At 40.2% G+C, this 576,716-nt stretch overlaps 3 protein-coding genes, 2 non-coding genes and 2 pseudogenes across 5 annotated transcripts; 3 read left to right on the top strand and 4 right to left on the bottom strand.

Moving 5' to 3' along the window:
- Positions 1-33,036: 33,036 nt before the first annotated feature.
- Positions 33,037-33,109, top strand: TRNAG-CCC (transfer RNA glycine (anticodon CCC)). The gene has a single exon. It is a non-coding gene; the product is annotated as a tRNA-Gly (tRNA).
- An 86,228-nt stretch (positions 33,110-119,337) lies between these two features.
- LOC138929741 (small ribosomal subunit protein bS18m) lies at positions 119,338-119,824 on the top strand. Its single transcript, XM_070289264.1, has one exon. The coding sequence runs from the start codon at positions 119,346-119,348 to the stop codon at positions 119,775-119,777; it is 432 nt and encodes a 143-aa protein (XP_070145365.1). The 5' UTR covers positions 119,338-119,345; the 3' UTR covers positions 119,778-119,824.
- Positions 119,825-149,431: 29,607 nt separating this feature from the next.
- LOC138417838 (heterogeneous nuclear ribonucleoproteins A2/B1 pseudogene) lies at positions 149,432-150,488 on the bottom strand (annotated as a pseudogene).
- A 214-nt stretch (positions 150,489-150,702) lies between these two features.
- LOC138417326 (protein argonaute-1 pseudogene) lies at positions 150,703-151,717 on the bottom strand (annotated as a pseudogene).
- Positions 151,718-169,624: 17,907 nt separating this feature from the next.
- Positions 169,625-470,021, bottom strand: GPR158 (G protein-coupled receptor 158). Its single transcript, XM_069547473.1, has 11 exons — positions 469,120-470,021; positions 437,715-437,820; positions 321,287-321,389; positions 299,162-299,385; positions 258,413-258,481; positions 209,618-209,727; positions 193,600-193,838; positions 181,715-181,853; positions 177,602-177,707; positions 171,928-172,074; positions 169,625-171,187 (listed from the first exon to the last, which is right to left on the bottom strand). Exons 1-11 carry the CDS (start codon positions 470,019-470,021, stop codon positions 169,709-169,711), a joined length of 3,624 nt encoding a protein of 1,207 aa, XP_069403574.1. The 3' UTR covers positions 169,625-169,708.
- TRNAG-ACC (transfer RNA glycine (anticodon ACC)) lies at positions 284,875-284,948 on the top strand. Its single transcript has one exon. It is a non-coding gene; the product is annotated as a tRNA-Gly (tRNA).
- Positions 342,753-345,078, bottom strand: LOC138929735 (proline-rich nuclear receptor coactivator 2). Its single transcript, XM_070289249.1, has one exon. The coding sequence runs from the start codon at positions 344,690-344,692 to the stop codon at positions 344,273-344,275; it is 420 nt and encodes a 139-aa protein (XP_070145350.1). The 5' UTR covers positions 344,693-345,078; the 3' UTR covers positions 342,753-344,272.
- Positions 470,022-576,716: the final 106,695 nt, after the last annotated feature.

Genomic DNA, 576,716 nt, shown 5'->3' with positions numbered 1-576,716 from the left:
AGGGCCCATGGATCCCTGCACGATGAGTGACATTGTTTTGAAAAAAACAAAACAAAACTATTTCCCAATTGAAATTTCTAGTCTATCAATAGAAATGTAAATTGTTGCAAATGAGAATTGTCTCATATTGGGACTTTGCACCAGGAGTGAAATTATTTCTATATTTGTGAGTTGCAGAAATAATAGACATTTAAACCCTGGCTTCTTGGAAACCTGTGGAAGAGAAACTTGGCAAAATAAAGGCCGAATGATTACATGTCATTAGAAGGAACGAAAATGTGTTCTGTAAAGATACATTTAATTTTGTTTCAGAAATAAATTCTCCTAAGTAAGAGGATATTTTTTTGAGATACTCGGAAGTGTGTTTCAATGGGACACATTTTTCCTTCCTAGTGATGGCGTGTGCTTTATAATGATGTTATATGATAAGGTTCTGGTGAAGGAATTGGTTTTCTGTGCCCCATTTGAACTTATTTGATCAGGCATTTGTAAGGAACCAGGATTATAAAGTGAGGCAATAAACACAATCATATCACATTATATTTTCTTAATGTTTTTTCATTCTATTGTCCCTACTACTTAATGGAGAAATTACTCTCTGTTGGTGTATATTTCTTTTTGTTTTGTGTTCCAGAAGAACAATTCTAAGGTCACACACGGGGAGAAACTTACTCCCATGAACTAAATGAAGCTGCTTTTCAAATCTGCTGTTTTTGTTGTACTATTAAATCAGAGCATTTAACCTTTCAGTTTCCATCAACTTTCTCTATTGGATGGTAGAGGCAACCAGATTCCAGGCATCCCTTTCCTTGGCATCAGTCTGATTCCAGACAAGAAGAGACATCAGGTCACATTCTCAAAGGGGGAGACTACATTAGATCATTTACAAAATTGGAGCCAACAAGACAAGAATTTACACTTAATTTACCACACTGGAGCGCTGCTTGTGGCCTTCAGTATTGTGTTTCTCAAACCACCTAAAGAACCATTAAAAGAACAAAATTCAAATCCATCAAAAGATAATACTTTACTAGAATAGAGGTAATCATGAAGTATTAGAAAAATAATTTAAAAAATAAAAAACATATACAACAACATCGAAACTCAAAACAACTTTTTGTTATTCCATTCAATAGAGATTAAATTGCACTATAGCTTTTAAATGCTTACATTCAGTTTCTGATCTTGCCTCATGAGGGTGCTGCGCCCAAAATGACATTGTGTCAGCAAGCACCCAACTATAGGTAAGGTTAGAGCAAGGTTGCTGCTGCTGCTGCTAAGTCGCTTCAGTCATGTCCAACTCTGTGGGACCCCATAGATGGCAGCCCACCAGGCTCCCCCGTCCCTGGGATTCTCCAGACAAGAACACTGGAGTGGGTTGCCATTTCCTTCTCCAATGCATGCAAGTGAAAAATGAAAGTGAAGTCACTCAGTTGTGTCCAACTCTTCACGACCCCATGGACTGCAGCCTACCAGGCTCCTCCATCCATGGGATTTTCCAGGCAAGAGTACTGGAGTGGGGTGCCATTGCCTTCTCCGTAGAGCAAAGTTAGACCAGCACAAATCAATGAGAAGAGATGTAGGGGACTTCCCTGGTGGTCCAGTGGTTAAGAATCTGCCTTCCAATGCAGGAGATGTGGGTTTGATCTCTGGTCAGGGAACTAAGATCCCACAAGCCATAGAGCAACTAAGCCTGAGGGCTACAACTACTGAGCCCACACATTGCAACTAGAGAGACTGTGCACTGAATCAAAAGATCCTGCATGATTCAATAAAGACCCCACATGACACATCTAAGACCTGACACAGCCAAATAAATAAATAAAGGAAATGTAGCAAGCCTTGAGTGCTCTGCCCTACTCAACTGAAAGAAATACTATGAATAGAACAGCCTTTGTGGGATCTGCCCTAGGTACCTGATAAGGAAGAAAGTTGTTTATTGTGGGACGGTTCAAGAACCCAACATTTGATCATTTAGCTATTGCTGTGTGTATTTATATTCATATTTTACTTTATCTACTTATTTATACTTTCCTTTAGCACAGTGGGATGGATCTGAAATCAAACCATGAAGTTGGTCTGTTGGAGAGATGCCCAGGATTCTGGATAGGAGCCAGAAGTGCTAAGTGACATCACTCATGAAATATCACTCAAGTTCTCAGGCCATGAGCACCTCTGATAGAAAGTGTTTCAAAGGAAAAAATATATCCATGCAATATGCCTTAGTTGTACGCTACATATAGCAGTGATTCTCTGACTGAAGAGAAATTTTTTGATCACACGTTATGTTATATCAGAGACTGACTACATTCACAAGAAAGCTGAGATGAGCGCCAGTTGCTAAGCTGAGATTTGGCCAATAAAACGATAAGCCAGAATGGGGGTGAAATAGGGTGAAGAATATTTGTTAGAAAGAGAAAAGAACGTGCATTTAGGGATAAACAAAAATGCAACTGGGAAGATGAAGATTTACATACGGCCAGGAGATGGATGGCCAATAACTCTTCCTTGAATAAGCCAGTGTTACTCAAGGTTTTCTGCATGATAAAATGTGAGGAATGCATATATTATTTTCTTATAAGAAAAGCCAAAGGCAAACTCAGGTGGATCATTCATCACTGATAGAGAAAAAAGACAAGGCTTGTTTGAAGGCTCCAAGTAATGAATCTGAGGATTTTTATCACAAAAGCCTCAATAGATTGTAAATATGAGGTTGAATAAGAACTTGTGAGTCACTGGGGTCTGCTTGCGAAAATCTGAACACTGTGCCTCAGTGCTGCTTCTGGGGCACATGGATTCAAGACTCAGGAAAAGAACATCAAGAGAAACAGAGTTTGTTCTTATGCCAAGTTCAGAACGACCTCAATTAATTCAGAAGGTCAGAGTTCTGAGGTTTCAACAAACCATTAAGATGGATGCTTAGACTTTTCCAGTGACTTTTTCCTACAGTGGGACTGTAGCCTTAAAATCCACATGCTGCTAAGTCGCTTCAGTCGTGTCCAACTCTTAGCGACCCCATGGACTGCAGCCTACCAGGCTCCTCTGTCCATGGGATTTTCCAGGCAAGAGTACTGGAGTGGGGTGCCATTGCCTTCTCCAAAAACCATATAACCTAAAGTAAAAAAAAAAAAATACTGAAACAGTTTGATGTGGGGAAATAGTACTGGCCTTGGTTCTAGGAGACCCAGTTGTAGACTCACGTCCTGTCCACCTGACCTCAAGAGAGTCATCAAATCTCTTTTTAATCTCAATCTTGATGTCTAAACTATGGGATAGGAACCCAAGTAATCCTGCAGGGTGACTCATCATACCATTGTAAGGATGAAATCAGAACATATATGAGGGGTGAAAAAGGACAAAATGATTGAGGCTTGTAAAATCTGAGAAATGCCATGATATCCTTAACTATAGCTTAACTTGGCCTTGATTCATTAGAGATGAAGGAGCAAGTAAATTTAAAGCATTTATTTCTGTCTTACATGATTCCAGAGCATTTCGCAGGTAACTGTGAGTGCTCTATTTATTCAGACCCTGTTAATTACTTAGAGGATAGAATTTTCCTTCTCATAGGGTAAAACTGAAGAACTGGAAATGAAAATATGGCAGATTTTCATTTTGATGGTTGTTTTTACTGTTGAAGCTCTTTTAGTACCTTATCCTCTTCATCATCAAATATTTCTTAATGGAAGTGGATTAGAATCAAGCAACCAATCTGGACTTGAATTCTTTCTCACATAATGTGTGTGGTGTTCTCAGATTGGTCCCCTGTAGTTCAGGCACTAAGCCAGTCCCAGACTCTCTCCTGCTTTGTGTGTACCTGGAGCTTTTGATGGGGGAGAGAGAGGGTTGGCATCGGACCACGGGGTGTGGAACTCTAGTTATCCTTGCAGAACTCTTCCAACTCAGGGACACTCCAGTCCTGCCTCTGGCTCCAGTCTGCTGGCTAGTAGCCAATCTCATTTCTCCAAGGCCTGACTTATATGTAAATACACAGGAGCAGCTGCTAACCTCAAAGTGCCCTAATTATTGGAGCCCTATTCCCATTGATACGCTTTCCTTTGTCCCTATCACTTCATTAATGGCATACAAATTAGCACCATTTATTACATGTCAAATCCTATTATGATGTCCAGTGCATTTTAGCACTGAGGATCTCCCATGATACCATTGTCCACTTTCTAGAAAGAGGAAATATAGCCTCTAGGGAGGGTTTCTCATTTCCCTAAGAAACATTTGGTCTGACTTTAAATGAATTGATATTGCTTTTCAATATTTAAAAGGAGGTGGAGGGGTACAATTTAAGTATCTGAATTCCAAGCAGTTTCTGGTGAAAAGGCTAAATTCTAAACTTCGATGTTAATCTCTACATTTTTATTATAGGTGATCAGCTTCATTGATGCTTAAAGGTATCAGTTGAACTCAATCTCTGGACTCAGAAGATACATTGCCAAGGAGGGCTGAACCCCATTGACATTCCTTTCTTGAAGCTCCTCAACTTGATGTGCTGGAGGAGAGGTGTGAGGGTCCTTAACATAAAAAGGAAATGGAAACTAAATACATTGCACACATAGGTTTTTTAATTCAAAGACTCTGATGTTCAGAAAGATTGAAGGCAGGAGGAGAAGGGGACAACAGAGGACATAGGGTGAGATGGTTATATAGCATCACTGACTCAATGGACATGAGTTTGGGTAAACTCGGGGAGTTGGTGATGGACAGGGAGGCCTGGCATGCTGTGGTTCATGGGGTTGCAGAGAGTTGGACACTGAACTGAATGTGTCCTATGATCTTAAAAAACATGGACAGCTAGTCAACAACTTAAAATTTTGAAAAAGCAGAGGTGAGACTTCCCCTGGTGGACAGTGATTAAGAATCCACCTTCCAGTGCAGGTGACACAGGTTCAATCCCTGGTCAGGGAACTAAGATCCTATATGCCTCGGGGCAACTGAGCCCCCGCATCACAACTAGAGTGCCTGTGCTACAACTAGAGAAAAGCCCAAGGGCTACAATGAAGAGCTTGTGCAGGGAAAATAAATATTATATTTTTTAAAGTGGAGGTAATACCTAGAGGAAAACAATAGAATGGGAAAGACAGATCTCTTCAAGAAAATTAGAGATACCAAAGGAATAGTTCATGCAAAGATGGGTTCAATAAAGGACAGAAATGGTATGGACCTGACAGAAGCAGAAGATATTAAGAAGAGGTGGCAAGAATACACAGAAGAACAAAAAAGATCTTCATGATCTAGATACTCATGATGGTGTGATCCCTCACCTAGAGCCAGACATCCTGGAATGTGAAGTCAAGTGGGCCTTAGGAAGCATCACTATGAACAAAGCTAGTGGAGGTGATGGAATTCCAGTTGAGCTATTTCAAATCCTGAAAGATGATGCTGTGAAAGTGCTGCATCAATATGCCAGCAAATTTGGAAAACTTGGCAGTGGCCACAGGACTGGAAAAGGTCAGTTTTCATTCCAGTCCCAAAGAAAGGCAATGCTAAAGAATGCTCAAACTACCGCACAATTGCACTCATCTCACATGCTAGTAAAGTAATGCTCAAAATTCTCCAAGCCAGGCTTCAGCAATATGTGAACCGAGAACGTCCAGATGTTCAAGCTGGTTTTAGAAAAGGCAGAGGAACCAGAGATCAAATTGCCAACATCTGCTGGATCATGGAAAAAGCAAGAGAGTTCCAGAAAAACATCTATTTCTGCTTTATTGACTATGCCAAAGCCTTTAACTGTGTGGATCTCAATAAACTGTGGAAAATTCTGAAAGAAATGGGAATACCAGACCACCTGACCTGCCTCTTGAGAAACCTGTATGCAGGTCAGGAAGCAACAGTTAGAACTGGACATGGAACAACAGACTGGTTCCAAATTGGGATAGGAGTATGTCAAGGCTGTATATTGTCACCCTCCTTATTTAACTTATATGCAGAGTACATCATGAGAAATGCTAGGCTGGATGAAGCACAAGCTGGAATCAAGATTGCCAGGAGAAATATCAATAACCTCAGATACATAGATAACACCACCCTTATGGCAGAAAGTGAAGAAGAACTAAAGAGCCTCTTGATGAAAGTGAAAGAGGAGAGTGAAAAAGTTGGCTTAAAGCTCAACATTCAAAAAATGAAGATCATGGCATCCAGTCCCATCACTTCATGGCAAATAGATGGGGAAACAGTGGAAACAGTGGGAGACTTTATTTTGGGGGGCTCCAAAATCACTGCAGATGGTGATTGCAGCCATGAAATTAAAAGACACTTAGTCCTTGGAAGGAAAGTTACAACCAACCTAGATAGCATATTCAAAAGCAGAGACATTACTTTGCCAACAAAGGTCCGTCTAGTCAAGGCTATGGTTTTTCCAGTGGTCATGTATGGATGTGAGTGTTGGACTGTGAAGAAAGCTGAGCACCAAAGTATTGATGCTTTTGAACTGTGGTGTTGGAGAAGACTCTTGAGAGTCCCTTGGACTGCAAGGAGATCCAACCAGACCATCCTAAAGGAGGTCAGTCCTGGGTGTTCATTGGAAGGACTGATGTTGAAGCTGAAACTCCAATACTTTGGCCACCTGATGTGAAGAGCTGACTCATTTGAAAAGCCCCTCATGTTGGGAGGGATTGGGGGCAAGAGGAGAAGAGAACAACAGAGGATGAGATAGTTGGGCATCACCAGCTCAATGGACATGGGTTTGGGTAGGCTCTGGGAGTTGGTGATGGACAGGGAGGCCTGGCGTGCTGCAGTCCCTGAGGTCACAAAGAGTCGGACACGACTGAGCAACTGAACTGAACTGAGCTGAATTCCTAGAGACCATTGTTTTTGCTTTAAGGTCAGCATTTCCATCATTTCATTGCTTTTACTGTTAGGTATGAGACTCAATACGAGCAAATGCTTAGCTTGAAAGTATAAGTTAATAGAAATTTCAAAAATGTGACATTTGAAAGAGATTCACATAGAGCACATGAACATTGCAGTATAGTAATTCAATGAAAAGCACCAAAGAGATGCAGGATATTATAATTACAGATAAATTGAGTTGACCACTAATAGGAAAGAGAATATAGAAAACAAAACAGAAAAAAATTCAGTACAATAGGTTGGTAATGTTGAGAGTCAGTATGCTACTCTGCTGCTTCTTAACTGTGGGACTCTGTGTTGTAGACAATACTTAAGCTCTTTGGGCCTCAGTAAAATGGTGGTAACAATGTACACACTTTGCAGGGTTGCTAAGGATCCAATGGGGGTAATATATTAAGTGTTTTCAACAGTGTCTGCCCAGTGGAAGTTTAATATTACTATTGCTACTACTATGACTACCTCTCTTACTACTGTTATAAAATTTGTATAATTTCATAATTATACAAACTATAATTTGTATAATTTCCCCTCCAAATTATAGATATATTCCTAGGTCTTCACTCTGAGAATTGTTACTGCAAATCTCTGAAGATAAAATATCTGGTTATAGATACATGGATTTGATTATGGACTGTTCACAAAAGTTGTGAAATTTGGAGAAAGTTGGTGGCACTTCTGAAATTCTTCATTCCTTCTGTGCAGTAGTTTTGAAGAGGCATTTAAAATTAAGGGGTAATGGGGGTTAACATATTGATACAGTGTATAGAGTACATAACTAATGAGAACCTACTGTGTAGCCCAGGGAACTCAGTACTCTGTGGTGACCTAAATGGGAAGGAAATCCAAACAAGAGGGGACCTATGTATACCTACCACTGATTCATTTCATTCTATGGTAGAAACTAACACAACATTTGTGAAACAAGTATACTCCAACAAAAATTAATTAAAAATTTGAACCTTTGAATAACAAAAAATTTTTTAAAATAAAATTAAAGGGTAACAAAATTCAACCCCTCGTAGGAGTGAGAGTAGGGGAAATACACAATGAACATAAATGGTGGGTAAAACCCAAATGGTTGTTCATGGACTGCCTGTAAGTTAATTAAGCAGGGTTAAAATATACAGTCTTGACATACTCTTTTTCCAATTTGGAACCAGTCTGTTGTTTCATGTCCAGTTCTAACTATTGCTTCTTGACCTGTATACAGATTTCTCAGGAGGCAGGTCAGGTGGTCTGGTATTCCCAACTCTTTCAGAATTTTCCACAGTTTGTTGTGATCCACACAGTCAAAGGCTTTGGCATAGTCAACAAAACAGAAATAGATGTTTTTCTGGAACTCTCTTGCTTTCTCAATGATCCAGCCCAAGTTGGCAATTTGATCTCTGCCTTTTCTAAATCCAGTTCAAACATCTGGAAGTTCACAGTTCACGCACTGTTGAAGTCTGGCTTGGGGAATTTTGAGCATTACTTTGTTAGCGTATGAGATGAGTGCAATTGTGCAGTAGTTTGAACATTCTTTGGCATTGCCTTTCTTTGGGATTGGAATGAAAACTGACCTTTTCCAGTCTTGTGGCCACTGCTGAGTTTTCCAAATTTGCTGACACATTGAGTGCAGCACTTTCACAGCATCATCTTTCCTTATTTGAAATAGTTCAACTGGAATTCCATCACCTCCACTAGCTTTGTTCATAGTGATGCTTCCTAAGGCCCACTTGACTTCACATTCCAGGATGTCTGACTCTAGGTGAGTGATCACACCATCATGATTATCTGGGTCATGAAGATCTTTTTTGTACAGTTCTGTTGTATTCTTGCCACCTCTTCTTAATATCTTCTGCTTCTGTCAGGCCCATACCATTTCTGTCCTTATTGAGCCCATCTTTGCATGAAATGTTCCCATGGTATCTTTAATTTTCTTGAAGAGATCTCTAGTCTTTCCCATTCTAATGTTTTCCTCTTTTTCTTTGCGTTGATCACCTAGGAAGGCTTTTTGATCTCTCCTTGCTATTCTTTGGAACTCTGAATTCAAATGTAATATCTTTCCTTTTCTGCTTTGCCTTTTGCTTCTCTTCTTTTGTCAGCTATTTGTAAGGACTCCTCAGACAACTGTTTTGCCTTTTTGCATTTCTTTTTCTTGGGGATGGTTTTGATCCCTGCGTCATGTACAATGTCATGAACCTCCATCCATACTTCTTTCAGGCACTCTGAAGAACTAATCTAATCTCAGATCTAATCCTTTGAATCTATTTGTCACTTCCACCATACAATTTTAAGGGATTTAATTTAGATCATACCTGAATGGTCTTGTGGTTTTCCCCACTTTCTTCAATTCAAGTCTGAATTTTGCAATAAGGACTTCATGATCTGAGCCACAGTCAGCTCCCGGTCTTGTTTTTGCTGACTGTATAGAGCTTCTCCATCTTTGGTTGCAAAGAATATAATCAATCTGATTTTGGTATTGACCATCTGGTGATATCCATGTGTAGAGTCTTTACCTGTGTTGAGTCTTCTTTTTTTAGAGTTTCCAGAAAGAATTAAGAGATGGAGCCAAAGCATAAACAACACCCAGTTGTAGATGTGACTGGTGATGGAAGTAAAGTCCAATGCTGTAAAGAACAATATTGCATAGGAACCTGGAATGTTACGTCCATGAATCAAGGTAAATTGAAAGTGGTCAGACTGGAAATGGCAAGAGTGAATATCAACATTTTAGGAATCACTGAACTAAAATGGATTGGAATGGGTGAGCTTAACTCAGATTATCATTATACCTACTACTGCGGGCAAGAATCCCTTAGAAGAAATGGAGTAGCCATCCTAGTAACAAAAGACTCAGAAATGCAGTACTTGGATGCAATCTCAAAAACAACAGAATGATCTCTGTTCATTTCCAAGGCAAACCATTCAATATAACAGTAGTCCAAGTCTATGCCCCAACCAGTAATGCTGAAGAAGCTGAAGTTGAACGGTTCTATGAAGACGTACAAGAACTTCTAGAACAATACCTGAAAAAGATGTCCTTTTCTTTAAAAGGGACTGGAATGCAAAAGTAGAAAGTCAAGAGATATCTGGACTAACATGTAAATTTGACCTTGGAGTACAAAATGAAGCAGGGCAAAAGGCTAACAGTTTTGCCAAGAGCTACCAGGGAAGCCCACGTACGTACAAAAATATTCTCAAAATTAATTGCTAACTTAGCACTCTCGGTGATGGTAGAAACATACTAGACCATTTTAAAAATGCCTGTTACACCTCCCAGTGTGGAAGCACCTGGTCAAACTCACCCCTGTACCTGTGGGGGGCAGGTAATGGTCAACAGAACAACTTGGCTGTAGCCTCAAGCTTGAGAAGCTTCACAATTTGGCCATCCTTCTGATGCCTAGTTGTGACAAGAGAGCAAAAGAAACCTCGTCATTAATTTTCATTTATTTTTAAAAAATACTTGCTTTCATGTATTTCTTTATTTGACTGTGCCAGGCCTTAGCTGTGGTACACGGGATCTTCCGTCTTTGTTGCAACATGCAGGATCTTTAGGTGTGGCCTGTGGGACCTAGTTCCCTGACCAGGGTACCCTGCATTAGGAATGTGGGATCTTAGTCACAGAACCACCAAGGAAGTCCTTTGACTCTTGACTGAAATTGAAATCTGTGAATCCCTGGCACTAGCTCAATCTAAGAATGAGAGGTGAACATGAGGTTTTGTACCACCTGCTCTCCCTCTGTGCTCTTCAAAATTCAGGACAGTTATAAAAGGATGAAATATGTGAGTCTAGAAACAAAAATCATGAATGTGAATAGTGATTTAGGAGCCCAGACCTTTGCTCCCAACTTACACCATTATCTCTTATTTTATCAGTGATTACATATAAGTGAACAGAAGTTCTGAATTAGAATACCTGAATGGAAACTATTGTCCCAATAATTTAGTGCATTTGCACAAATCTCAACTTGAAAGATTTGATCATCAAATATCATGTCCTCATCTCCTTGATTCTAGACTGAGATCTGTGGAGATAGATAAATTGTCAGATATGATCCTTGGTCTTTAGTAACTGGTAGTTTGTAACTGACACAACCATCTATAACAAATCAAAATACAGTTTTTCATGCAAAGACAATAGTCTGCCTTTATGATCATGTGATTCCAGGCATTGTGTATAACAAATCAGTAAGATGATCATTTGAACTGCTTCCTTCTTCACTCATTTAAAATCTCACCTTCAACCATTCCCATTATTTGCTATCTATTCAGGTAAAGTAACTATTTTCCAAGACAAAGCTCAGAAAAAGATGAAGCTAAGTAGAGACTTTCAACCTTAAATGTGTTGGTCAAATACTTAGTGTGACGTATACCCACATAATCAGAGGCTGCGTAAAATAATGTTCAAAACTCAGTCCAAATGGCTCTCTTCTTGGAGCTATAATAACTAGTGCCTCCCCTACCCCAGCACTTTCTGCTCTGAGTGGAGAGGGCTGACATTCTGCGTGAAGCAGTTTCTTTCTTTTTCTCCTCTGTTGTATAATCAAATCATTAAACCATCACCTTTCTTCCCATCTTTGCTATAATCAGCCATTGTTTAGAAGTGCTCCTCCCAGATATTTTATTTGGGGACTGCTACTGCTGCTAAGTCTCTTCAGTCGTGTCCGACTCTGTGTGACCCCATAGATGGTAGCCCACCAGGCTCCCCCGATCCTGGGATTCTCCAGGCAAGAGCAATGGAGAGGGTTGCCATTTCCTTCTCCAATGCATGAAAGTGAAAAGTGAAACTGAAGTCGCTCAGTCATGTCCGACTCCTAGCGACCCCATGGACTGCAGCCTACAGGGCTCCTCCATCCATGGGATTTTCCAGGCAAGAGTACTGGAGTGGGGTGCCATTTCCTTCTCCGTTACTTGGGGAGGGAGGAATTAAACTATTTAAAGGTCAAAGTACAAACCTCATACTTTCTGCCAAACTTGGTCCTACTTAGTCCTTGTCTCACTGATGCTCCTGGTCACTCGTTACATCATCTGTTTTTTACACTTCCTTCTTCTACCCTCAGTGAGTTTCCAGATTCTTCAGACTCAGTCTGTGGGATGTTTCTTGTCCATTATCATATTTTCATTCCTGCTGGTTTAACCAAACATTCTATGCATGGTGTTGGTGGTTTAGTTGTTAAATCATGTCCTACTCTTGCAACCCCATGTACTGTAGCCTGCCAGGCTCCCCTGTTTGTGGGATTCTCCAGGCAAGAATACTGGAGTGGGCTGCCATTTCCTTCTCCATGAATAGATAATTGCATAAATATCTCTGTATAGATAATTTTTATCTATGCAGACATTCATTGCATCCTTTTCTGGATTGTGAAATCTTTGGAAGCATGGAGTTCTCAAGGCAAGAATGAAGTGGTTTGCCATTCCCTTCTCCAGCAGACCACATTTTGTCAGAACTCTCTACCATGGACCACCTTACCTGCCTCCTGAGAAATCTGTGTGCTGATCAAGAAGCAACAGTTAGAACTGGACATGGAACAACACACTGGTTCCAAATTGGGAAAGGAGTATATCAGGGCTGTATATTGTCAACCTGCTTATTTAACCTATATACAGAGTACATCATGTGAAATGCCAGACTGGATGAAGCACAAGCTGGAATCAAGATTGCTGAGAGAAATATCAATAACCTCAGATATGCAGATGACACCACACTTATGGCAGAAAGCGAAGAGGGACTAAAGGGCCTCTTGATGAAAGTGAAAGAGAAGAGTGAAAAAGATGGCTGAAAACTCAATATTCAAAAAACTAAGATCATGGCATCCAGTCCCATCACTTCATGGCAAATAGATGGGGAAACAATGGGAGACTTTATTTTCTTGGGCTCCAAAATCACTGCAGATGGTGACTGAAGCCATGAAATTAAAAAATGTTTGCTCCTTGGAAGAAAAACTATGACCAACCTAGACAGCATATTAAAAAGCAGAGACATTACTTTGCCAACAAAGTTCCATCTAGTCAAAGCTATGGTTTTTCCAGTAGTCATGTATGGATGTGAGAGTTGGATTATAAAGAACGCTGAATGCCAAAAAGTGGATGCCTTTGAACTGGGGTATTGGAGAAGACTCTTGAGTCCCTTGGACTGCAGGGAGAGCAAACCAGTCCAACTAAAAGAAATCAGTCCTGAATATTCATTGGAAGGGCCAATGCTAAAGCTGAAACTCTAACACTTTGACCAACTGGGGTGAAGAATTGACTCATTGGAAAAGACCCTGATGCTGGGAAAGATTAAAGATGGGAGGAGAAGGGGATGACAGAGGATGAGTCGATTTGATGTCATTACCGACTCTATGGACATGAGTGTGAGCAAGCTTCAGGAGTTGGTCATGGACAGGGGATCCTGGCGTGCTGCAGTCCATGGGATCACAAAGAGTCAGACAAGACTGAGTGACTGAACTGAACTGGAAGCATAGCATAGATAATGTTTTGTGTCTTTTGATATCTCCTAGTATGTAAAGTGGTGTCCACTCAAAGAGGATCTGCAAAATGTTCATTAGAGGGTTTTGATTTTGCATCATCAAACAGCTACACAAGAATGGCTTGACTCTCCTTCAAATGCAAATGTCCTCTATGTCTTTTAAACTATCCATTTACAAATTCCTGAATTTTGTTTTTCAATTTGCTAGAAGATAGATATGTACAGATTAAAAAAAAGTTTATGATTCAGTTCAATTCAGTTCAGTCCCTCAATCATATCCAACTCTTGATTGGTAACTAATATTGTAATATACATCCTTAAATACTAAGACACATTTTAGAAAACCAGGAGCTGTCATTTTGAACCCAGTGAAACCGAGTGGCCCATTTTGGTCTTGGTTAGTAATGTCCCCAAATTTATTCCTCAGCTGTTCATATGCCACAAGCTAGCACCAGTCAAGCATAACAGTGCCAGATGTATGTACTTTTCAATCCGAAATGAGGGCACAAATGACTCACATAAGCCCTTTGGCTGGCTGACGTGGCGTATCTGTGGGGAAGCCAGCGTCCCAGATTCATGCGTGAGCAAGCTCCTTTTGTGCATTTCTGGGGAAGTCACGGCTGACCAGCTACCAGGAAGGACCACTCTTTCAGGGTATTCCCTATATTTCGTATCCTCTACAAACATGTCAAAAGCATCAGATTAAATGTTTTACACACTTACGCTGCTCCCATAAATCAAATCATAGTCTGCACTAGTATGGGCATTTTGGATGGTTGTCAGCCAGAAATGCTTTGCCAGAAACAAGGAAACAGATTGCACACAATAGAAATTGCTAACATTAAAATTTACAGAAATAAGGAAAAACAAATTGACCTTCAATCTCTCTTCTGCTATCTGTCTTGACAATAGTTTCTGGAGGCTAATGTGATTCTTTTTCATATACGTGTAAAATTTTCATTTAAGACAGACATCACACACACACACACACACACACACAGATGTTCCACAAGCCTTCAGGCTTAGCTTTTAATGAGATAATCAGAATCTATTGAAAGATGTCCAAAGTTAAATAACCGTATAATGATTTCTGCTGCATGGTGAATGATATTCTACAGGGGACAGGAGAAGGAGTGTTGAACAATGTTCACAAACATGGTAACACTGAAATGTTTTCTAAGGCTTTGGCTGATCTTAAGTACTCAATGTGAAGTGAATCAGGAGAATAAAATCCCTCTCTTATTTCATTACATTTCTTTTCTAGTAAGAATTGTTAAGTTTACAAAACCTCCTAGGAAATACTTTCAAATAAAATTAAAATTGTTTTACTCATATCATTCTTGAAATTCGATTGAGAATTCTATTTAGACATGTTTTCAGTTCATGTTTTACTTAAATCTGCTCTTGAACTTCTTTTTAAATCATCCCAGTACCTTTATATTTTTGTGTGTTTTTGGGGGGGGGCTGTACCATGCGGTATGCAGGATCCTAGTTCCCCAACCAGGGATCTAACCCACATCCCTTGCATTGGAAGTGTGGAGTCAATCGCTAACCAATGGGCCACCAGGAAGTCCCTCTAGTACCTTTATCTTTAAAGCTGGTGATTCTTGCTTTTGTGGGTGGATGTGGCTGTGATCTGATAACCAGCAGTTCATTAACCCCTTTTTGGAATGTTTATTCTTTATTCTTCCTACTTTGTACACTATCACTTCTCTTTAAAAAAAAAAAATCTTTAAAAATATGGGCAATCTAAAAAATCTTTGTTGAATTTGTTACAATATTGTTTCTATTTATTTTTCGGTATTTTGGCTGCAAGGTATATGAAATCTTAGTCCCCAGTCAGGGATCAAACCCACACCCCTGGCACTGGAAAGCAAAGTCTTAACCACTGGACCATCAGGAAAGTCACAGTTGTCACTTTTCTTGAACTTACATGCACATAGAAATTCCTAGGACATCTGCGAAAGTTAATTGCACTTGTTAGGAGAATTACATCCAAGAAATGAGATTTAATACCATTAGGATCTACCACACTGTGTGAGATGGTCCTGATCAAATTGAAGGTAACGGTTCTAAGAACACTATTTAAGCAGTGAGATGTGATATTTCTGGTTCTTCAAGGCTGGAGAATATCAGTCTGCTTATGAGACTGAGAATATCAGCTTAATGCCAGGAGGGTACAAAACTTGCTAACTTGCTTGGTGTGATTTAATATTCTGTTGTTAAACCAGTTACTTTTGTGATGAAAACTTGGTAAGCTATAGTGACATGGATCTTGCTGAATTTCTTAGAGTAGCCGGAACTGGCATAGTACCTGCTGAAGGACTTAAATCCATTGACGTCTTGGACTACATGTCCCTTAATTTAAAAATTGAAAATATGATATATTTTATAAACATAAAGATACGTGGATCTTTTAAGTCAAAAAGATTAAAAATAAATGAGCAACCCTATGACCTCCACCTGGCTAAACAAATAGACCATAACTCAGACCCTGGAAATCCTCCATCTCTTTTCCTCTTCCTCCTCCAGAATCTTTATGAATTTTGTCTTCATGACTCTCTTTCAATTCACTCTAGTTTTACCATTATGTATAAATGCTGAAGCATATTTTATTTGAACATTTTAAGTTTAAAATACTGAATATATTCTTCTGCCACATCTTGGCTCAAAATATTTGTGTTTCTGAGGTTCACACATGTTGATGTATATAACTACATCATTTGTGTCCCTGCTGTAGTTATTACTTCCGTTTTCCTATCAATGGGCATTTTCATTGTTTCCACTTTTATGCTCGTTATTGCACATAATAATCTCATAGACAGCACATGCATAAGAGTTTCTCTTTGGTATATACTAGATAATGCCAGGTGGCTTTGCAAAATACATTTACTGATCTACTCTCCCCCTAGGAGTATATTAACATTCTTTGTTCTACCTCTTCTCTGATATTTTTATTGTCTAATTTTTTTCCCCTTAATGGATTTTTCACTGTGGTATTGCTTTGCATTGTTCTGAGTTGATAATTTGGGAATATTTTTAACATGTTGATTGGCCCACCTCATTTTATATTTGGGAATTGTCTTTTATCCATTTTTTTCTATTTGTCATTGTTTTTGTTGAGCCATAGGAGGTTTTCAAATATTCTGAATATGAATGAGTCCCTTATGTGATATATATGTTTAAACTTCTCCCAGTTTGTGGTTTATCTTTTCACATTCTTGAAGTTTCATTTGATGAGCAGAAGCTTTTAATTTTAATATACTCTTATTTATCATTTTTCTTTTATGGTATGTGCTTTTCTCTTTCATTTAAGAACAGTCTATGGGATCGCAGAGTCAGACGTGGTTCAGTGATTAACACTATCTTACCTACACTATCTCCCTATCCAAATTTTATACATGATCCCTCAGATTCCGACAGTGATTTCTACAAAGCTCTTCCTTACACAAGCATCCTTTAAGAGGTCAACTTTCCATTGCTTTTCTGCCTAATCATATGGACAAGCCACTGACCACTGCCTGCAAGTTGGTAAAATCTCAAACAAAGGGAAAATATCATGAATTCAGTCCTCTGAGCTGGCTTATGTTTACCTCCATTGATCAGAGTGGCAGCCTTCCAAACAGGATGCTGTCTGATCACCTTGGAACAGACATCCATAAACCAAGCAGCTCTTTGTTTGATCAATCAAGGACCATTTATGGGTCACTGTTCAAGTGGTAATAAAATCCAGCATCGTCAGTCCTAGAGTCCTAGGGGGAAAGATTCTACCCGCTTATACTGTCAAATAAGAATACAACTGTGTGCTTCTGCACAAATCATTTCTGTTCTATTGTAGCACTGTTCTTGGCACTACCCTCACCCCTAGGGCATTGCCTGACATCACTCAAGACATGAGTATTTCATGTTTTAAGATTATCTTATGTCTTCCAGTCAGATGATTGGTGCCAACTATTGTCTGATAACAACCTAGTAATCACCAGCCTCCTCCACACACAAGCCTCCACCCCTTCTCTTTGATTTTTCACTACCCACTTCGAATTACTGTCTGACATAATAAATCTTTCACTCACTTGTCCTGTGTTTGTTAATCTCTTCCCAATCTGTGCCAAAATGTAATCTCCACAGGGAAGGGATTTGTGTGTGTGTGTTATTACTGCTTTATTTCCGTTGTCTAGAATGGAATGTCTGGCACCTAGCAGACCTTCAGAAATATCTGTTAAATGAATGAATTTACAAGGGGACAGATTAGCATAATACTTAGCCCAGAAAGAAGTCTTAGAATATAAATAATAATGTGTGATTCAGGAGTTTTCATAAATCAATGAAGAAAGAATCAAATATGCAGTTGAAACAATTAATAAGCCATTTAGTCAATAAATTAGATTAGATACTCTCTTTTCATCTTATAGTAAAAAAAAGTCCAGATCCATTCAGGAAAAAAATATAAATGAAATAATAAGACTCAAACTCCATTAAAAATTAATGTGTGAAAGTACTTTCTAAGCATTAAAGTGATTAGAGGAGTCAGAAAGGGCAAATTTTTTAAGACCACTGATCTAAAATAGATGATCATTTACATCAATATTCTTCAAAATTAAAAGGTTAATGTCAAATAAGAGTAAAATAGTTGCAATAGTTATGACAAACTAAAGATATCCTTATCAGTCAGTCAGTCAATTCAGTCGCTCAGTCATGTCCCACTCTTTGCGACTCCATGGACTGCAGCATGCCAGGCCTCGCTGTCCATCACCATCTCCTGGAGTTTACTCAACTCATGTCCACTGAGTCGGTGATGCCATCCAACCGTCTCCTCCTTTGTCGTCCCCTTCTTCTCACACCTTCAATCTTTCCCAGCATCAGGGGCTTTTCAAATGAGTCAGTTCTTCCCATCAGGATGCCAAACTATTGGAGTTTCAGCTTCAGCATCAGTCCTGCCAGTGAATATTCAGGACTGATTTCCTTTAGGATTGACTGGTTGGATCTCCTTGCAGTCCAAGGGACTATCAAGAGTCTTCTCCAACACCACACTTCAAAAGCATCCATTTTTTGGCATTCAGCTTTCTTTATACTCCAACTTTCACATCCATGCATGACTATTGAAAAAACCAGTACTCTAACTTTGCCTAGACGGATGTCTTTGCTTTTTAATATGCTATCTAGGTTGGTCATAACTTTTCTTCCAAGGAGCAAGTGTCTTTTAATTTCATGGCTTCAGTCACCATCTGCAGTGATTTTGGAGCCCTAATGTCTCCCACTGTTTCCATTGTTTCTCCATCTCTGCCATGGAGTGATGGGACCGGATGCCATGATCTTAGTTTTCTGAACATTGAGCTTTAAGCCAACTTTTTCACTCTCCTCTTTCACTTTCATCAAGAGGCTCTTTAGTTCCTCTTCACTTTCTGCCATAAGGGTGATGTCATCTGCATATCTGAGGTTATTGATATTTCTCCCAGCAATCTTGATTCCAGCTTGTGCTTCATCCAGTCCAGCATTTCACCTGACATACTCTGCATATAAATTAAATAACGAGGGTGACAATATACAGCCTTGGCATACTCCTTTCCCAATTTGGAACCAGTGCATTGTTCCATGTCCAGTTCAAACTGTTGCTTCCTGACCTGGATACAGATTTCTCAAGAGGCAGGTTAGGCAATCTGGTATTCTCATCTCTTTAAGAATTTTCCAGTTTTTTGTGATCCACACAGTCAAAGGCTTTGGCATAGTCAATAAAGCAGAAGTAGATGTTTTTCTGAAACTCTCTTGCTTTTTCAATGATCCTGTGGATTTTGGCAATTTGATCTCTGGTTCCTCTGCCTTTTCTAAATCCAACTTGAACACCTGGAAGTTTACGGTTCACATACTGTTGAAGCCTGGCTTGGAGAATTATCCTTATAGCTCATTGTATTACTATATACACAATCATATATATAGTTCAATGTATTTTTGTGTTTACTTGGCTATACACATGCGTGTGAGCACATAAAATTTTAAAACAATATACTGTATGTTAATAGCAGTAATTACTGAATAGCGGCTATATGTAACTTTCAATGTTCATTTGAAAACTTTTCTGTATTTTCTAAATATTCCGTAAAAACTAGGTATTCTTTTTATAAGCAGACATACAAGTAAGTATCAATGAGAACTGCCTCACAGATGTTGCAAAAATATTCTGAGCAGAAGTATGAACAACATTTGAGAAAAAGCTACTTGAGTGTGTAGCATTTTCAAGAGGTATGCACTGGGAGAGAATGTATGTCATTTGCCTACTGGCACAGAAAGAACTCTTCAATTTGTAGCTCGCAAGTGAACTTGAACTTATGGTGGTACAAGCTGTGTGTTCTCATCAAAAGTGCTAACAAGGGTGCAAACCACAACATGAGTAGACTGCATGTTCTACAAAAGACCTCTGCACCCTCAGGGGAAACCTCAATGGGAAGAGGTGTGTGACTTTAGTGCTCAGAGGAAGCCAGCCACTGTGAATAGAAACTCACCTCACTTCTGCAAAACCTGATGGATTCTCAGCCTACCTGATGAGCCAAGAGGGGGGACATCCCATTTTGCCATATAAATCAGGGATACACACCATAATGCCAAACTCCAAAACAGCAGTGATGTTGGCTTAGGAATGTGACGGTAACAACTAAAGCCATGGGCAACTTCTAATCTGAACAGATAAACATAATTCCCTAAGTAATAAAATGTTCCATTATCTGTATTTTGCTTTTAATTTCAAATAAAAGAAGTTAAGGGAGTTCACAGTAAGTCCACACTGTCTTTCGAAACTATTAAGTCCACTTTTTCTCGTACATCTGACGACACATGTTAAGGCTCCGAGTTTCTTTTCATATAGTCAAGGAACACAGCCCCTTTGTAGCAAGCTGGATCTATCTGAAAATGGGCCTGTTTTCAAACGTGAGCTAATACCATATAGCTTGAATAAAACATACCCTTTCAAAGTAGAACAGTGGGGAGTGATAGGACTTGCTTATATGGAATCAAAGAACTCCGGCCTTGACTGCCTTCCTTCAAACAGGAAACCGACTAAATTCTATATTTACAGTGAGAAGACTTTGCCATCTCACTCAAGGATGCTTGTCTTCTGCATGCAAAAGCAAAGTTCCTCAAAACAGGAGCCTTGCCTTGCTCTTTGTAAATTCCTCCACACATCCTCTCTGACGAGGCAACCCAGAAGTCTTGAATTACTTCCGAGGAGACCCTGTCCCTGTGGCTTGCACGTGCTGTTCCCACTGTCTGTATGAAGATAGCCAACCAGCAACTGAATGAGTGTGACATACTTCAGTTCAGATCAGTTCAGTCGCTCAGTTGTGCCTGACTCTTTGTGCCCCCATGAATTGCAGCACGCCAGGCCTCCCTGTCCATCACCAACTCCCGGAGTTCACCCAAACTCACATCCATCGAGTAGGTGATGCCATCCAGGCATCTCATCCTCGGTCGTCCCCTTCTCCTCCTGCCCCCAATCCCTCTTAGCATCAGAGTCTTTTCCAATGAGTCAACTCTTCGCATGAGGTGGCCAAAGTACTTAGATTATACCAAATCAACCCTTGGGACTAGAATGTAAAGTAGAAGTCAGTTCTTGAATATTTAGCATTCTGAATGATCTCTTGAGCCTGTTTAATGGTTTTACTTGTGATGGTTTTATTTCTCTGCTACTTTTCACAGGATTCTTTCCCACATTTTGTGTGTGTGTGTGGTCAACTATATGAAGTAGTGGGTTTTCTTTTAGTAATATCCAATAAACATAAAAATAAAAATTAAAAACAAAATATCCAATAAACAAACTGTAAAAAGTGGAGGAGTGATTAACTTTAGGGGGAGTAATAATAAGCCCAAACCATGGCTTCTCAATGTCCAGACACTCTGTCAAGGTAGTAAGAAAAATCCCAAGATTCTTTGTGGGTGGGGGTAGTTTTTTCCTCACATCCTTCTGGATGAACATCCTAATTGAAAAATAAATAAAGTTCTAGGAAGATCATTTGGGGAAATAGCTTTTCTGGTACTTCCTAAAAGGCTAGCCTAAATTGGAAAATTATTTCAATTTTCCCCCAACTTTCCTTTTCTGCTTTTCATTTAGAATAAGAACATGCCTTTCTTTTATAGTCAAAGAAAATAGCTGTCAGCAGAGACATTGTACAAGAAACGCCAAGCTTTTTCTTCTTCCTTGTGTTCTCTGAAGAGAAAATAATTACACTGTGGCTTGCCATTGATTAACTAAGATCATCCAACTATAGAGAATGCAGTACAGAAACCATAGCAACCTCTATGAAAATGATTCCCATAATGACACACTCTCAGAGTGTCCCGGCTCCCAGGTGGTAATTGCCCATCCTTTTTGCCTGTGTTGCTGGGTCAACCACAGTGGAGTTGGTTGGGACTCGCTTTCAAGGGCTGTTCTGATGATGAAGAGGGAACTTATACTGGTTACTGAGATATAGCAACAGAAAAATTAGCTTTTGATGTACTGAATTTGATGTATTGATCAAGATGCAAATATCTAGACTCCCTTTACTGCACTAGGAAACTACATGCATCTTGTCTTAGTCTGATTAGGCTGCGGTAACAAAATATCTTAGAATGGGTGACCTAAACAACAGACATTCATTCCTCACAGATCTGGAGGCTAGAAACTCAAAGATCAAGGCACTGAAAGATTTGGTGTCTGGTGAGGACCTCCTTCTTGCTGTGTCCTCTCATGGAAGAAGGAGCAAGGGAGCTCTTGGGGGTCTCTTTTATAAAAGCACTAATCCTATCCATGAGGGCTTCACCCTCATGAACTAGTCACCTCCAAAAGTCATCACCTCCAGATACCATCGCGTCAGGGATTAGGTTTCAACATTTGAATTTGGGAGTAAACAAACATTCAATGTACTGCATATCTGCAACCATTAATTGATTTTTGGAGAAGGAAATGGCAACCCACTCCAGTACTCTTGCCTAGAGAATCCTGTGGACAGAGGAGCCTGGTGGGCTGCTGTCCCATGTGGTCGCACAGAGTCGGATGCGACTGAAGTGACTTAGCGTGCACGCATGCATTGAAGAAGGAAATGGCAACCCACTCTAGTATTCTTGCCTGGAGAATCCCAGGGACAGAGGCACCTCGTTGGCTGCCGCCTATGGGGTTGCACAGAGTTGGACACGGCTGACGCGACTTAGCAGCAGCAGCAGCAGCATACTGGGTCTTTGTTGCTATGCAGGCTTTCTCTAGTTGCAGTGAGCAGGGCTACCCTCTAGCTGTGGTGCATGGGCTTCTCATTGCGGTCGCTTTTCTTGGCTCTAGGGCACAAGGGTGTCCGTAGTTGTGGCCTGTGGGCTCAGTAGTTGCAGCTCCCTGGGCTCGAGAGCACAGGCTCAATAGTTGTGGCACACAGGGTTAGCTGCTCCACAGCATGTGAGATCTTCCCAGACCAGGGATCAAAGCCATGTTTCCTGCATGGCAGGTGGATTCTTTACCACTGAACCACCAGGGAAGCCCCATTAACTGATTTTTTAATTTCACTTAATCAACTAGAATTTGCTCTCCTTTCTGAAGAGTTATTTCCATTTTGTGGATCACAGATAGTGCACTCTTCAGGGACTGCTCTTCAAGCATAGTTAAGTGTAAGAGTATCGAAATTTGCCAATGTTGTTTCAACCACTTATTTTATAAAGACATCTATTTCACTGCCAACCATAAACTCGAAAGATGAAAGACTGAAACTCTAGAAATAGTATCACCTGGAGACCAGGAGGAAAGGCTAGAAATAATAACTCTTCTTTTCTTAAATCTGAGGATTTTTTTCCCTACCATATGGAATAATCATTCTTACTAGATTTTCAAAAGAAATGAATCCCCATACTTATGCATACAAAGCCAAAAGAATACAGAGTCTTTCAACATCTTAGCTCTAATATTTAAGAATTTGTTGATGTATGGTGCAGTTGTTGGGAATATAGATCATTTTAAATGCAAGCTCTTGTATTTAGAAGAATCAAAAGACATCTTATTCAAACTTTTATTATGCTACTTAATCTTGCATTTTTAACATTTTTCTAAAGGAGACACTTATTTATTCACTCATTTTTTAAAATCAAGCAAGCAGATAATATTGTATGTCTGCTGCTGCTGCTAAGTCGCTTCAGTCGTGTCCGACTCTGTGCGACCCCATAGACAGCAGCCCACCAGGCTCCGCCATCCCTGGGATTCTCCAGGCAAGAACACTGGAGTGGGTTGCCATTTTCTTCTCCAATACATGAAAGTGAAAAGTGAAAGTGAAGTTGCTCAGTTGTGTCCGACTCTTAGCGACCCCGTGAACTGCAGCCTACCAGGCTCCTCCATCCATGGGATTTTCCAGGCAAGAGTACTGGAGTGGGGTGCCATTACCTTCTCCCTAGCATGTGCTAAATAGTTTGGCGAGCAGGGGGACAGCCAAGGTAAAAATTACCTTTCTTAAAGAAACCTATAGTCTACAAATCCTCAAATTGCTACTGATTAAGAAATCAATGGATGGGACCTCCTCGTGGTCCAGTGGTTAAGACTTTGCCTTCTAATGCAGGGGACGCAGGTTTGATCCCTGGTTGGGGAGCTGAGATGCCACATGCCTCACAGTGAAAAAAACCAAAGCATAAAATATAAGCAATATTGTAACAAATTCAACAAAGACTTTTTAAGAAAGAAATCAATGAATATCTAAAGAGTATATTTGCAGAAGGAAGTTGGCTACCAGTTGAAATGGTCCCAGACACATCATTTGTTTTTTCTGAAGCTCTTCTTTTCTATACGCTGCTTAAGGCTTGTGTGTTAATCTTTTATTAAACCTACTCTCAAAACAAGGGATGACAATAATCTCCCATTTGATAAAGAAAAACATGCCTCTGTCTAAGGTTTCCATAGGCTGTGGTTAAACTGGAAAGAACTAGCTTGGGCCACAATTAAATGAGAAGACAGAGTCAAGAAGTAACAGAGAGATTGTAGGACCACATCATACCATTTAAAAGTCATAAATTTTGAGTCATTTCTATACAATTTTTTTATTCATCTGTAACTGTTTCCATATGTCTAAGTCTTCTCCCTCAATAAGGCTTTACTTTCTGGGTAGACAAACTGTCTTACACTCCTATTTTCAATTCACAGTAGATAAGGAAAGGTTAATAGATATTTATTGACTTGACTCCCATAATTTAAATTGTGATTTAAATGAATGGAACAAAAAGAAATATAATGAGTGCAACCTATGTGTTCAGAAATTCACAACACATTCTTTTGAGGTTTCATATCAGCTTCAAACTTGAAGCTGGGTTTTGGTTAGGTTGAATCCACTTTGGAGTTATGTAAGACTATTTCTTGAAGCTAAATATGATGAACACATAAGTTTGCTTTTCACATTCTCCTTTTAAAGAACTAATTTAGCTTATCTCTCAGAAACAGGTTTGATTAATTTAAAATATGCCCTTGGATATTGACTTTTCAGAATGAAAGTCTGCTGTAGCTCATAAGCTGTGTACTGATCAGGGAAAATCAGAAACAAACCATAGAGTCAGCAGAATTCCTGCCACTTTCCAAGGGCTTGACCTCCAACATCCTATAGTTAATGCCCAATTCTTTATCATCATTAATTACTGTTTTTAAAATGATCAGTTAATACGCAGGATGGTCAAATGAAAGATTTTTATGCAAAACAAATATATTATGAGGCAAGAATTCATGTAAGGAGTCTCATAGATAATCATTTCCTTTGAGGTAAGCAGTATTTGTGGGGGACGGAGGGATAAACTGTTTATTTAACACTCACTGGCTGGCAGATTATTATAGTTGAAGACATCTTAAAGATGACTTTGCTTATATAAGTAAAAATTGTATTTATCTGTACTATTAGAGGCAAAGAGGCATAGAAAATGAAAAAATTACTGTCCACTTATATTGAAATGCAGCTTGATAGATAGGATTCTGAAAGATGATGAGTCAGAAATTTTTTAAAAGGCCTTTTGCCTGCATCAACTTTCATGATGATGAAAAAACATATTTTTCTGGGGACTTCCCTGGTGGCCCAGTGGTTAGGATTTCACCTTCCAATGCAGGGGATTCAGGTTAAATCCCTGCTTGGGGAACCAGGATTTCATGAGCCTCACAGCCAAAAAATAAAGTAAAAACAAAACCCGGCAGAAGCAATATTGTAACAAATCCAATAGAGTTTAAAAATGGTCCCTGTCATTAAAAAAAATTTCTCTTCTGTATCTACCCTGTCTATAATGTTCAAAGAACAGATTTGTTAGTTGGTTTTTCTTGGACCTTGTGGGCATTACAGAGTCTGAATAGCAATTCCAAATTATTTAGTTCATGTACCTACCATTTATGTTTACTGGACTAGACATTTCATCAACTGGTCATTCGTTGTTCTCCAGAGAGCAAGCGTGGGAGTCAGAACCTGGGTGGACGAGAGGCCACTCAATCTGGTTTTTAATCCTGGTTCTACCAGCTACTTGCTTCAGTCATTGTACAAGTTACTTAATCTCTACAAAGTCAAGAATAAGCACTTAGAAAATGGTAGTCATTGCACGATTTTATTAACATGACGGAATGTTGAAGTTTTAGTGTGGTCTGGAGTCACTGAGAGACGGAGTGGTGGTGAGGGGAAGAAGAGAGGGTTTGAGCCCTGGTTTTGCTCTAGGTAAGAGGAATTGTGGTTTAGTGTAAGAGTCTTTCAGTAGCAGTCCCTGTTTCCATTACACCAGAGACACTCGGAGATTATTTTTGACGTAGATTTCCTGTGCCTTCACTCTGTCTGCAAAACTGTTCCTCTGCTCCCCAGCTTACAAATGAGCAAAACAGTAGTCTAGCTCCAATCCTATGTCAGTTTTCAGCAGTAGTTTTCATGACTATTTAATCACTTGGGATAAAACAAAACAAAATGCTTGCCTACATAACTCCAGGGTCAAAACAAATCTCAACGTAATTGTGGGATATTAAGAAAGTGGCAAGCATATTGCAAATCAAGCCCATACCGTGAAGCTGAAGCTGTACTCAGAGACAGGCTTAACGCTAAGTCATTTACATTATCAAATAAGAAATAACTTTTTACATGAGGCATTGAAATAAAAAAGCTAGAGATTTTATGTGGGGCCCTAAATGGGAAACCTTGAAAAAGAAGGGCTAGCTTTGTGGTGGGAAACTAAGATGGGGCCTGGCAGACGAGATAGGGGCGTGGTCTATGTTAACGTTTTTGATTGGGTCTCTTGATTTCCGTGCACGTGGACAGCACGTGATCACCATAGACTCCTGTTACAATGAAGGCACATGACGATTTGACCTTTAACGTGATTGGTGCAACTATGACATATTAAGATTTGACCTTTAACGTGATTGGTGCAACTATGGAAAGTCCCTCGCAAAACCCCCTTGCTTGCCTATATAAACCAAGAGTTTGTGGCAATAAAGCGGAACTGCTTAGAGGGAACCTCTGTCGCGTTTGATTGTCTCTCGCTCGCTGAGGGTGAGGGGCTGGGTTGGCCGACAGCAGGCTCACCTCTCCTCGGGACCCCTGAGCTTTGCTGAGGGAAGTTCCACTGCTTCTGTCTTTCTGCGGAGCGCCCCCGGCAATTTTATACCACAGGAATATAAGAAAACCTGAAAAAATGAGATGAAAGTGAGTTATCAAACAGAAAAATAAGCAAAAAATAAAGAATTTTTTGTTTTAGTTGGGATGGAGGTGACAGACATGTATGTACCATTAAGGAAAGGCAGGATACAAGTACAGTGAATGTGGGACCAAAGTAATGAAACATCAGATGGAATGGTAATCACAATTATAACAAAATATTATATAGAAAGCAATTCTGTATAATAAATTGAAAATATCAGGATTGAAAATTTAAAAGGTAAAAAGTGCCAGCATTATTCCAAGAAATAGTGAGCCTCGATAGACCAATGGTAAAGGAGGAAATTCAAAATACTGTCCAAAAAAAATGATCTGCTGTACAGTAAAAACTAACACAACACTGTAAAGCAACTATACTCCAACAAGAATTAATTTTTTTTAAAAAACTTTGATTATACAGAGTGAAGTAAGCCAGAAAGAAAAACACCAATACAGTATACTAACACATATATATGGAATTTAGGAAGATGGCAATGACGACCCTGTATGCAAGACAGGGAAAGAGACACAGATGTGTATAATGGACTTTTGGACTCGGAGGGAGAGGGAGAGGGTGGGATGATTTGGGAGAATGACAGTCTAACATGTATACTATCATGTAAGAATTGAATCACCAGTCTATGTCTGACGCAGGATGCAGCATGCTTGGGGCTGGTGCATGGGGATGACCCAGAGAGATGTTATGGGGAGGGAGGTGGGAGGGGGTTTCATGTTTGGGAACGCATGTAAGAATTAAAGATTTTAAAATTTAAAAAAAATAAAAAAACTTTGAAAGCTTTCCATCATTCCTAAAATGTCCTAGAGCATTTTACAGGTCAGAAAAGCATCTTTTTGTTGAATAAACATAAGGTCTCCCAGAGTCACTCCTCATGTTAATATCCTTAGAGGTGTTTCCATGAACATGATTCATGTTCTGAAGGGGAAGAATGGATGCACTGGCATGACCACGCATCACCCCCTTTCCAGGAACTGTGCTGGTAGAAGGTGAAATTGAACAGATCGTCTGACAGGAGGTCAGAGGACTCAGAATCAGAGAGATGAGTTCCCTGTGCTGTCGCTTGACTGTGGGCAGCCTATGATCAACCACGCCGCCCCCTGGTGACCATCTCCTGCTAAAGTCACTTCTTTGGAGATCAGGGGAGGGGTTCTGTCAGGGCGCAGACACGATCAGACCCAGTTTAGAAGGAGGTTGTAGCTGACTCAACCGCTGTTCGTGACTCCGGATGCTGCTAATCAGAGGCCTATTGTGAGGTGCCACCTCTCCAGCAACTCTGGTTTACATGCAAAATGATGTCCATTCCAGGAAGGTTCCTCCTGAGAAATGATCCACAGATCGTGCAGAAAATGTTCTCCAATGGGCCAAAGTGTTGCCCCTCAAACTGGTTCCTTGGACACATTTCTCACTGAATGATGGCAAGAGGCATAGAAGGGTACAACCAGTCATATCGTTTTAATCCCAGAGAACTTATTACTCATCTATTTTACAGATGAGGAAACTGAGGTCCACAAAGTTGCAATCATTTTCTTAAGGTTTCTCAGTTATCAGTGACTCAATGAAGTTTCGAAACCAGGTTTTTTGGTTTTCTCCCTTCCCCCTTCACAAGCCTCTTGGTCCACCAGTAGGTAGAATGGAATGTTCTAGACAAGGACCCTTGAATTTGGCTGTACAGTCCCAGGGACCGCCTTCATATAGACTAATATACAAAGAAGGCATGTGCTGCTTCCTGCCCATGGCCCTTGATTTGCACGAAGCCAGGGACTCTCTCGGTGAAGGTGGGCATGTACCTCTTCCCTGATTTTTGCTCTGATGTGAATTATTTTGTGAACACAGTTCCCTCTGCATACTCAAGAAAGACTGAGTTGAAAGATGTTCACGGACTGACAGAAAAATCACCCATTTTCTACAAAAGGACTGATGCTAAAGCTGAAACTCCAATACTTTGGCCACCTGATGCAAAGAACTGACTCATTGGAAAAGACTCTGATTCTGGGAAAGATTGAAGGCAAGAGGAGAAGGGGACGACAGAGGATGAGATGGTTGGATGGCATCACTGACTCCATGGACATGAGTTTGAGTAAGCTCCGGGAGTTGGTGATGGACAGGGAAGACTGGTGTGCTGCAGTCCCTCGGGTCACATAGAGTTGGACACGAATGAATGACTGAACTGACTGACTGACATTCTTTTTAAAATTATTATTGGAGTATATCTGATTTTCAATATTGTATGAGTTTCAGGTGTACAGCATAGTCATTAAGTCAGTTTTTTCTGACTGTATTCCAATAGAGGTTATTACAAGATACTGAAGATCATTCCCTGTACTATATAGTAAATAGAACATAACATGTTCTTACTAGTCCCATTACAGGAACTAATTCATGCCTCCTTAGGGTGAGTTATTTTGCAAAATTTTTTGTTCTTTGTGCAAAGAAATTTGGCTGGTTCATGCTTTTAGCCCATCAGTCAGGTATGTCTGCAAGTCAGCAGTGAATATAACTCAGGCTCAAGCTGAGAGTAGCCTCAGCATGACAATAAAGTAGATTTTCTAAAAGAATAGAACCTGCCAGAAGAGACTTCTTATGAGTCAGTGGAGAAAAAAAATTGAACAAAGGGTTCTGGAACTCTGGGTTCTTATCTGACTCCAGCACGCACAACCTGGGTGGGGGGAAAGTCATTTCACCTCTCCAGACCTCATTTTCCCAACTTGGGATCAATATGATCCGGTTCATCGTTCCTTTCCCACAGTAAATATGTGACTCCCATGTCATTTTTTTCTGTGGTGTCTCATTCTCCAGCAACATTCCCATCAACCAGAGGTGAGACCCCTCCCACCAGACACCTGACTTTCCTATCACTCTGAATCAACAGCCTTTGCAGTGGGCGTGTCAGCTGCTGGTCCTCAAGCTTGTGGACTGTCATTGCCCAGGGTCAATGTGAGCGGATCAGATAGGTAACTGGTGCAGCTTAGAAGGATGGTGGGAACTCGCCTGAAAGTCTGTTTGTGGCTCCAGTTGTAGGACATGGGGCTGACAGGCCCCTGCAGTGACTGGAGAGGGACAATAAAACCTCTTCACCTGTCACTTCCCCTCTTCCATCCTGTCATGATCCAGGAGAGACCGGGCCTTGCAAAGGGATTTAGGCAGCAGGAATGCCCTGCGGAGGGGTGGGGTGAGGCCCCGTGTGACACCTCTGACAGTTATAGTGTTAGTCGCTCAGTCATGTCTGACTTTTTGGACCCCATAAATTGTAGCCTGCCAGGCTCCTCTGTCCATGGAATTCTCCAGACAAGAATACTGCAGTGGGCTGGCATTCCCTTCTCGAGGGGATCTTCCCAACCCAGGATGGAACCCCAGTCTCCCACATTGCAGGCAGAGTCTTCACGGTCTGAGCCACCAGGGAAGCCCGTGACACCTTTAAGACCTGTATTTAACATTGAGTCCAGCTCCAACGCCATCAGGGCTCCACTCAGGCACAAGCTGAGCCTCCACTGAAGGGACTGGGGCTCCTGAGATGAGAAAGCTCCAAACCCCAGCCTCACCCACACGTTCCAATCCACCCCCCAGAACTGTAAAGCTTTTCAGATGTCACTGATGGAACAGGCAGTGAAGGGAAAGTGAAAGCATTAGTGGCTCAGTTGTGTCTGACTCCTGGCGACCCTGTGGAATGCAGCCCACCAGGCTCCTCCATCCATGGGATTCTCCAGGCGAGAATACTGGAGTGGGTTGCCATTTCCTTCTCCAGGGGATCTTCTCCACTCAGGGATCGAACCCCGGTCTCCTGCCTTGCTGGCAGATTCTTTACCATCTGAGCCAGCTCCTCACTGCAGGCTCACCCACACTTTCCAATCCCCTGAGAACTGGGAAGGCTTTCAGATGCCACTGACTGCACAGGCAGAGTTGGCCTCAATTACCTCTTCTCATAGAAAAAAGCTCCCCTACCATCTGCACATATTAATTACAAATTTCAGGTTCGCTTGGCAATCTCAATAGCCGGGTCCCTCCTCCCGTCACACGCCAGGCGGCAGCTGAAAGCACTTACTGCTCCATTCTATGCCACAGTCTGAGCGACGCAGGAGGTATGACTTCTGTTTCTATATGATTTCTGCCCGCTCGGCTGCCCTGAGCTCATTGGGAATCAGAACCTTCCAGAGGTTATTGTACAGATAATGCCAGCTCATCCTCATTTTCAGTTTCAGTGTTCATTGCTGTAATATCAAGAGTGTTTTCTTCATTTTTCTTTTCCCCATCATACCTAAAATGGCCACTTCCAACAAATTAGGATGAAAGATAAGATAGGTATGGGCAAATACATCTATGTGAAAGGAAAAAAAAATTCATGGACTAAAAAGTCAGTACTTTGTGGCTATACATAATTTTCTTCTCTCATCAGCCATCCACAAAGAAGTAAGAGAAGGCAACATGAAAGCTTTATAATTTCACTATAATGTGTCAGACCTGGAGAGCAAGAGAAATATGTGTACTTCAGAGTTATTTCCTCCTCTATTACTCATAATGCTAAAGATGAGTTTATATGACAGCATCTTCCTCCTAAAACCACACCCTGAAATTGGAAAAGCCCCGGTAAGATCCAATTAGAGTTTCTGATATCGTTATCTTCCCTGAAGATAAGCCTTCATGAGGATGATGGGAAAAGGATAAAATAAACACAACAAACTGTTCAGCTCAGAGTCTGCTTTGTGTTCCCGAGGGGACAGATTGTGCTGCTTTGAGCCAGGGGTTTCTGTGGAGTAGATTCTTGAGAGGGATGTGAGTCAGAGGCTGGAAGTGAGACAAGAGCTATGAATTCAAAAGGATGGGAAATGAGGGTTGGTGCTTACATTTAGCTGTCTCCATAACATTTTTCCCCAGTATTAAAATCAGGCTCAGTAATGAACCTTACTTTGCCAACAAAAATCCATCTAGTCAAGGCTATGGTTTTTCCAGTAATCATGTATGGATGTGAGAGTTGGACTGTGAAGAAGGCTGAGCGCTGAAGAATTGATGCTTTTGAACTGTGGTGTTGGAGAAGACTCTTGAGAGTCCCCTGGACTGCAAGGAGATCCAACCAGTCCATTCTAAAGGAGATCAGTCCCGGTGTTCTTTGGAAGGAATGGTGCTAAAGCGGAAACTCCAGTACTTTGGCCACCTCATACGAAGAGCTGACTCATTGGAAAAGACTCTGATGCTGGGAGGGATTGGAGGCAGGAGGAAAAGGGGACGACGGAGGATGAGACGGCTGGATGGCATCACCAACTCAATGGACGTGAGTCTGAGTGAACTCCGGGAGTTGGTGATGGACAGGGAGGCCTGGCATGCTGCGATTCATGGGGTCGCAGAGTCGGACACGGCTGAGCGTGTGAACTGAACTGAATGACCCTTTTGATGGGAGTTTTACCCATTGAATAATGGCAGATTAAGAGCTGTCAAGGATAAGCACAGGCGTTCTTCAGTCACTAGCTCTACTCTTCATACTAAGACTTAAAATTTTTTTGTTTGAGAAAAGTTTCTTTGTCCTTCAAAGAGTTGAAAGTGAAAGTCGCTCAGTCATGTCTGACTCTTTGTGACCCCACGAACTGTAGCCCGCCAGGTTCCTCTGTCCATGGAATTCTCTAGGCCAGAATACTGGAGTGGGTAGCCATTCCCTTCCCCTAGGGATCTTCACAACCCAGGGATCGAACCCAGGTCTCCTGCATTGAAGGGGAATTCTTTACCATCTAGGTCACCAGGGAAGCTCAAAGAGCTAGATTGAGATGTTGAACAGTCATAACTGAGCCACCAGGATATTGTGGAATAGCTTTAAAAATGTGGAATGAATGTTTTCCTTCTTCTGGGGTAGTTGGATTTAGTGTTATCTCCCCATTGACAGTGGAATACTGGAAACAGGGTTAGAATGACTATGGGCTTGGGTCTGTCCTCCATCCTCCCCTATGAGGCCTAAGTAGTCGAAGGTGCTTGGCTAGAAGTCTCGAGTCTACAGCCCTGAAAGTTTACAGGGCTGCCCGTGGGTCCTATCTGCAGAAACCAGCAGGCATCTCGTTCAGTCATTTAAACACCGATGTACTGGGACTTCTCTGATGATCCAGTGGTTAAGATTCTGCACTCCCAGTGCAGGGGGCCCAGGTTCGATTCCTGGTTAGGGAACTAGATCCTGTCACAACCAAGAGCATGCATGCTGAAACAAAGATCCCATGTGCTGCAACAAACAAGCAAAACTAGTGTTCTGAATAGCTGCTCTGTACCAGGTACCTTCCAGACAAGACCCATCGGTGGAATAAAGACACTTGTCTTCGTGGAGCATATGTTGTAGTGGGAGGAGACAAGTAATATACAACAAACAGTAACTAGTGTGTGGGACACTGAGAAATGCTTTGAGAAAATGAATGAGCGAAAGGGGTGGGAAATGCGTGGACACACGTGAGTGTGGGTTTCATGTTCTCAATAGGGTAGTTGGGGAGCTCTCATTAGAAAGGTATCCGTTGAATAAAAGACTGGACAGATGTGAGGACCTCAGCCTGGGGCAGAGCCTTCCAGGAGGAGAGAATCACTGATGCAAGGCTACAGTGTAGAGAATAAGGAGGTAAGTCTGCTGAAGCAGAGTCAGCCAGGCAGAGAGCAGGAGAGATGACATCAGACACAGACATAAAGCAAAGAGGGTGTAACTCTCCTAAGCCACTGTGGGAAGCTGGGCTTTTATTCTGAGTGAGTTGCAGATACTGTGGGTTGTGGACCCCATTATATATTAAATAGAGACTTTCATACATCAGCTGGGAGAGGAGCATTTTAGGTGATTACTGTGCAGTCCAACAGTTTGGTTTCAGCAGTGTTGCTATTTGTGCAGAATGCTGGTGTAATTATGCATTTATTTTATTACATTTTTATTTCAAAATTAAATTCTGGCCCTAAAACAATTGAGACAAAACAGGAAATCGTATCTATTGTTTTCAATTCTTATAGTGAATTAAAATGCCCTGGAGGGTTTTTACAGCTAATAAAGCCAGCACCCACCCCCAGAGATTCTGATTTAAGTGACCTGGGAAAGAGTCCAGGAATCAGCACTTAACACACATGCCACAAACCAAAACAAAGAAATAGACTCTCCAGGTGATTCTAATGTGCTACCGGGATTGAACAATTTTAACTTATCTGTTTTGAAGGCAAAGATCTTTAGCTCATTGGCTCTAAACCAGCAGGCTGTGTGTTTATTAGGATTTTTAAAAAACCAAGTCTCAAGTATATGTTTAAAATCCTCAAAGGTATCATCAGATATTCTGTTAAAAGGAATGAGGCAATTAGAATCTTCATAATACTTTCCTCCTATGTAAAGGAAAACTCTATTTATGACATGGAGGGCTGTGGGAATTCCCTGCATTTTATTCTACTTAACAGTTTCTCACTAGTTTTTAACAGTGAGGATTTGGGATCTCTGAAAATGTGCTTCTCTTTGATGATGACTACTAGGGACTTAATTGTGTCCCCCTCATGAAATTTCTCTCTAGAATCCCTGAACCCTAGTGTGATGGTTTATGGAGATATATGGAATGTTTTGGAAGTAATTAAGATTGAAGGAGGTTGCAAGGATTGGCCCAAATCCAATAGGACTAATGGCCCCATGGGAAGAGGAGCAGAGTATCTGAGTACCAGGAAGGGCCATGTGAGGACCCAGTGAGAACGTGGGCATCGACAAGCCCCACAGAGAGCTCTCAGCAGAAACCAAATTAGCTAGAACCTTGGGCTCCTAGTCTCCAAGAACTGTGCGAATACAAGTTTCTGTTGTTTACCCCTCTCGCTCTGTGGTATTTTGCTCTGGCTTCCCTAGAACACTAAGGCAGTGGTGGAGCCTGCAGAGGGTGTGGACAGGCCAGGCCTAAATACACAGTGGACCCCTCGTAGGCCCCTCTCAAGAGCAGGCCCACTGCCCAGACTTCAGCAGCAAGGCAGCCACTCTTCTTAGCAAGCATTTCGATTACTTAGCATGTTAAAATAAAAACAAAACACCCATGTGTAAGGACAAAGCAAAGTAGCTGATAAAGAGCGTGAAGGCTAATTATTAGAATCTCCATGCAGCTCTTCGCCTCCCTGTATCTTAGGACAAGCAAGTAGGAGGAGTCTGTCTAGTATCCTTAGACACTGCATCATAGTAAAAGCACCTTTGCTTACTTCAAGGTGGATATAGCATTTTAAAAATCATCATCAGGGCTTCCTGGGGGATCCAGGGGTCAGGACTTTGCCTTCCAACAGATGACATCTGTTTGCCTTCCAACACAGGAGATGACATTCAGTCCCTGGTTGGGGAGCTAAATCCCACATGCCTCAGGACCAAAAGCCCCAAAACATAAAACAGAAGCAATATTGTAACAAATTCAATAAAGACTTTAAAAACGGTCCACACCAAAAATATATATATTTTAAAAAACCATCATCATCATAGTTATATACTCATTATCTTATGTCATTCTCATGACAGTCCTAAAAACAAGTTATTTCACCTCCTTCTTATATGTGAGGAAACCACATTTTAGAAAATTTTTCATTGGAGCAGCTAGTACAGAGAAGTAACTGACTCTGAGCCCCATACGCAGCCTGTCTTTCCTGTCCTACATCACCCCACTACAAATAAAAGCTGGGTTCCACAGCCACTACAGTTCCTGTAAATTCCTAATAAATAGAAAATAGGCTGTGGTTGGTTTTTCTCAGTATTTTCTTAAGCTAAAATAGTCTCAGAATTCACATGTCAATTTCTCACTATAAAAATGGACAGAGTCCCTCCTGTTTTCCTCTTAGCACTAAATGACATGGGTGGCACCAGACACAGGCCTCTGACATCACAGATAAAATGAACTATTTTGTGACCAACACTAGGTAAATTTCATCTTGTCCCTTCTGTCTACTCATTTGCGTTGATATGATCACTGCCCTCAAAATACAGCAGCCAAACTCCCATAGCATTCGGGTGGGGGAAAGTCTATTCTGGAGACAGGAGATCACCCAGATGGAACAGAGAAATCTGTTCCCGACCTCCAAATATCAACAGCGCATAATTAGCAGCTGCTAAAATAATAGAAGTCAATTGAACAAAAATATGGTAGGCTTAGCATTGATTTATTAAATACCTTATGTTTCCAAACACTGCTTTCCACAGCGGCTGAAAACCCTTTGCAGGGGATGACAGCATGTCAACCTGGGCACCAAACAGAGAACAGACAGAGTTTTGGGGGGGATTTTTGTTATTTTTTTTTTAAACAAATTTTTAAAATGAGCTATTACTACATCCCACGGACAAGCACAGACATGATTGTTTTACATCTGCCTGATGAAAAAATACATTTGTTAAAAGCAGCCTTTAAGAGGGCTGCTGTTCTCAAAGATATCAGCCGCTGGTCTCCCTGGGAGACAGCAAAACCCCGCATTTATCTAAATTATCTCAGTAATATGACAGAGTGATTGCTCACTAATGGTCAGTAACAGTTTTCTTTGTCATTTTCCTAGTCATTACCTCCTCAGAATGAACTCCAGAATAAACTGCTTGCCATCGTGACTTGAATGCTAATTTCCCCCTTGTATCCGTGGATGGTTTTCTAAAAACATCTGTACTTGGCTATGACATTTTGACATTCCCATTTTGTGGAAAAAAAGAATATCTGCCTTAGAAAGCCTGATGAACACACAGATACTTTACATGCAAACAAGCAAAAAATACATACACTGTTTTTGTATTCCTGGGTTGTGAATTCTGTGTTTCATCTGCTAAAGCCTGTAGGGGCTGCCTATTCAGAGAGGGCTGCTGGAGGAATTTGCAGGAATTCACTCCTGTGGTTTTACCAAGCTATGCCTCAGATTTCCTTATTTCAAGCCATCCTCTGTTGAAGATATGGATGATACAGTAAAACCAAAGGCCCTTGAGAGCAGATTGCATGAATATTTTGCTGTAGCCACATGAGTACACGAATCCCTGGTCCTTTCGGAGGTAGGGGGCAGGCAGAGTGGTGACCAGCTGTTTGTCGTTACGTGTTTTTCTATTCAATAAAACCTAGATCAGACTTCAGAAAATTCAAAGGTCAAGCCACAGGGAGAATGGTCAGAAAGCAGAACTTTTTTTCTTCTAATAAATAGAACTGAAGACTTTTTTGGAATTTTTATTTTATATTGGGGTAATTAACAATGTTGTGATAGTTTAAGGTGAACAGTGAAGGGACTCACCCACACATGTACATGTTTCTGTGCCTATGTGCATGCTAAGTCACTTCAGTCATGTCTGACTCGAACCTACGGGCTCTAGCCCTCCAGGTTCCTCTGTCCATGGGATTTCCCAGGCAACAATACTGGAGTGGGTTGCCATGCCCTCCTCCAGAGGATCTTCCTGACCCAGAGATAGAATCTATGTCTCTTACATCTCCTGCATTGGCAAGCAAGTTCTCTACCACTAGTGCTACCTGGGAAGCCCCCGTACATGCATCCATTCTCCCCCAAACTCCTCCCCCATGCAGGCTGCCACACAGCATTGAGCAGAGTTCCCTGTGCTATACAGGAATTCCTTGTTGCTTATCCACTCTAAATATAGCAGTGTGTACATGTCCATCCCAAACTCCCTAACTATTCCTCCCCATCCTCCCCCGACCCGCAACCCCCCAACTTCCCATAAGTTTGGCAGCCATAAATTTGCTCTCTAAGTCCCTGAGTCTCTTTCAGTTTTATAAATAAGTTACAAATGATACATTTCTTTTTTGATTCCACATATAAGGGATGTCCTATGATATTTCTCCTTCTCTGTCTTACTTCACTCAGTATGACAATATCTGGGTCCATCCATGTTGCTACAAATGGCATCATTTCATTCTTTTTAAAGGCTAATATTCCATTGTATATATCTACCACAACTCCTGTCTTCCTGAGGGATTTTTTTAAGTGAAGATTTTTAAATGTCAAAGAACTGGGGAATGTAGGTCATTGTAGTTCCAGTGGCCCCTTCACTGGGCAATTCCGTGATAAGAGCCAAAACAATTAGCCAGGACTCAGAAAGGGAGCAGCCATAGCCTCTACAGGCAGGACAGGCTGTCTCTGCTTTCCCCCTTCCTGGGCAGAACTTCTAGCTCAATAAAGATGAAGTGAAGTAAGACTTTGTAGAAATAAATATCTGGAAATATTACAACCGGTGCATTTATGTGCAAAGGATGTGGTGAGCAATTCAACAGACTGCTTGGCAACCCAGCTTCACTGCCTCTTTCATTGTTTTGACCAATTGTTTACTCACTTAGAAAGCAACTGTATGACCAATATTTTCTGCAACAGTCTTGACTTGAAAAAAATCCCTAATACTTGGATATACTTGGACATATTATTGTTGTTGTTTAATCGTTAAGTCGTGCCTGACTGTTTTGCAACCCCATGGACTATAGCTCACCAGGCTGCTCTGTCCATGGGATTCTCCAGGCAAGAATACTGAAGAAAGTTGCCATTTCCTTCTCTAGGGGATCTTCCCGACCCAGAGATTGAACCCATGTCTCGTGCATTGGCAGGTGGATTCTCTAGCACTAAGCCCCCTGGAAAGCCCACTTGGACATGCGCTTGTCAGAAAAAGATCCCACTTTGGGCTGGGGAAACTGCGGTTACTAAACCCGCACTGTTTTTGGACCTGTGTTCAAACTCAGACTCGTGCCCTGTCGCCTCGCTGTTACCTCTTTCTGTGCCATCTGGTCATGTGGCCAGTCACTCACCCTCACTCCCTAGAGCCCACATATTCCCAACCACCAGTTATAACTGGCAGCCCGCATGCCCCATGGGCATCCCGAAGATAGTTTATCTAGAACAGTAAACTCAGTGTGTGATATAGCCTGTCTCACAAGTCAGCGAACCAGTAGTCATCCTAGAATCCATTTCTTCTTTCCCTTCCAATCAAACCTCAGGCAATTCAGCCTCACTCTCTGGGATACGTTCTCATCTCTCTGCATGGCTAATACCACTGTACATTACTCCTCTCCAGCCCTTGTGTAAACTATTCCAGAAACTCTTAACTGGTTTCTCTATTACTAAATTATCAAATTCCTGACTGCTTTCAACACTGCTTTCTCTTTTTTTTTTAGCTAAAAACCTAAAAATTACCTTGGCATTCTCCTAATTTAAAATACATAATACCCTCTCCCCAGTTTTCCAAATGACCTTTCATGGCATTTTATTTGAGCCCAGTTCAGTCTCTGCCATTCAGTCGCTAAGTGTGTTAGTGGTTCAGTCATGTCCGACTTTTTGTGACTCCGGGATTCTCCAGGCCAGAATACTGGAGTGGGTTGCCATTCCCTTCTCCAGAGGATCTTTCACTCTCTAAACCTCACTCTAAAAACCTTAGGCTCTCATCACACTTATATAGATTTCACTTTTCCCTTCTGTTAATCACTTTCATCAAAATTATCCTTCCCTGTTCCCTCCATTTTAGTGCATCTTTTAAAAACAACTTTTGGGACTTCCCTGGCAGTCTAGTGGTTAGGACCTCACTTAGCCATGGAGGGGGTGTAGTCTTGATTCCTGGTCGGGGAGTTAAGACCCCACATGACTCATGACCAAAAAACCAAAACATACAACAAATGCAAGATTTTAACAAATTCAATAAAGATATTTTAAAAATGGTCCTTGAAAAATTAAAAACAACCTTAAACCCTATCTTCTTTGTTTAAACTCCATTCCATCCTTTAAGTTAACCGTACTTAACACTTTCTCCATTTGATTTTTTCTCTCCTCCCTGCTTTCCTAGCTCAATTTCATGCCTGTTACAGCACTCAGCACATTAGATTGTAGCTGTTGGCTCATGTCTTTGCTTCCTTCTAGTCTGTCAGCCCCTCAAGGTCAGAGGCTATTGTAACTCACCTGTGTATCTCAATACCTGGCGGATCACAGAGCCACAATGCATGCTAAATTGAATGAATAGAGATGGTTATATTTGATATTTTGACTTGAGCTTATATTTTTCTCTTAAAACAAGGCCTTAATCCATTTTTTAAAAAAGATACTACTTTTCTCATATGTTAGTTTTTCAACTCCGATGGTATTTTCTAACTTAATGATAATAACCTATCTTTTGTTTAGTGGTCAGGTATTGGCTAGTTCAGTCCCTCAGCAAGAATCCCGAGTAAGAGTCTCTGAAGAGCAGAATCATGAATAAGGAAATGGACTAGACTCAGGGTTTGGGGGGCTGTGCAGAAAGCCAGTGGCCCCTGACCAGTGTGAGCTCAGACCTTACGCTGCCCTTTCAAAACTTTTTTCCCTAATCTGATATTTTCCCTTGAACCAGGAGTAACCTGGTTAGTAACGACTAACCTTGTTAGTCGAAAGTGATGTAAATTGGAGGCGATTTCCTAAGAGCTCTTCATATTATTCCTCTCCTGATTAGAAGGGCTCTTGGCCATGCCAATACCCATGAACTTTGCTCTGAGAAGAGGCACCTGGTGACCTCATTTCAGAGGAAAGGGCTGAGAACATCATACATTAAATTGCACTGAATCATACACTCGAGATCCCAATAGAAAGCCAACAAAAGCTGAACTCTTGAAGAGAATAAGCCCTGATTATAACAGAAACAGCCTTACCAACTCAGTGGGCCCAGACAGCATGGCTGTATTATCAGCAGTACCAGGACTGATGTCCACAGTGTTGACAGTGAGCCATCGATGAAAGGTTAAATTACGTTCTGTCCATCTATTAAAGAAACCAGATGAGTATGGAACAATTTTGGAGGAAGTACTCTCAACATGGTATCATTCTGAGAATTTTATGGGCAAAGGAGGGAACTGCCATTGCTTAGTAATTTACTTTGGGTCTGCTAGCTCTTTCTCTATTCATTCAAAACCAACTGAGATCTTTATCATATTAATATACTAGCTGCAAGCTGGAAACAATATTGAGATTCATTTTTAGGTGTAAATGGTTCTGAAGATTATTTATCCTTGTGAGATATCCATCTATGGACCACCATCTATGTGGAAAAATGAACTCTGAAAAAATGTAAAGCATTTAAGCTAATTCCACAAGTCAGCTTTGTTTTGCCTTATTATAAATTACGGACTCTGTTTACGTCTTTGCCTTCCTGTCAAACTGGAGGGAAAGCTATTTGAAGCTGGACTGTGTGTAACTCTTCGTGTCTTGGGCAGCATCTGAAGGACGTGGCTGACGCTATTAACATTCCCAGCATTCCTAGCAATAAGGGACCACTAACAGGGAACTCTACCCTGGTCATCACACCAGCTCCTAAATTTAAGAACAAGGTTTATCTCTTACCTAGGTCACCCAGTGCCATAAAATGCATCCTTGATGATTCATGAAATAGAGGAGGAGGAAGTAACTACGGTTAAAACATGGTCAAACACTTGCAGAGTCTAAGCTTGTGTTAAAATAGAATATAAGTGATAGCCACTTTTGGTACCACAATTAATTGTAATCTAAACCTCTGAGTATCTTGAAATAACATCAACTAGAGAAGTTTTCCTTCTCTCACTAGCACATATACAGAGAGGATTGACTGAGATGATGAGAGCATGAAATCAAGCCCTAGGGAAAGTTTATTTAGCAAAAAGAAAGTAAATCCAGATGCTACGATGTTTGAAGAACCATCATGCAAAAGAAAAAGAGAAAAATTGCTTCTCTTTTTTATTGAAGCTGGTGAAAGTAGAATCAATAAGTGAGCGACATTCAGACTAGCAGAGAAATGCATGTGTGAGTGCGTGTGTGTGTCTGTGTGTGTGAGAGAGAGAAACAGAGATGGGAAAAAAGAGAGACAAAGAAAGCAGCTGTGGAGACAGGAAGATAGAAAGAGATGAGAGAGAGAAAGAGAGTCCTATTTTCAGGTTTTCGGGGGGGGGTGGATTTATAAAAGCGATTCTTCCCATTAGTAAAATATCACACTAGTTGACATTTAATGTCCTTTCCAATTCCCAGTTCCATGATTCCTTGTCTGGATGCTAATTTGGCTCAGAAGGGAATGAATGATTGGCAGAAATAAAGACTCAGCTCCAAATGGAATCTTAACAGCTATTTTTTGTTGTCACAGCTATTCAACCCCCAACTTCTTAAAAAAAAACAACCCAGTGGCAGCACCCAGACAATAGGTCTCCTTGGATGTCCTTCCGTCAAACGGCAGCAGGCTTCTGGGCTACGCCACGGACACAAGTCTGCTGTTTGTTTTCGGCAGTCACTGCAGAGGATCCTGGCAGGCTGCTCTACACACTCACACAAACTCATTTAAACCCAGAGGACATGATCTGGTCCTCAAACTCACGGATTCACATCCCACTCTGTGCTGCCGCCTGTGCTTCTGGAGTCCGCTGCATTGCTGTCTGCATCTGTTATGAGGCAAGCAGCTTGGTTTAAAAATCTGTTTACTGTGCAGAGAAACATTCTCAAGGAGTTGAACTCCAGAGTGATTTCACCAGCTTGGAGAATGAGAGTGCAGCACATGTGATGGATTGCTCCTGGACCATAAATCATGGTTTGGAAATTAGTAATGCAATCAGTTTGGTATGGGCTAGGAGTATCCCTTATGAGACAGTCCTGAAATTCTAGGGGCATCGAACCTCCAGAGAAAATGACGACCCATTTCCATACAGAGGCACTGGGCCTATTGTGGGAATATAGCCATATATCTTGTGATATAACCATAATCTGTCCCCAGACTGCTTGTTCCTAGCCCATAGGCTTCTATGAAACAAGAACATTCTTTTCCTGGTAGTTTAAAGATTCGGAGGTCAGAAGCCATTAGCTGGTAAATAAACCTCATGAATCTAGACATTCAGAAATTATCTATCTATTCACTGTTCTTCAGAGCAGAAGAACAGGCAGTTTGTAGGAAGACTGCCACTCCGCTATCATGGAATGGTCTACAGTTGACATGGGATGTAGAAATCAACAACACATTAGCACCCCCAGATCTGTCAGAGCCAACAGGCCTGCCTGCCATTCTCCCATGAACCAAGTCTTTGTCTTTCTAGAATAGGCCTGAGACACCACTTTAATCATCCGTCATCCACTGGGCCTGGCTCCCCAGGTTCATTTTTCTCTAGGGGTGTATGTTCTAATGGATAAGGCAAGACTCCCTAACCGTAGCTCTTTGAGCAAGGTGACAGAGCACGTTTACTTGCTCAAATGCCCTTGATACCAATTGTCAGCTCACAATGGCCCTGGAGGCCCTGGCACAGACTCCTCATTAAAGTAATCCCCCAAAAACAAAATTGATAAGTATATTACTTTCCTTTTCAGCTTTATTAAAAATCTTTACTTTTTGGCTTTGAAATACAATGTTCTAATGAAAGCTTTTCGCTTCCAAAAACAAACACAAAACAGAAAAGGGTAGAATGAAATATGATAAGTATGTCTCAAGGAAATGAAGTCGGCCTTCGTGGAAACAGTACTTAAAATCTGGGAAGTTAGGAACCAAGCTCTGTCTGTCTGTTTCTCCCTTCCCCCTCCCTCCCTCTTCTGTATGTGTGGGTCTCTCTGGCCACACGGCTTCGCCCCTCCCCACAATTTCATCTCTGCATGTTAACTTGACCTGTTTCCTCTTAAATGACTCCCTTTTTCCTGGGGTAGTTGTAGCTTGTTACGTTGACCTTTCATTTCTAATGACCGCTTCTGGCCTCTGAGTTCAAATAGTTAGAGATAGTAAGACAGTTACTTGCTGTTCAAATGACTTGGCATTTTTTGAGCTCAGTCACCCATCCCTGGCTTAACTGGTTAAAACATAAGATAAACTATGGGCCCTTTTGCCTGGGCTGGGCTGGAGTGTGGGGGCAGAGAACGTGGCGTGGCTGATCCCTTCCAGCTCTGCTGACCACATACAACAATGACCACAAGTCTCAGAAGTCATGTGCCTCAGAAAAGAAAACTGTGTATTGAGTTCAGTCTTCCTCCTAACTTTTGTTCTCTCATATGTATTGATTTTCATTATATTTACAGAAGATCTGCTGTGAGGTGGACACTGTACTATGGGGGTAAAATTTTTATCTTCTTCATCCCTCAATCAGAGATAGGATTTTGATTCTGATATAAGAAGTCATCTTTTAATGCCAAATGAAAGAAACCAAAGAAAATAATTACGTTTTTGAAATGCATTTTTTCAACCTAAGTATGCTTCTTTGTCATTAGGCATGATCTAAATAGCTAGTAAAGTAATGCTCAAAATTCTCCAAGCCAGGCTTCAACAATATGTGAACCGTGAACTTCCAGATGTTCAAGCTGGTTTTAGAAAAGGCAGAGGAACCAGAGATCAAGTTGCCAACATCCACTGGATCATGGAAAAAGCAGAGAGTTCCTGAAAAATATCTATTTCTGCTTTATTGACTATACCAAAGCCTTTGACTGTGTGGATCACAATCAACTGTGGAAAATTCTGAAAGAGATGGGAATACCAGACCACCTGACCTGCCTCTTGAGAAATCTGTATGCAGGTCAGGAAGCAACAGTTAGAACTGGACATGGAACAACAGACTGGATCCAGATAGGAAAAGGAGTACGTCAAGGCTATATATTGTCACCCTGCTTATTTAACTTCTATGCAGAGTACATCATGAGAAACGCCGGACTGGAAGAAACACAAGCTGGAATCAAGATTGCCAGGAGAAATATCAATCACCTCAGATATGCAGATGACACCACCCTTATGGCAGAAAGTGAAGAGGAGCTAAAAAGCCTCTTGATGAAAGTGAAAGAGGAGAGTGAAAAAGTTGTCTTAAAGCTCAACATTCAGAAAACGAAGATCATGGCATCTGGTCCCATCACTTCAGGGGAAACAGATGGGGAAAAAGTGGAAACAGTGTCAGACTTTATTTTGGGGGGCTCCAGAATCACTGCAGATGGTGATTGCAGCCATGAAATTAAAAGACGGTTACTCCTTGGAAGGAAAGCTATGATCAACCTGGATAGCATATTCAAAAGCAGATACATTACTTTGCCGACTAAGGTCCGTCTAGTCAAGGCTATGGTTTTTCCTGTGGTCATGTATGGATGTGAGAGTTGGACTGTGAAGAAGGCTGAGCGCCGAAGAATTGATGCTTTTGAACTGTGGTGTTGGAGAAGACTCTTGAGAGTCCCTTGGACTGCAAGGAGATCCAACCAGTCCATTCTGAAGGAGATCAGCCCTTGGATTTCTTTGGAAGAAATGATGCTAAAGCTGAAACTCCAGTACTTTGGTCACCTCATGCGAAGTGTTGACTCATTGGAAAAGACTCTGATGCTGGGAGGGATTGGGGGCAGGAAGAGAAGGGGATGACAGAGGATGAGATGGCTGGATGGCATCACTGACTGGATGGACATGAGTCTGAGTGAAGTCTGGGAGATGGTGATGGACGGGGAGGCCTGGCGTGCTGCGATTCATGGGGTCGCAAAGAGTCGGACACGACTGAGTGACTGAACTGAACTGAAACTGTTTTAGAAGACACTTGGAATTTAAGGAAATCAGACCTTGACCCCAGGTAAACCCTTCATGAATTAAACATGTAGATGCAGGCAAGTCAATTAATTACACTTCGGTTTTCTCATCTTAAATGGAGACAAACAATATCTATTGTGCACACCTCACAGAGGGTCCATGTAAGAGGGTAAAAATGTAGATATTCCATATATGCAATGGTATGAGACTTTATTATTGCCCAGAAAGTTTCTGAGCAAAGCAGTTGTGGATTTGAGGGAAATTCCAACTGTGCCCCACCTCATTCCACTCCCATCACAGTGCTGTTAAAACACAGTTGGAGATTACTGTCTGTTTCACTTTTTTTAGTCACCTCATTTTAAAGCTCCTAATGTCCAACATAGTGAAATCATAAATATATGCACTAGTTGATTCTTTTAATCCCTGAAGAAGATAAAAGTGCAAGGATTACTTCAACATAAAATTAGCCCAATTTTCCAGTTATTTCCCAAAGCATGTAGATTAATATAAATTTCCAGTAATCTCAAGTGTCTGTCCGGCACTTCTGCATGGCTACACCGAGTCCTTCTCCAAATCACAGAAGCACACAGCTCATTCTCAGAGAAAACTCCATTATTTTCAAGGCCAGATCAAAGGAAATAAATTTCAACTGAGGCCAAGACATTTTAAGTGAGACCTCAGAGAGACTCTCTAGCTGTGCTTGTATCTGTCTACTGCTGAAGGTCCTTAGAAACCTCTTGCTGAGGTCGATGGATTAGTCTAACTCTAATTTAGCAAGACGTATCAGGATGTTCTATCTCCCTGCTCTCGTTCTGTCTGTCTGGAATGTTCTCTGCTCAGCCTCTCTGCCCCTCTGGCTCTCAGACTTCTGATGCCCCATCTGTCAGCATCAGCCCCCACCTTTTAAAGCAGGCCAGGCATCATTTCCTTCAGCAACCCAGTTAATCTTTTATTTCAGAATCTCGGGCAGACCTGGGGAATTCGTCTTTTCTGAAAGCCTGCCAGGTGCTGTTAGAGAGCGTCACCAGGGGTACACAGGAGCCACAAGGAAGAAACAAGGAGAGGCATCCTCAGAACTCAGGCGCTGTGGAGTACAAGCTCAGACTCCCCTCCTAGTAGATGGGTCAGGGTGGTATTTGCTTTGCTGGGTTGTTTGGGTCAACTTTGCAAGTAGCTGCTTCTCCTTGGCCAGAGTGAGTTGATGTCAGAGGAGCAGTGAGAAGGCCAGCCAAGTCCATCATCTCCAGCCTCCCAGGTATAGTGTGCTTAGTTGCTCAGTCGTGTCCGACTCTACAACCCTGTGGACTGTAGCCTGCCAAGCTCCTCTGTCCATGGGGATTCTCCAGGCAAGAGAACTGGAGTGGTTTACCATGCCCTCCTCCAGGGGATCTTCCTAACCCCGGGATGGAACCCAGGTCTCCCATGTTGCAGGTGAATTCTTTACTGTCTGAGCTACCAGGGAAGCCCAAGAATACTGGAGTGGGTAGAAAGTGGTCATTAATTAGGAGGAAAGATGTGGGCTGGAAAAAATGGTTTTGTGAAGCAATAGAAGTGAAGCAAGTAAATCTATTTCTCCCTTATTTCTGTTGTCTTGAGTCTATGAGGCCCCTGTTGTTTAGTCGCTCAGTCATGTTCAACTCTTTGTGACCCCATGGACAGTAGCCTACTGGGCTCCTCCGTCCGTGGGATTTCCCAGGTGAGAATACTGGAGCATATTGCTATTTCCTTCTCCAGGAGATCTTCCCGACCTAGTGATGGAGCCTGAGCATTGGCAGGCAGATTCCTTACCAATGAGCCATCAGGGAAGCCCCAGTGAAGCCTCTGCCTTAGTATAACTGAATTCTACCAAGGAGGGATTTTTCTTTTCTTAAAATGTAGGCTATAGGACTTCCCTGGTGGTCCAGTGTTTAAGAACCTGCCAGCCAATGCAGAAAACACATGGACTTGATCCCTGGCCGGGGAAGATTCCATGTGCCTCCAAGCAACTACTGCTATGTGCCACAGTGCGTGCGCCACAACTGCCGAAGCCTGTGCACCCTAGAGCCTGGGCTCTGCAACAAGAGAAGAAGCCTGCTCAGCCCAGCTGAAAAGTAGCCCCCACTTGCTGCAACTAGAGAAAGCCGTCGAGCAGCACTGAAGACCCAGCACAGCCAAAAATAAACGTTAGTGAAATACTTTTTTAAAAAATTTATGTAAAGTATGTTTCTAGGATACCATACAGAAGTTTCAGCTTTATTGGTGTTTCTCAGAGGAAGTGTGGGGACTGCTCGCATCCACGCCACCAGCTTACTGCATGAAATGAAGCTGCCAGAGCTCCAGCCCAGGTCAATGAACTAGAATCACCGGGATGGTATTGGAGAATCTGCATTTTCATTAGATTTTACTTATTCATGTGTTCTCAGTGTGTTTTTGAAAGACATCTCCCCTCTCAATAAATTGCCTTTTTTTTTAAATAAGCAACACAGGAGGCATAAGAAAATAGTCTTTTTTGGTGGGGAGGGGGGGGGGCCACACCTTATGCATGTGGGATCTTAGCTCGTGGAGCATGGATGGATCCTGAACCTCCCGCACTGGGAGCGTGGACCACCAGGGAAGTCCCAGCCTGTCTTCTTTAAAGAAGAATGCGTGTAAATGACATAGCTCCTGGCTCCTTGAGGACTGTGGTGGCCCAGACAGCTGACTCATGGCAAGAGATGCCAGAAAAGGGGCTCCTGCTCCCGTCATTTGCTGTTTTAATAGCCTACAATCTCCTGCTCCAGAGAGTGCCACTGTTTCACAGAGGAGTGAGAGTCCGCTTTTCATGGCTTAGTATCATCTTGGACCAAAGGATTTTGTTTGACTGATGGTGACTTGAGGGCATTCTCCAGGAAGGCTTCAGATATTAGTTCAGTCAAAAGACAGGTAGGGGTAATGTTGCTTTAAGAAGGCCAACTTGGGACTTCCCTGGTGGTCCTTGGCTAGGGCTCAGAGCTCCCATTGCAGGGGGCCTGGGTTCAATCCCTGGTGGGAGAACTAGATCCCACATGCTGCAACTATGATCCAGTGCAGCCAACTAAATACATAAATATTAAAAGAAAAAAAAATTAAAGAGGAAGGCCAACTTGATAGAGAAGTGGTAGATCACGGCCCAGGAAGTAATTCAAGACCACAGAGTTAGTCCCCTTAGTCAGGCAGAAGGGCTTCCCAGCTGGCAAAGAATCTGCCTGTCACTGCAGGAGACATTAAGAGATGCAGATCTGATTCCTGGGCTGGGAAGATCCCCTGAAGGAGGGTATGGGAGCCCACTCCAATATTTTTGCCTGGAGAATCCCATGGACAGAAGAGCCTGGTGGACCACAGTCCACGGGGTCACAAAGAATTAGAAACAACTGAAGTGACTTTACACACACAGCCAGGCAGAGATCACACTCTGAACTGCAGACTCCTCCTCTCACTAAGGAAAACCCCCTATGTCACAGGAGCTGGCCCTTAGCTTGAGAAACACCTAGAAGAAGCAGAAGCAGAGTAGAGTCAGAATCCACTGCCAGCCACTCCCTAGTAGAGCTCCAAGGAGGAAAGGAACCATGCTTGTCTTTCTTTAAAAAAAAAAAAAATGCAAAGAGGTATTTCTTATCCTACAAACCACACGTGAATTCATATGGTTCAGGTTTATAGGATTTTAGAGTTTAATCCACAGTTTGGGAAATAAAGCTCATTCACAGAGCTCCTTAACAGGGAGCAAAAGGACTGGGAAACAAGAACATTTCATGTTCGGCCACTGGTCACTGGAGGCCACCTCCCGAGGCTGGAATGACTGGCAACTTGGCAACCTCACCAGCTACAAAAATGACACAGAATCCTAAGCCAATTTATTTTTTTTTTATTAGAATATAATTGCTTTACAATGTTGTGTTATTTTCTGCTCTACAACAACGTGAATCAGCTATATAAATACAGATGTCCCCTCCCTCTTGAGCCTCCCTCCCACACCACCGGCCCACCACTCTAGGTAAGGATCACATTTTAAACGCTCCAAATTCAAGCTGTCAGTAGACACTTAGTGAATACTTGTGGATGTGATGTGTATAGCAATTGGCAGTGAGACAGAGCTCCTTTCCCAGCCAAGGCAGCTGCTGTCTATTTTTCATGGACTGTTTGTCTGGATTTGCTCCGTAATAGACAGCCTCACAATATCTGGCACCAAGACTTGATCTGAAACCAAATGGAAAAGAACTGAACAGGTGGGAAATATCCAGGTGTTTCTGGAGTTACACTGATATCACCCTTGTCATCATCAGAGAGAAGGAGACTTGAGATTAAGCAGTAAGCAGCTCACAAAAAGTCAGAGGCTGAAACAGAAAGCAGGAGGAACAGTTTGTTAAAATTAAGCCAATCCAAGTAGCTTAAATAGACTTTAAAAACCACGCACAGGAGCTCTGCAGAGCTTATGGGGATATACTAGTGTAACTTTTATGGATAGTTTAAACTGTTTCATTAGTATAAATCTTCCTTTAAGATGAAATGCATCAAAGGATAAACAGATGGCTGTCGAGTAAGCATTCTATAAACGGGCTTACTACTCTTTAATGTGAGCCATGCAAGTAGAATGCCTGCTTGATTCATTAATCCAATTGTTTTTATCCATTGTATCATAAATGACAGTGGTGCTGAAAACATCCCATTCACACCCAGCTGCTGGCCTTTCATGGCATTGATGTTGATTGTTAATCCATATTCTCTCACAGGCAAATGTAATCATCCCTTATTATGCAGATATTAAGTGTGCAGCCCCACAGAATCAGAAATGGCTTCCTTCAGACTAAATATTAGGAATGCATACATATAACCACGAATAGAACATTACAAAATAACAAATCTGTCATGAGACAAAGCATATTCTATATGAGCACTTGACTAAAATGAAACTGTGAAAACAGCATAAGTGCTGTTTGCGCTCCTCTTGCATCAGGCCAGTCACCCAATCTCCAGTTCAGGCCTCCCTTTCTTGCCTAAGAATTGTCAGTTAAAGCAGCAGGTTTCGGGAACATTAGAAGGAAGGAAGTACATCTAGGGAGTGAAGGGAGCAGGTGGCCTGAACAGAGAATGGGAATAAGCAAAATAGGAAAGGAAGAGATGTCTAATCATAATAATAATCAAGATGGATCATGGAACTTGGAATGATGACATATAGCAGAGCAAAAATACACAGGCTAATGAGCAAGGGGAGATTTTCTTATGACGCTAATCTTCCAGATATTCAAAATATGAATTACTCTTTAAACAAACGATTAACTCCAACAAGTACTGCCCCCAATTAAACCAACTGAAGGCAGCTCTTGATGAAAAGCGACCCGAATCATCGAACAGAAAATGCATACTCTTTCATCAAGATAATGCAAGATCGCATGTTTCTTAGATGACCAAGGAAAAACTGTCACAGCTTGACTGGGAAGTTCTGAGTCATCTATCATATTCACCAGACATCGCACCTTTGGATGTCCGTTTATTTGAGTCTTTACAAAATTCTCTTAATGGAAAAAATTTCAACCCCCTGGAAGACTGTAAAAGACACTTGGAAGAATGCTTTGTTCATTCAGAAAGATAAAAGGTTTGGGGAAGACAGAATTATGAAGTTGCTTGAAAAATGGCAGAAGATAGTGGAACAAAATGGTGAATACGTTGTTCAGCAAAGTTCTTGGTGCAAACAAGAAAATAAAATAAAAAATAAAAGAGGAAAGACTACATGAGACTCAGACTCACAGGATATTTTCATCTTATAAGGAGGAGTGACTAGTGGATAATGATGTCTTCCTTGCTTTGGAGTGTGAAAGGAAAGTGAAATTTGCTCAGTCATATCCGACTCTTTGTGACACCACGGACTGATTCTCCAGGCCAGAATACTGGAGTGGGTAGCCTTTCCCTTCTCCAGAGGATCTTCCCAATCCAGGGATCAAGCCCAGGTCTCCGGCATTGCAGGTGGATTCTTTACCAGCTGAGCCACAAAGGAGGCCCTGTAACTTAGTCTAAATAAGTAACAATAAAACAAGGCAATAAAAGTAGAGTGAAATAAAGTAGCTTGATAAGCATAGTACATAACTAAAAAGAAAGTGGAAGATGATTCAGGAGAAATGGCAATACTAATTTCATATAAGTGGGTATTATGTTTAAAGGCAACCCACTCCCATATTCTTGCCTGAAAAATTCCGTGCACAGAGAAGCTTGGCGAGCACTATAGTACATGGGGTCGCATAGAGTCAGACACACTGGCTGGCAACACGTTTAAGGGGATTAAAATAGTGTCTAGGAAGAGGATCCTCTCCAGGGGCAGCAGAGAAATGTCCTAAGAGCTCCTCCCCGTGGAGCCCACAGAAGGAAATTCTCTACATCAGACAGGAGCAGAGTGCAGGCAAGAACAGCCAATAGTTTGGCAACTTGTGTGGAACTGGTTGGGAAGTTTGCTTCTTGGATCCTTGAAACTTTATCAAAAGTTGATGTTATTTAGAGACGCAAATAAAGAAATAATGAATGAATGTTTATCACAGAATGATAATGCTACATTACATCTGAAAAATTGAAATCTGTGGCACCAGAGAACTCGAGTCCTCTCTTTTGTATGATCTACACGTTGCAGAACCAGGAGATGGACTTCAAAAAAATCAATTTGAATTATGCAAAAAATAAAATAAAAATCTTCTACTTGCTTATCCTAATTCATCAGGTCTTGATTTCATGACGCTGTTCAAGAAGGCACCACAGAGTGTTTTTGCTTACACCAGGTAAGTCAGCTAGAGAAAGAAAGAGAGATGAAAATAAACCCCAAGTACATCATCAGATCATCAAAGATCAGGTTGTCCTCCCTTCCCAGTTTCATTAAATCTAGGTATCTCTAAAGCTGATGATGCTGAATAGGTATAAACTATAGACTCTACGACTTCACAGACTGTCTTACCCATCACCATCTTTCACAGATGAAGAAATAAGTCCCTGGAAAGGTGAAGAGATTTGTACAAGATCACACAACAGTTTAATAGCAATCAACACAAGAACTCTGGTCTTCTGGCTCCAGGACACCCTCATTCCACTGCCACACATTGTTTTTCAGTGAGAAATGTCTCATTTCATTGGTTTCATTTATGTATCTACTCATGGAATGTCCCCACTGACCATAGCAAATGAGATTGGGTGCCAATTGCAATAAATAACATGTTCTCTAAACATGTCATCTTTCTGTGCAAGGCATTTTTATCCACTCTGACAGGTCATTTTCACTTTATGCATTATAAAACATCTCTTAGAATTAATTCTAAAGAAAGAAAAAAAATCTTTACACGTTACCGTTTTCCAGCAAGACCTATGTCCCCAAAATCCTGATCCATATATTTAAAGTAATATCTTATAGAAGGGTAATGACTTTTCCAGCTGAAAGTCTTTTCACAGTTATGAAATCCCCAAAATGGGATTTTTACAGCCTGGCATGAAAGGTCAGACACATCTAGGTTGTAAAAGCTAAGACACAGACAGGTAGTAAATCAACCATATCTCAAAAAAATCTAGGAATATTTTTAAGGCAGATATAAGCATAAACTATACATAAGAATAGCTTATGAGCTATTCTTATATATAAGAATTCTTATATATAAGAATGTTTATTGAGCTTACACCCTAATGTTTATTGAGTTTATACCAAAATAGATCACAGACCTAAATGTAAAATTCAAAATATACAATTCAAAAAAGATACCACAGGAGAAAATGTAGATGACCTTGGGTATGACTATGACCTTTTAGATACAATACCAAAGGTACAATCCATGAAAGAAATAACTGATACGCTAGATTTCATTAACATTCAAAACTTCTGTTCTTCTAAAGGTAATATCAAGAGGATGAGAAGACAAGCCACACACTGACTTGCAAAAGATACATCTGATAAAGTACTGTTATCCAAAATATACAAAGAACTCTCAAGACAACAAGAAAACAACCTAATTTAAAAATGGACTAAAAGTCTTAACGGATGTCTCATGAAAGAAGATACACAGATGGCAAACGAGCATCTGAAAAGATGCCTCAAATCATACGTCATTGAGGAAATGCAAATTAAAACAATGAGATACCAAAACACACACTTAGGATGGCCAAAATGCAAAACACTGACAATACCAAAAGCTGGTGAAGATGCGGAGCAACAGGAACTCATTCATTGATGCCGGGAATGCAAAATGGTGCAGTCACTTTGGAAGACAGTTTTGTGTTTTCTTACAAAACTAAACATTCTCTTATAGAATCCAGCCATCATGGGCTTTAGTACTTCCCCACAAGATTTGAAAACTTACATCCACACAAAATCCTGCAAACAAATGTTTATAGCAATCTTATTCACAACTGCCAAAATGTGGAAGCAATAAAGATGCTCTTCATTAGGTGAAAGGATAAACAAACTGTAATACATCCAGACAACAGAATATTGCTGTTATTCAGTTGCCCAGTCGCATCCAAATCTTTGTGATCCCAGGGACTGTAGCACATCAAGCTTCCCTGTCCCTCACCATCTCCCCGAGTTTGCCCAAGTTCTTGTCCATTGCATCAGTGATGCTGTTCAGCCATCTCATCCTCTGACACCATCTTTTCCTTCTGCCCTCGATTGTTCCCAGCATCAGGGACTTTTTCAATGAGTTGTCTGTTTGCATCAGATGGCCAAAATACTGGAGCTTCAGCTTCAGCATCAGTCCTTCTAGTGAATATTCAGGGTTGATCTCCCTTAAGATTGACTGGTTTCATCTCCTTGCTGTCCAAGAATGGAATATTATTCAGTGCTAAAAAGAAATAGCTACCAAGCCATGAAAAGACATGGAGGAAACTTAAGCTCATTTTACTAAGTGAAATAAGCCAATCTGAAAAGGTTCCATACCACATGATTCATATACTGTATGACATCCTGGAAAAGGCAAAACTATGGAAACAATAAAAGATCAGCTGTTTCAGGGGTGATATGTGGGTCATTCATATGACGAATGAATAGGCAGAGAACAGAGGATTTTTAGGGATGTAAAAATACTACGTATGATACCATAATGATGGATGCATGTCATTATACATTTGACCAAAGAAAAATACACCAAGAGTGAACCCAAGAGATTTCCGGAGCTGTCCAGTGGTTAAGGCTTTGCCTTCCAATGTAGGGAGCGAGGGTTCTATTCCTGGTCAGGGAACTAAAATCCCTCATGTCTTTGGTCCAGAAAAACAAAAAGAGAAAACAGAAGCAATATTGTAACAAAGTCAATAAAGGCTTTTTAAAAAAGAGTAAACCCTAACATAAACTGTTTTTTAGTTGGTAAAGAATCTGCCTGCAATGCAAGAGACCCTGGTTCAATTCCTGGGTCAGGAAGACCCCTGGAGAAGGGATAGGCTACCCACTCCAGTATTCTTTGGCTTCCCTTGTGGCTCAGCTGGTAAGGAATCCACCTGCAATGCGGAAGAGCTGGGTTTGATTCTGGGTTGGGAAGATCCCCTGGAGAAGGGAAAGGCTACCCACTCCAGTATTCTGGCCTGGAGAATTCCATGGACTATACAGTCCATAGCGTTGTAAAGAGTTGGACACAACTGAGCAACTTGCACTTTCACTTTAACATAAACTGTAACCTTTGAGTTATTATGATGTGTCAATGTAGGCTCCTCAACTGTAGCAAATATACCACTCTGGTGGGGGAGGTTGATAATGGCGATTATGCATGTGTGGGAGCAGGTGACACATGGAAAATTGCTGCATCTTCTCTTAATTTTGCTGTGAACCTAAAACTGCTCTTAAAAATTGTCTTTTAAAGAACAGGTTAAGCAAGATACTTTGCAGTCTTTGATGTCTTGATGATTAGATATGTGGGCTGTAGGTCAAGTGACAAAGTATATTCAATAAGTAAGTGCTCAATGAAGTGTGATTGTCACTCAGTGGCATCCCATTGTTTGCAACCCCATGGTTTATAGCCGACCAGATTTCTCTGTCCCTGGAATTCTCCAGGCAAGAATATTGAAGTAGGCTGCCATGTCCTTCTCCAGTGGATCTTCTAGACCCAGGGATTGAACTGGGGTCTCCTGCATTACAGGCAAATTCTTTACCCTCTGAGCCACCAGGGGAGCCTGAGTGCTCAGGCGATGGCGATTATTTTATCATTATTTTTATTTATGCAACTGTTTTTACTCCAGCTGCTAGATTTTAAGTTCCTTGAGGAAAGGCACTATATTTTATTTCCAACGTGTGCTGGAAGTTGACATGTGATAAATGATAAAAGTTTTGCTGCAATAACTCATTTTTAAAAAATACATTTATTTATTTGGCTGTGTCAGGCCTTAGCTGCACCCCGAGGGATTCTCTCTAGTTGTGCCCCATGGTTCCAGAGAACCCAGGCTCAGTAGTTGTCCCTAGGAATGGGATCTTAGTTCCCTGACCAGGGATCAAACTCAAGTCCCCTGCTTTTTAGGGTGGACTCTTCACCACTGGACCACCTGGGATGTCCCGGAACAATTCATTCTTAATCAGATTTGTTCTTATTGTTTAGTCACTCAGTCGGGTGTGACTCTTTTGCAACCCCACAGACTGTAGCCTGCCAAGCTTCTCTGTCCGTGGAGTTTTCCAGGCAAGAATGCTGACATGGGCTGCCATTTCCTACTCCAGGGAATCTTCCCAACCCAGGATCAAACCCTTGTCTCCTGCACTGGCAGGCGGATTCTTTACCCCTGAGCTACCAGGGAAGACCAAATTGCCCCTAAATGTCTATTTGCAGAAAATTTAAAAAAAAAAAAACTGGTTGTTTCAATTCAGATACAGAATATACACTGCTTTCTGTGCCAGAATCAAAGATACTTTGGTTTAAAACTAAAATGAAGCATGACATTGACAAGTAAGAACTGTGCTTAAATCTGCAATTAAGTAGAGGTAGCCCTTACTCCTACATCCTAATTACTGAAACTATTGATGTTTCCTCTTGATGACCCTGGTAATAATGACCTGTTCTTTCATTGGAGAGGTTTTCAGAGAAGAGGCTGTGTTAGGTAATGCAGCAAATAATTCTCTTAGGGATTCCTTTTCTCCTATGTCCCTTTATTTCCTTATTCCAGATATTTTGTCCAAAAGCCATTTCTAAATACTGCAGGAAATTGATTTATCGAGTCATACGATTTAAGAGCTGCATGGGATCTTAGCAATCATGCTTCATTTTGCAGGTCACTGAGATCAAAAAAGATGAAGGACTAAAGGTCACACAGTGAGAATGATTTTTGCATTGGAATCAAAACTAATTTTTCTGTTGTTAAGACAACTGGCACCAAAGGAAGCCACTGGGGCTAAGCCCCAAGTCACCACACTGAGACTTACTACTACCTTACTTAGTTTCAGCCTCTCCCAGGAATGGAATCTTAAACCTGGAAAGGACCCAGTAAGCACTAATGAGCTAATATGTGTGATGAACCCTTACTGTCCTAAAGGAAGTTGACCTTGACGCAAACAGGTTTCTGCTGGTATAACTTCCTGGAGCTCTTTGATCCTCCTCTCCTTCTGCTTATAAAAGTCTTTCATTTTGTACAGCACCTTAAATTGCCTTTTTAGCTGCTGGCGGGGATGCTGCTGGATTTGTGAATCAAATAAAGACAATAAGATCTTTAAAATGTATTCAGTTGAATGTTTTTTAACGTTATTTGCAAAAGAAAAAAAAAACTATTTCGGGAAACAAGAAAATGTGCGTTATAAAAATAGTCCCATGAAACCATTACAGAAAACAAAACAAAGCCAAAAATGTCTGCTGATTTGGAAATCGTAGAAGCAGCAGAACAAGAAGAAAAAAAATGAAAAACAAGGACAATGAATAAGTTTCAACGTATATTTCCAGAGCAGAGCATAAACACACAAAAGGAAATTTTTTGTGTGGATTCCGCCCCACGCCCCCCTTCGGAACGCCTGTCAAAGACCCAATGTAAATCAATGGGCATTTTGCTCCAAGTCGCCTTCCCCTCCCTCCCCCTCCCCCTCCCCCTCCCCCTCCCCCTCCCCCTCCCCCTCCCCCTCCCCCTCCCCCTCCCCCCTTCAGTTCTAATCCTGCGTCTTGTATTTGAAAACCAAATCAGACGCTGAACAAATCACTCGGATCTGCTGACGTGGATCAGGAGCCCCCGCAGAACACGGCTTCCTCTTTCCCTGGCTTAACCTTCTCTTTCTTAATCCTTTCCGATGACCTGAGTCCACCGATTTTTTTTTTTTTTCAATTTCTAAGCAATTAATTTTTTGGCCTGGGCGCGCGATCCACAGGTGTGGAGGCTGGCAGTTCGCTGATGGGTTCCGTCTGTCCGTGCTGATAACGGCCTCCTGGGGGCTCCTGGGTGGGGTCTCCACCCTGAGAGAAGCAGGCAGCTTCCCCATCTATCCGCAGGCGGGCGGCCAAAGCCTGGCAGCTCACCCAGTTATTCAACAGGAACAACCGGTTACAGACTGCACGTTTAGGGGGACAGTGGCGAGGCGTGCGGGTCAGGGAGGGGGCAGTGGTCCCACAAAGAGTGAGTGATGCTTCCTCCAAAGTCCGCGGTGTTTTTTTCTCTTTAGGGGGGAAAAAAAAGACTGGATAGAGAAACAGGAATTTTGTGACAGTTCTAGGGGCAGAACTTGAATTCCTGACTCTCCTTGGCTTCACACTTTAAGAGAGAAAGATGAGGGAGGTGGGTAGTTATAATAAGTACAATTATAATAATTGTGATATAACAACAATTATTCGTTGTGATGGGCTTCCCAGGTGACACAGTGGTAAAGAATCTGCCTGCCAAGCAGGAGACCTGGGTTTGATCGCTGGATCAGGAAGATGCCTTGGAGAAGAAAATGGCAACCACTCCAGTATTCTTGCCTGGAGAATTCCATGGACAGAAGAGCCTGACAGGCTACATTCCATGGGTCTCAAAAGGGTTGGAGGACTTAGCAACTAAATAACAAAATACACAAACACAGATTGGCAGGGCTGTCATCAGAGCCTCTGGAGAGATTTGCCTGGACTGGGGAGTTTTTCTTGCAACATAAATAGCCACATTACATGTTCTTTGAGGGGCACCCAAATGTGGGTGCCCCCGAAGGTGAGTTAGGCATGCGTTTAGGGTGGGCGGGCTGGAGGAAAAAATGAAAACCTTTAATTTACTTTAACTATGAAACAGACATTTCATAGGCTATGGAGGATTGGGAGCAAAGATTTTCAAATCAGAAAGATTTTAAACTTTTTCTTAAATTATTTATAATTAGCAAATATTTCAGATTTAGGCAAACCGTATTTGCCTTAAGGAGTATTTGAAGCTTTAAGAAGCAAAAGTTTTGTGTCTTTCTTGTCTTGGTTTGTTCCCCACGGTTTCCCTGATAGCTCAGTTGGTAAAGAATCCACCTGTGATGCAGGAGACCCTGGTTACATTCCTGGGTCAGGAAGATCTGCTGGAGAAGGGATAGGCTACCCACTCCAGTATTCTTGGGCTTCCCTGTGGCTTAGCTGGTAAAGAGTTGGACACAGCTGAGCGACTTTCACTTTCACTTTTGTTTCCTGGACAGTGTAGCCCCATGTAGTACATGTAGTACATTCTGTACTATCCCACCCTTGCCAAAAGAAGCAATGATGTAAAGCGAATCTACTTTGATATATGAAGTTGATGTTTTAAAGAGAAGCAGTGTTCAATGTGTTGAGTAGGATTTCCCCCCCTTTTCTTTACGTATTTTCTTCCTGCCCTACCTCCCTTCTAAAATGTTCTTCTAAGATTCAAGCACATCTGGGACCTTTTTGAACGCAAGATTCTGAATAGCAGTCTGTCCTCATGGTCACACACAGACTCTCTATTGGACCCACCGACATGCATCCTAATTCCTCCCTTGGTGCTTTGTCTACTTCAGAAAACAATCTATATGGAGATTTGAGAATCCCTAATGGGTAGGGAATTTGAATTAGCATATTTGCTAATAATCATATAAAATGACTCCTTAACCTCTTTCACAGCTGATGGTTAGAAGCTGAATATATTTCAATAAGCCTTTCTTTTCTACTCCTTGACTTAGAAAGAACTCGAATCGTTTCCTGGAAAGAATCTCAGGTGAAGCAAACGTAATGGACCATTTGTCTAAACAGCGCTATGCTTGTGGACTTTAAGTGTGAAAACAGATCCCAGACGCAATCATCCACCTCCAACAGATTCAAGACGCAATCAGCTACCTCCATACTAGGGAGCAGGATGGTGGCGAGACAGGTATTTTTGGGTGATATGACAGCTAAGTAACTAATTTATATTTACAATGGATTATTTTGGGGTAGGTGTACATTTTCATGGTCCTGATAATTGACAAGACTCAGGTGTCTATAAATACTACTTTTTAAAAAAATCTCTATGATTCACGTTGATTTTTGCTTCTTGTGTCCAGTTCTATTCTTGGCAAAAAAATATAATCTGGTCATTTCTTTCTGGGTTGTTTTTCTATCCAGTTTCTCTGTCAACACATCTCTACACCTTATTTTGTTTTCTATCCTACATTCCAATCCCAGGTTTGATGTCCACAATTCTCAAACACAGTCAAGTGAAAGTTCTGCCCTTTGCCTACCTTTTCCTGGAGGGTAGAGAGAGGGAGGCATCAGGGTTCAGGGGAAATGAATGCATCAGTGCACAGGGGCGGTCCATAGTCACGAGTCTTTCACAACAGATGGTATTTCTCTGGCTGAGACTCTGCCCCATCCTTACCTCTGAGCCCAGGGGAAACTCAGGGTTACAAGGGGCACAGCACCATCCCCTAACTCCCTCATCACCTTCTCTGTGAGATGCCACCTACTGGAGAAGCAACTGAACAGATGCTAGGGTTCTCACTAGCTTTCTCAATGTGCACAGCAAGTTTCCCTCCCATCTCTTGTCCCCACGAGAATTTGAAGGGGTTGACTGGAAGAGAAATTTTCTTCTACCATAAAATTTCCCTGTCTTGCTTCAGGCTTTATTGTCTCATTCCCAAAGTGTCGCCTTACAAAGCTCAAGAGCATGGAACAGCCTCTACAATATCATGGGTATTCTTTGGTTTAGCTGCCAGTTGGGGTGGCAGTGGGGTGTCCACCTAATCCAGACAAGCAGGAAGAAGAACACTTTCCCATGTTACATCAGAATACAAAGCTGTTTGTATGAAGTTGTTAATATATGCTGTTAAGAATTAAAAGTCTGAGGTCTCACATGAGAATAAAATATTGGGTTGGCCAAAATGTTCGGGAAAACCCAAACAAACTTTTTAGCCAATCCAAGGTATTAGTATTTGAGACAATTTGTGTGGTTTATAATCTAAATTCCAAAAAATCAAATTAAAAATACGAGGACAGTAAAGAAACCAGGCTGATCTGGGATATATATAGTTTAAAGGTAGATTTTTATAAATGTATAATGAAAAGTAAACATATGAGTCATTACATAACTCTGAAGGCAGTGCACTTACAATTTGCTCATATTTGGGAAAGCAGCCTGTTTAGGATCACTACCATACGTGATACTGGGAACACACAAAGACCCCGTGAAGCAGGGAGCCCAGCCTGGCACTCTGTAATGACCTAGAGGGGTGGAATTCCAGGAGGGAGGGAGGCTCAAGAGGAAGGGGGTGTATATATATATGTGTGTGTGTATAGTTATGACTGATTTGCATTGATGTATGGCAGAAACCACCACAACACTGTAAAGCACTTATCCTCCAATTTAAAAAAAAAAAAACAAAAAACTGTTAAATAGGAAAGGTCCTGAAAGGTCAGGACTGATGCAGTCCCCAGGTAGATGACACTGTAACACTATTAAAAAAAAAAAAAAAAAAAACAACCTTCCCCCAAGCATGTGGGAACCCAGGAGGAGTCAGGAAAAGAAACAAATGAAGGTTTTTGTTTTTGTTTTCTGGTTTAGGAGAGGATGCTACTATATGTGCTGGAAACATATCAGTTGGGAGTTTGCTGGTTCTTTCTGTGGCTTTGCACTCACTGGCTGTGACCTTGACATCTTTTAACATCCCTGGGCTTCACTTTTCTCATCTGTTAAGTGAGATCCATGCTCTCTGAAGGGCTTTCCAGGTGGCTCAGTGGTAAAGAATCCATGTGCCAAGCAGGAGAGGCCAGAAATGCAAGTTCGATCCCTGGGTCAGGAAGATTTCCCTGGAGTAAGAAATGGCAACCCGCTCCAGTATTCTTGCCTGGAAAATCCCTTGAACAGAAGAGCCTGGTGGGTACAGTCCATGAGGTCACAAAGAATCGTACATGATTGAACAGGCATGCATGCTCTCTGAGATTACACGCTGAAGAAAAATTTCAAATCGCTACAAAAAGAATCATAGATTCCAAGCGTAAATATATGCAGAATGATTACAATTGTTTACAGGTGTGTTTGTGTGTGCACGTGCATGTGTGTATGTTTATTTCTCCCCAAACTGTGAACTTTTTAAAAAATACAGATAATGTGTCTTTCATCTATATAGCCCCCATTGAGTCCCAGTACTGGACACGTATTGGGTGTTCAGTGAATATTAAATGAATAAATGAAGAAGAAATACCTCTATGATAAGTCAGGGAACAGGTATAACATAGATGAGGCTGTGGATCTATGGAGAAACTGGACAGTCCTCTTGTACTTTTCCATTTAGTTTTCATGGAGACTTTATTGGTATAAAAAAATGTCAACTGTTTCCTCAGATTCTGGGGAAAGGTGCTGAGCAAAGATATTTTTCTAAGAGCTTTATTTATGCCTTTTGCCAAATCTTTAAAAACAGTTCTGAAGTGTCTGAGTTTACTTTTTTTTTTTTTCAAACAATTAGCATGTTGGTTTTGACCTTGCAATACCTAGAGATGGACACTCTGAACATAAATTAGCAAAACTGTGCCGTGGGAGGATCAGTTCGAATCTGCAATGGGTGTAGAGCATTTTAGGAAGTTCCTTGGCCAGTTAAACGACCACTATTCACTTTTTCTCAGCCCTTACCTTTCTTCTCTTTCATGTGGCAGGGCCAAGATCTGGCTAATGGAGCATTTTATTTCAGTGTTTCACTGAACGGATTTAATTGATTCCAATTACATAAGTCATATTCAACCTGAGCCATAGATGCGCCTTTTCACGTCATCAACTCCTGCTGAATTTGTCTTCCTTTGTGATTAGGCTCATACATTTGCTCCATTCTGCTGGGTGAGCAAACAGTTAAGCATCTTGCAGTTTGCTTTGCCACCCAGGGTTAGAAAGAAAACAAGTCATTTATCCTCAAAAGCCCCCATGAGGCCTGAAAAAGGGTGTGCTACTTTTAAATAGATTTCTGTAGCAAAGTGCGCAGTCATTTTAAAGCTCGTGATGTATTTTGAGAGTTATTCATTTCCTATCTGTCAGCCCCTACCTTTCAGTTTAATCTTTCCTTCTGGTGCCCAACAGTTAAGGCCACGTTGACTGACTGCTGCCCCCAAGTGGCATTTCAGAACATGGGCCCAGAAAGGAAAAAGCAAACAAAGAACATAAAAATGAAACACATTATCAGAATTCATGGTGTATCTTGAATTAGTTGTCCTGTTCCTATTTAAAAAGAATATCTTATGCAATGAAATAAACTGCAAACATCTTTAGAGAAGCTTCTCTCTGTAAAGCCCTGGGCTCTGTGTAGTGGATACAAAGAAATAGAAGACAATTCAAGCTTTTAAAAGCTTTTAAACAAATTAAAGAGACAAGAATGGATAAAAAGATTAAATGAAAACGACTAATAGTTGTCACCAGATCTATTACACAAACTTAAAAATAATGCAGAATGATCTAACCAATGTAGTTGATTTTTTATAATATAATGTACAATGCCATTTTCCTAGGCAATGTGCTAAATATTTTGCATTCATTATCTCATTGAATCCACACAGTAACCCTATGATGATGGTAATAGTGTACCTTTTAATTTTTTTCCCTGAGTTAAACTGAGGCTTATTGCAAGGTCACCCAGCGATGACATGGCAGAGCTGAGACAATAATAGGTCTGCCTGGACCAAAAGCCTTTGCTCTTTCCTGAGATGCTGTGAGGGTCTCAGATGCTAGGGTATGGTGGCGTCACTCAAGCAGAGGTGGCCCCATGGGATTTCCCATGGGCGTGGAATTTCCTCAGCTCTTTAAGCTCCTATAACACTTGGAAAGCTTTGAAAAAATGAAGTGAATCAGGGAGGCACCAGCTTTTAAAATGAAGCAGCAACACTGGTTGTTCAAAGGAACAAGACGCTTTTAATCAAGCAGACCTATGAGCCTGGGATGAGTTTGCATCCCAGCTCAGCCACTTAATTTGTGACTTGGGCAAACTTCATCAGCCCAGCTTCCTCTCCTGTCCCATGAGGATACAGTAATCCCTATCCCTGGGATTTCCAGGTTGTCCAGTGGTTAAGACTATGTTTCCAATGCAGGGGGCATGGGTTTGATCCCTGGTTGGGGAGCTAAGTTAATGAGGCCAAGAAAATAAATTTTAAAAGAATAAAATAGTCCTTATGTTTCAAATATGTGTGAAAGGAGTTTGATTCATTGGCGGGCAGCTCCTAATTTTAGTTCCCTTCTTCTTGCTCAGAGAAAACAAGTCTTGGAACCAATGGCTCAAGGCCATAAGGGCCAAAGATGTGAGTTCAGAACATGTTCTCTTTCTAGGGCATTTTTTTTTTTTTTTTGGTACGAGCCTCGCAGCATGCAGGATCCTAGTTCTCCAACCAGGGATTGAACCCATGCCTCCTACAGTGAAAGTGTAGAGTCTTAACCACTGGATCACCAGGGAAGTCCCTCTAGGGGAATTTGTACAACACATTCAGGCTACTGGAGATGTCACATTTTTATAGATTATGCTTTTACAAGTTTATACTTTCAAACCACAGCCTAGAATGTATTGATTTCTTTCCATAAATGTCCCTGGTCTAATCCCTACCAACTCCTGGGGATGTAGCTGAGAAAAACACACACAATAACTATAAAAGATGGAATCATGAAGGTCTTTCTAAATCAGATTTACACCTTTTATTTATGAGTCTCTGTAAGCCATTCATTACCGTATATAAAATTAGATCATATCCAGGGAAATTCAAATTATTACATCACTCTGCAGAGCTCAAATATTTTGCTAAGATGTTATAGACATAACACAGTGTGGCGGGCCCCTGGGTGTTGTTCTGCAACGCAGTGAAGTCCTTCTCTTGGAAAGTATATTGTCAGTGCTCGACAACTTTAGCACTTTCAAAATTGCTTTTGCTAGCTGTGTGATCTCCCTGCTGACTTGAAATAGTTAATGTGCTTTTTTAAGTACCCAATTTGGGCTTGAGCTCTGACTCAGGCTGTGCCTGCATGCGGAGCTGAAAATGATCTTGGCTGTTTGGTCATCTGCTCTTGACTTCACGGGGCTCTTTCTGCCTGAGTGAAACTTCCCTTTTGCTGAAAACTGCAGTAAACCAATAGGCCCCACATCATTCAAGTGAGCTTTGCTTGAATTTAGAGTTCCTCTTTTAAAATAATTTTTTATTTTGAAAATAATCCAATCAACAGTTTTATACAACCTAGCAGAGAGAGTCAGTGTTTATGTCTGTTTACTAGGGGTGTTCAGTTCATAGGAATCCTGCTTTTTCATTGGTGAATAATTTGTTTAGCTTATATGAACTTTCTAGATGAGAAGGAGGAGGGTGGGTAGAGGAATTCTCTGACATTGTACTTTGATTCCAAAGGAAGGTGGCATTTTGGTCCCTATTGCATTTGAATTTCTTGTGTAATCTGGGAAACTCCCATAGGAGATTTCTAATCCACTCACTTTGTTCTTCCGGTTTTTAATCTCCCTTCAGGGCTCATTTCTCTTCTTCACCAGGATTCCATGGCCCATTATTATCTCTTGCATACGTTACCAAATCCTCCTGCTTCCTCTTCCCTTCAACCTACTTACCTGGCCAAACCACTATATGGATTCAACCCACTTCTCTGCTTATTTCACTCTTGTATCCAAGGAGCAGAATACAGGTGGAGAAAAACACAACCAAGCTGGCTGTGTGCCTGTGAATTTATGAACCCAAACTTCCAGGAGCTCTCAACATTGTTCACTGCCTCCTGGATTCCCTCAGCTACTCTCCCAGAGGGCTATTCACACCTCTTCTCTAGCAAATCTTTTCCTTCTCATTCTCAGCTAATTATTTCCTGATGACAGAAATGATCAGGAAAGAACTTTCGGACTTTGCTGGTGGTCCAGTGGTTAATAGTCCGCCTGCCAATGCAGGACACAGATTTGATCCTTGGTTCAGGAAGAGCCCACGTGCGGGGGAGCAACTAAGCCCACGTGCCACAGCTATTCTATTGAGCTTGTGCTCTAGAGGCTGTGCCCTGCAACTAGAGAAAGCCCTCGTGCATCAACAAAGATCAAATGCAGCCTAAAATAAATAAATATTTTTAAAAAGAAAAAACTCTTTCACTTCTTCCTGTCTTCAACTTTACTCACTGTGTACATCTCTGCCCATAATCCTCTCTTCCCTCTCATGAGATGGATAAACTGCCCATAGCTTTGTCTGAGGTCATCCCCTCCACTCTGCTTTGACTCCCATCTCCTTCCTCCTCCTCAAGGATGGATGATGCCCTACAAAGAAATGAAAGTTTCCTTTCTCCTCATCTCCTTGTCAAGCTGCTGTTTCATTTGTTTCTTTTATAGTGAAATTCCCTAGAAGATTTGTTTCTACTTGCTCTTAATGTTTTTCTTCCCTGCTTCTGCTGCTGCTAAGTCGCTTCACTCGTGTCCGACTCTGTGCAACCCTATAGACGGCAGCCCACCAGGCTCCCCGGTCCCTGGAATTCTCCAGGCAGGAACACTGGAGTGGGTTGCCATTTCCTTCTCTAATGCATGAAAGTGAAAAGTGAAAGTGAAGTCACTCAGTCGTGTCCAAGTCTTAATGACTCTATGGACTGCAGCCCACCAGGCTCCTCTATCCATGGGATTTTCCAGGCAAGAGTACTGGAGTGGGGTACCATTGCCTTCTCCAGTTTTTCTTCCCATGTTCCCTTAAATACACTCTGACCATTTTCAACCCCATCTCACAAAGAAATAATTCTCATCTGGGTCTCGAGGACTCCTGAGGCACAGAGCCAGTACTGAGTCCTTGGCCCTGACCTTCCTTGGCTTCTCAGGCTCATTTGGCACAATGCATAAACATGGAGACTCCCCAGATCTCATGAATGAATGACTTCGCAAGCATTGGGAACGTATCCTTTCGCTCGCTCCTCTACTGAGATGTTCTGCAGCATTCCATCTATGGTCATTATTCTGATCTATAGCCTCCTTCGATGGCTTTGAAGATGGTCTTTGTCTATCAACCATATATCACACTCTCATTTAGAGATCTTAAGCTTACCAGTTCAAGATTTGGGTTTGAGAGTATTCTAATGAGGGGCTTCCCTGGTGACCCAGTGGTTTAGACTCCACGCTGCCATTGCAAGAGGCAGGTATTTGATCCCCGGTCGGGAAACTAAGATCTCACATGCTGTGGAGTAGTGCCAAAAAAAAAAAAAAAAGAGTATTTTACTCACTGAGTATTACTTACTAACCTTATTAGTGTCAAAAATTCAGAAATAGCCAAGGTAAAACCAGTGAATCAGGAAAGTAGTAGCTAGTTGGAAGGTTATTGTGCAGACACCAAAACCCAGTTTGCAAACCAGGAACATTTAAACCCAAATATGAAATGTTATAAAGTAGCTTATATAGAGGAAAGGCAGTGACACAGTGATTAGTTATAGTATTACTTTCCTTTAAAGATAAGGACCTGATTAGTGCTTATCCCCTATAGATTTGACGAAATAGTTTAAGCTTTGCTTATAATTTCCAAAGGCAGAAGCAAGAAGCAACCAGGTCAAATTAGTCTTTCAAAAGAAACAGTATCATAGTTTGCTTATATGGTGAAGCTGGTTTTCTCTGCTCAGGGGATTCTCAAGGCTAATCTCCTTTTTTTTAACATTAGTAATCAAATTTCATGTAATTGCCCATTTTGCTGTAGGAAACACCTAAAGTTTTGCTCACTCTAGAGAACCTGACTTGGAGAAGGCAATGGCGCCCTACTCCAGTACTCTTGCCTGGAAAATCCCATGGACGGAGGAGCCTGGTAGGCTGCAGTCCATGGGGTCGCTGAGAGTTGGACATGACTCAGTGACTTCACTTTCACTTTTCACTTTCATGCATTGGAAAAGGAAATGGCAACCCACTCCAGTGTTCTTGCCTGGAGAATCCCAGGGACAGCGGAGCCTGGTGGGCTGCCGTCTATGGGGTCGCACAGAGTTGGACATGATGAAGCAACTTAGCAGCAGCAGCAGCAGCAACAGCAGAAAACCTGACTATTCTGTTATACGTATTTTTCTCTCTTTTTTTTGAATTTTAAGAAATGTTAATTTCCTATCACAATGTTTTTAATCAACTGTACTCCAATATAAAATTTTTAAAAGAAATGTTAGTTTTAAGAAACTGTTTTGTGTATTGCTATCTTCATTGCTATTAATTGTGATTTTCTTTATTAGTTAAAAATGATAATTTTAAAGAAGGAAATCGAAGTATCAAGATCCCTAGCATCTCTAGACTGATGACTATTCAGTAAATCAGTTCAGTTCAGTTCAGTTCAGTCGCTCAGTCGTGTCTGACTCTTTGCGACCGCATGAATCACAGCACGCCAGGCCTCCCTGTCCATCACCAACTCCTGGAGTTCACTCAGGCTCACGTCCATCCAGTCAGTGATGCCATCCAGCCATCACATCCTCTGTCGCCCCCTTCTCCTCCTGCCCCCAATTCCCCCCAGCATCAGAATCTTTTCCAATGAGTCAACTCTTCACATGAGGTGGCCAAAGTACTGGAGTTTCAGCTTCAGCATCATTTCTTCCAAAGAAATCCCAGGGCTGATCTCCTTCAGAATGGACTGGTTGGATCTCCTTGCAGTCCAAGGGACTCTCAAGAGTCTTCTCCAACACCACACTTCAAAAGCATCAATTCTTCGGCACTCAGCCTTCTTCACAGTCCAACTCTCACATCCATACATGACCACTGGAAAAACCATAGCCTTGACTAGACGGACCTTTGTTGGCAAAGTAATGTCTCTGCTTTTGAATATGCTATCTAGGTTGGTCATAACTTTTCTTCCAAGGAGTAAGAGTCTTTTAATTTCATGGCTGCAATCACCATCTGCAGTGATTTTGGAGCTCCAAAAAATAAAGTCTGACACTGTTTCCACTATCTCCCCATCTATTTCCCATGAAGTGATGGGACCAGATGCCATGATCTTCGTTTTCTGAATGTTGAGCTTTAAGCCAACTTTTTCACTCTCCTCTTTCACTTTCATCAAGAAGCTCTTTAGTTCCTCTTCACTTTCTGCCATAAGGGTGATGTCATCTGCATATCTGAGGTTATTAATATTTCTCCCGACAATCTTGATTCCAGCTTGTGCTTCTTCCAGCCCAGCGTTTCTCATGATGTAATCTGCATAGAAGTTAAATAAGCAGGGGGACAATATACAGCCTCGACATACTCCTTTTCCTATTTGGAACCAGTCTGTTGTTCCATGTCCAGTTCTAACTGCTGCTTCCTGTCCTGCATATAGGTTTCTCAAGAGGCAGGTCAGGTGGTCTGGTATTCCCATCTCTTTCAGAATTTTCCACAGTTTATTGTGATCCACGCAGTCAAAGGCTTTGGTATAGTCAATAAAGCAGAAATAGATGTTTTTCTGGAACTCTCTTGCTTTTTCCATGATCCAGCAGATGTTGGCAATTTGATCTCTGGTTCCTCTGCCTTTTCTAAAACCAGCTTGAACATCTGGAAGTTCATGGTTCACGTATTGCTGAAGCCTGGCTTGGAAAATTTTGAGCATTACTTTACTAACGTGTGAGACGAGTGCAGTTGTGTGGTAGTTTGAGCATTCTTTGGCATTCCCTTTCTTTGGGATTGGAATGACAACTGACCTTTTCCAGTCCTGTGGCCACTGCTGAGTTTTCCAAATTTGCTGGCATATTGAGTGCAGCACTTTCACAGCATCATCTTTCAGGATTTGAAACAGCTCAACTGGAATTCCATCACCTCCACTAGCTTTGTTCATAGTGATGCTTTCTAAGGCCCACTTGACTTCACATTCCAGGATGTCTGGCTCTAGGTGAGTGATCACACCATCGTGATTATCTTGATCGTGAAGTTTTTTTTTTTTTTCAGTTAATAGACATCAGTAAAATGGAAATTCAGTAAGAATAAATCATTTGTGAACAGGTCCCGAATACAGAAACATCCAATTCAGGCGGCAAGAAGCACCTTCCCCTTGGTTTGCCAGTATCTCCTTCAGCATTTCCCTCAGAAGCCTGAGAAGAGCATCTCACTGCCCAGGCCTCCTTTTTTTTTTTTCCCCTCTCCAGATTCAGCTTCAGGAAAGAGATGGGTTCTCGTGATTTGAGTCACTCCATCATTTCTAATCACGGAATGCCAGCTCAGAACATGGCCAGAATGCAGAAGAGCTGACCTGCTTTGATTCTGTGAGTCAGTAAGAGAAAAATCCAAGTAAAAACAGGGAAAACAATTATCTCTGAAGGAGTTCCCTGTGGAAAGCTATGCATAGGTAACGCAACCCTCACCTTACTCAAGAAATGTGTGCCTAGGGTCACATATAAATTGATTTCCTGGAGTTCAAAGACTTTTCCCCCAAAATGTCCTGTTATTTACGGTCCTAGGTGAAGGAAGAGCCATTTAATTCACCCATAACAATGTCAGTTGAGTTGATTGGTTGCACTGACCTCAGAGAACAAAGGCTGAAGTTGAAAAGAGAAAGAGAGAGAAAGGAGAAAGGAGGAGGGAGCGGTGAGGTGGAGAGGGAATTTCATATTTTCTTGAGTCCAAGACCAGTTCCCCACCTCCTTTTCTGACCCCTTCTCCGTGCTGTCCTGAGCACTTCCGTGTTGCTTTCTCTTTCTTCCAAAGGGATTGTTGCTGTTCAGTCACTCAGTCATGTCTGACTCTTTGCAACCTCATAGACTGTAGCCAGTCAGGCTCCTCTGTCCAAGGGATTTCCCATTCAAGAATATTGGAGTGGGTTGCCATTTCCTTCTCTAAGGGATCTTCCTAATCCAGGGATCAAACCCATGTCTCCTTCATTGTAGGCAGGATTCTTTACCACTGAGGCACCACGGAAGCCCCCCCAAAAGGGACTCGGGCTCCAAAATTATTTCCTGTACCCTCCTCTCCCATATTTATCCAAATGATCATTCCCTGGGCACTTTGGTCTCCATTAAGGCATCAGGAGCCTTGCAAATTGATTCAACTAATTAACTTACAGTAATAGCTCTTTCAACATCCCAGAAATAGCCCCAGTTTTTTCTAAATGCATTTCTAAATGTGTGGAACATCAGATTTTCTCCAAGCAAAATGAGAAAAGAAGCCTTGGAGGTCTATATTGCCTGTGCTATTTCTGTCCATTTTCGTTCCATCCTCTCCTTTCCTTCTGAAATATGTAAACATTTGGTGGTCATCACAGCTGGCAGCAGTACTAGGTGGTGAAGTGGGGATGGAGGTGGGAGGGCCCATAGCAGCATCTTCTCTGAGGGAATGAGTTCATAGTTAGGTTCTGCTTTGATCAACTGCTCCAACTCTGAATGTCTCCCTGTATTGACATAACTTTCTAACCTAAGATGCTAAGTGTTCAGGTTTCTCCTCAAATCCTTTCTACATCTTTATTAGATAACGACTATCAGAGTGAGTGAAGGGAACACAGGGATAAACGAGCTCCCTTAATGATTAATTGGAACAGTCCATATTTAATCGAAGCTCTCAACTCAGACTTTATAATTTAAGCTTCACTAATAGTCTCCTTGATTTGTCAGCCACTTCTCCAGGCTGTCTGTGAACTAAGAGCCTAGCTTATCTTTGGAATTAAGCAGGCAGCCTTAGCCTCCAGTCTTCAATTTGGTGTGAGTCACTCAGTGGCTAAATCAAACAATGTGTCAGGAAGCAAATTGGCTTCCCTGGACCTCAGTCACTGATAATAAACCAGACAGTTCTTCTCTAACACCTTTGGGCTAATTGCCCAGTTCCTTGACGTGCTGCTTTCCATAAATAGGTTTGGGGTCTCAAGCACGCAAGTCACTTTTGGTATTACTATAGAAGAAGGTGCTTGACATCCAATACACTTTTTTGAAATAAATACGGAACCAAAAGATAATAATTTAGATGACCTTCCTCACATTACATGTTTTTGGCGACCATGCTACCACCTGTTGGCTAGGAGAACACATCTTCCTTATCCGTGATCTTCAGCAGAGCGGGAATGTGAATTTTATGTTAAGAAGACAGTTTATCTTAAAGATCTGCCTTAAACTCTTTGTGAATAAGGTTCCTCAGCTTTAAGAAGTTGTGTTTGCTTAAATATTATGGAAAGGCAAGTCATCAAATTCTGATAGACTCCTTAGAGAAATGTAAATAGCATTTACTTAGTGAGACAGTTCAAATCAAATTTAGATGGAAAGAATGTACTTAGTTCTGAAATAGGATTTTAGTACAGAATCCTAATGCTCATAAAATATAAATCCTATATGATCTGAAGTAGCAGGAATGATTTGAAATTAAGTCACTTTTCATAATTCAATATCATGCTCATCCATATAAATAAGGATGTTTGAATTTTCATTACTTCATCAATTTGAATTTAACATCATCATCTCGATTCTATGTAGGGATTAACTGAAAAACAGAAAAACTCTAGGCTGAATGCTATCCTTTAAAATAACTAAAATGTCAATTTTTGGTGCCTGAGGAGTGGGGAGGAAGAAAATTAAACATTTGTTTTTAATATGGTGGCTTGCATAATGGATACACTTTGAATGATTACTTACCACGGTGTTAAAAATAATTAAATCAGCTATCACACCATTTTCAACTATACAAAAGTTATTAAAATTTAAATAGAAGAGTTTAAGTTGTTCCTAAGGAGAAACATCAGGAAGAAAGTAGCGCCTGGGATTTGACTTGGAAATTAAACACTGGGAAGTAACTCGTGAAATGAGTGGAGTTCACAGGACACACAAACTAAACAAACCAGTGGCTTCGTATAGACGTGTTTATTCAAAATATCTCACCTTTGAAATTTTTTCTCTTGCCTTTGATGTTCTCCTTCCTGGCAGAACAATGAAAATCCTACTGTGAGAATGTACATACTCACCGAATAGCAAAGTTTTCACTCTAGAAATGTATGGAGATCACTGTGGGGGAGAGTTGAAGGAACATTGCCTATGAGTTTCTTTTTACAGATTTGTTCCTCCTGAAAACAAGGTTCATGATAAATCACCAGTTGTCCAAGATTTTTCTAGAGTGAAATTTTGAGATGATTCTCTCTTATAATTCTCCTACCTGAAACTTTTATTAATTTTCACCTCATGATAACAATTGCGTCTCAATGGCTATGAAGAGTTAGCTCCATATTATAAATCTGCCTTTTATGAACTCCAAAAAGCCATGAAATCATCAGTTTCCCCACAATTTCACATTTCAATCAAATCAATTGTGTGGAAAATCAACCAGTCTGGCAACACTGCTAAAGGGTATGGTCCAAGTTCCATGTGCTTTTTCTTTTTTAATAAACTTTCTATTTTAGAATAGTTTTAGATTTATAGAAAAACTGTGAAGATGGTACAGCGTTCCCCTATACCTACCACACTCAGCTTTGCCTGTTATTAACATCTTATATCACTACAGTATATTTACCAGAGTTAAGGAACCAATACCGATGAGTTTGTGCTGTGTTGTTCAGTTGCTAAGTCGTGTCTAACTCCAGAATCAGGGTCTTTCCCAATGAGTCAGTTCTTCGCATCAAGTGGCCAAAGTATTGGAGCTTCATCTTCAGCATCAGTCCTTCCAATGAATATTCAGAGTTGATTTCCTTTAGGATTGACTGGTTTGATCTCCTTGTGGTCTAAGGGACTCTCGAGAGTCTTCTCCAGCACCACAGTTCAAAAGCATCCTCTCACATCCACATATGACTACTGGAAAAACCATAGCTTTGACTATGTGGACTTTTGTTGGCAAAGTGATGTCTCTGTTCTTTAATAAGCTGTCTAGTTTGCCACAGGTTTTTTTCCAAGGAGCAAGTGTCTTTTAATTTCATCACTGTAGTCACCACCCACAGTAATTTTGGAGCCCAAGGAAATAAAATCTGTCCCTGTTTCCACTTTATCCTCTTCTATTTGCCCTGAAGTGATGTGACTGGATGTCATTAGTGTCTACCTAATGTCCTTCTCTGTTCTAGGATTCCATCCAGGACAAAGCATTACATTTAGTCCTCCCTTAGACTCCTCTGGACTGTAATGGGTTTTTTAGACTTCCCTGGTAGCTCAGTTGGTAAAGAATTTGTCTGCAATGTGGGAGACCCTGGTTTGATTCCTGGGTGAGGAAAATCTGCTGGAGAAGGGTAGGCTACCCACTCCAGGATTCTGGCCTGGAGAATTCCATGGACTGTATAGTCCATGGGGGTCACAAAGAATCAGACACAACTGAGCGACTTTCACTTTCTTTCACTTTAATTTTTAATGACATTAGTAGTTTTGAGGACTGTCATGGCTCGGTGTTTGTAGACTGTCCTTCAGTCTGAGTTTGTCTGATGTTATTTTTGTGGTTAAATGAGTTATGGGTTTTCTGGAGGAAGATTTTGGAGATGAAGTGCCCTTCTGTCAACGTGACTTATGTTTGATGTTTACCTTGACAACACGCCTGAATTTGTCAGGTTTCTCCACTATAAAGATGCCCTTTCCCCCTCTTACCATTAATAGGGAAGTCACTGTGTGCAGTTCACATATAAGGGATAGAGAGTCATCTTCCACTTCCTTCAGAATTAAACTTTCTCACATTAAAAAAAAAATTCCATTTAAGAGAGCATCCAAAAAAATAAAATGCCTGGAATTATAAAGCTCTTAGAATAAAGATAAGAGAAACTCCTCATGACATTAACTGTGGCAGTGATTCTTTAGTGTAATAACATCAAAAGCATAGGCAACAACAGAAAAAATGATAAACTGGACATCATCAAAATTTAAAAATTTGTGAACCAAACGATACTATTGAGAGAGTGAAAGACACCCAATGGAATGTGAGAAGATATTTGCAAATCATATATTTGATGACAGATTAATATTCACTGTATATGAAGAAGTCCAACAACTCAACAACAACAAAAACCAAACAGCCCAATTCAAAGATGCACAAAGGACTTGAATAGACATTCTTCCAAAAATGATGTCCAGTAGGTACATAAAAAGATGCTCAACGTCACTCATCACTAGGAAAATGCAAATGCAAATTAAAACCACAATGACATACCACTTCACTATTACTGTAACATATATATATATACATATAGCAATATAGAATACTAGGAGAAATTGGAACCCTTGTGTATTGCTGGTGAAAGTGTAAAAGTGGTGCAGCCACTATGGAAAACAATCAGACAGTCTGGAAAAAAGTCAAATGTAGGGACTTCCTTTGGTGGTCCAGTGATTAAGAATCTGCCTTGCAATGCAGGAGATGCAGGTTCAATCCCTGTTCCGGGAACTAAGATTCCACATGCCACCAAACAATTAATCCTGTGCACCTCAGTGACGGAAACCCCCGTGCTCTGGAGCTCATGCAACACAACCGTGGAGTCTCTGAGCCACAGGAAAGATCCCACATGACACACCTAAAACCCAACGTGCCAAATAAGTAAATGAAATATTTTTTTAAGTTAAAAAAAAGTAAAATGTATAATTAACATATGACCCCACAATCACTCCTAGTTATATATACAACAGAATTGAAAGCAGGACTCAAATGGATATCATACACCAATATTCATAGCAGCATCCTTTAAAATAGCCCAAAGGTACAAATGCCTCAAATAACCATCAACTGATGAACAGATAAACAAAATGTGGTATATACACACAATGGAATATTATTTTAAGGGAAAGAAATTCTGGTACATGCCACAACTGAGATGAACCTTGAAAATATTGTGCTAAGTGAAACAAGCCAGACACAAAGGTCATATATTATATGAATCCACTTACATGAGGTACCTAGAATTGACAGATTCATAGAGACAGAAAGCAGAATAGAGGTTACCAGGGGCTGGGAGAGAGGAATTATTGTTTAATGGGTATAGACTTTCTATCAGGATAACGAAAATATTCTGGAAATGAATAGTGATGACGGTTGTAACAACATTGTGAATATACTTAACATCACTGAGCTGTACACTTGAGTTGAATTCAGTTGCTCAGTCATGTCTAACTCTTTGCAGCCCCATGGACTGCAGCACACTGGGCTTGTCTGTCCATCTCTTTCCCAGTGAGTCAGTTCTTCCTATCAGGTGGCCAAAGTATTGGAGCTTCAGCTTCAGCATTAGTCCTTCCAATGAATATTCAGGGCTGATTTACTTTAGGATTGACTTTTTGATCTCCTTGCAGTCCAAGGGACTCTCAAGAGTCTTCTCCAACACCACACTTCAAAATCATCAATTCTTCAATGCTCATCTTTCTTTATGGCCTAACTCTCACATGCATACATGACTACTGGAAAAACCATAGCTTCAACTAGGCAGAACTTTGTTGGCACAGTAATGTCTCTGCTTTTTAATATGCTGTCTAGGTCGGTCATAGCTTTTCTTCCAAGGAGTAATCATCTTTTAATTTCATGGCTGCAGTCACCATCTGCAGTGATTTTGGAGTCCAAGAAAATAAAGTCTGTCACTGTTTCCATTGTTTCCCCATCTATTTGCTGAGGAGTGATGGGACCAGATGCCATGATCTTAGTTTTTTGAGTGTTGAGTTTTAAGCCAACTTTTTCACTCTCCTCTTTCACTTTCATCAAGAGGCTCTTTAGTCCCTCTTCACTTTCTGCCATAAGTGTGGTGTCATCTTCGTATCTGAGGTTATTGATATTTCTCCCAGTAATCTTGATTCCAGTTTATGCTTCATCCAGCTCAGCATTTCACATGATGTAGTCTGCATATAAGTTAAATAAGCAGGGTGACAATACACAGCCTTGATGTACTCCTTTCCCAATTTGGAACTGTACACTTAAAATGGTAAATTGGTCACTACATGTGTTTTGTCACAATTACAAAAAAATTCATTGACAGTATTTGTGTAGGTTTATTTTTGGAATCTCTTTTCTGTTCCACTGATCTATGTGCTTGTTTTTTAAAAAATATCACACTGTCCTGGTGACAGTAGCTTTAAAGTATGTCTTGAAACCAGGAAGAATGAGTCCAGCCATTTTGTTCTTCTTCAATCTTGTACCCCAAGTTCTTCTCAGTCATTAATTTCCTTTTGCTTTGATAAGATGATAGGAACAGAGCATTCTGCAACCTGCAGGCTACCCAACCACCCTGCAAAAGAAACATGCACACTTTATGATTCTGTTTGCATGAAGTTCAGCAATAGGCAAAACCAATCTATGAGAGAAAAAGATGAGAACAGTGGTTGCCTCCAATGGTATAAGGCACAGATTGACTGGAGGCTGAATGGTAGAAGGGAAGTCTGTGACAAACTCTTTCCTTTCCCCAACTCTACATCCTAAATTGAGAGACAGAAGTCATATATCAATGGAAAATGGAAGCAGTAACAGAAATGTGGCAAGAAACCTAAAGGAATGTGGCTTCATAAAGTCAAGAAATTGCTTTGAAAGTGGCTGGCCCATGGACAATCCAGAGGGATGGGGTGGGCAGGGAGGTGGGAGGGGAGGTTCAGGATGGAGGGATGCATGTGCACCCTGGCTGATTCATGTTGATGTATGGCAAAATAAACCACCACAATATGGTAAAGTAATTATCCTCCAATTAAAATAAATAAATAAATTTTTTAAAAAAATAAAGTGGGTAGTTCATGGTGTCCAGATCTGTTTTGTTACTCTCCTCAGGTTTGACAATAAGGTCATTGTAAACCTTGTGTAAACAGTTTAAATGCCCTCAGGGTTCAGCAACAAAGCAGCACGTCTTATGCAAATATAAACCTGTGATTTCTGAAAATCTGACAAGAAAGCCTGAAGGAATGAAAGTAATTATCAGAAATAATACAGTGTGACTGCTGAGAATAGTAGTTTTGATTTCTGAACATGGTTCCTTCTGTTGAAAACAACCCAATCCTGTTTCCTGTTCTATTCAGATATTTCCACAACATACCAGAAATCTCTCGTAAGAATAGAGAATGTTTAAGAAGCCTTATGTGTAATCATAGTTCATGACAAAGTATGGTGTCACGTCCTTGAAACACATTAAGTTTACCTGTCTTCTTTTTCTGGAAATGGAATCATAAGGCCAGTTTCAGGACCAGAGTAGGTTTCATTTTCTGTAACTCCCCCTGCAGGAAAGAACAGCCCTTTCTCCCTACACGTGAAAGATGTTATTCTAGGACAAAAAAACAAGAACCTCTTCAAATTTTAAGACAACGACATGCCATCTGGAAGCAGGGTGGTGGCTGTACTTCAGTCACTAAGTCTAAGTCACATCTGACTGTTTGTGACCCCATGGATCATAGCATGTCAGGCTCCTCTGTCCTCCATTGTCTCCCTGAGTTTGCCTCTTTGACCACGTCCCATTTACCTTGATTCATGGGCCTAACATTCCAGGTTCCTATGCAATATTGTTCTTTACAGTATCGGACTTTACATTCACCACCAGACACAACCACAGCTGAGCACTGTTTTTGCTTTAGCCTCACCCCTTCATGGATCACAGCCTTGTCACGGTAAAGGGTTTTGCATAACTCAGTGAGGCTATGAGCCATCCGTGCAGGACCACCCAAGACGGACGGGTCATAGTGAAGAGTTCTGACAAAACGTGGTCCACTGGAGAGGAAATGGCAACCCACCCCAATATTCTTGCCTGGAGAACCCGTGGAGTAATATGAAAAAGCCAAAAGATATGACACCGGAAAAGGAGCCCCTCAGGTTAGAGGATGTCCAGTATGCTACTGGGAAAGAGCGGAGGGCAGCTACTGACAGCTCCAGAAGAAATGAAATGGCTGGAAGCAGGACAGGAGTGTCCTTACCATCGTCACTCTACGCTTTTCGCTGGTAAGCAGGCCTTTTTAACCATGGGCCCTGGGTCCAATGGTAAGACTCCACCTTCCAATTCAGGGGCTCCAGGTTGGATTCCTAGCCAGGGAGCTAAGATTCAGCATGCCTCATGGCCAAAAACCAAAACATAAAACAGAAGCAATAATGTATCTTCCCAACCCAGGATTGAACCCAGGTCTCCCTCATCACAGGCGGATTCTTCACAGTTTGAGCCACCAGGAAAGCCCAATAAAGACTTTGAAAGCGAAAGTCACTCAGTCGTGTCTGACTCTTTGCAACCCCATGGACGGTCCATGGAATTCTCCAGGCCAGAATACTGGAGTGGACAGCCTATCCCTTTTCCAGGGGATCTTCCCAACCCAGGGATCGAACCCAGGTCTCCCACATTGCAGGCAGATTCTTTACCAGCTGAGCCACAGGGAAGCCCAACAATACTGGGGTGGGTTGCCTATCCCTTCTCCAGCGGATCTTCCCAACCCAGGAATCGAACTGGGGTCTCCTGCATTGCAGGCGGATTCTTAACCAACTGAGCTATGAAGGAAGCCAATAAAGATTTTAGTCCACATTAAAAAAAAAAAACCCAGCATATTAAAAAGCAGAGATATTACTTTGCCAACAAAGGTCCATTTAGTCAAGGCTATGTTTTTTCCAGTGGTCATGTATGAATGTGAGAGTTGGACTATAAAGAAAGCTGAGTGCCAAAGAATTGACGCTTTTGAACTGTGGTGTTGGAGAAGACTCTTGAGAGTCCCTTGGACTACAAGGAGATCCAACCAGTCCATCCTAAAGGAGATCAGTCCTGGGTGTTCATTGGAGGGACTGATGTTAAAGCTGAAACTCCAATACTTTGGCCAACTGATGAGAAAAGCTGACTCATTGGAAAAGACCCTGATGCTGGGAAAGATTGAAGGTAGGAGGAGAAGGGGACGACAGAGGATGAGATGGTTAGATGGCATCACTGACTCAATGGACATGGGTTTGGGTGGACTCCGGGAGTTGGTGATGGACAGGGAGGCCTGGCGTGCTGCAGTTCATGGGGTTGCAAAGAGGGACAGAACTGAGTGACTGAACTGAAAAGAAAAAAAAATCTTACAAAAAGACTCTGCTCCTCAGTCTAAAGAGATCTTAAGACAAAGAGCTTTATCTGAAGATAAAGAGCTTTAAGTCATTCCATCTGCTATTTGCTAGTCTCAGCTTTCTTTTAACAGTTATACCAGGCTGTGTTGATAATCTTAGTCATTAGGATTAGTAATGCTAACATTTATTGACCATATACTATGTCTCAGGTGTAGTTCTAAGTGCTTTAATCAATTACTATTCACAAAAAATCAGATGAAATTGGTAAAAGGATTATCCTTCCTTTAAGGATAAAGAGACTGGGACTCCGAGATGTTAGGTAACCTGCTTATGAGCATGGAGCCAGGGGGTGATGCTGATAAAGATGGGACTGGAGCACTCAATCTAGATTTCCCTCTGCCTGAACCACACCCGCCCCCTGACCTCCTTGTGTGCAAGTGACTCAGGAGTTACTGTTTCAGCTGCTGGACAACATCAAGGACCGTGTGGTCCAGGTAAAAGGGGAGCCTTGCGGTTCTGCAGGCGCTGCCAGGCTCAGCCCAAGAGGACGGCTAGAGTGGCCGGAACCGAAGCCGCACTCAGTGCAGCTTCCCCCCAGGGTGCAGGCCTCGAGTTTCTCTCACTTGCCACACTGTGGAGCCAGAATCCCACAGCACCAAGGAAATGAAGAAACAAGGTACGAAGCGCTGGGTAAAGGAGAGGATCAAAAGGAAGAAAGAGATGGAGAGGGAGAGCCAGAAAGGGAGAGAGACAGACAGAAACAAAGAGGAAGCAAGGGAGGACCTTTCACTGAACTCATGGCTGGCAGTACCCTTTTCCTGTTTAACCCTGTAAAATATCTCTGCTGTAACAAATGTTCCCTTTGTTTAAAATAATAAATGTTTCGTCCAAGTATTTAGGCACTCAGGGTTACTAACTTTTGTTCTTCACAAACCCGAAAAGAGGAAATCTCAACACACATAGATTGGAAGGGAGAGAAGAGGTCAAATGCTCTTGTAATTACTTAGCATTAGGAAGAAAAAAAAAATGCAAAGCCAGTGTTTCTCCATAGACAGCCACCTAGTGGCCAGGAATGGATGCGCTTGTATATTAAAATCAATCACCTTGGAATGAAGAGTAAAAACTGGGCAGACAAAAAGTACTGAACAGAGAGGCCTTGGCAGTTTCCATCTCAGTTTCCTCTTGATCCGTTTTGGGGGACATCTGCAACTGTAGTTGTACAACTTCTCATTAAAAATGAAAATTATTTTTTTCCAAAGGGCTAAATTTAGAAATTATTGTTGCTGTTGTTCAGTTGCTAAGCCATGTCCAACTCTTTGTGACCCCATGGACTACAGTACACCAGGTTTCCCTGTCCTTCACTATCTTCCAGAGTTTGCTCAGATTCACGTCCATTGAGTCACTGATAGAGGTAAATTTAATGACATTATCTGCTGTCTCAGGATTCTCCAGGCAAGAACACTGGAGTTTCCTTCTCCAATGCATGAAAGTAAAAAGTGAAAGTGAAGTCGCTCAGTCGTATCCAACTCTTAGCGACCCCATGGACTGCAGCCCACCAGGCTTCTCTGTCCATGGGATTTTCCAGGCAAGAGTACTGGAGTGGGGTGCCATAGCCTTCTCCGTATAATGGTAAAGGCAGTAACAAATAATTTTTTAAAATAGATATAGTAGTAAAACCATCTTAATACACCCAACTTATACTTGCTTTATCTCAAATACAATTAGATAATGATAGATTTAACTGTTAATAAAATCCTCTCTAGTGCTAAAGAAGTAATCTAACTATTTTTCAGGAAAGCATGAAAATAGCAGCATGATTGAAGCTAAAAAACTTGCAAACAGACTAAATGCTCAAAGTGTCCAGTATATGACCAATGATTTTGTAACTTATGATGCCATTATTGCATACAAAACTGAGCAACTCTTAAGAATAACATGGTGCAACATTTATTCGTGTGGAAAATTTTTCATAATGTACTCAATTCATTAAAGCTAAGTTTTAGAACCATATCTCAATATATTTTATTATATATTTGTGTATATGTTAATCTGTGCATAGGCTAACATATTTGTGTGTCTCTGCATTTATTTCACAATTTTTTCCATCACATTTGTTCCAAGATCAATCCTTTTGACTGAACACTCTGTGGTAGTATAACTGGGTCCAGGTACTCCAATCCCATGACCAGACCTCAGACTCTCTTCGTGTCTTGCCTTGGTTTCCTCTCGGCTCTTTCACTCCCAGCTGTACCCGCCCCACATCATGGCTGTCGGTTACCAGAAGCTCCAGGCTGACAAGCCACCAGCAGAAAGAGACTGGATCCTTCCCCTTGATCAAACAAAAGTGTAGAAGTGAACTCCCTTGATTTTTCACCTTGCTTGGATCCTGTGCTCCTGGTAGAATATTTGGAATGGAGGGCCCTGGAGCCAGAGGGAGTGACCTGCAGTCCTAGCCCAACACATGGACGATGAGTGAGGCTGGGCTGACCCCAAATCAACACTGAGCTAAGAGACTGACAGATGCAGGATGAAGGGAGGCCAGGCAAAAACCACAGACATCTGTTACAGCCGCACTTCCAATGCTTTTCAAGATGACCTGGATTTCCTGTATGTAAATAAGTAATATCGAAATCTTCAATCTCTTTCTATTCTGGTAGACTTTTCAAAACACAATTTATGTTTCATTCATCCTTTGACTCCCAGCATAGAGCACAATCACTGACACTGTAACAGTTCACTGTATTAGAATCAACGTATCTTATTAAAAATAAAACATCTCCCCCGAAAATAAAAAAATAAAAATAAAAAATCCTTAATAAAATCGGCCACAAGATGTCCCTACTGCTCTAAAAGATCCATTCCATGCAGCCCTAGGCAGGCTTTTTCATTTCAATTGATTTACCTGGAGAATGTTAGCCAGGTGCTATTTAATGAGAGTTTTGTGGTGGCTCAGACGGTAAAGCATCTGTCTACAATGCGGGAGACCCGGGTTCGAGCCCTGGGTTGGGAAGATCCCCTGGAGAAGGAAATGGCAATCCATTCCAGTACTCTTGCCTGGAAAATCCCATGGACAGAGGAGCCTGGTAGGCTATGGTCTATGGGGTCACAAAGAGTCGGACACGACTGAGCGACTTCACTTTCACTTTGTTCTAAATCTCATTTTTAAATATTGTACCCCTAAGAAATCAGGCATTAAATGTTCGGAGTGGTAGACATCTTCCAACCGGGGTTAAAGGAATATTCCCAAATGGCAGTCATACATTTATCTCTAAAAGGTCTATGTTAAACTGTAGTTTTTCTTTAATTGTGATAGTCCTTTGTGGCCATTTTGAATTCTTAAATTATCAGAAAATGTCATTACTGTAATATGGAATTTACAGCAATACTACAGTCTGTAAAAGCTAATAAAAAGTAAAGAATTAAGATACGTCCTATTAATGTTTTCTTGTAAGATACAAAAGAAATACAAATGTTGCATTTGTTTTATTTATAAATATGAGCTCTGAGGAATACTGAGCCTACACAGGAAATAGGGAGACTCAGCTTAGTTTTACCAACCAAGTCTAAATAGTGGTTATTCCAGGCTATAAGCAACGATCTATTCTCTTCCTTACAAGCCACTTACAAACCCCTGGATCAAAACAGGTGGTCTAAAATAAATATTTTGTTGTTTCCAGAATTCCTGAAGTGGAGTGTTCTGAAAAATAACGTCTAAACCTAAAGCATACATGAATTGGAGGAGAAAAATATATTTTCTAAAAGGACTGGGAAAAATCTAGAGGCAAACAGACTTTATGCACCCCTGAAGTAGGATGCCTTTTATAATCAAGACTATCTTTTTAGTCAACTTATGAGTTTTTTCTTAATTGTGTTTGAGTAGATTATTGATTAAGAGTATCATTACAGAAATCTAGGCACATGTTGATTAAGCCTGAGTTTCTCTTTTGAAATGGAAAAAGTAGAAGGTTTCAATACTTTTTACACTGATGAGCAGGGTCATGGGTTGAATTATGTCTCCCCCAAAACGCATATGCCAAAGCCTTAACTCCCAGTATCCCAGAAGTTGACCTTATTTGGAAATAAGCTGGTGACAAATGTAATTAGTTAAGATGAAGTTATATTGGAGTTGTTGTCGTTGCTCAGTCTCTAAGTTGTGTCTGACTATCACATGGACTGCAACCCGCCAGGCTTCCCTGTCCTTCAGTATCTCCTGGAGTCTCCTCAAACTCATGTCCATTCAGTTGGTGATGTTATATATTGGAGTAAGGTGGGTTATTGGAGAAGGAAATGGCAACCCACTCCAGTACTCTTGCCTGGAAAATCCCAGGAACGGGGGAGCCTGGTGGGCTGCAGTCCATGGGATCGCTAGGAGTCGGACATGACTGATTGACTTCACTTTCACTTTTCACTTTCATGCATTGGAGAAGGAAATGGCAACCCACTGCAGTGTTCTTGCCTGGAGAATCCCAGGGACGGGGGAGCCTGGTGGGCTACCATCTATGGGGTCGCACAGCGTCGGACATAACTGAAGCGACTTAGCAGCAGCAGCAGCAGCAGGGTAGGTTACAATGGAGTAGGGTGGGTTATATTGGAGTAGGGTGGTCCCTACTCCAATATGACTGGTGTTCTTATAAAAGGGGGAAATTTGGACACGGACAGGCAATGTAGGGAGAATGCCAGGTGAAAACTGGAGGGATGCTGCCACAAGTCAAGGAGCTATCAGAAACTGGAGAGAGACCTGCAACAGAATCTGTCCTGGGAAAGAGTCAGTCCTGATGACACTCGATCTCAGACTTCCAGGCTCCAGAACTGTAAGACAACAAATTTCTCTTCTTTAAATGGCCCAGTTGGTATCACTTGGTTATGGCCCTCCTGGCAAGCTAATACAGGTAGCAATTGCCACAAGGAAGTGATCAATGTTAATAAAACTATACACAAAATACCAACTAATTATTCTGCTAATTGTTTTTCTATTTATTGGTATTAATCCTCATTCAATATTTAGCCATCATGAAGTCAAGATTTGAATTTAAATATTTCCTTGGGAAACATACAGTATATAATTTTCTCTAGAGTCATAAGTAGATTTGAGACCAACGTCGCTAAATAATACAATTTTAGAATCATCATATCTTTCCTTATTACACGTGAGGAAATTAAGGTAGAAAGGTTACTGACAAAGCTAAACTGTGGCAGTACTTTCTGTCCCCAAAGAGGTAAAGTGGGAGAACCTGCAGATCTCTTCTGTTTTAACTGACTGCTTCATAACAGAAGGTTAAAGGGAGATTTTTCCAGTTATGAAGGCACACAGGTGTATTCTGAATACTCTTGAAATGCGGGTGTACTGTTAGTGCTACGGCAAGCAGAGCATAGATCAAAGAGGACCTGAAAACCTTGAAACGGAGCTTTCATTAGTGAACCCTCCAGAGGCATCTGGGAGCTTACCTTGTCTCTCTATAGCTGGTGTTTTTCCCTCTAATTAAAGGCAAGTTAAACTCTCTTCTGCCCAAGTTACACCCCATCTCTTGAGCCTTTCCCTGCACATTCTCTCCTCCACCTCCATTGCCTCCTTCTCTTTGCTTGGCTAAGTCCTACATTTCTGTTATGGGCTGAATTTGTCCCTCCAAAATTTTCATGTTGAAGTCTTAACCCCTAGGACCTCAGAATATGATTGTCTGGAGACAGGCTGTTTAAAGAAGTTACTTAAATGAAGTCATTAGGGTGGGCCCCGACCTGATAAGGCTCTGTCCTTGTAACAGGAGGTGGTCAGAACACAGATATCACTCAGGAGAAGAGCAAGTGTGGACGCAGGGAGAAGAGGGTCACCCACGAGCCAAGGAGGGTGGCCTCAGAAAGCATCTTGATTTTAGACATCCAGCCTCCCTTCCCAAACCATGAAGAAATACATTTATGTTATTTAAGACCCTATCTGTGATCCTTTGCATGGCAGCCCTGGCAAACTAATACAACTTCCTTGAAGACTCAGACAGCTTTTCACTACCACGTCATTTCTACTCACTTAGGGCAAGGTGTATATTAAACTGTTTTTCTCCTTAGCCTTATAGAGTTTCTCCCCAGTTCCAAACATAGAACCTACTAAGTACCATGTTGTCAAAAGAAGTAAATCATGAAAGAAATATTCAATATGAGATTATATACAAGTAGACCTCTAAGGATTTCAGCAAAGCTGAGTCTGTTATTGCACTCTTTCCATAACATATTTTAAGCAGAAGTAACTTTTAAAAATTTTTATTTCTTTTTGGCTGCTCTGGGTACTCACCACTGTACCTGGGCCCTCCCTGGTGGCGGCAAGCAGGGTCATTCCCTGGGTGTGGGGCACAGCTTCTCACTGTGGTGGCCTCTCCCGGTACAGAGCATGGACCCCAGAGCCAGAGCTCAGTCACTGTGGCCCACATGCTCAGTTGTTGCCCCACGACATGTGGAATCTTCCTGGACCAGGGATTGAACCCGTGTCTACTGAATTAGCTGGCAGACTCCCAACCGCTGGGCCACCAGGGAATTCTTATGCAGAGGTAATTGATGTAAATTTAATTTTTTTAAAATCTTTTCCAGAGTCTGGACCTGTGCTTAGAGTCCCAAGTTCTGAATATTATTAGCTGAATTCCTTCCAACATGTATTAATTATCTTGTGTGTGTGTGTGTGTGTGTGTGTGCGCGCGCGCGCGCACGCACGCATGCACAGTCATGTCCGACTCTTTGTGATCTCATGGACTATAGACCTCCAGGCTCCTCTGTCCATAGGATTTTCCAGGCAAGAATACTGGAGGGGGTGGCCGTTTCCTCCTCCAGGGAATCTTCCTGACCCAGAGATAGAACTGCATTGGCAGGTGAATTTTTTATCACTGGGCCACCTAATTATAGCAACTCTTAATCATAAGGAGTTTGATAAACCAACCCATCATCTTTGATGATAGGTGATGGATTTTATAGAAACATGCTATTCATCCTCCCACATTATATATTTCTAGGGAGTAGGAGTTTTCTGGAAGCCAAGCCTTAATGCAGAAGAATTACTTTAATCTCAAGAACTTCGGTTGCTATGGCAGAATCAGGGGTGTACGGTTTTATCCCATAAGCCTCTTCAGTATCTCTAATCATGGAGTTGTCTGTAAGGGACCAATGTGTCATCCTGAATTCCGAAAATCTGGTAGTAGCCTTAGTTGTTGTGGGAAGCATAGTAACGACCCCTCAAAGATGCTAATCCTAGAACCTATGAAGTGGGCAAAAGGGACATGGCAGAGAAGATTAAGTTAAGGATCTTGAAATGGAGAGGTTATCCTGGATTATCTATGTTCACCCAAAATAGTCTCAAGGGTTCTTATACATGAAAGAGAGAGGCAGGAGGGTCATGTGACTGATAACATCGGAATGAGGAGGTCATGAGCCAAAGAGAGCAGGTGGTTCCTGGGAGCTGGAAAAGGCAAGGATAGATTCTTCCTCGTTCTTTCAGAAAAAGCACCATCCTGCCAACTCTTCGGTTTTATCCCCAAGAGACCCATTTCAGACTCTGACCTCCAGAATCGCAAGGTCATGAATTTGTGTTGTTTTAGGCTACTTAAGGTTGTGGTCATTTGTTCCAGCAGCAACAGGAAGCTCGCAGCCATCTGGTAACCTGGTCACGCAGCCTGGTGTCTGAAATTGCAGGGATCCTAAAAAAGCTGAGTTCAGACAGCCCTGGGGACCTCGGAAGTCCTTTGCACCAGCCCCAACCCCAGATACACTCTGCAGGCAGGACCTGAGGCCCTGGGAAGACCTCTCATTTCCTGACTGTGACTGCTTCGAAATAGCAACTTGAATGATCTTATCTAATCAGATGACATTTCTAGTCACCTAATTTAATCAGGTCAGATCCAACTGGCTTGTTATCTGCTTGATCTGATTTTTCAGCTAAATTGATTGATTAATTTAACAAATTAATTCATAAAGACACATTCATGTCTGTCAATGCCTAAATAAATTACTGCATTTAGATTTTGTTTCAGGTTTGTTGGGTTATTTTTCTTAAAGGATAAAGTGTCAGGCACCAGACTGGCAGAGGACTTTGTGGTTGTTTTCTCTGAGAGGATGAGGACTGGGGGAGAGCCATACATCACAGCAGCCTCTGCTGGAAACAGGCTCAGTGTTGGGGAGGGGTGAAAGGAAGACCAGGTCCCCAACTCATCATAAAGACCAGTTCATGGGGGAGGGACATTCTGAGACCCAGAGCAATAAGCCCGAAGAGCCTGGATTTCCTCTGTTGCCATAAAGTTTTAAAACACCAGTCTGGAGATTTCCCTCATGGTCCAGTGGCTAAGACTCCTCACTCTCAATGCAGAGGACCCAGGTTCAATCCCTAAGCAGGGAACTAGATCCCACATGCTGCAACTAAGACCTGGGGCAGCCAAAGAAATAAATATTCAAAAAATAAAAGCCTCAATCTGGGTAGAGATGCATTTGAGCCATGTGTGTACGGTGGACATACTGCAGATATCAAGTGAGCCCTCTATTTGGCCTACCTAGGGGACTGGAATGCAAAAGTAGGAAGTCAAGAAACACCTGGAGTAACAGGCAAATTTGGCCTTGGAACGCCGAAAGACGCAGGGCAAAGACTAACAGAGTTTTGTCAAGAAAATGCACTGGTCATAGCAAACACCCTCTTCCAACAACACAAGAGAAGACTCTACACATGGACATCACCAGATGGTCAACACCAAAATCAGATTGATTATATTCTTTGCAGCCAAAGATGGAGAAGCTCTATACAGTCAACAAAAACAAGACCAGGAGCTGACTGTGGCTCAGATCATGAACTCCTTATTACCAAATTCAGACTCAAATTGAAGAAAGTAGGGAAAACTGCTAGACCATTCAGGTATGACCTAAATCAAATCCCTTATGATTATACAGTGGAAGTGAGAAATAGATTTAAGGGCCTAGATCTGATAGATAGAGAGCCTGATGAACTATGGATTGAAGTTCGTGACATTGTACAGGAGACAGGGATCAAGACCATCCCCATGGAAAAGAAATGCAAAAAAGCAAAATGGCTGTCTGGGGAGGCCTTACAAATAGATGTGAAAAGAAGAGAGGTGAAAAGCAAAGGAGAAAAGGAAAGATATAAGCATCTGAATACAGAGTTCCAAAGAATAGCAAGAAGAGATAAGAAAGCCTTCTTCAGCGATCAATGCAAAGAAATAGAGGAAAACAACAGAATGGGAAAGACTAGAGATCTCTTCAAGAAAATTAGAGATACCAAGGGAACATTTCATGCAAAGATGAGCTCAATAAAGGACAGAAATGATACGGACCTAACAGAAGCAGAAGATATTAAGAAGAGGTGGCAAGAATACGCAGAAGAACTGTACAAAAAAGATCTTCATGACCTGGATAATCACGATGGTGTGATCACTCATCTAGAGCCAGACATCCTGGAATGTGAAGTCAAGTGGGCCTTAAAAAGCATCACTATGAACAAAGCTAGTGGAGGTGATGGCATTCCAGTTGAGCTATTTCAAATCCGGAAAGATGATGCTGTGAAAGTGGTGCACTCAATATGCCAGCAAATTTGGAAAACTCAGCAGTGGCCACAGGACTGGAAAAGGCCAGTTTTCATTCCAATCCCAAAGAAAGGGAATGCCAAAGGATACTCAAACTACTGTACAATTGCACTCATCTCACATGCTAGTTAAGTAATGCTCAAAATTCTCCAAGCCAAGCTTCAGCAATACGTGAACCGTGAACTTCCTGATGTTCAAGCTGGTTTTAGAAAAGGCAGAGGAACCAGAGATCCAATTGCCAACATCCGCTGGATCATGGAATAAGCAAGAGAGTTCCAGAAAAACATCTATTTCTGCTTTATTGACTATGCCAAAGCCTTTGACTGTGTGGATCACAATAAACTGTGGAAAATTCTGAAAGAGATGGGAATACCAGACCACCTGGCCTGTCTCTTGATAAATCTGTATGCAGGTCAGGAAGCAACAGTTAGAACTGGACATGAAACAACAGACTTGTTCCAAATAGGAAAAGGAGTACGTCAAGGCTATATATTGTCACCCTGCTTATTTAACTTCTATGCAGAGTACATCATGAGAAACGCGGGGCTGGAAGAAGCACAAACTGGAATCAAGATTGCCAGGAGAAACATCAATAACCTCAGATATGCAGATGACACCACCCTTATGGCAGAAAGTGAAGAGGAGCTAAAATGCCTCTTGATGAAAGTGAAAGTGGAGAATGAAAAAGTTGGCTTAAAGCTCAACATTCAGAAAACGAAGATCATGGCATCTGGTCCCATCACTTCATGGGAAATAGATGGGGAAACAGTAGAAACAGTGTCAGACTTTATTTTGGGGGGCTCCAAAATCACAGCAGATGGTGACTGCAGCCATGAAATGAAAAGACGCTTACTCCTTGGAAGAAAAGTTATGACCAACCTAGATAGCACATTCAAAAGCAGAGACATTACTTTGCCGACTAAGGTCCATCTAGTCAAGGCTATGGTTTTTCCTGTGGTCGTGTATGGATGTGAGAGTTGGACTGGGAAGAAGGCTGAGCACTGAAGAATTGATGCTTTTGAAGTGTGGTGTTGGAGAAGACTCTTGAGAGTCCCTTGGACTGCAAGGAGATCCAGCCGGTCCATCCTAAAGGAGATCAGTCCTGGGATTTCTTTGGAAGGAACGATGCTAAAGCTGAAACTCCAGTACTTTGGCCACCTCATGTGAAGAGTTGACTCATTGGAAAAGACTCTGATGCTGGGAGGGATTGAGGGCAGGAGGAGAAGGGGACGACAGAGGATGAGATGGCTGGATGGCATCACTGACTCGATGGACGTGAATCTGGGTGAACTCCGGGAGTTGGTGATGGACAGGGAGGCCTGGCGTGCTGTGATTCATGGGGTCACAAAGAGTTGGACACGACTGAGCGATTGAGCTGAGCTGAACTAAAGTGAATACAGGAGCAAAATGCATGTGTGTGTGTGTGTGTGTGTGTGTGTGTGTGCGTGTGAAGTGATGAAGAGCAGAGGAAGGCTGGCTTTAATATAAGAGGTATCTGACAGCAGCAGAACAGATAGTATCTTTCAATGCCTATACATCCTGCCAGGTGCCCAAACCCTGAGCTAGGAGGGGAAGCCTCCTGCCGAAGGGTATCCAGCCCCTCACCTCCAGTCTGTGATCTCTGAGCGTGTGTTTAGAGATAACACGTGCAAGTCTCATAACGCAGTGCCAGTCACACAGAAGGGACAGTCAGTTAATGACCGTGATGCAGGTGATGGTGATGGTTGTTAACGGCAACAGTGCTGGCGAGGTAAAGTGCTTACCCTCCCATTATTTTTTCCTTCTTTCTCTCTCCTTTATCCATTTTTTCATAACTTTCTTACTTTTCTTCAAGCAACCCAATGTCTTTCAAAGTATTTCAGGTTTAAAAATCTCCAGAGCACCCACAGACTTCTGGAGGAAAAAAAATCAAAACTGAAAAGTCTTTCAACTCCTACTCCTTTTCACTTCTAATCCACCCAACATATAAATTAGCCTCATTTCAAAAATTATGGACTATTCATGAAATCTCAACCTGATATTCACAGGTCTTGCCGGCCATCTAGCTCTTGCGCTTCTCCAGCCAGAGGCAGTGACGCTTAGATCTTCTAAATGAGGCTGTTGAACAGAATTCAGAGTTTCGGGGCTGCTGGTTCACAGTGCCTTTACATGCCATGTATTGGGTTAGCCAAAAGTTCGTTCTGGTTGTTCTGCACCAGAGTATAGAAAAACCTGAACAAACTTTTTGGCCAATCCAATAGTTACAGCTGTAGTTTCATAATAGACCCTCAATGCTCTAAAATCGCCAATTTTAAAAATTATATTTTGGAGGAAATCAGCTTGAAGACAAACTCGGGGAAAAAATAGTTATATAGAAACGTCAGTATTGATAATAGTTTATTAAGCATTTCTGTGAGCTGGGTACATTCTAAGTCCTTTATAGATATTAAGCCATTTTACAGATAATAAAACTGAAGCCTAGCGAGGTCAAGGAAACTTCCTAAGATTATCCAGCTGTAAGTGGTGACACCTGGGATAAAACTCTAAAGGCATATACAGTTGACCCTTGAACAACAAGGGTTTGAGCAGGTCCACTTATCCGTGGATTTTCTTCGCTAAAGATAAACTACAGTATTACACGATCCACAGCTGCCTGGGTTCAGGGATGCAGAACTGTAGATTCAGAGGATCGACTACAAAGTTATACACGGGTTTTTGACTGCTCAGAGGGTCAGCACCCCTAACCCCTGAATTGTTCAAGAGCCAACTGTATCATAATCACAGTTCCAACCATGGAAGCAAGAGAGCAAACGAATGGCTGTATTTGTTACCAATAGCTGTGTAACAAAATTCCCCCCTAACTTCACTGCTGGAAACAAGAGACATTCATTCTCTCACAGTTTCTGTGGGGCAGGGCTCTGGGAGGCTTATCTGCATCCTCTCCTCGATGCCTCTCATGAGGCTGCAGTGAAGCTGGGTCTGCTATACCTCCAGGCTCCACTGTGTCTAGCATATCCACTGTTATGGCCACTGGCAGACCGCAGTTCCTTGCCATGTGGCATCTCCGTACACTGCCCACGTGTCCTGATGATGGGCAGTTAGTGACCCCAGCCACAGAGCACCTAAGCAGAACCCACAGCTTCTTATCCTCATCTCAGAAGTGCAGCCCATCATTTACCACATTCCAATCACGAGAGGCAAATCAACAAGGCTGGCCACACAGATGGGAAGGGGCGACCGGAGTACCAGAAGGCACGGCTGACCAGGGACACCTGCCACAAAAGCCTCTGGAAATTGGGCAGATCAATATGAGCAGGGCAGGTAAACGTGAAGCTCAGTGGCCAGAGGTTTTCCCCATACTTTTTCATTACAGTTTCCAATACAGGGAATACAGCTTTGTTTTCCTCTTTCAGGAAGGAAGATTTAGTTCCTATTTTTCTTCAAGTGTGGAAAAGGAATTCTATGCTTCTGCCTTTTCTGAAATGTCTCCACTCTTTGGGAGACTTGTGCCTTGAATGATCGAGTTCAGCACTGTCTCTTTGTAAGATGAGGCAATAAATAAAGCAGGATGACATTTTTGCTTCCATCTGGTACCAGATGAATACCTTATGCATCCCTCTGGTACCAACTATCTCTTCCTTTCAGTAACACCTCATGTCCCCACCATTTAATTGTGAGGCATTAAAACTAGGTCAACCTGCTCTTTCATTAAATTTTCCTCAAATATAGCACTGTCAATTTCAGAACGGTTTTTCCGGGCCTGGTCAGTCAATGAGAAAGCCTGAGGAGCCTTGGGGGTTGCCATGGCAACCGCCAGAGACGAAGGGAGATGACACACAGGTTAAATTAGCTGTCTCCTGTCACCCGAAGAGGCCCGGGGTTGGGGCTGGAAGGCAGAGGGCTGTTTCTGCAGCCAGGAGCCAGACTGAGATGCTGGATGCATACAAAACAGCGGGGAAGGACCAGAAAGGCAGGCCACAGATGCAGGTTGGCCAGAGGGGATACTCACCCGGCAGAGCCCAGCCCTTCCCGGCGCTGAGAATCAGGGGCACTTTTCCTTACCACCCCAGCCTCCATCTCCCTTTCTCAGAAACCCCCAGTCTGCAAGTGCTGTGAATCTAACATCTCCGGCAAACAACTTCTCCCAAACAATGAATAAGAGGCGTGGGCTAGAAAGAGGGGCAGAGGCTCAGGAATCAAGGTGGGTGGGACTGGAGCCCCGCCCCCCCCAGGTCCTGCACTGAGTGTGCTTCCCTGTCCTACAAGACAGGCGCAACTCTGTGCTGTCTGCTTCCACACATGTCCTGTTTTCTTTCTCTCCTTTCTCTTTATTTTTAACTCAACCTAAATAATTTTCCCTTGCAAGATGTTCGTTGCCATCTGCTGACCAGACTCCGTCACTGCAAATAAAACTGCAAACCTGATACCCAGGCGAGAGGTGACTGCAGCTCCCTGTGTCCCTGTGTCCCAGTGCTTCGGAGTTAATGAAACGAAGGCTGACGTCCCTGTTTAGACAGGATCCTGGTGGTTTGAGGACCAAGAAACAATGGTATTCCAGGTTGGCTTGATAGGAGATTGAAGAAACAGGAAAGAAGAACATAGATGCCAAATCAGTGAGCTCATGACAAAATGACATCATCATTTAGCTCTTCAGATGTGTAAACAAAGGGCTGCTGCTGCTGCTAAGTTGCTTCAGTCGTATCCGACTCTGTGCGACCCCATAGACGGCAGCCAACCAGGCTCCTCTGTCCCTAGGATTCTCCAGGCAAGAACACTGGAGTGGGTTGCCATTTCCTTCTCCAAAACAAAGGGCAAGCATCCTGATACTTCTTTATCAAGTTAGTTGAGAATATCACCCTGCCATGCTTTCAGGAGGAAATGATAAATGCAGACATGATATAAAATACAGGGGAAGTGAGTAAACACATGAGTTGTTAGGATTGATCCTCTCAGGGCCTAGGCTGAGGGGGTCAGTGACTAAGGACAGAGGCAGGGACGAGACCAGGCTGCCCCCACCTGTACAGATGCAGGTCCGTGTGTGTCCAATATTTAAAACGATAAACCTAGCTATAATCTGCTACAGAAAATATATCCTATCCTCCTCCCTTGAGGAGGGCTTCCCTCATAGCTCAGTTGGTAAAGAATTCCCCTGCAATGCAGGAGACCCTGGTTCCATCCTTGGCTTGGGAAGATCCCCTGGAGAAAGGAAAGGCTGCCCACTCCAGTATTCTGGCCTGGAGAATTCCATGGACTGCATAGGCCAGGGGATCACAAAGAGTCGGACTTGACTGAGAGACTTTCACTTGCACGACTGAGCGACTTTCACTTTTCCCTTGTGGAATATGGCTTCCTAATGACATGGAGTGTCGACTTAGAATTCAGCCCTCAGGATTCTTCAGTCTGAAGCGCCAGAATGCCAGCCTGAAAAGACCCTCAGCCTCCATGCCCCTGGGTTTGGACTCAGAGGCCTTCTGCCCTCAGCCCTGGGTCCCTCCCGCGGGATACGGTAGCTGTGGGCTGTGGCAATCCCAGCATCACTTCCAGCGTCACGTGGCCTCAGGTACACACGCTGGAATCCCGTTGGTCCTCTAGAGGACTTTCTGGGGAGAGAAAGATGGAGATGCTGACTTGATTAGGGTAGATGATTCTAGGGTCCCAGGTCCCCATGTGCATGATCCAAAAGCGGAGCATGGGCCCTTGGGCTCTTGCCGGGTGGTGAGGAGCCTGGCTGGGGGCAGGAAGAGCAGTCCTAAAGTTCGGCGCTGGGGCTGGGGGTCTTCTTGTCCCCATTTCCGGGCACTGCTGATGTGACAGGAGGTAAGACGTAGGAAGGCCTGGCCAGGAGCAGAGACTGGGGAAGTCCACTGCCAGTCATTCCCCCACATCACCTGGGCAGATCCCTTTCCTGACTCTCCTCAAATTACACCCATTATTGAAAGTTACTTGTGTCAAAACCTCTTTGCAATCTCCTGGTATGATAGCATCAAACTTCTCTGCTGGTTGTACCCTTCTTTAAGGTGCTTGATCTCCTGGGCCCCTGTTCATCCTTTCTCTCCCTGCCTCGTGTACTTTTGGAGAAAGCCTGGAGACTTTCCCATCACCTGACCAACAAATCCTTTGTCTGATCACCTCTAACTAACCGCCCCCCTACCCCACCCCCGCCTTTTTTTTTTTTACTGCGTCCCAGTGGCATGTGGGATGTTAGTTCCTAGACCAGGGGTCAAAGCTGGACCCCCAGCACTGGGAGCACAGAGTCTTAACCACAGGACTGCCAGGGACGTCCCCATCCACCCGTCTCCTGAGAACCCCATTCAGCTGTCTCTAGGGAAGGATGCTGACTTCCTGTGGCTGGTTTGGGTTGGGGAGGGTCTTGGGGTGAGGTGGGTGCCGTGACATAAATCTTCGCAGCCACAGGGCCATGGATGAGGGGGCAGTTGCCCTGAGGGAGGAGCAAGTGTGTGAGGGTTCCAAGCCTTGATCTGTAAATTACATGCCTATTTCCCTCCACACTAAGCGGAAGACTCTCTTCTCCCAGGAACCTCCCTGTCCGATTTAGATGACCTCTTTCCTTTTGTGACTGCGACACATTTTTCTTGGTAACATTAATGACCTTGATCTATTATTTCCGATAGATATTTAGCCACCTGAGTAGAGGAACCACATCCCGTTTTGCTTTGTCCAATGCCCAGCACAGCACGAGTAGGTAATTCATAAATGCATGAAGTTGAGTGCACCAAAAATGCCCAGGAGACAGGGAAAGTCAGCGAAAGCTTCACGCATGAATTACAGCTTGAGCTGGGCTCATGCATGAACTACAGCTTGAGCTGGGCGTGCGTTTTCTCTAATTGCGTTGGACTTTTTCAAGATTAGAAGTGATTCTTCCCCATTAATTGTGATCAAGTGGATCTTGACCTCATGGCAAGGTGAACACACCCTTCCTGACCCTTTCTTGAAGCTCTTTGCTGCATCAGCACCATCTCCAACCACCCCTCCCCCCAACCTCAACCCCAACCCTGCACTTACACTCCAAAACCTCCCCAGGGCTTGGGACCTATCCAAATTCTATCCAGCAGTCTAGGGTCCTTGAAGCCAAGGGCAAAATAAAATATCAAGACAGGATCAAAGAATTCTTGGCGGCAGGATGGTAAACTGAGTCAGAAAGGAGATGGAGGTGGTCAGAGTATTTGCCATCGTGCTGGTGGAGGGTGGTTCAGTGCAGGGCATGATGGAGAGAGAGGAGGTTTGCACGATGTGACCCAGTGTTCAGGTCATGCAGAGAGCACCAGCCCTGCCTGCAGTCTGGGGGGCTGCTGGTGGGAGGGGCTGCTGGGGAGACCTGGGGCCTTCTGGGCAGCACAGACAGGCCTCGTTCTTCCCTGACCTCTTGTCATTTGTGTGACAGGATGCTATTTCAAAAGATTCTTTTCCGCTTCCTCCATGCTCTCCTTGTTAGTCCTCCTCGCTGCTCTGTGACAGAGGTGTTGGGGCAACGTTTTTTTTTTTTTTTTGAACTTTCTCTCCCTCTCTCTTTTTCTACTTTTAAGCATTGCTTAGATTCTTTAAAAGGAGCAAGTCCAGTTTTTTTCAAAACAATAAAGGAGTTTATGAGAAGAAGAAAAAAGAAAAGTGAGGCCAAAAAAAGAAGAGGAAAAGCAAATAGAGATTCTGGTACCCGTTTCTGTTCAGATTTCACAGCCCACTAAGCACTGATCGACCCAACAAAGACAGCCTCAGTTAGAAGAGCCTACTAGAGGCGGTGTCTCTGTCTACTCCTGGTGCTTGTCTGTAGCTGCCGAATGGTGAACTCAGAATCTGCCCCACTCAACAGGAAGCCTGGAGACTTTCCTGGTGGTCCAGTGGTTAAGACTTCACTTTCCAATGCAGGGGATGCAGGTTTGGTACCTGGTCAGGGAGATAAGCATGCCTTGTGATCCAAAAAAAAAAAAAACCCAGAATCAATACTGTAACAAATTTAATAAAGACTTCCAAAAAAGGGTCACATCCAAAACAAAAATTTCAACCAAAAAAAAAGGAGGGGAAGCCTGGCATGGAGTTGAAAGGGTTTCAATGTTATTTTTTGGCTTGAAAAAAAAATCCACCATGATCTTTTAAATTGCTTTCAGTGTTATGAATCCTCATTCAGTGACCTTTGCTGTGTGTTTTCCAGACTCTTGGTTTCCCTTATATTACATTTTCCTTCCTTGACTTATTTCTGAGAAGGAGACCAGAATGCTCTGTGGCTTTTCTGAGCAGCAGGAACTTGCCATCAGCTCCTTGGCATGAATCCGCACTTTCCTGCCAGCAGGCTTAGTGATCCTTTTTAACAAACACACCCGGCACATCACTCTTCTGCTCAAAGCTTCCCATGGCTTCCCAGCTTCCTCAGAAGAAACCTGAGGAAGTCCTCCCTGTTGTCTATGAGGTCCACCAGGCTCTGTCCGGACACCCCCTGAGTCTATGGGCAGTGCCTTCCTGTCTTTTTTATGCGGCTCCAGCCCCATTAGCCCCACCCTGAGGTCCGTCATCCGTTGAAGGACATAGCTGCTTCTGGCCCATGACACTTGTTCTTACCACTGCCTGGGTTGTGCTCTCTTCATAAAGCTCTGGGGCTTTACACCCTTGCCCCTTCAGATCTCTCCTCAGATGCCCACTTCCCGAAAGATCTTCCAACTGCCCTACATAAACCTTCCAAACGGTCATGCTCTATCACCTTTATTTTTCTTTGAAGACCTTATCTCCAACTGTCATAATATCTTTTTCCATTTATCATCAATTATCTATCTACCTATCCATCTTTCTGTTTTGTGTCATGCCACTAGAATCTAAGCTTCAGGAGATCAGAAATTTTCTTTTTTTTAACCACTGTATCTTCACTACACAGTATAAGTCCATGGGGTCACAGAGTGGGACACAACTGAGCGACTGAACTGAACTGAATAAATGCTCAATAAATCTTTAGTGAATGAATTAATACATGGATGACAGTGAGACTTAATGATATTCCAGTTATTAATAAAAGCATCCTCTCTATTCCTATATGTCTATCAGTTCAGTTCAGTCGCTTAGTTGTGTCCGACTCTTTGCAACCCCATGAATTGCAGCACACCAGGCCTTCCTGTCCATCACCAACTCCCGGAGTTCACCCAAACTCATGTCCATTGAGTCGGTGATGCCATCCAGCCATCTCATCCTCTGTTGTCCCCTTCTCCTCCTGCCCCCAATCCCTCCTAGCATCAGAGTCTTTTCCAATGAATCAACACTTAGCATGAGGTGGCCAAAGTACTGGAGTTTCAGCTTTAGCATCATTCCTTCCAAAGAAATCCCAGGGCTGATCTCCTTCAGAATGGACTGGTTGGATCTCCTTGCAGTCCAAGGGATGCTTAAGAGTCTTCTCCAACACCACAGTTCAAAAGCATCAATTCTTCAGCGCTCAGCTTTCTTCACAATCCAATTTTCACATCCATACATGACTACTGGAAAAACCATAGCCTTGACTAGATGGACCTTTGTTGGCGAAGTAATGTCTCTGCTTTTCAATATGCTATCTAGGTTGGTCATAGCTTTCCTTCCAAGGAGTAAGCGTCTTTTAATTTCATGGCTGCAATCACCATCTGCAGTGATTTTGGAGCCCCCCAAAATAAAGTCTGACACTGTTTCCACTGTTTCCAAATCTATCTGTCATGAAGTGATGGGACTGGATGCCATGATCTTCGTTTTCTGAATGTTGAGTTTTAAGCCAGCTTTTCACTCTCCTCTTTCACTTTCATCAAGAAGCTCTCTAGTTCTTCTGCACTTTCTGCCATAAGGGTGGTGTTATCTATGTATCTGAGGTTATTGATATTTCTCCCAGCAATCTTGATTCCAGCTTGTGCTTCTTCCAGCCCCGCGTTTCTCATGATGTACTCTGCACAGAAGTTAAATAAGCAGGGTGACAATATACAGCCTTGACGTTCTCCTTTTCCTATTTGGAACAAGTCTGTTGTTCCATGTCCAGTTCTAACTGTTCCTTCCTGACCTGCATACAGGTTTCTCAAGAGGCAGGTCAGGTGGTCTGGTATTCCCATCTCTTTCAGAATTTTCCACAGTTTATTGTGATCCACACAGTTAAAGGCTTTAGCATAGTCAATAAAGCAGAAATAGATGTTTTTCTGGAACTCTCTTGCTTTTTCCATGATCCAGCAGATGTTGGCAATTTGATCTCTGGTTCCTCTGCCTTTTCTAAAACCAGCTTGAACATCTGGAAGTTCACGGTTCATGTATTGCTGAAGCCTGGCTTGGAGAGTTTTGAGCATTACTTTACTAGTGTGTGTCTATAGAGAACAGGGTTTCTAAACTTGAGGACCAGACGATGGCTGTTTTGTTAGAGCTCACCCCGCCCCACCCAAGCTTTCAGACTGAGCCACTGAGTCTGAAAGCTTGGGTGGGGGCGGGGTGAGCTTTAACATCTGTGTTCATAGCAAAGTCCTCAAGTGATTCTCTCCCGCAGCTTGAAATCCTTGGGGCTGTCCCATGGTATGAAAGAACAAACACAAGGGAGAATGGGGACAATGCAGACAACCGAGTTCCTTCTCAATGGAAGGCAGTCAATTGCCTTTTTTTTGAAGGAGTTGTTGTCCAGTCGCTAAGCCGTGTCTACCTCTGCAACTGTCATAATATTTTTTTCCATCTATCTATCAATTATCTATCTACCTATTCATCCTTTCTTTCTTGTGTCTATCCACAAGCCTCTAAGCTCCAGCAGATCAGAGACTTTCTTTTCTGTAATGACTATCTTTACTACACAGTATAAACGTGTAGACCCCATGGAGTGCAGCACTCCAGGCTTCCCTGTCCTTCACTATCTCCCTGAATTTGCTCAAACTGCTGTCCATGGAGACTGTGATGCCACCCAGTCATCTCATCCTCTGTCGTCCCCTTCTCCTGCCCTCAGTCTTTCCCTATCCTCAATCTGCTCTTCGCATCAGGTGGCCAAAGTATGGGAGCTCCAGCTTCAGCAGCATTCCTTCCAAATATTGAAAGAATAATGTAAAAAAAAAAAAAGGTAGAAGCAAACAGTATCATGCAAACTAAACGCATCAGTGGTGACTGGATACAATGATTACAGTCGGCTCTTATTTAAAATAAAGTTAAGAGATTCTAATTCTCCTGGGTCTATACAGCCCACATTATAATTCAGTAATAAGGTTCCTTGTCATTTCCCAGATTCTCAAATTTAGATAATTTAAGGAATATCCATGACATCAGAGACCACTATAATTCTGAGCCACCAGTAGTAATATGACTAATGGCAACTTCTTTTCCTTCTGAGAAGAACGTAATACCTTTAGGCCTCCATTTCTGCTTTATTGACTATGCCAAAGCCTTTGACTGTGTGCATCACAATAAACTGTGGAAAATTCTGAAAGAGATGGCAATACCAGACCACCTGACCTGCTTCTTGAGAAACCTATATGCAGGACAGGAAGCAACAGTTAGAACTGGACATGGAACAACAGACTGGTTCCAAATAGGAAAAGGAGTACGTCAAAGCTGTATATTGTCACCCTGCTTATTTAACTTCTATGCAGATTACATCATGAGAAACGCGGGGCTGGAAGAAGCACAAGCTGGAATCAAGATTGCCAGGAGAAATATCAATAACCTCAGATATGCGGATGACACCACCCTTATGGTAGAAAGTGAAGGGGAACTGAAAAGCCTCTTGATGAAAGTGAAAGAGGAGAGTGAAAAAGTTGGCTTAAAGCTCAACATTCAGAAAATGAAGATCATGGCATCTGGTCCCATCACTTCATGGGAAATAGATGGGGAAACAGTGGAAACAGTGTCAGACTTTATTTTGGGGGGGCTCCAAAATCACTGCAGATGGTGATTGCAGCCATGAAATTAAAAGACGCTTACTCCTTGGAAGAAAAGTTATGACCAACCTAGATAGCATATTGAAAAGCAGAAACATTACTTTGCCAACAAAGGTCTGTCTAGTCAAGGCTATGGTTTTTCCTCTGGTCATGTATGGATGTGAGAGTTGGACTGTAAAGAAGGCTGAGCACCGAAGAATTGATGCTTTTGAACTGTGGTGTTGGAGAAGACTCTTGAGAGTCCCTTGGACTGCAAGGAGATCCAACTAGTCCATTCTGAAGGAGATCAGCCCTGGGATTTCTTTGGAAGGACTGATCCTAAAGCTGTACTTTGACCACCTCATGCGAAGTGTTGACTCATTGGAAAAGACTGATGCTGGGAGGGATTGGGGGCAGGATGAGATGGCTGGATGGCATCACTGATTCGATGGACGTGAGTCTGAGTGAACTCCGGGAGTTGGTGATAGATAGGGAGGCCTGGTGTACTGCGATTCATGGGGTCACAAAGAGTCAGACACGACTGAGCGACTGAACTGAATTGAACTGAACTTATTCAGCTTCATCTATGGTTTTATCTAACAGCACAGGACACTTTGGAGGTCATTACACAGACCAAACAAGACACAATCCAGATTCTGCAGATGAGCCTGGTGATGGCAGAACAATTCTTAGAGGAGTCTGGGATGCAGTACTAACTGCATTTTCGAGTCACCCATGATTCTGGGTAATAATAATTATTTGTGCTACTTACTCAATCCAAAATATTTATGACACTATATAAAGATATTAGGATAGCAATGAACATTATCATCATGATTGCTAATTCTATGAACATTTAGTATGTGTCTGGTTCTAGGACCTCATATAGGTGAACTCATTTAATCATCACGGCGACCCATGAGCTAGATACTGATACATTTTCCCCAGTAGATGAAGGAAATAAAGCACAGAATAGTAGGTGTTGAGGTAATACATAAAATTATGTCAAGGCACTTACATAATAGAAAATAACAAATTCTATAGAAGATCATTTCAGCCTGTTACAGGTCTAAGGGTGTCTTTTTTTTTTTTTTTTAGTGTCTGTGACAAAGGAATCAGGGAGGTATGAACATTTGCATTGAATAGTACATTTCTTAAAGGAATTATAGACTCAGAGATGGGGTGTGGAGAAGAATGGGAAGAGGGGCAGGACGCGAAGTCATTGCAGGCAGAAAAATCCTCAACGTTTAAGTCATGCCTAGGTTGGCATCTGGGCGCCTGTGTTGGAAGGGCCCATTCCCAGCCAGGTTGAGGATTTCGAGGGATGTCACATATTGCTGGACTTGAGGCCTTACCTTGAACTCTGACTCGGGCTCTTCAAGTCAGCTCAGCTGGCTCACTGCAAATTTCCAGGAGGCAGACCACAAAGTATGGGAGTGAGATCTTTGTCAAAGAGTATTTTTTTTTTCTTTCGGCTTGCAACAAATTATGAAAATCAAGACCTAGAATGAGCCCCACCGTGACTTACAAATCTTGACTATGGAGCACTTTCACTGGTCTGCTCCTGGATAGCACCAGGGGGCGCTCTCACACATTCGGTGATTTCCTCAGCCCCAAGGCCATCGCAGTGAGGCAGGCGAGTAGGGAGACTCACCCTGCTTTTGTGCGATGCTTGCTCACAGGCCCCTGCCTTTCTTGTGCTGAACCTAGCAGTGGGGTCTGTGTCTCAGCTCCCGGCTCCGAGCACAGAGCTTGGAGCTGCATGTCGTGGGCCAGGCCTCCCGTCTTCTCTGAAGCCTCACTGCTGCTCAGCAGGGCTGCAGCCTGAAAGGCTGTCCTCTTCTGGCATTATTTCCATCATCCATCCTCAAGGCTAAGAACTTCCTGTTGCTCATCGCGCTGTTTCCTGTCTTCACCTCATCTTCCATCTGAAGCAAAACACGGTAGGGTTTTTGTTTTTTTTTTTTTTAATGTGGATCATTTTTTAAGTCTGTATTGAATTTATTACAATATTGTTTCTATTTTAGTTTTTTTTTTTTTAAATCTGGGTCACAAGGTATGTGAGATCTTAGCTCCCTGACTAGGGATCGAACCCAGACCCCTTGCACTGAAAGGCCAAGCTTTAACCACTGGAACACCACATAAGGCCTGTGGTGGATCTTATGACAAGCAGCTCAAGTTGCTGCTCTGTCCTCTGTGTCCAGAAAGCTGGATACAAATTCACTGATGGCTGATGTCAATATCTTCCTCATTAGGCCCGCTTGGAAGAGTATTAGAAATATCTGGATTGAGAAAGATTTCTGTCCTTTTATCAGAAACATCAGCTTGTTCCCTTTAAATTTGTTAGGGAAAAAAAAAAAAAAATCTCCCTGCAACTAAATCAACCTGTAATTTCGATTCCCTGTAATCGAAATCAACCTCAAGTAAGGAGTTGAAGCAGAGATGGAATGGGGCTTGGTTTACCAGGTAGAAAAATCTGTGCATTAGGAAAAGGGTGGGGGAGGGGGGCTAGCCTCTAGTTGCGGTGCAATCTGCTCTTCTATGGTTACATATTTATTTGTACATACCAAGCTCTTTTCTAAAAAAGGAAGCTTGAATAATGAATTTAAGATCTTTAGAGTGTTAGCAGCAGAAGGCAATGGCACCCCACTCCAGTACTCTTGCCTGGAAAGTCCCATGGGCGGAGGAGCCTGGTAGGCTGCAGTCCATGGGGTCGCTAAGAGTCAGACACCACTGAGCGACTTCACTTTCACTTTTCACTTTCATGATTGGAGAAGGAAATGGCAACCCACTCCAGTGTTCTTGCCTGGAGAATCCCAGGGACGGGGGAGCCTGGTGGGCTGCCGTCTGTGGGGTCGCACAGAGTCGGACACGACTGAAGCGACTTAGCAGCAGCAGCAGCAGAGTGTTAACAATAATGATGATTGTGTTTGTGTGTTGAGTCACGTAACATGAGCACAAAATAACCACATTAATATATTTTCCTAAATAACCTTCACTTCGTGAGACTCTTATTTGAGTGGAGAGTAATACAATTAATTGAGTTTTTCTTTTTCTGGACAGAAGTTCCAAATTCATATTTAATTCCCTCGGCTTCCTCCAGTGCATCTGGTACAAACCTGAAGCCCGGGTGGGGCCGCACTGGATTATAAACTGTAAACAGTGGGTGGAGAGAGAAGCACAGAAGGAAGAAGCTACCCTGAGCTTCCCTAATGAGAGAAGACGTAACGTTTTTTGCTGCAGGTTTGAAACGTGGCCTCAGGGACCGCTGTTTGCTCACTCATCTCAGGAATCATCAGCGGCAGGCAGCTCCCTTTCTCATGCAGTTCTGAGATTCACCACTAAGGGGCGCTGCCGTCTCGAGTTCCACCACAGAGATACCAAACTGAAAGTTGAGGGGAAAAAATCAATGAGGGTGAGGTCATTTCCTCCGCGCGTCTTTCCACTTCGGGGAATGTTTTTCAATTAAAACGCCAGACACACACAATCATCATTCATGGCCTGCCTCTTTCAGAGCTCGGTTGGAGGCAAGGGCCGGCAGGACCAAGGCTCTTTATTTTAAGGAGCTGCCTGTGTCATGGAAAGAGAGGCCACAAATAGACCTGGGAAAAATAAGAGAATGGGGACTTAGCAGATGCTCAGAGCCGTTTTTCTTTATAAATATCTCTGTCCACTTCCCACTCTCTTCCATGTCACTGCAGGCCATTAACACTCTATTTTTGTTGCCAACAAAGTCTGGGCTGGGGGCCTACCCTGCTTCTCCTCCCAGCAGATAATCTCATGGGGGCAGCACTCCTGGGCCCAGGCTTTGACATCTTGTTATTTTTATGCCAGTAGATTGCAGTATCATAACAGCATATACCTTGTGCCAAAGAATGGCTTCCAAGCTGACAAAGTTTAGGAGGGATTATCTTGAAGGTAAATTCCGGGATCTCAAAATGCTCTTCCGGCACTTTATTTAAACCCATTGCAAAACAGGTGACAAAAATATATACATCTCGAAGGTGACCTAGAAAATAGTATCATATCTTCTCCAGTTGCATAATCACCCAAAGAAGGCCTGCCTGAGTCTAGATAACATAGATGGCCCGCTGGTTGTGATTACAATTGGGGTCCAAGAAAGGGCTCCACATCACCCTTATTGCTGTTGTTCAGTTGCTCGCTCAGTCGTGTCCGATTCTTTGTGACCCCATGGACTGCAGCATGCCAGGCTTCCCTGTCCTTCACTATCTCCCAGAGTGTGCTCAAACTCATGTCCACTGAGTCGATGATGCCATCCAATCATCTCATTCTCTGTCGTCCCCTTCTCTTCCTGCCTTCAATCTTTCCCAGCATCAGGATCTTTTCCAATGAGTCGACTCTTCACATCAGGTGGCCAAAGTATTGGAGCTTCAACATCAGTCCTTCCGGTGAATATTCAAGGTTAATTTCCTTTAGGATGGACAGTATACAGATTATGAAGATTTAAGGTTTGATCTCCTTGCTGTCCAAGAGACCCTCAAGAGTCTTCTCCAGCCCTGCAGTTCAAAAGCATCAATATTTCGGCGCTCAGCCTTCTTTATGGTCCACCTCTCACCCTAGATGTATCCAAAGGCATCCTCTGCTTTCCTACTCGAATTGCAATTCTGCTGTGAATCCCTTTGTGATAAATTGCGATCTGAGGGTAGAAGGTGGATACTGCCTGAAGCTGCAGCCTGACTGAAGTGTGATTTCTACATGGAGAACAATGGATTTGGATTCAGGGGAAGGAAACAGAGTCCAAGGGCAATGCTAAATAGAGGATACAGAAAGAGGTCACCCAGCCACCAGGCACATGGAAGCTGTGGGTATAAGGGGAGGATGCCTGGATCCCCAAGGGGCGCTGAAAACAGGACCCGAGGCAGTAGAACTCAGCCTGATGTTGGACCATGTGAAATGGCTCTTTTTTGGAGGAGTTGGGGGCAGAATCAGATGGCTCTGGAGCCAAGCGATCCTGAATACACACAGGCAATGCTGGTGGGCAGCCCTGATCCAATCAGGGCCTGCTGGTTCCTGAACTCTTAGAATATGGGGCCTGCATTGATCACACCACCCAGGACCCCTTGCATCACTGCGCTTTCCCTAAACTCATTGGGTTTTGGTGTCAATTGTCCTGAGCCTTTCTTCTCTAACACATCCAACAAATGGCATCTCCATGGTAGACACTCTGTCAGTCAGCTTGGCACAGTGCAGCTTGCTATACAATTAAACCAGAGGATGGCTTAGGCACATTTCATGTCCTACTAATTCTTATTCTGCCTTTCTTGTTTCCAATCATCAGATGACCCTGTGGCCTGGAAGGAGGCATTTGAGGGCCTGCTGGTCTATAAGATGGAGAACAAAAGAGACTCTATGGGAACACGATTTTCACAGGTGCATTTATTTATCAGCATCTCTACTGCAAATCAGTAAAAACTGCCATAAAAAGTCTAATATGCTTGGACTTCATTTGGGAGTCTCTGGAAGATGTCATCATGATTAAAAAAAAAAAAAAAAGAGGCAGCTCCTGTCCAGGATTCTGTACTCCCTGGACCAAACGCTGGCTTCATGGGCAGCGTCTGGGTGCCATGGCAACCTGAGCTGCAGCGGGTGGGAGGCTGCGGCTGAACTGGGTGCTGCAACTTCCAGAAAGGGAAGAAAAAGAGAAGGGTCCGCCTTCTAGTTCTCAGCTCTGGCTCCTCTTTGCCAGAAAGCTGGGTGAAGTATGCAGATGCACTACTTGATAGGTCCCGAGGAGGGGCACCTCTGGGGCTAGGAAAAAAAATCTCAGAAACCCAAAAAGTTCCTGTAAGTGATCTGACAGATTCGAAGGCACTTTCATCCTTCCAGGTTCACATTTTAGAGAATTTTCCTATAGAGGAAATTTGAAGAATTTCTTAGAAATTAGTGCAGAATAGACACCATATACCAAAATCCAATCACATTCTTGGTGAGTTTTTTCACGCTTATCTTCTTTCCATTCACAAGCAAATAACAGTCACAGTTGTCCTGCTCAGCTCATCTGTACACACTCCACGATCCAGTCCTGAGTTGTTCGGCTCCAGAAAGGCTTCCTTTAAACTATGATACGTGGTCATACCTCTCAGCGGATTCATCACTATTAAAATATTCTGAGCCTGTGCTGTCTGTTGTACTGGCCTCTCATTCAAGAGCCTCAAGGTACACAGATTTGTGAGACGTGAATGTCAAATGAGGGGGACGTTTTTTAGAAAGACCTTCTCGGGGTAACACCAACAGTGGTGCCGACTATATTTTAAAGAATGACCTCATCCTGGGAATGAGTGCATAGGCTCCTGCAAAGACTATCTTGAAGGGAAAAGCATGCATTGGTCAAACGGCGCTTTGTGCATTCATATGTCAATTTCATTTCTCAAAATTGACTCATTTCTGGACCTTGATGGGCATAGATCACTTTTGGAAAGTGAATGTATTCTGTTTGAAAGACTTCAGATAGTCAGCCGTCGACTTCTCTTTGCCGAGGTTTCCCAAGTAACTACATTCAGCCCAGCAGATTCCTAGCCCAGGGTTTTAGAGAGATGATATTGACAAGGGTGATAAATGCAAGTAAAACACTCTAGAGTTAAGAGGCTGACTCTGGGGCCAGGTAGCCCAGGATGAGAGCCGAGCCACATAACCATGCTGGCAGGCCCCACCTGAATTCAGAATTCCTTGGCTCCAGAGCTGATTTTTTACCCTTTCTAGTTTCCAAAAATGGCCATTTCATTTGATTCCATTCAGTTGTAAGCTCTGCTGCCTTAGGCTTGGGCCTGTAATCATAAACACAAACCAGATTTAATTTCCATGGGTTACTATAGTTATGGTAGTACTATAGAACAAAAGTTAGGTAACCGTTTATATGGAGAAGGAAATGGCAACCCACTCCAGTATTCTTGCCTGGAAAATCCCATGGACAGAGGAGTCTGGCAGGCTAGAGTTCACAGGGTCGCAAAGAGTCAGATATGACTGAGCGACAGCGCGACCATCTATGAATGCAGGCGCATAGCCATGCTTTTGAGTTTTAAGTAAGTGTCATAAAATACAGACACCAAAGTTTGGATCTAAAGTAGCCTACATGTTCCCACAGGGTCCAAGCATCTTGGGTACCTGATACTTTTCCAATAGCACAAAGCCTAAAAAGAGTTATTCGCTCTGACTATTCTGAAACGCAGTTGTAGACTGAGAGCTGATGATGAATTGAGAGAGAGCTTCTATTAGGCACAAAGCAGAAGGGTGACTCCTTGATGTAATTACAGAGAGTTACACACAGAATGGTAAATGCCTTTCAAAACCTTTGCAAAAATTCAATTCAACCTGCACTGAGCCACCAGTCATACCAGTGTTTACCCGTTGTTTTATTTTGGGGTACTCTTCTGTACCCCACACAGTTTCTTTTGTCAGGTCACTTCCTAAGGCTAAACGGAAGCTAACTTCTACCCACAGAAAATATAGCAGTTGACCAAAGAGTTTCGTTTGGGTTTTTCCGTAAGATGTTATGTGAAAACCTGAACGAACTTTTTTGGCCAACCTGATATATTCAGATCCCTCGTTAAGCAGCTTTATTTAAAAAGCGTTACAAGGACAGACCAGAGGGAGAAGCTAGTTGTCACTGGACTCAGACTGAGTAGTTGGATTTTTCATCTTATTTTATGCTCCAAGGAAACAACGGAATCTAACAAACATAGAATCTTTTAGAATGCATGCTACGCTTCTACACTTGTCTTCTAGTACGATGATCAGTTTTTCCGCAACTTAAAAAGACAGCTTTGTACGTTTGTGTTGAACTCCATACACATGAAATTACCCACAAACAAAAAGATTCTTTTATCTTCAAATTTATTCTCGTGATCTCCAAACTTTTAAAATACAATGGTAACATTCTCTAATAAATCAAGGCCTACTATATACTTGGGGGTGAAATAATCAGTAATGAGAAGAGAAGTAATTTATATTTCAAGTAGTCATTTTGATAAATGCACCTTCGGGAGCCTCTTTTTTGTGAAATGGATGGTATGGAGATTACTTTTATTGGAGATTTCGTTGGCAGAGGGATTTGGGTAAAAACTAAGGTGAATAAAGATTGCCATTTTCTTGCTGTTCACCTTTGCTAAAATGGTTAGCATTATCATTGATGTATAACTTCTCAGCAAAATTCTTTTAAAGTCAGTTATTCCTTTTATAGGGATACATCTATTTTATTTTATTTTTTTATTTTTTATTTTTGGATGTGCAGCCTGGCATGTGGGATATTAGCCCCCCAGCTAGGGATCAACCCAGCTCCCCCTGCAGTGGAAGCTTGAGCCTTGACCACTGGACTTCCAAGGAAGTCCCAGGATATATCAATTTTAAAATTAAGAAACGTCACCTATGAAGTTACTTCATCCAATGTGAACCTAAATTGCAATGCATCACAAAACACTGAAATCAAATCATCACTGAAGACACACCATTCCTTATGATAAGAGGCTCCTCCTGCCCTCTATGTGGCATCTAAACCATATAAGACCAATGAGGGCCTTGGTCTTAACTGGTATTTTAAATAGTATTCAAAAGAATTTATTTTTAAAGAAGGCAAGTGGAAGCAGAATACAAAGATTTCCTCCTAAACCCCAGTGAATCACCTTATGTACTTGCTCACTTATCCATCTGAAGACCATTGGTTTAAGATTGCTGTCTCTTCCCGTGTACCCCAGTGTCCATCGCAGCATTGTTTAGAATAGCCAGGACATGGAAGCAACCTAGATGTCCATCAGCAGACGAATGGATAAGAAAGCTGTGGTACATATACACAATGGATTATTACTCAGCCATTAAAAAGAATACATTTGAATCAGTTCTAATGAGGTGGATGAAACTGGAGCCTATTATACAGAGTGAAGTAAGCCAGAAAGAAAAACATCAATACAGTATACTAACGCATATATATATGGAATTTAGAAAGATGGTAACAATAACCCTGTATGCGTGACAGCAAAAGGGACACAGATGTATAGAACAGTCTTTTGGACTTTGTGGGAGAGAGTGAGGGTGGGATGATTTGGGAGAATGGCATTGAAACATGTAAATTATCATAAGTGAAATAAATCCTCAGTCCAGGTTCGATGCATGATACAGGGTGCTCAGGTCTGGTTCACTGGGATGACCCAGAAGGATAGGATGGGAAGGGAGGTGGGAGAGGGGTTCAGGATGGGGAACACATGTACACCCATGGCGGATCCATGTCAAGGTATGGCAAAACCGATACAATATTGTAAAGTAAAATAAATAATTAATTAATTAATTTTTTTAAAAAAAAGATTGCTGTCTCTTAAACTGTGAGTCACTGGGACCAGAATTGTGAGAAATAATTATTTAAAATGTAGGTTTCCAAAGTCTATTTTGGATGAAATTTTTCACTTTTTTAAAAGTTCAGTCTGATAATCTTTATTTGAATAATAAATATTGAATATGTATTGTTAGATAGTTCTCCAAAACTTTATATGTGTATTAAACAATTTAATCCTTAGACCAACACTATGGGGTATATATTCTTCTTATGCCCATTTTACAAGTGGAGAAGTTGAGGCACAGAGAGGTTAAATAACTTTCCCAAGGGTCCATGGTAATAACTGCAGAATCTGGATTCAAAACCAGAACTGGAATTAAAAATACTCTTAAGCACTCTGTTACTTCTCTAGATGATTCTAATACATATGTGGTTTAGAATCTCTGATTTACATGATTTTCTGAACACTTAAAATTGGATGTATATGAAGATCATACTTAGCTGTTTCTGTGTCAAGTTATTTGTAAGATCAACAGGAGTTAATTTTTATTGATAAACATTAACCTCATTAGATTAGTAAATAATATGCCCCAGGAAAATAGAAAATTAAATATGCCAAAATATACACAGTATTTGATAACTTCCTTAATTAATTTACAAATAATGACTAAAATTGCAAGGGTTTTTTATTTTTTCTCTCACTTAGTGTTTTAATAAGATGAAAAAGGTCATGCTGCTGTCTGAACCCACGTGCCACTGCTTAGCAAGAGTAACTGAGAACAAATGTTTCTAGAGCAGTGTCCCTGTCATGAGAATAAAAGAAGCAGCTCCATTTGGATGTTCTGTGCAGGTGGGGTCTATTTTTAGTCTCTCCAGCTATATCTGTGAAGTGGAGGATAGCAGATGATCCATCTCTTGACCAGTGCTCAAAGACAAGTTTAGTTCAGTTCAGTCACTCAGTCGTGTCCGATTCTTTGCAACCCCATGAACTGCAGCACCCCAGGCCTTCCTGTCCATCACCAACTCCCGGAGTTCATTCAGATTCACGTCCATCAAGTCAGTGATGCCATCCAGCCATCTCATCCTCTGTCGTCCCCTTCTCCTCCTGCCCCCAATCCCTCCCAGCATCAAAGTCTTTTCCAATGAGTCAACTCTTCGCATGAGGTGGCCAAAGTACTGGAGTTTCAGCTTTAGCATCATTCCTTCCAAAGAAATCCCAGGGCTGATCTCCTTCAGAATGGACTGGTTGCATCTCCTTGCAGTCCAAGGGACTCGCAAGAGTCTTCAACACCACAGTTCAAAAGCATCAATTCTTCGGTGCTCAGCCTTCTTCAGAGTCCAACTCTCACATCCATACATGACCACTGGAAAAACCATAGCCTTGACTAGACGGACCTTAGTCGACAAAGTAAAGTCTCTGCTTTTGAATATGCTGTCTAGGTTGGTCATAACTTTTCTTCAAAGACCCCATTAAAATAGCGGCTGAGCTGAAGGCACAGAGCTGTTACTCTTGGGGTCTCAGTGCAGCCAGGATCTCTGACCGGGTTTCACTCTAAGGTGTTGGGTGTACGAGTGATCTGTGCCACTCATGTAACTGCTAAGGTCAGTAGCCACGGTGAAGTGCTGCAACATCACCAAGGGAGCGTGTTAAAAATACAAACCCGGGACTTCTCTGGCAATCCAATGGTTAAGACTTCACCTTCCTATGCAGCTGGTGTGAGTTAGATCCCTGGTCAGGGAGCTAAGTTTCCACATGGCCCCTTGGCCGTAAAACCAAAACATGAACTACAGAAACAATATCTTGACCAATTCAATGAAGACTTAAAAAATGGCCCACAGCAAAAATAATAATAATACTTACAATGTATCTTAAAAAAAAAAATACAAACCCTTGGGACTCACTTTTAGAGGTGCTGTCCAGTGAGGTCTCCAGGACTCACATTTTATGAGAGATCCCAGGTGAGCTCAGTGAAGGTGGTTTGATTACCCCACTGAGAAAAAATGATGAAGACAAGAGTCGCCACTAGAATGGCTATAACTGGAACAGAAGATAACACTTTGAATAATGAAAACTATCAATCACATAGAGCAGCACAGAGACGGACCTCAAAATTTTGTTTTTTTGTCTTTGCACCTCAAAAGACCACAGAAAATGATGAATGCAGGCGGCAAGGAAAGAAATGACGCTAATTCTCAAAGGTCCTTCCTCGGCTGCCTCTTTCTTTGGCTGAGAACAAGGACAAAAGAGCCGTTGTATATCACCCCGGGTCTGCACGACGTCTGACGGCCAAAGAAGGTGGCCATGTGGGCGCCCTCTTTTGATCACCATGTGGGGCCACACAGAGGTCGCGCTGGGAATCAACAGGATCCACCAGGAGCCAAGGGTGGTCTATCCCGGCGCCATCTGGTTCCTTCCGGAGGACGTGACTGGATTGTTTGACTAATGGGCTGGCAGGAGACTAACACCTGCCACTCGTGGACTGTCCTGGTCCTCTTGATAAGCAGAGCTGTTTGGCGAGTGGGTCTTATCCACTACAGCAAAGCAGAGAAGGAAACTGCCGCTAGGCTGTTTGAGTCTCTCCCAACTTCAGAGGTCAAGGTGGCACATATTTGTAATATTGTGATTAGGGCTTCTCTGACAGCTCAGTTGGTAAAGAAATGTGGGCCTGGTCTTTATTCTGTTCCTGGTACAGAGCTTCTAAAATCCTTGGAACTTCCTAAGCACTGAGAACAATAAATGTGTCTTTTGTTATGTTAATAAAGTGACTTTTGGAAAGCCTTTCCAGGGACTAAGAAAGGAGCCTTAGGTTGCCAGGGGAACCAGCCAGGCAATTAGAGGTGGGTACTTCCAGTCCCAACCCTAGACCTCCAGGGAGGAAAGAGGGGCTGGAGATTGAGTTCAGTCAACGGCCAATGATTTAATCAACCGTGCCTATGTGTGAAGCCTCTATAAAAATTCTGAAGGACTGAGTTTGGAGCACTTCCAGGTTGGTGAACACTTGGAGATTCAGAGAGACTGGTGAGCCCAGAGGGCATGGAAGCTTTACATTCCGCCCCCACCACCACCACACACGTCACTTGCTCTGTGCATCCCTTCCATCTGGATGTCCCTGAGCCTTTTATGATAAATCAATAATCTAGTAAGCCAAATGCTTCTCTAAGTTTGTGAGCTGCTCTAGCAAATTAATCCAACCCAAACAAAGAGGTTTGTGGGAACCTCTAATCTATAGCCAAGTGGCCACCTGGGCTTCTGATTGATGTCTTAAGGGGAGGAGGGCAGCCTTGTAGGACTAAGCCCTTACCGTGGACTTTGATGCTGTCTCCAGGTAGATAGTGTCAGAGTTGGGTTGGATGCTAGGACCCCTAGCTATGTCAGAGTTGCTGGGTGGTGTGAAAAGAGAAACCGCATGCACACATTGAAACTGGCATCAGGTAGGTTTCTTTCTCATCCTTTGCTCCCTACCTGAAAACGTCAGGCTGTGAAGGAAAATCCAGGCTGTGCTAGTATATTAAAGTTACCTGTGGTGCAACACTGCTCATATTTGCTGTGTTTCCCTACCTGTTGACTTCTTTCATTCACACACAGATTTTACCACTCAGTGTTTAAATGGCTGCTCCATTATTTTAATCTTTGGCTCAGAGGCGACCATGAGTAGGAGCCCCCGTCCTTAGGTACTAGAAGTAAATCTGTTTCACAGACAAGAAGACACTGTGCATATTTCTTCACCATGGAAATTTGCAGCATTGTTCAACAGAAGGGCTTAAGGGTAAACATCAAGCTCTAGTGTTATGGCAGAAGAGCGGAGTTGTCCCCTTGTTGATGTGTGGTGTTCCACACCCACCGCGTGCACCCTCCTGAGACTCAACTTTGAGTTGAAGGTTCTTGATCAGGAGGCTCTCCGAATGGTGGCTTACTGAATGTACATGGGGCAAGAGCACCCCTTCTCCTTGGGGGGTTTATTTAGTGGGAACATCAAACACACACAGACACAGTTCGGGAGGTATGAAGGAAGAGCCATGTGAATTTTGAGATGTTGAAGATCTTACACACTGATTCCTGCATGGTGGCTCTCAAATAGAACACATTCACTTGGGTGTTCATGCCAACACATGCTCATCCACCATCATGGCTCTGGGGCTGGATCAGAAATATTGAAATTAAGGGACTTCCCTGGTGATCCCAGGGATTAAGAATTGCCTCCCAAAGCAGGAGACTTAGGTTCGATTCCTAAAGGGGAAACTAAGACCTCAAATGCCATAGGATAACTAAGCCTTCGTGCCACAACTAGAGAAGTCTACGTGCCTCAACAAAAGACCCAGCCCAGCCCTCTCCTTCCAAAAAAGAAATATTGAACAATTAAGTAAATGAGTTACTTTAGAGCCGGAGCCCACGTTAGCTCTGTCTTTATTTTATGCTTTGGATTCTGACTGAATGACAACTCTAGCTTGTTGCCTGTTTTCTGTTGTTTTCCTTAATGCGGCTGCTATGGAGTTTAAACCAACCTGGGTTTGCACCAGCTGGATTTACAATAATGAAATCCAAAACCTTGTAGCTTAGAAATAAGAATTTAAAGATAGTAAGTAGATTCATAATGGAGATAAAGAAGGCAAACTCAGAGATCAGATAATTAGATAATATCTGACGAGGATGAAACAAGGGAAGGAGGTAAAGCCCATTCTGGTGCATGGAAATGTGGGTGTGAAATAAATGATAGCACAGCCGGCTGTCTCTGCCGAGCATGAACTGAGCTTCAGTTTGCTCTTTGTAAAACAAGTGGGTTTCCTGATGGCTCAGATGGTCATCTGCCTGCAATGCAGGAGACTCGGGTTTGATCCCTGGGGTGGGAAGATCCCCTAGAGAAGGAAATGGCTATCCACTCCAGTATTCTTGCCTGCAGAATTCCATGGTCTAAAGGAGCCTGGCGAGCTACAGTCCATGAGGTCGCAAAGAGTTGGACATGACTGAGCAACTAAGCACACACACAAAATGAGTGAATTTGGAACAAAGTTAGCACTGTTGAAGACCTGCTACAAGTTTCTATAGTGAAATGTTTACTAAATTGCACCTTAAAATAAAACCAAAGGCTATAACTCAGAAATGAGTGGCAATGCCAAGAAAGTCAGTGGACAGCAAGGTTTTCCAAAGTGGACCACAGCATTGGAAAATGCTTGAAAACATCAACTCACAGGGGGAAACAGCAACCCGGGGCTTGGGGAAGATGTTTTAAAACATGAGCCTTGGAATTTCCCTGGTGGTCCAGTGCTTAAGAATCTGCCTTGCAATGCAAGGAACTTGGGTTTGATTCCTGGTCAGGGATCTAAGATCACACATGGCTTGGGGGTACTAAGCCTGCGGACCACGACTCCTGAGCCCATGTGCCAGAACTAGAGAGTCCGTGTGCCGGGACTAAGACGTGATGCAGTCATTAAAGAAATCAATAGATTTTTTTTTTAATAAAAAATAAATCTTGGACCTTTCAGGGGGAAAGGAATATAATAAAGGAGACAGATGATGGGCAAGTAAACAATGAGAAGCAGTAAATGATAGATGTAAGGGGTTCCACCCTAGGAGGCTGGGGAGATGATACATGGATGCATTCTGTTAGGGGAAATTCCCCAATCATGGACCTTCCATGAGTTTTTCCTTGCCTTCCAGTGTCCTGACTCATGAGTGTAAGAGAAGCAGATCTTTTCAAATACGTCATTTTAGACCTTGTATGTCTTCAAAAGCGCTAAAAGGCACATTGGAGCTGCCAGTGTATTGCCTTATTCAAAAAAAGCGCTTCCATTGTGGTGTTTTCCAGGCAACCATCTTCTGTTTTCATCTTTCCTTGACTCAGATTCATAAAGTCATTGAATTTTAGAGCTTTATGTAACCCGAAAGAGAATCTTGTCTGACTTATCGATTTGACGAAGAGTGAAAAATTGTTTTGAGTAAAGCAGATTTGGGTTAAAACCACTGCTCCATTGCTGAGGAACCTTAGACAATTTGCTTAAATTCTTTTAGCCTTGATGGCATAACTGAAATGAATTTATATCAAAATGAATGTACAGTGCTTGGGGCAGTAAACTCTCATAAGTAATTCATGATTATTATTTTTTTCAGTCCCAGGTAGACTAAGTAACTTGTTCAAGGCCATTCAGCAAGGTGAGGAAGAATTCAGATTAATAAGGAGTTTTCTAGGCAGGTGCTCTTACTACTATATGACATTAGTTTGTGTGTCCCTCCCAAACAATATTTACTTTTCAAGTTTGAAACTGAAACTCAAACTAAAAATCATAATTTATCTACTTAAAAAGTAATTGTAATATTTAGTGGGACCATATGTAACCTTGTTCTGTATTTTCCAAGTCTCCTGTAAATCTGTTATCATACTTTGATAATTTAAAAAAAATTTAATTTACTTCTCAAAAAAAAAAAAGAAACTTATCAAAAGTGCAATTTAGGGCTTCCCTGGTGGTCCAGTAGTTAAGAATTCTCCTTGCACAAGGGACATCAGTTCGATCCCTTGCCCAGGGAAGATCCCACATGCAGGGGAAACTGAGCCAGTGAGCTGAAAGTACTGAGCCCACTCACATGGAGCCTGTGCTGCTCAACAAGAGAAGCCACCACAGTGAGAAGCCTGCACACCACAGCTAGAGAGCGGTCCCTCCTCCTTGCAACTACAGAGAGCCCATGTGCAGCAATGAGACCCAACGCGGCCAAAAAAATAAATAAATAAGGGAAGAAATAAAGAAATATATATATATTTTAAGTGCGATTTACTGCAGTCCAACTCTATGCTCAAGTACTCTGTTAAGTATTTATGAATGATATCTCATTTTATTGTTACCATAATCTGAAATACAGTTATTGTTCTAGTCTAAAAAACTGAGGCTAAGAGAAATAATTCACCCAAAGTCAGGTCTGTCTGTCCCCCAAACCTATCTGTGAATGAATAGCATTGCACGCCTGTATTGTCCAAATGGAAACTGGGCTGGAGGGAGTCTCCTCGGTAGACAAAGAACATGCAATTTCACATAAAGGAGTGATGAAAACCACCAAGCAAGCGTCAGAATTACTAATCTTTATTTGACTAAAAACCTTGTTAAATGGACCCTCCTACTTTGAACATCTGCTCTGACTCATCTGATTCACAGTGATGCTGCTCTGATAGGTCTGAAATGAAGAATGAAATGAGATGACTGCAAAATGCCTACCAAACGACACTCTCCCCTTCTTCTATGTTAATATACTTCGGCCACAGCTCTCCAGCTAGACTGTGTGTTTTAACCTGTGATTCCATGTGATTAGGTGTGGCCATAAGACTCAGTTCTCATCAGTGATGTGTGAGTTTTGGATGTAAGCCATATGGATGTGCTCTCTTCTACCATCTGCTCTCCCCTACAACTCGCTGTTCTGGGACAAAAAGTGGCAGAAATCCAGCTCTGGCCATAGAGGGTAGGCCTCTGTGTGGGTGACTGACAGCATCGTAACTGGAGAGGTAGCTGGAAGGATCTGCTTTGCTTACCTTGAAACCGGCAGCTGAGAGAGAAACCTCCAAATCCTTCAAGGCACTGTGTCCCATGGTCTGTTTTCTGGCAGCTGTTCAGTTTTATCATAACTTAAATAGGGATGAAATAACTGGGGAAAGACTCCCCGGAGAAACGGACTTGAGAGGTACCTCAAAATATTTATAAAAGATTAATCAAATGCAAAGAGAAAAGGCAAAGACAGAGAAGAAAGACTGTCATTTATCATTGTATGTTAGTGATCAGACACTCCTTTGTCTGTTATAAAAGAAAGCAAATCTATTCTTAGTGAGAATTTCACATTTTGACAGAATAGAATTGCTTAATAGTGTAAAAAGCATACTCTAAATGCAAAGTTCCAATAGATTAAATATCTTTAATTTTCATTAAAGTATCTAGACCTAGCTTCTCTCTCCACAATTCAGGGAATTTTTAATGGAAAAGAGGATTTATTGTGGCTCTATTTGTGGTTACAGAAAATTGTAGGATAAAACCAACTCTAATTCTATGGCACAACTGGAAAAGGCACAAGCAGTTACAATTTGACTGTATCTGCTGTATCCTTAGTTAAGCAATCGTATGACTTATCTTTATATTTTTAAAAAAATTTTATTGGAGTATAGTTGCTTTCTAATGTTGTGTTAGTTTCTACTGTACAGCAAGGTGAGTCGGTTATACGTATACATATGTCTCTTTTCTTTTGGATTTCCTTCCCATTTTGGTCACCACTGAGCATTGTATCTTTTCAAAAGGGACGTTTCACTCGAGACGTGCTAGAAATAACCAGCACCAGGCTTGCTGTCATAAACTAGAAAACCACTCTGAGACCTTGGATGAAAATCAATACAGGAATAATAAGCTAGTGAAAAGAAAAACAAAGCAGTAAGCTCTACAAGTCACTCTGGTTTTCTGCCTGGAGGCATTTTTTGGGGCAGCATTCAGGCAGGAGAAACTTGAGAAGACCATAGGCTCACTGAATTGAGGAAGCAGAGATCAGAGTCTGTCAGGATTGAGTTGAGTGGCATTTCTAGCGCAAAGTTCCAAGAGGCAGAAAGGTACTTACACAGAAAAAGAGTCCCTGAGACACACATGAGATTGCCTTAGTATTATGGAGCACTAAATGGGTCATGCAAGAGGATAAAAGTCTCCAAGGCTGAGAAAAAGAAAGATTGAAGTCAGGAGGAGAAGGGGACAACAGAGGACGAGATGGCTGGATGGCATCACTGACTCGATGGACACGAGTTTGAGCAAGCTCCGGGAGATGGTGAAGGACAGGGAAGCCCGGCATGCTGCAGTCCATAGGGTTGCAAAGAGTCGGACACGACTGAGCGACTGAGCAACAACAACAATGGACTCTGTATGCGAAAAATGCCCACAGTTCAGCCAAGGCATACAATGGACGTGCTGCAATGAACGCAGAAGTGCATGTCTCTTTTCGAGTTATGAGTTTCTCCAGACACATGCCCAGGAGTGGGATACATGCCCCCACCTGGTCACCTTTTTCTTTTTTTAAAACGTTTTACTCCAACAAGGAGAGATGAGGGGGCAGCTCTCTCACTCATTGTGGCCCACCTTAAATGCACAAAGAGACTAATTCACCTGCAGAGTCTATGTTTTCTGTCCAACAGGAAATCCCATTCACGATAACTATAAAAATGACAGAATTAGGAGCAAGGAACTATGGCTGCCGTGGTAGCTCTTTTCGGTGGGCTAGGGAAGAGAAAGTTTACGCGTTTCCCAACGGCTTTTGTCTGCCTCACAAATCCCGGGACTCGTGCAGTGCTGTGGAGAAGTTGTTCACAATATAAACAGGTAACCAGCAGTGAGGACCTGCCTATTCCAATGGAAAATCCTTATAAGGAGCCTCTGAAAAAATGTATCTTGTGTGAAAAACGTGTAGATTATAAGAATGTACAGCTTTTATCCCAGTTTATTTCTCCATTTACTGGATGCATTTATGGAAGGCACATAACAGGTCTTTGTGGGAAGAAACAAAAAGAAATCACAAAAGCAATTAAGAGAGCTCAAATATTGGGGTTTATGCCAGTTACCTACAAGGATCCTGCCTATCTCAAAGACCCTAAAGTTTGTAACATCAAATATAGGGAGTAAATTATATAAAGTTATCATCAATAAACGTATTTTGCAATAAAAAAAAATAAAAATAAAAATGACAGAATTATCAATCCCAGTTTAAAAGGTTGATAACTACCCATTGTGTCACAATGAACGTGATGCTAAAAACTAAATTATTTTCTCTAGAGTGGGAACAGACAGATAAAAAAACAAGGGGTAATGAAAGAGTATGAAAAAGATGAGCAAAACTTTTAAGGGTGATAAAAGGCTCATTAACTTAACTGTAGTGATGGTTTCCTGGGAGTTTAGTATATCAAAATTCATCAGATAATACACTTTAAATAGGGACAATTTATTTACATCAATTATACCTCAATAAAGTCTTAAAGCAAAACAAACCAACAGTTTTACATATATATGTCTTAGGAATAACCAGCCAGGCTATCCTTACACGTAGACTACATGGAACATAGTTTACACATAGTTTACATGGAATCGTAGCCTCGTTATTAACCAGTTGCAATTTTTTTACATTAAAATTTCATTATACCTTAAAAAACTAAGCTGTGAGTACATACTGAATGAACATTAAATGGTTCTTGGATCAGCATAAAAGTTGATAATATCTTCTGATCATGCTCACTGCTGCAATCACGATTGTTTTAAGTCAACTACTCCCAGAATTTTGAATGGCACTGAGATGCTATCCACCCCAAGCCCCAGAGACCTTATTCCTACGTTATCACAGGTCATCCACATTCTACATGCTGCACTCAATACTCCTTTAATAGTCCGTGATCATGATTTGTTCTGATTATGGCACATTATGGACTTCTGTTCAGCAAATCCGTTGTTTGAAAATACTAGAAAATGGCTAAAATGTGGATATGTTCGTTTTTTTAAATACAGCCTTGTTGAAATATAATCTGTAGACAAAAACTGCTCGCATTTAGTGTGGGCAGTTTGATGAGTTTGGACACAGGTAAGAACCTGTAATACCATCATCACAATCAAGATAATGGACATATCTACACCTCTCAGTTTCCTTGTGTTCTTTTGTGTTTTTTTTGTTTGTTTGCTTCCTCATAGCTTTTTTTAGAACACTTAACATGAGATCTTAAAACATCTTCTGAGCAACTATAAAAAAATAAATGTTAGTGATAATAGCCACTTCTCCATGTTTGCCCTGGAAGCCAGGCAAGGGTGTGGGGGGTGACTGTGAGTCAAAGATACAGCTCAGTTTCTTGGGCTGTTAGAAATGCATTGTGGTTTCTATCCTCACCCTTCGCAGTAACTTACTTTCTTACTTTTTTTCCAAATTACTTTTTTTAAAATTCTGATGCATTCATTTCTTTCTTTCTTTACTCAGCTGTGTTATAACAAGCTTCCACCACTCCTTTTCCAACAAGGTTGGGTGTGAAAAAAGGAATAACACACTCCCTCTAGATGTGAGAAATGTGAAACTTTTTAAGTGTTATTTTCAAGGGCCTTGAGGCAACTCCCAGATAACAAGATAGAGATATATTGTGAGTCTAGGTGAGCCTCAGGGTGACTTTTACTTATAAATCATGTTTACTTCTCAGAAGGCTGGAGAGACACAAGCCCAGGAGTCAAAGAGGTTTAGGGCTAAATCTTCCCTCTCCAGACAATGGTTTTTTTGCAGCAGAATATTCTATTCACTTCCCAGGTGGTTCAGTGGTAAAGAATCTACCTGTTTACACAGCAGACACAGGTTAGATCTCTGGGTGGGGAAGATCCCCGGAAAGAAATGGCAACCCATTCCAGTATTCTTGCCTGGGAAACTCCATGGACAGAGGAGCCTGGCCAACTGCAGTCCATGGGGTCACGAAAGAGCTGGACATGACTCAGTGACTGAGCATGCACACATCCTATGAAGAGTCTTGGGGGACATAGACACACAGGGGAGCGTAGTGGAAGGGGAGGAATTCCATTTTAGAGGGAAAGGTTACAAGATTGCCTTCACTATCTACAGAGAGCAAAAGGTCATTATTATTAACTGATGAACTTGGCAGAGAAAAAAATTAGTCATGTGGAATTGTTTATTAGCCCACAAAGCACTGCTTATTAACATTGTTCAAGTGGACATGAAGGCATTATAGACACTTGATCTTGGCTTTTTTTGGTTTCTATATCTAGGTATTTGCATCAAATTGTAAATTAGAGGCATGGGCACAGTAGTAGGTACCCCTTGATGGCCAACACTTAGCCTTGGCTGACTTCACAATGTGTCACCCCAGCTTTCTGAATATTGCAGAACAGGAAATAGATACCCATATAGCTTCACTCCATAATTTAACAATTTCTCTACTGTTAGATACATAGATTTCTTCCCAGTTTTTACTATTATGAATGATCTGAAATACTTCTTTAAGCATGTGATCCCCCCCCCCAACCCCCGCATTTTGGAATATTCTATTAGGCTATAATTTCACTAGTTGAGGAGAAAAGTGTGTAAAAGGTGTACATTTTTTGTTGCTTTTGATTCTTATTGCTGCTGCTGCTGCTGCTGCTGCTGCTGCTGCTGCTGCTAAGTCGCTTCAGTCGTGTCCGGCTCTGTGCAACCCCATAGATGGCAGCCCACCAGGCTCCCCCGTCCCTGGGATTCTCCAGGCAAGAACACTGGAGTGGGTTAACTGCTTTCAAAAAGGACTAGGACAGTTTCTAATGCTGTCAGCAATTGATAAGATTCTTACTAACTTAGGGTAATATCATTTAAAATAGTCTCTTTTTATTTAACAGAAAAAAATGTACCAGTGCAATTTCAAAGGGACTCCTCATGGCCCATTTATATTGGTATCGATTTCCTGTTTTGCAATATCTAGAAAGCAAATACTGATCTCAAGTGGCTCGGAAATATTCTAGAGACACTTTCCCAGAAACACAGCTGTTGATTTCTGATTTCTGAATTCAGCCTGCTCGAAATGTAAGGATCCAACCATATACTTCCTCCTCAAACTGAGATTCGTGTTTGGATCACTTTGTGACTGGAGCAATTAAGAGACTCATCAGTGGAGATTGTGTGGAGGCAATGGAATCACGGTGCAATTAATGTTATCTTTTTAATTTTAGGTAATAGCACTTCTCTTATTCAGAAATAACATCTTCAGGGAAAGCATATTGAATTCAATCTGTTGTGTGAATATTTTCCGCTAGAGAAGGTACAGTATGTATGTATAAATGAACGTACAGGCTGCTGATGGTTTATTTTTGTTCTATAGCAGCATTGGAAATAGAACCGAGTTTTATATAGCATCTTCCAGAATCAGGGTAGCCCTAAGCTCTCTATGGAATAGTGATTTTGGTTATGTCTAAATAAAGCTCATCCTTAGAGTCAAAGGCAAAAAAAACCCAGCTGATAAATCACTTCGTCTTTCTATATAATATCATATAGATGGTTTGATTTGGGGCTGCCATAATTGCCTGGTATTTTGGCTTTATGGATGTGTCTTTTGCAACTCCTCTCAGGGCCCTGTAGAAGGAAGAAGACTGTCAAGGATGTCCTAGATGACTCCCTGAGTAAGAATGGGAAGGTTGCTCTTGGAAACCAGTCATGGAATGAGGCATGGGAGCAGCATGGCACTGGCAATTTCAAGATGCTCCCAGATCTACAAGGACAGATCTGTCTCAAAAGGAGCCATTCTGGCCTGTCCATGGGGGGCAGGGTGGGGGGAGTTACAGTGGGTAGTAACTGAAACAGTGATTATTGTCCATGATATTCCGGCCTGTCCACTGAAGCTCCTGGTGGGTAAATGTATATATGGGACTCTTTCCTCGTTATGTTCAGGAATAAATTTAGCAAGCACGTTTACCAAGAGTAGCATTTTATAGGCTGAACCACACATTTTGGTCTGTGATGTTGTAGGGATAGCCCTGTCTTGCATTTGTACACAAATATTCAGACTTTTAAAAAACCCACTGAGGCGTCCTTGGATTACTCGCACAATAACATCTCAGCTATGTGCTGCAGGTCTTGTCAGTTCTCCTCCTTAACTACATCTCAGTTTCTCACTTTCCCCCTTCTGCCCTTCTAGCTGAAATCGTGTCTTGCTCACAACTTGAGTTGCCACCAAGTTGGTGGTCTTCCTACCCTCCTGAGGCTGTTGGCAACCTATGCTCCACAGAAAAGCTTGAGGAAGCATTAGACATCATAACTCATGTCTCTATGTCGCTTAACCACCTTTGTTGTTTTCAAAGTGCTGATAAAGATCTGAAGCCCTGACTAGGGCATAGAGGCCCTGCGTGATCCAATTCCTTCCAGCCTCCACAGCTCACCTGCCCTCTGTCTCTTCCAGCCCCTGCAGACCCTCTAAGTTCCTCAAGCACAAGCCCAAACTGCCTTCCCCCGCAAACACTGACACCAGCTGTTACATTTGCCTGAAAACCTCTTCCTATGGCTGAATTTTTCTCATGTTTGGAGGTTTTAGCTCAAATATCCCCATCTCTAAGAATCCTTCCCCCCAAAGTGGGGACTCACAGAGAATGTGAGACTCAGATGAAGACCCCAAAGTGATGGAAGAAGCATGAAAATTGGAAGGAATCTCATTCTCCTGGTTCCTCTTACAGTACTCCTGCGGTAACAATATCAACCTGTGATTTAGGGGCATTTCTCTGCCACTCTCTAGGGAGACCCTAGATTATAGCTATCCTGTCTTCTAGTTTTGTTTTCTTAAATAAATTTTTATTGGAGGATAGTTGTTTTACGATATTATGTTAGTTTCTTCTGTACAGCAAAGTGAATCAGCTATATGATTACACGTATCCCCTCCTTTTTGGATTTCCTTCCCGTTTAAGTTACCACAGAGCATTGAGTACAGCTTCCTCTGCTATATAGTACATGCTTGTTAGTTATCTACTTTATATATAGTATCAATAATTGTCTTTCTAGTTTTGTTTTGTTCTCATTCTTTTGACTACTGTGTTTAGGAAAATGGGGAAGATATTGCTGATGTGAAGTAATTCCCTAGCAGTTGAGATTGATTTTGGCAGGGAGGACTTTGAGAACTAACAAAGATGCATGCTCATCAGCCCCCATGGACCTAGGCACCCTTGGGTTCTCTTTAAAAAGGGAGAGAGTTCCCTTTTATAGAGAGAGAGCTCCTCTTGCCACATAGCTGTTTGAAAGCACCCTGATGACTTCCATTTGAAAAATGATGAGAAAACATCTCATTATGAGTTCTCTGATTTAAAATGGAACTGTGTTTTAGGAATGGTTTCTACTCTGAAGTAATATTTCCTCTAAACTAGGGTGTCATAGAATACACCGATCTCTTCCTCTGGGATATTTTTCTCATCCAAACGTTGTCTTGCAAATATAATTTTTTACATCCATTTGTGACTCACTCTCACCTTTTTAACCTAGAGACTCCCTGGTGTTGGCTGGCCTCCTCTGAGTTATTCATCCAGGTCTGGAGCATATTGAACACATGTGGCCCGTGTCACCTTGAACAGGCAAAACAAATAGCAGATCAAAAAAAAAGAAACAAACATTATTTTTCCTAACCAATAATAAGTGGAATGCATTTGCATCTCAGATAGTTTAATGTACCTTTAGTTTAGAATAATTCAATCACAAAATAGAAGTCCAAAAGACTATTTGGCTGCATAGCCTCATAGATGCATTGAATTTACTGGGATGTGTCTCCACTAGACTTCATCCAACCTCTATTTACCACCTTCAGCAGTGGCTATTGATTATCTCCTGGGGCTGCACCATGTTTTCATGGATTTAATTGGTGGGAAGTTAAGTTGAGCCTAAATTTTTTGCTACTGATTTTGTCAACAAGGAATAAATGCTTTCATCCAGAACATCAGTTTAATAATACAGAGCCAAGAACAGAACAGTGGTCAGCTTCTAGAGAACTCTAGAACCATTCATCAACACTAACTCTGCCCTGAAATCTGGTCGCAATATTTAATGAGGAGACCATGGAAGTCTTGGGCAATCAAGGTATTCTATATATTCTACTAACATTTATGTGTTATCTTCCCTAATCTAGAAAACTTTGGTGACCTCAGGTTTCCCTCTGACATCCCAGTGGTGGGCAATGTTATTAAGTAAGTTAAGTCCATGGCAAAAAATTTTACAAAGATTTATATAGATTAAAACCCCTTCTCCCTTCACAAATTTTTCAAAATCCTCTCAAAGTTCATTTATAGCTCATCTCCAAATTAATACACACTATGATCATCCATGGGAAAGTCTGATACTTTGATTTCATTACAAACTAAGAGATGTTCATCTCTGCATGTATCACTTGGTAATGATATCTTCCTTCCTTTCCTGGGGCTCTTGGCATTTAAGAATGCACGGTATTTACTCAATAGCAGTAGGAAAATCGGGTGGATCCAAAATTCCCGACATTTTCCTCGACTCAGGACATGATATTTATGAGCCTTCTCCTCAATATTTAGTATTCACAAGCAAAACAAATTCTGCAAATATGGAAGTCCTATATTTTTTATTTGGAGAAGGTTAAAGGATCCAAGCCACACAAAATTGCTAAGAGAAAGACTATTTGGGGGAGAATGAATACATGTATATGTATGACCCAGTCCCTTTGCTGTCCAACTGAAACTCTCACGACATTGTAATCAGCTGACCTCCTGGCTCAGCTGGTAAAGAATCCATCTGCAATGCAGGAGACCCTGGTTCAATCCCTGGGTTGGGAAGATCCCCTGGAGAAGGGAGTGGCTACCCACTCCAGTATTCTGGCCTGGAGAATTCCACGGACTGTATAGTCCGTGGGTTTGCAAAGAGTCGGACACAACTGAGCAACTTTCACTTCACTTCACTTTCACTTCCAATATAAAAAGTTAAAAATGAAAATTAAAAATTAAAAAGAAGAGAATATAGATTCTCACTGGTTCCAGTCTTAGGTGGGGAAATGGAGAATTATGGAGTTTTGAAAACAGCATGGGCCAGGGAAACAAGGAGAGGAAAAATATAGACCGATATAGGTTAGGTACAACCATCCTTGTTCAGTCGCTCAGTTGTGTCTGACTCTTTGCAACCCCATGGACTGTAGCATGTCCGGCTTCCATGTTCTTCACTATCTCCCAGAGTTTTCTCAAACTTATGTCCACTGAGTCGATGAAGGCATCCAACCATCCCATTCTCTGTCACCTGCTTCTTCTCCTGCCCTCCGTATTTCCCAGCATCAGTGAAAAGTGAAAGTTGCACTCAGTTGTGTCAACTCTTTGAGACCCCATGGACTCATGGAATTCTCCAGGCCAGAATACTGGAGTGGGTAGCCTTTCCTTTCTCCAGGGGATCTTCCCAACCCAGGGATCAAACCCAGGTCTCCCACATTGCAGGCAGATTCTTTACCAGCTGAGTCACAAGGGAAGCCCAAGAATACTGGAGTGGGCAAGGTCTCCTCAATTCTGTTAGAGTATCTCCCCCACAAATATCAACCCTCCCCCCACACCTCCCCCCCCCCATTTTGCATACTTCAATAATGGGTACATTTGTATCAAAAAGGAAATGAGGTTAGCCTGGCATGACTGACTTGTTCTAACTGAACTCATGCTGGCTGCTAATGATTGCTTTCTTTTTTAAATGCTCCCCAGCCATCTGTTTAATAATCTATTCTAGAATGTTGCCTGAGAAGACTCTCAATGCTAATGAAGTGGAAAGATCCCCAGGCAAAGATCGGTAGATGCAGGTTCTAGCCCAGGCTCTGTTGTCAGCTGGCAGAACGTCGCTGGGACAGCATCTTTACTGTCTAGTTCGGTTTCACCTCTAAAAATGACAGGGTCAGGATAGATGATTTCAGTGACTGCTTCCAGCTATAAATCTAGCATTCTTCCATTATCTTCTTGGAACCTCTTCTTTCTCTTGTTGAAAATCAAGACTTTTAACCATTATAGTCTTTGAGTATTTCTGCTCTGTTACTAACTTATTACTTGACTGAGGAAAGTTGTTGTAATTCCTTGGGTCTCAGTTACTTCGGGGTGGAGGAAGTCAGGTGAATTGGGAGATAGGGATTGGTGTATATACCCTACCATGTATAAGACAGATAGCTAGTGGGAAGATGCTGTATAACACAGGGAGCTCAGCTTGGTGCTCCGTTTTGAACTAGAGGGGTGGGATGGGGGTGGGGTGGGGTGGGAGGGAGCTCCAGAGGAAGGGGATGTATGCATACGTATAGCTGATTCACACTGTTTAGTGTACATCAGAAACTAATACAACATTGTAAAGCGAGTACGCCCAATTAAAAAAAAAAAAAGAAAGAAAATTGAAAAAAAAATAAAGGGCATTAAATCAGATGACATCTCCATTTCTGAGTGCAAGTCATACCTAGATGATATTGAATATTGTTTTTGTGTTCACATCCTGTACATTCTCAGTAACCCTACCATGTGCTTGGCCCTGGAAAATGAAATGGATGAAGTGAAAACAGACTCGTCAATTCAGGTTGAGCAGAAAACTTAGACATTATTGTTCAAACAACTGATTGAATAATATTTAGAGTGGCTGGTTCTTTATCCCTTGCTTTGGATTTAAATAATCTTTAATGTCTAATTTAGCTGATTTTTGTAAAGCCCCTTTCCCCCTCTTTTGCCATCGAAGAGCCAGCTCAGCTGCTGGGGTCATTGGCACTGGATGATTAAGGGCAAAATGCTTATTTCGGTAAATGCCCTCAAAGTCTAAGCTTAAGGAGAATAGAATCTCAAAAACGACTTCTGTTTCTTGATTTCAGGTAATGAATGCTTTGAGTTATAGAGCTATTTTATTCCAGTCTTATGGTGTTGGCGTGACTCAGTGTAGATAATTCCCACAGGAAGGTCTTGTTTTTTATTCTTTGACTAAAAACTAAAAATAGAGCCTTTGACTTGTCCTGGACTCTCAGCTGTCATCTGCTGTCGAAACCTGGGCTCTTGGCTTGCTTGCTTGCCTCTTTGAAAGTATTACTGCCTTCTTTGGGTTAAAATAAGAAACAAACAAATATACATACATGTATGAGCCTGGAATGTTGTTTTGCTTCCTGTTGTCTTTATTCAGGGTGAATTATACAGACGAAGGTGGTTTTTCTTTCCAATTTATTTAAGTGCAATTCTTTTCAAAGGTGACTACAGGAGGTATGGCCAAGAAAAGAAGTATTCTGACTCATCACATCTTGTTAAGTATACCTTCTGAATAATAATAAATGCTGATGGAATTGACTGTTTACAGTCTCCTTTTGGGACAAAGCATGTTATCATGCTCACTTCGAGAATAGAACAGGTTGAGGTTTAATGAGTCCTTTGCCTCACATCACAGAAATAATGAGTCAAAAAGGTAGAATTGGACCCCAGGATTTAAATAATCAGCCACTTCAAGTCTTTCTTCTACTGGAACCCACTTCACCACCAAAGGAAATACATCAAAACATTATAGGCAGGGGCTTTCCTGGTGGTCCAGTGGTTAAGACTCCCAGTGCAGGGGGCCCGGGTTTGATTCCTGGTCAAGGAACTAGATTCCACATTGCCACAGATAAAGATCCCACATGCCACAACTAAGCCTTGGCACAGCCAAAAAACAGGAAAAGTCTATGTGGCTTCTTCATGAGTCCTGCCCACAGGCAGTCACACACATGGGTTGTCCTGTGTCTGAATATCTCTTGTCTTTATTGTTGGTGACACAAAGTTGAGGCCCCTTCTTTAGTTCTTTGTGGCTTTCTCATAGTTCTATATCCTGGCCGGGTGGTTTCTTCTATAAACACCCCTCTCAACTCTGGGCACAGAGCTGGGTTCACAGCAGGCCAATGAGTTTAGTTCAAGGGGAAGAAGCTTAAATGCCAGAAAAGAAGACTCTCCCAGACCTGGAGTTAACAGATGGCATGCCTCTAGGGTGTTAGTCCACTGCAAGGTTTGTTCTGGTCCTGCGGGTCAACTGCCGTGTGCATCTCCAGTTATTCATAGGCTCCATGTTTCAGCAGCAGGAAGAGAAAGAGGAGTCATTTATACCTAAATTAATTCCTTTGAGATTGTGGTTGATAAAATTCCCTTTAACATTTCACTGGGAAAGATTTTCAGTGTCTCTCAACAAATCTGTTACATGGTTGTATGCTTAAGACATCCAATCAAATGGCTGTAAGAACTGGTTTGACTCTGAGTTGGTGAATTCCGTCATATAATTCATAGTAGTGGTTAATTAAATTTTAAAATATTCAAATATGCTCCTGTAGCGAATGTCGACTCCAAATCTCCCTTTATTTCATTCCAGCTTATGCTCTGGGAAGTTACTAGTTATGACAGAAAGCCCTAACACAAAGTATGCTGTAGACATCTCATTAGGACTCAGGCCAGCCTGCCAAGAGGAATAGGGAGCTGGTGTATTTCATTTCTTTTCAACACTGACTGGGGGAGGAGAGGCTTAGAGAACATGCAGTTACATGTTTAGGAGCAGATCAATTCAAGAGCCATGATGTCCACAATCCCCTGCAAGTTAGTCTCCATACTCCCTCATCGGAGGTCATGAGTGTGACATCAAAAATGACCTTGATGGACTCAGGACATTTCTCCAAACCTGTGTCTTCATTTTACCTGTTGCATGCATGCCTGCATGCTAAGTGGTTTCAGGCACATCTCACTCGTTGCAACACTATGGACTGTAGCCCACCAGGCTCCTCTGTTCATGGGGATTCTCCAGGCAAGAATACTGGAGTGGGTTGCCATGCCCTCCTCCAGGGGATCTTCCCAGCCCAGGGATCAAACTCACATCTCATGTCTTCTGTATCAGCAGCCAGGTTCTTTACCACTAGTGCCACCTGGGAAGTCTGATTACCAGTGTCTCTACTGGAGAAGAGTGGAGAAATAACTCCAGAAAGAATGAAGACTGGAGCCAAAGAGAAAACAATGCCCAGTTGTGGATGTGACTGATGATGGAAGTAAAGTCTGATGCTGTAAAGAATAATATTGCATAGGAACCTGGAATGAAAAGGCCATGAATCAAGGTAAATTAGAAGTGGTCAAACAGGAGCTGGCAAGAGTGAACATCGACATTTTAGGAATCAGGGAACTAAAATGGATTGGAATGAGTGAATTTAATTCAGATGACCATTATATCTACTATTGTGGGCAAGAATCCCTTAGAAGAAATGGAGTAGCCCTCATAGTCAACAAAAGAGTCCGAAATGCAGTACTTGGATGCAGTCTCAAAAATGACAGAATGATCTCTGTTCATTTCCAAGCCAAACCATTCAATATCACAGTTATCCGTGTCTATGCCCCAACCAGTAATGCAGAAGAAGCTGAAGTTGAATGGTTCTATGAAGACCTATAAGACCTTCTAGAACTATCACCCAAAAAAGATGTCCTTTTCATTATAGGGGACTGGAATGCAAAAGTAGGATGACAAGAGATACCTGGAATAACATGCAAATTTGGCCCTGGAGTACAAAATGAAGCAGGGCAAAGGCTAACAGAGTTTTGCCAAGAGAACATACTAGTCATAGCAAACTCCCTCTTCCAACAACACAAGAGAAGACTCTACACATGGACATCACCAGATGGTCAATACCAAAATCAGATTGATTCTATTCTTTGCGGCCAAAGATGGAGAAGCTCTATACAGTCAGCTCTATACAGTCTATACTGTCAGCAAAAGCAAGACCGGGAGCTGACTGTGGCTCAGGTCATGAACTCCTTATTGCCAAATTCAGACTGAAATTGAAGAAAGTAGGGAAAACCACTAGACCATTCAGGTATGACCTAAATCAAATCCCTAATGATTATACAGTGGAAATGACAAATTCAAGGGATTAGATCTGATAGACAGTGCCTGAAGAACTATGGGTGGAGGTTCGTGACATTGTACAGAAGGCAGGGATCAAGACCACCCCCAAGATAAAGAAATGCAAAAAGGCAAAATGTTTGTCTGAGGAGGCCTTACAAAAGCTGAGAAAAGAAGAGAAGTGAAAGACAAAGGAGAAAGGAAAGGTATACCTATTTGAATGTAGAGTTTCAAAGAATACAAGGAGAGATAAGAAAGCCTTCCTCAGTGATCAGTGCAAAGAAATAGAGGAAAACAGCAGAATGGGAAAGACTAGAGATCTCTTCAAGAAAATTAGAGATACCAAGGGAACATTTCATGCAAAGATGGGCTCAATAAAGGACAGAAATGGTATGGACCTAACAGAAGCAGAAGATATTAACAGGAGGTGGCAAGAATACACAGAAAAACTATACAAAAAAGATCTTCATGACCCAGATAACCATAATGGTGTGATCACTCACCTAGAGCCTGACATCCTGGAATGTACAGTCAAGTGGGCCTTAGGAAGCATCTCTATGAACAAAGCTAGTGGAGGTGATGGAATTCCAGTTGAGCTATGCCAAATCCTAAAAGATGATGCTGTGAAAGTGGTGCACTCAATATGCCAGCAAATTTGGAAAACTCAGCAGTGGCCACAGGACTGGAAAAGGTCGATTTTCATTCCAATCCCAAAGAAGGGCAAGGCCAAAGTACGTTCAAACTACCGCACAATTACACTCATCTCACATACTAGCAAAGTAATGCTCAAAATTCTCCAAGCCAGGCTTCTGTGAACTTCCTGATGTTCAAGCTGGATTTAGAAAAGGCACAGGAACCAGAGATCATATTACCAAGATCCATAGGATTATCAAAAAAGCAAGAGAGTTCCAGAAAAACATCTACTTCTGCTTTATTGATTACACCAAAGCCTTTGACTGTATAGATCACAACAGACTGTGGAAAATTCTTCAAGAGATGGGAATACCAGACCACCTTACTTGCCTCTTGAGAAGCAGATCAAGAAGCAACAATTTAAACAGACATGGAACAACAAACTGGTTCCAAATTGGGAAAGGAATACGTCCAGGCTGTATATCGTCACCCTCCTTATTTAACTTATATGCAGAGTACATCATGCGAAATGCTGGAGTGGATGAAGCACAAGTTGGAATCAAGATTGCTGGGAGAAATATCAATAAGCTCAGATATTAAGATGACACCACCCTTATTGCAGAAAGTGAAGAGGAACTAAAGAGTCTCTTGATGAAAGTGAAAGTGGAGAGTCAAATTTTGACTTAAATCTCAAGGTTCAAAAAACTAAGAACTAAGATCATGGCATCTGGTCCCATCAATCCATGGCAAATAGATGGAGAAACAACGGAAACAGTGACAGACTTTATTTTCTTGGGCTCGAAAATCACTGCAGATGGTGACTGTAGCCATGAAATTAGAAGACACTTGCTCCTTGGAAGAAAAGCTATGACCAACCTAGACGGCATATTAAAAAGCAGAGACATTATTTTGCCAACAAAAGTCTGTCTAGTCAAAGCTACAGTTTTTCAAATAGTCATGTATGGATGTGAGAATTGGATTATGAGGAGAGCTGAGCACCGGAGAATTGATGCTTTCGAACTGCAAGGATATCCAACCTGTCAATCCTAAAGGAAATCAGTCCTGAACATTCATTGGTAGAACTGATGCTGAGGCTGAAACTCCAATAGTTTGGCCACCTGATGTGAAGAACTGACTCATTTGAAAAGACCCTGATGCTGGGAAAGATTGAAGGTGGGAAGATAAGGGGACGACAGAGGATGAGATGGCGAGATGGCATGACCGACTCGATGGACATGAGTTTGAACATACTCCAGGAGTTGGTGATAGACAGGGAAGCCTGGCATGCTGTAGTCCATGGGATCTTAAAGAGTCAAACAGGACTGAGTGACTGAACTGAACTGAACAGTTGTCAGTTCCCCCTTCTTTGCCCTGCTTTGTGCTCCTGGAGATGGACCCTGGAATACGTCTCCTTTGTTAGTTGGTACAATGTTAGTTTGATATTTGAGCGTTCAGGGTAGACATTGCAAGAGGAAGAGGCTTCCCTTGTTCTTTCTGGCCCTGTATTTTTCTTGCTCTCATGGCATGGCAGGTGGCTTTTCTGCAAGGTGTTATAGGAGAGCTGAAGGTGCACACTCTCCAGTGATTTCCATTGCTTCCCAGGGAATTCCATGGGCAGATTCCTGGCAGCCAGCCTTGCCCTGTGGCATCTTGGGAAATTCTCCATCCAGTGGGCTACATATGCACAGGCACATTCTCTGTAAGGGGCGGAGATAGGGGTCTCAGCCATGGCAGGGGGGAATTTCCACACTTGTTCCTTCTGTGGGACCTCTCCTCTCTCAGCCCTAAAGGCGTGGGCTGCACTCTGGATTGGCTATGTTTGCATTATGAAGAATTCTCCTTCTCACTCTTGGAAGTCAATTTCTTGTTACTGGCTAATAATTTTATGTTAAAATTTCCCAAATAACCAGTTTGGTTTCTGTTTTCTGACTGGACCCTATTACTGAATAGACTCCTTCCAGAATAGATCGTCCTAAAAAAAAAAAAAAAAAAAAAAGAACAGATTATCCTTTAGCTTCGAATCCATGTGGCTTCAACTGTTGATCCCCTCCATGGTCTCATCCTGTATAAGACCGGCTTTGAAACTTGCTTCTTGGTACTGACAGCAAGACTTCATGTTATATTGTTTCTACAACTTCTGCCAGGTGCCATGAACCAAGTTGAGTGGTTCTCCCCCACCCTCCTCATCCCTCACCTCTGCTTGTCCAGGAAGAATGATGAATCATGTTCCAAAAGCCCAAATAATGTGATCTGCCTGCAAGATGGTGTGACCTGCAGAAGCAGAAAGTATCAATTGATTCTTCACTGCTGTTTGAAGAGAAGAAATTGAAATTGGAACCACCCTGTTGCTGCTTTGGCAAATACCAGCTAAATGAGTCAAAGAACTCCTAGAAGTGTGCATGAGGTAATATAACAGTAATTGCCACCACTGCTATCAACAGTGATTGGCTGAAGGCTTACTGTGTGCCAGCAACATATTAAGTTACTAACACACATTAATTCTTAAAAAAATTTTTTTTTTGATGTGGACCATTTTTAAAGTCTTTATTGAATTTGTTACAATATTGCTTCTGTTTTATGGTTTAGTTTTTGGCCCTCAGGTATGTGGGGTCTTAGCTCTCTGATCCAGGATAGAACCCGCACCCCCCTGCATTGGAAGCAAGGAGTCTTAATCACTGGATCACCAGCGAAGTCCCTATTTTATTTAATCATTATAGTAAGTCAATAATGTAAGAGCTATTAGTTCCTCATTTGTATGCGTCAGGGCTCTCTAGAAAATCAGAACTATATGTATATATATATATATATATATATATATATACATAGAGAGAGACACACACACACACACAGAGAAAGAAAGAGAGAGGGGATGGGGAAAGAGAATAACTTATTTTAAGGAATTGGCTCACATCGTTGTGGAGGCTGGCAAGTCTTAAACGTAGTACAGACCGGCACACTGGAAACTCAGGCAAGATCTATGCTACAGTCTTGAGAATGGAAACCTTAGTTTTTGCGCTAAAGTCCTTTAACCCACTAGATAAGTCCAAGCCATATTAATGAGAATAATCTTCTTTACTGAAAGTCAACTGATTGTTCAAGTTAACTAACTTTGCTGTTAACTGATCTAACAGCAAAACCTAGATTAGTGTTTGACCAAGCAGTTGGTGACCACGGTCAGTGTGATCAACCTGTCACCAGGTTGACGCCTCTGGGGAACAGTGGAACACTGAGGATTTAAGGGTTGGTCTCAAATAGGGCACACAGCAGTGGCTTTAGCCACCTAAGCCTTGGTCGATAGAAGTCTACATTGTTGAGCCCAGGCCTGACCTCCATGCCTGAAACAATAGCCACTTTGTTCATAAGCCCACTGGCCAATAACAGGGGTGCATGGGATACCAAGAGACTGACTGGTGTCCGGAACAGATCATCTTGCCTGCTTGATTATTAAAATCCTTCTCTGCTGAGTTTACCCTTTGGTAAGCACTGGGATCCAAACTCATTTTCCTTTGTCCATTCAGGGCATTCTCTCTATAGACCTCTTCCCCAGACCCTTTTGTCACCAATATTGCAATCATGTTACTTCCAAGCCCTTGTTTTTGTTTAGTCACTAAGTGTCTGACTCTTTGCAACTCCTTGGACTATAGCCCACCAGGCTCCTCTGTTCATGGAATTTTTACTGCAGTGGGTTGCCATTTCCTTCTCCAGGGCATCCTTTCAACCCAAGGATCAAACCCGGGTCTCCTGCATTGTAGGCAGGTTCTTTACCACTGAGTCCCTGAGGAAGCCCTCCAAGTCCTGATCATCCAGCTAAACAACACCCATTTCTTAATGGATTGCTTAGGTCATACTATAGCTTGGTGGACCTTGGTTGAGTGTTCAGTCTCTAGTAAGGCCCAGTAGCAAGTCAAAAGCTGTTTCTCAAAGGACAGTAGCTTTCTGCAGAGGGTAGATTTTGCTCCAAAACCCCAAGAGTCTCAGCTGTGATTCACCAATGAGGCCCGTCTGCCCCAGATATAGAGTGCCCTGTAGCTCTATCAGCCACTGACAACGGAAGCACCACTGGATCTGCTGGACCTATTGGTCCAAGGGCAGCTGGCAAGCAGTACGGACCTGCCAGAGAGCCTTCTCTTGTTCTGGGCTTCACTCAATATTAGCAGCTTTTCTAGTCACTCAGTACATGGAACGTAAGGGAGTAATACTGGGTCAGCCAAAAATTTCATAAGCTCTTATGGGAAAACCCAAAAGAGCTTTTTGGCCAACTCAAATATGTTCCTTTCCAGTTCCTGAAACCCACTAAATTGCTGTGCTTGTTTTTCGCTTACAGTTGGGGCCAGATGTAACAGCTTGTCCTTCATCTTTTAGAAGGGATATCTCAACTTGCCCCACATTACTGGACCCCCAGACATTTCATGAGGTGGAAGATCCCTGAATTATAGTTCAGATTTATTTCTCCCCCTGTGACATGTCATCGTCTGTTGCCAATGGTCTAGAGTAGTTGCTGCTTCTTGCTCAGATGTTCCAATTAGCCTATCATCAAGGTGAAGGACCCATGTGATGTCTTGTGGAAAAGAGGTCTCGTGCAGTCAAGGTCCCTGCAGACTAAATCATGACATTGGGCTGGAGAATTGATGAATCCCTGAAGTAGGATTGTGGCAGTGTATTTCTAATCTTGCTAGCTAAAAGCAAACTGCTTCCAGTGGTCTTTACAAACAGGTAGGGTCTTCCTAGGTAGCACTAGTGGTAAAGAAACCTTCTGCCAATGCAGGAGACACAAGGGCTGCAGGTTTGATCCTTGTATCAGGAAGATCCTCTGGAAATGGCAACCCACTACAGTATACTTGCCTGGAAAATTCCATGGACAGAGAAACCTGATAGGCTACAGTCCAAGGGGTCGCAAAGAGTTGGACATGACTGAGCAACTGAGCACACACACACACACAAACGCACGGAGCAAAAAGCTTTTTCCGCATCAATAGCTCAGCTACACAGCAGGTACCAGGGGATGTGTTGATTTACTCAAGCAAGAAAACACATTTGGAACAGCAGATGTGAATGGAGTCACCACCTGGTTGCATTTATAATAATCCACTGTCGTTCTCTAAGAACTATCTGTTTTCTCTGCAAGTCAAACAAGTCAGTTGTATCGGGATGTGGTGGAAATCACCCCCCCCCCTTCCCCCGCATCCTTCAAGTCCTTCATGATGCCGCTAATCTCTGTCATACTTCCAGGAATTCACACTGATTTTTATTAATAGTTTAATATTACTTAGGCAGCTCTAGTGGCTTCCATTTGGCCATTTCTGCCATGCTCCATAGATCAGGGAAACCACGTGGAAATTCTGCTGGTTGCTGAGTATTTCTAATTATGCATTTGGAACTGAAGAGAAAACCACAGGATGGGTGTGGGATAAACTTGAGCTAAGACTCCATTGATCACCTGACCTCCATGAGCCTCAACTGTGTTGACCTGCATGTCAGGTCAAAACTAAAGTCCAGTTATCCCTGAAAAGTCTGATTTTTTCCTTTCCCTCAATGCAGAGTCACCCTTGTCAAACACAGTAGGCATCTCTGGAGAAGGCTGGGAGGAAGATTAATAGCATAAGTCTGGGGCAGTGTGATGAGGTCCTTCTCCAGGGGACTCAGTTTCCTCTTCATTCAAGGGGTCCTGGGTCTGTAAATTGGCCCTAGAGTGGGAACTGGCTCAAGGGCCATGACTTTTAGTTTTGGTGCTTCAAGTCAGACTTCTGTCATTTGACCTAGAACTCTGACACATATGCAAATCAAGCCAGAAATTAGGAGACTGTCCAGCTATTAATATTTCTCTTTTAGGGAAACTGTTCAATTGACCAATGACATAGGTCTCTGTGAGTCAGACTATTCCGATCGCTGCCTTAAAGCTGCTACCCATTACAGTAACCATTCCTGCCTTGTTCTTGGTAATTAAGTGCCATCAATGGCCTTTGCCACCTTGGGATCCAATTATCCCCATGACATTGAAGGATCACAGTTCAGTGGCAGTTGTTCTCACTATGATTCCTGACCCACAGAGAAGAGTGACCACAGAGTTCTTCAAGGATACTGAGGCATTTTAGCTTGATTTAGTGTAGGCCATCTTGATCTGTTTCAACCGACCAAAACCAAAACCAAACAAAAACACCAAAAACAAACAAACAGAGCTTTTCTAACTCTTCAAGTTACAACACTGAAGCCAGAATCTTTGTTGGTGGGCCCAATAAATACAGCCTGATCCAACTTTACATTCATCCCACCATCATCATGTACTACTTAATTCCCATAAATATCACCCACATTTCTGTCTCGATATACTGGAAAAATTATTTGGTCTTTAAGGGTGTGACGCATCTCCTTGAAAGTCCCTCTTTGTACCTCATCTTCTGGGGCTCCCTGGAACTAGTTATGGGTCTAGAACCAAAGAGGAGTGATGGGGACATGTCTTGAGGAGAATCAGCCGTGTTTTTCAAGGCAATTTCTTCAGCGGAGGCCATTACAACTTTAACCAGTAAAACAGGGTTAATCTCCCCAGATGGAGCTGTAAGGGCTCGTTGTACTGGTGAAGAAGACCCAATGTCCCCAGCTTCATCAGGATCCAGCCACACGCCCCTTTTGAATTTTCAGGACTCCATTCCTTCCCAATCAATGCCTTGATTTCAACACGCTATAAAGTTGGAAATTTAATTTGCATTGCAACTCGGCAGCTAACTGCAGAGATTCTGTGTCTGGTTTACTCTGTGTCTGCAGGATGTAAGGATCTCTTTTAAGACAGACATAGAAACTTTTGAGTGATTTATGTGGTGCTAGAGGTGGGAATTTGAATCCCTGAACTCATCCTTTTCTTTCCCCATATTGCCCAGAGCAGTTAGGAGCAAGAAGTCAACCTCTTTATACTCATTAGTTTGATAAAAAAAACATTCTAAGGTAACAAATAAATGGTCACCCAGTACTCTCCTGTACTACAAAACAAAAACAAGACGATTAAACCAAAATATCTGCCAGAGGAAGCTTAAAAGAAGAATTTTAAAAAATAAAAAAATGTGTACCTGCTAAATAGTAATAGATATGGAATAACTTATTTCTATTGAATTTATGTTTGGGATACAAATGAAGCAACTTGATTACTAGGACTGTGTTATGTTAAGTGTATCTGGAAATAAGCATATAAGTACTCTCATAATAAACTAAAAAAAAGTGGGGGGGAGGGGCAGAATAAATAAGATTAGGTGTTAGAATGGGATGTGCCTTTAGGAGGAATGGGAAGATGCTACTGAGAATTCCCAGAACAATGAGCTCTTTGAGCTGCAGAGAGAGGTTCTGTAAATGTAAATGTCAGGTTATTTTTATATCTTTGATACTTAAGATGCTCCAAAAAGGTTAAGCATTGGCAAAAGGGAACAGAATGTTTTCAGCTTTTAATGGACCGGACCCATTCATTGGAAGGAAGCTTACCAGGAGGCTCACAGACAAGGTGGATAAACAAGGTCATAAATTTCTACCAAAATATTAATACCTTAACCAAGTTTTTTAACACTTAAACATTCATCTTGAGAGGATCTGAGTCAATCCACAATTTTTCTGTTCACATATGGAAACTTTACAGTTATACGTATGCAAATCATGACTACGTCTATATAACATAAAATATACGGATAAGAAATTATCAAGTCAGTAAAACATCCAGTTTGTTCAAACGATCTCATGTCTTAGAAACATCTGAAAGCCTAGCAGCAGTATTTATTTTTATGTGAATATTTTATATAGACCTCACCAAGTTTTATTTTCCAGAAAGAGTTCAAATAACTAAAAGCAAGTTCTTATAGCCAAATTAAATATTTCTGACTTTTTATGCCATATGGAAGTGTTTTTATAGCTCTAACAAACTGGGCCATGTCCCAAACCTTAGGTTTCTCCCTCCTTATGGTGACAAATCAATTCCAAGAGTCCCCTGGACTGTAAGGTGATCAAACTAGTCAACCCCAAAGGAAATCAACACTGAATATTCATTGGAAGGACTGATGCTAGAGCCAAAGCTCCAATACTTTAGCCACCTGATGCAAAGAGGTGACTCACTGGGAAAGACCCTGATACTGGGAAAGATTGAGGGCAAGAGGAGAAGGGGCTGACAGAGGATGAGATGGTTGGATGGCATCACCAACTCAATGGACATGAGTTTGAGCAAGCTCCGGGAGATGGTGAAGGACAGGGAAGCCTGGTGTGCTGCAGTCCAAGGGGGCACAAAGAGTCAGACATGACTTAGTGACTGAGCAACAATGTAAGAGAGTTAATGGGGTTCAGTCATAATGTGAACCTCCTAAACACTGCCAGGATGTGAAAAACTGGTTAGTACTCAACTCTTTAGAAATTCTGAAGCAAGACTTCAGTCAACTCCTGAGTTTCTGTTTCTCTTCAAGTGTATTTTAGAAGATGACTAGGAATCAAACATTTCAATGCGGACAATATTTATTGAACTCAGAGCAAAGCACACTGTTAGAAACTGGGAACAGAGAGGGAAGCAAAAAAATTCCTTGCCCTCACAGGGTTCTTATTTTAGTAGACAATTCAGAGCAGTATGCAACTAAATAAACCATGAGTCAGTGCAGTCACAGACTTAAGCAAATTCCTAAGGCCAGGGTTAAGAGGAAGTCATTCAGTTTCCCGGCATCAGGAAATGCTTCATGGAGTGAGCATGGAAGAGTACTGTTCCTCCCTGGTAGCTCAGATGGTAAAGAATCTGCCTGCAATGCAGGAGACCCAGGTTCCTGGGTCAGGAAGAACCTCTAGAGAAGGGAGTGGCTATTCACTCCAGTATTCTTGCCTGGAGAACCCCATGAACAGAGGAGCGTGGTGGGCTACAGTCTACAGGGTGCCAAAGAATCAGATGGGACCAACACTTTTTTGAACAGGCTAAACAAACCAACATCCTAGGTTTCTTGGGATAGTCCCAGTTTACAGTGTTTTCCAAACTTAATCATTATTTTTTTAAACTAAACTTTTTATTTTATATTGGAATATAGCTGAATGGCAATCCACTCCAGTATTCTTGCCTGGAGAATCCCATGGACAGAGGAACCTGGTAGGCTGCAGTCGACAAGAATCAGACACTAAGTAATTAACACTACTACTACTACTATAGCTGATTAACAATGTTATGACAGTCTCAGGTGGCAGCAAAGGGACTCATACATATACATGTATCCATTCTCCACCAGGCTGTCACATAACATTGAGCAGAGTTCCCTGTGATATACAGTAGGTTCTTGCTGGTTATACATTTTAAAGATAGCAGTGTGTCCATGCCCATCCCAAACTCCCTAACTATCCCTTCCCCTCATACTCCCTCATGGGGGGAATGCCATGCAACCGTAACTTTGTTCTCTAAGTCTGTTTTGTATATAAGTTCATTTGTATCATGTCATTTCAGATTCCGCATATAAGGGATGTCATACACCAAGCATAATTATAATTAGTGCTGCACTTTCACTCTTAAAGGCTTCCTTTGGACAATAAATTCTATGATCGCACTAGTACTGCAGCACACATAAGATATTGATGTAAAAAAGGAGGGTGAGAATTTCAGACGGACTAAATAGCAAGAGTCTCCGGTGGAGGCAGGGGTCAGCAGTGGCCTGCTGCAGGGTAGGGTGCAATGAATGCCACAGTGCCTGCATAGGACCTTTTGAAGGAGGTCGCCATTATCTTCATTGCTGCTGCTAAGTTGCTGCTAAGTCGCTTCAGTTGTGTCTGACTCTGCACGACCCCATAGACGGCAGCCCACCAGGCTCTGCTGTCCCTGGGATTCTCCAGGCAAGAACACTGGAGTGGGTTGCCATTTCCTTCTCCAATGCAGGAAAGTGAAAAGTGAAAGTGAAGTCTCTCAGTCATGTCCCACCCTCAGCGACCCCATGGACTGCAGCCTACCAGGCTCCTCCGTCCATGGGATTTTCCAGGCAAGAGTACTAGAGTGGGGTGCCATTATCTTCATTACCTCCACCAAAGAATGGCCTTAGGTCGAACAACAGGAAGGGAACACAGCCTCACCCATCAACAGAAATTGGATTAAAGATTTACTGAGCATGGCCATGCCCATCAGAACAGGACTCAGTTTCCCCCTCAGTCAGTCATCAGGAAGCTTCCATAAGCCTCTCATCCTTATCCATCAGACGGCAGATAGAATGAAAACCACAATCACAAAAAACTAATCAAACTGATCACATGGACCACAGCCTTGTCTAATGCAATGAAACCATGAGCCCAATATGCTACTGGACAAGAATGGAGAAATAACTCCAGAAAGAATGAAGAAAAAGAACCAAAGCAAAACCAACACCCAGTTGTGGATGTGACTGGTGATGGAAGTAAGGTCTGATGATGTAAAGAACAATATTGCATAGGAGCCTGGAATGTTAGGTCCATGGGTCAATGTAAATTGGAAGTAGTTAAACAGGAGATGACAAGAGTGAATACTGACATTTCAGGAACTAAAATGGACTAGAATTTAACTCAGATGACCATGATATATACTACTGTGGACAAGAATCCCTTAGAAGAAATGGAGTAGCCCTCATAGTCAACAAAACAGACCAAAATGCAGTACTTGGATGCAATCTCAAAAACAACAGAATGATCTCTATTTGTTTCCAAGCCAAACCATTCAGTATCACAGTAATCCAAGTCTATATCTCAATCAGTAACACAGAAGAAGCTGAGGTTGAATGGTTCTATGAAGACCTATAAGACCTTCTAGAACTAACACCCCAAAAAAGATGCCCTTTTCATTATAGGGGACTGGAATGCAAAAGTAGAATGACAAGAGATACCTGGAATAACATGCAAATTTGGCCCTGGAGTACAAAATGAAGCAGGGCAAAGGCTAACAGAATTTTGCCAAGAGAACACACTGATCATAGTGAACTCCCACTTCCAACAACACAAGAGAAGACTCTACACATGGACATCACCAGATGGTCAATACCAAAATCAGACTGATTATATTCTTTGTAGCCAAAGATGGAGAAGCTCTATACAGTCAGCAAAAACAAGACCAGGAACTGACTGTGGCTCAGATCGTGAATTCCTTATTGCCAAATTCAGACTTAAACTGAAGAAAGTAGGGAAAACCACTGACAATTCAGGTATGACCTAAATCAAATCCCTAATGATCATACAGTTCAGTTCAGTTCAGTTGCTCAGTCATGTCCGACTCTTCACAACCCCATGAATCGCAGCACGCCAGGCCTCCTTGTCCAACACCAACTCCCGGAGTTTACTCAAACTCATGTACATCGAGTCAGTGATGCCATCCAGCCATCTCATCCTCTTTCGTCCCCTTCTCCTCCTGCCCCCCTTCCCTCCCAGCATCAGGGTCTTTTCCAATGAGTCAACTTTTCACATGAGGTGGCCAAATTACTGGAGTTTCAGCTTTAGCATCAGTCCTTCCAAAGAACCCAGGACTGATCTCGTTTAAGATGGACTGGTTGGATCTCCTTGCAGTCCAAAGGACGCTCAAGAGTCTTCTCAAACACCACAGTTCAAAAGCATCAATTCTTCAGCGCTCAGCTTTCTTCACAGTCCAACTCTCACATCCATACATGACCACTGGAAAAACCATAGCCTTGATTGGACAGACCTTTGTTGGCAAAGCAATGTCTCTGCTTTCGAATATTCTATCTAGTTTGGTCATAACTTTCCTTCCAGGGAGTACGTGTCTTTTAATTTCGTGGCTGCAATTACCATCTGTAGTGATCTTGGAGCCCAATAAAATGGTCAGCAACTGTTTCCACTGTTTTCCCATCTAATTCCCATGAAGTGATGGGACCAGATGCCATGATCTTCATTTTCTGAATGTTGAGCTTTAAGCCAACGTTTTCACTCTCCTCTCACTTTCAACCAGAGGCTTTTTAGTTCCTCTTCACTTTATGCCATAAGAGTGGTGTCATCTGAATATCTAAGGTAATTGATATTTCTCCCAGCAATCTTGATTCCAGCTTGTGCTTCTTTCAGCCCAGCGTTTCTCATGATGTACCCTGCATATAAGTTAAATAAGCAGGGTGACAATATACAGTCTTGATGTACTCCTTTTCTATTTAGAACCAGTCTGTTGTTTCATGTCCAGTTCTAACAGTTGCTTCCTGACCTGCATATAGGTTTCTCAACAGGCAGGTCAGGTGGTCTGGTATTGCCATCTCTTTCAGAATTTTCCACAGTTTATTGTGATCCACACAGTCAAAGGCTTTGGCAGAGTCAATAAAGCAGAAATAGATGTTTTTCTGGAACTCTCTTGCTTTTTCCATGATCCAGTGCATGTTGGCAATTGGATCTCTGTTTCCTCTGTCTTTTCTAAAACCAGCTTGAACATCTGGTAGTTTACAGGTCACGTATTGCTGAAGCCTGGCTTGGAGAATTTTGAGCATTACTTTACTGGCATGTGAGATGAGTACAATTGTGTGGTAGTTTGAGCATTCTTTGGCATTGTCTTTCTTTGGGATTGGAATGAAAACTGACCTTTTCCAGTCCTGTGGCCACTGCTGAGTCTTCCAAATTTGTTGGCATATTGAGTGCAGCACTTTCACAGCATCATCTTTTAGGATCTGACATAGCACAACTGGAATTCCATCACCTCCACTAGCTTTGTTTATAGTGATGTTTTCTAAGGCCCACTTGACTTCACGTTCCAGGATGTCTGGGTCTAGGGGAGTGATCACACCATCATGATTATCTGGGTCGTGAAGGTCTTTTTTTGTACAGTTCTTCTGTGTATTCTTGCCATCTCTTCTTAATATCTTCTGCTTCTGTTAGGTCCATACCATTTCTGTCCTTTATCGAGCCCATCTTTGCATGAACTATTTCCCTTGGTATCTCTAATTTTCTTGAAAAGATCTCTAGTCTTTCCCATTCTGTTCTTTTCCTCTATTTCTTTGCATTGATCGCTGAGGAAGGCTTTCTTATCTCTCCTTGCTATTCTTTGGAACTCTGCATTCAGATGCTTATATCTTTCCTTTTCTCCTTTGCTTTTCACTTCTCCTCTTTTCACAGCTATTTGCAAGGCCTCCCCAGAAAGCCATTTTGCTTTTTTGCATTTCTTTTTCTTGGGGATGTTCTTGATGCCTGTCTCCTGTACAATGTCATGAATTTCCATCCATAGTTCATCAGGCACTCTGTCTATCAGATCTAGTCCCTTAAATCTATTTCTCACTTTCACTGTATAATCAAAAGGGCTTTGATTTAAATGGTCTGGTGGTTTTCCCTACTTTCTTCAATTTAAGTCTGAATTTGGCAATAAGGAGTTCATGATCTCAGCCACAGTCAGCCCCCAGTCTTGTTTTTGCTGACTGTATAGAGCTTCTCCATCTTTGGCTGCAGAGAATATAATCAATCTGATTTTGGTGTTGACCATCTGGTGATGTCCATGTGTAGAGTCTTCTCTTGCGTTGTTGGAAGAGGGTGTTTGCTATGACCAGTGCATTTTCTTGGCAAAACTCTATTAGCCTTTGCCTGCTTCATTCTGTACTCCAAGGCTGAATTTGCCTTTTACTCCAGGTGGAAGTAACAAAGATTTTCAAGGGATTAGATCTGATAGAGCACCTGAAGAACTATGGATGGAGGTTCATGACATTGTACAGGTGGCAGTGACCAAGACCATCCCAAAGAAAAAGAAATGCAAAAAGGCAAAATGTTTGTCTAAGGAGGCCTTACAAATAGCTGCAAAAAGAAGAGTAGCGAAAGGCAAAGGAGAAAAGGAAAGCTATACCCATATGAATGCAGAGTTGCAAAGAATAGCAAGGAGAGATAATGCCTTCCTCAGCGATCAATGCAAAGAAGTAGAGGAAAACAACAGAATGGGAAAGACTAGAGATCTCTTCAAGAAAATTAGAGATACCAAGGGAGCATTTCATGCAAAGATGGGCACAATAAAGGACAGAAATGGTCTGGACCTAACAGAAGCAGAAGATATTAAGAAGAGATGGCAAGAATACACAGAACTATACAACAAAGATCTTCATGAGCCAGATAACCACGATGGTGTGATCACATACCTAGAGCCAGGCATCCTGGAATGCAAAGTCAAGTGGGCCTTAGAAAGCATAACTACAAACAAAGCTAGTGGAGGTGATCGAATTCCAGTGGAGCTATGTCAAATCCTAAAAGATGATGCTGTGAAAGTGCTGCACTCAATATGCCAGCAAATTTGGAAAACTCAGCAGTGGCCACAGGACTGGAAAAGGTCAGTTTTCATTCCAATCCCAAAGAAAGACAATGCCAAAGAATGCTCAAACTACCGCTCAATTGCACTCATCTCACATGCTAGTAAAATAATGCTCAAAATTCTCCAAGCCAGGCTTCAGCAATACATGAACCGTGAACTTCCTGATGTTCAAGCTGGTTTTAGAAAAAGCAGAGGAACCAGAGATCCAATTGCCAACATGCACTGGATCATGGAAAAAGCAAGAGAGTTCCAGAAAAACATCTATTTCTGCTTTATTGACTATGCCAAAGCCTTTGACTGTGTGGATCACAATAAACTGTGGAAAATTCTGAAAGAGATGGCAATACCAGACCACCTGACCTGCCTCTTAAGAAACCTATATGCAGGTCAGGAAGCAACAGTTAGAACTGGACATGAAACAACAGACTGGTTCCAAATAGAAAAGGAGTACATCAAGACTGTATATTGTCACCCTGCTTATTTAACTTATATGCAGAGTATATCATGTGAAATATGGACTGGATAAGCACAAGGTGGAATCGAGAATGCCGGGCAAAATATCAATAAGCACAGACATGCATATGACACCACCCTTATGGCAGAAAGGGAAGAAGAACTAAAGAGCCTCTTAATGAAAGTGAATAAGGAGTATGAAAAATTTGGCTTAAAACTAAATATCAGAAAACGAAGATCATGGAATCCAGTCCCATCACTTCATTGCAAATAGATAGGGAAACAATGTAAACAGTGACAAACTTCATTTTTGAGGTTTCCAAAAATCACTGCAGATGGTGACTGAAGCCATTAAATTAAAAAATGCTTGCTCCTTGGAAGAAAAGCTATGACCAACCTAGACAGCATAGTAAAAAGCAGAGACCTTGCCTTATGACCCAGCAATCCCACTGCTGGGCATACACACTGAGGAAACCAGAATTGAAAGAGACACTTGTATCCCAATGTTCATCCCAGCACTGTTTATAATAGCCAGGATATGGAAACAACCTACATGTCCATCAGCAGATGAATGGATGAGAAAGCGGTGGTACATATACACAATGGAGTATTACTCATCCATTAAAAAGAATACATTTGAATCAGTTCTAATGAGGTGGATGAAACTGGAGCCGATTATACAGAGTGAAGTAAGCCAGAAAAAAAACACACCAATACAGCATACTAACACATATATATGGAATTTAGAAAGATGGTAATGATAACCCTGTATGCGAGACAGCAAAAGAGACACAGATGTTTAGAATGGACTTTTGGACTCTATGGGAGAGGGAGAGGGTGGGATGATTTGGGAGAATGGCATTGAAACATGTATACTATCATGTAAGAAATGAATCACCAGTCTATGTTCGATACAGGATACAGGATGCTTGGGGCTGGTGCACGGGGATGATCCAAAGAGATGATATGGGGTGGGAGGTGGGATATGGGGTGGGAGGTGGGAGGGGGGTTCAGGATTGGGAACTCATGTACACCCGTGGCTGATTCATGTCAATGTATGGCAAAACCAATACAGTATTGTAAAGCAAAATAAAGTAAAAATAAAAATTTTTTTAATTAAAAAAAAAAAAAGCAGAGACACTGCTTTGCCAACAAAGGTCCATCTAGCCAAAGCTATGTTTTTTCCAGTAGTAATATATGGATGTGAGAGTTGGACCATAAAGAAAGCTGAGGGCTGAAGAATTGATGCTCTTGAACTGTGGTGTTGGAGAAGATCTTGAGAGTCCCTTGGACTGTAAGGAGATCCAACCAATCAATCCTAAAGGAAATTAGTCCTGAATATTCATTGGAAGGACTGATGTTAAAGCTGAAACTCCAATACTTTGGCCACTGATGTGAAGAACTGACTCATTGGCAAAGACCCTGATGCTGGGAAAGACTGAGGGAGGGAGGAGAAGGGGATAACAGAGGATGAGTTGGCATCACCGACTCAATGGACATGAGTTTGAGTAAGCTCCAGGAGTTGGTGATGGACAGGGAAGCCTGGTGTGCTGCAGTCCATGGGGTTGCAAAGAGTCAGACATGACTGGGCAACTGAACTGAACTGAACTGAAACAGTAAGACTAAAAATGCATGAAGGAATAAAATGCCATGGTATACTAGAGAGAAAACTGGGCTTACAATCCTGCAAAGAGGGTATTTTTCCCCTTTTCTATTGCTGTTTGAATGGAAATGGAAGCATGTTCTATAAAATCTGTCATGAACTTGCTATTTTCATATTTAACTTATTTTTCTTTCTAGGAATATGATGGTTGTGTAACACAGACTATTCCTATATTTATCCCTCCTTTTCCATTTTCATTCCATCACAGAGTTTTATTTCTGGCAAAGTATTATATTTACATTGTAGAGGAAGAAAGAGAAACTGAAAACCAATTCAGATTCTCCATTATCTGCCTTCTGACCAGTTAATACTGAATTAAAGCATAGAATGCATTCTAAGTGTTCCCTTGTACTTTCCAAGAAACAAATGTTTAAAGAGAAAATAAACAAAATTAGAAAGACATTATTTCTGTACTGGTAACTATTCAAGGGGGAAAGGATGGATTATGCTATAATAATAAAGAAAATCTTAACTAACTTGTATTGCTTTTTTTTCTTTTAGAATTATTTTATGAAATCATAAAATACAACTGCTTCTTAACTCTACAGACACAAAATTTTAAAGGAACAACATTCTGTCTATTGTGCTGATTCTCGCTAATAGTTTCAAAACTTTGAGAAAAAAACCATTTAAAAGGTTTCACATGTCACCTGAAACTTACACATTTAACATTATCAAAGAAGGAATACTGCTATACTCACTAGAAAGAAACAATTAAGAAGCTAGGAAACTGTCTCAAAGTCAGTTTTTTTTTCACAATTTTTCCTCCACAGGAAGGTAATGTTCTTAAATAATCCAGTCCATTCACAAAAATGACTCTTTGAACCTGCTCTGAGGTCTTCTGACACATCACTAAATATTTATTCATGGCTGAGATAAGAGTTTTCTTAATGTCTTTATTTCAATAACTGGAAACCGTTCTGTTATGTCTGGGCTCTCATCCTCTGCTATTCAGACAGTGAAGCCCAGGGCAAACAGGAAGAAGCTCAATACCCATTTCCCCCTCCATAGCCCCCACTTCCTCCATTGCCTCTTGGGCCATAATTTTCTCCACCGTATGGGGCTGCTATGTTCCCGCCAACACCAAAGATTCCATTCCTCATTGGGCCATAATTAGAAGGTTGCTGGTCGTAATTTCCAAAATTATTGCCATAACCACCTCCAGAGAATTCCCACTGGTTGCCATACCCAGGACCTCGACCACCATATTCTCCACCTCCTCCTCCATAACAAGGGTAACCTCCAAAATTCCCACCTCCATAACAAGGGTAACCTCCAAAATTCCCACCTCCAAGTCCTCCTCCATACCCATGACAGCCATCCCTAGATCCGGGACCATTTCCATATCCATCAGCTTCTCCTGTAAATTTAGTTCCTGGCCCTCGTCCTAAATTTCCACCCCCACTAGAAGAAACACTAAAACCAAAAGGACCTCCTTTTCTACTTCTAGAACCTTGAATTTCCTGCGTTTCCTGTCTCGACAAAGCCTTCCCGACTTCTGCACGATGACCATTGATGGTATGGTATTTCTGCAACACTATCTTATCCACGGGATCATAGTCATCAAAAGTCACAAATCCAAAGCCTCTTTTCTTGCCTGACTGCCTATCAGTAATGATCTCAATGGCATCGACTTTTCCATATTTCTCAAAGTACTCTCTAAGATGATGCTCCTCGGTATCTTCCTTAATTCCGCCAACGAACATCTTCTTCACAGTGACAAGCGACCCCTGTTTTTCAGATTTCTCTCTCGCAACAGCACGTTTGGGGTCAACCACTCTCCCATCAATGGAATGAGGTCTGACCGCCATGGCTGCATCCACCTCAGCCATGGAGGAGAAAGTAACAAAACCAAACCCTCTTGATTTTTGACTGGCAAGGCCCACTATGACCACAGTCTGTGAGTTCTCCCCACTGCTGGTAGTAGTTCTTCAGACTTTCTTCTGTGGTTTCAGAGCTCAAGCCACCAATGAAGACTTTACGGATTTGTTCGTTTTCTTTCTTTTCCCTCTTCACAGGAACAGATTTCACAGTTTTTTCCATCGCGGGTTCACTCGCTGCAGCCATATTTCCAGTAGCCGAGGTTATCGTGAGATCTCGCGGGATGAACAGAGACCCAGCAGGTCTCTACTGCGGGGTGAGGCCCTCTACTGCTCCAGGAGCGTCAGGTCTAGGAACCTCCACAGGCAGTCGGTGATGCGGCTCAGACCTCCAGAGCCGCTGCCTCTGGAGCCCTCGAATCAGTCTTGAGCATCTTTCAATGTTCCTCTAGGGGCAGGTAGGTATGCTTTTGTTCCTGGCCAACTTGCAGGCAAGGCAGGTGGGGATACTTGAGCTGTAGGTTACATTTCTGCTTGAAATACTGGGCCACTGTGCACTCCACAGTCTGTCCACTCTCCAGCTGCAGAGGAAACGTCTGATGGCTGGCAGGGCGGCTGGTAACAGTACACACGCGATATTTCCTCTTCATTTGTCCACAGTGGGTCACTTCCACCTTCAGGCCCTTGATCTTGGTGAAGCGCACACGCTGAGAGTCCGTGAGGGTTTTGGCTGCTCGTCTATGTTCCTGATGTCGAGCACCTCACACATGAACTCAATCACTGGCTGTGCCTTGTAGAAGGCAGTGGCTGAGACATCAATGTTGAGCATTATCTTCCACATGGCAGGGCGCACAGACTGGTGAAAGCTGAGCCACACCTCGCGCCCATCCCCCAGCGGGTGGTGGTAGCCCTCGGGGTGAGAAGAAGGAGCAGCCCACAGGGGTGTACCTCATGGATGCCAGGTGCCTCATGGCTACATCCAGAGCTTGCACAGACTCCAGGGGAACAGGGATCTGGCCACTGACCAAAGCTTCATGAGCCATCTCACAATGGCCAGCCACTTGATGGAGACCTTGAAGATTCGATCCTTCCCTTCCCCAGGGATTGTCACCTCAAAGTCAACCCGTTCATTGCCAATGGGCAGTGCTGTGACAGTGTAAATGTTCTTCTTTACATCATACACGGGCTTGCGGTCACCAAATATCTGAGGCTTGAAATGCTGGACCGTGTATTCCACCGCTTCCCGGTTGACTCTGCGAGGACACTTATCTGGCTTGATATCCACTTCGTAGTGATAGATGTCAATCTTAGGGATGTCCACTTCAAAGTTATTGGCCAGGAGCTTGATTGGTTTCCCCACAGTGCCAATGCCAGGCCGGCGAGGTGCCTGGAACACCTGCTGCAGGGGGGCAGGTAGGCGCCAGCAGCTGCTCCGGAGGGTCCCGCTTCCATCGCATATACCCGTGGGGAGATCAGGCTGCCCGGAGACTGTGGAGTCCAGCGTAAGGGGCCTAGGTACCCTGCACGTTTGCTGCCTGGGCTCCCGGCAGGGCTCGACTGCCCACCCCAAGCCCAGCCACTCGCGCCGCCTCCCCCTCAGCTTCCGTTGCCGCCGCTGCCGCAGAGCCTGCAGCAGCTTCCCCCGCCTTGCATTGCTTTAGAACAAGAGTTTGACGTGATTCCTCTTTGGTGACAAAGTTCGTCTGTGATAGGAATAGTCCTCTTGGATAAGTTTTTTAAACAAAAAGTTTCTAAATTTAGAACACAAAAAAGTCAAGACTATCATGGTGTATAAGAAAAATAACTAATAGCCATCAACTAAGCACTCCCAATAAACACTGCAAAGGCTCCTTCTTCCTTATCACATAAGTAGTCTTGACATCCATGACTTGTTAATCCCCGATGGCTTTTGTCTTAAGCTCTTTAGAATCATCCAAAGACCGGAAACCTGGACTTCCCTGGTTGCCCTGTGGTTAAGAACCCACCTACCAATGCAGAGGACACAGATTTGATCCCTGGTCTGGGAAGATTTCACTTGCTGTGGGGCAACTAAGCCCAAGCACAAACACTGAGTCTATGCTCTAGAGCCTGCGAGCCACAGCTATTGAAACCTGAGTACCCTAGAGCCCATGTTCTGCAACAAGAGAAAACACCTCAATGAGAAGCCCACACACTGCAACTAGAGAGTAGCCCACGATCGCTGCAACTAGGGAAAGCCCACATGCAGCAACGAAAACCCAGCACCGCCAACATATGTATATAGTATATAATATATACTGTACAATATATAACGTATGAAGACCTGAAACCACTGATCCTACATGTAACTACCGAGAGTATACAGAATATACACAATGGTATACAGAGATAGGAAAAGGCCACACAGGAGCCATTTAAAGGAAAGGTGATCCAGGCAGAGGGTGGATCCAGCTTCCTCCCCTGACTGCCTGCCACACCTGCTTCTTTCTGGAGCTGCTTCAGAGCCTGCAATGTCCAGGCAGGAATTTGTCTCCGTCTAGGCAAGCCCTTTGCTCCTTTCCCAGCCCAGTTCAGTAACAAGGTTTCCTGTAGCATGAACCTGGCATCTAGATTTTCTCATGAGCAGAGGATACTGAGGTTCACTGATCTTCAAAGAGGGCTTTGAAAACATTTGAAATTATCCAAAAAGTAAACAAACTTAGAAGGAACATTTATACTTGACATATCTAATTACTCTAATTTTTTGAGCTTCCTATAACATAACCATAAATCCATTGGAATGGCTTCCTTGGTAGCTCAGTTGGTAAAGAATCCACCTGCAATGCAGGAAATCCAGGTTTGATCCCAGATGGGGAAGATCCCCTGGAGAAGGAAATGGCAACCCACTCCAGTGTTCTTGCCTGGAAAATCCCATGGACAGAGAAGCCTGACAGGCTACAGTCCATGGGGTCGCAAAGAGTCAGAAACGACTTAATGACTAAACCACCACAACCAAACCCACTGGAAGATGCTATTTTGATGAAATAACCTTTTTTTCCCCTCTCTCCTCCTTAGGCCCTCAACTCTTCTAACAGTCTAACTGATCCATCTGCCTCTAATCTCATCCCACTTCAGGACATTTCTGGGCTTCTCCCTATCAATGGGGGTCACATCATTTCTTTCTTTTAAATTTTTTATTAAAATTTTTTAAAATATAAATTTATTTATTTTAATTGGAGGCTAATTACTTTACAATATTGTATTGGCTTTGCCATACATCAACATGAATCTGCCACGGGTGCACATGAGTTCCCCATCCTGAACCCCTCTCCCATCTCCCTCCCCCATCTCCCTCCCCATCCCATCCCTCTGGGTCACCCCAGTGCACCAGCCCCGAGCATCCTGTATCATGCATCGAACCTGGACTGGCAATTCGTTTCACATATTATATTATATAAGTTTCAATATCATTCTCCCAAATCATCCCACCCTTGCCCTCTCCCACAGAGTCCAAAAGACTGTTCTATACATCTGTGTCTCTTTTGCTGTCTCGCATACAGAGTTATCGTTACCATCTTTCTAAATTCCATATATATGCATTAGTATACTGTATTGGTGTTTTTCTTTCTGGCTTACTTCACTCTGTATAATTGGCTCCAGTTTCATCCACCTCATTAGAACTGATTCAAATGTATTCTTTTTAATGGCTGAGTAATAATCCATTGTGTATATGTACCACAGCTTTCTTATCCATTCATCTGCTGATGGACATCTAGGTTACTTCCATGTCCTGGCTATTATAAACAGTGTGGCGATGAACATTGGAGTACACGTGTCTCTTTCAATTCTGGTTTCCTCGGTGTGTATGCCCAGCAGTGGGATTGCTGGGTCATATGGCAGTTCTATTTCCAGTTTTTTAAGGAATCTCCACACTGTTCTCCATAATGGCTGTACTAGTTTGCATTCCCACCAACAGTGTAAGAGGGTTACATTTTCTCCACACCCTCTCCAGCATTTATTGCTTGTAGACTTTTGGATCACTGCCATTCTGACTGGTGTGAAATGGTACCTCATTGTGGTTTTGATTTGCATTTGTCTGATAATGAGTGATGCTGAGATCTTTTCGTGTGTTTGTTAGCCATCTGCATGTCTTCTTTGGAGAAATGTCTGTTTAGTTCTTTGGCCCATTTTTTGATTGGGTTGTTTATTTTTCTGGAATTGAGCTACAGGAGTTGCTTGTATATTTTTGAGGTTAGTTGTTTGTCAGTTGCTTCATTTGCTATTATTTTCTCCCATTCTGAAGGCTGTCTTTTCACCTTGCTTATTGTTTCCTTTGTTGTGGAGAAGCTTTTAATTTTAATTAGGTCTCATTTGTTTATTTTTGCTTTTATTTCCAATATTCTGGGAGGTGGGTCATAGAGGATCCTGCTGTGATTTATGTCGGAGAGTGTTTTGCCTATGTTCTTCTCTAGGAGTTTTATAGTTTCTAGTCTTACGTTTAGATCTTTAATCCATTTTGAGTTTATTTTTGTGTATGGTGTTAGAAAGTGTTCTAGTTTCATTCTTTTACAAGTGGTTGACCTGTTTTCCCAGCATCACTTGTTAAAGAGATTGTCTTTTCTACCTTGTATATTCTTGCCTCCATTCTCAAAGATAAGGTGTACATAGGTGCATGGATTTATCTCTGGGCTTTCTATTTTGTTCCATTGATCTATATTTCTGTCTTTGTGCCAGTACCATACTGTCTTGATGACTGTGGCTTTGTAGTAGAGCCTGAAGTCAGGCAGGTTAATCCCTCCAGTTCCATTCTTCTTTCTCAATATTGCTTTGGCTATTAGAGGTTTTTTGTATTTCCATACAAATTGTGAAATTATTTGTTCTAGCTCTGTGAGAAATACCGTTGGTAGCTTGATTCAGTTCAGTTCAGTCACTCAGTCATGTCCAACTCTTTGCAACCCCATGAATCGCAGCACGCCAGGCCTCCCTGTCCATCACCAACTCCCGGAGTTCACTCAGACTCACGTCCATCAAGTCGGTGATCCCATCCAGCCATCTCATCCTCTGTCGTCCCTTTATCCTCCTGCCCCTAATCCCTCCCAGCATCAGGGTCTTTTCCAATGAGTCAACTCTTGGCATAAGGTGGCTAAAGTACTGGAGTTTCAGCTTTAGCATCATTCCTTCCAAAGAAATCCCAGGGCTGATCTCCTTCAGAATGGACTGGTTGGATCTCCTTGCAGTCCAAGAGACTCTCAAGAATCTTCTCAAACACCACAGTTCAAAAGCATCAATTCTTCGGCGCTCAGCCTTCTTCACAGTCCAACTCTCACATCCATACATGACCACAGGAAAAACCATAGCCTTGACTAGACAGACCTTAGTCAGCAAAGTAATATCTCTGCTTTTGAATATACTATCTAGGTTGCTCATAACTTTCCTTCCAAGGAGTAAGCGTCTTTTCATTTCATGGCTGCAATCACCATCTGCAGTGATTTTGGAGCCCCCCAAAATAAAGTCTGACACTGTTTCCACTGTTTCCCCATCTATTTCCCATGAAGTGATGGGACCAGATGCCATGATCTTCGTTTTCTGAATGTTGAGCTTTAAGCCAACTTTTTCACTCTCCTCTTTCACTTTCATCAAGAGGCTTTTTAGCTTCTCTTCACTTTCTGCCATAAGGGTGGTTTCATCTGCATATCTGAGGTTATTGATATTTCTCCTGGCAATCTTAATTCCAGCTTGTGTTTCTTTCAGTCCAGCGTTTCTCATGATGTACTCTGCATATAAGTTAAATAAGCAGGGTGACAATATACAGCCTTGATGTACTCCTTTTCCTATTTGAAACTAGTCTATTGTTCCATGTCCAGTTCTAACTGTTGCTTCCTGACCTGCATACAGATTTCTCAAGAGGCAGGTCAGGTGGTCTGTTATTGCCATCTCTTTCAGAATTTTCCACAGTTTTTTGTGATCCACACAGTCAAAGCCTTTGGCATAGTCAATAAAGCAGAAATAGATGTTTTTCTGGAACTCTCTTGCTTTTTCCATGATCCAGCGGATGTTGGCAATTGGATCTCTGGTTCCTCTGCCTTTTCTAAAACCAGCTTGAACATCTGGAAGTTCACGGTTCACGTATTGCTGAAGCCTGGCTTGGAGAATTTTGAGCATTACTTTACTAGCATGTGAAATGAGTGCAATTGTGCAATAGTTTGAGCAGTGTTTGGCATTGCCTTTCTTTGGGATTGGAATGAAAACTGATCTTTTCCAGTCCTGCGGCCACTGCTGAGTTTTCCAAATTTGCTGGCCTATTGAGTGCAGCATTTCACAGCATCATCTTTCAGGATTTGAAATAGCTCCACTGGATGCCATCACCTCCACTAGCTTTGTTCATAGTGATGCTTTCTAAGGCCCACTTGACTTTACATTCCAGGATGTCTGGCTCTAGATGAGTGATCACGCCATCGTGATTATCTGGGTCGTGAAGATCTTTTTTGTACAGTTCTTCTATGTATTCTTGCCATCTCTTCTTAATATCTTCTGCTTCTGTTAAGTCCATACCATTTCTGTCCTCTATCGAGACCTTCTTTGCATGAAATGTTCCCTTGGTATCTCTACTTTTCTTGAAGAGCTCTCTAGTCTTTCCCATCCTGTTGTTTTCCTCTATTTCTTTTCACTGATCGCTGAAGAAGGCTTGGTTATCTCTTCTTGCTATTTTTTGGAACTCTGCATTCAGATGCTTATATCTTTCGTTTTCTCCTTTGTTTTTCTCCTCTCTTCTTTTCACAGCTGTTCGTAAGGATTGCATTGAATCTATGGATTGCTTTGTGTAGTATACTCATTTTCACTATATTGATTCTTCCGGTCCATTAAAAGGGTATATTTCTCTGTCTATTAGTGCTCTCTTTGATTTCTTTTAGCAGTGTTTTATAGTTTTCTATATATAGGTCCTTTGTTTCTTTAGGTATATATATTTCTAAGTATTTTGTTCTTTTCGTTGCATTGGTGAATGGAATTGTTTCCTTAATTTCTCTTTCTATTTTCTCATTATTAGTGTATAGGAATGCAAGTGATTTCTGTGTGTTGATTTTATATCCTGCAACTTTACTATATTCATTGATTAGCTCTAGTAATTTTCTGGTGGAGTCTTTAGGGTTTTCTATGTAGAGGATCATGTCATCTGCCAACAGTGAGAGTTTTACTTTTTCTTTTCCAATTTGGATTCCTTTTATTTCTTTTTCTGCTCTGATTGCTGTGGCCAAAACTATATTGAATAGTAGTGGTGAAAGTGGGCGCCCTTGTCTTGTTCCTGACTTTAGGGGAAATGCTTTCAATTTTTCACCATTGAGGATAATGTTTGCTGTGGCTTTGTCATATTTAGCTTTTATTATGTTGAGGCATGTTCCTTCTATTCCTGCTTTCTGGAGAGTTTTTATCATAAGTGGATGTTAAATTTTGTCAAAGGCTTTCTCTGCATCTATTGAGATAATCATATGGCTTTTATTTTTCAATTTGTTAATGTGGTGTATTACATTGATTGATTTGCACATGTTGAAAAATCCTTTCATCCCTGCGATAAAGCCCAGTTGGTCATGATGTATGATTTTTTAAATGTGTTGTTGGATTCTGATTGCTAGAATTTTGTTGAGGATTTTTGCATCTATGTTCATCAGTGATATTGGCCTGTAGTTTTCTTTTTTTGTGGCATCTTTGTCAGGTTTTGGTATTAGGGTGATGGTGGCCTTATAGAATGAGTTTGGAAGTTTACCTTCCTCTGCAATTTTCTGGAAGATTTTGAATAGGATAGGTGTTAGCTCTTCTCTAAATTTTTGGTAGAATTTGGCTGTGAAGCTGTCTGGACCTGGGCTTTTGTTTGCTAGAAGATTTCAGATTACAGTTTCAATTTCCATGCTTGTGATGGGTCTGTTAAGATTTTCTATTTCTTCCTGGTTTAGTTTTGGAAAGTTGTACTTTTCTAAGAATTTGTCCATTTCCTCCAAGTTGTCCATTTTATTGGCATGTAATTGCTGATAGTAGTCTCTTATGATCCTTTGTATTTCTGTGTTGTCTGTTGTGATCTCTCCATTTTCATTTCTAATTTTATTAATTTGATTTTTCTCCCTTTGTTTATTGATGAGTCTGGCTAATGGTTTGTCAATTTTATTTATTCTCTCAAAGAACAAGCTTTTGGGCTTGTTGATTTTTGCTGTGGTCTCTTTTGTTTCTTTTGCATTTATTTCTGCCCTAATTTTTAAGATTTCTTTCCTTCTACTACCCTGGGGTTCTTCATTTCTTCCTTTTCTAGTTGCTTTAGGTGTAGAGTTAGGTTGTTTATTTGACTTTTTTCTTGTTTCTTGAGGTATGCCTGTATTGCTATGAACCTTCCCCTTAGCACTTCTTTTATAGTGTCCCACAGGTTTTGGGTTGTTGTGTTTTCATTTTCATTCGTTTCTATGCATATTTTGATTCCTTTTTTTATTTCTTCTGTGATTTGTTGGTTATTCAGCAGTGTGTTGTTCAGCCTCCATATGTTGGAATTTTTAATAGTTTTTCTCCTGTAATTGAGATATAATCTTACTGCATTGTGGTCAGAAAAGATGCTTGGAATGATTTCAATTTTTTTTTTAAATTTATCAAGGCTAGATTTATGGCCCAGGATGTGATCTATCCTGGAGAAGGTTCTGTGTGCACTTGAGAAAAAGGTGAAATTCATTGTTTTGGGGTGAAATGTCCTATAGATATCAATTAGGTCTAACTAGTCTATTGTGTCATTTAAAGTTTGTGTTTCCTTGTTAATTTTCTGTTTAGCTGATCTATCCATAGGTGTGAGTGGGGTATTAAAGTCTCCCACTCTTATTCTGTTATTGTTAATTCCCCTTTCATACTTGTTAGCATTTGTCTTACATATTGCAGTGCTCCTATGTTGGGTGCATATATATTTATAATTCTTATATCTTCTTGGATTGATGCTTTGATCTTTATGTAGTGCCCTTCTTTGTCTCTTTTCACAGCCTTTGTTTTAAAGTCTATTTTATCTGATAGTATTGATAGTATTGCTATCTGATAGTATTGCTACTCCTGCTTTTTTTTGGTCTCTATTTGCATGGGATATCTTTTTCCAGCCCTTCACTTTCAGTCTGTATGTGTCCCTTGTTTTGAGGTGGGTCCCTTGTAGACAACATATATAGGGGTCTTTTTTTGTATCCATTCAGCCAGTCTTTGTCTTTTGGTTGGGGCATTCAACCCATTTATGTTTAAGGTAATTATTGATAAGTATGACCCCATTGCCATTTACTTTATTGTTTTGGGTTTGAGTTTATACACCCTTTTTGTGTTTCCTGTCTAGAGAAGATCCTTTAGCATTTGTTGGAGAGCTGGTTTGGTGGTGCTGAATTCTGTCAGCTTTTGCTTGTCTGCAAAACTGTTGATTTCTCCTTCATATTTGAATGAGATCCTTGCTGGGTACAGTAATCTGGGCTGTAGGTTATTTTCTTTCATCACTTTAAGTATGTCCTGCCATTCCCTCCTGGCCTGAAGAGTTTCTACTGAAAGATCAGCTGTTATCTTATGGGAATCCCCTTGTGTGTTCTTTGTTGTTTTTCCCTTGCTGCTTTTAATATTTGTTCTTTGTGTTTGATCTTTGTTAATTTGATTAATATGTGTCCTGGGGTGTTTCGCCTTGGGTTTATCCTGTGTGGGATTCTCTCGGTTTCTTGGACTTGGGTGATTATTTCCTTCCCCATTTTAAGGAAGTTTTCAACTATTATCTCAAGTATTTTCTCATGGTCTTTCTTTTTGTCTTCTTCTTCTGGGACTCCTATGATTTGAATGTTGGGGCATTTAACATTGTCCCAGAGGTCTCTGAGATTCTCCTCATTTCTTTTAACTTGTTTTTCTTTTTTCCTCTCTGATTCATTTATTTCTACCATTCTATCTTCTACCTCACTAATCCTATCTTGTGCCTCCGTTATTCTACTATTTGTTCCCTCCAGAGTGTTTTTGACCTCATTTATTGCATTATTCATTATACATTGACTCTTTTTTATTTCTTCTAGCTCCTTGTTAAACCTTTCTCGCATCTTCTCAATCCTTGTCTCCAGGCTATTTATCTGTGATTCCATTTTGATTTCAAGATTTTGGATCATTTTCACTATCATTATTCAGAATTATTTATCAGGTAGATTCCCTATCTCTTCCTCTTTTGTTTGGTTTGGTGGGCATTTATCCTGTTCCTTTACCTGCTGGGTATTCCTCTGTCTCTTCATCATTTATATTGCTGTGTTTGGGCCTTTCCGTATTCTGGCAGTTTGTGGAGTTCTCTTTATTGTGGAGTTTCCTTGCTGTGGGTGGGGTTGTATGGGTGGCTTGTCAAGGCTTCCTGGTTAGGGAAACTTGTGTAGGTGTTCTGGTGGGTGGGGCTGGATTTCTTCCTTCTGGAGTGCAATGAAGTGTCTGGTAATGAGTTATGAGATGTCAGTGGGTTTGGAGTAACTTTGGGCAGTGTGTATATTGAAGCTCAGGGCTGTATTCCTGTGTTGCTGAAGAATTTGAGTGGTATGTCTTGTTCTGGAACTTGTTGGCCCTTGGGTGGTGCTTGGTTTCAGTGTAGGTATGTAGGCATTTGATGAGCTCCTGTTGATTAAAGTTCCCTGGAGTCAGGAGTTCTATGGTTTTCTCAGGATTTGGACTTAAGCCTCCTGCTTCTGGTTTTTAGTCTTATTTTTACAGTAGCCTCAAGACTTCTCCATCTATACAGCACCGTTGATAAAAGATGAAAAGTTTCTCCACAGTGAGGGATACCCAGAGAGGTTCACAGAGTTACATGGAGAAGAGAAGAGGGAGGAGGGAGATAGAGGTGACCTGAATGAGATGAGGTGGAATCAAAAGAGGAGAGAGCAAGCTAGCCAGTAATCACTTCCTTATGTGTGCTCCAGAGTCTGGACCGCTCAGAGATGTTCATGGAGTTATACAGAGAAGAGAAGGGGGAGGAAGGAGACAGAGGTGACCAGGAGTATGCTGCTGCTACTGCTAAGTCAATTCAGTCATGTCTGACTCTGTGCGACCCCATAGATGGCAGCCCACCAGGCTCCCCCTTCCCTGGGATTCTCCAGGCAAGAACACTGGAGTGGGTTGCCATTTCCTTCTCCAATGCATGAAAGTGAAAAGTGAAAGTGAAGTCACTCAGTCGTGTCCGACCCTCAGCGACCTCATGGACTGCAGCCTTCTAAGCTCCTCCATCCATGGGATTTTCCAGGCAAAAGTACTACAGTGGACCAGGAGTATAAAGGGGGAGAATCAAAAGGAGAGAGACAGATCCAGCCAGTAATCAGTTCCCTAAGTGTTCTCCACAGTCTGGAACACACAAAGAGATTCACAGAGTTGGGTAGAGAAGAGAAGGGGGAGGGAGGAGATAGAGGCGACCTGGTGGTAAAAAAGGAGAGTCCAAAAGGGGCGAGAGCAGTCAAGCCAGTAATCTCGCTCCCAAGTAAAAATGGGTACTGAAGATTGGGTTCTTAAAGGTACAAAATTGGTAACAAATAACCAAAAAGCAAAGATTAAAAATCTAGAGTAGAGGTTGGATTTTCAAACATACAATATTAAAGGGGAAAAAAAGTCACAAAAATTATAAAATATATATATATGAAGTTTTCTTTAAGAAATAGGGTCTCTCCCTCTCTCTCTTTTTTTTTTACAAAGTAATAGTAGGTTACAAAAATGAAAATTAAAGGAGTAATAGAGGACTTAAAATTTTTTTAAAAATTAAAAAAAATGAATGATAGTAAAAATATATCTAGGACTTTCTCTGGTGTTCTTGTGGGCAGTGTGGGGTCAGTTCATTTTCGGATAGTTCCTTGATCCAGCGTATATTTCTCAAGATCTATAGGCCCCTTCCTATGTAGTCAGTACTAACTACAGGGTTTTAATCTATTGCACCTGTCACTTTCAAGGCAGTTCCGTCTGTTTTATCTTCTTCTGTTTGCTGGTCTCTTCAGTGTCTGATTTCCGCCCTGACACAAGGGGGCGGTGTTTTTTATGCTCACTTGTTCAGTCGTGCTGTGGGGAGGAAGGGACGCTGCAAAGAGATAACACTGGCGTGTGCTCGCAGTGTCTCGGCCACACTGGGCTTGCCCCTGCTCACGGCATGTGTGCTTTCTTGTCTACACTGCTTAGGCTCTAGGTTGCTCTGCCATGAACTGTCTGAGGCTGGCCATGGGGTGTATGCACCTCCCAGGTCTAAGCCGCTCAGGTTCAGGCACTCTGGTAGTCCTCAGAGACCCAGACTTGGTTGGGCCTGCGTTTTGTGCCCTTCCCAGGTCTGAGCAGCTCAGGTGACCAAGTGTTTGGCGAGCGTGGTCACTGCGATTTATCGCCTCCCCCATCCCTGCTGCTTGGTTTTCTGGGTGTACAACCAGCACACCTTCTGAGGTGGATGTTAACCATCCAGAACCCCAAGAAGTCTTAGTTAGCAATGAAGCCTGCTTTGGTAGATAATGCCTCTCTGGGGCCGCGATTGCTCCCTTCAGGCTCTGCCTGCCTGTCACCAGAGGGTGATGGCCTGCAGCCGGCTAGCTCTGTTCAGTCCTTTGTTCTGTGAGCGGGCCTGACGGTGTCTTAGGTTAGGGCTTTTTGCATGGTAGCTATCCCACAGTCTGGTTTGCCAGCCCAAGTTAGTTCCCTGATTGCCCTCGGGGCACTCAGGCCCGGTCCTTACTCTAGGCAATGCAGCCCGTGCCTCCCTGCCCAGGCCCCGCTTGCTAGTGGCAGGTGCAGGCGTCTGCACTGTTTCTCCACTGGGGAAGTTACTGTTGGGCACATAATCTGTGCGCTTTAATTATTTATTTATTTTTCCTCTTGGTTATGTTGCCCTCTGTGGTTCCAAGGTTCGCCACAGACTCGGCAGTGAGAGGGTTTCCTGGTGTTTGGAAACTTCTCTCTTTTTTAAGACTCCTTTCCCGGGACGGAGCTCCATCCCTACTTCTTCTGTCTTTTTGTTTTATATTTTTTCCTACCTCCTTTTGAAGACCATGGCCTGCTTTTCTGGGTGCCTGATGTCCTCTGCTGGCATTCAGAAGCTGTTTTGTGGAATTTACTCAGCGTTCAAATGTTCTTTTGATGAATTTGTGGGGGAGAAAGTGGTCTTCCCATCCTATTCCTCCGCCATCTTAGGACCGCCTCCTCTTTTAAATTTTTTAAAAACATTTTGTATTCAAATATAGCCAATTAACAATGTTGTGACAGTTTCAGGTGAACAGCGAAGGGACTCAAACATACATATACATGCATTCTCCCCTAAATTCCCCTCCCATCCAGGCTGCCACATAACATTGAGCAGAGTTCCCTGTGCTATACAGTAGGTCCTTGTCGATTATCCATTTTAAATATAGCAGTGTGTCCATGTCATTCCCAGACTCTCTAACTATCCCTTCTAATATGTGACTTGATTACACCCCATTTAAAGCTTTGTGAAAGTTCCCAGTACTAAAGGATACAATTGTAGTTAATCTGAAGCAAGGTGAGCAAGGTTGTGCACCATTATTTTTCTAGCCTTAATTCTTTCCTTTTATACCTGATGACTTTGCAAAATTTCAGCCTGGTGAATATTGCCTCCCTATTAAACCAGTCTTGGCTCCAAGACTTAGACACACTCTCCTGTGTATTACCATAGCAGGGACAGGGATATTCTTATGGATCTGAGTGTTATTAGAGCTCTTGTTCATTTGAAGATCATCATCATTACTTAGCAGATCGCCTGGTAGGTTTGTTGAGTCAATTTAAAAAGGTAGCTGAACAGGGAAATATATTCAGTATCCTGTAATAAACCATAGTGGAAAAGAATATGAAAAAGAATATTATAATATGTATATTATCTATCTATCTATTTCTGTACCACACAATTGCACTCACATGCTAGCAAAGTAATGCTCGAAATTCTCCAAGCCAGGTTTCAACAGTACATGAACTGTGAACTTCCAGATGTTCAAGCTGGATTTAGAAAAGGAAGAGGAACCAGAGATCAAATTGCCAACATATACTGGATCATCAAAAAAGCAAGAGAGTTCCAGAAAAACATCTACTTTTGCTTTATTGACAATGCCAAAGCCTTTGACTGTGTGGATCACAACAAAATGTGGAAAATTCTTAAAGAGATAGGAATGCCAGACCACCTGAACTGCCTCCTGAGAAATTTGTATTCAGGTCAAGAAGTAACAGTTAGAATAGGACACGGAACAACAGACTGGTTCCAAATCGGGAAAGGAGTATGTCAGGGCTATATATTATCATGCTGATTATTTAACATATATGCAGAGTACATCATGTGAAATGCTGGAGTGAATCAAGCACAAGCTAGAATCAAGATTGCTGGAAGAAATATCAATAAGCTCAGATACACAGATGACACCATCCTTATGACAGAAAGAGAAGAACTAAAGAGCTTTGTGATGAAAGTGAAAGGAGAGTGAAAAAGTTGGCTTAAACCTCAACATTCAGAAAACTAAGATCATGGCATCCAGTCCCATCACTTCATGGCAAATAGATACGGAAACAATGGAAACAGTGAGAGTATTTTGGGGGGATCCAAAATCACTTCAGATGGTGACTGCAGCCATGAAATTAAAAGATACTTGCTCCTTGGAAGCAAAATTATGACCAACCTAGACAACATGTTAAAAACCAGAAACATTGCTTTGCCAACAAAGGTCCGTCTAGTCAAAGCTATGGTTTTTTCCAGTAGTAATATGTGGATGTGAGAGTTGGGCCATAAAGAAAGCTGAGGGCTGAAGACTGATGCTTTTGAACTGTGGTTTTGGAGAAGACTCTTGAGAGTCCCTTGGAATATAAGGAGATCTAACCAGTCAATCCTAAAGGAGATCAGTCCTGAATATTCATTGGAAGGACTGATGCTGAAGCTGAAACTCCAATACTTTGGCCATCTGATGTGAAGAACTGACTCACTGGAAAAGACCCTGATGCTGGGAAAGATTGAGAGGGTCGGTAGGGGGACAACAGAGGATGAGATGGTTGGATGGCATCACTGACGTGATCGACCTGAGTTTGAGTAGGCTCTGGCAGTTGGTGATGGACAGGGAAGCCTGGCGTGCTGCAGTCCATGGGGTTGCAAAGAGTCAGACACGACTGAGCGACTGAAATGAACTGATCTATTTCTGGCTCTGCACACGTGCTCAGTCATATCCGACTCTTGCGACCCCGTGGACTGTAGCCCGCCAGGCTCCTCTCTCCATGGGATTCTCCAGGCAAGAATACTGGAGTGGGTTACCATTCCCTTCTCCAGGGGATCTTCCTGACCCAGGGATCGAACCCAGGACTCCTGTGTCTCCTGCAATACAGGCAGATTCTTCATCACTGAGCTACCAGGGAAGCCCATATATATCTATATGTAGATATATAGATATATCACTTTGCCGTATACCAGAAACTAACACAACATTATGAATCAACTATACCTCAATTTTTATGACCAACCTAGATAGCATATTCAAAAGCAGAGACATTACTTTGCCGACTAAGGTCCATCTAGTCAAGGCTATGGTTTTTCCAGTAGTCGTGTATGGATGTGAGAGTTGGACTGTGAAGAAGGCTGAGCGCCGAAGAATTGATGCTTTTGAACTGTAGTGCTGGAGAAGACTTGAGTGTCCCTTGGACTGCAAGGAGATCCAACCAGTCCATTCTGAAGGAGATCAGCCCTGGAATTTCTTTGGAAGGAATAACGCTAAAGCTGAAACTCTAGTACTTTGGCCACCTCATGCGAAGAGTTGACTCACTGGAAAAGACCCTGATGCTGGGAGGGATTGGGGGCAGAAGGAGAAGGAGATGACAGAGGATGAGATGGCTGGATGGCATCACTGACTCGATGGGCATGAACCTGAGTGAACTCTGGGAGTTGGTGATAGACAGGGAGGCCTGGCATGCTGCGATTCATGGGGTCACAAAGAGTCGGACACGACTGAGCAACTGAACTGAACTGAACTGATACCTCAATTTAAAAAAAGGCAGCTGAGGGACTTTTGGTGGTCCTGTGGTTAAAATTCTGTACTTCCACTGCAGTGGGTGCAGGTTTGATCCCTGGCTGGGGAGCCAAGATCCTACATGTGAGGAGTTAAGATCCCAACTGCCTGGTGGCCAAAAAACCAAAACATAAAAATGGAAGCAATATTAAATATAACAAATTCAATACAAACTTTAAAAATGGGCAACGTCAAAAAAATCTTTAAAAACATTTTAAAAGTTATCTGAATTAGTTTCCATCTGGCAAGAGTGTTCTTAAGTCAAAACCATTAGTCCTAACAGGTATTACTGGCTTCAGATGATTACCCGCAGGTCTGAGGTCACATTTGGCTAATCATACATTCCTATAGGTAGGTAAGGTGGGGATATGTGTGCATAAGTGTACCAAAGCCCAAGATATACAAAATTCCTCCTAAAGTCAGTGAGGTGAAATACATTCGACTTTTGATAGATGAACACACAAATCATCCCAAATCGCTTTCATATAAATATGTTTTATTGCAGAGAAGTTATAAGTATTTACATGCTGTAACACATCACAACATAAATTTACCAAATATTTTATGATGAGATGCTGTAGGTTTCAGATAATAGTTTCAGAAGAACCACAGATTAAGTGAAGAGACTGACAGTTTTATTGACTCTACAACTCTGGGTTGCTAAATGCTAGAAGTCAAAAGGCAGTGTTTTTTCAGTCCTACCTGTCATCACTTGCATGCAGAAACCTAGGAAGCAAATACAAGAGAACTGTCAAGTGTCAAATCCATATGGCCACCAAAGTTTACAATGGGCTGGGTTATAATTCAAGTCGTAAAGCATTGAACTCTTGCATAAAATATACAGTTCTATTAAGATTGGTATAAATCTACTTATTTATAAACCCTGGCTTAAAAACAAGGACAGGATGCAGCCTGAACATGCACTGAGAAGGACAACCTAGCAAATGTTTGTGAACTTCATAGAGTTTCTTCACTTGCTTACTGTTATCAATCTGGGAAAATAACCTTAAGGGTTGCAGGTTTAAGCTTCTCTTGGTCATAAGTGATAGCAATGAAAGGCTAGGGGAATGCCCCAGGTGCTCTCGTTGATTGATGCTGGTGGAGGAGAATCTATGGACTGTACTAAGGTAGAACCTGGCAAGTCTTCTTTAGGCCACATCTCTAGCAGGGTCATCCTGAAGTGCAATGAAAAGTCACTGATGCCTGACTGCTTATTTCTGAAAAAGTCAATAAAGTGCTAACAGACCTTGGACATAAATGAAAAAAGTAGGTGGGTCTGGATGCTCTGAACCAAATTCACAACTTGGTACCCTGAAGTCATATTTCAAGGTCACTCAGTAGATAGGCTTTGATTGAAAAGGGAGGGGAGAAGGAAATGCATGAAGAAACCACGAACAAATAGAATTTCTGTATCTCTTCAAACCTTCCCCACCATCCTGAGTAATGCACGAAGCAAGCAAATGGGTGAGGAAGATCTATGCACAGCATTGCAAAATGGGGAAATGCCTGTTAACCCTGAAGACAAAACACTGAGAAATTTCTCATGATGGATAAGAAGAATTTCTGGTTTTCTTCTTCCACTGAGTGTGGTACTCCTAAGAACAGCCCTGTATCCACTTTTGGATTCCCTTTTCTCATCTTCTATCCCCCTAGCATGTTTCTCCTTGCTGCTCAGAAAAATGAAAAAAAAAAAAAAAAACAGTTACTTAGGCTGTGAATGTCCTAGCCGAACAAGCCATAGTACTTTAGTGTCTAGTGTGAGAGAAAGGAAGTCAGGGTTCTATTTTCAAGTGATTCATCTTAAAAGAAAATGAGACTGAGCTTTGCGATGGAATCTCTTTGCATGATCACACCAGTAGGGCTAAATAAGCAGCTTCGGATTTCCATGCCAGGTGATCAGTGTGGAATGCAATGCATTTTATGAAGTACGCTTTAGGGGGTGGGGGCTGTTTCACCTTGCAAATAAACCTGACATATGAAATGTTGAGCCTGGTAGCTCACCTAGGCCATTTGCAGGACTTGGAAGTTTTCCAGGGCTTGGAGAATGAAGTACCCACACTGCCTCATAGGCTTTGAGTAGCTCTGGTTATAAACTTCTTTGGGATTCGAGCCAGCAAGTTCTACCCCTGCCTGAAGTAATGAATAAGAGTTTATGAGAATAAGTAGTTTAAGGTAATTTAAAATATTATATATTTAGTATGCATAATAAAAATATATCCATATTATGATCTTGATGCTATAATAATTTTCTCTCTTTAAAAATATAATCCCTTGAAAGTGCTAACGGGAGCTCCCTTTCTTTCTTTGTTTTCAAGGCAAATTCCCTGGCTCTGAAGTCCAGGAATTCTCTTGTCATTCCTAGAGGCTTCCCTTTCCAATGGTAATAACAATGCACAGTATATTTTTCTCACTCTTAGCGTCTTCCTTTCTTACAAAATGCTGCTAAATATGAAATACTGTTAAGAGGGACAATTAATTGGAATGAAGGCATTATCTATCTCTGACTTTGAACAAACAATAGATAAGTTGTCCTTAACTTATTGAGACATGTGACTAAGAAGGACCACTTGATCTCCAATATTAATAAAGCGTCTGCGTCCTCACAGGAAAAGTGCAAAACAACTCACTCAACTTGTATTTAAAAAAAGACCCTGATGAAGACAGTATAACAAACCATGATGTGAAATCATAGAGTCAAATCCAAATTCACAATATATAAATCACAGCCCAAACTAAAAGGTTTTTTATCATAACAATTATGGCTTCCAAGCCAAAGAAAGCTTACTGTACTTCAAGAATCAACTAAAGTTGATAGATAGCAGGTATTTCTGTAAGTTGCAATAACAATTGAGTAGCGGCTGATTGCATAAATGTGTTGTGTCACATAATATCAAAGTTATTTGCAAAAATTATACAATCTGGAATGCTTGAATATGAGACACAACAAGGTACTGAAACAGACATTGATAAGAAAATGAGAGCCATCATTAATATAAAAGGGATTTTTGGATGCATTAAGTTAGCAGTGCTATCAAGGTTAAATAAGTAAAGTAAGTTCTTTTTAGTCAGCTACTTAGAATTTGGGGCATAGACATCGATACCTTCTTCTCCTTTGAAAATCTTGTACCTCTTCTGTGTCTTCTGGTTTGCTTTGCTTGGGATCTTCCAAGTCCCAAGGATACGTATTGATCAGGGGCAGACATTGAGGTCTACTTCCCCCAAACATACTAAAGTATAAGAATTTTCCCAGTGTACCCTGGGGAAAGACCTTCCTGGCCAATCTAACTTCTCCACTGAAGCCAGTCTCCCTACACCCTCTTTCATCCCTGTCTTTCCCCATTTCCCCCGACTGACCAATACTCCATGGGTATTTCTGATCCTTGTATCTTCTGTCTTATATCAAATTCAGCATTTCTTCCTTCTCCTTTTCTTTCTGGGGATGCTACACTTTAAAAGTACCCCAGACCTCTTACTTTCGAGGCCCTGCTATCTTATTTGCACTTAAAGCAGAAGAGGCAGGGAAAGCTACACTTCTTTCAGCATTTGGTTTATCTGGGGTCTCAAACTCCCAGGGACACACCTCAGCTCGTGACATTAAAGGTGGCTGAAAGTTATTACTTGAATTATGGGAGTCAGGCACATTTCGCTCAGAGGAAGATGTCTTTTTCTCCTGCTCTCCTAGTTGGTTGAGGTTTTCATTCTCCACTTTTGATGCTACAGCTTTGGGAGGCAGTTCTTCACACTGCCCAGCACACACACCATTTGCACAATGCTGGCCACTGTTCTCACCTTGAGCTCTTCCCAGGGGAACCTGAGTCTTAGACATCAAATTCTTCTCCTCTTCAAAGAGGGACTGACCTTGGCTCTCCCAAGGACACACCTCAGCCTTGTCTACGCTCTTCAGATTGGACTGCTGACACAGGTCAGCTGCCTTAGGCTTGGGATGAGATTTCTCCTTTAAGGAAAAAGTTGGGTTTTTCTCCATTTCAGAAGCTGCAATCGACACGTGCTTTTGAACTTTCGAATCCAAAGGCCCAGGCCCGGGGGCCAGGTCATAGATCTCCCAGGGGCACACTTCCCCAATGTCAAAGTTGTCCTTCATCTGGGTGGCGCCTGGGCTCAGGTCTAAATTGGCAGTGGAGGGGTTGGCCTTTTGTTGCTTCATAATCCCCAATTTCTGGGGTTTTCGTGGCTCCTCAGAATGACTGTAGTTTGGCAGGGCAGAGTCTTGAGTCTCTGCATTATCTGAATTGGAGTATTTTCTGTTTGTCTCTTTCTCTCTGGGCAGAGCTTTCTGGGCCTTGGCCCGCTCCTCCATGCAGGCTGCCTGGGTTTTCCCAGCCAATCCAAGCGTTTTCTCCTTGGCACTGGCAATGACGCTGAGGGACTTCTGTAATACTGACGTGCGGGTGGGCCCCGGCTTCTTCTCCGAACTGAGGTTGTGGGCACTGGCCGACTTACACACCAGAGGCACAGACTCAGTGGACACGGCCTGGCTGTCCTCTTGCAGGGGTCGGGATCGGTTCGCTCCCACCGGAGATCCCAGCACAGAGTTGTCTGTAGCCTCCTCCTCCTCCCGGCTCTGGGCGGGCGGGCTGCCCGGGCCACCTGGTTGCTCCCGCACATGCTCATAGGTGCTGTGCGATTTCTTGAGCGAGAAGACCCGGTTCCGCAGGGACTCCTCCTTGGGCTTCCCAGCACCACCCGCAGCCTCCTGGGGGTTCTTCCTGCCTGCGCTGGACCCCTTAGCCGAGCCATGCTCCCCAGCATCCTTGTCCTCCTTGGAGCACTGCCGGCTGACCGTCTCTGGGATCTCGGTGATTCGCCTCATGATGGAACGGCCTAAGCCCTTCTTGGAGCACCGCTTTTTCTGAAGGTGGGGATTATTCGTGATCATCTTCTTCCTCTTATAGATTTCCAACTGGGCGTAGAGTTTCTTCAGCTCATCCTGCCAGAATAAGAGCAGATTCAAAGTGATGGGGGATGTAGTATTTCAGCCAGCTAATAACCCCTACTGTAATGTGAAGTCCATACACGGAGCTCTTCCGAATATCTCTGCTCCTCAACTTTCTCCTGACTCCTCTGTATCTTGTTTCACAGAGCGTCTGAACTTCAGGACCTGAACCCCTGCATTCTGCACTTGCTTCTGCACTTGTGAACTGCATGGACCAGGCTGAGCCTAGACCATGACAAAACACAGCCTGTTATCTACTGATAAAAACTTATTCCTGAATAATACTGGAAGCATCATGGAGCCATTGATAAACTTACACCTAATGTTAGATTAGGTTTTTACTGTACAACTGACTGTCAAATACTAAAGCATCTTCTTCCTCCAAATGCTGACATACTGTCACAGATTATTTTAAATAATCCACACTCTCTGCTCACAGGTCTATTTACCTTCCCATCAGCAAGATCTCATAAACCATTATCATGGGACATATAACCAGTTTATCATCATGGCGGCTTAAGTCAGTTAAGATGATCAAGGCTGGCCTGTGTGGTCTAACTTATACTGTGATTCTATGTTTCAGAATTGGATAAACTCTGCATGTGATGCCTTCAGTCCTTACATAATCACACAAGTTCTATAACACAAAGAAGAACACATGAACACCTGCCCACACATGTATGACATACGAATGGGCCTAATCTAAAACAGAAACGTAGACATGCTGGTGTTACCCGAATGTCTTCTGGATCCAAGCTGTGCTCACTCCAGGCTGAATTGATACTGCTGTTCAGGTAGGATCCAGATCGGCCCATGTCTAGCTCATCTTCGTATGCTTCCGTTGCAATGTCATCTCGTGGGTTATTGCTTGAATGTGAAAACTGCAACAGAGATTCAATACGAGCTGTAGACATTAATCCACTGGAGGACAAGACATAATAATTTTTCTAAAGGTTCTAATGTTACATCATTTCCTCAGCTAAGATGAATTCATTCACTGAACTCTTTACAAGAGATTTGCTACCATATTTTGTTCTGTTGTCCTTGTTACACGATAGAGTTTTCAGAATGAGGTATTAATAATATTTGGTTCACTCTTTGACTTCTATTTTCATTTTTGTATTTTTTTCAGGTTCCCAAGGTTAACTCACATTATTTCTCTTCAATGATATTTGCATTTTGAAAATGAAAATAAGTAGAAGAACCCAAAGAAAGGTTCTCTGAGGGTACTCTGAGTACACTGTACTCTCAAAATAGCGATTTGGACCCACTGGCAACTGAGCAGAAATATTTTTTTCCAGCAGTGGGGTCTATCTGGTGTCATCTCACTTCACACAGAGGAGGCTGTATTTCATCTATGGGCACAAATTGGAATGATCACAGGACTGTGACTTTCAGTCCATCACACAGAGTTTCAAACAAACTACTTTCAAAACTGAGGGGATAGGAGCTCCGAATTCCAGCCTTGACTGTGTTGTCAGTGAGATCTTAACTGGGCCATGGAAACTCTGGGGAGCATGGTGATCCTTTTAGCTTACAGGGCTTGGGCTGGATGGTATCTAAGTTTAAAAGTGCAAAGAATCACTGAAATAACAGATTTTTTTCCCCTCTAGCTCATCAGCATTCTCAAGTTCCTCCTTCATCACCTTTTGGTATATTCTAATTATCTTCATGGTGTCTTTGGACATTTTTCAGTTTCATGTAGTCTTGCTGTCTCTACTCTTCTTCAAGTGCAGAAGTAAGAAAGAGGGAATCAGGTAAATGATGGAAACAAAGAGAATCTAAAGCATCCAGCCACACTTTACCCAATGAATAAACCAAGTAACTGTCCTGTGATAACTGGACATGGGTTCTCTTTTCTCAACTGGCCATCAGGTGAAATATTGCTTAAAAAAATGAATAGACCGCCCTTTGACACAGAAACACAGAGACGCTTTAATGTCAGTGGTTGTTCACATATTCAGCTAGGCAGGTAAACATAAATTGGAGATAATAGGTAAAATGGCAATTCTTTAAGTAATAATGAATACTTTGCATTTGGGACTGGCTGAGAAACCACAGAAACTGATGAGCTTTTCCACTCACTCTTCTATGTATGTTTGTGGGAACCACATGTGCCATAAACTTGAGGCTACAAAGATGAAGAAAATAGATGCCCGTCCTCCAAAATCTCACATGCTATTAGTTAAACCAGCGGGAGATTACTTATAAGAGTGGAATTATCTTTCTTGAGCAAAGTCTTAGAGATTATCGTGAGCTTAAAAAACAGTAATTTGTCAGGTATTGTCCATTTCCTGCTTTCTGATTTTTCCTTAACGTGTATCTCTATCTAAAATACTATTTTGAACATTTATTTCGTATGTCTTTTCCATTTCCTTCTCTCCTCCTCGGGAATATAAGTACCATAAGAGCACAGACCTAGGTCTGTTCATTATTCTTATTCTAGGATATTGAACAAAGCTCCTCAATACTGTTTTAAATTACTTATTTATTGAGATATAATTCATATATCATAACATTTTCAATTTTAAACTATACAAACCAGTATTTTTTAGTGTATTCTAATGTTGTACAATCATCACCACCATCTAATTCCAGAATGTTTTCATCACCCTCAAAAGAAATCTTTTTAAACCAATTAAGCAGTCACTCCAAGCCCCTCTTTTCCCCAGCCCATGGCACTACTCATCCACTATCTGTCGCTTTAGAGCTGTCTAGTTCATTTCACATAAATGGAATCATATAATATGTGGCCTCTTTTATCTGGCTTCCTTCACTTAGCATAGTGTTTTAAAGGTTTGTACAAATTGTAGCATGTATCAGCACTTTATTTCTTTTTTTTTTAGCACTTTATTTCTTTTAACTGATAAATAATATTTCATTGTGTGAGTATTTGACATTTTGTTGCACATTATCAGTTGATGGACATTTGGGTTCTTTCCACTTTTGGGCTACTGTGGATAATGCTCCTATGAACATTCATGTAAAAATTAAAGAAAAAAATTTAAACCAGCTTTATTGAGATATAATTCATATGCAGAGAACTACACATATTAAATGTCTACAATCTGATGAGTCTGGACACATGCAAACACCCATGATGCCTCACTACAATCAAGGTAAGAGACAGCATAAACAAATTTCTATATGAACATGTTCTTTCAATTCTTTCTGGAGCTCAATAACAACTTATTGAATCAATCAATAAATAGTCTGAGTATACACTCATCTAATAAAAATATAATCATATTATACAAAGTATAAAAATGGTTAAGATAAGCTGCAGTAACAGACTAATCCACAAAAATTATGACTAATTGGTGTCATTCAAGTAAGGAAGAAATTAGGCATGCCTCTCTGTTTAAAATTGCTTGGCTTTTCCAACCAGGTTGAATTTCAGTGTTTTGGTTAATTGTGAGAGCTGAGGTAGAGAAAGAAATCACAATTCTGATTTTGGCTAATGTCAAAAACAAGACCGGGAGCTGAGTGTGGCTCAGATCATGAACTCCTTATTGCCAAATTCAGACTTAAATTGAAGAGAGTAGGGAAAACTACTAGACCATTCAGGTATGACCTAAATCAAATCCCTTATGATTATACAGTGGAAGTGAGAAATAGATTTAAGGGACTAGATCTGATAGACAGAGTGCTGGATGAACTATGGATGGAGGTTCGTGACATTGAACAAGAGACAGGGATCAAGACCATCCCCAAGAAAAAGAAATGCAAAAAAGCAAAATGGCTGTCTGAGGAAGCCCTACAAATAGCTGTGAAAAGAGAAGTGAAAAGCAAGGGAGAAAAGGAAAGATATAAGCATCTGAATGCAGAGTTCCAAAGAATAGCAAGGAGAGATAAGAAGCCTTCCTCAGTGATCAATGCAAAGAAATAGAGGAACAGAATGGGAAAGACTAGAGATCTCTTCAAGAAAATTATAGATACCAAGGGAAAAGTTCATGCAAAGATGGGCTCGATAAAGGACAGAAATGGTCTGGACCTAACAGAAGCAGAAGATATTAAGAGGTGGCAAGAATACACAGAAGAACTGTACAAAAAAGATCTTCATGACCCAGATAACCACGATGGTGTGATCACTCACCTAGAGTCAGAAATTATGGAATGTGAAGTCAAGTGGGCCTTAGGAAGCATCAGAATGAACAAAGCTAGTGGAGGTGATGGAATTCCAGTGGAGCTATTTCAAATCCTGGAAGATGATGCTGTAAAAGTGGTGCACTCAATATGCCAGCAAATTTGGAAAACTCAGCAGTGGCCACAAGACTGGAAAAGGTCAGTTTTCATTCCAATCCCAAAGAAAGACAATGCCAAAGACTGCTCAAACTACCGCACAATTGCACTCATCTCACATGCCAGTAAAGTAATGCTCAAAATTCTCCAAGCTAGGCTTCAGCAATACATGAACCATGAACTTCCAGATGTTCAAGCTGGTTTTAGAAAGGACAGAGGAACCAGAGATCAAATTGCCAACATCCACTGGATCATGGAAAAAGCAAGAGAGTTCCAGAAAAACATCTATTTCTGCTTTACTGACTATGCCAAAGCCTTTGACAGTGTGGATCACAATAAACTGTGGACAATTCTGAAAGAGATGGCAATACCAGACCACTTGACCTGCCTCTTGAGAAACCTATATGCAGGTCAGGAAGCAACAGTTAGAACTGGACATGGAACAACAGACTGTTTCCAAATAGGAAAAGGAGTACATCAAGGCTGTATATTGTCACCCTTCTTATTTAACTTATATGCAGAGTACATCATGAGAAACGCTGGGCTGAAAGAAGCACAAGCTGGAATCAAGATTGCTAGGAGAAACATCAATAACCTCAGATATGCAGATGACACCACCCTTATGGCAGAAAGTGAAGAGAAGCTAAAAAGCCTCTTGATGAAAGTGAAAGAGGAGAGTGAAAAAGTTGGCTTAAAGCTCAACATTCACAAAATGAAGATCATGGCATCTGGTCCCATCACTTCATGGGAAATAGATGGGGAAATAGTAGAAACAGTGTCAGACTTTATTTTGGGGGGCTCCAAAATCACCGCAGATGGTGATTGCAGCCATGAAATTAAAAGACGCTTACTCCTTGGAAGAAAAGTTATGACCAACCTAGATAGCATATTGAAAAGCAGAGACATTACTTTGCCAACAAAGGTCTGTCTAGTCAAGGCTATGGTTTTTCCTGTGGTCATGTATGGATGTGAGAGATGGACTGTGAAGAAAGCTGAGTGCTGAAGAATTGATGCTTTTGAACTGTGGTGTTGGAGAAGACTCTTAAGAGTCCCTTGGACCTCAAGGGGATCCAATCAGTCCATTCTGAAGGAGATCAGTCCTGGGTGTTCATTGGAAGGACTGATGCTAAAGCTGAAACTCCAATACTTTGGCCACCTCATGTGAAGAGTTGACTCATTGGAAAAGACTCTGATGCTGGGAGGGATTGGGGGTAGGAGGAGAAGGGGACGACAGAGGATGAGATGGCTGGATGGCATCACCAACTCGATGGTCATGAGTTTGCATAAACTCCGGGAGTTGGTGATGAACAGGGAGGCCTGGCGTGCTGCGATTCATGGAATCTCAGAGGCAGACACGACTGAGCGACTGAACTGAACTGAATTGATATTATCGGACACTCTAAAGCTATATAATATTCTAATATTTTGTTTTTCTACATGTAGAAAAGGAAAATGATGATAATATTTATGTTTTCCTCCAAGCTTTGATATCATTTTATTCCAAGCAGACTTATTGCTATCATGTCATAGATGAGGAAACTGAAATTCAGAGAGATGAAAAGTCTTGGCTGACGCTATGTTACAGAATCAGCTTGGGGTGGGCATGAGTTCAGAATCTTTGTATTCTGAGTCCTGGCCCACTTTCCTCCACTTCAGAATGCTGCCTAGAAAGTCTTTGTCAGAATCTCTCATTGTTAAGGAAGATCCTTTTTATACAATGCTATAATTATTTCTATTTACATAAAAATTCTCTGAATGATTAAAACACAACACTTTCTTGAATATGAATCCAAATAAGAGTATTCATAGAAAAAGATAATTCTGTTTAAAAATGATCTTGAGGTTATAGCTACAATGAAAGGCCACCTTGAACCCCTAATAAGTAAAACATAAATAGATAGCAGAATGTTTGGAAAAGGACTGAACTGGATGATGATGGTTTTGTACAGACTAAGGTAGTTAAATATTATGTGAGATGTTTAATGAATCTCCAAAGAAAATAGATGCCTATTAATAGTTTCCTGAGTTTTAAAAATACTGTAGCATGTTAAACAAATCTTCACACCACCTTTTGCCTATATTGCCAGATATTTTTCAAAGAAGAACCAATTTCATTCTCATTTAAAATAACTGTCTTGCAAGAGAAAAGGAATGTTGGAGAAATACCTTTGGAATCAAAAGCAACCCAATGGTGACTGTCACAGTCAAATGAGTATGTGCAAAATACAGCATCAACATCCAATCAGACTGAAGTCTTGAGGCAAGAACAAATCTGAAATGAGAATTCACCATATTAGCAACCCAACAAGATTTCTACTTAAAATACTATGATACTTGCTTTTCCTCAATGTATCAGTAAAAGCAAGGAAGTAAGAAATCATACTGCTGTTTCTACAACATACATTGCATTGGCCAAAAAGTTCCTCCAGGTTTTTCTGTAAGATCTTACGGAAAAACTAAAATGCAAATGAACTTTTTGGTCAACCCACTATTTTCATCACAGAAGAATAAGGGTCTAAGGAACCCTAACTAGATGCATAAGACATAAACTCTTTATTTCCTTAAATTATCAACAGTAAGAAAGATAGAATATACTTATATAAAATACTAAACATTTTCTTATTTTGTAGGTAAGTTGAATGTGCAAAGCATAAGCAGTGAACACATGTGAATTCTTCAAAAGAAGAGTAGGGTAAAAATTTATTGTTTCAGGGAAATTTGGATTATAAGACACAGTCAAATAACTCTTGATCATAACAGTCTTCATTTAAAAACATTAATCAGAACTAAGGAAAAAAAACTGGGTAAATATGTGTATTAGTGAATGATCCCAGAGACTGATATGCTAAACAATGTAATGGGAAAAATGAATGTACTAATGGGTTATAAAGTATATCTCTTTTAAACTATTTTTAAACACTGAAATATAGTGGATATATAAAGTACATCTTTTAAAATACAAATTTTAGTTTTTATAGAGTATCAAATTATTTTAAAATAATTTGAAATGTCATATTTAAAATCTTATAGAGGAATTTATAATGCTCTGTTCCAGGACAGCTCTGCAAGTAACATGTGTAGGAAAAATTCATTATTGATACCTGTCCTCGCAGTTTTGGAATATTGTGACAAATCAGTAGGTACATGTACAAACTAAAACTCATGTTTCAAGGATTCATCTTTATGCAAAAACCAGGTATTGCTTTTATTAAGGTCATTTTGCACTCATATTCTTTTAATGTTTTCCATCTATTGTTTATCCATGAAAGCTAACTATGAGATTTTGGAATTAGAGAATTAGCATTTTGTTTCAGTGATACACATCATCAAATTTGAAAAGCTAAATCCTAAGAGAATGCTTATTATATAATCGTGAAATAAACATGTGTGCATGTGTCCTAAGTCACTTCAGTCATGTCTGGCTCTTTGCAATGTTATGGACTGTAGCCTGCCAGGCTCCTCTGTCCTCTGTCTATGAGATTCTACAGGCAAGAATACAAGAGTGGGTTGTCACTTCCTATTCCAGGGGATCTTCCTGACCTAGGGACTGAACTCGGGTCTCTTGCTTTGCAGGCGTGTTCTTTACCCTGGGTTCGGAAGACCCCCTGGAGAAGAAAATGCCAATCCACTCTGTATTCTTGCCTGGGAAATCCTATGCAGAGAGGAGCCTGGCGGGCTACAGTCCATGCAGTCACGAAGAGTTGGACAGGACTGAAGGACTAACACACATACTTTCTTTACCACTAGCACAACCTGGGAAGCCCGAAATAAACATATATGAATCTAAAAATAGAGGAGACTAATTTTATTTCTGCATTATACCATATTCAAGACAAATTTACTAAATACATATTATTAATATTTAAGATAAAATTTCCATCAAGGCTATTTCTTCCTCATTTTTACCCCCATCTCCCTACTCTTCCAAAATCAAGGTCAAATGGAAGCTCAGGGGTTATCAAAATGCAGAGAGAGTCTTTTCCCTGTGTCTGGAGACATAAACAACATAGACTTAGACAGAAGCGCAAAACGACTATGGTCTTTCACAGACAACTGAAAGAGATTCTCTGGATTAACATCTTTCTGAATTCCTCTGTGAGAAGGGTAGCTTCATACCTGCTTTGAACATGACTGAATATTCACTGTGTTTAGGGATGGAATACTTTGGAATCCTATCTGTGCTAGGTCAGGTAAGATTTCTTTTTAAGAGCTAAAATAGGATTATCTTACTCAATAAAAAGTTACAGTCTTTGAGACAAGAGTATTGAAGCACTGAAGCAATATAAAATGTACCCCTGAAAATAATACAATGCCAATCTTCTGGGGCCATAGCCAGTCCTGGAGTAGACAGGTATATCAGAGGAGATGGATTTACAGTCTAAAAGCATCCTCTGTAAAGGGAATTCCTATCTCAAATGCCAACAGAAGTTGAAACTAGCGTGACAATATCTAGAGAAAAGAATGGATACGTATGTTTTGAATTAAACCAGTGACTCTTCCAAAAAATAATTTTGAAATGTACTAACATCAGTTGTCCTTAATCAGCTATTAATTATTGACAGACTTTAGGTTGTACTTTTGATCAGAAATATCTTAAGAACAACTGGATTTTGCAGTAGTATTAAAGCTACGTTTAAAAAAAATAGTATTTCAACTAAATAGGTCTAAAAGTCAGGTGCATACAAATATTTGAAAATTGAGGTTAAGAATAAAGGCAGACTTTTAAAAAGTTTTGCACTTTCCCAAAAATTAGATTTCTGCTCAGTACTAAAAATAAGTAAAGAATTAGAACTTACTGAGCAAAATGCTTTCTCATTATTCATCCTTCTAGACTTAACCCTTTTAGGTTATTTTAGGTTCTTTTTGTTCAGTCTGATAGTTTGGTAAGAAAGATAGCAAATCTGTACATAATCTGTAGTAATAGTTTTTAATTTATATATATGCATGTACAAATATGTACACATAATTTCATATGTTAAGCAGATAAGAAGAACATATATATCCTATTGATATAAAATATCTTTGCTGATGTTGGGTGCCTTATTTAATATTATTTCACTCCAGGGAAAAATTTGCCTACATAGATCCAGCTGATTTAAATTGTTATTGCTTCTTATCCTTGAATAGAGCTTGTGTCTAAATATAAGCTCATGGTTTATATGATTCTTCTGGTTGAGCTGGTGGGCTGTTTGGGACTCTGTAGGAAAGGTCTAAGCAAAATAGGAAAGTTATTTTTAACAAGTATTTAACATGTTTCCTATCACTTTTTAGCTCTGTTAAAACAGTGTTTTCTGAAGTGTGGCTGTGCATTCAGATATCAACTGAATGCAAGACATCATTTTATGATTACTGACTACAGTGAGAGATGATAAACATCCTGTAAAACTTCCACAGATCATCACTTTTTCATCCTTTCATCAATCTCTATCTTTCCACTGAGAGCCAAGACTAATACTCAAAATTTCTAATTACTTTAAGTGTGTCTTAACTTTTAATGTATATCAAGTAATTGAACGGCATCTCTTTGTTGTTTTTCAAACTAATGGATTCCTTTTATTTTCTTGCTGAGATTTATTTTCAATTATGAATCAGGTGAAAATTCTCAAAAGATAAGTCATGCATCTTTCATTTTCTTCGTTTTTCATAAGCCACTTTCTTTCTTCTTTGTACTCTTTGGTATGGAACCATACGGAATAACAAGAAATGGAGGGCCAGGCCATATATTCTTACCATAGAAAGTCATCCCTACAGTGTGAGGATGAAAAAAATCCAACTGCACACAAAAATCCAACCATCAACTAGGAATGGATTTTGCTTTTGAATTCAACCGATTTCACATATGTAAGTTATCTGAGTGTTAGGATTTTGAAAGTATAAACTAACATAAAAAACATGAGTGAAATCATAGATGATTTATCTGTATTTATTTTATAATATATGTATGTATTGTTTTATAGCTTCAGAACAAAAAGTATGACATACAATAAACAATACCCAATGACAACTCCAGAAGTGGTTCAACATAATAGAATAACAGTGAGTTCCCTTTCAAATAAATGAAGGCAATAAACAGCTCATGAGAAGGAACTAAGAACAGCAGAGTTAAAAAAAAATCTATATTCATTTGTCATTTCTGTGACAAAGAAATTAGTCAATGTACAAAACACTATCCTTCCTAAATCTTTCCATTATGTATCTTACCCAGTTTTGCTGTTTAAATTAAACTGCAACACATCAGAAAAATAAAACAGTTATTTTGTGACTCTACAGATCACTTGCCTAATTGTATGGAATATAGCAGAGATAATGAGCTCATTATGAACTGCAACGGCCATATAGCGCGGCTCATGAAATGCTGAAGGGACCGTCCGCACTGCATAGCAGAGATAAACACCCCACAGGAGGAATAAAAATTCAGCTGTGAGAAGAACAGAAAACACACAAGTTGCTGTTAGTTTTATAGGTGAAGGAAGAAGTAAAATTTAAGCAATTTAGCAGGCATTTTTTGTCTATGATAGAAACACACAGAAATAGATGCATACAAAAATGTCATTCACATATGAATACATAGGCCATGTTTATTTTCAATTTTTATTCGGTGTATAGAGGATTTTTCATAGGTATATTTTATTTTTTTAATTAAATGTTTTTTAAACAGTGTTTGGTATCTCAGATTTTTTTTTTTTTGAGAATCAATAGCTTTTTCCTAAAACGTGCAAAATAATTTTCCACATCCCGAACGTAAGTTTAAGCTGTTCACAGAGCCTCTGAATCACAATAAAGTCATCAAGGTAGCAAAAGGCTTATAATGTATTTATATGCAGCTTCGAGACATTTAAGTTCTTAATGCACTGAGTCTGGTTCAAAGACCTCCATTGCCTGAACTGTGAGAAAACTGGTTGCTAAACATGCAGTGGCATATTTTATAAGTGAACCATCACGGTTTTCACACCTGACAGACATCTAATCTTTGGTGGGTACATGCCAAAGTTTTAGTGATATTCACCATTACCTTTTTCGCTTGCTCAAGCCAGAAGAGACAATATATTGTGGCAGTTAAGGATAGGGATTCAGAGTCATGCTAGACCTGATGGGGAATTCTGGCTGGATCCCTAATTAACTTTGCATTATCTGATGCAAGTTAACCTTCTGGTCACAGTTTCCTTCTCTGGAAAATGAGGATAATAAACGTACATATTTCATGGGGCTATTTGCTAATGAAATGAAATAATGGACAGAAAGCACTTAACAGTTTCTGATAGGGATGACATCAGATAAATAAATAAAAACAAATGTTAAATAATTAGTTCTTTTTGTTAAACATCTCCTTTGACTTTTTGAAATTAAAAAAGCTGGGTCTTTGTTGCTGGGTCTTTGTTGCTATGCTCAGACTTTCTCTACTTGTGGTGAGCAGGGGCTACTCTTCATTGTGAGGCAGGGACTTCTCATTTGGTAGCTTCTCTAGTTGTGGAGCACAGGCTCCAGGGTGTGTGGGCTTCAGCAGTTGTGGTATGTGGGATCTAGAGCACAGGTTCAGTAGCTGTGGCACAGGAGCTTAGCTGCTCCACGGCATGTGGGATCTTCTCAGACCAGGGATTGAACCCATGTCTCTAGCACTGCCAGGCAAGGGCAAGACTCTCCACCAGTGACCCATTAGGGAAGTCCCTCTTTAGACAATTTTTTTTCAAACTGAACATTGTTACTTTAACCTATTCTGACCAGGTAACTGTTACCATGCATTTTCTCTTAGTGGTGTGACCTCATGGGACAATAATACCCGATTAACAAAAAGAAAGCTCTAATTAGCAAAAACATTTCACAAAATGCATTACCTAGAGGTAATCTACTTGCATACTGAAATACTGATTTCCAGTTCCACATGCCCAGGTGTTTTACCTGCTAAAGTTTCAGCATATTTCTACCAGTATTTAAACAATAAGCCCTAAGTAAACACATTTTTCAAAAGTTACTCAAAAACCCTGATATGGTCAAAAGCCAAAGAGAAAATGAACATCACTCAAAGATCTCCATGATATGAGAGTGGAGGTCTCAATTATTCTGTATGTTGGCCACTGGCCATGTCTGTGAATGTTCTTCCTAGCCAAGCTTACTGGATTGGGAAAAGGTCTTCATGGAAAGTTTCCTTTCCTAAGGCTTCCTTTCCTTTTCTAAGGCTTGTCCATGATATTACTATTACCTCTTCACTCAGGTTTGAAATCTCAGAGCCACCTTTCACTGATACATTTCTACCTTGACTTATTTTTCATATGTATCACTTCTCTCAATGCCCACAATTACAATCTTTGCCTAAGTTCCTATAAGTTTACTCCTTATTTATCAACTGCCCATCTAAACCTGGATTCACCCTATATTAATTCATTCTTTATTAACAGTGACAAGTTCATTTTTCTAAAACTCCACTTTGATCATAGCAGGATTTGTCCAGATCTCCATTTGGGTTCACTGATTCATATTAATATTTCCCTTAGAAGATTCATTCATACCCACTTAGGACACTGGAATTAATTTCTGTTCCCAAAGGAAGACTACAGGGGTCCCTGCCAGGGCAGACATGTTTCAAGACTTTGATAACTTTCTTGTCAGAAAGCTTTAAGACTTTCTTACCCCTAGGGCGTCCTGTCGGCTGCCCCCTTGCTTGGCCTTATTCTTCCATGCTCATGTAGTTCTTAGATCGTGATTTCCTGTCTCGTCTCTGACCTTCAGGTGAGCTCTTGTGAGGAACTGCTTGTATCTTCATTTAGAAATCTTCAGCAGTTCACTATTATTTTATAAGTGCTTGGCCCTCTATAACCTCATGTCATACAACCAACATGAACTCCTAGAGTTCCCCAATGTAAACTCTGAGCTGACCCAGGAAGACTCACTGTCCTCTGAACACTCCAAAGATTCTTGCTTCTGAGTCTTTGTTTATGCTATTCAGTTCAGTTCAGTTCAGTTGCTCAGTCGTGTCCGACTCTTTGGGACCCCATGAATCACAGCACACCAGGCCTCCCTGTCCATCACAACTCCCGGAGTTCACTCAGACTCACATCCATTGAGTCAGTGATGCATTCCAGCCATCTCATCCTCTGTCGTCTCCTTCTCCTCCTGCCCCCAACCCCTCCCAGCATCAGACTCTTTTCCAATGAGTCAACTCTTTTCATGAGGTGGCCAAAGTACTGGAGTTTCAGCTTTAGCATCATTCCTTCCAAAGAAATCCCAGGACTGATCTCCTTCAGAATGGACTGGTTGGATCTCCTTGCAGTCCAAGGGACTCTCAAGAGTCTTCTCCAACACCACAGTTCAAAAGCATCAATTCTTCAGTGCTCAGCCTTTTTCACAGTCCAACTCTCACATCCATCCATGACCACAGGAAAAACCATAGCCTCGACTAGACGGACCTTAGTCGGCAAAGTAATGTCTCTGCTTTTGAATATGCTATCTAGGTTGGTCATAACTTTTCTTCCAAGGAGTTTATGCTATTACTAGCATACAAAATCTCCTCTCATCCACACTTCCAAATATTAACCAATCTTTTGATGTTCGATTCAGGTCCCACCTCCATCCCTAGGTCCCCAGCCATGATTCTAACTTACATTGAATTTTCCTTCCTCTAATCTTTTACAGTTTTTAACTATCTATACCACGCAATGCAGAGAATAATATGCCACACAATATATAACTGGGAGAAAACTGTTCATGGAGTCTTGAGCCCTGACTGTGATGATATTTATCAGGACAAAAACTGAGTCTTTCAATAATTTTTTCTACCTTTGCCCACTAAGATGATAGCAGGGATACTGATCACACATGGATAAGATTTAATAAATATTTGTTGAATTGAATGAATATAAATGATATCAGTTTCATATATTTAAGAGATACAGGCTTTCTGTCACCTTGCCACTCCACTTAACACTGATGGATGTCTAGATCCATCTAACATTTATATACACAATTTGAAGATCATACTGGCATTATGATTAATAAAGGCAAATGATACTTACTGATGGGCCACTAAGTGTGTGGTACTTGAGACTCAAGAATGATGAATACAGAATATTATTAAATAACACTAGCACAAAAATGTGCTGTAGTTGAAGGATCCACATAAAGCTGAATTATGAAAACATTATCTCCTGGCCACTTATAGCAGTGTTTTTATATAATTTTATACTGCACACTTTTTTTTAAAAAAAAAAGGAAAGTAGTTATCAAGTTAATTAGTGTGCTTCAATGGAGAATTATATTTAAAAATATAAGACAAAATAAGCTCCAAACAGCTAAGCTGAACATTAAAATCATTTCATTAGCAATATCAAACAATACGCTCCAGCAGAAAAACAATTTATTATTCAAAGTACCAATTAAACTAAATGTGATTTATAAAAGTTGTGCTGAGGAAAAAAAGTCAGTTTCATATAATTAACTTCAGACTAACACTGCAATCAGTAAAGAAAATATGCAGATGTTACCAAATTTTGCAGTGCTGTTTCATGGGGGTTGAAATGTATGTTGCGCTTCTGCTTTAGAAAATAATTTCTGGTGGCAAACGACTGATGGGAGGCATGGGTATAGTTAAAAAGGGAATTATATTTATATTTAAAGATTCAAATAAGGCTTTCAGAAAACTGAGGTATTCCATTTTTAATCTATAAGGAATAACATTTCATTTAAAAGTTAACTACCATAGCCTTTAAAAAAATAATACACCATAATGAAAGTAATTTCAAGTTATCTTTCCGAACGCCTGGGTCAAACAAAGGAGTGAGAAATAATATTATTTTTTTGACACTGAAGATGTCCCAGGTTGGTGATCTTAGAATACCCACAAGGGCTGGAGAAAAGTAACCTCAAAGTACAAACGACTCTGAAGCTGTGATCCTCTGCTTTGCCATGATGCAAAGGCATTTTGTATTAATAATGTTTTATGCTTCTAGTGTGCTTCTTCACTCAGTTGTGTCTGACTCTTTGTGACCCCAGGATTGTAGCTCACCAGGTTCCTCTGTCCATGGGGATTCTCCAGGCAAAAATACTGAAGTGGGTTCATGCCTTCCTCTAGCAGATATCCCCAACCCAGGGATTGAACCCACATCTCCCACACTGCAGACAGATTCTTTACCCTCTGAGCCACCAGGGGAGCCCTTACGCATCTTAGCACATTTAAAAATTATTTTTACATGGCACAACTAAATAAATGAAACATTTAGCTTTCTTTTTCCAAGTGTTCCTTTTAATGTTGTCTTCTTTCTCTAAATCCTATCCACTTAGAAACTTTACAAAGTAAACTTACTCCATTTTATTCTAATAATATGGTGGACTGCATAGAAGTTATTATTAGATCAAACAACTAAATAATGCTTGAAAACAGCTCAAATTCCAGCATTCCAGGGTTTGGCTGCAGACAGAAACCTTGATATTCTGGAGGCTTACTTGTATTTTCTTTGACTTAAGTAAAGATAGGTGTGAGATTTACAGTGGTGAAAACAATGAAAAGGATACTTCTGGTAGAATTTTAAAGGGAGGATTGACTTTGTGAGACCACGTGATCTTGCGGGTACATTTTTGAGCGTGTGGATGTGGCCGTGAAGGGGGTGGTTGGTGAGCTGCAGGAATTCTGTTTGTTGTAAAATGAGTGTATTCATCTGAGAAGCATGGAAAAGATGGATGTTGCCGGAGTTCACAGGTAGGACTCTGCAGGCCGGGAATGCCTGCTCCCTTCTCAGCTCCTGGGAGCAGTAAGGAAGGGATGGGCAGAGCTGGGCCATAGGACATGCCCATGGACACGCCCACTGAGAAGCTGGCTCCACCCCTGCTGATTTACCATGAAGAGTTTGGATCCCAGGTCTCCTGGTTCTCCTGACCTATGTTCTCTAAATTATATCCTTCGATGGAGACTTCCTTTTGCTTTATTACTAGAGGCATAGACATTGGTATTGGTTTTGACTACTGTGGAGAATGGGTCTCAGTGAGCTGAAACAGGAAAACTCACAAACCTTCCTATTCCTCCATACTTAAACCTCAGAAGAAGGCTCTGCTTGCCACAGTTACTGCAGACATCAGAGTGGGATGGGGGTAGAACAGGCTGGAATTTGCAGTCCATATGGGTTAGCAGCTTGTTTTTAAACTATGATAGTCATCTCAGTCAGAGAAGGTGCCAGGAGCCAGCACGGGAGATCCCACTGATGACAAGGTCATGTGGAGAGACCTGATGGGGCAAGGTGAGTCAGGTCTCAAAGGGTCCTCTGCCTGAGCATCTAACCCGAAACCAAAATCTGTCTGTTTACCGTCTGCTATACTGTACTCTTCTGACATTACAGGGGGCTATCCCTGACCACCTTTCTCTGGAAAAAAAAGTTAACTTAGAGCTCCAACTGGTCTCCTGCATATGAAAGGAGTGTCTCAGCTCAAATCCCTCTGATGGCTCTCTAACTTGCCTGACAGTTAGAGACTTACAACTTGTGATTGTTTACAGCCCCCCAACAGTGAGAGGCACGAAGCTTAAAACATCTTAAAGATATAGAGCCTTTTTCTAAAGAGCTAAAAATTATGTTGGTGATGGCTTTCACTGTTGAGTCAATGACTGCTGCCAGACCTCCATAGTCTTTATCTTTTAGGCACCTGGAGGATATTAACCAATGTAATTGGATATAGAAAAAGGAATATAGTAGTTTTGATGTTAGCAACACTAGACTTTTGAGTTAGTGAACTTTCTCTTTGTTATAAATCACTGTACTCCTCTTTCCTTGTTATAAATTGTTGTGTCCTTGCTATATAAGAATGTAACCTTAATTAGTGCTTTCTGAGAGTGGCACCAGACTTTAGTAAGAACAATACTTTTAAGACAAATAAGTTTTCTGGTTGACAGACCCTTATCAGAAAAGGGCCGTAAAATGCTAATAGGCCTCCTGGCCAGAAGATGATGTAAATCACCTAAGACTTGTGTATACAGCTAGGTATGCAGAGAGAAAGCCTGGTCTCGATAAGAGTCAGGGCTGCTGACGCTGCATAACTTTGTATTATCCATTGATCTCTATGTACAACCAAAAGTATAAAAAGCTTTCCTGGACAATGAAGGATGGGCCAGTTCCTGGAAAGACTGGTTCTCCCGTGTCTTCTTTTCTTTCTTACTCTATTTTCTGGCTGATTCCCATCTGGGGCATAGAGGCTAGCCGTATCTACTTATTTGCCCGAGCTTCTAAGACCCACGTGAGAGGGAGCCCAAGGAGGGGCACCCTCCACTATTCAAGTGGGAGCCTGTGGCCCTATGTAGACGGTTCAAGTCCCTTGTCTCAGGGCTTTATTGGCTTTCTATGTAAACCAAGGAATACAGCCTCTTTCTCTCCTCTATTCTCTTAACTTCAAACTCTTTCCTTATCTCTCTCTAAATCTATATATCTCTCTCACCACAACATCCCCGCTTCGAATTACCCTGGATCCACCAGGGCTGGACCACAGCAAGAAGACAATGGCACCCCACTCCAGTACTCTTGCCTGGAAAATCCCCTGGATGGAGGAGCCTGGTAGGCTGCAGTCCATGGGGTCGCTAAGGGTTGGACATGACTGAGTGACTTCACTTTCACTTTTCACATTCATGCACTGGAGAAGGAAATGGCAACCCACTCCAGTGTTCTTGCCTGGAGAATCCCAGGGACAGGGGAGCCTGGTGGGCTGCCGCCTATGGGGTCACACAGAGTCGGACACGACTAAAGTGATTTAGCAGCAGGCATCTTAGTATGAGTAAAAGAGCTGCCGAAATCTTTTGACAACAGAGTTAATCTATAGGCTATCTACTGAAGCAACAAAACCTTTTTTCCCCATCTTAATTTTTCGCCCTTTAAAATCCAATGGTTCCGCGAAGGAGCTGAAACTCCTTAGAAGCTATGATCACTACTGCTCCTTGTCTTTTAGGTATTGCCCCAAGACCCCATCCCAAAATTTCTTCACTTCTAAAAAGAAAAACGGAATTGTAAGGATAAAATGAAGGAACAAAATTAATTTATCCTTTCTCTCAGCCCTTCAGCATCATAACTACTCCTCAAAGAAATAAAACATTGTTCAGAAGAGGTAGTATGTAGATAAACAAGGAAAATAATCTCTACTGTACTCATTCAAGAAGCTATGAAAAAGACCTCCAAAAAGTATGTCTGTATCATATATAGAATCTAAACACAACACAACAAAACAAAACCACATTGAACACATAGAAACAGTACAAAGGTGACTGATAGGGGCTGAAGTTGTCGGGATAAGGAGAGATTGGTCAAAGGCTACAGATGTTGTTAAAAGATGGATACATTTTGAGGATCTAATGTACAGCACAGTAACTATACTTGAAATTTGCTAAGAGAATGGATTTTAAGCATTCTTACACATATACACAAACCTCTCCCAGGAAACTATGTGAGTTGATGAGTATATTAATTAACTTGACTGGGGGAATCATTTCACAATGTATCATATATCAAGTCATTATGTTTAAATATATTACAAGTTCACAGATTATGATTCAATAAAGTACAGTATAAAATTTAAAAACTTAAAATTAATAAATAAAACAACATAAAAAAAAAACAACCCTCCCCCCCCAAAAAAAAAGTATGTGTGAAGTTTCCCATGACATAGCTCAAGCCTGTCAATGCAGTCAAGCTTTCATTTCTTTGACTGAAAATTAAAAATACATTTAGAAAATGGTAACAAATGATGCAGCAGGATTAAGGCATATGGTACATTAGAACAAAAAAAGATGCATGTAAATGAACCTAAATCATGAACATTAATCTAAGTCAGATGGAAAGGAAGTCTAATCTGTTTTCCCCAGTACTCATTAAAGGGTGCTCGTACCACATTTCACCTGTCACAATATAGCCTAATCTTCTAGGAGAATTAAGTATGTAAATCCTGAGAAACAAGTGCTATTCTAGAATTTCCCTATGTAACTCAGCAAGTGTTACTGTATTCTTCTCAGTCCCTTCTAAACACTGGCATACAACAAACTGAATTACTGAACACATTGTCTGCCTTTGTGTTTAAAATATACGAGGCAAGAGGAGAATCAGGTTTCTTCCCAGGAGTTTTCTATAACTGATTCCTCCTCTGAAACACTTGTGGTAGGAAAATCACCTACATGGGCAGTTCTGGAGTGAGCAAAAAGTAGGAAGGACCCATTCCTTAAATTTATGACTCATATTTCTAACTAGAGTTCTACATCAGTGGAAAAACTAGTATCACACTCAAATGATTCTTTAATTTGTATAAAAAAAAAACAGTTTCAGACAGGTAAAACTGATCTATGTTTATCAATATATTAAAATCACTTTTTTGTTTTTTTGAAATTGACTCCTGACATTAATATAAGTATACACAGCTTCTTGACACAGATTTCTCACAACAGCTTCAAGGTAAAGCCTATCTCTATCCTTTCCCTGCACACAATTATTTCTGTTTAGGAAATGGGGAATAAGTTAGCTTTCAGTACATGCTTCTTTCTGGCAGACTGAAGATACATTAATTTATTCTTGAATAACAGCTTGGATATAAAAAATCTAATGGCAAACATGCTACTTATAGAAATATATAAAGAGAACTGCAAAGAGGTACACATTAGCAAACATTAAGAGGGGTTAAATATAGAATATCTAATGCTACATGCCAAAAGAGAAATAAATGCAACCATTGTAGGGTAGTGTGGAAAAAAATTTTACAGCAACCACATGTCTCTTGAGTTTTCAAGATAGTCTTAATTTAAAATATTTGTTCCTGTTGTTAAATCACGTGTCTTGAGTTTTCTTCAGAGAACTGTGTCACTGCAAGAAAAGTGTAATTTTGAAATTAAGGTGTTTCAGTAGTTTATTAGTAGTTCAGTAAATTATTCAGTAGGACAAAAATAATCACTAAAAGATAAAAATATTATCACCAAACATTTAACTTCCTCTTACCTACTGATCTCTATACCTTATCATTAATCTTTTACTTTAAAGTATTTTGCACCCTAAAGAAAGTCACGTTTGTGATCTCTATGTGGAAATAAATATGAATACAGGACTGACAGTAACCTGCAGTTCATTTTACATAAACTTTCTTTATATATAAGAATTTTCTATAGTAAACAAGATCCACTAAGTACCTATGTCTCTAGTACTGAAGACTTTATGGTACATATAAAATATATAAGAGACTTATTCCTGTCATCAGGTAGTTTACTATTGGGTTATAAAGATAAGTGAGAATCAAAAGCAAAATTAGGTGGTAAAGTCTCTTGGTACAGTGGTAGTTCAATGAAGGAAGACAACCATTTGGACTAGAACCTAGGAATTTAATAAAAGAGAAGTTCTTTGAGGTATGAGTAATATTTAGAATGTTATAAAGGGATATAAAGAATATTTCCTTTGTTAGGAAGAGTGGTGCAGGTGGGTAGGAACTGTGTGAAACATGAAGGAAATGCCTAACTGGAAAAGAGGGTAATGTTAAAATACATTGTACATAATGCTGGATTAACAATGCTGCTTAAGTTTACTGTGAGTCTTGAAGATCTGTTAAAGGAATTTGGAGAATCAGAAAATGATGTGATGAATCAGTAAATTCATCTAGGTTGCTTTCAGAAGACACATACACCCACACCCACCCCACACACACAACCCAAATTCAGGGATTTTGGAGTTGGCATCATTAGAATGGAGAAAGACATACAGCAGTACTTCTCAAAGTGTGGTCTCACACCCAAAAGCAGAAGCATCACCTGGGAACCTGTTACAGAGCAAATTCCTGGGCTTCATTCTGCTTCCTCATTGCCAACCTAATGACGCCTCATTATGTACTTTGAATATTGTATTCTTTGTAAAACATAAAAGAAATGTAATGTGCTTTTCTTCATAGTAATATTGGGAAATGATTTTTCCTAGTTTGGTCAACTTGGATTGAAGAATGTAAACTAATGTTACAGGTTTCTAATTAAGTAGAAATTTTATATCTATACAATTTGTTTAATTTTCACATTCAGATGAAAGTCAGAATCAGAACTGCTTCCTACCTTGGTTCCATACTTTATCTTCTAATACTGATATTGATATCTACTGATATGGAACTACAGATATTTTCATTGCTATTGATCAAAATAATGATGACTGACTTTATATATTATTATAGTGCTATAACCATTCCCTTTATGTACCCACATAGCTTTACTACTACAGATATCAGGCTTATATGAGTCCTAAAATACTCCCTCCAGAAAAATATTATTCCATTCAAATTGTAAACAATGTACCCATTTTATGAGCTTCTAGCAAAATACTAAATGTGAACATTCCACAAACAACTGCCAATATGGGGGAGGCGGTTAATGGGAATTAAATTCATGTTTTAATTTTTGACATCTGCCAAAGAAAGTTAAGATTTGTCCCTAGTTGACTGAGGGGAATGACAACAAAATAATAAAATGTTTTTGTATCTTTGCAGGCTTAGTTTAAAACTAGCACAATATTAACAACAGAAAAATTCCTATGGAATTTTCTCTTTCTCATTTTTCAAAAAACTGAGGTACCAGAAAAATAATCTGTGTTTTTGGCCCAACTCATCGTGGGCTTCTTCTAAGTTCTCCAGTTTCTCAGTCACATAACTTACTCCCCACAAGTAGCAAGGTTCTGTGTTTGTGTAATACCAGAGCTGCAGAGAGTTCCCAATAAATTATCTTTAGAGGAAAGATAAATTAGAAATTTTGCCCAAAGCACTCTATAGAGAGCAAGTCTGATATATCATAGGACCCAAATGATATTAAAAATACCAGCACATTTCCTTTTTTCTCCCAAAATAAAGAAATAAGTCAAAAGAATCGATACTGTTAGCCAAATGGGGACACATTGATAGTATGGAAAGCAAAAAGTCTGTATAAAGAAGCTGGCTTTACTTACTGTGTTTCTCCTTCTTGCACAAAGAAGGACATTTTCTGAACAAAGCTGCACACCTCTGAAAAATAATGGGAACTCCCAGAAAAAGTTTGCGTTCCACATGTCATTATTGTCCATTTTGTAATATTGTTTCACCAAAACCAAACGGGTAAAATCCCTCTAGAGTTTGTGAAAGGGTTTGGCAAGGCTTCTAAGGAAGTCCGTTGTCATGCTAGTGGGCAAACACAAGACAACTGCACAAGCTGAGTGACCACGTACCGGCTGCTGTCATGTAATCCCAGCGCTCGACGAGGCACATACTGAAGATGAGGTGATCTGATGTTCGCCCTTGGCCAATGAGCGAAATCTGCCTCTCCAAATTCTGGCAAACAGATGATGTCCAGCCAACGAGAAACCAGAACACTACCAGGAGAATCACCGCCAGCATCCTCATGACACGTCCACCAGTCATGTATGGAATCCGCTGGGCTGTTCGTGAAAGAAACACCTTCAAAACCCTGGGAGAGCAAGACATCAAAATGTGAAGGCAAACCTAACACCCAGGAAGTAAAACTCTAAAATATCTGACCTTTCTTGGTGAAATCTAAATCTACCCAAACTTACTTAGGCAGAATTTTAACACTAAAAAACAAAAGTGTCACTTGTTATTTTTACTGAACTTCTTTCTATTTTATCTTCCAATAGCAGAACAAATATCCTGTGTTAGAGGTCAGTGAGTCAATAGATTTGTGTAGGATGGAATTCTTTTGAGGATGTCTTAATATTTCAAGGAAAATTCTCAGGACCTTAGAAAGATCCATAGGCAAACACTGCTCAAACTGGGTTTCTAAGGGATCAAAAGATAGTCCTGAAAGTTGGTAGTTGGGTTTTACATTATACTAAGTCAAAAACTTCCTTAAATGAGTTATTCTTTATAGTATAATGTTATAAAAGGTATTTTTTGAAAATAATTTTTTGTAGCCTCCCTTTGTCATCATTCTCACATAATGAAAAATAATTATGAGTACAAACACAAAAACAATAAGAGGACTATTTAAATACCCCTCAATAAGACTACTGCATTAAAGAAGAAGACTGGGATATGACCTACAAGAACTACATTCATTTTTTTGGTGTAAATATGACTCAAATGCATAGCCAGGGTTGAGAACTACTGGATTACATGGTATCTAAGAACCGTTTCATCTCTGAAAATTATGTGAAAACAAAATTCAACCTTACTACAGGGATCTTTCCAGCTATCCTTTCTTTAATATCATCTCCAGAATATTCTTAGCTGATTTTAACTCCCCACTCTCATTCTGATATTTTAGGTCACAAAGTTGTGACTTGACATAAACTACCATAATGGTTTATGGTACTATAAGGGTATCCATAATCAATTTCTAAATGAATTCATCTTTTCAACTTTTCTGTTTCCTCTCCCATCTCATTCTTTCAACATATTAAATGAAATGTTCCTATGAATTATTCATAAAAATCCTTATAAATCCAGAAATGAAACTTACAAACCTGAAATAATCTAGACGTTTTTTACTATCTTTTCTCTCAATGCAGGGCTTTGATAGCTCTTTCCCCTAATATCCAGTAAAGAAAGTTATTTTCTAGCATGTTCATATTTATCCTCCCCCACCCATATTTCTTGGCTTCCCTGGTGGCTCAGACAGTAAAGAGTCTGTCTGCAATGCAGAAGGCCTGGGTTTGATCCCTGGGTCATCAGGCAGATCCCTTGGAGAAGGAAATGGCAACCCACTCCAGTATTCTTGCCTAGGGAATTCATGGACAGAGGAGCCTGGTGGGCTATAGCACAGTGGGTCACAAAGAATCGGACATGACTGAGCAACTTTCACTTTAACCCATATCTTTAACTCCATTGTCCTTCAGCTAACACACAGTGTGAATTTATTTAATTCTGAATAAAATACTTATCCTCAATTTTAATGTGGAACAACATCAGAAAGGTTTTAGTATAAAATAAGAATACAAAAGATTACTTTAATTACTCATCATTTAACTACAGACAGTCCCCAATTTAAAACAGTTCGACTTAGTGATATTTTGATTCTACGATGGCACAAAGTGATAAGCATTCAGGAGAAACTGTACTTCGAACTTGAATTTCGATCTTTTACTGGGCTAACGGTATGTGGTACAATACTTTGTCCTGATGCCTCAGCTCTCAAGACAGCCACAGGATCACAAGGTTAAACAACTGAACCACTTACAACCATTCTGTTTTCATTCAATCATTTTGTTTTTCACTTTCAGTACAGTATTCAATAAATGATATGAGATATTCAACATTTTATTATGAAACAGACCTCGTGTTAGATGATGTGGCTGAAGTGGAGGCTACTGTTAAGTGTTCTGAGCATAGTTAAGGTTCAGTTCAGTTCAGTTCAGTCGCTCAGTCGTGTCCAACTCTTTGCGACCCCATCAATCGCAGCATGCCAGGCCTCCCTGTCTATCACCATCTCCTGGAGTTCACTCAGACTCACATCCATTGAGTCAGTGATGCCATCCAGCCATCTCATCCTCTGTCGTCCCCTTCTCCTCCTGCCCCCAATCCCTCCCAGCATCAGAGTCTTTTCCAATGAGTCAACTCTTCGCATGAGGCGGCCAAAGTACTGGAGTTTCAGCTTTAGCATCAGTCCTTCCAAAGAAATCCCAGGGCTGATCTCCTTCAGAATGGACTGGCTGGATCTCCTTGCAGTCCAAGGGACTCTCAAGAGTCTTCTCCAACACCACAGTTCAAAAGCATCAATTCTTCGGCACTCAGCCTTCTTCACAGTCCAACTCTCACATCCATACATGACCACAGGAAAAACCATAGCCTTGACTAGATGGACCTTAGTCGGCAAAGTAATGTCTCTGCTTTTGAATATACTGGGCTATACTATGATGTTAGCTATGTAAGATGCACTCACAACTTAACAATAATCTCAGTCTACAATGGATTTATCTGGATATAATTCTATTGTTAGTCAAGGAAGAGCTGTAGTTTACCAGATTAGTTATTCTCCATTCCCTGGGTGAAACACACTAACACTGGTAGCGAACCCATTGCCTCCCTCTGCGGCTGCTGCTGCTGCTGCTGCTGCTAAGTCGCTTCAGTCGTGTCCGACTCTGTGTGACCCCAGAGACGGCAGCCAACCAGACTCCCCCGTCCCTGGGATTCTCCAGGTAAGAACACTGGAGTGGGTTGCCATTTCCTTCTCCAACGTGTGAAAGTGAAGTTGCTCAGTCGTGTCCGACTCTAAGCGACCCCATGGACTGCAGCCTACCAGGCTCCTCTGTCCATGGGATCTTCCAGGCAAGAGTACTGGAGTGGGTTGCCATTGCCTTCTCCTGCCTCTCTCTGCTGCTGCTGCTGCTGCTAAGTCACTTCAGTTGTGTCTGACTCTGTGCAACCCCATAGACAGCAGCCCACCAGGCTTTCCCGTCCCTGGGATTCTCCAGGCAAGAACACTGGAGTGGGTTGCCATTGCCTTCTCCAATGCATGAAAGTGAAAAGTGAAAGTGAAGTTGCTCAGTCATGTGCGACTCTTAGTGCCCCATGGACTATAGCCCACCAGGCTCCTCCGTCCAGGGGATTTTCCAGGCAAGAGTACTGGAGTGGGGTGCCATTGCCTTCTCCCTGCCTCCCTCTAGCAGGCCTCAAACACTTCTGCTCCAGGTAGTTGAATTGCTGCCTGTTAGGAATCACTTGTACTTGTTCCCAAATTAAACCCACTGTTATCATCCCTTTTTGAAGTATAGTTGATTTGCAATACTAGTCTCAGGTGTGAAACTAACCATTTCACAGTGAGTCAGTATTTTATAGATTTTACTCCATTTAAAGATAGATAAAGAGGGGAGGTGGTAGCTGGTCTGGGCCTTGATGGATATCAATTGACTGAAATGGAAGAACGTAGAAAAGATACAAGAGGATATTCTAACTGAAGGGAAAAACATAACAAAGTCCAAACCAGAGAAATGTTTTGAGGGACAGTGGGTGGAAATGTTTGGCAAGAGGGGAAGTTTTCTTTAACCCAGAAGAACTCTTAGGGATTTTTCAAGTTATTTTGAGGGGTTTTCACTGGGTTGAGAACCACTGCTTCAGAGAAAAATAGTTATGATTTATATTTTCTTTCTATGGCCAAGATGTGGAAAGTCATTAACTTTTCTGTTATTTGAAGATTTTCACATATTTGCTCAAAGAGGGCAAATAGTGAATTTTTAAAATAACTATCTTTAAAATATACTACTTCTTAACCAGATGAGCTTGTTATTTGCAGAGGAAATCTATATGATCCCAGTAGAGTAATCTTTTCGTCAAGAAACCAGCTTACAAATTATCAGACATTTTCATATTTTCCATGGGTATTTATCATCAAGTCTGAGAATTCAAGACTGTCAGGTCCCCAAATCTCATTTCCAGAGAGGGAAAAACCAAAGCCAAGCCCTCATGAGCCTCCTGTTATCAATTTTACTGACTTTCAAACACTAGGAAATACAGTAACACAACTCTGTACTGCAGTCTAAGCATTTCAGAATATTGGTTTTTGTAAAATGGAATAAGATGCATTTTTCTAGGATTGCCTTAAAATGAAATGAGAAAATTCTGCTACATCTTTTTAAAAAAATGAGCTCTTGTTAGTCTATATGGGTTCACTGCCTAGAAACCAAGCTCTGAAAGTGAAATCCTTAGACATGCACTTATATGAAATACAGCTAAAGAAAAAGTGTAACCATTAAACTAATACAGATTACTTTTCCTACAATTTTTTCATAGATAAATCTTTAAGCTATCATCTGTTGAGAAGATTTCACTATTCTCAATGAACACAGTAATATATATGAGGACTACAAAAAAAATCTCCAGAGTTTAATACAAAATGGCATATTTAAAGTATATATTCAGTTCTCATTAATAGTAGATAAATTCATAAGTAAGAATTTATGTAGATAATAAATAAAGAAATCATGTTGAAATGATAAAAAACTATGGCAATCCAGGAATTGGCTGTCACTATATGTCTACTCCTACTTTTTCACTTTCCACACACTTCTTGTCTGAGCTCATAAAATTACTATAAGGGCTTATATTTAGGTTATATGATTATCTTCTTCAAATATCTAATTGCTAGTTTGGGTTTTTTTTAGGTTTTTTTTTTTTTTGGATGTGGACAATTTTTGAAGTCTTTATAAAATTTGTTACAATATTGCTTCTATGTTTTTTTTTGTTTTTAGCAAGCAAGGTATGTGGAATCTTAGCTCCCCCATCAGGGATTCAACCCTTCACTGGAAGGTGAAGTCTTAACCATTGGACCATGAAGGAAGACCCTCTAATTGATTGCTTCCATTATGTAATATTCTCTGGTTTTCATTATATTCCTCTGTCAGCAAGTTTTTACTTTCCAGCACAGAGTCCTCTGCTTCAGTCTTCCTTTTAAATAAGACTGCTCCTCAAGGATCTCCTAAATGTTGTCACCGTCTGTTTTTGCTCTACCTGTTATACCTGGGAAATTCCAACCACGACTCTGCTTCAGTTATGTACCTGTTGGTGAGTCCCAAATCTGTAACTTTGGCTTATTGAGATCACTCTCCTGAGCTCAAGATCTATAGACTCAGTGACCCACTGGACATCCAGAGGTCCCCAAATAAAATCACTTTCTCAATTCCTGTCTCCTCTAACCCACTGCTCATGTGTTACCTGTCTGAATGACCAGTACCAGTTAATTATTCAAAGCAGAAACCTAGGAAGGAACTTTGATACTTTTCCCTCATCTATGTTCCAAATACCAAATGCATAATTAAGAATATCTGGGTACTTCCCTAGAGGTCCAATGATTAAGAATCCGCCAGGCAATGCAGGAGACTTGGGTTCAATCTCTGGCCAGGCAACTAAACCCGCATGCCTCAAATACTGAACCAGGGCGCCACAACTAGAAAGAAGCCTAGTTGTGCACAATTAGTATCCATCGAGTCGGTGATGCCATCCAGCCATCTCATCCTCTATCGTCCCCTTCTCCTCCTGCCCCCAATCCCTCCCAGCATCAGAGTCCATGGCAGAAAGTGAAGAAAAACTAAAAAGCCTCTTGATGAAAGTGAAAGAGGAGAGTGAAAAAGTTGACTTAAAGCTCAACATTCAGAAAACAAAGATCATGGCATCTGGTCCCATCACTTCATGGCAAATAGATGGGGAAACACTGGAAACAATGTCAGACTTTCTTATTTTGGGCTCCAAAATCACTGCAGTTGGTGATTGCAGCCATGAAATTAAAAGACACTAACTCCTTGAAAAGGAAGTTATGACCAACCTAGATAGCATATTAAAAGAGACATTACTTTGCCAACAAAGGTCCGTCTAGTCAAGGCTATGCTTTTTCCAGTGGTAATGTATGGATGTGAGAATTGGACTGTGAAGAAAGCTGAGCACTGAAGAACTGATGCGTTTGAACTGTGGTGTTGGAGAAGACTCTTGAGAGTCCCTTGGACTGCAAGGAGATCCAACCAGTCCATTCTGAAGGAGATCAGCCCTGGGATTTCTTTGGAAGGAATGATGCTAAAGCTGAAACTCCAGTACTTTGGCCACCTCATGCGAAGAGTTGACTCATTGGAAAAGAGTCTGATGCTGGGAGGGATTGGGGGCAGGAGTAGAAGGGGATGACAGAGGATGAGATGGCTGGATGGCATCACCGACTCAATGGACATGAGTTTGAGTAAACTCTGGGTGTTGGTGATGGACAGGGAGGCCTGGTGTGCTGCGATTCATGGGGTCGCAAAGAGTTGGACACGACTGAGCGACTAAACTGAACTGAGTGCACAGCAATGAAGAGTCCATGTGCCACAACTAAGAACTGCCATAGCCATAAAAAAATATTTTTAAAAATAATTTAATTTTTACCTCTTAAACACTTAGAATATCTTTCTATTTTTCTCCATTTTCACTGCCACTGTACAGCTCCTGGTCATCAACCTATTTCCTCTAGTAGCTTCCTAATCAGTAACCTTACTGTTCTCTCCCACCATCAGGCCACACTGTACGTTAAAGCCACAGTGATGTTCCTAATTGCACTTCTGATCCTGCTTCTCTCCTGTTTACAGTCCTGTGCTTCTCCACCCAAATCCAGCTGCCTTAGGATGGTAAAAGGCCTTTAAAAATTGGTCCCTCCTTGCTTCAGCAGGCTCATCGCTCACCATTCTTGCCTTCCTACAGGTCTCTGAACAACACGGGGTGTCCTCTATCTGAACCTTTACCCTCCTTTTCCTGTACTGCCCCTTCCTCTCCCCTCATCAATACAAACACCTAATTTAGCCAATTCATACATATATCTTCAAGGTTCAATTGAGATGCCACCTGCTCTAGGCCAGTGGTTCCCAAACCAGTAGCATTAACACCATCCTAAAACTTGTTAAAAGTGCAAATTCTGGGGTCCCCTCCAGATCTACTATGTCAGAAACACTGGGGGTTATGGCCCAGAAACCTGTATTTTAACAAGCCCTTTAAATAAATTCTGATGAAGGCTATAGTTTGAGAGCTGTTGCTCTAAATAATTTTTCCCCAAAGGCTTAAGACTGGTGCACCTATCTTTCCAACAGGCTGACTGCTCTAACCTGTCAGATACAATTTTGAGTTTTTGTTACACTGACAACAAAATTTAAAACCTCTAGTATCAGAAAGTTTTCCATTTTCAGAATATTTGCCTTTGTGATTCAACCACATCTTTTTTGTTTACTACAAGAAAATGAATATGTACATAATCAAGCCATACAGGCTTCTACTAATTTAATTGGAATAATCCTGAAGTCTTAAAGTTCTCCATTAGATTTGAATTTCTATTAATTTTACTGCTTTCTTAGAAATTCCAGAAAATAAATGCTTCTGATGAAAGATAGAAGGTGATTATTTGCTTTTATAAATATAAAGCCACTCAATTCTTGGCAAAAGAGCCTTGATAGTAAACAACACAAAAAAGGCTGAAGTCACTACTTCTCAGTTTGCCTTAAGTGGTCATAAGCCCTCAAGTTTATCAAGCTTTTCATCAATTTTTCAAAATTTCATTTTCAGAAGTAACATAACGCTACTTTTTAATCACTGGATATATTTAAAAGGATCAGTATCACCTAGGCAAAAATAGATTTTAACATTTATGAGACATGAAGTTCAGGAAGACTGTGGTGACTATTCTACGTGACTGCTATTATAAGAAGGAAACCCACAACTCAGCTTCCCCAATATGGGTAATTTTATCAATTCCAATTACCTGCTTTAGCTCTCGTATCTCATAGTAACCTTCCTTTCTTTTGACCTGATTGTAAGTAGATAAGGGAGAAGAAAGTTATAAGACTATTACAAGTCAAATATTTGATAGAGCTAGAAGGAATCTGCAGATTATTTCTTCTGTTCTCAGGAAAAAGGCAAGAATGTCTGTTTTTACCACTTCTATTCATCACTGTACCAGAAGTTCTAGTATGAGTAATTTGTAAAAAAAATAAATAAATGAATAAAATGAATCCATATTGGGATGGGAGAAGTAAAGCTGTAACTATTCAGTTCAGTTCAGTTCAGTTCAGTCGCTCAGTCGTGTCCAACTCTTTGCGACCCCATGAATCGCAGGCCTCCCTGTCCATCACCAACTCCCAGACTTCACTCAGACTCACGTCCATCGAGTTAGTGATGCCATCCAGCCATCTCATCCTCTGTCGTCCCCTTCTCCTCCTGCCCCCAATCCCTCCCAGCATCAGGGTCTTTTCCAATGAGTCAACTCTTCACATGAGGTGGCCAAAGTATTGGAGTCATTCCCTCCAAAGAAATCCCAGGGCTGATCTCCTTCAGAATGGACTAGTTGGATCTCCTTGCAGTCCAAGAGACTCTCAAGAGTCTTCTCCAACACCACAGTTCAAATGCATCAATTCTTCGGCGCTAAGCTTTCTTCACAGTCCAACTCTCACATGCATACATTACCACTGGAAAAACCACAACCTTGACTAGACGGACCTTTGTTGGCAAAGTAATGTCTCTGCTTTTGAATATGCTATCTAGGCTGGTCATAACTTTCCTTGCAAGGAGTAAGTGTCTTTTAATTTCATGGCTGCAATCACCATCTGCAGTGATTTTGGAGCCCCAAAAAATAAAGTCTGACAGTTTCCCCATCTATTTGCCATGAAGTGATGGGACCAGATGCCATGATCTTCATTTTCTGAATGTTGAGCTTTAAGCCAACTTTTTCACTCTCCTCTTTCACTTTCATCAAGAGGCTCTGTAGTTCCTCTCCACTTTTTGCCATAAGGGTGGTGTCATCTGCATATCTGAGGTTATTGATATTTCTCCTGGCAATCTTGATTCCAGCTTGTGTTTCTTCCAGCCCCACGTTTCTCATGATGTGCTCTGCATAGAAGTTAAATAAGCAGGGGGACAATATACAGCCTTGACGTACTCCTTGTCCTTTTGGAAGCAGTCTGTTGTTCCATGTCCAGTTCTAACTGTTGCTTCCTGACCTGCATATAGGTTTCTCAAGAGGCAGGTCAAGTGGTCTGGTATTGCCATCTCTTTCAGAATTTTCCACAGTTTATTGTGATGCACACAGTCAAAGGCTTTGGCATAGTCAAGAAAGCAGAAATAGATGTTTTTCTGGAACTCTCTATCTACTCTGTATCTATTAGTAGATGACACAATCTCATATATAGAAAACTCTAAAGAACACACACACACATAATCTGAACTAAACACCAAATTCAGCAAAGTTGTAAGATGTAAATTCAACATTTAAAAATCAGTTTTATTTTTATATCTAAGCAATGAGCAACTTGAAAATGAAACTGACTAAAGAGTTTTATTTACTATAGAATCAAAAAGCACCTAAGAGTAAATTTAACCAAGAAAGTAAAATATGTAATCTATACAACATCATTGAAAGAAATTTTAAAAGATCTAAAGAGATGGAAAGTGTGTTCATGGGCTGGAAAATCTAATACTGCTAAGATGGCAATATTTCCTAAATTGATCTACAGGTTTAAGTCAGTTTAACAAAATAGTGTGATACAAGCATAATGACAGACGTATAGAACAACAGAATAAAGCTGGTCATCCAGAAATAAATCTCTACATCTTCAGTCAACTGGTTTTTTTACACAGTGCCAATATTATTCAATAAAGAAAAAAAAATCGTTAAAAACAAAAATATAAAAAAGGGAGCTCCCTGGCTGTCCAGAGGTTAGGACTTGGTGTTTTTACTGCCATGATCCTGGGTTCAATCTCTGGATTGAACTAGACCCCACAAGCTTCTCACTGCCACCAAAAAAAAAAAAAAAAGAAATCTTTTTAACAAATGGTCCTAAGGACAAGTATATATCCAAGTGCAAAAGAATTAATTTAGACCTCTATCTCACATAATATACAAAAATTAATTCCAAATGAATCAAAGACTCAAATGTAAGAACTAAAACTATAAAATGTTTAGAAGGAACCAGAGGTATAGATCCTTCTGATCTGAGGTTAGGCAATGGTTTCTTAAATATCATACCAAGGCGTATGTACAAAAGAAAAAACAGATAAACTGAGCTTCATAGAAATAAAAAAAAAAAATCTATGCACCAAAGCACACTATCAAGAAAGTAAAATAAGAAAACCCACAGATATGGAGAAAATATTTTCAAATAATTTATCTGATAAGGGCCTCAGATCTAGAATTTACAAAAACTCATACAACATCAAAACGCAAAAGCCCAACTAAAAAATGGACATATTTCTAAAGAGATAAATAAATGACCAATAAACACCTAAAAATAAACTGAACATCATCGGTCACCTAGGAAATGTATAAAAAATTTTCTTCCTTTTGCGCTTTAAAAAATTTAAAGTTTCCCTGTAAGAATACCTAAAATAAATAAATATAAATATCTTCCAGCCACTTTTCAAAATTTACTAGGGGAAAGGATGGAATGGGAGGTTGGGGTTTGCAGATATAAGCTATATATATGGAATGGATAAAACAACAAAGTCCTATTGTATAACACAGAGAACTATATTCAATATCCTGTGATAAACCATAATGGAAAAAGAATATAAAAAAGAATGCATAGATGTATAACTGAATCACTTTCCTGTACAGCAGAAATGAAAACAACACTCTAAATCAACTACACTTCAGTAAAAATGTTTAATAGGAAACAAAAGTAGCTATCTATCTATCTATCTATCTTATCTATCTATCCTTTCCCACAAAGGGTAAATATGTGGTGCTAATGAGCATAGTAGAGAAAACTGCTGTGAATTTCACTGATCCAGAATGGGTAGTCCTGAATAATACATGAAATGAAAATCTCCATGTCAGAGCCAGAAGAAGGTTTTCTTGCAGCTTGCTTAAATGTTCGTTTTAAATATACTACAAACAAAAAAAAGTTTTATTTTTTCTTGATTAGTCTTAGAAAAAGGAAAAGGCAATTTGTTTTCAGAAACCATACTGTAGGAAATAGGAAAATGTTCTTCTGGCATTAAGTTTCTTAATCTCTCTCCATTCCCTTTCATTTATTTATTTTTTTTTCCTTCCCTTTCATTTAAAATAGTTCCTCATTTTTCCTCTTGAAAATATACTCGGCTTTCCTGAGCCTAGAGATATTGCCTTTCTAGGTTTCTTAAAACCAACCAACCAGCAAACCTAGCTTAGCAAGTATTCTGTGAGAGGTTCTTTTAGATCTGTCCTACATCATTAATGTCCTAAGTCAAACAAATCTATGGTTACTGAAGGAAACTTCTTTTCATAAATGAACCTTCTCATTTTTGTCTACTTCAGCTGTGTGTTTCCTTATGATCCCTACTGAGCCAGATAAAATCTGCCCCTTTCTCCTTTCTTTTTCTGAAGAGAAACAGTTTCAGGTTCAAATAAAGTGCACTGCATGAACAGCCTGCCAGTGAAGTGGGGTGGTGGGACTGTCTGTCCTGGGCACAGGTAACGGTTTCTGTATAGACTTTTAGGCAATAATAATAAGTCAAAGCTGTTCTGCTTTTTATCACCACCTTATGCTGGTGATTCTAAACAATGTCAGTGATAAAACAACTCCTCCCTGAAGGAGTTGTTCACCTCCTTTCACCTCTCTCCTCTAACTTGCTCCACTTCTGTACTGCATTGTTAAGAAATATAAAAGACTTGTGACTTTCCTTTGCATTGGCATGGTAGCCTTTCTCTGTATAGCTCTCAAATATGGGGAGAGACCCCTAAAGCAAAGGTGGGAAATTTAATAAAAGTGATGAGATCCTTAAGTTCCAGGATAACAGTATCATTTCTAGTGACAGATGAGATCCTATTCCTTTTTAATATTTTCTTCAAGTTTTCGGAGCTACTGGAATTCTGTAAACACTACAATGGATCAGTGAGAGATCAGGATATAGAAAAAGAAATGTTCAACAATTTTACTAAGCCCTGAGGGAAATGGCTGAAATAAAACAAGAACTCGGGTCTTTCCTGTTTATCCTATTCTCAAGAGACTAGAATAATCATTTTATTTATCAGTACTGATAACTGCCTTGGAATTTTCAGCCTTAGAGAGGTGAGATTTACTTTTCAAAAATTTGAAATAAAAAATGAAGTTCTTATGAAAATGAGAATATGGCGTTCAAGGGATGTTATCCCTTAGCTCACACTACCTTGATCCCTCAAGCCACCTTGGGTCGGGTGTGCCCAAACCTGGATCCTCAGCTTTCCCTTCAGTCTGTGGCCTTCCCCATATCATTCCAGTGAATTCCCTTTTTGCTTAATTTAGCTATAGTCAGTGTCTGTGGTTTGCAACCAAAACCCCCTACATGACATATTTACATATATTTCTATCATGTTTAAGATGTACAACAACTCTAAAGGCGGGCTGAGAAGTGATTTTCAGATGTTAAAGTCATTTATTCTTGGCTGTATAAATAATTAATGGCAGAACTGAAATTCAAATTTGGATTTGTAAAGATTTATGTCTTTGCTCTCGATCATGTTACTATTAATATAAAATCTCTGAAGTCCTTTCTTGAGGACCATGTGTTGCTTGCCTATAAGAGATATCTACCAGAGATATCCCTGCAGCTCCATTTATTATAACCATCTGCCCATTCATTCACTTAACAAATGTGTGAATGCATATAACGTGGGCAAGATGCAGCACTAAGGATGGGGGACAGAAAGCTGGCTCAGTCAGTCACTTCCCTCGGGCTGCTCTCATTCCTCTGGGATGCTGATTCTTCAGTTTACAGCCTTAAACAATATTGGAATCAGTTCCATTTAAACAATATGGAAAAAACAATATAATATAAACCCATTTGGTTCAGACAGGATAAGAATAATTCAGCTCATTAAATTAGAAATAGTTTCCATTCGATTTAAGCCTTCAGTAGATAATCCTTCACTGCAATGCCTTCTAGAGACACAGAGAGAAAACAGTTTGAATTATAGTCTTTAAAATAAACAAAAGAAGGATGAAGTGATCTAGTTTACCAAATTCCAATCATTTGCATACCACTCTCAAGATTCCTGCCTGTATCTGTGTACCAGCTAATATTTTCTTTAAATTTCTTCTATTTAAAATATTTTAAAGAAAATTTTACATTGCCACTTTAAAGGAAGAACTGATAGATAATCCACACATAGAATGTAATGATGAAAATGAATACAGTGAAATAAAGAGAATAGATTTCATCTAGATCATATTACAATGGGAGGCTCTAAGCCTGAAGTTTGATCTGCTCTTTGTTGTAAAGGAAAATTAGCAACTGCTGGGCAGGTGTTAAAGACCTATTATTTCCAAACTAATTTTACTCCTGGAAATAATGAGAAGGATAGAAAGAGAACCTGAATGGAAGGAATTTTCTTGCTTTATGATTCTGTGTTATTTATTGGATTGGCAAAAAGTTTTGTAACATCTTATGGAAAAACCAGAATGAACTTTTTGGCCAACCCAATAATGTTGTGTTTTTGTCCCACGATCAGCCTCTTGCAGACCATGGTGTCACGTGTTTCAGACACTTGAGGACATGCAATAAGTCAGGGGGACAGGAATGTGTTAGGTGTGGAGGGAACTGTGGGAAGCTGTTTCCAATTCTGCAGCTGACATTTTCATTCATTCATTTATCAACTACTAAGCATTAAGCACCCACCATGTGTCAGTCATTGTGCTCAGAGCTGGGGATTCAATGTAAGACCCTCACTTCAAGAAGATAATTAGTTAAAAATCAAAAAAATAATTACATAAGCAAACTGTAGCATATAACAGAGGACCCTAAGACTCACAGGGAGAGAGGTCATTCTCAAGAGGCCATCTATTCTTTTGGGAATTCCAGAAGTCTTACTGTCCATGATAGGCTGTCAATGTCAATAGAATGTCAATTTCCTTTAGTGAGCACCAGTTGAAAAACAGTTATCATATAAGGAACAGAGATTGAAATGGACATGAGAGCAGAGTGTGCTGTGATATGGAAATAATAAAGTCAGCATCAGGAAGAACACTAGAGACTCACCTGGTGGTAGTTTAGTCTAGTCATGTCCAACTCTTGCGCCCCCATGGACTGTAGCCTGCCAGGCTCCTCAGTCCATGGGATTCTCCAGGCGAGATTACTGGAGTGGGTTGCCACTTCCTTCTGCAAGAGACTCATCTAATCCTTTCTTTTGTAGGAAATACAGGACTATAATTTCCTAGATGCTAAACTGAGATTTAAACTGGACCTCCGGAAGTTACTATACAACATACATAAGAAGGGAATCTTGAGAGAGTTAAGGATATCTACATTTGTTCCAAAAAGATAATCAGGAGTATTCCTAGTTATTAAAGTAAGTACAAAAAAAATAATAAGAGAAATAGAGTGGAATGAACTGGCAGAGTGGCACTGACATGAATCCACTACTAGTGAGAAGCTACAGTGCTGCAGGGAACTCAGCTCGGTGCTCTGTGATGACCTTAGAGGGGTGGGATGGTGGAGGGGAGGTGGGAGGGAGGCTCAAGAGTGAGGGGAGGATATATGTATACCTATAGCCGAATCACGCCGATGTACAGTAGAAACTAACACAACACTGTAAAGCAATTATACTCCAATTTTAAGTGGGATTATTGCATAATAGAGAGTATGCAGTGATCACATTTTAATAAATGTTGAAGGGGTGGCATTTAAAGACAAATATTTAAGGACATATTTATGTCATCTAAGACAAACTGTCACATGCATGGGCCATATCAAGATACATTTATTGAGAAATATTTACAGTCAGATTAGCATGAAGATATGAATGGCCTACTGTGATAAATAAAGCAGCTTTAAACCTGATCAACGTAAAGGGTTTCTTCTACTGAACTACAGTGTTATCCTGCAGGAGAAATTTCTATTTTACCTCCTATGTTCTTTGGCACCACTACCATTTGGGAAGTGGAGGCAAGGGAAAGCCCTGGAATCATTTCCAGCTATCCCTACTCTTTGCGGACTGCTAATTTATTTTATCACCTCTTTCTTCCTAATATTTATCATATACACTGAAGAGATTTTCGTGTAAGATTTTTTTGATATGGACCATTCTTAACATCTTTATTGAATTTGTTACAATTTTGCTTCTGTTTTATGTCTTGGTTTTTTGGCCATAATGCATGTGGGATCTTAGCTCCTCCACCAGGGATCAAACCTGTATCCCCTCTGCATTGGAAGGCCAAGTCTTAACCACTGGACTGCCAGGAAAGTCCCTACATTTTTAAAAGTAGTTGATTTTGAAACTAAAATATAAGAGAATTTACCATGTTCTCCAATTTATAAGGCTGATAAGCACTGGAGGATACTGGATAAGGAAGGAAACCAAGAACACCATTTTTTGGAAATTCACCCAAGGAATAAAAGCAGGATTGCCCTGGAGAGTGGAACTCAGGAATGGAGGACAGCAGCTTTTTGTCTGGCAAGCATATTGCTGAATTCTACTATATAGGATTCTTTGGTAGCTCTGGGCTTGATTATTTCAGCTGTATTGTCTTTCTTCCTGTTCTTAGTGAGTAAATACTATTTCACATTCATTGTAAACTTATCATTTGTTTAGAATTAACCTTTCCATAACCAGTGGCACATTCTACTAAAGTACATTGCTCAAATTCAATTGTATTAAAGGTTTTCCCAGAGAATCCTAAAGATATTGCCTTGAAAATGAAAAACATGTATGATTTTATTACCTAAATTCCTGAAATAAATTTCAGGAATTTAGGTAGTAAATTCCTGACTGAGCTTGCAATTATATGCTAAGCGAAACACTTTGATCCTCCCATGGGAATGAGAACTAATAAAATATACCTGTGAAGCTTGAGAGTGACAGTTCCATAAACAGTAGCAAAACCGAGAAGGCGGACCCATCTTAGGAGAATACAGCGAAATGTGCTTGGCTCAAAGTACAAAATAACAACCTGTGGGATGAGAAGAGAGAGAAAGAGACCTTCAGGATCAGCTGATGACCCACAGACTAAAATCAGTATTTCATAATCTGATGTTTAATACATGTGTGTTTTGACACGAGCACATATTCATGTGAGTAAAACACTAAAATATGATTCTGATCATTCACTGTCCAAATCAGAAGTCTCCTCATGGCTTTCAAATCAGATCTAAAGTATTTAATTCTGACTTTCAGGCGTTTCTAGCAATTGTCTCTAAATTTCTATTATGTTCAAGCTTCAGTTCAGTTCAGTTCAGTGGCTCAGTCGTGTCCGACTCTTTGTGACCCCATGAATCGCAGCACACCAGGCCTCCCTGTCCATCACCACCTCCCGGAGTTCACTCAAACTCACATCCATCGAGTCAGTGATGCCATCCAGCCATCTCATCCTCTGTCGTCCCCTTCTCCTCCTGCCCCCAATCCCTCCCAGCATCAGACTCTTTTCCAGTGAGTCAACTCTTTGCATGAGGTGGCCAAAGTGCTGGAGCTTCAGCTTTAGCATCAGTCCTTCCAAAGAACATCCAGGACTGATCTCCTTTAGGATGGACTGGTTGGATCTCCTTGCAGTCCCAGGGACTCTCAAGAGTCTTCTCCAACACCACAGTTCAAGAGCATCAATTCTTCAGTGCTCAGCTTTCTTCACAGTCCAACTCTCACATCCATACATGACCACAGGAAAAACCATAGCTTTGACTAGACGGACCTTTTTTGGCAAAGTAATGTCTCTGTTTTTTAATATACTATCTAGGTTGGTCATAACTTTCCTTCCAAGGAGTAAGCGTCTTTTAATTTCATGGCTACAATCACCATCTGCAGTGATTTTGGAGCCCCCAAAAATAAAGTCTGACACTGTTTCCACTGTTTCCCCATCATTTCCTATGAAGTACTGGGACAGATGCCATGATCTTTGTTTTCTGAATGTTGAGCTTTAAGCCAATTTTTTCACTCTCCTCTTTCACGTTCATCAAGAGGCTCTGTAGTTCCTCTTCACTTTCTGCCATAAGAGTGGTGTCATCTGCATATCTGAGGTTATTGATATTTCTCCCAGCAATCTTGATTCCAGCTTGTGTTTCTTCCAGTCCAGCGTTTCTCAGTATGTACTCTGCATATAAGTTAAATAAGCAGGATGACAATATACAGCCTTGACGTACTCCTTTTCCTATTTGGAACCAGTCTGTTGTCCAAGCTTAAATGTCTTTATTTCCCCAGATGGGACAGCCAAATGTGCTTTCACTGCCTTCCTTTCTTACCTGGAGCCTTGTCTTTTCCTGTATCCACACTTTTAGTAATATCTTCCGCCCTCATATGAAATACCCCTGAGAGGATTATCTGTACTGCACCCCAACCCCCCATCAATCTACCAAAAATAGGAAACCCACAAAAAAATCTCACTACTGGAAGAACTACCTAAGGCATATTTTCAAGAACTTTTCCCATTTGTCTTTCCAATACTAGCAGCTACCGCTAGACATAAAGATATTTTATTTGAAGTGTGTGAAGCAGGATAGAAGTGAGCTGCTTTTGGCACTAAGTAACCTAAGGACCAAAGAACACGTAACAACTGCTGAGTGCATGACCACAGGATGTAGCTGTTCGCAGAGGTGTAGGAGGGCGGGGTGAGAGAAAGAGAGACACATTTAGGGCCAGCAAGAGAGAAAGTGTGTCACTCCCGAACCACCAATTTCCTTTTACCTTTACTAGTGCCTCTTGGGAACTCACTATGCTTTGCCTAGAGGTTTGTTTCCCCCAATTTTGTTGAGAGGAATTCTGTGTTAAGGTCTAAGGTGGGGTGTACCCCTATGGGCATTTTAAGGAACGGTTCTTCAACACTGCAAGTTTCTTCCTTTAAAAAAAAATCTATTCATTTATTTGGCTGCACTGGGTCTCAGTCGTGGCATGAGAACTCTTTTAGTTGTGGTACGTGGGATCTAGTTCCCTGACCAAGGATCCAACCTTGACCTCCTGCACTGGGAGTGCGGACTCTAAGCCACCAGACCACCGGTGAAGTCCGTGGAAGTTTCTTCAGAGGCTTACAAAAGTCAATCAGCTGATTAAAGTGGTGGGATGTGCTAGGCATTGTGATAAACTTCAGAGCAGTCCCCCATTTCAAACAAATCTGCACAGATTATCCACCCATTTGATCAAACATGATTTTTTTTTTAGCTAGCTTTAAAGTCAGCTTGATTGCTTATACTTTTTGGATACCGAACACAACAAATTCAGGAAGAAAAAAGAAGCACAGAGAAAAGAATATACATTTAAAAATATGTACAAAATAGAAGAATCCTTTAAAATTATTTTCTTTTGCAAATATAGATACAACACCAGAGATAGAAAATTGACCTGTGCTGTCTTTGTTCAGCGGGTGTAAGGCCAGGTGCTTCTCTGGAAGAATAATGCTTAAAGATAGACCAGTCAGTGGCCAGCACAGTCCAGTGCTCTGTCCAAAGCTCTGACACTGAAAGGTGTGCCCCTCCTGTTTCACGCCTGGTATTTTAAGGATCTGAGCAAGTTTCCTAGTAGTGTCAGACACAGCAATTCTACTTCCCTAATTGATTCGTCAAGTGTTACTTGCTCCAGGTCAGTGAAACTGGCTGTGAATTAAACCACTTTCATGAGAAATAGATGGGGAAACAGTGGAAACAGTGTCAGATTTTATTTTGGGGGGCTCCAAAATCACTGCAGATGGTGACTGCAGCCATGAAGTTAAAAGACGCTTACTCCTTGGAAGAAAAGTTATGACCAACCTAGATAGCATATTCAAAAGCAGAGACATTACTTTGCCAAAAAAGGTCCATCTAGTCAAGGCTATGGTTTTTCCAGTGGTTATGTATGGATGTGAGAGTTGGACTGTGAAGAAGGCTGAGCGCCGAAGAATTGATGCTTTTGAACTGTGGTGTTGGAGAAGACTCTTGAGAGTCCCTGGGACTGCAAGGAGATCCAACCAGTCCATTCTGAAGGAGATCAGCCCTGGGATTTCTTTGGAAGGAATGATTCTAAAGCTGAAACGCCAGTACTCTGGCCACCTCATGCGAAGAGCTGACTCCTTGGAAAAGACTCTGATCCTAGGAGGGATTGGGGGCAGGAGGAGAAGGGGACGACAGAGGATGAGATGGCTGGATGGCATCACTGACTCAATGGATGTGAGCCTGAGTGAACTCCGGGAGTTGGTGATAGACAGGGAGGCCTGGCGTGCTGCAATTCATGGGGTCGCAAAGAGTCGGACACGACTGAGCGACTGAAGTGAACTGAGCTGATAGGTGAAGAAGGTGTTACATTGGGGTTTCTGTTAGTAGGTGTGTGTAAACAGTTTCATTTATTAAAGAAGATGACAGATGCTGGTGGTGAGACTGGTATCGATGAAGCTGCCATCTAATAAGGATCTGAAGGACTTCTGAGGTTTTAAGGACTTTCTCTAAACATCTATTGTGGTGTGCCTGTGTGTGCAGTCCTGTCCCACTCTTTGTGACCCCATGGACTGTAGCCTGCCAGGCTCTCTCTCTAGGATTTCCCAGGCAAGAATACTGGAATGAGTTGCCATTTTCTTCTCGAGAAAATCTTCCCAACCCAGGGACTGAACCTGAATCTCTTGTGTCTCCTGTGTTGTCAGGCAGATTCTTCACCACTGTGCCATCTGTTTGGCCAAAAAGTTCATTTGGGTTTTCCATAACATTTTATGGAAAAAACCTGAAGAAACTTTTTGGCCAACCCAAAACAATTTCCTTCAGTTTCATACAAGGAAAAGTCTTGCTAGTCAAATATTTTTCCAGGCTCACTCATCCCTCTCAAGTTTACTGTGCTCCCAACAATCATTATTGAACAAGCAAAAAATGACACATATCTTATCCTAATGGAGACCAGTCCACAAAAGTCACACTTGAAAATTTCTACTGCTAAAACCTAGTACTTAAACTATCCAGGTTTGCTATATTTTGAACTAGGAGAATGGAAATGTATCATTTAGGCATGACTATATATATCAAAACACTTTTATACATGATTTACTTTAAAAATAAGTAGATTCAAAGTCTTTGAATGCATTGTAAATTATTTTTTCTACATTTGGCAAGACATATGGTTCCATACATAGGAAATATTTAGGGTGGAGATGCATGTTCTGTAAATATTTAATTATCTAAAGTGGGATTTAAACTACAAAAAATAAAATCACTACATACATGAAGGGATCTATGGTTGTGATTATGTCTTTATATAACCATGGTCTAAAACTTATCACTTTGCACTTGGCTCCTACTATTCCAAAACAACAAAAAAAGGGATAATAGACTAAAAATATAAAATATATAACTTAAAATTTTTATAATATATACAAGTAACATTTGGGGGTTATTATAACAGCCACAGCTCCTCTAAAATTTCCAATATAATACTCCCAGAGAAATAACAAGAAATGAAAGGGTGACAGGTCTAAAAACTAAAGACAAATATGACAAGATTCCACAGTCTCAGTTACGATTCTACTCACTGCTTAGTAGAACTAACAAGCATCTTTCAAATAAAATACCACTTGCCTCATTCTCTAAACCACAGTAAGATCTGAAGACCCAAAGATGACAGAGAAAGTTTTTCATTCACACTCCTTGTCAGGGTCTAACACTGAGACCCATAGGCTTCTACTAAACAAAACAAACATATTTAAAAATTTTTGGTCATGCCCTAACTGTGCAGGAACTCTTTCTACATCAGTCAGTCCTGGAGCCTTCCCGTCCATCACCACCCCTCGTCCATCAGCTCCTCTCATCTCCATCCATTCACAGTTAGACCTCCCAGGATGCAGCATTCAGAAAAATGATGCTTAGCTCCCCAGGAAAAGCGTGGCAATGTGGAGAGAAGAGCACAGAGAGGATATGCCTAGAAAGCACAAGGGAGCCTCCCTAGTGTGTCTTCCCAACATGCCACAAGGAAAGGCACTTTGCAGAAATATCCCATCTTAAAAAATGTAATAAAAACAAAGGACTATTTTTGTTTTAAACTTTTATACCCTCAGTTTAACAGAAACATCTATTTCTGCTTTATTACCTACACCAAAGCCTTTGGCTGTGTGGATCCAACAAACTGTGGAAAATTCTTAAAGAGAATGGAATACCAGACCACTTTACCTGCCTCCTGAGAAATCTGTATGCAGGTCAAGAAGCAACAGTCAGAACTGGACATGGAACAACAGACTGGTACCAAATCAGGAAAGGAGTACGTCAAGGGTGTATATTGTCACCCTACTTATTTATCTTATATGCAGATTACATCATGCGAAGTACCAGGCTGGATGAAGAACAAGCTGGAATCAAGATTTTCGGCAGAAATATCAATAACCTCAGATATGCAGATGACACCACCCTTACGGCAAAAGCCTCTTGATGAAAGTGAAAGAGGAGAGTGAAAAAGTTGGTTTAAACCTCAACATTCAGAAAACTAAGATCATGGCATCTGTTCCCATCACTTCATGGTAAATAGATGGGCAAACAATGGAAACAGTGACAGATTTTACTTTTTGGGACTCCAGAATCACTGCAGATGGTGATTGCAACCATGAAATTAAGATGCTTGCTCCATGGAAGAAAAGTTAAGACCAACCTATACAGCATTTTAAAAAGCAGAGACATTATTTTGCCAATAAACATTCATCTATCCAATGCTATGGTTTTTCCAGTAGCCATGTATGGATGTGAGAGTTGGACTATAAGGAAAGCTGAGTGCCAAAGAATTGATGCTTTTGAATTATGGTATTGGAGAAGACTCTTGAGAGTCCCTTGGACTGCAAAGAGATCCAACCCAATCCATCCTAAAGGAAATCAGTCCTGAATATTTATTGGAAGGACTGATATTGAAGCTGAAGACCTGATGTTGAAGCCAGCACTTTGGCCACCTGATGTGAAGAACTGACTCATTTGAAAAGACCCTGATGCTGGGACAGATTGAAGGCAGGAGGAGAAGGGGACAACAGAGGATGAGATGGTTGGATGGCATCACCAACTCAATGGACATGAATTTGAGTAAACTCCGGGAGTTGGTGATGGACAGGGAGGCCTGGTGTGCTGCAAGTCCATGGGGTCGCAAAGAGTCGGACACAACTGAGGGACTGAACTGAACTGAACCGCCCTAAGTGGCAGTCTGGGCTGCACCACTAATTGGACATTTGACCTGGGACATATGACACAGAACTTAAGGACACAAATTCCTTAAGTTCTGTCGACGTGTTTCCCCCGAAGCTTAATAAAAACTCCTATAGCATTAATAGAAGCATTGAATAAACCACAGATAAATGAAGAAACATCAATTTTATCCGTATCCTTCCAGGGAGGGTGAGGAAAGTTTCTAAGACCTAATAAAATGCACTAAGAATTCTACTTTTAGAAAAATGTTCCACATATACATGCATACAAAATAAGCAAAGATGTATATCCAGGAATATTCACTAAAGCATCCTGTGCAATAGAAAAACAATGAAAACATTCTCCCACCCAAGGGGGAATGCCTTAAACCTATAATTCATGTTATAGCCATACAAAATACAAAACCATGAACTTCAAAATAATAAATGGATCTGACTCTGTTGCTGTAGAAACATCTTTAAGAGAAATTGTAAATGAAAAGAAAGTTGCATAAGAGTATTAAGATATGATTCTGTTTGTATATATAAGGAATGGCTGGCTGCTCACTCAATGGATGATTAAGACTATTTACCTCTGGGGTGGATGGCTTGGGGATTTAGAGGGTGGGGAAGGAGAGAAGGGATTTTTACTTTTTAACTTATATCTTTTGGGACTAGCTGTGTTTTTTTTTAATAATGAGAATGTATTACTTTGCAATAAAAACATTTATGTAATAATTATAAATATAAATACCTGACTCTTAATAGGGTCTGGAGAGTTGTTTCTTTTTTTACCTTTTTTGGGGGGAAGTGGACCATTTTTAAAGTCTTTATTGTATTTTATTACAATATTGCTTCTGTTGTTTATGTTCTGTTTTTGGCTGAGGGGCACGTGGGTTCTTAATTCCTTAACCAGGGACCAAACTCCCATTCCTTGCTTTGGAAGGCAAAGTCTTAACCACTGGATCACCACAGAAGTTCCTGGAGAGTTGTTTCTAAGTACTAGGGATCTGAGAGTGAAATGGAAAAGGTTCTGTATGTGATATCTATGAACTGACATTATATGGAGGTGGCAAGATACAGAAAAATGACCTCAGAGAAACTGGAGGATCTTCAGAACCCCGGACCTCAGTAAAGAAACAAAAGGTGCCACAGAACTCACAGAAAGAGAGTAGAAGTATAGCATTTTGAGAAGAAAGGATAAAAAATGATAAAGATTCACAATATATAATAAGGTGATTAAAAGCAAAAGCTTTTTTTTTTTTTTTTTAACTGCCCAGAAGAGAATACACAAGATGCTTGTTCACTGAGCCATTTCCTGGTCTCAGGCGGCCCCTGGTCCTTGGCCATCTGTTTACCTGAGCTTTGTGGGTCATCCTTTCCCCCAGAGACTCTTGCATCCACCATTCACGCAGAAAAACCATCTCCCTGTTCAGAGTCTGAAGACTCTCCCCAATTTGTTGAAGAAAGTGTGCAGAACCCAGAAAACAACAGGTTCTATAAACTACGCTAAACGTCTAAAAAAGGAATGATTCAAGCTACAGTCACAAGTCATTCCACCCTCCGTGGGGAAGCAGGCAGCGCCAGGACTCAGCCTCAACGCCCTGAGCAGAAGGAAGCCTGGATCCCTTGAGAAGCCCAGGAATACAGGGAAAGACTTCAGTATTTGGAGACATAAGGGACTTCTCTGCCATTTACTAACTGCGTGACCTTGAGCAGCTCGTTTTATCTCCTCCCTCATCTGGGAAGCTGAGTTAATAACCTCTCCCCTCCCTGCCCTCCAGGATGGGGAAGAATTGTATGTGAAAGCACTGATCATCTAGAGTGCTGTAGTTATTTCTCCTACACTTATTCCTTCAGGACTGATGCAAAATCCTTTTTTCTTTTGTTTAAAATAAGCATTAGGTGATTCTACCTGATCTTTATAAATGCTCTCTCGATGGCAAATTAACATAAACATCAAACTGCCGTGATGAGGGAACTGCTCTGGCAGCCTGGTTCAGTCTGAGTCATTCACTGCCTCGCTCCTTCAGGAAAGGACACATTCTTATTACTCAGTTCCAAATAAAGGGCTGAAAATAAAGATCTAAGTTTAACTGTGGGTTACCATAACAGTTCTTCAAGAACGTGTCAGTAAGCATTAACAAATGGATTTCTCAATATATTTTTAATCCTCCTCCTATTCACTTTCCTGTTCTGTAGTGCTCTGCTTAACATGTAATCACTGCTAATAATAAAAATCAGTCTGTACATGGAACTGTTACTGTTTATTGCATACTCTATTATCTAGTTCCTGGAACGGAGATACTCAGAAGGTTCAGTGACTTGCCCAAGACGATGTAGTTGAAACACGCTGAAAGTGGAATTATTCTAAATTGTCAACATTTTCATGTTTCTTTTTAATGAAAAGCTGTTTGGTATCCAAAGGTTGCATTTTCTTCTTGGTGAAAGTCAAGTTATTAATTGCTCTCCAACGGAAGTAGTTTGAAGTGAATGTTCTTCAGATAATTATTTTTCCACATGTAGACAGGAGCCTTCGCCTTTTGAAAATTCTTGCAATTTCCTGCTCCCCTCCACCCTCATCTCTACAAGAACTGAACTCAAAGGTCTTTCCCATGCACAGAACCTTCTTTTGTCACATCCTGCTATTCAGTATGCTCTGCACAGCCACACACTCTAACTTCACAATTCCTTGGCCTCCTCTACTCCTCTGTCTTTCTCAGGTGAGGGGAAATTTACATGGCCCACGAGGAAGCTGGGTATCACCTGGAAAAGCTGTCTTGGAGCATACACCAAAGTCTCAAGGCCATGGGAATAAAGCTGTTTCGAGGAATATTACTTGCTTGCTACCTTAAGGGACACCTTTATCTTGGTGAACAGAAGTTACATGATGTATTTTGCCACAGGTTTTCCAGCCAAAATACAAATCTGATAAAATCTTACCCTTGCCTAGAACCACTCTTGGCTTCCTGTTTTACATTTAAGTAAAGTTTACATTGCTCAAAATGGTTTACAAAGTCCCTTCTTATGTGTCCCCATCATCCTTTATTGGTTGTCTCTCGCAATACCACCTCTTCTCTGTGCTCAGAGTCCTTTTTTCCTTTATTATGGAACACATTACATGGCATTGCAATACCATTTATACGCTAGATCTCTGCTCCACTGGGCAGTGTGTTCAATTTATGCCAATGGAATGAATGAATGGAAGTGGTTTTCATATAGGAATCATCAGCTCCAAATTCAGAAGGTTTAACAAACTAAATGTGCTAAGATAAATTAAGAAGCATGATAACATGTCCAAGTCACAGAGAAAGGAGGAGCTCTTGGAATAACCTTTGGTAAGATAAGACAAGTACAACTAGGAAGTGTCACAAATAGTTCAATTTTTTCTTTAAACTTTTGGCTGCACCAAGTGGCATGTGGGCTCTTAGTTCCCTGACCAGGAATCAAACCTGTGCCCCCTGCAGTGGAAGTGCAGAGTCCTGACCACTAGACTGTCAGACGTCACAATAGTTCAACTCCAAAGGCACTTAATAAAAGGGTAATTTTAAAATATTTTTCTTCCTGGTTGTCACAGTGCCTATTAGAATCATCTTTTTTATCTATAAAAAATTCCTAATGAAATTTATCTGAAAGGATTAGAGTGATGACAACTAACTGAAAGCACTTAGGATAGAATAAGTTCTAGAAAGCAGAGGTATAGGATAAGGAAGTTTTGATGGGCAGTAGACCCCGGTTCGATTCCTGGGTTGGGAAGATCTGCTGGAGAAGGGATAGGCTACCCACTCCAGTATTCTAGGGCTTCCCTCGTGGCTCAGCTGACAAAGAATCTGCCTGCAATGCAGGAGACCTGGGTTCGATCCCAGGGTTGGGAAGATCTCCTGGAGAAAGGAAAGGCTACCCACTCCAGTGTACTGGCCTGGAGAATTCCATGGACTATATATCCATGGGGTCCCAAAGAGTTGGACATGACTGAGCAACTTTCACTTTCAGAAGGAAAGAGGGCTTCCCTGGTGGCTCAGTGTTAGGGAATCCACCTGTCAATGCAGGAGACACAGGTTTTATCCCTGGGTTGGGAAGATTCCCTGGAGAAGGAAATGGCAACCCACTCCAGTATTCTTGCCTGGGAAATACCATGGACAGAGGAAGCCTGGTGGGCTACAGTCCATGGAGTTGAATAAGGGTTGGACATGACTAAGCGACTAAACAGCAACAAGAAGAAGGAAAGAAACTCTTTAGGACATAGCTTACTGGTCAGGGCAGGGGAGCCCAGAGAGGCAGGCTCCAAGATGCTAGGAGACAGCCGGTACCCAAGTTGGACAGTGTTTGGTACTGATGCAAGAAGAGGTGCTGAGGGATTGACTTCCTTGCGGTCCAGTGGTTACAACCCCACACTTCCAGTGCAGGGGGTGTGGATTCAATCCCTGCTCAGGGATCTAAGATCCTACATACCATGTGGCAAGGCCAAAAAGTTTTTCAGAAGAAGAGACGCTGAAAGGACAGGAGCAGACCCCAGGTCTGTCTCCTGCTGCTTCCTGTAAAGATGTTTTCTCACTCCAAGAGTTTTGTCACACCAAAATCCCTTAATTTATGCAAGACCTCAAACAGACCTTTCGTCTGCATCTATTTTCTCACGTGTGTGCTCATTTGTCTGAGAAGCTGAGGAGCACTGTTCACTGGATGTATTTTTAACCTTTCCTGCCTGATGCTGACTCACTGGCTGCTCCGGCTGCAGCCTCTTGCCTATGGTGGTGGGGTGGGAGTGGGGCAAGGGCACACAGCTGCAAAGGCTTCAGAGGCTGTCAGGTGGGCCTCCTGCCCATCAGTGGTGTCTGCTGCTGCTGCTAAGTCGCTTCAGTCATGTCCGACTCTGTGCAACCCCACAGATGGCAACCCACCAGGCTCCCCCATCCCTGGGATTCTCCAGGCAAGAACACTGGAGTGGGTTGCCATTGCCTTCCCCAGAGCGGTGTCTAGACAGGTCATAAGTTTTGTGGATTCTCATCTTCAAGAACATTTCATGACCACAGGTCAGTTTGGGCTGTTGTTTAACTTCACAGAAATGGAATCACTGAGTGTGTATTCTGCTGTGAGACTGAATGACTATCACATGCTTGATGCAGAAGCCAGCTTTGAGTTGGCATGAGAGGGTTTTTAGCCTTTGACAAAATTTGTGAGAAGAAAAAAAAATTAAGGAAAGGCCCTTTCTCTTATGTACAGTATGCCTGTTGCTTATGACTTTTAAAATTTGTCTTAGGCACATGTCTTCCCTGTTTTGAGCTTACCTTTTGTCTTTTTTGGAGGACACAGTTCAATCTCTTACACCATGGACATACCATCGCCAACCCCCCCAGTCCCACGGTGGGGGCATGTGCACCAGAATTAACTGGTATTTTTTTCTTAACTTAATAAGCACCCCTCCGACTTTGTTTTCACTTTTTTGCTGTGCTAGGTGTGCAGGATCTTAATTCCCTGACCAGGGATAGAATCTGTGCCCACTCCATTGGAAGTGCAGTCTTGACTACTGGACCACCAGGGAAGTCTGGCGGTATTAGCAGGGGTGTGAGCACCTCCACTTTGATTTATAGGAACTCAAATCAAGGGAAAAGGTTAACTGTTTGCTCTTTGAAATAAAATATGGACTAAATTAGAACTATAAAATATATTTTATATAAAATAGAGAAATTGCCCAAGTACTGGGAAAGCCTTTTGAATTTTCAAGAAATTTTCACATTCTGTCATTTTAGAAGCTACACGGTTACAGTTCCACTTTGGCTCAGGAGAGGGAGACCCGCCCCCACCCCAAAAGCACAAAGGGGATGTGTACACAGACCTCTAGTTGTCATCCAACCTCCTGACTCTTCCTGCTATGACCTAAATATATGAAGGGTTGAGGAGAAAAAGACACTATTCTGTGGGAATGGAATGAAACTATAATTTGTTTGCGGTGTCATAATAAGGCAGTTAGGTCAGAAGGGCCAGTGGGTTTTTTTGTTTGTTAACTCAAACTGATGAGAAAGTAAGACTATATGCAAACTACTGTCACTGGCTTGCCAGTAATTAGAAAGAGGAACAACAACAACAAAAGCCAATGGGTGGAACAGGGCAGATACGGATGTAGGACGAAGGTCTCTAACACAATAGATCAGGTCTCTCTGTACGTCCACTGGCAGGCATGGAGGAGTTTTCTTTTTGATTCTTTTTTTTTTTTTTTTGTAATATATTTTTAATTGGAGTATAATTGCTTTACAGTGTTTTGTTAGTTTCTGCTGTACAGTGCGAATCAGCTACAGGTATACGTGTATCCCCTCCCTGTTGAGCCTCTCCCCTCAGCCCCATCCCACCCCTCTAGGTCATCACAGAGCAACACGCTCAGCTCCCTGTACTGCACTGCGGCTTCCCGCTAGCTGCTGCCTTGACACATGGTGGTGCCTACATGCCGATGTTACTCTCTCAACTCGTCCCACCCTCCCCTTCCCTCACTGTGTCCGCAAATCCACTCGGTATGTCTGCGTCTCTACTCCTGCCCTGCAAACAGGTTCATCCATACCATATTCCTGAAGAATGGTTTAACAGTGGCTCTTCATCGGTGCAGTCACCAGGCCAACTGATAAGATTCCTATATTCCCTTTAACCCCATCTCAACCTTCACAACACAGCTATTGAGGTGTTAATGTGTTTCATGACAATTTCTTGGCATCATCTTGGATTAGTAACCTTCCTTTATACTTTTCCTTTCTACTAGTGTGAGCTAGTATAATAACATATTATAAGTGAAGGCAATGCTTGAGTAGCCATGGCAACCTCCTCCAGTGCAGCCAGCCACGTTCCCCTCCCTGAAACCCAAGGCTTCTCAAAGATGTCTTTTGATGAGCAAAACTTTTTAACTCTAATGAATTCCAAAGTATCCACTTTTTCTTCCATTTTCAGTGATTTGTGTGGCTTTTCCTGGTCCTTCTCCCCATTTCCCCCAATATATTTATCCAGTTGTTTTGGCACCATTTGTTGAAAAGACTTAACTTTCCATGTTGAATTACCTTGACGTCTTTGTAAAACAATCAACTGACCTTCTATGAGAGGATCGATCTCTGGCTACTTCATTTTCTCTGATTGATCTATTTACCTATCCTTACACCAATTAACGCTGCATTGTGTCACTGTATTGTGTACAGAGCCTTAAAGTAACTCTTAAAATCTGACAGTATAACCCCTCCAGCTCTGCTCTTCCTACATATTGGTTTGGTTAGTCTAGATCCTTTGGTTATCTATATAAAATTTAGAATCAACTTGTTAATTTCGACAAGAAAAGCCTGTTGGAGTTTTGCTTATAATTGCAATGCTTCTACAGAACAAATGGAAGAAAGTCAACATTATTTAATTCCTGAACATTATATGTTCCTTCATTTATTAGGTTATCTTTATTTTTACTAATATTTTATGGCTTTTCAGTTAGATATCTTGCATCTTTCTAGATGGTTAGTGCTTTTAGATGCTACAGTAAGTATAATTAAACTTTTTTCATTTTTTAAATTGTTTCCTACTATCTATAAGAAACTTGATTTTTGTATGTTGACTTCGTGTCCTACAATTTTGTCAGATTCACTTATTCATTATAGTTTTGTACATTTCTTCAGATTGTCTATTGTAAATGTGTTGTTGATGAATTAAAATATATTGCTGTTTCCTTTTTAGTTTGTACCCTTTTCCTTTCTTTATCTTGCCTCACCACAACTAGCCAAGACTTGCAGTATGAGGTTGAATGGTATTAGCTTGAACAAATATCTATGTGCTGTTTCTGATCTTAAGCAAAAGCATGTATTTCACTATTAAGTATGGTGTTAGATAGATGCATTTTTATCATACTGAGAAAGGGCTCTTCTATTTTTCTTCTGAGACTTTTTATTATACATAGGTATTGAATTTTGTCAGATTTTTTTTCTACATCATTTGGGAAAATATATCAATTTTCTCCTTTATCCTAGTAGTGTGGTGAATTATAGTATTTTACATTTTTAAAACATATTAACCCAATCTTGAATTTGTGAGATAAACACCAGTTGGCCACAAAACATTATTACTTTTACCTATCTGATTTGTTAATATTTTGTTAGGGAATTTTTGGATATACATTCATGAAAGTTGTTTTTATACATACTTATAATATCTTAGTCAGGTTTTGGTATCAAAGTGTTCCTTCTTCTTTTATTATCTTGGGAAGTGTTCCCTCTTCTTTTATTATCTGAAACAGTTTCTCCATGGGAGAAAATGCCACTGTGCGGAAGCCAGCATTTCCTCTGGGTTAGCCCCTTGCTAACACTACTGCAGTTAAGTGACTAAAGCCTTGACTGTTACTTTCATTTTTGGCTTCTTACCTTAATCAGTTATTCTGACACCTGGTAGCTCAGCTCTCTCCAGCTCAGCTCAGCTCTTGACAGCATTATTTAATATTTTAATCATGAATAGTTTTAAAAAATACAGCAATTGACAATAATAAAATACCTTGGCATTTGCACACCACACAAATTAATAACCATGTATAGTTTTGCTATGAATTGCCCTGGGACTTTAAATAACTTAAGACTTTACCCATATCAAGTGGAAGCTTCTTAATTCCACTCCACAGTCCCACTGTCTCCTAGCTTCTCCAGAGGCAAGCACTAAAGTGAATTTGATGTATATACACCCAGGACATGTTTTTCTACTTGTGTTCCATTTATGTGCATCCATCAATAATATATAACTTTATTTTGTGAGTTTTCAAATTTGTATATAAGTGGTAAATTGTGTATTAGCCTTTTGAAATTTATAGGTCTGTCTCTGTAGAATTAAACTGATTCGATTTCCATCAAGACAAAGCTAAAGCCAGGTCTCTTTTCTAATTGTTCATTTCCCTCCAACTCCCATATCTCATTACTAAAGCCAAGGAGAATTAGATGAGAGTTGGCCTTATCTTCACAGGGTTTCAGAAATAAGGATGTATTTCTGTTGGGACATCTCTCTTTATGAAAAAATAAGCATATAACTTCCTTGAAAACAGAACCCTGCTAGGTTTTCAGAGCTTCTCTGGTGGCTCAGACAGTAAAGAATCTACCTGCAGTGCAGGAGACATGGGTTCGAGCCCTGTGTCAGGAAGATCCTCTGGAGAAGGAAATGGCAACTCACTCCAGTATTCTTTTCCCTGGAGAATCCCCACGGACAGAGGACCCTGGTGGGCTACAGTCCATGGGGTCACAAAGAGTTGGACACGACTGAATGACTTTCACTTAAAAGCAGGGTATCTGTTACATGTCATAGCCATGCCTAGCTCTGGCCTCCCAGTTGGGGAGTAACAATATTAACAGAATCTAGTTGAAAATGCTCACTTGAGTTTTTCAGACATTTCCCGAAAGCTGACGATGAATTACAGGAGTGAGAAGGGTTTCTGAGATCACTTATGCTGCCTTACTTTATGAAATTGCCTTAAAGTATGAAACTGCCTTAAAGTATGAAACACTAAGCGTGGGCGGCTGCGAGCCGGCACACTAAGCGCGGCCAAGAGGAGCTACCCCATGTCCAAGGTCAGGGGCAGAAGCTGGGAGGACCCCATGCCCGAAGGGCAGCAGCCAAGAGGAGTTACCCCATGTCCGAGGTCAGGGGCAGTGGCCGAGAGTGCCAGGCTGTGACGGCACAGGAACGGCTGAGAGGAGCTACCCCACGTCCGAGGTCAGGGGTGGCAGCCAGGAGGTGCTACCCAGCGTCTGAGGCCAGGGGCGGCAGCGGAGAGGAGCTACTCCGCGTGCGATGCCAGGGGCGGCGGCCGTGAGGAGCTACCCCATGTCTGAGGTCAAGGGCGGCCAGGAAGAGCCACCCTGCGCCTGAGGTCAGGGGCGGCAGCCAGGAGGAGCCACCCCACGTCCAAGAAGCGGTGGCTGCGCGGGCGCAGGAGGGCCTAGAGGAGCTATCCCACGTTGAAGGTCAGGAAGGGCAGCAGTGAGGAGATAGCCTTCGTCCAAGGTAAGGAGCAGTGGCTTGCTTTGCTGGAGCAGCCATGAAAAGATACCCCACGCCCAAGGTAAGAGAAACCCAAGTAAGATGGTAGGTGTTGCAAGAGGCCAACATGGGCAGACACACTGAAACCATACTCACAGAAAACTAGTCAGTCTAATCACACTAGGACCACAGCCTTGTCTAACTCAATGAAACCAAGCCATGCCGGCGGGGCAACCCAAGACAGGCGGGTCATGGTAGAGAGGTCTGACAGAATGTGGTCCACTGGAGAAAAGAATGCCAAACCACTTCAGTATTCTTGCCTTGAGAACCCCATGAACAGTATGAAAAGGCAAAATGATAGGATACTGAAAGAGGAACTCCCCAGGTCAGTAGGTGCCCAACACACTACTGGAGATCAGTGGAGAAATAACTCCAGAAAGAATGAAGGGATGGAGCCAAAGCAAAAACAATACCCAGTTCTGGATGTGACTGGTGATAGAAGTAAGGTCCAATGCTGTAAAGAGCAATATTGCATAGGAACCTGGAATGTCAGGTCCATGAATCAAGGCAAATTGGAAGTGGTTAAACAAGAGTTGGCAAGAGTGAATGGCTACATTCGAGGAATCAGCAAACTAAAATGGACTGGAATGGGTGAATTTAACTCAGATGACCATTATATCTACTACTGCGGGCAGGAATCCCTCAGAAGAAATGGAGTAGCCATCATGGTCAACAAAAGAGTCCGAAATGCAGTACTTGGATGCAATCTCAAAAACGAGAGAATGATCCCTGTTTGTTTCCAAGGAAAACCATTCAATATCACAGTAATCCAAGTCTATGCCCCAACCAGTAACGCTGAAGACACTGAAGTTGAACGGTTCTATGAAGACCTACAAGACCTTTTAGAACTAACACCCAAAAAAGATGTCCTTTTCATTGCAGGGGACTGGAGTGCAAAAGTAGGAAGTCAAGAAACACCTGGAGTAACAGGCAAATTTGGCCTTGGAATACAGAATGAAGCAGGGCAAAGACTAATAGAGTTTTGCCAAGGAAATGCACTGGTCATAGCAAACACCCTCTTCCAACAACACAAGAGAAGACTCTACACATGGACATCACCAGATGGTCAACACCAAAATCAGACTGATTATATTCTTTGTAGCCAAAGATGGAGAAGCTCTATACAGTCAACAAAAACAAGACCAGGAGCTGAGTGTGGCTCAGATCATGAACTCCTTATTGCCAAATTCAGACTTAAATTGAAGAAAGTAGGGAAAACCTCTAGACCACTCAGGTATGACCTAAATCAAATCCCTTATGATTATACAGTAGAAGTGAGAAATAGATTTAAGGGCCTAGATCTGATAGACTGAGTGCCTGCTGAACTATGGACAGAGGTTCGTGACATTGTACAGGAGAAAGGGATCAGGACCATCCCCATGGAAAAGAAATGCAAAAAAGCAAAATGGCTGTCTGGGGAGGCCTCACAAATAGCTGTGAAAAGAAGAGAAGCGAAAAGCAAAGGAGAAAAGGAAAGATATAAGCATCTGAATGCAGAGTTCCGAAGAATAGCAAGAAGAGATAAGAAAGCCTTCTTCAGTGATCAGCGCAAAGAAATAGAGGAAAACAACAGAATGGGAAAGACTAGAGATCTCTTCAAGAAAATTAGAGATACCAAGGGAACATTTCATGCAAAGATGGGCTCGATAAAGGACAGAAATGGTCTGGACCTAACAGAAGCAGAAGATATTAAGTAGAGATGGCAAGAATACACAGAAGAACTGTACAAAAAAGATCTTCACGACCCAGATAATTACGATGGCGTGATCACTCATCTAGAGCCAGACATCCTGGAATGTAAAGTCAAGTGGGCCTTAGAAAGCATCACTATGAACAAAGCTAGTGGAGGTGATGGAATTCCAGTTGAGCTATTTCAAATCCTGAAAGATGATGCTGTGAAAGTGCTGCACTCAATAGGCCAGCAAATTTGGAAAACTCAGCAGTGGCCACAGGACTGGAAAAGATCAGTTTTCATTCCAATCCCAAAAAAGGCAATACCAAAGACTGCTCAAACTACCACACAATTGCACTCATCTCACATGCTAGTAAAGTAATGCTCAAAATTCCCCAAGCCAGGCTTCAGCAATACGTGAACCGTGAACTTCCTGATGTTCAAGCTGGTTTTAGAAAAGGCAGAGGAACCAGAGATCAAATTGCCAATATCTGCTGGATCATGGAAAAAGCAAGAGAGTTCCAGAAAACATCTATTTCTGCTTTATTGACTATGCCAAAGCCTTTGACTGTGTGCATCACAATAAACTGTGGAAAATTCTGAAAGAGATGGCAATAACAGACCACCTGACCTGCCTCTTGAGAAACCTGTATGCAGGTCAGGAAGCAACAGTTAGCACTGGACATGGAACAACAGACTGGTTCCAAATAGGAAAAGGAGTAAGTCAAGGCTGTATATTGTCACCCTGCTTATTTAACTTATATGCAGAGTACATCATGAGAAAAGCAGGGCTGGAAGAAGCACAAGCTGGAATCAAGATTGCCGGGAGAAATATCAATAACCTCAGATATGCAGATGACACCACTCTTATGGCAGAAAGTGAAGAGGAACTACAGAGCCTCTTGATGAAAGTGAAAGAGGAGAGTGAAAAAGTTGGCTTAAAGCTCAACATTCAGAAAACGAAGATCATGGCATCTGGTCCCATCACTTCAGGGGAAATAGATGGGGAAACAGTGGAAACAGTATCAGACTTTATTTTTGGGGGCTCCAAAATCACTGCAGATGGTGACTGCAGCCATGAAATTAAAAGACGCTTACTCCTTGCAAGGAAAGTTATGACCAACCTGGATAGCATATTCAAAAGCAGAGACATTACTTTGCCAATGAAGGTCCATCTCAAGGCTATGGTTTTTCCTGTGGTCATATATGGATGTGAGAGTTGGACTGTGAAGAAGGCTGAGTGCCGAAGAATTGATACTTTTGAACTGTGGTGTTGGAGAAGACTCTTGAGAGTCCCTTGGACTGCAAGGAGATCCAGCCAGTCCATTCTGAAGATCAGTCCTGGGATTTCTTTGGAAGGACTATTGCTAAAACTGAAACTCCAATACTTTGGCCACCTCATGTGAAGAGTTGACTCATTGGAAAAGACTCTGATGCTGGGAGGGATTGGGGGCAGGAGGAGAAGGGGACGACAGAGGATGAGATGGCTGGATGGCATCACTCACTCGATGGACGTGAGTCTGCATGAACTCCGGGAGTTGGTGATGGACAGGGAGGCCTGGTGTGCTGCGATTCATGGGGTCGCAAACAGTCGGATATGACTGAGCGACTGAACTGAACTGACCTGATGAAACTCTCAAGTATCTTAAATAAGGCTCTGATCAGAGCCCAAACACTCGTAGTTTTGTACATTTTGTACATTGGCTGAGGCCTTACAGATCTTGCTGAATTGCATTTTAGCTGTCATCCTCTTAGCCTTAATTGATGACTGTTTAAGAAATACCTCTAAGAAATTCATTACTGCATTTGTCAGTGGAATATAAAAGAACAATAGCAGTCTTCATGAGAATCTTTGGGACTCACTATATGATCAGTTTGCCTTCTTGTCGCAGAGAAACTCCTAATTGTATAACTGTGTTTCCCACTTTGTGTTAGCTGTTAGCAAGTTCCAAGTCAAATTTTTGATCCATTCTAGTCAGTTCATGAAACTACAAAACCATATGGGATATATCTACAGAACTAATGAGTTACCCTTTTTTTCCCTACCAAATTTTCTTTTTCTCTTGATTCCTATAATAAATTGCTACGTTTTAATTTCTGAACAATTTTCATTATTTTGTTATTCTGTATATATCTCTATAAAATTTTATTGTTTTTCAATTTTATTTATTAATTATTGGCTGTGATGGGTCTTTGTTGCTGCATGCAGGCTTTTCTCTGGTTGGGGCAAGCAGGGGCTTCTCTCTAGTGTGGTGCAGAGGTTTCTCATTGCTGCGGCTTCTCTTGTTGCAGGGCATGGGGTCTAAGGCATGTAGGCTTCAGTAGTTGCTTTGTGGCACGTGGCATCTTCCCAGACCAGGGATTGAACCCATGTCCCCTGCACTGGCAGGTGAGTTCTTGACCACTGGACCATCAGGGAAGTCCTGCATGTTGTACTAAATTTTGCACGTTAGTCCTCCAACACTGGAAGACTGCCAACAGTAAGGAAGATCACTGCCTTCTGGGGGCAGGGAAACAAGCCAGCTTATGTTCAGTGTTTGGAGAACTACCAGGCTGCCAAGTGGTCCCACCCTAACCCTCAGTCACAAGACTAGTACTAGGGCAACTTTATAAATGTGGTTCTAAATGAGAGCGTCACTCAGAGCTTTGGCTGGATCCTACACTTACCCTGGTTCAACGTATACGGGACAATCTATTAATACGTAGCATGTCTGACCCATGGTAGGTGCTTGATACGTGGGAGCATTCTCCCCTGCCTAGAGTCCTGGGTAGGGCAGTTTATTGTGGAAACACTTTGGCTATATAAACTTGAATCTGTTCTTAAGTTAATTTTTAAAATCATGACTGTTCTGAGGTTATATAAGCCTACCTCTCTGTCTTAGGGGAAGCCGAAAATACTCTTAGACACAGGCATTCCCTCTCTGGGACTCTCCCTGGGTTATACTGTCTCACTGCAAGAAGAAGTAATCAGAGCTGGAAACCTTCCAGGGCAAAGGGTGTGTGATACAGCAGCTCCCGGTGGGGTGCAATGTCGGCAAATTAGTTATGGAGGCTGAAGCTTTCCAGAACTTAGGGACGGGTTCCTGGTACTTAGTGCAGGGAATATAATAGCTTGCAGCTGTTGAGAGAGCCCAGTACATAGAGGGCAGGGTCAGACGATAAGATGGAAGGAAACACAGCACCTGGTCTTACCATTCAGACCCTGGCTCTGCTCCGTATGTGCCAGGCAGGTTGGACAGCTCCTTTTACAGGGGATCCTGTTCTCTCAACACTAAAATGAAAGCTAAGATTTCCTCAGTCTCAGTCATAGAGTATTAGGACGATTGATGAGGTCGTGTCAGGCATCCTCTCCAACCTGACCTCCCACAGGTTTAAGCCTGCTTGAGTGTGGAATGTTCATCTCTCTATCAGAAAGGAGCTACACCCGAGTCCACAGCCACTTCTGGATGGTTTTCCTCCAGTCTCTATAGATTCATTCAACAAACGTCTTCCCCACCTACTGTCTGCCAGGAAGACTTAAGTGCTGAGTGCACTGCTGGGGATATACTGACAAAACAGGATTCGGCCCTCCTGTAAACTGTGTTTAATTTAGAGAGGGAGAGAGACCATATACACATAAGCACAGATAAAAAGACAAATGATTTTAAAAGATTGTGAAGGAAAACAAACTAGGGTCAGTGAGAGAAAATAATGAAAGGAGAGGGTTTTGGTAAGATGGTCAGGAAAGGTAGCTCGAAGAGAGACATCTGAGCAGAGATTCAGAGGATAAGCAGGAATGATGCTGTGCACCCCCTTGTGGAATCGTGTGGCTGCGCAGGCTCACTGCTAGGAACCCCAGTACTGCCTGGTTTTAACCTCCCCTCACACCTGTCAATCCTACAGGAAATCAACCCTGAATATTCACTGGAAGGACTGATGCTGAAGCTCCAATACTCCGGTGACCTGATACGAAGAACTAACTCCTTAGAAAAGGCCCTGATGCTGGGAAAGATTGAGGGCAGGAGGAAAAGGGGGTGACAGAGGATGAGGCAATCGGACAGCATCACTGACTCAATGTATATGAATCTGAGCAAATTCTGGGTGACGGTGGAGGACAGAGGAGCCTGGCGTGTTGCAGTCCATGGCGTCACCAAGAATCAGACATGACTTTGTGACAAAAATAACGTTCTTTCTCCTCGGTTATCCTCTCCCCAAAGCAACCCCGACTTACTCTGTCTTGAGCTGTGACGAGGGGAATTTTTGCTGCCCAGTTTGCCTAGGGCAAGTCTGAGTTCCCACTCTTCCCTCTGCCCCTTTCAGGCTTGCTGCTTGTTACCAGAAGTGATTTCCGCAAAGCATGCATCTATCTCTGTGCATGACAGACTGAAACCCCTGTGTGCTGGATAACGTCAAGTCTTAAAGCACGTTTTCCTTCAATGTGAATGTGAACTGATGCCAGACACAGCTGGAGATCTCCAAGCAAACTGTTTCCAGAGAAATAAAATGTCCAAATGATTCCAGAATTAATTTGATCTCACACAGCAACCTCGTTTTTTCTTCCATTCTCCTACCTTGCAGCAGTTTAATTTATATGCCAATAACCTGCCATGTGCAATAACTTTGCAGTTGTAAGGTCTGTTCATTTATCAGTCACTTCACACAGTTTATACTGCTTCAAAATTTAAAGGCATGCATCTGCTTCAATGTGAGCCTCACCAGTTCTGTGTGTTGACAAAGGGAACATCCAGAAAAAAAATCCACCAGCATTGATGCTTTAAAACCGAACAAATAAGTATCTGATCATTTAGTTAAGACTGATCATCTCATATAAATAATTGTGTAAAGGTTATTATGTGTGCATTCTACAGTGACTTTATAACAGTCCTGATTTTTAGTAAAAGTGATAGGAATCTAATCTATGCTTTCACTTCGTTTTTTTTTTTTTTTTGGCCAGAAGGCATGGGGTGATCCCCAGGTGTTTTGAAAAAGTCAAAGCAGATCATCAAATTAAGAGCAAATAGCATCTAAAACCCAAAGAAGGTCCCACACCAGTATTTCCTTCCATATTTATTTGCAGTACATAGGGAACACAATTTTATCAAATAAAGGTTTTCAAATATCCAGCTCTCAGTAAATCAGATGCAACTGAAGTAATGATTCCTGCAGACCATAAACTCAATCAAAAGGGCAAGAATCCAGCCACATGTTTCTCGCACATCTTCCTTTGAGAAAACAGTACTAATCCTCCTGAGATTAATATGGAGCTAAAAGAAAATTCAGATGTCTGATCTCAGAAAAAATGGATTCATTCTGCTTAAAATAAAATTTGGGTAATTGGAGGCTCAAATCAAATCAAGTGCAGGCAACCAGCCTACTGGCTTTGAAGGCTTCCCACTGAACTAGGAAACCGCTCAGTCTCCTTCTGCCAGCAAAGCCCTGCATAACTCAGCCCCTGCTGCCTCCTGAGCTCTGTCCCTACTTTCTGTGTTCAGGCCACTCTGGGCTTCTTTTTGATCCTCAAACATGTCAAAGCCTGTTCCTGCCTCCAGGTCCTCTCATTCCCTGGGGTGCTGTGGCTGTTCACTAAAAAGATCCCTTCTCTTCATCTGAGTCTCTCCTCACATGCCACCTCCCAGAGTGATCGTCTCATGTTCTCTATTTCATACTCTCCACAGCATCCATCACTCCCCCAAATCCTCATTTATTTATTAGTCAATCTTATTTCCTATCTCCTAAACTAGATATTAAGCTCCTTGAGAACAGGGTCCAGTCTCTTGTTAATTACCACATCCTCAAAAGCAGAGAGAGAACTAATTCACACCAAAGGAAATACACAAGAGGAAGAAACAAACAACATATGATCTTCAGAGAACAGGTGGCAACATCCCAGGCTCTTGAATGGCTGAGGTTTGACATTCAAACTTTTTTTTTTAAAGGTGGACAATTTTCAAAAAATCTTTATTGAATTTGTTTCAGTATTGCTTCTGTTTTATGTTTTGCTTTGGCCATGAGGCACGTGAGATCTTAGCTCCCTGACCAAGGATCAAACCCATACCCCTGTATAGGAAGGCGAAGTCTCAACCACTGGACCACCAGGGAAGTCCTGATAGATCACCCTCTAAAGGGTGGGGCAGAGCATTCATTAAGGAGACTGTGCAAGATGGACTGGAGCTTCTGGGTGCAGAAGGGCAGATCCCACTGTATTTCAGGGCAGGTAAACAGTCCTTTCACTGAATCATAAATGAACCTCTTCCAGACTCTTGAATTGCAAGTTCTCATTTGTAAAATAAAAGTCTTCCACAATTTTAATAACATCAAAAAACTTTCAGGAAAAGATGAAGGAAAAGAAATGAAACCTAGTCAGTTTTATCAGCTTGTTGCTGAGTCCATTTTCAGGCTACAATGAAAATAATTCCATAGAATTCAGATGCTTCTGCACTTCCCACTTACCCAAATTCCTGAGAGCTCAACTCTGTGTTCCTCCAAACCTGAAATATCTCAGTCACCCCTGAGGGCTTCCTTAGGCCCCAAGAGGAAGGTCATCCCCAGACCTTGAAGGCTTCCAGGGTCCCTAAAGCTCTGGAGCAAATGTTTGGCTGCTCTCCAGTCTGCATGCCAGGAGGTAATGCCTTTTGACACAAATCTGACAGTTCTGCAATCCGGTGCCTGATGACATTCCAACATCTTATAAGTACTGACTGTACTAAAGCAAGGCGACCCTATTTACCTCCCACGCAATCCCAAATTCAAAAATGGTTCGCTGCCCAGGTGACAGATCGTGGGAGGGTTATTAGTCGCATGTAATAAAATACTTCTACTAAACTGTAAACTAAAATCTCGACACAGAGAGTCCAGGTTTACAAATATTAGATCTCTGGGCTTCAAGCTGGTGCCAATATTGTGTAAACATCTGTAGTTTTACTGTCAGTACATGACACATAAATTCTCGTTTCACAGACTCTCGACCTCTGGTGCACAGTAGAATCATCTGGAGAGTGTTTAAAATGCTGCTGCTCAGGCCCAACCTTATGCCACAACTAAAGATCCTGCAGGCCGCAACTAAGACCCAGGGCAGTCAAATAAATGCATTTTTTTTTAATTACTCACATCTAGATTCCACCCGAAGAGAGACTTAATGGAATTGGCAATATTGGCCAATCCCAAACAGACTGACTAATATTTCTAATCTGTATACAAACTAATACTGAAATACTTCTCTGATAATATTACCTCCTGTTTCAGAAACATGGTTAGAACTTCCCTTTCATCAAATTGCAAGTTCTCTCTAAGATGTCCTACTGACTGTTAACAGTTTTTGCTATGTTTATTTTAATAAAAACTTTTGTTTGTATTCTTCATACCTTACTCTGTGATCAAATGCATCTGTAAATGCTGACTTATACCAATATGCATTTAAAGTCACTAGGAAGGGACTGACATTCAGCACGCAACACTTTCCAACTTTATTTTACCATGCAACACTTATTCAAAGGGCATTCCCTTTGAATATACAATAAACAAGTAACTACAAAATCATTCCATACACTTTTTTGTAAATAAAGAAGAAAGCAGTCAAAAGTCATCTATATCATCAACTCTGACTAAACAATCTCAAGCTGCCCAAACTGTCACAAAAATATGTTTTCACAGCCTTGAGATTCAAATTATTGGTTAGATTACAGACAATTACTTCACTAGCCTAAATGGTTACTGCTGCTTAAATAATTTCCCAATTCAGATGCTGAAAAGTCCATGGCAGAAAGGTTTCTTAAAGCCCGCTGCCTGCATTAGACAGTGCAGGAGCCTCCGTCAGTGGAGGAGCGGTTCTTCCGCTCCAGGTTTATCCATCCAACAAGTCTAGTCAGTTTCCTGAGAACTGCTCTATCTTCAAATGGTCTCCTGAGAGGTTAAAAAACAATAGCCCCCTACCCAAACTACCCTTCAGAGTGCCTTTAGTCAGTAAGCTCTTTTTTTAAAAAAACAAACAAACAAAAGAACAATTCTTTCAGAAAACACCTTAAGATGATCTTCTTGTAGGAGTGACATTTACAAACAGCAGCAAGGTGCTTATCTGAGCAAAGAGAAAAACTCTGAATAGAATGGCACTGGGTTACAGAAAAGGAAGAGGGATTGATTAGTGAGTAATGCTGAAGTCAGACCCCAGGGAACAAAGGCAGAGAACTGCCATTGTATTCAAGTAGGCCCCACACTAGGGGACCTCTCAAAGTCCAGCTCTTCAGTGAGGCCTCAACAGAGGCACCTCTGATTCAACAATGAACATACCCCAAACTTCTCTCTTTGTAAAAGGGTTGTAAGTCAGTAAGTCTTTTTTTTTTTTCCAAAAATATACTAAGAATATGGTTTTCTCTTCAGTTGCAATTCTGTATGTGATGGTTTTTGTAGTTACTGTAATTTTACTCTTGGTAAATGCTAATTTTTACTCAAATCTAAAAAAATCACTTTCAAATATTTTTTAAAAAACAGAAAGAGAAATTAAGGAAAACAATTCTTCTAAAGACAAATTTACTATATTGGGTAATGAATATTTAGTATCAAAACAGAAAAAGCTAATATTTTAATTGATTGGATAGGTTGAATCATTTATCATGTTATAAGGTCATTAAGAGAAGTACATTATGATGAATTTCATTTTCATCCTTTCATGTGAAATGTCTCAGTCTGTTGCCTTTATCTCTTCTTTGTACTAAAAGTTCAAAGACCCTCGGCCATATGCAGATAAAGTGAAAATGAAAGTCATGTCTGACTCTTGCAACCCCATGGACTATACATAAAAATATACATATACAGTCTATGAAATTTTCTAGACCAGAGTATTGGAGTGAGTAGCCTTTCCCTTCTCCAGGGGATCTTCCCATTCCAGGGATCCAATCCAGGTCTCCCACATTGCAGGCAGCTTCTTTACCAGCTGAACCATGAAGCAAGCTCAAGAATACTGGAGTGGGTAGCCTATTCCTTTTCAGTGGATCTTCCTGACCCAGGAATTGAACCAGGGGTCGCCTGCACTGCAGGCAGATTCTTTACCAACTGAGCTATCAGATAAAGCCCAGTCTAAAATTCTGTAGTGTTCTGGGTTAGGGCAGCGGTCCCCAGCTTTTTTGGTACCACGGACCAGTTTTGCAGAAGACAATTTCTCCATGAACCAGGGGGTGGAGGATGCTATTATTTTCTAGATTATTCAAGCACACTACACTTACTGTGCACTTTATTTCTATAATTATTATTATATCATCTCCACTTCAGATCATCAGACATTAATTAGATCCTGGAGATTCTGGATCTCTGGATTTGAGCACTGAGAAAGAACTTAAAGAGTCCAAATATGAATCCATTTTTCTTTTCAAGGTAGTATTTAATCTGAGACAAAAGGATGAAAAAAGAGTGGGCTAGAAAGAGTAACTCTTTTGTTACTTATAACACACTCTTGGGAGATAATAACAATGCGTTTTATTTTTTTAATTTTTATTTTTACTTTATTTTACTTTACAATACTGTATTGGTTTTGTCATACATTGACATGAATCCACCACGGGTGTACATGCGTTCCCAAACATGAACCCTCCTCCCACCTCCCTCCCCATAACATCTCTCTGGGTCATCCCCGTGCACCAGCCCCAAGCATCCTGTATCCTGCATTGGACATAGACTGGCGATTCGTTTCTTACGTGATAGTATACATGTTTCAATGCCATTCTCCCAAATCATCCCACCCTCTCCTTCTCCCTCTGAGTCCAAAAGTCTGCTCTACACATCTGTGTCTCTTTTGCTGTCTCGCATACAGGGTCATCACTGCCATCTTTCTAAATTCCATATATATGTGTTAGTATACTGTATTGGTGTTTTTCTTTCTGGCTTACTTCACTCTGTATAATCGGCTCCAGTTTCATCCATCTCATTAGAACTGATTCAAATGTATTCTTTTTAATGGCTGAGTAATACTCCATTGTGTATGTGTACCACAGCTTTCTTATCCATTCATCTGCTGATGGACATCTAGGTTGTTTCCATGTCCTGGCTATTATAAACAGTGCTGCGATGAACATTGGGGTACATGTGTCTCTTTCAATTCTGGTTTCCTCAGTGTGTATGCCCAGCAGTGAGATTGCTGGGTCATAAGGCAGTTCTATTTGCAATTTTTTAAGGAATCTCCACACTGTTCTCCATAGTGGCTGTACTAGTTTGCATTCCCACCAACAGTGTAGGAGGGTTCCCTTTTCTCCACACCCTCTCCAGCATTTATTGATTGCAGACTTTTGGATTGCAGCCATTCTGACTGGTGTGAAGTGGTACTTCATTGTGGTTTTGATTTGCATTTCTCTGATAATGAGTGACGTTGAACATCTTTTCATGTGTTTGTTAGCCATCTGTATGTCTTCTTTGGAGAAATGTCTATTTAGTTCTTTGGCCCATTTTTTGACTGGATGGTTTATTTTTCTGGAATTGAGCTTCATAAGTTGCTTGTATATTTTTGAGATTAGTTGTTTGTCAGTTGCTTCATTTGCTATTATTTTCTCCCATTCAGAAGGCTGTCTTTTCACCTTGCTTATATTTTCCTTTGTTGTGCAGAAGCTTTTAATTTTAATTAGATCCCATTTGTTTATTTTTGCTTTTATTTCCAGAATTCTGGGGGGTGGATCATAGAGGATCCTGCTGTGATTTATGTCGGAGAGTGTTTTGCCTATGTTCTCCTCTAGGAGTTTTATAGTTTCTGGTCTTACATTTAGATCTTTAATCCATTTTGAGTTTATTTTTGTGTGTGGTGTTAGAAAGTGATCTAGTTTCATTCTTTTACAAGTGGTTGACCTGTTTTCCCAGCACCACTTGTTAAAGAGATTGTCTTCACTCCACTGTATATTCTTGCCTCCTTTGTCAAAGATAAGGTGTCCATATGTGTGTGGGTTTATCTCTGGGCTTTCTATTTTGTTCCATTGATCTATATTTCTGTCTTTGTGCCAGTACCATACTATCTTGATGACTGTGGCTTTGTAGTAGAGCCTGAAATCAGGCAAGTTGATTCCTCCAGTTCCATTCTTCTTTCTCCAGATTGCTTTGGCTATTCGAGTTTTTTTGTATTTCCATACAAACCTTGAAATTATTTGCTCTAGTTCTGTGAAAAATATGGCTGGTAGCTTGATAGGGATTGCATTGAATTTGTAGATTGCTTTGGGTAGTATACTCATTTTCACTATATTGATTCTTCTGATCCATGAACATGGTATAAGCAATGTGTTTTAATAGTTATATGTTCTAAACCATCTGTGACAGAATAAACAGTGCCACTGAAGAAGCTAGAGGTGGTGGAGGAAAGTCTGTAAGCAAGGGACAGTATTTTATGGAAGAAATTCACCACCCTCTCTACTATTTGAAGTGTTTTGATTCAATGATGCTTTTCATAGCACTAAGTGTGATGATAAATATAGGAAACCACACACATGTCTAAAGTATAGGGATCTGTTAAATGCATTTTGGTCCCTTCACATAATGGAAATCTAGTTATCAAATAGAAATTTTTTCAGTCATAGAAAGAACAAAGATACATTCAGGAAGACATGATAATAATGAAACTATCAACATTCTATTCTTATTGTAGAATTAAGAGGCTTCCCTGATGGTGCAGAGGTTAAAGCACCTGCCTGCTATGTGGGAGACCTGGGTTTGATCCCTAGGTCGGGAAGATCCCCTGGAGAAGGAAATGGCAACCCACCCCAGTATTCTTGCCTGGAGAATCCCATGGACAGAGGAGCTTGGTGGGCTACAGTCCATGGGTCGCAAAGTGTCAGACACAACTGAGCGACTTCACTTCACTTCACTTCATGGGTAACTTTTATTATCTTTATACTTTGATTACTAACTTTTTGGGAAAAAAAAACTTTTAGAATAAAAGCACTTGAATTACATTTAAAATTTACAGAATAAACCTGAGTACCTTTAGGAATGTAGGGAGAATCTAGGTGGGTTACGTGTGCTGTGTGTTTAGTTGCTTCAGTTGTGTCTCATTGTGACCCCATGGACTGCCAGGCTCTTCTGTCCATAGAGTTTCCCAGACACGAATACTGGCGTGGGTTGCCATTTCCTCCTCCAAGGTATCTTCCCGACCCAGGGATCAAATCCAGGTCTCCCGCATTGCAGGTGGATTCTTTACCATCTGAGATCCCAGGGAAGGTGGACTATAGTGAATGATAAATGACGATTTATCTCAATTTTTGGAACATTTTTTCCTTTAAAAAATTTTTATGATTATTATTTTTAATTGGAGGATAATTGCTTTAAAATGTTGTGTTGGTTTCCACCATACAACATCACACATCGGTCATCACTATATATATGTGTATGTTCCCTCCCTCTTGTGCCTCCATCCCATCCCACCACCCATCCTGCTCTTTTAGGTCATTATCAAGTGCCAGGCTGGGCCATGAAATGTATATTTATTCAGAGAGAGATATTAGCCAATGTTCAACAAGGCTAAGCTGCAGAAAGAAATGAATTCAGAAACTCCAGTTACTTAAAAAAATCTATTCTCACTCTTACAAAGTCCAGTTTGTCTCAGGCAGTCCTCCTTTATCCTGCAGCCACCCCATGTAGAAAACATGTCCTCAAGGTATCACAGCAGAGAAAGAGAAAGACAAAGGAGACACACTGGCTCAATCAATTTTACAAATCACTGTGAATCTTTACAATTTCATTGTCCAGTCTACTCATGTGACTCTCACACTTACTGCAAAGGAGAATGGGAAAGTGTGAAGAAACACATGGATATCTGGTGAACAATAAAGTCTCTGTTACAAGAGTATATGAGGTCTTCCCTGTGGCTCAGTCAGTAAAGAGTCTGCCTGCAATGCAGGAGACCTGGGTTCAATCCCTAGGTCGGGAAGATCCCCTGAAGAAGGAAATGGCAACCCACTCCAGTATTCTTGCCATGGAGAATTCCACGGATAGAGGAGCCTGGTGGGCTAAAGTCCAGTGGTTCACAAAGAATCAGACATGACTGAGTGACTAAGGCACACACAAGGGTATATAGAGAAATAAAATACAACTGGTTGTCATGATCAGTTTACACACACACACACACACACACACACACACAAATACATCCATGTGTGAGTGCTAAGTCATTTCAGTTGTGCCAAACTCTTTGCAACCCCATAAACTGTAGCCCAGCAGGCTTCTCTGTCCATGGGATGCTCCAGGCAAGAATACTGGAGTGGGTTGCCATGCCCTCCTCCAGGGAATCTTCCCGACCCAGGCATCGAACCTGCATCTCTTGTCTCCCAAATTGGCAGGCAGGCTGTTTACCACTAACGCCACTTGGGAAGACCTTGAATCTCACAAAGCTCAATTCTCCTTGCTTTTCTTTGGTTTCCAAAGTTTCTAAAATGAAAATGTATCTATTTTCTTTTCCAAATTGGTGAACATTATAGTGTACGCCCTGACAGATTTTTCACTAGGCACATCCTTAAGCAAGTCTACTTATAAGCAAGTGTCTTTCTCTAAAGTATATATTTAGAAAGGGTATTTGGGACTTGCACATCATATACGGACTTCCCAGGTGGCCCTAGTGGTAAAGAACCTACCAATACAGGAGACATAAGAGACTCAGGTTTGATCCCTGATCCAGAAGATCCCCTGGTGCAGGGCAAGGCAACCCACTCCAGTATTCTTGCCTGGCTACAGTCCATGGGGTTGCAAAGAGTTGGACACGACTGAAGCAACTTAGCACGCACACATGCACATCATATATAATTTACATGTATATATGCAAAAATGTATATTTTAAAAATTTGTATAAATGCTGACAATTTGCATTCTAAAGTGGCTGTGTATATGTTATGCCCATGGTCCGGTTTCCTAAGACTGAGAGATTAAGACGCTCACAGCAATGCAAAAGCACAAAGGGGTTTTATTGCTAGCTCGAGCTAGGGCTCAGGTCTCATCCAGAGCAGTGGAGCCTTGACAAGAGCCCCGAGCTCTGAATCACATCTACTTTTATACAGACGGTTTTTTGCTTCTGTAACAGCATAGCTGATTGGCTAAACCATACACCCGTGCGGGACTTTTAAACCTTGCATCCCTATCCGGATTGGCTCGGGTCTGGCGCAGGCGGGGGGGGGGGGGGGGGGGGGCTACGGGGATTTTTTTCTGATTGGTCAAGCTACACTGCCTGTGGGAGTTCCCAGTGCCTCAGCTTTCCTAGAGACTAAACCTCAGGCCTAGCCTGCCCCTTAGAGCCTGTCCTGGCTCTAGTTTGGTCCTAACATATACAAATACAGCAAGTGAGAAGTTCCGTTTGGTTTCCACATATCCCCACAGCGGATGGATGTGACATGGTATCTCTACCCACATTTGCATTTCCTGAATTGCCCCTGAGGTTAGGCATCGCTTTACATGTATATTGCCCAACTGGGTTTCCTCATCTATAAATTTTCTTTGGATTTACTTTATCTTGTCTCTATGTATTTCTTCACACAGAAGTTCTGAATTTTGATGATAAAAAAGTCTGCTTTAATGGTTTTTCCTTTTTGTATATTAGTCAAGAAATCTTTTCAAGGTCACAAAGATAGTCTTCTATATTTTATCCTACCAGCCTAATTTTTAAATTTTTCATATTTTTATCTCCAATTTACCTGGAGTGTGTGTGTGTGTGTGTGTGTGTGTCTGTGGTGTGAGGTAAGGATCTGATCTCATTTTCTCCACATAGAAGTCTTTGTCTCAACAGCATGTACTGAAGACTCCTCTCTCCACTGTTTTTAAATGCTGCTTTGATTGCATACAGAATTCAGGTGGGGGGAGGTGAAGAAAGGGAAGGTGACTGAAGAAAGCAGTTCAAAGAAGTCTCCCCCTGGGAACTGAAGTCTAAGTTGGGGACAGGTGGAAGGATAGTGAAAACTTAAACAGGTGAAGAGAAGAGGGGGCAGGTAGGGGTGAGAAGTAGGGAGTTACCAGGGATGGATCATTATTTGAAGTAGCATTGCAGCCTGTAACTGTTATATTCTTTAAAAATGCAGGACCTCATCAGTGTTCCATAGTATCTATGAACTGTCTGCAAATAGCTTCTCAAAATACGTCCTCTTAATATTTTTGAAATTCCTACCATCACCCTACACAGTAGGGAACCTTATCACTGCCAATTACATAGTGACTGAAGAAAAATTAGAAGTGTGGAATGTGAACAGAAATACAGGTTAAGACTCAATGTATACTATGATAACCACAAGTTGCTAAAAGTCAGTCCTACCCCTAATCCAGATAAAATTTCCAGTTGAAAATGAGAAGCTTCCTTAAACAAACTTCTTGAGCAACTCTCCCAGTTTGAGATAACTCTAATCCCAAGACAGGCACAAATTTCAGTAGGTATTTATACCATTTTGAAAAAAAATCACTTGGAAGAAAAATTTTTCTTTGTTTCATTATAGCTAGGATACCAGGCCAACAAAAGTTCTTGTCTTCTTTTCTCCTCTGACTTCCAATAAATTTTAAGCACTTTGTTATACATAGAAATTAGCGATTTGTGGCAACATTATCTTTCCTTAAAAACAAAAAAAACCCTCATAGCAAAGGGAACAAAGCTTAGAGTAAAACTACAGTTTTTTCCCTCCCAGATTTAGCACACTATACTTACTGTGCCTACACTATAGCTTAAAATAACTTCCAAAGGTTTCTGAGCCATTGAAATGAGTGCACCCTAAAAGGAATTGAGCTATCAACAGAAAAGTCTTATTAGAAAATCCACCTTAGGCAAGTCCCCCTTCGTTGTTTAGTTCACTAAGTTGTATCCAACTCTTTTGTGATCCCACAGACAGTAGAGCCAGGCTCCTCTGTCCATGGGACTTCCCAGGCAAGAACACTGGAAAGGGTTGCCATTTCCTTCTCTAGGGGATCTTCCTAACTTAGGGATTGAGTCTCCTGCCTTGGCATGTGGATTCTTTACCCCTGAGCCACCAGGGAAGCCCAAATCCCTCTTTTAGTTATCTAATAGCCTCATGGATTAAATAAGGACTTTTTTTCCTGTCTGAATCACATCTCTTACATAATTACTTTCTTTCCAGGCAAGTGAAAGAAACAAGAAGGAAGAGCTATATAAAGATTACAATTAATAGTGACAGGCAGTTTTTCACCAGGTGAAGTCTGTGTTGTGAGTTACATAATCGGTACCTCAGCAACCTTAGTTCTCTCTCCAAAAGTTATGCAGAGTTAGGCAGAGTCAGAGATAAAAGTGCTTTCACTTATTTTTATAAAGATATTATATATATGCATCAAAATGCAGAAAATATGAATCAGCAACTAAAAGAAGATAAAAAACAGGCATGGCCGAGATGAGATTTCACAATGGGCAAATTTCCTTCTCCCAGTTCTTCAGGTGAGCACATGACTGCTTAGATGGAGGACCATTTCTCAGACTTCTTTGCAGCTACGGGTGACCACTGTCAGCTACAAATTGGCACTTGCCATCTACCTCTACAAGGATTCAGTCATGTGTTGCTGTACATGAATAGAACCTAAAAGAAGTTCAGGGTGGAGAGCAGAAATGAGGCACTCTGTGCTCAGGGAAAAACCGGCAGAACAGGTCTTCAGATAGACATTTTCAGGAGCCAATTTTATGAGCCCAATTCTTGTATCTCCTCATACCTAGAAAAGCACTAAAATCCTTCATAGTGACAACTGTTCCTTGTGACCAGCAGAAACCTTCTGCAAAAATATGTGCTTGATTGCAAGTACTCCCCTTCACGAAAATCACACATATACTGACCTCCCCCCTGTATTCTTTGCAACAGTTTCGCAGAGCTATCTGAGGTGCTGTCTCCTGGGCTACAGTCCTCATTTTGACCCAAATAAAATTTGACCCACAACTCTCATGTGCATTTTTTTAAAAGTCAACACCATGTCATTAAATTCTGATGAATCACATTAAATGGAAGAGAGGTATAGTATTCCCTCCTCTGTCCCCATTCTTCTTGCCTGCTTCCTTGGAAAAGATGTAATGGTTGGAAGAAATAGAGGGAATAAATCAACCAGGATCCCTGTAATTGTGAAATGCAACTTAGCTTTGAATGAGTCACTTCCATACTTCTCCTTATGGGAGAAAGAAATTAGAGCTTTCTAAAGGTTCTCCTCTTACGTATGTTCCTTGGGTACTTGCAGCTAGACCTGACTCTGGCACCTATCTAATCCTAATAGCACCATGTTTTTTTATACCTACCTTTTGAGTTTTCACATACTCACAATACGTACTACCTCTTTAAATTTTTATTTTTAGTTTAGTTTATTTTACATTGAGAACTCATGTGGCATATGGGAAGCTTCCTTATTTTAATTAATTTAAATACAGTTCTATTCTTTTGAATTGGAGTTTTAAGTAGGTGTCAGAAGAAGTCTGTTTTCCCTTTTTGTCAAAACTTACAGCAAAATCAAACACTGTACTGAAAGCCAAGCAGTAACTTATCTTGTATGAGTAAAATGGATCGGGTGAGACTGCAAAATGAGAAAACAGGCACTTTCCTAGTTAGGATCCACTGTGCAAGTCCAACAGATGGTGGGTGTTGAGGGAGTAAAACCCCAGTGTTTACAATCAAGGAGGTAAACGGTCTTTTAATTTTCAAATGATGTTGGAAAGAAATTATGGAAAAATACATTAATCCCTATGCAGAAAGCAAACATATGTGTCACTCAGTCATGTCAGACTCTTTGTGACCCCATGGACTGTTGCCCTACAGGCTCCTCTATCCATGGAATTTTCAAGGGAAGAATACTGGAGTGGGTTGCCACTCCCTTCTCCAAGGGATCTTCCCGACCCAGGAATTGAACCCGGGTTTCCCGCATTGCAGGCGGATTCTTTACCACCTAAGCTACCAGGGAAGCCCCAATCCCCATTTAAAATAGGGTATAAGAAAGGACTGCTGACATACCAGAAGGCACTAGCCTAACATGAAACATTAATGTACACATATTCACTTCATTTACTATGAAATGTCTCCCTTTTTGAAAGTAGGTATGAACAAAAAGTTCACATTTATCTGAAAACAAAATCAACTGGGAAACAGAAATATCTTTTTTTTTAATTTCGCTTTCTTAGAAATTCATATTTATTGTATTTTACCAAGAATTTGTTTACCACAGATTACAATAAACAAAGGAACAAGTACAAACAAATCTATTCCTTCACCAAACACAGTTTGAAAAACCCTCCTCTAGGCGGAATGATTACAAATGTGGCTCAAGGACCAGGAACCAGCAGCATCAGCTCCCTTCGTAACTTATCTGCAATGCAAATTCTCCGACCCAACCCCAGATTTAGGCAATCAGAAACTCAAAATGGGGGATTTAAGGCCTCTGAGGTGATTCTGATGCTTGTGAGGTTGGAGAACCACTGTTTTAGGATATGTTACACTGTTAACTGGGGCTTCCCAAGTGGCTGAATAGTAAAGAATCTGCCTGCCAACGTAGGAAACACAGGATATATGGGTTCGATCCTTAGGTTGGGAAGATTCCCTGTTGGAAGACAAGGCAACCCACTCCAGTATTCTTGCCTGGAAAAATCCCATGGACATAGAAGCTTGGCAGGTTATAGTCTATATGGTTGAACAGGACTGAGCACACACGGACTGTCAACTAACACATATAATATGTGTCAGGCACTATTCTAAGCATTCTGCATGGATAAAAGCATCCAAATATACTTTCATTATCCTCGTTTTACAGATCAGGCAATGGAGGTCCAGAGCGGTTACATTGATCACCTAAGGTCACACAAGGTATAACAACTAGGATTTCCAAGGTGAAAATAATGCCATTTAAACATTACCTAAAACTTGCATAATTTGCCCATGTTCCACATTCAACTTTTATTTTTAACATTCTATTAAAGCAAGACAGAAAAAGGTGGAATAAAGTGTCAAGAGGTTGACCAAGTGAAGGCGAAAAAATTTCAGCACTACTCAACGTTTTTAAGATCTGGCCAAAATCCTGGGTTATTAAGTGTTTAATCCATTTTTGCAGCTTAAAATCTTTAATTAAAACTCTGAGTTCATGTGACAGATAATTCAGTTTTAGTCCTGAAGATCTGTACTATCTGTCCACATAGATTAGAATAACTAGACAATGGTCAAATTCTCAATTTGCTTTATGATAGCAGAAATAGCCTAAGTAACTGAACAGCTGATATGACAACCCCGAAGAGTACATGGATCCAAACATAACTGAACTAAATAGGACTTGACAGGCAGTACCTTCATCTGGAGTCACTGTTCTATCAAAGACAGTCATTTTGTTATGGTATGTACAACTGGGCCTTCCCAGGTGGTGAGTGGTAAAGAACCCATCTGCCAGTGTAGGAGATATAAGAAACAGGGGTTCGATCCCTGGATTGGGAAGATTCACGCCAGTATTCTTCAGCTTCCCAGGTGGCTCAGATGGTAAAGAATCTGCCCGCAATGCAGGAGACCCAGGTTTAATCCCTGTGTCAGGAAGAACCCTGGGAGGAGGGCATGGCTACCCATTCCAGTATTCTTGCCTGGAGAATCCTGTGGACAGAGGAGCCTGGTGGGCTACAGTCCACAGGGTTGCAAAGAGACAGACATGACTGACATGACAGCATGCAGGCACACACAACTGTCTGGAGGGCAGACACGACGCCAGACAACTGTAACCATGGAATAGTTATCACAAAGTCTTGGAAGTCACTACCAATTTAGAATGTTGTAGTTTAGGGACTTCTCTAGCAGTCCAGCAGTTAAGACTCCACACTGGCACTGCAGCGGACACGGGTTCAATCCCTGGTCAGGGAACTAAGATCCCATATGCCACTCGGTGAGGCTAAAAGGTAAAATAAATATATAGAATATTGCAGTTTACTTATCACGGCTCCAGACTTCAATTGCCTTGAAATACTACCTGACTCTAGTGTGAAGTCCTGAATGATAGGAAAATGAGAGAAGTAGCTAAAAATTGCACATTGCCAGAAATGTCCCAAGTTCTTATTTTTGCCCTGACCCCTGATTTCCATCTGCTATTTATGGAAGAGAAGGCTTGGTACCTCCTTCCTTCCTATCACAATGAATGAAATGGATGTGTTTTGACCTAAGTTCAACCCCTCCACTTACTCGCTGAAGCCCATATGCTTTTGTCTACTTAAGGGCTTCCTTAATGACAATATTTGCTTCACTTCTGCAACATCATTTTCCATCTCTATGTGGCCATCCATAGCCATGAAAACATGTACTATTTCCCATCCTGATATATACATATACACATACATATATATAATTTCATATATAAATACAATAAATACCCATACATCCACCCACTCAGTTTAAGAAAAAGAAGATTACTATTACCTTAAAATTCCCTTTATTCCCCTCTTCCTCTGTGATCATGGCCTCTTTACTTTGCTATCCAAGGTCACCAGCATCCTTGTTTGTCATTCTCCTGCTTTCTTATAGTTTATCTCATATGCTCATGTCTCACAGACACACACACAAACACACGATTTCACTCCATATAAATGGAATAATACTTCTGTAATATTATAGGATTTTTATTATGTATGCCTTATGGCAATCATTATGGAACTTGCATTATTAATTACAAATATTTTAATAGGTGTTATACAGAAAAGAGTATAATAAAATCAAGCAAGTTGGGAAACACTCAGTTTTAAATGCATTCTTTTACTGTAGATCTCAAAGCCTTTAATAAGTAATCTTCACTGTGACTTCCCAGGTAGAAGTACTGGCTGTGTATACTTGACCTCTTCTTTTATAGAGCGTCTTTTATTTCAGAACATCTGATGAGATGCTATGCTTTACATCAGAGGTGAAATGTGCAATTGTTTTGAGAAAATCCGTACCAGGAGCAAAGCCTCTTATCCCGCCTCACAGAGAACAAGAGCACTCGTATGGGGGCTGTGGTGAAGTCACATCCAGACCCCAACAGCATGACTGACTATGTGAAGTGGACAAGACCACGGAGCAGAACAGTTAATTTTTTTTTCTCACATTTCGGTAAGCATTATGAAAAGTAGATGCTGGTTACAGAAATCAAAGTTGAAGAACGAAAAAAGTCAAAGTGGAATGGAAAGTAATGTTTGGATTAGGATGTCATCTGAACATGTCTTTATTTGAATTAATCATATTATCTCCAAAGCCTACAGAAGACATTCAAAATAAATCTCAATGTGGAAAACTTAAGGATAAACAAATCGTGGCGACCACAGACCTCTAATCATCAATGACATCTCCCATAAATAATGTACATTCAGTATTTATGAAGACACACCTATAATGATTAAATTCTCAGAACATATGGTCTATTTCCTCATATTATAGAAATTATAACATGAAGAGATAGTCATATACCATAATCACAGCTTTTAGATAACGTATAACTAAAATAAACCTGTAAGTTGACATACTTCTCTGATAGATTTTAGGAAAGTAATTTTTCTCCTAAAAGTTCATACTGACCTGTCTAAACAAGAGGTCCAAATTCTTCTATCAATCACACTTATACTAGGACCTGGATATTTTGATATTGAGTTTTTATTACTATAATTCCATGGTAGCATTATTTCTTTATATTCTTCCTCTTTTGCTGGTAAGTAATATATCTATTAACACTTCATTGAACTGTGACTCTTTAGTGACATTGTGTAGTCCCTGGCATTCAAGGTGTGATTTGCTTTGTCAAAATGTCATCTTCTTGTCATTTTTAAAAGAATACTTTGCTAGCACTTTATAGTGTTTTTAAGTCTTCTACACTTTTTTCCCAAAGAACTAACTTTGAAGAGGAACTATTTTTCAGGAACATGTTGCTAATTCTAACATTAACAACTTTTATTCTGTTTGTAGCTATTTTCTTAATTATCTCTCAAACCTGTCTAAGTATCTTCATTGTTTCTTATGTCAACTGCTCAAGAATAAGATCTCAGAGTAGTGGTAATCTGCTGATATATGTGTCTGACAAATCTGAGAATGTTTCTCACAGACTTAAATTCTCTAAAACCACATGTTCACATATATTACCTAAAACCTCAAGTGTAAATTTGTTAGCCTTTTTACTAACTGAAACTTACCAAACTTCAGAAATAGCTAATTACTTACGTGTCTTGAGCCTGCAAAGGAAAATTCAAGTGCATTTCTGTACGGAAAAACAGTCACAATTGAAAAAGAGAGGGATGATCCTTGGTGGTCTGGTGGTTAAAAGTCCGCCTTGCAACGTAGGGGATGTGGGTTCAATCCCTGGTTGGGGAACAAAGATCCCATATGCCGCAGAGCAACTAATTCCATGTACCATGTATTGCAACTTAAGATTCTGCATGATACAACAAAGATCCTGCATGCCACAACTAAGACTCAGCACAGCCAAATAAACAAATATTTAAAGAAAATTTAAAAAAAGAGTTTCTGCCATGTTTTTCCCATAGGGAGAAGACATTAATCTGCAAATTCCAGCAAGGGAATTAGAAATGAACAGATATGTCATCCTTTCCATACTTTTTTTCACTAGAAAGCTAAAACACGCTTTAGTTATGACATTGCTGCCGAGGTACAATTTCTTCCCTTTTGACTCAAACCCCATCTGACTGACAAATTCTCCATCTCCTCATTTGTTGCTATGAAGGCATTCTCAGGATCATTCATCACGTACCTAGTCTACAACTAAACTGTGACATTTCTGCCTCTACATCATTGTTGAGTCAGTTTTCATTTAGTGCCATTAGAGATTCTCTGCAACTGGGGTGGTTTACTCTCACTTTAATGTCATAATTTTTTATTTAATCTCTTCCTGTTTATTCCAAAATAATGAGTTCTTTAAGTCCCTTTCATGGAAGAACTGACATTTGAGCGAAGATTTAGAGATGATGAGGGAATTCACCAGAGAGATAATGGGGGTTAAAAGTGCTCCAGGAAGAAGAAACAACCAATGCCAAGGCTGTAGGGTGGGTGCATGACAGGCTCACTCAAGGAAGAACAAGGAGGCCAGGACTGTTGTGGCAGGGAGAGAGGCAGAGAGGAGTGCAGTATGAGGTCAAAGAGGTAAAGAGGAGCTGGATCATGTAAGACTTTGTGGGCATGAAGTGAAGATTCTTTGTTATTGGTCCACATTCCTTTCCACCTCCCCATAGTGAAATCAGAGATAAAGATAGTGGTCTAGAAACAGAGAGACACAAAGATAAAGACAGAAGTATACAGCTATACCGTCAAATATGTGTATATGCATATGTGTAGCAGATTTAGTTAGAATTATATTGAAATTCCATGAATTTTTCATGTGCTGTGTTGGAAATCGACATAACAGACATGGTCCTGATCTTGAGATTTATAATTAAAATTACGATTATAAATAAAAATGTAAAACATAACTTTTAAAAGGTATGAAAATCCATCACTAATAATACAAGGCAAGAGCTGCACTGCATATGTTAATCAATGAAGAATGTCTGAAAAATATTCATTCAAAATATATTTGTTGAGCCAGGCACTATTCCAGGTGCTGAAATACAGGAGTGGACTTAAATTCCAGTGGAGGGAGACAGAAAATTAAAAAATATATATATATATATGAAATAACATTAATAAAATTCATATATAAAGTGATAAATTCCATGCAAAAGAAATTACCAGGGTGAGAGTGATCAAAAGCACTATGAAGAGTAGCATTGTCTGCAATTTAAAGTAGGGTCAACAGGGTGAACTTCACCTTAAAGATATTTCAGCAAAGTTGTGAAGGAAGTGAGGAAGCTGTTACGTAGATAAAAGAAAGAAGCGTGTTCCAGGCAAAGGGAGTTTCAGTTTTTGGGGTACAGGAGCACTTTTGATTATTTAATTGCAAGACTAAAAAAAATGACTTATTGGCACTGAGGCAAAAATACCAAGTCACCCATGGGAAAAATCAGGTTATCTTAAGATCTGGAAATAGAAAACAGACACAAATTCTGAGCAATAGAAAGTGGGTCTTGATTTTTTTATACCCAGGGAAATTACTCTTCATGTATAAGGACAATGGGCAGAGATTCTCAAACATGTAAGAACCCAACAACTATAGAACTCACAACCTCTGCTTGAAAAACTGTTTATGAAAACCAAGCAACAATAAAAATAAATGAATATTGAAGAAGTTAAGTAATGCTCAAAATTCTCCAAGCCAGGCTTCGGCAATATATGAACCGTGAACTCCTTCATGTTCAAGCTGGTTTTAGAAAAGGCAGAGGAACCAGAGATCAAATTGCCAACATGAGCTGGATCATGGAAAAAGCAAGAGAGTTCCAGAAAAACATCTATTTCTGCTTTATTGACTATGCCAAAGCCTTTGACTGTGTGGATCACAATAAACTGTGGAAAATTCTGAAAGAGATGGCAATAACAGACAACCTGACCTGCCTCTTGAGAAATCTGTATGCAGGTCAGGAAGCAACAGTTAGAACTGGACATGGAACAACAGACTGCTTCCAAATAGGAAAAGGAGTACATCAAGGCTGTATATTGTCACCCTGCTTATTTAACTTCTATGCAGAGTACATCATGAGAAACACTGGACTGGAAGAAGCACAAGCTGGAATCAAGATTGCCAGGAGAAATATCAATAACCTCAGATATGCAGATGACACCACCCTTATGGCAGAAAGTGAAGAGGAGCTAAAGAGCCTCTTGATGAAAGTGAAAGTGGAGAGCAAAAAAGTTGGCTTAAAGCTCAACATTCAGAAAACAAAGATCATGGCATCTGGTCCCATCACTTCATGGGAAATGGATGGGGAAACAGTAGAAATAGTGTCAGACTTTATTTTTCTGGGCTCCAAAATCACTGCAGATGGTGACTGCAGCCATGAAATTAAAAGACGCTTACTCCCTGGAAGAAAAATTATGACCAACCTAGCTAGCATATTCAAAAGCAGAGACGTTACTTTGCCGACTAAGGTCCGTCTAGTCAAGGCTATGGTTTTTCCTGTGGTCATGTATGGATGTGAGAGTTGGACTGTGAAGAAGGCTGAGCACTGAAGAACTGATGCTTTTGAACTGTGGTGTTGGAGAGTCCCTTGAGACTCTTGAGAGTCCCTTGGACTGCAAGGAGAGCCAACCAGTCCATTCTGAAGGAGATCAACCCTGGGATTTCTTTGGAAGGAATGATGCTGAAGCTGAAACTCCAGTACTTTGGCCACCTCATGAGAAGAGCTGACTCATTGGAAAAGACTGTGATGCTGGGAGGGATTGGGGGCAGGAGGAGAAGGGGACGACCGAGGATGAGATGACTAGATGGCATCACGGACTCGATGGACGTTGAGTCTGGGTGAACTCCGGGAGATGATGATGAACAGGGAGGCCTGGTGTGCTGCGATTCATGGGGTCGCAAAGAGTCGGACACGACTGAGCGACTGAACTGAACTGAAGAAGTTGGGTCACAAAGATTACTGGAAGATGTTAAATACAGACCTAAGGTTGAACGACTGTGTGAACTGTAGCTTCAAAACTGCATATTATAAACATTAACAACTCAACAATTATTAACTAAGAAAATTCAGAGAGTGGGAGGAAGGGGCAAAAGAAATGTATTTGAGTTCAATTTTTTAGCTGTCAGCTGAATTCTAGTGATACTACCTAAAGGTGAAACATAGCTAAGAAAAAAATAATTAACCCAACTTTAAAACATTTTCTATTTTTTAACTTTAGATCTTTTAGAACTAATAATGTTTATTATGAAGATTCATTTATCTAAAAATTGGTAATAGTTTGTTCCACTTCAGTGTTTTGATTAAAATAATAATGATTACAATTAACTTCTGTTAAAAAAGTTATCTGTATCTCAATTTCCACCATCCATCCATTTTCTATTTCAATTTATATATGCGCATATACAGATGTCTCAAATGATCAAATGTATACAATGATTATCTCTGGATAATACCAACTTTTGTTGATCTTTTCCTTGTATTTTTCCATTTTACATAGTCTGTAAATAACAAATTATTATATTTCATAAAAGCAACAAAGTATTTTTGAGACATAGTCTAATTGGTATTTATTTGCTTAAAGATGAAAACTGCTCCAAACTAGGAGTCCAGTTCTTAACACTTTAAGGCTTGGTTTATTAAAACTCTTCCAGCTGAAGGAAGATTATTAATAAATTCCTGACACGTTGCTGACCCAAGGCTCTTTACCAAACACCCTGGAATAGACACAGTGGATAACCTCCATGCCTTTGCTTATAAACTGTTGTTCCCCCTACTCATCAGATCAGACTTCTGTCTGAAGGCTGCTAGGAAAGAGGAGCTCAGGAAGGAGAGGACAAATGGAACTGCACAGAACCCCAGGGTATTTACAACCATTTCTTGTGTTTTTTTTTTTTTCAATTTGTTTGGCTGCACTGAGTCTTACTTGTGGCATGTGGGATCTAGTTCCCTGACCAGAGATTGAATCTGGGCACCCTGCATTGGGAGCACGGAGTCTTAGCCACTGGACCGCAAGGAAGTCCCACAACCATTTCTACTATTCCTCTAACCTACCCTAGAGAAGAGAACAAAGTGACCTGGCATCCCACAAGTCAAACTCCCTTGAAGAGGTGGTCTAGTTCTCTGATGTCTTTGATTTCAATATTTAAGCCAATATTCCTGAAATCCTCTAGATGTTTGGGGGTTGTTGTTACTGAGTTGTGTTCGGTCACTCAGTCATGTCTGATTCTCTTGTAGCTCGCCAGACTCCTCTATCCATGGGATTCTCCAGGCAAGAATACTGGAGTGGACTGCCATTTCCTTCTCCAGGGGATCGTCCTGATCCAGGAATCAAAGCCATGTCTCCTGCATTGGCAAGCGGATTCTTTACCACTGCGCCCCTGCGGAAGCTCTGTAATTCTGGTACCCTCAGAGCTATGTCAGCATGAAACCGCATCCCCACATTATTGTTTTCTCCATAGTGCTGCTGTGCTCCTGGGTAGTAACTTTCCTTTCTATTTCCCTTCTCTCTTTTGCTTTGGTATCAAGCCAAATGGATCTAAATGATCCCAAGTTAAGATGTAGTCTTAGATCAGTCTAAGAACTATCTTAAGGATAGAATCTTAGGGTTGAGGAGAAATTTCCTTAAAAAATGTCCTAGATAACTGAGGTTTGAGAAACAGTGGCTGAGTTGTAAAACTGGGAACTTTCTGCCCTGCGTTTGTTACAACAGAAGTGACTCTGTCCCAGAATCGAATTACTACCATTTCCCCCTAAAAAGCACCAGAGCTCCTTGGAGAAGAAAGAGGCTGGAGCATGGAAAGAACTTTCTGTTGCACTAGAAAGTAGGGGGGTGTTTAAAGAATGGTGAAGTCACATATCAAAAGAAAGCAAGAAGGGCTTGAAGGGTGTCTCACTGGCAATTCTGCATTAATTTGAGCATCAAAATAAATAATAACAGTAACAGATTAAAACCCTAGCTGCTTCAACTGTATTCTCATGGTCTCATTCTCACCCTTTCTCCCCACTTTCATCTCTCTCTCCTTTATTTCCTGCCCTTTGAACTCTATGCAGGGAAGCAACATGCTCCCGGTTTTTCTCCTCTTCTGGAGATACATGTGCTCTAACAGGAGCAGAAGTCCAAGTTTTAGTTTTAGGCTTTGAGGTGGTCATAGAGAAAGCAGTCTGTTAACTGAGTTAGGTTCTCTGCCACTGAAACCAACCTAGCATGGTCTAATAGGATGACTGATTAGGTTTGAAAGATCACATTTCTGCTTTTGTAGGTAAAACAGTTGAATACCAGAAACTCCATGTGGTTCAACAACACAGTCCATCCAAGCTCATGGGAGTTTTACATCAAACTCCTTAGTGCCAAACCTCAAGCTGTTTTAAATTGGTTCCCTGTTTTATTCTCTGAGCCTTTTATTGCCTTGGAGGCCTGAAGAAGAAAGGTGACTGATCCACGGGCAGAACACGGGCCTCCCTGATGACACTGCATACCACCACCTGTATCTCACATCCATCTCCTGCCTCAGAAGCAACGTCACAGACTGAAGGCAGCACTGGGCCGGGGACCAGAGACGAGTCTTTTCCTGGCTTTCTCATCACCTAACGGAGGGAAGCTGGAGGAGCTACAACTTCTCTCAGCCTCTCTCCTTCACTGCAAAACAGAGGCTGAATCAAGACTAAGTTGTGTTTGATATCCCTTCCAGTTCTAATATTTTACAGCTCTTTTCTTAATAGGACTGGGGGCGGGGGGTGTGAGTGTAGCGCGAACAACCTGAGAGTAAGTACCATATTTATACATGTACTGGTGTCCTTTATAGAAAGGCACATCCACCAATCAAATAGATCACCAAGGTCAGATGGGAAAAAATGCACTTTATTAGCTGAAACTGGTGGCTGAGCCAAGCCAAAGACAAACCTCTAGACTCCATATTATTTAATATGCTTTACTAATCCATAATATGTCATTTTATGTGATTTAACAAGAAAAACATACTTTAGCTGATTTTAAAGTTTTTTTCTTTCTTTTATAAATTGCAAGTTTTATTTAGGTGATTATGAAGACTAATCATTTGTTCACAGATCTATGGGCTTCAAATCATGAGTCTCTTTTGAAAGTCTCTAAGAAAATGTTTTAAATGCTTCAGCTCTCTGCTACCCAATTATAACAATGCTAAATTTAGTCAGATTTTGGTTTGTCCTTATCTACAGAATGATGACAATCTCTAATTTGGACTTTCCAATATAAGCATTGTTATGAAATCGTCTGTAGTCTAAGATTGCTTAGAAAAGGCAAAAATAACCTTAATTCTTGCAAATCTGTACAACAATATGCAGCATAAAAAGAAGAAAAGGCTCATTGCATAACAACTCACTAGAACAGTGAACATCCTCAAAGCGTCCTTCCAAGGAGTTACCTAGCTTGAGAAACAATTCTAATTTACTCAAGAACACTTAAAAAAAAAACAAAACTGTAACCCCCAGTAAAAATTTTATGAGTAATTCTGGTACAGGCCACACAAGGAACAGAGAAAGTAAGCTATTTAACAGATACGTAGAGGTCATATTTACACCGTCAAATAATTAGATCCTTTGGCTATATTTACTCAATCACCTTTTTCACTTATTACAGAGGTCCTTTCTATAGGAAAACCTCAAGCTCCAAGTCATAAACTTCGTTTCTGAAAAACCTATGAAAGCCAATGAGCTTTGGGCTAATGACCAACTTACTCTTGACAAAAATTTCTATGCATGTACACCCACATACATAAACATTCCCTAGGTAGCCAGAGGTTTCATAATCAATTTCTGAGACATCATCCTCATTTTCTCACCTAAAACAAAATTACTTTCTTTTCCATATTCAATCAGTAGTATATTATGTCTTTCTCCTTCTGTATTTCATGCTATATCCAAGTCTTCATTAAATAATTTGGCCCTTTCTGCCATAAGAGCATGAACACTATTTACTAACTTATTTAAAACCAAGGTACACAGCATGAACTGGAGAGCTACTCATTAATATTTCAAGAAGTTGAAGAAAGAATTTATGTTATAAAAGATGAAACAGACAGTTAAAGATGAAGTCAACACAGTGAGGTATCCTAAGGTTCCTGCTGGACAGGATTGATTTGGTAAGTCTTCTCTCCCCTTTTTCCTCCTAGGCATAACAGAACTGTCAAGTAGAATCGGTGTTATCTTTTGTTCTCCTTAAGTTTCCATTTCTTTCTCCTCTTTTTCTCTGTAGTTGATGTCACAGGTAGAGGTCCATTAGATGGTTTTCAAAACTGGATTCCAGTCAATGAAAGTGTCTCTAATGACTGCTTTGAATATTTAGCAGCCTAATATTTACTATTCTTTCCAACATCCTTCTTTTCTAGAATACTTCTTCTGTTTAAAAGGCTTTAAAATTCTTCTATAGATTTTAGGCCCATATCCTTTATTATGGCCACTGGATTTGAATAAGTATGAATCTTATAAGTAAAAACTAAACCCAAATTTACTAACACCTAAAAATAATGTGAAGAAGCATTTTAATGCCTAGCTAAAAATTAGTAGGTACTAAATAAAGTAGTATGAATAAGGACTATCATTCTTGGTCTTCTACAGTCAAGCAGATTCTTTGGAGGCTATTTCAGTAGGACAACAGTCCCTACTTTAGGGTATATTTCTTAAACGCATGCACGTATAACCTCATTCATTCACTCACTGCATATTTACTGTGCTTCCGCTATGGAGACAGGCACTAGGTCCGTGCTGCAGACACAACAGTGAGCCACACGGAGACAGGCCATCACTCTCACAGAACTCAAGTTTGTGCAGGAGAAATGACACTAACCAAAGAACTGCTGAACAGAAGTTGGTTGAATTGAATCAGTAGCATCAATACTATTTTCTGGTTACAGATAAATAACTCGTGTGATAAGAAGGTCTAGATTATGATTATCTATATCACTATTACCCCACACATGTATTCTGTTTATTTTTCTACATAACCACTTGGAAATTTTCAGCATTAACTACTTGGTATGTCTCCTGGTTCTGATTCAAGTAGGGAAGAAGAAGAAGGAAACCAGTATATGTATATACCAAGCATGCATGCCTTTCATGTGAGTTCACTTAAGCATTTAACTGCTTCTCACAAATTTGGGAAGAAAAGTATAATTAGCACCATTTTACAGGAGGAACCAAGGTTAGTTCAGAAATGCTAACCAACTTGTCTAAGGTCACCCAATAGGTAAGAGCCAGGATTTGAATATCTGTAAAGCCATTTACATCTACATTTATAGAGTAAACAATATAATTACAGATATACAAATTTGTACACAGATATAAACATATAAACAATATAGTATATACAAGCAAATATACATATACAGCAAAATAAAATGGTTATTTTTAAAATGCAATTATAAAAATACGTTACTTACTGGAAAGTATAGAAGCAGAGACCCAAAAAGGATTGTTTCCAACAGGATAAGGCCCGATGCCCTGATGCTCTGAAAAAAATAACAAAAATAAAAATGTCAATATTAACTGACATTTCTAGGCATGGAACAACTTATGCTCTTGTGACAATGCCTCAAGCAGAACAGCATTCTTTGGTGGGGGTGGATAATTAGAAATTGGCTTATATTTCAGACAGGCAAACGTAACTGAAACACGCAGTAAGACTGACTGTAAAGGTGGGGGGTAGACTTAATGATATTGCCAGTGGCTTCATGGAATTTTGTTCTCTAAAATTTGAATCACTATTTAGAAGATCCTGCCAATCTAAGAAATGCCCAGACACAGAAAATCTTGCCTGTGTTTCTGAAACACTGGCAACAAATGCATTTCTGAATGCTATTACTAAACCATTTCAAAAATCCTCAGCAATGGTTCCAGTGGATAAAGCAAACATAAGTACAACTTTTGGTGTCTCAATGGTACATCTCCCACCATGTCACAACATAGTCCCCAAAACGCAGTAACAACTTCACTATTTAAATAACATAAATCACATTTAAAACCAGAGGTATCTCACCTTGTGAAATAGTTATATTATTCACTCAAAATTCAAAAGAATAAGTTGATTTTTCAAATATACTTCCTGATTATTTAAAGTTTGCTAAGCATGGTGGTGGTGGTGGTTTGGTGGTTTAGTTGCTAAGTTGTGTCCAACTCTTGTGACCCCATGTACTGTAGCCCACCAGGCCCCTCTGTCCATGGGATTTTCCGGGCAAGAATACTGAACTAGGTTGCCATTTCCTTCTCCATTGCTAAGCATAAATATACTCAATAATCTTGAGATATTTTGTTAGACTCAAAACACCATTATCTTCACAAAGCAAAATGCTTAGAATTGTGGCAAGAAATACAAGACCAAAAAAACCAATCCCATTTAGAATAATAAAGTTTGTTTTGATGAGCTCAAATACCAATGCAGATTAAAGATATCAGTTAAGAATACAAAAACAGGTCATTCTAGAGCACTGGTGTTTTCACTCTGCTGCTGTTGCTACTAAGTCGCTTCAGTCGTGTCTGACTCTGTGCGACCCCATAGACGGCAGCCCACCAGGCTCCCCCGTCCCTGGGATTCTCCAGGCAAGAACACTGGAGTGGGTTGCCATTTCCTTCTCCAATGCATGAAAGTGAAAAGTGAAAGTGAAGTCGCTCAGTCGTGTCTGACTCTTAGTGACCCTATGGACTGCAGCCTACCAGGCTCTTCTGTCCATGGGATTTTCCAGGCAAGAGTACTGGAGTGGGGTGCCATTGCCTTCTCCGGTGTTTTCACTTAGTGCAAAGTAAAATATATAGACAAATTACACTAGGTGTAAATATGATATTTTAACAGGGAAATACTTTTAAGTAGTTATATTAATTTTGCAACAACAAAAAGAAGGTGAAATGCTAAACTACAAATCCATTACATTAAAAAAAAAGTGTCAGGAGAGAGCAGCGTGGAAACATATACACTACCACAGGTAAAATGGACAGCCACTGGGAATTTGCTGTATGACTCAGGGAACTCAACCTGGGCTCTGGGACAACCTAGAGGAGTGGGATCAGGTAGGAGAGAGGTTTGAGAGGGAGGAGACATATATGTACCTGTGCCTGATTCATGCTGATGTATGGCAGAAGCCAGCACAATACTGTAAAGCAATTATTCTTTAATCAAAAATAAATAAGTTAAAAAAAAAGTGTTAGATAACTGGACAGGGCAGAGAAATAAAATTCTAATTCCTCTTCACAACACTGGGAAGACATTACTAGGCATAGAAGAATTCTTTATGTAATCCCTCAAAACAACTCAGGGTCTTCATTAATCTAAGAATTTGGGAACAGAGAAATCAGTTTAGTCAGGGAACAGACTTGATTATTTGAGTGGCTTCTCTCTCTTGGTCATTATTTTAGCTAGCAGATGCTCTTAGTGAAAAGAAAACTTCTATCAGCAAGACTTTAAATGGGTTTTGGCTGACAGAATTTCCAACACAACAAATTACATTCATACCTAATTATGAATACTCCATAGTTTAGTTTTAAAACTTGCTCCAAAATGACACTAATTTAGAGTGAGAGTCCAAAATACAATGCAAGACTGCTTATAAAAAAATCTACGCAGTATTGTTTGAAAATGAAGGATATAAAAAGAAGCTGTAAAGCTTAGTGGAAAAAACAGACACTGCAGGTAACACTGTCTAAGTCTGAATTATGAAACAACCACTTTAGTTAAGTGATCTTGAACTTCAATGGCCTCCCGTGTAAAATGGGTATCCTAATCTTTGTCATATTAAATCTGACATCTTTAATAAAATATGAAGTACACAAAAATGGCTAGCATCATGGCTGACATATAATAAGAAGGTATGCATTCCTCAAGGTAGAAAACACCAGCAGGATTGTGAATTTGAAAACCAGAGGTATATGTAAGTAGCCGTAAAAAATTGTTTTAAAGCTTGGAATCCAAAATGACCCCAGAGGAGCCAAAAGCCTGATGGTAGAAAACGTAAAAGTTCTTTTTTTTTTTAGGGCCAGTGGGTTGTTAGCTATATTGCAACTATCACTATCTCATAACAGTTGTAGTGGTGCACGTGTTTACATATTCTCAGAGCAAATAATCTGTCTCCTTTATATCTGGATGTATTAAACAATCTTAATACTTCATTACCTTCCTCTGGTTGGGTAGAGGAGCCCATGATTTCAAATTATAAACTGGAACTCAACAAATGATTCCATAATCTGATGTAAGGCCTGTACAAAATATGTGCTTTGGTTTTTTTTTCCCAAACACTCGGGCTAAGTTGGTTTTATGGCCTCACTGAAAAAGTGGGTACATAATAGGTGGAACTTAGGGACAAAGAAGAAATCTCATGCTCCCTGAAACCTTTCCACATTGACTTATTGGTAACTGGAAGTTCTTTTAACTGGAACAAAGTACTTTATTTTGTATTTGGTGCTAATGATTAATACACGTTGTAAGTGATACACTGACTTAAGTTCAAAGTCAAGGGCAGGAATCTTTTCCTTAGTGTCTCAGTGATAGGATAAGGAAGGAGAGAGGAGGGATTGAAAAACAAGAATGGATAAAAATGATAATGAACAAAATAACAGAGGCCAAGAAAAAATTTCATATCTTTCACAGTTTTGCCTGAGATAGAAATGGTGCTATAGGGGACTCCCCTGGTGGCGCAGCGGTTAAGACTTCACCTTCCAGTGCAGGGGGTGTGGGTTTAATCCCTGGTGGGGAACTTAGATCCCGCATGCCTTACTGCCAAAATATCAAAACATGAAACAGAAGCAATATTGTAACAAATTCAATACTTTTTGATAAAATGGTTCACGTTAAAATTTTTTAAAGAAAAAAGAAATGGTGGTATGGAACTCTTTTTAACCAGAGTTGCTAAGTGGAAAACTCTGAAAAATTTTCTTGAAAAATGATAAACAATATACAGTATGTTGAACAGTATAATACAGTACTGATTTATATAAATATTATTATAAATGTATGTATATTTATACAGTATAATATTTATATAAAACATATGCATACAAATGAAAACTGTATGTGTTCTATATGTATATACATATATATAATATATAAATATATCAAATTCAGGTCTGGAGGATACATGCCAAACTGACAAGAATGTACTTTCTTCCCCTGGAGAAGTATATTTGAGGATAGATCAATTTATCTGGAAATATTTTACTTTCTTTGGAGATATAGTCATGTATTGCTATATGTATTTTAATAATTAGATAAATATAATGAAAAAAAAAACATCTAAAATGTGTCAACTCAACTAGTAGAAAATTCCACCACTGGGTATTGCAATATGCAAAGAATTCTAAACAAAGCAGTTCCTAATTAATATCTACTTAATAAATTTTATTCAGTACTGACAACATGCATAAAATGACCAAACGATATGACACTTATAGGTGAATATAAACCTGGGGGAGCTACTGAGCCTAACTCTGGCTTAGACTTCAGACAGCTTAATAAATTTCACTCCAGAGTTTACAACAGATGAGGGCAGATTCTACCTCACTCCACTCCATTCCACTTTCCCCATTTCTTAAACTTTCAGAACTGACTTACGAAGGTTTACAGCAGTCAGATATCAGATCTGTAGACAAAAGAGAAAGGCTAATCTTACCACACTAATTTTATAAAATTATGTCAAAGTCAATTTCTCAATTCCATAATCTCCAGATGACAAAAGTACAGAGGCATAAGATGAGGCATAGCTTGTTACAGGATTTGCTGAGGATGTAAGCACCCAAAGGAAGCTGAGTTACTGGAAGTAATAAGATGATAAAAATGCTCAAGTCAGAACTTTTAAAAATAACTAAAATAGCTTGAAATTATTTTCTTGATCCTATAGGGGCTAACTCCTTCATTTATAATTGTTAAACATTTTTCAACCACTGGGGCAATTAATGTATATCTTGCTAAAACAGGGCAGCTATTTTTGATCATAGCTGATACCTTCAGCCTTGCAGCAATTAAAGTTTCTTTCCATTACAAAAGGAACCTCTGAGCATGAAGACATTTTTTATACAGCTGGGTTTCAGGATGTAAGATGAAAATATAAGAAAGCAAGAGAATTCAATTCTGCAAAGAACAAACTAGCACAGCTCTGGATCATAAACCAAGACTCTATAATTGTATATCATTTACAGAAAGAATTAGCCATTCTGACAGGAGAATAGTCTCACAAGCTGCACTTTTTCTTTTGATTCATCTGTTTCTGTAGAGAAAACCACAGACAGGGAGATTACAAATGAAACCCAACAACCACCTGATGAAATAAGTAGACCACAATAAATTGGAGACATGATGTGAAAGGCAAACCGGAAAAGAATCCTCACACTGAGAGGTATGCGAATGCTATTTTCAATAATTTTACTTACAGTTATATCAATGGATGAGAACAAACACATCCAGTTTGACAGACTACGTGCAATTAGTCTGTCTTAAGAAGATCTGTGATGAAACACTGAAAAACCAATCAGATTTAGAAAACTGTGTCAAGGAACAACTGCTCAAAATGTGGTTAGTTAAAAATCAATAGTAGTTTTTCAGAAGAATTCACAACAGTTAAAAAAAAAAAAGGTTTAGAAAAGTAGAAGAAAATGGTCAGGATAGTGATTTCCAAAACTGAAATATAAGTAACTCAGATGATTATAAATCTGTGGAATAACACACATGGGCTTATATCCAGATGGTCTGAAATCTCAGCATCTGCTGCTCACTCACTATGTGACCATGGGCAAGTTACTTGAGCCTCATCTTCTTCATTTATAAATGGATATAGTGATGCCCACCTTGAAGGACTGCTGTAAAGATTTGTAATCATGCTGCCCAACACAGAGCAGGTTCTCAGTCAATGGAAGTTCATCAGTCTTTCATGGACAGATGTAAGAGGTGGGGTCAACACATCTAAGCCCACTCTAGCCGATGAGTGACAGCACATGGCCCCATCATCCAAAACTACTGGTCCCACATCAGGATGATTTCCTCTGTGTATCCAATCTGATCCTCTTACCCAAAGGAACAGGACTGAATGTTACAGTATACTAACAAAAATATGCAGCACTATTAGAATATTTAAACATGAGCTACAACTAAGGAATTTGGTTGATATTATTTTTAAAGGAGGCTAGTCAATGTAAAATTTCTGACAGTTTTATGAAAACATTAAAACAAACTAAGACATGGCTTTAATTATTTTAATTTCTAAGATTCACAAGAAAGCCCATTTTTGTATGTTATGATAATATGCAGTGGTGCTGTTTAAGACTTTTTAGAAAAATAAGTTTACCCAAAATAAAATTCAGAGTAATGACTATATAGTTTCATACTGTTTAAAATAGCATAGCACACTAAATAAAGAAAAAGTCAATGATATTTTATAAATGTGAAAAAAGAAATAACCAGTAGTTCATTATCAGTTATAGTTCACCATTTATTGAGGGGCACAAACATCTCTGGTTGCTCTTGCAGGATTTGAAACAGTTACCCATTCTCTTTGCTTTGTTTCACATAATGCAGACAGTTAGAAGTGTCCCCCCTAGTGTCTCATCTTTAGGGAGTTCAGTGCCTGATTTTTCACTTAAAGTTGTTGACACTCAACTGCTATCGCAGAGATGCAGAATAAGTTAGATGCATAAGAAGGAAGATTCTGGATCATTTCTACTCAGTCAAGCTCATCCTTCTGTGCTTATGTCCAAAGCACTTCCTACCAGACTTCATCATCCCCCGAGTCAGCCCCTCCCCCAACAAGAGGCCACTGGAACACAGTCCCAAACTGCGGGCCATCATGTCCTGATTTGTCCTCATTTTTCCCATAGCTTCTTTGCAAAATAGCAGCTACTTCTCTGTAATCGATCTGCAACCTCCAATTTCCTTTCTTCAATACTAAAAAATAGAATAACTCATATATCACAAAATGGAGATGAATTCTCTAAGTATCAAAAAAGCACACAAAAGTGAGTGGTGTAGACTGAAATATTACAAAGACTTTCGCCTTGAAAAGGATTGCTTAAGTGGCAATAAATTAATAAAGCAAAATATGTCATTTGCTCAGCTTTCCATTATTGATTAAAAGCTATTGAGATTAATGGATGTATTTTCAAATAAAAAGTAGATCGTTGAAAGAAATTCCTCCTCATGAAAGTGGAATGGAATGATAATTAAAACATAAAATAATAAAGTGCTTTAAAATTTCACAGTAACGAGACAAAATACTTTACTTTTTTAAATATCAATCTTTGTTACACTGAGGTTAGCTCAAATATCATCTAGTGTGACATAAGTCATTTTTTTAAACTTAAGAGTATTTTATACTCAGAGAAATTCAAGAGACTTGACAAATTATTGCTCAGTTTCACTTGATTGCCAAGTATCAACAGAGCTAAGCAATCTTTCTTTATCATTTAAAACTTCTAATCTCAGATTTCTATTTTAATTTTGTATTTTGAACACTGTGATCTGTAAGGTGACTACTTTAAAATACTACTGCTCACACATAGACAATAGAGTCCATCAGATATTAGCTGGACAACATCAGCTCTTCCTGGGCTTCTTAAACAGGAAAAAAATGGTGAGAATGGGAACAGAATTGCTTAGAACTGTTAAGCTTATCTTTAACACATTGTCTATCTTCCAAAGCATGTTTGGAAATGCACAGAATAACTAGACAGAGTGTAAAACAAAGAAATATTTCATACTGTATCTAATATTTGGAAATAGTCTAAACATTCTAAAACTTGTTTATGTTCCTTACTTTATACTGACCCAAAAGTTTCCATCTGACAAGACATTTACAAATATACAAATAATGGTGAACATTTCAGTGAACAAACCAATAGATGACTTAATACATTTGCAAGAGATGCTCCCTATTTGTAAGAAAAGTAAGCAGTTCAGAAGTTTAAAATAGCAGTATAAGGGACTTCCTGGCAGTCCAGTGGTTAAGACTTCACCTTCCAATGCAAGGGGTATGGGTTTGATCCCTGGTCAGGGAGCTAAGATACTACATGCCTCTTGGTCAAAAATCTAAAACATAAAACAGAAGCAATATTGTAACAAATTTAATAAGAACCTTAAAAATGGTCCAAATTTTAAAAAAAAACTAAAAAAAAATAGCAGTATTATATCTGACAGGCAAAAACAGGCAGGTTATAAAAGTGTCATGGGAAAACAAGTGCTATTTAGATGCAAAGGTGATGTAGAAAGAAACTCAAAACTCAATTGCTAAAATAGTATAAATATTTGAAGAGTAGACGAAGTAAATTGGATCTTATTTTCACCAAACTTGGGAGCACTAAGAAGAACGATGAAATGAGTATTACGAAATTCAGTCCACATACAGTATATCACCCAAACTTGATTAGCAAAAGACAAAGTGAAAGGAAATGGGAGTCATATTAATTAACTAACATCGTGCTTACATTCTGATTGTCAATTCCAACCATTTGTTTCACTAAAATCTGCTGTTTCAGTTAGTCTTAATGTTTATTAGCAAATCATAACATGTATAATAACTACTTGATATTTTAGAGTTTTCTATTTTTGAATATGGTTCATGAAAGATTTTCAATAATAAGTTTATAAGTTTTAATTAGAAATAAATGCTAACCCTTCAATACAAAATTCAAAAAGGTCATGCTAACTGAGGTTTCCTTTCATTAGTCTTCTCTCTTCTCTCTGTTGGATCCCACTTAGTTATTCTTTGCTCTAAAATGTATTATACAAATGCATTAGGATTAGATTATCAACTCAAAAAGATACAGGAGAAATAATTAAGAACAAGCAGAAACTTGACAGTGGATAATTACTGAAAAATTAAAACAATGTTATAAAACCAAAAATTAGAAAAAGTTTTACAACATAATAGATTTTTTAAAAAGCAATTGTGTTTAACCTCATTGAAGGTTAAACTGTTACTAAAGCAGTTTTCTATAAGCAATTGATATTTGAAGCTTTTAAAAGTAATGACTGCAAATCTTCAGCTTGAACCTCTTTTTGGAGCTCGAGCCCCCTATTTTCAGTTGGCTGTAAAACAGTTCTACCTGAATGACTGATAGGCATCTCAAACTCAAGATTTCCAAAAGTAAATTCTTCCATTCTCCAATCTGTTTTTCTCTTCATGTTTCCCATCCTGGTTAATGGTAACTGATTAATCTATTTTATAGTCAAACCATATAAAATATACAAGGTAGAAATAGAAGTGGTTTTTATGAAATATTGGTTTTGTGAAGTCACTCAGTCATGTCTAACTTTTTGTGACCCCATGGACTGTAGCCTGCCAAGCTCCTCCATCCATGGGATTTTCCAGGCAAGAATATTGGAGTGGATTGCCATTTCCTTCTCCAGAGGATCTTCCTGACCCAGGGTTTGAACCCAGCTCTCCTGCATTGCAGACTCTTTATCATTTGAGCTACCAGGCTTTTACATTTGGTATTTTCCAGAATCCCCTCCAAATTCTGTTGACCAACCATCTCACTAAGTAATGAGCGAGAAGTGTGCTGTGTGTGCTAAATCACTCAGTCTGTCCAACTCTTTGTGACCCCATGGACTGCAGCCCACCAGGCTCCTCTGTCCATCAGGATTCTCCAGGTAAGAATACTAGAGTGAGTTTCCATGCCCTCCTACAGGGGATCTTCCCCACCCAGGGATCGAACCCAGGTCTCCCACATTGCAGCCAGCTTCTTTTTTGTCTTAGCCAACCAGGAAAGCCCAAGAATACTGGAGTGGGTAGCCTATTCCTTCTCCAGGGAATCTTCCCAACCTAGGAATGGAACCAAGGTCTCCTGCATTGCAGACAGATTCTTTACCAGTTGAGCTGTAGGTAACCAAATAAATGGTTAATCTGAAAAGCAACATGCAGGTTGATCCACTTTTAAGTGGACAGGAAATTTTTCACTTTTAATCCACAGTCTCCTCTATAATGTAGAGAAATTATTAAGCAGTCAAAATCTTAACAAGAGGAGGTAGAAGGAAGAAAAAGGAGAGAGAAGAGAAGCAGAAGAAACCATCTCTTTACGTTTAGTTCAATGTTCTACCAGTTCTAGGTCCGGGGTAAAATGGGTGGGGCTGATGGGATGGATGGAGATAGAACAGCACTCAGGAGTAGGTGAGGTCACCATGCTCTGGGCTTTCTCAGAGCTGCCTTCCTCTGTATTCACTCTTGCTTTCATCTCATTGCATCAGACAACAAACACCTTCATGTCACCTTTTCTGTCATCTCTCCAGGCCTGCCCTCTTCAAGGCAGGCATATATTTCAAAGAAATTCCCTTATTCCTCCTAATCCCCAACTGGTAATATCTTCCATGCCTTAAATTTTACCCATTCTTAAGGATATCTTAAATACCAATTAGAGTGCTAGAGTAATAATTTAATGGTTGCTCCTCCAAGTAGGACTTGGAAGACCAAGTATATGGTCAACACTTAATGCCTGAAGGCAAAGACCTTGAACTCTGAAAGAGTGAAGCTGTCAGCACACTGGGCCTCACTGGTGGCTCCAACCCTCACTGGCGGTGACTGTTTCCTCTGAGACTGTTGCGAAAAGGAAGCAGACCAAGGTACCTACATTCATTCAATCAGAAACTGGAATGCAGAGGTTCCTTTCAGGAATAAAAGGGACCCATCACCTTTATCTTCTGTTAAAGATTTTTTAAAGAAGTAGTTCAGGTTTCAAAAAAGTCTTTTCTTCCCAGTTGTGCACATAAATTCCATCAGGAGTCAGTCTAAATAACCATAACTTCCACATATCTGGTCCTCAGAAAATCCCCTAAGCCTTTGTTGAGCGCAGGCTAAACGAAGAGGTTTGCTTCCCTTTCTTCTTTCTGTCTTTGAAGCAGAAGTTGGATGATAAGGCAGGTGCCTCTGAAATCCAGCTTTCATCATGTGACAGGATTCACAACACACTGTGTGTGTGCAGCTTCAAGGTCCTGAACAGCAGCTCCCTTCCACCCCCATAAATACGCCCCAATTACTATAGTTTTCTCTTTGTTTCTTTTTGGACCACATTTTTCAAATCATGAAAGAGATATAAATGCATAAATTCTGGGAATGAAAATACCAACTGAGGAGAATGGGGAATAAATCATGAACCACTGTACTGGGTGGAAAAGGGGCCTGAAAGTATATCCAGCAGTGCTAAGTCACTCCTTCCGTGGCATCTTCTCCAAAGGCACATCTCACTTTCACAAAATGTTGATAATAAAAGTGGCAGTAACAACAGTGACAACAATAACAATGATGTCGGCTGAATTTTTGTGCCAGATGTTATTCTAGGCACTTTATATAATATTAATTAACCCTCACAAAAATACTGAACCCTCATGACAAATAGTAGGTACTATTTGTAGTAGGTACTATTGCTATCCCCACTTTATAAATGAGGTAGCTGAGGTTTAATGGGGCTGAAAAACTTGTCCAAGGAAACTGACATTACATAATGGTATCGCTCAACCTTGCCCCTATCACTTTCAAAATCCAACTTTCAAAGCTATCATTTAAAATAGCATTGGATAGCAGCTCCTGAAGCAACCTTTACTAACCTCCCACTTAAATGTAAAGATGCATGTGAAATAGAAAATCACAACCCTGCTGTGAATAGGAAATTAAAAGCAGAAATACAAACAGAAATAAGAATGAGAAAAACTACTTACTCTCACAAGTAATTGGGAAATAGAAATTTGAAATATCTCATTTTTAATCTGTTAGACTAAAAAAGTTAAAAAGAATGATAATATCAGTTACTGGTTAGAATTCTAGGAGATGGGCACTTTCATGCTCATAGAAACAGAAATAGATGAAGCCCTCGATAACGCAGTTTTGAAGTATCAACATTTTAAGTGTCTGTACTTGATTACACCAGCCACTCCACACAAAGGGGTCTGTCTTTAGGATTACTTGCATGTTTGCACAAAAATATATGCACAAGAAAGTTTACCAAAGCACTAGTGGTATAATATCTAGTAAATAAATTGAAACAAATGAAACAGCAATAACAGAGAATATACCAGTAGTTTTACTGGTTCAGCCATATGACATGATATAATGAAACTCTTTAAAATATGAGAAAAATACATATACACAGGCAGAAAAAAAAGCTTCAAAGATTTTTAGAAATAATTTTTAAATAAAAAATCTTTATTAGTGAGAGGCATAGTATGAGTGTGTGTGCACAGATCAAACCCTTGATTCTACAAATTTTCTGGGAAGAGAAGTAGAAGCGAGAGGAAATGGAGGGCCTTTTACTTACTGCTTTTATATTTTTCTTTATGTTAATTTTGTACAACACTGTATTCACTTATTATTCAAGTAAAGATCAACTGAAAATCCTTATGCCAAAAGAGGAAGGAAAGAAGAAAGAAGAAAAAGGATGAAAGGAGAGAGATGGGAAGATACTCAGAGTAGGTCAAAAGTGATAAAATACAACCAAAATAGAGCCTACTTCAGTTCAGTTCAGTTCAGTTCAGTCGTTCAGTCGCTCAGTCATGTCCGACTCTTTGCGACCCCATGAATCGCAGCACGCCAGGCCTCCCTGTCCATCACCAACTCCCGGAGTTCACTCAGACTCACACCCATCGAGTCAGTGATGCCATCCAGCCATCTCATCCTCTGTCGTCCCCTTCTCCTCCTGCCCCCAATCCTTCCCAGCATCAGAGTCTTTTCCAATGAGTCAACTCTTCTCATGAGGTGGCCAAAGTACTGGAGTTTCGAGTCTACTTATAAGGTACTTAACCACAAGCTTCAAGAGGAGAAGTATTCAAAAATCACCTCAAGGGTCTGACCTTTAGTACACATTTATATTTATGGGGGAAGAAAGTGAAGATAGAACGAAAAAAAATGGAAACAGTAAAGCCTACTGAAAAAGGCAATAAACAAAAATTTTTCATGTAAAAGAAAATTCACAATTCCAATATCTACCAGAGTGAAATTTAAGGTGAAAAAGCATGTTAAAAAAAAACAGGAGGAAAAGGACATTTAACATCAGTCACTGTTACCACATTCTAGCCAACTGCAACAGTCAAAACCTTGAACCAAGTGAGAGGCCTGGGCCTCAGAGCCCTGCTTCCCCTCAGCCCTGTCCAGCACCCTGGCCTGTAAGATTACGATGCTCCAGCCAACCTGGCCACTCTTCCACAGATACAGCTGCTCCTGCCTTACGGCTGCCAGAGCACACCTCTTCCCTCACCCTTGCTTGTTGCTATCAGGCTCCCTAACCCTCGCTTGGCTCACATCAACTCATTCCTCAGGTGTCAGTTTCACTGACTTTTCACACAATATAGGGCTTCCCTGGTGGCTCAGACGGTAAAGAATCTGCCTGTGATGCAGGAGATCCAGATTCCATCCCTGGGTTGGGAAGATCCCCTGGAGAAAGGAATGGCAACCCACTCCAGTACTCCTGCCTGGAAAATTCCACGGACACAGGAGCCTGGCAGGCTATAGTCCATGGGGTCGCAAAGAGTTAAACATGACTGAGCGACAAACACTTTCACTTTTCACTCACTGTAACACACAAGGCAGTAGACACAGGAGTTTCAGAGAACTAATCAGACTGTGTAAGTTTCAACATTTTATACTAACTGCACAGAGTACCTCCATGAATGGCACACTTACCACAACTAAAATTAATGAGGAAAGCAACTTCCAGAAGCATTACTTTCTAAAAGAAAGAACATCCACCATAAATACACTGCCCAAATCTTAGTGGTGAGGCAGGAATTAAGTAGCCACACAATAAGGACATCTGATAGTAGCAGTGGGATTTTATATTATTCTGGGATTTCTATTAAAGACAATGAGGTATAAAGACTGGAAGCAGGACAATGAGGCAACATTGTGATCTGCCAGGAAGTTGTCTCAAAGAAGTAATCGGCATCATACATAAGATTTAGTTATAAGAATGTTCCACACACAGCATTATTCATGTCAGGACAAAATTAGGGGTAATCCAAGTCCCAGAAAGTTGGCAAATGGTAAAATAAATCATGATATACCCTATGATATACTGAATTTTATTATGTCATAAAATTCAAAGTTTGGGGGCACACTTAATGATGTAAGAGTTTAAGATTATAATTTATGTATATGAAATTAAATGTTTAAAAAACTAAATTATGGACTTACAGGAAATTTTTACATTATTACTTAAAATTTTCAGTCTTTTCCAAACTATAAAATACACTGATTTTTACAGTACAGAACAGTTTAAAACTCTAGTCTCTGCCTGCCCAGGAATGTTTCTGATTTAAAAAAAAAAAGAAAACTAAAAGAAATTAAACTCTAATCTTACAAAAAGATTGAAAAGATTAAAGCTATAAAAAGATACCTTCTAAAGCTGCTAAAATTAAAGAGACTGACAATACCAAATGTGGAGTGGATTTGGAACAAGGGGAATTTCCATACATTGCTGATGAGAATTTAAAACCATACAACCACTTTGGAAAATGGTTTGGCCACATCTTATAAAAGTTAAAAATACATCTGCTGTGTGACCAAGCAATTCTACTCACAGGTAAAATAAAAACATTTGATTGCTATATATATATATGTATATATATATAAAAGAATATTCACAGCAACTTTATTATAATAATCAAAAAGCAGAACGACCCAAATATCCATCCAACAGGAAAATGAATATATAAATTATAACAATATTCTTACAGTGAATTACCACTAAAATAGAAGGGGGGAAGTGTTGATTCACACAAACAAGATCAGCCTCAAAGACTATACAGTATTTATTAAAGAAGTCAGATGCAAAAAAGAACACACTGCATGACTCCATTTATATGGAGTTCCAAAACAGGTAAAACTAAACTACAGTGATAGAAATCTGAGAGGAAGGAGTAAGGATTGACTGGGAGAGGGCAAGAGAGAACTCTCTGGGGCTAATGGAAACTTCTACATCTTGATAAAGGTGTAGACGACATGGGTGTATGCATTTGTCCAACTCACTGCCCTGTAGAATTAATGCATTTCACTCCATGTAAATTGTACCTGAATTTGAGCAAACTCCGGGAGATAGTAGAGGACACAGGAGCCTGGCATGCTACGGTCCGTGGAGTCACAAAGAACTGGATACAACTTAGATACTGAAAAACAACAACAGAACTGTACCTTCCTAAAAATAAATAAATAACAAAGGATTTGAAACCTGCACTAAGGTGTTAGAGATAAAAATCAATAGACCCTTTATTACACCTCAGATCTCATGAAATTGGTGCCACCAATTTGCAAGACCTATCACCCAAGGGGTAAACCTACAAAGAAAGCAATAGTACATAACTTTCTGGTATTTCTACCATTTGTACCTTTAATTTGTATATTGTATTAATTTACATTTAAGCCAAGGACATTTCCATACTTTCCATTCATTTACTTCTGCCTGATTACTTTGCAAAGATGGAAGAGAGCCCTACAAGAAAGGGAGCAAGAAACTGACAGGAAGAAGCTCAGAGTTCCATCACACACAATGTGCTAATTAAAATATGGAAGCTCGTAAAGAAGATGTGGTACATATATACAATGGAATATGACTCAATCATAAAAAAATGAATAATCCCATTTACAGCAACATGGATGGAGGTAGAGATTATCATACTAAGTGAGGCTAGGTAGAGAAAGACAAATACCGTATGATGTCATGTACATGTGGAATCTAAAAAAGTGATACAAACGAAGGTATTTACAAAACAGAAACAGACTTACAACATAGAAAACAGACATAGTTACACAGGGGAAAGACAGGGGAGGGATAAATTAGGTTGCAATTAACACAAACAGACTACTACATATAAAATAGATAATCAACAAGGACCTACTGTATAGCACAGGGAACTATACTCAATACTCTGTAATAACCTATATTGGAAAAGAATCTGAAAAAGAATAGACGTATGTATAACTAAATCACTTTGCTGTATACCTGAAACTAATACAACATTGTAAATCGACTATACTCCAATATAAAATAAAAATTTTAAAAATATGTAAGCTCTGTAGTCTTTATGATCTAAGTTTTGCTTACTGGCTCTGTGCCTTTGGGTAAACTTTACTAGTATTGTGCTGGGCTTAGTCGCTCAGTCATGTCTGACTCTTTGCGACCCCATGGACTGTATGTAGCCCGCCAGGCTCCTCTGTCTATGGGGATTCTCTAGGCAAGCATACTGGAGTGGGTTGCCATGCCCTCCTTCAGGGAATCTTCCCAACCCAGGGATAGAAACCAGGTCTCCTGCACTGCAGGTGGTTCTTTACTGTCTGAGCCAACAGGGAAGCCCATGAACACTGGAGGGGATGCTCTATCCCCTCTCCAGGGGAATTCACCGACCGAGGAATTGAACCGGGTCTCCTGCATTGCAGGTGGATTCTTTAACAGCTGAGCTATTAGTTTATCCTAAAATCTATTAAAATTTCAAGTTAAATCCAATTCTTCAAGAATACACTATTTATGGGAAAATGTATCATTACTGTATAAAACATATATGCCTGGTCATTTCTCAGTACACTCAAAAAATTATTTTGAAAATAGTGTCCAGAGATTTATTGCTAAATTATGATTCTGTTCTTAGGTATAAACAATTTTGTCATTCATTACGTTTGTGAATTCAGTTCTGATATGAGTGAGTTTTTGCTAATATATTCCAATCACATTTAAATTTGAAATAACATTTTGTATGGCCTTTCAATTGAAAGAAAGAAATCACTTTTTCTTCTAGCCTTGGAAAATGCCTTTTTCTAAAAGGGCATCATGAAACAAATAGAGCAACAAAAATTTCATTTGCTATTATTAAAACTGACAGAAGATTTTGTTGTATTATCATCCCTACTGTATCTACCAGTTTAAAATATCACTACATGACCCAGAGAGACGTTATGGGGAGGGAGGTGGGAGGGGGGTTCATGTTTGGGAACGCATGTACACCCATGGGGATTCATGTCAATGTATGGCAAAACCATACAGTATTGTAAAGTAAAATAAAGTAAAAATAAAAGACAAAATAAAAATAAAAATAAAATATCACTACAGATACAAAAAAGTTGCTTATTTGTCTTATAGGAAAAAAATGAATCTTTTTGCTGATAAACTTCAGATCAATTCATATGAGCATCTGTTCACATTACCTGGTTGTTTACAACTGGTTTTGGCAGACATATTTTAATAGAAGCCCAATATAGGAAGAAAATAGGCTAGAATATAGATGACAACACTGTACTACAACCATCAAATTTGCCAAGCGACTAGAACTTAATTATTCTAACCAGTTAGAAAAAGATAATTCATTAACGTAACAGAGGTGCTAATTATCACTACAATGGCAATCACTAAAATATACAAATGTATTAAATTAATACGCACACCTTAACTTTATATGTTATATGTCAAATATATTTCAATTAAAAAACAGACTAGAACTTAATCTGAGCTCATCAATTATGAAATAACTACATGCAGTACTATTGGGTTATGTCATTAAAATGGCCATATTCACACCTCCCATGAGAAACGGAGTATTTCCTGCCATATCAGTAAGTAAGGATGTCACAGTCATCAGCAACTGCAGCCCTCCAGCGTGGGGCCAGTCAGTCCTGAGCAAACTCAGGATGTGAAAACACAGGATACTGGCCCCAAACAGCTGAGGTACATATCAAAGGAATGACTTCAGTGAGCCCAGACTCCTGCATCTTCTCACTGATAGAAAAGCACTCAATCCCTTAACTTGAGATATCTGGCTTTCCTTAATTTACAATAATCTTTTGATGTTCAAACTACCTGCCCTTTGCTGTAAAACTCCTATTTAACCTAGATCCCTCCTTGCCTCCGCCTCCTCGGAGCAGTTCTCTCAGGGCTACTTAAGATGCTGCCTCTTGGGCTTGAAGTCCTAAAATTCTTGCTGAACAAAACATAACTCAACTTATAGGTTGTGAATTTTTTTAACCCCACACTCGTCATTAATATGAAAAGACCATGTGCCAGATAAAATATTAAAAGCTCTATAATAGATATATATGGAAATTCATAGACAAAGTATGCCATCAAGAAAATAAAATGTAGTCATTAAAACAGAATTGACCCATTACTGCCAAACCAGTTCAAAAACTATCTGACCTATAACCAAGCCTTTCTATTTCTCAGTCTCTGCTTTGGAAGGCAGGCACTCTCACCATATGCCTGTGGTCTGAAAGAGCATCTCATGAAGGCTTTTCTCAAAGACTTGCAAAATTTACAGATTTTGTGACTTCCTGGCTCACAGAAAGCTGTAAATAGAAATTATTTTAAGGCATCTCAAACATTAGTTCTCTTGATACCAGCAGAATAAATAAATCAGAGCAAATGGACATGAAAATAATTTGATTACATTGCCTTCCTGAATCTTAAAATATAAATCTTTCAGGTGATTCAAGTTTTGGATAAAGACTGAGAACCAGGGCTTCCTTATCGAAATTCTTCTTCAGTGATACACAATAAGCCTGCCCCTGTTCTTCTCACCCTTTCTCTGGGATTCCTATTCATTCTCACAGAATCAGTGACGACCCCATCATGGCAATGCAAATCTATCTCTACCTCTGACCTCTCTTCTGACAACTAGACCTGGCTATAACTAGAATTCATGAATGACTTAATCTCAAGCATGTCCAAAACCAAACTCATCTCTGTCCATTCAAACCCATTCCTTTGAAATCCCCATTGTTAATGGCTTCACGATGCATGCAGGAATCACACTGATGTGTGAATCTTGAGGAACATTCTAGACTCTTCTTTTTCACCACTGTCAACATCATGTCATTTCCACTTCCTCAGTATCTTTGGAAGTCATTCCCTTTCTCCCATCCATCGTGTCACTGTCTTAAGTCATGTTGGTCTTCATTTCTCCTGGCAATTAGTATAACAGATCCCTAACTGGTCTCCTGGAGAAGGAAATGGCAACCCACTCCAGTGTTCTTGCCTGGAGAATCCCAGGGACGGGGAAGCCTGGTGGGCTGCCGCCTATGGGGTCGCATAGCCTCTGGGGTCGCATAGAGTCGGACACGACTGAAGCGACTTAGCAGCAGCAGCAGCAGCAACTGGTCTCCAGCAACAGGCAATGGCAACCCACTCCAGGATTCTTGCCGGGGAAATCCTACGGACAGAGGCACCTGACAGGCTATAGTCCATGGGGTCAAAAGGAGTCAGACATGACTTGGCACAGGGTCACAAAGAGTCAGACACGACTTAGCAACTAAACAACAACAACAACTGGTCTCTAAACCTGCACTCTTACACACTGTACGTTGTCTTCCACATTCTGCCAAAGAGATTTCTATAAAATACAAATGCAACTGTATCATTTCCTTTTTTAAATCCTTGGGATAGTTTGCTATAAATAAATCCAAACTCCTTATCTCAGCACTTAAAAGCTCCTCATGTCCTAGCCTCTTCCAACCTTTCCAGCTTCATCTCAAACATTCTACAGACCACATGCTGTGTCCCACTGTGCTCTTTTTAATCCCAAGAACTTTGCAGGTTTTGTTCTTTTATTGAGAAAATGCCTACTCATCTTTCACAGCAGTTCAAATGTCACCTTTTCTGGAAAGACATTCCTGATGTTTCTTTCCATTTAGAATCAAGTGTTATTTGCTCTGTATACCCACTCCTATCTACTTTTCCACTTATTACTAGTGTGTTTATATCTAATTTTCCATCAGCTACTTGGATCTGCTAGAAAACCTCACAGAAGGCAGAAAGTACATTCCTCTGTATACATTCCACTAGTAAGAAAGACTTTGTATTCCATTTTGAGCTTAAATTTTAGCTATGTTGTAGGTATAGTTTTCTCCCAAGTATTAACAATACCAAGTTGCCACACAGCTATGTGAAGAATGTGTACAACTTTTAGGATGCTTATTTAGATTTAGAGAAGTTGAGTCTCTTCCTCAAGAGCCTGATGATCTGGAGGTTTCCAACAACAGAGCAGAAGCATATATGGCATATATACTAGAGAACTAATGTTCTCTAGTGAGCTCTACCTCAAGACTACGCTGATCTGAAATTCAGTAATACTATGGATGGAGTTCTCAAGTTTCCTTCTGGACAAAAACCAAAGAATGAACTTTGGAGATTAGAATCAAATAGTGACATTAATCCCATATGGTGTTTTGGGGGTTTTCCCCCATTCTTTAATTCAGCACACACACACACACACACACACACATACATGCACACATAAACTACAGACTTCCTGCTCTCATGGAGTATTCAATTTTTTAGGAAAGCCATACATCACAGACTGAAGTAGAAGTGATTTCTCTAAAGCTGTGGTTCTCAAAGGGAATAACTTTTCCCCCCAGGAAGTATTGATTATGTCTGGAGACCTTTTTAATTTTTACAACTTACATCCAGTGGGTAGAGGTCAGCAATGCTACTTACAATGCACAGGACAGCTTCCCACAATACAGGGTTATCTAGTCCAGAACATCAATAGTGCCAAGGCTGGGAAACACTGTGCTATAGAAAGACTACTCAGAACTGCAATAGGATATAGAAAAGAAATCTGACCAGGAATGACAGCTTGCGAGAGGCTTTCTTGAGTGATAGATGCTTGCAATATGAGAGATTAGAAGGAGAAAAAGGAGCTGTATAGGTAGGTGGTGATGGAGAAGATGATGGCGTTCCAAGCAGTGCAGCCCAGATGCTAAGTTCCTGGGCTGTGTGTCTCATCAACTGACAGAAGGGTATGGCTAAAGTGTCGAAAGAAGGGCAGAGAAGTTAAGTGTTGAAGTTGTAAAGACAGCTAATGTCAATCATCCCGGTACTTCTAAGTATGGTTTAGAATTTTCTTCTCTATCCTATAGGTAAAAGGTCATCAAAGGGCTTCTAAGGAAAGAGGGTTTAAGGTTTATAAGGTTACACAATGATTACACTGAATTTAGAAAAGCTCTCTCTGGCTGCAGCGTAGAGAAGATATTGGGAAAGTTGGAAAAGTGCAGGAGGGCAGTGCAACAATCTGGGGAAGAGATGATGGTACCCTGGACCAAGATGGAGGCAGCAGAGACAGACCAGTTAGTGCACTGGAGGCTCAACTTGACAGGGATCTGTGATGGGCTAGCTCTGGAGGATGAAGGAGAGCAAGGGGTCAGGGATGATGCTGTGGTTCTAACACACCCTCTGTCTTTGACGGATGGTGGTGACAGGAAAAGAGTGGGAGAGGGTTAGCTTTGGCCAGGGAAGATGCAGAGTTGGTTTTAAACATACTGATGCAGAGAGACACAGGCAGAAATATCAATCAGGCAGTTGGGATTCTGGGTCCGGAGTGCAGAGGAAATGTTTGAGCTTGTTTAGGAAGAGTTAATAGGAAAACAGCAGGTCGTGGGTTCAGCTGAACTCCAGCTGCCTGTATTATTTATATGTGATGCTCCTCGGCTGTCTGTTTCTGTCACATCTGCCTCGCGCAGTCATGTCTTTCAGCTTATTTCCCATATTTATCTCACTGGTGAGCCACCAGTGTTTGCATTCTGCATTGTTGCTTCATTTGCTGTTGTGCCTAACTGCTCATTTACTTTCAGGCGAGCATTTCTCTGTTTGCTTATTTGTGTCAAAAAAAACCCAAAAACCTAAACCTCCATTTTAGTTTGTATAGCTTTTATTGTCTCTCTTACTCCCTTCATGCTGCTAATACCCAGAGTAGATGAATCAAGGGCATTCCTCCACGTTTGATTTCTTTTAGAATCATCTTTCATAGACATTTAAAAATAAACTTTCTTTTTAGCTATTTCATGATCTGGGGTAAACAGCTCAAGAATTTCCTTTCTGTGAGTGAATCTACAATAGTTATGAACGGCTCATTCACTCTCCACCAGGCTCCACTATTTCTGAAAGTCACTGCATCAAGGAATACGTCTCTCCTTGGTTTTATTTCTCCCTGACCCATGAAAGCCAAAAAGATAGATTAACTAAGGTTTCTAAAAGTTTTACTGTCTTGTGTTTGTGGAAAATACTAGATTAATAAGGAAAAGTCTCATTTCTGCTTCACCAGATGAGACGAATTATTTTGAGCTTTTACCTCCACCCATAGGAGAGGATATGAAAGATAGTTTTCAAGGTTATGTCATGTTTCCCAACCCTAGAGGTATACTAGAAACAACTATGACAATTTAAAAAATGATATGTGTGTGGAGGCCCCATTCCAAGAAATGTATTCCTAAGACTGGAGAAGGGCTATGCTCATCCAAAGTTTAAAAGACTGTACAGGGGATTTTGAAACTGATAGTCTAACAGATTGAAGGGACACCCACTCCACCCCATCCATGCACACGAGACTTCATCGGAAATAGCATTCACCCACAAGCAGTAAGCATGTAGTAACAGTGTCTGAATAAACTAGCCAGGAGGTAGCAGTCAGGAAAAGGAGATTCATGGAACAAATCCCACTGCAAAAAGTGAAAGTAAGTGTTAGTTGCTCAGTCACATCTGAAACTTTGCAATCCCATGGACTGGGGCCCACCAGGCTCATCCGTCCACAGAATTCTCTAGGCAAGAATACTGAAGTGGGTTGCCATTTCCTTTTCCAGGGGATCTTCCTGACCCAGGGATCAAACCTGGGTCTCCCGCATTGCAAGAAGATTCTTTACTATTTGAAGCACCAGGGAAGTACACAGCAGAAAGGGCAAACTTCAAGTCATCAGAGCCTGAAGTAGGAAAACTGGTTATGATGGCATCACCAGAACACAGTTTCCTGAGCACTGGCTGAATCAGGTGCACAGACACCTTGACACAGAATCGTGTTGACAGGGCCAAGCAGCAGCACCATGGCTTTAGTAAACATCTGGGTGTGCTGAGTGGAGTGGGTAGAGCTGAGTAAGAAGAAAAAAATTCTAGAAATAAAGGCGTGCAGAAGCTCAAAGAAAGAAGCTGGGTAAATAGTAAATATACATGATAAGAGAGCCCATAATTATTATGTATTAAATTTCTACTGCCAGAGGCCAATAAAAGTTATGGCCTTTTTATTTGTTTTAAGCTTTTCAGCTATTATTATTCACCTTGCATCCCTATCCTTCCTAGTTTTCATAAGGAAAATGAAGCCAAATGTTTTAGAAATGAGACTAGGAGTCCTACCTCTAATCGATTTTAAATTTGTATCCTAGAGCTAAAAATTGACTGCATTACTAAAATGTCAAAAATGATCCTATCTGAATATTATCTTCTGAAACAGAAAATAACATATACCCTTAACAGCCTGGGTAGTATTATAAAAATTATTTTACTTAAATTTAGTAATATTTTATAGAGCAATAATAAACTGCAAGTCATTAGAATGGGTAAATGAGCTTCAGAGAACATTTTATTTTTCAAAAATCCTGCACATTTCTAGGGTCTGTGATAAGTAGGAAATTGTCACTTTGCCAATTAGCATTATAAAGACAATTTAAGTCTCACAGTTTGCAAACCAAGAGAAGAAAGAGAAAAATGGTCAACGAGAAGCCCACTTCTCCTCAACTTGAACTTTTTCTCATGTCAATTTGGCTTTCTTCCAAATGAAACAAATGTCTCCTGTCAGATGTATTTCCTAGGCAGGGTTGGGAGGGTACTAAAATGGATAATTAAATGGGAAAATGGAAACCCATGCTTTTCTTCTACAAACATCAACTAGTGAAGTGAAAGTCACTTCAGTCATGTCTGACTCTTTGTGACCCCATGGACTGTAGCCTGCCCAGGCTCCTCTGTCCATGGAATTCTCCAGGCAAGAATACTGGAATGGATTGCTATTTCCTTCTCCAGGGGATCTTCGTGACCCAGGGATCAAACCCTCGTCTAACAAGTCATTAACAAAGGTGTTGCTTGAGAGGCCCTGCTTTCTCTCTTCCTGGCTGTGGCAAAAGAACCCCACTCAAGGCAGTCCAGAGTGTCTTTTCTTAAAATAGCCTTACCTTGCTTCTCAGGGTTATACAGAGATGGGCCCAGCCTGAAGGTGGTGGCCAAGGCTCAGCTCAGCTCAGCTAGCATTCAGTTCATTTCTCATCTCTAATCTGTGCAGAGACAAGAGGGCAAGTCTGGAGGAGGCGCTCAGATCCAATGCTGAAGGGAAGCCTCAGAGAAATTCATCAATATTGCAATATTTCAGATAGGAAACACTACCAAGATCAGGTGCACCATCTGCCCCCATGGAAGCCAGGTTACATATTGACAGGTGTGTAAAGAAGAGCATGATCTTTATGGATGTGGAAAAGGAAGACAGGTGAGAACCTTGGTCTCATGAGGGCTCATCTCTAAAAATCTCTGATGAAAAGAAGAAATACATTCATCCTGGTTGCCTGCCCTGCCCCTGAGAGCCCTCTGATTCCATCTGGGTGAACAGAGAAAATCAAACGACAGAAGGTACTTGAGACAGAAATATGAGGAAGAGGGGCAAATGAGCTCTGAAGCCCCTCAAAGGATGGCTCAGGAACTCAAGCTTGAGGAACACAGATATGGGAGATAATATTGTTTCCAAATGTTCAGTAGATACACATGGAACTCCAGCTGAGCAAGATCTGCCTCCAAATGCACTAACAAAGCTAAATTGAAAATGAATTAGCAGTGGCCCAAGAGCTCATCCTGGAGGAAGGCATGGCAACCTACTCCAGTATTCTTGCCTAGAGAATCCCACAGGGGAGCCTGGAGGGCTACAGTCCACAGGGTTATTACACAGAGTCAGATCGACTTGGCACACATGCACAAGAGCTCATGGCCCAAATGAAATTCTGTTTCAGTAAAATAAAAACACATAAAATTGAACGTTAAGATCCAAGGCAGCCAAGCCACACTTTTCAGGCCCGCAGAACTTAGAACCAGGCAATGGACTTGAGCTCCTTGTAACTATGTGTGAAACACAGATTGAAGCCTAGCTGTTCTGCCTCCCTGCTCAACCACACTGTTTCAAAATGGGAAGTTCAGGATCTAAAAGGCCCTGGTATATTACAAAGAGAACAATGGTCAAGAAACTAGCAAATGCTCCAAATTAGAGTCATGTTTGTAGCTGTCAGAAGTGACAGGATGGTGAAATTAAAGGATGCCAAGGGGACCTTTTACCCAAAATGTATCCAGGCTCCTGACCTGTACCTGCAATTCCAGCTGTATATTCACTCATTTTTAGTGTTTAAGAGTTCCTTACGAAAAGACAAACACCCTGGAATGCAAGATGCAAGGCACTGAGAGATGGGAGAGGTGGGGATGGAAACTGGACCAGACAGGTGCTGCATTTTAAGTGACAGCCAACTTTTTCAGTAAAGGGCCAGAGAGCAACTATTTTAGGCTTTCCAGCCTGAACCATGTCCATCACAGCTACTCAACTCTGTCACCACAGTGCAAAATCAGCCAGAGGCAACATGTAGATAAGCAAGTGTGGCCTGTTGCAATAAAACTTAATTTAGGGACACTGAAATGTGACTTTCAAGTGATTTCCACATGTCAGGAAACATTCTTCTTCTGATTTGTTTTCCCCCAGTCAGCAGGTCACACTTTGCTGATCTCTGTTGTATTAGGAAATAAAACTCACAAAATAAATTTCCATGACTTCTAACTGGGATATATCAATTACAACTTGATACTGTGCTCCTGAGACAGAAATGGCTCAAGACACCATGTGACTACAATACTCCCACTAATGTCTTATAAAATGTGCTCTTTCATTGAATTTGTAAGATGCTGCTCATTTAATTACGGGTAAATAGTGGTTTGCATTATGACCTTGGGAGTATCTTTGGCATTATTTTCTCCATTTGTGACTGAAGATGCTGATTACTGCTATTTCTCTCCCTCCTGGGGATTTCTCTAAAATTAATTAATGGTCACACATATTAATGCTGTAAATGTACTAAGAGACTTGGAGAGTGAACATGTTGTAAATCTATCTAAAGAAAATCAAATGGACATAAAGCAAGATGCCACTCGCAAAGTATTTGCAGTTCCTTGAATGATAACCCTTCATGTAACATAACAACCTATGCTACTATTTTCCATCTTTTCAACTTTCTGTATTTTCCTCCTTCCAGCAGAACTTAAGGGAAATGTCTGTGCTGTCCTCTTTGAGCTGGGCTCTCAGCAGTCTTTTCATGTGTGTACTTGGATGTCCCCTGTCCTTCCCCAGCGGTGGCTATTGCCAAACTAGCATAGTTTTCTCAGCTCTCTGTCCTGCTCTATTTGGGAACACTCAGTAAATGACCTTACTGAAAAGCTCAGACAGAAAGTTCAAGCTAGAAGCTCTTCAACTCTGTTACCTCAACCCCAAATTATTGACATCTATGTCATCAGCATCACCACTCCTCTAGTCTGAGATACAATGAAGATCTTCTAGCCAAAGTCAGTATTTCCATCTGTGCTCAGGATGCTCCTCCCTTCCGTTCTCATGGGACCCTGTCCCATGTTTCTCTGTCTTTTCAACCTGCACCTCTCTCCTTTCTCCAGCAGTTTATAAATACGTTGCCATCATCTCAGACAAAACACCCTCAATCCTCAGTCTCCTCTTTGTCCATTTAGTCAGAGCCTCTTTCTACTTACCTTACAGCTAAACTTCTTGGAAGAAAGTGGTATATTTATATTCTCTACTTTGCTATGTCCAATCCATCTCTGAGTCCACCATAATCTGACTTCTCAGAAACTGCCTTGGGAAAAGTTTTCAGTAACTTCATAATAACCAAATCCATAGGGGTATATTCATCTCAGATTTATTGCAAATGCTCTTAGAACATGACCTAGTACTGTCTTTTTCTATATGACTAGACAATTATTCTTATATTATTAAATGCGAGCTCAAAATCCCAACAGGATTTTGCATTGAGTTTGACAAGCTTTCTCTCAATGTTAAATATGGAAGAGTAGAGACTAAAAATATCTAAAAGATTTTAAAAATTAAGACCACCAGGGGACTTCCCTGGTTGGTCCAGTGGCTAAGACTCCATGTTACCAACGTAGGGGACCCAGGTTCGATCCCTGGTCAGGGAACAAGATCCCACATGCCATAATGAAGACTGAAGATTCCATGTGCTATAATTAAGATCTGGTGCTGCCAAATTAATTAGTTAATTGTTAAAAAAAAAAAAAAAAAAACAGCAACTACCACTTAAGTCCCAGTAAAACTATATTAAAACAGCATGACATGGGTATAGCAGTAAACTGTTTTAGGCTTCAGGCTTCGTTTTTCTTCATGGCTCTGTATTGTCTCCTGCTGTTAACAACTCACTCTCTTTCAGTCCCTCTCTGTTTCTGTAAAATTTCTCTACTGGCATTGGCTCAAACCTCTCATTCCTCTGTTCCCTTTACCCTTCTCTTTTCTTCTATCTATCCCAAAGATGCTGGCTTTAATGTCTTCCTTACTTATTGTAAACATTCTCCTGGGAAAGCTCAGAATTTGTCATGCTTTTTAATTATCACTATCTAGTCAACACTACTTCTCTGCTCCCCTCCCAGAAAAGGCTGTTGGAAGTTTCAGTTATACATGTTTTCTCTACTTCCTCAATCATCAGAGAAAAGTATACCACCAAGGTTGCCAATGACTTCTGTGTTGCCAAATTCACTGCATGCTTTTTCCACTCATTATTCCATCGCACTGTAGTCTCCCCTCTGGCTGGTCACTCTCTCTTCCTTTTAACTACTGTCCTCTTTTGGATTCTATAATAGGACTCTTACCTGGCATCCTCTATTCTCTTTGGCCACTCCTTAATTTTTCAGAGAAGGTTCCTGCATTTTAATTTTCTTCAAAATGTTGAAGGGTTCAGGTATGAACCTTCTCTTCTTTTTCTTCTTTGTACATTTCCTAAGCAGGTAATCTCAGTGTCACAGCTTTAAAATCCTATGTCTCATTGCTTGTAACTCCTGAACTCTAGCCCAAACTCCTGCACACAGCTTCCAACTCATATACCTAATTGCCTGCCTGACATCTCTTCCACTTTGACTTCTCACAGGTGGCTTAACCATCAGGGCTGCCAGAAAAATAATGCATGGGCGCAAAAAAGAATGTTTTAGTATTACTATGCAATATTTGTCACAGACTTATACTACAACATTATTCATGTTGATGAACCTATTTCCAGGGCAGAAACAGAGATGCAGATATAGGGACCCGGCATGTGGACAAGGGTGAAAGGGAAGGTGGGACGAACTGGGAGGTTAAGATTGACATATATACACTACCATGGGTAAAACAGATAGCTCGTAGGGAGCTGCAGTGTAGTGCAGGGAGCTCAGCTTGGTGCTTTGTGATGACCTATGGGGTGGCATGGGGTTGAGGCGGGAGGGAGGCTCTAGGGGGAGGGAATATATGTATACTTAGAGCTGATTCACTTCACTGTAGAGCAGAAACTAACACCATGGTAAAGCAATTACATTCCATTAAAATAATAATGAAACAAAATAACAAAGCTATTATAAAACATTTGCAAAAAATAAATAAAATTTAAATTTAACTGGGCATCCTGTTCTTTATGTGCTAAACTGGCAACCATAGTTGAACTTTCGTCTGAGGTGGAACTTTTGATTTTTCCTTCCTCCACTCTTCAAACCACCAGTGTTTCACATTTTCTTAATTTTAGAGATAGCACCCCTCTTCATCCAGTTTCTCAAGATACAAACCTGAGGGGACTGAATTTAATTTGTTTTTTTTCTTCGCCTCTCACATCAAATTCATAGGCCCCATGGATTCTGTGTCCAAACGTCAATGAAACCAAAGGTCAAATGAAACCACTAGTCTCCATCCTGAAGCCACTGCTGTCTTTTACCTAGACTAACTCAGCAGATCTCTTATCACTTCCCCCACTTTTATATTGTTCCTTACTGATCTACTCTGCAGAGCAGCTAGAGAAATTAGTTTCATACCTAAATGAGGTAATTTATCCCTCTGCTTCAAATCCTTCAGTGGCTTCTGACTGCATTTCAAAAAAAATAAACAAAACTCTTCAGAACTCTACAGAACTCTACAGTCTACTCTGAATGGCTGGCACCCGACTCTCCCTAAAGTCTCCCTGAGTTCACCTCTCTCCACCCTGCTACAACTCGCTCGCTATGCTGGTCTCAGCTCCTAGAACACTCCAAGCTTCTTCACACGTTGCTACCTTAAAGACGTGATATTCTCTTCCTGGAATACCCACCTGTTCTCCGCTTTCTGGTTATCCTTCAGACCTCAGATCAAATGACCCTGCCTCAGGGAAGTCGTCTTAAACATACAGTCTTCCCAACCCCATTATCTTTCCTCATTTTACTATTACTTTCCTTCATAGCACTTACCAGAGTTTAGTAACATATTTACTCACTGATCTTTACCCCACAAGATTTTGAACTCTGATCATAGGAACACAGACCATCTTGCTTTGTCACTATCCATAAACAATGCCTGGGAACTTAGTGCATCCTCAAAAAATCCTAAATACGAGTGAGTAACTTACAAGTTTGCTTCCATAGTGCCAAAACCATATGTCTAACATCCTTTCCCAGCTCAGCAATTTATCTCAAGTGCCTGTAGGATAAAGTCCAAAATGTTCAGTCAGGCTTTTCAGGATTGATACTGCAATATTTCAATTTCCCCAAATGTGTCATGGGCTCTGTAATATCTTTGCACATATGTTTGTCTCTCTGCCAGCTTGTCCCTCTCACTTCCTATGCCTCTGACCAGTGAAATTCATTTTTCAAGATTCTTCTCATGTATCACTTCTTCTTTGAAGTCTTCTCAGACCAGTCTTCCTAGACCACACTTTGTATGTGTGTGTGAGAGAGAGAGTTGCTCAGTTGTGTCCAACTCTTTGTGACCCCATGGACTGTAGCCCGCCAGGCTCCTCTGTCCATGGAGTTCTCCAGGTAAGAATACTGGAGTGGGTTGCCATTCCCTTCTCCAGTAGGGTCTTCCCCACCCAGGGATTGAACCTGGGTCTCCTGCACTGCAGGCAGATTCTTTACCATCTAAGCCACCAGGGAAGCCGCAGACCACCCTTACCCACTCTTATTTTATACTGTCACTTTCTGTACATATCCATATTAATAGCTAACATTTATTGAGCATTTTCCATGGATCATTAATTGTAATAAGCTTATAAGCACTGCACACAATCTTTACCACAATCCTGATTTATTATTATGCAACTCATTATGCTGAGATTTATTATTATTATCCCCATTTTACAGAAAAGAAAACTGAGACAAAGAGAACTGGAAGCTGAACCTAAGGTTTAGGAGCTCTTTAGTGTGAGGCCAGGAGAGGTGCCTACATAAATGGACTCTAGAGCCTGTGATCGTAAGCACTATTTCCTGCCTTGCCAAGCACTCAACAAACTTCAGGACATGTATCATATACTTTCTATTTCTTTATATTCATTTCCTCATTAGATTGGGAGCCTCTCATGGGCAAGGAAGTATCAAAATCATCTTTTAAAATCTAGCTAAGTATTCATGAATAAATAGTTAATGAAGGCCTTAATTTATGATTGTGCAAAGCACTTTGCTTCCATGATATTGGAATGGGCTTTAGAAATGAAGATCCAGGGAATTTAGAAAAGATACACTGGTCTCTCAGAATATGTTTCAACTGGCAAGGAATTTAGTATATGAGTACACTAATTTTTTAAAGTTATTTTTAGCATACTTAATATGTAACTGGCTTTACCACTCAAATAAGCATAAATAAATGTAAGTGCCTCAAAAGAGGAATGGTGCTGTGGTATTCATTAAGCATTTTATGTCTCTTAAGGCATACACAAATATGTTATCTCTCTAGCTGTTCGTCATAACTCATAATTAGTTCTGCTGCCACCAGATGGAGTAGGAGGCTATTTAAATGATATTTCTTAAGAAGCACAGAAAAGAAGACTTCTCTTCAGCTGAACTATTTTTCTTCCCATACGTACCCTGACCACCACTCTGACATATACATTTATACATTTGCATGCACACACATACCCCTAAACCGTTACACACGAGTTGCTCCTTGGGTCAAGGCACTAAGGAACGCTGTTAAAATGCAAAACCATGTAGTGATACAAATGAGCAGAGATGAAGAAGACATAAATCCATTTAAATGGTACCACATTAGGACCTCCCTGGTGGTCCAGTGGTTAAGACTCTGGTACTTCCATTGTAGGGGGCCAAGGTTTGATCCCTGATTAGGAAACTAAGATCCCACATGCATACTGTGCAGTGTGGCCCAAAAGACAAAACCAAAATGGTTACCATGCAATAACTTAGTTTATTCAGTTAACTAGTAGGCACTAAGCAATAATGATGTATAGGACATGTAAAGCTGTGATGAGGCACAAAGAAATGAGGAAAAATGAAGAACACACACTAACCTAGAACTTGGATTACTACTCTTGGGACCAGAGTTGGTGAAATCTACTTTTTTAAATTTAAGAGAAAAAAAAACTGCATTGTAATCATATGACGGATATGCTTAGTTGCTTAGTCGTGTCCGACTCTGTGACAGTACAGCACAATAGTTGAGAGTTAAAATGAGTTACAAAGTCAAACAGATCTGAATTGTTGATCCTAGATTCCCCAAATAACAGTGAATGGGTTTCTTAAATTCTCTATGCTTTTGTTTATTCAAATATAAAACGAGGATAATACCAATGTACATGTTGGCTGTAAGAATTTTATAACTCTAAAGTCATAGCCTATCATGTCATATTACTTCATTTTGATCACAACACTTACTAGCCACATGATACAGTCTTCTTTTTCTTTTACTGTCTATCTCTACCAGCCCCACACTGGAATATATACTCCTTAAGGGCACCGATCTTATTTGTCTTGTTCATCACTGCATTCTCAGTCTGGTTCAAGCACTCAACAGATGCTCAGCAGGTGGACAATGAATGGAAAGAAGGAATGGAGGGGGGCAGGAGGAGAGGGAGGGAATGAGAAGAAAAGGTGAGAGGAAGAGGTGAAAATGGAGAGGGCTAAAACAAAACTTTAAAAATGGCGGAAATGTGCTGCTGAAAGCTGATTAAAATAATTACGTTAAAGTTTCTCCCATCATTTAGCATATTCTACATGATCACTTTTATGGGCTCCATATTTAAATGCATGGATGGCCTAACCCAATTTTGAACATTTAATTGTCCCCAGTTTGTCTGTACTATAAATAGTGCTATGATACACACACATACACCCTGACTATATTTTTAAGTCCCCATATACCTGTATGATCAGTGCATTCTCTGGGCAAAAACTCTATTAGCCTTTGCCCTGCTTCATTCCATACTCTAAGGCTAAATTTGTCTGTTACTCCAGCTGTTTCCTGACTTCCTACTTTTGAGTTCCAGTCCCCTATAATGAAAAGGACATCTTTTTTGGGTGTCAGTTCTAAAAGGTCTTGTAGGTCTTCATAGAACCATTCAATTTCAGCTTCTTCAGCATTACTGGCTGGGACATAGGCTTGGATTACCGTGATGTTGAATGGCTGGCCTTGGAAACGAAAAGAGATCATTCTGTCATTTTTCAGACTGCATCCAAGTACTGCATTTCAGACTCTTTTGTTGTCCATGATGGCTACTCCATTTCTTCTAAGGGATTCCTGCCCACAGTAGTATATATAATGGTCATCTGAGTTAAATTCACCCATTCCAGTCCATTTTAGTTCACTGATTCCTAGAATGTACATGTCCACTCTTGCCATCTCCTGTTTGACCATTTCCAATTTGCCTTGATTCATTGACATGACATTCCAGGTTCCTATGCAATATTGCTCTTTACAGAATCGGACCTTGCTTCTATCACGATGGTGTGATCACTCATCTAGAACCAGACATCCTGGAATGTGAAGTCAAGTGGGCCTTAGAAAGCCTCACTACGAACAAAGCTAGTGGAGGTGATGGAATTCCAGTGGAGCTATTTCAAATCCTGAAAGATGATGCTATGAAAGTGCTGCACTCAATATGCCAGCAAATTTGGAAAACTCAGCAGTGGCCATAGGACTGGAAATGGTCAGTTTTCATTTCAATCCCAAAGAAAGGCAATGCCAAAGAATGCTCAAACTACCGCACAATTGCACTCATCTCACATGCTAGTAAACTAATGCTCAAAATTCTCCAAGCCAGGCTTCAGCAATACGTGAACCAGGAACTTCCAGATGTTCTAGCTGGTTTTAGAAAAGGCAGAGGAACCAGAGATCAAATTGCCAACATCTGCTGGATCATGGAAAAAGCAAGAGAGTTCCAGAAAAACATCTATTTCTGCTTTATTGACTATGCCAAAGCCATTGACTGTGTAGACCACAACAAACTCTGGAAAATTCTGAGAGAGATGGGAATACCAGACCACCTGATCTGCCTCTTGAGAAACCTATTTGCAGGTCAGGAAGCAACAGTTAGAACTAGACATGGAACAACAGACTGGTTCCAAATAGGACAAGGAGTACATCAAGGCTGTATATTGAAACCTTGCTTATTTAACTTATATGCAGAGTACATCATGAGAAACACTGGGCTGGATGAAGCACAAACTGGAATCAAGATTGCCAAGAGAAATATCAATAATCTCAGATATGCAGATGGCACCACCCTTATGGCAGAAAGTGAAGAGAAGCTAAAAAGCCTCTTGATGAAAGTGAAAGAGGAGAGTGAAAAAGTTGACTTAAAGCTCAACATTCAGAAAACGAAGATCATGGCATCTGGTCCCATTACTTAATGGGAAATAGATGGGGAAACAGTGGAAATAGTGTCAGACTTTATTTTTTTGGGCTCCAAAATCACTGCAGATGGTGACTGCAGCCATGAAATTAAAAGACGCTTCCTCCTTGGAAGAAAAGTTATGACCAACCTAGATAGCATATTCAAAAGCAGAGACATTACTTTGCCAACAAAGGTCCGTCTAGTCAAGGCTGTGGTTTTTCCAGTGGCCATGTATGGATATGAGAGTTGGACTGGGAAGAAAGCTGAGCGCCGAAGAACTGATGCTTTTGAACTGTGGTGTTGGAGAAGACTCTTGAGAGTCCCTTGGACTGCAAGGAGATCCAACCAGTCCATTCTGAAGGAGATCAGCCCTGGGATTTCTTTGGAAGGAATGATGCTAAAGCTGAAACTCCAGTACTTTGGCCACCTCATGCGAAGAGTTGACTCATTGGACAAGACTCTGATGCTGGGAGGGATTGGGGGCAGGAGGAGAAGGGGACGACAGAGGATGAGATGGCTGGATGGCATCAACGACTCGATGGACATGAGTTTGAGTGAATTTCGGGAGTTGGTGATGGACAGGGAGACCTGGCGTGCTGTGATTCATGGGTTCGCAGAGTCAGACACGACCGAGCAACTTAACTGAACTGAACTGATGCACCTGTATGATTTCTTCAGTACAGAGTTCTCGAATTGAAACTGTGCATTTTATGTTTATTAAACAATACCCCAAATCTCATCCAAAAGTTTCTACCAATTTACACAACCATCAGCAATGTATTGGAACACCTAATTTCTAACATCTTTACCAAAATAGGGAATTATTGTCATAAAAGGATATGTCATTGTTTGAATTTGCATTTCCTTATTACTCATGGTTATAGACAATATATTTTTATGTTGTTTTATAAATTGCTGATGGATATTTTTTGCCAACTTTTCTACTGGATATTTTTCTATTTCATATTGATTCTTAAGGGAGTTTTATCTGTTCTTAGAGTGAGAACATTAATCCTTTACCATTATATCATACCAAAACATTTTTTTCCAATTTGTTTTTTCAATTTTAATTGTTTAATTACTTAGTCCTAAAGCTCACCCTTTACAATTCAAAATCCTAGTGACCAGAAAAAGTAGACATTCTTTACTGCTAATTAAAGTAGCTTTAAGGAAAGGTAATCTATAAGTGAGTTAAATAATTTCCATAGTAACAAGAGGAAGAAAAGATTTGAATCTCTAAACTCAAGCAGGGAGACTAAGCTCTACCTAGAGCTCATAAAACATTTTCTTGTTAACAAGGTACACTAGGGGATGCATGCTGTATGCTGAGATGAAGGCCATAATTTTTTAAGATCAAATTTCTTCTGGCACTTTTATTAATATACACCACACATACTTGTCAGAAGAAAAGTAAAAACGAATAAGAGTTGAAAGCATTATATTTTATTTGAAATACACTTGCCTTAAAATATTTAGGGAAAATAATCTGTCAAAATACATTTTAGATTGTGTCAAGTTCAAACTACTGGAGGACTGGCTAGTAAATTATGGAATGGGATAACTCCTAGTCAACTCATTATATTTTGGATAGATAGAATAGTTCATCATCTGTAGAAATCCTGAACTTTGATAGAATTCTTTAAGAAGTGAGGCAAAATCCTTAGACAAATCCTTAGACAAAACAGTTTTATAGCCATGCTTCCCACAAAGGCCACATCAGTAGGTTGTCTTCCTTTACTTGTCCCCTGAGCCTGAAACTCCTAGTCAAGGGGAGAAGATATGTGCTACTTACGTAACTAGTTTCCCTGATAATACCTATGGCTGCTAAAGCTATCCAATAAAGCAATCAGTTTGCAGAATAAATCCATTTGCTGCCTCTGAACCCTTTTTAACAGTTCTCCAATAAACTGTTGGAAGGTGGCAATCGTGTTTTAGCTCAAGTCCCACTGATCATTAGAATGATGACTAATCCTACTTAAACAGTATCTGTATTTTAAATAGGAAGGCTTTGAAGCTTCCTGGAAAGCTGGAAAATTTTCAAGACTAAAACATGTGAAGCACTAGCTCTTTGGGCACAGTGGCTCTGATGTTTGGAATAGGGAGGCTTAGGGCATGCTTCCTCGATCACACTCTGCCCTGCACCTAATTATAAGGCTGGGGCTGGGCCTTCAGGCTTCTTATGTCCTAAGGAAGATCATTTGAAAGTTAATTCAGAAACCATGATTAGGCATTCCAATGGTTAACACTTCAGCTTCCCACGCAGCGGGTGTGGGTTTGACCCCTGGCTGGGGAGTTAAGGTCCCACATACCTCAGTGGCCAAAAATCCAAAACATAAAACAGAAGCAATATTGTAACAAATTCAATAAAGGCTTTAAAAATGGTCCCCGTCAAAAAAGAAAGAAAGCAACCATGATCATACTTCTCTAACTTTCAAGCCTAGTGTTTCAAGTTTCTTCATATATATACTTAAATATACTCCAAGGAAAGAAAAAGATATGTAAATAATATCAGGCATCATATTATAAAATCAAACATTTCAGTACAAATGATTATTTCTTATATTTTCACCTCCTATAAGAACAAAACTGTGAAATTAAACGTTGTGATACTTTCGCCTTTTGGTAAGTCTCGGAATGGTTGAGAAATCCTTTCAATGAATGAGTCCTTATATACATGTAAGACATAAAAAAATTCATCTCACAGTAGCTAGTGTGATCAGGTTCCTATTTGTAGATTCAGTACCCACCCCACACCCCCACAAATGGCTTGCTACATGAATCAGGCTAGATTTTAGAGTATATACATTATTGCTGCTGTTTTCCAAACTCTTGAGTGTCCCCATTTTACATGAGATAAAAGCCATTTAGAGAGAATGATTGCTGATTAGGTACATAACATGTAACCTTAGGGTTACACAACTAGAAAATGAAAGCACTAGGATTTTAACTCAAACTTTTGGACTCAAAACCTTTGCAATATAAAAAGGGAGATAAACATAAGGAACAACTTTACAGAGATTAAAAACAGTTGCTGGATTTTAGAATATCATGAAGGTAAGGGCAGCAGCTTTGACAGTGCTGAAATCTGAAAGAGTGAAGCAGAAGACAAACTTAGAAGCTTCTTAAAACACAAGGAAATATTTAAAAGATATTACAGTGAGAATGTGAAAAAGAAAAAAAGCCTGGAGACCCAACCTATACTTAACAGGAAGACTTAACAGGAAGTCCTAAAAGAGAAGCCTAGAAGAACTAGAGCAGCAGAGATAATATAAGAATGAACATAGAATAGATTTCCCAATATCAGAAGAAAGCTCAGTATGAAATCTGAGAGTAAGGATCATATTTTTTGCAAACTCAGTGAAGAAGAACCATATTATGATGGTAAAAGTAAAGAAAGAAGTCAATAAGCATTCAGATGGGAGATTTTGTTCCTTAAAAGACAAAAAGTGGGCAATCCTAGAAACTGTCAAAAATGTTCAGTTCTAAAAGATACATGAAGCAGCAATAATGGAACTCTGAAAAATATATAATCCCCAAGTTCTTCCCCTAACCAAGGTGTTGTCATGTAAAAGCCACAGTTGGTGGGTGGGTCAGATATAACATAGGTACAAAGTTACCCTTTTCTGAAAACTTGAAGATACAGATATTTAATAATGATAAAAGATGAGTCAAAGTTAGAACTCAAAGGCAAAAATATCACATTTTGAAAGGTCTTATGATGAGCTACTAAACCAAATAAACATTTGGAAGAAGTCTAAATCATAAATCTAAATGCAGTGAGAGCCAAACTATATTAAAGAACTGCTTTCCCTTTGAAATTAATGATGGCTTTTATTGAAAATTGACTGAAATGAATTATAGATTAGATGTAGTAAAATGGGATGGGGGAAATGAGGAAAAATAAAAGTGCCAAATTTCTCATTTACATTCAGAAAAGTGGAGTGAAAAATAAAAGAACCAAATTTCTCATTTATATTCAATAAAGGAGAGTGAAAATAAATGTTGTGATATTGTGTGATATTTTAAGAGTTCGACAGAATTAAAATGTCTGGTAAGAGTCAAGCTCAACATTGTAGACCTCAGGAAAACAGAAACGGAGGGAAATATTACCTATCATAAACCGACGAAAATACATAACATCATCTTACGTTCAGTGTAACAGTTGGCCAATATTAGAACAAAGTTTCAGAAGAAAATTTTGCAAATTTTTATATATTTTTTTCTGAAAACTTTAGACAGCTGCACTGAAGAGACTAGTTCTTAACTTTGAACCATTCTATTCCTTTTGCATGTATTATGCTACACCTCCCTTCCATAGATGTCAGGGAAAATGAAATACATGAAAGAGCTAAGCATAAAAGGAAATTCACAGACTTGTTATTAATTCAGATTATAAAAGATAATATATGAGAGTATTCATATAATTGAAAGATAATACAAATCATAAAATCAGTTTGTAAAAAGTGATATATCATAAGGGAGACAAAAGTTTGAAAACTACAAAACACTGCTGAAAGAAATGAAAGAATACATCAATAAGTATAAAGACATCCTGTGCTCATGCATTGAAAGACTTATGACAGTTAAGATGACAATCTAGCCAAAGGAATTTACAGATTCAATGCACTCCCTATTAAAAGATTTCTGTGACGTTTTGACAGAAAAACATATCCTAAAATTCAGATAGAATCTCATGAGACTCAAAAATGACCTTGAAAAGAACAAATTTGGAGGCTTTATAGATCTTAATTTCAAAACTTACTACAAAGTTATAGTAATCAAAATAGTATAGTCCTTACATAAAGGCATAGATCAAACGGAACAGACTCGAGTCCAGAAATAAACTCACATGTGTATGGTCAAGTGATCTTTCATCAAAGCGCCAGGACCACGCAATGGGGAAAAGATATTCTCTTCAACAAACAGTGCTGAGAAAATTAGGCATTCAAATGCAAAAGAAGGAAGTTGGGCCCTTAACTTACAACAAATAACAAAAATTAACTAAATCTGGATTGAAATCTAAATGTAAGGCCTAAAGTGATAAAATTCCAATAAAACACAGCAGGTAAGCCTCATGACATGAGCTTTGGGAATGATTTCTCAGATATGACACCAAAAGTACAGGCAATCAAAGAAAACATAGGTAATTGGAGTCCATTAGAGCTTAAAACTTTCAGGCATCAAAGGAGAGTTAAAAGATAACCCATGGGATGGAAGAAAATGTTTGCAAGGCATCTATGTGATACGTGTAATATTCAGAATACGTGAAGAACTCCTACAACTCAGCAATGAACCACCAACCAATTCAAAAGTGAACAGAAGACTCAAATAGACATTTCTGCAAAGAAGATATACCAAAAAGCACATGAAAAAATGCTAGACTGCCAGTAACCTGTAGGAAAATGCAAATCGAAACTACAATGAGAATTCACTTCAGATTGATTAGGATGGTTATTATAAAACAAACAAACAAACAGGAAAAAAAAAAAAAAACCCAGAAAATAGTGAGTGCTGGTGAGGATGCAAAGGAATTGGAACCCTCATGAACTGTTGGTGAAAATATCAAGCTGTCTGGCCTCTGTGGAAAATAGTTGCAACCCCATGGACTGTAACACACTAGGCTCCTCTGTCCTCCACTATCTACTGGAGTTTGCGCAAATTCATGTCCATTGAGTCAATGATGCTATCTAACCATCTCATCCTCTGCTGCCCCCTTCTCCTTTTGCCCTCAGTCTTTCCCAGCATCAGGGTCTTTTCCAATATTACTCATCAGTGAAAAGAAATGAGCACTAGGTGGCTCAGTCAGTTAAGAATCTGCCTGCAATGCAGGCAATGCAAGGCAATGCAGGGTTTCATCCCTGGGTCAGGCAAGATCCCCTGGAAAAAGAAATGGCAACCCACTCCAGTATTCTTGACTGGAAAATTCCATGGACAGAGGAGCCTGGTGGGCTACAGTCGATGAGGTTGCAAGAGTCGGACATGACTTAGCAACTAAACCACCAAAAGAAATGAAGTTCTGATACACGCTACAACATAAACAAATATGGTAGGTGAAATAAGCCAAACACAAAAAGACAAATGGTATAAAAGTCCACTTATATGAGGTACTCTGAAAAGACACATTTATAGAGACCAGAAAGTAGAACAAAGGTTACCAGGGATTAGGAGAACAGGGAGTTTTTTAATGGTTACAGAGTTTGGTTTGGGATGATGCAAAGGTTCTGGAAGTGAATAGTGGTGATGACTGCACAGTGATGTAAATGCATTTAATGCCACTTAATTGTACAGTTAAAGATGGTAAATGTTATGTTATGTGTATTTTACAATTAAAAAAAATAATATAGTTCTCCTTTTCACACCAAAATAAGCATTAGAACATCATAATTAGCTTAGCAGAATTTCAGCCACATTCTACATTAAAACATCTAATTTTCCAAACCAAAAATGAGCACTTATAAAATCACTTGTCAATTAATTTCTAAATTAAAAAAAGAAATTATTACAGGACTGGAAGGGAAAATATAAACTGTAGTATGTTCCCTTTAAAAAATGACTATCACTATTTTTTCCAAACCACTGAGCTCAAACAAAACATGTTAAAATAGTACTAAGAATAAATCAAGCAAAAGATTATTTTCAGAAGTGGAAGAAGCTGTTGTACCTTCCAGTATACCTTCTTTCTTAGAAATTTTCACTCAAAAATAAATTGTACTAACACTTCACATTATTAAGCTGTAAGAAGCTATGCTCTCTCTTCAGAATAGCTAATAGGAAAAGATGTGACTTGTCATAATATTTGGTTAAAAAAAAAAGATAATTTCTAAATATTTAATATTCAGGATATTTCAAATACTATTTTAAAAATTGCCACTGCTTTAGAAGAACTTGCTGAGCTCAAAATCACTCGCAGTTTATTGACAGATTTATTCTTTAACCCAGGACAAATGCATATAATTATTTCCTTAAATGTTTGTCCACAGAAATTTAATTTACTCTGTGGTATTGTATCATCAGCCTTAACCAAAAACATAGCAGAATCTAGTTTGTGTTTAAAATGATGCAATATTAAGTAACCTTTGACCAGTGATTGCTGGTACCCACCAATAGAGTTGATATGTTAGGCATAAGCAAACCTCATCGAACTTAAGATACTCATAACGAGACTAAATAATCTGGTTTTAGAGCCTGCACACTTATCCGTGAAAAGCAATAAATATCACAAATCTTTCTACACATGAAAAAAATTAATGCTATGTTGGGAACTGGCTAAAGAAATTCTTCAAGAAGTCAAGGAGATGATATAAAAGAATCTTTTGAGGTTTTTGAGCTTCAGGCTAAACAGGGAGAAACATTCTGCAGGAGAAATTGTTATAATAAAGTTTCATATTTTCAATTCCTGTTTCTCCTGAGAAGCTAAGGAATATAACTTTCATACTCTAGTCGTATTATAGAAAGACTTCGGCTTAATAGAGAAGCCATTAGGATTTGGAACAATTCTATTTGCCTAAGAAGAGGTCGGTTCATAGTAAAAAGGAAGATCATAACCAGGGTACCTGGGTTTACCTTGGCTTTGCGAAAACGGTAGACCACCAGCATGCTCACGAAGTCCAGCAGCATACACAGGGCTTGAAAGGAGATGATAGCCAGTCGCAAGTACTTATCTTCCTGGACAAAGCAGGGCCTGTCGTCAGCACAGTAGGGGCAGCCCTCGCTGCATGGCAGGCAGACATGGACTTCTTCTGACACATCCCTGGCACTTTCTACAAAACGGTGATCTGGACCCCTTCCTGAAAATTCCAAATAAAACCAGTGTCACTGCACCTTGGAGGTAGGCGAGACAGAGTCAAAATACATCCTCACTTCTTCATTCATTTTCCCTCTAACTAAAAACCTTTCTTCAACCTTCTTACTCAGAGAGAGAGTTTCTTTGCCTTTAGGCTCAAACAGAATTCTTTTCATCCTTTTGATAAAAAAAAAAAAAAAAGTTATTCAGAACAATTGAGGAAAATTAGCAAAAATGGAATTAAACTCCTCAGAGGCAGGGAACAGTTTTCTGTCTTTTATTTCACTATTTTCCACTCCCTAATGGAAATTCCCTATGGTCACAAAGCATATTCTAGAAATATTTGCTAAAGAATTAACCAGAAAAAAAAAGGATGAGAAAGTTGTGTCATTCCTGTACCAAGTAAATAAATATACACAACACTTTTGGAACCTCTTGACCTAGATGGCACAGAATCTGAAATGAGGCTTTGATTGCTCTTTAATCCAGCAGGGATTTCATCCACCAAGTTCATTAGGTCTAAATTGGATAAAATGGTACTTAATCAACAGTTGTTCAGTGTGCAATTGCCTAATGATGGTGCATCCTCTGCCCAGAGGACAATCCATACTTACAGGCTATCATGTAATTTCCCCCTCTGCACACCCATAGGACATTTCCACACTATCAACTAACTGCTGTTACTGATCTACCTTTAATTTTGGATTCTTGTGTCTTGGTTATCAAACTTAACTTAGCCCTGAAGCCCAAAAGTAAGAATTCTCTTTAAATGTTGAGTTTGCATACTCCATCACTTCAGTCATGGCCAACTCTTTGTGACTCCATAGACTATAGTCCTCCAGGTTCCTCTGTCCATGGGATTCTCCAGGCAAGAATACTGAAGTGGACTGCCATGCCCTCCTCCAGGGGGTCTTCCCAACTCAGGGAATGAACCCATGTCTCTTGGGTCTCCTGTGCTGCAGGTAGATTCTTTACCCACTGAGCCACCATTTAGCACTGACAAATATGCAGTTAATAATATAGACTTAAAAATTCTCAAACCTGTTTCCAATCCTGACCTCAACATGAAAGACATGAATATGTATTCTGTTTAGTATACAACACAACCACACAGCTCAGTATCTAACACGACTTTGACTGACTGAGGAATTTGCAAAATTTGTTCTGGTTAACAGTATTTAAAAAACAAAGTTTAACAGAAAATCTTTATTACTTTCAACTCCTGTTCATTTCAAATCAGTCACTCAGTTGTGTCTCTTTGTGACCCCATGGACTGAAGCAGACTGGGCTTCCCTGTCCATTACCAACTCCTGGAGCTTGCTCAAACTCATGTCCATCAAGTCAGTGATGCCACCCAACCATCTCATCCTCTGTTGTCCTCTTCTCCTCCTGCCATCAATCATTCCCACAATCAAGGTCTTTTCAAATGAATCAGTTCTTCACTTAGGGTGGCCAAAGTATTAGAGCTTTAGCATCAGTCCTTCCAATGAATATTCAGGACTGATTTCCTTTAGGATGGACTGGTTTGATCTCCTTGTAGTCCAAGGGACCCTCAAGAGTCTTCTCTAATACCACAGTTCAAAAGGATCAATTTTTCTGGGCTTAGCTTTCTTTATGGTCTAACTCTCACATCCATACATGACCACTGGACTCCTGCTGAAGGTTCACATTCTTTATAAAATATATTTTTGTCTTCATTTCTTCCTCAATAAACACAATAGCAGACATAATTGAATATTTTTTTGTTGGTGCAGGAAATATTACTGCTTAAAACTCTTTATTCTGTTACACAGTGAAAAGTGTATGAATTTCAGTGTCCAGCAGATAAGGCTCCCGTTCCTAGACAGCTCTGAGACATTAGGCAACTCACCTGACCACCTTGGGTCTTAACTTATTTCTGTATGAAATATGAATTGCTATGGGATTAAATGCAATAATGTATGTAAATCACAATGCCTGGCTTTCTCTTCTTCTCCAAATTTGGGAGATGCAAAGAGAAATTAGGAATCCATTGGTGTTTTAAAGAAAGGCATTATCGCTCAAAAACAAGCAGGTTACAAGAAAGAACTGAGACATGGAGGGAGTCCGTGGGAATAAGTCCCATTGCAGACAAGTTAAATCTGATGCCCAACTCATTGTTCAGGAGAAATATACAACAAGAAGTGAGAAATAATGCAAGACTAGAGTCTGGGAGAAGAATTAATATCAGTGAAAGAACCCACAGAGAGCTCTGGGAGTAGACAAACTATTTATTAAGGATTTCAAAGAGGAAGAATCTGAACATCTAGAAGTTTTCACAATGTCATAGAAGAAAATGGACTTACTGGAACATGCTGGAATGTGATCAGAGAGGACATCTGAGGAAAGACTAGGAAGTTTAATGATTACTGCATCCTTCACTGACCTTTAAGACAGTAGTTTCCAGACAGTGGCAGAGATTGAAATTAGGTGTCCGAGCCGAAAGGATAAATATATGATAAAAATAGAATATAGTTTCAATAAATGTTCCATTGAATAAAAAAAAATAATTTGGTCTTGCAGTGCAAACAGACACAAGCAATCAACAAAACAAGTAAGTAATTTAGTCTGTTAAAACTGAGCGGTGCTGATAGAGCCAGTATTTTATAATAACTATAAACAGAACATAATCTCAAAGAACTGCACATCACTATTTTATACCCCTGTAATATGTAATATTGGACAGAACTATACTTCCATTTAAATAAATAAATACAGTTTGAATAATATTAAAACACATACACCCACACCAAGTGAGAACTACAGAAAGGAAAAATGAGTGGAACAAGGTCAGGGCAATCAGACGTGCCAGAGTGAGAATTATAATTTTAAATTAAGTGGTTAGGATAGACCTCATTCTATAGGTGATATCTGAGCAAAGACGCGAAAGAGGTAAGGGAGTTAGCTACTCTGACCTGTAGCCAGTACAAAGATCCTGAGGGGGGTACATACCTGGCACTCAGAAGGAAGTACAGAGTCTAGTGTCACTGGAGTGGATTGAGTGTAGGGCAGTGTGGTGGAAGGCAAAGCCAGAGAAGTAACAGGTCCAGATCATACATGGCTCCCTGGGCCACTGTAAAGGCCTGGATTCTTCCCCCAGTAAAACAGAGAGTCACAGCAGGGTTCTGAGTGGGTAAGTGGCATGATATGCCTTGTGTTGTTAAAGGATTACTTTGATTATGAAGAATACACTGCAGCAGGTAAGGGTAGAAGTGGGGAGATTTGTAAGAAGCTGTTGAGAATAATCCTGGAGAAGGCAATGGCACCCCACTCCAGTACTCTTGCCTGGAAAATCCCATGGATGAAGAAACCTTGTAGGCTGCAGTCCATGGGGTCGAGAAGAGTCGGACACGACTGAGCGACTTCACTTTCACTTTCCACTTTCATGCATTGGAGAAGGAAATGGCAACCCACTGCAGTGTTCTTGCCTGGAGAATCCCAGGGACGGGGGAGCCTGGTGGGCTGCCGTCTCTGGGGTCACACAGAGTCGGACACGACTGAAGCAACTTAGCAGCAACAGTTGAGAATAATCCAGGTGAGACTCGACAGCTGCTGGGGCCACAGTGCAATAGTAAAAGCTAGCTGGATTCAAATGCATTCTGAAGGTGGAATCAAAAAAATTTTCTGATGAGCTGGCTATGGAATGAAGGAGAAAGAAAAGAATCTGGAGTGATTCCCAGGGGTCTGGTATGAACCAGTGAATGGAGGAAGTTGCTACCAACCAACATGGAGAAGAATGGTTCTGGGCTAGTCTTTGGAGAAGACTGCAAGTTCAAACTTGACATTTCAGCATGAAAATATCTACTAGAGACCCAAGCGATAATAGTAAGTACATATCTTCCTATATTGGGTTTGGAATTTGGAAGAAAGGTCTTGAAGGAAGATAAAGATACAAAGGTCATGGGAATTTAGACAGTGTTTAGAGCCAAGAGAAGGAATGCAGACAGGGAAGTCTCCTAGGACATGCCAGAGTTATTGCCACACAAAATCCTTAATCACAGAAAACTTTCCTGGGTTGTGACTCATATTTTTAAAGGGCACTGTGTTATTTCTCTCCACAACTGCAAACATAAAAAGCTTCAACAGAAAAGCAAGCAAGCAACCAACCAATAAGTATTTTATCTGGATTTAAATATGACCTCCCATTGCCAAAAGAGCTAAAGCTGCGGTCCTGGTTTGGGTCTTCCTAAAGCTGAGCCTGAGACAATGATCTGGATACAGATAACTTATTTGGGAGGTGATTTACCATATGACCCTGCAATCCCACTCCTGGGCATATACCCTCAAGAAAACATGGTCCAAAAAGATACATGCACCCCGATGTTCATAGCAGCACTGTTTACAATAGCCAAGACATGGAAGCAACCTAAGTGTCCATTAACAAATAAAGATGTGGTACATATATACAATAGAATGTTACTCAGCCATTAAAAATAATGAAATAATGTCATTTGCAGCAACATAGATGGACCCAGATATTGTCATACTGAGTGAAGTCAGACAGAGAAACACAAATATTGTATGGTATCACTCATAAGCACAATCTAAACAATGATACAAATGAACTTATTTACAAGACAGAAAACAGAATCACAGACTTAGAAAACAAACTTATGGCTACTTACTTATGGAGGGGAGGGTGGAGGAAGGCATAGAGAATTTGGGACTGACATGTATATACCTGGAGAAGGCAATGGCACCCCACTCCAGTATTCTTGCCTGGAAAATCCCATGGATGAGGAGCCTGGTAGGCTGCAGTCCATGGGGTTGCGAAGAGTCGGACATGACTGAGCGACTTCACTTTCACTTTTCACTTTCACGCACTGGAGAAGGAAACGGCAACCCACTCCAGTGTTCTTGCCTAGAGAATCCCAGGGATGGGGGAGCCCGGTGGGCTGCCGTCTATGGGGGTTGCACAGAGTCGGACACGACTGAAGCGACTTAGCAGCAGCAGCAGCAGCAGCATGTACACACTGCCATATTTAAAATGGATAACCAACAAGGACCAACTGTAGAGCACAGGGAACTCTGCTCAGTATACTGTAATAACCTAAAAGGGAAAATAATTTGAAAAAGAACAGATACATGGATATGTATAACTGAATCACTTTGCTGTACGCATGAAACCAGACACTGTAAATCACCTATACTCCAACAAAAAAAAAAAAGTTTTTTAAAACTGATTTTTTTAAAAGTCATTATTAAGTTGGATGTCACTGTAGGTACTGTGGGCTCCATCTTTGCAGGAGTGCTCTAAAAAGTGCATATAACGCTCCTCAGATTTGTCTCTGCAAAGGATGGAGGCGGGAGCATTCAGGCAGCAACCACCAATCCCAGTCCCACTGGTTGACAGCTGTTCCCAGAGGACGTCAGCATGCACACACTCTTAGACAAGTGCTGGGCAGACTTAGAGGGCTTCAGCGGAAGCCCTGAGGCAGAAAAGAAACTCTGGACACACTTGGCAGAGAGATCCTGGCAGCATGCCCCCTAATTATCATAGTAGCTAATATCTGAGGTACATCAAGGGTATGCGATGCAGGGTTGTAAGGGTGTGTACACGTGTCTGCATGCATGCACACACAAAATGACTTCTAAGTTTCAAACTCAAACAGAATACAATTTGAATGGTGTCCCCTGTATTTGAAGACCATGCTGACCAGAAGCTGGACTGAGAGAGAAAAGCAAGCCTAGGACTGGTAGGCCTCACAGACAACTCTAATTACGTTGTTAAACACGTTCCTAGATGTTTACAAAGTGAATTACTTTGCAGAAGCAGTTTATTCTTGCCTGTGGTTTTTTCCTTTATAATACTGCATCTCAATCCATTTATTAAAGATAATACAATGAATTCCTCCCAGTTTAAACTATCGCATTTAAAGAGTGGAACCCTCTCCAGTTCGCATTTGATTATGCAGACTGAAGCCGAATCGCACTATGGCAAGATACTCTAATAATCTGGGTTGATCAAACTACCCAAATTGGAGGCTCAACGAGCTTAAATCATTACCAAAGGAAAAAAACCTTAATTTCATGTTAAGGAAAAATAAAAGGCAGAACAGTTTTTCTTTTCACATTTTCCTAAATTCAACCACTGATATTTTTAGTGTATTGTCAAAAGACACATAAGGCATTCTGCAACACTCTAAACTTTTGGGTTTAAATCAGTTATTTGTTTCCTTTTGGTAGGACATACCCAAGGGTTAAGGGAAAAAAAAGAAAAAATATTTCTCCAGCAATTAAAAATGGAATATATTCTCTGTGAAATTTATTTTTGTGTGTATTAGATGCCAGGATTCCCTGGTACTTCAGCTGGTGAAGAATCCGCCTGCAATACAGGAGACCCTGGTTCAATTCCTGAGTCGGGAAGATCCCCTGGAGAAGGGATAGGCTACCCACTCCAATATTCTGGCCTGGAGAATTCCATGGACAGAGGAGCCTGGCAGGCTATAGCCCATGGGATCACAAAGAGTTGAACACAACTGAGCAACTTTCACTTTCATTAGATGCCATGACCAACTCAATGGACATAAGTTTGAGCAAGCTCCAGGAGATGGTGAAGGACAGGGAAGCCTGGCATGCTGCAGTCCATGCGGTCGCAAAGAGTTGGAGATGACTGAGAAACTGAACCAACACAACAAAAATGCACATAATTAAATTACCTTATATATATGTATATAAAGTAGGCTTTCTTCTTTCATTCTTTCTTTTACTAGAAAATCTTATTTCTAAATCAGACTTACATACCATCTGCATATGAGAGAAAGATAGACATTTCTTTTACTGACCCAATTTTGTTGCACATCTTTTTCCTAATTATGGTCCCCTTTACATTCATCTATCTTGTTGTTCATAAATCAAGGTTCTTTCACAGTGATCACAATGTCCTCCACTCCTAGTTTACCAGAGAGACTGCTACTTGTTTAGATTCACCGTGTTGAAACAGAGAACATGAGGGAGAATTCAGGAAAACAAGAATCTCAGATGGTCCTATCGCAAAGTCCATTTCTGGTGTCCAAATGTCAATTACCCTGCCCCATTATTGTCTTTACCAACCTATTACCTCGAGACCCATAGGAACACAGAGAATGGTTCATCCAGACCCACTCTGTCTCTGTTCACGTCTCTCCCTCATGCTCCAAGCCCTTATGACTCTCTTTAATGGCCTGTGTTCCTCTGCTGTGTTTCCTGCTAGAGTTTTGGAGATCCATATGCTCCCAAATAAACTGAAAACTCTGTAAAATAAGACTATGGTTTTATATTCTTATTTTCAAACCTAGATTAAAATGACAAAACACCCAGTGTATACTGGGCTATAGAATATCATCATGAGTACAGAAACATCACAGAGAAGCCCATACAATCCATTAAGTAGGATTCTTTCCTCAAGTAGGACTAAAATAATCAAAGTTAAAGTTAAGTTGCTCAGTTGTGTCTGATTCTTTGTGATCCCATGGACTGTAGCCTGCCCAGCTCCTCTGTCCATGGGATTCTGCAGGCCAGACTACTGGAGTGGGTTGCCATTTCCTTCTCCGGGAGATCTCCCCTACCCACAGATCAAATCAGACACTCCTGCATTGCAGGCAGATTCTTTACCAACTGAACCACTAGGGAAGCCAAGTAGGACTAAAATAATAGCTAGCAGGTATTATGCCGACTAAAATAATAGCAGTTAGATACAGGGTTGGAAATTGACATAACTCCAAATAATTCTATATTTTCTGATATAAGGTAATACTACATTGGTTAAATGAGTGTTTCAGTATTCATGGAGAAAAAGAAATTTCTTAGAAGATAAATTATGATATCATTTTATTATTTGTACTCAAAATAATCACAAGATCAACTCACAAATGCCAAACAGTGAAGTGCTGTCATGAGAAACTTCTTTTTAATAACTGCCTTCACTTTACATATGGACTATGAAATCATGAGATGCCATAAGGGGCACAAAGTGTTAAAATGGAGAGAAAGCAAAATTAAAAGTAAGATACTTGATTTCTGAAGCTCAAAAAGAAACTAAAATTAAGAATACAGCTTTTTACCTTTAAGTGTTTCTTGTAGGATGCAAAGCATGATTAAGTAACCTGGTTCCAAAAATATTTCATTAATTTATGTTGAAGTTCTCTATCTAGGACAAGAGAATATATGCGGCTAGTAGAAATCATACTACTATAGATAATAATGGGCTTATTGTTCATCTACTGAATGGCACCTGAAGTTTATGATGGTTTAAAATGGTAAGTTCCTAGAGAACAGGAACATGAATTATATACCTCTTTATATACTCAGCACCAAACAGTAATTTACACATACTGGATAGTTAGGAAATAAATGGCAATGATCAAAATGATCTCTCAAAAGAATAAATTAACTGATCTGTAATACAAATGTTTAGTTGAAAATACATTCAACTCAATAAATCTTCATATTCTCAACTCATTCATGCATAAAAATTTATTCAAAATTATATTTTTCAAGATGCTAGACATAAACTCGGAGAAGTCAATGGCACCCCACTCCAGTACTCTTGCCTGGAAAGTCCCATGGACGGAGGAGCCTGGTGGGCTGCAGTCCACGGGGTCGTGAAGAGTCGGACATGAATAAGCAACTTCACTTTCATTTTTCATTTTCATGCATTGGAGAAGGCAATGGCAACCCACTCCAGTGTTTTCGCCTGGAGAATCCCAGGGACGGGGAGCCTGGTAGGCTGCCCTCTATGGGGTCGCACAGAGTCAGACACGACTGAAGCGACTTAGCAGCAGCAGCAGCAGACAAAAACTAGAAAGATATGTTAAGAATATAAGCTATTACTTATTGACTTTTAGAAATCCACTTGGATGATAACTTGATTCTGAGCAACTTGAAATATTCTCCATGCATAGAATCTCAGTGATAACGACATCAGTCCCTCAGTCCTGTCCAACATTTGCGACCCCATGGACTGTAGTACATTAGGCTTCCCTGTCCATTACCAACTCCTGGAATTTACTCAAACTCATGTTCATTGAGTCGGTGATGCCATACAACCATCTAATCCTCTGTAGTCCCCTTCTCCTCCCGCCTTCAATCTTTCCCAGCATTAGGGTCTTTTCCAAGGAGTCAGTTCTTCACATCAGGTGGCCAAAGGCCTGGAGTTTCAATTCAGCATCAGTCCTTCCAATGCATATTCAGGACTGATTTCCTTTAGGATGGACTAGTTTGATCCCCTTGCTGTTCAAGGAACTCTCAAGAGTCTTCTCCAACACCACAGTTCAAAAGCATCAATTCTTCAGCACTCAGCTTTCTTTATAGTCCAACTCTCACATTCATACATGACTACTGGAAAACCCATAGCTTTGACTAGATGGACTTTTGTTGGCAAAGTAATGTCTCTGCTTTTTAACATGTTGTCTAGGTTGATCATAAGTTTTCTTCCAAGAAGCAAGCGTCTTTTAATTTCATGGCTGCAATCACCATCTGCAGTGATTTTGGAGCCCAGAGAAATAAAGTCTGTCACTGTTTCCACTGTTTCCCCATCTATTTCCCATGAAGTGATGGGACTGGATGCCATGATCTTCATTTTCTGAATGTTGAGTTTTAAGCCAACTTTTTCCACTCTCCTCTTTCACTTTCATTAAGAAGCTCTTTAGTTCTTCTTCGTTTTCTGTCATAAAGGTGGTGTCATCTGCATATCTGAGGTTACTGATATTTCCCTCAGCAATCTTGATTTCAGCTTATGCTTCATCCAGCCCAGCGTTTCTCATGATGGACTCTGCATATAAGCTAAATAAGCATGGTGACTATATACAACCTTTACATGTTCCTTTCCTGATTTGGAACCAGTCTGTTGTTCCATGTCCAGTTCTAACTATTGCTTTTCGACCTGCATACAGATTTCTCAGGAGGCAGGTCAGGTGGTCTGGTATTTCTATCTCTTTAAGAATTTTCCACAGTTTGATGTGATCCACACAGTCAAAAGCTTTGGCATAGTCATTAAGCAGAAATAGATGTTTTTCTGGAACTCTCTTGCTTTTTCCATGATCCAACGGATGTTGGCAATTTGATCTCTGGTTCCTCTGTCTTGTCTAAAACCAGCTTGAACATCTGGAATTTCACAGTTCACGTACTGTTGAAGCCTGGCTTGGAGAATTTTGAGCATTACTTTACTAGCGTGCGCTGCTGCTGCTGCTGCTGCTAAGTCGCTTCAGTCATGTCCGATTCTGTGCAACCCCATAGACAGCAGCCTACCAGGCTCCCCTGTCCCTGGGATTCTCCAGGCAGGAACACTGGAGTGGGTTGCCATTTCCTTCTCCAATGCATGAAAGTGAAAAGTGAAAGTGAAGTCACTCAGTCGTGTATGACTCTTCGCGACCCCATGGATTGCAGCCTACCAGGCTCCTCCACCATGGGATTTTCCAGGCGAGAGTACTGGAGTGGGGTGCCATTTCCTTCTCCATACTAGTGTGTGAGATGAGTGCAATTGTGCAGTAGCTCGAGCATTCTTTGGCATTGCCTTTCTTTGGGATTGGAATAAAAACTGACCTTTTCCAGTCCTGTGGCCACTGCTGAGTTTTCCAAATTTGCTGGCATATTGAGTGAGGCACTTTCATGCATCATGTTTGAGGACTTGAAATAGCTCAACTGGAATTCCATCACCTCCACTAGCTTTGTTTGTAGTGATGCTTCCTAAGGACCACTTGACTTCACATTCCAAGATGTCTGCTCTAGGTGAACAGATGATCACAACATCGTGGTTATCTGCATCGTGAAGATCTTTTTTGTATAGTTCTTCTGTGTATTCTTGTCACCCCTTCTTAATATCTTCTGCTTCTGTTAGGTCCATACCATTTCCATCCTTTATTGAGCCCATCTTTGCATGAAATGTTCCTTTGGTATCTCTAATTTTCTTGAAGAGATCTTTAGTCTTTCCCATTCTATTGTTTTCCTTTGTTTCTTTGCACTGGTCACTGAGGAAGCCTTTCCTACCTCTCCTTGCTAAACTCTGGAACTCTTCATTCAAATGGGTATATCTTTCCTTTTTCCTTTGCCTTTTGCTTGTCTTCTTTTCACAGCTATTTTGTAAGGCCTCCTTGGACAACCATTTTGCCTTTTAGCATTTCTTTTTCTTGTGGATGTCTTTGGGAAAGCAGAATCCCAATCTGCTTTGCTAAAGCTTAAAAACAAAGATGATACTCAGAACTTTCAGATGAATCAAATACTAACTGAAGACAAACAGCAATTATGAAGCACTTTTAGCTTTGGCAATAGCAGCTTTTCAATTCATTAGATGGGTGATCGCACCCCACTCCAGTACTCTTGCCTGGAAAATCCCATGGTGGAAGAGCCTGGAAGGCTGCAGTCCATGGGGTCGCTAGGAGTTGGACACGAATGAGCAACTTCACTTTCACTTTTCACTTACATGCACTGGAGAAGGAAATGGTAACCCACTCCAGTGTTCTTGCCTGGAGAATCCCAGGGATGGGGGAGCCTGGTGGGCTGCCGTGTATGGAGTTGCACAGAGTCAGACATGACTGAAGCGACTTAGCAGCAGCAGCAGCAACAGCAGCAGCAGATGGGTGATCATATAGGCTGCCTTGAGCAAAAGTACAGAGGATACTAGGAGAAAGTTACAGTAGCACCAAGGAACACTGGTGAGTCTAAAATATTCACCTGTAAACATGGGCCCATTTAGAGAAATTGTGCCAATTGGTAAACACTGTGTTAACCTATCTGCTTACTTAATTCTTTTACACTGACAGCGGAACAACATAAAACTGTGGACATTTTTGTTTATATCAGTAAAATTTTACATTTACATAAACTAGTAAAAATATAACTTCAGATGGGTAAGTAAACCATAGTACATTTACTCAACGGAATTCTATGTAACAAACTGTGTTCAAGAAAACTGTATATACTATTTCAAATGCATATAATATACCAAGTTTTTAAAAGATCATATATAGAGAGACATTTGTATAAAAACTATAAACTTGAAGAATTAACAATAGATTTTCAAACAATGTTTTAAATTCTACTTTTCCATACATTCCAAAGTTTCTTTTTACTGTGTATACAATACTGGTAATAAACATAAATATTTAAAACGAGGACCCTCTGGATAGCAATGAGCAACGAAGAGGATTTTTGCTCCAAATCCCAAAGAACTAATTAGCCCGCCAATGCTACAATTACTGAAAACTTTTAGACTTCTGAAATTCTGAAGGTGTTCTATTTTCGTAGCTTTTAATTTTGATATATTTCAAAATGTACCCCAGGGCTTTCCTTGTAGTTAAGACAGTAAAGCATCTGCCTGCAATGCAGGAGATCCGACTTTGATCCCTGGGTTGGGAAGATCCCCTTGAGAAGGCAACTGCTACCCACTCCAGTATTTTTGCCTGGAGAATTCCATGGATAGAGGAGCCAGGCAGGCTACAGTCCATGGGGTCACAAAGAGTCAGACACGACTGAGCGACTAACACACACAAAATGTACCCCAGAAAGTTTTCTTCCTATAGAAGAAAAGCACTTAGTTTCTGATTTAGAAAAGAATGAGGCATGAGTTCAAGGGGGGAGGGTAGATTGAAGCAACAGTTAAAAATTTCAGGTTTTCACAGTATAAACACTAAATAGAAATGTCACTAAGGTTCTGCTGATTAGGACTCTTAAGGGCCAGTAGTATAAAACTGTGTTTCTCAAGAACAAAAACACAACTTTCGGACATTTGAATATCTGGATAGAAATCATGCCTACCCACAAAGTCCTGTTAAACCTTAAAGCTCTTACCTTTGACCTTAGTTTACCAATACTGGGGAGCTCCCCAGGTTGGGAAGATCCCCTCAGGGAAGGGAATGGCTACCCACTCCAGTATTCTTGCCTGGAGAAGTCCATGGATAGAGGAGCTTGGCGGCCTTCAGTCCATGGGGTCGCAAAGAGCTAGACATGACTGAGCAACTAACACTTTGAATTGTTTCTCTAATACTGGACAGTGAGTGTATGCTATTCAAGATGGCCCTCATTTGTTGCTTGTGGGTACTGCAATATGTTTTGGAAAGATGTGGGTCTATCCTAAAAACTTAGATACCTCACTTTTTTACTCATTGCTTTTGTCCAGTTCTAAACAATATCTGGCACAGGGTCAGTGTTCAGTAATTTTTTGACAGATGGATTTTCAGACACTTAAACAAATCAACAAATGAGTTGATCAGACCTCACTTCTCAGAGGTGTTGTGGTCCTCAGAGCTAGGAACTGGTCATAGCAGAAGATTATAGCTGGGACCTTTACAAGACTAGCTGCATGTGCTGTATGTCACAGACCCCTTCTTCTTTCCATTCCACAGGCACGAGTTAAAAAGATGAGTCACAGATAATGAACAGAACCCAGCTGGTAGTAACAAAGAATCAAGCCAGACAGTAAGGGTTCAGCATTAGCTCTCCTACAAATAATGCTCATCTGAAATCATTATTAGGGTAAACATCTTCCTTTCCATACACATATTTGATTTTTCATTAGAACCGGAGGGAACATATTCATCAATCAATGTTTAGAGATAACATGCTGCCATGAGCTTACATGGGAAGATATATTTGTTGTTCGTTATTTCATATGTTTAGGATGATGAAGTAATCTGCCTCTAGTCTCCAGCCTGATAAAATCACATCCAAAAATTAAGTGGAAATAGGTACATGCACATGAGTAGCAAATTCAGAAGTTGTCTGTGTATATTTGGTTCAATATTTATAACATTCACAAGGAGAGAACAGTTGCCCAACCGTGGTGATGCTTACACTGCTATCCATAAAGACTGCTACTGTTGGGACATGAATACATATTTGCATATCCTAAAATCAGGATTAGGTACTATATCTTCATGTACTTATATCAAGAATGGCTAGCTGTAACAATAAGCTCAAAATGAAGCCCAGTGCAAAAATTTAACTTATTATTTCCTCACTATGAATATAGTCAATCTTTCCCTATAAGGTTACATATATATCTTATATCCACTTTTCTAGTGTCTTCTGGATTTTTATTTCTTGTAAGTGACTTTAGCGATCTTTTTCTTTGGATAAAAACACCACCTTAGATAGATCTTGGAATAATTCTGATCTGAATTATAAAATTATTAAACATGAGTGGATTATTTTGCCTCTAGACAATTTATTCATTCAATCTCCAGAACACCTAATACATAATAAAAAGATTAAATTCTCCATATTCATTTTAATATAATAATCACTATAATCAGAGGATATGTTAGCTCAATTATTCCTCATAACTGCCAAGAATAGACTTCACTATTCCTGATATATGTACGAATAAGAGGAGAACCTCAGAATATATGAGAAACTTCCCAAGTCTCTTGTGAGTAAATAGAGATAAAAGTCAAATCCATCTGCCTGACTCAAAGGGCATCCTCATACAAAGATCCCACTAGATTATGAATTGCCTAAATCGGCAATTATTTGGAATTGTGAACAGGTTCCTCTAGAAAGAACACCATGGGGTACTACGAATACTGGAATGAATGCTCAATGGGAAACACACAAAGTGTGCATGCATGCTCAGTCATTCAGTCATGTCTGACTCTGTGTGATCACAAGGACTGGTGCCCGTCAGGCTCCTCTGTCCATGAATTTTCCAGGCAAGAATACTGGAGTGGGTTGCCGCTTCCTACTGCAGGGAATCTTCCCAATCCGGGGATTGAACCTGTGTCTCCTGCACTGGCAGGCGGATTCTTTACCACTGAGGCCCTTGAGAAACCTGTTTACTAAGTGTACTAGCTTTCTATAACTGCTATAACAAATCAGCAAAAACTTGGTATCTTAAAACAACAAATTTACATTGCCTCTCATATGAAATATACAGTTGACCCTTGAACAACACAGGTTTGAACTGTGCAGATTCACTTACATGTGGATTTTTCCACACGGAAACTCTGGAAAATGCCCTATAGTACTGCATGATCAATAGTTGGCTAAATCCATGTGTGAGAAGGAGGGCTGACTGTAAAATTATACATGGATTTTTCAGCTTCACAGGGGCCAGTGCCCCTAACTCTTTGTGGTTAAAGAGTCACCTATAGTTATATTAATTCTTTTATTTCTGTAGCTTGGAAGTCTGATATGGATCTCACAGGGCTATATAATCGATGGGTGAGCAGGGCTACATTTTCTTCTGGAGGGTCCAGGAGACATTCCATTTCCTTGGCTCTTCCAGCTTCCTGAAGCCACCTCCATTCCTTGGCTTGCAGACCCCTTTCTTCCATCGTCAACAATGGCAATGTATCATTCCTCTGCTACTTTCTGTGTTCTCACATCTCTTTCTGACCATACCTGGGAATGGTTCTCTGCTTTTCAGGACTCATGTGATTAGACTGGATCTACCTGGATAATCTCTCCATCTCAATATCTGCAATTTAATCACATCTAAAAAGTCCCTTTTTTGCCATGTGAAGCAGCATTTTCACATATTGTGAAAGCTTAAACATGCACATCTTTGGAGGTTTGGGGATTGCTATTCTACTCACAACAATGAGCTAATGTATGAATGACTGACCAGAGGTGTTTTTTTTTCTAACTTGAGGGTAGCTGATTGTTAACATAAGTGAATTTCCATTAGCAGTCTAAAAAATGTGTATAACGGACTTTTGGACTCAGAGGGAGAGGGAGAGGGTGGGATGATTTGGGAGAATGGGAATTCTAACATGTATACTATCATGTAAGAACTGAATCGCCAGTCCATGTCTGACGTAGGGTGCAGCTTGCTTGGGGCTGGTGCATGGGGATGACCCAGAGAGATGTTGTGGGGAGGGAGGTGGGAGGGGGGGGTCATGTTTGGGAACGCATGTAAGAATTAAAGATTTTAAAATTAAAAAAATAAATAAATAAAAAATAAAATTAAAAAAAATAAAAAATAAAAATGTAAAATCATATAAACAAAAATAGTAAAATATATTAAGACATGTAATAAAAATTTTAGCTAGTAGGGGAGAAGGAAGTTTTCTGGAGGACTGAGTATTGTATCTCTTAGCAGGGCCCATTTTAAGGATAAAAACTGAAAAATATCTGGGACATGAAAATATGTTACTCTGCTGGGAAGTAAAGCAGATACCAACTGGAAGGGATGAAAATGGGCAAAATGTCTGAGGAAAGGGGTAAGCAGAATAAACCCAAGCTTTCAAATAATAATCATAAACAGAATAATATTTTGAGCATTTAATATGTGTCAACTGCTATCATCAGAATTTTACATTCATTACATCATTTAATTCCTTATTTAATCTATAAAGCAGATAGCACTATCACAAGTTTATATATGGCATAAGTGAAGTTTAGGCTACTTAAATAATTAAGCACAGTACAAATAAGTAATAGAACTAGGATTCACACCTAAATTAGACTTATCCCAAAGACCATGCTCTTAATTACTGTATTAAACTATGAAATTCAGCTCTGAAATGAGGGAAATCCAACATGGTATGCTCTAATAATTGAGAAGAATCAAAGACCAACAAGGTAAATGTGATAGTTAATAGTCTAAGAAGATTGGTGGCACTGGAACTCTCCCACTAACAAATAACCTTATCTGCCAGACATTTAGTGACTAGATTTTAACCCCTATAAAGAGGATTGATTCATGAAAGAAGATATTAAAAACTGAAAATTCGGCAAATGACTAACAAAAGCATAAGCCAAGGCAGTTAGAGAATTTTGCTACTCCAACTGGAGTAAAGTGATTAGAAACAGATCACAAGGCTTAAGTAAGACCAACAGCAAAAGTAACGATGCTGATTGTGAGAATACGATGTTCAGGCTCTCTTCAACTGTTTCAAGTTTGGGACTGGACTAGAGACTGCTGCTGGACTTAGTCTGCAAAGAGCCAAATACCTCCAGCTTCCCCAGTCATGAAACAGAAGACAGAGAGTGTGAGACCCAAGAGCAGCAAAAAGGTTCACACCCCACAGACAGCTTAGCCTTGCTTAGCTGAGAGCTCAGCATCTCTATATTGTACCTGCTTTCAAAGAGTTTCCCATGTTTTTTCTTCCAAGACTATGTATTTTTAAAATCTCTGATTTTGGGGAGTCAACAGCCATCAGCCACCAGCATCTGCAAAAAAGGGGCTGTCACTTTCAGATGTGGGTCATTTGTAAGTTGGGTTTATCTGGAAATGCATGTGAGCTGAAGTCAATCCGAAAGGCAAGAGAAGTTAAAACTGAGAGGCTGGTAATGTGTCCACAGGAAAGAGAAATGAGATTGTACTGAAGACAGTTCATACTGTGACAGATGGATTTCAGGAAGATGAGCTTGTCATAAGCTTGTATCTCATCAACCTGGAAGTGAACAGCCTGGATTTGAAGAGACAGTTACACATCAGTATTTGTCGATTCTAAAATCCTGCTACTATCCAGATGTCAGACCATATTAGCTCTCCTATGACCACCAATCTAAACAGAGATGCTAGGAACACAGTCTCTGGGCTGTCAGCACAGTTTTAAATCAAGTCATCTGAACATATCTTTGTTGGTCTTTACAAGCCCTTTGTTTACTGTGGCCCTACGTCTAAATGAAGATTTTTAAATCACTTCATATTTTAACAGGATTTTTAACAGCCGCACTGACATTTTCTCACAGATCAAAAACCACATCTTAGTTCCGCTCTCTAAATGGGATACAAGACTATAGGTGGGAATTTCAGATCTTTTCCCTAGATTCACAGCTATAAATTAAATAAATTTTATCTTTCAGGGGCATCTCTGTTTCCTACATCCCATTTCCCCCTATCAAGCAACTGATTTCCTCCTGTTACCTTTAATTTCTAAATCTCCTTCCTATTGCCCTTCTCAGTGGAGCACTGGTTGTTACAGATTTTTGCTGTGCCATCTTCCTTCTGACCCATGTAGAATTCATTTTCCAAGAATTCTAGATTTTAAAATTGGTTATCCAAATAACGAACTCAATGGACATGAGTTTGAGTGAACTCTGGGAGTTGGTGATGGACAGGGAGGCCTGGTGTGCAGTGATTCATGGGGTCGCAAAGAGTCGGACACAACTGAGCGACTGAACTGAACTTGAACTGAACTATCCAAATATAAAGAGACAAAGTACTAAATACCAAGGATACTTAAGGATTCTCTATTTACATGTATCACTGATGTGTGTTTTTATATGTCTGTATATTTGTTTGTTTGCTTATTCACTTATTTAACTACATCTATGAACACCTAAAATTCCATGGACAGAGGAGCTGGTGGGCTACAATCCATGGGGTTGCAAAGAGTCAGACAAGACTGAACAACTGAGCATGCACGCTTATTATATGCCAAGTACTTATTAAGAACCCTTATTATATGTCATGTACTGTGCTAGCTGTTTTACATACATTATCTCATTTTGAGGGTCTTCAATATCTTCTTTACCTTTGGCCCAAGGGATTCATCTGGTCATTCCTTACTTCATTGTAACCTCCTTAAGACTATACGAAAACTAACCATATGAACTGCTTGGATGTTATAATTAAAAACTTAACATATTAAAATGAAGAGATGTAGTAGAATTATAATAAAAAATCAAAAATATTTTTTAAAAGTTTGGATAGTCCTTGGTAGATCCCTTAGTGAGTTATAACTTGCATTCCTTGGGCCAAGGAATGAATAATGTTAGATTTTCATGCAACTTGATGGCAAGGTCATCAGGAAAGATATTTTTGGTCAAAGAGCACTTTACTGACCTCAAATTATAACTTGTAGATATCTTTTTGTTCTGTCATTGAGGCAGACCAGTTCTAGTTAAATATGTGCTGAGGTCAAAGCTGAATCACAGCTATACCCAAATATAGCTCATCTTTCTGAAAACTGTGGCCTCTTTTCCTGGCTGTTGTGTGTACAACATTGGAGTTATTTAGGCTTATGAAGAGAGGCAGCCTCCTCTTAGAGTAGGTCAGTAAAAAACACTGGCTTTTAAAATAAGGAAGAAAGTAGGAGTGTGCAAATTAAATAAAGATAAGTTGTTAAAGGTTAACTAGTTTCTCCTGGTGGTGTTATAAGCAAATGGCACAGTCATTTCTCTAGTTCTACAATATTTAGATGTTTTATTTCAGTCACATAGTGGGAGCTGAGAACAAATGTGGGTAAACCAGATACAAAATACCTTCACAGAACATAAGCTAAAACCTATTCCTTTAATCCTTCAGTGTTGAATCATATGTTCTGTCTGGATCATAAATGTGAAGAATGCCAAAATATCTGGGCTATTGCCATGGTCTTGTACACACAAACACACACACGTGCACACACACACAAGGAAAAGCACATACATGCTGAAAATATATTATCATCACTGTTATTGTATTAGTTTTCTATTGTTGTGTAATGACTTACTGGAAATCTACAGCTGAGAACACCTATTCAATCACTTACCAGTTTCCGTTGATCAGAAGTCTGACCCAGTGAAGCTGGGCTCTCTGCTTGGGGTCTCACTAGACTGAAATCAAGGTTTGGGCCAGGCTATATTCTCATGTGTAGCTCCAGGTCCTCTTTTCAAAAGTATCCAGGCTGTTGGAAGAATTTACAGATCCTTGCATTTATAGAACTGATGTCCTTGTATTCTTGCTGGCTGCCTGAGCTCTTAGCAGTCACCCTAGAGTGCTAGCCACATGGTCCTCTCACAAGCCAGTTTACTTCTCCAAAGCTGGCACTAGACTCTCTCTCTAGTCTGCTCCTATGGGAAGGAGTCTTATTTAATGCAATGTAGACACCTGAGCCAGAGAAGGCAATGGCACCCCACTCCAGTACTCTTGCCTGGAAAATTCCATGGGTGGAGGAACCTGATAGGCTGCAGTCCATGGGGTCACTAAGAGTCAGATACAACTGAGCAACTTCACTTTCACTTTTCACTTTCATGCATTGGATAAGGAAATGGCAACCCACTCCAGTGTTCTTGCCTGGAGAATCTCAGGGACAGTGGAGCCTGGTGGGCTGCTGTCTATGGGGTCACACAGAGTTGGACACAACTGAAGCGACTTAGCAGCAACAGCAGCAGACACTTGAGCAACTGTACAATGACTTTTACTACATAACACTGCCTAGCAAGGGGGTAAGTCCATTTTATATTCACAGGTGCCACCCACACTTAAGGGGAGGGGATTGTACAACACGTGTGGGAACAGAATTTTGGAAGCCATCTTAGAATTATGCCTACAGCAACCATTACTCAGAACACAGGCTGAACCATGTGAATCATATGAATTAGGAGAGAGCAAAATGTTACTCACTTCCAGAACCTAGAAGTTTAGTGGAAGCTGTCTCAAGATGAAGAACAATACTTTCCAAGAGAAAAAACAAGAAAAAAAAATCTATAAACATCTGCCAAGTTTCAGAGAGGAAGACACTCAGGTTTGAATCTCATGTATCCTTTAAACTATGCCCAGTAGAGATACAAATTCCTATTCAGACCAATAATGAGGTTGACAAAGATTTATGGATGACTATCTAAACTATTTCTGTACCTTGGTTCTAGTAACTCCAAACCCTAACTTCCCATAAAACCACCTCATTTTTCCATACACTCTTTGTTAATTATTATATCCAATAGCTGGCTACATGCCGATGTAAAAAAAAAATCAATATTCAAATAGCAACTTTGACATCTTCTAGAGTAAGATGAAAACAACCAGGTTAGCAAATTTTGATTCTAAAGTACCTGCATACCTCAAAGATATTATGAGTTTGGTTCTAGACCACTGCAACACAGTAAAATCACAACAAAGTGGGTTGTATCAATCTTTTTGTTTCCCAGTACATATAAAAGTCATGTTTAGACCATTTTGCAGTCTATTAAGTGTACAATAGCATTATGCCTACAAATACACCCTTTAATTAAAAAGAAATGCTTTATTGCTTAAAAAGTGCTAACCATCATCTGACAACATAGGGTTGCCGCAAATCTTAATTGGTAAGAAAAAAAAAAAAAAGCACAGTATCCTAGATGTGTGATACAGCAAAGCACAATGAAATGAGGTCTGCCTGTATAAGCCCTGTATCATCACCTCCCCCTGAATGCAGGTGGACCTGTAAATATGATGGGATAGTCTTTCCTTTGATTAAGTTTACATCACATGGCAGAGAGACAGGATAACACTCCCAGGACTTATAGAATGATTACACTGTATGAGACTCCATATGAACAGGACTAGGAACTGGGGAGGTTTTCTTCGTAGCTTTGAAAAGTAAGGGCCACGTGACTTAACCTTGAGGAGGCTTCTAGAAGCCGAGAGTAAACCCAGACTGGCATTTAGCAATGAAATAGGGACCTCACACACACAGGTGCTAGGAACCAAATTCTGCCAGTGAACTGAATGAACCTGGAAGAAGTCTCTGAGCCTCAGATCAGATCACATTACAGGTGACACCTTGATTTTGGCTCAGTGATTCCCTGGGCAGAGGAACCACTTAATCCCTGAATGAAAAGCTACCCAATTAAAACTGTGTGATAATAAGATTGTGTTGCCTTAAGTTATTAACTCTGTGGTAATTCTTCATGTGGCACAGAGACCTAACATATAAACAAATTGATAAATAAATTAAGCAAACTAGCAAAATTAGTTTTAGGAACTTTCTGCAGCAACAGCTCACAATAACTGAATTCTAACTGGTCTCACCGAGCAGCAACAGTGTTTTCAGGCATTTAAAATGTATTGAAGATATACCTAAAACAAACACATTTTTGGTGATATGCCAGAGGATTAGAGATGACAAACTAAAGCAAAAACTCCTTAAGTGATGAAAGAAGGCCAAACAAGTGGGAATTTAATCATCTAACTTCAACAAGGTTAAAAGAAAATTTGAGTAATTAATAATGACAGATACTATGTGTATGTACATATATGAACAGGACCAAAGGGCACTTACTCTGAAAGTTGTTGAATGAGAAGTCTCGAGGATGATAGAATCCTGCTTTGCAAATACACTGATAAGCTCCAAGCACGAATCCTAGGCCTTTAATCGGCATACACTATGAAGAAGAAAAGACAGCAGTACCGTTGATCATAGGTTATTTAACTGTATAAAGACCCACAGATATCCATCATTGCAAATGGTAACAGAATGATCACATTTTCCTGAAATAAAATCTCACTTTTGAACTTTTATTTTAGGTTTGTTTGCCAACAGGCATTTTTTTAGAAGTAGCAAACTGAGTTTTCTTTCTAAATATATGCCATTACAGCTGCAGTTGCCATATATCTTTAACTCATTCGGTTGCCAGAGGAAGTAATTATACACATAATTTTTTTTAATACCTCACATCTCATCTTATTGTTTTAAGAGATATTTCCTAAGCCTGTAAGAATATTTTTTAAGTGATTCCATGCCACATATTTCCACCAACGCAAAGGTAGGTAGATGGACAGACAGATATACAGAATTTAAGATGTGGAAGCTGCCTTTATGAATTAAATATTCATCAAACTTCTTCCTTGGGAAAAAAAGTACAAACTGATGGACTAACAAATCAATAAACTTTAAAGCGCAATTTCGAAGAGGAAAAAAAGATAAATTAATAATCTGAAGCACTCTTTACCTAAAATCTATTTCACAGACAAACGTTCAATGTGTACTAAACATGACAAAAAACAATGATTGGCTTTCCAAATATGTTACAGCAGGGGACATAACAGATATCTCCCAAAAGCTTAATATTGGCTTCTTTCAAAGATATCACTGAACCCCACCAAAATTCAGTTTAATACATCTCACTTATGCTACATTCAAGTACATAAGGAGGGAACAGCTTCTATTAAAATACAATTTACCAGTAAAACAGGTGTTTCTAGAATTTTATCAACACTGAAATTTCTTCTCTGGTATCTCTCTACCTATATCCCAACCCTTTGCCTTCCTGCCAATTATAAACTATTAGAGGAGCTCAGAATTTAGTAAATTTTAAAATTATAAAGTGTGCCTCTAATACAGAGGTCCTTGAGAGAAAATTTCAAATTATCAAAATAATAATCCCTCAGTCTAAGTAAGCTCTAATAGTTAGTAACAAAATCAATATTGCATATCTTGAAAACTCTTAACGAACAGTCAGTAAGGTAGCAAGAGCTAATATATGCTCTAAATTCACAGGTTATAGTAAGAAAAATCTTTGGGAAAGCAGCTTTCTAAAATAACTTGACTGTTTTATCTCATTATTACCCTTTCTTTTTCACCCAACACATACTTAGATCCAATTATAGCTTATAACTGAAAACACAGTTCTTAACCCAAAGCAAAATACAAGGACAGGTAAGCACCAGTCAATTCAACTGTTTCAGCAAGTATTTATGAAAGAACTATCCTGTGTGTAGAGGATTCCTCCAGGACCTAAGTGAAATAATACATCTTACTTATAAAGATCAGTGATAGAGCAGATCAGACCCTAGTTTTGAATTTTATCATAACATTTACTTAGGAGAAGTACAGTAGAAGAAGAGAATCTATTATTTGTGGTCAGCCAGAAAATATTTATTTGAATTCTGACTTACTAGTTATGTGAATTTGGAGCTGTTCTCTTAATTTCTCTGAGCCTTATTTTTTTAACTTGTAAGAACAATCATTGAGTCAAATTCAGGTACAGTTTTAAGAAGGCAGAACTACCAAGATGTCTTAATAGCTGAAATATGGGGAAAGAGGAAGAGAAAAATGAATGACTCCCAGGTTTTTGTCTTGAGCAACCTGAAGAATGGAGCTGTCATCAAGGAGCTAGGAAAGGCTACAGGTAAGAGAGCACAAAGCTCACTTTTGCAAATGTCAAGTGTGAAATGTCTACCTGAAATTTAATTCTCCATATCAAATAAGCAGTCTGATGAAGCAGTATGGCGTTTAAGAGAGATGTCTGGGCTGTATAATTTATGATAATTTGCATAAAGATGATAGACAAAGCCATGAGGTCCTATGAGCAGTGAAGGAAATAGATTCAAAGTAATGAGACTCAGGACATTCTAAGGTTACAATGTTAGGCAGAAAGGAAAAAGCAAAGGACACCAAGAAAACCAGTTTGGTGAGGTATCATTATTTAGCTAAGTAGATTGTGAAACTAAGTGTGTAACTAACATGGAATTTATGAGTTACATTTATTAAACATTCATCCAACCAAGATATATCCAGGTAAACAAAGCCTTAGACACCAAGAATATAGTGGTGCATATATATATTCTTTGCCAACAAAGGTCTGTATAGTCAAAGCTATGGTTTTTCCAGTATTCATGTATGGGTGTGAGAGTTGGACCATAAAGAAGGCTGAGTGCTGAAAAATTGATGCTTTTGAACTGTGGTTTTGGAGAAGACTTTTGAGAGTCCCTTGGACTGCAAGGAGGTCAACCCCATCAATCCTAAAGGAAATCAACCTTGAATATTCATTGAAAGGACTGATGCTGAAGCTGAAGCTCCAATACTTGGGCCACCTGATGCGAAGAGCCGACTCATTGGAAAAGACTCTGATGCTGGGAAAGATTGAGGGCAGGAAGAGAAGCGGGCAACAGAGGACAAGATGATTGGATGGCATCACCAACTCAGTGGACCTGAATTTGAGCAAACTCCAGGAGTTGGTGAAAGACAGGGAAGCCTGGCATGCTACAGTCCATGGGGTTGCAAAGAGCAGGGAACAATTGAGCAACTGAAAAACAACAAAATAACCGAATATATTTAGTGTACTTTAAATGCACTTTAAATAACCAAGGAGGTAAAAAATCTATAAACTGAAAAATACCGCTGAAAGAAACAGAAAAAGACAAAAAAAAAAAAAAGGAAATGATATCCAGCGGAAAGGGGGTCTAAGATGGTGGCACACACTTACTACCAGCAAGGACACTTAATCAATAATCAAAAACCTCCCCACAAGCAAAAGTATAGGACAAGACAGCTTCATTGGTGAATTCTACCAAAGTTTTAAAGAAGATCTAATAAGCTATGCAAAAAACTGGAGAGAAAGGAACACTCCCAAACTCATTTTATGAGGCCAGAATTACACTGATACCAAAACCAGACAAGGATAATACAACAAAAGAAAATATAGGCCAATATCTCTCATGAATACATATCCAAAAATTCTCAAAAAAATATTAGCAAATGAAATTCAATAATACATTAAAAGGATCACACATCATGATCAGTGGAATTGATTCCACAAATGCAAGAGTGATTCAACATCGGCAAATCAATCAGCATGAGTCACATTAACAAAAAAAATACAATCATATGATCATCTCAATAAATGCAGAAAATGCATTTGACAAACTTCAACATCCACTTATGATAAAAAAGGACTCAACAAAATAGGTGTGGAAGGAATATATCTCAACATAATTAAGGTCACATATGACAAACAACAAATACACAGCTAATATCACACTCAATGGTGAATAGGAAAAATTTCCTTTCAGATCATGAACAAGGCAGGATATCCATTCTCCCCACTTTAATCAACATAGTATTAGAATTTCTAGCCACAGCAATTAGCTGAGAAAAATAAATAAGATGCATCAAAATTGTAAGGGAAATTATAAAACTATCTGCAGATAACATGATACTATACCACAAAACTATAGTAGTCAAAATAGTATGGTATTGACATAAAAACAGACACAAAAATCAATGAAACAAAATAGAAAGCACAGACATAAACCCACACATGTTTTGGTCAACTAATTTATGACAAAGAAATCAGAAGATACAATGAGTACAGGATAGTCTCTTCAATAAATGGTATCAGGAAAGCTAGACTGCTACCACACAAAAGAATGAAACTAGACCACTATCCTACACCACTTACAAAAATTAATTCAAAATGGTTTAAAGAATTGAATGTAATAGCTGAAATCAGAAACTCCTAAACAAAACATATGCGGCAATCTCCTGGACCTCTATAACATTTTTGTGGCTCTGACTCCAAAAGCAAGGAAAACAAAAGTAAAAATAAACAAATGAATCTACATCAAATTCAAAGGTTTCTGTACAGAAAAAGGAAACTCATCAAAATTAAAACGCAACCTACTAAATGGGAGATGATGTCTATAAATCATATATCCAGTGAGGGATTGATATAGAGAACTCAATAACCAAAAAAAAAAAAAAATTGCCATATGACTCAATAATCCCACTTCTGGGTATATATCTAAAAGACTGAAAGCAGAGTCTTGAAAAGATATTCAAACACCTATGTTCACTGGAGCACTATTCACAGCTGTCAGGAGGTGGAAGCAACCCAAATGTTCATTAATGGATAAGTAAATAAAATGTGGGTATACAGGCAATGGAATTATTATTTAGTCTTTAAAGAAAATCCTGTCACGTGCTACAACATGAATGAAACTTGAGTACTTTATTCCAGTCACAGAAAACACAAATACTATATGCTTCTATGTGGTATCTAAAGTAATTAAATTAACAGAAAAATAAAGTGGAATGGTGGTTTCCAGGGACTAAAGGAAGAGAAAAATGAGAAGCTGCTGAATGGGCATTGCAGGTGGATTCTTTACCATCTGAGCCTCCAGGGAAGCCCAGGAATACTGGGGTGGGTAGTCTATCCCTTCTCTAGTAGATCTGCCAGATTCAGGAATCAAACTGGGGTCTCCTGCACTGCAGGTAGATTCTTTACCAGCTGAGATACCAGGGAAGCCCCTATGTATTTTTACCACAATTAAAAAAAATGTTTTTTATGAGTTTAGAGCAAAACAGTCTTTTCTCGCTCAACAACAAGTACATGAAGACTGCAGGGCATACTACAACACATAATTGCCATGACATACAATCCATCTATGGAGAAAGAAATGGAAACCCACTCCAGTATTCTTGCCTGGAGAATCCCATTGACAGAAGAGCCTTGCAGGCCTCAGTCCACAGTGTTTCAAAAGAGTTGGACACAACTTAGTGACCAAACAAACAATATAATTCACCTAAACACCTGGTTAAACATAACTGCAGAGCAAAACCCGGCCAGCTTGACAGTCATGAAGATTTTGTATCGAGGTACCAACGAGCAGGGAAATGGCTAAAATGAAGACTAAAATTAGATATATACAGGGGAAGTATTGTTTGGCACTGAATGGAAACAATGCTTGAGCCTAAGGATCACATTTACATATCATTCTGAAGATTAATTTGGACTGAAAGGAGGCAAAAATGCAAATACAATAAAATTTATATAATTCAGAATCCTCTAGAAATCTTTAAATACCTTTTAATTTGTTTTAGAACCTTCCTAAAATGTGAAACACTTTCTGGCTTCTCTGAACTGAACATCATGAACAGAGTTTAACATTTCCTTCAATGAGTCAGAATCATTACTTTGAACAATAGGTACTGAACTATGCTGAAATACACTAATGCCCTCTGGAGCTATTAAAGGTTTATGGCTATTTTCTCATATACTAAATAGGCCAGATTGCTGTACTATTTTAGTTCTTTTGCTTAGTTTTTATATTTTCTTTTTCCTTCTTAATTTTGTTATATTTTAATTGTAAAATACAGAGATATTTCTAGAAGTGTATTTTCCCTCCTATATTATGTTTTAATTGCCTGTATACTTGGAAACTAGATCAAACATAGAAAGCCAAGAGTACAGGAGATAACACATAACAAAGTGAGAGTAAATAATAGTAAATACTTTATATTTATTCCAGGTCCTGTTCTAAGCAATGTATAAGTATTAACACATTTAACCCTACATCATTATCTCCATTTTAAGGATGAGAAAATTAAGGCAATGACGGCTAAGGTAATGCCCAAAGCTTTAACCGGCACAGCCAGGATTCAACCCCAGAAGCTTGGCTCCAAAGAAAATAACTACTCTCCCATGAACAGGAATGGATGCTAGTGTCCAAACACTTTGGAATTTACTTCAATAACTTTATTTTTCCATTCTTCTTGGTTTCAAGCAGTATTCAAAATGGATCAGTTTGCTGAATCATTAAGTTTCAAGTCTGTGAAAATTATTAATTTTAAATGCATATATTAAATGTATCTTAAGAAATGTGGTTAATTCCTACACTTGTTACAAACAAAAAAAATAAGCCTTTCCCTTCCCAAAGCAGAGTCCCCAAAGCTCAGATCTTAGAAAACAAATCTTCATCTCAGGGCATATAAGTAGAGTAACTCTTCTCTACTTGAATTCCTGAAAATAGGTCTGGGTCTAAAGAGAATCATCAGATCAGTTCACAGGTGCTTAGCCCCAAACTAAACCCAACAAGCCAAGCAATGGAAGCCAGGGAGTTCACAAAAGTCCAGATTGTCACTTCTTTCTCTTTAGTGATAAAAACATGGTTCTACTCTGCTTTGACAGAAGACGTCTAATTCCAAAAAGGGTTCCTGCTATAATGAATTTACTGTACTCAGTCATGTCCAACTCTCTGCAGCCCGATGGATTGTAGCCTTCCATGCTCCATGTGCATAGGATTTTCTAGGCAAGAATACTGGAGTGGGTTGCATTTCCTACTTCAGTGCCTCTTTCCAACCCAGGGATCAAACCTATGTCTCTTGGATTGGCAGGCAGATTCTCTACCACTAGCCCCACCTGAGCCTTACTGAAAAAGTAGAGGGCAAGACCAGAGAAGCATAAAGAAAGATGAAAGGCTTGACCCTGGCAAGGCGATATAGTGACTGGGTTTTCTACGTATGTGTGCTAAGTTGCTTCAGTCGTGTCCGACTCTGTGTGACCCTGTGGACTGTAGTCCCCCAGGCTCCTCTGTCCGTGGTGATTCCCCAGGCAAGAATACCGAAGCGGGTTGCCATGCCCTCCTCGAGGGGATCTCCCCAACCCAGGGATGGAACCTGAATCTCTTATATCTCCTTCATTGGCAGGGGGGTTCTTTACCACTAGCACCACCTGGGTTTTCTAGATTATTTCAAAAAGCCAACAACATTTATTTGTATTTCACTCCTTCTATGAAACTTGTGAAGAAATACTGTAAAATGTTGAATCTGGTCATTTGCAACTGGGATTGAGGGGACTCGGTACTAAAACACACTAGTTATCCTAACATCCAGAGATTCTTCGCTACAACTATCAGCAGTTTATTAAAACAAAAGGAGAACACTCAAACAGGGGAAATCTAAAAGGCCTCCAGGCAATGACAGAGTACATCACCCACCTATTTCATCAAACAATCTTCCAGGAAATCAGGAACTCATGAATAACAAATAATGCAGTATTCCACCAGGGAGGAAAAGAACTTCATTTTGTCTCTATTATTCATTAGCTGCCAGAGAACCTAGTTTAAAAAGCTTGATGGACTGGAGGCGGGGGTTGGGGTGAGCGGTGGAGGGATGTTTTCTTTTACAATACAGTTAAAATTTAAAAAGAAACTATTTTCTATTATTAATTTTTGAAACATTCTTCTTATAGTCAGTGGAGCCCACTCCCACTACACGGGGGCTAAAGGTTTCCAATGCAGCGTCTGGAGCAGACACCTTAAAAGTCTACAGACTTCACACTGACACATGGCAAGATGCTTTGGTGGGGGTTGTGGGGGTTGAAAGTGACTCAGAAAAATGTTAGGATTTTATCTCACTGAGTAAGCAAGCCAATTTTTTTTAGATCTTTTAACAGAAAAAAAGGCCCAAAGGCTTGATAAATAGAAGCTTCACTAAACCACAAACTCACTACTACTTTTGACACTCTGCGCTTCCTGTGGTCACAGATCATAAGCAGCGGCAACTTTCTTCTCATTGTTGACTTTATTTACCTCTGGCTGACTGAGCCCCACTGTATGCACTTTGCTACAACAACAAAGAGGGACAAAATCATGGTCTAGTTCACAGAGAACATACAATCCACAAGCAGAAAAGTAAACTCGAAGTTACTCTATGGTGCTATGGACAGAGCTACGGACAGAGGTTTGTAACATTGTACAGAAGGTGGTGATCAAAACCAACCCCAAGAAAAAGAAATGCATCAAGGCAAAATGGTTGTCTGAGGAGACCTTACAAATAGCTGAGGAAAGAAGGGAAGTAAAAGGCAAAGGATAAAATGAAAGATAGACCCATCTGAATGCAGAGTTCCAAAGAATAAGAAGGAGAGGTAAGAAAGCCTTCTTAAGTGAACAATGCAAAGAAACAGAGGAAAACAATAAAATGGGAAAGACTAGAGATCTCTTCAAGAAAATCAGAGATACCAAGGGAACATATCATGCAACGATGGGCACAATGAAGGACAGAAACAGTATGGACCTAACAGAAGCAGAAGAGATTAAGAAGAGGTGACAAGAATACACAGCAGAATTGTACAAAAATGGTCTTAATGATCGGGATAACCATGATGGTGTGACCTAGAGCTGGACATCCTGCAGAGTGAAGTCAAGTGGGCCTTAGGAAGCATTCCTACGAACAAAGCTAGTGGAGATGATGAAATTCCAGCTGAGCTATTTCAAATCTTAAAAGATGATGTTGTTAAAGTGCTGTCCTCAGTATGCCAGCAAATTTGGGGAACTCAGCAATGGCCATAGGACTGGAAAAGGTCAGTTTTCATTTCAATATGAAAGAAAGGCAGTGCCAAAGAATGTTCAGATAATTATTAATAGAAATAATAAAAGAGTTCAAATACCAAATATAAAAAACTTTTATACCTCAATAATAAAACGATAAGCATTCCAATTTAAAACTGAGCAAAGGTATGAAAAGAATGTCACAGCAGTTAATAAATGTAAGAAGAGTTTCCAACTTTATTAGTTATCAGAGAAAAGCAAATTTAAGATAACCAATACATACCTATCAAGACGGCTAAAATTTTAACAACTGACAATTTTAGTGTTAGTGAGGATATGGAATAAATAGAATCCTCATATAGTGCTGACAGACACACAAATTAATACAATCTCTTTGTAAATGAACTTGGCACTACCTACTAAATTTGAACATAATATATCCTGTTATCTAGATATTTCAATCCTAGGTGTATACTCAATTGAAAGATGCGCAAACATGCTCTAACAGACAAGCAAAAACAGCTGAACTGTTTGCACTAACCCCAAACTGTTAAGAAGCCAAATGTTTATCTAAAGTAGAATGGAGAAATAAATTGTATTTATCTAATATTATTCTCCAGGCAATTCTACTGGCATGGGTAGCCATTCTGTTCTCCAGGGGATCTTCCCAAACCAGGGATAGAATCCAGGACCCCGCATGGCAGGTGAATTCTTTACCATCTGAGCCACCAGGGAAGCTCATACAACAGAATACTGTACAACAAAGAAAATAAACCAATGCTATATATAACAACTGGAGAAGGAAATGGCACCCCACTCCAGTATTCTTGCCTGGAGAGTCCCATGGACAGAGGAGCCTGGCAGGCTACAGTCCATGGGGTCACAAGAGAGGGACACAAATTAGCGACTGAACCACCATATGTACAACAACATGGATGAATTTCTCAATCTCTCAAACAATACTGAAAAAATAAGTCATGTGTGCTGCATTATTCTACTTATATAATGTTTACAATAAGAAAGTGAAATATGAAGTGTTAGAAATCAGGGTATCTGTTTAGGAGAATAGTTGGGAGAAGGTGATGCGTTGGGGCATGAGAAGACATTCTGGAGTCTGGTGATTCTTGTTCTCTTGACCTGAGTGGTACTTTTACAGGTACTTATACGGGTGTGTTCCCTTTGTGATGATTTGTTGTGCTGTATACTTATGCTTCTGTACCTCTATGCAATGTTTTTCATTTCAATAAAAATTATACAGTAAATATTATCCCATATTCCCCTCCATCTTGTATGTCCCCTTCTCATTCACCTATCATATAAATTCTGTGTTTCATTATTCTGATTTATTTGAAAGAATCATAACATTTTATCCATTCCATTTTTGCTGATCGAGAAGGGATCTATGTACTGATATTGAAGGAGGAAGTTTCTGGAAATTAAAAGTAATTATATAAAAAATTATGTAAAACTCCAAATGTGTCTGCATGCACTCAGTTCTTGGCTGCCTCTCAAGTATTTAGAATCTGAATGTACATCTGCATTTCCCCAGTGAAATTTTAGAGGGTTTTTCAGTAGTAATTAGCAAATCAGCTAAAGAATAAAGGGCACAGGGCTAAACCAAAAGCCAGGAACTATACCGCCTATTAAACGCTAAATCAAAACTAAATGTTATATTCTCAAATGGCACTGAGCTTTTCTTTTATTATGGAGAAAAATAAAATATTATTTATCATTCACAGAGAAAATCATTTTAATTGGTATAATTGCTATCATTCTCAGCTGAAAAACATGCAAAATATTTTAAACAATGTATCTAATTCTAGAAAAAACTTGAAGATGCATAAATGTCCTTAGTTCATCACCGAACCACAAAAAAGTTTCGTAAAAATTGGACACATTTTAAGTAAATATTTAACATCAAAAATGTTTCCAAGTATTTTAGGAATATACATTTTTAAATAAACAGTAAAAATACTGGTTATAAACTTTATCATCAAAACAACCCCCTCTAAATAATCTCTATACCATAACATTTAAAAACCTGCACACACTCTTTCTAGTCAGAGAACTTAAGTATGCTCTGCCTTACCTGAGACTCTAATCTGACCACCAAAATTTGGGATGAAAATATAAAGTAGCTACGTTAATTTCAGCATTCCTGATACCTATGAGTAGGAACGTCATCTAAAACTGACATGCATCCTAGACTTTAGGAAAACAGATTTTTTAAAACAGAAGAAAAATTTTTCCAATAAAACATACATAAAAGTTCAGAAAAGAAACATATTCAAGAAAGCGACTGAACTGGACTAAACTGAATAAGCATTTGCACTAAGCTTAAAAATTTTTACACACACTCATTTCCTTTTTGAGGATGTTTGCAATGCCAATAAAATATATGTACATACGAGGCATATACACAGACTTCATCAAAGCATTTCTCATGACTTTTTCTTAAAGTTTCTTATCCTCATGGAGAAATGGATAAAAGATTTGAAAACATTATTGAATAATCATAAAAGGGCTCTGATTAATAGAGGGAAATTTGTGGCAGTGAATTCCAAGGCATCTGCTCTTGATGCTCCTTAATGTATTTAATGATAGCTTCACTGAAGCATTGAGAAGATGATATTTAAGAGTAAGTGGTCAAGAACATGGACTTTGGAGTGTGACACACTCTAGTTCAAGTTCCAGATTAACTACTTAATAGCAATGGAAACTTGCAATGGAAGATGGCAAATTAGTCAATCTCATGAAATCCTATCTTCCTTACCTATGAGAGTAACAATACTTCTTATGTCGTAGAGTTGATAATTTTATTTTACAAGTGCTTGTATAGTATTTACTATACGCTAGTCAGTACTATACAAGCACTTGTAAAATAAATGTTTTTGGAGAGGGCAATGGCAACCCACTCCAGTACGCTTGCCTGGAAAATCCCATGGACGAAGGAGCCTGGTAGGCTGCAGTCCATGGGGTCGCTAAGAGTTGGACACGACTGAGCGACTTCACTTTCACTTTTCACTTTCATGCATTGGAGAAGAAAATGGCAACCTACTCCAGCATTCTTGCTGGGAGAATCCCAGGGTCGGCGGAGCCTGGTGGGCTGCCGTCTATAGCATCGCAGAGTTGGACACAACTGTAGCGACTTAGCAGCAGCAGCAGCAATGTTTTTAAAACACTTTAATACATTTAATCCTCATAGCAACTCAGTGAGCTAGATATGATTGATTACCAGCATCCCAATTTTATAGATGAAGAGACTAAGCAACCTCTCTCAGGTCACACATCTAACAAGTGACAAGAGTAGAGTTTATATCAGGTAAAGAGGATGCCCAGTCATACTCACTAAACATTAGCACTTATCCCAATCACTGTCACTGGTATGACACTGAACATATAAACTGATAAAAGCAGAAACTGAAAGGACAATAGGTTAACTGGAACAAAATAAAATTTAATAAAAAATACAGGGTACTGTAACTGAATTCACAAAAATCAGCCACATAAATCACCAAATTATGACATGACTGCCCCCAAAACACTAAAACAGTCTTTGCATTAATGGCAATAAAGTAATCTAGAATAAACAACCATTCACAGATAGATTATTAATTTCAACATTTAGAACCTCAGTTTAAAGAGACTATAGCCAAATTGAAGAGATCTAAACAGGAACGGTCCTCTCCCTACAAAAAACCCATGACTCACTATCTGTGGTATACCAGAGGCACACTTTATATTCAAACACAAACAGACTGAAAGCAAGAGGACAGAAAAAAGTATACCACGAAATCAGCAAGAAAAGAGAACTGGTATGGCTGTACTAATATCAGATACCATACAATTTAAAATAAAAGTTGATACTAGAGACAAAGAAGGACAATCTTTAAGGATAGACAGGTCAGTTCATTAAGAAGACATAACAATTGTCAATATGTATGTACCTAAAAGGGCTTCCCAGGTGGCGCTAGTGGTAAAACAAAAAAAAAACCTGCCTGCCAATGCAGGAGATGTAAGAGACGCAGGTTCGATCCTGACCAGGGGAAGGCACGGCAACCCACTCCAGTATTCCTGCCTGGAGAATCCCCATGGACAGAGGAGCCTGGCAGGCTACAGTTCATGGGGTCACAAGCAGTCGGACACGACTGAGTGACTAGCAGTAGCAGCAGCATGCATCTAAAAACAGATCCCTAAAACACATGAAACAAAAAACTGACAAAATTGAAGGAAGAAATAGAAGTTTCAACAGGAATAGGACACTTCAGTACCCTACTTTCAGTAAAGAATAGAACAACTAGGTAGAAAATCAGTAGGAAAGTAAAGGACTTGAACATTATAAATCAACCAGTTTTAACGGACATCTATCAGGAAACATTCAACCCAACAATAGCAGAATATACACTCTTTTCAAGTACACATGGAACATTGTCCAGCAGAACCATATGCTGGACCAGAAACAAGTCTCAGTAAATTTAAGAGGACTTATATTACACAAAATATGTTCTTTGACCAAAATGGAATGAAATTTAAAAATCAATAATACAAGGTAATTTGGAAATTCACAAATATGTGGAAATAACAACACAGTTCACTAATGAGTCAAAGAAAGCATAACAGATTGACACTTTTAGATGAATAAAAGTGAAAATACAGCACACCAAAATAAGCGGATATATCTAGAGCAGTGTAATAAAGGAACATTTCTAGTTGTACATGCCCATGTTAAAAATGAAGATTTTAAGTTAACCTGGACTTCTAACTTAAGAAACTAGAAAAGAAGAAATCCTATGAAAAACAAATGAAATGGATGAGATAAATATCAGACTGAAAAATACATAAAACAATTTTATTTTAACTTTTAAAAATTAAAACTAAAAAGTTCGTTCTTTCGGAAGATCAACAAAGTTGACAAATCATTAGCTAGACAGACCAAGACAAAGAAAAGAGAAGAAACTAGACAAGCTAATTCCCAAATTCACAGGGAAATGAAAGGGACTCAGAATAGCCAAAACAATTTTGAAAAAGAACAAAGCTGGAAGACTCACACTACCTGATTTCAAACTTACTACAAAGCTAAAGTACTCAAGAATAGTATGGTACTTTCCTGTGGTACAAGATGTAGACAAATAGGACAATGGAATAGCACTGAAGAGTCAAAAAATAAAGCATTACATTTGCAGTCAACTGATTTCTTTTTTTTAATATGGGCTTTCCCGGTAGCTCAGAAGGTAAAGCATCTGCCTGCAACGTGGGAGACCCGGGTTTGATCCCTGGGTCAGGAAGATCCCCTGGAGAAGGAAATGGCAATCCACTCCAGTATTCTGGCCTGGAAAATCCCATGGATGGAGGAGCCTGGTGGGCTACAATCCATGGGATCGCAGAGTCTGACACAACTGAGCGACTTCACTTTCTTTTTCTTTCTTTTTTTGATTTTTTATTAGTCTGTCAATATAATTTAATGGTGGAAAAAATAAATGGCTTGGTGATAACTGGATGCTGACATGCAAAAGAATGAAGTTACTCCTTACCTGGACACATAAGGCCTCTCTCCAATTCCCTGCTCTCCCAGGAGTTCTCTTGACTTCTTTCCCTTTTAAAAAAAGGACTCTGTCCCACTGACTCTGAGATGTCTGCCACATGGAACTTCCCCTCTCAGGTAACTGTTCAAGATTCACACTAAAAAGTCATTCTGTGTTCCTGCCACATCACATCATGTTTTCTTCTTTGATCTGTCCCCAAATCCTTCAACTCACCACAAAGGGGTTATTCCTCTTGATTAAAACCATATTTTGGCTCAACTTTTTAAAAAGCTAATAGTAAAAGATGGTCAGATACAAATATGCGGTCAGTTCTCTGTCCCTTAGAAATACACTTTGGAGGGTAAGCATTTACCAAAGGCTCTCTAAAAAAAAGCAAAACAGAAACTAGATAAATGGTTTGGAACGTTGGTATAGAACATTCCAAACGTTGGAAACATTCCAAACGTCCATAGAACACTGGTATAGCCTCAATCTGATTTGCAAATTGTAGAAAATAATTCATGACCAAAATATTTTACAAGTATGGATTGGTTATTTCCCTAATACATTCAAGTAATTCAATTTAACGGTAGTCAACATTTTGATTTCTTATTGGAAAATGAGGAAAATTTAATATCTGAAAAATAATAAGGATTTCCTGAGTCTTATCCCAGAAAAAAATGTATAATTCATCATTTTTTATTACAAGTTGCTATAAATAATGCTAAATTTCAAGAAGAAAATGTATTGGTGATTTCTAACAATATGTTAACACAAAACTGTTATTGGGGTTTCAGTGATAACAGGTAAGAATTACATTTGGTAACAGTAAAGAAGTTCTGTGAACCTATTAAATAAATGATCAGCCACAAGTGCTAGTGAAATCATTTTTTTCATAGATAAGAACATTTCTGATTAGGTTTAGGAATAGGAAGCAAAGCTGATCATGATTATCACTTTTTAATAAAATAATTAAGTATTCTCTATATATTTAAGATAGGAATAGCAAGATGAATAAAACAGCTGATGCTGCTAAGTCATTTCAGTCGTGTCCAACTCTGTGTGACCCCACAGACGGCAGTCCACCAGGCTCCCCTGTCCCAGGGATTCTCCAGGCAAGAACACTGGAGTGGGTTGCCATTTCTTTTTCCAATGCATGAAAGTGAAAGTGAAAGTGAAGTCGCTCAGTCGTGTCTGACTCTTAGCAACCCCATGGACTGCAGCCCACCAGGCTCCTCCGTCCATGGGATTTTCCAGGCAAGAGTACTGGAGTGGGGTGCCATCGCCTTCTCCGGAATAAAACAGCTATTTACATGAAAACATATACCATGTTTCCTAGACAGAGCCTAAGTCACCATGGTAATTGAAGCAAGATATTCGAGGATTTCACAAATGAGACAACTTCATTATTGAATGAAAATCTATCTCGTAGACCTGAAAAGATCGACTCAACACTGGTAAACCAGCACTGTAATACTTTTGACCCTTCCTGCATAAGAAAGGTCTGCGATTTGGTAGTGAGGGGAAAATCCACTTCCAATCTTACAATAAGATACAGCAAGCATAAATGCGCCCAAGGAGGCAGACATTCAAAGCTCTAAAATTTTGCTTCATTTTTTAGGCTATGGGCCCAACTTTTATTATTAAAAAATCAGTAATGGAAACCTTTAATGATTTAAAGCATAAAACTTGGCTTCAGTTTCATGCTAGATTCAACAGCTCTAATTAGGCAGAATCTGCCTTAGACAAGTGAGGAACAGGTAATAATTAAACACGGTAAAGGACTTTTTAAACAGCAAGCGCTACAAAAGTGTTAAATAATAAATTTAAGTACTACAAAAATTAACTAAGTTAAAAAAAATAGATTTTCCTGAAGAATGATATAATCAACAGTAGAAATCTATTTCCCCTAAGTTGCAGATAGTTATAGTCATTACTGCTCTTGCAGAACTTTAACAAGGCTGTTTAACTGAAGATGTAATAGATACTATCACAGCAATATTGTAATACTCAGGACAGGAAGAAATATGAACGAAGCTGCAGAGTATCAGTTTAGAAACGACTAGCCCAGATTTCTTTCTAGCACAGTATATGTCATCTAGTTTACATTTTCATCTATTTCTTTGAGCATATATTGAATTCTCTTACATTCTTATCTGAGGCAGGAGGTAGATAGGCCCTTCCAGGGTGAAGTGATAGGAGCTTCATTTCCTATGGACAGACCTCCAAAACAAGAATAGCAGGACAATTAACAGAGGAGGCTGGGCCTAGCCCAAACCATGTATTTCTCATTCTCGAAGTCTGGAGACCTCCCCTAAAACATATGTACAGAAAACTTCCCTGGAAGTCAAATGAGAGTGATGTTAACTTAAAGCCAGACTACCACTAGGTCTTTGTGGTAGTATCCATCTTGGCTGAGAGATGCATGTACACAAATGGGAGAATTCTGAGATAATACACCAAATATGGGCTTTGAACCAGGCAAATCAAAATGATTGGCCGAAGGAAAACTAGAAGAATTGACCCATAAAAGTAATTTAAATTGCCCTGAGGGTGTGACTCAGTCTCTCGCTCTCTGTCTTTCTCTCGGAGCCTACCCGTGTGTCTATCCACTAGTATGGTATTCCTTTTCTTCCTAATAAATACTTAACTTGTTTCACTACTTTTCATCTTCATGGGAATTGTCTTCTGCAGAGCCGAAGGGCCAGGGCCTTGTCACTGACCACTGGTCGAGTGGCTAGGATTTGCTGCTCTCACCGCTAGGATCCAACCTCATCTCTGGCTGGACAAAGCCCTGCTTCAAGTTGCACAGGACGAGGCCATCTGAGATCATTACAACGGCCATGTTCAAAACTAAGAAACTTCAGGAAAAATCATGAAAGTAACATACAAAACAGCCATTCAATGCATATTCTGTTTCCTTAGATATCTAAAACATGTGTCAGATACATCAGATACCAATAAACAAAATTCAGTGGCTTGTAACACACTGTGAAATCATCTTATTAGGCAGCTTTATTCTTTTAGAAATGAAAGCAATCTCTAGAACTGGTGCCATTAACCTGGGACAAGCATTTTTTACTTCTCTAAAGGTGGGAAGGATTATAAGGATGTATTATCTGAGGTTTTGATATTCAGGTAGGCTCTGAAGGTTGGAAAGGCAGAAGCAACCAATCAGCAAAGCCACATTTGTCTTTTATTTCTTAATACTATATGCTTCTTAAAATTATATATAAAATTATATTAGCTATTGGCTTCCCTGATAGCTCAGTTAGTAAAGAATCTGCCTGCAATGCAGAAGAAGCTGGTTCAATTCCTGGGTCGAGAAGATCTGCTGGAGAAGGGATAGGCTACCCACTCCAGTATTCCTGGGCTTCCCTTGTGGCTCGGCTGGTAAAGATTCTGCCTGCAATGTGGGAGACCTGGGTTCTATCCCTGGGTTGGGAAGATTCCCCTGGAGAAGGGAAAGTCTATCCACTCTAGTATTCTGGCCTGGAGAATTCCACAGACTGTATAGTCCACGGGGTTGCAAAGAGTCAGACACGACTGAGTGACGTTCACTTATTTACTCCGTTGACTCCAACTCTTTGCAATCCCATGGACTACCACATCCGTGGACTACCACGTTCCTCCATCCACAGGATTTTCTAGGCAAGAATACTGGAGTGGGTGCCATTTCCTGCTCCACGAGATCTTCCTGACTCAGGGATTGAACCAGGGTCTCCTGCATTGTAGGCAGACGCTTTACCATCTGAGCCACCAGGGAAGTCCTATATTAACATATAAAAAAAACTTATGCATTTTAGAAAGGTTCTAAAAATTGAGATACCATTTTTAAAGCAAAAATGAATGCCAAGAAACAGTCTAAAGTTTTGCAGGAATTTCTGTTTAATTTTAATTGCTATCTCTAATATTCCTTTAAAAAAAAAATCAGACTCAATTCAAGGACTGCCATACACAGTTGTAGGATACTGGCTGAGCTCTCTGTGAAGCTGGCAGTGTTCATTTTTCATTTGCTAAACTGACAGCCTTAACTTTATCACTGTGGCTTTCCTTGTACAGATATGCAAAATATTTAATGACAGGATGGCAGACAAAACAATCAGAACAGCTGCTGGCCATGGGACTAGAGCATGGCTCTGGAGGTCCCTGCAGATCCAGGGCTTCTCTTTTAGTTAGAGACGTCCAGAGGTTTCAGACCAGGGAGCCAGGACTGGGCGTGGGGTGAGGTAGGTATCTGCATGGTTCGGAGAAGTGGCTATTTACCCACTATTTAAATACAACAACAACAACAAACAAAGCAAAGAAACGAAAAAACTACTATGTGAGCTTTCCTCTCTCAGGCCAGGGTGTCAGCCTAGACTGAAGCAAGTCCCCACCTGATTCAAAAGAAAAATGGAAATTCAAATAAAAGGAGCAGTAGCTACCTTTAGTCCTGTGTCCCATGTCCTTTTATTATCTGACACCATTTAATCCAATTCTAGAAGCCTGAACCTACCCCAACGCCTGCCTCTCCCAAGTCTTCATAATCCTATATTGCCTGACATTGAGGTTTTACCATTTGTACCAGGCCAGTCAGGATTTTCAGGCTGTGCTAGTCATAAAGAATCCACCCACTAATGCAGAAGACTCAAGAGATGCGGGTTTGATCCCTGGGTTGGGAAGAGGCCCTGGAGAAGGAAATGGCAACCCACTCCAGTATTCTTGCCTGGGAAATCTCATGGACAGAAGAGCCTGGCAGACTACATTCCATAGGGTCTCAAACAGTCAGACATGACTGAAGAACTGATCATCCACCAGGACAGTTATTGATATCCTGGAGCCCCGGGATAGTTTAACCTGAAAATAAAGTTGTTTACTTGCTAGCGCTGCCACCCAATGCCTTCTGCTGAAGCTGCACACAGACTGGATTAACTCTCCCTTCCTCATTCGGTCTCAGGGGGAGACTTTTTAAAAGGGTCACATTTTAATTTCAAATGCTAGATACCATACTTGCAACAAAGAAAAGAAAGCTTTAAACAGGATGCCAAGAATACCTTCTCTTCACAGAAATATCACTTGCCTAGGAGAGATTAAGAGTGAGAACGCAGGCAGGATACCCACTTTCTCTGTAAGCAAACACCTGCTCAGGCTCCTAGACTCTTCTGTGAAAGAGTGCCCATCTCATCAGGGGGTGACTATTTTCTCTTAGTATTTTGATTGCATTTCTATTATAAATCTTATAACATTGTTTAGTCACTAAATTGTGTCCAACTCTTTGTGACCCCATGGACTGTAGCCTGCCAGGCTCCTCTATCCATGGGATTTCCCAGGTAAGAATACTGGAGTGGGTTGCCATTTCCTTCTCCAGGAAATCTTCCCGACCCAGGGCTTGAACCCACATCTCCTGCATTGGCAGGCAGATTCTTTACCACTGAGCAACCAGGGAAGCCCAGTCCATAGAATGCTGCTCTTTAAAGTTGATTGAAGATGATTTATGGCTTCCTAGTCAATTTTTGTAAATGTCATGATACTCATTTTAAATCACTTATCTACAGTCTTCTGGCTGGCAGTACCTGGAAATCAGATATTTGTTGTGTGAATTAACAAATGAATGAACAAATGAATAAATAAAAGAAACTGAAGTTCAGGAAACAAAAATACTATGATGAGCACGTGTATATAAAAACATTTATACTTATTTTGTATAGGAGGACAAAGAAAGAAAGGCAGATGAGTCCTAGAAAAGGTGAAGCAAAGGACACTTTTCTAGGAATCATATCACATGCTTCCCCCTACACATACCTCCATACTAAGATCTTGCTGCCAAATGCCTTAGCACTGCCAAAATGAATTTTAATACCCAATACCTCATCCGAGGGCTTTCTGGGATACCATGAGTTATCCAGGCTATCTCTGCTTTGATTTCCCTATGCATAGAGTAAGACAAGTTTCTCCTCATAGCACTGACATATATACATTAACATGTGTAAAACAACTAGTCAGTGTGAAGCTGCTGTATAACACCAGGAACTTAGCTCAATGCTCTGTGATGACCTAGAGGTGTGGGACTGGGCGGCGGGCAGGGGGGAGTGGGAGGGAGGATCAAGAGGGAGGTATGATATATGCATACTTAGAGCTGATTCACTTCATTGTGCAGCAGAATCTAACAGAACATTGTAAAGCAATTATACTCCAATTAAAACAATTTTTTTAAAAAATTTAAAGCCTCTCAAGACACTTTACGTAATCGAAATACAAACTATGGTGAAAAAACCAACATGAGCCAACCAGTTTCAACTTTCACAAGAGGAATTTAGATAATGTGAATAACTTCAAAAAAGAAGAAAAAAAGCCAGCTTATATCATCATTGTATATCTGATTAATGACCATAAATTATAAGGGTTATGAAAATAGAGTTGATATCTCTCCAGGTTTAATAGACAAATGTTTTACTTCCTTTGTAATATTTAAATCTGGCTTATGTTTAAATGCTTTATTTATTAAAAAAAAATACACATCACTACACTGCAGGATTATTAGAAATAAGGAAGAATATTTTCCAGACAAATCACATGGGGTATTCCTGCTGCCTGATTTCAGAAGAGATCAAAGTACTACAAAGATGTCTTTAACTTTTGTTCTGTGACAGAAGTCAGAAATCTTGTCAAGAGCCTTGCCACACAGTAAAATGGGCAAGAGAAAGACCTTCATCTGAAAGAAGCTTAGCAGAACTCCCACTGGTCAGCCAGCAGGAGGGTCCTTTTTATCCCTGTCTGCAAAATATTACTTGATGGGACCACTGAGAGACAGGTTAGATGTCATGCTCTGGCAACACAGGACAAATGGGGTCTATCCTCAGTTACTTGTCACATGGGTACCAGCTTCTGTCTCAAGACAAGGTCAAGCATAGCAAATGGCATTCATTTCAGAGGAAGCAGCTACATTACTCAAATATAATAACTATGCATAAAACCAGCATTCCTATCCTTAATCATGGTATATATGCTTCATGTTTAGACATTTAATTTTTTAATATAAAGCATTTGGAACATTTTATCCATGAATGAATCAGACCATAAAGCAGGGTGGAGTCTGAGATTCTGCAACTCTTCTTTAAAAAAACCAAGGTCATTAATCTTAATTTGATCTCCAGCCCCAAACAAAGTAACACAAAAAACACCACCAGTGAATTCTCCACATCTTTATATTTTGAGATCTATTTTGAATTTAATGCTGCACAATATAAAGCATGTTTCTGGCTGGTTGAACCTTTAAAGCAGCGAATCTTTTTTTTTTTTTTTTTGGGGGGGAAGAAACAACTTTATTTTTTAATTTCATGCTTCGAATTCATGTATGTACATTAAGTACTATATAAAACTTGTTTTTAGGATATCATCATTTGACTTGGACAGTACTATCTCACCTCAATTTATTCGGAGAAACAATTTAGCGATTCTGCTTAAAAGTATTAAAAAAGCTGCCAAATTAGAATACCCCCCCCCCAATACACACACTTTACTTTTACTACTGGGTTGGCTGTTTTAATTAGCATGTTTAAAGTAAGCAAAACATGTTATCAAGGTATTATGCAAGAAATTACATCTTTTGCAATAAGTTGGTCCCCTGGGTTGCACCTGTTGACAAGGAAAAAAAAATACACTGACATTGTACACTATACTCATAGGTTACACAAGTTGTTGAAAGCCAAAAGGAATCTTTAAGGTTGGAGGGACTGCTTAATAGTTAATCTTTGGGTTTAAGGAAAAAAAATTACCCCATACTGCATTTCACATCTCAAAAATAGCAAGTGTTTTAGCAGCTTAAAACCTTTTCGGTTATATAAAACTTCTTACACTAGGATTTACGTTGAAATATAGTTTACAGCAAGATCAATTATAACATACATACACTGGCACTTAAGCACAAGGGCAAAATTTAAAAACAGGTTTGTTTGTGGGGTGTTTTTTGACCTTTAAAATTAGGCCATAGTATAAGAGTCCATGTCTTACATTCAGCAAATTCGTACTAAAATATTCTATTTTTGTAGGATAAATGCCAACAAAACTTTACATGTGCTACAATTTTACTACATATATTTACATGGCTCTTTCCTAGGTATGCAGAACTTTCACATTATACAGCTCTCAACTTTAAAAAACCTTTGCAGGGATGATTTAAAGCCATAACACTGTCAGAATAGCTTGTGCAGTGCCATCATACAAAAATGTATTTTGAAAGCTACTCTGAACACCAAATACTGTTTCTAAAAAAATGGTTTTGGTGCATTTGTTGGCAGACACTATCCACTGCACATAACAGGGCCAATGGGGTATACTTGTTTCATTCTAAATAGCCCCTAGTGCCCTTTACACATTCACCACCATACAGTTCATTAAAATACTATTCTCTTAAAAAAAATTTTTTTTCACATTTTCTTTAGGCAGTGCATCAGGTTGTCATACTACTGGTTTAGGTGTACTGATTCAGGTGTCTCTAGGACAATAACGTCTCAAAGATTCAAATAGTTTTCAACCCCTGTATGTCTTTAACTGGATGATTATAATCAGATTTACCATATCTTAATAAGTCAATCTGCTGACCCATGAAATGATAATCTCCATATTTTCCCCCAACAAGCAATATAAAAAGTTGATTCCTTTACCATTCCCCAAATCTAAACTTGAATGGTTTCACTTATATGGTTACTCAATTGAGAATACTAGTGAAGAGATCAAATACAATTATCCATAATTCAGTTATTTTAAACTGTACTGATTCCTACCATCACAGTGCACATAAAACAAGATGAAGTCTAATTATATTTTCTATGTTAATCAGTTTTACAGATTAATTCCCTAGTGAATTTGGTCTGAAACAATTGCCAGTTATCCTTAAATATGACTAAGCTTAAATGTTAGTACTTTATCTCATTTTATACCTGTACTTTAAGTAAGGTTTTAAGTTGAAATGTCATTATTTCTTTATCAGAAGGATTAAAGGAGACAGGAACCCAGTGGCTTGGTGGTTTAGGAAGAACACTTGGTGATGGTGGCTCACTAAACTTGGCCCCGGCATAGTTCTGATTAGTTTGAGACTTAAAAAGTAAGGTGGGACTTGATAAGCTAGAGTTCCAGTTTTGATTGTTTGGAAAATTTTTGTTCTTCCCCCCATTTTGCATGGCCTGCCATGCAGCTGATGACGAATTATAAGTATGTCCTCTTTCCTTTTTCTTGTGAACAATCTTCATCTGGGAATTCTGATCCTTGGTCTTCTGTCTACTAAGCTGTTGTTGGTTCTTACTAACATTTCTAGTTTGAGGGGCTGGAATGTTATACCTCTCTCCACCACCCATCTTCAGCTTCTTTGTCACCTTTCAGTCTGCTTTTCCGATTGCAGGATTTCCACTACCTGTCCTCTTCCTTGCTGCCACGCCCAGGATAATAGATGTTGCTTTCTGACAGATCCTTTCCTTTGTCTCAATACAGAAGTTTTCATGGGCCGATCTGCTGAGTTCAGCCTAGGAGCTGAGGCCAACATCTGAGTCTCCTCAGCACACAAGTTTGAGAGAAGTCTTAGCGACTTCAAGCCCGGGACTACGGCGGCGGCGGCTTCTGCTCGGCTTCGAACCCCCCCTCCCCTTCCAGGGAGAGACGAGGCACGGAACGGGCGAAGCCCACGAGCACCGACGAGCGAGCGGCTGGCCACCTCAACGTCTCAACCGACCTCCTCCTCCTGTCTCTACCCTAAAGCAGCGAATCTTGATGAATGTCTTTTCTGAGAAGAATGTCAAGCACAAAGCAATAACAGAATCTCAGATACCAATGATAACAAAGGTGACCCAGTACCTTCAGATCAGTGTAGGATTTCTGAGTTATACTCTAGATACTCTATACCCATTATCTTTGATATGGATAATGATATTAAGTAAATATCTAATTTAATAGTTACTCCTCCCTCTTGTGAAATGTTGGCATTGTTTCTGTTTCTTGGAAATGTACTGACAGTTTTAAAAACCCAGGATCCACAGTGTGTATCATCTATCAAGATAAATAACTACCTGCTAGGAGTCACATAAGGAGAAGCCAACGGCACCCCACTCCAGTACTCTTGCCTGGAAAATCCCATGGATGGAGGAGCCTGGTAGGCTGCAGTCCACGGGGTCATGAAGAGTTGGACACGACTGAGTGACTTCACTTTCACTTTTCACTTTCATGCATTGGAGAAGGAAATGGCAACCCATTCCAGCGTTCTTGCCTGGAGAATCCCAGGAACGGGGGAGCCTGGTGGGCTGCTGTCTATGGGGTCGCACAGAGTCGGACACGACTGAATTGACTTAGCAGCAGCAGTAGCAGGAGTCACGTAAGTTACACAAAAAATCGTTTCAAAAAATGGTCTATGGACCACCAGCCTAATAATTGTCAGGAGTGCTTGTCAAACTTTCTGAGACTCATTTAGATCTAGATGGGTGGGAGGGGGGAGGCGGTGGAAGGAAGTCCAAGAAGGAGGGGGTATATGTATACATATAGCTGATTCATTCTTTGTACAGTAGAAACTAACACAACATTGTAAACCAATTATACTCCAATAAAAACAGATCTATTTGTTCAAAATATTTTGTGAACCAAATCCAGGAATCTGAACTATTCAAAAACACCACAGATGATCTTTATGTATTCTAAAGTTCAGAAACTACAGAAAAAGATTTTGCTAAATCAAAGATGACTTGTAAACATTCCAACTCTAGGATTTTATGACCAAACTAGACATAGAGCCATACACTAAATGAGTCATGTCATGTGAAATTAGTATTATCTCTGTAAGCAGGACAAGTGGCTTATGCTAGTAGATTCAGGCAATTTAATATCTTCATAAGAACATACAGATAGTAACAGATAAACTTAAAAAACAGGTTTCTTATATTCAATTTTAAGAGGGTTAAACAAAATTATATGAATCAAGAACCTTATCAGGTTTTATTCATCTGCTTACTCTTTTCTCCTCCAATTAAGTCAAAATTTAGAAACATGAGTCATGATTTCTTTTACCTCTTAAGATGCCTGAACATCAAATTTCAGAAACTCTAGATATTCAGTGATTGCTTAAAGAGGCAAGCAATGTTCATTTCTAATACCTGAGCAGATTGAAAGGGGCTATCCAGTTCAGTTCAGTTCAGTTCAGTCGCTCAGTCGTGTCCGACTCTCTGTAACCCCATGAATCACAGCACACCAGGCCTCCCTGTCCATCACCAACTCCCGGAGTTCACTCAAACTCACGTCCATCGAGTCAGTGATGCCATCCAGCCATCTCATCCACTGTCATCCCCTTCTCCTCCTGCCCCCAACCCCTCCCAGCATCAGAGCCTTTTCCAATGAGTCAACTCTTTGCAAGAGGTGGCCAAAGTATTGGAGTTTCAGCCAGCATCAGTCCTTCCAATGAACACCTGTGGTTGGATCTCCCTGCAGTCCAAGGGACTCTCAAGAGTCTTCTCCAACACCACAGTTCAAAAGCATCAATTCTTCAGTGCTCAGCTTTCTTCACAGTCCAACTCTAATATCTATACATGACCACTGGAAAAACCATAGCCTTGACTAGACGGACCTTTGTTGGCAAAGTAATGTCTCTGCTTTTAAATATGCTATCCAGGTTGGTGATAAATTTCCTTCCAAGGAGTAAGCATCTTTTAATTTCATGGCTGCAGTCACTCTCTGCAGTGATTTTGGAGCCCCCCAAAATAAAGTCTGACACTGTTTCCACTGTTTCCCCATCTATTTGCCATGAAATGATGGGACCAGATGCCATGATCTTTGTTTTCTCAATGTTGAGCTTTAAGCCAACTTTTTCACTCTCCTCTTTCACTTTCAAGAGGCTTTTTAGTTCCTCTTCACTGCATATCTGAGGTTATTGATGTTTCTCCTGGCAATCTTGATTCCAGCTTGTGCTTCTTCCAGCCCATACTCAGGCATCCTAAACTTACCTCCACAAGACCAAGATCTAAATATCATTCTCCCAGAAAACAGGAAGTTTGCTAGTTGTCTGAACAAATTCCATTTTGCTCAAACAGGGACTTTCACTGATGCTTTACTTGACTTGATGAGTATTTTATCTATCTAGCAGCAGACCTGACAAGATGCAATTCTTCCCTTAGGTGAAGAAAGCTAGATACTCTCCTATTCCATGAGGTTGAGGCTGGCAATAGAAACTTAACTAGAGATATTGAGTTTCTGTGATCACATTAATACAAGTATGAAAAATCTTGAGCCCTGTGGAAGATAATGTCATTTGAGAAAATTAAGAATGCAGACCTCATTCTTACACTACAATTTATACACAACAAATCTTGGCAGGGGGAAAGGATATTAATCTCTATCTTTCCTGGTGGCTCAGATGATAAAGAATCTATCTGCAATGCAGGAGACTGAGGTTCAATCCCTGAGTCTGGAAGATTCCCCTGGAGAAGTGAATGGCTACCCACTGCAGTATTCTTGTGTAGAGAATTCATGGATGAAAGAGCAGGATGGGCTACAGTCTATGCGGTTGCAAAGAACTAGACACAAATGAGCGACTATCATGAACAACCATCAGCAAAAAAAAAAAAAGGATAGATTTCAGAGACAGAATAATTGTCTGAAACAATAGAAAGTATTACACTCTTCCTTGAAGAAAAGATATCCAGATTTTAATAGAGATTCACTTAGGATGGTAAGATTCAGATGCTTTTTGTTTTCTTTGTTGCAATTTTCTAGGCCTTCCAAAATTTTACAACAAAGTTAAATTAGTTACAAAAAAATAGTTGTAAAATGTAAAACTTGCAAAGATAGTGATTTAGAAAATCACATCTACATTTCTGTGAGTGAGTAGAGGAAAAGAATATCAGGTAAGTATTAGGATCCAGAGAAGGCCAGAGACTATAGAGCTGAAGAAACAACAATAAGAAACAGGAGTGACGCGGGACTTCCCTGGTGGTCCAGTGGTTAAGACTTTGCCTTCCAAATGAAGGGGTGTGGGTTTGATCCCTGCAAGGGGAGCTAAGATCCCACAGGCCTCATCAAAAAACCAAAACATAAAACAGAAGCAATATTGTAACTAATTCAATAAAGACTATAAAAATGGTCCACATTTTAAAAAAATCTTTGAAAAAAGGAAAAAGAAACAGGAAAGACTAATAACAAACACAGAGGGTCACTGCAGGCCTCTATATTTTTAAATACTTCTTTAAAAAAAATACTCTTAAAGTACTCTTAAAGGACCAGAGATGGTACATACCTCAAGGCTTAACAAAGAAAATAAAGTGGAAGAAACACAAACTTCATAAGTAATTTAGCACACTATTTTAGAGGGCTATTATTACCCAAGAAATAAAATATACTTGGACAGATAGGTATGCTATATTTTATCAATTTTCAATAAGACATGGAGGTATCATATATTTTTATCATCAAAGATGTGAGGAGAGAAATAATTCAAGAATAACTAAGTATCAGGAACTTTGTTAATACAATTGCACCTGGTTATGGAGAGAGAAGTGCAGGCATCTAAGAGGAATGGGGATCTGAAAGTGGGTCCTTCATATGTTTAGGTTTTAATTTGTTTGGGTGGGATTTTTCTTTCTTTTTTTTTTTTCAGAGTATATATTTCATTGGCTGAAGTTTGTTCAGGTTTTCCAGCATATCGTATGAAAAAACTCAAATGAACTTTTTGGCCAACCCAATATTAAGTATGGACTGAACTTTAGATAAACACTGCAAAAGACAGGCACAGAGCTTTTTAAAACATACTGTGGAAATCCTACTTCTAGCCATTAAATTGCAACTTGTTTCAAAAGAACCCTCTTGCTCAGGCCAACTCTAAGACCTATATAGAAACAAACAAACAAACAAAAATCCTGTCTTACTAAACCTAGGGTGACAAAAACTGGAGTTCCGAGTTCCATGCCACTAAAGCAGGCAGAACTTAAGGACCTAAGACACAGGAGTAGAAAAAATAAAACGAAGTAAGATCACACTTTTCCCAAAGGCACTTCTGATTTTTAAGCTGTACCCGTATGAAGCAAACAGAACACGGAGTTTATTCTAGAGATAGAAGATCAGTTAATATTAAGAGCCATTCAGTATAGTTCACCGTGTTAACAGAAGCTACTATACAACATATATGATAATTCCAGTAGTACACCAAATCCAGACAAGTATTTGATAAAATTCAACTACTTCCTGAAAAAAAGCTTAGCAAATTAGAAGGAAACTTCCTTAACATGATAAATTTATCTGCACAAAACCTTGAGCAAATGTAGTATTTAAAGATGAAATATTGAAGGTTTTCCCACTAAAATGAGAACAAGAATGTCTGCTACCTTTAAATGACTACTTTTATTCAATATTGTACTTGAGCTCCTAAACAGTGTAGTGAGGAAGAAAAATAAATTGAAGGGGTGAGAATCAGAAAGGAAGAAATAAACATATTATTCAGAGATCACAAAACTGTGTACATAGGAAATAGAAAAAATCAAAGGAACTCTAAAAGACTGAGGCACTCAACCTCACTATTTATCAGGAAAATGGTAATTAAAATGAAAATTAAAACCATGAGATAGCATGATACAACACCAGACAAGCTAAATTAAAATTTACAATATAATATGCTGGCAAGCATGTGGAGCAAATTTTACGTTCATATAAGGCTGGTAGAAGTGCATGTTGATATAATCACTTTAGAAAATACCTCTGACAATACCTACTAAAGAAGGACATTTGCCTATCCTATGACTCAGCAAACCCACCCCTATCTAAGCGTACAGTAGAAATGTATGGATATACATACAATGGAAAACATGTATTATTCATTGCTTCATCATTCATAGTAGCCAAAAAACCACCGTATATCATAATACAAAATGGATAAATTATGGTATGTTCATACAACAGGATACTAAGTAGAAACTAAAATAAACTGCTATTGTTGTGCATAGTGTAAATAAATCTCATTCCAAATTGTTAAGCAAAAAAAGTCAGGGTTCATATCATATGACAAATATAACTCTCAAAACAGGCAAATTTTTTCTATGGTGTTAGAAAAGTGTTTACCCCTGGAATGAGGGTCAATACTGACTTAGGAGAGCACAGGGAAGATTTCTGGGGAGCCAGTAACAGTCTATATCTTGATCTGGGTGATGGTTTACATGGGTATGTTCACTTTACAAAACACTTTTAAAAATTTCATAAAAACTGAGTGCCAACTAAGATTTATGCAGTTCACTGTACATATAGCATATATATATAGTAAAAGAACCTTTAAAGTTAAAAAATAAATTTGGGGGTTTTCCTGGTGGCTCAGTGGAAAAGAATCTGCTTGCCAATGCAAGAGATAGGTGTTTGATCCCTGGTCTAAGAGGATCCCACAGATCCTCCACAGAGCACCTGGACCCATGTGCCACAATTACTGAGCCTGTGCTGTAGAGCCTGGGAGCTCAACTACTGAGCCCACGAGCTGCCACTACTGAAGTCCATGTACACTAGCGCCCATGCTCTGCAGCCAGAGAAGCCATCTCAATGAGAAGCCCACACATGGCAACTAGAGAAAGCCCATACTCAGCAATGAAAACCTAGAACAGCTAAAAACAAACAAATAAAAATTTTAAAAAATAAGAAAATAAAATTTCAAAGTTAAAAAATTTAACATAAACTTTTTAAGTTAAAAATATTGTCATGCATTGTTACTGATAAGCACAATAGGAAGTGTTTCTACTTATATTTGAGAAAGATGTCATATGCTGCTATATCTTCAGAAAATATTCTGTATGAGAATTTTAGCATCCACAGAATTCCATAGTTATAAATTACTTATATTTTCCATTTACATAATTTTTACATGGCATTACAAAAAAATAAAAATATACAATGAGTAATATTATTTAGGAAGCTTTTAGCTAATGTTATTTAGGATGCTTTTATTATTTAGGATGCTTTTAGCTTTTATCGGAAAACCCTGAGTCAACTAAATGACACCAAGAGGGAATTTATTACCTTACCAAAGAACTCAAGAGGTTGGCAATTCCAATGTTGGTTAATTCAATACTTTAAAATCATCTTCAATGACCCAAGTTTAGCTTCATCTTACTGCCTTGCCATCTTCACGTATCAATTTTGTCTTGAAGCTTATGACCTCATGATCACAGGATGCCTACGACAGTTCCAAGCATCACAGTGCCCAGAAACAGGAAAGGAGAGCTTTCTCCTTTCAGAGCAAATAAAACATTTCTCAGAATCCCTCCAGCAGACTTTTTCTCCCTTTCATTAGTTACAGCTTTACAACACTCTGTTGCTTAAATCAATTACCACCAAGGGGACTAGGAGGGTACACTAAATTGGATAAGTTCTATCAGTATCTAACTCTGAGTCACTCAGAGACAAGCAGATACCTGAACAGCATTAGAACTGTGCTAACAAGGAAGAGGAAGAGGGGAAGATGGATGGTTGTTGGGGTGGCAACCAAAATCATCTACTATAATAGCTGACTGCGTCACAATTAAGGAAGAATGACATAAACAGTTCTTTGGCATCATTTGAAGTGTCTGCAGTGCTACTAATTTTAAAATGTTCTCTCTGATTTTATTATCTGTGGATTTTTTTGTCTTACAAAACAAAGTATACAGAATTATAGAGTTCAAATATAAAAATTCAAGTAGAGATTGGCTTATCCACATTTTGAATCTTATTTTTATGAGGTGGGTAAACAGGATAAATACAATGATTCACTTTTTAAAACATATGCCCATTCAATATTTGAGGAAATACAAATATAGCTCCAATATCCATATCTTTTATAATAACAGTACCATGATAACTGATCTTCACATATGATAATAGTAACAATGACAGCTAATTTTTATCAAGTGCTTAATCTGTGCTGTTCTCAGCACTTAAATGTAAGGAACTCTTATTAAATCTTCCCAACAAATCTTTTAGGTAGTACTGTTATTTCCTTTTTTCTTTTTTTTTTTTTACCAACAATGGAATAGAATCACAGAAAAGTTCTTTAAACTTCCCAAGGTCATATAACTAGTAAATGGTGGAGTCATTTAGCCTTATTTGTGACTGGAAATTTTAAAGTATTAAAGGCACTCAATATAGTAAATTAATTCTTGATGCATATCAAGATTTTTTTAAACACTACAATGACTTAGTCTCAGAGAAGCAAACTTGATACAACCAAGGTATTGAGTTATCAGTAGCCTTTAAAGAAAATGATAATATGGTTCTAGAAGCTTCAAGAGAAGAGCTTAATAGAATAGCCTTTCTTCAGACTCTGTAACTCCCCAGACAGGGAGGCAAAGAATTATCTAGAGAGAAGGTCTTAGCTACTGGACAAAACACCATAACCAGGCTACACTTCTGTGTTTAGAAACATACTCCTGTGTTTAGAAAAATTCCACAGGACCATAAAGCAGTATTAGTGGAACATTTAATATAATATATAGGCTAGGAAATAGTTTAGTTACCATATTGGGATGCTTCAGGTCAGATTAATGAGCAAAATTTAAAAGTTAAGCTATTTATAAAAACAATATTCCATCATTTATAACATTAACAAAAGGAACTGTTATTACATCATCTCATAACACTAGGAACTGCTATTTCTATGTAAAATACCTATTAATGACTAATGAAATATGAATAGTAAGAATGTAGTTCCTTCTTTGGCATCTAACCAAGTTTCGGCCATTAGTAAATCACGTATTTATGCCAAAAAAAATCCAAGTATAGCACTAGTTTCTTCTCTCTGTTCGGTACTAACTCAAAAGCGTATGTTGGATTATTCTAGAAACAAAACATTGCCAAAATCTGTAGACTGCACTTATATCCTGAATAAGCAAATTACCTGTATTACTTGAACAAATTTCCCAGTATTCCTAGATATTTGTCCAGAATTCCCTCTAAAAATAATATGAAGAAAGATATTTTAAAAATATAAGATTTGCCTTTTCTATCTAGCCAGCTGTTCACCATGGGACAGCTCCTCCGAGGCTGGCCTTTTCTCCACTTCACACCAATTCCTGCCCATTCCCCGACTTGCATATCTGGGAAGAAGATACATATGACAGGATTTTAACTTTTTTAAGTTTTTGAAAAAAAAAAAAGATGCTGAGGATGGAAAAGTCAAACACATAAAAGCAGTGAGTCAAAGATCTCATTTCATATTACTCTTGTACTTTCCATTTTGTATCCAGTATCACATGTTATCCTCACAAGAACATTTTTTCTGCTTGAATTTATTTTTTTAATTTTAAATTAATGTTGCACTGGTTTTTTTTTTGCTTCAGGTGGGCTTTCTCTAGTTGTGGCAAGTGGGGGCTACTCTTCATTTCAGTGCACTGGTTTCTCATTTCAGTGGCTTCTCTTGATGCAGTCGGAGCATGGGATCTAGGTGTGCAGGCTCAGCAGTCATGACTCAGGGGCTCTTGCTCTTGTGGGATCTTGCTGGGAGCAATACCATGTCCCCTGCAATGGCAGGTAGATTCTTAACCACTGGACCACCAGGGAAGCCCCCTATTTTTTATTGGAATATAGTTGCTTTACAATATTGTGTTTCTACTGTACAGCAAAGTGAATCAGCTCTGTGTGTGTCCCCTCTTTTTTGGATTTCTTTCCCATTTAGATCACCACAGTGCACTGAGTAGAGTTCTACTGTATAGCACAGGGAACTCACAGGAGCTTTATGTGGTAGTAAAGAAGGTAATATTCACATCACTTTGGCTTTAAATTTAGTTGTTTTAATTGGAGGCTAATTACTTTACAATATTGTATTGGTTCTGCCATATATCAACATGAATCCACCACGGGTGTACACATGTTCTCCATCCTGAACCCCCCTCCCTCCCCGTACCATCCCTCTGGGTCATCCCAGTGCACCAGTCCCAAAGATCCTGTATCGAGCCGGGACTGGCAATTCATTTCTTATATGATATTATACATGTTTCTATGACATTCCCCCAAATCATCCCACCATCTCCCTCTCCCACAGAGTCCAAAAGACTTCTATACATCTGTGTCTCTTTTGCTGTCTTGCATACAGGGTTATCGTTACCATCTTTCTAAATTCCATATATATGTGTTAGTATACTGTACTGGTGTTTTTCTTTCTGGCTTACTTCACTCTGTATAATCGGCTCCAGTTTCATCCACCTCATTAGAACTGATTCAAATGTATTCTTTTTAACGGCTGAGTAATACTCCATTGTGTATATATACCACAGCTTTCTTATCCATTCATCTGCTGATGGACATCTAGGTTGCTTCCATGTCCTGGCTATTATAAACAGTGCTGCGATGAACATTGGGGTACATGTGTCTCTTTCAATTCTGGTTTCCTCAGTGAATATATCTACCTAAAGAAACTAAAGATCTATATATAGAAAACTATAAAACACTGATGAAAGCAATCAAAGAGGACACTAATAGATGGAGAAATATACCATGTGCTTGGATCAAAAGAATCAATATAGTGAAAATGAGTATACTACCCAAAGCAATCTATAGATTCAATGCAATCCCTATCAAGCTACTAACCGTATTTTTCACAGACCTAGAATAAATAATTTCACAATTTGTATGGAAATACAAAAAACCTCTAATAGCCAAAGCAACCTTGAGAAAGAAGAATGGGACTGGAGCAATCAACCTGCTTGACTTCAGGCTCTACTACAAAGCCACAGTCATCAAGACAGTATGGTACTGGCACAAAGACAGAAATATAGATCAATGGAACAAAACAGAAAGCCCAGAGATAAATCATGCACCTATGGACACCTTATCTTCGACAAAGGAGGCAAGAATATACAATGGAGAAAAGACAATCTCTTTAACAAGTGGTTCTGGGAAAACTGGTCAACCGCTTGTAAAAGAATGAAACTAGAACACTTTCTAACACCATACACAAAAATAAACACAAAATGGATGAAAGATCTAAACGTAAGACTAGAAACTATAAAACTCTTAGAGGAGAACATAGGCAAAACCCTCTCATAAATAAACATAAATCACAGCAGGATCCTCTGTGACCCACCTCCCAGAATACTGGAAATGAAAGCAAAAATAAACAAATGGGACCTAATTAAAATTAAAAGCTTCTGCACAACAAAGGAAACTATAAACAAGGTGAAAAGACAGCCTTCAGAATGGGAGAAAATAATAGCAAATGAAACAACTGACAAACAACTAATCTCAAAAATATACAAGCAACTCCTGCAGCTCAATTCCATAAAAATAAACGACTCAATCAAAAAATGGGCCAAAGAACTAAACAGACATTTCTCCAAAGAAGACATACAGATGGCTAACAAACACATGAAAAGATGCTCAACATCACTCATTATCAGAGAAATGCAAATCAAAACCACAATGAGGTACCATTTCACACCAGTCAGAATGGCTGCTATCCAAAAGTCTACAAGCAAGAAATGCTGGAGAGGGTGTGGAGAAAAGGGAACCCTCTTACACTGTTGGTGGGAATGCAAACTAGTACAGCCACTATGGAGAACAGTGTGGAGATTCCTTAAAAAACTGGAAATAGAACTGCCTTATGACCCAGCAACTGCACTGCTGGGCATACACACCGAGGAAACCAGAATTGAAACAGTCACATCATTTTGTAAGAACTGGTCTCACAGAAGCCAAAGGCCTGAGGTAACCCAGCTCTATAGAACTGGAACCCAGGCCTGACTCAAGGCTCAAGTTCTTCTCATACCGATCTTGCTTCTTTCAGATACTGTACATTCTGGCTCTGGTTACACAGTACAAAAGAAACCGTACTGTTTATCTAAAACTGAAACTGACCTGTTATGGCAGTTTTTGCATATCCAGCTGCCAATTCTTTTGTCAGATGCACTGGAGCTTCACCATGATAGGAGACAGAACAAAGTAGAAGAGGCTGTGTTTCTAGTAGGTAAAAATTGATCGTTATAGATTTGGGGTAAATGGCAATAACAGAACAAGTTCACAGTGAATTTAATTTTTGGTTCTTATTCTAATACTTCTTCCAAATTCTATTCATAATATACTCTGTTTAAATTCACAGAAACATTTAGCTAGCCACAAAGTGACTAGTTCAACACCTAAACTTCAGGGGTATTATTTTTATTTGCCAAAACTTGACATAAATCCACTGTCACTTCTAGTTGTCATTTTATACAAGTTGCCTACTGTCCTTTCAGTAATTGCCATTTTAGCTTTTTAGAGGTAAAATACTCCCTTGGATGTCTAGTAGGAAATCACTCTCTTGAAATGTTTTTATAAGTGAAACTAACACATTTCCTCCATAGGAATCATATTGTATTTAACTGTAATTTACAGGTTTAAAAAGTAAAGCAACACCTGAGCAACACTCTCAGGCATACAGGGAGGAGGCTGTGTATGGGCTGTCTGCACTTGGATCAGGGTAACACTAAACCCAAATGATGTCAAGTAAGAAGCTCTGTCCCGGAGAAGGCAATGGCAACCCACTCCAGTACTCTTGCCTGGAAAATCCCTACAGAGGAGCCTAGTAGGCTGCAGTCCATGGGGTCCTGAAGAGTCGGACACAGCTGAGCGACTTCCCTTTCACTTTTCACTTTCATGCATTGGAGAAGGAAATGGCAACCCACTCCAGTGTTCTTGCCTGGAGAATCCCAGGGACGGGGGAGCCTGGTGGGCTGCCGTCTCTGGGGTCGAACAGAGTCGGACATGACTGAAGCGACTTAGCAGCAGCAGAAGAAGCAGCAGCAGCTCTGTCCAGTCATTTTCTTTCTGTCAAAGTTCCAGGAAACTGCCCTACAATTAGATGGTTAGCACTACCCTCTCTTAGCAAAATAGAACCACCACCATGTCCTTTGAGAGCAAAATATATAACTTCTGCTTCTATGCTGAGTTAATATGTCTTTGGCCTCTTTTCATTTTGGAGGGAATTTAGAAACGAGGAAGTAATTATCCTTTTCTTCTTGAAGGACTATTCATTTTCAGTTACTCTCCTTACCCCACTGTATCATGCCCAATCTCTTAATTATAGTGTTATTGTTTAATTGGTAAGCCACGTCCGACTCTCTTGTGACCCCATGGACTGCACCCCACCAAGGTCCTTCCACCTGTAGGATTTCCTAGACAAGAATACTGGAGTGGGTTGCCATTTCCTTCTCCAGATGAGTCTCCCAACCTAGGGATCGAACCCACATCTCCTACATTGACAGGTGGGTTCTTTAATACTGAGCCACCTGGGAAGCCCTAGTTATATTGAGACAGGTATTTTTCTATAGCACTCACATCTTACAGAGAGCTTGGGGATGAGCTCTATGAATGACCTGTAGTCAAAGGTTACATAATTAAAATTAAGAAAACTCTTTAAATCTGCCTTAAATACATTATATAGGTATGTATATATTACTTTGTGTAATAATTCTTTTCTTTTTCTTCTTTTTATTTTTACTTTATTTTGCTTTACAATACTGTATTGGTTTTGTCATACATTGACATGAATCAGCCATGGGTGTACATGAGTTTTACATATTAAACTTGAGAACCACTGATACACCTGAGAAAACCAACCTAGAGAAAGACTATATACACAAGTTTGAGCATTCAAACCATTCTGCATTAAGACAATGACTAAATCCCTAATAAGCAAAGGTAAAAATTCTCATGTGTTCCTTCTTGCCCACACTGTTTAATTCATAAAAAAATAAAATGAACTGAATGACAATAATTTTGGTCTATAAAGTGAAGAGACTGGACAAGAGATATCTAAGTAAGATTCCAGCTCAAATGTTCTATGAATTCTCACTAGATCGCATTCCAAAGAAACCAGCACCAGAGGCTGTCAACTCTGAAAAAGTGCTGTGTCAATTTCACCAATGTTACCATTTTCTATATTTTTTATATCTTCATCCAAAAAAATCTGTTTTTTTTTTTTTCCAAATGAGTTTCATGGCATAATCTAGCCAGTTAACAATGGCAGTGGTTCCCAAACACGTCAGCAGATCAGAATCCCAGAAAGTTGTTTCCCTTCCCAGGTCTATTGAATCAGAATCTCTAGAGAGGAGCCCCAGATGATTCTGATAGAGGCATTCTATGAATCTCTTCCAGTTTAAAACCACAGAACTATATGTATTAATACATACTTCTTACCCTTGGACACCTATGTTAACAAAGGACTTTTTCAGGGAGTTCCCCGGTGATCCAGTGGTTAGGACTTGGCACTTTCACTACCAAGTGCCTGGGTTTAATCTCTGGTCAGGGAACTAAGATCCCACAAGCCAAGTGACACGGCCAAAAAAGACAAACAAAAGACTTTTTCCTTCTTTTATAATTTTTAGATTCTATTTTTTGTTTTCATATTATTTTTTGAATAGAGAGTATTTCAACTGAAGCAACTTAGCAGCAGCATGTAACTTTCAAAATTCAATTTATTGCCAGTCACTTTTTCTGTTCTGCCACTTCCACACACTATCTTGAACCAAATCCCAGAGAGAGCAAAGGATCTTTTTTGAACCTCGATAAAAACGAGTTCTTCTCAAAATCATGTCACATTCTAAACTATGGAGAACACGCAGCCTGTATGACCCACATCTCTAACGTGGAATGCAGAGCCTGGAATGAAACGGGCCAGAAATACTAACAAAAACCATAGACAGTGATGGCAATTTCTCTTCAATCATTGCTTTTAGTCTTTCTTAAGGTTCATGTTGCTTCCCTGGTGGCTCAGTGGTAAAGAATCCACCTGCCAATGCAGGAGACGAAGGTTAATTCCCCGGGTTGGGAAGATCCCCTGGAGAAAGAAATGGCAACTCACTCAATTAATTTTGCCTGGGAAATCCCCATAGACAGAGGAACCTGATAGGCTATAGTCCATGAGGTCTCAAAAGAGCGGGACACAACTGAGCAACTAATCAATAACAGAGTTCATGCTATTTCCTACATGTTTTAATGTGCTATCACACCTCTCGTAGTACTGTTTAAATCAGTCTGGTTTTCTGCAATGGGTTCATAAATGGAATTCTCTTGTTCATCTTCACCTGTAATTAAGATCCAAGCCAGTAGATCACACCAAACAACACTAGTTGGTAGAAAAGTATGATATTTGTCTAATTAACTTGAATACAAGAAATAAGTCAATAAAGAAAAAAAGTTACTGAAAATATAGCTAAATGTGTCATGCTAAACCCTAAGAAAAGAGGGTCTTCTTTTCTGTGGCAGATCTGGAAGCAGTCTTTGCCCAGTAGAGAGAAGGTCCTGTTGTAAAAAAAATTTTTTTAAGTTATTATTATATTATTATTTATCATAATTTGGGCATTCAATAAAGGACCAAACATGGAATGTGACTGTATGATGTCCTTCCAATATGATGTAGAATGCTAGACACCATTCTACTCTACTTGATTATTTTTGGTAATTAAAAGAATGATGTTTTCCCAAAAGCTAGGTTAAGGTCTTAACTATTCAGACATCAATTAGTCAAACTGAACAACTTAGCATTGAGTCAACCTGGCTTCATCTATGAAGGAAAGAAGGATATCAGAAAGTAAAACTCAACCCCAACAGCACAGGCCATTAACTGTTTTCTAAACACTCCCAGGATCTAATTTCTAAGCATCATCTTATCAGAGATACAGTAGGATCAATCTCACTAGACTAAAAATCCTGTATGATATCCCTCAGGCAGGCTGGTGCTCTTTGATTTTGATCCATCTCTCTTATATAGCCATCAGTACTGTCCAAGGAGCAGAAAGAAACATTGAGATGCCCTCCCAAACATGAGTTGTCTTATGCTAAATTCCAGGATACATAGCTTTGCTTCTGTGCTTTTTTAGCAACCATAAAAATTCTAGTTTTAATAAATGTGAGTCAGTACTATAGGGGACAACTATAAAAAGAGGGGAAGTGTCTGGAATAGAAATGAGAAGTGAAAGAATAGCTCAGCAAGAAGAGAAAGGTTTTTAAAAGTTAAAGGGAATAAACACAGATGCTAGACCATTCTGTATCTGTGAGAAAAGAGCAGGCTGGATGATGCCCGTCCTCTAGGGCTGTACTTTAGAAGAGACACACAGTAAGAGACACAGTGGAATCCAGGAGCTGGATTAACAAGTTCAAATCTTAAAGTTTGAAAGCCACTGAATATCTGCACAGCAGGCTGAGTAAAGGAAATAGAATGCACCTTAGTAGCCATATTATTACAACAAAGCAAAACTAATTCATAAGCATTTCCAACCAAGTACAAAGTAGAATGATCCCAACATTTCCAGTGAGCTAGGGAATAGCAAAGAGAAAGAAGTCATATTTGCAATTATTACTAAATTAAGATGAATGAAATATCATTTACACTTTTCTTTAGTATGCTACATTAATTGCTTCATTTCTGAAAAAATATAATAGCTTTTATTGGTTTACTAGACATACTAGCTTATAAGTCATTAAAGATTATGTAATGCTATCAATATGTTTGTCAAGGTTTCCAGAGACTAAGGAAATATTCCAACAAACATTAGGTAGCAAATATTTACAAGGGGAACATATATTTAATAAGGTACTATTATTGATATATCCCAACAATTTCCTACTAAAATAAATAAAGATTATCAACAGGCCCTAGTCTCTCTAAATCTGAGATTAGAACCATAGTTCCAAACGTTGCCACAGGTTGGTTTTAGAATAAAAATTGTGACGATTCCCGGGTATCCAACATCTGTCTGCATGTATTTCTCTTCCTTTATTATCAAGACAAGAATCAGTGCCTTCTCATTTAGGAACATTTCAAGTGAATTAACTCTCAGACCCAATACCCTAACCAAATTATGAGGAAAAATTATATACACTTTAGCATTACCGATATGACACACTACCAACACTGTCATTTTTTAAATCTTTGGTTCAAGAAATTCTGAAAATGCATTCTGAATTTCAATCTCTTTTCTTCACCCTTTTCTTTTATTCTCTTCTAGCTTTAGTGTAGTTTTGTCAACTTTTCAGTTTCCAGTTAAGCCCAATAGTTAAAAATTAAGTACACAGGCAATTAACTCCCCAGTCAATAGTAACAGTTCTAAAAGTCAGTGTGGTAATTTACATTCAGCTAGTGCCTCACTGCTCCTGTCTTCCACGTCTAAGAATCATAAATCCCCAAATCCCTTCAGAATGCAAGTCTAACACAGATGGAAAGAGTTTTTTTCTCACTTGGGAATGGAGAAGGTGAAGTCATTCCAAAATGAGAGAGAACCAAGCCAGTCCAGTGTGTACCATTTAATTCAACAGTTCCCTCGTGAGGCACTTCATTTGCTGGTGCACCACTGACAGCAGAAATGCTGCTTAGCACAGCAATATATTAGCTGTTTGTGTGGCATTATGCTAGCAAATACTTAAGGCCATGGAAAAACTGAAGAAGTCAATAAAATCAGGTTATCTGGGTGACTCTGAATCAAGGCTTCAGGATACTGGGCTTTTGTTGGGGGGGTTGGTTCTTAAGATCTTTTTTCTTAAATTGGGGTACAGTTGCATTCTTCTGTACAATGAAGTGAATCAACTCTATGGATACATATAGACCCTCTTTTTTTGGATTTCCTTCCCATTTAGGTCACCACAGAACATTAATGGATTTACCTGTGCTGTATAGCAGGCTCTCATTGGTTACCTCTTTTATACATATTTTGTGTATATATGGTATGCACCCATAGACATAAAGTAGAATGGTTCTGCATGTACTTCAGTCAAGGTTTTCTTCTTTCCACACCTTTGAATGAATAAATACATGCTGAATTCCAATCACAGCTTTTATTCCCTAATTCTTTCTCCTTTTCCCTATTCTCCCTTCTTTCTGCTTTTTTCTCTATTGTATGAGCTTATCTATGGAAACTGTAGAGAAGACTGGAAGGAAATATATAAAAAGTATATAGAAATTAGCCCTATCTTGGTGAAAGAAGAATGACTTTGAGGGTAGAGCCATGGATGCAGAGGCCTGGAGTCAATGGTAGACCCAAGGGAATAAGACCCCTACACGGATGGGTCCAGAGCAAGCCTACCATTCCAGCCATCCCAGAGGACAGGGAATCCAGTCACATGTGATTATTCTATGGCCCTGAAACTCAACTTGCCCTACTGAGTTATCATCTTGCTTGTAACCTGCTATTCTTTTATTCTTTCTAATTGCCCCCTTTTTGGAATAGAAGTGTTTGTCTTACAGATGCTCTACCACTGCATTCTGGAAGTAGAAAACTCATTTTCCATAAAAAAGAATTCATACTCTGAGTCTCCTCATAACTGATTCAGATGATTTAGGTGATGATATTTGGGACTCTTTGCACTGATGATACTTAAGACAACATTTTGGACTTCAAGTTAAAGCTAAAATGAGCTATGACTTTGGGGGACAGTGTGACTAGGTGAACATATTATACATATAGAATAGAAAGTATATGAATTTAGGGTGGCCATAAGATAAACTGTTAGGGGGTGAACTGTGTCCCCAAGAAAGATATATGGAAATCCTCATCATCAGTTCTTATGAATATATCCCTATTTGGAAAAAGGGTCTTTGTGGTGTTATCAAGTTAAGATGAGGTCATACAGAGTCAAGGTAGAACTTATCCAATATAACTGGTATCCTTATAAGAGGAGGAGAGGAAACAGAGACACAGGAAGAAGAACAGTATGTGAAGACAGAGGCAGAGATTGAAGTGTGGTAGCCACAAGTCAAGAAATACCAAAGACTGCTATAAAACCACAAGAAACTAGGAAGAGGCAAGGAAGGATGCATCACTATAGATTTCAGAGGGATCACTGCCTTTCCATCACCTTAATTATGAACTTTCAGCTTCCAGAACTGTGACAGAATAAATTTGTGTTGTTTTAAGCCATGCAGTTTATGACACTTTGTTATAATAGCATTAAGAAATAAACACAAATCCTTTATCTTAAGATTATGTGAAATGATCACAAGTTTACCATATATGAGTCATACTGAAAGCCTGAGTACATTTCATAAAATAGAAGTATTAAAAACAAATGTTTTCATTTTCTGGGAAAAACACAGTAAAATAGACATTAATAATAAAATATAAAAAGCCCTACCTTCTGAATATTAAGGAGAAAAAAAAATCCGTTACTAAATAACTCTTTGATGGAAGAGGAAAAAATAGCAATTTGAGAATTTCTAAAGATAATGTTAATAAAAATACTATGCATTATCAAATACACTTAAAATAGTCAGTGGAGAACTTACAGCTTTAAGCAATTGAGAACTTTTGTTCTCTTTCGTTAATGAGAACAAAAGAATACAAATAAATGTGTTATAAATGCCAGAAAACAAACAACTAAACCAGAAGCAAAGTGAGGGAAATAATAAAGATAAGCACAAAAATCAATGAGGTGGAAAAAAGAAAAACATTGATCTAAATAATAAATCAAAACACTGGTTCCTTGAACAAGTGAAAAAAATACTTTTAAAAAGTGGGAGGAGAAGGCAAACATAAAACACAACAAAGAAGAAGAAGAAAACAGCATTCAAAATTGAAAAATAAAACACATAGATACAAATTTTTATTATGATAAATTTGAAAACTTACATGAAATGAATAATTTCCAAAGAAAACACAGTTCAAAAGTTTTATCCAATTAGTACTACGATGTTTTAAAACACAGTTATAACTCATAAATAAAGAAAATTTTAAGAAAATTCCCAACTAAATAGCTCCAGGCCCTGATGGTTTCATTGGAGAATTCTATCAAACTTTAAAAGACCAGATCATCCCCATGCCACATAAGTTATTCCAAAGCACAAAATATGAAATGAATCTTTCAAATTCTTTGTGTAAAGCAAGTATAACATTACAATCTAAATCTGTAAATACAAGTACAAAAAATTACAGATCAATATCACATCAGTATCATTATAAAAATAAAATGCTAACAAACTAAATCCAACAATCTAATGCTACATTAAGATATTACACATCATGACCAAGGGAGATTTATTCCAAGAACTATATTAATGAATTAAAAAGTCCATTAATATAATACTACATAATAAAGGATCTGAGGAGAAAATTACTGACTTATTGCTTTAGATCACAAAAGAAAAAATTAAATACTTTGGCAAAATTTAACGTCTGGTTCTGATTTTAAAAACACCCAGGAAAACAGGAATTGATACATACTTTTCAACATAATAAAATATATAAATCTTGATCTTAAAACCAGTATCTTAACAGAAAAACACAAAAGGTATTTCTCTTAAGATTAGGAGCAAGATACAGGCACTCACTTTCTCTACTACTATTTAATACTGTAGTGGAAGCAATAATAAAAGCAATTAGAAAAGAAAAATCTATTAGATCAGTGGTTCTTACAGTGTGGTCTAAAAACCGTAGGTGATTCCCAGGACTCTTTCAAGGGGGCTGGCAATGACAAATCTTTTCCTCCAATAATCCTAAGACGTTATTAGCTTTTTCTTCTGTACTGATACTGGAATTGATGGTGCAAAAGCACAGATGTTAAAACTGCTGGCATCTTAGCATGAATCAAGGTAAAGGCACCAAACTTTACTACTAGTTACTGTTTTCTTTACTGTCAGGCACTAGAAGAAAAAAAATTTCAATTTCACTTAAGAATGTCCTTAATCAAGTGATAAGAAATATTAATATTATTAAGTCTCAATCCTTGAGTTCACTTCTTTTTAATATTCAGTGTGATAAGGAAAGTATGCATGAAGTATTTATGCTGCACACCAAATTATAACATTTGTCTCAAGTAAAATCAGTTGTACAATTGTTTCAGTTGTGAGCTGAATTAGCACTTATTTCATGGAACACCATTTCCCTTGAAAGAAAAACTGACAGATAAATTATAGTTATTCAGATTGGATATCTGGCCGACATTTTTTAGAAAAGTACATACAGTGAACTTCAAGGAAAACAACTGGCAAGATTTGCTGCCAATGACAAAATTTAAGTTTTAGAAATCTTATATTTACCACCATGAGTTTGACAGCTTCCCAATAATTAGAGCCTTTTCTGATGAGATCGTTGGTAATTTTAACAAATGTGATACTTTAATATTTTCTAATGAAGAGCAGTAACATTTAGAATATTTACATAAATTAATGAAACAATATCTCTACTACATGTGTAACAAGGTCATGCATGGCTATAAAAGTGAAAGTGAAGTCGCTCAGTCATGTCTGACTCTTTGAGACCCCATGGACGGTAGCCTACCAGGCTCCTCCATCCATGGGATCTTCCAGGCAAGAGTACTGGAGTGGGCTGCCATTTCCTTCTCCAGAGGATCTTCCCAACCCAGGGATCAAACCCAGGTCTCCCACATTGTAGGCAGATGTTTTGCCATCTGAGCTACCAGGGAAGTTTGCATGGCTATAAGATTCATTCAAAATGCAAGACACAGTAATGGGTTTTTAATGTAATATATCATAAAAGTACACTGAAATGGTTTTAGACTCCATGTTAGAAACAGCATTAAGCAGTTACCACAATCATGTTTCTGAGTATAAAGGAAACTATCTACAATTCTCTGAAAACGTTACTAAGATTTTCTTTGTTTTCCAACTATATACCTGTATGATGTCAGATAATCTTCATACAGCTCAACCAGAAAAAATGGTGCAACAGACTGAACACAGAAACAGATATAAATATTCACTCTAACTTCTTCAGTTCTCATATTATAGACAAGTGTCCTTTTTGTGGCTTACGAAGTGCCATGTTTTTCACATTTTTGAGCTTTTTGTTGGTGATTTTATGTCCCAAGCATAGTGTTGAAGTGCCTTCTAGTGTTCCTAAGCTCAAGAAGGTTATGACATAACATGCCTTATGGAGAAAATGTGTGTGTCAGATAACCTTAGTTCAGGCATGAGGCATAGTGCTGTTGGCCATGAGTTCAATGTTAGTGAGTTACTACAAATTTGCTAAATAAGGTGTCTTTAAACAGAAACACACATAAAATAAGATTAGGTATTGAATGGTTAATGAAAATTTTGTGGGAAAGGATGTAGGTTTAAGGAAATAAAGATAAAAAGGAGAGTTTTATGCTTGATTGGATCTGAAGGATGAAGAAGAAAAACTTGAGGATGGCTCAGTATTCAGGCCCACATGACCCATGACCAGATGATAAAGGTAGTTCAGGAGAAGCTCCAGTGTTAACATGGGTGTGGAAAATAAAGAGCTAAGTTTTAACTTGAGAGAGTTTGAGATATTCAAACTCTCTGTTAAAAGGAACAGGCTGACACAGAGGAAGAACCAGGAGTCTCTCAAGTTTCAAGGCAGAGCAACAATGTCAGATACCTTAACATAAGACCTGAACCACATCCACTGGAATTGGCAATGATTTTTCAATTTTAATCCTTATTGAGTAAATTAGAAAGTGTAACAGAGGAAGAGTGCAAACTACTCTTTTAAGTTGCCTTGATGGGGGTAGGGATAGGGTACAAATAGGAAGACAGTTAGAAAAGAACTTGCAGGTAGGCAATCATGTTTGGTTGGTTTTAGGACTAGGCATATTTCTAGACTAACTAGAAGTAGCAGTGGAGAAGCAAAAGCTGAAGGGAGGTGATATCCAAAAGAGCAAGGGCTGGTCAGAGATGGGCAGATTTATCCTTTCAGTTCAGTTCAGTTGCTCAGTCGTGTCCGACTACTTGCAAGCCCTTGGACTGCAGCACACCAGGCTTCCCTGTCCATCACCAACTCCCAGAGCCTACTTAAACTCATGTCCATTGCATAGGTGATGCCATCCAACCATCTCATCCTCTGTCATCCCCTTCTCCTCCCACCTTCAATCTTTCCCAGCATCAGGGTCTTTTCCAATGAGTCGGTTCTTCACATCAGGTGGCCAAAATATTGGAGTTTCAGCTTCAGCATCAGTCCTTCCAATGAATATTCAGGACTGATTTCCTTTAGGATGGACTGGTTTGATCTCCTTGCTGTCCAAGGGACTCTCAACAGTCTTCTCTAACACCACAGTTCAAAAGCATCAATTCTTTGGTGCTCAGCTTTCTTTATAGTCCAACTCTCACATCCATATATAACTACTGGAAAAACTATAGCTTTGACTAGATGGACATTTGTTGGTAAAGTAATGTCTCTGTTGATTTATATGCTAAGTTTCTCATAGCTTTACTTCCAAGGAGCAAGTGTCTTTTAATTTCATGGCTGCAATCACCATCTGCAGTGATTTTGGAGCCCCCCAAAATAGGGGCTGTTTCCATTGTTTCCACATCTATTTGCCATGAAGTGATGGGACCAGATGCCATGATCTTAGTTTTCTGAATGTTGAGCTTTAACCCAACTTTTTCACTCTCCTCTTTCACTTTCATCAAGAGGATCTTTAGTTCCTCTTCACTTTCTGCCATAAGGGTGGTGTCATCTGCATATCTGAGGTTATTGATATTTCTCCTGGCAATCTTGATTCCAGCTTGTGCTTCATCCAGCCCAGCATTTCACATGATGTACTCTGCATATAAGTTAAATAAACAGGGTAACAATATACAAATATACTCCTTTCTCTATTTGGAACCAGTCTTTTGTTCCATGTCCAGTTCTATCTGTTGCTTCTTGACCTGCATACAGATTTCTCAGGAAGCAGGTCAGGTGGTCTGGTATTCCCATCTCTTGAAGAATTTTCCACAGTTTGTTGTGATCCACACACTCAAAGGCTTTGGTGTAGTCAATAAAGCAAAAGTAGATTTATCCTTTACTAAGCAAAATATCTGATCCTGTGCAATTTCCTGTGGAAAGATGACAAGCATGTATAACTATATAAATGGCTTACATTTGAGAACATGGATAGAAGATAAAGTCACCCTCTGAGGGTGAGGAAAGTGGAGGCCGGGTTAATGGTTGGAGAAGAAAGGAAAAAGTTTGAAATGGATGTTTGAGACTTCAGAGATATCATAAATGGACATTTCTATTATTAGATGAGTTGCTCTAGCAGCATGAAACTTCCAATGTGAGAAGGCTGAAGTACTTCTGTGATTGGTGTAAGAAGTTCTGTGGGTTCACTCAAAGGTCCACAGGGTAAGAAAGATGAGGGTACTTGTGAAAATAAAGTTTGTATCAGTTCTATAGATCGATCAGTCTGTGTAGGGGAGTAAGAGCATAGAAAAGTTAAATAATAATAGGAGAAAACAGAAGTTTCCAGAAAATGGATCCAGGAACTAAGGCCAAGAGGAACCTAGACAGAAAGTGGTGATTACCTAGACAGAAAAGTGGTGAGTAGAATAACATAAGCATGCAAGAGGATGGCGGAGGGAATGAAGGAGAGAAGGAAGATTTTTACATATATTTCAGACATACACTGGTTGCTCATTTCCACTGTAAAATGAAAAATAGCTAACCACCATTTTAAATGCCATGGAATTCATCCTAAATGCCACTTCAAGAAAAACAATGCTCCAACTTCCCATTGCTTCCTCTGACATTGGCCACCCTGGATTAGATACACATTCTTCACATTATTTTTTTTTTCAAATACTGTCTTCTTCAAATGACAAAATGCCTTCCTGTGGTTTCAAAGTGAAACTGTCAAAAAGAGTATAAATCCTTTTTGTTCAACTTCAACTGGTACCATTCCAAAATACATAATTGAAGCCTTTCCCAAGTAGGCAGTGATGAAAATTTTATATAATGTGCCTCCATGTTACTTTCATAAATAAATGATGGTCCAGAGTACTTCTAACTTGCCCATCGTTATCAGAGGTGGTTGTGTTCATGGAGCACTGCTATTTGAGAGTCAATTTAAAGTCTTAAATTTCAGCTTTTTGGAAAGCATTGATAAGTCTAAATCCCTATTGAACAGTTTTTCAAAATTGGATTTTGCAGACCAATGCAGTACCTTCAACTCAACATGGACTTAATATGGATGCACAATTAAGTATAGTTCTAAAAGACTTATAGTATATGTACAAATGCAGGAAAAGAAGAAAACAATTCTGGGTGTTAACAGATACAGCAAACAGTAAAGACAGGATATAAAAACAAAAGTGTGTGTATGTGTGTGTGTGTGTGCACATGCATGCGTGCATACTTACTGCAAAAAAGCAGGAATAGACTAATTTATGTTTTCATATTTTTTAATTTCTATCAATACTTGTCTTTTCCTCTGGACTCTCTGCATCATGACAACAGATACCACATCTCTTTTGCTTTCAGCTGTATCCATGTGGCCTCAACAAGCATTTAGGGAACAATGAATGATAATATAATAATAATAATAATAATAGTAAAAGCCAATCTGACTGCAGCTGAAACTCAATGAGCAATATGTAGTACCAAGCGAACAATAAGCTTTGAGGAGTCCAGTAGAACCAAATTATGGAGGCTCTTAAAAGCCAACTAAGAAATCAAATGGAAGGAATATATGGAGTGGACAACAGGATTCATTGTACATCCTTGATCAGGGAAATGACCTCCTGAAAATGGCATTTTAGGGAAATGGTAGGGATATTACAGACTAACAAGAAGAAAAACAGAGAATGAGAAAATCCGGAAGGCAAAACTGCAGTCCAAGTGTCAAGTGATCAGTCCAATTTCATGTCCAATATAGTGTCATAATAACAGGAACAGGGAACAAGTTCCAGTGAACAGGTTCTCCCTTCCAGCTTCCACAAAGGGGCTGGAACCTTGATTTTAGCCCACTGAGACTAAATCACTGGGCCAAAATCTACTAAAAGTGTAAAAAGTGTAAAATAATATATTTATGTTATTATTTTTAAGCCAATGAATGTGGGTACACTGTTACAGAAGTTTTCTATTGAAAACTGATACAAAATGCTTATAACATGTCATAATATGAATTAAACTCTTCATTCAAAATTTGCACTGAAAACATGTTCAAACTATTCCCAAGTGAAGGATATAGCTCTTTTACAAAATAAATCTGAAAGAAACCATTCTAATTATACTAACCACAATCTCAAATCATTGTTGACTGAACAGTTATCGCCAGTCTATGTCTGACGCAGGATGCAGCATGCTTGGGGCTGGTGCATGGGGATGACCCAGAGAGATGTTATGGGGCGGGAGGTGGGAGGGGGGTTCATGTTTGGGAACGTATGTAAGAATTAAAGATATTAAAATTTAAAAAATAAAAAACTAAAAAATTTTTTTAAAAAAAGAAAATAAACAAGTACTCTATATACATCAAGTTACAGTTAGCTTCAGCTAAAGAAACTAAGTTGAAAAATGAACCATAAAGGTAAAGTGAAAAGATTCTTCTTCTTCTGATTTAAATAAATAAACAAACATGGAGATTTATCTTCCTGGCAATCTTACTAAGCTCTCTAAAAGCAGAGCAATGGAAACAAACTAAAATATTTTTTAAATTAGCTCAAAAGTCCAGGCAGGAAAAAATGGAAGACTTGTTACTAAGAAAGAAAAAAATATTTTTTTCTTTTTCTTTTATTTTCTCTTTTTAAAAAACTTTTTTTAATGAAAAATAAAAAGAAGCAAAACTGCTGTGAAATACACAGGCCAGGGTGTTTGAGATTATGATTCATTCAAAGATTTCAACAACCCCCCTTTTAAGTCAAAGCCAAGATTCTGGCTAAGCTGATAAAGGAAAAAGCAAAAAATTAATGAGAAAGATAAAAATGTACCTTACACTGCTTAAAATTGAGAACAAACTTGTATTGCACCCTTAAGAGAATTAGACGGTCCATTGTTAAACTTAAAATACATATTGATATATTAATTTGCAATTATCCTCTTTTAACAAAACAGATTTAAAAACAGGCATTTCATTAATTTAATGGCAAAATCCATTGTTTATAGAATAATGATACCAATTCGAAGATTTTTAACAAAGAATAAAGAACCTGTTTCAAAATCATGCTCTGAGAATTATTTATTTTGTTGTGTAACACTTTATAAGGTCAAAAGTTTGCTAAGTTAAATATTTATAATAAAATAAGATAGGAAAATTAGAATTAAAGCAGCTGAATTCTATTATGTGGAAACTTGGAGTTAGCCTTACTATGGAGCATAGCCAAAGTGTAAGAAGCGTGTACAAGAAGGAGCCTATCAATATTACAGAACATAATCTAAATAATGTGCTGTAGTTCATGGGGTCGCAAAGAGTCGGACATGACTAAGTGACTGATCTGAACTGAATCTAAATAATAATTGTCCAGTCGCTCAGTCATGTCTGACTCTTTGCAACCCATGCACTACAGCATGCCAGGCCTCCCTGTCCTTCACTATCTTCTGGAATTTGCTCAAACTCATGTCCATCGAGTCAGTGATGCTTACAACCATCTCATCCTCTGTTGCCCTCAATCCTTCCCAGCATCAGCGTATTTTCCAATGAGTTGGCTCTTCACATCAGGTGGCCAAAGTATTGGAGTTGCAGCTTTAGCATCAGTTCTTCCAGTGAACACTGAATATTCAGGGTTGATTTCCTTTAGGAATGACTGGTTTGATCTCCTTGCTGTTCAAGGGACTCTCAAGAGTCTTCTCCAGCAACACAGTTTGAAAGCATCAATTCTTTGGCACTCAGCCTTCTTTATAACAATAATAAAAATAAAGTTTTCATAACAATGATAATTAAAGCTTGAATGTATGGAATATCCATGAATCTCAACAGGCAACTCTGCTAGCCATAATCCTTACCCTCATTAACTCATTTTCTACAGATGGAACCTGAGATTCAGGAATGGCCAAGATGCTTGGCTATTAAGGAAGAGACTTGGAATTTTAACTTCACAAGACTGGTTCCCAAGTCTATGCATGCTCTTCCCAATGTACAACACAGAAAATATTATATTAAAACCTCAGATTTCTTTGTTCTTACAGTTCACATTCCAGCTCAACAGGAAGGGTCACAAGTACACAGCTACTGACAGAAACAGAAATTTAAATCTATGTCTCTTGCCCCTGAATCTAGTTTTCTTGCTAAGATTATGGTCTACACACCACTGATATCTATGTTGTCTGGTCATTATATTGACAGATGCTCAGAATTTTTTACCTTCATCTGAGCTCTGATAATATTAATCTGAAGGAAGGTGGGAGTTAAGAGGTAAAACAGAATGTATCTCCTGTTTTCTGAAATGATGACACCCAGGTGATAGGACTGAAATAGGTAGCATATGCCAAGGAGAACAGATGAGAAATGCTTGTGCTTCTGGTGAAGTCCATATCTTCCTATGCCTTCTGGCCTAATCAGTTAAAACAACACAAAACAATTCTCTGGAATCTCAAATAATGCTTACCATGTTCATTTACTCATCTACTTATTCATTCAAACAATACCCACTGAAGACCAACATCAAGCTTTACTATGCCTCAGATAAATGGATTTATCTGGCAAAAACATATCACTTTGGTATTTTGATGATCAACGCACTGGATTTCTCTTTTTTCCCTGATATTGTTAAAGTGGTGAAGTTAAGAGTCGGAGGGGACTCATTTTTCACAGTTTGTTGTATCTGAAATGCCAACACAGACTCCAATAAAAATTTTAGAAATTAAAAAAAAAAAAGGTATCACTTTACAAACAGAAACAGGCCACAGAGACTGACAAAGCTGCCCTGGTTCACAAAGACAGCAATGTCAGATCTAGAAGTAGAATCCCATTCTTAAACGTCTGGCAAAGTTCTTATGCTATGGAATACAACATACAATAAGCAAGTCGAGTCACAAAGAGTTAATTAAAACACAGGCCATAAGCAATGAGTAGAGTGGGTCGAGTGCCAGCCTTTTGCTATCTGAGTGTGTGCTCAGATAGAAAGAGAGAAACTACCTAGAAAATGTTCGATGACTTGAATTCAACTGTTTTAATACTCAACAAATATTTATAGAAAATAAAAAGCATGGAGTTGACTCCTAAATGCAGCACTTCCTAAATATGTAACCGTGAGCAAGTTACTCTGTCTCTGTGTCGCCTTCCTCACCTGTAAAATGGAGACAGTAATAGTAAATTTCTTACAAGATTGTTATGATAATTAAATTAATACCTAGCATGCTGTACAATACATGTTCGTCATGATTATTTTATTTTATATTTCTAATGTACTGGGTGGGCTTCCCTGGTGGCTCAGTGGTAAAGAATCTGCCTGCCAAGCAGTAGACATGGGCTCAATCTCTGGGTCAGAAAGATCCTCTGGAGGAGGAAATGGCAACCCACTCCAGTATCCTTGCCTGGGAAAGCCCATGGACAGAGGAGCCTGGTGGGCTACAGTCCACAGGTTCAAAAGAGTCTGACACAACTTAGTGACCAAACAACAAGGATGAATTGAGTACTTATTTCGGTGCTAGAAATACAGCAGTAAGACAAAATCCCTTTCCACATGAACCTTTCATTTTAATTCTTTAAAAAAAAAAAGGTTGATAGACAGCAGACACATACACATACTTAGATAATATAAAAGTTAAGCAGGGTACATAATTGGGGAGGTTACCCAGAGGGCATGCTGTTGGTGACTCACTCAGATCCCCTCTCAGCAGGGGATGTACCCATCCTCAGCTTCAGTCAGTTCTGGCTGCTAAGGGTTCATGGATTCCTCCTTCCCTGGAGAACTGCCCTCCACTGAATGGGAGTTGCCTCATCCAGGCAGCAGCATCCCAACACCATCATCCCAGGAGCAGCCAATGACTGACTGACAAGTTCGACAACTGGCCAACCTCTTTGCCTCCAGCTGGGACTGAGGCTTCGATAAGATTTGTGCTCCAATACTCCCAATGCGACCAAACTAAAGCAAGTCCCCATCATGTTTGTTTAGCATTTCCCCTGTCCTATAATATTCCTCTCATTCCCTCTCTCCTGAGGGCATTCCGTCAACAAATGACTTTCTCAAGAATCCCTATTACAGACTCTGCTTCTAACACCACTGAACTTAAAAAATATGTTATTCTTTAAAACAGGGTCAGGGAGGGCTCTTCTGATATTGGAGCAGAGACCAAAAGAGCAGAGCTTTGAAAAGAGTATATTACAAAGAAGATGAATTTGCTTGGCAAAGCAAGCACCTCAGTCTGGAAGGAACCAAGCAAGGTCAGGCTCATGGGTACAGTAAGATCATGAAGAGTGTTTCCAGGTTTTATTTGAAGGCTGAACGGCAAAGGGAAGGAAAGCAAAACCACTGGGAGATTTTAAGCTGAAAGAGAAGAGCTGTTTCATTTTTTAAATTAATTATTGGCTGCTGGGTGAATAGACTCTAGAGAAGGCAAGAGTGTAAGTAGGTCTGTCAGTCAGGAAACCACTGGAGAAGACCTACATTATATATCACAAGGTTCGGACTATGGACTTAACAGTGAAAATAATGAAAAGTGCACAGATTTAGGATGTATTTTGAAGACAGAGAAGTTGATAAAAGAACTGATTAAGGTAATCAGAAGCAAGAGTTGGGCATGATTCTTAGGATTTTGACTACAGGTGGGTGACTTGGGGAGGTAGTGACATGGGGAAGATGAGAAAGAAGTAGATTGAAAAAGAGATAGTAAAAAAAAAATCTCCAAATGAAATACTGACAAAGCAGTCAACGTCTATACCCTCTTTTTAAAGTATTAAATCAAGAGAGGTTATAATTTTATCAGAAGTTAATGTCTTCTAATTTTTACTTTCAACTTCTATGCATTTTATACATCTAGACGCTCACCTGACAAGCTAGACATTCTATGACTCTCAGATAGGGCATCTTGCCCCAGTGCAAACTTATGTTTTAAAAAGGCAGGGACTGCATCTTTTTCAGGTAATTACCTATTTCCTCTTCATGTATTTGGTCTTACGCAATTTCACTTTGCTCCTGCAGTGACCTGAATGGGATGGAAGTCTAAAAAAGGAGGGGATATATGTACGTATATATATATATACGTACAACTGATTCATCTTGCTGTACGGTGGAAACTAACAACACTGTAGATCAACTCTACTCCAAGGAAAATTAATTTGAAAAAATAAATCAAAATCAAAAGGCAGGGAGAATGATGTTGCCTATGGAAAATTTTGCTTCCATGTTCCTAGTTAGGATGCGAAGAGGAAAATTCTTGGCCATATTAGAAAACCTGCTGGGTTAGACTCTCTTTTAATACACAAATCACTGGTCCTTTAGCTGATAGATGAGATTATATCCAAATCACAGGGGCTGGCGTTTCTTTCCATATTCCTCTTCTTATCTCCTCTGTCACCTGTGATGGGGCACTTCCTCAACTCATTGCAAACCAAAGATAAAGCAATGATAGTCAGGTAGGCTTATTCCAGAAAATCTGAAATGACTCACCATCCTCAAAGCTAGCCCAGTGACTCACAAGCACAGCTCAGAAAATTCAGCAAGAACATTAACTGAGATTATCTTGCTGAGCAAACTAAGCTGCTTGAAAGAGGGATTTCCACTCCTGTTTTTAATTATGAGAGTATTAAGATTAAAACACGATTTTAATATTGATTAAAAATTTCGTTAAAGTCTAATAATTCACAAAGTTTCTCCCACAGTCCTCCCACTAAAGATGTTTTGTTTGCTTACTTATAGTCAGCTATCCTTCCCTTGGTTCATATAACCAGAATTCCATTCATTTTTCATTAGCTGATTGATCACACAACAGCAATATGAATGTAGTCAACACAAAGAAGACAGGATAAAAGAAAATAAATTGATCTGTTAGTAAACCTACATATTTAAAATATGAGAAGGTATAAGTTTAAAGAAAAATTTTAATCCCCAAACCAGAAGCAAGGAAACCAGATGATCCATAGAAGCAAGAAGAAATTATACTACGAAGAAATTATGTCTAATATTCTCCCTCTAAACCTAAACACTTATCTAGAGAAGCATGGTGCCTACAGGGACCTTGCAAGAAATTTGGTCACTATTCTTGCCAATCTGCATAAAAAAATTATACCAGTGGCAATAATAATATGGCTTTTAGAGAGACTAGTATTTACTAGTTACTGTGCTGGATATGCAGTGATTTATTGTGACTTCTAAACAAGCACTAAGACATTCTGAAGATTATCCCCCTTTATTTAAAATTTACTCACCAATAAAAAAGTAAAAATAAATTTACTCATCCTTGGAAGATTATACATACTACTTAAAGTGGGAGGCTCAGTTTCATGGTCAGATATCTTCCCTGACTTCATACAGAAGCCCATGTTACAATATAGATTTTTCTTCATTAAAAAAAAAGATAAAAGTAGAGAATGAATAACTGAGCAAATCCCATGGTTCTCTATTAGAAAAAGAACACTCATGAAGCTGTAGTGTATGAAGGATGCATCTTTCATAGTTGAATCTCAAAGGGTCATTTAGAAATCAGTGAGCTTATATCCTTTGTCAGAAATGGTAAAAGACATTATTTTCCACTAATAGCAAAAGACAACTTTTGCATACTGTCTTTCGAATTTATCATATTTCTCAAACATTTCCTAATGGGAAAATCACATACAACTCACTGTGACTGATTTCTCCTTAAAACTCTTTTGTTATTTTTCATTGTTCATCATTGTTTACTTTCTTAATGAACCACATAATTCTAGACAGAGAAGTGTCTTATATAGCAAAAGACAGTAATTTTTGGAGAAAATAGATCAGTATAACCAGGAAAATACTGCATTTTGTACAGAAAATAAATTTCTTCTTCTTGCCATACATACGTGTATTTGTATGAGCATGCATGTATGTATAGGGAGAGGGAGAAAAACAACTCTGTACAATTTGGCTCAAATTTGTATACATTAAGTTAACATCTTGTGAATCCATTATTTCATTTACTGGCCTCAAATTTTGTTCTCATTTTCTAGGTCATTATATTGAACTCACTCTATTTCTCATTATTGAATCTTTTACTCCCTCATTCAACGGTGCTGTTATATAGTGCTAATAAACTAGCCAGAATGTGGTCCACTGGAGAAGGGAATGGCAAGCCACTTCAGTATTCTTGCTTTGAGAACCCCATGAACAGTATGAAAAGGCAAAATGATAGGATACCAAAAGAGGAACTCCCCAGGTCATTAGGTGCCCAATATGCTACTGGAGATCAATGGAGAAATAACTCCAGAAAGAATGAAGGGATGGAGCCAAAGCAAAAACAATACCCAGTTGTGGATGTGACTGGTATTAGAAGCAAGATCCGATGCTGTAAAGAGAAATATTGCATAGGAACCTGGAATGTCAGGTCCATGAATCAAGGCAAATTGGAAGTGGTCAAACAAGAGATGGCAAGGGTGAACGTTGACATTCTAGGAATCAGCGAACTAAAATGGACTGGAATGGGTGAATTTAACTCAGATAACCATTATATCTACTACTGCAGGCAAGAATCCCTCAGAAGAAATGGAGTAGCCATCACGGTCAACAAAAGAGTCCAAAATGCAGTACTTGGATGCAATCTCAAAAATGACAGAATGATCGCTGTTCATCTCCAAGGCAAACCATTCAATATCACAGTTATCCAAGTCTATGCCCCAACCAGTAACACTGAAGACGCTGAAGTTGCACGATTTTATGAAGACCTACAAGACCTTTTAGAACTAACACCCAAAAAAGATGTCCTTTTCATTATAGGGGACTGGAATGCAAAAGTAGGAAGTCAAGAAACCCCTGGAGTAACAGGCAAATTTGGCCCTGGAATGCGGAATGAAGCAGGGCAAAGACTAATAGAGTTTTGCCAAGAAAATGCACTGGTCATAGCAAACACCCTCTTCCAATATCACAAGAGAAGACTCTACACATGGACATCACCAGATGGTCAATACCAAAATCAGATTGATTATATTCTTTGCAGCCAAAGATGGAGAAGCTCTATACAGTCAACAAAAACAAGACCAGGAGCTGACTGTGGCTCAGATCATGAACTCCTTATTATCCAAATTCAGACTCAAATTGAAGAAAGTAGGGAAAACCGCTAGACCACTCAGGTATGACCTAAATCAAATCCCTTATGATTACACAGTAGAAGTGAGAAATAGATTTTAGGGCCTAGATCTGATAGATAGAGTGCCTGATGAACTATGGATTGAGGTTCGTGACATTGTACAGGAGACAGGGATGAAAACCATCCCCATGGAAAAGAAATGCAAAAAAGCAAAATGGCTGTCTGGGGAGGCCTTACAAATGGCTGTGAAAAGAAGAGAGGCGAAAAGCAAAGGAAAAAAAGGAAAGATATAAGCATCTGAATGCAGAGTTCCAACGAAGAGCAAGAAGAGATAAGAAAGTGTTCTTCAGCGATCAACGCAAAGAAATAGAGGAAAACGACAGAATGGGAAAGACTAGAGATCTCTTCAAGAAAATTAGAGATACCAAGGGAACATTTCATGCAAAGATAGGCTCGATAAAGGACAGAAATGGGCTGGACCTAACAGAAGCAGAAGATATTAAGAAGAGGTGGCAAGAATACACGGAAGAACTGTACAAAGAAGATCTTCATGACCCAGATAATCATGATGATGTGATCACTCATCTAGAGCCAGACATCTTGGAATGTGAAGTCAAGTGGGCCTTAGAAAGGGTCACTACGAACAAAGCTAGTGGAGGTGATGGAATTCCAGTTGAACTATTTCAAATCCTGAAAGATGATGCTGTGAAAGTGCTGCACTCAATATGCCAGCAAATTTGGAAAACTCAGCAGTGGCCACAGGACTGGAAGAGGTCCGTTTTCATTCCCATCCCAAAGAAAGGCAATGCCAAAGAATGCTCAAACTACCGCACAATTGCACTCATCTCACATGCTAGTAAAGTAATGCTTAAAATTCTCCAAGCCAGGCTTCAGCAATACGTGAACTGTGAACTCCCTGATGTTCAAGCTGGTTTTAGAAAAGTCAGAGGAACCAGAAATCAAATTGCCAACATCTGCTGGATCATGGAAAAAGCAAGAGAGTTCCAGAAAAACATCTATTTCTGCTTTATTGACTATGCCAAAGCCTTTGACTGTGTGGATCACAATCAACTGTGGAAAATTCTGAAAGAGATGGGAATACCAGACCACCTGACCTGCCTCTTGAGAAATCTGTATGCAGGTCAAGAAGCAACAGTTAGAACGGGACATGAAACAACAGACTGGTTCCAAATAGGAAAAGGAATACGTCCAGGCTGTATATTGTCACCCTGCTTATTTAACTTATATGCAGAGTACATATTGAGAAACGCTGGACTGGAAGAAACACAAGCTGGAATCAAGATTGCTGGAAGAAATATCAATCACCTCAGATATGCAGATGACACTACCCTTATGGCAGAAAGTGAAGAGGAACTAAAAAGCCTCTTGATGAAAGTGAAAGTGGAGAGTGAAAAAGTTGGCTTAAAGTTGGCTCAACATTCAGAAAACGAAGATCATGGCATCCGGTCCCATCACTTCATGGGAAATAGATGGGGAAACAGTGGAAACAGTGTCAGACTTTATTTTTTTGGGCTCCAAAATCACTGCAGATGGTGACTGCAGCCACGAAATTAAAAGACGCTTGCTCCTTGGAAGAAAAGTTATGACCAACCTAGATAGTATATTCAAAATTAGAGATATTACTTTGCCGACTAAGGTCCACCTAGTCAAGGCTATGGTTTTTCCTGTGGTCATGGATGGATGTGAGAGTTGGACTACGAAGAAAGCTGAGCACCGAAGAATTGATGCTTTTGAAGTGTGGTGTTGGAGAAGACTCTTGAGAATCCCTTGGACTGCAAGGAGATCCAACCAGTCCATTCTGAAGGAGATCAGCCCTGGGATTTCTTTGGAAGGAATGAGGCTGAAGCTGAAGCTCCAGTACTTTGGCCACCTCATGCGAAGAACTGACTCATTGGACAAGACTCTGATGCTGGGAGGGATTGGGGGCAGGAGGAGAAGGGGACGACAGAGGATGAGATGGCTGGATTGCATCACGGACTCGATGAACCTGAGTCTGACTGAACTCCGGGAGATGGTGATGGACAGGCAGGCCTGGCGTGCTGCGATTCATAGGGTTGCAAACAGTCAGACACGACTGAATGACTGAACTGAATAAACTAGCCATGAAAAGGAAATGTAGGAAGGTTACATTGAAAAGCATAACTAGATCATAAGTCAAGGAAATGCTTTAAATTGTAGGCTTATCATGGGAGAGATTATCCAAAAGAAAACAAAAGAAAATGTCCATTCAAAGTAACCTTGAAAGATTTTTTAAGAAAAAAGCAACAACCAGGTTATTCCAAACAGACTTTCTAAATTCTTAAAGCAAACAGAATCATTAATTCAAATGGCTCCTTAAAATGCCTTATTGTATGTTAACTTTGGTTCTATAGTATTTCCCAACTCTAAAATGTATTATTATAAAAAGCCCCGTGCAACATGAGTTGCATATTTAATACCAGAGTGATACTTAAGTCACTGTATCATCTTTATGACAAAAATATTTCTATATGGCTTCAGGATTAAGAATATGTCTTACTTCTCCTAAACAACCTGTCTTTTTAAATCTTCAGTTCACTCAGTTCAGTTCAGTTCAGTCGCTTAGTCGTGTTGACTCTGCGACCCCATGAATCACAGCATGCCAGGCCTCCCTGTCTATCACCAACTCCTGGAGTTTACCCAAACTCATGTCCATTGAGTCAGTGATGCCATCCAGCCATCTCATTTTCAGTCGTCCCCTTCTTCACCTGCCCTCAATCCCTCCCAGCATCAGGGTCTTTTCCAATAAGTCAACTTTTCACACGAGGGGGCCGAAGTATTGGAGTTTCAGCTTTAGCATCAGTCCATCCAATGAAAATCCAGGACTGATCTCTTTTAGAATGGACTGGTTGGAGCTCCTTGCAGTCCAAGGGATTCTCAAGAGTCTTCTCCAACACCACAGTTCAAAAGCATCAATTCTTTGGCACTCAGCTTTCTTCACAGTCCAACTCTCACATCCATACATGACCACTGGAAGAACCATAGGCTTGACGAGACGGACCTTGTTGGCAAAGTAATGTCTCTGCTCTTTAATATGCTATCTAGGTTGGTCATAACTTTCCTTCCAATGAGTAAGCGTCTTTTTATTTCATGGCTGCAGTCACCATCTGCAGTGATTTTGGAGCCCAGAAACAGAAAGTCTGACACTGTTTCCACTGTTTCCCCATCTATTTCCCATGAAGTGATGGGACCAGATGCCATGATCTTCGTTTTCTGAATGTTGAGCCTTAAGCCAACTTTTTCGCTCTTCTCTTTCACTTTCATCGAGAGGCTTTTTAGTTCCTCTTCACTTTCTGCCATAAGGGTGGTGTCATCTGCATATCTGAGGTTATTGATATTCTCCCAGCAATCTTGATTCCAGCTTGTGCTTCTTCCAGCCCAACATTTCTCATGATGTACTCTGCATATAAGTTAAATAAGCAGGGTGACAATATACAAGCTTGACGTACTCCTTTTCCTACTTGGAACCAGTCTGTCCAGTTCCAACTGTTGCTTCCTGACCTGCATATAGGTTTCTCAAGAGGCAGTTCAGGTGGTCTGGTATTCCCATCTCTTTCAGAATTTTCCACAGTTTATTGTGAACTACACAGTCAAAGGCTTTGGCATAGTCAATAAAACAGACATAGATGTTTTTCTGGAACTCTCTTGCTTTTTTGATGATCCATCAGGTGTTGGAAATTTGATCTCTGGTTCCTCTGCCTTTTCTAAATCCAGCTTCAACCTCTGGAAGTTCCCTCTCCGCCACTCCTGCACCGTCGCAGCCTGGCCTTCAGTTCACTATAAATCAGGAATTGATCCCACTTCCCTCTCTATGTTAGAGAGGCTGCTCAAAGATAAATTTGTGGCCTAAACTTTAAATCTAATGGCATATGTTTTGTACACTACTTTGCACATTTCTTATTTCTCCCACCCTTCTCTGTATTTCTCCTGAATTTTTCCTTGCCTACTGTTTTATATTTAATGTTATCTTGTTCTGCTGTGCATATCTTCGTAAGCTAACTTGAACTTTTTTTACACAAAGTGAGAGAGGTGGCAATTCACAATACAAAAATTATAATATAATGATACATATTATGACTGCAATTATATTAAAGACATGGCCACATGGAGAAGACAATGCACAAATAGTGAGATTACTGTGTGATGGTGTTAGTATCACAAACATTTTTATTTTTTCTAATTATGCCATAATCTGTTAAATTTTCACATATTTTGGTTAAATTTTTATTACAGTAGAATTTTATCTGTAATATGCAGTACTTTGGTGCCCCTAAAGAACCAAAGAAATGTAGTATTTTTGTTCAATTAAGACTGAGCTTTATTTAAACATTTCAAAAGGAAATTTTATTTGTATAATAGTTATATTGAAGAACTAAATAAAAATTATCCTACTTAGGTTCAAAGTGAGAGACATACATAGTAAGACAAATAGAAAAAAATACTCCATGAATTGCCTTGCCTCATACAAATGAACACCTCTCTGCTACGAAGTCATTGCCAGTTGATTATCTAGCATATTTCAGTTGCTATAGACAAAAAAAAAATTTTCTATCATTTTATCTATTGATCTATTTCTCCCTTGAAAGCTTTCTACTGTCTTTCCCTTTTCTTTTGAAATCACGTTTTGTTTTTCCCTGCACTGACAATTTAAGGTTTTATCATCATATGAATTATCCTCTTTTGCTTTTAAGCTTTACCAATGGATTTTGTAGACTGTTACTAAATCTTTAAAAACTGGACTATATACATTAGTAACTATCTTGCCTTGTACTTTTCTTCTTAAATTCTAACCTCTGAAGACAAAATTTGCCCAGAGTATGACAAATTATATTATTCAAGAGGATAGTAGTAATAGGAATTCAGTTATGTTAGAAAATCTGAGAGGTAGTATATGGGATATTCTCTAGAAGTCAATGCTATGAAATGTCTTTGACATATTGGATAAAAAGAGCCATACTGAATCTGAGTTAGGTTTTCTATTTCTTGCTCTTTTCTGCATTGTGTGGGTTTTGACCTTAATGCCAGCCAATCCCAAAATTCAATTACTTAACCTTCACATTCTAAGAATGCACCTTGTGTTTGCTATGTTTTATGAGCTCACAGGGTCACTAGTTCTGTGATTATTTCATTGTCAGGGTAATTAATGAAATGTTAATTAACATGGCTTATGATGACGAAGACTTAGAGGATCCAATTTCTTATAACTAATTACAGTCTTGATTTGTCATTTCATCTCCATATCCTATTCATGAATTTAAAAGTAGCATTTCTCTAAGCTTACTATAAACACCATAAAAGGATGGTTTTCAAAATTCAAATTACAATTTTCCTAATTCTTTGATATATAGCTCTTTAAAATAATGACATTTGTGGGCCTGTACCTTTTCCTGATGCACAGTTAGAAAACATTTAGAGCTTCCCTGATGGCTCAGCGGCAAAGGATCCACCTGCCAATGCAGGAGACACAGGTTTGATCCCTGGGTGGAGAGGATCCCACATGGTGCAGAGCAACCAACCCCATGCGTCACAACTACTGAGCCTGTGCTCTAGAGCCTGGGAGCCACAACTACTGAGCTCACATGTCACAACTATAAGGCTGTGCACCCTAGAACCTGTGCTCCACAAGTGAGAAACCCACACAGAGCAACTAGAGAAGAGCCCTCCACTTGCTGCAACTGACTCAGTAAACCAAAAGTAAATGAATAAATAAACAATACAGTTTTTTTAAAAAAAAGAAACACTTAATTGTTCTTCCCTTTGCCTGGAACGCTCTCTCCTCATCTGGTTGGTGGACTTTTATTCACATTTTAAATTCAACCCCTATGAATCTTTTGACTCTCATACATGACTTTTCTATATTAAACTCATATATCTGGTTTCATTTCATAATTATTTGCATGTCAGTCACCAGACTGGAACATAAACTCACTAGGAAGCAGCAGCTATGTCCTATAAAGCTTTGTGGCCCCAGTGCCCATCACTGTATCTTGCATATAACAGAAGTTCACTAAGTGCTTATGGATGAATAAACACAGGTGTCTAATTTGATCCTCATGTACCATGAGGTGAAGGTGAGAAAACAGAAGCTCAAAAATACTAAGATTCATTCATTCAGAAGACTAATAAGAGTTAGTTACTATGAAAAAAGCCTGAGTGGAATAAATGGCGTCTACGCATCAAATATATTAGTTAACAAACATCGAGAGGGAAAGAACTTTTGACAGAAGACACCCATCTATGAGTATTTACTTTTTCGTCTCTGAACAAGATGGCTATTTTAACTTTGTATGTGTTCTGTTCTTGGCACATATAAGTGGATGTGATATAATTAAAAGACAATCTGAAAATTACCTTCACTTCCATCTTTTGAGCTGAACCTATAAATAAATTTGAGTCTAAATGAAAAATAACTAAAAAAATCAATCTATAAGTCTAGAAAATCTAGAAGGGTTAAGTTTCTGTATTTGAGTACATTTCCTCCCAGCAAAATAAAAGAAAATCAAATGACTGCATTTCTTTCCAATAAAATAAATTGAAAGGAAATCAAATCGTTATATTTAAATAAGTTCCAGGAACACTGGAACTGTATTGCCATTTGTATTTAGCTGTTATTAAATAAAAATAGGATGAGAAATGGAAGATCCTGACTTTATATTAAATCAGCCACAAACTGTGTGTCTAGCCCTTGATAAGTTCTTTAATTCATCTGTTTATGATTTCATTTGTAAAATGAAAGAGCAGGACTAAATGCTCTTCAAAATTCTAAACTACCCTGATTTGTAATCCATAATTTTATACTTTCTTCTTGAGAAGCAATAGAGCTTAATGATTGAAAACATAGGTACAAACCCCAAATTTACTACTAAAAAGGCATGCTATCTTAAGCAAGTAACTTAATTTCACTGTGCCTCAATTTATCAGCAAAATAAAAGCTGTTGTGAAGACCAAGTAAATAAATATGCGGAACATGATTAAAATAGTGTTTGGCATATAGTATGTACCATGTACGTATTTCAGCAATATGTGAATCGTGAACTTCCGGATGTTTAAGCTGGTTTTAGAAAAGGCAGAGGAAAGCGAAAGTGAAAGAAAGTGAAATCGCTCAGTCATGTCCAACTGTTTGCAACCCATGGACTGTAGCCCACCAAGCCTCTCCATCCATGGGATTCTCTAGGCAAGAATACTGGAGTGGGTTGCCAGAGGAACCAGAGATCAAATTGCCAACATCCAATGGATCATCAAAAAAGCAAGAGAGTTCCAGAAAAAAACATCTATGTCTGCTTTATTGACTATGCCATAGCCTTTGACTATGTGGATCACAATAAACTGTGGAAAATTCTGAAAGAGAAGGGAATACCAGACCACCTGACCTGTCTCTTAAGAAACCTGTATGCAGGTCAGGAAGCAACAGTTAGAACTGAACATGGAGCAACAGACTGGCTCCAAATAGGAAAAGGAGTATGTCAAGGCTGTATATTGTCACCCTGCTTATTTAACTTATATGCAGAGTACATCATGAGAAATGCTGGGCTGGAAGAAGCACAAGCTGGAATCAAGATTGCCAGGAGAAATATCAATAACCTCAGATATGCAGATGACACCATCCTTATGGCAGAAAGTGAAGAGGAACTAAAAAGCCCCTTGATGAAAGTGAAAGAGGAGAGTGAAAAAGTTGGGTTAAAGCTCAACTTCAGAAGACTAAGATCATGGCATCCAGTCCCATCACTTCATGGCGAATAGACGTGGAAACAGTAGAAACAGTAGCTGACTTTATTTTTCTGGGCTCCAAAATCACTGCAGATGGTGACGCAGCCATGAAATGAAAAGACACTTACTCCTTGGAAGGAAAGTTATGACCAATCTAGACAGCATATTGTAAAGCAGAGATATTACTATGTCAACAAAGGTCCATCTAGTCAAGGCTATGGTTTTTCTAGTGGTCATGTATGGATGTGAGAGCTGGACTATAAAGAAAGCTGAGTGCCAAAGAATTGATGCTTTTGAACTGTGGTGTTGGAGAAGACTCTTGAGAATCCCTTGGACTGCAAGGAGATCCAACTAGTCCATCCTAAAGGAGATCAGTCCTGGGTGTCCATTGGTAGGACTGATGTTGAAGCTGAAACTCCAATACTTTGGCCACCTGATGCGAAGAACTGACTCATTTGAAAAGACCCTGATGCTGGGAAAGACTGAGGGCAGGAGGAAAAGGGGACAACAGAGGATGAGATGGTTGGATGGCATCACCAGCTCAGTGGACATGGGTTTGGGTGGACTCTGGGAGTTGGTGATGGATAAGGAGGCCTGGTGTGCTGCGGTTCATGGAGTCACAAAAACTCGAACACGACTGAGCAACTGAAATGAACTGAGTTGATGTATATTTTGGCCATTATTATATTATCATGCCAACTTTTATCAATGGTGAAAAGGTAAATATAAGAATGCACAAAGTATGTTATAATGGGTTTTATACTTGATCTATCTAAACACAGGCCTTGGTAATTTGTGAATATATTCCATGAATATATATCAATAAACTCCGTATTTTCATATTTTCTCATTAAAACATAATGGATGGATACTGCCAGATTTTGAGACATAAAATATTGGAAAGAACATTGTTCCCACCTTAACACAATAAAAATAACCAAGAAAACTCTGGATAATTTGAAAACTCTCAACTTTTTGTCAACTCATTAGAAAGCTAAAGTGGTAAGGCAGCAGACTCTAATCTAAAACCTAGGGGAAAACAGGTACCCGCAAGAAGAAACAGGAATGTGAGCACTTGCTTAGTTGGCACACACATTATCAGAGGCAAGTAAGAATTCAGTCAAAAAATCTAATAAATCGGTAAACGTGGACTAGCACATAAGTAAAAGTCTTCGGGAAACATACACACAAGAGGAAGTCAGAGAATTTCAGACTCTTCTCCACTGCCCTGACCTACTGCTTATTTAAAAAATGATTAGTGAGAGTCTTGAGAAAGCATTCTTCATGATGTAGGCATGGAGGAAGGTAACAACAGCCACTTCAAAAAAAAAAAAAGAACACACACAAAAAAGAACACACAAGCGCCCACTCAGATCTCTACTCTTCCCCCTATGTAACAAACGCCTTCCAATATGGGGAGAAGGCACTAATCAAAATCCACTAAAACCAGGGGGAAGCAAGAGGGGACAGCTTAGACAAGAGACACAAACCATTCAAGAAGAAATAAATAACCTGAAGAATGCTGTATCTACTAAAGAAATTCAATTTTAGGTAAGTCTTCCAAAAGAAAACCACTCTTCAACAAATGGTGCTGGAAAACCTAGATAAGCACATGCACAATAATGAAATGGGGCCCAATGTCTTACAAAAATTAACTCTAAATAGATGAATCCTTAAAACTAAGCCCCAATACCATAAAAGTCCCAGCAGTCAGCTTAATGAAGAGCTCCTCAACACTGCTCTTAGCAATGATATTCTAGATATAACACCAAACACACAAGCAAGAAAAGCCAAAACTCAACAAATAGAACCAAACTAAGCTTAAAAGCTTCCACGCAGCAAAAGAAACAGTCATCAAAGTGAAAAGGAAATCCACAGAATGGGAAAAAAATTTTGCAAACCATGTACTGGATAAGGGATTAACATCTAAAGTATTTAAAATTCATACAACTCAATAACAAGAAAACAATCAGATTTTTTAACGGGCAGACAAACTGAATAGACATTTTTTCCAAAGAAAACACCCAAAAGACCAGCATATATATGAAAAGATACCCAATATCACTAATCATCAGAGAAATGCAAATCAAAACCACAATTAGATATCACCTCATGCTTATTAGAACAGCTATCATCAAGAATACAAGATATCAAAAACAAGTGTCAGTGAGAACATGGAGAAAAGGGAACTCTTACATATTGTTGGTGAAATCTTAAATTGGTACAACCACTATGGAAAATAATATGGAGGTTCCTTCAGAAATTAAAGAATAAAAATATATAAATGTATCAAGGTAACACACTGTACACTTTAAATATGCATGATGTCATACATTAAAAATATATTAATTTTTAACAAAAATCATTGCAAAGAAAGAGAGGAAGTTATGGAGAGAGGCAGACTTTAGATAAAGATGCCTTTACTGGTGAATTCTATGAAACATTTAAGGAAGAACACAATATCAACTCTACAGTAACTCTCCCAGAAAACACAAGATAATGAAATACTTCCCAGATCATACTAAGAAGCCAGTACTACTCTGATGCTAAAACCAAACATAACAACAAAACTAGAGATGGATACCTCTTGTTATCATGGAAATAAAAATTCTCAACAGAGTATTAGAAAATAAAATTTTGCAATATAAAAGAAGGATAATACATCACAAACAAGGATATCCAGAATATATAATATTAAGAACTCTGAAAATTCAAATGAAGAAAATAAACCACCCAATTAGAAAATGAGCCAACAACAAAAAATAATCAGAAACTTCATCAAGAAGACATATGTTAATAGATGGTAAATAAACTCATGAAAGTATGTTCAACATCATTGTCATTCAGTTCAGTTCAGTTCTCAGTTGTGTTCAACTCTTTTCAACCCCATGAATCACAGCACTCCAGGCCTCCCTGTCCATTACCAACTCCCAGAGTTCACTCAAACCCATGTCCATCGAGTCAGTAATGCCATCCAGCCATCTCATCCTCTGTCATCCCTTCTCCTCTTGCCCCCAATCCCTCCCAGCATCACAGTCTTTTCCAATGAGTCAAATCTTCGCATGAGGTGGCCAAAGTACTGGAGTTTCAGCTTTAGCATCATTCTTTCCAAAGAAATTCCAGGGCTGATCTCCTTTAGAATGGACTGGTTGGATCTCCTTGCAGTCCAAGGGACTCTCAAGAGTCTTCTCCAATACCACACTTCAAAAGCATCAGTTTCGGCCTTCAGCTTTCTTCACAGTCCAATTCTCACATCCATACGTGACCACTGGAAAAAACCACAGCCTTGAATAGATGGACCTTTGTTGGCAAAGTAATGTCTCTGCTTTTGAATATGCTATCTAGGTAGGTCGTAACTCTCCTTCCAAGTAGGGAAACACAAATTATTATTTTTTTTAACATGGTAAATAACTTAGAGAATTTATTTGCAAAGTACAAAATAAAAAGCATGATTTTAACGTTTATTTAGAATATGAACAAAACTAAAAAAAGTTAAACTACTGCAAAGAAGGTAGAGTACTTAAGTTAGCTTAATGGCCAATTAATACAACAAGCAAAACCCAAGTTTCCTTCATGCAGACAAGATTTAAGGAAAAGAAAAAGGGAATGTTTATAGAACAGATCACAACAAATATTTTTAAAATTTACATAAACTGTACATAAATGAAAAAATAAATTAGATGATTTACAAGAAATGTTTTATAGGTTACAATAGGCTATAACTTAGTTTATTATGAATAGAATTTGTAGCACATCATACATTTTTACATCACAGGTTCAGTGTTAGAATAATTTCAACATAAGAGGTTAGACTTGGGAAGAACAATGCAATAGACAGAATAAGGCAACTGAAATGGAAATGGCTTGTATAAGTAAAATTAAACATATTCTAGGTATGATTTGATTCTGTAAGTGGACAGAATTAAGGTAAGTGCCACTCAACTTCAGTTAAAAAGTCAAATCACTATATCATTTCACTTTAGTTCAAATAAAAAGTCAGTACACACAATGTATTTTTAAAAAATGACAAAACATCTTAACCTGACTTACATCCATATTCCGTTAATTATGTTTGGGACATACATTGCACTACTTACAGTTTTCAGTATCTTTCAGAAAAAACATTTCAGTTTTGTGTAATTTGTGGAATACACATCAATAATGCACATCATCTGAGATTATTTTAGCTATACATCGTATCTGAATCATGGATCTCATACCTAGCAAAGTAGGTAGTCAGCACAGGTTTTAAGCCATTTTGAAATCTGCTACTTTTTTCTGAGGTGCCCTTTTTAGTTTACATTCAGAAACAAAAGATAATTATATAGACCTAACATCATATTCTGGGAAATGCAAATTAAAACCACAAGTATACACCAATATATACTTATTAGACTGCTGAACATTTTTTTAAAAACTGCAAATTGCAAGTGCTGGTGAAGAAGCAAAACAAATGGAATCCTCAGATATTCCTGGTGTGAAAGCAAAATGATAGAGCTACTTTAGAAAACAATATGTCTGTTTTGAAAAATAAGGCTTGAAATGCATTTACCATATGCCAATCTCACTCCTAGGACTTACCAAGAGAAGTAAAAACATCTGTTCATAAAAAAACCTGTACATGAATATTTATAGCAGCTTTATGCATAATTGTTAAAAACTGGAAACTTCTCAAACATTTTCAACTAGTGAATGGGTTGAAACTAAAGCATTCAACTAAGAATGCACAAACTGTGGTATAATCATACAAGGGAACACTCCTTAACAATAAAAAAATAAACTACTGACACCTATGAACGTCTCGAGAAATCTGTATGCAGGTCAGGAAGCAACAGTTAGAACTGGACATGGAACAACAGACTGGCTCCAAATAGGACAAGGAATACGTCAAGGCTGTATATTGTCACCCTGCTTATTTAACCTATATGCAGAGTACATCATGAGAAATGCTGGGCTGGAAGAAGCACAAGCTGGAATCAAGATTGCCGGGAGAAATATCAGTAACCTCAGATATGCAGGTGACACCACCCTTATGGCAGAAAGTGAAGAGGAGCTAAAGAGTCTCCTGATGAAAGTGAAAGCGGAGAACGAAAAAGTTGGCTTAAAGCTCAACGTTCAGAAAACGAACATCATGGCATCTGGTCCCATCATTTCATGGGAAATAGATGGGGAAACAGTGGAAACAGTGGCAGACTTTCTTTTCTGGGGCTCCAAAATCACTGCAGATGGTGACTGCAGCCATGAAATTAAAAGACGCTTACTCCTTGGAAGAAAAGTTATGACCAACCTAGATAGCATATTCAAAAGCAGAGACATTACTTTGCCAACAAAGGTCCATCTAGTCAAGGCTATGTTTTTTTCCAGTGGACATGTATGGATATGAGAGTTGGACTATGAAGAAAGCTGAGCGCAGAAGTATTTATGCTTTTGAAGTGTGGTGTTGGAGAAGACTCTTGAGAGTCCCTTGGACTGTAAGGAGATCCAACCAGTCCATTCTGAAGGAGATCAGCCCTGGAATTTCTTTGGAAAGAATGATGCTAAAGCTGAAACTCCAGTACTTTGGCCACCTCATGCGAAGATTTGACTCATTGGAAAAGACTCTGATGCTAGGAGGGATTGGGGGCAGGAGGAGAAGGGGACAACAGAGGATGAGATGGCTGGATGGCATCACTGACTCGATGGACGTGAGTCTGCGTGAACTCCAGGAGTTGTTGATGGACAGGGAGGCCTAAAATGCTGCGATTCATGGGGTCACAAAGAGTCTGACATGACTGAGCGACTGAACTGACTAATGAACATTTATCAAATAGGTTGAATGAGAGAAACCAAACACCAAGGGTTAAATACTGCACAATTCCATTTACATGACTTTCTGGCAGAAACAAAATTTTAGGGACAGGTATCAGAATCACCTAAAGGAAATCAATCCTAAAGGAAATCAACTCTGAATATTCATTGGAAGGACTGATGCTGAAGCTGGAGCTCCAATACTTTGGCCACCTGATGCAGACAGCCAACTCACTGGAAAAGACCCTGATGCTGGGAAAGACTGAGGGCAGGAGAAGAAGGGGGCGACAGAGGATGAGATGGTTGGATGGCATCACTGACTCAATGGACATGATTTTGAGCAAACTCTGGGAGATAAGGAAAGACAAGGAAGCCTGGCATTTTGCAGTCCATAGGGTTGCAGAGTCGGACACAACTTAGCAACTGAAAATAACAGAATCACCAACTGCCAGAAGTTTTGGGTGACTGAGTAGTTGTCGAAAAAGACACAAGAGATAGAAATTTGGGGAGAATGATCTGTTCTATAACTTGATTATGATAGTAGATATTCTATAAATTTATCAAAACTCATATATACTAAAAATAATTGTCATCTATGCAAATTTAAAAATAAAGTTTAAATTTATAGAAGAAAAAAATTAAAGTTGTTCTTATCTGGACTGTATTTCTATATCTATACTGGTATCCTTGTGATGGGTCTCTTCACATTTTAAATTTAGTTGAGAAATGTCACCAGAAATTTGGCAATTTTATTCATTTAACTTTTGAGCTTTCCTGATGGCTCAATTGGTAAAGAATCTGCCTGCAATGCAGGAGTTCAGTTCAGTTCAGTCACTCAGTCGTGTCTGACTCTTTGCGACCCCATGAATCGCAGCATGCCAGGCCTCCCTGTCCATCACCAACTTCTGGAGTTCACCCAAACTCATGTCCATCGAGTCAGTGATGCCATCCAGCCATCTCATACTCTGTCGTCCCCTTCTCCTCCTGCCCCCAATCCCTCCCAGCATCAGGGTCTTTTCAAATGAGTCAGCTCTTCGCATCAAGTGGCCAAAGTATTGGAGTTTCAGCCTCAGCATCAGTCCTTCCAATGAACACCCAGGACTGGTTTCCTTTAGGATGGACTGGTTGAAACACCTTTCAGTCTAAGGGACTCTCAAGAGTCTTCTCCAACACCACAGTTCCAAAACATCAATTCTTTAGCACTCAGCTTTCATCACAGTCCAACTCTCACATCCATACATGACCACTGGAAAAACCATAGCCTTGACGAGACGGACCTTTGTTGGCAAAGTAATGTCTCTGCTTTTCAATATACTATCTAGGTTGGTTATAACTTTCCTTCCAAGGAGTAAGCGTCTTTTAATTTCATGGCTGCAATCACCATCTGCAGTGATTTTGGAGCCCAAAAAAAGAAAGTCTGACACTATTTCCACTGTTTCCCCATGTATTTCCCATGAAGTGATGGGACTGGATGCCATGATCTTCGTTTTCTGAATGTTGAGCTTTAAGCCAACTGTTTCACTCTCCTCTTTCACTTTCATCAAGGGGCTTTTTAGTTCCTCTTCACTTTCTGCCATAAGGGTGGTATCATCTGCATATCTGAGGTTATTGCTATTTCTTCCGGCAATCTTGATTCCAGCTTGTGCTTCTTCTGGCCCAGCATTTCTCATGATGTATTCTGCATATGTTAAATAAGCAGGGTGACAATATACAGCCTTGATGTACTCCTTGTCCTATTTGGAACCAGTTTGTTGTTCCATGTCTAGTTCTAACTGTTGCTTCCTGACCTGCATATAGGTTTCTCAAGAGGCAGGTCAGGTGGTCTGGTATTCCCATCTCTTTCAGAATTTTCCATAGTTTATTGTGATCCACACAGTCAAAGGCTGTGGCATAGTCAATAAAGCAGAAATAGATGTTTTTTCTGGAACTCTCTTGCTTTTTTGATGATCCAGTGGATATCGGCAATTTGATCTCTGGTTCCTCTGTCTTTTCTTAAAACCAGTTGAAGATCTGAAAGGTCATAGTTCACATATTGCTGAAGCCTGGCTTGGAGAATTTTGAGCATTAGTTTAGTAGCGTGTGAGATTAGTGCAATTGGGCAGTTGTTTGAGCATTCTTTGGCAATGCATTTGACCCCGGTTCAATTCCTGGGTCAGGAAGATCCCCTGGAGAAGGGAATACCCACTCCAGTATTCTTTGGCTTCCCTTGTGGCTCAGCTTGCAAAGAATCTGCCTACAATGTAGGAGACCTAGCTTCAGTCCCTAGGTTGGGAAGATTCCCTGGAGAAGGGAAAGGGTACCCACTCCAGTATTCTGGCCTGGAGAATTTCATGGACTACAGTTCATGGGGTCCCGAAGAGTTGGACCGGACTGTCCAACTGTTTATGTCCATTCATTTAACTTTAGGTAGTACTGATCCTCTATATTGCCTTCTATTTCATTAATTTCTGCTCTTTATTTTCTTCCTTCTACTTTCTTTGAGTTTATTATTATTTTTCCTAACTTCTTGTGTTAGACACTTACCTCATTAATATTGTCTTTTTTTTTCTCTTCTACAAGCACTTAAGATTATACAGTAATTTCCAAGTGCCACTTTTACTTAATCCCCCAATTTTGATACATATTATTTTCACTATTGTTCAATTTTAAGTATTTTTTATTTCCATTTTAATTTCTTTTATCCATGAGTTATTTTAAACAATTTAAATAAAAAGACAGAGAGGGGATTGGCTTTATCTTTTAACTGATGACTAATTTTACCATAGGGCAATGCATGTGATATGGTCAGTATAATACTGCTCTTTAAAGTTGATGAAGGTGACTTATGGCTTCCTAGTCAATTTTTGTAAATGTTTTCTTTTTGTAAATGACTGAGAAAAATAATATAGTCCTTAGTTTGGAAGTTAAAAGTCTGGTGTATGTGCATTAAATGAAAGTTTCTGACTATGTGGTTAACCTTCTATTTCCTTACTAACTGCTTCACCCAGAAGTTTCTGATATCTCCCACCCTTACAGTAGCTTTGTCAATTTCTCCAAGCAGTTCTATCAATTTTAAATACAATTTAAAACTATTTTCTTATGGGCATATAATTTTAAAATGTTCTTTATCTCTTTCTTGGTGTGATGAATCTTTGCTTGCTATATAGTGACTATCTCTATAACCAAGTGTTTTTTGCTTTCTTTCAGTTAGTATTTGTCTGGCATATCTTTTTTTATCCTTATTCTGTCAAACTATTTGCATCCTTGCCTTCTGACTATGTTTTGTCTAAACAGAATATAGCTGGATTTTCTATTTTTAATTCCATCTCAACCTCCTTTAATAAGAAACTTCTGTGTACATTTATGTATTACTGAAATCTTTTGATTTGATTATACCATGTTATTTCGTGCTTTTTATCTGGCCTGATTTTTCTAAGCTTACGTGGAATTGCTAACAATTTTCCCCACTTATTCCATTTTTGTTCTCTAATGCATGAGTAACTGTACACTAGTTTTTCTTTTAGTGGCTTATCTTTAAATTGTTACCATTCATAAAAGTTTCAAATTAATCAGTAGTAGGAAAACCTGGTGGTTAGGACCATGGACTCAAGTCACATCATCTGGATTTCAAATCCTGTCTCACTTCTGTGGCTTCAGGTTGTCAATTTTATCATCCATAAAATGTAAATAATAATCACTAACTCCATAGGGTTATTGTGCACCCTAAGATGGGTAAATATACATATAGCAATCAGAACATGACTGGTATATCACAAGCCCTAAATTCACAGAAGCTAGTAGGGGTATTCTATTATCAATCACCCTCTTCCGAAACACAATGAGCTTAGACATAACTCCCTCCTAGCTTACATATCTGTGTTCAGCATTTTAATTATATAATACTTTCTAATATCATGCATTATTATTTTCAACATAAAGTTTATTTCCCACATATATACTATTTTGTTTGCTTACCATTCCTCCATTTTAATCTTTCTGGGATTTTTTTCCTTAAGTACACACTTTAGACACTCCTTTGGCCTGCTAATGGTAAGTGCTCTCAGCTGGTTATTCAGTTAGTCCTCATTCTTAAAATATAGACTTGGTGGGCATTCAGTTCTAGATAGACTGTTTTTTCTTTAGCATTTTGAAGATATTAAGTTTCTATTATTCCTTTGTACTAGCTACTTTTCACTAATACTTTTTTTTCTTTTTTTACTTTACAATACTGTATTGGTTTTGCCATACATTGACATGAATCCACCACAGGTGTACATGAGTTCCCAACCCTGAACCCCCCTCCACCACCCTCCCCATATCATCTCTCTGCGTCATCCCAGTGCACCAGCCCCAAGCATCCTGTATCCTGTATCGAACCTAGACTAGTGATTCGTTTCTTACATGTTTTGAAATTATTTTACAGTTCTACTATGATATGCCTCAGTATGGCTTTCCTTTTTATTTACTGTTGCTGAGAGATACTGGGCTTTTCCAAATCTAAGAATTTTTCATCAGTTCTGGAAACTTCTAAGGCATTATTTCTTCCTTATTCTACTTTTCTAAATCTATTCATCTCGGTAGCCATATATTAGTACTCATTTAATTCTCCATTTGTCTTAAACTTTCATATTTTCCACCTATTTCTCTATATTTTGCTTTCTGGCTAATTTTATATCAAACTTTCAGTTCACCAATTCTCTCTTCACCTAAGTCTAATAAGTTTAAGTTATTAATTCCAAAGGTATTAAATATATTTTTATTCCTAGAAGAATGTCTTTAAATCTGTATGCCACATTTGACACTCTCTCACACGAGAGAGTGTACTGCTCTTTTTTTGGTATCTTTCTATTTGATGTGTTAAATATAATATATTATTTTGCTGATAATGCCAATATCTCAAGTATTTAGAAATCTAAATCCGCGGTCTGTCATTTTCATTAAATTTTTCATGGTTTCCTAATGTGGCTATCCCTTTTTAATCACATAAGATTTGACTAAATGCCATATCTGGTAATTCTGAGTCTACGGTGGCAGGTGGATCTTCAGGGAAGCTTTGTATTTGCTTCTGCTGGGTAGCACTGGAAGGAATCCAAACAAGGATTACTTTAAAATAATGGCTTAGCTAAGCTTTGTCCTACTCTGCATATAACTTAAATTCAAGCTTCAGATCCAGATGAGGGTAGGCTTGAGATCTATAGTTGCAAATTCTCGGGAAAGCAACTCCACATCTCCAAACCAGAGTCATCAAGGTATCAGACCATTTTGTTCAATGTGCCAGCCAAATAGGCTTCTTGTAGGCACCTTTCTCTGAAGACTGCTATCCCTTTGAGGGCCCAGGTTTAGCCACTTTTGATGGCCTCAATTCAGGTTTCCATACAAGTCTCCACCAGAAGCTATTAATCCCCAAGACAAGTTTCTTCATACCAGCATTTGTTTCCCCTGCAACCCAAGTTCCCAAACTTGCTTATCTCTCTGGTTTCAACTCCATAATTGCTTGAGGTTTGAATTTTATTTTGATTTTTGCTTCTAAAATTTCATTTGTGGCATTTGGAGATTTCCCCTTACTTTTTTTACTAAGTTAGATATTCAGTTAAAATTACATTTACTTTATTTTATCCAGATTTTTTAAATATCGTATTTATCACTCTGTCAGAAGCAGAAGTCTTTTATTGACTTTTCTCTCTGTCAGAGCTGACAGTACAATCCTACTTATTATAACTCTGCTCAAAAACCACTGTTACTTTTTAGTTTTCTTTGAGAAGCTTCAATTAAAACCAAATTAATAGATGGATGCTTTTAATACTCTGGGTGTGGGGGCAAAATCTCTAGGATATATATTTTGATGCTTTTACTGCTTCTGTTCCCTAATCACTCAACTTGCCTTCACCTTTCTTGATTCAAAATCTGAAATTAATTCAGGGGAGTTTCTTGCTTATGTTTGTAATAGAAAAAAACATTTTTCTTAACTCAAAATGGCCTCTAGGCTCAGCAGATTCTATTCCTCAGAACTACCATTTTTCATGCCAAAAAAAAAAAAAAATGCGACTCTTCTCTCACTCAAGTTAAAGTATTCCTCTTGCCTTATCTTTTACAGACAAGGTCCAATTACAAGAATTCCTACTGATAGGTTTGGACTAATGTTCTGTTTCTTAGCTCTTTGTCTAGATTTTTAGAGCAGAATAATTTTATCACTATAATAAGTTATCAAAATGCCCTATATCCAAATTTAAATAATTACCCAATTGAGTTGTCACATAATCAGAAAGGGCAAAAGACCTCGTTACTGTGTCCCTGCCAACTAGATACTTTGAATATATCCAACAACCATCAATTAAATGATGAAACAGAAGCTATTTTATTTTCTGATTTCTTGTGTGTTCGGGTTTTGTTTTGTTTTTTCTAAATTAAAACAGAGCAAGAGAGAGAAGAGTCCAATGAATATAACAGCATGTGGGTGGATTCTGCTCAAAGTACTGTAATACAACCATCCAGGTTTTAATCAACAGAATTCACACTGATCAGTGTTATTACAGTGAATGCTAATTAAACATATCATGCCTTGACACCAAAAATAAAGTGTTACCAAATTCAACCTCAAGCAAAAGAAATCTAATTCCTTTGAAAGCCACAATTTGCACCAAAGCTCACTCAATAAGAAATGTGTTTTTAGCTGTTTTCCCACAACATACAATAAATAGAAACAGACCTGGGGAAGCAGTGAAACTATTAAAAACAGTAAGTGTTAAAAAAAAAAAAAGTAAGTAATGATGTTCTAGCCATAAAACAAGCTCCTCTTCAAGTAAACAAGGGCAATATACAATATTTTTTTTAACTTAAAAAAAATACAATATTTATTTGGTTGCACTGGGTCTTGGTTGCAGCACATGGGATCTAGTTCCCTGACCAGGGATCAAACACAGGCCCCCTACATTAGCAGCAAGAAGTTTTAACCACTGTACCACCAGGGAAGTCCCTACAATATTTTTATAAAAACATGCCCTAAAAATATCAGTGGTCTGGGAGTCAGGATACCTGGATCTCTAAGCTAGTTCTGCCAACAATTAGGAGTATGACCTTGAAAAAAAATCACACAACTTCTCTAGATACCATTTTCTTCCCCCGTAAAATGACAGAACTGAGCAAAATGATCTAAGTTTCCTTCTAGATGCAAGCCATATGAATTTTTTAATGTGTACCTTCTTTTTCACAAGAAGAAGGGCTATATAAATGAAGGTCACTGTCATGACAGTTCTTTGGTAGCAAGTCTGAACTGGGGCAATAAAAGATTGATAAAGAGGCCTGGAAGCATTTAAGCAGCAAGCATTGACTTCTTAGTTTTCCTTTTGAAAACTGCCCTAGTTTCTCTCTTTCTGGAAACATGTGAAGGAAGGGTGTTAAACAGTATTATTGGAATGAAAGTCTCTTCTGATATTGTTTTAGTTGTTACTGAGGGTGTAAGACAGAGGACCAGAGATGTTTCAAGAGTTCAGGGTGGTGACTTCCCTAGTAGTCCAGTGGTTAAGACTCCACCTCCAATGCAGGGGATGCAGGTTCGATCCCTTGGTGAGGACCTAAGAGATCCCACATGCAGTGTAGCATGGCCAAAAAGAAATAAGAGAGAGAGGGAATTCAGGGTGAGGAGGTCTATGAAAGGCTTACTACTTAATAAAGAGATGGTTCTCAACGTTTAGTATATAATAAAATCACCTGGGATTCTTAAGTCAAGAATATGGTAAGCTTGAGAAGGGCCTCAAAAATCTGTGTTTCTGACAGGCAGCCCTGATGATTCCAAAGAAGACAGTCTTGGGCTATATTTTAAAAACACATCTCTCAACAAAGCTCAAATTGTAAAATTTGTTACGGAACTGTGAAACAGTGCCTAACTTTATGTGTGAAACAGAGCTTAACTTTATGGAAACTTTTTAAGATGATTTAAGCAAAATCCAAATACATAATCCTTTAATACCAAGAGGCTACAAGCAGGACTCTAGAACAACACTGTGATTAAATTAGCATATTCTAATATAATTTTTCCTAAACAAATGGTTCCCAACCACTTTTTCAAACAAGAATAAATTTCTATAATTCTAGCAATATTGTTTTCCTGATAATTTAATTCCTTTTTCTTTGTCAGCATAACTCTGCTTTTATAAAGTTTCACTTAGCATAACAAACATCAGAATTTAGGATACAGAAAATGAAGAAGCTATATTTACAATGAGGAATTTATTTAATTGATTATACTACACTGAAAAACATAATAAAGGTAATTTATTTCATTTCTATAACACCTGGTAGAATTAAAAATACTTCATAATCTCTCTGCAGTGCCTATCTAAATGGTTATATGACTTTGATGGTTTTGTGGCATTGAGCAAAATTAATTTTTAAAACATCTGCATTAATGGGCTTTTAGATATATCAGAAGAGTGGGTTACATTCTGACTCCAGAAATATATATTCATCTAGCTTGGAATTTGATAATTTGCTTCTCAGCTGTCACCAATTTCCTTATGCTGGTCTATATGCAGTGAACACTGAGGAGTAAGTTGTTTTACAAAGTCAGAGACAATCACTGGTGTTGTTAACTGGTGCATACCTATTGTGGGATGCATATATGTTAATCTTCACATAAAATTATCTCCTTGATAAAGCTTTTTTATGCTCCCTTTATAGCATTACTATTTGAAGACACAGTGAACAGCTTATTTTAGAAGCAAGTCTATTTCATCATCCACAAACTATACAGGACGTGGTATGACCACAGGCTTCCCAGGTGCCTGAGTGGTAAAGAATCCACTTGTCAATGCAGCAGACTCAGGAGATGTGGGTTCAATCCCTGCATCAAGAAGATCCCCTGGAGGAGGAAATGGCAACCAGTATGCTGGGATAAAGTTATGACCAACCTAGACAGCATATTGAAAAGCAGAGACATTACTTTGCCAACAAAGGTCTGTCTAGTCAAGGCTACAGTTTTTCCAGTAGTCATGTATGGATGTGAGAGTTGGACTGTGAAGAAAGCTGAGCACTGAAGAATTGATGCTTTTGAAGTGTGGTGTTGGAGAAGACTCTTGAGAGTCCCTTGGACTGAAAGGATATCCAACCAGTCCATTCTAAAGGACATCAGTCCTGGGTGTTCTTTGGAAGGACTGATGCTGAGGCTGAAACTCCAATACTTTGGCCACCTGATGCGAAGAGTTGACTCATTGGAAAAGATCCTGATGCTGGGAGGGATTAGGGGCAGGAGGAGAAGGGGATGACAGAGGATGAGATGGGTGGATGGCATCACCAACTCTATGAACATGAGTTTAGGTAAACTCCGGGAGTTGGTGATGGACAGGAAGGCCTGGCATGCTGTGATTCATGGGGTTGCAAAGAGTCGGACACAACTGAGTGACTGAACTGAACTGAACTGAACTGATGCTGGAATAAACCCACAGAGAGAGGAGATTGGCAGGCTACAGTCCATGAGGTTGAAAAACTCAGCCACAACTGAGTGACTGAGCATACATGCATGCACGTGACCACATGAAGTGTGTACATGTACATATGTTTTTTTGAAGACAGGAGGAAAATAAGTATCTCCTAAAGAAAAAAATGTTTAGAAATAGTTCAATAATGAAATCAAAACAATCTTGAATGTTGTGTAAATAACTTTCATAAAAATTTTGACTTCAAAGGCAGAATAATAAATGGGCTAAGTGGAGAGAAAAATACGCCAACTGTAAAAGGACACTCACAGAGGAAGGGGTGCACTACCAACTTGCGTCTTTTTCTAAACCACATAAACCAGAGAAGAATCATGTTGAGGAAAAAAACCATTTTCTCTGATGTGTAAAGAAGGTACAGAAGAGAGAATGAAATTTGGAAGCAAAGAAATGCTTTCCCTCTAATTAGCTAAAGCCCATGCTAGACTGCTTCCCTTGTGGCTCAGCTGGTAAAGAATCCACCTACAATGTGGAAGACCTGGGTTTGATCCCTGGGTTGGGAAGATCCCCTGGAGAAGGGAAAGGCTATCCACTCCAGTATTCTGGTCTGGAGAATTCCATGGACTGTATAGTCCATGGGGCCACAAAGAGTCAGACATGACTGAACGACTCTCACTTTCACTTTCACGCTAGACTTGCCGAGCTAGACTTCTTCAAGTACTTTTGTCATAGTAGGAACGAATAACTCATCTTTTTACCTCCAAAATATGCTTCAAGCAAAGGGAGTGCTATTTTCTACACATAATGGAAATCTTTATGTTAGTACCAAAAAAGTTAAGATTCCCTTAAGAAAGTCCTTGAATATGAAACTGGGTCATTTGTAGAGATGTGGATGGACCTAAAGACTATCACACAGAGTGAAAGAGAAAAACACATATCATATACTAACATATACGTGGAATCTAGAAAAATAGTACAGATCAACTTGTTTGCAAAACAGAAACAGAGACACAGATGTAGAGAACAAACGTATGGACACCAAGGTGGGTGGGATGGACTTGGAGATTGGGATTGACACATATACAACACGATGTATAAAACAGATAACTAATAAGGACCTACCGTTAGTACAAGGAACTCTACTTAATACTCTGTAATAGCCTATACGGGAAAACCATATAAAAAAGAGTGGATATATGTATAACAGATTCACTTTGCTGTACACCTGAAACTAATACAACCTTGTAAATCAACTATATGCCAATAAAAAATTTTTTTAAACTAGACTTTGAATAGTCATAGAACAGATTCTCAATGGTAGCCCATTTGTCAAACTACTCTCTGTGTGAAAGGAGGATTCTCTAGCTGGACTGCATTATCTACTATGTCACTTCCCTTGAAGTTAAGAGATACTGCTATTGACAATATCCTGCCAGTGTAGGAAGTGTGTTTGAAATGGTGCCTGATGATTACATCACATACAGCAAACCAGAGAGGATACAGAAGAAGCCAGGTGATGTAAGGAATACATCTCCAGGAACCAAAAAACAGTAACAGTGCTTATAAGCAGTGAAATTTTAAAATGACCTGGAAATCAGAATATGTGAATCTCAGTCCCAGTTATGACCTGTTGTGTGACTTTGGCTAAGACACACCTTTCTTGTCTTACAGAGTCCTCCAGCTTTTCTATCCTAGAATCCTATGAAATCATGATATTGACATATGCATTGATCTTACCCATAATTCTAGGAGCTCAGCCTTGGTTCAAAACAGTCCTGGATAAAATTTTTAGTCTAGTACATCCCTGGATAACCTTCCTCTCATGCTGCAATTTGAAGGAACATTTGCTGTTCTATTTCTCAGCCTCACAAGCAGCCAACATTTTTCCTCCAAATGAGGCTTCCCCTCCTCATCCTATCTCTGATTGCTGTGTTTATCCTAGTATATTTTGACTGTTTCTATTTCCGCTCCATTTTGTACAGGAGGACCAACTTCAGTCTTGATGAATGAATCTCCTGAGGGAAGTAATCCATTTTTATAAACATTCTGGGAAGGTGATTTCCACTCAAGACAGAAAGCTGACATTTGTACTTATTTCTGTCTGTATTTATGGACTGATTTGAGTATGAAAACACGTAAATAAGAGATTGGGTCTTGAAACAGGATAAAGAAAAAAGGGGTAGAGAGAGGAGAGTAAAGGAGGAAAGAAAAGCAAAAGAAAGGAAGGAGAAGACTGGGAAATAAATCACCTGCCACAGCAGTGACACATTAATGCCATCTGTATTATCTGAGTAAGCACCACTTTAAAATTCTCCTGTTAAGAAAATGTGATAAGAGAATCAAAAAATCAAATAATATTAATATATTAATAAAAATACTACTTTAGAAGTTTAGCAAGAATTTAGAAAAGTCAAGCATATTTAACAAATTGTTTAGCAATATCACTAAATTAATTAGTATCACTGAACTAAGTGGCTGTATTATTCTGTAGTCCAGAAATGCTTCTTTTGCCCTCAGAGTGTCAGAAGCCCTCACTCATTACTGTTCATCTAAATTTCAGACAGCTACCCTCCAAGTTCTTTGATGACAAAAAGTATGTGAGCTGGGCTGATCACCTTCCCCCAATTCCCCCTCCTCTTCCCACCTCCAGCCTCCGGTAACCACAGTGTGCTCTGTTCATCTGAGTTTGGAGTCTGTCCTTTTTTTCTTTTTAGATTATACATAGAAGTGAAATCGTAAAGTGTTTGTCTTTCTGCCTGACTTATTTCACCTAGCAGTAAAGCACTCAAGGTCCATCCATGTTGCCTCCAATAGCAGGATATCCTCATTTTTAAGGCTGAATAACACAAAATCACTGCAGATGGTGACTGCAGCCATGAAATTAAAAGACGCTTACTCCTTGGAGGAAAAGTTATGACCAAACCTAGACAGCATATTCAAAAGCAGAGACAGTACTTTGCCAACTAAGGTCCATCTAGTCAAGGCTATGGTTTTTCCAGTGGTCATGTATGGATGTGAGAGTTGGACTGTGAAGGAGGCAGAGCGCCGAAGAATTGATGCTTTTGGTGGTGTTGGAGAAGACTCTTGAGGGTCCCTTGGACTGCAAGGAGAGCCAACCAGTCCATTCTGAAGGAGATCAGCCCTGGGATTTCTTTGGAAGGAATGATGCTAAAGCTGAAACTCCAGTACTTTGGCCACCTCATGAGAAGAGTTGACTCATTGGAAAAGACTCTGATGCTGGGAGGGATTGAAGGCAGGAGGAGAAGGGGACGACAGAGGATGAGATGGCTGGATGGCATCATGGACTCAATGGACATGAGTCTGAGTGAACTCTGGGAGTTGGTGATGGACAGGGAGGCCTGGCGTGCTGCGATTCATGGGGTGGCAAAGAGTCGGACACGACTGAGCGACTGAACTGAACTGAACTGAACATTCCATTGTGTATGCACACACACAAACTCATATACAGAAAGACACACACACACACCACATATTCTTGATCCATTCATCTGCTGATGGACACACAGGTTGTTTCCATGTCTTGGCTATTGTAAATAATGCTGCTACGAATAAGAGGGGCACAGATCTCTCTTCAACACAGTGTTTTCATTTCCTTTGGATATATACCCAGGAGTGAAATCTGGATCATATGGTAGTTCTATTTTTAATTTTTTAAGGATTCTCCATACTCTTTTTCACAGTAGTTGTATCAATTTACAATCCCACCAACACATACGGTTCCCTTTCTTCCACATCTTCACCTGCATTTGTTACCGCTTGTCTTTTTGATGATGATCATGAAGACAGGTATGAGGTGATATCTCTTGGGGTTTTAATATGCATTCCCTAATGATCAGTGATATTGAACAACTTTTCATGTACCTGCTGGCTATTCATATTCTTCTTTGAAAAAGTGTCTGTTCAGATCATTTGCCCATTTCTAATTCGGATTATTTCTCTCTCTCTTTTTTTTTTCTTTTTTGGCTATTGCAGCTGCAATCGATGACAACTGGTCCTATAGTCATATGAAGGCTGGTCTGGACACCTAAAATGCTTTTACAGTCACATATCTGGCATTTCAAATAGGATGGATACAATAGCTGTGGAATGGCCAAATGTGCACATATATATATATATATATATATATATATATATATATATATATATAACTAAACAAGTACATACACACACGTATATAAATATATATATACATATATATATATATTTCCACGAGACCTTTTCAAATGCTTCACTTGAGTAACCTTGTAGCATGGAAATTTCAAAGTTAATTGCAATTCTTCCATGGCAGCTGGCTTCCCCTACAGCATGCATTCTAGGAAATCCAGGGTGGAAGCCACAGGGCTTTCTGTAACCTGTCTTTGGAATACATGCAGCATCAATTTGGTTACAAAGAGCCAGCTCAGTTTCAGTGCATGAATGATAGACAAAGACATAGACAGAAGAGGTGTTTCCTGGAGGTCAGGGAACTTTGGAAACTAGCTGCCAGAATACTGGCTTGAGAAATAAGAGCCAGAGTCAAAAATACCTAACAGGTGACACTTAGGACTGACTTTCTTTTTTTTATATACTAATTTATTTACTTTAATTAGAAGCTAATTACATTACAATATTGTGGTGGTTTTTGCCATACACTGACATGAATCAGCCATGGGTGCACATGTGTCCCCCATCCCAAACCCCCCTCCCACCTCCCTTCCCATCCCATCCCTTTAGGTAGTCCCAGTGCACTGGCTTTGGGTGCCCTGTTTCATGCATCTAACTCGGACTGGTCATTTATTTCACATATGGCAGTATATATGTTTCAATGCTATTCTCTCAAATCATCCCACCCTTGCCTTCTTCCATAGAATCCAAAAGTCTGATCTTTATATCTGTGTCCCTTTTGCTATCTTGCATATAGGGTCATTGCTTCCATCTTTCTAAATTCCATATATATGGGGGCTTCCCCGATAGCTCAGTTGGTAAAGAATCTGCCTGCAATGCAGGAGACCCCGTTTCGATTCCTGGGTCAGGAAGACCCCCTGAAGAAGGAACAGGCTACCCACTCCAGTATTCTTGGTCTTCCCTTGTGGTTCAGCTGGTAAAGAATCGACCTGCAATGTGGGAGACCTGGGTTCTATCCCTAGGTTGGGAAGATCCCCTGGAAAAGGGAACAGCTATACACTCCAGTATTCTGACCCTATACAGTCCATGGGGTTGCAAAGAGTCGGACACCACTGAGCAACTTTCACTTTCACTTTCATACTGTATTGATGTTTTTCTTTCTGACTTACTTCACTCTGTATAATAGGCTCCAGTTTCATCCACCTCATTAGAATTGATTCAAATGTGTTCTTTTTAATAGCTAAGTAATATTCCATTTCTTGAAAACAAACCTGTGATATATCCAATAAGGTGAAAATTCAGGTCTCCATATACTAAAAGATGGCATTAACTAACAGAATACATTGTATAAAATTTCTTGTGTATTGGACCTTACAGCCACTTCTAGGCACAAACAAATATCACACAGCACCAGAATCTTTAAAAACACTAATAAGTAGCATCTTTAAACATGAAATAAAGGAGTTTCCTGGTGGCCTAGTGATTAGGATTCCATGCTTTCAATACCATGGCCCAGGTTTAATCCCTGGTGAGGGAACTGAAATCCCACAAGTTTGCATGCCCCTCCCCACCCAAAAAAGCTGCAGACATGAAACAAAATTATAACAGCATTTTTGAAAAGAAATCGAAACTATTAACATAGTAAAATGTCAGAAAAAGCATTTCACAATCTAGAAATAAAACCTTACTTCCAGGTTTTCTTTGTTCATGCTCGTTTTCTCCTGATACTCAAATGCAAAATACTTTAAAAGTTACTCAGAATGTCTTCCAAAGTGCATTGCAATCATTAATTAGTTATTCCACACAATGTTCCCCTGAGGAAAATAATGATAATTATCCAGTATTATGGAAAGCAATAGCAGGCTTCTAAAGACCAACTTGCCCAAGTGCATATCCAAAGAATGTGATTTTTCTCTAAAGCTTTCCAGACCTCAGCTCTCACCATTAAATCATAAGAAGTCTGCCATTCCTGGTGAAGCCATCTGTTCACTTGGGAAGATATCTTTTATCTTGCAGATGCTAAAATTAATGTGCTAAACTAATCATTTGCTAATACTGTTGCTGAATCTCTATTTACTCTACTTGGTCCCAAGCCCTAACTCTAAAGATATGTAAATAAAGCTATATAAGAAAGCTCCAACTTGCTTGACTTGCAGGAAATGTCATTATTACTTCTCCAGAAGAAATAATTATAAACTTATATCTGTATCACATTTTTACATGTCCTAGTATTATATTAAAGACAGCCATAAAACACAGCATTTTAATAACAAGCTATGGTCAATTAACATATTTTTACCTAGAACAAAGTATGGTGACAACACTACTTCTCTGTTTGGCTACATCTGGCCTTGCTATTCCTGTCATTTATCTTCTCCTTTTTTTTTATTATTAGCTCCAAAGGGAAAAGGACTATGGCAGTCAAAATGGTTAAAAGCATGGATCATTTTACAAATAAAGCAGAGTGCTTTTCTGAACAAATCTGCATTATTAAAAAAGATAACTGAGTCTGTCTTGTTAATTGACTCTAATTTATTCCATTGAAATTACATCATTTTCTGTGCTAAGCTATTCATAATCCAAGCATATCACACACTGATTTGCTGAGGCTGTGAAACTAGTCTATCAGAATTAATTAGCAAATTAAGAGACTTTGCACTAAAAATTTCTCAGCAGAGGAAAACAAAATAGCATCAGCATCTTGTGAAAGAGGTTAAAAAAAAACAGAATGTTGCAAAGAAAAATAAAACAAGCTGAACATCTTCCTATTCAGTTGACCACAGGTAGAGTAGATTTAGTTATACCAAAAACATATTGGTTTGAACAGGATTAGGAGTGTTAGAAAGCTGGTGTTTTATGTGAATGTGGTCACCTGGCCTCCAAAGTAAACTATCTGCCTGAGGAAAGGAAAAAGGCAGGTGAAGAGGAAGAGACAGACATGAATCAAAATGAGCAGCTAGATTTTCAAGAGCTGTTCTTAACCTTGACTACACCATGGAACCCTGTGGGAGATTTAAAAGTCACTAATGTCTCAGGTATTCTAATGTAATTTATCTGGAGTGTGGCCTGATCATCAGGATTTTCACAAGCTTCTCAATGTGCAGCACTGAGACTGCAGGACCACTGATTTAGATGTCAGTCATGGTCAGATGGGATATGGTTCAGGACAGGAGGCTGCCATCACAGGTCAGGGCTAAGAGCAAATCCTGGCTTTGGCAATATAGCAAAAGACATTTTCACAGAACCTTCTCATGGTACAGCACTACGAAAATCCTAGATAAAATGTTTTAAGACATTTTTTCTAATGTATTGTCCACCTGACAAGAAATTAAGAGAAATTCTCCAAGGCCAGAATGAAAACAATGCATAAGCTATATGTAGATAACAGAAGACCAAGCCAAGGGCCCTTTTAGAGTGGTCCGATTACAGATGCTCCCTTAAATCTGATGCCTTCGAAGGGTGACATCCTCAGAACATGAAAGATGGGGGACAAAGCCAAAAACACCAATCCCACCAAAATAATAATACAAGTGATTCTTAGCATTAACTCTAGATTCTTCAGAAGAAAAGGAAGAAGTCTGCCCTGCATAGGAATTCATGTTAATTGTGTGGCCTAAAAAGTCACAAGCCAAAAATTTAGTTAAATAGGTCCTGCGATAGTGGTGACCACACTAGCAGAAACAGACTTCATGTCTGTCTGGAAGAACACACTTCAATCCTGGCCTGAAAAATGTCTTCACATGATGTCCTGAGAAATAAGGCCTTGCAATATGTGAAAATATAAGTCCCTATGAGAGCCATAAGGAAGAAGAGCCATAAGGAAGAAAAGAAGGTCAAGAATCAAATCCAAAACTGTAATTATCAGGTATAAAGGGGAAAATAAAGCAAATTCCTTTATCTAATAAAATATATCTTGCAAATAAACAAAAATTCTATCACAGGGGCTTCCCTAGTGGCTCAGGGATAAAGAATCTGGCTGCCAATGCAGGAGACATGGGTTCCGACCCTGGTCTCAGAAGAGCCCACAGGCCTCAGGGCCACTGTAGAGTCCGTGCCCGTCTGTAGAGTCTGTGCCTGTGCTGTAGAATCTGGGAGCTGCAACTACTGAACCCATGGGCTGCACCTGCAGAAGCCCTAGACTCCTAGAGCCCATGCTCCACAACAATGGACACCACTGCGACAAGAGCCCATGCTCCACAACAATGGACACCACTGCGACAAGAGCCCATGCTCCACAACAATGGACACCACTGCGACAAGAGCCCATGCTCCACAACAATGGACACCACTGCGACAAGAGCCCATGCTCCACAACAATGGACACCACTGCGACAAGAAGCCCATGCTCCACAACAATGGACACCACTGCGACAAGAGCCCATGCTCCACAACAATGGACACCACTGCGACAAGAGCCCATGCTCCACGACAATGGACACCACTGCGACAAGAGCCCATGCTCCACAACAATGGACACCACTGCGACAAGAGCCCATGCTCCACAACAATGGACACCACTGCGACAAGAGCCCATGCTCCACAACAATGGACACCACTGCGACAAGAGCCCATGCCCCACGACAATGGACACCACTGCGACAAGAGCCCATGCTCCACAACAATGGACACCACTGCGACAAGAGCCCATGCTCCACAACAATGGACACCACTGCGACAAGAGCCCATGCTCCACAACAATGGACACCACTGCGACAAGAAGCCTGTGCACCACAACTGGAGAAAAGCCCACACGGCAATGAAGACCCAGCACAGCCAAAAATTAATGAAACTGAAAAAATCTGTCAGAAGGTATCACTATGCAGTTAAACAATTCTTAAAAAGCAGGGAAAACACAAGGATTCACACTCTTGTTACTTCTATCCAACATTTTACTAGAGGTTGCAGTCAGTGGAATAAAACAAGATAAAAAATATGAGCAGTAGAAAAGGGGTGGGGGGGGACTATTATTGTATATAGAAAATAAATCCCAAAGAAAATACTAAAATTATTAAGAAAGTTTAGCCAGGTAAATGTATGTAAGATAAGCATATAACTTTTTACTTAAATTCTACACATCAACAATAAGGAATTGGAAAATGCAATTTTTAGACAGATGCCATTTACCACAGTAACGCAAAAACAAGGAAGCTAGGAATAAATCTAAAAAGTCCTATGCAAGGAAGGCTTAGAGAATATTACAAAATTTACTTTAAGACATTAAAGGTGACTCAAATAAAAAGAGAGACATAATGTGCTCAAAAACAAGCATACAATATTCTGATCTCAGTTCTCCCCAAATGGATGTAATATGATTCAATCAAATTCTAAATGGAGATTTTGTGGAACTTGACAAGTTGATTTTTAAGATTTACGGAGAAGAGGGAAAGCCAAGAAAGGCCAAAGCACATCTAGAAAAGAATCAGGAGAGATTTCTCCTACCAAATACCAAACCTTACAATAAAGCTGTAGCAATTAGAAAGCGGGATATAAGCACAGGGACGGACTAGTAAGATGACTTTTTTAAGTACTTTTTCTATTTTTTAAAAATGGAAAGCCCAGAAACAGACTCACACATATATGGAAACATGATACAACAGAGAAGACACTGGACATCAGTGGAAAAAGGAAGACAAAAAATTTTCTCAGACAATTAGTTATCCATATCAGGTGGTGGCAACTACAGTTCACAGGCCAAATCCAACAAGCCTCCTGCCTTTTGTAAATAAAAATTTATGGGGACACAAGCATGCTCATCCATTTACAACTTGTCTTTGGCTGCTTCTGTGATACAATGACAAAGTTATGTATTATAATAGGGGCCATACAGATGGAGAAGCCTAAAATATCTACTCTTCTGTCCTTTACAGGAAAGTGTGCTGATCAGTGATTGCTAGTATTAAAAAATTAGAATGAATTCCTACCTTCTAACAAACAGAAATCGAGTCCAACTACAAAAAGAATGTAAATGGGAAAGGAAAAACTTTAAGACTCATAGTAAAAATTATAGAAAAATATTTCTATGATTAAGGGATAAGGGAAGATTTTAAAATATATGAAAAGCAAAAATTTTTAAGGATTTTTTAAAGTAATAAATTAAAATTAACTTTGGTTTCTCAAAGAGGCAACAAAAACCCACAACCAGAGTAAGATACTGAATCACATTAAGTCACAAAAGGATTAATATATACAATACATAATCAAATCCTACAATTCTGTAATATTAGCAATGTAAAAGTCAGATAGAAATATTAAGAAAACAAGAGTCATTTCACTAGGTAGTTGAAACATGAAGGACTGATTAACATAATCTATGATTATAATTGGGCTTCCCTAGGAGAAGGCAGTGGCAACCCACTCCAGTACTCTTGCCTGGAAAATCCCATGGACGGAGGAGCCTGGTAGGCTGCAGTCCATGGGGTCGCTGAGAGTCAGATACGACTGAGAGACTTCACTTTCACTTTTCACTTTCATGCACTGGAGAAGGAAATGGCAACCCACTCCAGTGTTCTTGCCTGGAGAATCCCAGGGACGGGGAAGCCTGGTGGGCTGCTGTCTATGGGGTCGCACAGAGTTGGACACGACTGAAGCAACTTAGCAGCAGCAGCAGTAGCTCAGATGGTAAAGAATCTGCCTGCAATGCAGAAGACCCAGGTTTGATCCCTGGGTAGGGAAGATCTCCTGGAAAAGGAAATGGCAACCCACTACATTATTCTTGCCTAGAGAATTCCAAGGACAGAGGAGTCTGGCAGGCTACAGTCCATGAGGTTGCAAACAGTTGGACACAGCTGACAGACTGACACATACACACACATTAATATAATTAACATAACAAAATAAAAAGTTTACTTCAACAGTAGGCAGAGAAATGAAAACTGAAACTACAATGAGATGTCATGTCAAATCCTCCAGATAAACCAAAATTAAAGAATCAGACAACACCAAGGGCCAGGAATCTGGCAGAACAATGAACGCTCTAGCAATACTGATGGAATACAAACCAGCAACAGCCACTTCAGGAAACAATTCAGCATTACAGATAAGGTGCAATTACATGGTCACATGTCTGTGACCCAGCAATTCCATTCCTTAGAGGAATTCTTGAATGCATGCACCAGAAGATGTGACTAAGAATGCTAACTTAAGCACTGTTCTGTTAGAAAAAGAAACAACTGAAAACACAAATGTTCACTGAACCACAGAATGGATGAATAAAGTATGGTATATTCATACAGTAGCAACAGTACAAAATATTAAAACTGAATGAAGGAACAGAGCTACACACATCTGTAAGAATAATATAAAAAACTTTTTATTGGAACTTCCCTGGTAGTCCAGTGGTTAAGACTGTGCTTCCAATGCAAGGAGTGTGGGGTCAATCCCTGGTTGGGGAAGTAAGATCCCACATGCTATGCAGTAGGGCAAAAAAAGACCATACAACAAGAAAAAACTTTATATGATGCAAAATAAGGATAAACTGCACTCATAAAATTACTTCAAATATCAAAAATAAAAATGTTACTGTGGAACATTCTCTAGGATAGACCACATCTTGGGTCACAAATCAAACCTCAGCAAATTTAAGAAAATTGAAATTGCATCAAACATCATCTTCGACCACAATGAGATTAGATATCAATTACAAGGAAAAAACCATAAGAAACACAAACACATGGAGACTAAACACTATGTTTCTAAATAACCAACAGGTTACTGAAGAAATCAAAAGGGAAATCAAAAAACTTCTAGAAAAAAATGACAATGAACACACAACAACTCAAAACCGATGGGATGTGGCAAAAGCAGTTCTAAGAAGGAAGTTTATGGCAATAAAATCCTACCTCAAGAAAAAAGAAAAACATCGAACAGACAACCTAACTTTACAGCTAAAATACCTGGGAAAAGAACAACAACAACAAAAAAAATTAGTGGAAGGAAAGAAATCATAAAGATCCGAGCAGAAATGAAAAAGAAATAAAAGAAATAATAGTAAAGATTAATTAAACTAAAAGCTAGTTCTTTCAGAAGATAAACAAAATTGACAAACCTTCAGCCAGACTCATCAAGGAAAAAAAGAGAAGAATCAAATCAACAGAATTAGAAATGAAAAAGGACAGGTTACATCAGACAATGCAGAAATACAAAGGATTATCAGAGACAGTTATGAACAACTATAAGGCAATAAACTGGATAACCTGGAAGAAATGGAAAGATTCTTAGAGAAGTTCAATCTTCCAAGACTGAACCAGAAAGAAGTAGAAATTATGAACAACCCAATTACAAGCACTGAAATTGAAGCTGTGATCAAAAATCTCCTAAAAAACAAAAGCTCAGGAGCAGATGGCTTCACAGGAGAATTCTATCAAACATTTAGAGAGGAGCTAATGCCTACCTTTCTAAAACTCTTTCAAAAAATTGCAGAGGAAGGAACACTTCCAAACTCATCTACAAGGCTACCATCACCCTGATACCAAAACCAGACAAAGGTAACACAAAAAAACAAAACTACAGGGCAATCAGTATCACTGATGAACACAGATGGAAAAGTCCTCAACAAAATTTTAGCAAACAGAATTCAGCAACACATCAAAAAGCACATACACCATGATCAAGTTGGGTTTATTCCAGGGATGCAAGGAGTCTTCAATATAGGCAAATCAATCAGTGTCATATACCATACTAACAAACTGAAAGATAAAAAACATACAATCATCTCAATAGATGCAAAAAAAAAAAAGGCTTTGACAAAATTCAGCACCCATTTATGATTAAAACTTTTCAAAAAATGGGCATAGAAAGAACCTACCTCAACATAGTAAAGGCCATATATGATAAGCCTACAGCAAACATTATTCTCAATGATGAAAAACTGAAAGCATTCTCCCTAAGATCAGGAACAAGACAAGGGTGTCCACTTTTACCACTATATTTCAACATAGTTCTGGAAGTCCTAGCTACAGCAATCAGAGAAAAAGAAGAAATAAAAGGAATCCAGATTGGAAAAGAAGTTAAGCTCTCATTGTTTGTGGATGACATGATACTGTACACAGAAAACCCTAAAGATAGTATCAGAAAATTACTAGAGCTAAGCAGTGAATTTAGCAAAGTTTTAGGATACAAAATCAATACAAAGAAATCATTTGCATTTCTATAATCAGAAAGAGAAATTAAGGAATCAATCCCATTCACCATCATAACAAAAAGAATTAAATATCTAGGAATAAACTTACCTAAGAGGACAAAAGAACTTACACAGAAAATTATAAGGCACTATTGAAAGAACTCAAAGATAACATAAACAGATGGAAGAGATATTCCATGTTCCTGGGTGGGAAGAATCAATATTATGAAAATGGCTATCCTACCAAATGCAATCTACAGATTCAATGTGATCCCTATCAAATCACCAGTGACATTTTTCACAAAATGTCAAAAAAGTTCACAATTCATATGGAAACACAAAAGACCCCAAATTAGCCAAAGCAGTCTTGAGAAAGAAGAATGGAGCTGGAAGAATCAACCTTCCTGACTTCAGATTATACTACAAAGCTACAATCATCAAGACAGTATGGTACTGGCACCAAAACAGAAATATGGACCAATGGAACAAGAGAGAAAGCCCAGAAATAAACCTATGCACCTATGAGTACCTTATTTTTGACAAAAGAGGCAAGAATACATAATGGGGCAAAGATAGCCTCTTTAATAAATGGTGCTGGGAAAACTGAACAGCTACATGGAAAAGAATGAAATTAGAACACTTCCTAACACCATACACAAAGATAAACTCAAAATGGATTAAAGACCTAAATGTAAGACCAGAAACTATAAAATCCTTAGAGGAAAACATAGGTAGAACACTTGATGACATAAATCAAAGCAAGATCCTCTATGACCCACCTCCTAGAGTAATGGAAATAAAAACAAAAGTAAACAAGTGGGACCTGATTAAACTTAAAAGGCTTTTGCACAGCTAAGGAAACCATAAGCAAGGTGGAAAGATAACCCTTAGAATGGGAGAAAAGAATAGCAAATGAAACAACTGACAAAGGATTAATTTCCAAAATATACAAGCAGCTCATACAATTCAATACCAGAAAAACAAACAACCCAATCAAAAAGTGGGAAAAAGACCTAAGCAGACATTTCTCCAAAGAAGACATACAGATGGCTAACAAACACATGAAAAGATGCTCAACATCACTCATTATTAGAGAAATGCAAATCAAAACCACTGTGAGATATCACCTCACACTGGGCAGAATGGCCATCATCAAAAGGTCTACAAACTATAAATGCTGGCAAGGGTATAGAGGAAAAGGAACACTCTTGCACTGTTGGTGGGGATGTAAATTGATACAGCCACTACGGAAGACAGTATGGAGATTCCCTAAAAAACTAGGAATAAAACCACCATATGACCCAGCAATCCCACTCCTAGGCATATGCCCTGAGGAAACCAAAAGTGAAAGAGACACATGTATCCCATTGTTCATTGCAGCACTATTTACAATAGCTAGAACATGGAAGCAACCTAGATGCCCATTGACAGATGAATGGATGAAGAAGTGTGGTACATATACACAATGAAATATTACTCAGCCATAAAAAGGAACGCATTTGAGTCAGTTCTGATGAGGTGGATGAACCTAGAACCTATTATACAGAGTGAAGTGAGTCAGAAAGAGAAAGATAAAATACATTTTAATGCATATATACAGAATTTAGAAAAATGGTACTGAAGAATTTTACTTACAAGGCAGCAATGGATAAACAGATATACAGTATAGGCTTACAGACATGGGGAGAGGGGAGGAGAGGGTGAGATGCATGGAAAGAGTAACATGGAAATTTACATTACCATATATAAAATAGATAGCCAACGGGAATTTGCTGTATGGCTCAGGAAACTCAAACAGGGGCTGTATCAACCTGGAGGGGTGATGCAAAGGGAGGTGGCAGGGAAGTTCAGGAGGGAGGGGCTATGTGTGTACCTATGGTTGATTCATGTTGAGGTTTGACAGAAAACAATAGAATTCTGTAAATCCTTCAATAAAAAATAAATAAATTTTTTTAAAGTAAAAATAAAAATGTTACTGTTTGGAGATACATATGTATAAAGTAAAACTATGAAAAATAGCAAAGAAAGGATATTTTAAAAACTTTTTAAACTCTCTAAAAAGAAAAGAGCTCTTTCATTGGTAGATAGCAGCAGGAAGATGCATTTGGAGAGAAACTCCCAGGAGGCTTCCAACATTTATTTTAGAAACGGAATGGTATTTACATGAATCCTATTATAATTATTACTATTATTAACAACCCTATCAATATGCATTATATACATTCATTTGTATGCATGGTATTATTGTTTAGTCATGAAGTCATGACCGACTCATGAGAGTCATCATCCGACTTTCAGATCCCATGGACTGTAGTCTGTCAGGCTCTTCTGTCCATGGTATTTTGCAGGCAAAAACACTGGAATTGGTTGCCATTTCTTTCTCCAAGGGATATCTTCCCACTGAGCTACCAGGGAAGCCTTGTACGCCTGGTATATTTCATAATAAAGTAAGAATAAAGGCAAGAAAGGAGAGAAAAAGAGAGGGAGGCAGGGAAGAAGTCAGCCATTCTAGCAGCCATTTTTAAAGGCTAAAAGAAGCCTCTGGTTCAGTGGACACTAACTCTACTGAAGCATTTTAAAGATACAAAAATTAAGATACAGGAATTATTATAGTACCTACAATGCAATTAAGTCTATTTTGAATGCATAAAGGAATAAAATGAATGAGCACACGGATGCATGTCTACTTTATGTGAAAGTGTGAGTCACTCAGTCGCGTCCAACTCTTCGCAACCCCATAGACTATAGCCCACCAGGCTCCTCTGTCCATAGAATTCTTCAGGCAAGAATACGGGAGTGGGTTGCCATTCTCTTTTCCACGGGATCTTCCCAACCCAGGGATCTAACCCAGGTCTCCTGAATTACAAGCAGACTCTTTAGTGTCTGAGACACCAGGGAAGCCCGCTTTATGCAGGGGTGATCTAGAACCCTGAATGAGCAGTTCCTTACACCTAGTTTAAAAGACTACTTGAAGTCTTTTATCTTAAATGCCTTAGAACGTTTAAGCTAGGCATTTGGCTCTAGGCACCAGGTGAAATTCTCTAGTAGTTAAAAATATCTCACAGAAACACTTTCTGAGGGGCTATTTTTATTTCTTAATAATACATAGCCTTGGAATCAGCTGGTAAAGCTACATTTTATTCTTATTTTGTAGAAGAAAAGCATTCACATACCAAAGAATAAGAAAGCATATAAGAAAGGAGATGATGCTTGATCCAAGGACAAGAAACTTGTAGAACAAGCTTAACTGTGTAAGAAGATATACTCTTGTGAAAGTGGACCTAAATAACTTCCATTATTTTGCCAAAAATCAAAGGTCATTCAAAAATAACAATTAATACAAATGATACAATATGAATACAAAGTAATTTATATTTAATAAGCAGAATAAACAAAATGAGAATATACAAATAGGTGTCAAAATGTTTTTAAACCTTGAGAAATTATTTTGGATAAATAAACAGGAAAAAAGAAGGCAGCAGATGTAGTTTACTTACTCTGTTGACTAGAAGATAGAGCATTATTATTACCTTCCTTATTTCTAAATAGAATTATCAGCTTTCTCTGGCAGCCGTATATTACTATTGGTGCACATGGAACGCCAATGTTAACCAAAATCCACAAGTCTTTTTCACACTTATTAAGAGGTAGGCTAAGCCATCTATTCACCACCATACCTGAGACAATGTTTTTTTTATTTAGAGAAAACAGCAATACAGGGCTTTATATTTATCTCTTTCAAAATTTATCTTGCTAATTTCAGCCAATTGTTTTTATTCTGTTAGAATATTTTTGGATCTCAATTCTGTAACTGTAAGACATTTACTAATGCTATTAGCTTTGTTTCATCTGCAGATTTGCTGAGCATATCTCAATGTTTAACTAGGGCATGAAATAGGACAACCGAGGATGACAATTAAAGCACACTACTTTTAAAGACCAGATTCTTCATGTGGAACGCATAAGGTACACTGAATCCCAACAGATTCTTGAATGTCATCTCTAAATAAGAACTCATCTTCTTCTTCTAAACAACTTCGTAATATTTTCAGGTTACAATAGTAATTAAAGAAGGTATTTAACATTTACTTAGCTGCTAAAAATAGGGTGTTTAAAAAAAAACCTAAGGTACTCATTAGGCTCCCATGAAGGCTCAGCAGTAAAGAATCTGCCTGCAATGCAGGAGACACAGGATACACAGATTCGATCCCTAGGTTAGAAAGATCCCCTGGAGGAGGGCATGCTAATCCACTCCAGTATTCTTGCCTGCAGAATTCCATGGACAGAGGAGCCTGGTGGCCTACAGTCTGCAGGGTTGAAAACAGTTGGAGATGACTGAAGTGACAGAGCACACACAAGAGGTACTCAAAGTAAGGGCTACTGGTAATGAGTGCAGATGGTAAACACAAGGCTATTGCAGCTGTGGACCCAAAAGGCCTTTAGTCACAGCACTTACTGGTATCCTAAGACCTCAGCACACTTTGATCCTGAACCAATGGCATATGCAGTAGTCACTGTACTAAGATGGTCCTCAAAATTCCCATTCCCTTTTGCTCACATTATTTATAATCCACTGCCCTTGAGAATGGATAGGTCTGTAAATATGTCAGATTTTATTTCTATAATTAAGTTACTTTACATGACAGAAACAAAAGAATTTTGCTGACACAATTCTGAGAAAGTCAAAAGGGAGACTCTCCTGGATGGGCCTGACTTAATCAGGCAAGAGTTACCAAAAGGGACTGAGATTTGAAGTAAAAGAGGTTATCCTGCTGGGTTTGGAGAAGTAAGCCTTTGTGTTGTGAGAGAGCCACTCCACTCCTCTAAGAGCTGAGAGTGACCTCTGGCTTACAGCCAGGAAGAAAAGAGGAATATCAGTCCTACAACACACGCAAGTAAATTCTGCTAACTTGAATGAGCTTAGAAGATCCCACGCTCCCAATAAGAACAATCCCAGATGACACCTAGAGACCTGGCGAAACCCTGAGCAGAGGACCCAGTAAGACTGTACCTAGAGTTTTAACCTATAAAATTTGTGAGATAACAGATTTTTGTTGTTAACTTTGTAGTAATCTGTTATACAGCAATACAAAATTAATACAGAATATAGGAAATAAGACAGTCATTCTAGTACTGCCATCAAACAAGGTACCTGGTGACTTGATGCATAAAGCTGAACTGAAATATATTGAAAGCTGTAATGAACTGAGAGAAAAACAAAACTCAACTATCATTGCTAAAATTATCTACTGGGAGCAGTACTGAGTTAGTTTTGCTCTCAGTAAAACAGCTATTTGCAGAGAGAGACAGAAACAGAGAGAAAGACACAGAGAGGGACAGAGAGAGACTGGAGGGCAGGGGACAGAATGAATACAAATAATTTATATAACTAGACAAGCTGACAAAAACAGTATCCAGGAAGAGCAGGGATTCCAGATCCATCGAACACTTGATGTCATTACAAAGCAAGAATTTCCAGGAAGTATCAGATGCAGCAGTCTTCCCAGGTGGCTCAGGGGTAAAAATCTCACTACAATGCAGGAGAGGCAGGTTCAATTCCCAGGTCAGGAAGATCCCCTGGAGAAGGAAATGGCAACCCACTCCAGTATTCTCACCTGGGAAATCCCATGGACAGAGGAGCCTAGAAGGCTACAATCCACGGGGTAACAGAAGAGTTGGACATGACTTAGCCACTAAACAACAACCACCACCCAGTCAAAACCCAGCCTTCCAACTTGACCCCTCTCTCTCTTGCTCCCTCCTATCAAAGTTCTATTGCGTCTACATTCCAGGTCCCGCTGCCACTCCCTGAGCTCAGGTGAGTGGCACTGTGGTGATGAATCACAGACCAGGCTTCCTAACCAGTTTCCCAGGCTCCCTGCCTGCCCGCTTCCAGCTCTGACCTGCCTCCATAGCAGAGGGATCCTACTGAAATAGAAAGCTGATCGCTGCACTCCCTGACCTAAAACAGTTTTCTGACTTCCCACTGCCTTTGGAAGAAGGCTCAGACTCCTGAGAACAGTCTTAGAGGACTTCTAGCCCACCTTCTCCTACTCATCTGTGACCTCTCTGTGCTTCCTGTGCTGAATGATTTCCAATTCCCTCCAAGGCTGGTGGATCAGTGGTAAAGAACCTGCCTGCCAATGCAGGAGATGTGGGTTTGATTCCTGGGTCAGGAAGATCCCCTGGAGAAGGGAATAGGAACTCACTCCAATATTCTTGCCTGTAAAATCCAATAGACAGAGGAGCCTGGCTGGCTATAGTCCATAGCGTCACAAACGTGTCAGACACAACTGAGCAACTAAACAGCAACAATCAGATGCAACAGGACTAGACCTAAGACCTTCTTTGTTGATTCCAAGGCTAAGTATTCAAGTAGCTGAGTGTCCAGATTAGCCAGTTCTCTTGAAAAAGTTGTTTTCAATGTATCTAGCAGATGGATATTTTTAAAGAGGAGAAAGTTAACTTGCCAACAGCTTTAGAAACAACCAGTGAACGAACACATTATACCAATAACCTTTCAAATCCATTTTTAGTCCCCAAACAATCACATACTCAACTTTGCTCTAACAAGAATACCAAGGTATTCTGAAACAGAATCTTTAAAATCTGTTTCCCTTTCTATAACCAGTCTTTACATTCTTTGTTTTCTCGTATATAATTCAACATGATGATATCAATGCAGTAAGAGTACTGGAAGCAGAATTTATTTTTTCACTGCTGAATTATTTATTGTTTTATAATTTAGTGAACCTTCTTTTACGAGCTTTTCAGAACTTCCGGACTCAGTGACTTTGCTAAAAAATTTAAGGAAAATCTTAACAAGCCATTTTTTAAATAGGCAAACCAGAATTCTTCAATAACAATACAATTTTAAACTAAAGCAGTTAAGAAGCTTATCTTCAGGATCTGCTACATCGTACAGTGCTTTACTATAAATCCATTTTTAGAAGCCATATAGGCTCAGATGGTTTTGTAAATCAATTTGTCTTGTTTTACCAAGAAGAAAAACACATTTTTCAAGGCATCTCTGTGGATGGTTCCATGGAAAAAAGAAAAAAAAAATGGATAGGCAGCTTTGGTTTCATTAAATATTTTATAAATACTACAAACAAAAAGCCCAAAGGACAGTTGGTATATAAACTTTTCAAAAACCCTTTGTTCCTTAGTTCTTAGCCACCAAAGTTCTTTATAATGATCTGTAAGTGAATGACACATGATAGCCAAAGCTCTTAAATTCAGGCATACATTATCCTTCCATTGAAAAGCAAACTAAGTGCTAATTAAGTTAGCTTGAGACAACTATTTGGAAATACCAAGAATGGAATCTTTATGCTTTCTACAATCTTATCACTCAAATGTATGGTTTTATAACTACTAAACTCAACAGTTTTCTTGGGTTTCCCTGGTGGCTCAGACCGTAAAGAACCTGCCAGGAGGAGGAACTGACAACCCACTCCAGTATTCTTGCCTGGAAAAACCCACGGACAGAAGAGCCTGGTGGGCTGCAGTCCAAACAGCAGCAAAGAGTTGGACACGACTGAGGATGCATGTAGAACTAAACTCCACTTCCCTCTCTTGCTGTTTTTCTTATAAACTGATGACTTTTTGTACTGATATGCTTTAATTCTTCATCATTTGTTTATCTGTTTTAGACCTTTACTTTGTGATTACCATGAGACTTTGTATTATCTTACAGAAGCTATAATAGTCTGTGTTAGGCTTATAACAAGTTAAATTCAACTGCATAAAAAACATTGTAGTTACCTGATTCCACATTTTTTTTGTTGATATTTCAATTTACATCATTTCATACTGTGTACTAGTTAACAAAATATTATAGCTATAGTTATTTTTAAAACTCTTTGTCTTCTAATTTATGCCAGAATTTAAAGTGATTTATACCATTAGAGTATTTTGAATCTGACTATATATTTACCTTTACTAGTAACTTTTCTACTTTCATGTTTTCATGTTACTAATGAGCACCCTTTCACTTCAGCTTGAAAATTCCCTCTAGCATCTCTTGTAAGGCAAGTCTAGTGGTAATAAATTTCCTCAGCTTTTGTTTGTTTGGAAAAATCTCTCTCTCCTTAATTTCTGAGGGACAACTTTTCTGGGTTAAGTATTCTTGTTTGTCAGGTTGGTTTTTTTCTTTGACCGTTTTGAATATATCATCCCCTCTCTCCTGGCCTACAAGGTTTTTGCTGAGAAATCTGCTGAGTTCCCTTTATGTAATGGCTCATTTTTCTCTTGCTGCTTTCAAAATTCTGTCTTTAGTTTGGAAGAGTTGGATTATTATGTGTCTCAGTGAAGATATCCTTGGGTCAAAACTGTTTGGACACATTCGAGCTTCATATCCTTGGAAAACCATCCTCCCCAGATTTGGGATGTTTTCAGCCACTGTTTCATTAAATAACTTTTCAATCCCTTTCTCTCTCTTCTCTTTCTGGGATATCAGTAATGCGAACATTGCTTTGCTTTATGGTATCCCACAATTCACACAGGTTTTCTTCATGCCTTTTCTTCCTTTCCCTTTTTCTCCTATGACTGGAGATTATCCAGAGATTTGTCTTCAAGTTCACAGATTCTTTGTTCTGCATGATTGAGCCCAATGTTGAAGCTCTCTATTGCATTTTTCTTTAATTTGTTGTATTTATCAGCTCCAGAACTTCAGTTTAGTCCTTTTATTATGATTTCTACCCCTCTAATGAATTTCTCACTTTGTTCACACGTTGTTTTCCTGAGCTCATCAAATTATCTGTATTCCCTTGAATCTCACTGAACTTCTTAAAATAATTATTTTGAATTCTTTTTCAAGTAACTTGTAGCTCTCTATTTCTTTGGAGTTTCTCACGGAAAATGACTGTGTTTCTTTAGTGTTGTCATGTTTCTTTTTGTGTTTCCGGCGACCTTGCATGGATATCTACACATTTGAGGGAGCAAGTCCCTCCAGCTGCCTGTAGTACCATCAAAACTCACAGGAGAACATGCATGTGACCCTGGGTACCTTGCATTCTACTGGCTGCAGCTCACCATGAGAGCAGGGAAAAAGCATCTGGAACCAGAAAGAAAAATCCCTTCTTCACACAGTGTCTCTCCAATACCAACTACTGAAAAGCTTAATATTGTCCCAGATGGCAAAAGGGAAATGGTTATAGGGCTCAGATTCAGTATCACAAAAGTGGGGCAAAAAACGATGGATTTGGAGTGAGAAAATAAATTGATAACTGGTACAAAGAATATATAAAACATTTAAATCTCTTGACTTCCACCTCTGACAGAAAAGAGTCAACTTGAGGGGTTCACCAATAAAAAACACAAGTCTCTCTTAGCTTCAGATAAAAGGACAATGAAAATATCACTAATGAACAGAAGTACAACTCAGTTCATATTTTACTAGTGAAATGTCACATTTTTAACTCTACTGTTCCAGATTAATTTTTAGTCTTATAGCATAATTGGGAAATATTCAGAAAATATTTATTATGACCCAACTCCCCAGATATATATGATATATATGATATATATATATGTTGTAATATTTTCATTATATTCACATAATTGCTTCTTTAAATGTATATACACACATATACATTTAACCTTATTAGTCATTAAGGAAATATAAATGAAGCAACAATAAGTACATACTTTTTACTTAATTGACAAAAAACTATTGTCTAATAATAGAAAGGGTACGTAAAAGGGTGAAATTCGAAACTGGTGAAAGGAAATATAGGAGGTAATTGTTTTCTTTTTTTGAGCCTTTGTATTGTTTGCATGATTATAACAAACAGGTATTTTGTTTTATAATTTTGGAAGAATTTTATAAAAATAAAATGTTCCAATTATGCAATCAAGTGTGACAATACTATTTATAGGCTGTTTTTCAAATCAAAGTACTATAGAACCTGCAACTCATATACGTCTGTGGAGTCATAAAGTCATCTCAAGAGGCTCAAGAACTCAAGAGACCATAACAAGTAGTCATTCTAATTTAAATTAAAAACATTTTAACCATCTGTATCTTATTTTTCAAATGTATACAAGGCTATTTTAATAAGTGATTAGAATATCTTATTTATGTTTATCTGAATTGTTTGTGCTTTTCTCAATTAACAGACACTAAAAGTATGAGCATATTTTAAAAGATATGTGGTCACGGCTCTAGGAATGCTTCAAAGTTGTGCTATTTCTTAGCCCAACGTTTATTGGAAATTAAAACTTCTAGCTGTCATTTCTCTTTCTAGGAATTAAGGGTTTGTTTTTTTTTTAAAGAAAAAGAAAGACAAGGGGGAAAGGAAGAGAGTATAGGACAGGAAAAAGGAAAGCACAGAAGAGATAAAGAAAATAAGGAAAGACAGGCAAATAAAAGACAGAAACAGTGGGAGAGATAAGAAGAAAGGCTAAAATTTGACAAAGTTCCAATTATACATTTACACAGACTGAAAAACCTACCAAGAAAACAATCTGACTTTTATTGTGAAGGAGGATTTACATGGATTTAGTCGGAGAAGGCAATGGCACCCCACTCCAGTACTCCTGCCTGGAAAATCCCATGGACAGAGGAGCCTGGTAGGCTGCAGTCCATGGGGTCGCTAAGAGTTGGACACGACTGAGCAGCTTCACTTTCACTTTTCACTTTCATGCATTGGAGAAGGAAATGGCAACCCACTCCAGTGTTCTTGCCTGGAGAATCCCAGGGACGGTAGAGCCTGGTGGGCTGCCATCTATGGGGTCGAATAGAGTCAGACACGACTGAAGCGAATTAGCAGCAGCAGCAGCTGAATAGTATTTGTAGAGCTCTCTATTTTTATGTCAAAAAGAAAGCAATGTAGTTTTTAAAAGCATCATGTATTCATTCATTCTGTCAAATCTAGATAAGCTACAAAAATACTTGACAATGGTGAATTGAGAATAATCACTAGTCAATTTGTTGAACCACCTACTCTGAATTCTTTATACCCTTTTTATAAAATGCATCTATCATAAATGAAAAACAATAGAAACTAAAGCACATAACTAAGTCATTGTGACATGTACAGAGTCTTTGATTCTAAAAATAATAGTAGCTGATTATAGTATTTGTGAAAATAGAAGTTCTCTATTAAGAACTAAAACCATCCATTTTAATTGAACCCTTATTCATTTTTAATTAGAACTGCTTGCAATGAGTAAATGAAATAAATGAAGTAAAATGTAAAACAAATTGAAGTTAGACCTACAATCTAAATACCCAAAAAGGTTTTCAGATACTAGGAAGAATATCCTGAGTAATCAGGCTGTACATAGAATCTTCCATTCCTAAAGAAGATGGACTACCTGCCAAGTCATGATAGAATTAATCTAAATCTTTCTTATGGGTGTAACACAGTGATGAAAACAGTTACCGTAAGAGATACTCTAAAAAAAATAAATATCCCTGGTGGCTCAAATGGTAAAGAATATTATACATGAACTTAAACTACAGGAGCAGCCATACCAATAAGATGGATGAGAAGGCCAAAATTTCATCAGCAATTGATTAGTTCAAATTCTTAATTAAGATGTAATCTATATTGTTTTTTAAGTAGCTTAGCCTCAGTTTCCTCATCTGTAAAACTGCAAAAATAATAGGTATTTTCTAAGACTGTTTTGAGGATTACATTCACCTTTATATATACATATATATACACATATATACAGGACACAATAATGGGGCAGGTATCTGATAAAAGTAGCAATTACAATTCAAGAGTAACCAAGTCATTCTAACATAGCATTGTAGGTATTAAAACAAAAATACGTACAATGTACTATCAATGTTAGTTGCTCAATTCTGTCTGACTGCTTGTGACCCCATGGTGACCCCATAGCCAGTAACCTGCCAGGCTCTTCAGTCCATGAAATCCTCCAGACAAGAATACGGGAGTAGGTTGCCATTCCCTTCTCCGGGGAATCTTCCCAACTCAGGGATCAAACTAAGATCTCCCACATTGCAGGCAGATTCTTTACTGTCTGAGCCACCAGGGAAGCCTTATCGTGACATATAGAAGACAACTTGCTCTGCCTGAAGTGGGAACAAGTTCCCAAGGGGGCACAAAGGAGCAAAACCTAGGACTCCAAGGATACGCAGAAACTGTCAGGTAGCCAAAGTGAGAAACAGTAGGTAGAATCATCGAAGGAAGTAAGAGAAAGCATAGAAACCAGGAGGTAGAGTCAAGGTCAGAATCATGCAGGAGCTGAAAAATGTGCTAAATTAGATCCCTCAAACTTTTTAATCTTGGGACCCCTTTCACTCCTAAAAATTGTTGAGAATATCAAAGAGCTTTTATTTATACTGGTTTCATCAATTGATATTTACCATCTTGAAGATTAAATGCATAAAAATTTAAAATATGTATAAATTCATTTTTAAAATAATTTCATAACATGCTAACATAATGTGTTTATGAAAAATAAGTCTTCCAAAAAAAAAAAACTTAGCAAGAAAAGTATTGTTTTACATTTCTGCAATTCTCCTTAAAAGTCTCCTTAAAAGGCTTATTAGAAGACAACTAGATTATCCTATTTCTTTAATTTAATCTGTTTCTATATCATATCTTATGAATCCTCTGTACACCTATAAGACAAATAAGAGTTCAAAAGGCAAATCATGTTATTATGAAAATTATTATGTAAAGGTTTAACTTCACAGACTTCCTTAACAGGGTCTTCAGGATCCCAACGGCTCCCCACTTGGAGAGGTTCCAGAACCACACTTTGAAAATGATGATATTACACAAACATATTTTAAAAGGTGACAAATGAAGGTGATTTGCAGACGACCATAAAAACAAAGTCCATAAACCAAGTGGTTTAGCTTCTAAGTCTATGAAATCTGGGCTTCAATAGAATTAGAATTAGAATGCGCTTCCCTGGTGGCTCAGACAGTAAAGAATCTGCCTGCAATGAAGGAGACCTGGGTTCTATTCCTGGGTGGGGAAAATCCCCTGGAGAAAGGAATAGCTACTCACTCCAGTATTCTTGCCTGGAAAATTCCATGGACAGAGGAGTCTGGCGGGCTACAGTCAATGGGGTTGCAAAGAGTCAGATATGACTGAGCAACTAGCACTTTCACTTTCAAGACTTATAGAGACAATTAACCAACATCCTATTATTGAATGTAAATACAGAATCAACTCTATAGACTTTTCTCCAGGGATCATGGAACTATAAGGATGGAAACAAGTGCCTCTGCAAGTGTAAAACAGATTATACAGACAAGTCAATAGTAAAATCTACTGAATAGTTACATAATCAAAATTAGGACACAGCTCTACTTCATTACAATAATTATGGTAAGATGTTAGAAAGCATTGCTAAGGGTCAGTTCTCTTTCCTGAAGAGCTATAAAAATAAAGTGGATATCTACATATTTAGGACAGTATAAAAAATATTCCTTTCTAGACTTAAGAGTCCTTGAGTATTTTTATCCCATTGAAATGGTCTCTGACACATCTGACATTTCCCCCTTTACACACTTTTCTACTTCATGAACAAATAACTGATGTAAACCTCTCCATTGACAGTTCTTCTTTGTTTTTTCCTTAATCCTTCTGTTTTCACAGTGTTTTGGTTCCAATTCCAGCCCCTACACTTATTGCTTCATCAGTTTCATGCACTGTTCCCTATATTTTTCCATACACCTGTAAATCAGTTTACATTTTGAAATTCAAAAATATAATTAAATGTTGTACATTATTGTGCATTATAAAGATAACTGCAACTCAAACTATGAATAAACTGAAAAAGAAGGGAAACACAATAGTTTCAAATGACAAAAAAAAACTGAAATAGACACTTGCACATTACTTTGCCGGCAAAAGCATTTAAGCTATTTCAATACTTTATGTTCTGCTTGTATCATCAACCACCCACGTGTTCTCTTGCAATCTATAAACCCTGGGTTTGGGAAAACAATGCTAAATCGAAACTCGTCCTGGGTGAATAAATATAAGTGACTTGGTAAAGATACCCCAAAATAAAAAGATGACAAAGAGGGTTTTCTCTTTTAGAAAAAAAAAAAAATCAAGGAAGAGCGTTTAACTCTTGTATAATAATATAGTCAGTTAAAGCTTTCTAAATCAACCAAGGACTGTAGCTAAGCAACATGGTTCTTCACTGTGCTCAAAAAAGGGGGCTGCCAAGCATCAGTAGCCTCATTTCTCACTGAAAGCTTTGACAAGTTTCCACCATATTTTATATAATTGTAGCACAGGGAGTGCCAGATTAGATCTGATTTGCTGTCATGATGGGATTTTTTTTCCTCATAAGCTAATGATGCAAAGCTATATTTAACCCCTAAAAAGTCACCCCCCCCAGGCACTCACTGTATATTCTGATTGCCTCTCATATCTAGAATTGGACAAGTAGCAATTTTTCTGCTACTGGAAATGACAAAAGCAAAGGTTTAATAGGTTGAGATATTTTTTTCTCTGATTGACTCATTATAAATTTAGCTACATACTCCAAATCTGTTCAGTAACTTCATATTTCATCAGATGTTCTCTCACCGCATTGAAAAGATCAAGAAATCTAGTCCTTTGAGCTCATATCTATTGCTGTATGTAAGACAATCTCCTCGCTCCAGCCTATTCTAGCCAAGTTGCATATGCTGCATACATATGTGCCTACCTTTAAGTTCAGTCCTACTCTATCCTCTGATCACAGAGAACTCTGGGAGTATTTTAAGTGTTTATCTTCAGCAATAGAGTTTACTTATATATAATGATCTCTTCAGCATCCCAGTACCCAGTGAGTTGCAATCCTTCATATTCACACTTGTTTCATTTCTACATTCTGATTGGTATTCTGATTCCCTGCTAGGAAGAAGAGGGTCCCTTTCCTTCACATCTGCCCTCTTAATTGATGTCCAGACAATGTGTACAGTCTTTACCAACTTAATATCTAAGGAAAGAAGAAAAAGAAGTCACTCAGTCGTGTCCAACTCTTTACAACCCCATGGACTGTAGCCTGCCACGCTCCTCTGTCCATGGAATTTTCCAGGTTAGAATACTGGAGTTGGTTGCCATTTCCTTTTCCCAGGGATCTTACCAACCCAGGGATCGAACCCAGGTCTCCCACATTGCAGGCAGACTCTTTACCGTCTGAGCCACCAGGGAAACCCTTTATATCTATATCTATGGAGATGGATATCCCTTGAGTTCAATTTCAAACTGGACATTCCTACCACTGCAAGTCACTGCCATACACTGAAACAAGAATACCACCCCTGGAAAGAAACTTATGCTGCTGCCACTCACAAGATGGAAAGCCTTGTGTATGGATCCCAATCCAAATTTCCATGTGAGCCTGCCATACCCTCTCAGAAATCTGTTTTGGCTACCTGAGAGCTAGATCACTTCTTCTTGATTGAAATACTTCTAACCAATTAGTTATGCAAATTCTATCATGCCTCTTGGCTGAACCCCCATGGGTAACATCACAAGACTAACAGTATCAGCCCATGGGCCATTACCACTCAGTGATTCTCTTTCCAAACAACCATACATCACCCATAGTACCTTCCTAGAGTTTAACTTTCTAAAATAACACTTACTAGTTTTATGAACCTAGTCAAGTTACTTAACCCACTCTAAGTCTTAATTTTCTCATCTAGAAAACAGTAATAAAAATAAACAAAAGGAAAGAGGAATAACAGTAATAGGCAACTCACAGAAAAAGTAAGTATGAAATGGATGTCTTATTATTTTTAAATAACTATTCTCTTACACAGAGATTTAAAAACAAACTTGTATCAAAGGAATGCTTCACTTCTGGTATCTAATAGACTCGTCAGACTTGGGCTGAAGAAAATTTAATTACCAGCAAATATTATGAAAAGTGCCTTTACCTACACTATTACTCATAAGAGATCTTATGAATAAGATCTTGTTAACAGGTTTTTTTTTTTAATTTTAGGTAGTCCATAAAGTTGATAAAGTAGAAAGCTATAGATCAAGATTTAATGTTTTTATAGCTCAAGAAGACAGATAAAGAGGTATCACCTTAAACAGACAGGATGTGCTCCCTTTTTGTAAATTCTAAAGCAGATACTTCAAAGGTCCCAACATTAGATCAAGTTCAAAAAGGCTGGTAATGCAATCCAGTGACATGGAATATATACAAAAGACCGTTATTCAGAAGCAGATTCCGAATATCATGACCTTATCATAGTGGAAAAATGGATTTATCTTCTACTCTATGGTATCTAGTATCTGATTCCTTCATTTGAAAAAGAAGCAATTTAGAGGAAAAAATAATACTCCTCTTATGCCTCCTTTCTGGCTCACATTATGCCAGATTCACAATCTAAAGTCAACTAAACATCATTTGGCTTTTCCATCTCACTTCAATCAGAATGTATTAGTCCTGCATAACCATTACCAAAGTGCTTAATGAGTAAGTAGAAATCAAATCCCATAAGCTAGCTTGAATGAAGGTGACAATAATGAACAACCATTTGCTTTATTATCATCACAGAGCAAAATAAGAAAATTTGGTGTTTGGCAGGCACGATCACATGCGGTGTGAGAATTCAAGGTATTTCCAATGCAAGGGTAGGCAGAGCTTTACTTTTGGATGGAAATACCGTTTAGTGGTTTCCTTTACAGTATACTAGACATATAAAATCTTAGGGCTGCAAAGATACTTAAGAGGCACCTACTTCAACTACATAGCTAATGGTGCATGAAATTTTTGTGAGCCCTGCAAAATTCCTCCCTCCTTCCCTCTCTCTACCCCCTCTTCCCCCTAGCCACAAGATGGCAACAGCCACTGGTGACCCCTTGCTCTGTTGTTGGAAACATCTTTCTCTGAACAAGAGAACCAGCTCTGAACAAGAATTTGAAAAAGGACAGATACATGTATATATATAACTGAATCACTGTACTGTACACCTGAAACTAACACAATATTGTTAATCAACTATACTCCAAGATAAAGTAAAAAGTTAAAAAATAAAATAAAAAAAGACAGACCCAGTTTTCCTTTAACTGACTTGTTAAGCATCTCAGTACAGATATTTTGAAATAATATTTCCTAGCCCTAGTTTTGGAACAATACAGAATATCTAGTCCAAGTAACTCTCAGGAGCATAGTGAAAACTCTGAAAATATAATCAGTTTTCTATTAATTTTAGAAAAGACTATATAATGAAATCAAACAAGTTAGGTCTTCAAACAACTTCAAAAAAGAAATGGAGAGTTATACAGTAGTGGTATGGCCTCTTTTGATTACACCTAGTAAAACAGCCATACTTGCCTGAATCAGAAGACATCTAGCCTAAAAGAAAGACTTAGAAGCATACTGACAGCAGCCTTCAAATATCTGTGTGTTTGTTATGAAGAAAAAAAAAAGTTTAACTTTATTTTGAGCAATTCCATGGGAGAAACCAAAAGCAGTAACTCTATAAGGAGGCCATCTACACACAGAGTGGGCAGCCTCTATTAATTCAATAAATGTGCCAGGCACTGTGCTGGGCACCAGTGAGCAGCTGATCACTACCCTACATTCAAGGAGAAGAGTAGGATTTCACGTCATCACATTTTGTATTGGTAATCAGAGAAAACAGAATTGGTACTACAAACACAATGGAAATGTAAATATCTAGAAGATTATCAGCATTTACTTTTTTCCATTTACTGGAAGACTTTTTACAGTTTTCAGTGTAAAATAATGGCATTAAAAATAGTTGGCTGATTTCTCATTATTAATTTTCAATTAAGTTAATACAGCAGATTATATGGCTGATTACATTAGCCAAAATTCATTTCAAATTTGTCCTTAAATGTCCCTTAGTGAATTTAAGGAAAATGATTCACCCACATAATGAAATTCAGGGATTTGAAAGGTTTCAACAATCTGTGTGGCTTGACTGCACTGTAAGCTAGGCCATATTCAAAAGCCTGGCTTGTTCACTACTGTCCAGTGTCCAGTAGTTGCATGTGGCTATTTTATTTTTCAAATCAGGATAATGAGGCCAAGCACCTGAATTCTTAATTTTATTTAGTGATTTTCAATATAGGTATATGAAGCTTGTGGCTATCATATTGAACAGGACAATTTTAGAGACAGGTGAATGATAATACTCATAACACAGAACTTTTCTAAAGAAAGTATTACCTTTTGTATTTGACCATCCAAGGGGATTTACAGAGTATATTACTTTAAATTGCAAAGTATTTACAATTCTTCATAATATCAGTAAGATGGTGTGTGACCTGGAAAAACTTTTCCCACACAAAGATTTTCTGATTATCTCAAAGAGAACTACTTATTTCTGAACTCAAAGATTAGTTATTCATCACTCTTTACAAAAAAAGGCAAGTGTTCTAAATTTGCTGTCCTGTTCAGTGATGACAAGTGGATGTTAGTAGTGTGTTATGCAGCAGGTATTTTTTAAATATATAAGCTCTTCCTTCAAAGTAAATGTGACATTTTAATAATCCGTGAGAAAGCCTTTTGAAGTGAGCATTTTGAAAATGGATTTGGAAATGTTTTCAGTGTTACGTGGTTTTTGTTGTCAAAATCTATAAATACTCACATAGCCATACAGTTTAAACTTGAAATAAAATTTCCTAATCTATTTGAAAATATTCCCCATGAAAGTCTGAGTGGATCCTTAACCTATTCTTTTAAAATATTAAAATGCCCAGATTTCCAATTAGTTTTCAGGGACCAATTGACATCAGGTAAAATGAAAAACTGCTAGCTATATTTCTGGAAAAAAAAAAAAACACCTTTGCAAAATTGGAAACTGAAAACTGAACACTGTTATTTAGCAAATACAGTCAACAATTTACTTCTTCAGTGTGGACTGACATATCCTTCTGAGGCATATTTTCAACTATGACAGACATTAAAACTAAGTATAAAAATAAACTGAACTTAGAGACCTCTGAATCATTGCACTGCTAAGTATTAAACTAAGACTTTTTAAAATTTTAAATGGTGAAGCATAATAAATCACAACACTATCACTGAAAATTTTTCAAAAATTGTAACCAGATATATTTGGAGAAGGAAATGGCAACCCACTCCAGTCTTCTTGCCCAGAGAACCCCCATGGACAGAGGAGCCTGGTGGGCTACAGTCCGTGGGGTCACAAAGAGTCGGACACAACTGTGACTAACAACAATATTTATTATTATAAAATATAATCTACATTAAAACAATGTTTCATTTTTATCTCAACCCAATTAAGTTTTCTTATAACATACAAAATATATTACAGAAGATGCATATACTTTATAGATTAAAAAACATACAAATACTATTTGTGAATGCTTAAAGCATTTTTATTAATAGAATATAATCAAAAAGTTTCAAGGTCACTGTTCCATACTTCAAATAATCCTCTAAAGGAAATAAGCAAAAGAAAATCTTTAAAACAAAAATAGCAATTTATGTGAATGTTTTTAATAAACTATTCTGTAGGAGAGGATTCTGTGTACCCAAATGAAACAATGATATGAAATAGGTGAAGAATTATTTAAATGGCCATGGGAAACATGATCAAGTCCAGGTAGCAGAGATCTGGATCAGTTATAAAAATGGCCAAAATAATCCTGGAATCTGGTTCAACTCAGTGTCAACTGAGATCTCATTTTACTATGCCCTTCAAAAAGCACTTATTGGCCTCCTAAACTCGGTAACAACCGAAACTTGTTGAGAAATCATTTTCCTCACAAACCATCCCATGCCTTTCTAAAATGCTCTTGAAGCTTCTGTCACTGGTTACTTACTACTTATTTGTTTCCAATACCAGACTCTGTATTTAGTTTAAGATACCTCACAGGCTGAAAAGTCAACACACTGGAAAAAAAAATTTTTTTTAAGTGAAAAGCTTGCCTCCATTACAACTTAGAAGTTTGTTACTCCCTGTGGTATTTACAAGAGAAGAATGTTAAACATTGGTAAAAATAAAACTCACAGTAAACATGATGCAAGTCTCTGTTTCTAATGATGTGGATTTTCATAGACAGGCCCCTGTTTTGTTGTTTAGTCATTAAAATCATGTCCAGCTCTTTGTGACCCCATGACTGTAGCCCACCAGGCTTCTCTGTCCATGGGATTTCCCAGGCAAAAATACTGCAATGGGTTACCATTTCCTTCTGCAGGGGATCCTCCCGACCCAGGAATCAAACCCACATCTCTATGTCTCCTGCCCTGGCAGGCAAGTTCTTTACCACTGAGTCACCTGGGCAGCCCAGACAGACCCATACCTCTTACAAACACCAATCATGTCAAGTACGTCCCAAAACAAGTCAGTTAACACAATGCTCCTTGGGGTCTGTAACAGAAGATTTGTGACAAGGAACGAAAGAGAGCCAGTGCAGATGAAAAACACCCTGAACACGAGCTTTGTTTTGGTTTTACCAAACAGTAAAAACATCAGTAGAAGCCAGTTCCTAGTCTCCAATTCACATCACTACAGAGAAGGACCTGAAAGGCTATCGTTACTCCTGAGTCTGAGAATGTGGTGTAGACCAGCAGCAGTGCCTACAGTGACCAGCACCAACTCCAGAACCTGACAGAAGCCCCACAGAAAGACGTGAAGAGTTCCAGTCCAGCCCTGTGTCCATCAGACTACGCACCAGAGGCTGCAAACCCAGGACACCAAGATCTCCTACTCCCAACACTAGGACCTCGGCAAGTGAGGGGCTCAAGGGATCCAGAGTTTAAGTCAAACAGGCACTTTGTAGATTTAGTGTTTGCTGATGTTATTTTTTGATCACTGAAGCTTCGTACAACATTGTCAAATGAGATTCACTGAACTGTTGGTTGTCTTACAGGGTGAGTTTTTCATTTTTTTCCTATAGGAAATGAATAAATACAATGCTGCCATATATAAAGCCAAAAGTTACACATTTCACCCTAATCTCTATTTACCAGAACAGAGGATAATATTTTATCTTGAAATAATTTAGTTTATTTGACAGCTTTAAAAAGACACAACCCACAGAAAATTGATAAGCCTGATGTAATGAAAACAAATCAATCTTCTAAAAAGCCATCCAATAAGACCACCTAGTCAAATAAACAGATGTGCTATAAGGAAAAAGAAAACTACATCAAGATTATTAGAGGCAAGCAACAACTATAACAGACTGATAAGCAAATATCTCCTTGTTTCTGGACAGACTGCTGATTGAACCACCCAGGAACACTGCTGAAACAAGGCTATACAGAAATGAGCACACACAGATCAATATCCACAATCTGACACTTGTGCAGAGAAAAATTCCACCCTGGCTAAAAGACAAAGCTATGAAGCTCTATGCCACTGGCATGGAGACAGTAATCAGGCTAAAGACATTTACCAAATCACTGACCGAAATTCATATGTTTAGAAATGCCAGAACCATCCAAAGGGAAGTGGGAACTCAGAAAAGTTCAAATCCGTAAGAAAAATCCGTAAGTTCAAATCCGTAAGTGAGTGGAGGTGAAAAGAATATCCTGATCTCTGTGACTTGACAAGACAGAAATACTTCATTTACATAAGAAGGTCCCAATTGGGAAGTAGGGAACAACGAAGACAAAGAGGGAGGGGTGGAGGGTGGGCTATGTGGAAGTGTATCGAGATGTGGGAGTCAGGGTGTGCGGGTTACTGAGGAAGTGGGGGCCGTGGGAACATGGTGGGACTAGGTGATGGGCTTAGAGAGATATAAGGGACTATGCGGGTTCCTAGGGAGATTAGGGGGTGAGAGGGATATTGAGGTGGGAAGAACAGAGGGCAGATGAAGGTGTGTGTGGAATGTAGGGGGGATGTAGGGATGGAACTGTGGAAGATTATTTAGGTCATGGCGGGCTACAGGGAAATGTGGCAAAAATTCAAATTGAAGATGTAGATTGCTACATTTATAGGAATATCCCCTATTTTCAATAAATCATGCTGACTTTCCTCATAAATTCATGGACTCAAAATAGAGACAGCTGAAGCATTTAAGGTCAGAAGTTTTAGTGTACATTTGTTTTAGAGCATTTGGGGACTTGAGAAATAAGATTACTAAAAATAAAATGAGGATGTTATCACATGTCACCTCTGAAATTACAGAATATCAGTTGATACTAACTAAAAAGGACACAAGCACCCAAATACTCATAGCAGCATTATTTACAATAGACAAGATATGGAAACAACCTAAGTGTCCATCCACAAATGAATGGACAAAGAAGGCGTGGCATATATTATATACATGTCTATACAGGCTTCCTCGATGGCTCAAGCAGTAAAGAATCCCCTGGAGGAGGGCACAGCAACCCACTCCAGTATTCCTGCCTGGAGAATCCCATGGACAGAGGGGTCTGGTGGGCTATAGTCCACAGGGTTGCAAAGAGTAGGATATGACTGAAGTGACTGAGCACACCCCAGCACACAATGGAATACTACTCAGCCATAAAAAGAATGAACCGTTGCCATCTGCAGCAACATGGATGGACTTGGAGGGCATTATGCTAAGTGTAGTAAGTCAGAGAAAGACAAATACTCTATATTATTTAAATGCAGAATCTAAAAAATGCAACAAACTAGTGATTATAGTTAAAAAAAAAAAAGAAGAAGCAAACTCACAGATTCAGAGAACAAACTAGTGATTATCAGTGAGGAGAGGGAATGAGGGAAGAGGCAATATGGGGGTAGAGGATAAAAGGGTTATTATGGGATTATAGGAAATCATCTGTGTTAAATTTGACCACTGTAATGCACTACAGAATTTAAAGACTCTTTCATTCAATTAAAAAAAAAATTTTTTTTTAAGACAAGTGACAGTCTTATTTCCAGACGTATGATTTCTCTGCCTGTCCCTTGCCAACTGGAGTTCCATGAATTAAGTATGGACAGGAATTGAACATTGCACAAAACACACCAAATACACACATCTCCTTTCCAGTTTCCTGCGAACAGTTTTCTCCTTCTCAGTATCTCCTGGCTATACTTTCTCTACTGCTTTTCTGACAGATGGCAAGGTGTCTGAACAAATAGCATCAATGTTTCAAAAACTATCATATTCCATAAAATGTGCATAATTTGGTTGACCCCTATTGGGATGGTTTCTCACTTCATGGCTATTTTAATTTCCAGCTCATTTTGAACAATAGTGTGACTTTGACTAAAGCCAAGCTTCAGACATAATTTTAGTTTCAGCCTTCTCTTAGTCCCCAAATGAATAGTTATTCTGTACAAATTTCATTGTCTACTCCTCTTTCAGTTCATTTGGCAACAGTCAGGCCTGCATAACAGATTTTTTTTCCCCAGTAAGATACTTCTTGTTAACTTACACACACAAATACAATCTACTCAGAAGTAATACGTTTCTTAGCTTCTGATTTGAGAACTGTATCTCCATTTTCTTACCTCTGAATTATTAAGGTGACATTTGTGAGTTCCTGAAAACCAGCCGTCACTTGAACATTGGTCAATGTCCACCTTCTGAAGATTTATGTCTACTTTCATGACACCCCTTAAAACAGAGAAAGACAAGAAGAACCAATTAATCTGAGTCTTTACAATTTCTAATTCTGTGTTCTAACCTAAAAATCAGACAAATCAGCACAAAAATGCACTAAAATTCTCCAAATTGCCCACTCATACTCATCTAAAGTGTGCCAGTGTAGGTAGAGACAATAGAACAGAAACAGCAAGTTATTAGTTTTGTGTAAGCACCAAAGGCGGGCTCTGTACTGTTCTCTGTTTCAGCTCTCTGTATAATGCCTGGCACACAGTAGCTGTTCAATAAGTATTTGTTGATTGGCTGACCTCCAGACAGAATTACTCTGGACATGGTAGCAAAGTTGACTCTGAAATAATACTTGCTCCCAATACCTCTTTTGTCAAAACAAAATTGTTTTAAAGCCCTTATCTCATTTCTTTCTACTCCTACTCCCCAGTGCAGGGCCAGGAATGGGAAGTTTGGGGCAAGGGAGCAGGAGGTAATATGTTAAGAGGGGAAGACAGGATCAGACAAAAAGCATCTCTTTCCTCAAATTCCTTGTATTATAGTTCTTCTAGCTACAAAACACACACACATAAAATAACAAAACAAATGTAAAAGCTATACAGCCAACAATTTTTAAATTTAAAATATTAATTTAAAAACATCAGTGATTACATTGTGCCAAACTAAATCACCTCTCAGAAAAGGAATATGGTACAACAGCTAATTCAGGAAGCCTAATGCCACATGTTACAACTCATTTTTCTCATCTGTTTTCTCCTTTTAAACTACTGTGAAATTTTCTGACAGAGCTGGTTAATGTCTTTTGGGCTTCATCTAGAGTGAAGAAATCATTTACTTTTTAAGGCTGTTTCCATTCTTTTCATATTAACCTGTGACAAAGTATACACTACACTACCTAGTACTACCATACTTAAAAACAGAGGCACAGCAAAACCTGATATCAGTATTTAGTTATCCAGACAACCCAGAATATGTGTAAGTTCAGTTTTCAGAGGATCACTCAAAGGAAAATGCAAAAATTTATCATAAAAAACTTAAGAGAAATAGCTCCAGTTTGCAAAGTACTACTGCTGTGGACTATAATCCCATAAAACAAATACTATTCATGCAATAAAGAGCTAAATTTCCAAGTAGTAAAAGTGAGTCACTCAGTTGTGTCTGACTCTTTGAGACCCATGGACTGTACAGAATTCTCCAGGCCAGAATACTGGAGTGGGTAGACTTTCTCTTCTTCTAACGTCTTAAAACCATTTGCTCTTTCAACACATATTTATTGTCTGGTATATAGACATATCAAGATAAGAGAAGCCACGGTCTCTCCCAAGAAACCCCAAAGGTTTAAAACGTCTTTAAAACTGTTGGAATATTTCATAGAGAATGGATGCTAAACTCTGGGGAATGTGGAAAGTTAACCCTTGGGGTACAACAGGCATTCTATAAACACTGGTTGACTTGCTGTCTTCACCAATCAGGACTTCACATAAAATTGTGTTCCACAGATTCATACCAATCAGGCAAGCCCACTCCAGGCTCTACTTAGGTCTTCTGAAAATAATATATTCAGCTTTTCATTCATTTAATAAATTACTTATCAAGCATCTACTATGGGCCAAAATTATTCTTGGCCTCTGACATTACTAAGCTGAAAAAAAAAAGTATCTGCCTTCACGAAGTTTAACTCTAGTCAGACAAATAATAAACCATGGCTATAATAAATAAGTATTCTTCCTCGGAAATTTTCATGAATAGAGGAGCCGGATGGGCTGCAGTACACGGGGTGGCAAAGAGTCGGACATAACTGAGCACACACATAATAAACAAGTAAATTACACTTAGTAATACAAACTAAAAAGTGAGATGGAGGGAAAAAACTACCTTCAAGTAGGTAAGGGGGATGGACGGGAGTACAGAGAAGGTTAATATTTTTTCAAAGGGTGGTCAGGATAGGCCTCACTGAAGTAAGATTTCTAATTCGCTGGTTTAAGGTACAATTACGGGCAGTGTTGTATCCACACACTAAGTTACCAGTCATCTTCTATGACATAAAATTTCCCACTGAACTGTGTCCGCTACATTTTGATATTCTTGAACAGCTTAGGAATGTAGGTAGCAAACCAATAAAAATATACATTTCTATTCCACAAGTTTTCTTCCACTAACCGCTACACTTTAGTGAAGATCTCAAAACCCTCCAGAGCTGGCTTAGGAACAAGGGCTGATTAGGGATTCCAGAAGGATGCAACTACCTCTGGTCCCTTCCCTGAGAAATCTAGTTTAAGAAACTGGTATCTTAAGGGCTAGAGTTTTCCGCCTTTTCTTTTTTTTTAATTCCACATTCCTACACGACAACCAAAAAGTCACTGCAGACTTGAAATCAAGTTCACAATGCTCCCAGGGCTCAGTGCAAAACCACCAAAGGTAATGAGCCATGCGCTTACCAGCTGGGAAATCAATGCTGACTCATCTTCATTAGTACCTGGGCCTTGGCGCCTGGGGAGCTACAAAGCCCTGGGGAAGGCACCGACACTTCCTGCAGGGGAAGTGGAAGTCTGCGAGAGGAAGTTGGAAGAGAAAGTTCTCCGAGTGGCGAAAACCGTGCAGCCAAGTGCAAAGCAGACGCTCAAAAACTAAAAGCCTCACGCATGCGCACTGGCAGGGCTTGGGCCTGAGAAGACCCACACCAAGCCTGCGCCGCTCCCCTGAGCACTCTCTTCTGAGGCGGAAGTGCTGCTACCACATCCGGTGAGTCGGCGCCACTGGGAAGCGCTGAGGGACCGGAAGTGGCTGATGTTTGGTGGGTTGAAGACTGGAAGACGAGGGCCGAAAAGAGACTGGTAAGTGGTCTCCAGGGAATGGAAAATATAGCAGATAATGTTCCCCAAATCTTTGGGTGCTTAGCTGACCTGCAGACTAGCATTTTTCTCTCCTTGTTTCCTTGACTTCTAAAAGGCCTCAAGGCCAAAACAAGATTCATCCGCCAACCAGATTTGGAATTTGCCTAACGTTCTCTACCTGTGTATGGGCTTCCGTCCTTACAGTTAACTGGTAGATAACTTGTTTGTTATGAAACTCATCCCCCAAATCAAAACAATTTGTCAAGTTCCTTAAATTCTACTCCCTTCAGGTACCTTGACCCTTCCCCTCCATTTCTGCTAATCCTGCCTCGTTCAGACCTTCTTCATCTCTCATGGAGCTAAAAAATTTCTGTAATAGGTTACTTATTTGGTCCTGCCTGGCATTGCTCCAATGAAGGTCTCGATTTGTAGGCCCTTTAAGAAAGGTTTAGCGTCCTTCTTTAAGAAACAAGTACAAAATCATTAATATTTATTTTTATCACAATATGACCCTTTGGCCTTATGTGTTTGTGTGACTACTGCTGAATGGGTAATAATTTCATTACTAGAAGGCTTTTCTATACCAGCATGGCTAGCGATAACTTAGACGTTACGACAAACTAATTTAGTATGTATTGTTAAATAATTCAGAACTTCTGCTTAACCAATTTCCAAAAATGCCCACAGCCCAGGGAAAACGTAATGGAGGGAAAATTATAGTAGAAAGAGAGCATTTAGTTATATCTTCCTTTTGCAAATTTTACAAAAAAAAAAAACCCACAAAAAACAGTTGACCACAAAATTCATTGTTAGTGCTTGATCCAGGACCTTAGAAAGTTCCCCACGCAAGCAGGAGGCCCTAAAGCTTAAGCATCAGATGCTGCTATTTAATCTTTAAAATATGTAAATATGATCCTCACAGTTACCTGCTTAAAATCAGTATTTCCCACTCTCCTGAAGAATGAAATCCAAGTTCCTTGGTATAACATTACATCCAGGCCCTTCTTGTTTCTGACTTCTCCATTCACTCCCTCACATACATTCTTTGTTCTAGACAATTCAGAATTAGTCTGAGAGGTCCTAAATAGTTCATGTTATCTCAGAAAATCATTCTTTTATAGATACGTTTATACCTGAAGTCCTTTTGCCTAAGCTGTGCTCTCCTTATTGTGACCTCTATCTGGCTCTTTTCTAAAACCTTTCATAAACTACAAGTCTCATTTAGAAACTACTTCTCTATTCTCCACATGATATACTATGCTTACCTTCTTCATACCATTAGTACTCTCTATTATAATATTTGGTTTTTAATGATTGTTTTTCCCATGGGCAAAATTTCCATTGTCTGTGTCTTTTTAATATTTTCCTCAGCCCCTAAATCAGCCCACCCCAAAAATTAACACTGGAAAATGGCAGATGCTAGAGAGATGCAAATAGTAGCTTAAAAAACCATGACCAAAAAGGGAGAGAGTGAAAACCCGAGCAAACAGAAAACCATCGTGGACTGCTATGGGCTAATGAATGGAAAGAAAAACTGGATAGGTTGACAGAAAGTTTTGAAATTCTGCTTTTGTTTCTTCACCATGTCACCTTGGGCAATATTTTTCCTTTTCCATCACTACAAAAATTGACAGTAACATCCCATTAGTCAACATTGAAGGGGAATCAGGGCAGAAGTTCAGTCAAAATTAAAAGAGTTGATAAAAACCAGATGCTGATAGACCAGCTGCCCTCAGTGGTTTTCTCCAAACAATAGATGATCAGAACAAGGTTTGACAAAAACCTAAAACTTATGGCACTGGCTTTGGGTCCAGGCAGAGGCAGAAGCTGGAAAGGCCTTAAAAGAAATGGTTAATAAAAGCCAGAACATGGTGAGTCTTAAAGGACAATGTAGAAGTGATACTGGAGACAGGGGAAAAAAAGCAACCTTTGTTGTGTAATAGTTGGAAGTTTGGCAAAGCTGTTACCTGTGAGCAAATGAACTTGTGGATATGGCCAAGGAATGTTATAAGTAAGATGCAGAGAGTACTATCTGCCTTTTTCCAGCTGACTGTGATGGAATGCAAGGAGAAAAGCATGAACTAAAGAAGGGCTGCTTGTTTTTTGTTTTTGTTTTTGCTTTTTAATTTTTTTTAATTGTGGTGAAATAAATATAATAAAACATACCATCGTAACCATGTTTAAATGTAGTTTAGTAGTGAAACTGTCAGTCACTCAGTCATGTCCAATTCTTTGTGACCCCATGGACTGCAGCCTACTAGGCTCCTCTGTTCATGGAATTCTCCAGGCAAGAATACTGGACTGGGTAACTGTTCCCTCCTCCAGAGGATCTTCCCAAACCAGGAATCAAACCCAGGCTTCCCACTGTAGACAGATTCTTTACCAGTAAAGATTCATTTGCCATAGATTCTGAGCCACCAGGGAAGCCCACAGTTTAGAAGTATTAAGTATGTCATATTGTTCTGCAAACAATCTCCAGAACTCTTTTCATCTTGCAGAACTGCAATTCTGAATCCATTAAACAAGGGAATTCACCTCCCCTTCAGTGTGAGCTTAACTTAGTGATTCATTTAGAATAAAGTATGGAAAACAAAAAATAGTAACGTTAGAATGGACAAACCTGAGAAACACCGCACTATCTAAGTGACCAAGGTTAACATCACCAGTAAGAAGACATATTGATACTATGTACTCTGTGGTATAATGCAGTGAGAAGGGCATTTTCCCTCTGTAGTTTTCTTCCCAAATGCCCCTAACCTCAGTCTTAAGAGAAACCATTAGACAAGTTCAAATTAAGGGATAGTCAACAAAATACTTTACCAGCACACTTCAAAAGTGTCAATTGGTAGTTGATAATGTAAGAGAATATGGTTTAAAGGCAAGAAATGACTGAAAAACTCACAGATTGGAGAAGACTAAGGAAATACGAAAAGCAAGTGATATATTAGTTTGCAAGGGCTGCCATAACAAAGTACCCAGACTGGATGGCTTAAACAACAGAAATTTAGTTTTTATAATTCTGGAGTCTAAAAGTCCAGGAGCAAGGTGTCAGTTGGTTTCTTTTGAGGCCTCTCTCCTTGACTTGTAGATGGCTGGCATCTCTCTGTGTCTTCATATGATCTTTGTGTGTTCTTGTGTCCTAATTTCTTCTTATGAAGACACAAACATCTTGGATTAGGGCCCATCCTAACAAGCTCATTTTAACCTAATTATCTCTTTTAAGATCTTGTCTCAAAATACAGTCACATTCTGAGGTGCTGAGGGTTAGGATTTCCATGTGTGAATTTTGGGGAAACATAATTCAGTTTATAAGATATGATAACCTATTTGGATCCTGGAAGAGAAATAGAACATTAGTGGGAAAACTGAGGAAATCAGAATAGAATCTGTAACTTAGGTAATAGTGTTGTACTAATATGAGTTTCTTAATTTTGATCATTTCATGGAAGATGTTAATGTTATAGGAAGTTTGGTGAAGCATATTCACCTAGGTAAGGTAATGGAAACTTTATTATCTTTGCTAATCTTCTGAAAGTCTAAAAATATTTCAAAATAGTGAAAAATTTTAGTTATAAAAAACTAAATTTCTTTGAGAAAATAAATGAAGAGTCAAGAATTAAAGAGAAAATATGCAAACAGGAAATATGCAAATAAATGCAGAATGGATACAAAGGAATTAAAAAAAACTACCTTAAAGACTTTGTGTGGATCACAACAAACTGAGGAAAATTCGTTAAGAGATGGAAATACCAGACCACCTTACTTGCCTCCTGAGAAACCAGTATGCAAGTCAAGAAGCAACAGTTAGAACTGGACATGGAACAATGGACTGGTTCAGAATTGGGAAAGGACTACATCAAAGCTGTACATTATCACCCTGCTTATTTAACTTATATGCAGAGAACATCATGCAAAATGCCAGCCTGGATGAAATACAAGCTGGAATCAAGATTGGTTAGAGAAATATCAATAACCTTAGATATGCAGATGAAACCATCTTTATGGCTGAAAGCCAAGAGGAACTAATGAGCCTCTTGATGAAGGTAAAAGAGGAGAGTAGAAAAGCTGGCTTAAAACTCAACATTCAAAAAACAAAGATCATGGCATCTGGTCCCATCACTTCATGGCAAATAGATGGGAAAACATGGAAACACTGACAGACTTTGGGGGGCTCCAAAATCACTGCAGATGGTGACTGCAGCCATGAAATTAAAAGACGCGTGCTCCTTGGAAGAAAAGCTATGACAAACATAGTCAACATATTGAAAAGCAGAGACATTTCTTTGCCAACAAAGGTCCATCTAGTCAAAACTATGTTTTTCCCAGTAGTCACGTATGGATGTGAGAGTTGGATCTTAAAGAAGTGCTAAAGAACTGATGTTTTCAAACTGTGGTGTTGGAGAAGACTCTTGCATCCCTTGGATTGCAAGGAGATCAAACCAGTCAATCCTAAAGAAAATCAACCTAGAATATTCACTGGATGGACTGATGCTGAAGCTGAAGTTCAGTACTTTGGCCATCTGATGCAAAAAGCCGACTCGTTGGAAAAGACCGTGATGCTGGGAAAGAACGAAGGCAGGAGAAGGGGACGACACAGAATGAGATAATTGGATGGCATCACCAACTCAGTGGACATAAGTTTGAGCAAACTCCAGGAGATGGTGAAAGACAGGGAAGCCTGGTGTGCTGCAGTCCATGGGGCCACAAAGAGTCGGACACAACTGAGTGACTAAACAACATTAATTATTTTCTAAAAGTTACCTGAAAGATGACAGTTAAAAGTTCCGACACCCTATATTTTTTTAGTGGTATACTAGAAATTGAAGGAAATGCTTAACTTAGTAAAATTTGCTTCTATCAACTCTATACTTTGAAGGAAAAACTTTTTCTTTTAAGATGTTCTCTTGAAATCAAAAATGTTTGCAATCACTGATGCTGTTTAACATAGTTACTGAAAGTCACAACCAATTCAAGAATTCTAGGCAAAAAATGAGATGTAAAGATCTGAAGAGAAAAGAGTAAATTGTCATTATTTGTAGATAATATGATCCTTTAGTTAGCAGTAAAATCAACAGACAAATATGAGAACAATAAGAAAGTTCAGTAAAGTTGGTACATACCAGATCAGTGTTCAAAAATCTGTATATACACCAACAATTTCCAGCAAAAAGTTATAACTAAAAATATTCCATTTAAAATAGGACAGAACCCATTATGTTAGTAGTTAACTTAATCAAGAATACACAAAACTTTTATGGAGAAAATTTGAAACTCTAATGAAGGACAAAATAGATGATCTGAATAATGGAAATACATCACATGCTCTCAAGGAATAAGTTACTGTATTAAAAATGTCAATTCCCATCAAATAGAGCTATAAATTTTATGCAGAACCAATCAAAATTCTATATAGTTTTTTTTTTTTAAGAAACTTGACAGCTTTCTTTAAGTAGAAAAATAGAAGCTGTGAAAAGGGGAAAGAAGGAGGCTTTAGGCTTTGCCAAAGCAAATATTGAGACGTACTACCCAACCATGGAAATAAAACATAATAGTACTGACTAGGGACAGACAACACACAGGGGAAGCAGTGGAAAAACAAAATAGAGAACTCAGAGACATACATATGCACATAAGACACTTGTATGTATGATAAAGGCTGATAGGAATAGAAACCTGGATCATTAAATAGATAAAAATAAGTGGATCCCTAGCAAATACCATGTGCAAAGGTGAACTCCCAGTGTTAAAGATCCAATTGTAAAAGGTAAAACTTTAAAGTATTAGTTGATTATAAGAGAATAATTTTGAGGCAAGGCATTGAAAGATCTCATAAATAAAACCAAGAACTATAAACTGTAAGGTAAAATTTTGATTAAGTAAATAACATCAAAAATGTTAAAAAATTCCACTCAAGGGGAAATATTATGGTCAAAGTTACCTGAAAGATAACAGATTGGGCTATATTGAACTGTCTAAAGTTGACAAGGAAATAATATCTAGAACCTCTTGAAATACAACAAAAATATAGAAATCACAATAGGAAACAGGCAAAGGCTATAAGCAAGCAGTTCAATAAAGAGCAAGCCCAACAAGTTTACAAGTACATGAAATGATACTTAAGCTAATCAGTAATCAGAGAAATGCAAACTAAAACAATAGTAAGATGTCACTTTACATTCATTAAACTAACAAAAACTTAGAAAGCTGTATAATGCCAAATATTGGCAGGAATATGAGGCTATAGGAGCCCTTATGCCTTGCTATTGGATATGTAGACTGATGCAGCTTGTCTAGTGAGCAATCTTGCAATATTTTGTAAAATTACATTTACCCCTCCTTGTGACCCAGAAATCCTGCACTTTAGTTTATCTCTCAAGGAAATTCTCACACAGGTCCCTAATGGGGCATATAAGCTTACCACAGTGTCACTGTAATGGCAAGGAACCAAAGACAATCTGTCCATCCCTGGAACTGGATAATTTCTACATACTATGTAGCAATATACCAGTTCCCTGGTGGCTCAGACGGTAAAGCGTCTGTCTACAATGTGGGAGACCCAGGTTCGATCCCTGGGTTGGGAAGATCCCCTGGAGAAGGAAATGGCAATCCACTCCAGGACTATTGCCTGGAAAATCCCATGGACAGAGGAGTCTGTTAGGCTACAGCCCATGGGGTCGCAAAGAGTCAGACACGACTGAGCAACTTCACTGTCACTATGCAGCAATAGAGTACTAGGCAGCAGTAGGGAAACAGACTGGTTGTATACGTAGCAGCAGGAAGAGATTTTTAAAACAGAATTGTATAAATAAAAAGCAAAATAATGAGAAATATAGAAATCATTTAACTAAAATGACTTATTTATAAATAGTACATGAAAGGAAGAGCACATGTCACAGGTTCATTGCTAATGGGGTAGGATCAAGGAAGAGAGACTATCAAAGGGGACAAAGAACAATTTCCTTTCTGTTTCCATATAACTGTAGAAGACTTTAGATTCGTCTTTCAATCATCTTTGGGTAACTTCCTCATTTGGGGCTTCTTGTCCTCAGAAATGCCCACCCAATGCTCTCTAATCATTTAGCTCAAACCCATCATTACAAGAAGTACAAGAGAATCAAGAACACAGTCTGATCGCCTCTAGAGTATCTTAAAGAACTTGACGACAGTCTGTCTCAAAGCAAGAAAATGTTCTCCTCCCCCACACTACTTTGCAGCTGACATGTCCAGAGAAGCCTGCCAAAACTACATAGTGACAAATGTCTTCCATCTGTCTGGCTTCTTGTTCTTGGAAGGCTTTTTGGTAATCAGGTCACACCTTCCTTGAGAAGATCTGTATATTTTTTGTGGAGAAAATAAGTTTTGTTTTAAAAAAAGAAAAAGAACCAATAAATATAAAATGAAGTAAGGTCAATCAGAATGTCAGTTCTTCACCTACAAGTATACAGTCTTTGTATTTTGGGGCTCTTGAAGATGATCCTTTTTCAAAGTTAAGTCCAGCACACATCTTAAAAGTGCTAGGGTTTAAGAGTTTGATAATAGATGATTGTCCTCCTGAAAAATGTATTTTGAGTTTGCTGCTTTCCCAAAAGTAGCTGACTAATGTCTTATTTTACAGTTTTCCTTTACTGGAATAATTTTGAGATACATTGTTTCAATTTTAAATGACAAGAGGACAGTTTATTTTTCAAACACATCCAGTCTTCTTTATATGACCTCTTTGAATATGGCCATTTCCAAATGGGGTAGAAACTCCCTTGTCAAGAAAACCAGTACAAAGAGATCACCTGTATTGACCCATTATTCAAATAACAATTCTATAAAAGAACAAATATTTTTATTCATTGATAGATGAGGAAAATAGGGTTCAGAAAAGTTATATAATATGTCCAAAGACACTTTTTTTTAATTGCTAGGAAGGAAAAATTAAGAACAAAGTGTATTCTGTCAGAGAAAATAAATGTGAACACTAGTCTACCTTAAAATATATAATAACAATGTTATACCTTGAGTTTCCTGGTGCCTCATTAAACAAGTCATTTATGTTAGTGCTTGGCTACACTATCTAAGTGAAAATGTTCTTTTTTGTTAGTAATTTTTTAAGTCATTAAATTTCTTTTTTTCTCTTAGTTCTTACTCATATAGCTCTTCAAGTCAAATTGTCTATCTAATAATGTGCAGTTTTTTATTCTGAATGACTTTTCTCAAGATCCTACTATTTTATAAAAATATTTTATAATGTTATACAAAAGGTACAAGCCAGCCATTGATAGTAATTTTTCAGAGAAAGATAGCATGTGCCAATTCTTTTGATTTAAAAATAATAACTAAGTAAGCCTATAAAGTACATTTAAAGTATTCCCATTGGAATTTAAATAAAGTACTTTGGTGGTTAGATGCCCAACTATGAACTAAATATAGGACTTACTTATAGGACTTACTTGTATGCTTTGAATCATGTGTTTTTAGTTATTATTTATTGGGTGCTTATTGTGTATTATATATTATCTATGCACACTCAAAACATCCTCATTGAACTTGTTATATGACTGATACTATTCTCCCTAATTTATATTACAACTATATATGGTCACTATCATTCTCCCTAAATAATGGTTGAGAAATTTGGGACACAAAGAGGTGAAATAGTATATCTAAGACACAAACCAAATAAGCAAAAGAACTGAATATGATGTCCATATCTTTAGGTATAAAGGTAATAAAACCAATCAGAAGACCTAAGTTTGAGTTCTTATTCAAGTTGGTGAATTGAGCATGTTTCTCTACCTCATCCCTCCACATCCAACTGTAATGGCAGTAAATAAATACAAGATGGAATGAGAAGAAGTAGTAGACCAAAGATTTGACATAATTCTCTGGGATCCTACTGATGATCAGCTGGAGTGGTGGCAACCAAGCCCAGGACATGCTCAGGAGAAGGCTGGAACAGAGGCGGAAACTGCTCTTTAAGTAGAATTTCCAGAAAGATTTTAAGCTCAGAGTCAATAGGTTTCAAGAGTGAAAGTAAAAAATGAAGCAGATATCAAGGTGATGAAGGATTTCAAGTTGGCATATCCTCTCCTTGTGTGCGGTGATGGCACTTATTCTCAAACTAAAAACAAAGATCTGTTCTATAAAGAGCTTGAAAGAAATGCCTAGAAAGAACTAAAACTTCTAAATGGTTATTAGTTCTCCCAGAGTAAAGATCTGCAGTGATCCAGAGACTGTGCACTTCCTTCTCAGGCATCCAAAAGTAAATGTTGAAAGACTGACAGTCAAGGGGAGGTATACTGAGGAACCTGGCCTATACACCTGCCACAGGAATCCATGCCATCTACCTATGTATGTTAACCTAGTCCCTTGGTCATAAAACTATGACTGACAAGGGTCATATTTGAGATGAATTGGTAGTATAAAGGAGAAGAACTGGTAAGAACAAGCAAAATAACTGAACCTATAACAAATAGCAATAGTTCACAGAACAGAATATAATCGATAGATATTTCAATTAATATTCTCTAAGAGAGTTAAGAAAATAAATGTACAATTATGAAAAAAGAAACAATCAGAGCAAGAAAGAGTTCATGGAAAGTAAGAGACTGCCAAATGAAAACTAATTTTTCCAAAAGGTTAAAAAAAAAAATCTTCTAGACTGTAGAAAAGAGAGATGGAAGATGAGAGAAAAGTAAAGAAACACAGGGATCAATCCAGAAAGATGAATGAAAGTGAAAGTAAAAGAAAGATGAATACCTAACTATAGAAGTTCCAGAAAGAGAAAATGGATAGCAAAAAAGTAGTTTTAAGCCATTATAAAAGAAAATTACTGAGTGGAAAAGTCTAGAAGGGCCAACTAAGTGGTGAGGTTGATGAATAAAAAGAATCACATCTAAACACATCATCATGAATATTCAGAACCCCAAGGAAAAAGAGAAGATCTTAAAAGTTTCCATGAAGAGAAAAAAAGATTACTTACAAAGATATAATAAATCAGGTTAACATCAAGTTTTTCACCAGCAACAATGAATGCTAAAAAAAATAACCATATCTTTAAAATTCTGAGAGCAAAATGACTTTGAACCTATAATTCTGTATTCAGACTATCAATCATGCATGAAGACAAAGACACTTTCAGACTTGGGAAGGCTTAGAAATTTTATCTTACACAGATTCTTTCTGAAAAAGTATTTGAAATTGGGCATTAAGGGGTGGGAAGAAAAGAACTCCTGAAATAAGAGGACTAGCATCCAACACATAGTTGAATCCAAAATTTCAATAATTTGAAAATATTTCCATGATAGTTATTCTGTAGAAGGCCTAAAGCAATTGGTACAAATTCTTACTCCTTGGAAGAAAAGTTATGACCAACCTAGATAGCATATTCAAAAGCAGAGACATTACTTTGCCGACTAAGGTCCATCTAGTCTAGGCTATGGTTTTTCCAGTGGTCATGTATGGATGTGAGAGTTGGACTGTGAGGAAGGCTGAGTGCCAAAGAATTGATGCGTTTGAACTGTGGTGTTGGAGAAGACTCTTGAGAGTCCCTTGGACTGCAAGGAGATCCAGCCAGTCCATTCTGAAGGAGATCAGCCCTGGGATTTCTTTGGAAGGAATGATGCTAAAGCTGAAACTCCAGTACTTTGGCCACCTCATGCAAAGAGTTGACTCATTGGAAAATACTTCGATGCTGGGAGGGATTGGGTGCAGGAGGAGAAGGGGACGACAGAGGATGAGATGGCTGGATGGCATCACTGACTCGATGAACGTGAATCTGAGTGAACTCCGGAAGTTGGTGATGGACAGGGAGGCCTGGCGTGCTGCGATTCATGGGGTCGCAAAGAGTCAAACATGACTGAGCGACTGAACTGAATTGAACTGAATGGGACTCCAAGAAGAATGTCTTCAACATTGTAACAAAAGCAATGTAAATTTTCTTTAACAAACAATGATTGATTAAGAAGTTGAATGATTTTAGAAGCAAGAAAGCATAGGACTCCTTTTTGTTTCTTTAACATGAAAAGGAGAGCATTAGCAACTGCATGGAAAGAAAATAGGTGAAAAGTTTCCATGCATATGTGCCCAAACTAAAGATAACATGATTTTGCACAACTGATCTAGAAAAGGGAGAGAAAATCCATTGGTCCTTGAAATTGGAACATTCTAAAAATGGCATAGATTCGTATATTCACATTTCAACTCTTAGAAGCCATTAATGGACAAAGCATGTTCTGTTTTTTTGTTTGTTTGTTTTTACTGCTGTGACAGACTGAAAATGTGATCATCTTGAATTATCTAAAAATGTTGCAATAGGATGAAGAGGGTAAAAAAGAAAACAATAGAAAATACTATTTAAAATTTATGGATAGAAAAATCAAAATAACCAAGAGAAAATTTTTAAATATAATTAATAATACAATAGAGTACAGTAAGAAGAAAATGCAATACAAAGAAGCTGAATCCCACATTTGTCATATCAGAAAAGCTAATGATGATTTTATTTCCCAAAATTCATAACCCCAGTTTTCCACTGATAGTACTCTTCATTAGAGATGCACGTCTACCTGTACGTCCTTTCCTATGATGCAAAGTCTTCCTCCTTCAAATTTGTGTCCAAATGTTTATGCTGTCTCCTCTGGCTTTTCCAATCCTACTTCTGTATGTTGTGCCTCTCACTGGCAGTTTCTGAGGCAGCCCCTGACCTGACATCTTAACCCTCACCATGAAAGGCAGTACTGACGTGTAAGACAATATTGTCACCCTGCTTTTTTAACTTATATGCAGAGTGCATCATGTGAAATGCCAGGCTTGATGAATCACAAGCTGGAATCAAGATTTCCAGAAGTAGCAACAACCTCAGATATACAGATGATAACTACTCAAATGGCAGAAAGTGCAGAGGAACTAAAGAGCCTCTTGATGATGGTGAAAGAAGAGTGAAAAAACTGGCTTAAAAACTCAACATTAAAAAAATGAAGGTCATGGCATCTGGTCCCATCACTTCATGGCAAATAGAAGGGGGAAAAGTGGAAGAAGTGACAAATTTTATTTTCTTGGGCTCCAAAATCACTGTGGATGGTTACTGCAGCGATGAAATTAAAAGTCACCTTCTCCTTAGAAGGAAAACTATGACAAACCTAGACAGTGTATTAAAAAGCAGAGACATCACTTTGCTAAAGCTATGGTTTTTCCAGTAGTCATGTACGAATATGAAAGTTGGACCATAAAGAAGGCTAAGCACAGAAGAATTGATGCTTTCAAGTCGTGGTTCTGAGAATACTTTTGAGAGCTCCTTGGACTGCAAGGAGATAAACCCAGTCAATCCTAAAGGAAATCAACCCTGAATATTCACTGGAAGGACTGATGGAGAAGCTCCATTACTTTGGCCACCTGATGCAAAGAGCCAGCTCACTGGAAAAGACCCTGATGCTGAAAAAGATTGAAGGCAAAAGGAGAAGGCGGTAGCAGAGGGTGAAATGGTTAGATAGCAACACCAACTCAATGAACATGAAACCGAGCAAACTCTAGGAGATAATGAAGGACAGAAGAGCCTGACATGCTGCAGTCCATGGGGTCGCAAGGAGTTGGACACAACTTAGGGACTAAACACAACAACAAAAATAAAAGATAACAAAGTAAGTCAGAAAACACCAAATGACAAGACCTGCCAGCCACGAGCTTCAGAGAGGGGGAGACCCACAGGAAGTCTTCCCAGGCATGCTGGTGAAGGAAAAAAAAATGCTTTGCCCCTGAGTTCTTCTGCTGTCTGTGTTTAGAGAGGGTCTCACTGTACAATTTTAAGCCAGGGAGCAAGAAAAGCACCCAGCTGGTTTTTACAAGAAGTTCTAGATTTTCATTCTTCAGCCTCTATTACTGGTTAATTATTTCAGTTTATTCATTCACAGCCAAGAATGGAACAACTATAGATAGCTTATTCTTTGGTTGAAATCCTATAAGAGAAGTTGGAAAGCCCAACTATTCCATACTTCCTGAAATAAGCAAGGCACTTTCAAATGGTAGTGAATATGGGAAGTTATGAATTATGGTACTTATATTTGAAAGACCAGTAGAACTGTTTGAGGAAATAGAATGTTTACATAAAGAGACCAGTTACAACAAGAGGCAGCTGCTCTCATGACAGTCCCTGTTTTAAAGGTGAGAAAAAAAAGAATAACTCACAATAAAGTGATAGAGAACCAGGATACAGCCTAGTGTTCAGTACCTGTGATCTCCCTGCCTTCATGACCTGCTAGTCATCCTACCCCTCCCAGGAGGGTCATCCACAATATTGGAAAGCTTCAGGTACCCAGCATAGCCAGCAGCCAGGTTTTGTGAACCACTAAAACTAAAGTTGCCAAGCATTTACAACTTTCAGTTCTTATTCTTAAAATCTTATAAAAGGAATTATATGCTTCAACCTTATCAAATTCTGTTTACATTTTCCCAAGTTTGTGTTTAAGTACCATCTGATTCTGAATTGTGAGGATTTTGTTTTTGATATAGATTTATCTCCTGCACAGGGTTTGGAGAGGGCCTGGAGAAGGCAATGGCACCCAACTCCAGTACTCTTGCCCACAAAATCCCATGGGCAGAGGAGCCTGGTAGGCTGCAGCCCATGGGGTTGCTAAGAGTCAGACAGGACTGAGCAACTTCACTTTCACTTGTCACTTTCATGCATTGGAGAAGGAAATGGCAACCCACTCCAGTGTTCTTGCCTGGAGATTCCCAGGGACAGGGGAGCTTGGTGGGCTGCCGTCTATGGGGTCGAACAGAGTCGGACACAACTGAAGTGACTTAGCAGTAGCAGTGGGAAGGTATTATCAGTCTTTTCAAGTGATCATGATACCCAGCCAAGTTTGGAATCAGTGAATAATGGACGGAAGTTAGCATTTACTTGAGGACTCAGGGTCTTTTTGTCTGTGCCTGTTATCTAAACTACAAGTTCACTGTAGCCACAGCTAACACAAGTGATTGTCACCACTTTCTTGGGTTTCAATGTCCTCATGTGTAAAAGTAAAAATAAGTTGGATTACGTGATCTCTAAAATCCTTTTTGGGACTTTTCAGATGACTCAGTGGTAAAGAATCCGCCTGCAATGCAGGAGACACTGGTTCCATCCCTGAGTCAGGAATATCCCTTGGAGAAGGGAATGGCAACCCACTCCAGTATTCTTGCCTGGGAAATCCCATGGACAGAGGAGTCTGATGTGCTCCAGTCCATAGGGTCTCAAAAGAGTTAGACATAACTTAACAACTAAACAACAAAATCCTTTTTACTTCTACAAGTCTGATTATTCAAAAAGGAGCTTTCCCAGGATATTTACTAAAACATTGTTCCCTTAAAGAATGCTCCAATTGTTATTTGCCTCTTTCTCAAAAAAGTGGAAAGACAGATATCTAAATAACTTTCAGAAGGCTGTATTATGAGAGCCTTCTCACAAAACTAATTATTAAGTCAGTGCCTGAAACAGCTTTCTCGAAAGTTTGCCTCATCCAGAAAAATAATAATATTCATCTTTCTTTTCATGAGCCTTGGACTCATCTCTTAACATTCACATCATTCATTGTCATTTCTCTGTAATCAGCACGATATACAGCTGCCATCTGCTCATTCCTTGCCCCTGCAGCTCACATGTATTACATGTTTATTGATGGCACAGGGGGAAGTAGTCATGCATCAGTTTGTGCTACGGTACTTTGCACGGTAAAGCCTCAACATTCTTTTCTATCATGTGGTCGTTGTTATTTTTTAAGGTCTCTTTTGATAAGATTCTAGGTCGTGGTGGTGTTCAGTCACTAAGTTGTGTCCGATTCTTTGCGACCCCATGGACTGCAGCAGGTCAGACTTCCCTGTCCTTCACTATCTCTCGGAGTTTGCTCAAACACATGTCCTTTGAATCATGGATGTGATGTCATCCACACTTCATCCTCTGTCACCCTTTCTCCTGTCCTCAGTGTTTCCCAGCATCAGGTCTAGACATTAATAATGTTAAAACTGCATCTTTAAATGTGTTACCATCTTATATAATGTCTATATGTCACTTATTATTCTAGGAAATTTCATTTATAATAATTTCAAATTCAACTCTAGTTGAATCAATAAAGTTAAAGCAGAAAAGAGCATTTTAGAGAATTCCTTGGGGATCCAGTTTTAGGGCTCCGAGCTTCCACTGCAGAGTGCCTGGGTTCACTCCCTGATCGGAGCACTAAGATTCTGCAAACCATGCAATGTAGCCAAAAACCAAACAAAAAAAATCATTAAAAAAGAGAAAACAGAGCATTTAAAAAATATATATTGTAAGCTATTAATATTCCTTTAATGGGATAAGCTCTGCATCAGCCCGATTATAGCTTTGACTTCTTGAGATAAGGCTCTAAAAGGCAATCACAATCAATTTTTTATAATGATTAAATCTTCTGGTATTTGATTTCTCACTACTTGCTAGAAAAGAATAATTCAGTTTTATCAGAACTGTGAAAGTGCTCCGTAATAAACAGCTTCATGATAAAGTAAAACACTGTTCCACAGCATCATAGATTGTTAATTGTTTTTCATCATTTCTTTCATCTCCATTTGTTCCATGTCCCCACTCCTCTCCATCCCCTACTTTTTCTCTCTCTCTTCTCTTGGTCCCCCCAGATTCATACACATACACACACACACACACACACACACATATTTTCTTTTCAAAATGCATCCTTTAATGAGAGATCTCGAACATAAGACATTTAACTATATAAGTAGCAAAACTATGCTTAGCAACAAAATCTGCAGATAATTTGGCCAGATGTTCTTTTTGAGCCTTAATGACATTTAAATATAAATTAATATTCCATTGATTCATCAAAATTTTCCATTTCTTAGTCATACCATTTTCTATATATGCAGTGATCTTATGTTCCAAACAAATAGAAATGTGATCTGACAAACTCATACATGCACACACACACACACAAATACATATAGAACTCCTGAAATAAGGATAGCCACAAAATAGCATTTTTATATGTGTTCTCTCTACACCAGCAACTTTCAGCCAGAGGCATTTTTACCCCTTAATGTAATACTTGGCAATGTTTGTAGGCATTTTTGTCACACTGGGCAGGGAGGTTGCTACTGGCATCTTGTGGGTAGAGTCAGGATACTGCTGAACAAGACAGCCCCTACAACGAAGGATTATCTGGCCCCAGGTGTCAATAGTTCTGAGGCTGAGAAACCCTGCTCTACACAGTGGTCTAATGCTTCAAAGAAGGGGAAAGCCAAATTCTTCATTCCATTCTATGCAACTGATTAGAACAGGAAGAGAGAAAACACACACCTCCATAATTCCATTTAAATCTCTTTAACCAAACTGGTTATATGGCTACACCACAAAGTTTTTCTTTCCACCCTGAAACCTCTAAGCACTTTAGGATGGAAAGACAGATCTATTCTCAGTTTATAAGTGGCTTTTTATCCTCACTGTCCTAGGCATTTCCCCCAGTATGAGTGAAATACTTTGCCAGATGGTGTAGGAAAGATTTTGATAATCCTTACCACACCTATTCTGAAAATAAAAGTTTCTGCAGCTTCTGGCCCCTTGTTTTGTATGTTTCACATATATTACATGTTTTAGTATAGCTTGTCTTGTTTAACAAAATTATTATGAAGACAAATAGCAATCTAATTGATATGCAGAAGTAAGGTTTAGATTTTTTTTGTTTTTTCTTAGGCATATTTTGCTGCATCTTGATAACTTATAGATGATAATAGAACTTTGTAGTTGGAGAGACAATGGAGTTTAATTTCCCATTTTCTAATATCCCAGTTCATCAGATATAAGATGCCATTGATCATAAGATGCATTATTAAATTCTGTACCACTAAAAGAAAGTTTCTGTCAATGGAAAATGGCATGCCCATGCCCTCAATCATAAGACACATCTCAATTTGAGTGACATCAGAATGTAGAAACGGACACAACTGAGCGACTTCCCTTTCACTTTTCACTTTCATGCATTGGAGAAGGAAATGGCAACCCACTCCAGTGTTCTTGCCTGGAGAATCCCAGGGACGAGGGAGCCTGGTGGACTGCCGTCTATGGGGTCACACAGAGTCGGACACGACTGAACTGACTTAGCAGCAGCAGCAGCAGCAGAATCTAGAAAAGGTACATCTTAGACTTGACGAAAATACATTATGCTACAGTACCTTTTCCTCTTTCTGAGAGAAAAGCCATGTGTTGTGTTAGCTTAAGAAATCTTTCCACAGTAATGCAATAAGGCATATACACAATGGATAAAACACATAAATGGTGAGAAAACTAGGGTAAGAAAGTAAACTAAAATCTTACATAATTCTAAGTTCCCTTTTAGGTTATAAGCAAACTGGGAACTTTGCTAATTGAACAAGATTTCTAGATATAAATGGGGTAAAGTTATAACAGATTTTACAATAAAAATTAACTGGATGTCAGTTAATTGTAGGTATCGATTAACTGTAATAGAGACTGCCTTCTTTAATTAAAAGGAAATAGGGATTCTGGGGAAAAATGATCTTGGGGTCAGATCACATTTAAGCTAATCTCTGTTTTCTCTAAATTCTACCTATAATGAAGGTAATAAAACTAAATGAACCCTGTGATTGCTTTGAGGCAATGTAACCTCCTTTGGTCAGTCATGGTTCCTATATTAAGTTTAGTTTTGTAGAAAATGGGTGGGCTGAGCAAGGGGGTACCTGAGAAAGACTTTTGGTCAAGAACATTAATTTTTCCTAAACTAAGGAAGTATTTTATAGAACAGCCTATCCACCTAAATCTTTTCATAGGTCAAGTGTTAGGAAGAATGACTGACCAGATAAGTAACTGCCCAGTCAAAGTAGAAATACCTAGAAAAGGATTCTTGCTAAAAGCTGAAAAATAAGATTTAAGGCTAAAAGACCAGCAAAACAAGCCAATGTATATGCCATAGCTGTGCTGGGCAAGGGCCTAATGATGCTATTAGCTGCACAGTCTCCCAAGAATAGCCCCAAGACCGGTGAAATGCCTGTTTGCATGTAGTGGCCATCAAGCTGCCAAAGCTATCAAAATTCCAATGTATTATTTTAGTAATTGCAATTACTTAAGATGGTGGAGGGATAGGACCACAGCCTTGTCTAGTTCAGTGAAACTATGAGCCATGCCGTGTAGGGCCTCCCAAGATGGATGGGTCATGGCAGAGAGTTCTGACAAAATGTGGTCCACTGGAGAAGGGAATGGCAAACCACCTCAGTATTGTTGCCTTGAGAACCCCATGAACATGAACAGTATGAAAAGGCAAAAAAGTATGACACTTAAAGATGAACTCCCCAGGACAATAGGTGCCCAGTATGCTACTGGAAACCAGTGAAGAAATAACTCCAGAAAGAATGATGAGATGGAGCCAAAGCAAAACCAACACCCAGCTGTGGATGTGACAGGTGATGGAAGTAAAGTCCGATGCTATAAAGAGCAATTTGCGTAGGAACCTGGAATGTTAGGTCCATGAATCAAGGCAGGTCAAACAGGAGATAGCAAGAGTGAACATCGACATTTTAGGAATCAGTGAACTAAAATGGACTACAATAGGTGAATTTAACTCAGATGACCATTATTTCTACTACTGTGGGCAAGAATCCCTTAGAAGAAATGGAGTAGCTATCATAATTAACAAAAGAGTCCAAAATGCAGTACTTGGATGCAATCTCAAAAACAACAGAATGATCTCTGTTTGTTTCCAAGGCAAACCACTCAGTATCACAGTAATCCAAGTCTATGTCCTGACCAGTAATGCTGAAGAAGCTGAAATTGAATAGTTCTATGAAGACCTACAAGACCTTCTAGAACTAACACCAAAAAAGATGCCCTCTTCATTATAAGGGACTGGGATGCAAAAGTAGGAAGGAAGACAAGACATACCTGCAGTACCAGGCAAATTTGGCCTTGGAGTACAAAACGAAGCAGGTCAAAGGCTAACAGAGTTTTGACAAGAGAATGCACTGGTCATAGCAAACACCCTCTTTCAACAACACAAGAGAAGACTCTACACATGGACATCACCAGATGTTCAACACCAAAATCAGATTGATTATATTCTTTGCAGCCAAAGATGGAGAAGCTCTATACAGTCAACAAAAACAAGACCAGGAGCTGACTGTGGCTCAGATCATGAACTCCTCATTGCCAAATTCAGACTTAAAATGAAGAAAGTACGGAAAACCACTAGACCATTCAGGTATGACCTAAATCAAATCCCTTATGATTATACAGTGGAAGTGACAAATAGATTGAAGGGATTAGGTCTGATCGAGTGCCTGAAGAACTATGGACGGAGGTCCGTGACATCGTACAGGTGGCAGTGATCAAGACCATCCCTAAGAAAAAGAAATACAAAAAGGCAAAATGGTTGTTTGACAAGGCTTTACAAATAGCTGAGAAAAGAAGAGAAGTGAAAGGCAAAGGAGAAAAGGAAAGATATACCCATGTGAATGCAGAGTTCCAAAGAACACAAGGAGAGGTAATAAAACCTTTGTCAGTGATCAATGCAAAGAAATAGAGGAAAACAATAGAATGGGGAAGACTAGAGATCTCTGCAAGAAAATTAGAGATACCAAGGGAACATTTCATGCAAAGATGAGCACAATAAAGGGCAGAAATGGTATGGACCTAACAGAAGCAGAAGATGTTGATGAGATAGCAAGAATATACAGAAGAACTATACAAAAAAGATCTTCATGACCCAGATAACCATGATTGTGTGATCACTCACCTAGAGCCAGACATCCTGGAATGCAAAGTCAAGTGGGCCTTAGGAAGCATCACTACAAACAAAGCTAGTGGAGGTGATGGAATTCCAGTTGAGCTATTTCAAATCCTAAAAGATGATGCTGTGAAAGTGCTGCTCTCAGTATGTCAGCAAATCTGGAAAACTCAGCAGTGGCCACAGGACTGGAAAAGGTCAGTTTTCATTCCAATCCCAAAGAAAGGCAATGCTAAACAATGTTCAAACTACCACACAATTGCACTCGTCTCACACTAGCAAAGTAATGCTCAAAATTCTCCAAGCCAGGTTTCAACAGTATGTGAACCGTGAACTTCCAGATGTTCAAGATGGATTTAGAAGAGGCAGAGGAACCAGAGATCAAATTGCCAACATCTGCTGGATCATGGAAAAAGCAAGAGAGTTCAGGAAAACATCTACTTTTGCTTTATGGACTACACCAAAGCCTTTGACTGTGTGGATCACAACAAACTGTGGAAAATTCTTCAAGAGATGGGAATACCAGATCATCTGACCTGCCTTCTGAGAAATCTGTATGCCAGTCAAGAAGCAACAGTTAGAACTGGACATGGAACAACAGACTGGTTCCAAATCAGGAAAGGAGTACATAAAGGCTGTATATTGTCACCTTGCTTATTTAACGTATATGCAGACTACATCATGAGAAACGCTGGGCTGGATAAAGCACAAGCTGGAATCAAGATTGTCATGAGAAATACCAATAAGCTCAGATACTTAGATGACACCACCCTTATGGCAGAAAGCAAAGAACTAAAGAGCCTCTTGATGAAAGTGAAAGTTCAGTTCAGTTCAGTCGCTCAGTCGTACGACCCCATGAATTGCAGTACGACTCTTTACGACCCCATGAATTGCAGCACGCCAGGCCTCCCTGTCCATCACCAACTCCTGGAGTTCACCCAAACTCATGTCCATCGAGTCGGTGATGCCATCCAGCCATCTCATCCTCTATCGTCCCCTTCTCCTCCTGCCCCCAACCCCTCCCAGCATCAGAGTCTTTTCCAATGAGTCAACTCTTTGCATGAGGTGGCCAAAGTATTAGAGTTTTAGCTTTAACATCAGTCCTTCCAGTGAACACCCAGGACTGATCTCCTTCAGAATGGACTGGTTGGACCTCCTTGCAGTCCAAGGGACTCTCAGGAGTCTTCTCCAACACCACAGTTCAAAGAGGAGAGTGAAAAAGTTGGCTTAAAACTCAGCATTCAGAAAACTAAAATCATGGCATCTGGTTCCATCACTTCATGGCAGATAAATGGGGAAACAATGGAAACAGTGAGAGACTTTATTTTGGGGGCCTCAAAAATCACTGCAGATGGTGACTGCAGCCATGAAATTAAAAGATGCTTGCTCCCAAGAAAAGCCGTGACCAACCTAGACAGCATATTAAAAAGCAGAGACATCACTTTGCCAACAAAGGTCCATCTAGTCAAGGCTATGGTTTTTCCAGTAGTCATGTATGGATGTGAGAGTTGGACTATAAAGAAAGCTGAGCACTGAAGAATTTATGCTTTTGAACTGTGGTGTTGAAGAAGACTCTTGAGAGTCCCTTGGTCTGCAAGGAGATCCAACCAGTCCATCCTAAAGGAAATCAGTCCTGAATATTCATTAGAAGGACTGATGCTGAAGCAGAAACTCCAGTACTTTGGAGTTTCTCCAATACTACCTGATGCAAAGAACTGACTCATTGGAAAAGGCCCTGGTGCTGGGAAAGATTGAAGGAGGGAGGAGAAGAGGATGACAGAGGATGCGGTGATTGGATGGCATCACCAATATGATGGACCTGAGTTTGAACAAGCTCTGGGAGTTGGTGATGGACAGGGAAGCCTGGTGTGCTATAGTCCATGGGGTCACAAAGAGTCAGACACGACTGAGCAACTGTACTGAACTGAACTGATTTTAGGAATTCTGTTTAAAATAACTCTGAACATCAATCCAGAACTGAATAGAGAAAACAAACAAGGCCCTAGTGCTTCTGTACAACCAAGTACAAAATAACACCAACAATATACTTCTTGACATCTCAGTGCATTACATTGTAATCATAAAACAGTGTGTGTTAGAAAAGGGTAGCCTTAAAACCCTGAATGGTGATCAACCAACTGATGCTTTCATGAAGTTGAAAGTAAAATTTGACCTATCTAGCATTTGAGGCTATAAAATCAGTCTTGTGAGAGCATTAGTTCTCTCCCCAGAAGGTAGGCCTAAACTCTTGTCATTTATTTAAGTCTTGGAAATCCCATTTCTGCTACCAAATGCTGAAGGCATTATAATGGCACGATAATGCTGAACAAATCTAAATAGCCTTCTTTGAAGTTTTAACACCAACTATAAAGGGAAAATCAAAGACAGGTTGTTTTTTAAAGTAAGTAAGGAGCTTCAGGATGCCTCAACATTGATTACTTAGAAATTACCCACGTATACTGAGCCTCTTGGTTTAGAAATCTGTGCAACAGCTTCTTATTGACTTTAAGTAAATTTCAAGGGATCTTTCAACATCTAGAAACTCAGATCATATTTATTCTTATTTTGAATGGAATTTTCATTTCCCTTAACAAATATATATATATATTTAATTCAGTGTACAATGAGAGGGCTTTCTTTAAATATCCTATTAGCAAATCACCATGATAAAGTCAAACACTGAACATATGTGAACATGATCTGCATTTAAATGAGCATACAATAACTGGTTTCAGTATTACAATCAAAACTTCAAGAGTTAAAGTGACATATTTAATGTACATACAGTCGCAGATTTCTAGATTATAAGGAACCCAACAAGTCACCTAGTATAGCCCTGTTTAATTTATAGAAGAAGAATCAATTAGAAAGGCAACTGCTGATAACTAATAAGGACCTACAGTATAGCACAGGGAACTCACTCAGTACTCAGTAATGGTATATATGGGAAAAGAATCAAAGAGAGGCTGGATGTATGCATATGTATAACTGGTTCACTTTGCTGTACACCTGAAACTAACATAACATTGTAAATCAACTACAATAAAAATTTTAAAAAGAAAAGACAACTGCTGCCCATAGCAATACAGTAGTCCAGGATGTGGTCCTTTCCTAGGGCCAATATCTCCTTTTTCCAAGGTCAGTATTTCCACCATGATCCACTGTAATTACAAGCCTTCACAATAATTAGGAATGAAACTAAACCATTATATAATTATATATTACTATAAATCATGTGAGTTTAATACACCTAAAATAAGAAAGTGTTCAGTTGAGGACAGTATTTAGGAAGACAGAAGCTATGATATGAAATGTTTACTGAACTTCCTGTGGGATGACAGTTCATTTAGTCTTTACAGAATCCCAAAGGAGATACACTTCACTGTTCACAGTTTAAAGATTGAAACTCAAAAGCCTCAATAACAGAAGTCCATCTAAAAACTATTTGATCTACTACTGAGGTAGACAGCTCTGTGCTGTTCCTGTAGGTTACCCTTTTCACCACTACCAGGACCCAGAAGAGAGACAGGATATGTGTGGCCTAGAGCAAGATGGTCATTTCTCTTGCCCTCTTTTGTTCCAAGCAGAGATCTGTACCAAAATCTCTGATGGAGCTGTGTGGGCATATGTTTGTGAAGGAGAGAAAGTAAAGTAACCCCTCAGGAGTCAGTGACTCAGTGACAACAATGTTCAAATAGCATTTCCACACTATTGTGGAAAAATTCAGATCTAACATTCACTTGGTGTCCTCTTCTTCTGCATACTACTCCCCCATCAGTCATCATTTCCACAGGGTACTGCATTTACGTGTATGAACCCTGTTTCCAAAGCCTCTTTACCCATTGGATAGGTAGTTTCAGAATTCACAGGACAAGGAGTTACAAAGGTATACGGATGTCATCAAGTCTGTTTCCACATTAGTTGTGCAGAAAATGATTTCCAGACAGGTAATACAGCCAGTCTGAGACAAAGCTGGGACTTGAGGCAAAGTTCTAACTCAAGTCTAATCCTCTTCTCCCTATGCAGCATACTTGACTATACAATTGGCCAAAAGCACAAGTGTCTGTCATGTCTTTGACCAAATATATTAATTATTTCAAGCCAATATCATGTTTTTAACAGCAAGTTGAAAGCAAAATTGGTGATCAAGAACCTAGGGTAGTAAAAAGACAATACAAGCCTAATAGCTAGATAGATCCAAGTTTGATTTAACCTCTTTAATTTACTAACTGGCTGCCTTGGTAAGTTGCTCAGCTTTTCTGAAGTTGTAACTACAAGAATATTGTTGTTTAGTCACTAAGTTATGTCCAACTCTTTGTAACTCCATGGACTGTAGCCCAACAGGGTGGCTCTCTCCATGGGATTTCCCAGGCAAGAATACCATTTCCTTCTCCAGGGGATCTTCCCAAGCCAAAGATTGAACCTGCATCTCCTACATTGGTAGGCGGACTCTTTACCTCTGAGCCATCAGGGAAGCCTACCTGAGAATATTAAGAATTAAATGCAGTAGGATATTTATAAAGCATCTGATCCATAGTAGATGCTCGATATATTGGTTCCCAGTCATTCTAACTCACCCTAAAAGAGCTGTACCACTCTTAACAAATTCCTTTATCCCTTTGGGTCTCAGTTTCCTCCATTGTACAATGAGAAGAGGGGGAAAAAAGCAAATGAATTCCAAAATCCCTTACAACTCATCAAGTATGAATTAATTCCCAAAGCTTCCTTTACCTTAATTTAAATTCAGCCAACACTAGGTACCTTATATTCATCCTTGGCAATGTTTCTGTGATCTCAAAGATTTGGGATCCAGCTCCATAGTACTTTTAAGTTCCATACGGAAAAATTACTACACAAAACCAAAGGACTTAACTTTAAAGAAAACTCTACAAGGATGTCACAAACCTATGTGATAAATAAATACAATTTAGGGTATGTCTTAAGTTGTTACTCTTTTTTCTCTTTTTTTTTTTTTTTGCTGGGAAAGAAGATGAGAACTTAAGTGTTGATACTATAAGCCTATAATGGTAGACTCAGGACCCATTTAGGTAAAGCAGCTAATGTCATTTTGGGGGTAAGAGAAAAGGAAGAGCAATAAAATTCTCTTCCCATGTGAGTCTTATGCTAGACCTTAAAATTTAAGAAATTTGTGTCATTCTGAAGCAGAGGGGAATAAAATTTATTCTGAGAGGTGTTTTACAGTGATAGGCATTAATATAAGAAGATAGTTGACCATGTTCTCCACAATGCTTTTGAATTTCATGTTTCAGATTTACATTCTCTTTAAATAATGTATAATTTAAATGCTTGAGTCTTAAAAGCAAGACCTGGGGAAATATTAACTGAAATTAAATGAAAATCTTAACTGCAAAGTTTCTCCTCTTCTCTTCCATGAGGAAAGCGTTATCAGTAGATCTTTTTGTTGTTGTTGTTGTTGTTGTTATAGAGAAGGCATTTTGCACATATTGGGTTGGCCAAAAAGTTCGTTAACATTGTATGGAAAACCCCAAACAGTTTGGCCAACCCAATAACACTCTATAGGTTCAAAATATATTTAAAATAATGATTAGAGCTCCCCGTCATGGTTTCCCAAAAATTCATTTGGGGTTTATCCTGTTACCATACCTGTACAATATTATTCACTTATAAAATTTTAGAATACACATCTTAGATGATAAAACATCAATAGCATCAAAAACTTTTGCCTTTTATTAGTATGAAGAGACAGAAAAGGCCCATTGAAGTTTTCTGAAATGTGTGAAAAACTGTGATTTTTTTTAAAATCAAGAGCTGTGTTATATGGGCTAAATTTTTGGTTCTAAAAGGTGACAGAGAATAAACTATGTTCTTCAATATAAGTTGTGTGCAGAAGTCCAGAGAGGTCCATATACTTTAGGCATGCTGCTGCTGCTGCTGCTGCTGCTGCTAAGTCACTTCAGTCGTGTCCGACTCTGTGCAGCCCCATAGACGGCAGCCCACCAGGCTCCCCCGTCCCTGGGATTCTCCAGGCAAGAACACTGGAGTGGCTTGTACATTAGGCATACATATACATATGTAGCAAGCATAGTGTGAACCAGAGGCAAGAAGGCCTAGATCCTGTTTCTGCTGTTGTTAAAAACTTGATGTGTGATTTTTGGACAAGTTACTTCACCTTTCTTATCTGTTTCTTTATGAAACAGGAGGGACCATCTGATCTCTCCCAAGATTTCTTCCAGTTTCTATAAGCTGTGTGAATCCTCGATACGGTACCTGAGTGGCACAGGACATGCGGCAAAAGTACTCACAGGAAAGCACTTACTCTGTTCTTCATGCATGCTGCTAGGAAGAACCAGATTCTGTAGAGACCCAGACACTAAATGGCCTGGCTTTGTGCCTTGGTTGAAGAACACCATCAGTGACTATGAAGGCACTTAAAGAGACTCAGCCAGAGGAAACAAACTATTTTCTGAACATAGTCCAAAAACTCGGTAGGGTCATGTGAACCCTCACGACCTCAGACCCCTTGTGTCCTCAGCCTTTTATCTTGACTAGCAGAAAGGCCTGAGTTCATTTAGACAACGTATGCTTTCTGAGCCTTATGAGAAATAGTTCTGAGAATAAATGGACTCATCCCCAGTTCCACATCTGATCCTTGAAAATACATGTATTTTTATGCATCAGCCACAATATACATGGCACTCCTAGGACACCTAGACAGAGTTTAGCACAGTGATTAAAAGTATGAAATGAGCTCACATCCTGCCTCTGCTACTATTTAACTGCTGCATGATCTTGGGAAAGAAGCTTCAGGTTCTGTTTTTGTAAAATTGGGAAACTAATAAAACCTAACTCTTAGGGTTGTTGTGAGGATTAATCAAGATAATACATGCAAAGCAGAGCACAGAGCCTAGTATAAAGTATATATTAGTTAAGATGGGTGGACAGATGGATAATATAGATAGATACATGAATACACAGATGGATCTTTCAATCCTGGGAGCTAGGACTCCCTGAAAAGGCTTATGTGAAGGCTGAAAGCAATTTTTTGGCAATGAATGGCATCTACTGATCTTTCCTCTTCTGAGAAAGCAATATAGCAAATACTCAAACCTGGGATCAGCTCTGACTAATAGGATCCTGCAGAAATTAGGAGGAAATAAGATTATCCTTAAAGTAGGAAAGAGTTATGCTGGTTTAAGACAAGATCCTTGAAAGAGAGAAACAAAAAAAAAACATTTAATGTGGTCATACAATGTCAGAGAAAAGGTGTTATTTTTCATTCATGTCATCTCAAGTGTTGCCAGCATTAACAGCTACAGAATTTTATAATTGGGTGTCTCCCTAGAGACTGTCTATCGCTAGTTTACCTCCCTTACTTGATAAATAAGTAGCTGAGGGCCAAAGAGATCAAGCAGATTTCTTGAGGTCATTCAGCAGTAAATGACAGTGCCAAGACAAGTAAGTGTTCTGACTCCTCCCATTCACCCACCCAGTACTTCCCCTGGTATCTTTCACCAGGTTATCATTCTTTTATGTGCCAGCAAGGCATTAAAACACATACAAGTGCCTCACTTTTGCCCAGTTTCCCAAAAAGTACAGAAGCAACCTTTACCCTCAAAACCTTCTTCCCATTGGGAATGGGGAAGGGTCCCAGTTAATCTATGGCCCTCTCCCAGCCCCTCTTTGGAATCCTTTCTGTTTCTCACTTTCACTCTTAAGGGCTACTTCTAAAAGTTCTTCACCCCAAAGATCAGGCACATCCCAGGGCGCAAATTGCCCCCTGCTAATTTGCACATTCTCATTTTCCCACAAATGCAGAACTACAGAACTATTAAGTCTCCTGAGTTCCCTGACTGAATTCAATGAGAACTGATCCCTCCCTTCCTAGGCTAATTCAATCAGGTTCATTTATAAAGGGTGAGCACCTGAAGAGCCAGAGAACACTCGAAGTTGCTTAGTCGTGTCCGACTCTTTGCGATCCCATGGACTATAGCCTACCAGGCTTCTCCATCCATGGGATTTTCCAGGCAAGAGTACTGGAGTGGGTTGCCATTTCCTTCTCCAAGAGAACGCTTAGGTGTGCCTAAACAAGAGGAAGAGCGGACCAGGGAATCGGAGATGGATTGGGGGAAGGAGGGAGATGAGTAGAAGGAGCACACAGAGCAAATTGCAAAGTCTGGATCTGGGAGACAGCTATGCTGCTGAAACTGACTCACTGCTGAGGGTACAGAACTGCCGCGGGATTGACTGTTTTCATCATGCGCTCTGGTAACTGACTAACAACAGACTGACGCCCCAAACCGCACACGTAGGAGGAAGCAGGCGGAGGCTATCCCGAAGTTGCAGAAAAAAACGAACTTTCTTCCTGCTTCCTTCTCTAGTCTCATTAGACGTTCACCAGTTTGCGCCTGGCTAGCATGCCCTGAGCTCGCCAGGTTTCTGTGCATCACCCCTAACGGGGAGCCCCCCTCCCCGCTCTCCCGGGGGTTAGAGAGAAACAGGGCATCTCTCCTTGCAGGGAAACTGATTTGAGAGAAAAGCTTTCGTTGAGCGTCTGAAGCTGACAAACGCGGGGCGCTTCTTGTCCCTAAGCATTTGCGGCTGCTGGGGTGTCCCTCAGCCCAGGTCTGGGCTTTGAGGGTGGGAGGCGTAAGGGTCACAGCCAAGTGTTCCTTCTCCACACTCACAGCCACCCGCGAAACCGGAAGGAAGGTTTTGCCTTTTATCTTTTTACCCCGCCCTACCTGAATTCCGGGACCAGGTTAGGCTGCAACCCGTAGAAAGCAGCGGAGAGAGTGACCAACCACCCAGGCTTGTAACTGCCATTCTCGCACTCCAGGTAAGGCGGAGACCACTTGACATGGCTCTTGTCCCCGCTCAGCCCGTCCCTGCGCCGCCAGCTATGGCCCAGGCCCCGTGGCCCCTGATTGGAGCCGCGACGGTGTAAGTGAGTCCTCCACTTGCGCCGGAGGCCGTGGAACCACTCGGTCTCCAGCGTGGCGTTGGCCAGGTGGTGTGCTGAGGAGGACAGATCCTGGAGCAGGATGCGACTCTCCTCGCGCGTGGCCTGGAGGAAGACCTGCGGGGCCGGGGCGGACAGCGACTCGGTGCTGAAGGTGATGGCCGCCCGGGAGATGCTGGGTTCACCCTCTAGGAGGCTCCGCACCAGTGCTTGATACCACTCCAAGTCGTCCTGCAAGTTCTGCTCCCGCGACTTATTGCTCTGCAGCATCATGTTGAGGAAGTTGGTGGCGTGTGTCAGCGTGTCCAGCGCCCCGTGCAGTGAGGGATGGGAACTGGCTAGGGCAGGCGACTTCCCCGGCAGGCCCGCCAACTCGTAGCGGCTGGAGCAGTTGGCTCGCTTCAGCTTGTGGGAGTCCCCGGTGTAGAGGTAAGAGGCCACGTCCATGGGCACCTCCTCGGCGAGTTTCTGCGCCAAGATGGTGCCGTCGGTGGAGCGGCTCCAGGGAGCAGAGGGGTCTGAGGCAGAGGCTCGAGCCGGCTGCTGGGCGTGCTGCTTCGCCCTCAGGGTCCTCTCTCGAGGGGAATCCGGCCGACTTGGAGCTTCGCGGCTGGCGCCAATAGCTCCCAATCCGAAATGAACAAGCAGAAGGCAGGAGAGGAAGGGGTAAGCCATGACTCCCATCTGCCTCACAGAGCGGAGAGGAGGTAACGGGAGGAGTCACTTTTTAAATTGTAGTCGTCAGTCTGTCAGCCGTAAGACTTTGCTAGGGGTCTTCCCCCTTCTCCAGCAGGCATCCAGTCCAAAAGGACTTTAAAATAGGGATGTTCCGAAATATGCCCGGCTGACTAAGCTACCGTCACAGGAAATCAAATCACCTGTGGCAACGCCGGCTGCTCCCGCTCCACAATGGGTCGGCTCAGGATTACGCACCTCGCAGCCTTGAACCGAACAGGTTACATCCCCTTTTGCAGCCGGCAGCTATAGTTAGCCTGCTTACGTCTTTCCTTCCACCGCCGCTCTCATTGAGGTGTGTTCAAGAGCTGCTGCTGCTGCCGCCCCGGCCGCCGAAGACGCTGCTCCATCATCTCACCCGTGGCAGGTCGTTCCCGCCTCCTGGCTCTGGCTCCTCCTCGTTCGCTTCGCCCGCAGACGCGGAGCGCGCGCGCACAGACCGGCACCGCGAGCGCAGGGGCGAGTCCCAGAGAGAGAGGGTTTCTTTTAAGACGTTTGTCTCTCCAGACGCAAGAGGGTTAGGCAGCTGGTTAATTGGAGTCTTTAGGTTTGGCCACAAACCACACTGCTGCCTCTCCCTGCTCTCGGGAGGAAAGCCGGTTTAAAGAGGCAGCTTGGCCGCAACCAGCCCTTGTAGGGCGGCTTCAATTCGTCTTGTTCTCTGTTTGGTCGGCTCCTCTGTCAATCAGCTGAGTACCATTTGTTCGGCTGGGGCGGGAGCTGTCCAGTGCTGAACCCGAGGCGGCACGGAGGAGGCAGCGGCGTGGGGTGCAGCAGTCCTTTCACCCACTCGCGTTCCCTGATGATGACTCGAGAGCGTGAAGGGTTGGGGGTGGGTGGCCTGGAGTAAAGGGAGAAGCAGAGCTTGGATGGCTCAGAGAGAAGGAAACTTGGACGTACTGAGGAGGAGGGTGTTGGCGTCTTGCATGCTTCGTTAAATCAGTCTTTTCTTTTGCCTGGAAAAGAGGGAAAAAGTAGTTTTCATTTGTGACATATATCGGAGCGAGGGATGTAGGATGAAGACGTGTCCTCCCAAGCATCTGCTCATTTTAGGCAAATGATCAAATCCTCCTCCTTGTTGTCGGTTAAAGAAATTATTAAACCCTACTTGCCAAGGTCTTGGCTGTAAGGGAGTAATGGAGACATCTACTGGCTGAACTTTAAGGAAAAAAATGCCATCTAAGGAACGTTTGCTTGAAAGGGTTGAAGGGGAACCTGTGGAAATGTAAACAGAGAATGTGCCAAAGGGCGAGGATAGGGGCAGGACGCAGACTGTGAGAGAATGAGGATGAGTCAGTCTGTGGTGAGTGGGAAGGAGAGCCATTCTGACTGGGAGTTCCTGAAATTAATGAAGGCAAGAACTAAGACATCTGATTCACCATAGATTGGGATGTCCCAGCTGAAGAAAGAAGAGTAGAATAACTATGCTAGGACCCCACCCCACCCCACCCCCCCAAAAAAAGATTGGGAATTCCCTTAACACAGTCGAATGGTTTTATTTGCAGCTTTAACCAGGTCTTCTGACATTTTCATTCAAAAATACTATTTAGTATGGATATGTAGTGTCTTATGGCACCTCCATCTTCCATATACACCTCCATTTTCAAATTTCCCAAGAAAGACACAAGATAGAAAGTCTCAAAATCATTTCAATTCCCAACTGTAAAAAAAAGCCACCTATGGCATTCTAAGATAGCATGTCTTAGACTTGCTTTATCATTTCATTCTCCTTATTGAGAAAATATCAAAGGATGAAAATTAAAGTTCCAAAGAGCAAAAGTTTGCCTGCATTGGTCACTGTAGTATCTTGACCACCTAGAATACACAGATACCTGGTGCTAATTGGTAAACTAATGAATGAACCATAAGATCATGATGAGGAAGCTAATTATTTTTAAATCTGTCTCCTTCTCTAAGAAGAGATGTGTGCCTGATGTGTCAGTGATGATGGCTTTTGGAATAAGACATAGCAACCAGTTTTTGAAACTGCAGTGTTGGGTCTCCAAGAGAGCTTTTATAGCTTTGCAGAGAATGGTTATGAGATTTGTGTTTATTCACAAGTAGAGTTCATGTTCATATCTGACTTGTTTTGATTTTGCTTTACAAAGTATATTCCTTTGCTAAATAAAGGTCATCCAGCTTAATCCTCTGATATAGGGCATATGGCAATAATAATGTGACTTTCTGTTTGTTTAATTTATTAGAATATACAATATGATTTTCTGTTTGAAGACTGCAGTGTCATTCCCTCATTAATTGATTTTTTATAGAACCTATATAATTTATTAACAATTCTTTAAAATTTGCTGTATTACATTTGAAAAGGAAGGTATAATTTTATTAGTAGGTCCCTCTATGAGTAATTCAGTGAGTCGGTATAATCGAAAGACCTGGGTTCTGATCCCAGTATTATTTTAAGCAATATATATGGCAACTAGCAAGATATTTAAAGTTTCTGTGTCTTGGAACATAAGTTGTATGTGAGCCTCATGCTTGGACATTGACAGAGTACCAAAATTGCACCTGAGCCCCTCGCCAGGAGTGCTAGTCCTTCTCTCAGTGCATGTCTAACAAGATTGGAGCAAGCTATGAGAGGTGCCTGCAATTTTGTCGTAACGCTTAGGGGATCACTTTCCATCTACACTGCCAAACAACAGAGGTGAACTAGTTAGGTTTAGAATAGCACCGTCCAATAGAAATATAATGCTTGTCACAGATCAACATATATCATCTTAAATGTTCCAATAGCACATTTTAAAATAAAAAGGTGAAATAACATGTAATAATATATTTTGTTTATTCCAGTATATCCAAATTTTATTTCAATAAGTAAACAATATAGCAGTTATTAATGAGGTAGTCTACATTTTTGTACTAAATCCTCAAAATACAATGTGTATTTTATACTCTCAGCATATGGCCCTTCATACTAGCTACATGTCAAGTGCTCAATAGCCACATGTGGCCAGAGGCTACCACAGAATGCAGGCTCTGGAAGATAGCACGTTATGGTCTAGAATGATCTAGAAAACCTAGGTTCACTCACAATGAGGTGCTATGGTCCAAATGGTCTAGGAGGTCTGGTCCATTTACAAGTCTAGAGTGAAAGTGGCTAACTGACTAGGTAGACAACCCTATGTCTGTGTTATTATCCATCACTGAAGGAGATCAGCCAAAAGAAGTTTTTTATAAGGACCAAGGGCTTCCCTGGTGGCTCAGAGGTTAAGCGTTTGCCTGGAATGCGGGAGATCCGGGTTCAATCCCTGGGTCAGGAAGATCCCCTGGAGAAGAAAATGGCAACCCATTCCAGTGCTCTTGCCTGGAAAATCCCATGGAGGGAGAATCGCTTGGAGGGAGGAGCCTGGTAGGCTACAGTCCATGGGGTCACAAAGAGTCGGACACGACTGAGTGAGTTCACTTCACTTCACTAAGATACAGCACAAGCTCGTAGCCCTCTAAGCAGACTATGGAATGCCACACCAACTCAAAGACATACTCATTCACCAAATGTTGATTGAGTCTCCACTATGTATCAGACATTGTTCTTAGTACTGGGGCAAACATCTGCATGATAGACACATGGACCTCACAGTCAGGTGTGTTTAAAGAAAGATAATAAGCAAAATTTTAAATTACATATTGTTGTACGTGCCATGAAGAAATAAATACTGTAAATTTATAAACAGTGAAGGATATGGGGTCAAGGATATTCTTATATAAAGAGATAAAGAAAAAAAAGACTTCTATGAGGAGGTAACAGTTGAGCTGAGATATGACAAATGAGGAGTAATTAACTAGGTAGTAGATAGTAGTGAACCAGCTGAGGGTATGATGAAAAGAAACTTAGCAGGAAAGAGAAATGGGAAAAGATGACTACATTAAGATGAAGTTCATATATAATATAAAAAGTTCAAGCAATGGAGACAAAAAGAAAGTTGTTTGGTAAGTTAATCAAGTGATCCTGGCATGAATAGCACTTCTATCCTACCACCAATTACATGATCATGATTTGTAGAGAAGATAAATATCCATGCATGGCCTCAAATTAAGAGCTAAGTTATCTAAACGCATATTAATACTGTGTGGGAACTTGACTGTAAACAGAGAATGTATACATGACCTGTATGCCCTGCGTGAAAAAGCCGAAACCATTTCATCACAGTTTGAAAAGTCAATCTAATTGCTTTAACAGTCCATTTCGAACTGATGAAAAAGCAATATACAATGGAACTTTGAGTTATTAGTTGTCAGGATATTATCAATTTATCACTGTAATTAAAAGGAAGATGTGATATTAGCATATGTTTAAATGAAATAAACTTAAAAAAAAAACCTGCTGAGACCATATTTTATGTGAGCAGTACAAAATTGTCTTAAAATTTTAAGTGCTGCTTTAAATCATTTAAATCAGCAAGAACTAGGACAGTGTGATTTGGTGAGAGGACACTGGATTGGCAGTTGGCTCTACTTTCCACTTTGCTGATATTTGGGCATATGATTTTTGACAATTTTTCTTAACCTCTTTGAGCCCTTTTGCTTCATCTGTAACAAAGAGTGATGTATTAGATACAGCCACAGCTGAAACAGTTTTAGCTGAGTCATGGATAATAGTCCAGGTATTTTTTCCAGGAACTCATCATCCTTGATAGTTCTAGCTTTAGAAGGTAAATGTTATTTTTAGGTTCAATAATGCTAGGTCTCAGTAAACAAAATGACACAACCCAAATAAAATTCTTAATATAGCAAATAAAGCCACAAAGAAGCAGCATAATCTGTCAGTATAACACAAAATCAGAAATCCAGTTCTTAGTCCCAGTCTTCCTGGGGTTCTGGATTTCCCTGAGCATATGCTACCCCTGTGCCTCCTGTGCCCATTTGCACAATGAAGATCATAGTCTTTGTCATCCAAGAGCAGTGGTTTTGAAATTTCTGAATGCAGAATTGTCACTAGAGAATTCTGATCATCGCTCTAAGTTTGGGGAGAAGTTAAAAATCTGCATTTTAATAAGTACCACAGGTGATCTTGATGCAAATGGTCCATGGAGCACATGCTGAGAAATACTGCCTTGAGCCATGGAAAATAACTCTAATATATTAGAAGACATCTCCTGGTAAACACAAAGCTGTGGTATAAATTGTGAAACATAGCCTGTGGGTGGAAAAAATGAAAATAATACCTATAAAGAGGATCATCATCATCGTCATGATCAACTAAATGTTTACACAGCACTTACAGTGGCCGAGCATTATTCTAAGGTTTTAGCTCATGTAGCCTTTATTACCACACTGTGAGTTTGGTACAGCTACCATTTTACAGATGGGAAACAAGCAAATGAATTGCCCTAAGAAATACAGCCATCTGGCTCCAGATGTCATACCCTTAATCACTATACCAGTGGTTCTCAAATGTTGATACCCACTAGGTTTACCTGGAGAGCTTTCATCAAAGCACAAATTAGTGCCCTAAGCCCCCAAACTGCTGACTCAGTAGGTCTAGAATAAGGCCTGAGAAAAAATTCCCAGGTGATACTGATACTGCTGGTTCAAGTGATCCCGGGTAGCCTTGGCCTACAGTGGCTTGAAGCAGTACTTCAGCTCCCAGCCAGAGATTGAGGTCAGATCATGGCAGTGAGAGCACCAAATCCTAGCCACTCGACGAGTGGTCAAAGACAAGGCCCTGGCTCTTCAGTTGTGCAGAAAAAGAATTCCACAAAGATGGAAAGCAGTGAAACTAGTAAAGTATTAGGAGGAAAAAAGAGAACAGTACCTGGTGATAGACACAAAGGCAGACTCAGAGAGTCACACTCTCGTGGTAGTTTCAGTTGCCTTTATGAGAGGTTTCTTCAGGTTTCCTTTGGCCAATCATTTTGATTTGCCTGGTTCAGAGTCTCTATCTGGTATATCCCAGGATCCTTCCATGTATCTGCACACATGTCTTGGCCAAGATGAATTCTATCAAAGAGGCCTATGAGTATTTACTGTCACTTAGCATCACTCCCGGAGAAGGCAATGGCAACCCACTCCAGTACTCTTGCCTGGAAAATCCCGTGGCCGGAGGAGCCTGGTAGGCTGCAGTCCATGGAGTTGCTAAGAGTTGGTTGCGACTGAGCAACTTCACTTTCACTTTTCACTTTCATCCATTGGCGAAGGAAATGGCAACCCACTCCAGTGTTCTTGCCTGGAGAATCCCAGGGATGGCGGAGCCTGGTGGGCTGCCTTCTATGGGGTTGCACAGAGTCAGACACAACTGAAACAATTTAGCAGCAGCAGCATCATTCCCTTTTTGATCTCCAAGGAGTCTTTCTGTGCATGTGTAGTCAGCAAAGTCTCCTGACTTCAAGAATGAGTAATACGTGGTCTCTTTTTATTTATCTGGGCAGGGCTTAGCCTTCTGTCTTTCAATTGTCCTGCTATTTTCATCTTGGAGTATCGGTCCACAGAGAACAAACTCTGACTGTTTGTGCCGGGGGCTCATCTATTTCCTGCCTCACGAGGATCACACTTTGAGAACCACTGCTCTGAGCAGTGCTTTTCACCATTATAATCTTGCTTTTTGGTAACTCTTTTGGTAACACTTTCCCATCCATTTTATGTGGAAAAAGGAGAAAGTCAACATTAAGGGATGAAAAGACGCCTGAAATCTACTCAGGAAAAAAAAAAAAAAAAACTCAGCAGTTTTCTATTTCTAACTTAGAAAGCTTACTCAAGATGTTTATGTTTTTTACTTAGCAGTTTATTCTCATCTGCCTCCGGTTTACCCTTAAAACTCTTACTGCCTGTCAGCATCACTTCTAACACTCCTTCCCTTTCCAGAGTCATCTCTGTTTTTCACTGAGAAGTCATGACTTGGATTGTTCTTGCATTCCCAGTGAAGTGCATTTTTAATACCACTAAGCATAGTACCATCTAGAGTCACTAGGGCTTTGATCCACGTTGCTAGTTTCCCTTAATCCTCCTGCCCCTATGCACACAAAATGGTTCTGCAAACTAAACACACCTGATGGACTTCCTGACCACAAGGGAAGAGAACACCAGGAAATGGCATTTATGGAGGAAAATCCTAAGTGTGCTGAGGCCAAGTATTTCCCTCAAACAACTTCCCATGATGCTGACCCTATATGCAGCAGTGCAGGAAAGGATTAATATATTACCTTCACCAAAAAAAAAAAAAAATCATCCAGATTATTCAAAGTCCAACTCCACTCAACACAAGGATCAGCTCTCTTTCTTACTAAGGAATAAGAACAAAAACTTGAAGCCAGGTTTACTGATAAATGGACTTTGTGGATAGAAAAAGATGGGAAATTGATTATTTTGTCTTTGCTCAACTTTGTCTGCTTCCCATGCTGGAGGCAAGCCCCTCACACCATATATACCTGTAAGTTGTTATAATTCATGATGTAGCCTTCATCAGCATATTACTTTGTGCATAATGGGGGTTTACTTTATGATCAGTTTAGGACTTGAAGTCTGAATGCAGGAGCTTTTAAAAGCTGGGATCTTCAAGTGCCCAGAATCACGCACAAATAGGAGACACTAATTAATGACAATTTCTCATTGATAAAGAGCAGACAGGACTGGAAAAGGTCAGTTTTCATTCCAATTCCAAAGAAAGGCAATGCCAAAGAATGTTCAAACTACCGCACAATTGCACTCATCTCACATGCTAGTAAAGTAATGCTCAAAATTCTGCAAGCCAAGCTTCAGCAATACGTGAACCATGAACTCCCTGACGTTCAAGCTGGTTTTAGAAAAGGCAGAGGAACCAAAGATCAAATTACCAACATCCGCTGGATCATGGAAAAAGCAAGAGAGTTCCAGAAAAACATCTACTTCTGATTTATTGTCTATGCCAAAGCCTTTGACTGTGTGGATCACAATAAACTGTGGAAAATTCTGAAAGAGATGGGAATACCAGACCACCTGACCTGCCTCTTGAGAAACCTGTATGCGGGTCAGGAAGCAACAGTTAGAACTGGACATGGAACAACAGACTGGTTCCAAATAGGAAAAGGAGTACATCCAGGCTGTATATTGTCACCCTGCTTATTTAACTTCTATGCAGAGTACATCATGAGAAACGCTGGACTGGAAGAAGCACAAACTGAAATCAAGATTGCTGGGAGAAATATCAATTACCTCAGATATGCAGATGACACCACCCTTATGGCAGAAAGTGAAGAGGAACTAAAAAGCCTCTTGATGAAATTGAAAGAGGAGAGCGAAAAAGTTGGCCTAAAGCTCAACATTCAGAAAACGAAGATCATGGCATCTGGTCCCATCACTTCATGGGAAATACATGGGGAAACAGTGGAAACAGTGTCAGACTTTATTTTGGGGGGCTCCAGAATCACTGCAGATGGTGACTGCAGCCATGAAATTAAAAGACGCTTGCTCCTTGGAAGAAAATTTATGACCAACCTAGAATGCATATTCAAAAGCAGAGACATTACTTTGCCAACAAAGGTCCGTCTAGTCAAGGCTATGGGTTTTCCTGTGGTCATGTATGGATGTGAGAGTTGGACTGTGAAGAAGGCTAAGCGCCAAAGAATTGATGCTTTTGAACTGCGGTGTTGGAGAAGACTCTTGAGAGTCCCTTGGACTGCAAGGAGATCCAACCAGTCCATTCTGAAGGAGATCAACCCTGGGATTTCTTTGGAAGGAATGATGCTAAAGCTGAAACTCCAGTACTTTGGCCACCTCATGAGAAGAATTGATTCATTGGAAAAAACTCTGATGCTGGGAGGGATTGGGGGCAGGAGGAGAAGGGGACGACCGAGGATGAGATGGCTGGATGGCATCATGGGCTTGATGGACGTGAGTCTGAGTTAACTCCAGGAGATGGTGATGAACAGGGAGGCCTGGCGTGCTGTGATTCATGGGGTCGCAAAGAATCGGACATGACTGAGCGAATAAACTGAACTGAAAGAGCAGACATTGTAAATCCAGAGAAACTTATAAAGAACAGTTTAGAGTAGTAAACTGCTAGTAAAATTTTTGCTGCAGCTTTTAAAAACTTGAGGGCAATCAATCCAGTAATATTGATATTGTTGAAATTTCAGACATCATCTTCATGACAGGATTAAATGGAAAGGAAAACAAAGAAACATAGCATGGAAATACATGCCAACAAAATGTAGGAAAAGAACACAGTCACTGCACATGTTTAAGAAATACCTTCAGGCTGAGAAAATGACAAATCTAAGTATGAGTCCAGGTACAAAACAATTTTACAAAGCTGTGGTTTTATTTTACCAGTAATTTATATATGCCTAGTTAAAAAAAAAAAAATGTTTTCTCCAGACCTCTGCTATCCCTAAAGGGGGAAAAAAAATGAAGGCAAAGAAATTTAAGAATTCCTGTCTAATCTCTGGTCAGCTGGTCTCTCTTCCCCTTCCTCTTCTTTCTCCTCCCTTTACAGACATCAAGTGCTCGATGAAAAAGTAACTGAAAGTCTGGATTGTCCCAGGATAAGGGAAGAAAGAACATCCATACCTTATTGAGGTTTACTTAGAAGCGTCTTCTTTTGATTACGTTCAGTGCTAGCATTAAGCACGTCTAAGGCAGAAGCCCGAGACCTGTGCCGTATATAAATCATTTCAACTTTTCCTTTGGAGGGACTCTTGGGAATCAATAGTTTCAGGGAAATTTCTGCCTAGTCTTTACCAACAGCTCCCTATTCAGACACAGAAGAATTCTAGAGAAGTTTTGGCACAAGAAGCTTTCAGTTCCTTTCGTTCACTGTGTTAGTGAATGTTCTTGGGTGATGGGGCTGACTTCTAGTCTATATGGCCATCATTTATCATAGCGTCCAGGGAGGAATGGGCTCTTGGTGAGCACAGAGAAAGTAGACTAGGGAACAGAGGCTAAAAAGAGAAACAGTTTTCAAGGCTCTGCTGTATCCTGAGTGATGAAAAGTAGCTGTCTCAACTGTTTGTTTTTATATCTCAAATCAGATATTTTAGAATAAAAACTTAAAATGTAATTAAAAGTCAAGAAAGAAATAAGAAAGCTTTTCTGAATGTCAAGGTTGTTTTTCATTAAAATGAATTAACCAAAAGCAGAAGCAAATATCTTTTCTTGAAGAATAATTAGTGATCTCCAGTAGAAATTGTATCCATGTATTAGAAATGAGTTCTGTTTCATTCTGCCTAGGCAGACAAAGAGTGCTCAGTCTCTTAATTGTGTCTGACTGTTTGCGACCCCATGGACTGTAGCCCCCCAGGCTCCTCTGTCCATGGGATTCTCCAGGCAAGAATACTGGAGTAGGTTGCCATTCACTTCTCCAGGGATCTTCCCAACCCAAGCATCAAACCCAGGTCTCTCCTGCATTGCAGGCAGATTCTTTACCATCTGAGCTACCAGGGAAGCCCACCCACTAGAAGGACTATAATACATAAGACAGACAATAACGTATGTTGGTGAAGATGTAGAAATCTAGGAGCCTTTGTATACTTCTGGTGAGAGTATAAAGTGCACAGTCACTTTGGAAAACAGATTAGCAGTTTCTCAGATGAATCCAGTATAAACTGTCATGTGACCCAGCAATTCTGCTCCTAGGCATTTGCCCAAGAAAAGTGAAAGCATTATGTTCATACAAAGACATGCACATTGTTCACAGCTGCATTACTCATAATAGCCGAAGTCCAGAAAGCACTGAAAGATCCACCAACTGGAGAATGGATAGATAGACTCAGTGTGGTACAGCCAGGTAGTAGAATCCTATTCAGCCAAAACAATAAACAAGTTGCCAACACTTGTGATATGTCACAGATAAAACACTATGCTAAGTAGAAGAACTGGACACAGAGAGCACATATTGTATTTAGATGAAATGTCCAGAGAAGGCAAATGTATGGAGACAAAAGGGAGATTAGTGGTTGCCTGAGGCTGGAAACAGGAATAAGAATCAGCTTTAAAAAGTCTTGAGGGATCTTACTAAAAGGGGATGAGAATGTTCTAAAGCTGATGATGGTAGCTGTACCACTCAGTAAGTTATTTAAAATCATTGAATTTTGCACTAGAAATGGGTGCTATGTAAAATGTACTTCAGTAAAGTTTGTTTAAAATTTTTAAAAAAACTACCAACTCTAGGCATTCTCCACAATTGACTTGATTTTCTAGAATTAGCCTTTGACTCTGTCTAGGGGCTTCTCTGGTGGCTCAGACAGTGAAGAATCTGCCTGCAATGCAGGAGGCCTGGGTTTGATCCCTGGGTCCAGAAGATCCCCTGGAGAAAGGAATGGGATTCCGTTCCAGTATTCTTGCCTGGAGAATTCCATGGACAGAGGAGCCTGGCAGGCTTACAGTCCATGAGGTCAAAAAGAGTCGGACACACCTGAGCAACTAGTGTTTTCACTTTTTCACAACTTTCAGAGCCATCCTAGATTCCATTTTACATGGTATGATTCACAAATGCTGATTTAATGCTATCTGTGAACTTCTAGGTAGACAATTGAAGTTTTGGGTTACATTCTCATATATATTGTTTATTACCTTATTTAACAAATACATACCTATGGGGGTCCACTATTTGCAAGACACTGTTCTCGATAAAAGTGATACAGCAGTAAACAAGTCAAGTTTCTGCCGTCATGGCGCTTACATTCAGTTGTAATAGGTACTGTGAGGAAAAATAAAGTGGGATAAGAAGATATATAGAAGGACTTCCGTGGTGGTCCAGTGGGTAATACTCCATTCTCCCAAGGCACGGGCCTGAGTTCAACACCTAGTCAGGGAACTAGATCCCACATGCCACAACCAAAGTTCGCATGCTGCAACAAAGATGGAAGATTTCATGTGTCATAACTAAGACCTGGCACAGCCAAAGAAGTAAATAGTGAGAAAAAAAGATATACAGTGATTGGAGGTCATGGAAAGCACCTCCAGTTAAGTGGCATTGAGTAGACAAGTGAATGGTGTGAAAGAGGGATACATGGGAAGACACAGGAGACAGCTTTCCATACAGAAAATAATGATCATAAAACCCCTGAAAGAGTATCAAACTTGGTCTGTCCCAGAAACAGCAAACATTTCTATGTGAACGGGGGTCAAGGAATGATGGAGGGAGAGAGAAGGTAACAATCAAATCACATAGAGTTTTTTGCTCTATGGCAATGAGTTTTGGTTTTACTACAAGGGCAATTGAAAGTCATGGGAGGCTTTGGACAGCAGTAACAAAATCATGTCAGCTGCTGTGTAGATGGACAGAGGAGAGCGAGGGTAGAAGCAGAGACTAGTTAGAAAGCAGTTGCATTAGTCAAAGTGAGAGGTGAAGGTGGTTTGGACTCCAGGTGGATGGGGAAACCAGGATGACGATGGTTGAGATAGTTGAAAATTGTTGAATTCAAGATTGTTATTTTCCAAAGATTGGGAATGTGGCTGCCTATACATACCCACTGAATTGCAGATGCAAATTAGATTTTCCTAGAGTAAGAGTAATTTTAATATATAACATAATGTATGCCAACTCCATTTGGGAGTAGAATCCTGAGTTTAGAATAAAATTATTTTGATTCTTTAGAAAAATCACTGTTCCTATGTATCAGTTTAAAGTACTTATATCACAATTGAAAAATGAGCAGAAGACATGAGCAAAAATTTCAAAACAGAAGAAATATACATGGCCAGTAAATACATAAATGTTCAACCTCATTAGTGAGTGTGGAAATGCAAATTAAAACATGAGACAAACTAAATCTGTATGATTAACAAAAATTAAAAAGTCTAATAATGCCAGGTTGTTGGCACTGGATGGGGAGAGGACAGAGAAGATGTGAATTTACAAAATCTCTTGTGCTCTGCTGGTAGAAATGTAAATTAGTATGACCATTTCAGAAAATAATTTTGGATTATGTAGTAATGTCCAACATTCACCTACTGTCTGATCTAGCACTTTTGCTCTTGATAGATGCACAAAAAAAAAAAAAAAAAAAAAAACCTCTGGCACATGTATGCCCCATGATATGTGTAAGAATGTGAACCATATCAACTGTTTAAAAAGCACAAACCTAGAAAGATCTGAATTCCTATCCACAGGAGAACAGATGGATGAACTGTGTTTATTCTCACACAGAAGAAAATGAAAGCAAGGAAATTTTGAACACAGGATTCAGTGAGGTGGCTGACCTTCATGGGTTGGGGAAGGTGTGAGAATGGGATAGGGTATCCCCCACATTTTGTAATTCACTGGGCTGACAAATTTGGCAAAGAAAGGGTATAACTGTTCCAGTAGGTGCCAACATAATACTTTTCCTGGGTAACAGAGTCAGCTTTTCCAACTGACTTAGCCCAACGGCCAGAAGTCTATCTACCTGTGGAAAGTTCAGTGCTTAGACAACCCTCCTGGAGAGGCATTAGAGATCAGGAAGGGTTTTCAGTGCCTGTCTTCAACAGATCTTTGTGGGAATAACACTGTGCTGAGCCTCCGTCTTTGACGAAATCCACTTGAGGAGAAATTTGATTTCACTTCCTGGGTGTCCAGCCCTTTCTTCTCTTCCCTATCAGTCTCTCTCCTCTTGGAGTCTGTATCCAGAGCACTATTTCAAGGCCTCCAGTGAGTCTCCTCAAAGACTGGCTGACCCACTTTTCAGATGGAGCCAACATTATCCTCTATCTGATCCATAAATCATGAACAGAAGGCTGAGGAAATGAGAAGCTGCACTCCTACTGGGAGGGGAGCGAAGCTTCCAGCATGGGGTGCACAGCACGATCACACAGAGGCACAACTAATTCTCCAGAAAGCCAGTTCTGATCAATGACAGAACAGCCTGGTTCCAGATGAAACTCCTGGGTTTTTAAATACAAGCAGTAACATCGAAGTAAGATTTACCACCAATTTAATTGGACATATTTGATGATGCATATTATGATCATTATGGCGTCTAAAACACCAGATATAAATAGTAAGCCATTCACATATTTTACCATCATAGCTATATCTGAGATTCCCTCAGACAAAAGATGGGAAAGAGAAAAGATAAAGTGTATGAGCTTCTCTCCTGCCAGCAAGGCACAGGCTCCAGTCCTCCTCCTCTGAAAAGGTTTGAGGGTGTCCCACAGTACCTGAAAGAAGAAAACAGCAAAGTACCCCCAAAGAGGCCAATTTCAGTGTTCATGCAGAAGTCAAAGGTATCAGGTCAGATCTCTCTCTGATAACTGCAGAGAGAAGCCCTACCTGGGAAGGTGGGTGGAGATGGTGGGGCTTTTTTCAAACATCAGGAAGTTAGAAACAAGCTGCTGTTTAGTGAAAGTTGCTGGAAAGGGCAGCTAGATATATAAGCAAGCTAGAAGAATAGTCATATTTTTCAGTGCAACATAACAACCTTCAACTCCAGGTATTTTCATAAAGCTAAGCTTTTTACTATTTAACTCATTCCAAGCACATTAGGAATGGAGATGAGAAAGGTCAGGATACCTCTTAAATACAAGCAGAGGATTTTTAGACTTCATACTCAGTTCCTTGATCATCAATAAATTTGTCTCTAAAATTGACCTGGACATTATGGAAAGAGTAGCTCTCAAAAAACAAAAACAAAACCCAGATATAGGTCTCTATGCTGCTAAATGAGTTTAGAATTGGTGAATTCCTAAAAACCAGGACAGAGCTTCCTGCAAATTATGAAGTGGTTTTCGCCTCCAGTTTACTGGCTTTGTGTTATAAAGTCTATCGAGGAAAGTGGGTTTGCCCCACCCTCGCACCACTCCTTCCTAAAATGGGGGCAGGTTTGGGACAAGGACCAGGAGAATACTGAGCCAAAGTGCTAATGGGTAGATATTTGAGGCATGAAGAGTGAATTAGATATTAAAAAAATCTCGTCTGCATAATGTACCACCCAAATTCCTCTTTTGGATTCTTTAGCTTTATTTAAACTTGTCATGTGAGCAGCTGAAGTGAAAATATGGGCCCAGAATCCCCTGAGTGAGAGAAGCACTTCCTCTCCCCACACATCCTTGCCAGAAGAAATCAATGAAAATAGCCTCCCGTCAAAGGTTAAGAGGAAATCAGAGGGGAGGTGGGAAGTAGCAGTGAGCAGGCAGATGAGCATGGCCACGCGAGAACTTTCTCAGACCTCTACGTTATTTCTCATAAGCTATCTTTTCCTAGTTATGTTTGACTTCTGTGTTTTGTTTTCCTTTTGTTTTTTTTCCTTACCATGGAAGTGGCAAAGCATTAAAATCTAGGGAGTGAGCCAAGAGAAAAAGGGCCAAGAAAAACAGCCTGGCTGCCTTCAGAATGGGCTTCTATGTCATGAGGACCGAAGGACTCTTCACAATAGTTCAGGTTCAGCTGAACTCACCAGGATCAGAAGAGCCCCATGCAAGTTGGAGCCAAAGTTCTGTAGTAATAAACAACACGTATGACCTGGGGGTGGTTCTCCCTCCACACAGAGCTCCTTGAGGAATCTCATGCATTTGGGCTGAGTTTGCAGATCCTGGTCACGGTCACATTCTCTGTGACCAACACTGACTAATACCTCCCACCACCATCATGCAGCTCTGCAGTGATGAGTGGAAGCACTGCCTATGACTAAGCAGGGTGGCCAGAGGCAGGCCCTTCAGCCCAAGCTGGATGGACCTCTGCCTCCTACCCTGTACTCTGCAATTCAGAAGCAGCTCAGGGAAAACAGAGGCACCATATGAGGACATATTCAGATACAGGAATAGGCAGCAGTCACCATGAGTCACCCAGAATCCTTTACTCCACTCCTGATCTACTCAAAGCCTTTTCTTGATCTCTGACCATTGGGAAACAAGGGTCGAGATGCTAATCACCCAGATTCTGAAACTCCAGACCTCTCTGTTCCTTGTTTTTGTGTCATCCCAAAGAGAGATTCATGGTTTACAGACGCAGGTGTGCATGGAACATGGCTTTTTAATATTCTGGGCAACAAATTCATTGTCACTTGAATATTTCATCTCAGTAAGCAAAATCAGAAAAAAATTCGGCATCAAAAACTCTGAAAAGATCTACCTCTCCCATACCAGACTGGGTCCCAAGATTTCATACAGTGACAGGAGGCGGGGCCGGGTCCTCAGTCATCTGTTTAATCACCACTTACTACCAAAACGGCCTCTGTCCCTGGTTGTATAGATCCAGACTTGGCCACCCTCTGAGCATTCCAGACCACACATGGACCTCAGAAATCTCTGTGCCAAGCACAGCTGAGCTCTGAAGTACCTGTGATCTGGGGTTGCCAGATCCACAGGAAGAAACATATAAACAACAAAAAAAGAGGACGTCCAGTTAAATTTGAATTTCAGGTAAACAACAAATTAATCCTTAGTGTAAGTGTATTCCATGCAATATTTGGAACATATTTATTAAAAAAAAAAGTGTGCTGTCTATGTGAATTCCAAGTTTAACTGGAGGTCTTGTATTTTATCTGAGAATTCTACTGTGATCCCCTGGCCAGTATTCTTCTCTGAGATCTTCCCACCTCCCTGAAGCATCTTCTATAAACAGGGCCTGAGTTGCTAGGTGTCTGAGATTATGAACCTCTTCTAATACTAGACCAGGGGGGACTATTTCTCTGGGGAATTATTGTTCTCAATGGGATTAAACTTTTGGAAACAAAGCTGGGAACATCCTCCAGATGGTTCTGCTTTCCACCTGCCACATGCCTGCCCTGAGGCAGTTAATTAGTGTGCTACCTTGAAGCAGAAGGCTGGGGGCAAGGCAGGAATTAAGGTCTCACATTGTTTATCTTTTGTTCTTTCTCTTTTTCTTCCTCTTCTCTCTGCTTTCTTTTTACAATATCAAAGGGAAATGTTGGGGAAACACATTTTTATTTAGGTCAGGGGATCAGGCAGTTCTTACAGTCTGAAAGAGATTTATGAAAATACAGTAAGACTATGAAGCCCAGGAAGTCAGAAGACCTTAAAACACAGATACAAAAGAGCAGGTATGCTCACATCTCACAAAAATCCTTATTCTAAATTTACGTTTCAAGACCCTAGACTTTTTTCCAGAAAAGTGTGATCCCATTGTAACTCAAAACAGACGTTACTAAGAAAACGCATGGTTGTCTGATAACCACATATACTTGTTTTAAAAGTATTTAAAATATATTTATATATATTATACTATTCCAAGAAATCTAGAATACATTCTAAGGAATGAATGAGACAACTGCACAAAATGTGTGTAAAAAGATGCTCATTACAACATTATTTATGAGAAAAAGGACTGATTTAAATGTCCTTCAATCAAATATTGATTAAGTAAGTTGTGCTATAATTATCTGCTATGACTATTAAACCTGATACTCTAATCCTTGTTAAATCAGAGTTCCTAAAGTAAGAAAGAGAAGTTAAAAGGTATAAGTTGTGGAAAAGAAGATATAAAATGGTCATTTTCCAATGACAATATAATTATGCATTATAAAATCCAAGATATCTATAAATTATTTGAATTAGTAAATAAATTAAACAAAATTGCCAGATACAAGGGAATATAAAAGAGTCTGTTGTACTTTTTATACCAAAATGAACAATTTTAAAATGAAAAGAATTTTTAAATTGATAGCAGCATCAAAAAAAAAAAAAAGGAAGGGAAAATATTTTCAAGGACTCTAGGTGTTGGAGAAGACTCTTGAGAGTCCCTTGACTGTAAGGAAATCAAATTGGTCAAGCCTAAAGGAAATCAGTAAGAGTGATGCTGAAGCTCTAATACTTTGGTCACCCAATGTGAAGAACTGACTCATTTGAAAAGAGCCTGATGCTGGAAAAGATTGAAGGCAGGAGGTGAAGGGGACGACAGAGGATGAGATGGTTGGATGGCCACTCGATGGACATGAGTTTGAGTAAGCTCTGGGAGTTGGTGACGGACAGGGAAGCCTGGCATGCTGCAGTCCGTGGGGTCGCACAGAGTCAGACACAACTGAGCGACTGAACTGAACTGCACAGAAAATTATAAAATACTTAACGAAATTAAAGACCAAAATAAAGAAAGAGGGAGATCACATTAGTGAATTACAAGAATCAGTATTTTTTTTTAATTTTTTTTTTAAGAATCAGTATTTTTTAAATGCCAATTCTTCTGTTGAACCTAGTAGATTCAGTGTAAACCAAATCAAAACCCCAGCAGACATTTTGTATGTGTGATAATTGAACTATTTTGAGGGCTTCAATATAAAAGCGAAGGACCAAGAATAGCCAAGACAACCTTGAGAAGCAAAATATCCCAGGTATCAAACTTAAGATAAAGCTGCAGTAATTAAAAGTGTTGTATATATTGCCTCAGGGATTGGCAAAGAGACCAATAGAACAGAATAGATTTCAAAACCAGACCCACACACTTGGTCACTTGATCTATGACAAAGGTGGCACTGCAGAACAGTGGGCATAGGGAGATCTTGGCAATAAATGGTCCTGTATCATCTGGCTTACTCAGATGCACCTTTAGGATAGAGGCACTCATTCTTCCAGTTGCTGGGAAAGTTAGGTGGCTACTCACTATTCAGAGCTGCATTTCTCTGAAAAGTTCCCTTAGCCAAAGAAAGCTGCTTCACCCAATATTTCTCTCTCCCTGAGGGTACACACACCCAATGACTGGTTGATATAAGGATGCAAAGTCCTGGTGCTTGCTTAGAGTGGTCTCTGAAGGATCACTGCAGTTCAGGAGCATCCCAGATGTTCCCAACCTCTGGGTCATGGACCAGTGCCTCCTGTCAGATCAGCAGTGGCAGTAGATAAAAAGTACACAGTAAATGTAATGCACTAGAATCCCAAAACCACCCCCCCCCACACACACACACACACACACACCCTGTCAAAGGAAAACTCATCTCCATGAAACTAGTCCCTAGTGCCAAAAGTTGGGAACCGCAGCTTAGGTCACTAATGCAACTGTATTCCCACAGCTTAAGTCTCCCTCCACCCAATCCTGCTTCTTCTGCTTCCTCTCAGGTTGTACTTGATAGGTTTACCCCAATAAAACTCCTGCACACAAATCTCAATGTTCCAGATTGTTTCCCAGGGAACTCAACTTGGAGCACATTGGAAAAAAATTATCCTTGACACATACCTTACATACAATTAATTCTAGTTGATAGTATATATCTAAACATGAAAAGTAACACATAAAGTTTTTTTTGAGTTTCTAACATGACAGACCCTATACTACTTTGGAGTTAAGATTCTTAAATAGGACACAAAAGCACTAACCATGAAGAAAAAGACTGATAAACTGGACCACATTAAAATTAAGACCTTCTGTTTATCAAAGGATACCACTTAGAGTAAAAAAGACAAGCCATAGCATAGGAGAAGATATACTCAATACCTATAAGCTACAAAGGGCTTATACACAAAATATATGAATAAAGACCAAAAAATCAATAAGAAGTTGGACAACCCAATAGAAAATAGGCAAGAGATTTGAATAGGTACTTCCCCTCTACCCCACAAAAAATCAAAATGGTCAGCAAACATATGGAAAGGAATTCAAACTTATTAGTACTCAGGAAAATGCAAAATAAAACCACTGTAAAATAGTCATCTCAAACTTATCAGAGTGAGAATGATACTAACAAATGTTGATGAAAATGTGGAGCACTTGGAATTCTCAGACACAGCCTTAGGAGAGTTATATTACATAGTCTAATAAAATTGAGCATGCGCATGTATGTCACTTGGGAATGTCCCCAACAGAAATGAGTGGAAAAGCACATCAAAACACTTATACATAAATGTTCATAGTGATATCATTCATAATAACAAAAAAATTAGAATAGTCCAAACACTTGTTAATTTTTATAGACAATAAAGAGATAAATAAGGGAAGGAAAATAGGGTCAAAACAGATGAAGAGTAATCAGGAAGTGCCTGAAAAGCAATCAATCAAATGATGCTGAAGCAGAGGATCTAGAAATTAGGACAGCCTTGAGTAAGAGAATGGTAGGGAAGATAAATTTAACACTTTAGATATGGTGTCTCAAACTGTTAAGGAATTATTTTTACTTGATTTATTTGTGGAAATTTATAAATTCACTCCTTTCCTCTAAGTAGAATATTATACACATATAGCTGATAAATGGAAGTTAGTTGAACACAAATAAAGTAGGGTGGACCTTTAGCGAGGAGCTCCCTGTCAGATCTCTGCTTTTCTGACTTATCAATGCTCAGTAGCAGTATACCATACCACTGGCACCCCTACCACCATTTAGTCTTCTTTGTCAGCTTGGTTAGGCCATGGAGTCCAGATGTTTGGTCAAATATTGTTCTGGAGGTTCCTGTGAGGATGTTTTTTGAATAAGATTAGTATTTAACTGATGGGCCTTGAGCAAAGCAGATTGCTCTCCACAATGTGGGTGAGCCTCATCTAATCAGTTAAAGCTCTTGGTAGAACTACGACAGACACCCCCAGCACCACCCCATGTCTCCCTCCCTCAGCAAGAAGGAATTCTGCCAGGATACTGCCTTTAGACTAGAAGTGCAACTCTTCCCTGAGTCTCCAGCCTGCCAACCTACTCCATCAGATTTTGGCCTCATAAAGCCCCTTACAATCATGTGAACCAGTTCCTTAAAATCTCTACCTCTGTCTCTCTCATCAACCCTGCACCTCCCCCAATCCCCACCCCCAACATTCCTTTTTATTTTCTGAAATAGCCTGACTAATACAAGGTCTAATATCTGGGAGAAGTTGGTTCCCCCACCTGGATGAGCCTAGCATGAATGTCGCTGGCTTCACTGCACTCCTGGTCCTAAGTGAAGCCTGCCATGTAAATTTCTCTATTCTTTCTGAAACTCACAAGCTTCCCTGGTGGCTCAGAGGTTAAAGCATCTGCCTCCAATGCGGGAGACCTGGGTTCAATCCCTGGGTTGGGAAGATCCTCTGGAGAAGGAAATGGTAACCTACTCCAGTATTCTTGCCTGGAGAATCCCATGGACAGAGGAGCCTGGCAGGCTACAGTCCACGGGGTCGCAAAGAGTCAGACATGACTGAGCGACTTCACTTCACTTCTCTGAGCAGGGTTGTCTCATCTTGAGTGTCCCCTGATACTCCAGTCTCTTCAGGATCCTTTTCGTTCTTTAAGTTTTTATTTAACAGATTGAAATTCTCTATAAAATCAACCCTCGTCTTTAATGTCAAAAGCATCACAGATTTCAATTTTTTTCTTTAATAGAACCGCATTCCCCAAGGTCAGGCTTACTCAGCTCTGCTACTGAACAAGACTGATATTCTAAGGTTACAGTTTCTACCCTCTGGCTAGCTCCAATAAATCCTTTCCTGCCCTAAGGTTGACTCACTACCTGATTATTGTGCAGCTTAGAATCACTCCAGGGCTTATAAAAAGCATAGCCCTCTAGGCCCCACTCCCAGAGTTTTTGACTCAGTAGGTCTGGAGTGCGACCTGGGAATGTGCATTTCTAACAGGTTCTCAGATAAGGTTGTGGATCCAGGGACCACACTTTGAGAACCACTGCTCTGGCTCTGGTCCCTTGATGGCTACCTCATCTTCCTGTTCCTCTACTGACTCTCTTTAGTCCCTACATATCTTATAGATTTTATCTCTGTTGGTCCAGGATGAAACTCAGAGGGCACATCAGTGGGGTGGGGAATGGGAGTGCTCACTCAAGCTTCCACAGTGGGGACTGGCCAAAAATTGGGGATACAGTTCAACATCACAGCCATTTTTTTGAATGGCTGGGGTGTTATAAAGCACTGATGGGGAGGAATTAGAGAGGGAAATAAGTTTCTGTTCTCAAGAAACTTAATATCTAATAAAGGGAATATCTGACATAGTACTAACAATACTACAAGGGAAAATGTGTGCGCGTGTGTGTGGGTGTGTGCGCACGCGTAGTTGCTCAGTCCTGTCCGACTCTTTGGCGACCCCATGGACTGGAGCCCACCAGGCTCCTCTGTCCATGGAATATGCCAGGCAAGAATACTGGAGTGAGTAACCATTCCCTTCTCTAGGAGATCTTCCTGACCCAGGCATCAAACCTGGGTCTCCTGCATTACAGGCAGATTGTTTACTGTCTGAACCACCAGGGAGGCCCATATTATATAATAATAAATGTTAAAGGGCTCTGGGACTACCCGACACTGTTGGTGTCCTAAGTATGTTCACTTAAGCCAACCCCAGAGGTCACGCCAGGACTTGTTCTCAGAGTCATGAAAGTGCAGGGTCAGCAAGTCCGCCATCCTTGCTAAGGAGTGAGCATCTCCTTAAATTTTGCACCCTAGGGTTCTCCTGGGGTGTCCTCCTCCTAGCCTTGGCCCTACCAGACATCGCAAGTGTTCCAGTGTTCTTGATGGATTCAGCCTTTCTCTCCATACAGGTATTCTCTAACCAGAAGAGTCAGCCAGGCAGGTCTGCCACAAACACAGCTGGAGATGGAGCCAAGGCTCTTGAAATTACAATGCAGGGCATTTAGAGCAAGAAGAGCAGAGGGCCTCAGGCTGATATTTGAGGAATGCCAGCATTCAATGGATGCAATTCAGAAAAGTAAGCAGAATGAAAATCAGTACAGTTTGAGATCTGCTTTGATGCCTAAATAGAGTGTGTTAGACATGGGACTTGCCTTTGGAAAGTTTCGAGGCCAAGAGTAAAAACAAGATCCATGCTGGAAGAGAGAAATATTCTGGCACTCAGCACCAAATCAGTGTTCAGGAGAGTGTAATGAAGAGGGATAAGCTAAGGTTTGCCTTAACCTGAGCAATATGACCCTCAGTTTTTCCACTTATAAATGGTGACAGTGATATTAGTTGCATAGTGTTTTATGAAAATTGTGTAAAATAGTCTAAACTCCTAAGCACAGTTGCTGGCTCATGGTAACCACTCAGTAAAGTGTTGTTATTGTAATGTCTGTTGTGATCTTGTTGCTGATAATGAATGACGTTTAGAAGAGAAAAAAGGAGTTGTGGGTTGTGTTGGAGATGATGGATGATAGACATTGAGCAGCTGGAAGGGTCAAAATATAGAGCAGGATTCACCTTAATCCTGGGGCAGGGCACAGGTACAAGGAGCAAGGTCGGTGATTGTTAAAGTGTGGAAGTGAGTCAGAAGATCAGTTTGTTCAGAGTGTGTACAGCTTCAGGGGGAGGCACTAAGAGTGGACAGTAAAAAAAAAAAATGTTTTTCATAACCAGGAAAGGAAAGATGAAAGGAAAGATACTAACTAGACTTCTTGTGACAGTCGTTTCATACTGTATACACATATTAAATCATTATCTTGTGTACTTGAAACCAATATAATGTTGTATGTCAATTATATCTAAAAAAAATTTTTAAAGAGTAAATAGTGGCCACACTGTGAATCTTGGGATAGAAAGTTTGGGTTTTGCTCAGTGTTATCCAGAATTTCTGAAGATTTGTGACAAAAAAAATAACATAAACGGAAACAATCTTTTAGTAAGACTAATTTACAAATTGAGAGCAGTAGTAGGAAAAATGATGCTGGGTAGCCTAGTACCTCAGATATGAGATGATACAAGGTTAGTAGTGGAAATTGAAAGGAAGGAGAACATTAAGGAAATATTCAAAAGAGAAGAATCAATTCCAAAAAGAGGAAAAGGGTGTTAGGTTAAGATATAAAGTCGTGGATGGAAGTAGGCATCTCTTTTCTTCATATTTGGATCTCAAGGTCAAGTTTCTTAGAGAATGTCTCTACTAGTCTGCTTGGGCTTCCATGACAGAAAACCAGGTAATTCCATGGCAGCCCAGTGGTTAAGACTCTCTGCCCACTGGAGGGGGCATGGGTTCAATCTCTGCTCAGGGAAGTCAGCTCCTGCAAGCCAAACTGCATGGACAAATGAACAGAAAGAAAACCAGACTCGTTGGCTTAAGCAACAGACGCTTATTTTCTCACAGTTCTGAAATCCAAAAGTTCATAATCAAGGTGGCAACCCAGGCGGCTTATGGTGAGGCCTTTGTCCCTGGCTGTAGGGCAGCTGCCTTCTCACTGAGTCCTCACGTGGTCCTTCAACTGTGCACGTGCTAAGAGAGAGATCTTTTCCTCTTCTTACAAGGTCACCAGGCCTATTGGATTAGGGTCACACACTATGATCTCATTTAACCGTAATTATTGCCCTATGGGTTTCCCATGGGGGCAGGTGGTTTAGAGCTTCATCAGGTGAACCGGGGGCACAGGGTGGGGAGGGGACGCACTTCAGTCCAGAACAACAGTGTTATGCGCTACTGTGAGACAAAGGAACTATGACGTTTGAGCTAGTGGAGAAGAAAATAATTTTGGCTTTAGACATGATGGTTGGTAAATCTATAGTGCCATCCAGTACAACAGTCTGCAGTGATAAAAATGTTCTCTATCAGCATTGTCCATTATGGTAGCCACTAGTCACATGTGACAACTGAGCATTTAAAGTGGCTAGTGAGATCAGGGAACTGGATTTTATGTATATATTCTAAGTTTAACTATACTGGACAGTACAAGTTATAGGAATGCTATGCAGAAGCAGAGTAAAGAGGTTTTATCAGCAATTAGATAGTTAAGGCTTCTCCTAGCCTTAAAGTCTTGTACTATAAGTATTCACTTCAAACTGCCTCTTGTCAGCCATGGAAAATCGGAAGCTCTGAAAAGATATAAGACTGTTTCAGGTTAATGCAGCTAGTTAGTTACAGATCCTCAATCAGGGCTTAAATATTTATATGGCAACAGTCACGCAATTAGAAAGGCTAGCAGACGGCTGCAGATACACAACTGTTTGTCAAAGACTGAGATCAATGCTTTGGTGTCATTCCATGGATGTGACATGAAAGCAGATATAAGCTAGAAAGGAAAGTATATGGGACTCCGTGCCAAGCCTTGATAATGCTCATACCTAAATAGAAGGAAAAGAAAAATGATAAAAGGAAATAGATTTTTATCTGCCAAATGTATACCAACAATAGCCCCAGATCACCACTACCTAACGTACTCCAAGTTTATCTCATAGAGTTGATCACAGTTTTAAAGAGAGAGCTCTTGCACCCGCATCTCCGCTACACATTAGCTGGCTGTCCACAGCAAGCCTCTCAACCTCTGGTGTGCCTTCTTTCCCTCCTTTGCATGGGATTAACGGGGGCTTCCCTGGTGGCTCAGTGGTAAAGAATCCATCTGCAAGACAGTAGCCGCAAGAGATGTGGGTCTGATCCCTGGGTCTGAAACATCCCCTGCAGGAGGGCATGGCAACCCACTCCAGTATTCTTTCCTGGAGAATCCCATGGACAGAGGAGCCTGGCAGGATACAGTCCACAGGATCACAAAGAGTCAGACATGACTGAAGCAACTTAGCACACACGCATGTAAAGGAATAATGCTAAGACTTCCTTCTGAAGGCTATTGAGAATATTAAGCAAGATGGCATGTAACGTACCTGCAAAGCCCCGGCACATAGTACATTTTCTTTTGCTGTTGATGGGTTGGTTTTTTTTTTCTTTATCTATTTTTTAATTATCTTTTTATACTAATTTGTTGAAGTCATTTATGTAATTTGGCGTGCAACTTTTGTTGGTTATATGTATTGCAAATACCTTTGCCCACTCCATCCATAGCTTGCTTTTTCACTCTCTCTTTTTTCTATTTTGGTCTTTGGGTATATGGCACAGATGTGGGATCTTAGTTCCCCAACCAGGGATCAAACCCGCTCTATAGGCAGTGAAAGCACAGAGTCCTATCCACTGGACCTCCAGGGAGTTCCCCATGTTCTTTATACATTAGATTAAAAAAATGAAACTTGTTTTGTCCCCAACCTTGTTCCTCTTCCTGCATCCCTGATCTGGGCTAATGTAGCCTCACCCTTCATCTAGTCGGTCTTTCTGGAAACCTGAGTCATCTTTGTCTCCTTCCTCTTTGCCATTCCACACATCCAGTGACTCACCAAGTGCTACTGATTCTTGGCTCCATAGGCTCTCAGAGAAGCCTCCTCTCTGTGTGCCCACCTCTCCTGTTCTCACTCACACCTGCATGCCCTGTCCAAAGCGTCTCTTCTCTGATGTGTTAACTGTACCCATCCATTCTCTACACCAGGGTGGGATTTGTAAGCCCTCTGTCATTTTGCTCCCTTCCCCTAATAGTTCCTTTTTGCAGACAGGGTTGAGATCCCTCAGCTCAGCATTCAAGGCCCTTCACAGCTTGCCCCCAACCTACCTCTGTTTTCATATTTCACCTTTTATTTTGAACCAAGAATACATTAAATAAGAATCAGTGCATTTTTTTTTTGAATCAGTGCATTTTAAAAATTCAAATGAATATTTGTCTTGTGACTTTGTGTGGACCTGGGAGGAGGAAGCAGGTTTGGGCTTGTCGTGTTTTTGTTTGTTTTTTTTAAATTTGATTTCTGGGAAAAATGCAAAAATCCCTATTAAACCTTGCAAAAAGATTCCTTACCAGTACTTTCTGTAATTAGAGGGATTGTGTGTCCTCATTTGCCCAGGATAATCTTGTTTACAACTGTTGATTCTATATAATCTTTAGGAGCAACCTCCCCCCATTTCACCCACAAAAGCGTTCTTTGTTTAGTCCGTAAGTCATGTTTGACTCTTTGCAATCCTATGGACTGTAGCCCACCAGGGTCCTCTGTCCATGCGATTTCCCAGGAAAGAATACTGGTGTGGGTTGCCATTTCCTCCTCCAGGGATCTTCCTGACCCAGGAAGCAAACCCACATCTCTTGTGTCTCCTGAACTGGCAGGAGGATTTTTTACCACTGAGCCACCTGGGAAGCCCCCAGTGTGTCCTAGTTTGGACAATAGGTTATGTGGTCACCTAGAACCTACCTTGCCAAAAGAAGTCAGTCTGAAGAAATGAAGGACGACCATGAAATGATTGTCCCCACACATGCATCTTCTTTGGCCTTTGGCTTTGGAGTCTCTCTTCTCTTCTGTCAGCACCTCCTATTTCCTTCTGGAACCACCTCGGGGCTGCTCAGTCCTTTGCAGAAGCATCTCTTCCCAAGTACTGCTTCATACCTCCCAAACCTCTTTATTAAAGATCACCTTATGGCCCCATTCTCTGAACCTACTCGATGAGAAAACTAATAACTAAAAGGTGGCTAAATGTGCCACTTTCCCAGAGAGCATTTATGAATTTTGAAAGGACCTTAAGAACCCTGACCAAAGGAATGACTAATGGAGGAATTTTAGAACTGTGTAGGTGTCAGCAGTGTCATTAAAGTGATGCATCAGAGGCCACGATGGCATGAGGGACCGGAGGGACCAGGGATGACGTGAGCCATTGCTCACACCCCTGACCGACAGAATGAGGAAAAAGAGATGGGCAGGGGATGGATAGGGGGTGCGTGGGGAGCACATAGTAATGAATGATCCCGTAAACGAAGAGAAACATGACAAAGAAGGAAACGACTCAGGGAAATCACTGCTGGGGACTCCCTGAGCATGTATTTGGAAATTGAACATGAGAAAAAAAATTGTCAGAAGTAGAGGATACACAAGCCATTCCAAAGAACCAGCAGCATTCCAGCCAAACCAAGCCAGCCAGCCACGCAGGATGCATAGGATGATCCTGTTTTCTGGCGCGTCTCCCTCCCCACCCCCCCAACCCCACCCCGCCTCCCCGCAAGCTTTGCTTTGCTTAACACTGAGGGTTGCTCAAGCTTTCTGAACAATGCCTGTCAGGAAAAACAGATGAGAAGAAACTTTCTCAAGTGGAAAACTAAAGATCTGACTAGGCAAGAGAGTATTTAAAAGGTGTCAGAAAGGGAAACGGGAAGAGAGAATAGATCCTGTGTGAGGAACACTTTACGAAGTTAAGGCAAGAGAAAGGCATTTTGGAGTCTAGGCTGAGAAGGATAACCCTAAATGGGGCAATGAGACTGTGTCTAGGAAGGAATTATGTAGAATGGGAGCCCTTCCATCAACAGGGCAGGAGAAATAGACACTGGAGGCAAACAGGGTTGTATTTTCAGCAATTTGTTTCTTTCTTTCTTTGCTCACTGCTTTCCTTCCTCCTTTCCCATGTCCTTCCTAATCTCCTCCCCCACCTCCTTCACTTCCTTTACTGTCTTCAGCTTAGATGTGGGCTTTACTCTGCCAACCCACATGGGACTCACCATACTCGAGGCAGTGACCTTTAGCAAGGTCAAACTGTCTCAGGACAAGGGAGAGAGATGATGGAGGAAATTGTTACAAGCGGAAGTTCAGTACCAAATATGGCCATATTCCTCTTTTAATAGAAAAGTTTTGATTATATCTTTTCAGGGCCGTATAAAAATTGGTCAAAACCTGATTCATCATCTGTATAGAAGGCCCTGGGAGGTTGGGCTTTGTCAGCCTGGAAAGACTATTCTCAAAATATTGAAATGCTGATTCACACATGACTGATAATTCTGTGGAATAAAAAGTCAATCTCATTTGTAATCAAGAGAGAAAAAAAAACAACAAAAATACATGCCTTTGAAAAAAATTTTGTATTAGTGAAAACTTAAAATCAAAAAGAGAAAAATACCAAGATTTGTGATGATGGAGTAAAATAGATAATCATATACTATTTATGGAATTATAAATTGGTATAACCATTTTTGGGAGACTGGACAATATATATCCAAAGCCCACAAAAGTTTACATAAAGAAAGAAATCACAAATATGCCAAAGTAATTTTATACAAAGGTATTTATTCAGTGTTTTTTAATAGTGAAAAAATATAGAAACTATGCAACATTAAAAAATTATCTTTTATCTAGGATTTTATTTATTTATTATAGAAGAATATTTGGCATATAACATTGTATAAATTTAAAGTGAAAACATGTTCATTTGACCCATTTCTATATTGCAATATGACTGCCACTGTAGCAATAATTAAGTCAAAACCACTGTGAGATGTCCCCTCTCACCAGTAGGAATGACTAGCATCAAGAAGACAGAAGGAAAAAAAAAAAAGAAGACAGAAGATAACAAGTGTTGACAAGCATGTGGAGAAAAGGGGGCCCTTGTTTTCTGTTGGTGGATATGTCAATTGCCTTCAGCCACTATGGAAAACACTATGGAGGTTCCTCAAAGAATTAAAAATAGATTTGCCATATGATCTAGCAATTCCACTGTTGGTTATATACCTAAAGGGTTTTTTAAATAAATTATGGGGCCAATTAAAAATCATAAGAATATATACATGAAGAATGTTCACATTCTAACTTAAATTTATAAAGCACTTTATAGAACAATATTACATGTGATTCCAACTCTTGTCATATTATACATGCATATTAAAAAGTTGTTGTTTAGTCGCTAAGTCATGTCTGATTCTTTTGTGACCCCATGGACTATAGCCCACCAGGCTCCTCTGTCCATGGGATTCTCCAGGCAGGATACTGGAGTGGGTAGCCATTTCCTTCTCCAGGGGATCTTTCCAACACAGGGATTGAACTCACATCTCCTACACTGGCAGGTGAATTCTTTATCACTGAGCCACCTGAGAAGGCCATATTCAAAAGTAAGATGGTTTATATATACATGTAGATTTGCAGTTAATGTTATTTTAAAGAGTGAACTCACTCACTTTGGCCAGGGTTACTGTACAGGTCCTGATGTGACAATATGTCTCTTGGCCCAGAACTCCCAGCCCTCATGCTGCTTTCTCTGACTAGCTACCTAGAATGCTTTCCCCACCCATTCTGTCTTCCTCTCCCTCTAATCATTCTTCAGAAGACAGTTAAAAGATGCCTTCTTTTCTAGAAGCCTTGCCTGATACCTGGCCCTGGTCCGGTTCCTCTGTTGTGTGGAATCTTCATATCTTCTTCTTTCAGAGATACTCCCAATTCATAGCAATTCACATATCTGTTAGTATAACCATCTAGTCACCATCATTCCCACTTGAAGGTAAGCTGTACCAGCACCAAGACATTTCTTTTTATTCACTATCATATTCCCATACCTAGCCAGTACCTGGCCCATATTTTGTGTTCAATAAATACTTACTGAATAAATGGATGACTACTTGAATATTCATATTTCAATGAATGATGAATAAGCATCAAGGTTCATCCTAACTTGATCTCCTAAAAATCTTCCAGATTAAATAATGCTCAAAATTGGTAAGAAACCCAGAGGAATCCTCCAAGTTTGTTGTGATCTCAAGTCAAATAGCCTTCATCACTCAAGAGCATAGGTACCAAATTCCCAACATACATTTATTCATCTATTATACAGTATAGAGGTTAAGATCACAGGTGCTAGGGTCAATGGCCTAGTCAAATACTTGCTGTATGAACCCCGGAAAGTTATTGAGCAGTTCTGTGCCTTAGCTAATTCATCATATAACAGGAATTTTAATAGTACATATCTCAAGAAGTTGTTGGGAGAAATAAGTTAATAGAAATAACTCATAGAAACTGGCACATGACCACAGTGTATGGGATCAATAAATGTTAAATATTGTTAGCATTACTATGAATTTTTGTATCCAAAAACCCTTGCACTATGAGCTATGGAGGATGCAATGATAAATTAGGCAAGAAGTGCCCTACGAGAGCTAGCAGTTAAGCAGACAAGATGAAGAATGTAATCATGGAATGCACAGATGAAAGAGGAGAGCTCAGAGAATCCAAGGTGCATCCAAGGTAGATTCTTTTCTGGGCATCAGATCAAAGACAAACTCTGATGTTGTTTAAACAGCAAGATATATCTTGTTTACATTTTAATGAATTCAGATAGATACTCTTAACCAAATTAGACAAACTCTGCCCCAACCTGGTTAGCCGCTCTAGCTTATTGGGGATGTAGTCCCAGCAAGGGGCAGCCACAGCTTTGTGCATGTTTTGAAAGGATTCACACAAAGATATCTCCAGGCCCAATCTCCTGAAGACAAGCTGGCCAGTGCACATCAACATCAGACTCAGAACGCTCCCAGCTGGCCAATCATGGTGCACTTTTCTACAGACAATGCTCTTCTTGTTTTTGAAAAAAGTTTGAAGAATCCCATGGACAGAGGAGCCTGGTGGGCTACAGTCCATAGATTCGCAAAGAGTCAAACATGACTGAAGCAACTTAGCACACACGTACACTTGGGTAAGGAACCTTCCCTGAAACCTTGTTATTCTGCTATTCAGCCTGGTGAAGATGAGAAACGACCCTTCTTCTTGCTTAGCTATGGCAGTTCTCTGCCAAGATAAGATTATACCAGAGAAGAGGATTATTACTTAATAAAACAGCTTTCCCAAATCACTATTAATCACGACAGTTATTTTATGAACTTCTTAGAGAAATATCACCTCCTACAGCCCACTAGGCATTTCTTGTATACAGTTTCCCTTTCTGCATAACAATCAATAAAGGGCATTTCTGTGGAATATTGCTTGCAGGCAGGTAGCCCCACCAAAACTCCCCACTATCTCCATCACAATCACCGCTATTTCTCACACATCCTTCCTTCCTTCAAGAAAGGTTTATTTATCAACCTCCCCCCCCCATAAAGAATTCACCTGCAATGTGGGAGATCTGGGTTCGATCCCTGGATTGGGAAGATCCCCTGGAGAAAGGAAAGGCTACCCACTCCGGTATTCTGGCCTGGAGAATTCCATGGCCTCTATGAGGGCTTCCCTGATAGCTCAGTTGGTGAAGGATCCATCTGCAATTCTGGAGACCCAAGTTCAATTCCTGTATAGGGAAGATCCCCTGGAGAAGGGATAGGCTATCCACTTCAGTATTCTGGCCTACAGAATTCCATGGACTGGGGTCGGAAAGAGTTGGACACAACTGAATGACTTTCACTTTCACTTTACATAAATGTACTACACTTGGTCTTTGGAGTGAAATGACAGAGTAACACAGCTGGTGGACAGAAAGCAAGGTCAACCAAATCCAAACACAAACCAATTTGGACTTTCAGTTCAGTTCAGTTGCTCAGTCGTGTCCGACTCTTTGTGACCCCATGAATCGCAGCACGCCAGGCCTCCCTGTCCATCACCAACTCCCGGAGTTCACTCAGACTCACGTCCATCGAGTCAGTGATGTCATCCAGCCATCTCATCCTCGGTCGTCCCCTTCTCCTCCTGCCCCCAATCCCTCCCAGCATAAAAGTCTTTTCCAAAGAGTCAACTCTTTGCATAAGGTGGCCAAAGTACTGGAGTTTCAGCTCTAGCATCATTCTTTCCAAAGAACACTCAGGACTGATCTCCTTCAGAGTGGACTGGCTGGATCTCCTTGCAGTCCAAGGGACTCTCAAGAGTCTTCTCCAACACCACAGTTCAAAAGCATCAATTGTTCGGCGCTCAGCCTTCTTCACAGTCCAACTCTCACATCCATACATGACCACAGGAAAACCCATAGCCTTGACTAGATGGACCTTAGTCGGCAAAGTAATGTCTCTGCTTTTGAATATGCTATCTAGGTTGATCATAACTTTTCTTCCAAGGAGTAAGTGTCTTTTAATTTCATGGCTGCAATCACCATCTGCAGTGATTTTGGAGCTCCCAAAAATGAAGTCTGACACTGTTTCCACTGTTTCCCCATCTATTTCCCATGAAGTGATGGGACCAGATGCCATGATCTTCGTTTTCTGAACGCTGAGCTTTAAGCCAACTTTTTCTCTCTCCACTGTCACTTTCATCAAGAGGATTTTTAGTTCCTCCTCGCTTTCTGCCATAAGGGTGGTGTCATCTGCATATCTGTGGTGATTGATATTTCTCCTGGCAATCTGGATTCCAGCTTGTGCTTATTCCAGTCCTGCATTTCTCATGATGTACTCTGCATATAAGTTAAATAAGCAGGGTGACAATATACAGCCTGGACGTACTCCTTTTCCTATTTGGAACCAGTCTGTTGGTCCATGTCCAGTTCTAACTGTTGCTTCCTGACCTGCATATAGGTTTCTCAAGAGGCAGGTCAGGTGGTCTGGTATTCCATCTCTTTCAGAATTTTCCACAGTTGATTGTGATCCACACAGTCAAAGACTTTGGCATAGTCAATAAAGCAGAAATAGATGTTTTTCTGGAACTCTCTTGCTTATTCCATGATCCAGCGGATGTTGGCAATTTGATCTCTGGTTCCTCTGCCTTTTCTAAAACCAGCTTGAACATCAGGAAGTTCACGGTTCACGTATTGCTGAAGCTTGGCTTGGAGAATTTTGAGCATTACTTTACTAGCATGTGAGATGAGTGCAATTGTGCGGTAGTTTGAACATTCTTTGGCATTGCCTTTCTTTGGAATTGGAATGAAAACTGACCTTTTCCAGTCCTGTGGCCACTGCTGAGTTTTCCAAATTTGCTGGCATATTGAGTGCAGTACTTTCACAGCATCATTTTCAGGATTTGAAACAGCTCAACTGGAATACCATCACCTCCACTAGCTTTGTTCATAGTGATGCTTTCTAAGGCCCACTTGACTTCACATTCCAGGATGTCTGGCTCTAGGTGAGTGATCACACCATCATGATTATCTGGGTCGTGAAGATCTTTTTTGTACAGTTCTTCTGTGTATTCTTGCCACCTCTTCTTAATATTTTCTGCTTCTGTTAGGTCCAGACCATTTCTGTCCTTTATCGAGCCCATCTTTGCATGAAATGTTCCCTTGGTATCTCTAATTTTCTTGAAGAGATCTCTAGCCTTTCCCATTCTGTTCTTTTCCTCTATTTCTTTGCACTGGACTTTAAAGAGACCTAATAAATGACATCTCGAAGTAGTTCAAAACTGTTAAGTGACCACACAAGTTTTGTGGTTACAAAGTCAAAGTGGATTTATTCAACAAATATTTGACCACCTTCTCTGGGTCATATCCTGTGCTAGTTGCTGCTGATTTAACAGGGAGGAGTCTGGCCAAGGGAGTTTACTTTATATCCCAAAACTTGATGGTATTGTGGGGAGTGTCCTTTACCCCCAAACTTCCAGAAGATGTACTGATGGCAGTGACAGGAGCTGAATTTGCTTGTGTTCAACTCTCATTTTCTAAGCACCTATATGGTGCAAAATATTTTTTCAGTATGGCAGGATTACATTCAGATCATATAATACATCGGCCCTGTCCTCACAGATACTACAGACTACTTAGGAAAGACCAATATTTGGACAGGTCAGAATACATGACCCACAGCTTGAGGCCTTGAGCACCAGGTTAAATTGAACCAAAACTATCGGGATAAAATCCACTGATGGATGCTCGTTGAGCTCCTTCAACTTCCTCTTGGCAAGAGTTTTATTTCCCATCTGAAACTGCTCTTCCCCAAGAAGGTCCAGATTAAGACTGCATAGAAGAGGGGCCCATGTAGAAAAAGCAGCCTCCACAGAAAGCATGACAAGTGGCATGTGTTTGGTTGCAAGAAACAGAAAACCCAACTCAAACTGTACAGGAAATGAAGAAATAATTTGCATGTGCTGTTGAAAAGTTCAAAGATAGAGTGAAATTCAGAAGCTGTTTGATCAGGACTCCAGCACAGCCTTGGTAGCGGTCTCCACTCTACCTTCCTCTGTGTGTTATCTTCAGTCTTAGGCTGGACTCCTTTAAGACAGGATGGATCAATGGATACATCAGTCCCAGGCCTCCAGTTTCCACATGGCACCACTTTGGAGGAAAAGGGAGCTTTTATTTCTCTAGCCACCAAAGTCTTCCACTCTACTGGGTCCATCTTAGTTCTTATACCCCTTGGAACTAATCACTGAGAATAGAGCAGTGTCAGGGGCCGACTGGCATAGGTTTAGAAATAAAGTAATCTCTAGGCAACCATGGCAACAGGGATGAGTATGTTGACTGGTTCAAGTTAGTCAGGATCTCCCTGCTTTGGTTGAGGGTTGTGGCGGTCAAGAGTCAGTCCTGCCCACCTACCCCTAACAATGTGTTAGGAAGCAGGAAGGGGGACATCTTGCCAGAAAGGAAAGTATCAGCTCATACAACAGGTAGACCCTCCAAAACTGGAAAGATTCAGACTCATTCACTAAAAGAAGGCAGTAATATGGTAAGTGATATCTGGGGAAATGAATCAGTCCCTGTAAAGCATTTAGTGAGAATGAGCCACTAAACAAGACGAGTGTAATCACGGGGCTGCTCTGTACACACAGTAACTCTGCAGACTGCCTGAGCTCAGGATGACTTTACTGCTGTTACTCTGGCAGCAAGCCCTCCTTGTCAAGATGGTTATTATGGGACCAGCTGAGCTATAGAAGCCTGGAGGGTACTTTAGTGCCTCCTTCATCTCAGCGACGTTTATTACCTACATCATAACATGGCCCCCTCAACATCAAAAGGAAAAAAAAAAAAAACAACTGGGGGAAGATCAGTGGCAGTGGAACCAATATACCTCCTTCTGGCCCCTTCTCAACACAAATCTAAACACCTACCAGGCATGGGAGCAGGGCCCTTCCTGGTTCAGTATCTCATGTGGCTCTCTTCTCTGAAGGGAGCAAGTCAGTTTCAGTTGCCACCTGCATGGGGGAGAAACCACAGCGGCCACACTACGTGGATAAAAACCCTGGTTTGGGAGTTTTCAAAGCTGGGATCAGGGCCTGGCCACAGTGTGATGTCTCTTGTAGGACCTCAGTCCTTTTATCTTTCTGGGTCTCAGCTCCTCCTGTAAAATTAACTAACGTTGCCCTATCACGTTTTAAGAGCCTAGGTTTTTATGATAAACTTCCCTGGTAGAAGAGTCTCCATTCTAGTTCAAGACTGAAAAAGGTGCTCTACTGTAGTTCTAGCACCCTGATATACAGAGATCCGAGTAGGGATTTTGTAGGGACCTCTTGCAAGATCAACACTCCTGAAGAGAGACAAGAAGTAGGATTGGGAGATGGACAGATTGGGATGCAGTTCTTTTTAGTAATTTTTTTTTTTTTTGGCTGCATTGCAGGGCACGTGGGATCTTAGTTCCTCAACCAGGGATTGAACCCAGGCCTTTGCTGGTTAAAGTGCTGAGTCCTTATCACTGGACCACCAGGGAAGGCCCTGCTTCACAAAGTTGATACAGGCCTCACTGTCATCAGGCAGGGAACAATGGAGCTGGATGGACCTCCAGGGCCTATGCTGAGGTGGGGAGGGTCTGGGTTTTAGCAACAAGGCACGAGGTGCAGCTTCCCTCAGAAAGAGGGCCTGACCTAGGTAAGGCAGTGCTCTCAAGCTGTTGTCAGTTGCCTGATGAGGACACAGCACTCAACTTCCAAACAGCCAACACCCCTGGAAACCAGGGACAGAATGCCTCCATCCTGAAGTGGGATTCAGGGGTCTGAGTGGCAGCAGTGATACCCACTGCATGTCCTGTACCCATATCCTCTAAGTATGGGGACCAGGGCAGCAAGTCTTTCCCTGCCAGGGAAAGGGAACATCTTTCCCTTCCTAGTCTCTGGCCCTATAGGATGGCCAGAGGCACCCTACTTTCCCTCTAGTGATTTCCTGAAGGGAAAACTAATGCTGGAGTCCCCCTTGCCTAGCTTTCATGGATGGTATGACTGACCATAACTCAATTATGCAAACAGCCCTCAGGCAATCAGGCTCCTTAATAGTACAGAGGATATTACTCTAACCCTGTGAGCACTGCCTTTTAAAGGGCATTTTAATTTATCCCCCCAGAAAAAAAAAAGAATTTGACGTGTTCAGTGTTACCTTTGAGATAAGCTCTACCCTTGTACATTCTTGCAACAGTCCCCTTGTGTGATATTATTAACATTTCCTTAATTTATACCTAGGGGAAGCAGAAGCCCACAGCCTTTTTCTAGAGGGACCCTATGTCTGAGGAACTCTTACTTGCCTTTGGTTGAAAGTAAAAGAAAAAAAGCTTTCCTTACAAACTGAAGCAATGTAGCTAATTTTAACATTCATTTATTTTCCTTTACTCCACTGTTTTTCTCTCATTTAACTGTTTTAGAGTATACTTTTCTTCTATTTCTGTCCTTTGGTTTTGAGTGAAAGGCACATCTTAAAAATATCTAATCAATAGAGAAGATGCAATTCCATTATGCATCACTTCCTTTAAGAGGTCCTATTTTAAACCTGGACTTCCTGGAACTAGGATAGCCAGTGATTTATCAGAAATAATTAGGCAATTTGAATAAAGTATATTTGCAGGTCCACAACTGCCTCTTGGGATATAAATTCATACAAAGCCATCAAAAGAATGCTGGTAAAATCACTCCACTTGAAATGACATTCTCACTTAAATAGAATTATCCTATCAAGATTTTTCAGGGGAAAGGATGTAGAGACAGAACCCCAAAAGGTTCTAGAATCTGTCAGAAGTTGAAGTGAATTCAGCTTTCCAAATGTAACTCCACTGTGTGAGAAGACATATTCTTGGCTGAGGAAATTCTCACTGTTATAAATCAATTGCACTTTTGTTTAAAAATAGGAAATTTATATATTTATTTGGCTGTGTAGGGTCTTAGTTGCAGCACATGGAATCCTCATTAATCTTAGTTGTGTTATGCGAGATCTTTTGTTGCAGAGCACAAACTGTTTAGTTGTGGCACACGGGCCTAGGTTCTCAGCCTGTGGGATCTTAGTTCCCCAACCAGAGGTTGAATGCACATCCCCTGCACTGCAAAGTGAACTCTTCGCCACTTGATCACTAGGGAAGTCCCTAATTGCTCTTTTTTTTTTCCACCGAAAGTCTACATTATGCTCCACGCTATTGGTCAGAGAAGAGTGTATCAAGAAGTGTTTTTTAAAATGTCCTGCCCTCAAGAAATTATAATCTCACTGGGGAGAACAGACTAGCACATGAGATCATTAAAGCACAATGGAATCTAAAATACCCTGAGTTGAGTGGTGGTTCAGGGAGGGGAGAACCCAGTCACCGCAAGCTGATGTAGCTATGAAAGCTTTCACGAAGGGGTTAGGAGTGAAGCGTTTGAAAGCCCCAGTCGAACTACAAAAACTGCTTTCTGGGAGGGGCAGTGTTTTAAGTGTTCATTACTTTTTAATGTCTTATCCGTAAATTATTGATTAGACCACTGAACACTGAGGTGTATTAAAACTTGAGAGGACTAGCCGACAGTGAGTCAGGTGAGCTTGGAGGGAGGGAGGACTTAGAGAAGGTTTGCAAGCTGGAGGCGCCACGTGAGGAAGGTCAGAGTGCATGAGAGTCCCCGGGGGATGAGCATGACGGTTTTGACTGTTGAGCCACGTGGACAGAAAGCCTCAAAGAATGGAAGACGAGGCAACCGAAGAGAAGTTCTCCCAAAGCGGTCTGCCTGCAACATGATTTAGGGCCAAATTTGCTGCCCCTCCGCTGAACAGAAAGGGCATCGAGGAGTTTTATAGCTTCTCTTGTTATTTCAAAAATCCCTGGTCCCGGCATCATCTGCAGGTGGAACTTCACAGCCCCACCCTTCTTTGCCAATTCTCAGTCTTTCCAAGTGCTGGAGAGCATCACAAGCAGACCTGAGTCACAGCAGCATGACTCAGTACTTCCAAGGAGAAATGGAGATGAGTGCGTGGTGGCAATCGATAAGAGTAATTATGAACTGACCAGGTATCCTGCCCGGCACTGCTGAACACAGTTACCAGTCAGTACTTCAGTTAATCTTCAAAAATCATACTGTGAGACTGTGGTTATCCCATTGTACAGATGAAGACAGTAACCCTCCTGGAGGTTACATAACCTGCCTTAAATGAGGTATTAGAATGCGCTCCCTAATCCATTCATTGAAGGAATAATTGATTGAACAATCAATCAAGAATGCTCCATAACCCCAGAGGTGGAGGACATTGCCCAAGAAGCTCACTGCATTCCCATTTCACTGAGAATGACAAGCGAGTCAGCATGGCTGATGGCTGGCAGGATGATACTGGAAGTCATGAGGACTCTCACCAGCCAGGGCTTAGAAATCCAACAAAGGGCTGCAGACCCTACAAATTGCTCTCAGACTCCATCAGGAGGCTTGCACACCAGCAGCTTGCAGTACTATGCCTGCAGACACTTCCAACTTGCCCATGGACATCCAAGTGCTCCAGACATCTCAACCCCTACCGTAGGTCTGGCTCCCCACAGGTCCCGATGATGAGCACAAGCCTCCGTAGGTGACCAAAAAAGAATGCTCCATGAGAACAGAAATTACCAAAATTATGAAGATTTGTAAAGTGTCTGAGTATGGACCAAGTACTGATATACATAGATGACCTCTCCTGATTCTCACCACAATTCTCCAAGTAAGACATTTTGCTTTCTCCTTCAGCAGATAAGAAAATGGACAACCAGAAAGGGTATATGACTCACCTGTGACTTCTCAGCTGGTCAGAATCGCTTGAAACAAGATTCCAACCCAAATGTTTGGGCACCAAAGCTATTTTTGTTCCCATCAAGGGCTCCAAGACTAAGAGAAGGAAGACAGTCTGCTGGGAGAAAAGCTGCCCTCACCCGAATGAACACAGTTACAACTAACAGAATTGGTTCAGCTTTCCCATGATTATTATTTTTGAGATTCCCTCTATCCCTATCATCTTGCATACAAAACTGCCTTTTTTCAAAAGATTTGTGTGTGTGTGTCTGTGTGTAATCCTGATGTACAGCAGAGAAGGTAACAGTACGCAAAGATTGCAGCCTACCTTGGAACTAGTCTTGGGCAGAAGAAAGGCATAATCATAGTGATCTCAGGAATCCAGAGAGGAGAAGCCAGCGGAAACCTTGGAGGGGAGAAGGTATATGAAAAAGAGAAAACAGAGCAGAGAAGAGCAAGCACAGATCTGAAAGGTGACATCAGGGCTGCACTGGTGATAGACCTGCCCAGTCCCTGCCACTGGGGATGTAACCATGGCATCGAGGTCCCTGGGACCAGGCCTCTTCAGCCAAACTTCCTTCCCATCATCCCCCAGGATCCAACCCACAAAGCCAGCCCCTCTCTTGGAAAGGCTGCGTGGAAACCATTAAGATAATGCAGTTCCTTCCTTGCTGACTTTGCCACTGGGAGCACCAGGCAGATCCCTTGAGCCAGACTATCTTTGAATGGAAGAAGTAAAGGAGTTGCTGCCATGGCAACACAGTTCCCCTGCCCATTTAGACCATCCCTGAGCTGGGGGAGATCCCTGGAGGAAGGGGTTCCCCACCTACTTCACCAAGGCAGAGAGATCACCAAGGACACACAGATGGAGAGGAGCCTTAGGGAATGTTCCCTCCAGCCTGAAATGGATGCTGGTTAGTTGCTGTGGCAACCAGATTCCTTGCCCACCAAACCATGAAGGAAGGAGAGTGGCAAAGCCAGAGGGCTGCAGAGGAGCCTCCTCTTGCCAGTGCAGCTCTGGGCTCCTCTCGGGCTGTGTGGGTAGCGTCTGTCTTAGATCAGAGGCATCCTTGGGAGCCCAGCCCTTTCCAGAGCATCTGTAAGGATGAACTGGGTACTGGCTCTTTTCCATGACAGGACAGTACTGATGAATTAGAAGGGCCAAAAGGAACAGCTAAAGAAAACAGGAGGATGGTTGCTCTCCATCTCTGCAGTGACTTTGTTATTGAGAAGCATCTGAATTGCAGTTTGAATTGAATTTCCTTATTTTGGTCTCAGTGCTTGAGTTTCCTTGGGTATACCCATCAACTAATTAAAACCTAATATTCAAATAGGTGGGGTTTGCTTCTTGGGAACTGGGAGTTGTTGTAGAATAGAACAGATCCTGGAAAAGACCCTGATGCTGGGAAAGGTTGAGAGCAGGAGGAGAAGGGGCGACAGAGGATGAGATGGTTGGAGAGCATCACTGACTCAATGGACATGAGTTTGAGCAAATTCCAGGAGACAGTGAAGGACAGGGAAGACTGGTGTACTGCAAGGAGGTCACAAGGAGTCAGACCTACTTAACAACTGAACAACAAGCACAGGTTCTAGTAGGTTCACATATTAAAATTCAATTTACACATGTGTGTGTGATTTACATGATTTAAAATTCACCAGAACTATGAAAGAAATGAAAAATTATTAGAAATAACAAAACTGTTTTAGGAGCCAAAAGGCATGAGTTCAAGAGTCAAAATGCTATTGATAACAAGAAATATGTGACCCAATTAAAGCATGACCTTTGTTGAAGTCAGAGAGGTGAGGGTCTGCATGCCTGTTTATTATCATAACTACTAGTCAAATCCAGAGACTAAAGAGTGAAAAGTGAATAAATCATACCAGTGTGTAATTGGCCTTTTTAAAGATAGCTGGATTGAGGTATAATTGACATACAATTTAAAGTGTATCATTTGATAAGCTCTGACATGTGTATACCCTCTTAAAACCATCAGTGCAATCAAATCAATAAGTTCAAGTCTTCTCACACCTCTTTGTAATTTCTTCTTCCTATCTTTTCCTGACCCCCCGACCCCATTCTACACCTAAGCAATCCCTGATTTAGCATTTGTCAGTATAGATTAATTTGGATTTTCTGAAGTTTTATATAAATGGAATCAGACAGTATGTACTTTTTTCAGTCCGATTTACTTTGTTCAGTATAATGATGTTGACATTCATCCATGTTGTTTTGTGTACCAATACTTCATTCCATTTTAATGCTAAGTATATTCAGTTGTGTGGATATACTGAAATTTGTTTATCCACACATCTGTTGGTGGATGTTTACATTGTTCCCTAGTGGCTCAGACAGTAAAGAATCTGCCTGCAATATGGGAGACTCAGATTCAACCCCCCTCCCCCAGATTGAAATGATCCCACGGGGAAGGAATGGCTACCCACTCCAGTGTTCTTATCTGGAGAGTTCCATGGATAGAGGAGCCTGGCAGGCTACAGTCCATGGGGTTGTAAAGAGTTGGACACAACTGAGCAACTAACACTTTCATACTTTTTTTCAATGTCTAGTTTGGGATTCTTACTCATAGAGCTGCCAAACATTTGTGTACAAGTCTTTGTGTGAACATATATTTCCTTTCTTTGAGGGGAGGAGGTAACCCTATGGTACATGTGTGTTTAACTTTTTCAGAAATTGCTTCCCAAAATGATTATACCATCAAGAGTATGTGTGAGTTCCTAACAATGAAAAATCAGGAAGAGCAATTAGGGAATCAATCTCATTCACCATTGCAACAAAAAGAATCAAATATCTAGGTATAAACTTACTTATGGAGACAAAAGAACTGTATATAGAAGATTGTAAGACACTAATAAAAGAAATCAAAGATAACATAAACAGATGGAGAGATAGTCCATTTTCCTGAGTAGGAAGAATCAATATTGTGAAAATGACTATACTACTAAATACAATCTACAGATTTAACACAATCCCTATCAAATTACCAATGGCATTTTTCACATAACTGGAACAAAAAATTTCACAATTCATATGGAAACACAAAAGACCCTGAAAGCCAAAGCAGTCTTGAGAAAGAAAAATGGAGCTGGAGGAATCAACCTTCTTGACTTCAGGTTATACTACAAAGCTACAGTCATCAAGACAGTATGGTACTGGCACAAAAACAGAAATATAGACCAATGGAGCAAGATAGAAAGCCCAGAAATAAACCCATGCACCTAAGGGTACCTTATTTTTGACAAAGGAGGCAAGAATATACACTGGGGCAAAGACAGCCTCTTCAATAAATGGTGCTGGGAAAACTGGACAGCTACATGGAAAAGAATGAAATTAGAACACTTCCTAACACCATACACAAAGATAAACTCAAAGTGGATTAAAGACCTAAATGTAAGACCAGAAACTATAAAATCCTTAGAGGAAAACATAGGCAGAACAGTTGATGACATAAATCAAAGCAAGATCCTCTATGACCCACCTCCTAGAGTAATGGAAAGAAAAGCAAAACTAAACAAGTGGGACCTGATTAAACTTAAAAGCTTTTGCACAGCAAAGGAAACTATAAGCAAGGTGAAAAGACAGCCCTTAGAGTGGGAGAAAATAATAGCAAATGAAACAACCAACGAAGGATTAATTTCCAAAATATACAAGCAGCTCATACAATTCAATACCAGAAAAACAAACAACCCAATCAAAAAGTAGGAAAAATAGCAAAGTAGACATTTCTCCAAAGAAGACATGCAGATGGCTAACAAATACATGAAAAGATGCTCAACATCACTCATTACTAGAGAAATGCAAATCAAAAGTACAATAAGATATCATCTCACACTGGTTAGAATGGCCCTCATCAAGAGGTCTACAAACTATAAATGCTAGAAAGGGTATAGAGGAAAAGGAACACTCTTGCACTGTTGGTGGGAATGTAAATTGATACTGTCTTCCATACTATGGAAGACAGTATGGAGATTCCCTAAAAAACTAGGAATAAAACCACCATATGACCCAGCAGTCTCACTCCTAGGCATATATCCTGAGGAAACCAAAAGTGAAAGAGAGGCATGTATCCCATTGTTCACTGCAGCACTATTTACAATAGCTAGAACATGGAAGCGACCTAGATGTCCATCAACAGATGAATGGATAAAGAAGTTGTAGTATATATACACAATGGAATATTACTCAGCCATAAAAATGAATGCATTTGAGTCAGTTCTAATGAGGTGGATGAACCTAGAACCTATTATACAAAGTGAAGTCAGTCAGAAAGAGAAAGATAAATACCATATTCTAACGCATATATATATATATATATATATGGAATCTAGAGAAAATGGTACTGAAGAATTTATTTACAGGTCAACAATGGAGAAACAGACATAGAGAATAGACTTACTGACATGGGGAGAGGGGAGAAGAGGGTGAGATGTATGGAAAATGGAACATGGAAACTTACATTACCATATGTAAAATAGATAGCCAGTGAGAATTTGCTGTATGGCTCAGGAAACTCAAACAGGGGCTCTGAATCAACCTAGAGGGGCGGGTTGGGGAGGGATGTGGGAGGGAGTTATACGTATATCTATGGCTGATTCATGTTGAACTTCGACCGAAAACAGCAAAATTCTGTGAAGCAATTATCCTTCAATAAAAAATAAACTAATTTTTTTTAAAAGAGTATATGTGAGTTCCATTTTTCCCACATCCTTCCCAACACTTGGTACGGTCAGTCTTTTTAGATTTTAGCCATTCTAATAGATGTGTACTGGTATCTTTCTGGGTGATTGATTTTTATTGCATTTCCTCTCATTGGATCATTTTCATTGCCTTCTGGTTTCAGAAAAGCAATATTACATGAAACATGATGGGGGTGGGTGGTGAATCAAACCAGTTAACAGGCCACATGCCTAAATTTGCATTAATGAGAAGAAATTAGACTTATTTTACCGTAATTTTACTGTCAAATAATTACAGATACTGTGCAATGACCTTAGTACAAGATGTTGGGGGCAGATGACATTTTATGCTTGTCAGTGATCACAGTGACAGCTACTATTTATCAGTTTCTTATTATGTATCAGACCCTATGCTAAGGGCTGACATAAATTCTTTTATCTCCCCAACAAGATAGTAAAGTAGGCATTATTGTGCCCATTTAGCCATTGATGGAATTGAGGCAAAGAGTAGTTGGGTATCTTGGGAATAAGTAGAAAATACCTGGCCCAAAGCCAACCCCGATGCAAAGCTGATACCTTTAATTACTCTTCTTTGAGCTGCCCGGGTGGTTATGAATATAGAAGTGACCTGCCTCATGATGGCACCTAGATTCTTTGGGACAGGATAATAAAAATGAAATTGAAGGAAAAATTATTATATTTTTTCTCACATTTGTCATTTAGTATCAAGTCTTTGAACAATTTCATTATTTCCTTATCAGTTTTAGGCCCTCCCTCCCATGCCACTGTGTGCTTTGCTTGTATGGCTTGATTAGTTCCTAAATACCACAATAATTCTGTGGTTTCCATTTCATCTCAACATACATATAGAGTACCCACTCCTGAATGAGTAAAGCAAGTTTCATGTTACTATCTGCTGCTATAAAAAGGAACCTAAAGACAAATGATATATATATATATACAAATCTTATTTTAACATCCTTACAAATCTGCTAGGAAAATGAATATAATTCAGGTTCATGGCTGATCATTTAATGTATGTAAATATCAAAATAAAAATACTCAACCTTACTAGTTTAAAAATATGCAAATTAAGGGACTTCCCTGGATATTAAGTGATTAGGACTCTGAGGTTTCACTGCAGGAGGCACAGGTTTGATCCTGGTCATGGAACCAAGATCCTACATGCTCTGTGGCCAAAAATTAAATAAATAAATAATATAAAATTTGAAAAAAAAAAATAAAATGATAGGGGATAATATTTTTTTAATGCAAGTTAAAGTCAGGCACTATCAGTTATATGTCAGCTATATCTCAATAAAGCCAAGTTTAAAATTCTGTTAATTTCAAAAACAGACCATATCTTATTATCTATATCATTTTATGTATTTGCAGAGGTATGTTTACATGCACACACACACATACACACACACAAACTAACAATGCTAATGAAGTTGTGATGGCCCTGGACCTTTCATGCACAGCCAGTGGGATTTTTAAATTGCAACTGCTGTTCTCAAAGGAAACTGGGCAGGAGTTATACTGGATTGGCCAAAAAGTCTGTTCAGTGTTTTGGTACCATCTTATGGAAAACCTAAATGAACTTTTTGGCCTACCCAGTATGTATATCCAAAAGCGCTCCTACCACTTGACCTGGGAATTATCCTTCTAAAAATCTACCCCAGGGAATGAGGTTCATTACCTAAGATTTACCTAAAGGCTATTTATCATTGCTTTGTCACAGTAGAAATGATAAAACCACTAAATTGTTGACAGAAGGAGAGCAGTTAAATAAACCTTGGTCCAGTCATATATGGTGGACTATTGTACATCTATTAAAAATTACATCACTGAGGCATATTTAAAGACAGCAGCCTCTGCCACCTTGTAATGCCAAGTGTAAAGAAGCAGGATACAAAATTATATGTAGAATATGGTTCCAATCTTGTAATAGAAATCACATATATACATACAGTAAAACTTCATCAAGTATTTATATTTTTGGTTTTCAGAAAATAAGCTATAGCTGGAAAAATACCAAATACAGTGATATTGTGTGGGGTTTTAATTTTATTCTTTATGTTTTCCCTGTATTTTCTACAGTCAGAATGACTACTTTTATAGCCAGAAAAAAGATAATAATATTTAGGGTTTGTTTTTTTTTTTTTTCAAAAAAAAAGCAAAATGATAAATCAGCCAGGCTATGACAGTTCATTGCCCAACTTCCTCCCTTGCCTCTTCCATATAAAACAGGGTTGACAAGGCTTGGGAGAGCCACCCAGATTGGAAGTGGCAGCATTGTTGTGTGAAATGAAACGACTTTTCTACTCGTCCTCTAGAATCTGTAAAAGGAAGACTGACCCCTGGTGACTTGTATGGAAGCACTAAGACCTAACAAAAGCATCTTGAATAAGGTCATTACCCCCACACAGGAGGAGGAAGGCTGTGTCATAGCCTGACGTGCCTATTTCTAGCACTCGCCTTTGTGCGACAACAGCATGACTGGATTATCAGCAAAAGAATCCTAGGAAAAGGCCCTACCAATAAGGAGTCAAAGTCATGTGAAAGGGTCAGAGGAAGAAAGACCAAGGATACAGGGTGGGAGGGACTTCACAGACATATTCTACTGCAGACAGAAAATAGACACCCATATATCAGCTGCATCCCCGACCGTCATGGGGAGTCACTCACATCCGGTGACATTGCTTTCTGTCCTTGATTATCTCAAATACAAGAAAATATTATCAATCAGCCTTTCTGAAAAATACCAACTAATGAGCCACGTTTCCTTTTCCTTCATTTGTCTGTGTTAGCAGTGTCGATGCAGACCTTCCTGAAATAGAAGCCAGCACATTTCTTAAAACATTTTTTTTGATGAGTAGCACTCCCTACTTTCCCTTTCCTATTATTTCTCATGCTTCTCACAAGAAAAGTAATTCAAAAAAATTTCCTGATTGATTATGCTTTGGTTACTGGAAATTTTTTTAAAGCTACCTTTCCCAATTTCAGTTATTTCCATAACAAACTAAAAAGAACTCTATTGCCGATATTAATGAGAACTAAGAACATGGATATAAATATGTTCAATCCATTTCAGTAAGCTAATCACAGGCATGAAGAAACATTCAGAGAAGTTATTCATTGTCATGAGAAGATCAGAAAAACTATCACTTTCAGATGCAGTATTTATGAAATACTCCCAGGCATTGAATCAGCCCTCTAGCATTCGTGCTGGCCAGATTCAATTTCGTCAATGGCAACATTTGCGGAGCAGCACAAACAATGCCTTTAAGAGGCAGGGACAGGGTCGGCTGTAGGAGCCAGTCTTGTGTGACACGCCAGCACAGGCCTGCTGATGAAAAGCCTGTGAAAGGACAGCATGGAAAATTCCTAGGCCCTAAAATCCTAGCACGGGGGAAAGGGAAGTTGCAGAGGCTACAGTGTGTGTGCACAAGAAAGGCTACGGAAGTAGAGCACAGAAAGACTTTCAGGTCCCACGTCCCCAGAATGAGGCCTGGAGAAGGTTAATTTGCAGAGCTGCAGGATTGATCCCTTTCACTGTAAGAGCCTCTTAAAAGGTAGATAAACTTTCTGGGTCCCTTTTCAGGAGACTGTTGCCCTGGGCAGGCTGCTGATCATCGTCACCTGAGCACAGTCACAGAAGGACGACACGAGGAAGCCTAGGTCTGTGCCTTTGGAAAGAAAAGCATCGCACTCAGAGAGTCTGGAGGGCTTTTAGTAAGCAACAGATTCACAGGTATCAATACAAATATAGAAGCCAAACTTCATTTAAGTTCTGTAACTGTGAGTGAAGTCGCTCAGTTGTGTCTGACTCTTTGCGACCCCATGGACTGCAGCCTACCATGCTCCTCCATCCATGGGATTTTCGAGGCAAGAGTACTGGAGTGGATTGCCATTTCCTTCTCCAGAGGACCTTCCCGACCCAGGGATTGAACCCGGGTCTTCTGCATTGTATGCAGACGCTTTACCGTCTGAGCCACGAGGGAAGTCTGTCACTGTAGGAAAGCTTATATATGACTTCCAGATCCACACAAATCCATCTTTCAGAAAAGACTCTAAAGATATTCCAGTTCTTTGGAAGAGGTCTGAAAAACCCTTAATTAAATTTTGAGATTTAGATGATGAAGGGATACAGAATAAAGGAAGACTCAGTGATCTTTGAGGTTGATTAGATATGGTCACATCAGATTTAGGAATTTTCTTTTTAAAGTGTTAGAAACCTGTTGGCAGAGAGGTCTGAAGACAGTGAGGCTGTCCATAGCTGGCAAGGGCTGGAATGGCCATAGGCAGCAGGTGAGTCCACTTTATCCACAAATCTGCAAAGGCTAAGATCTGCTCAGAATCAACCTTGGAATTGAGGTCCCTGTCTTCTCCAGGTCAGCCTACTCTTCTGAGTACCACTGAATCTCCTTTCTGTAAACAGGATCTGCCCCATTCCAGGGTCTCTCAAAGATAAGTTTGTTCAGGAGATAGCCTTCTGAAGATGCCTGGGATTAGAGTTTGGTCAATGTGTCTCAACCTTTAAATTCAGATTTGGGTGCATATTAAGTTTCTCAAAAAGGTGGAGATCAGAAATTGAGAAACAAAATGAATGAGCTTCAACGCTCATAGAAAAAAAAAACGGGAAAAAATGAAGGATATGACAGAGGAAAGCATCTGAAATGATAGATAAGATAGGTTGAGCTAAAATAATAGGGTTTAAATTGAAAGCAAGCAGTTAGCAATAGAGGGTAGATTTCTAGTCCTTTCTACTCATATACATTCAAAAGATGTAGAGTAATCGAGAATGCATGATGTTCTGTGTCACAGTTATCATAGAGAACCAATCCCCCAACACACATTAAATCTGAATAAAGAAAAAAACTCATGCTTCTGTGCAAAGGTAGGGAGTAAAAGATCAGTGACAGGCAGGACAGGTGTATCTGCCAGTTCCAGAGGGACACCTTTACCATGGCCCAGGATTCAAGGTGGTTAATACAGACTACAGGGATTTAATTGCAATGGACCAACATTTAGTGAGCACCTACTAAGCCCAAGGACTGGAGACGATGGAAACACAAAGATAAGTAAAAAGATTCTTCCCTTCTCAAGTTCACAGCCATCTATTGGGAAACAGATGAAAATAGATGTAAGAAAGATATAAGTGAATTCAGTCTTTAGAGTTGTGATAAACCACCATCAAAGAAGCGAAACATTTTGTTCAGAAAAACAGCAATCTGTTCAAACATAAGCCAAAGGCAGGAGGTCTCAGGCTTGGCCAGTCTGCCAAGGAGACATCACTTGTGATTTTAGGGGTTCCCAGTCTAAAATGGCAAACTACAACCCCTCCCCTTGGAACCCCCAGGAAATTCAAAATCCAGCATTTTGCATCTTTGAAGGTTTTCAGTATCTGGAGCAGGTATAACGTCTGAGTACAGGCTCTGGGGTAAAGATTCTCTGGATTCAAAATATGGCTCCACCATCATCTACTGTGAAGAAGTGAAGTTGCTCAGTCGTGTGCGACTCTTTGCAATCTGATGGACTGCAACCTACCAGGATCCTCCGTCCATAGAATTTTCCAGGCAAGAGTACTGGAGTAGGTTGCCATTTCCTTCTCCAGTGGATCTTCTCGACCCAGGGATCGAACCCAGGTCTCCCACGTTGCAGGCAGACGCTTCACCCTCTGAGCCACCAGGGAAGCCCTGTGTCATCTACTGTGTCTTTGAGTAAATATCTTCCCCTCTCTGTGCCTCAGTTAGTTTATCTGTAAAACGGACACCTTCATCACAATATTGTTGAGAGAATTAAGTGACTCAACATCTGTAAAGCATTTAGAAGCATTTCTGGGACACAGAAAGCACTGAATAAACACTAGCAACTTTTCTTGTAGAGGCCCTTGACTGGGAAGTTCTCACTAATCCTTATCAGCCAACATCCGAACCAGAGCAGGAAGAGCCATAGGTTTAGGAGGCTGGGGGTGAGGAGAAGTGGGCTAAGGGGGGAGAAGAGTAGCCAAAAACAAAGAGCTGGCTGGTTTTCTCTGCGGCTGGGTATCTCCCACAGTGGCAGTTCTGGGCTGGGACTAGGAAGGCAGGAGAATTGCTGGGGCATAAAAGGAAAGGCGGCATTTGCTCTCAGTCTCAGGCAAGCAAAGGGCTACCTGGGTGCCTCGCTTGCCTCACCGCAGTTCCAGCCCTGCCAAACGGTCCTGCTGGTTTCCTCCTAAGGCTGGCTCCTTGGGTTTACTGGCATCATTTTCGCAGGAACAGGAAAGGACATGGCCAAATAGGTGAGAAAAATAAAAAAGTTAGTCAGTCAACTAATTAGTCACCGGACATCTGTAAAGCCACCTGCAGTGAGTGATCCCACGTGTGATGCCCTAACATGGCTGCCCCCAGGGGCGGTCCAGTCAACGGTGCAATGGGTGGTGTCAGGACCCCCAGCCCCACCCACCCCACTCCCTGCTTAGAGAGCAGACCCTGTAGAGGGGAGTCTGTGATTGTGGGTTGGGAGGGACGGCTAGATCGGCAGCAGGGAGAGAGTATGAGGTTGCTCCCAGAGTTGCTGAGTCTCTTGGAATGACTCAAGCTGACCTCATATAATCCTACAGAAGCATTTTCCCCATGCTTATGCTTAGCATAGCTACAGCCATAACGTCGAGTTCATAACCAGGAATCCATTCTGTCAGAGAGTCTGCTCGTGTCCTGAAAGGGCCCCTTGCCCGGGCGCTCTCTGAGATGTCTAGGCGCCCCCTAGTGGTAAAGGTTTGTGCCATGAGCTGCAGAGGGCCCTCGCCACCTGGAAAGCAAAGTACTGAAAGGTGATGGGAAGACTGTAGAAAAAAGTGCCTTCTCCCTTCCCCAGTGCGAATGGGCGCACCAAACTGGCTGGACCAGAGGCCACATGCCTTACCTCTGCCAGACAATATGGGGGAAGGATGGAATGCTTGCCAGGCAGAGGCCACACTAAATTTTCAAGAAAAGTCACTATCCATTGTCAAACGTTCTCCCTATTTAGTTTCTGGAGTAGGGTAACAGGCACAACTTGTATGGACACTGAGCATTGGGTTTCTTGCTGGTTTCCAGAGGAAACACTGGAACCTCTCCGAAAACGAAATGAGGTTTTCTTCCCATCTCCTGGTCCACAGGCTGGTAAGGGGACTGGAGGTCAAGCTGCAGAGCCGGCTCAGACTAGGGCTGACCCTGTGGATTGACTCACTGGCCCTCAGTTTCCGAGCCGAGGCTGAGTCAGAGTTGTTACTCATTATTTATAGTTAACATATAATGATCACTTGAAGAAATATAGTTGTTAGGACACATGGGCTCAGGTGCCAGATAGCCCAGAATCAAATCCCATCTTCATCCATTACCAGCTCTGGGACCTTTGGAAAATGACTTCACCTCTCTGTGCTTTTGTTTTCTAATTTGTAAATCAGAGACAATATATAGTAACTACCAAATAGTGTGACCCAGAGGACTGAATGAGTTAACATGTATAAAGCCCTTAGAATAAGCGCTGGGTGTTATTATTATTGTTGTTCTTGCTGTTGTAATTGTGTACTAGGCACATAAATTATTGTGATTATTTGTCTGCTTTCTTTTATGATAATTTATAAAAACCTCGATGTGGACCAGTAGTTTTTCATTCCTTTCTGGACTACACTGGCCCTAAGGATAGATAATGTGGCCCATTTAAAGGATCATAGTGGGGTCTAAAAGCATGTGTAGTGCATGTCACATAGTAGGTGCCCAACCAAAGCCAGCAGAAACAGTAACCATCACTAGGAAACAAAGAGAGATGAAAATTCAAGATGGGTCGCGGCCTAGGTACAGGTACTAACTAGATATGAGAATTGCAGCCTCTCCAGGCAAATTGCTTAAACCCTCTGGGTCCAGTTCCTCATACTAAAAAGTTTAGAGCTGGCTGTTCTTTGAGGTAACTGTCAATTCTAACATTCTATTGTGTTCAGAGAATAGCAACTGGCCAGGTAAGGTGGAACTCTCATCAGGAGCTTAGCAAACACAGTTGTCTGGTGACTGATGAAAAGAAAGAATGGCAAGAAAGGGGAGCAGATAGCATTGCGCAGCGTGGTGGAGCTGAGCCAGCCCTTCCTGGACCTCATCTGAAACAGCCGTCTACATCCCTCCTTCAGCTCCTATGGCTGACTCCATTTCTGGGTTCCCAGTTCACATGGTCTGATTAGGCATTACTAGTGAGGGGATATGCAGATGACACCACGCTTACGGCAGAAAGCAAAGAACTAAAGAGCCTCCTGATGAGGTTGAAAGAGGAGGGTGAAAAACTGGCTTAAAACTCACCATTCAAAAAACTGGTAAGATCATGGTATCCAATCCCATCTCTTCATGGCAAATAGATGGAGAAAAGGTGAGAACAGTGACGGATTTTCTTTTCTTGGGCTCCAAAATCATTGCAGACAGTAACTGCAACCATGAAATTAAAAGACTTTTGCTCCTTGGAAGAAAAGCTATGACAAACCTAAACAATGTATTAAAAAGCAGAGACATCACTGTGCCTATAAAAGGTCCATATAGTCAAGGCTATGGTCTTTCCAGTAGTCACATACAGATGTGAAAAAAGAAGGCTGAGCGCCAAAGAATTGATGCTTGAATTTTGGTGCTGGAGAAGATTCTTGAGAACCCCTTGGACAGCAAGGAGATCAAACCAGTCAATCCTGAGGGAAATCAACCCAGAATATTCATTGGAAGGACTGGTGCTGAAGCTGAAGCTGAAGCTCCAATTCTTTGGCTACCTGATGCAAAAAGCCAACTCATTGGAAAAGACCATGATGCTGGGAAAGATGGAGCACAGGAGAAGAGGGCAGCAGAGGATAAGATGGTTGGATGGCTTCACTGACTCAATGAACATGAATTTGATCAAACTCCAGGAGATGTTGAAGGACAGGGAAGCCTGGAGTGCCGCAGTCCATGGGGTTGGTTGTGACTTTGCAACTGAACAGCAACAATGAATGAGGGGGTTCTAAAAAGTACATTAACCTGAAATCAGAGAAGCAGCTTCTTCCTGTTGCTCCTTTACCAACTGGGTAGAAGTCATAACTTTTCTGCACCCCAAATCCATTCCCTCTTCAAAATAGGGAGGACACTGTCTCCCTTCAGCAAACTTCCCAGCAATCTTGAAGGTAAATGATTTCAACTTAGTAAAATGAACTTTAGGAACTTTGGACTGTTTGAGGAAAAGAAAATGGAGAAGCTCTGAACCAATTTTGGGCAGGCTTTTAAAGACCAGAAATGTATACTATACCATTTTGATAAGCTCTTCATTACAAAGAAAAAAAAAAGACCAATGCATACTAGAGGTGACAGTGGGAATGTCAATCAATAAAACTGAAAGCACATGTGGATAACTTAATTTTTTTTAATTATATGTAAGCATCCTGCCCAGTCCCTCAGAGAACTTGAGTCCATCGTTGCAAAGCTCTCAGCTTCCCTCCTATACTGTCCATCCAAGGTACTCTCAGGGAATATATTACTGTAAATTTGCATACATTAGCATTATCAAGAACACAAAACGGTCCTATTATTATGTAAGCAGCCTCAGTTTTAACAGGCTGTCAGTCAACTGCCTCCAGGCTTGGCAGCATCTAGGCTGTTGGCAGATAGAACATTCCAACCTGCTTTTTCCTGTCATGTTTTTGACAAACATTATCATGAGCCAGGTGCCTTTTGGAGCCTTCACCTCATCTCAGGCAGCTGCCTTATCTATCAAGAGGAGCACCCATTAAGAATTGGGAACATTATTTCAGCAGGTAATTAACCAAGCTAAATGAGCATATAAATTCATTTCCAATTCAACTTTCCGTTTCTTTTCCCGGCTGCTAATAGAGGGAGCGGAGTCAGTAATGTGTTATGAATGAATGATGTGTGAGGTTATGTCTTAATAAAGAACACATGTCTGTGCACATTTTTACAGCCAACAATTATGAGAACTCTGACAATTTCAAAACATCCACGACACATCCATAAAAGCACTATCTTGTGTTTCATGCTGCTGCTGCTAAGTTGCTTCGGTCGTGTCCGACTCTGTGCGACCCCATAGACGGCAGCCCACCAGGCTCCTCTGTCCCTGGGATTCTCCAGGCAAGAACACTGGAGTGGGTTGCCATTTCCTTCTCCAATGCATGAAAGTGAAAAGTGAAAGTGAAGTTGCTCAGTCGGGATTTTCCAGGCAAGAGTACTGGAGTGGGGTGCCATTGCCTTCTCCGATTGATTATAAATATGAAAAGTTGTGTTTTTTAAAAGGAGATTTTAAAATGCGTTTGCAGTCAGAGCCAAATACACTCAAAAGTCACCATATGCCTCCCCTACAGCCCCTGCAAATCTCTGCACCTCACCATGACCTCACCTCCCTTAAATGCCACAAACCAGGACATTCTCCAGGAGGATGAACTGAGTGTCCCATGTGAACCCTCCTCGACAGGCTTTATTTCAAAAGGAATGGGACTGAGGACAATGTCTTTAAGTTTGAACTTCTTTGATTTTTTTAAGAAAGGGGAATGTTGGGTTTGCAATCTACCCAGTCACCACCTTCTCCCTTCATGTAACCCAGACTTCAGTCATATGAACTACATTCAGCAGTATGCCCAAGACCATGAGTTTTCCCTCAGAGCAAAACAGATCTGTGCAACTGGAGAGCCCAACTTGCCAAAAGGGTGAGAAGGAGGACTCCAGATATTCAGACTGGTCTGAGGTTAGGCCCCAACATCTACTCCATGACAAGGACAAGATGACCTTCTGTAAATGAAGGCTCCAGTGAATTCGGGGTTGGGTGTTTCTTGGAACAGAAATCAACAGAAATGGAGTTTCTCTTAAATGATTAGTGGTTAACACTTCCCTCACCCACCCATAGCAGGGGGCGAAGGTGACAGGATCCAGCTTCAAAAGATAGCCCCTTCCCCACATGACAAGCTTAGTCCTGAGTGCAAATTGGTCCTGAACTTTGGGAAGGGCCAAGAGTAAACTCAGTGATGGGGAAAGAATAGTAAATGTGAAGAGATTCCCATCAAAGCAGAAACCAAGAGTCCTTCGTTGGCAGCCGGGCTGAATGACAGGCGCTCACACGTGGACCATCACGCCAGGGAGCCACAGGATACAGTCTGGCTGTATTCAGAGTGCTCTGATCAGGCAGGTCCCTGCCAACTTCTGTGCTGAGGAGGAATTGTGTTGATTAATAGGAAATGTGCATAAAGAAAACAAACATCACAGCAAATGCCTCTCAGCTCTAAAGCCAGAGGATTTTGATCTTCTCCAGGGTTGCATGGGGGACATGGCATTAGGAATAAAGCCCAGAGGCACATCACCCTCTGTGCTGACTTCCTTGTCATCTTCATTAGCCAGGTGACTCTGAGTGACCATTCATTCACTGCCGCCATTTACACAATTTGTAGAATATCTCAGATGTTCCATGTTTCACATCTCAGGCCTGGTTGTAGGCATTGGGACTGCACATAAGACTCTCAGATGGGGTTTTTGGCTTTAGAAATTTATCTATGACAGCTTAGCCAAAGAGGAGGCTGCTCTGCCTGTGGGTAATTACGAAGATGAGACCAGCCCTGATCTTGCTTCTTGGAGAAAAGGCCCTGTCAACACTCCCTTCTCTGGAAACCAGCTGCTCCCCACAGGCCCTGGTGAAGGGACAGGGTGTCCTGTCAGACCTAGATACAGGACCCAAGATGAGCTAAGAGATGTTTTGCCCTGAGAATTAGAATCGTAACCCAAAGACTATCATCCCAGACAGTGTGGCTGAGGGATGAAAAACCAGGTGCACCTTGACAAACAGAGAATGTCTGGCTATGGGAGAAGGGCAGAAGAAATCAGATTCCAAGAGGGAAGCAGAAATAAGAGATTGCCCAAGTGTCGTGCAGAGATGAGAGGACCACTTCAGGTCCTGATTTGTTCAGCCCCAGTGGAACCTGGCTGTACTTCCCACCACAGGGTCCTTTGATATGGACTGGATTGAGTGTCCTTTGATATGGACCAGGGCTCTTTAAGGAGCCAGTGCAGACACTGCTGTGGGGGGTGGAAGCTGATCCTGTGAGCAGGCCTGTAGGGCCAGGAGGTTGGCACTGAACTGGCAACCCTTGCAGTTTCATTCCATTCATAGAGGAGCAGGTCCTGGCATGTTCCCCTACCCTCTCTTACCCTGCCTTGGGCCCAACAGAGGGCCCACTGTGTGGCTGAGGAACATTTTTAAAATCCTTGTTAGAAGATATGACTTCCATGACCTTGACCTCATTTGTTTAGTTTCCGGCTTCTGCTTCTTCTGTTTTCCCTCAAAGAGCTCTGTTACCGTTACCTGGCGGCTGCTTCCTGAGTCGTGAATCAGCGCGCTGTAATCGGTTCCTCTGTGAGTTCTGAGAGAGCCTGTTCCTCTGAACACTCAGCTGGCGCTCAATGCTTCCGACGAGTGCTTAGAAGCTGCGTTGCAGTCTGGACCAATTTTCCGTTTGTCACAGGAACACGTCTTGTTTTCACAGTTAGACCTCCTAGAGAGCCAGGGCTACGTATTGTTCTTTTTACAGCCCCGGTATGTGATCACCTCTGTGTAAGAAGACATCTGCGAGCAAGATGGCGATCAAGTCATTTCCCAGCTCCCGAGCGCAGTGCTTCTCTGCTCAACAGAACTCGAGGAGATGAGCCGGCTCCGGACTTGAGCAACCTCTTCTTTCGCCCGCAAGCCCCTTCTGCCCTCCATCCACCCTGGGGCAGAACAGGAGAGACCTTAGGGATCCAAAAGACCAACCCGTATTTCAGAGGAGGAAACCAAGGCCCAGAAAAATGTTCCCCTCTCCACATCACCCACCTCATCCCTCTCCACTGGCCTCTATCAAGTAGGCGGCTCCCTTTTGGTTTATGATGGTGCAGAGGAGGGGGCAGGTCTGACCGTCTTTCTCTGCTTCTTTGTCCAGACTCTGGAAGCTGTGGGAAGCCTGGCTTTTGACGAGTCCCCCACCCCTGCTTTCAGATGCTAGTGGACCTGGCCCACTCCCTCCTGGCCACTTTCTGGTCACAGAGTCCAGTGCAGCACTGGCCTCAAATGACTGGTCGCAGAACTTCTCCAGGCTTTTCTGATTTAAACGGTTTCCTCTGCATCACCCCCGACCATCCCCCAAAGAATTCATAAAACTAGGCAGGCTAGCCTCCTTCCAGCTCCAGGCTTCCCCCAACCCCACAGGAGTTTGCTCAGGCTCCCTCCTGGGGGAGGGCGTCCCAGAACGCATTTCTCTACTGATGACTTCCAGCCTCAGACAAGGCACATTTTATGCAAAGCAGGCACAGGATGGGCAGTTTGGCAGGAGTTCAGTTACCTCAGTTCATGGCTACTCTTGCCAGCTGTCTCTGCAGAGGAAGTAGTGTGTTAATTAATGGGAAATTCGTGTGAAGGAGGTTCATGCCACTTATCAGAGCAAAGCACCCCTCAGGAAGCCCAAGTCTCTCGAGAGTCGTGGTGTTGAGCAGGTCGGGGGTGTTTGTGAAGGAAAAAGCCGCCCTGCCTTTCCTCCAGAGCATCGTACAATCTCTCTGTCCCTCCTCCCCACACTAATGAGACACTTTCCTCCCCGTTGTCTCCCACGGCAGCGGAAATGAGTCTTTTCAGAACAGTCAGCGCCTGCAGAACCCAGCTCTGCAGGGAGGCCCAGCAGACAGTCACAGTGCCTCTGGCTGCAGACGTGGGCTCTGAGGATGCTGCTAGGCAGCCTCAACTCCTCACCTCCCTGGGGGTGTTTCTCGTCTACTAACACCCGCTTCCATCAGCCCCTCGCAAAGCTGCGGCTTCTCTGTGCAGAGCCTAGCAGATACCCAGCCCTGATCATGCTGCATGTCAATTATTGCTCCAGGCATCTGTCTCTCCCACAAGGCCCTGCGCGCCCTGAGGACACAGCCCCACCACAGTCATTGGTGCATATTGTGGGATGATTAAACATGTTGAATAAATGAATGATTGACTAAACTCCCAGGACTGGCTCTGGTAAACCCAAATTAAAGTGAAAATTACATGTGTACGATATCAAGCAGTACTACTCCAGAATATTTGCATTCTGAAAATCTTTCACCAGCCTAGCGAAAGGAATTGGAGAATTTTAAGCACCAGGTCAATGGGAGCAAGGAGGGTTTGAGGAAAACTCAACCACCAGTTAGGGAACCCTTCAAGCCCACGGTGCAAGCAATAAGGTTGTGTGTGTGTGTGTGTGTGTGTGTGTGTGTGTGTGTTAGTTGCTGAGTCATGTCCAAATCTCTTGCGACCCCATGAATTGTAGTCCACCAGGCTCCTCTGTCCTTGGAAATCTCCAGGCAAGAATACTGGAGTGGAGTGGGTAGCCATCCCTTCTCCAGCAGATCTTCCTAACCCAGGGACTGAATCCAGGTCTCCCACATTGCTGGCAGATTCTTTACCATCTGAGCCACCAGAGAAGCCTAATAAGGTGGTAGAGAATTTAAAAACAATAAGAAATTTGACCAAAATTGGTTTACTTTTTATTACCACTTTCTCCAGCAAAGTTTAAACAATGTCATTGATAAAATACCTCTTCCACTCTCCCCAAAATCTTTACCTGGTCTAAGCTGTAAGCAATCGTTGTATTTTATTGTTGAGTATTGGTAACAAGTGTTCTTGCCTGGAGAATCCCAGGGACTGGGGAGTCTGGTGGTCTGTCGTCTCTGGGGTCTCACAGAGTCAGACACAACTGAAGTGACTTAGCAGCAGCAGCAGCAGCAGCATTGGTAACAAGAAAAGAGAAATTCTACTAGATTTCTTTTCTGGATGCTATTCTTCTTTTAATTTTACAATCATTACTGAAAATAGTTTTGTTGTATAGAAGAGGTGGTTGTTAAAACAGGATCCACTTCAGATGTCAAGCCAATAATGCTATTGGGAAAATCCAGGCCACTAAAATCATATAAGTGATGCACCCACTGCAGACCAGCTCTGTCCCTGCCATTCACTCGCTAGTCCTTCTCTGCTCATTAGTCTTGTTTTCCTCTCTTCATAGCATTTTGCACGATCTGAAATCCTCCTTTCCCCGCCTCCTCCCCATCCTCTTCTCTTTCTCTCTCTCTCTCAGGCCTCCAACTAGAATATGTTCTCAGGAGAACCGACGCTGTATTTGTCTTTGTACTGTATGTAGAAGGTGCTTAAACAACATTCATTGGATTAATCAATTAATTAGATAACCTACACTTAAGGCCAATTTCTATTCCAGTCTTTTGACCAATGGATGGGCCTTGATGCCAGAGTGGGTGGACCTTCGGCTACAGGTCCAAATTCTTTAATTATGTCACTCTTTTTACTCAGTGATGCTATGATAGCTCAAGTCACGTTGCTAAGGGCAACATACCTTTGCTTTTCCATCTTCATCTACTCCCCTCAAAAAAGGTACAAAAAAAAGATCTTGTAGAAGTTTAGGTGTGAAAAGTCCCCAAGGGAAGAAAAATGTCCCCAAACTATACTCTTATGTAGTCTAATCATAATTATAAAATCTCAGTTCATCAACTTGAACAATTTTTTTTTAGCTACTACATTAGCAGGTTTTAAAGGTATTTGCTTCTTATTTATTTTTACATTTTGTTTGGGAGTTTTTGGAGAAGAAGAAACTTTAAGACAGGAAGATGCGAAAAGATAAGTTTCCAGGCACCATAGTTTGTAGTCTAAGTTATATGGGGCAGGAGGAAGGAACACAGGTAGCTAGCTCATCACAGTGCTGAGGCTGACGGGACCCTTGGTCTGAGCAGCACTGATTCTTCCCTTTCCCACAACCCCACGTGCAGTCTCCAGTTCTCCTAGGCTTTAACTCCAAACTGTTTCTCAAATCAAACCCTTACTATCCATTTATTAATAACTGCCTTCTGGTTTCTCCGTCGTCAAATCCCCCATCCATTCTACCCAAGGCCAACAATCAAATCATGCCTCTCACTGTATAGGATGCTCCACTAGCTTCTTTTTGCCTGGAAAGAAAGGTTCAAGCTCCTTAGCGAGCCATACCTAGGATCTCCATGTTGGCACATGCATTTCTTGTTCTTCATCTTGCTCTTACTGATCTAAGGAACCCAGCTCTTGTAGTTCTTTGAACCCCTTCTGAGGCTGCTCACCTGTGTCTATGTATAGGTTGACCTTATGCCCCTAACCCTTTACTCAACCCTCTATTCTCTGGTTGATTCCTACTCATCTTTAAAGACTCAATCTATTTCACCTCCCCTAGGAAGCCTCTTTGAAAACACTTCACCCAGGCAGAGTAGATCCATCCCTTCTATATTCCCAAAGATGTTTTTTTTTTTTTCAATTATTTCTTGTATGTTCTCAAATAGTAACATGCCTGTGGCTCCATTAACCTTTTAGATGGGAATTCCTGAGGTCAGAGACTGGATCTTATTCATTAGTGCTTAGAACAGTATCTGGCACATGGTTAACCCTTATTGAGTGCTTGCTGGATGAATTAAGTATCTGAATGACAGAGCAGATTTTTTTTTAAGTCATCCTTTTCTGAACTGAATTATTTGAATATATTTCCACTGAATTTTTATTTTATTTATGACTATGACACAGGGCATGGAGGATCTCAGTTCTCCCACCAGGGATCAAACCCATGCCCCCTGTAGTAGAAGCAGAGTCCCAACTATTGACCACCAGAAAAGTCCCAGAAAGAAGTTGTTATGACTTAAGTATATATTCTTAGAAATGTCAAAAAGTAAAATTACATATCATCCATTTACGGACATATCCACATCCAAAGAACTGCTTCTTTGTAAAAACAAAGTCATATGGACATGTGATCACCCTGGTCATCCTGGGAAAAGTTTGCCCAAGAGCCAGTCTAGCTGCTCCTAGCCTTGCTTTCTCAAATCCCTGGAAGGTACGCATTGCCCCATTTTGTGCGTGGAGGATTTTATTCTCTGGAGTAGCTTAGTTAGCACTACTTACAGGCTTTAAAATAACTTACTTATCACTGGGTCTAGTTGCACTTTGGTTCAAAGCAGAAGTAGAAACACAATGAGCTGGAGACAGGACCCGATCATCTGGGAATTTGCTGAAAACAGTCTTGATCTGCAAGCTTCTAGGGACAGCAGTTAATTCCATGATGATACATCTCTGTTTCTGGGAAGAGCTTTTTCAGCCTACACAAAACCTACAGATATTCTGATAAAGCTTCCCAGTTTCTCTAATATGTGCTCAGCTTCACCCTGCTAAACAGAACCCACCTGGACAGCTGATCAGACTGTCCTCTCTACTCATGAAGTACGAGGGTCAGAGCATGACAGCAAGTGTTTTCTGGGACTGGACACTCCACTTTTCCTCTTACCACAACTCAGCCTCTGTATTTCTGTCATGTTTCCCTGAGTGTTCTTTAAGAATTAGGAAGACGCAGCATCACGGGTCATTGGAAAGCACATAATCAGGTACTGGAAAAAATGTGAATTGGAGGATTCTGAGGACATGAGTACAGGCTGGTCTTCCGAGATTGCACAACCCCACATCGGGCTTTTCCTGGCAGGACCATGCCACGAAAATGCCCTTGTAGTCATCAAGCCCAGGCCATGTGGTAAGGGCACACATTAAACCCTCAGTGAATGTCCCCAAAGACGGGGGGAGAAAGTAGCAAAGAATAATAACAGTAACTGCCAGATGACGTTCTTTCATCAAGTTGGGACTAGAAGATTGTGCAAACTCCATGACAGAACAAGCTTCTTGTCCTCATTACACTCCCAGTGCCTCTAAATGTCCAGAAACCCAGGTAGCAAGATGTTCCAGAAATTTCCCAGATCTCCTATAAATAAGAAACAAAACAAAATCAGGGAAAAATGTGGAATCTGGCCCCAAGGCCACAGGTGCAAGGCCTGGCATCAAGGCCACAGAAGCGGAGCCCAGAACCAAGATCACCTCTGAAACTGACTGAACCCTTTTGTAACTGTTGCCCAAAGTCCCCCTGATCATCACCAGCAGGCTTCCTGACTCCCAATTAGGCAAATAGCTTAGTTGGTAAAGAATCTGCCTGCAATGCAAGAGACCCCGGTTCGATTCCTGGGTCCAGAAAATCCCCTGGAGAAGGGATAAGCTACCCACTCCAGTATTCTGGCCTGGAGAATTCCACAGACTGTACAGTCCATGGGGTTGCAAAGAGCTAGACACCACTGAGCAACTTTCACTTTCGCCCACCCCGATAGTTGCTATAGTGCCCTAAGCAATCACCTAATGCCAACCTTCCAGCAGGAATTTTCTTTGTCTGGAGGCCATAAAAAATTGGCTACTAACCCACGAAAAGTGTCAGCTCTCCTTGGCCTGTCAGGTCAGCCCGCTACACTCGCAGTGCCCACGTTATCTCTGCTTTTCATTCTTAGTAAACTCACTCCCTCTGAAATGCTCTGTGTCTGGAAATTCTTTTCCAACCTGAGTTCAGACTGCCTCAACAAAGAAACACTTCTGTCAGCCATACATTTATTTGACAAATATTTATTGACATCCCTCCATATGCCAAGCACTTGACTGGATCATGAACTAAAAGACTGTGTCCTTTTTGTTCACTACTGTACTCCCAACACATGGTATAGTACGTGGCACACAGTAGGTGCTCAATAGAATGTCCAAATAAATTTTTTTAATTATTTTTATTTGTTGGGAAAATTCAGTCTATGAAATGAAACATTTTTCCCTTTTCTTTTTTTAGTGTTGGACATTTTCTTCATTCAAACTGATACAAAGCCCAAGGTTGCCAGACTAATATACAAAGAGTGCTGTTTTGACTAAAAATATGAGTATGACTTCAACTACACTTTCTCTATATGTGAAATCTAACAATGAGCTAATTATTTTATCACTCTTAAATCTGACTCAAAAACAGTCTCAAAAATGTGCTCCAAAAGATTTAAAATATGAAATGTCCAAATAAATTTTAACAAAGATCAGTTTCTAATATGACAGCATGAGGGGCTCTGCAGACTTGTTTCCCAGTGAAATTGGTGAAAATTATTTTTAAAAACATCCATTTAAAACCCCTAGAAATGGTTTGAAGTGCATACGGTAAAGCAGGGGGAAGTCTATTCAAGAAAATCTAGGGACTTCCCTGGTGGTCCAATGGTTAAGACTGTGCTTCCACTGCAGCGGGGCTCAGGTTTGAGGACCTGGTCAGGGAACTAAGATCCCACATGTAGTGCAGCCAAAAGAAAGAGAAAGAAGATTTATAAAAATTCAGTAAGAAAAAGGAATCGCTGGTATTTGAGCCATTCGCTTCCTGGCCTTCTGGGTACTGTGAGGTAGAGACCCCCTCTAATCTGCTGGAGCCAAGATCACAGCGCCTCCTCCTTCCAACCCCCACCCCCACCCCACCCCCAGCTCCCGTTAGAGGACTGTCTTCCCAGGAGGAGCGGGACATCAGCATTTTCATCCAGCTTCAGCTCCCTGTTGCTGAGGTTAAGTTGTGGGCAAGTGTCTTGGAGAGGTAGGGGTTCCCTTAAGGCCCCACTGATGGAAGGTAGGCTTTACCCTGGGTGCAGTACTGAAGAAAATCCTGGGGCCCCCATCACTACTGGTCCAGCTTGGCAGGCAGTGGTTCCTGTTAGAAGTGGCAGAGTCAACTCCTAGGATGGCGAGTCACGCAGAGGAAGGGGGGCCATGCCCCTGCTCCTAGCTCCAGAGCCCTGCCTCAGAAATTGTGCCTGGAGGGAGCAAAAGATCCTGCAACTAATAGATCCTCAACTGTTTCTGGAGGAATTGGCTTCTTTTTGCAACAAATGTATAGAGAAGTTCAAGCCTAGGAGCTCTCATGGACAGTAAATATTGCAGTGGGGGCAGGGCGGGGCAGGATAGGGAAGAGGCTGGCTACTTTTCAGAAGAGCTCAAGTCAGAGGTGACGGTGGACTCCCTCCTACCGTCAGAACAAATACCAGTGATCAGGGAACTTTTCCATCAAGAAAACCTGAATATGATTGGATTTGTCTTCAGAGCAATTTATGCCTCTGGGGTATTTTAGAAAATAATAGAGCGATTAATCAGCCAGCAATAGTTTAGCCTAACAGCTGGGTGTGGTCAGGAAAAGAGAAGACTAAAGCTCTATACAACCCACTTCTTCCCAATGTGACTGCCCCCCACCCAAAGCTGTAGGTCCCTAAGGAGAAAAATCTGAGGTTCAACACTGTGTGTGTGTGTGGCGGGGGCGGGGGGGGGTGGGGTTGGGGGAGGGAGGGGGCAGGAAACTTCATTAAAACAATCTGGCCAATCACTAAAAAACTAAATTGGCAAATAACAAGCCCTGGGAAGTGGGAGTGAGGAAAGTACCAGAGTTGCAACAGTATGTCCAGTTTCCAACAAAAATTCCAAGACATGCAAAGACAAAGGAAAGTATGACCCAGATCCTGGGCAGGCGACAGTGACAGCCTGTGAGAGCAAGCACAGGCTTGCTGGGAGAATTAACAGAAAAAGACTTCAAAGTAGCCGTTATAAATCCTTCAGTGAAGGAAAGGAAACTATGACTAAAGAAGTTAAGAAAGGTATGATGATAACTGTCACATCAAAGAGCATCAATAGAGTTATTAAATGAGTTCATATATAAATGAATCAATGAACAGGTAAATGAAAGAACAGACTTTTAGCAGCAGGATTACCCCTGGCATTTGCACAGTCTAGGATAAGAGTAAAACAATGGAGCCCTATCTACCATATATCTAAATATTTAAAAGTTACAAATCAAACTGACCATTAAATAAAGTGTGTGTTATCCTCATACTTTGAAAAATGTACTTTCATAATCATTTAGACACTTGGTATGACTGTGAACAACCCAACCCACAGAATTCAAACTCTGTCTCCCAGCCTTCCTCCACAATCTGCTTTTGACCACTGGAGCCACATCTGTCCTCAAAACCCCTCTGCAGGCCCTGGAGGGGGCCCAGAGCCATCTGCTCGGGGTATCTCTGGGTATGAGATCCCAGAGTCTGGTTTAGATTAGAACAGGCAGAATCACCAAGAGGGTTGTTAAAAGGTGGGACTGACTGCTAGTCCCATCCTTCAGAGTTTCTGATGGAGTGGCTCTGATTAGGATCTGAAAATCTGCATTTCTAACAAATTCCTAGATGATGTGATGCTGCCATTTTGGAGACGAAGATCTGAGAGCCACAGGTCTAGAAGGAAGATAGGCTGTGGGCTCTGGGTGGGTATAGCTTCTTTGGCCTTTAGGGAGGGCCCTTTGGAAGAGAGCCAGAGCAGGGGGGCCCAGGACAGGGCTGTCTTGTCCAGTGCTACTTGGCAGCAGCAGAAGGTATACCAGGCAGACTGGGAGATGTGGGGGATAATGTATAATGAGGTGCCTGCAACTCTGAATGCAGCCATCTTTCTTTCAGCACTGGAGTCTAGTCATTTGACCAGAAAACACATACTCCCTAGCAACTGACCAACCACTTTACTTCAACCAAGTCCAAGTGCCAAGGGGTATAAGGATGCTCTCATTCCTTCTCTCACTAGTCATGGGATGACACAGCAGCAGGGTCAACCGAGGTTCCAGTGAGAACAGGAACTGCTTTGTTCACTCTGAGAAATGCTAACTCAATTCATCTGAGCACAAACCCTTTTTCTGGAGTCTCCTCTATTAACGTCACGTGCAAGTATTTTCAGAATCGCAGTACTGCCCTGTTCTAACAGGAGATTCAACTGCCTCCCCCATCACTTTTAAAAAGATAACCAAGTAATTAAAAAAAAAAAGATCTGTGTTCTTACTTTCTCTGACTAAGATGTAAGAGATGTCAGATGACAAGCTCTGGTCACAGAAGAAAAGACTGGAAACAAAATGACATGGTGAGATCACAGTGTCCTTGTCCATGAAAAGACCCTGATGCTGGGAAAGACGGAGGGCAGGAGGAGAAGGGGATAACAGAGGATGAGAGGGTTGGATGGCATCACCGACTCAATGGACATGATTTTGAGTAAACTCCGGGAGTTGGTGATGGACAGGGAGGCCTGGCGTACTGCAGTCCATGGGGTGGCAAAGAGTCGGACACGACTGAGCGACTGAACTGAACTGAAAGAGGCAGAGGAGTGATCTGCAAGGGTTCAAGTTAATGCTACCCTGTTGGGAAATCTTTTGTCCAACAGGTTGATTTTATAAAATCTGCAGCTATAATCTTACTTTACTTTGGCCACACCAAAGCAGTAGTAGGCTACTTAATTAATTTTTTTTAAGTTCAGACATTCTTTCAACAGAGTTGGACATGACTGAAGCGACTTAGCAGCAGCAGCAGCCATGACTAAAGTTTGGGAACACCAAGTCACGAAGGAGCCAAATAACCAAATTCCCAGGACCTACCTTCCCCTTAGCGGACATGTGCGTCTTGAAGTTCTCTTCCTTCCCTGTGGTCAGGAGGTCACCGTCAGCCCTCCAGCACACTGAGGAAATGACTTTCTCAAGGCCGCCCGACCACTCATCCTTCCCAGACATGGGGGAGCAGCGTGGAGGTCATGTGCACCGGGAGATGAAGGGTTAATATGCAGCTTAGCCTCGTGAAATAAAACCCCCAGAATTCACTCAAGGACATCCTTTAAATTCCTTTCCTCCAGCACTTTGTTTGCAAGCCCATAAATAGCTCCTCTTCAAACACAAACTGAAAGCCCAATCTAATAAAAGAGGTAAAACTGTTTCTGGGCTGAAGTGTTTATTGTATTTGCACAGGTCAGGGCTGTAGTGTTCCTTCTGATCTCAGTTTAAATAAGCAGGAAAGAATTCGAGTACAGCATCGAGGAAGGTTTTCTTCACCCACCACAACTGCACATGGTGTCCTAGAGACTGCCTGCTCATCAATGGATGCAGATGCTCAGAAGCCCTGCTCAGAGCAGCTACAGACTCAAGTGTCAAGGGGACACTTGAGCCGGGCATTAGAAAAAGGAAATAGTTCCTGCTTTGTTGTTGGAACTCGCCTTAGATCATCAGCCAACAATAATGGCGGTGGACAGAGGGAAGAAACCTTCTCGTAGATTACTGTCTAAGAAGAGGCTAAGTGCTGGTTTTTCATGCTGGTTATAACTGGAAGAGCTGCTCACATCTCATCTAATTCCATCCTCTAATTTTACAAATAAGAAAATCTAGATCCAGAGCTTTCAGGCAGCTTGCTGTAGGTAGGCAGGCAGAAAGGAAGGCAGTATAGGTAGCAGGCAAGAAGGGAGAGAGGTGATGAGTAGGTAGGTGGGCTGTTTGCCAGGCAAACAGGAGGCACCAGTCCACCTCCTCTGGCCATAGCTAGACTTCTTTATAAGCTCATGAAGAGATCTATAAGGGATTTAGACAATTTAGGTGTGAAAGCTTCTCAATTCACTCTTAAAATAGCAGCATGCCCATCTGAGGTGATTGGCTAAACTCTGAAAGAGAACATCACAGAGTCTTCAGACATAGCCCTCATAAAAATAAGTGATTTGCCAGTAGCTCTTGTAATATTCTCTTCTGTTTTTCTCAATGTTCCTAAATTTTTACATTTACAAGAAGGCAAAAGGAAGTGCTCTTATGACATTTTTCCAGTAGTTTGTCTGAATATTCTCAGGTTCCCAGCTGCTTTATTCTGGGCTCTGTTCATATTAGCAACACCTCTAGCACAGGGCACAGCATAAAGTGGATCTGGACGTAATAACTGGTGAGAAAGAAGCGCAACCCAGTAGATTGCTGAATTAATTAAAAGAAAAAAAAGAGGCCAGGATACTGCCCTGAAGGAAAAAAAAAAAAAAAACCTCCCCTGATGTCTTGTCCTGTGGCAGCAGTAGACACAGATGGCCTGTTAAAGACAAAAGCTTCCATGCAGTGGGAAGAGTCTCCTTCAGAAACATAGCTTCCATTATTTCAGGAGGGCGTTTAAGGACACCAGTTCTTGGCTTCTGGACTTTGCAGTAAAGAATCAGCCGTTTGCCTAGTGCTGACATCCACTAGGGGGAGGCAGCAGCCTTCTGTGGATTTCTACGGGAAGGAACTCCCCAAAAGGCGATCACCTGAAACACAAACAGAATGATGGAAGCTGGGAAAGGAGGAAGGTGTCTCTTCCGCCGTGGACAGACCTCAGTTTGAAGAAAGCTCAATTCAAGGATTTAGCTCTTCTTTCAACAGTCATTGAGGAGCTATATGATACGTGTCAGTATGAACAGTATGAGAAGGCAAAATGATAGGATACTGAAAGAGGAACTCCCCAGGTCGGTAGGTGCCCAACACACTACTGGAGATCAGTGGAGAAATAACTCCAGAAAGAATGAAGCGATGGAGCCAAAGCGAAAACAATACCCAGCTGTGGATGTGACTGGTGATAGAAACAAGGTCCGATGCTATAAACAGCAATATTGCATAGGAACCTGGAATGTCAGGTCCATGAATCAAGGCAAATTGGAAGTGGTCAAACAAGAGATGGCAAGAGTGAACAGCTACATTCTAGGAATCAGCTAACTAAAATGGACTGGAATGAGTGAATTTAACTCAGATGACCATTATATCTACTACTGTGGGCAGGAATCCCTCAGAAGAAATGGAGTAGCCATCATGGTTAACGAAAGAGTCCGAAATGCAGTACTTGGATGCAGTCTCAAAAACGACAGAATGATCTCTGTTTATTTCCAAGGCAAACTGTTCAATATCACAGTAATCCAAGTCTATGCCCCAACCAGTAACGCTGAAGAAGCTGAAGTTGAATGGTTCTATGAAGACCTACAAGACCTTTTAGAACTAACACCCAACAAAGATGTCCTTTTCATTATAGGGGACTGCAATGCAAAAGTAGGAAGTCAAGAAACACCTGGAGCAACAGGCAAATTTGGCCTTGGAATGTGGAATGAAGCAGGGCAAAGACTAATAGAGTTTCACCAAGAAAATGCACTGGTCATAGCAAACACCCTCTTTCAACAACACAAGAGAAGACTCTACACATGGACATCACCAGATGGTCAATACCAAAATCAGATTGATTATATTCTTTGTAGCCAAAGATGGAGAAGCTCTACACAGTCAGCAAAAACAAGACCGGGAGCTGACTATGGCTCAGATCATGAGCTCCTTATTGCCAAATTCAGACTTAAATTGAAGAAAGTAGGGAAAACCATCAGACCATTCATGTATGACCTAAATCAAATCCCTTTTGATTATACAGTGGAAGTGAGAAATAGATTTAAGGGCCTAGATCTGATAGACAGAGTGCCTGATGAACTATGGACGGACATTCGTGACATTGTACAGGAGACAGTCATCAAGAACATCCCCAAGAAAAAGAAATGCAAAAAAGCAAAATGGCTGTCTGAGGAGGCCTTACAAATAACTGAAAAGAGGAGAAGTGAAAAGCAAAGGAGAATAGGAAAGATATAAGCATCTGAATGCAGAATTCCAAAGAATAGCAAGAAGAGATAAGAAAGTCTTTCTCAGCGATCAATGCGAAGAAATAGAGGAAAAGAACAGAATGGGAAAGACTAGAGATCTCTTCAAGAAAATTAGAGATACCAAGGGAACATTTCATGCAAAGATGGGCTCGATAAAGGACAGAAATGGTATGGACCTAACAGAAGCAGAAGATACTAAGAAGAGGTGGCAAGAAGAACTGTACAAAAAAAGAGCTTCACGACCCAGATAATCATGATGGTGTGATCACTCACCTAGAGCCAGACATCCTGGAATATGAAGTCTAGCAGGCCTTAGAAAGCATCACTACGAACAAAGCTAGTGGAGGTGATGGAATTCCAGTTGAGCTATTTCAAATCCAGAAAGATGATGCTGTCAAAGTGCTTCACTCAATATGCCAAAAAATTTGGAAAACTCAGCAGTGGCCAAAGGACTGGAAAAGGTCAGTTTTCATTCCAATCCCAAAGAAAGGCAATGCCAAAGAATGCTCAAACTACCACACAATTGCACTCATCTCACATGCTAGTAAAGTAATGCTCAAAATTCTCCAAGCCAGGCTTCAGCAATACGTGAACCGTGAACTTCCTGATGTTCAAGCTGGTTTTAGAAAAGGCAGAGGAACCAGAGATCAAATTGCCAACATCTGCTGGATCATTGAAAAAGCAAGCGAGTTCCAGAAAAGCATCTATCTCTGCTTTATTGACTATGCCAAAGTCTTTGACTGTGTGGATCACAATCAACTGTGGAAAATTCTGAAAGAGATGGGAATACCAGACCACCTGACCTGCCTCTTGAGAAACCTATATGCAGGTCAGGAAGCAACAGTTAGAACTGGACATGGAACAACAGACTGGTTCCAAATAGGACAAGGAGTACGTCCAGGCTGTTTATTGTCACCGTGCTTATTTAATATATATGCAGAGTACATCATGAGAAATGCTGGACTGGAAGAAACACAAGCTGGAATCAAGATTGCTGGGAGAAATATCAATCACCTCAGCTATGCAGATGATACCACCCTTATGGCAGAAAGCGAAGAAGAACTAAAAAGTCTCTTGATGAAAGTGAAAGTGGAGAGTGAAAAAGTTGGCTTAAAGCTCAGCGTTCAGAAAACGAAGATCATGGCATCTGGTCCCATCACTTCATGGGAAATAGATGGGGAAACAGTGTCAGACTTTATTTTTGGGGGGCTCCAAAATCACTGCAGATGGTGATTGCAGCCATGAAATTAAAAGACACTTACTCCTTGTAAGAAAAGTTATGACCAACCTAGATAGCATATTGAAAAGCAGAGACATTACTTTGCCAACAAAGGTCCATCTAGTCAAGGCTATGGTTTTTCCAGTGGTCATGTATGGATGCAACAGTTGGACTGTGAAGAAAGCTGAGTGCCGAAGAATTGATGCTTTTGAACTGTGGTGTTGGAGAAGACTCTTGAGAGTCCCTTGGACTGCAAGGAGATCCAACCAGTCCATTCTGAAGGAGATCAGTCCTGGGTGTTCTTTGGAAGGAATGATGCTAGAGCTGAAACTCCAGTACTTTGGCCACCTCATGTGAAGAGTTGACTCTTTGGGAAAGACTTTAATGCTGGGAGGGATTGGGGGCAGGAGGAGAAGGGGATGACAGAGGATGAAATGGCTGGATGGCATCACCGACTCAATGGACGTGAGTTTGAGTGAACTCCAGGAGTTGGTGATGGACAGGGAGGCCTGGCATGCTGTGATTCATGGGGTCACAAAGAGTTGGATACGACTGAGCGACTGAACTGAACTGATGATACGTGTCTAAAGTAGGCAGTGGGAACAGTGGGCATCACCACACATGGAAGCACCAGCCTCTCTTCCATTTTGGAATCATGTATTGGGCTTTCCTAGTGGCTCAGATGGTAAAGAATCTGCATGTAATATAGGAGACACATGTTCAATCCTTGGGTCGGGAAAATCCCCTAAAGGAGGAAATGGCAACCCACTCCAGTATTCTTGCCTGGAGAATTCCATAAACAGAGGAGCCTGGAGGGCTATGGCCCATGGGGTTGCAAAGATTCGGAACACGACTGAGCAAATAGCTAACTAACATGGAAAGCAGAAGCTGGGAAGCCTGTGATCTCAGTTTACTAGTTGAAAACCGGTCAACTTTCACCCCACTTTTATCCTTCCTAAGTGATAACCTAAGGGTGTGTAAGGAGTCAATAAGAGTTGCTTCCTCTCTCTCTGACTTCAGCCACATGCAAAGATAGTTAATCCTTTTAGCAAGAAAATTAAGCAAAAGCCCCTTTTTTCCTTCAAAATGATAACTCCTTCCTCTAACCTATTTCTGTAGTTTTGTGTTAAAGATGCATCTCTTGGAGTCTTCAGGCTTCCCTGATGGCTCAGACGGTAAAGCGTCTGCCTGCAATAAAGGAAACCTGGGCTCGATCCCTGGGTTGGAAAGATTCTGTGGAGAAGGAAACGGCAACCCACTACAGTACTCTTGCCTGGAGAATTCCATGGATGAAGGAGCCTGGTAGGCTACAGTCCATGGACTCGCAGAGGGGCACGACTAAGCAACCTCACTGGTTCACTTGGAGTCTTCAGGAATCCCCTATTAAAACATCACTGACATGTGCAGGGAGAGTATGGTATAATATTATTTGTTAAAACCAGTAGCAAAGCTGGGGACTTCCCTGGAGGTCCAGTGGCTCACTCTGCTCTTCCAGTGCAGAGGGTACAGGTTCGATTCCTGGTCAGGGAACTAGATCCTACATTGCTGCATGGCACAGCCAAAAAAAATTAGCAAAATGGGAAAGAGACTAGATGCTCTAAACCAGGGGAACAGTATTTATAGGATAAACTATGATGAAGCCACAGGATGTAATATGCTGCTGCTGCTGCTAAGTCTCCCCAGTCGTGTCCGACTCTGTGCGACCCCATAGACAGCAGCCCACCAGACCTCCCCGTCCCTGGGATTCTCTAGGCAAGAATACTGGAGTGGGTTGCCATTTCCTTCTCCAATGCATGAAAGTGAAAAGTGAACGTGAAGTTGCTCAGTCGTGTCTGACTCCTAACGACCTCATTGACTGCAGCCCACCAGGCTCCTCCATCCATGGGATTTTCCAGGCAAGAGTGAAGACAACTTTAAAATCATGCTATAATTTTAATAAGATGAGAAATGATCACCAAATAGTGTTAGTTGAAAAACAGCATGCTGGAGGTCTAATATAAAAAATTATCTCTATTTTTTAATTAAAAAAAAACAAAGACACCAAAATCCTGAGACTAATATCTCTAAAGGTAGAATTACAAATGGACTTACATTTTGTTTTATTTTTATATTTTCCCACCAAACCTGTAAAAATGAATATTAATTTTATAATCAGAAAGAATTTTTTGTATGCCATTATTCCTGAGAAAGGTGATAGCTAAATTTTTGTCAAAAGAAAAAGGGAGCTTTAACAGCTAACAAGAGCTAGGGATAATTGACAGGATTACACCTGTGGGGAGGTGGTGGAGAGTGGGTAAAAGGCAGGAAGGGAAGATTGAGAAACAATTTTTTTTCTGACTACCACCTTGTGTCATTAATGCCTCATTTCACCTGCCTCTGTAATAGGAGAGCAGCACCGGGCCCAGCTAATCACTGTTATCCAGAGTCAAAAATCAGGCAAAACACAAAGACATTGTTGAAAACGTTGCTTAAGGAAAACACTCTCGATAGCAGACAAATGAATACATAGACTTTGAGATCTTTATTTTGGTGGCTTCGCAAGGCAGAGAGAACAGAAAAATCAGTTACCATTTAAAGTTTTATTTTTGCTCTGCTCAGCTCAATTCACATTGATTATGAATGGCCCAAATAATATTTAATAAGCTGTAAATGACGTTCTGTCCTTCATGGAATTCATCTGGTCATTTGCAGGTGTCTATGATTCAGTTCAGTTCAGTTCAGTCACTGAATCGTATCCGACTCTTTGCGATCCCATGGACTGCAGCATGCCGCACCTCCCTGTCTATCACCAACTCACATAGTTTACTCAAAGTCATGTCCATTGAGTCAGTGATGCCATCCAACCATCTCATCCTCTGTTGTCGCCTTCTCCTCCTGCCTTCAGTCGTTCCCAGCATCAGGGTCTTTTCAAATGAGCCAGTTCTTCACATGAGGTGGCCAAAATAATGGAGTTTTAGCTTTAGCATCAGTCCTTCCAATGAATATTCCAGACTGATTTCCTTCCGGATGGACTGGTTGGATCTTCTTGCAGTCCAAGGGACTCTCAAGAGTCTTCTCCAACACCACAGCTCAAAAGCATCAATTCTTCGGTGCTCAGCTTTCCTTATAGTCCAATTCTCACATCCATACATGACCACTGGAAAAACCATAGCCTTGACTAGACGGACCTTTGTTGGCAAAGTAATGTCTCTGTTTTTTAATATGCTGTCTCGGTTGGTCATAGCTTTTCTTCCAAGGAGCAAGCGTCTTTAATTTCATAGCTGCAGTCACCATCTGCAGTGATTTTGGAGCCACCAAAAATAGTCTGTCATTGTTTCCACCGTTTCCCCATCTATTTGCCATGAAATGTTGGGGCCGGATGTCATGATCTTCGTTTTCTGAATGTTGAGTTTTAAGCCAACTTTTTCACTCTCCTCTTTTCACTTTCATCAAGAGGCTCTTTAGTTCTTCTTCACTCTCTGCCATAAGGGTGGTGTCATCTGCATAGCTGAGGTTATTGATATTTCTCCTGGTAATCTTGATTCCAGCTTGTGCTTCATCCAGCCCAGCGTTTCTCATGATGTACTCTGCATACATCAGACTCTGTGCTTCTACTGCCAACGGCCTGAGTTCCGTCCCTAATTGGGAAACTAAGATCCCACACGCTTTGTGGGGCAGCCAGTAAAGAAAAATAAAGGCTTTACCAATGGAAAGACTTGTGAAATTAAACAGGCTAAGTAATCAAAGATTGTAAGTAATGAGTGAAAAAAAACACAGAGAAAGTTAAAGCAGACAGAGTTGTATACAAACTGTCAGAAGGCCGGGCCGCGTAGTGAGAACTTGGTGCCATCCACTGATGAGTCTGAAATCATCTTCCTGTGGTCCTCATCCTGCCTTTAGCCCATCGCCCACACTGGGCATGGAGGGGAAGTGGAACCATGAAATTGATCACACTGGCCACATAGACTACCCTGTAGACTTTGAACTTGTAATAAATGGTCCTCTGCTGTTCTCCAGCTTTCTTATCTCTTTGCAGTGAATCTCATTGATCCACCTAGTCTTATCATTGCCAATCATTAACTGGTAGAAATGTGTAATCCTTTTGGCAGTTTCCCCAGATACTTTCCCTCTATAGCCAATACCATGCCTGTTTATCAGAAAATCTTTTCCTTCTCCTTATAAGATTGGTCCCTCTGAAAATTGCATTTTTGTTGTATTTACTTGTTTCTTCAGCTCAAAGAAGTGCTGTGCTGTTGTTTCAGGGAAACACATAAGAGCCTAGTCCTCCTGTCTCAGCGTAGTCACTAGTCTCCTTTGGAGTCTGACTGAGGAACCAGCACGCAGTGAAGGCAGAGAGATAGTCATGAGAAGATACTTTCCCAGAGGGAAGAAAAAGACATTTAGGACACCGTGGGAGAGAAAAAGACAACTGTCCTTTGCACGTCTGGCAACCCCAGGGACTTGGTGCTGTAGTAGTCATGTGCACCAAACAAGCACTGTCTGACAGGTTGTCTGAGAAGAGAATCTCAACAATCTTGTAAACATATGACAAGAATCAGGGGCCCGAATAAATGGTATTAAGTGATTTGCTATGTCAGTAATTAGATCTCAGAAACAACTACTCCCCAGGGACCCCTTCATCTCAATCGTTCATGATGTCACACCCTCACTGTAAGACGGTCCACTCCCTCATCCGCCCAGATGAGAATGAAGGAATCAGGATTAGTGCCAAACAACAATAATAATAACCTCAATAAGCTCAGGGAGAAAATGTTTTTAAATGAAGGCTTTAAAATCATGGAATTCTGTGACTTAGAGGAAAGGAATATAGCTTAGAAAAAACTCAACAACAACAACAACAACAACAAAAAGAAAAAACTCAACAGTGCCCAACTGTCTTAGCTCAGGTTTCATAGAAACAGAGCCTAAAATGGGGACTTTTTGCTCCAGTGACTTCTTTGGTTTATGCTCTCAGGACAGGGGGGATAAGGGGAAAGAGTGGGCCTGGGAGTGGAGGGGGAAGCTAAGCAAGAATCTCATCTTAGCTGGAGACCAGCTTCAGTGTGGCTGCCCTGGCTGGTAATGAGGGCATGAATGGGGCACCCACAGCATCCACTATACCAAGTGAGCATCACAGCTGGACCTCACCTGGACAGAGCAGTGGCTGAATGTGATAGGAAGTTCTATGGACATTCACTCACATCCATTCCCACCTCACCAGAATGAAAGTCCCTCCTTTTTGGAAGTGCAGGAGATTAATCAATAGTAGAATTCTCATGTCATGAATTAGACAAATATGGACCAGGTGCCTACTAACACTTCCAAGCATGGAGCAGATTATTCATTTTGTCTAAACCTCAGTTTTCTCATTTATAAATTAATAATAAATATAAATACATTTGCTATTAGAGATAATAATACTACCTTAGTGGTGGGGTAATTATTAAACAAGACCTTGTATTTTAATACTCAGTAATAGCCATGAAATTAAGAGACACTTGCTTATTGGAAGAAAAGCTATGACCAACCTAGACAGCATATTAAAAAAGTAGAGACACTACTTTAATGACAAAAGTCTGTCTAGTTAAAGCTATGGTTTTTCCAGTAGTCATGTATGGATGTGAGAGTTGGACCATAAAGAAAGCTGAGCGCCAAAAAATTGATGCTTTTGAACTGTGGTGTTGGAGAAGACTCGAGAGTCCTTTGGACTGCAAGGAGATCCAACCAGCCCATCCTAAAGGAAATCAGTTCTGAATATTCATTGAAAGGACTGATGCTGAAGCTGAAGTTCCAATACTTTGGCCACCTGATGCAAAGAACTGACTCATTTGAAAAAACCCCAATGCTGGCAAAGATTGAAGGCAGGAGGAGAAGGGGACGACAGAGGATGAGATGGTTGGATGGCATCACCGACTTGATGGACGTGAGTTTGAACAAGCTCTGCAGTCCATGGGGTCACAAAGAGTCAGACACGACTGAGCAAGTGAACTGAACTGAACTGAACTGAACCTGGCTAAGCTTATTAAAATACATAGTAAAGGCTTGATAATTGGGGATTATTATTGATTTAGAAGATAATTTTTCAACACTATGTATCTGATGAGAATTGTAAAATGATGCCCCATCCACGGGAAATCCAGTAATTGTACCAACACCTAACATAGCATGTCTCTTGAACTTACCCAGAGCTTTCATAGGTGGAGTCTCATTGACCCTGTTTTATAGGAAGAGAAACAAAGACTCAACTCAAGAGAGCACACCAGGAAAAGGCCCTGGACACACTTCCACAAGCTGCAAGTCCCCTGTAGATCTCACTTTTTGTTAACAAAGTTTTACCAACCCTCCAAGGACAGATGTGTCAGCTTTTCCCAGGGACTGGGTGATATTCAAATTTCATGTTGGAAAGTATATTTCTATCCATCCTGGAATGAAAGAATCATTGAATCAATGAGGGAACATTAGGGCTTCCCAGAGGCCAAGTGTTGATTTATCTGCATTGTTGGCAGAGCCAGCCACATTGCTGATCCTTTCTCACACGGGCTTAGCACACAGAGTGGAGAGAATCGTACCTTTAATCTGAGCACCAGGATCCATAAGCCAAAAGCAGTGAAAAGCAACAGGAGGCTCAACCCAAAAAACCTCTACTTAGTCTTCCAACTCAGAAACTGGCCAACCAAAGTGCCAAGACCTATAATGTGAATATGCCCTGTCTGTAGTGTGCCACTGATATCACTCACAGCACAGTCATTTGGAAAAAGCGAGATGGGTCCTGGTTTTCTCTTCAGCAACAAGTTCAAAAGAAAACAATTCTATGTTTTCTCTTTTTAAGACTATATGATAACAAACAACAATTTAGCTGACTTTTTTTCCCCTAGTGAATGTTTTTAAGCAGTTTAAGTAGTTTTGACTCCTGTAGTCAAAACACAAATTAGTCCATAGAAGTGAATTTTTTTTTCTATTTTTTGTGCTGAAGAAAAAGCAACTCTTCTAGGAAGCTACTCTTCTAAGAGCCATGTAATTGGTCTCTGGCCCAGTTTTCCAAAGAAATTCGTTCAGAGGGAAATTCAGCAGAGAGCAAGTGTTATTTAGATCTAGAATAATAGGATCCTCCAACATCATGGTTGGAAGAAATCTTAGCAGTCAGCTCCATGCATAAATTCTCCTTTCAGAGTTCTTGTAAAGTAACCATTCAATCAACTTCAGATTGAATGGTAGAAAGTTGGTAGAAAGTTTGTCCATATTTTGAGCTAAAATATTTCCCACTATGATGACGTCTACTCATTGGTTCTCACTCTGCCCTTAACATCCTTATATCCTTGAAGGGGTGTCAAATCTCTGTCATGGGACAGACATTTCCTATTTAACACATCCATCAGGATCCCTTCTATAGTCTCTTCACCATCCTTCACTTCAGTTCAGTCGCTCAGTTGTGACCCCATGGACTGCGGCACGACAGGCTTCCCTGTCCATCACCAACTCCTGAGCTTACTCAAACTCATGTCCATCGAGTTGTGATGGCATCCAACCATCTCATCCTCTGTCGTCCCCTTCTCTTCCTGCCTTCAATCTTTCCCAGTATCAGGGTCTTTTCAAATGAGTCAGTTCTTCACAGCAGGGGCCCCAAGAATTGGAGTTTCAGCTTCAGCATCAGTCCTTCCAATGAATATTCCAGACTGATTTCCTTTAGGATTGACTGGTTGGATCTCCTTGCATTCCAAGGGACTCTCTAGAGTCTTCTCCAACACCACAGTTCATAGCATCATTTTTGGGGGGCTCAGCTTTCTTTATGGTCCAACTCTCACATCCACACATGACCACTGGAAAAACCATAGCTTCGACTAGATGGACCTTTGTTGGCAAAGTGATGTCTCTGCTCTTTTAATATGCTGTCTCGACTGGTCATAGCTTTTCTTCCAAGGAGCAAGTGTCTTTTACTTTCATGGCTGCAGCCACCATCTGCAGTGATTTTGGAGCCCCAAAAAATAGTCTGTCACTGTTTCCATTGTTTCCCCATCTATTTGCCATGAAGTGATGGGACTGGATACCATGATCTTATTTTTTATGAATGTTGAATTTTAAGCCAACTTTTTCACTCTCCTCTTTCACTTTCATCAAGAGGCTCTTTAGTTCTTCACTTTCTGTCATAAGGGTGGTGTCATCTGCGTATCTGAGGTTATTGATATTTCTCCTGGCAATCTTGATTCCAGCTTGTGCTTCACCCAGCCCAGCGTTTCTCATGATGTATGTACTCTGCATATAAGTTAAATAAGCAGGGTGACAATATACAGCCTTGACATACTCCTTTTCCTATTTGGAACCAGTCTTTTGCTCCATGTCCATGTCCAGTTGCTTCCTGACCTGCATACAGATTTCTCAGGAGACAGGTCAGGTGGTCTGGTATTCCCATCTCTTTCAGAATTTTCTGAATTTCAGAATTTGTTGTGATCCACACAGTCAAAGGCTTTGGCATAGTCATTAATCAGAAGTAGATGTTTTTCTGGAACTCTCTTGCTCTTTCCATGATCCAGCGGATGTTGGCAATTTGATCTGTGGTTCCTCTGCTTTTTCTAAAACCAGCTTGAACATCTGGAAGTTCACAGTTCACATACCGTTGAAGCCTGGCTTGAAGAATTTTGAGCATTACTTTACTAGCATGTGAGATGTGTGGTAGTTTGAATATTCTTTGGCATTGCCTTTCTTTGGGATTGGAATGAAAACTGACCTTTTCCAGTCCTGTGAGCACTGCTGAGTTTTCCAGATTTGCTGGCACATTGAGTGCAGCACTTTCACAGCATCATCTTTTAGCATTTGAAAGAGCTCAACTGGAATTCCATCACCTCCACTAGCTTTGTTCATAGTGATGCTTCCTAAGGCCCACTTGCGTTTGCATTCCAGGATGTCTGGCTCTAGGTGAGTGATCACACCATCATGATTATCTGAGTCATGAATAACTTTTTTTGTATAGTTCTTCTGTGTATTCTTGCCACCTCTTCTTAATATCTTCTGCTTCTGTTTGGTCCATACCATTTCTGTCCTTTATTGTGCCCATCTCTGCATGAAATATTCCCTTGGTATCTCTAATTTTCTTGAAGAGATCTCTAGTCTTTCCTATCCTATTGTTTTCCTCTATTTCTTTGCATTGATCGCTGAGGAAGGCTTTCTTATCTCTCCTTGCTATTCTTTGGAACTCTGCATTCAAATGGGTGTGTCTTTCCTTTTCTCCTTTGCCTTTCGCTTCTCTTTTCTCAGCTATTTGTAAGGCCTCCTGAGACAACCATTTTGCCTTTTTGTATTTATTTTTCTTGGGGATGGTCTTGATCACTGCCTCCTGTACAATGCCATGAACCTCTGTCCATACTTCTTCAGGCACTCTGTCTATCAGATCTAATTCCTTGAATCTATTTGTCACTTCCACTGTATAATCATAAGGGATTTGATTTAGGTCATAGCATCTTTCAGATCTTCATTTTTCTGCCGAAGGAAATACCTCTAGTTCTTTCATTAGAATGAAAAAATTACCTTGCACTTAATCACTGTGGGTACCATTGTAAGAAAGCATTTTTAAAAATCTCAGCCTAAAGTGATTTCCCCTCATATTCTTTTGCTTTCTTACCCAGAAAAACTGAAAAATCATTCAGATATTTGGGGTAAAAAAATACAATAAAATGCACTGAATATTGCCATTCTAAGCTAACATTCTAGGCATTGTGTCTTATATGGAATAGTAGCTTGCTTGTGTATACCCAGAGGTCCCAGAGTCAGTGTGAAGAAGGAATTCATAGGGCCTGGACTCCCTCTTAGGCCTGTTCATGCTTTTCATGCTTGGCCACCTTTCCAATGGACTCTGAACTTTGTGTTTAATGCCCATGAAAAACAACCACAGAAGGATAAGACCCCATCCAGACAGGGGAACCTTGAAGATTGTATCTAGGTTACTCATTGCCTAAGAGAAAATGTACACTAATCACCCTTTCCTCCAGATAGGCCATAAATTTTTCTGTATCTATCAGAGTGTAACCTCAGGCTTATTGATTATTGGCTAATTGTTTGACTGTTTGAGCACATGAGCACATAGCATGTGAATGATGGGGTTATTGGGATTGTATTTTCCTTGGTTTATGTAAGTCTCAAGGAATTTGGGGTGGTGGTTCAGACACATGCACATGGGATATAAAAGATTTTCACAAATGCTGGCCGGGGTCCTTGGTTAAGAGGAGACTCTGCCTTGGACCCGCTGGTGTAATAAACTGCACTTCACTATCTGCATTGTCCTTCTGAGTGAGTTTGTTTCCCGGAACACGTGCCTATAACAAGTGGAAGTTGCCATGCCATTTTCAAAGATTCCGCATTCCAACCTTCTTCTTCCCAACTTTATTTAAAGCATAAAGCCATGCAAGAAACATAAGAGGCCATTATGGTTTTCTTCAACTACAGAGACATTTACTTATACTTTCCTTAGCTTGACAAATGTTTCTAGTTTTAGGGAGGAAATGATTCCATGGAAAGAAATTAATGAGATTTCTACTTTAAATATTATGACACTACCTCAAGATAAATAAATATATTTGAGAAACAATGAAAAATAAAGGGACTATAGACATGGTACATGCTTGCATGCTAAGTCCCTTCAGTCGTGTCTGACTCTTTGCAACCCTATGGACTGTAGCCTGCCAGGCTCCTCTGTCCATGAGATTCTCCAGAGAAGAATAATGCAGTGGGTTGCCATGCCCGCCTTCAGGGGATCTTCCCAACCCAGGGATCGAACCCAGGTTCTGTACCACTAAAGCTACCTGGGAAGCCCATGGACATGGCAGTAGAACACAGAGAAACACCACAGAGGCTTCTCAGCAGTGGGGTGAAGTTCCAGGATTCAACTGAAGGTATTTATGAGGAGCAGTAAATAAATAATTGGGGGTAGGGCCTAGAAGGCATATGTAATGACTCTCAGAGTGTCCTGAGTGGGCAGAGTATTTAAATCATACCTTATAGAATGGTGCCCAGAGCTGATTCATTTTGCATATGTCTCTGCTTATAGATACACTGATATATTTTTCCCCAAATGTTGCACTATATAGAACTATTACTAGGAGGCAAGAATATACAATGGATTAAAGACAATCTCTTTAACAAGTGGTGCTGGGAAAACTGGTCAACCGCTTGTAAAAGAATGAAACTAGAACACTTTCTAACACCATACACAAAAATAAACTAAAAATGGATGAAAGATCTAAACGTAAGACCAGAAACTATAAAACCCCTAGAAGAGAACATAGGCAAAACACTCTCCGACATAAATCACAGCAGGATCCTCTATGACCCACCTCCCAGAATACTGGAAATAAAAGCAAAAATAAACAAATGGGATCTAATTAAAATTAAAAGCTTCTGCACAACAAAGGAAACTATAAACATGGTGAAAAGACAGCCTTCTGAATGGGAGAAAATAATAGCAAATGAAGTAACTGACAAACAACTAACCTCAAAAATATACAAGCAACTCCTGTAGCTCAATTCCAGAAAAATAAACGACCCAATCAAAAAATGGGCCAAAGAACTAAATAGGCATTTCTCCAAAGAAGACATACAGATGGCTAACAAACACATGAAAAGATGCTCAACATCACTCATTATCAGAGAAATGCAAATCAAGACCACAATGAGGTACCATTTCACACCAGTCAGAATGGCTGTGATCCAAAAGTCTACAAGCAAGAAATGCTGGAGAGAGTATGGAGAAAAGGGAACCCTCTTATACTGCTGGTGGGAATGCAAACTAGTACAGCCACTATGGAGAACAGTGTGGAGATTCCTTAAAAAACTGGAAATAGAACTGCCTTATGACCCAGCAATCCCACTGCTGGGCATACACACTGAGGAAACCAGAATTGAAAGAGACACGTGTACCCCAGTGTTCATCGCCACACTGTTTATAATAGCCAGGACATGGAAGCAACCTAGATGCCCATCAGCAGATGAATGGCTAAGAAAGCTGTGGTACATATACACAATGGAGTATTACTCAGCCGTTAAAAAGAATTCATTTGAATCAGTTCTAATGAGGTGGATGAAACTGGAGTCGATTATACAGAGTGAAGTAAGCCAGAAAGAAAAACACCAATACAGTATACTAACACATATATATGGAATTTAGAAAGATGATAACAATAACCCTGTATGCAAGATAGCAAAAGAGACATAGATATATAGAACAGTCTTTTGGACTCTGTGGGAGAGGGAGAGGGTGGGATGATTTGGGAGAATGGCACTGAAACATGTATAATATCATATAAGAAATGAATGGCCAGTCTAGGTCCGATGCAGGATACAGGATGCTTGGGGCTGGTGCACTTGGATGACCCAGAAGGATGTACGGGGAGGGAGGAGGGAATGGGGTTCAGGATTGGGAACACGTGTACAGCTGTGGCGGATACATGTTGATGTATGGCAAAACCAATACAGTATTGTAAAGTAAAATAATTTTTAAAAAAGAACTATTACTGAACTAGACTCATTTGTTAGTTGCACAGCAAGCCAGACACCAAAATACTGAGGTTTGCAGCAAAGAAGGAGTTTATTCACAAAGCAACCAAACAAGGGTATGGGAGAACAAGTCTCAGATCTGCCTCCCTGAAGGTAAGGGGCTGGAGGTCTATGGAATAAAGAAGCAGGGTGGTCTTGGGTGTGGAGAAAGGTCCTTGGAGGTAGGGAAAAGGTGAGGTCATCAGTGTTCCCTGCAGGTGAACTTGGGTTACATGCTTCTTCATGGTATGCATATTCAACAATGGAAGCCCTTAATGTGACCTGACAGTGGAGTTTCTGGCCTTTTGATGTCGGAAGGTCATTTATTGACATGTCCTATTTTAAAGTTGGTGGTTCCAACCAGTCTTAGCCAGCCTGCACTGGATAAGAGCTGAATCCAGGTTACTAAAAAGCAATGTAAGCTCTTGTTACCATAGAAACCCATATGTTAGAGGTATTACCTATAGGAGGGGTTAAGGAGTCTTGTGATGCATTAGGTAGGCTGTGTGAAGCTTGGAGGATATGCAAGTAAAGAGAGGGGGGAAAAAACTAAAGCAAGCTTAATCAGTGAAGGGAGTTTACAAGTAGAAGGGTTTTTAACAAGCTGTTCCTTTATCTGTTGTTCTGTAAAACAGGCTCAAGTATTTCTGCTAGTCATCAGCCTCTGTTAATCCTATGGGGCATGGTTTCTGAATATCTTCTTTAAGCTCAAGGCTATTTTGATTTCAGTATTTAGGGGACATGGTAAGTAATTGAGAGACTTGACTTCCTCACAGCTGCTAGTATTTTAGAATTCTCCCAAGATTGCTTAATCTAAGAAAATTCTAGCCTCTTAAACATTACCTCCAGGGAAGTTGTTATAAATTCAGAAACAAAACATTATGACTCATATAGAATTATAGGATTTTAAGGTTAATTTTCAGCCAGACTTTGACTGTTGGCAATTCTCCTCCTCCTCTTGCTTTATAAGCATGGAATCTTTTAAACAAGAAATGAAATTCTAAGTGTTTCCAATGCCAAAAAGGAGAGAATTGATAAAATACAGTGGGAATTTTCTGAAGTCCATACTGTTTCCTTGATTAAAAACATTGTGAGCCTGACAATCCCTTGGGATTCCTTAAAATTATTCTATGAAACAATCATAATGACATATAGTTGTTAGTGAGGCAACCTTATAAGATTAATTTCACCATCCAGCTGTTGAGATGTTTGCTACCATTTTATTCACTTTATTCTTGAAATGGCATATTAGAAAATAAAAATAAAATGAAATCTCAGTATAATGAGATTGAGACTGTTATTATCTTACCAGCTTTATACAACATGAAATCTTTTAGGAAATACAGTGAACTAAGCACTGTATGGTGCATATTCTCAAATAATGAAATACCTGCAGAAAACTTGTAATGACTTATTTTTTTCTGTGGCTGTGATGCCACTTAGTAATTCATGGGCTTTTGCCAAGAAGTTTAGTCTTCTTAAAAGGCATGACCAATCGTCACATTCATCAAAGGAATGATAGCATATTTGCATTTTGTTTTCAGGGAGTTGTTCTTGTTTTTGTTTTTTGGCTGCACCATGCATTTGGGATCTTTGTTCCCCAACCAGGGGTCAAACCCATTCCCCCTGCATAGGAAGTCTTAACCACTGGACCACCAGGAAAGTCCACAGCATACTTTCATTTTGCTAAAGCCAAGGAAAATTCTTTAGAATAAACGTAAATAAACCCCATCAACATGACCACAAGTAGAATCAATAAATAACCAATGTTCTGTTCCTCTGACCAAAATAGGGAGCCAAATAATTCTCAATTCTATTCAAACCTATTTTACAGGAAGCATCACGTTTTAGCTGCTTGCTGTGGTCTTTATTCTACTTGGTGGTGAAAAGAACCATCTTAGTCTTAAAGGCATAGCTTTTATCCTATTCTAGACATTTGCCCAATGGATGCAGAGAAAAAAGTGTAAAATAATGAAGAAAAAATGCTTCTAAGATACAAATGGGTTTCCAGGTGGCTCTGTGGTTACGAATCCACCTCCCAGTGCAAGAGATGCAGAAGACACAGGTTCGATCCCTGGGTTGGGAAGATTCCCTGGAGAGGGAAATGGCAACTCACTCCAGTGTTCTTACCTGGGAAATCCCAACAGCAGAAGAGCCTGGAGGGCTACAGTCCATAGGGTTACAAAAGACTCGGACACAACTGAGTGACTGAGCACACTCACAAAGCATAAATAGTTGAAGTAATCTGGTTCTTTCGTATAGTGATATGAGTGTCTCTGCTTTTCCAAAAAAGCCCAGAAAAAATTGACAAATATTTAGCCCCAGTGTTGCCAATAAAAAAAAAACAAGCTCATTCTAGATGGCTAAATTAGATCTTTTTTTTTTTTCTTTAAACCTATTCACAAAGCGTCTACTTAGTGGATACCTTCTAAAGAAAGACCTGCTCCAGAGGCAACATGGGAATTTCCTGGTTACGTGAAGTTTGTGCACAAGCTATAGCTTGAGAATATTCCCCATTCAAGGACTGATTGGTTACTGCAAATTGAATAAAGTAGCTCAGGCTTTGGATTTATCTGAAGTTTGACCATTTTCTGGAAATTAAAAAAAAAATTGACATTTAATAGTACTGTGAATTTAGAGGTTTAGTTCAACTCAAGATTTACTTGACTTTCGGCTTTAAAGCCCTTGTTGGTTTAAAGTCATTCTGGTTTTAAAGCCAAAATGGCCTCTTTCAGCCACTCCTGTGCTTTCAGTAAGTGGACCTAAAACCTAACAATTTGATACTAATAATTTACAATTCTACCTGGTTTTCCCCCAAATCGAGCAAAAGTCTCACAGAATAGATCATCCTATCAATTAGACTGGCTTTGATATTAGCTATATATAGGATAAGTACATGTATAAGCATTATATTTTATAATAATGTGCTGCTGTGCTAAGTCTCTTCAGTCGTGCCTGACTCTTTGTGACCCTATAGACCATACCAGGCTCCTCTATCCATGAGATTCTACAGGCAAGAATACTGGAGTGGGTTGCCATGTCTTCCTCCAAGAGATCTTCATCGTCCCAGGGATTGAACCCGCATTTATTAAAATAAGATTAAACTCTTACGTCTCCTCACTGGCAGTTGGGTTCTTTACCACAAGTGCCACCTGGGAAGTCTATAATAATTGAACTGATCAAGAAGAGATACAGATCATTTGAAAACTAAAAAATCTACTTAGGAGAAAAATTAAGGATATTAAGATATAGGGTCAACATGCAATAAAGCCTAAATATTCATTTTGGAATGTTTCACAAAATAAAAAAAATGTTTTATTTCTCACATGGAATTGTCATAGAATATCAGGTAAATGCTAGGCAGCACCTTACAGGCAAATCTTTATCCCGTAAGTAAATTCAGTTTGCCTTTTTATTAGCCCCAGTTGAAATCACTTTGGAAAAGAACTGTCACTAAGGCAGCTCCTTCCATTTTTTCAAGTCACAGGAGTACTTCCATATATTGAGCTGAATTCTACTACAGTGTCCAAGTCAAGCTTGGTTTACTCTCTTCATTCCACATGACTCCCGTCCCACCATTAAATGCTAATCTTCACAACTCCCTCCCAGATGTCTCTACGGAGAGTCACACATCTCTAATTAGCTCATGCCCTTGTTCATTCATTGACTGAATACTTATTGAGTATCTATTAGATGCCAGGTACTGGAGATATAAAAAAAAGCCCTAACAGAGCCAATGGTTTTTAGGTAGAGATAGACACATACAAAGAAATTTACTATCAAGTATGGTGTGTACACACACAGATGTCAACCAGGCTTTGTGAAAGCCTAGAGCAGAGATATATTATCTTGATTTATGGGTGGGTGATCAGAAAAACCCTTAGAAAAGAACTCACCTGAGATGAGTTTTCATCAGGTTGGAGTTAGCTAGGTAACTAATAAAAAACTATTTTCCGTATGCCAGGCACTGAGCTAAACTTCTTATAGATGTAATGTCATCCTTAGTAATATTGTACAGAGTGGTTTTTCTCTCCCATCTTATAGATGAGAAAGTGGCTGCTAAGCTGCTAAGTCACTTCAGTCGTCTCCGACTCTGTGCGACCCCATAGACGGCAGCCCACCAGGCTCCTCTGTCCCTGGGATTCTCCAGGCAAGAACACTGGAGTGGGTTGCCATTTCCTTCTCCTGTGCATGAAAGTGAAAAGTGAACGTGAAGTCGCTCAGCCGTGTCTGACTTTTAGCGACCCCATGGACTGCAGCCTACCAGACTCCTCCGTCCATGGGATTTTCCAGGCAAGAGTACTGGCGTGGGGTGCCATTGCCTTCTCCGGAGAAGTGGAGGCTTAGAAATATAAGTGCCTTAAGCAAGTTCACACAGCAAGTAGCAGAGAGCTTCCCACCAAGAAAACAGCATATGAGAAGGTCTTAAGAAGGGAAACAAGCTGCCTGTGTGAGCCTCGTAGGTGGGACTGTGTGTCTGAAGCTGCAGCCAAGCCATGCAAAGTTGCTAAATTAAATATTTTGGATTTAATCCCGTAGCTATGAAACCTCTTGAAGGATCGACACTGGACAGGGGGAAAAAAAGAGAATATTTACATCTGGAGGCTTTAGTTTGTTTATTTTTATTTGAAACCTTGTGCTGCCAGTTTGCATGACTTAAATACCATCCATTCCACCACTGAAAATTTTACTCCTAACATCCATTCTGCTCATGAACACACTCTGTGTGGTGTAGACGTCAGTAATTATATTTGATGCCAAGTCACTCCCCGTACTCTGAAGTGTCAGTCTCTAATTAGTACATTTCAGATGCTAACTAACCACCTTTGGAATGTGGATGCCTGATTAAGACACTTCAGCTATTTCCTCACTACTCTTAGGATGTAGATTACATACACCAGAATGTTTTTATAAAATAATCAAAATAGAGACAATGTAACCCCTAGAGAGGGCTTGCTGCTAAAAACAGTAGAGAAAAGGGTCCCTTTGTGTGTGTGTGTGTGTGTGTGTGTGTGTGTGTGTGTGTGTGTATTGAGGACAAGCAGAGACATGCTCTGAGTGACGAGGCTCCCAGTCATTTCCTTTTCCTGATCAGGTGTGCCGATGATGACTTAGGAACGCATGAGCCTCTGTACCCCTTTGTCTGAAAACCCTCATGACGCCCTCCAGCTCTGCAAACATGACCCATATTCCTCACGCCTTTTCCAGAATTGGGCCTTGCAGATGTGAAGTCAAGGCAGAGAGGCTGACACACCTGAGAACTGAAAGCATGAGCTGAAACGAAGGCTCCAATGGCATTGTGTCTCTGTGTGGTTGGCCTTGAGGTAGCGGCATGGTCTCTGGGCTCTGGCACCCCTGCAACAAGCCAGCCAGGCTGGGATATCGGTGTGTGAGATCAGAGCAAGAGCCCGTCTGTCTTCCTCAGGTATACCAAAAAATCAACTCAACACAGCACTTCACAAATGGCCCAGAGCCTTGTGGGACCTTTGGCCTGACAGAATCCCATAATACCTCTGGCTCCCATTCCCAGAAAAACAGTAAAAGAGCATATAGACACATACTCCATGATTTGGGGTGTAATTTCAAGAGGAATATGGCCCTGCCCGTTTCCTAGAGTACTGTGTCTCTTTCAGGGCTGCCTAAGATAGACTTGTTTTGGAGGGCAAAAATATCACCATAAAGTAAAGACCTTTTCTCTAATTTCATCTCATTTCAAATCAGATTCAAAATGAAGACAGAAATTGTCTGGTCTTTGGAGTGCCCGACAGTGACCTGATTTCCATATTCTTGGTAATGTTTGGCCACGGCTGGGTGCTTCCTGGCAAGGATGCTAAAGAGGGGATTCCTGTACCAGATGGGTGATCGGGCAAGATGTCCTACATATGGGCCTTTCAACCCTTAAGAGTCTGTGAGCTTCCATTTTGAAGCATCTGCTGGGGAGGAGGAAATTTCCCCCTCCACTCCTTGAGTGCTTGTGTCTGGGCTCATAGTAAAATTGACACAAGACAGGTTAACAAAGAAAAAGGAAGCCACTTTAATTCTTGTACATGGCAGTCTCTCATAGAAGTGGGATAAAAGAAGTGACCAAAGCAGACAGTCTTTATACTTTTTAGACAAATAATAAATTTGTGAGGAATTCACAGGACAAAGAAATAAAATAAATAAAGAGAAAGACACATCTCCCACAGGCCAGAGCCTATGAGGAGGTAGGAATTGCGAGCCTGTTTCAAGGACAGACTGGGGTGGGGTGGAGGTTGGGGGTGGTGGGGACCTGGGGGATGAGGCGAGAGACACCCTCCTTTCCCGGCCTGTCCCTGCAGCCCCAGTGACTGGGTCTCTCCCGCCGCATTGTGAGTCATTGCCTGTCGTCCCTGCCCACGCCCAAGAGCAGCCTGCTGGAGGGGAGCGCGGTTCCTAACGTGCGCCTCTGGACCAAGTGTCAACAGTAACAGACGAGGCCAGGCCCGCTGTGCCACCACCTGCCAGAGGTGCCGCCACCTCCCGACCTTGCCTGCAGACAGATGCCTGCCTCCTAAAACAGGACAGTGCCCTCGGGGGCGGGGATTGGCCGGGCTGGGTGCCATGGGGAGGAAAAATAGGAGGAAAAAATATAAAAGGAAATAGAAAACAAAAATAGAAGGAGAAAAATCTTCAAGAGACTCTGACCTGAGACTTCCCAGACAGGGAGCAGCCATGCAAAGCCCAAGGTTTTCCTCGAATGATCCCAGAACAGCTATTAAAAAAACTGGCTTAATTACCTCTCTCGTCCCTTCACCAAGGACCCTCCAGGGAATGTGAGGAAAGAGTAAAAAGGCCGAAGGAGAGCTTGCCCAGAGCTTTTTCCTCTCCTGTGTGAAGCCAGAAATGAATGGGAAACGCAAGACTAGCCTGACAGGAAGGAACAGGAGAAACGGGGCGCCTGCTCCTGCTAGGAGTGACCGTGTTCCTCCTGCCAGAGTCCAGATACAGAGAAGTCGCCGCCTGCAACAGGGAAGGTGGCTGGAGGATGTGGAGCCCTGACCTGGTTCTCCGGGCTGTGCCTGGGGTCAGGTTTATGTTCCTCAGCTGGGAGTGTCTGGCAGTGTCCACCAAACAGTCACAAACAGGCTCAGGCACCCGTGAGCTTCCCGGGGCACCCAGTCACCATGGAGCAGGTGGCTGGAGGTGGCGCCCCGGGAAAGACGGACAGTCCTGGGCTCAAAGATTTTGCATCTGGGCAGCCAAGCCCATCAGGAGACCAAAGAGACCCCTTGCCTCACTGAAAGAAACACGGAGATGGTGGGGGCGTGGGGTGGCGTTTGACATAATCATTGCATCACATCCTCAGACCCTGGGGACACTGTCTCCTGGGCCAACATGGTGAACTGCCTACCATTCAGTTCAGGTTCAGCCACCACCCAAACTTTGTGACTTAGGACCACAAAAATTGGAGGAGCTCCTCTGGGAAGATGGCGCATGGTTTCAGTGTGGTGAGTGCATTCATGGGGAGCAGACAGTTCTTCAGTTCCTTCAGTACTCAGAGGCTTTCAGTGCTATGTCTCCTCAGTAGACCTCGTTGAAGATGAGCACTGTGTTTCTGCCGACGATCTGTTTGGAAATGAGAGCAGCGTGGGCCCATTTCTGGTGGAGGTTTACTCTGGCCTTTGGTTGGAGGGTGTGTGGAGAGCAGAGGCCAGCATTCCTCAACCCTAGTCTTTCCCAGTCCAGCCAGCTTACCTGGGAGCCTGGCACCCTGGCTGATTGCACAATACAATTTTAGACTCTGAGTCACCTTAAGTTCTCTTCTTGGTATCATTTTGCATTAAACTCAGCAGCATTCTAGAAGCTTGGTTTCTCCTTGGACAGACAGGTAGGCCTTCCAGACCCCTAACCTTCTGAAGCAGAGAGGCCTGGGCAGATGAAAGGGTTCTGTATATGAGATGCCCACTCCCCTGGGAGAGCTAGGTATTGATACAGGGTCTGACACTCCCATCCCTACAAATAACTCACACCAGGCTGCCCTAGGCAAGACGGTGAAACACATCCAATTCATCCAAGAATTTTCCATCTCTTCTTATGTCAACACTGGCCAGCACATCCTTCCATTCCCACCAAACGGACCTTCATGCAGTAAGTGTCCCTTGACATTTTTTTCACCAAGCATTGTGTGCCAGGCTCTGGTCCAGAATGTGGAGGTGATACAGTGAAGATGGTATTTGCCATATACATTTCTTTTATATTTTCTACAGCTACCAGGATAACATGAACGTCAATCAAGTGTCCTTTTAAATAGAAAAATAAGTTACAAAGGGGAAGCCAGCAATGGAAGCCTGGCTGGGGGAGGGAGTGGCAAGGGCTTCTCAGAGCAGCTGGGGTGGGATAAGCCTCAGTAATCCCTGCCATGTGCCCCCACCTCCCCCAAGCTGCCAGACACAGCTTTCCTGCTGGCTGCCTTCGATGTCCTTAGTCGGCTCTCTTGTTTCTAATCACAGTAGGATTTGATCGAAGGTGAGAACCAATCCCTGCTGTATTTAAAGCTGAATGATATAGGACAGACCAAGGGGCTAGCAGTAGCCACTTAATAATTATTAAATCCCAATGACACACTCTTACAACATTAGACTTACATTTGTAACCATGTCTTCATGGGAACTACTCTGTAGTGACACCTGATGAAGTTATATCTTTTCAAGACCCTCCTCTAATCCCTCATTTCCCCCAAATGAGTTCATCTTTCCTTCAATATGAGTTAATCTTCCCCTAGGCTCACACGACGTATTGCTAGTCCTTCTTAATAGCAGTTCACACGCTGGGTTTGCACTGCAATTGTTTCTGTGTGAGTCTTTTTCCTTTCCATTGAACTGGAAACTCCTGGGGTAACAGGCAGGTGTTGTCACCTCTGCATAACTTAGAGTACATAGTACGTAAGTGACAGAAGCTCTCCATGAATGGACCACTTTTTTTTTTTCGGCTGTGCTGTGTGGCATGCGGGATCTTAGTTCCCTGACCAGGGATTGAACCCAAGACCCTGCATTGGAATTGCAGAGTCTTAACCAGTGGACTACTAGAGAAGTTCTACAAGCAAACTGCTCTTAAAGAACTCAGACTTTGATTTCAGACAGACCTGCATTCAAAATCTGATTCTGTCTCTTACTAACAAGGTGAACTCAAGCTACTTGGTTAACCACCCTCAGCCTCAGTTTCCTCATCTGCAAAAGATAGTACCAGGAATATGGTAGTTACTCTGTACTGTCTGACCGTGTTATAATGACGGTGATGGGTGATGATGTAACATCTTCAGCTTCTGTGCATGAGCAATGTAATAAAACAGACACCACCAGAAAACAGTTAAGAATTTCCAAAGTCTTCCTCACACCACCCATGCTAGAGATGCTCTAGTTGGTGGCTAGAATTTCTCTAGTAAAAGAGAAGGTTGGCAGTGCTGCAGGAATAGACAGATGAATCATAATGTTTGCAGACATCCTCAATGAAAGTAAAAAGAAGAGCAGCTGAAAAGATACATAAAAGAGCTTCACTGCGTCCTTTTGTTAACCACTCAAAAAGAATATAGTTCAGTCAGTAAAGAATCTGCCTGCAATGCAGGAGATCCAGGTTTGATTCCTGGGTCGGGAAGATTCCCTGGAGAAGGAAATGGCAATCCACTCTAGTATTCTTGCCTTGAGAATCCCAGGGACAGAGGAGCCTGGCAGTCTAGTCCATGGAGTCGCAAGGGTTGGACACAACTTAATGACTAAACCGCCACACAGCAAAAAAAAAAAGATAATGTTTTGATCATCAGTATTTCTGTGGAAACTTCTGACAAAATGAACATTCCAACTTAGGCCAAATCTAAAGTCATCTTAATGGAAATTGCCACCTCCCTCCCCACCCCACTTTTTTTGCCAATTTATTTGCTCCCAGAAGCTCATGTCCGTGGAGAGAGATTCTACTACACAGGAACAGTTTAAGCACATTTTGGAAGTGTGGACCTTTGTGACATCATCAAGTTAAAGCCATGCCTCTACTCAGGATACAGGCCTTAGCTTGGAAGAAAGGTGAGTCAGAGCAGCAACAGTTGAAAACCAGGACCGTTTCTTAAAGATGTCACCTCTAATTTGCTGTGTGACTCAAACCAGGGCTCTGAGGCAACCTAGAGGGGTGGGAGGTGGAAGGGAGGTTCAAGAGGGAGAGGACTTAGGTATACCTATGGCTGACTCGTGGTGATGTGTGGCAGAAGCCGATGCAATATTGTAAAGCAATTGTTCTTCAGTTAAAAATAATTTAAAAAAAAAATGTGGCCTCTAAGGTAAATGACACTGTATTTCTTTTCCCCAGTCAACTTTTACACACAGGCAAAATTGATTTAAAATAAAGATGCCAGCTGGCACTTAAATTGAAACGAGGTAGTGAGAAGGCAAGGAGACAGAACGAGAAGGAAGGACCACCACTTACTTTTGGGGACTTCAGTGAGGGAGAATGGTGGTGACCTTAGGATATTTCAACAGAAAAGCCACTGGACTCTGAATCCAAAGATCCAGATATGAGTCCTGATTCCTTCACTTGAGAGCTGAGAGATCTTGAGATACTGACTCATCTCTCAGGACCTCTGTTCCTCATCTCAAAAATGGAGATGAAAATATATCACTGACCTCACAGGGAAGTCAGTGAGTGAGATGGGAAACAAAGTGAAAGTGAAAGTCGCTCCGTCGTGTCCGACTCTTGGCGACCCCATGGACTATGCAGTCCACGGAATTCTCCAGGCCAGAATACTGAGTGGGTAGCCTTTCCCTCTTCCAGGGGATCTTCCCAACCCAGGGATCAGCCCAGGTCTCCCGCATGGCAGGCGGATTCTTTACCAGCTGAGCCACAAGGGAAGCCCATGGGAAACAAAAGCACCTTGTAAATGAAACAGCCACATCAATTTTATTTTATTTTGTTTTTATTTATGCCACACTGAACGACAAGGAGAATCTTAGTTCCCTGACCAGGAATTGAACCTGTACCCACTGTAGTAGAAGAGCGGTCTTAACCACCGGACCACCAGGGAAGCTCCATTCATTTTAAAGCAATTATTTTGGACCCAGTTGATTTTGTGAAGTATGTAATAAGAGGAGCAAAATGGATCAGAATACTAACAATGGTATTTATAGTGTTGTGTTTAGGGCAACAATTTTGCTTGAATTCTTATTTATACTTCTCTTTACACCTCATTATCTTGCCAACCTTTCCACACTGAGGGTGTATTAACTTTGCAATCAGAGAAGGTTACATTAACTAGTTAATATATGTGTGGCTTAGAGATACATACTATGTAGGGAAAGCCTAAAAGAATATGGAAGAGTGTTACACACTGACATCAAGACAAGGTTACATTGGGCTAAGAAAAGAGACAGGATGGAGAAGAATGCATGGAGGCTCCAACTATATGGGTAAAGATCAAATCATGGGTACACAGGTATTTTTAAAAATGATTTGTGCATTTTATATGTTTTAAATATTTCATTATAATTTTTAAAACAAAGTATCAGTGCTGGGTACAAAGGATTATGCACAAAGAAGCTTATTAAAGGGTTATTTGCAACAGTCAGAATATTTTAAACTGGGGCACTTCCCCAGTAGTCCAGTGGCTAACACTTTGTGCTTCTACTACAGGGCCATGGGTGCAAACCTGGGCAGGGAACTAAGATCCCACATGCTGCTCGCTGTGGCCAAATATGCATACTAAATGTCCAACAAAAGAAAATTGGTTTAATAAATTATGGCACAGTAAAAAAGGGAGGATAATATTAATATTGTTGTGAGCATCCTATGAACGCTAAATCACCTCATTTCGCTGAACGAGCTGCTGCCTCTACCATTGAGAGTGGAAGATGATAGAAAACTCGCACCTGATTGAAAATTTGATTCCTCTTCATTTTCTCCAGTATTGTATTAAGCCTATTATAGGTCTAAATGTATTCACTAGATGAGTGAGTTAGAAATGTTCAGTCAGTATTGCACATCATCCCATAACATGTAAGAATATGTAACACTTAAACAAAGAGAGTTGAAGGAAAAATCTGAAAGGCCCAAGCAAGGTCACCACTATCAAGATCTACAAAACTTAGCCTTTCTTTAGCACACTTGCCTCTTTACTTTCCAGATGAGAAGGTTTGATTTGGGTTGACTTTCTGTTTCCTTCCTCTTATCAAGCTGTGAAAGTAAGGGGACAGTTTCTCACTCATTTCACTAGCCCATATGACTGATATTATATTGTAATGGACCTTGCCAAGGATTTGATATTTCTGTTTACCTGCTTCTGCACATCTTATCTAAGAATCCTAAGGAATGTAACTTTCAAGTCAATGATTAAATACAACTGGCTTTTTGCTCTGTTCTCCAGTGGTTAAACCGTGATCTTGCAGCTCAAGGTAAGTTTTTTCCATTTTAAAACATCAAAAATAACATTTTATAAATGTGTATGCTGCTGATGCAGACATGTCTGCCAGCCACTAGGTGTCGCAATGGTGAATTACAGACTCCTCTCAGAGGGACTTCCCTGGTGGCTCAGACAGTAAAGCGTCTGCCTACAAGGCAGGAGATTGGGTTCAATCCCTGGATCGGGAAAATCTCCTGGAGAAGGAAATGGCACCCCACTCCAGCATTCTTGCCTGGAAAATCCCATGGATGCAGGAGCCTGGTAGGCTACAGTCCAAGGGTCGCAAAAAGTCGGACACAACTGAGCGACTTCATTTCACTCAGAGGGTTGCCAGGACAGATCTTTAAGCAGAAAAGTGAGCTGGGTTTGTTCTCAGCCCCTCAAGACCCCTGCTTCTGCTCTGTTCATTAAACAGATTAGTGATCTCTCCCCAACTTTCAGGAAAGGGCCCCACAGAGTTTTGTGTGAATATGAAAACACAGATGGGTTCACCAGGACTATTCGCCATCCCTCTAACCTGAGGCTAACATTTTTACCCTAGGTGTTCCCCACCCCACTTATCAGTGGAAAACACTTAATATATTCTTTCAATTCTTTTTTTTTCTTCCCCTTATTGCTAATATTTCCTTGGCTTACTTCCACCCTGTGACCCCTGGTTTCATAACCAGGGGTTATGAACCTGATGCAGTTTAGGGACTACTTCCTAAGTTTTCCTGCAGAACCTCTGCAGAGTTGCTGGGGGAAAGCCATTTGTGCTGACGCTAAGGTAGACATTTCTCTGTGGTGCAGAAGGCGGCTGAGGGAGGTACAGGGTCTTGACCTTGAGAAACAATTCAGAAATTGTGTGTAAGGGACCACAGTAATAAAAGGCATATCCAAAAAAGAGGAAAATGTGACCAGGAGAATATCCTATAAGAAATAAAATAAATTAAAATAAGATCTAATCAACTCTGTTATACATGCTTCCCTTTTGTGCTATGCGTGTATGTCAGGGAAGCTGCTGGGACCATCTGTTAAATGTTTATTTCCATTATTACTTCTGAGGTGCCAAAAATCCTGTAATGGAAAAAAGAAAATAGCCTTTAAGATTGTTGGGTAATGATCAAGAAAAAGCCAGAAGCCGAGTTCAGGCTCAAGTTCTGTCTTCCTTTTTTATGCCAGAAAGTTCTAGAAACAGGCAAGTTCACCTTCTCAGGGAATGACTACCTAGATAGATTGTTGATACCACTTCTTTACGGCAGAAGGAAGGGGACTCTTGGGAGGAAGACAACTTGTCATTTGTCAATACTTCTTTGAAAGGGCAGAGGAAATAGAGCAAAAACAGGAAACAAAGCTTCTACTTTCCTTCTTAGCTCTTTTGGAAAAAAGTTTTGAGAAGGATGAAGTCGTCAGCCAAAATAAAGTACAAATGCTTGTCTGTACAATTTGATTATTCACGCTTTCCTTGCCCACAGTTAGTCTGAATAATCAAATACTGAGTGACCCAGAAAGGCTGAAAGACAATGAGGCATTTTAGGGTGGCCTCACATGCTCCTGGGGTTTAATCCTGCTCACTGACATCCAAGAAGGGCCTCATAATGGAAAAACTGAACACAAAAATAATTAGCATCCCTGAACGAACCTTGAAAGCTTGTGTTCACATTGGATTAAGTTTATAAGAGGAGAAACTGGGTTTTTCTGTTCTCTGAACTGTAAGAATTTGGATAGATTAAAAACTTAAACTGCCAGCAGCTTCAGAGTCAATAACCCTGAATCTCGTTGCCAAAAACTAATTTTAGTTGGTGAAAAGGAAAGTGAGAGTCTACTGTTTTGGCCCAGACTTGCAAATGACAAATTGTCATTTTTTCCCCCCACCTAAATAAAAGCTTCTACTTAAACATTGGAGAGATCCCTGGAGAAGGGAAAGGCTACTCATTCCAGTATTATGGCCTGGAGAATTCCATGGACTGTATAGTCCATGGGGTGGCAAAGAGTCAGACACTACTGAGCAACTTCTCACTTTTGTAAGACTGTTAGCAACTTCTCACTTTTGTAAGACTGTTGCATATTGTTCTCACAACCCAACCAGGCAGGTATTTAATCCATATGTTCCAGATAAGAAGCCAAGGCACAGGAATATAGAGTAACTTTCCCAGGATCTTATAGCTGGTGTTGGAACCAGGGCCTGGATACAGGTGATCTAGTTCCAGAACTGCCTCTATAAAGCATATGGAAAGGTTTTCCACCTCTGGGATATTATAAAGATGGTAAGATGCCAAGTAAACCTTTAAATTATGGAATTAGAGCTTACCAGCCACACAAGAGGAGAAAGCAATGGCACCCCACTCCAGTACTCTTGCCTGGAAAATCCTATGGACGGAGGAGCCTGGTAGGCTGCAGCCCATGGGATCGCTAAGAGTCAGATACGACTGAGCGACTTCACTTTCACTTTTCACTTTCATGTATTGGAGAAGGAAATGGCAACCCACTCCAGTGTTCTTGCCTGGAGAATCCCAGGGGCTGGGGAGCCTGGTGGGCTGCCGTCTATGGGGTCACACAGAGTCGGACACGACTGAAGTGACTTAGCAGCAGCAGCAGCAGCCGCCACACAAGAAAATGGAGGTGATAGTTCTAATGATTGACATAACGCTCTCATCAAAAGCCTATGATTCTATTGATTGTGGATTCCCCTTTTTTGTCAGTGAGGTTAATTCTGGACTTGATACAACATACCTTGGCTTTTAATAGATCATTTTGGCTTTGCAAAGAAATAGCAAAGTGTATCATTCTGGTCGTCCCACCAGGAGATCTCTCACTTCCCCATTGAAGGAGAGAAAAGAGATGAATCAAATCATTATAATTAATAAATCCCCCTCCATAGCATTGGTAAAGCACTTCTCCACGTCCTCTTGCAATTTTTTTTCTTTCATTTCTTTAACTCTTAACAAAAAGGAAGCTGAGAAGATGCATGTTGTTTAGTTGTGTCCAACTCTTTGCAACCCACTGGACTCTAGCCCATCAGGCTCCTCTGTCCATGGGATTTTCCAGGCAAAAATACTAGAGTGAGTTGCCATTTCATTCTCCAGGGGATCTTCCCAAGCTAGAGACTGAACCCATGTCTCCTGCATCTCCTACATTGACAGGTAGATTCTTTACCACTAAGCCACCTGGGAAGCCCATTTGAGAAGATGTTCAATTCAGTTAAGTTGTTCAGTGATGTCTGACTCTTTGCGACCCCATGGACTTCTGTACACCAGGCTTCCTTGTCCATCACCAATTCCCAGAGCTTGCTCAAACTCATGTCCATCGAGTCGGTGATGCCCTCCAACAATCTCATCCTCTGTTGTCCCCTTCTCCTCCCGCCCTCAATCTTTCCCAGCATCAGGGTCTTTTCCAATAAGTCAGTTCTTCACATCAGGTGGCCAAAGTATTGGAGCTTCAGCTTCAGCATCAGTCCTTCCAATGACTATTCAGGACTGATTTCCCTTAGGATGGACTGGTTTGATTTCCTTGCAGACCAAGGGACTCTCAAGAGTCTTCTCCAATACCACAGTTCAAAAGCATCAATTCTTTGATGCTCAGCTTTCGTTATGGTCCAACTCTCACATCCAGACATGACTACTGGAAAAACCATAGCTTTGACTAGATGGACCTTTGTCAGCAAAGTAATGTCTCTGCTTTTTAATATGCTGTCTAGGTTTGTCATAGCTTTTCTTCCAAGGAGCAAGCATCTTTTAAGTCTTAATCAGTGCTAAATCAAACCAAAGATTGATTGAAACAATTTCTGGATATAATGTCCAGGTCATTCCACATCACTGACATCATGAGACACAGATACCATTCAGGAACTATTTGGGACAAAACAAATAAACAAACATTGTTTGAAACAAAAGTGTGCATTAAGATCATCTTGTCCTTTTGTATTTCAGTGTCAAAAACTGGCATTCATTTCAGAAGTCAGCCTAAAAGGACTGCAGGGATTCTTCATGAATACATTAAATCATTCTCAGGAAAGAAAACTACTACTGAAAAAAAAAATCAGTTATTTTTCTTAGTTATCTCAAAATTTAAGACAGTATCAGTAATAGCACCCTAAGAGTTGTTTTTAGTTTTTATAAGCACACCACACAGCTTCTGGGATCTTAGTTCTTGGACCAGGGATTGAAGCCAGGCCCATGGCAATGAAAGCTCAGAGTCCTAACCCTGGACCACCAGGGAAGTTCCTGGTTTTTGATGTCTTTTTTTAAAAAATGGCACTCTAAGAATAATGTATACCTTAAAAAATCTCACACACATCATTTTATTAGATCGCTGTAACAAATATATACCAATTTTAAGATTAAGAGATTAAGAAATAGATTTTAAAAGAGATGCCTATACAGATGAGAAAAGTACTCACTGATATTCTAATAAAAATATCTTTTAAATGTAAGCTTAAGTACCCTAAGAGTTAAACAAATGTCTAATGCCTAGTTCTCTTGCTATTGGAAGTGGAGATCACGACATGTGAGCATAGGCAGCACTAAGACACGGAGAAGTGGAGACACGGCTCTGTTCTGTGTCCATTTAGAGTACAGATTTCATGGGAATCTTTCAGCCATCTATTAGATTTCTGTCATCTTTTGTGATAACCAAAACACTAAGATAACTCCTTTTAAAGGGAAATCATTTCCTGTGACACTCTACCCTAGGAAACAAACAAAAAATTTGTGAGTAGATATTAAACAAAAATGGTACCCACAGGGACTTCCCTGGTGGTCCAGTGGTTAGGACTCAGCACTTCCAATGCCAGGGCATGAGTTTGATCCCTGGTCTGGGAGCTAAGATCCTACATGCCGCATGGTGCCACCAAAGTAATAATAATAATAATAAAATAAAATTAGAGATTTTAAAAAATGGTACCCACAAAGAAACTGAAATATCCTATAATGCTATGTAACTTAGGAAATGACTACAAGACAAAATGTTACATTACATGAAAAAGGCTGCCCAACAAGCTTAGAATTCAATCATTTATTGTGGTATCTGTTTCATTGTCCATTATCAGAATGAGGTGAATGAAGTATACCAAGAATTCAATTAACTAAGACTTCATCCTTTAGACAGTAATGTACTGATACCCTATCAGATATCAAAGAATTCAAACTTGTAAAAAAATTATAATTAAATTTTTAAATGATAAATGTTTATAATAAAGCAAGACAGCATTTTAGTGAGTTAACTCCAGAACATATAAATGCTAAGGCTAAAATGAACAAGAATGGTGGTTGCTCAGGGGATAATTTAAATGAAATAAATTCTGATTTGCAAGTTGAAAATGCTAACAAACAGATGGGTAGGATTTAGGAATGTTTTTAGTAGAACATGAAAAGAAAAGATAGGAGGAAAGAAGAGCAAGACAGGTTTGGGAGTCAGGGGAGAAATAGAGATGCATTTGTTTGGAGGTAAACTTCAAATCTCCACATGCTTCCATTAGTAAGTGAGTTAGCTTATTTTCTCTTCTTTAATGAGGATTTGGAGACTAAGATGTGATGGAATATTAGAGTGAAAATTAAATGTCCAGTGAGATGAGGAAAACCATCACCAGCTCCTCTCCACTCTATTCATCACCAATTCTGCACAGAAATTCTTGATTTCTGTGAACAGTAAAACCATCCAACTAGCTTATAAACCCTTCTTCATGCCCCCTCCTTTAATCTGTCATCAAATCCTATGAAGCAATGTCCTAAGTATTTCTGGAAACTGCTCACTCCTTTAGGTTCCACCACTGCAGTCCATGCTCGGGCCTCCTAATGAGTCTTAGGTCTGTGAGTCTAATCCCTTCCATCCACCCCACGCAATTGCCAACACCATCTTTCTAAATCAAGTGTTGATTATGGTATTCTACTTACCGTAAGTTTATGGCAAGTAAACTTATGTTACCATAGTGATATCTCTTAGCTTTCAGACACATGAGAACTCATGGATCAAGCCTGATTTTCTAGCTTCATCTTCACAAACCCATACATACACATTTTGTTCCAGGAAAGTTGAGTGATACACCCAGCACTCCCCACCCAATCCACCTATGTCAACTGTCACCTAACCTTTAAACTTTGACTCATGTTTGAGCCTCCACCTAACCTTTAAACTTGGACTCACGTGTGAGCCTCTCCTCTAGAATGCCTTTGATCCCTCAGTCTGATCTCTATGTCTTTTTCACTTCCATCCCATAGCCCCAGGTCTAAAACATGACCAAGGCCTGAAGTGGATTAGGGAAGAGCCAGCCAGTGGTCCAGGGCACCTGTCTTCAAAAAGATTTGCCTGTTGTCAGGAACACTGCAGGGCTTCCTTGGTGACTCAGCAGTAAAGAGTCCACCTGCAATGCAGGAGACACAAGAGACAAGGGTTCAATCCCTGGGTCGGGAAGATCCCCTGGAGAAGGAAACGGCAACCCACCCTAGTATTCTTGCCTGAGAAATCCCATGGACAGAGGAGCCTCTTGGGCGACAGTCCCTGGGGTTGCAAGGAGTTAGACATGACTGAGCACATACACACAGGAATATTGTGGGAAGAGAAGATAGTGTTTCTCAATACCATTGGCTCTTAGGATTACTGCAACAAGCTTCTAGGAATTAGAAGGTGAGAAGACCCAAGAATATGCTTGAATAGCAACAAGCTTTTAGGAATCAGGTGAGAAGACCCAAGAATATGCTTGAATAGCAATAAAGGGTTTCTAAACTGCCTTTCAAAGAGGATGAGTTTGGTTAGTTTCCATGTTTTTGTTTTGCTAGTAAGGTTTGTCCATGGGGTCGCAGGTTGGATACAACTGAGCAACTTTCACTCACTTCTCTTTGCCAGAGCTGAGCTGCTTAGGACAGCACAGGAGACCTCTGCCAGAAGGTGTCCCTCTCTGTCCTTCCTTGCAGTGTGCTTGTGGTGTGGGGGTTTGTGAGAAAACTGTAGTCATGTTCCAAAAGAAAAGTGCAACACATACTTCAGTTCAGTTCAGTTCAGTCGCTCAGTCGTGTCTGACTCTTTGCGACCCCATGAATCGCAGCACGCCAGGCCTCCCTGTCCATCAGCAACTCTCAGAGTTCACTGACTCACATCCATCGAGTCAGTGATGCCATCCAGCCATCTCATCCTCTGTCGTCCCCTTCTCCTCCTGCCGCCAATCCCTCCCAGCATCAGTCTTTTCCAATGAGTCAACTCTTCGCATGAGGTGGCCAAAGTACTGGAGTTTCAGCTTCAGCAACACATACTTAGAGAACATCAATTTGAATAGGAACCAAACATCTAACCAAATATCTTAGCTTTCTCAGGGTACACCATGTTTCTGTCTGGTCCTGATGATTGTATTTACTGTATGCTCTAGTAGTAAGTTGAATTACTTACCTTAGTTCCCCATAAGCTTCTCAGGGATTGAGACTCTGAATTTTTTGCTTTGTAACAAATCTGAAAAAGGTGCATATTCACCCAAAGTGTGTGATCTTGCAGAGTAATGATCCAAAGATCAAAGTTGGCAGTATATATTAGCACTGTTCAGAGAAGAATCACCTTGAGTCAAACAGGGAAGAATATTGTTTACTCAAGAGGTATTCTATGTTGTTGAATAAATCAGATAATTGTGAGTGAAATATCCCTGAAAACTATCCTTCTCTCTGTGGTTTGACTTCATATTTGCCAAATGAACTACAGTCTCCTAGATATCTTCATGTAAGGGATGAAGAATCTTGGGTAGAAAAGACCAAATCTGTGGTCACCGGAAAAACGTATCAACAATTATAAATCAAAAAATGTACATTTTAGTTTATATTAACTCATATGTGTGATTAGTAGAAAATAAAATCTCTAAATCTGTGCAACTTTGTGTACATGAACAAAATTTAATTTCTGGACTTCTCACTCTGGAGACCACATCTAGGCACTCTCTCCCTTTCTGAGGCCTTGGGAAAAATCAAACAATTTGTAATCATTTTACAAATTACAAAGCTCCTACATGTGATTTTTCCCTCTTTGACAAGAATGACCTGCATATTTCAAAGGATATTTTAGCTTTGTTTTCTCCCTAAAATTTTGTTTCATTTCAGTATGACTTTTTTTTTTTGGTATCACTTTTCGCCAGTAGAAATTTTATGCTCTTGACCCAATTTAAACTAATATTTTCTTTCTTTCTGCTGCCAGTAAAATAGTTATACTATTAATAGTTAACTTTTAGTTAACTTTTCTCAAGAGAAAGATGTTCAGTATTTCTTCACAGTAGGCTACAACACTGAAGGAAGAGGGGGTACCTTTTGACCTGATGACTCTTTTTCTGGAAAATATACAGAATACTGTGAATAAATATGCTATTCAGATCTTTTAAGATTAAGTTACATGACTTTAATAGAGAAGAACCCTACACAGATGTGAAATTTACAAGAAATGATGTATTTTCTGGTAATGACCCATGTTGATTTGGCAGTTGTTTAAGTATTATGTCAGTCAGTTCCGTCAGTCAGTTGTGTCCGACTCTTTGAGACCCCATGAACCGCAGCACGCCAGGCCTCCCTGTCCGTCACCAACTCTCGGAGTTCACTGACTCACGTCCATAGTCAGTGATGCCATCCAACCATCTCATCCTCTGTTGTCCCCTTCTCCTCCCGCCCTCAATCTTTCCCAGCATCAGGGTCTTTTCAAATGAGTCAGTTCTTCACATCAGGTGGCCAAAGTATTGGAGTTTCAGCTTCAACATCAGTCCTTCCAATGATCACCCAGGACTGATCTCCTTTAGGATGGATTGGCTGGATCTCCTTGCAGTCCAAGGGACACTCAAGTCTTCTCCAGCACCACAGTTCAAAAGCATCAATTCTTCAGCACTCAGCTTTCTTTATAGTCCAACTCTCACAACCATACATGACTACTGGAAAAACCATAGCCTTGACTAGATGGACCTTTGTTGACAAAGTAATGTCTCCGCTTTTTAATATGCTGTCTAGGTTGGTCATAGCTTTCCTTCCAAGGAGTAAGCGTCTTTTAATTTCATGGCTGCAATCACCATCTGCAGTGATTTTGGAGCCCCCAAAAATAAACTCAGCCACTGTTTCCCCATCTATTTGCCATGAAGTGATGGGACTGGATGCCATGATCTTAGTTTTCTGAATGTTGAGCTTTAAGCCAAATTTTTCACTCTCCTCTTTCACTTTCATCAAGAGGCTCTTTAATTCTTCTTCACTTTCTGCTATTAAGGGTGGTGTCATCTGCACATCTGAGGTTATTGATATTTCTCCTGGCAATCTTGATTCCAGCTTGTGCTTCTTCCAGCCCAGAGTTTTTCGTGACATACTCTGCATATAAGTTAATAAGGAGGGTGACAATATACAGCCTTGACATACTCCTTTTCCTAATATTATGTCAGCCAATTATATTTAAAATCTCAAACAGATCGGAGAGAGTTCCAGAAAAAAAGGTAGCATCAAGAGCAAGTAAAATTATTTTCTGAAAACTTCAGCTATTTGATTTGAGCCTTAGAAACAAAATTCAAAACAAATAACTTCAGGGCTCCATCACCAAATTTAAGAATTGATTTAAGATAGCCCCTTGTGGATTTAAGTAATTTAAAATTACAAACCCTCCTAATATTTGTAAGTGAAACTAAACCTGCCATTAGCAACCCTGCATTGTACAGGCCATTACAATCCCAATAAAGTCTATGATAATAACTGAACAAGTAGCGCCACAGCTGAACATGGAACCTCAGCTCAAGACAATTGTTACCACCACTGAAATAAAGAAAGACCCAAGAACTTATACAGCAATAAAGAGTTTAGATAGAAAAATAGCTGAACTGAGAAATACACCTTCTGTAGGAAGCAAACAACTTTTTGATACAGGCCTCTGGTCTAAATCTTGCCAACTGAGCAAGAGAACTGCTGTACATGATGTTGGTTTGGTTTCCTGTGTTTCATAGGTCCCTTCTCCATGACACTGACCATTTGCTTGGCTTTGCTTTCTTTGAACCAGAGGAGCTTATTCTACCTCTGATTTTAAAGGAGGCTATTTGTTTTTAAAGTTTCAAAGAGTGGCTGGAGTACACAGACAGGGCCCACACCAATAACTATTTCATACACAGGCTTTAATCATCTTTCTGCACAAAACTCTATTATTTATGTTCCCATGAGTTTGAGGCTCATGTGAAAACAGCTACTTTTTTTTCTTAATGCTTTAAGTAGTTTGACTTAGAACATGTTTTAAATGATCTAATGGATTGAGAGAAACAGTATTTGCCATGATTGTTTTGGGAAGTGAATTGCTATTAAAATCTAACAAAAACTTCAAACAGAACAATTTATTACCTTCTAAACTCTATTTTGATGAAAAACTATTTTACTATTTTCATTGATATCCAATTAAAAATCTCATCTTTTTTCTAAAAAATCTTACAAATTCACCATATTTTTGACATTGTAAAATAATTTCAAAGATTGGAGAAGGAAGAAATTACAACCATTGCTCAAGAACTGATAATTTTTCATATTATAAACAAACCACATATTTTAATACAACTAAGATATGAAATATATTTTTATATACCATTAGAAAGAATCACAGATGTTTAGAAGTTCATTTTCACTAGCTTTCAATACAAATTTTATGAAACAGTATACCTATTGGATACAAGTACAGATAAATATTAGACCATTTAAATGTCCACTAACATAAATGGATAAATTGTGGCATTCATTCTATAGAATATTATACAGTAATTAAAATTAATGAACTCTGCCTTCTGTCATCTGCATGGTTAAATTTTTAAATTATTGAATAAAACAAAGTCATGGAAAAATATGTATAGTATGATTCCATTTACATAAAATTTAAAAAGAGGCAAAACTGCACATATAAATAAGGAAATGATAAAGAGAAAATTTAGGATAGTGGTTACTTCTAAGGGAGAGAAGCGAATGTAATCAAATAGGAGCCACAACAGGTGTCAAACACGAGGCATGTTCTACTCTGAAAGCAAAGTGAAGAGCAGCACATGTGTTTCTGTTTTATTATTCCTCCCCGAACAGTACCCGTACTTTACACATTCTGGAGAACATGAGAGGCAAGAAAGTGGAGACCACACACGTAGACAACTGTTTTCGAAGCGGCTTGGTCTTGAATGAACATAAATAAAAGAGTGGGGGAATGTGGATGTTGACTTGTTCTGCTCTTATACTTTTTATGATGTGAAAAGAGAGCACCTGAATGGTATAGAAAGGCAGGTCCCGTCAGAAGGGAGAAGCTGAAGCAGCACTAGAGGAGAAAGCGGATGAAGCAAGTGACGGGAGTATTCCGACAGGAACAGAAGCCGAGACACACCTGAAGGAATATCACCCAATCCAATCCAGGGGGAGCAGGTGAGGAGAAAACAGTACAGCAGATTTAGACACTTGGTGACAGGAAGCC

The sequence above is a fragment of the Ovis canadensis genome, chromosome 13, assembly GCF_042477335.2.
Source record: "Ovis canadensis isolate MfBH-ARS-UI-01 breed Bighorn chromosome 13, ARS-UI_OviCan_v2, whole genome shotgun sequence".
NCBI lineage: Eukaryota > Metazoa > Chordata > Mammalia > Artiodactyla > Bovidae > Ovis > Ovis canadensis.
Note: the sequence above shows the minus strand (reverse complement) of the source record. Positions and strands in the feature narration are given on the sequence as shown.

What these genes read in the sequence shown, in the direction of transcription:
- LOC138929741 (XM_070289264.1), top strand. Translation starts at nt 119,346, where the DNA reads ATGGCTGCCGTGGTAGCTCTTTTCGGTGGGCTAGGGAAGAGAAAGTTT.
- LOC138929735 (XM_070289249.1), bottom strand. Translation starts at nt 344,692, where the DNA reads ATGGGTGGTGGAGAGAGGTATAACATTCCAGCCCCTCAAACTAGAAAT.
- GPR158 (XM_069547473.1), bottom strand. Translation starts at nt 470,021, where the DNA reads ATGGGAGTCATGGCTTACCCCTTCCTCTCCTGCCTTCTGCTTGTTCAT. An exon ending in ACCGTTTTCGCAAAGCCAAG is followed by an intron (nt 258,482 to 299,161) that starts GTAAACCCAGGT and finishes TATTTTTTTCAG; the next exon opens with AGCATCAGGGCATCGGGCCT. An exon ending in CTCTGCTTCTATACTTTCCA is followed by an intron (nt 209,728 to 258,412) that starts GTAAGTAACGTA and finishes CTCATCCCACAG; the next exon opens with GTTGTTATTTTGTACTTTGA.